This window comes from Electrophorus electricus, chromosome 13 (assembly GCF_013358815.1).
Source record: "Electrophorus electricus isolate fEleEle1 chromosome 13, fEleEle1.pri, whole genome shotgun sequence".
NCBI lineage: Eukaryota > Metazoa > Chordata > Actinopteri > Gymnotiformes > Gymnotidae > Electrophorus > Electrophorus electricus.
In genome coordinates, this window is record NC_049547.1 from 8047095 (window position 1) to 8593579 (window position 546485).

Below are 546485 nucleotides of genomic sequence, written 5' to 3' on the forward strand. Positions count from 1 at the left end.
CACACACACTCAATGGAGATAATAGAATGCTGGCTGGTGGAACTGCGGCCCTGGTTCAGCTACTTACGCTGGTTACTTCATTTCCTTCATAATGAGGGTAATAAGCAGGCTGCTATGCTAACTGACTCTGACCTACTCACACAAAATGTCACACACACACACACACATACACACACAGATACTGGGCATGCACATAAAAACACACACACATGCTCAAACTGGGCATGCACACAAACACACACACACACACACACGTACTGAGCATGCACATAAAAACACACACACATACTCAAACTGGGCATGCACACAAACACTCACACACACACACACACACACACACACACACAAAAAAAAAAAACATACATACACTGAGGGGGAAAGTGAGAAATAGCTAAATGTTTAGGTAAAGACAGAAGTGCAGTAAATCTTATTCAGAGACATGGTACTTGTCAAAGTGATGGAGAAGTATGTATTACTTATATTGGAAAATATTCCAAATAATTTTGGAGATTGTAGCTTTCCTAAGTTTTATAGCGTTAAGTAAGATCTTGAATGAAATTGAATGTAATTTGAAAATGTACTCATAAAATGTATGATGTGTATAAATGATGTGCTCCACTAAGGATTTACAGTAGATCTTGTTTCTTAAATAGGGCACAGTATGTGTTAGAATGGTGTCAAATTCAGGAGGTGGCTGTGTGCATTCATGTACTGTAGGGATTTGGCAGTGTGTGTGTGTGTGTGTGTGTGTGTGTGTGTGTGTGTGTGTGTGTGTGTGTGTGTGTGTGTGTGTGTGTGTGTGTGTGTGTGTGTGTGTGTGTGTGTGTTTACTTGGGTTGCAAACATGCAGGGGTGTGTGAGGGTGTTTGCTCGAGTTGCAACAGTGCAGGTGTGTTTGTGTGTGTGTGATCAAGACTGGGTTGAGGACATCAATGCAATACAAAGCTGGCTCAACTCCAGCTATATTTGACCTGAGCGCAGATGCCACTAGCTCTTGGAGGACGTGAGTCATGTCAATCTCAGCCTTTAGAAGCAGGTGCAGCAGATTAGCGGACGGGCCTCGACACGTCAGGAAACAGATTGTTATTGTGTGTCTCTGTCTCCTCTATGCCCCTCCCCACCCCCCCTCTGTAGAATCAACGGAGAGACCGAGGTGGAGTGAAACCTGAGCCCACTCACTAGGAGAATTCTGCTCATTGTGTGAAGGGGAAAGAAAATAGCAGGATTGTGTGTGCGAGTGTGTGCACATGAATGTGAGTGTGTGTGCACATGGGTGTGTGCATGCTATAATATATATATGCAGTTGTGTAGTGTGCAAGGGGCTGTATAAGTCTACATGCCCAGTGACAGGTTTTACTCCCTGTGGCTGCCTTTTGAAAAACCATATCCTGCAAATGCCAGGAAGGGGCACTGTGCAGCACTCCTGAATGCTGAAGCCAAACAGCAGTTCTTTAGGTTTAATGGCCATCAAATGATCTCAGACACTGAAAACCATGTTATTTGTCATACACGTTCCCATCTGAGATGGAGAAGTGCAGAAATAGATTCAAGGCCTTTGCCTTGGTGGAACAGAAAGGGAGATGAGGTAGCCCAAGGAAGACAGATACACATTTCATAATTCCATATAGTCAGAAGTCCTCTCTTGAAAATTCACACTCACAAATGGCAATATTTGAATCAGCCAGTTAGATATGTACCATCATTAGCACGGTATGCCTTCAAAAACTGGATCCCTGGAAACAGCCATGCTTGCTTGCCTACTCAAGGAATGAATACAGCAGGCATTTAGTATGTACCTTTTGCTGATCGTGTACTTTGGCCTGTAAATAAAAGCTGCTGGACCGAAACCCTCAGCTGGCCTGTCACACCATGTTTTTTTGCTTGAGGCTACAACCCAGCTCCTGGAGAGAGCTGCTTTACTCCAGGGTTTAGTTTCAGACACAATCTACAGCCACTCATCCAGATCATCAACACTCTAAGTCTGGAATGCTTTCTACAGCGTTCATGATCATGAACTAGAGATCAGTGTCTCACAGAACATTTGGTTCAAAGCCTTTCATCTATCTCTTCACCTTAAATCCTCCTGACCTAGTGATGTATTTTCTCACAAAGGGAACAGGTAGAGTTTTCCAGTACTGCAAAAGGGTACAAGACACAGCATTTGAAAAAATGGAAGGCAACTCTTCATCTGTTACATCTCCTTAGTAACTTAGTAGCAGATGTGAGGATCATTGTCTGGAAGATATAGGTTGGGTGCCAATGGGAGTGAGGGAGCTTGTTTTGTTAATATTGCTTGTGCAGAGCAGGAATATTTCTGCCAGTAAAATCAAAATTTAATTAAATCAAATTGAAAGAGAGGGGGATAAAGGGTAAGAGAAATAAGCCCCATTAGAACTTGTCACATTTTGCAAAACAGCAGCAGTGGATTTCATGCATCAGCACAAAACTTCAGTGACATTGTACTCTATAATTACACTTAAGACCTTTTTTGGGAGCTTGTCTCAGATTAGTAGTGAGGCGAAGGCTGCTTCTAGCACGGCCACTGCAGCCAGCCAGGACAGTGAGATGATTCACTCCCAGCCTGCTGAAATCCACCCTCCTCAATAAGAACCAGAGGCTCCTAATATGCTAGTGAAGCCAAACAACCTCACTCATCTCCTCATTAAGAAGCAAACCACCTTAGTGCCAAACCCTCTGTCATAACAGTTAACTATGCAGACCTCATCAGCAACCCAAATCAAATTAGTTTCATAGCTAAATCAGGAGATTGGGTCAGAGACAGCTATTTTTCTGTAATTAAAGTCATCTAACTACACTTGATGTTATGGCATTATGTAAGTAGCTGATTCTATGTTCTTCAAAAAATGTAGTAGCTTGTCAGGTTTTGGTTTCTGTGATGATTGGTAAAAGCTTGTTTGGAAACATTTGCTTTGTCATGGCAATTCTTCCAGACTGGAGAAAGGGATGGAGACTTTACATTTCCTATCCAGACAAGCACACCACAAAATTTCACCTCAGTTCATTAATGTACTGAGAAACCAATGAATGTTAAACGTAAATACGTTAGATTGATGAATACCTCTGCCAGTAGCAGTATGGTTCAATGGACAGATAGTAGTTTCCAAAACGTCGTAATTCTGTCTAACTCTGCCCCCTCCTGATCATGTTATAGTACTGCATCCAGGTTTATTTTATTCAAGAAACCTGTTTTTCAGTCCTCTTAAGTAAAAAACACATTAAATAACACAAAGCAGCACATAAACCTTTATGAGGACCAACGGTGGAAAAGCGAATACCTAGATATTAAACTAAATCTATTTGTATTAAAGAAACGAAATTGAAACGAAACATTTGATTCTAAACAGCACGGCGTCGCTGCTATCAGCGATCTGGGCCAGGTTGTGGCTCTGTCGTTGTCTTCTTGGTGAGGCTGTTTCTCCCGCTCGTGGCTCACCGCGAACTACAGAAGTGCGCACCAATATTCACACATTTCTGGAACGATATTAGACGAGCCAGACCCAGGCTAGTAGACGGGTGTCTAGACAGAAACCAGCGCTGCTTTCCGAGCATTGTTTGCTGGCATTTAAGAGGGAGGAAAAACAGGAAACCTTAGGCGCGCGTGCACATGCACACACACCCCTTTGTAAGCAGAGAACAACATGTGCGGCTACATTCTCATACATGCATTCTCGAGCACGTGTGTACATATGCGTGCAAACACGCATACCCAATACAGTCATACTTGGTAACACGAGGGGTGAATTCTCAAGCATTTTGCAGTTCTGCAAATTTGCTCAGTTCTGCAGTGAAACTATTGGATCCAGACTGTGGAACTCATGTCAGCAGGGACCTGTCCGGACTAGAGTGCCCAACGCAGTCTGGATACGTTCATTAGTTGATTATACGAGTCAGGTGTGTCAGAACTGGCGGAAAATTTAGCTGTAAATTAGCTTCCCTAAATTACGTGAAATTCAAGGATTATACCATTAAATACTACTCGCCTGCTAAATCAAGGCTGTTCGAATTCCCCTTTAATAAATCTATTTATTTTCTAGTAGCTAGTACCGCTCTTCTTTGATGTGATCCTTGTTTGTCCCGCTCCTGTTCTCCACAGCTATTTATTGTTTACTGTCTGTGTCACACTGAAGGTGTCAGCGTGCGTCGTGTCGCTAAAATGTGCCAAGAATGATAACGGCGTAACTGAATGTAACTGAATGATCAAAACTGCTTTCTATGCATTGTGAGTAAAAGGAAGGAACGAATTGTATGTAAAACTTAAATAAAACAAACATGTATACTTGTAAAATGTGTTCATGTATACTTATATTTGCATTGTTGGTTTTAGATAAACATTTTACTCATGGACATTTTTTTCTGTGTATGGCGTCTTGAGGCTGGGTAGCAGCGTTCGTGCCCCGCTGGAGCTATTGCCTCTCGTTGCATGATCCCATTGCCCAGCAGAGGGAGCCCCCTTCCCGAAATGCGATCTTATCGTGTTCACGACAATGCAACTGATAGCACTGCTTGCAACAGTTGGCTTTGTTACAGTTACTTTTATTATACTGGATGTTTCTGTAAATACATATGCAAAAAGTATCAGGTCTTAAAGAGGAATATGTTAGGTATCACTATAGTGAATTACCATCTTTTCAGAAAACCTATTTTGCGCATTTATAACTGCTTGGTTAAATTCCGATTCTGAATCATAAATATGCTCAGCTCGAGAGAAATGTGTAATAGGTGGAACTGAAAGCCATTGCTGAATTTGAGGTGTGAAGTGATAAACTGTTGAAAATACTGAATATACTGAAAAGAAAGAGTTCCTCTTCTTAGCACAAGATGACTTATGGGGAATTTCTTCTGCTCCCATCTTTCTTTGTAACTAATGGATAGGAATCATTCTACTTCTACTGCCATTAGCTTTCTATTACAGCCCACACTGCCACAAACCTATTTTTTCTCTTTACCCAACTCCATGAATTCCCCACTAGGGTACATCACATGCTTTCTTGTTCAGCACAATCCTCTGACATCAGCCTTTCCACTTTCCTCACATTGCTGAAATACAGCACCAGAACAAACCAATAGAGACTACTGATGTCATTGTTTGGCAAAATCAACTTTTGGTGATCTTAATTAGTCATCCCCCCCCCCCCCCCCCCCCCCCCACACACACACACAGAAAGAGAGAGAGAGAGAGAGAGAGAGAGAGAGAGAGAGAGAGAGAGAGAGAGAGGAAACCTAAGTACACATAAGACATAAGCACACATTCTAGACAAGAGCTATTTACACATACTTCTGTTCAAGCCCTGTCCTTCTCCACCCCAGCCTTTGACACCCCTTAAGACCCCTTGACTGCTCTGTGCCCAGCCAACCTGGTAATTTCACCTTTAGGTCTGAGTTGACAACACTGTAATTACTGCGATGGATTTTTACGGCTCTCCAAAAAGGAGAAGATTGACATTCCAGAACCAGATGGGACCTTGGCCATAAATGCTTCAGCATCCCTGGGGGTGATTTCTCCCTCACTGGGGTCTGGAAAACTGACCCCATGTTGAGGACTTCACCATTTACCCGCACGAAAAGTGATGCCTGCTGCCAGCACCTGATTGCTCATCCTGTTTACACGTGGAAAGACCGGTGGCAACGGTGTGCCTGCCTGGGGTGACAGAGGCCCTGACACCAATCAGAAGTCAAAGACTCAGTGTCAGGGCATGTGTGACAGAAGGCAAGTTGTTTCTTTTGAAGTTCCAATTCACAGTGGAATTTTTGTCAGTGACTGAAGATTTACAGATTAAACTTGTGAGAGGACTGTGAGAGGACACACACACACACACACACACACACACACACACGCACACCATAATATATTAAACTGTATATATGGAATGTCTAAAACGCACAGTAAAGATGCAGTAAAAATGAACTGGTGTTAATATGAAATCCAGAATACATACTCCCAAGTTCCTGTAGAGGAGGAGGCAGACCTATTTCATTTTCCATTTTGACCTCCATCCTGGTTCTTTGATGCAACAACATAATAATATCCAGCAAAAGTCAAGTGTCAGCTTTTATGTACCCATGTTTATAAATTTGGTGTGCTAATATAAGAAACCAAGTTCAAGGAATTGTTTGCTAGGAAACATGTTTGTAAAATGACTTTGACCTTTAACTTTTTCAGGTTTATTTTCATCCAGGTCCCCTGTGACCTCCCACCAACTGAACATTTCTCTTCTAACAGGAAATAACAACCCGCTGTTACCGTAGATAACAGTGATTTATGCATTGTGAGCTTTGTCCTGACCGCTATGAAAGTACCCGATGCTCGACTACAATTTACAGCTAGTAAAGCTGTCCTATTGTAGCTGGAGGTGAGAAGCCAAGTGCTGTGGATGGGACAGGCCCAGTTGGATGAGGCCCTCAGCTCTTTCCAAGCCTCCCAGGTCCAGCTTCATTCATGCAAGGGGGTTTGATGGTGTCAGGGCAGGAGGGATACTTGGGTGCTCCAGCATGCCCTGGAGGAGCTCTGCTCCTTTCACCTCTGTGACCCTGAAAACCGCCCTTATCAATCAGGGTTCACATGGGGTTTAACAGCACCCTAGCCAACTCAACCTCACCACATAACTATCACAGGTGACAAAGGTTTATTGGATAGGCATGTGCAAAAAAGGCTCTACATCGATCAAAAAGAGAAAATGGTGACAATGAGTTATGATATTTGGCCAAGACAAAATAAAAAATGAGCGTAGTGTGTGAAGCACACTACACTATACGAACACTTTTTATTCCTACCTTTGGCAATACTGCTGAGGAAAGTGTGTATGTGAAGAATGTTAAAAGTGAAAGTATATCAAATCTCAGAGGGTGATAAATCATGGAGTGGATTAGGAAACAGATGTTTGGTGTTACCTCATTATGCTCAGTGGATCATGGGAATTGTCTCTGCCTGTCTCATTCTTCTCTGCCTGCCATTCTAAAGGAATTCTAGCCACAACTTTTTATTCACAGTTTTCTCCCAGGTTAAATAAAATTCCCTAGTGGACTTCTGATGAATGAATCCTGTTCTGTTCATATCCAACCCAACATGCTTATGAGACATCTTGCTATTTACAATAGAACCAGTAGTCAGCAATAACATTTGAAACTGGAGTTTTCAAGCTGTGTGTATGTTTTCCATAGTTTGGGACAGGATTTGGAGAGCTCTTCAGTTGAGATAAGCTTAGCGCATTTGAGTCAGAGGTGAAGGCCCTCTTTTTGTTATGCCTCAGGAGCAGTTACAGCACTTGAGAACAGTCTGGTGCTGGAGAGAATGCATATCACCATGGCAGTCAACACATATCATGTCTAGTTGTACTTCGAAGACATAATCCAGCAAGGACACTGGCAGGCTCTCAAAACTATCAGACAACCAGCAGACCCATTCCAATACGCCTCCATGACACCTGTCTATGCTAAGCTTTCAGCTATCATGCTAAACCAGAGAGGTTTCCTCATCACAAAACACATGCACACACACGTGCGCACACACACACACACATGCATGCATGCACAGACACACGTGCAGACACACATACACATTGTCTAAGACCCTCACTCTAGACAACTGTCTACGGATTATTAGACAGTTAACACCTCAGGGTCAGAGGGTTCACGGGTGAAAGGGCAGAACAGTCTATTGCAGAACCTTGCAGTTCAGCCAGGACTCTGTAGCTCTTCTCACACAGCTCTAGTGCTCTTTAGGTCAGCACCCTGCTTCCTCATGGAGAAACCACCACAATGGCCTACTATTAGTCTTGCACGGTGCATTTCATGTCGCACCACCCTCCTGTAACCCTCCTCCCCTCACACAGACGCCTCCCAGACCCAGACGCCTTGGGAAACTGTGGGCCCTCCATTCTCCCAAACATTGCCTTTAGCAAAACGAATGTTCATAAACCCAGGCAACGTCAGGGCGGAGTGACTAGGCACACGCCTCAAGACTTGAATGACCCAATTAACAGCACAGCTAGATGAAATGAGTGGGTTTGTTCCCCAAGCATCTAGAGGTCACAATCATTTGGCTTTGGTCATGACAGTCAGAACTGGCTGTAATGGGAGTGAACTTTGTCACACTTACCCTTACTTTAACCTTAACCTCAGTATATATTCTGTGAGCTCTGCTGTCAGAGAATAACCTGCCAAACCTGAATCTATGCCACAACAGATAAATAATCAGATAGAAGAAACAGAAAGGAGACACATAAAGAATTCTGTTGACCCATTTAAATATAATTTGTAACCCTTGCTCTAATACATCTGATTTGAACAGAATGGGAGTGGTAGCTGGAGACGAAAGGCGTATTTGTCTAACCGACCTTCCAAAGCAAGGCTGTATAACCATGTAGAAAGATGGCTGCAGTTTGAAACAGTCCAGCTGGCTCCACATGAAAGACCTCAGAGAGCAAAGTAATGATCGGGACTCTGCTCAGCTGGGTCTGTCACCATGGTACTGGGCATGCTGGCTTTGCAGCTCAGAGGGCATTATCTGAGGGGCACCACATGTGGAGGCTTTACGACACATGCACATTGTAGGCAAAACTGCTACTAAGCCAGTCACATAACCTTGCATCAGTGTCCAGCCTGGGTTACAGTTGGGCCCTATGCACAATTAGGTCACTGAGAAAGTTACAGGAATATTCATGTGTTATACTGATTGAAACCAATTTGTTAAGCTGTTAGCTATAAGCCAAGGCCTCCCAGCGAGTATTTGAGGTCATGTGAATGGAAACAGAGATAGACACCGTAATAGACAGATGAAAAGGGTGTGGGGACTGAAGCTATGGTGTTGTTTAGGCCTTTGAAATATTGTGTTCATTTTGGATCGTGATAGACCACAGATGTTGTTGAGAGAGATGATGTTATAATTCAGAATATCAGTGAAATCATGTGCTCCACAGCTAGCTGAGAAAATTGGAACAAAAAACAGAACAAAACCGAATGCCGCAGACCTATCACTTGGAGACAGATAAAACCTCACTCCCTCAGGTGGAGGCAGGTAAAACCTCACTCCCTCAGGCTCACTGAGTTTGTCCAGAGGTAGACACCTCTTTAGTCTATCACTTGGGCCTAGGGTTAGCCCCAGGATGGTTGTTTTCATTTCTTTTTAGTTACACAAGCAGGACCAAAATGGCAATGAATTTGGTTCTCTCCAACCCATTTGGTTCCATCCAATTCAAAGTCAAGAAAGCAGTACATGACAGCATGGTGAAGTATGCTTTGGTATCTGTCACTTCCCTGCAGTAATGAGCCAAACTGATTGAATTGCAATGTTAGCAGCTACAAAATAATTTTTATACATTTTTAAAACATTTAAATTGATTTTTGTTCAACTCACAAGAAGATAGAATAGCTACATAACGTATATCTTCAAATATAATACAAGTCAGTAATTTTACAAATCAGGCAGATGTCTGTAGCTTCAGTGAATAAGCGGGTAATTATTGACACACCTCAAAAGCCTTTAACACCTGGTTTACACAGTAGCCTGTCCTGTCCCATCTGAAACCTGCAAACAATCTCCAAATATCATTTGCAGTAGTTACAATTCACCCATCTGTTAACCATACAAATACAATTAAACCTTTTAACACATGTACTGTACACACACACACACACACACACACACACATACAGAGAGAGAGAGAGGGAGAGAGAGAGAGAGAGATGCTGTACAAATAACTCAAAGGAAATCATTAATCAGATATTAGTATTTCATAGTGACATTTCCAAAAATGATTGGATACATACCTGAGTTAAATAATTCTCTAGTTTTTCCAAATAATATGTAACAAACAATTGTAAACTTGGATGATTACATTTGTGCTTGAAAAAAATGCAAAAACTCTTTTAAAAAGAGGTTAGAAATTAAGTTGTTGGCTTTGACCCTTCTGAAGGTATTGAATTTCCTTATCCCCTAATCACAACTGAGGTACTGATCATGGTATCATAGTAGCATTACCACTCGAAACTGAAACTTCTATAAAACAGAACCGCTTCTGGGAAATGCAGCCTGTCAGTTCAGAATGAATAAATCTGGAAGACTACAAAGTGATTCCTCTGACAAGTCCCATTACAACCAGATCAAACACAAATTACATTTGTTTTCATTTTCTGTATGAGAAATGGAAACTCATTTTCAGGATCCATAAACCTCATTAAGCGTCTCATGGTTCCCTTTGGTGGTTGTATTTGTAGTTAAAGTAAATTAATAGCCTGATGAGTTAAATTTGTTGATTTGTCAAATTAAAGAAGTTGGATTGCGCAATCAAATGAATTAGCTCGTCCGTTTGCTGGCCTAAAAACGCCCTCTCTTCGCCACTCGTAAATGGATGGAGAGCACGTCAGTCAAGAGGAGGGGGCGCCTCTGATTTCTATACCCCTGTAATGTCAACGTGAGTTTCAGATTGCATCCCCGTGTTCTGCGGACAGTCGCGCGGTCAGCTCCAGCATCCCGATTTAGGACTTATTTAGATGGGCTAAAGAGCAGCAACTTTTGCGAACATTTTAAAAACATTATTCAAACTTTAGAAGGAGATGTTGATTCGTTTCAAATACGATTCTAATGCAGCTGCAGATTCTGGAACAACGAAACGTGTACCTAGCATCTTGTTTTATCTTCTTTCATAGAGATCTTTTTTTTCAAGTTCGTGTTAAACTTGGAAACACTCCGGTGGAAAACTAGGAATTTCATTAGAAAGTTAAAGTAGTAGGGTGTCCTGTCCTCTACTTCTTTTAAGTGACTTGGCTAAGTATCGTATCCCTTTATCTTAGTGGTGTTCCCGCGCGCGCATGAGTATGCACAGCGAGTATCTGTTCGCTTTTTTTAATTTCTCCGTTTTGTTGCGAGTCCTTGCGGCTCACGAATGCACGCCATGTGCACGCCGATCATGCCCGAATATTACTCCACAAACCTGCGAGGACGGACGCGTACTGGCCAGAGACCCATGCGGATGCTGCGATCAGTGCACGCGGCTCGAATTAGAGCTCTGCGGTGGCCAAGATTGGACGCTCGGCTATTGTGGTTTGGGACTCACCTGCGCTGCCGTCAACCGGACAGGTGTGGTATCCATTCCCGATATAGGAGTATGCAAAGGTAAGTGTAAAAGACAAGATAACTATAATATCTCTGGCGATGTTTGTGAGTGTTAATGTTAAAAGCATTAAAATAGAACCAATTAAAAACGCTGCTACCATTTTTTAAAATGAATTAGTTCTGCATGAAAGTGGTTTGAATTTGGTAGCTGACTCAGCATGGCATAATGATGCCTTTATCTTGGCTCGTTAAGCATCGGCCTGTGCCAAGTGAGTTCATGATTCCTTTGAGAGCGTCGTGTCTACGATGTATTGTCTCTAGGTTTAAGTAGGCATTTACTGACAGGTTGTGTAGATGTCTGGACGGTTTGGGCAACAGTCTGGCAGAATGCCTCCAATCATTATAGTTGGGTTAATCTTTAGTGAGCTCCTAAATTACATCAAATCCATAAAACGTACATGTGTTGCTTACCCAGTCTATTTTGACTATTACATTTTAAAATACTCTCTCAATCCTTTGTTTTCTGGCAGTGGCAGGGAATTTCACAATACATTTACCACACCAAGCTAACTGTAGCATACACCGTTGCATTTAATGTATGATACCATTAGCATTGTGACAATGCCTGCTTTTTGTTAGGATGCTGTAGTTTGGTTTGAGACTCTAAAACACCAACCTTGGTCTGGACTTTCTCCTGACCTAAACATGTGGATTGCTCAGTACTCCATCACAAAGGTGTGAGAATAAGCAGAGGTGAGCCTCCCAGAACGTTTTGGAGTACTTTACCCCTTCTTCAGTACCATTCTGTGGCCTGGGGGATCTCTGGCTCTTGGTTGTATCCGGGGACAGTGTCATTGATTGGATCCTATTTAGAAGTGGAGGGTTGGAGGTTAATCCTGACCTCCTGGTGACCTCATTTGACCTGATGTGCCCTTTGGCAAATTAGCTGATTTAATTTAGTAAAAGAGTTAATGGTTTAGCTTACATAGGCTTCAAGTTGATAGGGTTGCCAATGGCACTGCAGGCAAACGTGTAGTAGGCACTGACCCAGACAATGTACAGTGCCATTGGAAACCCTATCAACTTGAAGCTCAAAACAAGTGGAAGTATTTTCACAGAAACCATTGACTCAAAAGAGAGAGAGAGAGAGAGAGAGAGAGAGAGAGAGAGAGAGATTCTTTCTCTCTCTCTCGCTCTGTGATTAGGTTTTTGACTCAATGGTTTCTGTGAAAATACTTCCACTTGTTTTGAGCTGTGGATTTACTGATTCTATAGACTTTTTGTGTGGCTGGTCACTGTGTGTGTGTGTGTGTGTGAGCATGTTGGGCAGAATTATCATGGGTGGGCTACAGGAAATAACCTTTAACTAAAGAATGTACAGGTACAACATTAGGACTTTAGGATCTTACAGCTTGCTGAGGAAAGCCTGATGAAGTGTATAATCAGCATCCAGATTGCAAGCAGCTGAACCATCATCATGCTAATCCATTATACATGATATGATCCATTAATTACCCTCTCATCTCAGGGCTATTTAAGTAAATGAATTCATTTATATTCTGTTGATGAATGGACAAGACTAATGGAGATCTGCAAATAAAAGGTGCAATCATAGTAAATTCTGTGGATGTTGTCTTGCATTTTAACAATATTTTGCATTCATTGTATTCATTTGCAGTCCTGAAGTACCCTTTGGTCCTTTGAACAATTTACCAGTTGTTAGTGCATTTTAACCATTGCTAAAATAACAGTTTTTTTTCTTTCAGTTACAGTTGTGATCCGGTGTCATTCTAGACATGTGTTATCACTGGATTTACATTGCAAGACTTGAATGGAAGTCTGTGGGTTGACCGTGAACACATGAATGAACTGAAGATCCTATGTCCTCTTCAGATCTACATGGTGTTCAACAAGTGCCATATATGTAAATTATGTAACATATATATTATTTCTAAGTAATGTACATTCTTATTATATGGTCTTTTAAAAATGACCATAAGTCATCTAGACCAGTGAACAAGTGGAGGTTTTGACTCCAGTGGACTTCACATATCTCCCCATCATCCATTTCAGTGGTCTAGGAAGCACTGAAGTGTCTGCTTCTTTCTCAGGCAGGAAGTGCCTGTTCAGGCCTTTATATTCCAGCATTATCTAATGTTTCAAAGACGTCCTCTTGAGTAATGCTATCAGCCAGACAACTAGGCAGACAACTAGGCCTAGGCAACTATCGAACAACCCTGTCATTGTCGCCACCCGGCTGTGTGAACTCGTCCAGGGGCTGTGTGAAAAAATAAAAATACCCTCACAGGAAATATTCAGACGGAAAGAAAACGCTGGGGTGCAGATCATTCTGAGGTGACAGGAAATAAGAGGGAAAGTTCTGACTTGACTAGCCAGCTATGAAGGTGAAAGGCTCACTTGTGCTCCTCCCCGCCAGTGCGTCTGTTCGAAGAGAGCTGTGGGCTGCCACTCGATAGATATGTGTCTGTCTGTTCACCAAAGTCCTACAACCACAAGTGTGAAGCCATGTCCCCCAAAACAGCTGTGGTTTCTCTACCACCCATGCTTTCCGGATGTTTTGAAGCACTCTGTTTAGCACTCTGGAGAGTGTCCAGACAGGGTTTGACCTTTGCTCCTATATGAACTTAGTTTGCAAATTAATGAGTGTGTTGCACAGACACACAAGTAATAACTTAGTACTTAGATACTCCATACAAAACAGTTGTTATCAACTAACATATGTCTTAAGCATAATGGAAGAACTAGATATAAGTCTACTAAATTAATAAAACACAGAATTTACAGACCCAAATGAGCATTAAAGACTACTGTTTTTTATTGTAGACATAATAACAAAGTGTAACAAACAGCCTGGATGACTCTCACTTGGATGACTAGCACTTGAAGTGAAGTAAAGATTTTGGAACATGCACACTTGTCAGGGAAATAAAAGCACAGTAAAATGTGCAGTTCTTTCTGCAAAGAATCACTCACACTATACCTTGGCATTAGTTCTGCTATATCTCTCAGATGTTTAGGTTGTGCTGAAACTTAAGGCTTAAAGGCCAGTGCGCCTTACGCGGGCTGTTCTTAAATCTGTCTCCCAGTGGGCCTCAGAAGTTTCACCAGTGCTGTAGCCAGCACATTGCTGCCATGTAGTTGAGCCCTTTTTTGTTGTTTGGTGAGGGTTTTAAGAGCCAAGCCCTAGGAGAGGAGAGGAGCTGTGGATTACAGTCTGGTTCTGTTTATTTGCATGCAGGCATGGTCCCAGTCATCTCTGGGGGGTACGTGCAGGCGGGCCGGGGGTGGGTTTCCTGGGGGGATGGGGGGTAGTTCAGGGAGGTGGAGGGGTGCAGTAACCAGCTGCTGTAGAGAGAGAGAGAGAGAGAGAGAGAGAGAGAGAGAGAGAGAGAGATGGGATAGAGGCTGAGAGAAGAAATGAAAGAGAGAAGATAGGTGGAATAAAGGTTGAAGGAAAAAGTGGGAAGGGAAGATCATCAGAGAAAGGCCCTTACTTACTTAAGAAAGAAGCCGGAAAGAAGTGAAAGCGAAACAAGGCAGCTGACACCAGTAGGTACACAGAAACAGCTCAAGACAGAAACACTCCTCTCACAGGCTTCCTCACACTTTCCTTGGCCCCACATTTCCGTATTATGCGTAATGATACACTGCCTGGCCAAAAAAAAAAAGGTCACACACTTTAATATTTCTTTGGACCGCCTTTAGCTTTGATTATGGCCACGCATTCGCTGTGGCATCGTTTCCACAAGCTTGTGTAATGTCACAAAATGTATTTCTGTTCAGAGTTGCATTAATTTTTTCCCCAAGATCTTGTATTGATGATGGGAGATTTTGGACCACTGCGCAAAGTCTTCTCCAGCACATCCCAAACGTCCTCAATGGGGTTCAGGTCTGGACTCGGTGGTGGCCAATCCATGTGTGAAAATCCATGTGTCTCATGCTTCCTGAACCACTCTTTCACAATTTGGGCCTGATGAATCCTGGCATTGTCATCTTGGAATATGCCCGTGCCATCAGGGAAGAAAAAATCCATTGATGGAATACCCTGGTGATTCAGTATATTCAGGTAGTCAGCTGACCTCATTCTTTGGACACATAATGTTGCTGAACCTAGACCTGACCAACTGCAGCAACCCCAGATCATAGCACTGCCCCCACAGGCTTGTACAGTAGGCACTAGGCATGATGGATGCATCACTTCAGCCGCCGCTCTTCTTACCCTGATGCGCCCATCTTGAAACCATTTTTGCCAGTTAGCCTCACTTACAAGTGGTTTTCTTAAGGCTACACAGCTGTTTAGTCCCAATGCCTTGAGTTCCCTTTGCATTGTGTGTGTGGAAATGATCTTACTTTCACTATTAAACACATCCCTGAGTTCTACTGTTGTTCTTCTACGATATGATTTCACCACACGTTTAAGTGATCGCCGATCAATATCATTCAAGATTTTTTTCCAACCATATTCCTTTCTCGAAGATGATGTTTCCCCACTGTCCTTCCACTTTTTAATTATGCACTGGACAGTTCTTAACCTGCTTTTAGTAGTTTCAGCAATCTCCTTAGATGTTTTCCCTGCTTGATGCATGCCAATAATCTGATCCTTCTGAAACAGATTAACATCTTTTCCACGACCGCAGGATGTGTCTTTCGACATGGTTGTTTAACAAATGAGAAGCTACTCACTGCATCAGTTAGGGTTAAATAACTTGTTGCCAGCTGAAACATAATCAGCCATGCAGTAATTATCCAATGGGAGGCTCTTACCTATTTGCTTAGTTAAATCCAGGTGGTGAGCTTTTTTTTGGCCAGGCAGTGTATATTGAGTATATTGGAACAAAAAAAACTATGGGAGATAGAAAAATTTTGAAAACAAATTTGGATTCAGCAAGCAATAATACACAAGGAACAGGCAGTTTTGTTATTTGTTTTGTTTTTACATGGGAGAAAGTCTTTATCACATAATCAAAGCAGAACTGCAAAATCACAGCCTGATTTAGGCAGCATAAAGAAACACCAAACTAAATATGTCCAAGACATAATTTCTCTTCAGAATAATTGTAATAAAACAATATTGCCAACTTCAAATAATGTACCATCTCCTTATTTGAGGTACTTGTCTTTCATTTAGTTACTGTAATTTCATTGCGGTAAAGGATGGGGTTATAATTTTAATATTGTTTAAGGCTGACATCTACATAAGGTTTTTAATATCACTTAGATATTGTGCGTTTAAGTGTAACAAGCATCACACTGGATTTGATGATCATTTTGTGATTAGCATAATTTGTTGGAATTTTCTCGAGCTCTTGCCCAAGGTAACCAAACATTTAACTTTTTATGATATATACACTGCAATTAGTGAGAAAAGCATGTAAGTACTTTTCTTAAATTATATTATGCGTCATAGCAGAGCTTGCCCTTACGTCCTACATGGGAAATCTTGACTGATTGCTGTTTATTAAGTCAGTCAACTTCCTGTTATCCAGTTGGCTAATTTACTCAATAATCATCTTTATGGATATCAGTAACCATCCCACACTTGAAAGTCCAGGTCATGGCAATACTAGGAGTTGAACTAATATTATAATAAGATGTAACAGGAGAAACATAGATGAAAGTAATGGAGTAAAAATACATGTTTGATCTCACAAATGTACTTGAACAAGAGTATAAACTACCTTCAAACTCTTAAAACTATGATTTGTTCAAGTTACTAAAGTCTATGCAACAGAGTAAATGTAGTTCATTACTAGCCCACCTCTGCTCATATCTCTGAGAACAGTGCCTGCCCCCACCCAGGATGCTTCCTCCAAGACAGAGTCTGGTGCGCTATAGTTCAAGTGGCACAAAGCCCTGGCACTGTGTGGGCCCCATACTGCAGCACAAAAGCAAACACATCACACAGACAGCCAAGACGCTGCATCAAACGCATCGAGTGGCATGATCACAAGCTCCACGGCAATGCTGTTGTCTTTTTCCGCAGGGCTCCCAGGTGGCACGGACTTTGAGGTGGCAGATGAACGATGCCCGCTGGTGAGCGGGTGTGAGCGCATAGCTGGAGAGTGTGTGTGTGAGGCCAAAAACTCCTGCACTGCCTCCTTCAGCTACTCGAGCAGAGAGGCATGCACCCGCGCCTCCAGAACAGGTGGGCTGGTACAGCACTGCTGCAGTATGGGAGTGGAGAAATTATGTTGCCCAGAACTGTGGCCATCACAGGTTTTGTTAGAGGGTGTACGAGGAGCTTTACACCATTCATTACTGCAGGAATGCTGCAGTCCTTCTCCTGGAGCTCTACTGCCTAGTGTGTTTCCAAACCTAACCTAGCACACCTTATCCAACTTACCTGTGGCAGTGTGTAAATGTAAAGGGCGGGCTGGCTCATAAAGTACTTCAGAGCAGTAGATGTCCAAGAGTTGGGCCCTTCCAAGTACAAATGTTTTCATCCATCTGTTGACACCTAAGTTTGTTGCCTAAGTTTTTCTTTATGCCTGCCTCTCTCCTCTCTCAGAGGTCCGGCGGCGTGAACGGGAGCACAGAGCCAGGCATGGGGAGAAGTCTGGGGCACTCTTCCACCCAGCATGCACCTTCTCTGGCTGTAACCTCACTGCCAGCGGCTGCCAGTGTGCCTCCCACAGCTGTCAGTCACACTTCACCTATGCCAATCTCAGCCAGTGCCAGCTCGTAGCAGGTAACTCAGCCATGATCTATTACTAACACCCTGATGAGATGAACAGACCCACACTTTCTATTCTCATGAAAGACTGAAGCTAATGGAGTGTGAGGTCATGCTATAGATGGATATCACCTCTCCAGGGCCCACAGTCATTGTTCATGTTAATATAAAAACTTCTAATCTAGAATCCTCTTGTTCATATAATTGTGATCATTAGGGATTTAAAACATTTCCAAATAAGAGGTCATGCTAGAGAACATTTTATATACATTTCACTAACCAGATTAGGATTTTAACCACCACACTATTTGCAAATTGCTTGCGGAAACGGAAGTGCCAACCAATATGTCCTAAAGGCAGCTGATGCAGAAGCATGGCTAGCTGGACAAAAGTGTGGTAAACAGTAGTGAAACCATGTTGGGATGTTGGTTCAACCTGTCTGCATGTCACTGAAAGTCACATACCCTGGAGTAGAGCAGAGCAACGAACATCGGGGCCAAAGTAAATCCCTTGTCTCTGGGTGTCCAATCGTGCCAGCCCTGGTCTGGCAAATGAAGCAGAAAAACCGCACGTTGCACACGAGCACACAGGCCAAGGATAAGTCCACACAGTACCAGGCCTATTCATATAGCGGCAAGACAGGGTAGTGTGTGCACTGGCATGATTACGTGTGTATGTTGGCGGGATTGCATGTGGTCAGGAAACAGCGTTCAATTGAGGGGGGGGTGGGGGAAATCTCAACGTGATGGAGCCTCAAGCTCTGGATAGAGACGCAGCCCAGGCCATTTTCCTTAGCCTTGAGAGAAGTATTCCTAGATCTTAGCGCACCTTCTTACTGTATGTACTGTACCTTCAGGATATATTACACATCAGTGAAAGGTGTTGGGGGCATGGAAAGGTTTCCTATCAAGTTACGCATTTATGTTGGCACAGGTTTGCAAAAGCAGAAAGATTTCAGCACAGAACAGTTTATTGGATTTACTAACTTTCATTACATCATTCATCTGGACAGCTAGGCCATGTTTTCTGCTGTCAACACCCAATTATTTTTGTGCCTTTATATTTTTTTCCTTACTGTAACAATAATTTTATGCAATGTTGTTGATATTGACCTGTTACATAGTAGAACATAATGTAAGTGGAAGCCTACCACAATGACATGTTTAGCTTATTAAGCATTCAGAAGTGGTGGCTGTGAATGAGAATTCGCCCTCTGGTTATGTATTTTAATATTTGTAAAGAACAGCACATGTAATAAGGCTCCGACTTCTTGTGGGAAACAGTTTTCATACTCTTTAAGGCAGCTGAGTGAATCATTACACCCTACTGTAATAATTAAAAATGCACTTTCCCATGAACATCTGAGAAATCCACCATTAAACCCAGTAAACAACATTTTTCCAGAGATTTTTTGTTTTCAAGCACATACGCCCCTTTCTGAACAGCTAAGATTAAACTGAACAGAAAGCAGTCTGTTGGTGTGTGTATGTGCGCATGTGTGTGTGGGTAAATTTGTTTACACACATCTGGTAAGGATTATATTGTTTGTGAGTTTGACAAACCAGAGATGTAGCTGTCTATTTGCTATCAGCACCAGAATGCTTAGTTTGCATAATTAACGCATTCACAGGAACCAAATGTCCTCATCATATGGGCTAAAGTGTGAACATGTCTTCGGTGTGTTGATTGATCTGTTATTCAGTGTTCACTGGACACAAGAAGAGAACTAAAAACAGCTGGGAGTAATTATTTACAGTAAATCGTGGCTTACTTCACTCATACACTGACTCAATAACATCTTCTCATACAGTGCCTTGTATGTTGTATGCGAGAGTTTTTCCCCCTTTAATATTTGCTTTGCACAGTATCTTATCGGGGGAGATACACACACACAACATGGTCTTGGTTTGGCTGGGATCTCAGACTGACTAATGTCTATACTTGTCTCTACAAGCACATGGATATTAAGTGTTTCTGAATGAGTAAACAAGTGGTGGAAACATATGTTCTGCAGAAGAAACGGATTCTAAAGCTGTGCTAAGAATTGGAACAGATAACAAATGGCAAGTATGGATGTCACAGCCCAAAGGTGCCATGAAATTTGCCTTTACATCAAACAAATGGTTGTCTGACATGGCTGAAATTCAGGTAATATACATTCACTTCCTAATAATGTATTGAGTCTTAAAAAAAAACAGCAGTTGTGTTCTATTTCATTTTTCTTCTCTCTCTCTCCCTCAATCGTATAAGCCATTTTAGTGGATGTAACATGCCCAGTCAATCATATTAATGAACCACAACCCAATGTCCTCTCAACCACCCCTAAGAATAAAAACACATTTGCCCAATAGACTCTACTGGTTGGCCCAATCAAAAGAGAACATTGTAAATAATTGCTTTAACCTGGATGCTGTATGGTAATCAAATTAATTATTAATGTGCGATTTTTCCTGGAGTTTTACTGATTAATCTTTAACTATTAATCCAAACCTAAGGCTCCCCCTGTCACTGCCTATCAAATGTAAAGCGCCTCATAGCCACACCAGTTTTCCATATATCAAAGTAAAATTACTCTATATTTGACATAACAGTATGCTAATGCCATGAAAACCAGTTTCCAAGAGCTCTAACAATGATGAAGGTTGGTGGGAGGTTAATAAATGTGATCAGCTGTAGCATAAATGGAGAGACAGCTTTTAGAAGATGCGAGGTGCAGGTAGACAACAAGCCCCTGAAATGAAGTCCACGCTTTTGTCGATTTGATTTCCCACAGCCAATTCTTCAGACAACCCACCCTTGCTTCATTATTATTGCTTCATTATTATTACCAGGTGCATTTTAAGTAATTCTGATTTAGTTTGGCATGCTTATATGTTATGTTTTGGAAAATGTAAAGGAGCTGTGATGCAAAAAAGAAGCCAGAAAAGAAAACTAGAGAAAATGACACTTTTGGATTAACTTTTAGTTGACTACAGTGAGGCGTGGATGTCCAGATGAGGCTCATTGGATTATTTCCTCCTCTGGTTTTGGGCCATTTACCTATTGAACCTAGTGGCCAGTTACTGGGGAAACTGCAGCATATGTGGTGTGAGGTAACCCAAAGTCTTTACCCAAAGGTTGTAACCAGTGGTTTCACACCAGATGATGTACTTTTTCTCAGCCAAGTAACTTTAGGGTGCTGTCACACATAATTGGAAGGAGAAAGCCACTTTTGACTCTTATTCCATGGCAGACCTCCTACACTGTCAAGCTAAATCTCACTAAAGGGTTTACTAATAGGGAGATTGGTTTGGAAGGTTTTGCTTGGCTTCCCTGTGTTTTGGCATTCATAGCCATGGCACTGAAAATAGAGCTTGGCAGTATGAAAACCCCCATCCTCTGGTCCTGTGACAATACACCAAGCTCCTACAATATATGCAGCCAGCTTTTAGATAAAATGGATGATGCACATTATGCACATATTGCATATATTAAATTAGAGTAGAGAAACCACATGGTTAAAATACGTCATCCTAAGCATTTTTAAAATTCCAGTAGAAAGCTGACTCCAGCATGCCTGCCATATCCTGTCTGAATATTATTTCCAGCATGTTGCTCATTTAAAAACTTGGCCATAGTGAAGCTCGCTGAGCTTTTCCAGACCAACAGAGGGTAAGCCTCAGCCGCTATGCTCACACGATGCCATGCTGATGCCATGCTGTAAATTGGCACAGCCTGCAGCACTACCACAGACTGTAATTCTAACTTTCTCTTGTTCTCTTTCTTTCTCTCTCTCTCTCTCTCTCTCTCTCTCTCTCTCTCTCTCTCTCTCTTCACAGTCTTCATTAGTTCTGCATGATTGGCCTCTCTTTGTAGTGCGGCTGTTGCTCTCCAGACGGCTGCTGCCTGGCAAAAGTACAGCGAGGCCTTCAGCCTTGGCTTTACAGATTGACTGCTGAAGTGCTTGCCATAGTGTGTGAGTGTGTGTGTCTTGGCTACTGGCTATTCACCTTCATTCATTGTCTCTTTGTCTTTATGTCTTGTTCTCATGCTGCAGAGGATGGATTTGCCTCTCATTTTAATATGAGAGAGAGAGAGAGAGAGAGAGAGAGAGAGAGAGAGAGAGAGAGAGAGAGAGAGAGAGAGAGAAAGTAGATGGCATTTAGATAGCAAGTGTGGTCATGTATTCTACAATAGCTATCATTAGAAACATATCCATTTGTGTTCGGTACTGTTTAATGCAATACTAAATCATGTTCAATATGTTTTAGAGCTGATCTAGAGGCTAGAGGCTACCCAATACACCTCCATAACTATTGATTGCTATTTTAACTCCTTGATGCTTCATGGAAGTGTATTCTATTACCTTATCACCTTAGACCTGTGGTGTTTTTTTCAGACAAAACTTTTAAAAAGCTTTAACATACATGCCAATTTTAAAGTATGGTTGGAAAATTGAAAGTGTCATTCTTAGCATATTAAAGACAAAGTGAAAATGGTTTCCTCTTGATGTTAAAGCTGAGTCTTGCTTTGCATTAGCTGCTTCTATTGCTGTTAAGATGACAGATGCAGAGTTTCTGACTTGAGGCAAATATTTACAATTAGATTAGAATTTTATCTGAAACAAATTGGCTGTAAATTATTCAGGAGTCTCCAGTTTACATTAATCTCTGTAAATCGTAACTTCTTCAGTCTACTCCTGAGTGTCCCCCAGGATGTTTTGGTGGCCATTTTCTATCAGAATGTTAGGAAGAGCAACATCTAGTCGACCATTTAAATAGTAACATTTTTAACATTCACTGACTTTTGCCTATGTTGGGAATTTCATATACTTAAGTAACAGTGAAGTGGAGGGCAGCCTTCAGTGTTGTGTCTTCACTGTGTGGGTCCAGTTCTGTATGTCTTTGACAGTAGCAGAGAGGTGTTTCCTTTTGTCTGGAAGGCACATTGCTCTATGTATTCAGCATGATAAGGACCCAGGTCCCCTCTGCCACACTGTGTATCTGAAAAAGAAGGGAAGGGAGTGTTTTCAACTGTGAACCCAAACAGGCATGCGTGCACGCACACACCCACACATGCCAAGATACACTTAGAAACAGTCTAGGATTAGAACTGACTAAGATAAGTATATGTACTTAACCACTGCTACATACACAAAAGTCATTTGTAGCCCAGTATACTGTTATACTTTTCATCCACAAATATTTCTGGGATTAGAACAGACAAAGCTCAAGCAGATGCACTCATGCACTGCCACTCACACACATACAAGCACACACAGTACACACACAGAAGCACATGCACACACACAAACCTCAGTGGGTGAAGAGATTTGTTTCTTGAAGGGGTGGCGTGGCCCTATCTTTATTCTTCAAGAACTCCGCTCAAATCTGAAAGCCGCCCACTTCATGATGCGTGCACACCAAGATGCAAAGTCCACATTTTTCTATATCTTGAAGACATTGCCATACCACTTATCAGCCTTATCAAAAGTCTCCAGCAAATAGCACCTGTCGACCAGTGCACTGGCCGCCCAGATGCACACGCCAGGACCTGACCTCTTTGTTTCTGTTTTTCACCAGTACAAACTATATAAAATGTGGGGCCTTGGTCTGAAAGGCCCAGGCTGGAGCAGCTGCACTGAGACAGCTTTGTTCGTCGCTGACTAGCGTCCAGAGTCAGTCTCTGAACAGTGCTCGTATTGTGTGCTTTCTTTTTTTCCATGAGTAAACCCAGGCTTGTCAACACAGCCTCCTCTGCCTCATGCACTGAGAAAGAGGGAGAGGAGGAAGACTACCACCCTTGTGCCCTCTGCTAAAAGGAAAAACATGTTTACAAAGCTGCTTTTATTTCATGAATGAGTTTTGGAGGTGCCAGATATATATGCATTGTTTACAATGCGCCTTTTTGCGGTAATGAACCAGTTTCCATGTCCCACCTCTCATGGTCCTTGTGGGTTTCTCTGTGTGTGTGTATGTGTGTGTGTGTGTGTGTTGCCTAGACCCACCAGTTGCAAAATTTGTGCCATTCTGGTAGACTGAATTTATCAAGCACGTCAAACGGAGCTTTTGTGTCTTTGTTTGCTAAACACTGGAGAATAGCCACCATTGTGGTTGTAAGATAGCTTTCTTAGCCACTGACTAGCTAATTATCCCAAGCCCTCCCATTGAACACAGACAGACAATGGTGGTGAAATCCATCTGCTATTGAAATTATACATCACATACCCCAGTTCTTCCTGATATGCCTCTTAACAGGGTACACTGCTAAAAGTCATATTAAGGAACACTAGGGACCGCTGTCACATGCAACAATAGTCATCAACCATAAGGATTTCCTCAAATGTGGATTGATGCTAGATAAAATCACATAGTAACACAAACGCAGACAAAAAGTATAGTATGACATCTCTAATAAGCTTTGTCCTGTTGCCAACATTTTCTCTCTCTAATAAAGGTGATATATTTGTATCTAGCTTGAATGAACATTACCTGAACGCTGAAGAAAGCGCCCAGTATAAGGCCTGGCTGTTTATTTAACTGAAGAGTAGGAAATGCACCAAAATCCGTTAAACAGGGGGCTTGCAGCCGACCCTAGTGGGAGACACTGCACCCCTCCCCCAGCTTTCAATGTTAGTATGTATTGAAAAGGTTTGATCAATGTGAGCTTTGTGCCTGGCTACTGCTGTTTCGCAGTCAGCTAAGGCAAACACTGCTATACAGATACCTCACACTCCTCAACTGTTTATTCAGCAGCTGCTGTAGCCCTGATCACAGCCGTCAGATTTCCTGCCCAAATATTCCCCTTCCCGAGCTCACAACACACACATGCACATGCAGGTTCTGCCCCACCCTATCACACCCGTGTCCCCTTGCCACAGCCATGCAACCTTTTACATTCAGGGACACAGAGTTGCCTTGACCCAGAACATGTGCACCTGGAGATAGGTCCCAGGGGGGTTGATGGCTCTTGAAGTGTGCCTAATCAACCACCAGAGTACATCTAGAATCCAAACACACAGGGCCTGATGACAGCACAGCAAGTGGCTTCACTCCGAGCATCATGACTTTGCTAAATTGCGTTTTTGAATTTCCCATCTGGCGGGGGAGGAATAACAGACATGATCTTCTTACAGGCCCATAAATATCAGAGCAGAGGCACATCCCCAGTGAGGGTCGGATTGCAGGCTTAGTTAAAGGGGAGCAGTGAGGTCAGAGCCCAGGACGAAGATCAGCAAAGCCATGGGGCTCTGGAAGAGACCCCAGCATGAGCCGCCTTCCACAGTTCCGCTGGGCCACTCTTCTTCCCCTGATGAGTGGCGGGCACAAGGACTGTGCAGAATGCCAGTGGCCCGGCTTGTAAACATATTCATGTTCCTTGGTTCATGAGGCAGTAAGCTGTTTATGAGCTTTGTGGTGTTTCTGTTCCTCTGAGCTATGAGCGTCATCAAGTAAAACCATAATTACTGATGTTCTCACTGGTCATCAGTTGCCTGCTTTAACTCCCATCCTACAAGTTACTCTTCTCATTTAAAGAGACAGCTCAAACAGGCAATGCTACTGTCTCTAACACAAAGAGACAATGAATGAAGGGCATTAACATTGCTGTCATGCTAACTGGTGCCATTACCTTTCATCACTGTTAGCCAAGTTAGCACTGATTGGTTGCCTTTAAGGTGCATTTAACATGACTGTGACTTTGGTAGTTACAGCTCCCACTCTTATGCAGTGATATACTGAAGTGCAAATACACTGAAATACTTAGTAGAATGCCAAGGGTTGTATTGGAAGGCCATGTAGATGCAGCACACTGTGTGCTGACACACATGTTCTTCATGTCTCATGGAAGTGTAAGCAAGCGACTCACAAGTGACACAGCGGGTTGACCGAGTGCATGGAAAACTCCGTGCCTGGAAAGGACTTACACTATAACCATGTTCTGACTCAGTCCCGCCAGCCGCTTCATTGCCATCACATTGCCATCTCTCTTCGACCTTGCTGAGGCACCTGGTAGCCCTGCATGCCTTTGGAGTGAAACACTATGGTAGCAGGCTTCCCATGCCTGACAGAATCTGCATGTACCTTGTGTCAGCCCTGAGACTTAGACAGGGAACTGGACAGTAGCAAATTGACTAAAATTCCTAAAGGACCCAGAAATGTTTGTAGTGACCTTCAAACCAAGTGTTATCTGCATGACCTCAAGCTGGATCCCTGTGTGTAATAGAACATCCTGAAAAAACATCTGCCATTGAGAAACTCAAGGGCAAGACTGTTTGTCTCTCTCTCACTGTCTGTGTGCTATAATACCCTCAGTTCCAACGCATACATTAGAGAGCACCGCTGAGACAACAACCCAAAATAAATCCAGGTTTCCAGGACTAAGAGCAGTGTAATCCAAGTTGTGTGGGGCGGCTTTTGTTCTGGCACAATAACAGTGTGGGAAGAAATAATCCACCAATTTTCTTTTCCTGAACGGTGTCCAGCGTACACCCCAGAGCACCCCAATTCTGCTTCACAGGGGTTTCAGTGTTACAGTGCTGGCCCAGTTGCTCAGCAGAGGGTGATGCTCCACTTTTGACTGTGCCAAATGATGGGATAAAAATAGATTCTGAGGTAAAAATGGAATGACTTATTCTGGTGGGTATCAATCTAAAAAAAAAAGGTTGTAAGTGTGACTCAGTGAATGATTGAAAAATATATAACGGAAAAAAGTATGCTTAACAGATTGCTTGGCAAACAAAAAGATGGGCCAACGTGCTGTTTTCCTGAAATCTATATACATTGCCATGGATGAGGAACAGGAATTGTGAGGATCTCTGGGGTATGGATCTGTGTTCTCATGCCATAAAGCTGCCAGTGAGAGGTAGAGTTAGACCTGGTGACAGGGGCAGTCCTGCCAGCCTGCAACCTGATCTTGTTCTCTCTCTCTTGCTCTTTTGTTCTTGTTCCTCACTGCTTCCAGTCACTCAGGTGGAAGGTGTTTGTGTCAGCAACTGGTATAGCATCTCATTCTCACCCTCTCTCTGTCCCTCTGCTCCAGTGGAACTGAAGTGTGCTGGGGTGACGTGCCCAACTCTGCCCATGCCCAACTGCCCACCAGACTCAGTACTGACCCGTGGCTACACGCCCCCTGCAGGCTGCTGCCCCACATTGCCAAACCAGTGTACCTGTGCACCGTGCTCCACCCAGCCAGAGTGTCCCAGTGGGCACAAGGCAGTGGTCATCAATGAGGGCACCGGGGCGCCAGGCAACTGTTGTCACACCTATGACTGCCAGAGAGGTAAGAGCACAGTAAGGTGGAGATGATTGATTGCACAATGTCACCACATACATACATACACACTGAGCAGGAAACACTCATCACACATCTCACTCAATGGGCACTTTATTAGGTACATTTGTCTTATAAGTGTATTTTCCATATATGTAACTACAGACTGTAGCCATTTTTTGGCATGCACAATTCTTCACAGTTGTGGGTGTTGAGTTTGTTCATGTTAATTAGGAACTGCAGTGTTCCTAGGGCTTTTAATTGTGTTAAACTGAGCAAACTGATGAGTTATAAGGAAATACACATCTGTACGGGTGAGTGAGTGAGTGAGTGAGAGTGAATGAATGCAGAGTCTGTTGCTTGCTAGCCCACCTAAGTTTACTTTGACTTTAAAAGCAGTTGTCATTCTATACCATTAACCAACTATTCACCAGAGAGCAAAGATTGCTGTGTGGTTTAATTAGAAAATATTCGTGCTCATAGTAGAGCACGAATTTGCAAAGAGTTCTTTAGAAGCAGGTGCCAAAATAAAAAAAAAAGGTCTAGGATGAGGTTCTACACTGTCAAACACTGTGTGTTTTGGTAGCACAGCAATAGAGTGCTTTTTTAAGATAGACTATGCCATATTCTACCTAGTTAATTCTAAACAAAATTTTAAACAAAATGTATGATTCACAAAATTTATGATTTTATTAACATTATTTTCCTTCATATAAATATATAATAATATATAATGTATAATATATAATAATGGTTCCCCTACCACCATGTCTCTTCAGTTTCTTCCCTGTTTTTCATCCAGTTAGACAAAATTGCAGTCCCTATTTTTAATATTTAAATTATATTAATTTTAATATTTATTAATTCACTTGCATCTTTTTATGGTTATCTAGTTATACAGTTACTCACTGTATAATATTTAAAATAAAAAGTGAATGTGCAAACAGAGAATCTGAGTTCCTGCATTTCTAATAACTGCAGCATCAAAGTCAAGCCTATCTAGCTAGCTTAGCTAAGGGCCCAAGTTCTAGTTCTGGGCGGTTTTCCAATGTAGCTAATATTACAATAAGCAGCCAAGCTAGGAATCAGCACATTCCAATTATGATGTCTTTTTGTGCCAAGGCCTTTTTCCCAAGGAATTCAGTGAGGCCAAGCTAGCGAGCTAGTTCAAGCTGACATTAGTTTAAGATAACATGTTAGCCTAGCTAACCCAGTAGCTAAGCTACATATAAAAATTAGCTTTAGGTCTGGTTTACCTGCAGGATCTCAAATCTGCTGCATATCAGTAATAGTTGTCTGTCATCTAAGTGTCATCTACTAATCATGAGAATGGGAGGGGGGGGCAACGAAAGGGGGAAATGTTTTATACACATTTTATTTTTGCTTAGCATTTTGCTCATGTTATCATGTAATTTATATTGAGAGCTGCATTTTTTTTTCTTCAAATTTAGGGGTACACACAGGGGTAAAGCCCGCACCCTCACCTCAGCTCACACACATGTGTCTGTAGGGGATGATCTGTAAGCAAGCCTGTAAGCTACAGTGTCTTGTGATCTCATGATGTAATATAGGCAGACCTGCTACACAACTAGCTGGTTAAAACTGCAAGAGTGCGGAAAGTGAGGGAGACAGTAAAGAGGGATGGAAATGAAAAGTGATCGAGTCAGTAATGCTGAGAATGAGACCATGTCAGACAGGGCCAGGGAGAGTGTGAGAAGAGGTAACACAGAGGGAAGGAAATGAAAATACATGTATAAGGTTTTTACACAGAGAAGGGGTCTTCACCCTTTCTGTGTACTTTGTGCTTAGTGTCAGACATTCCTCATTTTGCCAGCAGCCCAAATTCCCACTCTGGCCTCTCAACCCTGTTGTATATGTGCCCCATGTCCCAGAACTAATGGACTTAACAAGGAAAGCGCTTAGGTTACCAGTCGCACTCTGAGTTGAAGACTGGAGTCAAAGGCTTCACTTGTCCGCTGAGACATACACACACACATCCAAGTGAGGAAAGGGCAGTGGGTTCAACAGTTTATTGAGGGGTACGTGTATGGGCATGCGTCTGTCTATGAGAGACCGAGGTCTGTGAGAGAGCACATGAGGGTAAGAGAGGGTATGTATGTGGATGTTTCGATAAGGAGTGTCTCTTTCAGTGGCAGAGGGCACTTCATGGCCATTCAGGTGACCTCTGTTCTTGCGATTAGCTTCCAGATGACAGTGGTTCATGAACAATCACCAACATTCTTCATCTCAGTACATCCAATTTCATAAGAGTCACCTTAATTCTTTCAGGTTTAGTGTAGCCTGCTGCCTCTGCTTGGGTAAGAGAACAGTCGGGCCCATACTTTGTGCTTGCCTGTTAGATTAGTTGGTCTGCCAGCTGAGTGGTGAAAGCATCGTCAGAATTTGATTCAGTTGGGACTTCCCACAGTAATTGTTCTTGCCCATGGGAAAGAGTGGGAGTGAGGGAGCACCTACACTTTAATAGGAAAAGGCAGCAAATCTCGCAGGAGAAGGTCAGCTGGCTGCATTTTTCTGAAAGAACAAGCTGTTGCCCTTATATAATATTACATGTTATGAAATATTCTGTGAAGTGGGCTTGGATATCTTTACATTTTCTAATGCTGTGACGTTTGACCTCTATGCCTTTGTAAAAAAGAACTTTAGGATTAGCTTTTACAAGCACAGCAGAAATCACATGTGCGAGCATCCCATTACTTTACTTTACCTCACGAGCAGCATTACTTTGCTGGCGCAGTCCAATTCTCACCACAGCTCACAAGTGACACGAGCATGCAGGTGAAAGGAGGAGAGGAGAAAAGAGGCGCATCCTCTCTGTATTTTCCAATGGCTTTGTCCACCTGCTTTGCATTAGACAGTTCGAACTGGGTCATGCTCTCAGGCCTGCTTATCCATTCTGCTGAAGTATGCCCCACAGATGTGGCGGTTGCCATAGAGTACTGATGGCTTGTAGCAGGAACACATCTGTTAGAATCTGGACTTTTTATGACCAGTAGACTATGGTGATTCACACGTCTCCTGTAATACATCAAGCCCAAACTCTGATCTACTGTTATGTAATAGTGCCCATTTTTGGCTGCTGATTTGTGCCTGGCTGGATAGTAGCTGTATTTCAGTCATGATGTTAATGAAAGATTCAGAAGCAGCTTTTTGAATGTATTTTAGCTGCAAACATTGACATGTACATTTGTGCATTAATCTAATTAATAAAATCACCTTACTGACCAAGCTGTACTGTACATCCTGGATTTCCCATTGAAGTATAAGGTATGCTGTTTAAAAGCATCTACTTTTATGAAGTGTAACCCTGTCTCTTTTTGTTGATCAAGGATTGAAAGAAGTACCTTTGGAATTTTGCCAAGACAGTTGTGTCAGGCAAAAAAGTTGAGATGATCAATTTTGCAGATACCAGCAGCAAGTTACTGGATTGTACCATCACTTTTAACATGCTGAATTTTTGTCTAGCAGTAAAGTGGCCCAAAATTTCACCTTAAGGACATAGAGCTCTAGGAGCCAGCAGATTATACACAGAGCTAAAGAACATTTAACATGTTTTAAAAAACTAACATAAAAAATAGCTTTCTTGTAAGCAGTCCATTTTCCATCATGTCTCTGATGTTTGTTTGGCATTTCTTAAGCCTTTAAGTCCCAGCTTGATTTTTGAATTTAATCAGAAGAAATTTCTTAAGCACGTGATTTAAGGATGCTTGTGGCCATGGAGCTCAGTGAAAATGGAAATCAACTGTTCTGGTGCAGTGCGCAAACCCATGTGCTAATTGCTGTGCTGGGGGCATACAGGCTGTGGTGCAGGGCTGGTCCTGCAGCCAGAGCCTCATAGACAGCAGAGGTTTTTCTGTACTGACAGAGAGTTTTCACTTGGCCTGTCTGTGGCTCCGAACACTGTTTTCTTTAAACTAGACTAAGTGTACACTAGCTAATAATTTGGCGGCTTCTGAGCAGATCTGGCTTTATTGTATGAATACAATGTGTTTGATGAAGCTAAGCGATAACTGGCTACTTTGTGTATATGTTGGGGGAGGGGGGTGTATGTGGGTTGCTTTGTAGTATGTACATAGCCTGTTCAAATCCTGATCTTTACCTGATGATGGTAATGATGGCTTTCTTGGTTAAATACAGTATGTCTATGGCCCCCTTTCTTTTTGACAGTTTCACCCAGGTGTGTGCACAATGGAAAGGAGTACAAAGAAGGTGAAGTGTACCGCATGGAGCCCTGCTGGCTCTGCCAGTGTCGAGGAGGTATCTCCTTCTGCTCCAAGGCTGAATGTGCCGAGCTGGACTGCGAAAACTTCTATATCCCAGAGGGGGAATGCTGTCCTGTCTGCATAGGTACACTACATACCCTCATTCTTACTCATCCCCACCACGGGACAAGCACTACAAAACATTGTGCTCAGGCTGTGTCACTAACCTCCAAGAATATGAGCCAATACTATATGTTATGGCAAGTCCCTGATGACATCCATAAGACATGGCAGAAAGTTTTTATGAGCGATTTTGTATCCTGTTACCAGCATACAGTTTACAGTGGACAGATTGAATTTGAATTTATCTATGTAGCTTTTACATGTAGACTTAAGACTCTTTAACAGTGTGACTCACTTGGGCTATGCTGTATAAGGCAGTGAAAGTTGTCTGGTTTGATGAATGGCTATGCACAGGCCGGTTTCTATTAAAAAAACAGTGTTAAGGGGGAGCAGGGGGTTTTGGGCTGCTCCTCCTCTGTGGCTCCCTGGCTCTGTACAATGATTTTCTCCTCAACAATGTGCATTCCAAATCCAGACATGTACCGCAGTCATTAACGTGCTTTGAATAAACACCCAAGGCACTCAAAATGTGGAATGTCTCTAGCAAAAGGTTTTTGATATTTGGGAACCGAAGTAACAAAAGTACAGTAAAGTCTTATCAGAATAAAACTTTGAAGTAGGTCTCTTCAACACCCAGTTATTTGTTATTTTTGTTTTCATTACATCTATTAATGGGAAAAAGTTACAGGGGCCAACGAAGTGCATGGTTTGAACAATCATCACAAACCTTGCTAAACTATAGCTCCCTGAGATCAGTGTATCTGAAGCTCTCAAAAGGAAACTGGTTGGAAATGGATGGCATGGACAGTAAATAGCTTAGTAGCACATGTGGCTCCTGGACGTCCAGACGTCCCCTTAGTCAGAGTGAGAGTGTGTGTTCAGCAGACAGAGGTAGGAGCGGTGGTTCCAGGGGGTCAGAGTTGAGAGTCCCACCTGGAGCCCAAAGCACTCTAAAATGATAGAATGCTTTCCTCTCAGGATGTCCAAATAATGTCCGTCATCAGTACAGAAAGATTTTAAATGACAGCCACAATATGAAAATGAAGGATTAATGGAGCACTTCACCCATAGGGGAAGTCTGATCAAACCTGTACTTCACTTAATGAATGATTAGTCTCGGGGGCTGTTGCCTGCACTCGCTGAGTCCTTGTTCACTTTGAAGTTTAGGAAAATACCCTGAAGCAAACTGGAAGAAAGTGCAAGGTGAATCACTACAGTGAAGTAAGATAAGTAATTAATTACTCAAATTGGATTTTTGATTGAACTAACATTTTAAAGGAGTATAAAAGTAGAAGTAAGTGAGTGCATGCAGACACGCTGATGCTAGTTGGTCTAGGTCAGTGAGACACTCTTTCACACAAGCTTTTGATCATGCCATCCCAGCCCCATGGTGTGTCGTAGGCAAAACAAAATGTGTTGAGGCTGGGAATCCATTTTAATTTTATTAGAAAAAACTGCTTTGCCTTGCATAGGAACCATTATTAGTTACTGAAAGAAGGGAGACACCCATGGACTTTGAAATGAAATGTCTCTTTGCCATAGTAGTACTGTAAATTGAGTGAAGTTGATTTTTCACCATAAGCTCTAAACGAAGCATTTCTACACTTTACCTGCAGAACAGTAGGGAATAATATTTAAAGGAATCAAATTCATTTACCAATACCACATGATAAACAGATAAATCCACTGACAGGGCAGTCCATAAGCAAACTCTTTAAAATTGATTGCAAATAATAGCCTCTAAATCAAATGATAATTAAGTTTCTATTATTATTGCAAAAATAGTTATGTAAGAAGGTACATGACACACTACTGGAGTGAGTCAAGATTCATCCTTTGTTTCTCAGCAGTTCCCTGGGGCACCTTAGAAACTGCCTTTATTGTGAACTCAACAGAAAAAAGCACAAATCCCTATGCTTCCAGCACCCTTTGCCTCTTAATTTCGACCAGACTCTATTTAAACTGTTAGCAGAGCATGCTGAGACTGCTCCCAGCTTCAAATACAGGTGTAAATGTGTGTGTAATGCAACTAATGCTCTTAAGCTGTATTCTGGAGTGAAGGTGATAGCCGTGACCCCTGTACTGGTCTTTACCTTGAGCAGTTCACGGTCAAAGACCAAGCTAAAAGTGTTTGATAATGAGAGAAAGTGTTCAGTTTAACTTCTAAACACGATGCAGGAATGGTGGTGAATAGATCACTTAGATCACTTTTCCCTCACAAAACACATATAGAATGATTGTCCTCATTTAACCTATATTACCAATGACAAAATGGTGACTACTCCCAATTTTAGGTTTTCTTCTCTCTCAATATGCTTTCATCCCTTTCCTTAAACCCCGACATACCCATCCAGAACATTTTACATTTGCCCTGATCCACGCTGGGTCATAGTCAGGACTGAATGCGTTTCTTTCCCCTATCTGTCCATTTCTGCCCCTACGTGTGACGTGCAGATGTGGAACTAGTGTCAATGGGCAGCGCCAAGGTGAGCTGCTGGATGAACCACAAGCTGCGGCAGCGTGAGGAGCAGTGGAAGGAGGACGACTGCACCTTCTGCCAGTGTGTGGACGGGGAGCCCCACTGCACTGCCATGGCCTGCAAACAGAGCTGCCACAACCCAGTCAAGATCCCCGGGGAATGCTGCCCCTTCTGCGAGGGTATGTACACACACACACACACACACACACACACACACACACACACACACACGCACACATTCACAAACATCCCAACACACACACAGACACCAGAGTAGATGCAGATTAGCAACAAGAGAACATGTACACACATGCAAGTAGTCATGTGTTCCCTCTTTTTTGTTTAGTGTAATGACTGGTTTTATAAACCAAATTTTGTAAACCACTAAAACAAGTGCTGGCATGCACACATACCCAGACACATCCACATGAGCACACAGACTAAATATTAACACTCAACAAACAGTCCTATACCTAAACAGTGATATCCCAAACTCTCACATACACTCATTCACACTCTCTGTAGAGAGAGAAACTACTTAGTACCTCATCATTAAACCACTTGAGGCACATCAACTGTTTAAACGCAGACATTCAGCATGCTAGCCCAGGACTGTGGTCCTGACCAAAGGCCAAGAATTAAGCTTCATAAACTAACTAAAGACAGAGAGAGAACAGGCCTCAGTAGACAGCTACAGCTTACAACCACTGATCTTAAGCACCTAATAGTAACTTGAAAAGATACAGTAAAGAGACAATGTACCTAAAACTAATGACAGCTACACACATTTACACATAAGGAGATATGAAAATAAGTCTTCTTATCTGAGGCTATGTCACCCAGAAATACATCCGAGCCACCTTAAAGCTCATATAGCCTGTAGGACAAAAAATGTACAGACCTGAAGCACAGATTTTTATCAGTGAAGTAAACAATGTTGTTCTACCTCACAGTAGTGGTTTGTGATGCAACCTGTAAGTGATTGCAATGGGTAAAATATGTTCTTGGACTTTTCTTGCTGGTGATTGGTCTTAATTACATTGGTCTTAATTACAATTGAAGACTGTAATTAAAGATGTTCAACGATTTTCAGTAATTAAACCAACATATCCAAACATGGTCTGTGTGACGAATATAGAGCTTTGCACCAATAGGGACAGTACAGCAATTTTGTTGCTCAAACACACCTGAGTATTGGCTCATCTGGGCCTGATGTTTTTGAAATCATGAAACTGACCAGAATTGGGTACGATGGGTCTGTGATTACATAGGACTAGATTCATTATTGGGCTTTATCTCCAGAGTTTCAGGAAGCTGACTTTTTCGGCTTATAACAGGAACTCACTTACACACACATCATTAAATTGTTTGACTGTTTGGAGTATGTTAGGAGCAGCTGGCATCAATTTGGAGATCTTACTTTAAGTGGGAAGATAAGTCACTGAGCTCTTGTAGATCATCACATCACAAGTACAGTTGTTTTGTATTATGGTTCTTGGGCCACTGCCTGTGTTAGATCTCACTATTCCAGAGCTCATTAGCGATCCTGTACCATCAGGACGCATGTCTCCCTCACAGTAGCTCATTACAGGAGGCCCACAGGCATTCACCGGACTGCAGTAGCTTTGCCCATTATTGGCTGAACCTGCCAGTTGGAGGCAGAGCTACCTTCTTTAAGTGCAGAATATCACTTGCAGTCGATGTAATTAGATACAGCTCCTTTTCATTCTCTGCTTGCCAGCACGCACAGGTATTTTGTGAGCTGCCACTTGCCACCCCAGTACTGGGACGCACAGCAAGCATGGCACCCATGGCACATAGATGCGGCCTCCATTTTAACATAATTTCAGCACTAAAAGATGATGTCATTTTTTTGGTAGGACTGCTCATTCATTAATACAGCCAGATAAGAAGAATTCAGAGGGATAACTACAGTTGCGTTTATCTGTAATCACTGGAAGCTGGGGGTGCTGCTGCCAGTGGTGTTAGCTTAAGCAATGTTGTTAGCAAGATTTCCAGGCATATAGTGCTTGTGTGGAGTTAAAAGAATTAAAGAACAATAGGTTCCTGACTCTGTGCTAAGTGGTGGTGTATGAAAATACAAAGCTGACATTGTGAAAGTATTAAAGTTGGTCTTGCTCTTATTTTTCTTAAATATTCATTTGTCCAGCCACTTGACAAATTAGTGATGCAAACTGCTGTGCCTCCACATTGAAAGAAGCTAATTTATGGAACAGATCGGGGTTCTGATGTCTGTTACATTTTAAGAAAATATAAATTGATTTTATTAAAATTGAGCGTGGTTTCTTATTTTTTCCTCAAAGTCAGATCAGCAAAGGTAAGGAGAAGAGAGGTTTTAGTCACATGGTGAATGTTTGCTAACTTCTCATAAAGGTCCTGTCTCTGTCGAGAAACATGAGGAACTAATCATCTTTTCACGTGTTCTTTCAGAACCCTCCTATGAGACGGTGAGCCCATTATTGTGTCCCCCACTGGAAAACTGCTCCCTGTCAGGACAAGACTGCCCATTTGGCTTTCAGCAGGACAACAACGGCTGCCTACTGTGCCAGTGTCTCAGCAGTACGTTGAAGTTGCTCGCTTAGGCTTTTTTAAAATAGTGAGATCTGGACACTGGACCCCCACCCCCCAGTGCATATTGCATTCACTTCAGGTCAAACAGCTAACAACCACTGATGGTTTTCCAGTCTGGATAAATCACATTCATACGGTGTAGGTGTTTCAGTAGCGACACCCAAATCTACCAGTCCCATAAAGAACACAAGCACAGCTGACCTGCAGCCCAGCCTGCTGCCATAACCATGGCCCCGTGGTGCAGAGCTAAGAGCCACGCCCGAGCATATGTTTTGGCGAGCACAAGCATAGCGCAGCGCAAGTAAACTCTAGCTCAGTACACCGCAAACACTACAAATGTATCATCCTGGACCCTTCTCCACTTCACACAGTCACTTGATCACAGAGCCTCTTCCCATGATATGGAGCTTACAAGGCAATTTCATACCAACCAGAGGGACCTCATTCTATATGTGTGCTTTTCAGGGCAGGGCTATGACTTGAGAACTCTGGCCTAACTGCTTTCACTGCTGTTGCATGCACAGTTGTATACACTTCCACATTTGAGTGCCTTTTATTTGGCTGTATCAGATGACTCCTGCACTGAACTGTCCAAGTACTGCACCCTGCAGTGCCCTATGGGATACAGGAAGGATGACTTTGGATGTGAAGTATGCAAGTGCAGTATGTTGACCAGGTGTAGACCTCTGACCTGCAGCAAGACCTGCCCGTATGGATATATGTAAGTCTTCTGAAATTATTCTTCTGTTGTGGTCTAGAAACAGTTAAGACTACCCAAACAGAGTGTAAGGGAATCTATTCACTCAAGTCAGCAGAACAAAACAATCTTAATGTCCTGGATCCTCTCTTAGTCAATTAATTCTCTGTCAGTGCCAGGAGAGCGATCAGGAGGCAGGTACAGAGAGAGGTGTCAGGTCAGACCAGAGAGGAGAGATTTTTCAGGCCTAACTGCTACACTAATGACTGCCCTGTTGGAGATCAAAGGGGCTTGACTTGTAGTCGTATAACCCTGTAGTCATATTATCCTGGCCCCGGCCTGTGCTTGGAATTGCTTGGCCTTCCCCCCGCCCCTGATCACTGCCTGCACTCCCTCAGCTGAGCCAAACATCTGGAAGTTCTCCTCTTCTCTCAGCTCCCCACAGAGCCTCACCCCCAGGCCAGCCTCTTGTCATTTCATAAAACTCCCCTGCATTTCAAAATGATGGTCAAAAAGCCAGTGTCACAAAAGCTTTCGTTGTGTACCGTACGTGAAATTCTCTAGTATCTAAACTGCACTCCGAGGAGCCTCTGTTGGAGATGAGACTGGCAGGACGTTCACTGGCTGCCAGGGTCCACCTCAGGGAAGATGGGACTATGAAGCATGGCGTTCATCCCACTGAGCTACAGCTTTTAAGAGGCCCTCAGAATCCCTTGCTAGGCCGTGGTGGTCTGAAACTTCCGTTCAGTCATCCCTCTGGGTGAGAGCTGTGTTTATAGTGGCTCATGAAAAGACGAGGCCAAGGCACGCAGCTTTGAACACATTTGTTGTTTTTGAAGCACAGTTCTGGATTTGTATGGGTTTGCAGTGTTGGCGACCCCTCCCGAAATGATAAATCAATAGTCAATCCCACAATGAGCTGCAAATGACTACTGCAGGAGGGCGGTGTCACTTCCTTTGATGCACTGTCACTGGTTCAGTAATGCAGCACGTGGGAATTTCAAATGGTTAGAAGGGTTTGATGGCTCCCTTACAAAAAAATCTCATAGTCCCATGCAAAGATGGGAACAGCACTGGAACAGTAGTGGTAAGAACATGGGCCTTGAATTTTGGCTCAAGCAAACTCAAAAGAAAGGAGTGTGGGTGAAGGAAAAGTACAAGCCTTCCTCACTGAGCGTGCATACAACGTGCAGTGGGGGGTCTTTTTGGCCAGACATTTGGCATAGCAGTGCACTCCCGGGCTCCTAACAATGGAGGACTTAGAACGTTTCCCCTTCTCAATAGGGCTAAAACATCATTGGATCTGACAGGACATAACAGGATGGTCTGCGGGGGCCTACGGGAATTTGTGCCCAGCTAGAAGAAATCCCCAGTGAAATTCCACAGGCTGACCCCAAACAAAGCCTGAGCCCAGAGGTTGCGGGACGCCCCGTCTCTGTGTTTGTACACAGCAGTCTGGGAGGGGCTGATGGAAAGGCATATGGGATGCACTGTCTCCTAATGAAGTCTCCATCAGGGGTCAGGGAAAAGGGAGGGAGGTCAGAGAACAGGAAGTGGCAAGAGTGATATGCAGCAATAAAAAAATATTTTACAGAGAAGGAGAGAGTGAACGTGAGAGGAAGACTGTGTGAAACAAAAACCATGCAGCCCCACAGCGAGCAGACTTATGAGTGCAGCACAGAGGTGCCTTTCCGACATTCGGATGTTGAAAACAACAAGTGCTTCTCCTCGGAACATGGTCCCATATGAAGGGAAGAGTGAAGTGGGCCAGGGAGACTGGATGCTTTGTTAGAGCTGGAAAGGTGTGCACACAGCAGGGATCTCACGTGTTTCTTGGTGCTGCTTTTATCTGGACTCTTCAAAGGGAAGTAATATAGTGAGGAGGAAAGCAGAACCATATGCCCCTGTGTACCAGGCTTGACCATCTGGCTCACCCGTCTTCAGAAAGCCTTCACAACGAGCAACTGAGCACAGAGGATTCAGTTATTATGGCCTACTGTATGGGCATGTATCAGTCAAGCTGTTAAAGCTTGATGGGGGCGGATGTTATGTGTCTGTTTGGATAGTGGTGGCATCACGATGTGCCACTGTGTGCATTCTAAATTTTCATATTGTGACTTGGGAAGTGGGCAGATTTCAGTCAAATAAATGGCTATGTGATATGTTTTGATCTTTTTCTTTTTTTTACTTGACGTTTGTGACTGAGCTTCCAAAAGGGACATGGGCCAAGACATGCTCTAGTTGGTTATGACTTGGGCTCAGTGTGTTGGGCTTATGTTTGTTGCCAGTTAAGGGAGATTTGATAAAGCTCGCAGTGTGTTTGCCTCCATGGGGGGGGGGGGGGGTGTTCAGAAAGAAGAAAGCATGAGATTGTCTAGGTTAGCCATGTTGATGAAAGGAACAAAAAGAAAAAGACACTTTCTTGTATTCCCTCACCGAGTTCACTTGCTTACTATAGTCTTCCATAGAGTGTTCCATTCAAGGAGTATTTATAGCAACAGTTGATGAAATAAGTGAGTGTGCAATACTGGTACGGTATTATGTGCCTCATGTACTCAGACACATACTGTACTACCCATCTAACGCAACCGAAGCTACGCAGCTCAGCTGCCAATGTATTTTTTAAAATTTATTTCAGTTCTGAAAAGATTCTAGTTATAATGCCAGTGTTTCAATCTTTTTATATTGTTTATATTTTAAAGGAGTAGTATGAGAACTTAACTGCCTTTGCATGATAAGCTACAAGAACTGTGGATGAGCCTGTGTGCAGCGTGAGTGGCTCCAGTTCATCGTGCAATCATGTGTCCCTCAGGAGGAACAAGCACGGCTGCGAGATGTGCCGCTGCATAAAGTGCCCCCCCTTTACCTGCGAAAAGCAGTGTCACCATGGCTACAAGCAGAACCGGAAGGGATGTGGTGTGTGCCTTTGCAAAGGTGAGTGTTCATTCACAACTTCCATTTCTTATGATGAGGCATAGCTGCCGTTTTATGCCCCTTGATAGTTTTTCAGCAAGAGTTAAATGTGTAGGTCCCGCTTGTGCCACCCACATAGCTCTGACCTGTCAAGAAATTGACTCCACAAGACGTCTGAAGGTGTCCTATGGTATCTGGCACCAAAACATCAGCAGCAGATCCTTTAAGATCTGTAAATTGTCAGGTGGGATCAGACTTGTTTTGTCCAGCACATCCCAGAGATGAATGATACGACTGAGAAATTGGGGAATTTGTAGGCTAGGTTAAGAGCATGAACTCTGTCATGTTCCTCAAAACACTCATGTGGTAGGTCACATTATCTTGCTAAAAGAGGCCACTGCCCTTAGGGAGCACTGTTGTTGAAGAGGTGTACTTGGTCTGCAACAAGGTTTGGGTAGATGGTAATTGTCAATGTAACGTCTACATGAATCCCAGGACCCAAAGTATCAAAGCAGAACATTGCCCAGAGCATCACACTGGCTCTGTCGGCTTTCCTTGCCTTGCCAACACATTGATTGGCTCTGTTGGCTTGCATTCTTCCCATAGTGCATTCTGGTACCTTCTACTCCATAAGTAAGTGACATACACACCCCAGGCCATCCACATGATGTAAACAAAACTGTGATCCATCAGACCAGGCACCTTCTTCCATTATTCCATGGTCCAGTTTTGATGCTCATGTGCCCATTGTAGGCACTTTCAGCAGTGAGTGGTGCCAACATGGGCACTCTGACCGGTCTGCAATTATACGGTTCCATATATAACAAGTTGCTGCATATGTACTGTGTGTTCTAACACTTTTGTGTCAAGCAGTTCCAGCCATTGTAGCTCTTCTATTAGATCAAACAAGATTGGCTAGCCTTCACTCCCACATGCATCAGTGAGGCTTGGGCACTCAGACTCTGTCACTGGTTCTTCAGTTGTCCTTCCTTGAATCACTTTTGTAGGTACTAAAAACTGCATACCTGTAACACCCCACAAAACCTGTGGTTTTGGAGATGCTCTCCCCCAGTCATCTAGCCAGCATAATTTGACCTTTGTCATAGTCGCTCATATCTTTACACTGGCCCCTTTGTCCTACTTTTCCTGCAACACTGACTGTTCACTTGCTGCCTAATATATGCCATCCCTTGGCAAGTGCCATTGTATTGAGATAATCAATGTTATTCACCTGTCAGTGATTTAATGTTATGGCTAATGTGTGTATTGGGTATATACATATACATATAGATTTCAGTAAAAATTACATATAAATATTTGTAGAATGAGTAGAGGGATTTTTGTTTGCCCTGTTATATTGTGCAGAACCAGCACTCTTCATTCTACTGTGCGGCAGCAGATCTCACTCTACCACTCGTGTTGCCGTGATTGCTGCTTCTCTAAATAATTACAGCAGTGGAGCCACATGGAGCTGCTCACCAGTTGTAATCCAGTTGTAATCCACTACAGCAGCCAGATGTCCATTTGGCAACTTATATGGGAATCCTAAGAGTATCTGTTTCAGGGAAAAATTACACACTTGTGTTTTTAATAAGTATATTCACACTGTAGTAAACAGTGTAGTGGCATGAGCTTTTGCCTTCAGCCGTAGTGAAGCCTCATCTGGTCTGCAGCAGTACTCATGCCCCCAGTCACAGGGCTACGTGAGCATGGTTCCTCTGCGGGAACAGGCTGAAATCTAAGGGCATTGTACTTTGGTAGCAGATATGTAGAGATATGAGGCTTTTCTTGTAAATGTTGTCAGGTACTCAGGTACTTTTCAAAATAAATGATAAATCATGTCCTTGCTGGAGTCCCTCTGAGGGAAGCAGGATAAGCACGGGCCATGACCCATTGATCTTATAATATGCTAAGTTTCAACTGAAATAAATAAGGGGTAGCCAATTGCATTCATGAAGGTTTTGCAGAAGCACATTTTAATTGTTCTAGTCTTAATTTCTGTTATTTATAGAAATTTGTTTTTGCTTGTGAACCCCCATACAAGGTCTCTATTTATTGAAATATCTGGATCAGAGGACTTTCAAATATCAAATGCAGAAACTTTAATAAACAAATAAACAAAGGCTTGTTTGGGGAAGTAAAACAAACACGTGTCTGGCTTATGACTGTAGTTGGGTTACATGACAGATGTGCAAATAACATTAACCTTAAACTACTAGAAATATTGTCTGATGCTCAGTGCGAATTTTATTTTGAATCAAAAGTGAAGGGAAATGGCTAAAATGATTTGCAGAAAAGCTAAAAATGTATTATTGAGTTTTTCAATAGTCATATGCCATCAATGGTTTTTACCTTGGTCAAGGGCTTATACCTTGTTGGATGAAAATAAGAATGAAGTGTGAACTGTTAAACCTGAACAGGCTTGATCTCTTATAAATTCCAATGGCTTGGGGATATAATTTCCTCCATTGAAAGTACACCCCAGTGCTTGCCAAAATAAATCTCATGCCAGGGCTCTCCCACCTCATTTAGAGCTCTGTCTTTGTGTGTGTGTGTGCCTTTCAGAGAGCGAGCCTGCCCTTAGCACTCCCGCACCCCCCCCGCCGGCTCGCTACTGTCTGAGCGCGAGCGGGCAGCGTCTGGAGGAGGGTGAGAGCTGGCATGATGGTTGCCGGGACTGCTACTGCAACGCTGGCCGTGAGATGTGCATCCTGATCTCCTGCCCCGTGCCTACCTGCGCTCACCCTGTACTCAGGCATAACCAGTGCTGCCCCACCTGCGAGGGTATGGATGAGCTAGGTCTGCACACTGTTCCACACTACAGTCCAAATGAATTAACCATAGAATGATGGGTTAGTCAAGTTCTCGGATCAGTGCAGAGTATGGAGGATGGTTTGTGTGCTGCAGGGTTTAGGTAGGCCATGGTTTTTTTTTGGAAACTTCAGAAAGCTTGGTGAATTTTGCTAGTAGATGTCTCAACAGGGAACCCATCCCCCAGTCCAGAAGGGTACTCAAGAGCACAATTCAGTCATGTAGTCTCATTCACCGCTCATCCTAAATGTCTTCTAACATCAGTGTGCAAAATAAAAACATGAATCACAAAGCAAACACACCACACCCACAAACCAAGTAAACCAGCCACTGTTCAACCTCAACGGGCAGCCGAGTGGAAAGTGAGGGAATAAACCCCACCAAACCCAAACACCACATCTGACAGCCTGTTCCCTCACTATCACTCCCTTGTTTCTTAAATGCTTTCAAGCTATATACTACATGAAATGCTCTTTATTCTCACTAGATCAGTTTTAGACAGCTTACTAAAAAAGTTTCTTAGCACTATTGGATTGGTTTCTTTTCCTCAAAATGTACAGTATGTGTTTGGGTAAATGTGGATTCTAGCTAGTGTGGTTTATTTATAGAGTACTACCTAGCCCTGACTAGGTTTCATTCATTATTAACAGTTTGGGTGTCTGATACAGAGGAGTCAGGCAGCGGGCAGCCTGAGGGAGTGGACATGGTGGTGTGCCGAGCGCCAGGCGGGGGACTTTACGTGGAGGGGGAGACGTGGAACCTGGATGCCTGCACCCGCTGCACGTGCAGACAGGGCCGTGTGCTGTGTGACACGGAAATGTGTCCCCCCACCCTGTGCCACGTTCCGACCCGGGGCAAGGACACCTGCTGCCATGTCTGCCCAGGTACTTCTGCACACACACACACACACACAAACTTGCACACACACTATTTTTAGTTGACTGCTCATTTAAAAGCCGGCTAATGTGCAGGCATAGGCTTCAAATAGCGTTTAAGAGCTCAGCTGTAATGAGACCGTAAACAACACCTGCTATTTCCACTTACTTTTTTTCTTCTGACACATTTTTTGGAGCATATGTGTGCGAAAACCAGTGGACGGCAAGCTGAGGAAACGTATGGTTTCATAAGCACGTGATTCTGCAGCTAAGCTCCAGACCATTGAACCCACTGGCTTGAACTGGAGGTCTTTTCATGCCCTCAGGGGCAAGAAACACATGTGGCTTTTTTTCACCCTCTTTGTGCTCTCCATCAGACGACCAGTCATGTGTGCACCCCCCATCCCCCCACTCCCCGTAGTAAACAGCAGAACGGCCTCCACCATCCTTCAGACCTGCTTGACGTCCTGAGAAACTCCCAGCACTCTCTGTGAACCATCTGTCCAGTTTATCAGCCCATCTTGCATCTAAATGCAGATTATCCAATTCAGTGCTTTGATGAATAGAGGGGCCCCCACAGCAGGAACGTGGGAACAGCTCAAATTTTTAAACACGTTCACAGTGATGCAAAGTGCAGTTGGCATGAGTGCACCACTTTGGTTGCTGGTCGGCAACTGAACCACAAGCCCCGAGTCTTATCAGTGCGGAATTTGTGGAGGAATTTCACAGCAGTGAAATTAAAAGAATGAGTATCAAAGTATGATTTGCCCAATTTCTTGATTTTAAATTGTTTTACCATGTAGCAGAAAGGAAGATTTCTATGTTAAACCTGTCCCTGTCTATTCTACAGAGGACGTGCTCAGTCCCCTACTCCCGGTTAACACCAGCCAACGAGATTACTGCATCTCCAGCGACGGTGATGTCCTATTGGCCGGGGATTCGTGGAAACCTAATGCCTGTACCAGTTGCGTCTGCAACAACGGGACCATTCAGTGCTTCTCGCAGCGGTGCCCAGTGGTGAGATGCAGGGTGCCAGTTCTACGCAAGGGCCAGTGCTGTCCACGCTGCCTGGGTGAGTCAGTACAGGCTTGGAGCTGCTGCAGGGAAACTGGGTCATTTCTGAAGTCATTTCAACCATTATTGATACGAGCAGTTTCCCCCCAAAATATTGCCAAATATATACAAAAGCTAGATAATCCTTTTGCGAATGAATTATGCAGTAAGGTCTCTAGCTTTCCTTCACCATGTTAGAGCTCACGTGGGCTTCAGGAATTCATGTGTTCCACAAATTCATTGGTGGCTCTGTGAGGCTGACTCTGTGGAAGGGTCAGAGTCATGCATGCCTCAGGCCCTACACAGTGAGGCTCCACCAACCCCGGTCTGAACCACAACAACATTCCTCTGCCACCTGCGCATTCACGTGTCCTTCCTGTCTGCCATGGAAGGAGAGCACTGCTCATAGCATGAGGGGAAAATCAATAGATCACTCAGGTGGGGGAAACTGAGGCATGTACATTGTTGTAATTCGCAGCCATTTCATTTTTCGTGTCAGTGTTGCCAGCGGCAAGGGATATGTGAATATGTCATCATGACATGCAACAAGTCACAATGCTCAGATTAACAGTCCAGGGTCAAATGACATTATTTGATAAGACTGACGACCATTTTGTGAGGTTGCTTGCGATAAAAACAAAACAACATGCAATCAACTATTTTCTTTGTCTACTTGCCACAGAGGTCACAACAGCTGCAGTGCCAATGATGACATCTACCACAACAGGCACAGCCAACGAAACCGCTACCATGGGTGAAAGCGGTTTTGTTCAGATTACCATGCACACGATCCCTCCCGTTGTGGCAGTTACAGGTACTACCCAACCACAGGTCCCACCTCCACAACATCCACACTCAGGGGTAGATACAACCATAGTTATGTTATGACCATACAGAAGACTCTATTAAAGCATTTGTCATACTTTTACAGCCATTAGGGCACACTGGGTGGATGAGGGTTTTCATATAACTAAGATATGTAGGTGGAACTGCCTTCCAAATCGAACTGAATGTAAACTTCCACATACTGATGAAATGGCAAAGCTCTGTGGATTGTGGATTTACTTTTCAGAAAGAATTGAGATTGTAGTTTGTAGCATGTTACTATGCTTGTATAGAAACAATGTCAGACATACTGATGGTCAAAGGAAACATCTAAAGGCTTGTTAAGAGTTTTTCCTTTTCAGTTGATTAGAAGGTGTATTACATAGCCAGTATCAGGGCGTTTGTTTTTGTGCATGTATTTCAACTGATGCAAAACTCATCTCTTTAACATGGAAAAGGTTCAAGCCAGGACTACCCAAGCCTGACAGAAATGTCCCTCATCTACCAATCAGCAGCCTGGATTCTGGCTGGCCTCCTCTTGGCTATAGTCATTTTCCTCATTGTGGCAGTTCTCATAAACTACAAGAAGAAGTGGGTCCAGATGTCCTGCTATAGCGCACCCAAAAAGGTGAGCATGCACTCCTAAAGGCTTTGTTAACAGAAATATGACCACTTAACAGGACCTAAATCATCTCAATGGAACAAAGTAAAAATATTATAAAGTTAGTAAATGAAGGTTTTTTGTATTTTAATAGATAAGCTTCCATAGTCCTTATAACTCATCAACATGTCTTTCATGCAGTTAACTTGAAATTATCCACCACTGACTAAGTGGGGAAGGACATATTAGAAAACAATATTACAACAAGATTTAAGTATTTTCACAACATTCCCACAAAAACAAATTAAGACATGGGAACTGTAATTAATCTCAGATTTTTTTACAAGATACTGTTCTAGCTAAACCTTCACCACAGTTTGTAAAGCGTGCTGCTGCGTCAAATCGCTGGCGGATTTTAGGTTTTTTCCCGCTTCCTGTCCTGAAAGCAAGCAGCGTTCCTTTATGAAGGCCTTTGGAAAATATCCTGTTTCTCCCCAGACTGTGATCCTGAAGAAGCACGTGAATAAGAACTCTGTTGTGTACATGGAACCGTCCATGGAGAACAAGTTCCAGAGCATGAAGAGCGACTGTAGCCCACCCTTCCCCCTGGAGGCGAGCATGCACTGCGGGGGGCGCTTCAGCATCCCACGGGCTAAACTCGACAACAGCCACGCCAGGGTCCCACATTAGAGCCGCCCCCCCCCCAAAACACGGCGCTCAGGTCAGGACCATGGGACGTTTCTTTTCATCTCACTCAAGTTTCTCACACCATCCATGGACATCATGTGAGAAGCTCACACTACATGCTGAGGATCCTTCTGCTCTGCTGCCAATTCACTTAAAGGCTCTTTGGTCTCAGATGAGAAAAGTGTTGTGAAACGTGTAATGTCTTGTTTTATTATATAGTTCTCTTTTTTGCCTCTAGGACCATATTTTGGAGCTTTAAAGTCTCCTCAGAGCCATCTCAGGAGCAAAGCAGAGGGAAATGCTGTACTTTAATGGATGTGGATGACTCCACATCTATGCTGAGCAAATGGCTTAAAAGTTATGGACCTTTGACTAGGAACATCACCAGATTATTGCCTCTTTAAAGACAGCTACACTTACTTTTAAAATGTCCATCTTCAAAACATGCTTTAGGTCAGGAGTTCTGTTCCAAGGGTTAACGGCAAACTTGGCTGGATGTCTATTTACTGTGACACCATTGGAGTGAGTCAATTGCTTGGCTGACTTACTTTGGCAGGATAAAAATAGCTGGGCCCTACTATGACTGAACTGTATTTATTACACTCAAAATAACTGTCCCCGCAAGAGGAGGAAGAATTTGCCCAACCTCTGGTTTACATCTATTCATCTTTTACTTGTATTACCTATAGTCTTACACCTAGCCACTTCTATGCTTTCTGTTACAGCTTCCTCTCAAGTGGTAAGACACAGAACCCAGGCAAGGATGAGATGGCGTAATAGAAAATAAACCATCTTTAATACTGGAAAGACATGATTGAATCTGCTTTTACTAAGGAAATAAGTAAATACTCTTTTATACATTTCAGTCATTGTGAGCTAGTTGGCATCAATACAACTACTACACTGACTACCATGAACTTCAAAGAACAAAATGAACTTTGTCTTGCATTTCAGTCTGGTGTGCTAGGCCAGCACCATTTCTTTTACTTTTGGCTATAGCATATTTGATGTAGGCAAAACAACTGAAAAGCCAGTCCAAATGCTTGGGTATAATGGTTAAATTACATCCAGTATTTATACCTACATCATGTAATGACCTGATTATGTCAGGTCTGTAGCATTACTGTCCATGAGACTAAAGGAGGAGCACCTTGATTACAGCATTTCTTATAGGATCAACTGTTTACCAAATAGTCATGAAATATTCCTGAAAGGAGTGGTGTATGGACAGGGATGTTATGCATTTCTATAAAGATAATAACATTGCAAAATCTCAGTGTTTATGTTTGGTGCAAAAGCCCAAAATTTATGAGCATTAAATAACAGATATTAATAAGATTCTGGACCCATTTTTTAAAAATTTGCATCCTGTCATAAGGAGTGTTGCAATTAGGGGGCTGACAGTGGGAATGGAGACAGGATAGACAAAGCAGTGAGAAACGTTTAGGCTGTTTAGAATCACAGCTGTTGGAGGCCATATGCAGTTCATATTTCCTAACTGTAAAAAAGGTAGATAAACCATAGATGAAGAGTACCTTATTTATTTTTTCACATAGTTTATTTATTAATACTAAACTCTAGTTTGAGTAACGGAAATGTGTGGCATTTGGATGTTGATGGAATACTAGTAGCCAAAGCTGCTGTACCTTTGATTTTGTAAACCATTTCCATTTTTATCTGCTTTGTATTCTTTATTCTTATTTATTTTTCTTTTTGCTTATTGTAAATACATATTTCGCAGATGTTTATTGCAACATTTACACATTTTGAAAAACGTTATTAAAATCTATTGTGTGATCACTGTCGTGTGACCCCATTTTCAGTTTTTTAAATCATGTGACCACTGCAAGAACCCACAAGGTTTTATCTTGACACTTGGGATCTAGATTTGCTGCCTAACTTACTCAATAAATTGGTAATTAATAACTGCCCATAAAGACATCTGGATGATGAGGCAATCAGTGTGGTTACAAATCAGAACACAGAAGCAGACTGAAATCAGAACAGACTAAATTCAACACTGAGGTTCAAAGAGCGGCATTAAATGTACACTTTTACACCATTCCAACTTACATCTCTCGATTTTTAGTAGCACATACAAAGATGACAGACAGCCTTTTGTAAGGGAATATACATGATTTAATGATTTAAAGTATTATAATACACCATCAAATATTAATACTACTGGAGTCAATCCAGTAATCCAATAATCCCTACTGAGATTTACAGAATGCAGTTTCAAAACTGGTAAATCATTACTGGGCCGCGACATCACTGATTTGTACATTTGAAATCCACTCCCTGATAGAAATGTAAATTACCTTCATTACAGAAGATAAGTGCCTTATTGCAGGATTCTAACTCCAGTCCTTCAGAGGAAAAAAGTTATGTTGTCTAGTAAGGGAAGTGACATTTGGTTTAGAGAAGAATCTTGTAGTAGTCATCTCTGTAACTGTACAAGATAACCACAGCAACCCTGCAATGGAAAAAACACTTTAAATTCATGCTGAAATCATGAAAGACAACTCATATGGTGATACTGCCCCAGTATTTTCGAGGAATAGTGGGTGTCAAGTTGCAAAAATCACTCACACCTTTCAGTAATATCCAAATATTCCAGAATTTTTTTTTAAAATATTCTATATTTAGAAGCGATATAGATATGGATGGTAAGGTGCTGTTTGGGTTATGTTCACCCTGATATAGGCCAAATTGATGAATACTTATTGACCATGCTTTTAGCAGTTAAGAAAGGTACTGATCAGGAAGTGGAACAACCATAACGTCCAATATAATAATATTGGAATAAATAGAAACCTGAATATCATATGCCCTATTGGACGGATGGAAGGATAGATAAATAAGAAAATTAAGAAAACAACTGATCATTTATTTATTTGTTGGTTTGTTTGTTTGTAAACAATAAAATGTAACTACAGCACCTTTTTAAATATATAATTATTGTTGGGGGTAATTTATCTTTGTCTTTTTTAAAAGAATGCATTATTTTCATAGTTTGATCAATGCAAGAAGAAAAAAAAGGACAGTATCTTTGTTAAAGATGTACAGAAAGTCTCCCATTATGAAATGAAGCACTCCTCCACAGTATCTATCTAGACTCAAACACATTCCAAGACAATCATTTAAGCCCTGAAAAATGTGAAGCTCAATATAACCACACGTAGTTCTATGTGCACTTTATATAACTAATACTGGATTAGGTATGTGAGTTTACCTTATATAACTACTGCACAGTTCTGGAGAGTGTCACCTCTTATTTTCCCTAGCTGAACTATAGTTTGTTATCAAAGTCAAGTGCTTTTAATATTATTTTATTACTTGAAATATGGTAATAGAATCCTGCCTTCAATCCTATATGCTTTACCCACCTCCCCCCAGGTCCATAACATTCCATTATTCTTTTTCTGAATCCAGTTGGCAAGTACACATGGCCTCTGCAACACTAGAAATGCTCTGCACAAGCAAACAAAAGGAAATTAGAAACAACTGTTCTGACTCTTCTACCAAGACTGTAGGTGCCAAATGCAGCCTAGTCATACTGACTCCAATAATACTGCCCCTGTTTTCTATTTAAGAGGGAAGAACTTTCATCTCCTATGATGACCTTTCATTTAGCATGTTCAGTAGAGCTTTGGCTGGGGTTCCTGGACTCACGTGGACAGAATGGCTAGAGTAGATCTGGCAGATTTTGCCAAAGTCATAATGATAGGAGCTCTTGTGTGGGCACAGCTTTCTGACTGCCAGCCAGTACCCCAATACTTCAGATTTACTATACAAATGTAGGGGGTGTGCAAAAACAAACCAACCACATGTGCCATCAGCAGAACATATCTTTTGAGCATCTGACTAGGTCTCAATTCACAGTGCCTTCAACACGTGGAGTGAGAGCTGGATTTTCACAGATGTTAAACAGCAAGTAAGAGGAATGACCCTTTCAGAGGTGGTTTCACGTGCTCTGTGGCACACTAAGTTTCATAGCTGCTGATAAAATTAAAGTGGAGGCCTAACACACGGCTTGGGTGTGCTTCAGGGTGTTTCAGGTCAAATTGCCAAGGGTTAGCCTATTGCTTTAGCCAAATGGGGACCTCTGTAACACACCAAAACAAGCAACAAACATGTGCATACCCTTTTATGATTTTAAACCGGTGGATCTCCTCACAGATGGACTTCAGGTAGCGCTGTTTGGGGAGCCGTGACAGCAGGTGCTTGACGCTGATGTTGAACTGCTCCTCTCCGTCAAACTAAATTGATGAGAAAAGCAGATATGGCTTACTGGGGACTCACTGACTCAAGAACCTTTAGATCAAACTGCCTTTCAGAGAATAAACTGTGAGGACCCATTACAACACACCCTGCAATACTTTAATTTAAGAAATAAGCACTGTTGATATGTCATCATAGTATTCAAGATTTAAGATTATTGCTATAAAATCTAATAATAGCAAGCCAGTCAAAAAGCATTTTAGTAATCTAAATGGGTATTTTACAGAAGTATGGACTGTAGATTTTTCTCAAAAGGTCCAAACTGAGTCCAATTAGTCATATTTGAGAGTCTGCTTCTAGCAGCATAGGTTTGAGCCTGTGCATTGTCTTGCGTGCCAAATCCATAAAGGGTGTTTCTTTTTGCACTCTCTGCGGCCACGTTCTGATGAGCGTTTGTGGACAAACCATCCATTCATTCCTTCTGTACAGTACGTCAGGCTGCGTCAGTTCCATTTCTCATCTGTTCTTACATTGCTTCATGCCGCATAATGGCTGCGTTTTGCTCTTATTCAAACAAAGGCCTGGGGTTGGGGGGGCCTCTATGACATGGGCCGGCTCCTGGCACGAGCTCCCTCTCCTACCTTCCCTTCAAGTTCAATGCCAGTGCCGAGAATGAAAAGGCCAAACTGGCTAAAGGAGAGGGGATCCCCCTGACAAAGTGGAGGAGAAAGGAGAGGAACCTCCATATCCGTTTCCATTCATCGTTTCCCCCCCTCACCCCTCCGCTTATCCTGTTTACCCGTCTGCCTACCCTTCCCTCCCTCCATGGAGAAATGCAATTGATTTACTTGCAGCAGCTCATCATAATGGTTAGCAAGTACGAACCTCCAGGGACAGGAAGTTGATGAGGGTTTCCTTCGGCAGGTCAACCTGGGAGTGGAGGAAACAAGCTTACTTTCGCAGTCACAATGGAGTCTTATCTAGAAAGCACTGTGTACACATCACATGCACCAACGTCCCCATTTATAAACACTGGAAATCTTCACGGGAAATTTCCAAAGTATTTTAGCATCCCTGCTTTACAAATGGCCAGCCATTTTTGGAGTGGAGATAAGACTATGAAAACCGATTTTATGATTAAGTCCATTTCTGCCATTCCACATGAGTGACTGTACAATGTAAGTAAGTCCATTTCACACACCAGTAACGCGTTAAATTCTTTTTACATTTACATTTATCATCATTCAACAGATGCTCTTATCCAGACCGAGTTTCATATATTTATTGTAAATGATGTATATTTGCTGCAGTGTCTGAATGGTCTGTAGGCCTGAGATACCTTACACTGCCATCATAAATGCAAAGCTCTGATCTCTGAGAAGAACTAAAGAAGAATTCCTTAATCCTTGAATCTGTCCTTTCCCTTCCAGTGCATGCACGTGCACATACCCACCCACCCAAAAATGTTACAGTAACATTACATACCAAAACCCCATGTTCCATAAACTCAATGGGACATTAGACAGAAATCTAGACAAGATACTATTAGTAAATCAAACATTATGTATAATATATAGTAAATATTTCACATTAAATTTACCACAAAACCACAAAAACTAAATATGAAAGCAATTCAGATCACAGTGACAATCATTCTGTTTTTTTGTCCAGTATTTTGTGTGCAGAAAAGACTATGCCATTAAGTCTGCAAGGACTTCAACAACGGCCCCATCAGACACCTCTAAACCTTTGAGACCTTCTAAAATAATAAACTCTGTCTCAAGACATCTCATCTAACCTCCCTGCTTCCCCAAATGTGAACTACATAGAGGGGGCGGGGGGACAAAAAAACCACACATCTACTTACAGCCAACACTTCGATGTCACTGCTCTTGTTCTGCAAATTGCTACCAAGATTCTGCAATCTGGTTTGGATCTGGAAGAGCAGAGGGGAGAGAAAGAAACAATTGCTCCCATGATTGCAATAATCATCAATGGAAAACAAAAGGCATTTCATCCCTGCGTGTGCCAGCGGTTCAGCAAGGAGCGCTTCTCTCCTGCTGGCTTGGGGCTAAAGGCGGCCTGTCAAGCATGAGGAACCTCTCTGATCCCTCACTCGCCCACCCCCCCCCCCCCCCAAGAGGCTCAGCGGGGCCTGCGGTGGAAGGGCCGATCCACCCCCGTCCCACACCATCCAACGCAGTGAAGGCCAGCCAGCTGAAGTACTCTCCAATCCAACTCAAAGAACAGGAGGGTTTTCTGCACTGGGCCAGAGCGTGGGAGAAATGCAGGAAGACACGGGCCTCCATTTTGATCCCCACGTGGTGTGAAGTCAAGGGAAAGTGTAGTATATTCAGAGTGGAGGTCGAGCAGGAATTCGTAAACAGAGCCACCAAGCGAGTTTGTGGGAGAATGCCAGAATGTTTTTGCCCCCTCTTTGATCCTTAGAAAACGCACAAAACAAGAGAGCTGGTGGCCACCAGCTGGCCTCGTCTCATTTGCATAATGACAACTGGTGGGAACCCAACTTACCTCGTTGGATGTCATTCTTTGCTAGCAATTTTTGCATTTCTGGACAAAGTATTTCTTCATGGAGATGCATAACTGAATTCAAAGCTGTAACAAGATCTGGACAAGTTTTTTTCTTTTCATTAAATGCTGTGGACAATATAAAAAGATTTTCCATTGCCTTTATAAGATGAGCCCTGTTACAGACCTGCGTCTCATAGCGTCGCCGCGCACTGGCAGAAACCTTCTCTGGTGTGACCAGGTAGACGTTCATGTTCATTGCAGTGCTGCTGCCGTGCTGCTCCAGCGATCCTGGCACATACCAGCACAAACACATCGCATTACATTACACAACCACACATCTGTCCACACTGGGATTTATAAGACCCCACCAGATGACACCACCATTTAATTTACTTTATTTAAGCCTTCCTAGCAATCCTTTGCATAACTAACAACAGCATGTTTTAATTAAAGCCTAGTCTAGTGGGAAAAGAAACAATTTTTAAAGACTGAGAGACCTTGTTGTCTTTGGGAAGTAGACTCGAGTGGCTTTCTACTGCTTGAGGAATGAAAAAGAGATTCAGCATGGTTCATCTTCCTCAGTGCCCAACCCTGGAAGAGGCTGGCTCAGGTGTTACTCTGCCTTTAGAAATGCTACTTAAAAGGCCCTAGTACACAAACGGGTGCCAGTGCACACGGCTGCACACATCTGCACAGCAACCCGGTTCTCTGTGGAGGTCAGTGGGCATGGTGCCTGCTTCTCCCTGAAGACACGCAGCCCTCAGATTTCTGCATAGCCGCAAGCCACTGTGGCCTGGCTCACCTCCAGATTAACAGCAATACCAACAACAGAGATGACGGAATGAGAAAGCTGATACCTGAGTTTACCAGCAGAGAACCCTTGGCATTCTGGAGAGAGGCTCCCTCTGATATCTCTCTGCGAGGAACAATCCACAAAGAGGGTGAAGTTAATCAAATGCTAATGTTTCCGTTTGGCCCTGCTGAGTGGGGGATGAATGGTGCCTTTGAGAGAGCTGTGGGGAGCATGTGCAGTGCTGCTCACCGGTTTCTCTCCTCAGAGAGCTTGGTCCGACATCTTTGAATGATATGGTCCACCAGGTCTGACTCGGGAATCCTCTTTTCTGACTGACGATCCTTCTCAAAACACTTTACCTGGAGCAAAAGAAGGAAAGGAGGAGTGTATGATAAAAAAAATAAGTAATTTTTTTTCAAATTAAAAAAAAAACGGACAGTTGTTTGGCCTACTAGACACAGTGATGCAACTCTGCTCCAGTCATCAAACAGCTGCATGATCTGGTGTCTGACCGTGACGCCTACCCGGTATGAGAGTGCAGGAGCACTGCTTTCACATGTCATCACTCCCTTTCTTTAACAACAGCTCTGAATTTTCAAATATTACAGTGTTTAGAATTTATATTTGAAGACCAATACCAAAAAGTACTCCAATCTGAACATGTGAAGTGAAAAGAAGGAAAGGATTACTAATACCTATTGTATTTGTCCCCTGCCCACAAACACAAAGAAATGGGCCGTGAATGTGCAGTTTACCTTAAGACAGTTGCCGTCTTTGTCAGAGACAAGAACCATGAATGTAATGCCTGCAAGTCTGCAGTGGTCCAGAAGAGTCTCCTGAGACTGAAACACATGTAGTATATTTATCTTCAACAACTCTAATCAAGCTACAGCATGTGTGCCCCAACCCCTCACTTTTAAGCACACAATCTTAACCCACAATCTTACCCTCAGTATCCCAGCATCTAGGGCCTTGTAGGTACAGAATGTCTGCAGCATTAAAACATAATGGCAATGCCTTAAACACTTAAAACTCTTTTCTACCGCTTTTTTTTTTCTAGAACTGGAGCTACTTTTTCAAGACCTCACAAACTTTGCCTTCTTTCCCATCTGGAGGAAATTGATTACGGTTCCTGGGGCATAGTTCCTACCCTTCAACTCTTCAACAGCCCAGACACTTATGGGGTGTGGGGTGGAGCTCACAGTGCTGACTGGTCAAGCACAAACAGAGCACCCCAACCAAGATGGAATAAAAGAACCATTCATTTTGTCAGAGCCATTTCTATGTGCACATCAGCACTGTGCAACAGGCAGTGCACGTGAACAGGTGCTAACATGAATTCCATTCCTCAACCTTGCATGCAGTACACACAGACTGACAGAGGAGAGAGGCAGATAAGGGAGCACAGAGCAGCCTGCTGTCCATTCAGCTGTATTAACACAGAAGAGTGCCGGACTACACCATGTTTGGCCAGCAGAGACTGCTGCCATGACCTCTGGCTCTGTACTGGTAACTCACTCACCCAAGTCAGCTCATACAAGTAGGAAGGATGAGGGGAAAGAGAAAGAGAGAGAGATGCTTCCTGTTTGCCTGTCGTTCACTAGCAAATTAGCCCAACGTGGATGGCTCTTCGACAAGCCCACTCTCCACGGTCAACAAAAATGGAGTACTAGGTGAGCCCAGCTTCTAACCTGCCTGCCTTGCTAAGTCTAACCAGCATGTATCTATTGTCCAATGCTTTGTAAGCTCTGTCTTAAGCATCGTGTGGAACACTGAATACCTGTGGTGCTTTAGAGAGATTAGGAAGGTTAGGGATTCTACAACTAGAGAACATTTAGAGCTAGAGCCAAAACACACAATGGTCAGTGCTAGGTTTTCCAATGAAGGACCACCACAATTTATCAAATCACATAATGGTTAATTATACCACTTATTCCAAACATCAAGCAGAAGCTGGCATGAAAGTGCCACGAGCAGAGGGCATACATTGTCATTTTTTGTAATATTAGGTGTGCATTTTTGTGTAATATAAAAGGTGAGCATATTTATGATGAAATGGTTTTTCCCCTTTAACCTACCCTGCTACAGGCAAACAACTACACAGGGACATTCCATCTGGTCATTCTCTGAAAAGAATCCGTCTTTCTGCAATTTGTTTTGCTTCCTGAGAAGCCACTGTATACTAGCCTGGCAAAGTCCCATATTTAGGACATGTCCCCAAAAGCCATTGGACCCTGTGCAGGAGACCTGCACTACCATCACAGCAGTAGGCAAGACTCTCCATATCCTCTGGATCGACACCAACCACATTTCTCGCTCTAGTATTTCCATCTAGTTTGTCTAGTTTAAGACAGGTACCCACACCACATAAAAAACCTACCTTGTATTTACTGTCATTGGCCACTGTGGTTTTACTGTTTTGGTATGATGTCTCTGTGTACATCTGCAGGCTGTAACTCATTTGTTTCTAGGCTGAGAGGTCAGAAATTGACCAGTGATGGAGTTTGAGAATGACCAGCACAAACATGGCAACAGCTGGCTCTGAGTCCAAGCGTGTTCCTTACACTCTGTCAGAGGCTCAGAGACTTGCATGCAAAGTAACCTTGAGAGAAATATACCCATATTTTAGACTATGACAATCTCCCTGCAGTCGAGTACATTGTGATGAGAGGAAAAAGACAAAAATCAGGCCATTGTTGATTTTGGACTCCAGGAAACAGTGTTAGGCAATGTGAGGTTTAGACGCAGGCCAAGATACATAAAGAAATGTATAATAAGTAACTCTAATCAACATGTCATGGAGTCATGGAGATTGGGAAAGTAATGCAGACCCAATCATGGGACACGGATGAAAGAGCACAAAAGTGCGAAGGCAATTTGGATCGCGGCAGAAGGGCGCGCGCGCGTGTGTGTGTCTTGAATGAGTGAGACTCTGGCATCGTAAAAATGCTAACGCACAGCCACAGCTGTGCAAGAGTCATGACAGCGTTTGTAGTGCTGACGCCAAGCTGCTTGGAGCTGGCACGCTGTGCTTTGAACGTGGAGCATGTGACAGTCATAGCAACAGTGAGTAAGATGCCAGGCTGTATTCAATGTAGTACTTGCCTGTTGAGACAGCAATACAGTCAAAGCACAACTACACTACAATGCACGTCTTCCATTAAAAACATGACTTAGCACCACAGTGAAAAACGACCAACTCTCACATCTGCCGGCAATTCAACAATGAGAGAAAGGAGTCATTTTGCATGTCCTGCTTGTGAAATAAGCACGTCCTGACCTGTAGTGCATCATAGACAAGGTCGGCTGACACACCGGTCGTCCACAGCTTCTGGGTGACGCTGATGGCCCTACCCATGGAGCTGTGGCCGACGGGAACCACCAGCACGTCGCAGGAGCTCACGGAGGGCTGTGTGAGGAGGGTGACGGATCAGAGTCAGGACAATAGAGGGAGAGGAAAACTAAGGAACAGGCATTTAGAGGGAGGAGCAGCCGTGCCAAGCTCACCGGTTCTGCCATGGTCGCCACAGCGGTGCAGATCTTATCCAGGGCGATGCTGGCCCCCACAGCCGAGGGCACGGGAGCGGTGGCACCCGGAGCACGGAACTCTAGCACCTGAACAAAGTAACAGGAGAATGCCTCACACAGCACACCGGGTGCAATAGTCCTTATCAGGCCTCATCAACTTTACGAGTTTTTATGGTAAGGAATGCTGCACTGTGTACACTTGACAGATACCAGATGGTCGTATCTCCCTCCTGCTGCCACAATGTCAGGCACAGTGCGCCTGCGTTTCTTGATAAAGGCCACGAACTGGAAGATGACGCCACAGTGGTGCTGCACCTTGTAGACTAGGCCCAGGTTGACCACCACCTGCAAACCAGCAAGAAATTCAGCTGTTTGATACCAAAATCAGTTGTTCATGACTTATAATTCAAGAACCACAAAGAGCTAGACCAGATGAGAGATCACATTTTTAGTTACAAGAAATCATCAAAGTTGTAAATTGATTTTACATGATTTCTTATAACATTTAATAAAGATTTTTGATACAGATGTTTGAAACTCCTTGATGGACAGGGCCTTTGTGAAGGTCTAATGGTTTGACATAGGATAGGATCTTATCCTGTGTATAATTACAATTTCACTTCTAGAGCCATGCAGAATCTACAGCATAATGACCCCCTCTGGGTCTCATCAGTTGACTTTATTTGAAACTGTTAATGCAAAGTCATTTAAGTGAAATTAGGTTAACTAAAAGATGCAATTAAATGTACATAATACAAGACAATACGAGTTAATTGTTTCTCTATATGCAAGTTCACTTAAACTAATTGCATTTCCATTCCACACAGACTCATACCCCTGAGCCCCTGGTTGGGTGTGCTCAGCTCCTGGCTCTGTACGTAGAGAGGCAGCCACCATACCTGCAGTTTCACTCCCAGTTTCTTTATCAGTTCAGTGACCTCCTCCAGGTCCTTGAGCCCCTGTTTGGCCAGCTGAGCCACAGCAGTGCTCTTCTGTTTGGTGAGAGTGTTGATGAGGGGGACAAGGTCGCGCAGGTCACCCTTCTGTTCAATGAACTTATACACCGTCTGCAGCTGCAAATGGAAACCCACCACCCAGCAAAGAGTGAGCTGAGAATTTAGTCATGCCATTCATCGTCTTTTTGACGATGGTCTTTTAGTAAAGGTGAGGCATAATGCAGACCACCGAACAAGACACAGGGGATGCTAAACAAGTTTAGTATTCTAGAGGTAACAAAAACTTGAAGAATGACAACTTTCTGTAGTCTGCAGTTTATTTAGGATTATTTATGAGCTATTTATGATTAGATTTTTTCTTAAAATAATGAGGTTAACATATTTTACATCAGACACTTAAAGTAAACTGTTTTGATAAATTGTGATTCAGACAACTCTCCGTCAACACAGACATGCAATATGTAACATGCAGCATACGGCCACATCCTTCATCTTACACTGTTATTGGACAAGGACAGGTTACAGAACTTTGCTTCCACCTCCCGCCTTGTCAGCTTTTCACTCTGTGGTGAGAACAACATTGAGAGAGAGAGAGAGAGAGAGAGAGAGAGAGAGAGAGAGAGAGAGAGAGAGAGAGAGAGAGAGAGAGAGAGAGAGAGAGAGAGAGAGAGAGAGAGAGAGAGAGAGAGTTCCAAGTTATCTTACTAATAGACCTCATGGGAGTGCTTGAAATGTTATCAAAACAGGGCCAACAGTGAACTTGGTGAACTGGGGAGGAAAGAACCTCGTTTCTGATCACAAAACATATCTTAAAGAAGGTCTAAGAAGGTCAGTTAGAAACATGTCATATTAAATTATAATAGGTTAATTGGCCATAGGGATTACAAAAGGATTAAGAAAGTTTCATATGCTCATTTAGAGGGATTATACCCCCTGCCCTGTTAGAATAAACTTGACCTCAAAACTCTTCTCATAAAAGCATGCACACACAGTACTAACATATCAAACCATTCTACTCACTAGTTACACTAACCTAAAGCAAGTTGTATGCTACTCGTTTCAGTCTGAAGTGCAGTACTTAGCATCAGTAAAGGTCTATCTGAGGCCTGTCTTTGAATGAACCAGTGTTGTTCCACTTCCCAAAATGACCTTGTGTAATGGAAACATATCGGCTGTTGCCACATCAGTGATGTCACAAGTACCATTAAAATAACCCATTACTAACTGACATCACGAGAACTATTAAAAGTGGCATGGGAATTAAACAATAAAATTGATTTACCAACAACAGGCCACATCCAGTTTTGTGCGCAACCAAACTCACCATGGCATCACACAGTATACTGGAGGCCTGGCTCAGTTTGTCTTCTGGTACACCACTGTGCAACAGGATGGCTCGCAGCAGGTTTGTGTGGTTCAGGTAGATGTTGTAATTCCTCTCCTGCAATCCAAAGATACAAACCACACACAGAATAAATCACTAACCGAGCTCCAGGTGTAATGTTGAATATGCTTGATGTACTGTGACTCTCTCAGTTGCCTTGTGAGCAATGTGTCTTGACAACCATGCTGAAATAACTGTTCCTCCTCCAATCACAAGAGCCAGTGGACTGCTTTTAATACGATGGTCAATTTAAAAAATATTTTGTACAGCATCAAGGCAGAGCCACCATCAGGCACAGATCTTTAAATGAATATGGCTGGGGGTTTTTTCCTGGATGCATTTTGCCATTACAATCTAGCAAAACATGTAAATTCCCTATTCCAGAGTGGGATTGCAAAATAGCAGACATTTTCCACAAACATGATATGCACCATACTTCGTTTTTCCAGTTTGGCCATATTTTGACGACATCCAAACAAAAAACAGAAAACAAGAAGGATGAAAAAGTGCAATAGCAAAGGTTTGACCACAATAAAACATGATTAACATGTTCACAGTTAAGCTGATTACCATTGATAACTGTAATTACTGTATCACCACTTCCAGTGGAAAAACATGAATCATTTCATGAATTCCCTTTTTGAAACAATTGGCATGGCAGATTTTCTTCAAACTGGTTTCTGTACCTGGAGAGCGCTGAACTCCTGGATGACCTCAGAGACGGTGTAGATGGTCTCAGCATCAGGGAGCAGACCGCCCATGACAGGAACCACTATGTCAAAAGCACACTCCAGCAGCTCTCTGGGGTGAGCCCGGTCCAGCTTCCGTGGCCTGAACACACGCTCGATGATGTACCTGATTAGAATCAACACTTGCTTTCAGTGCTCATGTCTCACTGCTATAAGCATGCATGAATGCTGTAATCAGGTTTATAAACTACAGCAGGTGACCAGAAACACAGAAACCCCACTGCTGAAGAAGTGGGTCCCTCTTTCCCATTTGCATGTGTGGAATCACATAAGCCAATGATGGAGCTGAAGCTTCTTTTCCATAACTGCTTTGTGATTGAATGGATTATCAAGAATGACCTTCCAGTGTGGGCTAATGGGCTTTGTAAAACGCATGATGCTCGGGCTCGGAAGGACTGGTCTGAGCATTGTTAGGTGATGTACAGCTGCAGGGCTGTTCAAAGACAGCTATGTCAAAGGTTTACGCTGAATGGGTGAGAACATAAGACACCAAAAGATATCAAAACATTTGCTGTGTGGAAGGTGGGGTTAGGTGGATGAACATAGGGCATTTTCTGGTAGCTTTGGCCAATCACAACATGCATGATGCTCTGCACTCTTGCGTGTACGGAACATAACGGGGGATCACCAGGTAGGGTACATCTGCTGACTGTAGTAAAACTACTCAAGGCATCTGCAGGAGAATAAAACAAATCAGCAACGGAGTGCTGCGATTGGAAAAAGGTGGTCTGGTTTTGAACCTGGGTCCGACTGCACCAGCCTGACAGACCCTCATGGCCTGGCAAGAGCAGCCGGAGGCCAATAGAACCATCATGCAGTTACAACCATACAGTCCAGTGAAGGTCTTCTCTTTCTTTCCCTGGGCAAACACCAGGTACATTAAACCATCTAGAAAGGTTATAAACATTTTCTAGTGACACTTTCATGCCAATACCTTAACATTTGTAGCTGAGCACATTCATTCGACCATGGTCACTATATACCCCCAAGGTGATGGGTAGTGACAACAAAATAATGCTTCCTGTCTTGATCCAAAAACCCTTCAGGAATGCAAGGAACATTCAGGTGACATGATGTTCATGACCTGGACACTATAGTGCCCTAACATCAATCTTACGCAACACCTTTGGCCTGAACCTGACTGAAACATGTGTAGCAGAGACTATTCACACATCAGTCTTGGGCAGCTAATAGAACATTTCTGTGTTTTGGTCACTGAGTACATACTATAGTTGTATACTGTATGTACAGTTTTAAATCAGACTAAATACATTTGTTTTGAAAGCAATTACCTTTTTACATGCGAAATGTTATTTTTGGCCACAAATCTGGCAAAAGAAACCTGGTGAAAGAAAGAGAACATAATAAATAATACACTTTGATAATGCAAAACACCATAAAGTAAATCAGGCTTCAAACTGAATGATAATGGTCAAGTATATGCCGCTCGTGTGAGTAAACGAACCCTATAGGCCTGTGTTGGAGGTGCACGCACACAATCTGCCTGTTCAGCACTCACCCGCAGGTCATAGGGAAGTGTGACCAGCATACCACTGTGGTCCATAAAACATGCCAGCTCACAACCTTCATATAGGTTCTTAGTCCTGGGCAACAGTAGGGGGGTCTGTAGTCTTACAGCACCTGAGACAGAAGGCGTGGATGGAGAGAGAGAGAGAGAGAGAGAGAGAGAGAGAGAGAGAGAGAGAGAGAGAGAGAGAGAGAGAGAGAGAGAGAGAGAGAGAGAGAGAGAGAGAGAGAGAGAGAGAGAGAGAGAGAGAGAGAGAGAGAGATGTGCTATGGAGGAAAAAGTCCTGTTCATTTCTCCCTCCCATTAAGGAAGAAATCCATACTTTGTTAAACCAACACACATCAGTCCAGTAAGTCATTCAGACTGAGAACTTACTAAATGTTACCCCTAAAGCCTTACTGAATCACCCTGAAGCAGATGAGCATACTGAACTGAGCATAATGAATTGAAAGTGGCAACACAAAATCTTGGCTACCCAGGCAGGACAGGCTGGTGTGTTTCCTGATCTGGAGACCTATACTTGATACAATTGGCAGTGCTTTCTGTCAAAGAACTGACACCACCACCTGTTGAACACACAATTTCCCTCTCACTCTGGGAGGGAAAACAACCATGCTGTCATTGTATGACTTGTAGCCCCCTCTTATAATTACCCAAGAGGCAACCAGTGAGGACCTAAGACCTAAGATGAAGAAAGAGAGGTAGAAAAGGAGAACATTACACAGCATGTATGTAAAGTCAACACTACAAACAGCAATCAGTTAAACAAAATACCCTACAATCAAAATCTAATGGCCTTAAACCAATATGAACTAAGTATTATCTGTCATAACAGGATAGACAACAAATACTGTCCCAATGGACTTGCCATACAGATAAACCAAAAACAATTCCAGTGCTCTTCTGAACTCTTATTTACCTCTTTAGAAAACAGCATTAAAACCTGCTCAAACCATACAGCAAGAAACAAGGGCACACGGGCAGCATCTTAGCCTCCCTGGCAACTGAAAGCAGACAGGCATTTGCCTCATGTGTCCTCCATTTACACTTCTGACGACTAAATTAATTTGAATTACAGACTAGGACGCTCAAAAACCTGGCAGAGTAATGGTCAGATGGAGTGATAGAGTGTTCCAAGCCTCACTGCAGCCGGTGTTTGGGCCAGGAGCCAGCGCCAACTGCTATGCTCACAGATTTACTAAATTACATGTGAAGCATCTTTACTGAAAACTGCCTACAGGTAATCTGATAGCCATATGACAATCTGAAATGACATTAATTCTACTGAACTCCTGTGACCTAGAGAATTATGGGACATAGCCTGAGAAAGAGAACACAGGCAATAATTCTTATTTACATATTTTATTAATTGATTGCAGAAAGAAGATACAAAAAAAATCTGAGGTGGACAGGGTAGACTGCATGGTTAAAGCGGGTCACTGAGCAAATTCCCTGCATTCGTCTGTTTAGTCATAACTGTATGTACTTATAGGCTACTTTATTTACTGAACAGTGAGTGAGAAGGCAATGGACAATGTGAATCAAAAGGTTTAGCTCAAAGAAGGGAAAATGTCCAGAATGCCTACAACTGGGCACTGTCACTCACCGTGTTTTTTGAAGACCCTTGTGATTGTCTCATACACATACTGGTGAAGTTTGGTGATGTTAAAATTAAAACTGCCCTGCAACAAATCAAAAACACGGGGGGGGGGGGGGGGGGTGTCAGTGTAGAAACATGTAAAAACATGAGCAGAGATGCTGTTCAAAAGCAGGTCATGTTATGTGTACCAGAATATGACAGTACATGAGGGCAGCACTAGGGATCAGTGCTTCATAGCTACACAGTGACACCTAGGGGTGGGGAGGGAATAACGCACAATGTGTCTGAACTGTGGTTGGCAAAGACATTCACAGACTACCCTGTTCTCTACCTCAGTTTTCTTAATATCTAGAACTGGTGCTTCCATTGCCCACAAAGTGGATATTGCTGGACTGCAGTAACTCCTGGGCTATGAAAATGCAGCCGTTGGGCCTTGCTACCTTATGGATGTCGATATCATAGGTGTATTCCATGACGGGAGAAGTGTTCTGGGAGAACAGCTGGTTGACCATGGTGCGGTAGGCTTTGCCCATCACATTGGCCATGGTGTGCTGCAGCACCTCGTGGAGCTCTGACTCCTCCATCTGTGGGGGTGGCAGGAGGTCGCTCTTCAGGAGCTCCACAGCTGTTGGCCGCAGGGCTGGGTCGTGGTTCAGTAACCAACAAATCACTTTTCTCTATAACCATACAGCAGGTGGAGACAAGGAGGTGAATTTTGGCTTACTGGCTGTGTCAAACACATTAAAGAACAACCTGGTTTAAAGCTCACCTTTGTTCCTTTCTCATCTTTGTCAAAATCCTCAGGGAAGTCAATAGACTCCTGCAAAGAGATGAACAATGGACTACTTGCTTTCAGACACAAGTGCTTAGGCAACCAGCCCTCCTTTTTCCCATTTGCATGTGAGAGGACAAAACTGTGGTCATTTGCCTATGGCCATCCGAACTATGCCAAGTGCTGTAGACTCACCTTCCTGAGGTGGCTGAGGACGGAGATACGCTCAGAAGCTGTAGGCATGGGCCTGTAGGACATCTCAAACAAGATGATACCCAGACTGAAGAGATCCACTTTCTAGACACAGACACACACGCACACGCGCGCGCACACACACACATACACACACACACACACACAGTACTGAAGAACTTCTACAGCTGAACACCATAACATCGAAAAGCTATTGACAACAAGTTAATGTCACCTGATTATATGTGGCTTTGGTATTTCCTTGGACCTCTGGGCTGACATACAGGGCAGTGCCAACCATACCCGTCATGTTACCTGGTTTGGAAATTAAAAAAAAAAAAAGGAATTTAATATACTCCAGACAACATCTCATAAGTAAAGGCATAAATCTAAAACATACAGTGAAGACTGACAGAAGAGCCCAATGGTGAACACTGAGTAAAAGCCACTGATGCTGATTTGCTTTACCTGTGGGGTCTGATTTTAAGGCCAGGCCTGAGCCAAAGTCTTCCAGCTCCAGTCTGCCTGAAGCCTGTGAGAAAGCAGGCCAAGATGCTTGGACTTACTGACTTCAGTTACTGATATATTACTGTAAGTAACTGTAGAGCAACATGTGCCCAGGGCAATAAACACAGCACCAACAGAGCATAACCAAGTTCCAAACATGAAAATAATTGCCATATAGCAGGATATCCATAACAGGATATTTTCAGAAATACCATTTCATAGCACACCTGAAACAATCAGCATAAATGATACTCATGTCTGAAAAACAAACCTTTAAAAACTGCCATTAGATTAACAATAAAAAGCTTTATAACATGATTCAGTTGTTCATGGCTATTATACACTGCCTGACCAAAAAAACAAAAAGGGTCACCACCTGGATTTAACTAAGCAAGTAGGTAAGAGCCTCCCATTGGATAATTACTGCATGGGTGATTATTTTTCAACTGGCAACAAGTTATTTAACCTTAACTGATGCAGTGAGTAGCTTCTCATTTGTTAAACAACCATGTTGAAAGACACATCCTGTGGTCATGGAAAAGATGTTAATCTGTTTCAGAAGGATCAAATTATTGGCATGCATCAAGCAAAGAAAACATCTAAGGAGATTGCTGAAACTACTAAAATCGGGTTAAGAACTGTCCAACGCATTATTAAAGTAGAAGGACAGTGGAGAAACATCATCTTCGAGGAAGAGGAAGGAATGTCGTGGGGGGAAAAAAAAAACTTGAATGATTATGATCGGCAATCACTTAAACACGTGGTGAAATCAAAGCATAGAAAAACAACAGTAGAACTCGGGGGTATGTTTAATAGTGAAAGTAAGAGCATTTCCACACATGCAATGCAAAGGGAACTCAAGGGATTGGGACTAAACAACTTTGTACCCTTAAGAAAACCACTCGTCAGTGAGGCTAACCAGCAAAAATGGCTTCAATTTGCTAGGGAGCATAAAGATTGGACTCTGAAGCAATGGAAGAAGGTCATGTGGTCGGATGATTCCAAATTTATCCTGTTCCAGAGTGATGGGCGCATAAGGGTAAAAAGAGAGGCAGGTGAAGTGATGCATCCATCATGCCTAGTGCCTACCCTACAAGCCTATGGGGGCAGTGCTTTGATCTGGGGTTTCTGCAGTTGGTCAGGTCTAGGTTCAGCAAAGTTATGTGCCCAAAGAATGAGGTCAGCCGACTATCTGAATATACTGAATCACCAGGTTATTCCATCAATGGATTTTTTTCTTCCCTGATGGCACGGGCATATTCCAAGATGCCAATGCCAGGATTCATCAGGCTCAAATTGTAAAAGAGTGGTTCAGGGAGCATGAGACATCATTTTCACACATGGATTGGCCACCACCGAGTCCAGACCTGAACCCCATTGAGAATCTTTGGGATGTGCTGGAGAAGACTTTGCACAGTGGTCCAAATCTCCCATCATCAATACAAGATCTTGGTGAAAAATTAATTCAACTCTGGACAGAAATAAATTGTGACATTACACAAGCTTGTGGAAACGATGCCACAGCAAATGTATGCCGTAATCAAAGCTGTCCAACAAAATATTGGAGTGTTTAACTTTTTTTTGGCCAGGTAGTGTATAAAACAAACTTATTAATAAAATCCCCACAGCTTATCAATCTATATATACATGAAACTATACACCTTCTAACTGTATTTCCGATACACAATTCATGAAGTACCACATAAGCTGGATGGTCAGTAGCCAAGCCAAAGTCTCCTATCTTCACATGGTCATGAGAGTCTAAGAAGATGTTAACAGGCTTCAGGTCCCTATGAATCATTCCCTGAGGAGGAAGACACAGGTAGTTCATACAGTTAGCAGCCCTCCAAGCCAAAGTTATAGGCATACCTTAGCATACTGAGCTTCTTTTAAAGAATGCTTCACTTAAAAAAAACAAACAAAAAAAAAACAAAACAACAGACTACTGAATATGGTCTCTTTTCTAACTTTTTAGCCAATTACACTTAGTTATTTGTAAAAATAAAATTACTGTTTATTCTTTTCCCTGATCTAATTTTAGTTCTATAGTTTCAGTTCAGTACATAAATTTTAAAGGTAAGAGAATAATGACAGAAATTCTGTCAGACATCATCATCCCTTTACTCACACTTCATCCTAACTCTCTTGTCCATCTTTGCAAATACTGCAGTTAGGCTTAAACATCTGAACAATGTTTATGGGGAAATAATGTAACAAAGCACGCAACATAATGAACTTCACTACCACAAGAAACAAAAATTTAAGCTAACGTGATTTCCCTCTTTTGTCATATGTGTTACCTGTTCGTGAATGTATGCAAGACCGTCTAGGATCTCCCTGAAGAGTCGCCAGAGGCGACTGCAGTCCTCGTAAAGGCCCTGGTCGATTGTGTCTCGCAAAGTGCTTTTTTCACAGTATTCCATCTGCAGAGACAAAGCGCCAGGTGAGAGACATCTCTGTAGGACATCACGGGCTATATGTGGAAAGATGGCTAACTTATAGAAGCTTAAGGGAAAGCTAATGGGAAAGTTTTAGCACATGTATAACACTAACTGCTGGTGCTTATTCCCTATTCATTACATATGTACCAGGTTCCAGGGTTCCATTTAATACACATGAATGTGGTACATGGAACATGGTTCCAGTACATTCAGAAGTGCATCCTATCAGTAGTATTAAATATTCCTGCAGATGTGCTGAGTGCTCCCACTGACATCCCTTCCCTTGTCCAGCCTACTGACATCAGTGTGTGCATGCGTTCACCTGAATATACAAATAATGTGCAATAAGGGGAGTGTTCTCCGAGTCGGTGCTCTCTGCCACATCCACTCCCTTCACCTTGCTCGAGTCTTCCTGTATGGGACGCACAAGCAAACATGCTTCTGCAAACGCCTTCATGAGAAAAATGGGGACATACAGCAAACAAACAAGAATGCGGGGACATTAACAATGTGACAGTTTTGAAGAAGAGTACCAGTGACCTCTGACCTGTGCAAGACTGTCTCGGCTGGCATCGCCATTGTCAAAGATGATGTCACTTTCTGAATCACTGTTGGAGGGACTGTGAGAAAAAAAAAACAAACAGTCAGGTCTGACTCAAAATGCTCACATGACTATACAGCCAGGCCTGCAAAGCTTACACATGTACACTATAAGGCTCTATAATGGTTTATGAATTCATAACAGCTCACAGAAAAGATGGGCAGAAGACATCTGCCTCATCTTCATCATCATCACTGGAGTCGGTGGCTGTGCACTTGGCGCTGGACGACCTCTCCAGTGAGGTGCTCCACTCCACAGAGCTAGCAAGCGCCGGCGGGGGTGCGTCAGCCTCGAAGTCGTCGGGCAGACCCAACTCGTTTAGGCGGCAGGGCCGGGCCGGGGCGGCGGGTGGGCGGGGGGTGGTCCGGGAGGGCGTGCTGGATGCTTCAGAGCTGTTGCTGCCCACCACGGCTGCACTTGGTGCCTCCTGTCGCTCCATCCAGGCATTGTAGTAGCGCACAATGTTCTCGTGGTTCAGGCGTGACAGCAGCGTCACTTCACCCTTGATGCGGCGGAAATGCCGGCTGGCTGGGTTCACCTGGATGCGTTTGACTGCATAGTAGCAGCCATCCAGCTTGTTCTGGACCTGGCCGGACACAAAGACGAAGGGATGGGGACAACTGCATGTGAAGAGTGCAAAAAGCCTGCAACATTTTCCTTTCACAAGCTAAACTCAGGGCTAACTCTGGGTGGAACATGGAGGCAATGTGGACAGCTCCTCACCTTGATGACTGCTCCGAAAGCACCCTTACCCAGCAGCTGCAGCTCCTCAAACTCGTTGTAGTAACGTGAGAACTGTTTCTGCACCACCACACTGAAGGGGGCGCTCAGGAGGTGACTCCGTGGGATTACCGTCGATGCAAAATCCACACCGATGTCTGTCAATATTTATATATTTATTTTTACTGGGTCACAGAGGTTAAAAAAAAACTTTAAAAAAAAACTTAAAGACTTCACTACTCAATAAAACTATATGAGATTGTTATATATTTCTGCTGTCTTCTGCATTTTATGTGTGAGACTGACCTTCTGGGCTAGGCTCCTGGCTTGGAAGAAGACTCTTTGGTGAGGGTGGTTGGAGATAGGAATGCTGCAGTAACTGCTGAGTGTTCCAGCGCTCTGCATCGTTAAGACACACACACCTACAAAACACACACCTTCAGACATGCTGCATAATTATGCCAATACCTTCATGACAACTCTCATACACAAGTCTCCACATTCTCCTCACTTTCCTGGTTTTCACCTCAGTGTCAATGAGCCATATTCACTGGGAGATACTCTTTTTTACCAACGTATTTCTGTTCAGTCTTACAAAAGACCTTTTTTTTTTTGCAGAAAATGGTGAAGCACTTTGCTCGTGAAACTGTTCTCTCCTCTTCCAACAAAATAAAATGTCACATGGTGGTGGTGCTTTTTTACTGCAATTAGGATAACTTTAACTACTGAACCGACCTATCTACCATAAACCTGGCAAAAGATTTTTAGTTCTTGTCTACGTGCTGCCACAACATGTCGTGTTGGCTTTAGGGCACCACTGGCCAGAGCCCAGGACAGCACAACAACCCTACCCAAAGCCAGTGAGACAGCACACACACACACACCCGTAGAGCTAACAGGCTTCAGGTCCCTATGAATCATTCCCTGAGGAGGAAGACACAGGTAGCTCATACAATTAGCAGCCCTCCAAGCCAAAGTTATAGGCATACCTTAGCATACTGAGCTTCTTTTAAAGAATGCTTCACTTAAAAATTAAAAAAAAAAAAAAAACAATACTGAATATGGTCTCTTTTCTAACTTTTTAGCCAATTACACTTAGTTATTTGTAAAAATAAAATTACTGTTTATTCTTTTCCCTGATCTAATTTTAGTTCTATAGTTTCAGTTCAGTACATAAATTTTAAAGGTAAGAGAATAATGACAGAAATTCTGTCAGACATCATCCCTTTACTCACACTTCATCCTAACTCTCTTGTCCATCTTTGCAAATACTGCAGTTAGGCTTAAACATCTGAACAATGTTTATGGGGAAATAATGTAACAAAGCACGCAACATAATGAACTTCACTACCACAAGAAACAAACATTTAAGTTAACGTGATTTCCCATTCATGCTAGCCATGTAATTTCACCAGAGCTAATTTTCATCTTATCTTCTCAGACACCTCAGTGTCAATGAGCCATATTCACCGGGAGATACTCTTTTTTACCAATGTATTTCTGTTCAGTCTTACAAAAGACCTTTTTTTTTTGCAGAAAATGGTGAAGCACTTTGCTCGTGAAACTGTTCTCTCCTCTTCCAACAAAATAAAATGTCACATGGTGGTGGTGCTTTTTTACTGCAATTAGGAAAACTTTAACTACTGAACCGACCTATCTACCATAAACCTGGCAAAATTTTTTTAGTACTTGTCTACGTGCTGCCACAACATGTCGTGTTGGCTTTAGGGCACCACTGACCAGAGCCCAGGACAGCACAACAACCCTACCCAAAGCCAGTGAGACAGCACACACACACCCATAGACCTCCTCTAACTGGAGCTGGGAGAAACACACAGACTTGCAGAAAGACACACACACACCCACCCATCCACTTCGCCTACTTCAGCATATGTCGCCATAGACGGAATCTTTCATAGGTAGAAATGCACATTTCTAAAACCCAGAGATGAAGTTCCTTGTGATCATGACAAAGATGGACAGTTCCAAGGCTACCAATCTACTGCTAACTTACAGGTGAACACCACCTCTACTGCCACATCTTAAAAACGTTTGCCAGAGAAGGGGATTTAGTAAAAAAAATATGCTAGAAGAAAACAAAGCAATGGCTCAATCAGTAACACAGAAGCAGGCAGCTATCAAATAGAATGTGCAACAACATGAGGTCTAAATTAGCACCAGCTACACACAGCAACCAGATGCTCGGAGCCAGCCAGGTATGCCTTTACAGCCATTGGCTTAAGAAATAATCAGGTTTCTGAGAAGCACAGGCCATACTTTTTGAGGAAGTCCTGAAGGTCGGCGGGCAGGCTGGAGGGAATGGTGACTGGGTACTCGCGGACCTCCCGTCCCTGGCTAAGGGCCAGCAGGAGCAGGCCAAGGCTCCACACGTCACCTTTCTTCCCTGTGCGTGTGGGCAGTGCGTCCTCGCTGAAGCGCACACGAGCCTGTTCAAAGACGTCTTCGCGGCAGATATCGGCCAGCCGCTTGGTCAGACTGTAGTCGGTGAGCCTGATGTCACCCTGGGCGTCCACAAGCACGGAGGAGGCAACAAGCTGCTTATGAACCACTGAGTTAGTGTGGAGGTAGTCAAGGGCAGCCAGCAGCTGGCCGGCATGGTGGCGGAGCTGGTCCGTGGGCAACGCGGCACCGGAGGATAAGCCCTGCGCCAGGCTGCGGCCGGCCACATGCTCGGCAAGCAAGTCCACCACCAGACAGTCCTCACGCTGTGCCAGGCTCATGGCCTGGTAGCGCACTAGATTGGGGTGGTCTAGCTTCAGCAGGGAGTTTAGCTCACTCTCAGCCCCATGAATCTGAAAGGAAAGGGAAAGACAAGATTACGTGATGATAAAATATAGTGAAGGGGCTGGTCCAACTCATGAAAACAGTTTTTAAAGGTGACAAATCTGCATTTATAATTATGTAAAAATGGAAAATAATACATTTTCAATTTATAGAAGAAAGTGAGACTTGTAAAATGCATTTTAAATGTATATTTTACACCACCACACAGGTGCTAATTATGGTTGTTGGCTGTCCAATTTTTCTGTAAATAGAAAATTAATATCAATATAAACATTTAACTTTTTTTTAACTGAGTACAGACAGAGAATAATTAAATATTTAAACAATGATCACTCAGTCAAGATACTGATTTATATATAGCTTGATTCAACCATTTCCATCTTCTTACCTGCTTTTTGCATTTCTCAATCTTCTCTTTCTCCTGGGTGGTGAAGAACTTGCCCATCTTCTTACTCCAATGAAGGATCCATTCATAAACAACACCAAACTCTCCAGAGGTGGCATTGAGGGCATAATACACACTACGGCCCAGCCTTTCACTCTCACCTCACACACACAGAAAAATACACCTTTAAACAAAACCTGAGTGTGATTCCTGCTCAGACCACTTTGTGGACTATGGCTACTGTATTGAATGTGTGTGGTGACAGAGTAGAACCTTACCTATGCACTTCCCTCTGTGTACAAGAATATCTCCCACAGCACTGCTGCTGAAGTGCAGGACTTCATGAATGCATGCATTATCTTCACTGCAAGTGTCTCGCCTTACCAGTGAAAAAACACACACAACGAAATTATGGTACATTTTATTAGGCAAATAAACTGGCTGGTCACTAAACAAATATTTTCTTGCATCAGTAAAATGACTCAAAACAGCTTTATGTCGCAAACTGATGTGCTCATCTACAAGGTGTTAGAAGGTCCTACGTCCATACCTGTGTCTGCTGCTGGACGTGGTACGGCGCCTGTTACACACTTTCCTGTTCTCAGCAGCCTCAGCAGGGGGGCCTGGGGAAGAGGCACTACCCAGCGTCGGGCTTCCTACAGCAGGCTGCACCACACTCTCCAAGCGCTCCTGCAGCATGAAAAACTCCAGCTTTTAGCACCATATTGGAGAAATCACAGCTAATGATAGTAGTCATAAGACTACCATGTATAACTAAAATTACAGCACTTCTCAGATATAAGCATGTTGTTTGATTGCAGTGTAGCAGGTAGGGTGGGCATGTGATCTGACCATGGTGGTGTCTGTAATTACACTGCAGATGTAAGAACATGTATAGCATGCTTTACAAGGCTCCCTTCTGTGTTTAATGGTGGCTTATGGCAGTCGGTGCCTACTGACAGCTGGAGTAGCACCAGTGTGTATATACAGTTTAAAAAAAAAGACAGTACAGATGAACAGCATGAAGTTTTTTCTTCATAAAGGACTTTTTTCAAACTCACACCTTCTTGCAAAGAGATATGCTCAGACAGCACTCACTAAAATGAGAATGCCACAAATATCTTATGACACTCTGGATGAGAGCTAGCCAAGAGCCTTTTCATAGCTTTAGAACATTCCCTGTGAAATGTTTTGACTAGTGTGCAAGACCAAGCACTGCAGTCTTCTATAACAAATTTTGGAAAATAAAAAAAAACACACATATACTTAGAAAAAAAAAGACAATGTCTAAAAACAGAAGGCTTACCAGTTTTGCCATTTCTTTCTTCCTCTTTTCCTCTCGCCTCTCCTCTTCTCGTCTCTGGATTTCAGCAAGTATCTCATTTTGCTGTTGCGATATCGGAAGCCTGACTCAGTAATTAGTGTGCGAGCTCGCACGCACACACACTGTTATGCAAGTTGTATTTTTGAGGATACATTTTATTATTGAACAACTACAGTGCTCTCGGTCAACCCAAAGTGTTAATAAACCTCAAACCTGAATATTTAGGAAAGTGAGGTTTTGTCTTTCTTAGAAGAACATCTTTGTGTGCATAATTATTGAACAACTATTTTTGTGCAGAATTATTATGCAACTAAATGAAAAACAAATTCTGTAAATGTATGAAAATACAGAAATGCAGCATAGTGTATGGTTGTCTCCTTATGCCTAATAATTAGTGTTTCTTTTAATAAAACAAACAGTACAAGAAATGCAGCCTGACTTCATCAAGGGCATGAAGATCAGTGTGGCAGTACCATCTGCTCCTCCTGCCTGCGCCGCTGGTCGAGCCTCATCTGCTCTTCCAGTGCCAGGCGCTCCTGCTGCCGCTGCTGGTTCTTCAGCATTTCCTCATGGAAGGAGCGAGAAGGAGGCACATTGTGCTCAGTCAGGAAGCCTTGCACAAAGTCTGCTAGCTCATAGATCATGACCTGCAAAGAGGAGATATAGGGTTGGGGTTACCAGGTCCAACAAACACAACAGCAGCCCGTTAATCATCTGTTTGACATTTACTCCATCATTCTGTTTTCTGTGTTAATGTTAATCTGACAAAAAGCATGGTGAGCATAAAGGATAACCACTGGACAGAGTTGAGTGCAATACACAGGCTACAATGTGTAAGTCTCACCTCACCACATCTTTCCAAGGCGAGTTTCATGAGTTCAGATTGAAGATTCTGTAGCGTGTCATTGGACAGACCGATGGCATTCTTCAGCTCAATCTCTGGAGGCCTGAGTGATATACCAAAGAGTGCAGCAAAAGAAGAGACAGGGCTGATCTCAAAACACTGGAGTAAAATACACCACAAGAACAAAATACTACTGGAGCATAATCAACAGAGCATCTCCAAAGTCCAAGAATTACATTTCTTGTACATATAGACATTCACCACTGTACTTTAAATAAAGGTATGCAATGTTCCCCAAAATTGCAACATGTTTTGCAGTTTACAGGTGAATGTTTAGAAAACTATTTCAGATAACACTTCCAAATATAAACATAAGCTCTTAACTTGTAAGTATTATAACAGATCCAAAGCATGACTTTTCATTAAACTTAATGGTAAAGAATACTATTATGTCGTGTGCAGATGTATGAAAACTTACGCATCAGGATATGTTGGTGAGCATTTGACTTGTAAGTCCACTTTCACGTAACATTCCTGGCCATAACTCAGACCTTTGGGGCGCAAGAACAAGTACACCTCCGGAGGACATCTAACCTGAAATGTTGTGGGAGGAGAGAACAACTGTATAGTGGGCAGAATATACTAAAAGTTGAATGCCAAGTAAAAGTTGCAACTAGCTGACTAACGTTAGCCTGCTTTGATAACTATATTGGTTGGTTGTACCTTCCACGGACGGTTAGTTCGTAGATCCTCAAAATCATTTGAAAATATTGAGGCGAGGGCCTCGAGCTCATTTTCCTGCTGGACACAATAGTCGTCGTTTCCATCTGGAGAGTTAAGAGAACCGCTCATTCTGTTTCCTGAGACACATACTCACGCCCCCCTCGAAGCAAACTGGTGGAAGCAATTTCTTTAGTAAATCACATTAACCGCATATTCAAAAAAGAAAGCGTGAAATATTCTGCAGATAGAAACATAACGGAAATGAACATGTTTAATAAAACTTTAAGGAAACGACGTAAAATAACACAACTTTTACTCGGGCGCGTGGTAGGCATGTCATACCGTCGCACAAGTGACGTAGTACGTCATACGTTTCAAAGACAGGCGCACAGCAGCTTTGTCAGGATAAAATTAAACAGCCGAATCTATATATAAAACAATTGTCTTTAGGTGAATGAGAGAATTCTTTACAATAGGGTTATTGCAGTTCAAAGTTTATTTCTGTTCCCTTGTATGCCATAACATTTTTGCAATATATTTGCTGAGATGGTGCCTACATGTGAATGGCTTTATAGACATGTAGGTAACTGTAGTACTGTAGTACACCAATACAAACACTGAATGGCGCTGATTCCCAAATCAATGACAATGTCCTGTTACTACAGTCACTTTTACCTAATGGCTAAGCAGTGAAGATCTTGAAGCTGTCTAAACAATAAATTGTTCTGAAACGTTTGGTTATTTTAAAATATTAGTTCCACAAGTGTCCTTTATGGATATATTTTATTACTAAAGGTCAATAGGGTACATTAGGCTTCCAGTCCTACAGTGTGACTCTTGCCCTCACATTTAAGCTTTTAAAATAGACCATTTCAAGATGCAGAAGTATACGCTATCCATGACATACATGCATCTTACCATTATCTTCTTAAAGTATTCTGGTCATTTTACACCACCAGCCCAAGTGTATGCACTGCAGATATCAGTCTTTTGATAACATTTGCTCAGATCTCTCCATGCCTATGAATAGCCAGTCTGTACTTTCCATTCCAGTAGAGGAATCTTTTTCAATGTACCTTCTATCTCTGCAGATAGAAGAAGACATATTTGGTGCAAAGAGACTAAATATAACTAATCCCATTACCTTCAATGCTGTGATTGTTCTTCTGAGACTACCAGAAGAGCAATTGGAAATCGACATCATCCAAACATTTTGATCTTGAATGACAAGACTAGGTTTCAATCAATATAGCTTCTACTTTTAATAAAAACCTTTGGGAAACACATTGCAATGGGAAGCAGGGTGATGGAATCCAGAGGAAGTATATCAACATTTTTAGTCAGCTCATCACTACAAAGACAATGCTAATTAGGGTTGATAGGGTTAATGCATATAAGGAGCCCTGTTCTCAGACTCAGTTTTATGGTACTCCAGTGTGTGCACATTTACATCACCTGTTTCCCACCATGACCCTAAAAGGAGAGAATTCAGCCAATCAAGGTTTGCTACCACTACAGACCAGCCAATGAGAAAGCTGGTAGGGGAAAGCTAAGCGAGTGTTGCCCCGTCACACTTGTTCTCCATGTTTAGGGTTGCAGCCTACATACCAGTATGCTGACCTACTGACATATAGAGTATCCAGTCTGGCTGCATAGTAAAGAGTTTTAAATATCTCCTTAACCAGTTCTATAGTTTGAGTGGATTGTCATCTTAGATGTCCTACATTGAAAAGAAGCATAATAGATAAGAAAACACATCTTTTTATTTCACTCCAACATGATGCACATTTTCCAGAAAGGTTTGAAGAAAAAATGTCAGCCTATAACTAAATAAATTAACAGCTTAAAGCCAAAGAGGTTTATAAAATCTGATATATTAAGATTTGTTTTATGCTCATTAGATTTACACACTAACCCTCTCTCTCTCTCTCTCTCTCTCTCTCTCTCTCTCTCTCTCTCTCTCTCTCTCTCTCTCTCTCTCTCTCTCTCTCTCTCTCATACACAGTCCCATACACACATGCACACACACAAGTACACACACACACACACACTCACAAATGTGTGAGTATATATATATGTTAAACTGCAGGTAAAGTACTTGACATCTAATTTTGGTGCTCAATTTTGGAAGGATGGTGCTCAATTTTCGAAGGATCCAATTGCTCTTTCCCATCAAGCATCAAGACAGATACATTTACTGGTGGAGGGACTCATACCTCTCCCTCTATTTTTTTTTTCTTCTGAAGTTCTTATTTGGGCTTCTGTGAACTTGATACTCCGCCCCAGACCCCTTAGCTGGAGTCTTATTTAAGGGGAGTCCTCCCCTGATCTCTTCGTCCCAGTGGAAGCATCAGTCTTGCGACACAACTTGGTGAGTAGGTTATAGTGGGATCCTATGGAAAAATGAGTAAGCATGTGTGCACAGTGTGTTGAACTACTAGTTGGGTATAATAGATGTGTATTAATGATATGACTATAGTTTTACCTGTATGAAAGAAAAACCTGGGCATTTGAAATGGAATTAGTAATAGCTGGCAAATAATAATAATAAAGTTGCCATTATTTTGTCCAATCTACAAAGAAATATTTCTCAACTTTTAGTATGTCTAGAAACATGACTTTGGGATGACATAGCCATCATCTGAGAATTGATCCTTACTGATGTGATTTTAGTTGATACTTATTAATTTGCAAAACTAAATTTTGAAAATTGAATGTGCTGTACTGTCATTACACATTTAGCTACCAAAAAAACATCTCATGAACAAAGTCATTACGAATTTCAGGGCATGAAGTCAAAATACAAACTGAGGCGTTACAATGTGATGACAGCTGCAACTACAGATGATCCTGGACAGGCACCAAACACAGATAGGGAGCTGTGAGGTAGCAGAAGCCATGTAGGCTTAACGCAGCAGGAGGCGCTTAAAATAGATGTCCAGGCTCCTCCGGGGCCCTTTTTTGGATCTACATTGACATGCTCAAAATCTCTTGAACCAGTTTGGCAAGGGAGATACAGTTTCAGTAACCTTTCAGAAAGGGCTGGGGTGAAAAGACATTAAGTAGGAGTATATGCCATCGAGAGTCAAATTCTTTTTACTTTTACTTAAACATAAGATCTCTTCTTTTTTTTTTGGCAGTTCAATATTATGACTGTCTTACAAATCTGTTGTGTGTTACACCAAAAACTGATTCAAACTTGTGATTTGATAAACAGCATATGGACTTTGTTTGCGTTATCAATATTTCACATTATCCTGCACATTATCAATATCGCACATTATCATAGGACCGCCGCTAGATAATTTTTCAAACTCTGTCATAACTATGTCGTGTCTCCCGTCAGACCATCCCAGGAAGCAATCATGTGTGACGACGAGGAGACTACCGCCCTTGTATGCGACAATGGCTCCGGCTTGGTCAAGGCTGGGTTCGCCGGAGACGACGCTCCCCGTGCTGTCTTCCCTTCCATCGTTGGAAGGCCCCGCCACCAGGTGTGCCCACTTCCGTAAAATAATCTTAACTCATCTTCTCACTATTCCTGTTCTCATGTGTACAGTTATTTGGTGGAAAAGGTACACTATAATGTCTTTAACATAACCTATATAACTGCATTTTGTTAGCTGCTTTAACATTATCTTATTTTAGTTTGGTTAACTTTAGTTCTTCTCCCACAGGGTGTGATGGTGGGTATGGGTCAGAAGGACAGCTACGTCGGTGATGAGGCCCAGAGCAAGAGGGGTATCCTCACTCTGAAGTACCCCATCGAGCATGGCATCATCACTAACTGGGACGACATGGAGAAGGTAGGTAATCACATCCCATCTGTTCCATAAACTGTTGCAGGTCAACTCTCACCTAAACCAAGCAGTTTAAAACATGAGGGGAAAATTCCACACTGATTCTAGGTATGTAAAATAAGCATGTATATGATCTGTAAATGTAGGATGTCCCGAGGGAGTGTAATAAATAATATCACGTATATGTTTTCATATGTGTTCTCATTCGTGGCTTCCTGATAGACCTGTTTGTTTATTCCTGTCAGATCTGGCACCACACCTTCTACAATGAGCTCCGTGTGGCTCCAGAGGAGCACCCCACCCTGCTCACCGAGGCCCCCCTCAATCCCAAGGCCAACAGGGAGAAGATGACTCAGGTACCTGTGCTTTCATGAGCCCATTCCACTCTGTTACACTTTGTCCAGCAGGGAGCTTTGTCAGCTTTGTAGTATTGCCTCAATCGCGCTAACAGTATCACTTGTCTAATCTCCATGTATAGATCATGTTTGAGACCTTCAACGTGCCTGCCATGTATGTGGCCATCCAGGCTGTGCTGTCCCTGTACGCTTCTGGCCGTACCACAGGTGAGTATTAGCAGTAATGGATCTTCACTCCAAATTACTGTATGAATGTATATATGCAGTTAAATGTTAGATTTTATATCTTGTTGAACTAATATCGTTCAATGTAGCCAGAGAAATTGATTTTAGTTCCCAAAGAAAATTTGCACATTTGATGTTCTCATTTCACTGATAACGTTCACTCTGTCATGTTATACATAGAACAATTAGTCATGCAGTGTGGTTTATTTGACATACAACAAGACAAATGACATTATGCATTGTGGAAGATTAGCAGTAATCCTGGGGTGAAAGCTCCACCTGTGGCCGCTGATGTCATTTACCATGGCACTGTTTGTTTATGATGTCATACACTTTGAGGGGCCTTTAAATGGTGGCAAGCATGTCCGACTGAAGCCTACCCTCTGCAGGTATTGTGCTGGATTCCGGTGATGGTGTGACCCACAATGTTCCCATCTATGAGGGTTATGCTCTCCCCCACGCCATCATGCGTCTGGATCTTGCTGGTCGTGACCTGACCGACTACTTGATGAAGATCTTGACTGAGCGTGGATACTCTTTTGTCACAACTGGTAAGGAGTAATACCAAAACAAATACTTTTTACAATTAGCACACTCCAATGGGTACAGCCCAAAAAAGCAAAAGGTTAAGTGCCTTTATAATGGGTACAATAACATTAGCAAAATGTCAACTGACAACAGCCATGTTGTCAGTCTAATAGATCAGTCTTTCCAAACACAGTTCTTGGGACCAATGAAACAGTCTACATTTTAGCTATCCTAGCAATCACTACACGTGAACCAATCCAGTAAGAACACTGGTGCAGTACTTGGGAGCTGTACAGGTCTGAAATTGGTACAGGTGTACTGTGAGCTGTACAGGTTTGGAACTGGCACAGATATACTGTGAGCTCTACAGGTGTGGAACTCATACAGATGTACTGTGTGTTAGAACAAAAAATGTTGCGTTTGTTGCAGGTCTCAAGGACTGGGTTAAGCACCCCTATAATGCAAATAATACAGAGAGTGACAGTCTACACTAGGTTTATTTATTAAGATTTTCCAGTGAAGTTTGGTACCATGAGTTTTCTCTAAATTTTGTTCTTCATAGCCGAGCGTGAGATTGTGCGTGACATCAAGGAGAAGCTTTGCTATGTGGCTCTGGACTTTGAGAATGAGATGGCCACCGCTGCTTCCTCTTCCTCCCTGGAGAAGAGCTATGAGCTTCCCGACGGTCAGGTCATCACCATCGGTAACGAGCGTTTCCGTTGCCCTGAGACCCTCTTCCAGCCTTCATTCATAGGTGAGTTTTACTTCTTCATAAACCAGAAATAAGTGAACAATAGTATGCAGAATAGAAAGAAGATAGTGGTGGTGTATTCGATCACAGTGGAACAACAAAACTCATAAGAATAAAATAAGCAGTTACAGACAACACATTGTCTCATGTAATCCATCACTTCAGTTGATGTGCTCTGTACCTAAACTGTTCATATGCTTCTTGATAACTGAAGTCTTCTCAAACCTCAGGTATGGAGTCTGCTGGTATCCATGAGACTGCATACAACAGCATTATGAAGTGCGACATTGACATCCGCAAGGACCTGTATGCCAACAACGTCCTGTCTGGTGGTACCACCATGTACCCTGGTATTGCTGACCGTATGCAGAAGGAGATCACTGCTCTGGCTCCCAGCACCATGAAGATCAAGGTGAGAAGAAGCTGAATGCTCAATACATGTTGCCAGCTTATGCCAATGTTATTAAGATTTAATGAAAAAGTTGTACTAAATGGTCCCTATTTTTTGTTCAGTAATGACTATTTTACAATTTCTGTGGGAGAGTGATAATATTTTTATTTAATATGCTTAATAAGATTAATAAGGAACAGATAATACTTTAGTAGAGAAATTTGCCCTTAAGGGGAAAAAAAAGAAAATGTTGTTGTTTTTTATGAGATTTAAGTTCATGGATATAGTCCTTGATAATCTAGACATCTAGGCATATTTTACACAGTGTCAGAGACTAACAGAGCCCCACTCTTCCTCCAGATAATTGCTCCCCCCGAGCGTAAGTACTCCGTCTGGATTGGAGGCTCCATCCTGGCCTCCCTCTCTACCTTCCAGCAAATGTGGATCACCAAGCAGGAGTATGATGAGGCTGGCCCCTCCATTGTTCACAGGAAGTGCTTCTAAGCCAGCCAACTCTCCTTTCCACCATACATTTGTACTGTGTCTGTTACTGTATATACATGTGTTGTAATAAAAGTGGATCATTATAACAGTAGGTGTCATCTTTTTCCTTTTTTGCTTTGGTTAAGCAACTATTATTTTATTGAACATATGTAAACCATGGTCTTAAAACAACACTAAGATTATTAGGAGCCAATTACGCATGTTCTAAGTTGATTAGAACAAGTTTAACTTTAGAATATACATAAGCTTTCTGTTAAAGTACAACTGAACAGGAACTCATGACCACATTCCAGTTTGATTAAAACATCTGGCTATGCAGTCATGGCAAGGCAACACCAAAGATTGGTTTGACCACAAAATATATCTCTGGTATGTCTTCTAAAACTACAAGGTTCAACCACATTCTGTGAAGACTGGGTTATATTTACAGTATGACAATGACAGGTCATGCTTTTATATTTAAAAGCACAGCTATGCTTAGATTTCTTCTCCTGACTGAGTCATTTCACCTTCGTCTTCCAACCAAGATGTGGTTGAGTGTAAATCTCAATCTTTCTTTGTATTTGAAACCTGTTAACATCCTGATCAACAATTATGAGGATAATATAATCAGTTCTTCAGGTGCTGATGATCCTCTGCGCCGTGTCAATATAATTAATAGACACAGTGTCATAATAATGCTTGCTATGCACACAAATAACTATAAGCTGTGGACATCATACCCATTTCTACCAAAACAACACTAAGTTTTCATTTCAAACCAGATGTTTTCCTGCAGGTCTTTGTTATTAAACACAACTATTACATGTCCATATAGGGGCATGTAATACACTAAACTCAGATAATGACCAAAGTGTGTTAGTTATATAAGACAGAAATTAAGTAATTCAACATGCTTTCAAAAATGTGTTATGTTGTGCTGAGATGGGGGATGTTGAGGCATGTTGGCTCAGGGGAAGAAGAAAAACTGCACCCGGAGGGATAACACAGCAGTTAATATAAATTATGCAAACAGGCAGGACAAACAGCATTAACCTTTTTGAGTTGTTTTTGTATTCCAATGGACCTTTTAAATCAGTATGAATAAAAGTTTTTTTTTTAATCTTGCCTACACACCGACTTTCAAGGGTTTGTTGTAGATTTAACACGTGACTGGGGAACCTATCATAGGACGCAGTGACGCAGACGCTATGAAATTTGAACATTAGGTAGCCAATCGTGTTGAACTTCTGGTCTTTTGCTGCCGTTTGAAAGACATATTGCTACAAAGGAAATAGCTAAGCTAGCTAGTTAGGTTAATCAAGTAGCTTTGAAAAGCCAGATAGCAAAGTAACTGACGCACCAGGGAAAACGGGAATGTTTGCAAGCTGTAAAGCTAGTTAGAGAACGTTTTAATTAGCTAGCTACCTTTCCGTGCAGTTGTGGCTGCAGGAATGTTAAATTCGTGAAGATGTTGAACAGTTAGGATCTCAGCACGGATTGTTCATAACGCAAACCTCGCTAACGGGAAAACGTTGAGGTTAATTTAACTAGTCAACAAGCTAACATAGCTAGCTAGATAACGCTAAGTAACGTTAGTTACAATACATTGTTGCAGAATTACTTGTTGTACTCAAAGATTAAAATCGCATCCGCAGCCGTATCATTTTGAATGTGTTATATGTATCTTGACAGATAGTTAAAGAATTGGAAACTACCACCCAACTCGCTGCTATTTAAGATAGCTAACGCTAATACGCCGTTTTAAATTTTTCGTAAACGTGCCAGACGAACTCGAAAGAACGTAACTTCAGACTAGCCAAGCCTCTTAAGATAGCTAACTAGCTAGATAGTTAAGTATTCGTCTTCACATCGCAGCGTTGAATGCTAGTTAGGTTGGCTGGCTAGCTGGCCTGCATATTGAATAGACTTGTGCAACAACGACATCAGCTGTTTTGTTGGTTATCTTGTCTTGGTTAATCCTGACAGCGGTGTAGTTAGCCTAGCTAATACGGGAAGTAAATTATAAAATTGAGTAACCTATCTTAGGTTGGCTAACTGGCTCGCTAACCGCTAGCTAACTTTGAAAAACAATGAAGACCGTAGAAAGAAACGTTGTGCGCCTTGCAGTTGTTCAGCATCTTCGTGCAGCCTATGGAATAAAAATGAAGAACTGGAACAAGGGTAAAACGAATAGCAACAAGACAACCGGCAATTCGGTAAGTTAACGTTAAATTATTAGTTGGCTAACGCTAGCTAAGATCACAGTTTTTTGAAGACGGTGAAGGTTGCTAACGCTATCTAAGATATCTGCACGTAATGATAATCCCAGCTGGCTAGTTAGATAGCTGGGTTATGTATTTTAACCTAGCCAACTAGCTAGCTATTTTCTGTAAACATTTTTCTGCTGCGACCTGAAATGTTTATGGAACACATTATTATTTTTTTGTTATGCATGGTCCATTCGTTCCACTCACACCCTTTATCCTTTGCAAAGAGAAATTGTTTATTTAGCAAGTTATTGAAACTAAGGCCATTGTCACACGAAATGGAAGTGTTGCAAAATTTCCTTTTGGGTCGTGTGATGAACCTTGCTATCTACCTACTTCCGAAAATGCAAATCACGCAAGTAGCTTCATGGTAGCAAGCATATCTAGCTACATGTCTGACGTTTTATCCTTAAGCATGATTGCTGAGAATATCTAGCTACAAATGTACGATTAATAGCAAACGCTGTTACTTCACACATCCAGAGGACGTGCATGTTCAGCTGTATATACTTTGTGTGTGTGTGTTTTTTTTATGATTCTATATGTAATTTATATTGAAATGTGTGTTTTGTTTTGTTTTGTTTTTTACTTTGTTACTTGTTTACTTTTTTGAGCATACTTGTGCATGATGCTGTGGCACGTAAATGTCACAGGTTTCAAGTAATTAGCTTCATTTTAAATTAGTTGGTAGTAATTAGCTTCATTTTAACTAGTTAGAAGTAAACATTTAATGGAATTATGATGGCATGTGCTTGTTGCTTTTCAAGTGTACAGTGCGGTACTTGTTCATGTATTTTTTTCAAAGTGCCTCTAGAACCTTAATTTACTTGTCTGGCTTGAGTATCTAAAGAGCTAAGATTTCTAATGGGGTTGTGCCCCATGGCTATAGAACATTACCAGTTAACTATCTTAACATTTTTTTCTCCTGTGTAGGCTTGTCATAAAAAGTATGTGAAGTATTGCAGGTGCTTCAGTCAAAGCAAACGCTAATGCAGGTGTTATAACTTGATGAAAAGACATTAAAAGCGTAACTGTAAACTTATGTCATGCTTAATCTTTTTTAGGTGAAGGTTTTTGGGGTAGCATTAGAAAGTCTACCACATTGTTATGTGCTAGACTATGGAGACATACCCTGGTAAGATTTTCTCTTTCAGTTGTCTTTGCTCTGATTGTTGTAATTAAAAAAAATCTATAATGCAAAGATGAATTATAGAAAAGTCTAATCTTTATTATTAACATTAACAAGTTTATCTTTGAGACCCAAAAACATTTTATACATTTAGAAATATTTTGTTGCAGCCTTGAGATATACAATTCATTTTTACCAATAGGCTAAGAACTATTGTGAAATCAAAAATGTATTTTGGCTCTGTAAAGTATAAAATGCCCAAAATAGGAGGGGGTAGACAAAGAGAAAAGTATTTCATCAGCAGGGCTAACATCTCCCAACTATTTCAGCTTCCTTGTGGATGCCTGTACATATCTTATGGGTCATTTAGACACAGAGGGCCTGTTTAGAAAATCGGGCTCCATTGTTCGAATGAAGGCTCTCAGGGTGAGTGATGACCTCTTCTGGCCTCCACTAACCTTTCACAGTGAGACTTTAACAGGATTACTTGTTAAACAGCGGATGTATTGTTTTGCTCTCGAAGGCAAAGTTGGAAAAGGCTGAGGAGTGTCTGTCCACTGCCCTCCCGCTGGACATAGCTGGCCTCCTCAAGCAGTTCTTTCGTGACCTGCCTGAGCCGGTCCTGCCTGCAGACTTGCACGGTGCCTTTCTGAAAGCCCAGGAGCTGCCCACTGTGGAGGAGAAGACCTCGGCCACTGTCCTGCTCTCCTGTGTCCTGCCTCATGAGAATATGATCGTATTGCGCTACTTTCTCAGCTTCCTGAAAAGGGTCTCTCTGAGGTGAGGTGGAAAAGGGTTTGTTGGTTGTGGTCTGTTGTGCTATTTATGGGGAGAGTAATACTTTTAAGGCTAGTGTTGGGCTCATTTACTTTATTTAAAAAAATGTAGTTAAAATGTTTAGGTATCAGTGGGTCTTGTAAAGAGATGTACAGTATGAACTCTGCTTTCCTTGGTGCAGTGTTTTTCTGAGCCTGGTAATTTGTGGGACATGTTTTATATGGCTATTATTCAACTGTATGGATGTTTAGGAACATGTGGAGTTGAAGTAAAGTGCCTAACTGAAAGAACAACAAATTATTATTTTTTAATATATATATATATATATATATATATATATATATATATATATATATATATATATATATATATATATATATATATATATATATATATATATATATATATATATATGAGATTATCTAGGTACTTTGCGTTCATGCAAAATAACTGACAGGAAGGAATGGTCACCTCCCTGCAGGAACATTTTCTGATTGGTTAATTGGAAACGCAGTCACCTAGGTCTTTCTTAGAGAAATTATTTTAGTGATTATTATGAGGAAGTAAAGACAGTGTAGTTAAAATTGCTTATGTCAGTTTTACCAACTGACAGGGGCTTTGTTTATTCTTGCAAAATGGCTTCTTGCTGTGAATTAGGGATTAAAAAAAAAAAATGAATCGGTGCATTGTGAAAAGGGTGATTCTATGTGATTAATGTAATTTTTCATCATTTGAGGTTTACATGGACATACCTTTATACATTTTATTTGCTTGCAGTCAAAGCAGAGGGGAAAACTAAAAATTTACTGTACCTTGACCAGAACATATTTGTTGTACTTATTCACTGCTGATCAGTTGTTTTCTGTTCCAGATGTGTGGAAAACAAGATGGACAGCAGTAACCTCTCTGTAATCTTTTCTCCAAACTTCCTTCACTGTGGAGATGGCACAGAGAAAATGAATGCTAGCACTGAGAAGAGACTAAAGCTACAAGCAGCAGTTGTGCAGTTCCTCATTGATAATGCTCAGAATCTGGGTATCTAGTTCACATATATAACTACATATTAAGATCGAGGTTAATGCACATTATAAGCAAAACCAATTCTTGTTATTCCCAAATATCAGAAATGATCTATTTTTAATTTAGTTATCCTGTGTGTGTGTGTCTGTGTGTGTGTCTGTGTGTGTGTCTGTGTGTGTGTCTGTGTGTGTGTCTGTGTGTGTGTCTGTGTGTGTGTGTCTGTGTGTGTGTGTCTGTGTGTGTGTGTCTGTGTGTGTGTCTGTGTGTGTGTGTCTGTCTGTGTGTCTGTCTGTGTGTCTGTCTAGGTGCAGTGCCAGAGTTCCTCCTCGCAAAAGTTCCAGCCATGCTGGGTTGTGAGACTGGAGTCTTTTCACCTTCAGATGCCTTGGAGGAGGGAAGTGCATCCTCAGGTGTAAAGAGAAGCAGGCGCAGTTTAGGAGGTATGAGCTGTGTATGATGGAGCCCAGGATCCTTCTCCCTTTAGTCAAACCTACAATTTCTGTATCACACTGGTGACGTAGTCTTACAATGGAACAGAGGTATTTTTGTAATGTGAAGCACTTTAAAAGCATTGGTCTTCACAGATGAGTGATTTTGTCTTGCATTCCAGATATGGTAAATGGAGCTCTGAATAAATTTAAAAGTAGTAGAACCCCTTCAAATACACCTCAGTCTGATGGAACAGGTGGGTATACGGTGTTCCCAGGTTAGGCTTGGCTGCACAGCCATTGAATGCATGCAGCTTACATACAGTAGAGGTAATAAAGCTTTGGCTTGTGCTTGCCACGAGGTTTTATTAAAAAGGAATCAAAATGCAATAGAAATTTAGCTAAATGTTGTGGTTTTGTCACAGATTTCCTGACAGATATTTTCTTAAATTGTATATTGCTTTGATTGAGAAAATACAATGCCTTGGCTTGTTTGCTTGTTCTTGTCTCTTTTTTTTTTTTTTTTTTAAATGTGGTTGAGAAATGATGCACTCTTTGCCCTTGTATAGTTTACAGTGTCTATGATTGCATAGATGGAGGCTATTTCCTGTCTTTGAGCAGAAAGCACCTTTTAAGAATGTCCTGTGTTTTTATATAATTTTTTTTTCCTGCATTGAATTGATATCCATATATCAGATCCTTTCCTCCAGTGTTTCTTAACCACTATTCCATGGTACACAAAGACTGGTCGGGTCAGGTAATGCTGCATGAATGAGGATTCTTTGGTGAACAAAAAATAGTAAGTTGTTGCCAAACAAGTTACATGCTTCTGCACATTGTGCTGTGACTGTTGAAATGAGTGCTCATATCTGCCATCACAGGGGGTGGTGTGTCAAAACATAAGAGGGAGTAGTGTTTCTTCAAACTTCATTCATATATTTTTATAGTTATTGCATCGTGTGCCATGGGTGTGACGGTTGAGAAACTCTGAGTTGCTGCCTAGTGGCTTATGCAAACCTGCTTCTACCATGAGAAGTTTTATGGAAGCTCAAGTTATGCTAAGCTGTATAGCTAACATTTGATTTAAATTGGCATTTATTTATTTAGTCCATTCAACTGGCACCCCTGTTGTCATGACACCCAAGCGCAAACTGCCTGCGGAGTCATCACAAAGCTATGGGTTCTCCAACAAGAAGCACAGGTCTATCAAGAAGAATCTTGGCTTGGAACTCTTCCCCAGTACCTTGTTTGGAGGGCCATCCACACCTGAATCAGGTACTGTTTTATATGTTTTAACAGAAGATCTCTGGAGGAAATGCATGAAATAATGTTTTGTACATTTTGTTTAATAGCTTCATGTTTATATACTAAAGCAATTAGTGAAATGTGTAGTGTGCAGTATTAGATGAGGCCTTTCATGTCAAATGTTCTAGTGCACAGTGCATCTGGGTCCCTTGACTCTCAGAGTGCCCTGTCCTCTGTGGGGAGAAGCAGCAGACTGTCTGCCAGCTCGGCAAAGAGAAAGAGTAAAAGACTAAACCACAGAAACATTGGCAGGTATGCATCAATACTTTCTGGCAGAAAATAAGAGTCTTACAATGTAACGTCAACTTAATCCTCCTTCCAAACAGTTCTTGTGTAATTCTTTATGGACAAATCCTTTACCAACTTGTAGAATTGAGAAGTGAAATCTTTTTGGTTATTAAAATTACACCCATGAAACCAATAGTGCAGTCTAACTAGTTGCAAGTTATTCATAAAATGTATTTGTGAAGACTACATTAAGGATCACTTAAACAAAAGTAGGACTAACGAGGTGTGAAATGTATAAACTCATGTAGACTGATCTTTGAATGGTACATTCTCAAGTTAAAAAAAATAAATTAAAAAAAATTCTATACCAAAAGCATTCTTTAGTTCTTTAGCCTTGAGTGTCCTCCCAGAAGAACCCCAGACATGGCCTTACATGTTCTTATGAGGCTGCCTCTTACTGGATCAGAAGGCAGGTGAGCAAAGTTATAAATGAAAGCATAGGCACGGTGCATGAATTTGAGCATTCTGCAAATGGTAAACCAACAGGCTATTGAGGTTATAAAGTAGAAAGCCAAGTTTTTCTGATTTCTGGATTTCTTGTTTCTTATACATTTCAATTTGTCCATATTCCCCATTTCTAAGTTGTTTTTTGTTGTTGTTTTTTAAATACTTACCATGTCATGAAGTGAGCTACTTTTATTGCTGACACATATATGACTGCACATGGTATGCTATCGAGGTACATTTCACAACTTGCAAGAATGAGCATACAAACATTTTTGCTGAACTCAAATCAAATCAGCGAGTTTAAATCAATGACTACAAGATTCTGTAGCTGTAAATTGCCAGAATATAGACCATGAAGCTGTTGTCTCCAGTTATGTCACACTCCTAGAAGACAAGACATTTGAAAACTAAACAAATAGTGGCTCACTGAGTTGTATTCGTTTCTTTAATTGCCTGCCCCTCGTCTCTGTTCCTTGTAACTTGCTTGTGCCATTGGTCCTCCTTCTGAGGATGAAAGGAAGAGATCAATAGACGAGATGCAGGTATAGAGGAATTTGTCACTTTAAAGGAACTTTCCAGCATTGTTCTGTCTAATTTCCATCTAATGCATCTATGGTTAATTACCGTACCCAATAACTTAAACATTAACCTGTGCTTAGAAAAGAATTGAAAAACCAACTGGCCTGAAACGCACTTGAAACTCAAAGCATAAGAAGCCTAAAACTCCAGTTACATTCCATCAATAAATGTTTGAAATATTTCTAATATTGATTTATATTATGGAAATCTGTCACTATAACCTTTACCTAACCTAAATTAATCAAATTCCTATTTTCAAATTTATATGAAGAATTCACAAATGTTCTACAAAAAAGGTTTCTAATTACCCCTCATAAGAGGCCTGGGTGTGACCCCAGGTGAGGCATGGATGCATGATGGTGATGCAGGGAGAATGTGAATGGCAAAAGTGAGCCCAAACTGCTAAAACTGCCATGCATTATCAGATTGCCTTTTCATTGTCCCAAGTAGTAATTTAAAAAAAAAAAAAAAAATAGTATAACACTAAAACATTTTGTCACTACCAGTTACATGTTCTTGTACTGAACATGTGCCTCAGTCATTGAGTGAGATGGCAGTGTGCTCTGGATATGCATGGAAAAACTGAAATTTGAAAATCTGAAATGCTTTATTGCCTTTACCCATCCCATACCTTGTCTTTTATAATATTCTGTATGATTTCAGGGTGGAATCAGGGAAGGCTGGCTGCTTTTCTCCAAGAGTGACTAAAAAAGAGGCGACGAGAAAGTCTCTCCGTCTGCGTTTCAGCCTTGGGAAAACCAACCGCGATTGTGTAAGTCCTCAGTGTACCTCCTCGAGAAACTTGCACAATCCAACTTGAATCAACCCCTCAATTCCCCTTGTTTTACATGAGTACTCTATAAATTTGCATGTTAAATTGAGTGGTGCTTGTATAATTTTGCATGGTGGCCTGTGGGTAATTGCTGACTAATTTTCCTTCAGTCACAGATTACCTTTAGAGATCTTGGTTAAAGGCAATGTTAGAAATTTTGAGAATTCGTGGTTCATGTGTGTTTCTGGGTATATATTATTCTTGGTGTTTATTGACCATAAACCTTTACATTTTTTGCCAAAAATACAACACCTGTAAGTCCTTACTGTGCTTCACTAATTAGAATAGAAATATGCTTTTTGAACCAGCATAACTTGCTTACACTATAAAGTTGAAGCAGTTAGGTAGCTCGAGGGTCTGTACTGTCATTCACCCTGAATCACTCAATTGTTATAAAAGTAAGTACTAATCAATTGCCATGTCCCAAGTCAGAAAGCTTAAAGCCAGCCTTCCCTTCCTCTGCCTACTTCAGTATTCCATAGTGATGAGGTACAAATGTGTTGCTTTCAAATGAAAGCGTGAATTGTCAAACAGAATTTTGCCTTTTCCTTAGTAGAAACTGCCTGAGAGAACAGATATAGTCAGAGTAGCCATCTTCAATCTTGGAAAGATGATTGCCAGTTTGAAATGATTTGCCAAAGTAGTTACCTCAAAATTTAGCTTTCTTAGCCTGGCGTTATTTTGCTGCATGGAAATGAAAAGTTGTGGGAAGGATAAGCTTTATGAAAAATGATAGTAAGTAGCAAAAATGTAATCTTGGTGTGAGTGGTAAAATGTTAAACTGAATGTAATTATCTTGTACCTCAATGCTAATATTCTCAGTGACTTTGCTTAAATTTGCACATTGTAATATACTAAGAGAAAAGTTGACTGTACTTATGTTTGTTTATCTAATCTAAAATTTGTGACTACCAAAAATCTTTAGGTTTAATAAAGTATTTTAAGAAGGAGAAGAATTTAATGTATAACATGTAACCTTTTAACATTTTTTTTTTTCCCCCTATTTGAAAGGTAGCCAGGTCAGGATTTCCATTTGCACTTAAAGATCTCTTTTTTTCTTTGATATATTGTTGCTGAATTGTTTATTTTTGCTAAAATAAATGTTTGTGTGTATATGTATGCATTGTCCATCCTGATTATTACTGTATTTACTCTTGTATTTGAGTGTTTAAAATGTCTCAGTACTTGTAATGATGACAACAGACCTGGCGCACAACCAGGAATAAAAAGAAGGTGCCTTTATTTCAACAGAGTGTCATTTCACATTCTCTACCTGTGCCAAAGGGGTCAGAGGTCATTGGTTGGCGCCTTGCGACACAAGAAAGTGTTACCAGTTTTCACTTCACCAAAGACACTGTATTTAATCCAGCTATTTTGAAAAACAGCAGCACTTCTTCAAAAGGTCAGTGACTCCATATTTCATTCTGTTTTTTGCAGTTTCCCTTTTTTTTTTTCACGTAATCTATTTAATTTTATTATGGAAGGCCTATAATGGAGTAATCAGTTCTGCAGATGCAGTTGCTATATATCAGTTTTTTTGTTCTTGTCTGCAGTGATTGAAATGTAAGCCTGGCCATTATATGTGAAAGCATTTCTCTGCTATTGTCAAATTACATCACAGGCTCCAAGTACATCAGCAAGTCTGAAGACAACCTACTGACCCCATGCAAGACCACAGAGTCTTGGAGTGTTGAAACTCCAAATGGAAACCTTTTTCCAGACACTCCCATGAATGTGTACCTCAAGACCAATTACCGCTCGGAACCTTCCATTGTTGTAAGCAAACCGCTTATAGTAGGCAGCATCCCAAAGGGCTTTTGCTGTGCTACCAGTGCTGAGAGCCTGGCTTGCTCGGAGTCTTGCAGTGAGGAGAACACTCAGACACTTGTCAAAATGAGAAGTTATGAAGAATCTAGCAGTACCCTTCTGGCTACTGACAAGGACAACAAAGAAGAACCCAAAGAGAAAAAAGAACATACTTGTGTGAATATTATCTCTGAGTCATATAAATTCTTTGTGGCATCAGAAAGCTCAAGTCAACTGAAAGAAAGTGGTTCTCTTCACATGCCACAGAAAGACTTGGTAGATAATTGTAATGACACATTTAAACAATTTGAGATTGGTCCCTTGTCTCCACTTCACATAGACAGTGCTCTGTTTGAGCATGAAGCTGCAGACAACTCGGTCTTAGCAAAAAACACCCAAGAAAGCTTTCCAGTTGCCGAAAATGAGAGTAGCTCCTTGTTCATGGACGGTTCAACTGGTCCTACAGGCAGCCGGCTGGTGGATGCTCTAGATATCCAAAGCCCTATGGCCTTCAAGCTCATGAGTGCCATCACAGTTCAGTCTACGCCACTTGCAGCAAGAGAGCGAATAGAGGAGCTTGACATATCCCAACATGAGTTCATAGGGCCGTTGCTGTTAAACAAGTTTCCAGAACAACATGGGGGGCCTATACACAATGAGCAAGAGTGTACTCGGGGTTCCATTGAGCCCGGGCGGGTGAAAGTGGCTGACCATGTCCAGCGATTCAACATGCTGACACTTGCCTCACCCAAACCCAGAGTGGCTCGATCTCCTCTGAAGTTCCAGCGGACACCTGTGCGGCAGTCAGTCAGGAGGATCAACTCCCTAGGACAGAGGAAAGAGACCAGGTCTGGGTGGTGTGCTGCTAGTCAAGGTACCCCTGTAGTAAAAGCAGTGAGCCTGGAAAGTGGCCTTTGCACTGGTACACCACAACTTCCCCAAGCCAAAGATGTCTCCCACTGTCCTCCGCATGATAAAGGAGTCTTCCTAAAACCAAAGCTACCAGTACCTCCCAAAAAGCCAAGCACCTGCCACGGAATCAGGCATTGGGCTCTGGAAGATGTAACCAATACAGTGGCACCCAAGTTGAGGGGCAGTATGCCATCTGACGTTCAGCAGTCTTCACTGCTTCAGCCAGCTGAGAGGGACATGAGTCACTATAGGGGTTCCCCCAAGAACCCCTTGACTCAGTGCAAACTGCTCTCAGCTATGAAACCTCTAGATCTTTAGACTGTTATACATCTGAAATATGATCTGGTAAAACAGATCAACATCTTAATTCAAATTCTTTTGTGATTTCTTGTTTCTCCAACTTATCTATTCAGGGGTCTTAATTTATTTTACATCGCAAATTTGATGTGTTCTTTGTTGATTTGTTTTAGGGTAATGTTTTCCTTTATTTTCAAGTTTTTTGTAAATCTGTCTATCTTACTCATAGTGTTACCTTTCAGCTTTTGGGTGTTATCATGGCATTAGTGACCACTGAAGACCAAAACTGAACTTTCAAGACCAACCTTGTGCTTTATGCATTTTTGTGTATTTAAGCATTAAGCCCTTCACCTTGATTATACCTTGATTTTGAGCTTAAGTTTTACATGTTGGGCTAATTGTGAACATTTGACGGAATATTGGTGGGCGTATTTGCTTATTTAGCAGAAACTTATGACATCTTAAAACATCAATATCCCATGACTTATACTGTTATGACAAGGGATCTGCATGTTGTGTAAGGGGCTTTAGTCACTTAACTGTGAAAGAAAATGTGCTTTATTATATATCCTGTAATTTAAGTGAAAGTTTGTATTGAGAAAGTGAAAGTGTGAACCAGGGGAAGTGTAAAGAATGATGCAGTTGGCTGTATTTTAAGTAATGTATGTCTGAATTTGATTGAAGGGTTTTGGCTAGTAGTTGTATTCACCTTTTATTTATTTTATTTTAGGCTTAAAGGTTAGTCATAAGTAGTGATGTTAATTAAGAAGTGGGGAAAATATTGTACCTCGAAATGGAATGTAAGATTGAAGCAGTATTACAGTAAAACAATTATCTTAAAATCTGGCATTCTCTGTAGTACATATGTCCTTAAGATTTATGAACGATAAGTTACCAAATCCAAACACATTCGAGGTCCGTTGAAATTCCTGTGTATGCCACTTGGTGGAGCACTACATTGTAACGATCCAAGCTTCTCGTTTTTTCACAAATTTCGGACTGCGTGTGAAGCCAAAAGGGGTGGTCATTTCGGTTAATGAAATGACCATCATTAAAATCCACCACATGAGCTTACTGAATAATAACGAACCAGCCGCAGATCTGAATGTTCTAAAACGCCTGTGTCATCCTAAAAATAACCAAAATGAGGGGCAGAGCGTGTAGAGTTCTGACCCTTAACTAATATAAAAAAAATCACATACGTAAATTACTTCACTATGAGAATAATATAATTCAGTATAGAAGCATTAAGTTTTTTGGTTTTGTTTTTTACATTTAGAAACCTGAATCTTTTGTGTGATCTTAAGAAGTTCTGTACTAATGAGCTACGTCGTGAGACGAATATGAACATGCCTCTTGGCGTTATTTACGTTGTGCTAGACTTATGCACCTTTCATCGAATTTCTCCTACATCCCTCCATGCGTCTCAACGATTGCGTATCGAAACGGGGCGCATAAGTGTGGAACTGTTAGGAGACTAGCAACGTTCTTAGATGCCAAAAACTTGAATTGGGACTGAACACTCGGACTGGCATTAGAGAAGGCCGACCTGAAATTGTAGTTCTGGCCAATAATTACCCCAGGAAATAAGTTCATGTGTAATGAAGCACAGTTGTGCCTTTCTTGTACTCAAGCTACATTTAATGGGTTGTAGATTGTAATGTAGATGGTTTCGTTCCCATTACAGGGATTTGGCTCCGCTCGAACTGATAAATTGAAAGGTTAGTGGAGACAGCTAGTCTGTGGTCCGTGGTGGAATTTATTGTGTAGAGCTATCGGTCCTGGGTTGCGTTTTTGCTAATTTTCTTCGAGGCATCACAGTACGCTATTTATGTATGTGCTCAGGGTAGAATAGCAGTTCCTACAGGCTAATTACATCTCCTGTCATGTAAGCAAAAGATGCGAGTCTGCTTTAACTCTGGTTAATAAATGCTCGTACATTGGCTACGAAATAACCAAACCCTGCTTTGAACCAACAGCCTCATTCATCAGTTACTATGAAGCCATTATAATATGTCTGGCAGTCTAATGCTTAATTAAGCAATATGTTTGGAGGTTAAAATGAATTGACAGTGCTGTAGTGGTTTATATTTGCTGTGATGTATGACGTCTAATTCTTGAATTGGTAGAAAGGCTGAGGACCATTGTTTTATTTTAAGCACGGTCAGGCCAGTTATTCATTGGGGAGTATGGTGGACTTTTCGAAGTGCTAATTATCGTTTTCACCAAAATTGTTTCACCGTTCGAAATTCAATGCACTGGAAATTGTGGTCTACTTCTCGGTTGGACAGAGAAATTCCATGCTTTACTCATACTTTGAAAGTAAAGAGCGCAGTCTTAAATTGCGATCTGCACTTTCAAAACGGCGCCCAGCAACAAGCGCACTGGAGTTTGGTTTCCGCGAGATCAATGCCGAGGAGCCCCTTATATCACCCCTCCCATCAGCTTCCCTTCGGTTGTCTATTTTCCTCAAGTGGGTTCGGGGAAGTGATGAGGGGGCGGAAAGTTTTGATTTTCCTTGCATGGTGCCTAGCCAATAATGTGGAGAGAACTGTTGTGTACATCTCAGCTGGCAGATATTTAAAAAGGAGACAGTCGGGCGCTGCTGCAATTTGTATTAAAGCCCCATCGTGTCTCTCTATGGAAGCCGTAACGGCTCAAGACAGTCTCCAGTACGCACCCTCCTTTCTGTCCTGTTAACACTTTTTTCGTCTCGGGATACTCCAGAAGGACTCTCGTTCGTGTGTATTCGACAGTTTTATGCCCTTTTCTTGCCTTTGACCAACGTAGCGTCATTTACAACACTGACACCGACCGGAGGCTGACAGGTGAGATACTCTTACGAGCTGCGCTATACAAGTTTATTGCTGTTGCACAAGTTTGAAGTGGTCGCAATCTCGGTTACCTGAGCAGGTGCCCACACGCATCTGTTGCATAAGAATGTTTTGCGTACTCGCTGTAATTAAATTAGGATTTTCATAGTGTTTCAAAGCATGTCGTTTTGTTTTCATGAGTGTTATACTGGGAGTGATTAATCTAGATTATGAGTTGATGGACACATGGCCTCTTAATGTTTTTGTGCCACAGAACTAAAGTATCATCTTTATAATATAACTTGGACTGCGACCACTTTCAGGTTGTTTAGAACTAAATTCTAAACCTTTCTTCAGTTGGTCTCATAAAACACCTACATGCTTCTGTCTAAACCTGTTGGAAATCAAATGATGGGCGCAGATTTTTTTCATCTGGTATTCTTAATAACGCGTTTCCTAATGAAAAAGTAGGCTATAGCGTGGTTGTAAATGTACAGTAATGTTTAGCCAGTGTTATATTTTCTAAAATGTTTCATCGATTAGATAAATAACTGCAGAACTGAATCTGCACATTTGTCTCCTATCTGTTAGGTTATCAGTCGAGTTTCCCTTTAGAACATGACATCACAAGATAGTAAAAAGACATAAGACTACGTGCAGAGCATTTGCAACAAGTAAAAAATTTGGTCACCATTGGGTATCCATGTTTTGCAGAATGGCAGGATATGCGCGTGTCGTCTGTGGCATGGTTGTCATCTTTGGGCTTCTCTCCTGCGCGACGGAGTCAAAAGGAAATCGAGGCTCCCAAGGCGCCATTCCTCATCCTGCTAAGAACAATCCAAACGAATCCGAGCAGCAACGTCAACGCCCGCAGTCCGGCTCCAGCTCCGGCGGGAGAAGTAACGGGTCTCCTGGATCTGCCGAAGAGGTGCTGGAGTCCAGCCAAGAGGCTTTGCACGTCACGGAGCGCCGCTACCTCAAACGCGACTGGTGTAAAACGCAGCCGCTTAAACAGACCATTCACGAGGAAGGATGCATTAGTCTCACCATAATTAATAGGTTTTGTTATGGACAGTGCAATTCATTTTACATTCCCAGACATGTTCGTAGAGAAGAGGGAGCCTTCCAGTCGTGTTCTTTCTGTAAACCGAAGAGATTTACTACTATGACATACACACTGAATTGCCCTGATCTGCAGCCGCCAACCAAAAAGAAGCGCGTTCAGCGCGTCAAGCAATGTCGTTGCATTTCTATAGACTTGGACTAAGTAAGATAACAGCGGATTTTTTTTAAATATATCGATGGACTGAATTTAACGGCTCTGAGGAGCGGTAATCCAACATGACACTGCCCAAAAGATGTCAGGCACTTAGATACGCACGTCCTGCAGCTTTATTTGACTGAAAAAAAGTAACGTAACCAACCGAGGTAATACATCTGAAAAGACAGACTGAACTCACCGCCACTGCCAAAACTGCGACACTTATACTTTGGGTTTGCGTAGCATCGATTGGAAAAGCTTAGAGTGGTCATAGTGCATCTCCATTGGGGAGATGATATTGGTTCGTGCATTATGGATTATTACTTGCCATACCATTCTATGTAGCATAGGCTAAAGTTTGAGTTTTGGAGACTGCCAAGAAGTGTTTCCACCATGTGGAACTGAGTATCTAATAGGACATTTATGTAAGACAATTATTTAATTTGATAGAACGGGACGTTGTATTATAGCAGGTATATTTTATTGTCCTTTTGCTGTGAATTTTGATTGTGGCAGGACCGGAAGAAATTTTTTTATGTACACATTGTTTTACCCATGACTAGAAGCATCCTAAATGAAAGATATGATTAACTTCATGACGATCCTCGTTACTGGTCTTTTTAGCTTTCTGAAATGGTACAAATTTGTTTACGCTACAGTGTAAATAGCGTGGTTTATTCTGTTTACATTTTCCTCGTTTTTGTTTTGATTGCTGCTTTATCCTCAGTGTAGGCTTATTGAACTAATGTATTAATAAAAATAAAATAAATATAATTGGAGTCATTTTCTAGATAGTACCTCCTTCCCTGGCACACATACCGGGAAAAGTGACAGAGATGTGCTGACTAAAGGGATGCTACTGTCTCGTGATTTCCTGCAACACGTTAGGCTACGAAATTGCTTTCATTATTCAAAAACACAAATAAGCTACACACACATTGTGGCAACTTATTCATCACCTTCAACCTGATACTAGTGTATTCCAAAAATAACTTGTTTTTCCCCTAAATATATTTATTTCAGTTATTACAGCATCTCATAGACAGCTAATATGTTCTTGATGTTGTCATAAATGGGTATAACTCGCCTTAAAGGCCTATTTTGAAACGATATTAACGACAAAGAGCCACATGCCGTTTACAAGGAGGTGTTTCGTAGTAAAATAAGTGATTTTCATTCAGTTGAGATTTAATTGTGTTAAAGTTTGCATTCTAAAAAATATTAACAGTTTTGTGTTAATTTGTGGATTGATAAATATTCTTAATGGGTTACAGAGTCCGCTGTGCACGCTTAATCTTTTCTCAAAGACCAATACGACCATGCCAGTTTTTACTTCTTTTAGGGAATTAAACTTTGAAAAAACAGTAATTTCTGTAAAACTATCAATTTCAGTGCCTTTGTGCTCTGTCATGCGAGGTGTAGGTCTGCTTATTGTACATCTCACAATGAAGCGACACAATTCCTCGAAATCCAGGGTATTAAATAGGAAGTTATGTCGGTAACGGAAATAACAAATATTTTCATGATTTAGAATCAAATGTACATATATGCCACATACAAAAAGGAAACCTATTCGCACAAGTAGAATCATTTAAGTGGAAAGTGAAAAGTGGTGTGTAGTTAAGAGGCACGTTGTCGTGTCCAAGAACTAGCATTTAGTGACGGCACCCTCCCCACTCCAACTGTCATTAATGCGTACGAGAATAAAGTAGAAAAATTGGGTTTACTCAACGAACAGTAATGGTTTAAGTTAATAGCCTTTGTAAAAGCAATGGAAGGCTGACAGAGCTAATCGAAATTTATAGACAATATTTACACTATTAGATTTCATTATATCCACAGCGTTGTAGCCAAGAAAACACAGTGGATGTAAAACATCTATTTTAGCTTATTGCTAAAATTATAATTTTACTTGGTCTTTTGAAACACTTTCTTAAGTTCTTGTAATGACAGGGAATTCACGGCAAGCAATAAATAATGAAATCTATTTGCATTTATAAATACGCTTATTTATCCATCTTCAATATAAGATAGAGGCTTCGTTAATATTTTCAACAAACGCCATCAACAATCTCTCAAAATAAATATGCTCCGTCGTACATTTTTAAACATACTATATGGGTTACATGGGTTTCAACAGTCACAGCTGTTTTAGGGAAAGAACATAGAATAGACACTGCAACAGAACTGCCAAAGAGGTACCGATCACGCGCCATTTTGAGAAAAAATAAGTGGCAAATATCTTCTGTTGACGGCAAGAAAACGCATGGAACTGCGACAGATATTACGCGATTAAGTAGGTAGTTCTGCAGTTCAAACAACATTTGTCATGAAACGTGTCTGAAAACTAAAAAAAAAAAACAAAACATCTCTGACTGAGCAATGAGTTTTTCGTAAGTCCGGCCACATATTGTTACTCGATGCGTGTCAGGGAGATGACTTTGATGACTTATGATAGTTCGCTGTCTTCTTCTCTGCCTACGTGAAAATATTAATAAAAAACCTAGGCTAGTAATATAACTGCCCTGCCCAGTGGAAGTATCTTGCCACAATAACAAGTAATATATTTTTTGATATACCATCTAGTAAGCCTTACGAGTTTGGCTAACGCTACCCTCCAATTTACTGGCACGCTGCCTTACCAGTGCCCTCTTATAGAGAGCAAAGAAGACATCTCTCTTGTCTGCTTTTACTTATGTGAGGTGTACTTGGTATTAACATTTGGTTGGTTTAAACCAGTGGTATAGGCTACTGGAATTGCAAGTGTCTGCTATGAATACGATCAGTCCTCTCCCCCACAAAGCACCTTTAGAAGGCCCTACTGTAGAAGCAGATACCAGATGTCAATATCCTTTGAATACAGGTGAATCAGCCATTCCAGTGTCCTACAGCATGTTCACTGCAAACTGTTCAAGCCCATCACGTGACCTTACTCGCATGTCCGCAGAGGAGGGCATGCCCAACCCAGGCTCTCCAATCTCTGATGACCACTCTGTTAAAGAATGTTGCAGCAGGTCATGGTGAACTGTCCTGGGGAAACCGATGACCCCCTTAATGCAGACGTACGATGATGGAACTTTCTTCTGTTCTTTTCCTTTTTTCTTCCGCCCAGTTCATCTTCAGTTGGAGGACACATTTGCCTCTTTCTGCCTAAGTTTCTCTTTCTGCAAAATGATTTTTCACGAGCATCACTGAATACTTATCAGAAGGCTAAATGTACCATGTGAAACAAGTGTGTGTGTGTGTGTGTGGGTTGGTGGGTGGCTGTTGCTCTCACCAAACTCTTGGCATTGATCTTCTTTGTCTCCACTTTCTTGTCAGCAGTGATTTTCTGGACATTTTGTTGAGCTTCCTTTAATCTAAATTGATATAAGAAGAGTATTAAAATTAAAATGGTAATATTTGTCAAGAAACAAATTTCACAGTTACATGATATTCTTTATCACAATCCCTTTGGAACTGTGTATTTTAAATAACTGGTCAGGATGACTCATTCCTCTCTGGCAATTGTGTAAAACCTTTAAATTAAGATTTAAATTAAATTTGCAACCTTCATAGTATAAAGCAAGTCCGCTGGGTAAAAATGCCATCATAAAATGTGGTGACACATTCTTTGATTGATCTCAAGCATAAGTCCCAGTAACTATGGATTTACTTTGGGGTGAGTAAAGTATAATGTAATTGTATAAGATAATGAGAGATGGGATTTTTAAGCATTCAGATAAAATTGATAATGAAGCCGACTCTAGATATGTGAAGGTGTGGCTGGGTGTTATGCAGGATGTGTATGGCTGAAGACAATTATATGTTCAAAAAAACATGTACACAGGTAGAATTGAAATCGTTAAGCTGCTTAGACAAGAATTTGAAATATTTTAGTATGCCCTGCTCATTTACTGAATTCTCATTTTTGCTTCTATTATATTTATGTGCTTTATATCTATATGCAGTTTTCTTATCTGCAGTTTTTATATTTAGGCAAACCTGAATATGTACCTAGATTTTAGAAAATACATTTGTAAGCTGCTTTACACTAAAAGAATATAATCATATAAAGAATCAATTTACTATTTTGTTTAGTTTAATATATTTAAAAAAATAATTGAAAATAATTTCTGACTTCTGATTTCTTAAATCATAAGATCCCCACTATTCCTCACACTAAAAACTTTCATATGCTTTGTAAGATTGTGTTAATGATTTGGGGGGAAAAGATCTGCAATACTATGATGATTTTTCTGAATCTGTTTTATTAAAAAATGTTATCTGTATTACACATTTTTCAAAATCTTTGCTATTGGTATAGTACTTACACAATATTGATATCTTTAAGACAGGTACCAGAATTATTTCTGCCTAAGTATAGGATTTCAGAAGACACATAGAAATAGGCTTTTTATAACGTTCATCTTGATTTATCATGGCCATATGCTTTGAATATTTTTAAATATTGAAACTTTGCAAGAAATCTTACATAACATATTTAATTACTGCACATTTAATTTCACATTTTAACAATGTGATGCAATTCATTAGACATAGGCTTTGGGACAGAACCAGAAGCAGCAGGCTTAGTTTCAAGAATGTTCCCTGCACGGGTGTACTTCAGAAGCTGTAAAGTAGTTGCAAACTGACAGTAACCCTGCTCCCTGAATTCCTCCGCTCAGGCCAGTTTTAAAAGATATCCCTGTGTGCACCCCTTAAATGCCACCCTCCATCCCATCCCAGTAAACCTAGGGGGCCACAGAGAGAGGCGCTGTCCCCTTTGGCGGGATACCCCCCTAACCAGATTCCGCAAGCCGGGAGCAAGCTAGTAAATTAAAGCTCTCATGTTTGACAATGTACCAGGCTGAACACAGCCTGCTGCCAATGGCTTTGATGGCCTTCATGCCATAACAATGTCCCCAAAGCAGTTAATTTTTATTTAGTCCATATCGTCTACAGAATTCACAGTGTCTTGTCTAGGCAAGTCAGGCATGGGTGTAAGGCATGGGTCTGGCATGTGTTAAGGGGCTCTGTGGCTTTGCTGGCTAATTGAAAGGCAGTAATGAAAGGTGCTACCGAATAAGACAGAGAGTGTGAAAGCATAAATGACTGACTGTAAAGATGTGGGGTTGGGAGCTAAATACCGACAGCGTATAGTGACATCAAACACCAGAGATGCAAAGTTAATGCCCAGCATCAGACTGAAGTGATTTGTTATTGAAAATTTAATTTCACACTTATAGTGGTCATTTATAAAGAAAATTCACCCAAAAGTGATATAAATAGCACGACTACCAGTGAATGGTATCTTTACAGGTTGAACTTGCAGCACATCTATAGACTTTTTGTATTGTTTCCCTACATACATCTTTTACTTCTTCATTTCTTCATTAGTTCTTCCTTCCTTCTTTTCATCTTACCTTCTTTCTCATTTTTCTACTATAAACTGGTGGTGGTAGTGGAGGAGGTGCATATTTATGGTGGGGCACCACCATGGCCTAATCCTAATCTTGTAAGAGTAAACTCAATAACTCAATGACAAGATTCTCTGCTTACTCACCTTTCTGTGGAGATGTTCTTACTCTCATGTTTCCATGTGCTCTTGAAGTCATTGCAGAACTCGAACCAGAGCATAAAAAAATAGTTGGGTGTGACCTCCTTCTCTCCAGACTTGGGTTTGAGCCCAAAATAGGCCACCATGTCCTGGAACCTGTGAAAGGGGGTACAGGGGTTGAAGGTGAATCAAAAGAGAAAATGATTGAGGAAAAAACAAGAATCGCCGGCTGGCCAGAAATGTTTAACTACTGACTATAACTCCACTCAAGGGAGGACATGATTGAGGAGAAAAGATCAAAGGGAGACCAAAGTGCGAGAGGGCAAGTCACAGTCTGTCAGAGCCTCACAAGATCTAAATTGGAGCAAAGATGTGCTAAGCAAACTAAAAGATTGAAGCTCAAAACCCTAATAATGCACAGCATAACACATACGAGGGTATGCTTGTAATTGGATTAGGAGAGAACAGTCGTCAAGGACGTTTTGTAGCCCTTTAGAGTCTACAGCCACACCAACAAGTTCCGAGACTCAGCATAGAACAGATCCAGAGGCTAATTCAATTGTAACTGAACCTGATGTTTTCTCAGTGTTCACAGCGGTGCTCCACAAGCTGCAGACACTACACACTGCAGCACAGCCTGCTTCCATTCAAAGATTAAAGACCCTCTCCTACCGCCACTGTCACGCCTGTCTCACAGCCAGCCGCAACTGCCAGGGATGTGCGGGGGTCGCCGATCCTCCCGTGACCCCCAGACGGATGGGGCCTAGTGTGGCGCTAATGGGAGACATGCAGTGCGGAGGATGGCGCCGAGCCAGTGCCGAGATGCTTCCCATTTTCTGGTCATCTTTCTGGCTGCTACACGGGACGGGGCTGTAGATCATACATCACTCTCCGGGGCTTTCCATGGCCACAGAGCTCTGAGGATGGGTGGGAATGCTCTCCCTCTCTCTCTCTCTTGCTTCTCTTGAGATGACAAGATCTGTGGTGCCCTTTGAAATGCTGAGCTCGATGACGTCTGAGCCACCAGTCTGGTTTTCCATTGGGTCCTTTCATGATTTGGATGGGGAGTGAACACAAATCACTGTAGGTCACGAATGAAACAGCCACCCCATAACAGTCACCTGATTTTGCACTGTGCACAAATTCTCTGCATTCCCTTCAGTTGATAGGAGAAAGGCATTAACACGGAGATTATCTGTGTAGCACACCACACCACAGTGGTGTAGCACACCACAGAGCACCTAAACCCTTCCAAATAACCCTTATTTAAAAAGACTATAACACTTCCTGAGGCAGTAAAGGTTCCACAGCCTGGTTCAATGGCCTGCATTAAACATAACATGAAATTATCAAGTTCACAGAGCACTTTCAAGAATATGAGCAGTCACATAACATTAACAGCTTGTCTGCTGGTAAGGTTGTAATGTGCAGTGCAGCTATGGTAAGGCCTAACCGACATATCATTTTTTTTATTTTTTATTTTTGTCAGTAGCAGCAACTCAGAGCCAGGGAGTTGATAAATGCTTATGGACACTAGTCAAATGAAACAGTGTGACTAATGGGCACCTGTGTAGCAGCTTACATTTATCATGAACAGAGAGAGGGAAAATCAATGGGCCATTTAAATGTGGATATGGCAGCAAAGTCTCGTAAGCAGATGTAAAATTTGATGCGCATGTTCATATTGCTCATGTTCACTAACTTATGGCTTGTTGAACAGATTTGCTCACTAAATCACCAGTACAGCTTTTGAAAAAATGTTCTTTGTGCATTTCCTTTTTAGCCAAATCAGTGATTTCTTAGTCCTTTTAGGTCTTTCTGGATAGTAGTAATTAACCTGGAGGTAGAAAGTATTATGTATCCTCCAAAACCAGTGATGTCTATTCTTGCATATTTTATAGCAATGTGCTCCTCAGGGCTTGAGGAAAGTGTTAATTTCTTTGAAATACACCTCTGTTGATTGAGTTATAACCTACTTTATATGCAATGTGGTCTGCACTATTCTCCATGGGTTCCTGGGGATTGAAGGTGCAGCTCAACTGTAGGCCAATCCCCCCATGGCACACAATCTTTTCACAGGCATGTCACTAGAGAGCCCTTCCCAATGCAACTTCGCGTGTGGCCCTGTAACTTTTTTTACTGAAAAACATTAACCAAACATTGGCCCTGGTACTTCTAAAAAAAAAAAAGAAATGTACTAACAAAATTAAGACACTATATTTCTCTGTTACTTTGTTGGTATTATCCAGTGTGACGTACATTTATTAGTATTACAGCATGTGTGTTTCCTAGGAATCAACCCATGACATTGGTGGTGTTATCACCTTGCCCTACCTGCTCTACCAAATAACCTAAATAAATAAGATGAACAGGTGGTTTTTAAGATGATTACTTCAAAGCAAGATTGATGGATGCTCCTTATTTCACTCTCATCTGCTTCCAATAATGTACTGTGCCATTCAAGTTTTTGCACAAACCTAATCAAAACCTAAACAAACGAAATACTGAACCATTTCAGAATTAGCAGTTCATTGAATAATATTTCCATTGTAGTAATTTGCATAACCCATAACTAACTTTAACTTACATTATATCATGTAGGAATGTGCTAGAGGAGTGTAGTGAAACAGTAAAAGCGTCACAAAAAAGCTGTCATAAGCCAAACTATAGGCTGGGCTATTTACTGTGATGTAAAACAATTTCCAAAAAGTTCCCATGATCAAGTGGCACGCCAGCTAATGTGTGTGCCTCTGCTGAGCTTTTTCTTCTGCTCTTTGATGTCGGCTCTGTGCCTCCAGGAATGCTTCTTGGCACAATAGCGAACCCATTCATGATTAGAACCATCTTTGCTGCTGAACTATTCTTGTTCTGCATCACTTCAGTGATGTGGATAAAGTCTGAGAAATATGATTGAATCTGCAAGGCTGGATAATAATACACTTAGGCCTGTGGCTTCTGCCTTTGGCTGTCATGGTAACTTGAATCCTAATTGCTCGTGGTCAGCCTCATCAGCAATTAGGTAAGTCTGCATTTAGGCTTTTGAGAGAACTATTAGACTGATAATTAAATAGGTTAAGATAATTTATAATAAATAATATTTTTTTGCATCATTTATTGATAATTATATTAATTTATAATAAACAATTTAATAATATTGCAATTATAACAATCAAATAATACATTATAAATAAAACGGCACTTGCAGTTTTTGCATATTATTCCAAACTTAGGGTGTGGCTTCACATATACTGGAGATTGGCACTTACATATGCATTTATTGGAACTCAGTTTTAGATGGATGGATAAAAAAATCCTTAATGTGAACACGCATGCACCTTAATCTCCGCTATTTAGAGAAGTATATCATTCAGATAGCAAATATACAGACAGCTTATCACAAAACCAAAGCTCTACTCCCCTGTGAAAACTGGATCATGGTATAGCCCTACTCTGATTGCAGTGGAATGATACACTTCACAAAATCAAAAGATGAACATTGCTGAATGACCTTTGCCGCCTTTACTGCTCCATCGCCGAATGGAATAAATAGGCCATTTGCGTGAAATTAAGGTGGTATGCATGAAATGTACACAGAGTAATGTGTCAACCTCTGACTGCCTGCCAAGCCATTAAATAAACAGGAGATAAGAGTAATGCGAAGTCCAATAAAAGATGTTTCAGTCTGAGCTGAGTAAATCTGGGAAAAGCTCTGCTCTTGTTCAAGTATAAGCATTCCAAAAACAGGATTTGGTAGAATCCAGTTACTTAAAGACGGACCAAATTTAACCAGTTAGGTAGTAATAGAGCATACCTGCAGTATTCACTTCCAATTCATCACTTGGAAAAAACACTAACATTGCTAAGATCTAGAAGTGGCCTGTCAGAACATGCCCATGCTAATCGGCAATTGCTTCCATTTCTTGTTAGCCATGTTAGCGTTTTTTGGGGGAAATGGGCCCTTAGTGGATCAAAGGTATAGCTCTGCTGAGGAGTCTGGCCACCATGCAGGCCACACAGTGCAATGGTGCAAAGGTGGATTCCTTCGGACCCGGACACATGTGGTCGCCCACCCAAGTCCAAGAGGCTAGCCGAATCCATCACCAGCATGTCACTTTAACGAGGTGTGTTCATGGGAACTCAAGGGAACACCCCCTCACTGGAGCAGTTCATCCTCTGCCCTTTTGGGTGGCCAGGGCTTTGGTCACTTTTGGGGACAAAATTAATGGTGAAAAAAGAAAGATTTTCAAGCTGTCAGGTGCTTTTGATCAATATTAGTTAATTCACCATTTTCACAGGTGTGGAGAAGCTGAGGTTTTTGTGTTAGTGCAGAACTTCGGTTTGGAGCTCAGTTGGTAGGTGTGACTTCTATATGGAAAATAAGAAGCCATCAGCTGCGCAGACTGATAGAGCAGCCAGCAGGCAACCGCACTGAGCTGTCAGGAGTATCTGATTGGTTGATGTAAAAAGTCGTTTCACTGCATGTGCACACTCTGGGATTTATTTATCTCATTTCACCATGGTTTAGCAGACATGCCAAAAATCTTTAATCTCTTCCTAAACAAGGGAAAATAATCAATTTGCTTTGTCTGTCATTTCAAGAGTATTTTTCCCTCTATGAAAGCTTCCAGATATGCTTTCTGTGGTTCTGCATCTGAAAGTTCAATGTTTCAGCATAAATCACCAAAACAGTTTGCACTGTTACAAATGGAAGTATGAGGTACCAAATACTCATGATAAGTCCATATGATAAAGCAGCAGTAGAACTCCACTGTATTTCTTTGTGTATGGGTGTGTTCAAAGAGAAATTTCTAGGCATCCCTCCAGCTCCCTGGGTAGCAGTTAGGTCTGTGTTGAGCTTCAGGTCCTGCCCTGATTTTGTGAGAAGGAAGTCATTGGTAAATTATGGCTGACCACAACATTACTCAGCAAGTTAAGTGGGCCCCTATTCAGTCTCTCTGTCTCTCTTCTCCCCTCTCTCGCTCTCTCCCTCTCTTTCTCCCCTCTCATTCTTATGTAGCTGTGGGATTTCTTATCAGCTAATGCTAATTGTTACAAATGAAGAACATTACTGCTCTCTGGTTCTGAATGGACACTGCTTATCTCTTCTCACCAGCCTTCAATGACTGGCTTGACATCTCTCATAAATCTCACTTGGCCGAGTTCCCTGCTGGATGTCGCATGTCTCCATACAGACCTCATACGGCATAATAGGAATTCATTCTCGTTTGAACAACAAATAACGCACATCCAAAGCTCTTTAGAGATGAGGGGCCTCCTACCTTTTCTGGGCAGTACTCAGACAGTCATCTTCAGCTGTGTAGTCAGTGTGTGCTGAAAAAGAAGATAACACAGTAACAGTGAATACGTAACGGAACACGCAGAGCCCCATCCAGAAGTTCACTCTGCTTTATGACTTCTGAAAACATTATTGTAAACTATCAGGCAGTGAACGTTTCTGTTTAGTGTTTCACTAAGGCCTGAGCAGATTGCTTGCGGTATCCTGGACTCATCTAATGTCTAAAGTGCCTTTGGGAAATGCTGTAAGCAAAAAGATGGTTTTGGCTACTACAACACATGAGGCAATGACACCAGTACATCGCTACAAGGCTGCGTACTTGGTGCATGTGAGAAGTTGTTGAGGTGTCTGCAGCTTTTGAAATAGTCAAGGTCCATTAGTGTCTTACACTTGGGCATGTGTGTGTGTTAGTGCAGCAGGGGCAAGGAGCGGAGCTTGGGAACTGGAGGCTCCTGTTGAGCCGGGCCATGTAAAAGTGTCTAAATGCAAGGCAGATGTGTGCGGCAGGCCAGTCTGAGGTGCAAGAATTTATCTAGGGCCAGAGCGAGCCTGTGATCTCAGATTTATTGATTTATTTTTTTACTTTGATGGGGTGGGGTGGGGGGACCTTTTCCACTGCAAAGATTTAAGAGAGGGGAAGTCTCCAAAAAAATTGTTCAAAGGCAAGTTTTGGGGGTCTTTGGTGGAGAGGCTGTGTGTGTGTGTGTGTGTGTGTGTGTGTTTGGGGGGGTGGGTGTGGGGGGAAAACACCCCTTTCCATTTGAAGGGTGTGTGTGTGTGTGATTATTTGAGGTGAACTTAATGATGGGAGGGGGCCACTATGGTGGGGTAGCGGACAGAAAGAGGTGGGCCATGACCAATGGCGTTGGTCTCAGCAGGGGCGGACTGGCGCCGGAGCTCTCTCTCTCTCTCTCTGTATGTGTGTGTGCAGGGGTGAGTATGTGGAGGTGGCAGGGCCACTCCTGAGACCAGCATGCAGGGAGAGAGAGGATGTGTGAATCTCCCCCCACAACCCACCACCCCAAGCTCCCTCTGTAAACATGAGACCAGTAGTGGCTAACTGGAAAGTTATGGGAGTCGCATGCAGAGAGGTACAATAAATTAAAGCTTTAAGAGCTCTACTCACTTCTTCGAAGCACCTCTCTCCCCACACCTCCTATAATGACGGGCTCAAAATGCAGCTTTAATTTGAAGTGCTCTTACTGCATCTGACATGCCACACATCTATTGGACTTGTTCAGAACAAATAGGTCTGTGCATCATTATTTTTCATAAGTATAATGTGCATAAAAAATTAACTTAATAGCCTTTTAACTGCAGTTGTGCTCTTAACTGCTCAAATTTTTCACATTTCAATTAATAATTTATTGGGTCTAAAGTTTACTGTAGGAAGCTGTTGCGTATACAGCCAATATCAGCATGATCAGTGTCTTGGAAACTGATGCTCATGGTTAAACCATGTTAGATGTATAATCAGTATTCACAGATGGGAAAGGAAGTTAGGCAACTCTGACTGGCTGCTCAATGATAAGTTTGCATATTTAATTTAGAAAATTGAATGGTGCTTAATACTGGATGGCAGAACTTGGCCAGGAAATATTTTAGTACAACCCAGAAACAAAGTCAGTACAATCAATAACAGGCATATTTTGTAGTTCTGAATGTGTTTACATTTTTACTCCTTCAAAATGGAAAAGGTCAAACACCCTTATTTTAAAAAGATTTGCCCATAGATGCCTGAAATGTTCTGTTTGGTTAGGTAGCCCCGAGTCCCCACATGTGTCATGATGTGTGGGTGGCACAGCAAGACAAGTGAGTCTGGCTCTTGGCTATTCTCTCAGGGTGGATGGACTACCAGACAACCCTGTGACCCTTTAAATGCAAACCCAAAGTTTACCGTTTTAGACAGTTTCATCTCTCAGGAAAGAAGTATTGTATATTTTGTATAATTCCATTAATTTTAATAGTAGAGGAGGTCTGTTAAAGGAGATGAAAGGGGGAAGGGAGGTTATAGAGATATGTGTGTGTGTGTGTGTGTGTGTGTGTGTGTGTGTGTGTGTGTGTGTGTGTGTGTGTGTGTAGGGGTAAATGGATTACTGCAAAATGGATGAATGAGTTTTGAAGATGTAAAAGCTTCTCAGATCACAGGCAGTTTTAAAAGGCTACATGCAGGTCTCCCAAGGTCACCTGCAGCTCCTGCCGAGAGACACACTGTCACCATGACTGCCCCATAAAGCATTCATACGTGAGTTATGGACTTACAAATACGCACACACACATACGCACACTCACACCTATGTTCAAACAGTAGTGGGAAATAGCACAGGCTAGAGAGGAATGCAACAGACTTAAAGTGGGATTCATTTTTTAACTAGTGGCCTTATTGGCAGGCTGAAGTTCTGTTCAGGTGGAATGTGAACAGATTACAGCTCTCTCCCTCTCCCTAATTCTCCCTCTCCCACTCCCCCTCTCTCTCTCCCTCCCTCTCCCCCCCCTCTCTCTCTCTCTCTCTCGCTCACAAACACACACACACACACACACACACACACACACACACACACACACACACACACACACACAAACACTCACCACTTCAACTTCCTCAAGCATGTGCTACCTGACCAGTCCAAGAGTGCTCCAAACTCCTCAAATACATAATCCCTCATAGAAGCTTCACTAAGCCAGTAAAGCCAGTAAAGCACAACCAAACTCCTCCTGGATGGAACTCTCAACCAAAAGGCCTCCCCTCAAAAAAAGAGCCTGTACAATCTCCAGCTCCATTCTAACACCCATCTCCATTTGCTTTGTGTATGGATCTGTGGAATTACCCCTAAGAAAGTTAATGTCATAGCTAAGCCCCTAGTGCTTGGGGACAGCCAAAAGAATTCTGTTTATAAAGGGAGCTTTACAAGTATCCTACTAGAAAGTCTGCACTCAAAAGTGTGCTCTGGTAGCTCACCCAGAACTGTTGCCAGTGGCTTTTACATTCTGATTTGAGATTCAGTGATAATCTAACAATGCAAATACCCTAGCAGTATATGCTCAAAAACTGCTTAGCATGATTAAAATATCTATTAAGGTTAGATGAAATTGTACTATTTTTTAAGAGTTAAAAATATTATATATTTTTAAGTGACTTGTATATGCTTAATTTCAGGGCTATTTTTTTAAAGCATATTAATCATAAGGCATATAATTCAGTAACTACTGTGAATTATTTATTAACTTCTTTGACACTAGTATAAGAGGTAAGATATTACAAAAGTGAAGAATGATAGTCATAACCACTGATGGTTCACTTGAGTGAAATGGGTTAACAGCACTGAATTTGTTACACTGACAGAATCTGTACTTCATGTCCTGTCTGCTCACCACTGTCTTTTAAACAGATGAGGTATCTACTGTAAGATACGGTGCCTATACAACTTTGCTATATGGGGCTGTGGGAATATATGAGTTTTAATACTCAGTAAGGATCTAATCAACATACAGACATAATGAGAAAGCTCTCAGCCAACTAATACATTTAAGAACTAATTTAAGCTCAGTGATACAGTGCAAAGAAGTATTATGGATGGAGGCAGAGGGAGGGTTGTGGGTGGGACTAAGGGTCCCCTGCCCTGGTGGTCCCCCTGACTGTCCCTGCTGTGGCAGGCCAGGCTTTACGAGAACCTGGTCAGAGAATGTGCCGCCAGCTTTATAGCAGGCATAAGCACACACAGTGTGTTCAGTGCAAACTGAGCCCCACTGAGGCAGGCCAGAGCCTTGGGTCTGCCAGCTGCGTAGTCCCACCAGCTTGTGGGCAGCTCTCTCTGTCCCAGCCAGGCCCTCCTCATTTCAGTGTTTGGCATGGGGAGCCACGTGATGACACTAGGACCTTTTCAGTGGCTGGAAGTTCCGGTGGCTAGTGATGAATGCAAACTGGTGGGGACCAATTAACGCGATTGCATTTGTATAATGTTAGCTGTCAGCATTAGCAAGGAGAAAGCAGTCAGTTTACAAGCTACCCTGTAGCGAATCAGACCCAAAAACCACAAGCAGCTTTAGTGTTGGCTTAGACATACACCATGTGCCAATACCCCCTCCCAGCCTCCCACTAACAACACGCTGTGACTAGCATGAGGAAAGCCACACCAGACTTGCCCAGACTGCAGCAGTGACAGCTGCTTGATTCCCTTTGCTCTTCCACTCACCAGTTGAGATGAAAAGCTCCATCTTCTCCTTGAATGGCTGGAGATGCTCCTCCGAGGAGTTGGTGCAGACATCTTTCACTTCCTTTTCACAAACTGCAGGTGGGGGTTGGGGATGGGGGATGGAGAGACAAACAAATTGAAGTTCAGTTGAGTTTGGAATGGGAAGGAGCTTGGGTGTGGATATGGAGAAAAAATGAGAACGGGAAACTGAAAGATAACATGGAGAAAAGAATGAATTTGAGGCTCAAAGCCACTCCACTGCAGTGAGAACTGCTGTTGGTTTTCCCTTGTTGAACTGAGCAACATAGCTTTGACAGACAACCATATACTTATCAGGCCCGTTATTGAACACACTTGCCCTGTAGGTGTGCATTTAAAATGTATATCTCTTAATTTGCATTCGTTAGTAATCCTCCTCATCAGTCTTCCATCAGTGGTCTGTATCTGACCACAAGACTGCAGTTGGCTGGAAATATTAGCGTGGTGAAGCACTTTTAACCCATTGATGAAACTGGCAAGTGCAAAAACCCTAGCAGCACTGCTGTGCCAGATAAACCTGTACCATTTTAACACTGCCAACCACACCACTACTATGGCAACCACACCAACAACCACTGCTGACCACACCGTATGTGGTCATGGTCAGCAGTGAACAGAAACGAACGAGTAATAAACAAGGTAGAACATGGTTGATGGACTACATGTACTATATGTGATTGTACATGTATGGAATGCATTTAAAATAGGTGTAACCCATAAAACTGCCAGTGAGTGTAGGTGCAAGTTTGGTTTCTAAAGTGGCTAGTGAGTGTAATGACTGGACAGTAACAATATGTCAGTGTAATTTGGAGTTTTCAGTACGAGTCACACACTTTCTACTAGCAAATCAACTAATGGCAGAGATGTGATGAGGAGGGATGTAGCCTTCATCTGTGTGACCAATCAGACTGCAAAGAAACTGCCCCGAATCCAGATGTCACTGGGGGATTCCTGACAGCTGGGGTCATCAAGACTAGACAGAGTATAAAACAGGCCAGAGATTAATGAAGGGCATATGAGTTTGGTACTGACACTTTTGTAATTAAGTTAAACAGGGTCTTGTGAGGAAAACAGATGGAGGAGGAAGCAGAGTGTAAATGCACACAAAAACATCCCGAACAGATGTCTATTAAAAAAACAATACAGGCACTCTTTTAAATGAGCTTGGGCAGACTTCAGAATGTAACAAGAACCACAATGTTTTTTATTATTCAACTAGTCTCCCATAATCAAAAGCACTGCTCTTCACGTCTTACACAGGAATTTATGGCTGGTTAAACTTTAAAGTAAATGATTTTTTTAATCAATGCTCAAATGAAGATGCAAGTCTGTGAATGAATTTGAGGCTCAAAGCCACTTCACTGCAGTGAAAAGAATGGTTGTTGGTTTCTGTATTCTCTTTGACAGCTCTTTTTTATACAGCAGTGCTTGTTCAATTACAGCACTGGGAACTACATGCACAGCAGGATTTGTGTGGTTTCCCTGCTCCAGAACACAGAATCAATTCCTTAGGTGATGATCCATCAGGTATTTATTAACCTGAGTCATTTTTTTTTTCTTCAGCCAATAAATGGAATCTGCTTGTTTAACCCCACATGTTCATGGAAAGTTCTGTCAGGACTGGTGACCACCATAATCCAAGTTATATGCTGGCAAGGTTTTTGACGTTTTAAGTGTTATTTCTTACCCTGTGTTTATGCTTCAGCTATGTTAAAACAATAATTCATCCCTGATGGTGTTTTCTACAAGCTTGCAGTTAATAATAATTATATAACATACCAGAAATATACATTTAGCCAATTCTCCCATCACAGTACTTTGTGGAATAATAAAAAGGCATGATCACATGGCTGACTTTCTGACTAAAAACATAGGTTGCAGATTTGGGGTTACACTGATCAAACATATCTGGGTAAAAGATCTGTTCTGAGATCAGCTTTCACTTATTGGATCCTAATTAGACCAATTATGTGGACAAGGCTGACTTCATCTTAGATCATCATAATTAGTTGGAGAGTCTTGAAGAACCCACCCACCACATGGTGAATTGGGCTTCATTCATCCTAGGTCTGGGACACATGTTTGTGTTAGTTTTGCCAAGGCCTGGCTTTGTTGTCCTGCCAAACAAACAAACAAACAAACACAAAAAACAGACAAAAGGTTCTTCCAAACAAGTGTTGTTGGCTTACAATATATAAGCACAGTATGAACAGGTTTTGCAAATTCACTTCACCCGTTAGTTATTAATGAGGGTCAAAAATATGTTAAGCAAGAAATTTCTAAATCAGCTTCTCAACAATACAAACCGGGCCATCATCGCTGTGAAGACAAAGCCAGAAGGGTTAACACCCAGGGGAGAGACCTGGAAGGGGGGTGGCAAGAGAGCAGCACTGGGAGCTATTAAGGCTTAACATTTGCTCGGTTTTTACTGAACATTGCAATCTAGATAGATAACCTTGAAAATAAATCTGAAATGAAGAACCCGGCTTGTTTTTACTGTGTCAAGCCTAGCCGAATGGTGGTTTTTAAGATGGACATCCATGTAAAGATTTCATTGCTTGGTCTGTGGCATATCTGCCCTTTCCCCCCTCTCCCCATGACTGTAACGGCTTCTCACGGCATGACGCCCACCTCAGCTGAGTCAGCATGAGGCGTTGTGACACTGACGACTGCTTGTGGAGAAACAGACTTGGAGACCACAAACAACCCCACTATTCGGTTTAGGGGGCCCTTCTCCTTGTAGCGGTCGGGCCACAGAGCAGCCATAAGAAGAGAGCCACAAGAAGGGAGCAGGAAAGTCAACAAACCAAAAGCAGGATTCCCCTAGTCATGGATGGAACTTATGCCGAATGCTTGTGCGGATGCAACGGTGTGTTGCCATCTGGGTTCCAGCAATTGTTTCTCACCATCACACACTGTTCTTCACTGGATCCCACTTTGAGCAGCCTCCCCATGGGTGAATAATCCCTCTAGGCTCAGTAAGAACCATGCACCTGTTCAACTGAGCAGCTAGTGTTAACCAGCAATAACATATCAGTGTCAATTTGCTGGTGGATTGGCTTCAAGGCAGAACACTCCACACTATATATATATATATATATATATATATATATATATATATATATATATATATATACACATATATATATATATATATATACATATATATATATATACATATATATATATATATATACATATACATATATATATATACACATACATACATACATACATACATACATACATACATACACACACACACACACACACACACACACACACACCTCCACTCTTGTCCTCCACTCTTGTCCTCATCTAGTAGATCTAGAAAACATATGGAGGTTGAAGGCAACTGTGGTTCCATGGTAATTGGAGCACTAGGTGCCCCCAAACTTAGAGAGTGGCTCTAACAGATTACAGGAACAACATCTAAGATCTCGGTCCAGAAGATTGCAGTCCTGGGAACAGCTAAGATAATAAGCAGTACTCTTACATTCCAAGGACCCAAGCTTGAAGGAAAAAGACTGCCCAAGTGCTCAAGTGGAGAATATTGCATGTATATATGAATATATGAATATAACTATATATGAATATGTACACATATATTCATATATAAATAAATAAAACACGTAAGTGTGCATATGTAAATATCTACTTGTCATATATATATATATAACCCTGAGACAGTCCAGCATATAACAGAGGGATGCAAGATGCTAGCAGGCAGAGCATACATGGAACACCATAACATCTGTGCTGAGTACAGTCTGGAAATTGGGGCACATGCCAGAAGGTGGTGGAGAATGATCGCGCTAAGATCTTACTTCTAGATCCAGACTGACAAAAGGGTAGAGGCTAACCAACTGGACATAGTAGTGATGGACAAAGAGCAGAAGAGGACCATAGTGATAGATGTAGCAATCCCAAGTGATTGCAACATCAGGACCAAGGAATATGAAAAGCTGGAAAAATACCAAGGGCTGAGAGAAGAGCTTGGAAAGATATGGAAGGTCAAGGCAAAAGTGGAGCCCATAATAATCAGTGCACTAGGGGCTGTGACCCCCAAGCTGTGAGAATGGCTCCAGGAACAACATCCGAGATCTTCATCCAGAAGAATGCAGTCCTGGAAAAAGCTAAAATTCTATGCAGGTCCCTCGAGCTCCCAGGCCTCTTGTAGAGGACTCCAGGTTGAAGAAAAAAAGAGACCACCCCGAAAGGGGTGAGTGAGGAATAAAATATATAAAATATAAATAAATAAATAAATAAATAAATAAATAAATAAATAAATAAATAAATTTTATATATATATATATATATATATATATATATATATATATATATATATATATATATATATATATATATATATATCTCACAAACTAAAATCTAAAATATCTGGGCCTCTGTTCTCAGCCATCAAAGGCGCTCCACTTTCTTTGGTACCGAGTTTCTATAGGCATACTATACATAATGATATGTGATGATAATTGGTTGTAAACTATTTGTTCTAAGTAGACAGATAAAAATCTGTCATATCTAACTAAGTAGATCATATCTGCAAAATGACATACATATAGATGTAAATATTGGGAAAAAATTCTGAAAACATATTTGAATTCAGCATGCAAAAATACATAATAAACTGCTGTTTTTCTTTTTTTCTTGGTTTTTGTCCTACTTAGTGTATTATTTTTAAGATGAGGTTTTTCTTATTGGCTAAATACTGTGCATACAACATAAGACACAAGCATTGCATTGGATTTGTTGATCACTTAGTAATTAGCACAATTTGTGTGAATTTCCCGAGCTATTGCCAAAGGTAACTTGCTAGACAGCTTAGTCTGGTGTGGCCAGATTAAAAGACAAGGCAGAGAACCGAGGGGAGTACTACAAATCGGTGAGTCGTTTTCCAACCCTGTCTATGTGCATACTTTCTGTGGTGATTGTACACATGGGTCGTCAACTCTCCATGTCGTACTGGTTGTCTCCGGTGCAGCAGACAATACAATGGATTGGGGCTTTGCTAAAAAGCTGGGAATAAGAGCCATTACCATACCCACACCATTAAGCATGCAGGCGCTCGACAGGGAATCCATGGGGTCGGGGCTCATAACACATAGTACTCCTCGTGTCCTCCTTGAGACTGAGGGGGAACATGCAGACCGTGTTGCTTTTTACCTTTTCCCTTCCGTTTCTCATCCAATTATGCTAGGGCTTCCATGGTTATAGGCACACAATCCCCACATACAGTAGACAGAGAACTGGGACCTTGAGTGGGCAGGCGCCTGCGAGGGCAAATGCATACCTCACCAGATGGTGTCCCTGCAGTTCACGTCCATCGAGAGTCCCGAGGCTGATAACGACGTCACCGTGTCCCAGGAATACAGCGCAGGTATTCAGCTCTATGAGAGTGACACAGCTACTTCCACATGTGACTGGGACTGTGCCATCACGCTGAAAGAAGGCGCAATTCCTCCCCGAGGTAGGGTTTACCCTCTCTCCCAAGAGGAGGAGACAGCGATGGGATAATATATTAAAGAGGCCCTTCAGCAAGGTTTCATTCGATCCTCCACCTCTCTGGCATCCGCAAGTGTCTTCTTCGTCAAGAAGGACGGAGGATTGAGGCCATGCGTGGACTATCGGGGAGTCAACGGCCTGTTGGTGCAATATCCGTACCCACTCCCCCTTGTCCCCGCAGCGCTCGAGCAATTAAGGGTAGCCTGGATATTCACAAAGTTGGATCTCTGTAGTGCGTACAACCTCATGCGAATTAAGAAAGGTGATGAATGGAAGACCACCTTTAGCACCGCCTCTGGACACTACGAGTATTTAATCCTTCCTTATGGTTTAGCCACAGCCCCGTCGATTTTCCAGGCCTACATTAATGAGGTCCTATGGGAGTACCTGGGTAGATCTGTCGTCGCATACATTGATGACATATTGATCTATTCCTCCTCCTGGGACCAACATGTGCATGACATATGGGCTGTCCCCTGCACCCTCCTGCAGAACCACCTCTACTGCAAACTGGAGAAATGTGAATTCCATTGCAAAGAGGTGAGTTTCCTGGGGTATATCATTTGCGAGGGCAGTGTATGAATGCAGCCGTGCAAGGTGGAGGCAGTAAGGGGCTAGCCTAGACCGCAAACTCGCAGGGAGCTACAGCGCTTCCTGGGATTTGCTAACTTTTACCGTCGTTTTATAAAATCCTTTAGCATGGTAGCTAGACCTCTCACAGACCTACTTCACGGAGTAGCTAAGAGGCTAAAATGTGGAGCCGAGGTGGAGAAGTCCTTCTCAGAGTTGAAGGAGGCCTTCTCTACTGCTCCAGTGCTGCAGCAGCTGGATCTGGGAAAGCCTTTGATGGTAGAGGTAGACGCGTCAGATGTAGGAGCAGGCAGAATACCATCCCAGCACCAGGGAAAGGCCAGGCAGCTGAAACCACTTGCCTACTTCTCGAGGAAACTAAGCCCCGCAGAGAGGAACTATGGCATGGGAGACTGAGAACTGAAAACTAGAGCTCAGAGATGGAGGCATTTGTTAGATGGAGCAAAACACCCTTTTTGGTCGTCACGGACCACAAAAACCTTGAATACCTCCAAACCGCTCAATTCGAGGCAAGGTTCAACTTCTGCATTACTTATAGGCCCGGAGAGAGGAACATGAGGGCGGATGCACTCTCTTAGCAACACCTCGAAGAAGCCCAGTCTACCAGCATGGATCCAATACTGTCACCCACCTGTTTCCTGGCAACGCTAAGCTGGGACCTGGACCGACAGATTGAGGCGGCAAATCCGCATCCGCACTGCCCGCCAAACCGCCTCTTTGTCCCTCTACGCCTACGCCAAGCCCTTATTACGTGGGCACACACTTACGTGGGGACAGGCCACCAGGAGCAACCCACACGGTGCAGCTGCTGAGTGCTCACTATTGGTGGCTGGTCATGCCCGGGGACATTGTAAGGTATGTGGAGTCTTGCACCGAGTGTTCCAGCAGCAAGGTTCCTCGCATACCACCTGCAGGTAAGCTGCTGCCACTACCCACACCAAGGAGACCCTGGTCTCACCTAGTAATAGACTTTATCACAGACTTGCCTGTATCAGAGGACAACAGGGTAATCTTGGTCATAGTGGACTGGTTCTCGAAAATGGTAAGGTTTCTCCCCCTCAAAGGTCTACCTACTGCCTGGGAGATGGCGGACCATCTGTTCTGCCACATTTTCTGGCAATTCAGGCTACTGGAGGACATCGTCTCGGACAGGGGCCCCCAATTCACCTCAAGAGTGTGGTGGGTAAAATGAACATCACCATAAGCCTGACATCTGGGTATCACCCCCAGGCCAACGGACAGGTGGAAATAGTAAATCAGGAGCTAGCTAGGATTCCTGAGGCTGTACTGCCAGAAGCACTCTGAGACGTGGAGCACCTACCTCCCCTGGGTGGAGTATGCCCAGACTTCACTGTGGCATGTGGCAGCAGGCTTAACCCCCTTTGAATGTGTTTTAGGGTTCCAGCCCCTGTTGTATCCATGGAATCCCCCCATATCCGACCAGCTGGCAGTGGAGATGTGGTGTCAGCGCAGTGAGCAGATGTGGGAGGAGGCCCACCAGAAACTGCGCAAAGCGATAGCCAACTATAAAAGGAAGGTGGATAGGAGATGTGGGGATATCCCCCGCTATGAACCTGGACAACAGATGTGGGTGTCCATGAGGGATGGCTTTGCCAGCACCAAGGGGAAGCTAGCTGCGAGGTATGAGGGTCCCTACGCCATCCTGCAGTGGATTAAACAGGTTACCTACAGCGTTGGCTTGCCTGGGCACAGCCGGGCATCTAGGGCCTTTCATGAGTCTGCCCTGAAGCCGGTTGTGGAAGGTCCCCTTGCAAAAGAGGAGAGCTCCTTGAGTGCTCTGTCTCCTCCTTTGGAGATGGAGGGAGGTCCCGCATTCAAGGTAAGAACCCTTCTCAATTCCAGATGGGGTGGGGTTCTGTCACGGTTGGGCGGCCGGCTAGCAGGAGGGACACACCCACTCCTGTTAGGATCACACCCCTTACCTGCCCTGCTCACAATCACCAGAATACTAATTGTGTTCACCTGTGCATAACTCAGACCCTGCCTATTTCAACCTGCAGAGATGTGGCTGCACATTAGCAGACGCCAGCCACGTCTGTGAACTACGATTCACGCTACCTTTTGAGCCACTGTTTATGTTTGTTTCATGCTTCCATCACTGTGAAATGATAGATAATAAAGAGCACTTTGTTGCAACCTCGCCTTTCGCTTCCTCCATGCTGCAAACGTCACAGTTATAGCCTTGAAAAGTACTGCTTATACCAACCAATGTAACACATCATATGGGTAGTGTGAGCAGGAATTCTGATACACTGAATGGCATGATGGTACACTGAATGACTGATTAAATAGACTAAATTCAATTAAAGCTGAGGAGTAGATCAGTTATAACATATTTAAGTGCCATAAAGTTATATGGAGACCAATGAGTTGTTAATTGGATGACTAATTTCTTCAAGTTCTTTCATTTTCACTTGCTATGTGCCAGGTTAACTTTAAACTTTTCCTCATCTTGTTCTTGGCCAAGTCCAAGGTTGTGAATGCCAATAAAGGTGAGACAGACAGGATTTTGCTTGGTTGTGTCCTGTTGTGTAACCCCAGTGGCCAGTGGTACGTGGTGGCGCCGCTGAGCTGTGGGGGGAGGGGAATAGCTGAATAGCAGAACAGTGGCGGGAGCTCGTTTAGCGCTCAGGAGAGGTTTGTGTTTCAGCAAAGGGTCTGAGTGAGGTGAACACCATCCATCACTGCAGCAAAGCCAACAGTGTGTGCTGCGCTCGGACGGCCCTAAATGTCATGGGCAAGCAGGGTGTTTAGCGTGAGCTACACTAGCGGCACAGCCACAGTCGCCGCCGCACCATGTGTTCAGACAGGATGGGAGAGCCGGCGCCAGGGAGACAGCTCTTTTGTCTCATGTTGCTCGTCCATGTGTGCTTGGTGGCATTCTCCTCTCGCTTCCGAGAAAAATGACTGTCACTTCCTTCATGTCCCTCTCACTCTGTCTCACTCAATTGAACTCAAGCAAACTCTCGCCCCTTAAAGGCGTTTGAAGCTGCAGATCTGGCTATTCTCGTGCATCCTTAATCACCAAAGACATCACTATGTACAAAGGCTTAAAAAGGTTTGCAAGCTGATGCACTACTGTATCTGATTAAGATTACAGTACACTTCTCCATAAAATATTGCCCACATTTTCCAAAAAACACTGCCTAACAGTAGTGGTTATAAAATGCTGAAGGCCTACTGTAACACAAGTCTCAAAATGTTCTGCACTGACTGAAGGCTTGCTTTTCTACTTGCTTTTCAAAATACTACTTACTGAGCCATTAAATATAAAGTTGCACTATAAAGCAGTTTAGACAGAAATCTTCTAATGTGAATTTAATGTGAGATGCTTGTAAATGCCAGTACAGGGCCATACATGGATGTCCACTTTGTAAACAACAGGATAAACCAAAAAGTGGTAGCTCTGGTAACCCTGAGCCTTGTGGGCAGTGTGGTACAGGGAGCTGACTGCACAGTGGGGTGGACGGGTCTGGGAGCTGATTTATGTAGGAGACAGGGCCACAGAGAGCCTGAACGTAATAGCTGGGATTTATACGGAGCTCTGACAGTGCTCCTGGGTTGTATATAATTGTGGATTATCTGCTGAAATTCTTCTTCTTTGCTGTGATGGAAATGATCCACTATGTGATATATAAATAACCATGGAGGGCCTGACCAGACAAAAGGCTCCTCTCCTGAAAGCTTTTCCAAAACATGACATCTAAAGCTGTGTGTGCGTGCGTCTGTGTGTTTGTGTGCATGTGTTTCGTCATTTGGCTTGTTCGTCATTGAGGTTTGTGGAGGAAAGAAAGGAGCACATTTTGATGTCTTGCCATGAGAGCTCATCTGATGTTTATCTTGTATTGTTATTCCAAAGAAACAGCACAGTGGCTGGAACAACACGTTGCTTCAGCCTGACTCTGCTAGCTGGGCAAAGGAGGGCGCTGTCCATGGTGGCACTGACCATCTCAGCCATCATCATAGAGGCTGACTAAACAGCACCAAAGTCAACCTAAGGTTCTCTTCCGCTCACAATATGTAATGTGATTCTCATATGAGGAATTGAGAGGCAATGTACCACATATGCACATATGCACACACACACACACACACACACACACACACACACACACACATCACACACATGTACGCAAGCATGTGTTTCATCTGAAAACAACCTGCCACCCCGAGCCCAAGGCATGCAATCATTTGACGGTCATTAATCATTATTTCATGCTTGTCTGGTTATCAGTTACATGAAGAAAAGCAATGGGACTGCTCCTGAAGCACCATGATTTTCCTTTGCTCTCCATCTGACTTGCTTTTAATTGATTAAGTTGCCAAGGTCCTTGGCTGTCCACTTCATGAATCTGTTTGTGTAGTTTAAGAGCTGCGGTTTCTCTTCCCAAGGCAATTACATGCCTTGTGAGTAGCGCGATCAAAAGAGCCAGCTGACCCCCAAGTCTGCCCACAGAGAGAGAGAAAAAAACAAAACACAACAACACAGCAACAACATGGGGGTGTTTCATATGTTTTCGTGCACTCCTCTATCCATGATTAATGTTTGGCTGTCCATGAAAGGCCTGTCCTCATCCACAGTAAACATAGGACGACCACTTTTGTTTTGTTCCATTGTTCCGGTGGCTGATGCTGGGTACTAGAGCTGCTCTCCTCTGCTGTGGCCCAGGCTGGGCTGGGCAAACAAGCTGAGAATGAGCTGCACTGCCATTCAGAGCAGGGCTGACATGGGCTTCAGCACCTAATGACCAGGCCCTGTTTCCAAATCTCTTCTCCTTCTCTTTCTTTACAGTAAAGAATTGCATGTGTCCATTTAAATCATTACTACTGGAACAGTTAAAAACAATACTCACTTATCTAAAGCATTAATCACTTTTAAAATAAAATGAAAACATGAACAATTTAGCATAAAGCTGAAATTAGCTGTCCTTTTTTAGTGGGCTGCTGCATATTTGAACTTGATGTCCACCAATGTAATTACATTGTGTTTTTTGTTCTTTTCTTCTTCTTTGTTGAAAACTGAAAATAAAATATTTTAAAAAGAAAGAAAAGGAAAGAAAAAACAGATAAATCCTGATTACAAGTGAGAGGAGCGTGAGAACTCCTTGCTGGCCTGCTAAAGCTGTTTCAAAGGTGCACATTTTTCTGAAATGTGGGAAATCGAACATCCACAGAGAGACTTCCAATCCACAGTTACTCTTCTTTAACAAAAGCCTTTTGTTTAGAATTAAGAAGAATTAACGAATACAATGGGAGAACATTCCTACCTAAAATCGCATGTGAAATTACTTTCTAGGATATTTTTAAAAATATTTTTAAGTAAAAAATCTTTCAAAATCATTTTTAAGATTTTTTAATGCTCTTAGTCTTGTTTTCTTAAATTTCTTAAATCACTATTTGTAATAAAATTACAGATAGTGATTTTCTGGTCATTTTTGCTTACTTTTCTGGTCATTTTGCTTACTGTAATGTGTAAATTTTTTCAAGAGACTGTTAATGTTCACAGTTATGCAAATTCATGCACTGATAAAATACTTAGCTAAACTGAAGGGAACTGAGGAGAGAGCATGACAAGAAGAACTGACATGAGTCAGTGTAAGACTCCACTCACCCCTAAGAAATACAGGAGTCAAATAAAGCTCAAGTTACAGCTCAAAGTCATGAAAAGCAGCAATGAGGCTAGCTGAGAGGGGTGGTGAGTATGACTCTGGCTTTGCTGTGGCTCTTCCCCCCAGCCAGACGTGGTCCGGACCTGCTTCCAGATCCCTGAGTCACACCAAGGCAGTGCTCTGCACCACTGGTGCTAGAAAAGCAGAATGGAATGAATCGTGACCTACAACCTCTGAGTATCTAAACACACAGCCCTTTCCTCACCGTTTGTCCTTCACAGGGGTTTTGGGGACTTTTTTGTTTTACTTTTTCAAACTGTTGTTTGATTATTTTTTTGGAAAATTATGTATGGTTGTGGTTAAGCCAAGGACATGTTATTTCAAAAAACAAAAATCTTTCTTTATCATATCTAAAATGTTTACATTATCTTAATAATTAAAATTAAAATGAGTCACTTAAAGTTTTTGAATTTTTCAAATTTCATATTCAGATTAAGTTTTAGCTTTATTAATTTCTTAATTTATTTTATAAGAACGCAGTACTTCTATAGTGATTCTTTCCTTTAGTGCTAATTTAAAATAGTTTTCACATCTATGTGACATCATGTATATTCTTACTAAGAATGCTACATATTGCAGTGATGATGGACAGAATATTTATTGCTGTCAAATTAACATTATAATCAACCTTACTGAATATTACAGAACAACAATATGCACACAAAAGTACAGTATTTCTGTCTAGCTCTGTTTAACATGAGGTAGTGGGGGAAGTGCTGCAGTTCTGCAAACTCTTCTAACAGAACCATGATGGTTTATCAAAGCCCAAGGAAATACACTGTGCTAAAACAACTCTGCCCTACACCAGGCAACATGTTAGAAAGTCTTCTTCCACAAGGACGGCTCATACTAAACGCTTTTCCACCACCAGGATCTCAGGGGTGCATTACCAGCAGAATAATTGAGAACACTTGCGAGGTTCATGATAGTGAGGCATAAATATTTATTCCGGTCGGCTTGTGGTGAGGAAAAAAAAAAGTCTAAGCTTCTCATTCCAAAGCACTTCAGTTTCTGCCTTACAATTCAGTGCCAATACCCTGAGGACTCAAAGGGAAGACGTTTAAAAAAAGTAAATTGTTGCAGTCCAGATCAAATGCTAAGGCCCTTCTGTTGTATTTATTGTTTCTATGTCATCCACTTTTTTCCTAATAAATGACTGACACACACCCCGAGGTGGTGGGTAGGTGACTTTTGTAGAGGATGTTGTACACCCCCCATGGGTCAATAAGGATCAGGGTTTTTTTTACCTTGATTAGACTATGGAGGGGAAAGAGAACATGTTAAATTAGTTTCATATGTCATATTATTGGTTGATTTAAATAAATGCAGATTACAAGCACCAATGGAAGCAAAACCCTCCATCTTACATCTGGTCAGGAGCAGGGTAGGCAGTGGACACACACACGAACATCTTCCCACTACTATGCTGTCGGGTCAAGCTATGTTCTGTTCCTTCCTAAAACACCACACATATGATCTGGAGTAGCAGACATGGCATTAAAGGCATTAAAGTGTGATCTTGCCAATGCCTGGAGCAGCGTGCCCACGGGGCCAAAAGGTGCCCCGCGCCCTTTCCCAACGACACGAGTGATGCGGACGAAATGCTGGAATTAAAGAACCACTCAGGTTCCATACCTGTGAGGTCCCTCTTTAGTTTTCGGAGGTCCTTCGAGAGGTCATCAAACTTGACTTGAGCAGCAAGGAAGACGTCATGAGGCTCTGGCAGTGGGAAAACACTCTTCTCTGTCCCGGCATTCTAGAATGAGAGATAAACACAGTCACATACTTCAGAGTAAGAGAGAAACATGAAGACGTTGTCTTCTCATTCCCTCAGAAGCACCTGCTGAATGTAAGTAGTACTCTACCTTATCTAGGTTTCTTAGGTAGTATGACACCACATAATCCACCAGACTAATGCGATTGTCCTATAAATGAAAATGAAGTAAAATGTTAGAATGACCTGTACACTATGTTCACAATATGTTTGCACTCAATAAAACTCTTTTACACTGAAAAAAAACCCTTTTGTTTGCAGTGAAATAACTTTGCTGAATAGTTTGATATATGGACAGCTCACATCCTATGAACTAACAAAGCCAAAAGTCATGAACTCAAAAATGAAGCTGCAAAGATTGAATGTAAATTAGATCAGATCTGCAGAATTCCCTTGTCATGGTGCTGGCACTCTTTGGTGCTGTGAGGTTGTGTGTGGGTACCCTGCTTTTGACATCCTTCAGCTTGGGAAGAATTTCTAGGCCAAAGCCATCAGCTTGCCCCCGGGTTCTGTTCCCACCATTCATATAGTTCCCAAAGGCAAGGACAAGGCCCATCACTTCTTTTATGCTGTCACTCTCCAGGAGCTCCTGAAGGAACACACAAACATTCTAATGTTGCTAAAAGACACACAGTTCTTGCCACCAACTTGTCACATGCCCCAAATCATTACTTTAAAATTTCAGAAACATTGAAGTACTGAACTAAGTATTCCAAAGTAGCAACTGATAATCATCCCTGCACATACCTTACACACTGAGGAGATTATCTGTGTCTTGCTGTGAATGGAAGATATGGAGTCCAGGAACACAGACCGGAATATGATGCAGTGAGCTCGGCTGGCAAAGTCTGGAATCTGGTCTAGCTCATAGAGGAACCTTTCCAAGACAAGATAAGGAGATGAGAGATTTAAAGTGATATGACAACTGTGAGACAGGTTACTTGTTCTTATGTTGGAAGTGGAATTGTTAGTGCATCAGGGACGATCACACACCACACAGTCTGGATGTCACTAAGTGTAAATTCAGTGTGATTACCTTAAGGATCAAAGCAAAGTGTGACATATACTGAGGAAAAGACTCATTTCCAGTTAACAGATTAGCATAACGCTGGAGTCACTGAGCCTCAGTGAGTCAAACCAATGAAAGCTAAAAGTCAAATATGGCTGATTTATTTTTTTGAATAATGGCTTGCTCTGCTGTAAGAGTCAGTTCTTCACAAAGCATCTGATCTATTTTCTAAGGAAAGTAAAGGTCTTGGTGGATGATATTATTATCATCACTTTTGAAAAATATAGTTGTCTATAATTAGAAACTACATAATATCCATAATAGCAGATAATACATAGAATACTTTTAATAATTTTTAAATGTATTATTTATTTTAATAAATAAAGAAAATATATTATGCAATGAACAATATTTTATATAATTATGAGATGATACAATGATGTAGGGGTTTTGAGTTTCTTGAATAAAATGCTGCATTGAGCAAAAACAAGCATTATCTTCTTAATGGTTGCCTTCATGTTTTACAATAGCAAATTTGATGAATTGGTTTAACCAGTATTCATGCTAAAACCACACTGTAGTAAATGATCTGGTGGATATGGCATACTGTTCTGGCTTGTCCAGTAGCTTGACTTCATCATCTTTTGAGGTCTCATAATGTTTCCTGATCCTTCCCAGTTCATCACTCTGAGCCCTCTGCAATTAGTTCCAAACAGTTACTGGCAGTACACAACACAACCTGCAATGACAGCTAATAACAATAACCAAACAAAAATCATAAAGATATTAACATGGTGTATCACAACATACTGAGGCAGTAACATTTACAGTCATCATATATGCATTACTATAACAATGCTGAAAATATGTTATAACCATCATATTTATGTGAACTAAAATAAAGAACTGAAAGTAACAGTTCTTAACAATATGAATAAAAGATGCTTTTAGAGTAAAACTGATTGTATGCAGATTCTGCAGATAGGCAGAAGACATGCAAACATTTTTAAAATTAGGTGATGCAAGAAAAATATGTGTTGTTTGAAACAAACAAATAAAGCCGTTAGGATGTCTGAACTCTTGACAGCTACCCTTCTCGCTAACATTACTCACATTTTCATACAAAGCCTCAATGGTTTCCAGATCGACCACAGAGCTGTCCACAGCAAGAACAGCTGCAACAGTGAATGAGTTCATTAGAAGCTCTCAAACACAATGAAAAGAAAAACTTTAGCAAACACACTGTACTCGTTAGCTTGTGCTTTGGAATGTGCAGTCTTTCTCATGAAAACTTAAGACATTTACCACTGTGCTATTTTCAGTTTTTGTTTGTTTGTTTGTTTGTTTGTTTGTTTTTTACCTGGGATCATTGGATTGTAATGTCTAATACTTAGACTTGAAAATACAATGGAAAAAAGTTAACTGAATCTTTCATTAAAAACTACATATCCAGTATGATTCATAATCATACTGCAGATAAACAGAATACAGAACATTTCTGAATATCAAAGGGTTAGGAAAACACAGAATACAGAACATTTCTGAGTAACAAAGTGTTAGGAAAACACAGAATACAGAACATTTCTGAGTAACAAAGTGTTAGGAAAACACAAAATACAGAACATTTCTGAGTAACAAAGGGTTAGGAAAAAAAGCAAAGAAACTTTACAAGGAAATCTTAAAAAATCAAGCAGACAATGGGCTTTGGTTGAGAATGTAATCAGATGAGGTGTTTGTGACTCTAGTAACAGACAGTCTCATAGGGGAATTTGCCATCTTTCTTTCTCTTTTTCACACGCACACTCACACGTTTTCACACCCATATTCCTACACACAAGCGCGCAGGGTACTAAGCCTGTAGGCCATGGGTCACAGCCAAAAGTCTGTAATTGCTTAACCCCAGGACTCACACATACAGAACCACCACAGCTCTGTAATGATCTATATTGCCTTGCCAGAGGAGAGGAGAGGAGAGGAGAGGAGAGGAGAGGAGAGAGAAGAGAGAGAATAGCCTTTTTCCTGAATGCTAATCCAGTATATCATATTTCTATAGCCTACAGATGATGAGGTTGAAAAGCTGTACAGTGATTTTACACAGAGACAGTGTAGCAGACTGAAGGGCTTTCTGGCTTCTCTCTGCAGACGCCACTGCCTTCCAAACAAGACTCGGACTATCTGCTTTTCTCTGCTGGCCATTGGTCTTTGCCAGCAGACTTACTGACACATTAGAATAGCGGTCCTGGCTTGGGCATGGTCCAGGGTGTATTAAAAATAAGCTTTTAAATAGCACGTAGGGCGTCTGTTCCCTCACACGAAGGTAAAGGTTTTGTGTGTGTATGTGTGTGCACGCATGTGTGTGTACTCATGTGTGTAGGGGGTCAAAGGTGTGAGGTGATGTCTGGCCTAGTCTGGAAATTTCTCCATGCTGGTATATCAAAGGCCACCAATAACTCCCATGTTGTTTGGTGTGTGTGTGTGTGTGTGTGTGTGTGTGTGTGTGTGTGTGTGTATGCATGTGTATGTATGTGCGTGTGTGTGTGTACACATGCAAGCAAACAAATCTCTCTCACGCTCTCATGCTCTCTCTCACTCCCTCTATCACTCTCTCTCATTCCCTTCTCTTCCTCCCAGCCCCTCCCCACTGTTTTCACCTTTCCCTAAGTGCCTGTAATTGCATTACATGTAACGTCTTTTTTACTTGCCAACAAAGAGGCAAGCAGCTATGTGTGCTGGTAGTCTCTTAATAGTGCCTATTAAGAGTTTCTCCTGTACTTTGACACTCAAAAGACTCTCCACTTCTCCAAAACCTGTGTGTGTGTGTGTGTGTGTGTGTGTGTGTGTGTGTGTGTGTGTGTGTGTGTGTGTGTGTGAGGCAGCCTGATGCAATGTACCAGGTTCACTTGTATGAATGTGTGTGCATTTTGTAAAGGTAGATTCATACACTCATTAGCGTGGTGTCACTAAGGGATGTGGAGCATGTCACCAGCTTTACTGAACAGATGCATCTACCCACATGCACAAACAGGCAGGTACTGTTTACACTTTTGCTGTTTCCAATCACCATGAACACACAGTACAATTCCTACACTTCATGTTAACGTACTCACTGAAGTATCTCTCACACACACGATTCGCATACTAGCTCAAACACCACTGGTGTTCACCACAGACATAGGAAACCCATCAAAGGCCAACTGGAAGCAAACTAAAAGATGTCGGCGAAAAGAGAGAGAAAATTACTGTTGCACATTGCTTAAATATTCCCCCCGCTAAAAATCAACGAGCCCATCTGTGAGTTATCGAGTGTGCCAAAAGCGATTGAAGCCCTGTGGCTGTTCAGTGAAATGAGGCTAGCACTTAAGAGAGTGGGGAAGCAGCCGGCCAGGTCAAGAAGCGATGGGCTGGCCCACCCTGTCCCCACCTTGCTGAATGTCCTTCATCTCCAGGTGCAGGCTAGATATGAGGATCCCCACTGCCTGAGAACGCTTGCCATCCAATAACTTTATAAGCTGAAAAGAACAGAGAAATATAAAATAAATGACCATGGATCGATGCTGGTATTCCTTAAGCATAAACATGAACAGATGAAAGAGTGGATTTGGGGTTTTTCATTCAGCTAAGTGTCTTCACATTCTTCTCTCTTAACATTGTTCTGTCCTGTTGCTATTAGACTGCCATTTTTCATTCTTTACATAGTTTACATAGTTTCCCTTGTATTGAGAAACTCTCTCTTATTTAGAGGTTACCGAGGAGTAACACTGAGGTTAAACACAAGATCATCATCTATAATGTCAAATATATGCTAGCCACAAAAGCCTTGCAGGACAGTGATAACTAGGGTTTGTAAGCCAATCTTGATATTGTTTCTCTACATAATGTAGCCTAATGATCCCACCTGATGAGATCTGAATGTCTACGCATATAGACAAATTATGTCTACAATGCTAGAACAATAGAACACCACTCACATAAGTCTTATATGGTACAGTCACAATTAGGATACAGCTGGGAATGAAAAAGTAGAAAAATGGAACCATAAAAGGACGTCTTTCAGCTCTGGACGAGCAGGCTACGAGATTTTATAATGAACTATAAATTCACAGGATTTTTAGTTGTGCCTACACATGGTCACAATTACATATGACTGAATATCCCCATAAAGGGCAGAACAGTTTTTGGCAAGTTAAAACCTCACTATAAAACGTGATGTCTTGAACTTCTTCATTAGGTAGCCATATAGTGCCCTTACGGGCGCTAAGCAACCAAGGCATTCAGTGGGAACAGCGCGAAAAGCCTTTAGAAGTGAGTATTGCATTACAGGCGGCAAAGTGGGCATGCTGCTTCTGCATTCATTATTAATGTCACTGGGGATCTCCCCTGGTCTCCCCTTCCACAGACAGTACGAGAGTGGGAGAGCCTTAGCACCTCTAATGAACTAACATGTTAAAGCTAACCAGCCTTAAAAGTTATACAGTGCACCACTTAGCTCTAGTGCCTAGCAGAGCTAATGAATTAGGTGCAGATACAGTACCATAGCAGCATTGTTTGAATGGGTGATACTGAGTGACTAGGTGAAGAGTGATGGGTGAAGAGAAAAAATGTAGTGTTTTGTTCCTTTAGTGGTCTGCATTGGCCAGAAAAGCAACTACAGTCAATAACAGAAAAAAAGTTGAAAAACTAACATCTGAAAAGTAACATGAGCAATAACTGCTAAGCAATCAGCACAGATACACTTTCCAGTTCACAGAAGACAGCTAAGCTCTTATTAGCACTTATTAGGAAGAGTTGTTTTTTTCCCCACATTTTATAGTCAGGCAGGACGAAGATAAAACTTCAAGTAAAACTTTAACACTTTAAAAGAAAAAAGCATAAAGAATAGATAAAATGATAATGACACAAATTAATGGCCTGTGAAACATGACAGAAGTAGTGTCACATCAAGCTATGGAAGGCAGCCTATGCCAAATGGCTCATTTAGATTTACTTATGATATACCTCAAAAGGCAGGATACAGGGATTTAGGATACAGACTTCCAAACATATAATAATCATAATTTATAGAATAGAATGTGTAATGTGAACTGCATTAAAATAACAATGCCACCAAAAACACTGAAAGGGGAAATTAAATAATTGTTTAAGCCAGTTTCTTAATACATATCCAGTTAACCAAGCACTTAATTTCACATGTCCAAAACGTCTGCAGATGGCTTGGCAAAGCATTTCACAAGGTTCTTTAAAGGTAGAATCATCACAAGCTCATTACAGAGATCATGACAAGGAAAAACAGAATACTAGTTTTACAAAAATACTAGTCATAATGATAAAGCACTATAAATATCCAGATATAAAAATTCCACTTGTTACTTGGAGTAATTAATATTATATTTGGAGAAATCCAAAATTTCTGATCTCCATGTTCTTATATGTATAGAGGGCATTGTGTGAATACTCCCATTTACAGGCAAAGCAGCTCTTGCCCTTGTCTGTATTATTATTAAGTATTAAGTGCATTCTTTTCATGGTATGATTTGGCTAAGATCAAAGCCCAGATTCTCCCTACAAACACCAAATTACCAAAAAAAAAAAAAAATCCTCCAACAAAATTTATGTGTGGAGAGTAGTGGGACCCAGGTCTGTGCACATTGCCTGTTCTGAACACCATCTCAGGCGTCAAGCACCATCCTGAAAGAGCCGTTCAATAAACAAGAGGTGCTAGTGCCCGTAAGTCATTCCAGAACTTCTGAGTCAGGACCAATTAAAATGTCAGTTTGTTTGAGCGGTATTACCGCTGTACAAACGACGTATTAAATGTGATTCATCTGGCGACTGAAATTGCTGTGTGATGTTTATGCTTTTGGGCTACATACTACAGTCCTGCATATAGGAGGGGGCTGGGGTGTGTGCGGGTGCAGTGGGCTGGGGTGTGGGCGGGGCCAGGGGGGTGGGGGGTGGGGGGGGTGAGGAAGCAGGACACATTTTTCTTTAACGATGTGTAATTTATCTCATCGTCTTCAACAATGCAGAGATGTGGCGCTTCTGCTGAGCACTGGCAGCGGGAAAAGGGTGGGCCTGGGCACTCAGTCCTCATCAAAGGCCATGCACATCCCCTGAGCAAAGCCACATGCTTGTAATTAGACTTGCTCTAGTGGGCTGATTGAGATGACGGTGGGTCCGTTCGCCCCCCATGTCATCTCCTCTTCTTTCATATGATAATCAGGAAAGAGAGAGAAGGTCCCAAGAGTACACATAGTGTGCATCAGGACACATGATACAAATTAGCTACCCCCCACCCCTCCCCACCTTATTTAGTTGGACCGAGTTGATATGGCCATCTCTGCTTGGAACATTCTGAGAGATTGTAATATTCACATGCACTGCAACACTTGCCCACAAGCTCGATGATCTAAGCAAGGAGTATATGTGGCTAACAACACGAATATGTCCACAGCAGCATGGGTGGCAAAACTTAGTAACACACAATGGCAGACAAGTCTCCATAATGCCTGTGTAGATCTAAACACACACACTTTCCCTGAGCACCTACAGACTCTGATCATTTCCTCACCTCTCCCGAAAGGGCTGTGTCCCCAGGGCATGGGAGGCGGGCCCAATCTGGCAACACTTTGAGAAGGGCCGCATGTGAGATCATCCCCACCCACACTCCTGCACTGTCATCACTGTCCACTGGTCAATGTAATGGAGGATGACACCGCACCCTACAGCCCCCATTGATCTGGCCCAGGTGCACCTGACCACTATCACAGGGCCTGGTCACCAATATTGGCTTATTGGGTTTTTCCCATATTGCATTGTAAGGATGGCCAGTGCAGGGAAATTGACAACAGGCCACGTCTGTCTGTCTGGCTGGCTAGGTCTGCTACCCGCCCCCTCAGAAGAATTCCTCCATTCTTCTGTCCAAAATCCCCTGACCTCTGGTTAGAGAGCACAAGTTCTCGGAAAGATGATTCAGGAATAAAATGTAGATACCTACATTATGTTTATACCTTAGAGTATAAACAAGCAAAAATAAAGATGGAGATATAAACACGTTACTTTTGTTTAGGTGACCTTCTGGAAATTGTGCCTCTTTGCCAAGACGTGTGTGTCAGTGTCCATCTGTCTTTTACTTTTACTGGACTTAGCATAGAAACTTAATAATGGTATCATCACTAATCTTCATGTACTGTACTTCTCTTCCTCTCCTTTCTCTCTCTCTCTCTCTCTCTCTCTCTCTCTCTCTCTCTTTCTCTCATACACACATATGCACAAACACATATGCACATATGTAATGAAGTCCTCTGAAACATGACACAACTGGAGACAATATAGGCAAGAGAAAAACAAAAAATTAAAGATACTGAATTTCAGACACTGAATCATGAAGTGCTCCTAATTTCACAAACATAATTTCTAATATATACAGAAACTACAATACACTAAAACTCTGGTAGGCGAACTACAGGATGGCCAAGTGCTATCATTGCAGTTTGTGGGGACCTGAAACGCCAGACAGCTGGCACAGCACACTGTCTTGGCCATCTGAAATCAGATCAGATAAGGCCACCTCATAGGCCCAAGTGACCAGATGCCTGCACATTGGGGACTCTGTGCTCTAACTGATTGATCAAAGGGGGCCTGTATATGGATTGAATCAGGGCTAGACAGAGGCACTTAGGCCAGTGACTGCCTTCTGAACTGCCTGGACGCCTCCCTAGTGCTGACTTCACTTATGGGACATTACTGCCAATGTCGGCCCCTCACAACTAGTAGCTATTGGAAAGCTGGATGGAGTCTATAGTTCCTTTATTAATCCTTATGTTAAGAGTAAGAAATGTGACTTTTGGATTTTGAACCTGGATTTACTGTGAAGCTGATTTATATAAAAACTATAGAAATAAATTTGAATTAAATTTTGGTATCCTCTGTGAGTAGTCACTATTCTGTCATCAGCAAACTGGTTTTTGCACCAACCTTTAGCATCTAACCCAACATCTTCAAGGTTTACATGGCTCACCAGTTGATTCACAAACCATTATTCCAGCTTCTTCCAGGAGTTGTTTAAGCACAGAGGGGAATCCTGATTCTGTGTAGTCTGACATATCTTCCTATGACAGGTATTAACAAGAGCGTAACTTATGTGCAACTTATGTACATCTAAGTTATGGTAACCTGTCAGAGTGAATGAGGTTGGTTCCTTTTATGCCTCTCATTTTCCAGGTAGTACAGTTATACCTGATTCTAGATTACCACTCTTAATTTGAGAGGGGTGACAATATTGGCCATGCTCTGATGAAGAGAGCTATGTCAAGCACATAGGAGCAGCTGGAACAGGAAAGATCTGCCCCATCAGCTCTGGAGCCCCTACACGCTCACATGGCTGCACCACTCCCTGTCAATCAGAAACGTCTTGGGAAAATGGTTTTAAAATGAAAAGGGAAATTAAGACATTTTAACTGTTATTTGAATTACAATTAAGATGTCCAAAACAGTTCATATGTGTAGTATATCAAGTCTGGAGATTTGCAATTGCAATAATGCATACTCTGATACAAGATAGCAGCACTGGAAACAATGGAGTCTAATGACAAGTAAAGGAGTCTTATAAATATGTTTGTATATGAGTACTATATATAATCTCTAAAGAAAGTATGAAATAAAGCTTCTATTAGGTAATAGACAACTAGTAAACAGCAAACCGTCATTCGTAGGTTGAAATGTATGTAATAACCATCCACAGAAACACATTTCACAGACACAATCAGAGGCACACCACACATACAATCAAAAGAGTCAAAGAACTGCCCAGACACAATACACTTTTGTTTGCCGAGGTTTGTTTTAAACTATTTGGCAGGTAATGCATCAAAACGTAATGCTTTACCCAAATGAACCTAAAAGACATGAGTTCTAGTATGCCTCAAACGCCCTCTAGTGGTAGCAATGAAGTACTCATCTGTCGATAGTGTAGCGATTCCATGCCAAATATGACTAGAGTGTTAATGTACATAACCTACATATTCATGTGTCCGATTCTAAATTACACGCACAATTCATGAGCATGCTGACGTGCCAGGGAACTTGAGATGCAGGAGGAGATGCAGGAGTTGCTATTGGATGATAAAAGTGGAGATGTTCAGCACCTAATTTGGCACAGATGTGTTGCAGTGGGAGGATGGAGACATACCTTTTTAGCTTTGGCCTTCTTCTCATAGGTGTCAGAGAGAGGCTTCTTCTTGGGCTGCAGTGAGGCTTTGGAGAAAAGCTCCTCAAACTCCTTTGTGTCAATGATATCTGGCTCTTCCAAGGATCCCCAAAGCATGTTATTACTGGAAAAGAGACACCAATTCTACCAGTGTACAATTAAGAGGGCATGTGATAATTTAGGGGGCATTAGAACAACAGTTAGTGAGAGAGGGCATTTATACACACCAGAATAGACATACCAAGGCACTCTGTTCTCTTCCTGCTGTAAACAACACTTTCCTATTTCTTAATGTTTACCACAGCTACTCCAAATGTTTATTTGCACACGAGGCGAGGTGAGAAGCTTTTTGCCGAAAGTGAATCTATAAAGACAATGTCCCTGGTGCTTGAAAGAAACTCAAGTGTTGTTCCAGAAACACTGCTATCGTCTTCTCCCAGCTACTCTCTTCTCCAAAAACTACTGCGTCATTAAGAAAGAGAGGTGTTTGATTTCGCCTGTTGCTGAGTAACACAGACAATACAAACAGCCTGCCTGTCCGAGAGCTGGGGTGTTGAACTCCTTTCCCATTCCTTCCTCTTAAAGGGGTGTAGACCTCTGACACTGCTTTAAAACTCACTCATACAAATCTCCACAAGAAGGTGATGGGGTTAAGGTCAATACAAATCTCCCTTTACGTAGGCCAGTTAGTTCTAAGAGGCTCATCATTCCCAATCTGGCAATCATCTTGTTATCAAGACTGTTTTATCTGAATCTGCATAAATCTGCATAAACATATGGCAGATGTATACAAATGTACAAAACATACTGGGCTTGGAAGATTCTACCGCAGGTGCAGGTATGCACATCTGCATGAAAAGCCACTTAAAAACTATATATTTTGCTACAAGTATCCGTTTCTCTATCTTCTTGTCATATATTAAGTCAAACTTGAGTGCTCTTAAGTTAAGACAGAGTCAACATGATATTTGGAGCATAAATTACCAAACACAATGAGCAGCCAAGACATTACCCAGACATTAACTTTGGCAGCATGGTAACTCTGAAACAAAGAGGTTCAGTGATTGTCACAGATGGAACACCACAACAATCAATTGGGTTGCCAGTGATTCGATTAAGGTCAAGTGAGTCTAATATAAAACATTTGAGGCCTAACAGTGTTGCTCTCTATGAAAGGAAACAAACAGATGTAAAGGCCACTGGTTTGCTTGACATTTAGCTGTGTGGTTTAAATAGCTCTAATGGAGCTTGCTGCCATTTCCACAGTACAGTCAGTGGGTTCAATAAAACTGCTGAAAGTGTTTTGGTGGAGACCAGCCAATATGACCATATTTCTTCTTTTTCCACCCCAGGGCTACTTTCTGAGAGACAGTAAATAATAGTACAATATTGCTCCTGTAAAAATCTTCTAAGTATAACAACCTAAACTCAATCACATTAAGGCCCACAATCTTCTTACCATTCGTTTGAATCAATTTACTATATTACCAATCTATTTAGAACTATTTATAAATAGTAAGTGCAAAAAGAAGAAACTCACTTAAGACTATGGATTATGTTGATGGGGCATCCCAGGCATCTGGCCTCAAGGGTTTAGTTTGATTGAACACTTTAACGGTGGCACTGGCGGCTATGAAGAGAACCCCATTTACCTCTTGGAGTGAACGAGGGCTATGAAGCACCACTGTGCATCCTTTCCTAATCCCCCTTACAGTAATACAGGGCCATAAAGCTCCTGGACTAACACTCCAAGCTCTCCAGCTGTATAAACCACAGGCACTTTAAAACAAGCAGCTCACTCCATTTCTCTTAGAACCGCTGGCCCTAGGCAAGGAGCACTACATACACACTGAAGAGTTGTGTGTGTGTGTGAGAGAGAGAAAGAGTGTGTGTGTTTGTCTTCATGCCCAGTTGAACTCAAGTGCAGGGACTCTCTATAACTTTGAAATAGTTGAGCATGCTTACTCGGTATGTTGAATCTGAATCCTAGTCCAATAGAGGGGCTTCATTGGACAGGCAGGCTCTACCGCTGGCTTGCGGGGGAGTTTCTCCATTGCCTGCCCAAAGCCAGGGATTCCAAAGCCGGGCGGAGGGGGTGGGGGGCCACAGCCTGGCATAGGTGGAGGTGGAGGGGGAACCCCAGGCATTCCAAGTGGAGGGGGTGGGGCTCCAGGGAGGGGTGGGGGTGGAGGGGGCATGCCAGGTAAAGGAGGAGGAGGGGGTGGAGGGGGTGGTGCTCCGGGGAGGGGTGGAGGTGGAGGTGGCATGCCAGGCAAAGGGGGAGGAGGGGGTGGAGGGGGAAGGGCTCCAGGGACGGGTGGAGGTGGAGGTGGTACAGGTCCGATTCCAGGTAAGGGGGGTGGAGGAGGCAGTGCCGTGGACCCAGAAAGAGATGATACAGGTTGGGGTGGAACTGGTGAGCTATGTGATTGGCCAGGCAGAGGAGGAGGGGGCGGAGAAGCACCCGGGGACACACCCAGGCTCATTGTAATTGAGTCTAGGTCAAGCTTTTTGGGAAGGCTGAGAGGGGGGCTTGGGCCAGGCTTGACAGTATCCCCATCCGGTGTTTTGATGAAGGTCTCGCGGTCAGTCTGGATGCAAACGGTGCGGTAGGTCTTGTAGGGCACATCGTCTTCAGTGGAGACACAGACCTCACACAGTTCAGCCCGCTCCTGTGACGATCCTTGCGCCTGCTCCCGCTTCATGTTGGAGATGACTCCTTCTAGTCGAGACAACGCCACAGCATGTTCTCCCCGCAAGTCAAAGATCCTGAGCTCGAAGTTGGCCTGAAGTGCCATGTGTATGGGTGGAAATGACAGATATTTCATTTAGTGTTCAGTAGCAATGTTTGCCATTTATGAAACCAGCACTTGCTTCTAGGGCTTTAGTACAACGATGACTGAAACAGTAGGGCCCAAAAGCCTGAGTCCATTATAGTTTAGCTGCAGTTGGAATGTTTTTCAGCAACCAGGAGAACAATTTGGTAATGAACTAATTCACTGAGATCCTCTAACATTGTTACAAACAGATGGAAAATATTTTTCAACAGAAATCCTTAAAACTTAAAGCTCAGGCAGCAGCAAAGGTATAGAGCATAGAATATACTAACTGAGTCTGTATTGGTTGTCAGTCAACAGGGTTTGTTAGGAGCATGTGTTAGCATTTGAATGAAATACAATTTATCACAACAATAAACAATAAAACATTTAAAAAATGAAGGAAATGTTATGCACATAGGATATTCCAGTACCGTTTGGTTTTAAACTATGCATGAATAACAAATATCAACTGAGTAAAAATCTGAGTAAATTTAATGATGAGATGTGAAAACAATTCTTGGTCTTGGACTTTTTGACTCTGCATGTATATACAAAAACAGTCAGTCACAACCACCCACATCATGTTAAACGTCACCATATTCAACCATAAAAGAAAAATCTAAATATCTTAGGCCTAGTTGAAACGCAACAAAAACAATCTGGAAAAAGTGTGCATTATGTCATTTTGAGAAATGCTAACGGACGTGCTCCAAGATGCCACTGAGGCGAAAAGGATTTTGCAATGCACCAGCCAAATGTTTCTTGTTATAATGTGGTCTGTGTAGAACTCAGGGAGGCACGTTCATGTCCTCTCCCATACTTCATCATTCTACTTGTCAGCACTAAACATCTCCATCCGCTCTCCCTTAAATCGAATCTGCCTGTGTCAAACAAGACACTAAGACATAGTTGTGTAACAAAAGGATAACAGTATATTGGTGTATAAGGAAACATTAATCATTCTCCCAGAGAGAGAATTTTTTAAACACTGGGCTAATTTATATAATAGAAATATTTTTTAACACATGCTTTGATGCCTTTGTAATGGGTATCATGGTCTACACAATTAAACACTTTTTGAAGTCTCATTGCTAAGTAAATATTATGTATATTTATAATCGTGTAAGTAAGTGAGCACTAAACTCTGTTCTGTATGTAAATCTTCATGATTTGATAAAGTTGGCAGTTATTTCAATATGAAGTTTAATATAAAGCAATAAAGTTTGACCATATACAGGTTGCTAGGGTTTAACACTGATGATTCTCTGTGAGATTTAAAAGGATTTTTGATGAAGACCTACTGACAATGTAATTAAATAAGACAAGATTAATCTATCTTAATCTGTGTCTGCAAAACCAGCACTAAGAGTCAATTTCTATTTTAACTGACTGCTATTACATCAGCAAACCACCTAACAAACTGAGAGAAAGAACAACAACAAAAAAAAACTCAGTCAGATGTGTCCTCTTCCCTGAGAAATATGTGAAAGTACAGTCAAAATATCTGTTTACAGAGTGTTGCCTTGTGAAGGCATACATGACTACATTCAATGTAAAGTTGACCCTTTCTATGAGTAGACAAATTAGCATTCCACAGATTGCATTTCCAACCAATGCTCTACCACAGCCAAATAAATCAAGGAAAGAAACATACGAGGAAAGGTTTCCTGCGGGATAGGACAGTTTCGACCGCAGGTTTTAATGGATGTGTTGCAGGGATGTGCACAGCTTGTAAACTGTGATCTTATTTCACAGGATGAGCTGGCAGGAGGTCGGCCTCCACATGGAAACCATCACAGTATTATGGCTTCTCCACTCACCCCCACTCTCGCCTCACAGTCGGCAGGCACTCGGCCTGCGGTAACACATTAGCATTTACCACCTCTCAAAGGGGAAAAAAAAAATACTGTTACTAAATATGTCTCATCCACAAGCTATTTCTTTACTCTTGCGCATGAATGTTGGAAGTAGCTTAAAAGTTTCAATGTGAAGCTTTTTTTGCACTGAATGTATAAAAAGACTAGGTGAGCTGCACCATTTCTGGGAATAAGCATGTGTATGAGAGACAAGGTTGTGTCTTTTGGTCAGGCTAAACCAGATCCCTGGCCATGGTTTAAGACACTCCCACCAGTTAGTCATAACACAAAATCGGACTCTGTGAATGGTAACCTAGACAAACTCTTTAAGGTCAGAAGACTGCATGCTACAGAACAAGAGTCTGTAATGGCATAGTCAGCCCAGTCAGAAGTAGGTAAAAAATGATACATCACAATGTCCAGGTGAACTTTTTTTAATTTACTTATTTATTTTTCAAAGAGCCACTCTCCATAATGGCCAGAGAAGCATGCTGAAGTGGACAACACACGCTCTGAACCCACCAAGTTGGTCCTGCCTTGGTTGTTAATATACGTTTGCTGAGAGGTACTATAAGCTTTAAGTAATATACATCGTAAGTTCCAATGTTTTCCTTGTTACCTCTCACATAGTAACATTTTTTGTTCGGGGATAAACACATAGCAAATTCCTTGCCATGCCGTGCTTTTTGATTTTCCTGTCTATACTGACATCTAGTGTCATCGAATGGAACTACACTTTATAAGTGCAGACTGGACATTTTGATCTATAACAGAACTGAGTGGCACACTTACACGAATCTTTTCCACCTCCTCTTTGCATTCTCTCTTCAGTTGAAAGAGGGCAGCTTGATGCTCTGGAAAGATAAATGGACACTCTGTTATGGCATTGTTCCAAAGCAAAAGTTACTGCAAGTGCTGGTTTGACAGCAGTTTGCCCTGCAACAAATCCTAGCATTAACTATTACATGAAAAAGAGTAATACTGATCTCCATTCAGTGACTCAGGGCTACTTTCAAAACCCATAGCCTTATTCACTATGACCTTTTAATCCCTCTGGTACTGGTAGCAGTTCTCAGGGCCTTGCTCTCAGAGTTTTTATTCAGAATGCCTGCACTGCACCACCTTATTGCTAACTAATAAACATGTTTTATTTTTCATAGTTTCAACATACATATGGTTTGCTTGGCACTCCATTTGCATAAAACTTATATCTTGTACTTGCACTGTTGTACCTGCAAGTGCTGAAATACATAAAGTAATACCAATCCCCAGGATTCTATTCCAACCACCTCAGCTTGCTAATTAGTGTACAACTGTATAATAGTAGAATTAATTTGTAAAGTCATATGATGACAGGACGTAGTTACAAGCTATAGCAGAAGCCATATACACTAGCTTTGCTATATGGTTATATGGTCATGAAGGGCCTCTAGAGTAGAGTTAAAGTCTTCTGTTTTCATTTGTAAAAAGGCATTTTGCATAGTACAAAAGCCTTTTTTACTATTAATAGATTGATTGGAAGTTTGTATTAGAAATATCTTGCTAAAATATTTAATTCTGTCCAGACCTGGGCATGAAAATAACACACTGTGAAGCTGACATTAGCTAGACCAGATACAGGTAACCTCCTGTTTAAGCAGCCACTGAAACAGGTTGCCTGTGTTTTTCTGCTTTCCCTAAAGCAGTCTGGTGAAGAAAACCTAAATTAAAAAATAAAAGTGGAGATAACAGGGCCTTCTGAACTTTGAATGCTCACAAATCCACTCGGGACTCAAATGTAATATTGGAGAGTTGGGTGAGCTCACAATTAAGTCTGATTACTAATCTTGCTTTCAAACTGTATAAATTAATGAACTGGCCTGGTCTTTTACACAAAAACACACTGGCATTTACCTTAAGGAACAAATTAATACTGCATGCCCTAAATTCTCTCATTTGAAAGCCCTGTAGGTATTCTGGAGATTTGACAGTAAGAAACATGGTAGCCTGTACTATCCAAAGCTGAAACAGTGTGCTCTACTTCTCACTGCTCAGCCTGCACCACTAAATTATGTGTAGAACAACTCCTACCAGCTTCAGTGTAACGCAGTCCAACTTTCTCCTCCTCATCCTTAGGCTTAGGTGGGGGCCACACTGCTTGAAGTCGCCCAGGAGTCCTGTCCTCACTGTCTGCTGGGGAGATGATCTCAGGCTGGGATTTAAAGAGAAGGGAAAGGGCAACAGATCCAAAGAGGAAAACAGTTCATTTTAGTGTGCATGTTTTAGCCACATTTAAAACTACATCTTGACGGAGAATAATTTAATTATGATCTTGCTGTTTTGTCATATCTGTTTTTAAAATAATAAAATTCCACAAGTCGATGGGGGAAAAAAAAAAGATTGAATATACTTTCATGAATTTGTTTAGCTTTAAAGCTAAACCAATTACATTTCAACCGGATATGCAATAATTCCAAATTAGGATTCATAAAGACTAAAGACTGAAACTAGCCTGAAAAAATGTCTCAGAAATTCTAACAGCTCTAAGAAAATGTAATACCATTTTAAACTTTAATTTGTACAATAAAATGCAGTTTGAGTGATACATACTGTACTCTTGTCAGTGCTAGGTGATTTGCTTAGAGATCTCTCGAAGATAGACTTAAGCAACTCTTTTTCATTCTTCCTTTTCCTCTTGACAGCCTCTACATCCACTGACCCTTCTGCAGGGTCCTTCTTAGGGGTCTTAGAACTCAAAAAACTTTTGAAGCCATCCAATGCAGTATCTGTGCTTTTACTGTTATAATTATGCATGCTGGTTTCTATATTGTTGTTTGATACCCCCTCCTCTGATGTTGGATACTCTGTGATGTCTTTTATTCCTGTTTTTAGTTGCTCCTCATCACGGTTGTCATCCAAATTTAGCAGTTGCCATGACCGCCCCTTAGGCTCAGATACATCTTTAGGTTCAGTCATCTTTTTATGAATGGCAGTGTGGGAGGATGTCTGCTGCTTGACTTTAGCTTTGTGGACATGTTGTCTGAGGCTCAACAGTGCTCGGTCCGTGTCCCTTTGCTTGATCTCGGCCACAGTCTCTCTGTCCTCGCCCACGGCACCCTTCTTGAGCACTCGCAGTCCACTGAAGAGGGCTGGCAGCTGGAAGGGCTCCCTGGATGTGGATGAGGTGAGTGGTTTTGGGGAGGGGCTAGAGGAGGGGGTGGAGGATAATTTTGCTGTAGTCCTTTTTGTGCTAGACAGGGTCTGCATGTTTCCTTGCAAATCAGAAAAGATGGCACTTGGCACGGAGTCAAGTGGTGACTCTTCCTGGTTGGTTCCTGGCAGGTCCTTTGTTATGCTGCTCCCTGGCTGAGGAGCTGATTCTGGAGATATAGGGTCCATGGAATTGAGGGATTCCGAACCTGTAAGACTGGCTTCTTTAACCAAAAGAGCAGGAGATGTTTCAGATGTTCTCCATCCTCGTTCTTGATGAGAACTTAGATCCTTTAAAAGCAATGAGAAGTCTGAGGCATTTTCACCTGGCAGTGGTTCCGGTTCTGAAGCTGGAGATGGTGTCATTGGTGACACATATTCTGAAGAAGGTACATTAAGGGGCTCCTCAGAATCCCAGACTTTAGAATCCTCTTCTCTATGATCGCTGGTATCTTCAGGCACATCCAGCTGGGCGGGATCCTGGGCAGGTGAAATATCTGAGCTTATATCTATAGCTGTGTCATATCCACCACTTTGATCAGAACTCTCCCAAGTAATCATAGATGGACTCTCTTGCTTGGAATTGTCTGATATGTGAGGAGAGGAGTCTGGCTGGCTCTCAAGCCTTCTAGCAGACCTTGACCTCTTTGCAACAGAGATGTTTTTGAGAGAGCAATTCAAAGCACTTTTGGCTTTAAGGACAGGTAGTTTTAAGTCTGCCTTAGACATATTGCTCCCTGCATCATAATGGAACAGCTGATCTGAGTTATGATCCACAGTCTCTTCCTCTGTATGAAGTAGCAGGGATTTCTCACCTTGTTTCTTTTCCTTATTCTGTCCAAGTTTACATCCTCCATCTTCCTCTTCAGATTCTGTGTCACTGTAGGTCTCCACTCTGGTTACTTGCACCACCAGGTCGGGGTCTGCTATGGCAGGGGTGGAGGAGGAAAAAGGTCTTCTCCAACTGGGAAATGGAGAGTTCTGCAGAGCCTCCTCCTTGCAGGACTCAGTGTTCTGTAATTCAACTGTTACATCAAAAGTAGTGCTGATATAATCATCAGGCGCAGCTCCTGAAGAGTCTGTTTCAACAAAGTTAACACAGCTGTTATCAGTATCCTCATGGTCAGGAGGGTGGGGATATGTCTCTTCTTCAGACAATGTTTGGAATGACTTTAGTACTGCACTCTCCCCTGCTTGCCTCTTGGAGTCTTCTCTCAAAAATATAGTAGAGGAAACTATCTTACTGAAGAATGATCCAGTCAAATTTTCCCCCTGAGAGTCTGGATCAGTGACAATACTTTCCATGATCATAAATCATTTAACAGTTCTCTCCTAACACACTTAATATACAGCTCACCAGGTGAACCTAGCAAATCTCTCCTGTGGGTTTGGTCATGAAAAATCCAGTGTTTGGTCATGGAAATCCAGTGTTTACCCCTGCTCCTATCAGTCCGTACTCTCCTTTCATTTTGTTGACAAAACAAAAGCCTTTTGTGAAAGTAAATCTCCACTTTCCTCTAACCAGCTCTAGGAGCGCTTCGGTTATAGTTCCATAAAAGACCCTCTTATCTTGTTCTTTGTGGCAAGAAAAGCTGTACTCTTCTCAAATCAAAAACATTTAATCTTTTCCACAATGAGATTTTGGCTTGTCTGGCAAAAAAAGGTTATTCAAGTACTGTAAAGTGTGGTGAGATTCAGCTGCCAAACCTGGCTACGTCAACCATTTTGAGATAAAAACATGCTAGTTTTAATAAAAAGTTCAAAGATGTTCAGTAAAACAGTACAAAAAACACAGTAAAGGGGAACCTCACTCCACTTTTGAATAGAATCATGCAGGTTAGTTCAAAAATGTCCCCACCGTTGTCTTCAGTGGTTATAGAGGTTAGTGTAACTTCCTGTCCTGTTCCTTCCCGTTCCTTGAGAATGTGTAGCGTCTGTGTGAGCGTCCGCCACAGAAAGTCACCCAGGCAGGATGTGGAGTGTGTCACACTGCTTTACCTATGCTCCTGTTCCTTGCCCTCTTGCTTTCGCTTGCCTACTCCCGGGGGCGGACCTTTAGCAGCAGGTGTCCTATTACTTCAGCTTATTTCCTCATAATGGCGTCAGGAAGAACCGCCCTTTCTCTCTCTCTTTTTCTGTCTCTGTGTCACTGCCTCTCTCTCTCTTACTTATTCACTCCTTTGTTGTTAATCTTCTCAGTGGTCAGGTGGAGGGGGTGGTGCTGCTACACTCCATGCATTCCACTGGCTGTAAGCTCCCCTTAAGTCATCCAGGCCAAGCATTTCCAAAGTGCCACAGCAACAGTTAGCAATCAGCCAGCATGTTAGTCAAAGCCAACGTATGCTTCTGCACAGGAGTCTATGTTCATCTAGCTATGTGAAAGAAACAAGTATACAAAGAAGCAAAGGAATCCTTCTTCCAGGGCTTAGAATTTAGTTCCAACATTACTTAAACAAACTATTTTACTGTGCATCTCCATCTCTTTCTCTCTCTCTCTCTCTCTCTCTCTCTCTCTCTCTCTCTCTCTCTCTCTCTCACCACTTTATTCAATAAATTAACCTTAAAATAGTATTTATTTCAAGGTTACTTATGAGCATGTATGTATAATTCAACCACATTCCTTCGGAGACCTCAAGAACGTGTGGTTGTCAAAATGATTTAGCAAAGCTATATTTAAGGCTGGTGAATTGTATTACATATTTTAAAATGTTGCCTGTTGAGATCTTCAGGAATTCATAGCAGATGGGAGGACCAGGGCATAATAAAAAAAAAAAATTAATTAAAAAAGCAGTGTATCAAATAAAAAATATATGTGAAATAAAAGTCTATTGTCATTTACATGCTAGTGATATATGTATAACATCATCATAGTGGTTGTAATGTACACTGAGTAATCCTTTATTAGGTACACCCACTATATAGCTGTACCTAATGGGTACACGTATGTATTTTACAGTCAATTATAAGATGTAACCCAGCATTGTTGGCACCATTATTCACATTACACAGTGAACACAGGGTACAGAACTCCACTACCCTGTGTTCACTGTGTCCAGGTATGACTAGTGTTTTCATCTTTTCCCTTTACCGTCATCTTTTAAAATACATTTATACTGTAATTGCACTTTAAATACTACTAATAACTGTTAAAATATTATGAATACAGCATAAACTGACCTGCCTATTTGCACTTATATATACATACCCTAACTTTTCCAATTTTACAGATCATTTGTGAAAGAGGTCACTGAAAACATGGCTCAGTGGCAAAGAGAATGAGACAAGTTCTCATCAGTAAACTACCAGAATACACAGGAAAAATAACTGTTAAACTGTAGGTTCAGCTAGAGAATAAATGTAGCTAATAAAGTGATTGTTCAGTGTATTTCTAATATCATAACACTAATAGGTAATAGAGAAAAGGCTTATGCAACACATAGACAAGTCCTGGGCTTATTTTGACATGATGTGGAGGTTAAGCAAAAGTAATCCTCAGGGCAGACCCATCCACTGCTCTTTTGTACTGTCTTGGGACAGTGCACCTGACATCTAGATATACCCCACCTAGGCATCATTTGTGATGTTCATTCCATTTGTAAAGGTCATGCTTATTCATAGTTTCTCAGATTACTGACAAAAATAGCATTAATAAGCTATGCAAAGTGAAACAAAATCATTAAATCTTTCAACAGAAACAAATAAAATGCCTAGCAATCTTTTCTGTGGAATAAAGTTAAGGATGAATGTTGTCATAGACATTTTGTCTGCTATACCTACCACATCTGAACTGTGTTTCAGTGATCAGTGCAAAGCAGTATTATCTTGTTATCCTGTTTTGACTGCATTAAATAATGTGTGCGTGTGTGTGTGTGTGTGTGTGTGTGTGTGTGTGTGTGTGTGTGTGTATGTGTGTGTGTGTGTGTGCTAGAGAAAGAGAGAGAGAGAGAGCGCACAAGAAAGAGATAGAGACAAAATAAAGAACAGTTAAATCATGGTGTGTCCAGTTGGTGCAAACTAAGAAAACTGGTTTTATGTAGAACTACATACCAACCAGTGTGTGGCTACTGCAGGTGAACAGCATAGCAACCAGTTTGTGGATACTGCAGCTGACCAGCAACAAATTCCCTTATTTTTCTAATTCAGCTCTCAGAACTGTTGGTTAGATGCTTTATGGAAACCTTATGCAGCTACTCTCATTCTGAAAACAGACTTGGTGTTGTTGCCCCACCCAGGGCTACTTGAACTGTATGTATGGGCCTGAGAATTTGGGTGTGATCTCTACACCCAAAGGAAGTATGATTTTGTTCTACCGGTTTGTGAACATTTGCATTGAAAGGCGTCCACTGACAATCTGGAATACCTTCTTGTCTTGTCATTATAGTTTAGTTCTATATGATATACAACATGAAAATTTTAATAGATAAATCTGACTTAATCTGGGTATATTATTTTTGGATATTGGCTACTTCAAAAAAAGTATTCTCTTATATTACAAAGATTTATAGTGGGATCCAGACTCTCATCCCACAGTCTTGTAAATGCAAATGTTTCATATTAGTTTCACTGAGGTTCTTCTTACAATTTATTTTATATAATGACTAATAAGTGTAAAGTTAGGATGTTAAGCATAGCAACTTGGTAATGTGTTTAGAACTCAGTTCTCAAATGAATAACGACTGTGTGTGTGTGTGTGTGTGTGTGTGTGTGTGTGTGTGTGTGTGTGTGTGTGTGTGTGTGTGTGTGTGTGTGCGTGCGTGTGTGTGTGTGTGTGTGTGTGTGTGTCAGTGAGTGAATCTTTTATGAAATGTATAATATCAGTGTACATAAAGGTGTACTATGGCATGGTGGTGTGTTAAAAATATAGCTACTGTATCTAGACCCACTAAAAATGCATACTGCTAAATTTGAGGCTCTTGTGTGTTTGTGTATTACAGTGACTGTTTATACTTGCATGCTATTTCCTTTCTTCTATAATTATATTCTCTTTCTTCTATTCTTTGCACTATTCTAAGAAAGGCACAAATCTGCTGCCCTTACCGTGAGCTCAGATTTTGAGAGGTATGGCGTGTCTCCAATGATATCATCCTCTGGCGGTGTGATCCTCAGGATGTCAAGGCGGTCAGGCCTGGCGACTTGACATTGAGGCTCATGGGAAATGGAATCATCACCATCTAACAACCAGATCTCATCTTGCCTCAAGAAACGGTCATCTACAGAGAAAAGAAATAGAGCACTCCATCTGGGAAACTACTCTTAATTCAGCATTACTTCTGTGATCTTTCTTTTTTCTTATATATATATATATATATATATATATATATATATATATATATATATATATATAGACACACACACACACACACACACACACACACACATACTTTTTCATGTCGAGCTGTTGAACAAATTTCCATGTTTTTATTATTAAATGTTTATTTTATTTAAATGTATCACATTTACCTCAGACTGCAGTACATCATACTTGCACTAATGCCACTTACCACATGTTGTAATGAGGAATTTTGATTCCTCATTAGGCTACTTGCATTTTATAATAAAATGAATATAAAAATCATGCAGTCATTATTGTAATGTGTAAAGTTTCTAATGAGGGCAATCATGATGGGGTTTTTTTGGAAATCCAGGTCTAGAAGTTTACACTCGACCTTACACTCAACATCAACTTTAAATGGATCTGACCATATTTGTACAGGAGGGATGCAGCATTGTCTGCTGAGAGGGTCACAGCATCAGGCCTCCAGTGAAGCTATGCAGCAGGTCATGTGTGGCCTAGCACCGCCAAGGCCATCCATGATGTCGCTCTTCTGCACCATATATCGTGACCCATCTGAAGGATTACTCATGACATGCAGCGCACGCATCACATGCAGCGCACACATCACACGCAGTGCACGCATCACATGGCATAATTGATCCACTGATCTCGAGCACAGGGGCATACTCCAGTCCACCAAGCTGTCATTCTTCTGTGCTTAGAGCGTATTTTTAAAAAAGCCACCCCCCACCCCCACTCCACACACACAATTGACACAAGTGTAAGGACACCTACAGCTGTATGAACACAGTAGATCCATGTATAATATTTCAGTGACGTGTTGTGCTCTGGTGTGGACCCCGGAGGCAGCAGCAGCAGGGGGTTTAATGCTCCACACTGGCTGTGTGCTTTAAGGATATAGGAACACATATGTGTTCTTTCTGCACGTCCCCCTCCTCCTCCCTGTGTGAGCACACGGTGCATCACATGACCACTCAAATGAGACTCACAGGCAGCACACTGTGCAACTCTGGTACACAGAGCTATACCACTATTACACTCTAGAAAATTCATCATATTCACTTCATATAGCTCAACCTTTTAAAATTATTTGGCAATAAATTGTTGATTCATTGTACACTGACTCATGCAGCATAGCTTATTCAACAATATTTGAGTGATAAATGTGTGTGTGTGTGTGTGTGTGTGTGTGTGTGTGTGTGTGTGTGTGTGTGTGTGTACGTGTAATTATTTGTATGTAGCTTTATTTGTAGCATTTGAATTGTTATTATTTGAATTATTTTGAATTATATGTTCCCTGTAAGTGTTTTAAAAACATCCTGGAAGGACTCATACTATAGGCTGCAAATACAAATGTGCAAACACCTTCAGTTCTACATGCCTGCATTATACCAGTGTCAGATGAAAAGCAGTTAACCATAATTAAGGAGGCCATGGACAGATGGAGAAGCCTTGTCTGGATTAATAATGTTTCATTATGATAATGCATCTCTGGCCCAGGCTTACTAGACCTCAAGTTGCTGACTGTACTCTGGGCACAGTTCCAAATGCAAAGCCCTAGGATAGTCCACTCTCCACTCTGCAGAAACGTCCTGACAAACAACAGCACTTCACACAAACAGTTCAAACCGCCACTTCAACCTCTAACACAATTTAAAAGCAGCATGTCAGTCCATACAGTGCAACCATATGTACATTACTGCAAAGTTTAATTTGTACATAAGACATTCAACACAAAACCCTCTCACATGAGAAGATGTAATGAAACAAGCGGTAATTTTGCTATATTTATCCCCAGTATATACTGTAAAACACACCCTCTAGAGACGTTAGAGGAGGTGAAACAGTGCTACCTTCTGGAATCTAAGAGAGATGCTTACTTAGGTATCAGTGACTGGTGCTGTACTTGAAAGCTATTTTGCATGTAAAAATCAGAGATCTCCAAACCCCTGTGAGACAATACAGAGATTGCCACTGGTGGTCATTTTATTAAGGTGAATGAACAGAACTAACCAATACATGTATGCCTATGTGCACAACAAAAGCAGACAAAAACCAATTCACATTAAGCAAGACTGACCTAACGTAATACAAAATCAGTATGCTGATTATAAAGACTGCTACATTTCAGTTCATGGAGTGAACATTAGGAGTGTAAAAATGCTTTCCCAGAATGTCAGTGCACGCTTTGTTCATTTCTCCAGTCTAATCAGCATGTGGCATTTGAAGAAAACAAGAAGGGTCCTGCAGCTGAGATTAGAGCCACTGTGGACATGTCCTGCCTGAATTTGAATCGTAAATCATAGGCTTACAGATTTTCATAGGAATAGATTTCCATTCTTATCTGAGTCACATGAGGGCTAGTTCACAGTCAGCTTTGGCTGCAGAGGGCCTAGTGAAGGCACTAAGAACTTCCATGTAGTTACCGACTGTACTGGAATACTTTGATGAAACTTGCCTGTAATCTTGAATCTCTCTGAAAATTGTCTTCTATTTTTTAAATTTAAATAACTAAATCACCTGATGACTGTGAGTGGCAGAGTGCCTCATTGTGGCTGTTGACTTTCACTGCTTTTCATCACCACATTAGCATGTTAGCAGAATTCATAGCTTAGATCGAATTTTTGTAAACAATAAAGAATTCTTTTATTCTATTGGCCCAATATACTCCCAGAAATCTCAGATTATTTTGAGTTGTTTGGATTCCAGTGTCAGACTTCATGGCATTCAAGAATAGGCATGTCATCAAAAGCAGCACTTAGTAAACAGCAGCCAGCAAGTAAGCTAATGGTTGTTTTCCAGAACCTCCTCTTTACCTAGGTTCTTGCACAGTAGATGTACATTATTGACACAGATCACCCTGTACTGAGTAATGTCCACCCATTTAGATGCAGTAAAGCTCAGACATATACTTCTTGTAAATTTAAAGTTGTATTCCACTCTTAATACCTAGAACTAATACCCAATCTTCAGTCTGAACACAAAGGTCTGAGGAAAACGTAGTTTTGGTAAACTCTGTGGTCCTGTTGCTTTTAAGATAATGACAGGGTACTATTAGAGTGATCTTAAGATACATTTTGAGGCATGCACGTGCACACACACACACACACACACACACACACACACACACACACACACACACACACACACACACAGAGCGAGAGAGAGAGAGAGAGAGAGAGAGAGAGAGAGAGAGAGAGAGAGAGAGAGAGAGAGAGAGAGAGAGAGAGAGAGAGAGAGAGATCAGTAGTACGAGGGAAAGGATTTCAGGTAGTTATCTAACTTCAGGATGCAGACCCAGTCATGGATAATTAGCTCAGTTTCTTAAAAGCAGCATTTTGTTTAAAGGCAAGCATCAAGATTCCTTTCCTCTATGCATGCTCTCCTTCACTCTGTTTTTAGCAACGTGCAGCCTGAGTGTTTGTACCCACCTGCATGGAAATGCCACATGGCTGCACTGGTGTGCATTACTTTTTGTCTGAGTGGCATGTTCTACATTGACCTCAGCCTCAGAAAATATCTCACCCTCCCTACATGGCAACTCATATCAAATACTGTGCGTTCAATCTTGCACCCTACAGGAGAAACCAAATACATTAGTTGGACCTTTTAGTCTTCCTGCAAAGCTTTATTCTGGCAATAGCAATATTCTAACACAGGTGTTTCAGTAACAATGACTGCACCCTTTTTTGGGGGTGGGGGGGGGGGGGGGAATTCATATTCAGTTATCAGAATGGTGTTGATGGACAAGCATGTAAACTTACATGAAGTAAATCAGACAGTGTGAACACAATAGCTGTCTCTGTGTGTATATGAGTGTGTGTGTATATATATATAGCAGTGTGTGTATGTGAGAGTGTTCAGGGTTATCAGGATAATTCTTACATTATGTCATATGCTGGGAATGTGAGCAATTTGTGTCCCTGACTGGCAGGTGTTGGGACAACTTATTCTGTTTTTGCTGATGTCAACTATCAGTATTGACATTAAGCTCATTATCAAACACATGAGCTGGTGTAGTATCAGACTCTGTCACTCCAAATGGCTCAGCCACTGTAGCAATAACACACCAACAACAGCTTAGGTCAGATGTCCAGTGTGGTTTGGATACCCTGAGACCAAAAACACTATATGATGAAAAGTGTCTATGATAAAAGGTTCATTTCCATACACACTTAATTATACACTCATTCACAGAGTCACTGTGAAAGGCATACCAAAATACACTGTACATTTATATGTATGTCATGAATTGGTAGCAAAAATGTCTGTGTAATCATTACGTTTATAGTGCACCAAGCTTGACTTAAAGCAAACAGCAGCATTGCATACTATCAGCGATGACTCTCCTGAGTTCCTCCTGCTTTTTCATTGTCCTAATACACTTATGAGTTTAGAGCGCAATCCTTTTTGTGAGCTTCACCTGTAAGACATTACTTTCAATTAAATGAGATTTTCAAAGACATGTAGCATGCTGCTAAGCCTGTATTAGGGTTCACACAGCGAGAAAGATCCTTTGTGTCCTGATGTGGGGAAAAAAAATGATGGAGGACAGCCAGTATAATCTCAGCCAAAACTTAAGCCCACAGTTGAAAAACAAATGTGTTCAATCTGACTAATCTACAGTATTAAAATATAGAAGCAAACAGTGATGGCATGAGCAAGCCACTGTAAGCACACAGATTAGGGTGTTTGTTCACCACTCATGGTAACATGGTGCCTCTGTCACTTTGATGACTTTTGCACTGTAACTCATGTGCCGGGCCACTTCCCAGAAGGTCCGGCAGCGTGTTGCCAGCTGTCCTTCCTCTTCCTCTGGCTGGGTGTGCCTCCGGCAGACACAAGCAGCCTGCAGGGAGCAGAAAGGGTGAGCGCGTTGCTGGCTCAGATGGAGCTACAACACAGCACAGCGCAACACTCGCTAGTCCTCCTCACGTGGCGAGTACAGCCGCAGAAAAAAGAAAAAAGCCAGCTAAAAACGAGCAGAGTCACTTATCCTCTACTGAACTGGCAAACATTTGCTGTGAAATGCACCAATCTGACTTCTTTATTTTTAGAGAAAAAAACAAAACAAAGAAAAGATAAAACAAAGAAATCTATTACTCCATAGTTGGTTGATTTTACTGTATTTCTCTATATTGAATTTAGTGATAAAGGCTACATTTACCAGAGTGAATCAGTGAAAACTGAAGTGTCGATGGTAAATCTGCAGCTGCATCTCATGCAGGACCTCAAAAAAGGAACTTGCCTGAAAGACTGTGTGACCTATTCAGAAAAATTACACATAAGGCGTAATTATGGGTAATCGATGGGAGCTATTCTGGATTCGTCATACCACACTGAGAGAGAAAAGCGTCCTCTTTAGCCCCATGGATCAGAATCAGTTTCATTAAGGGAAAAGAATTGGACCTTGTCTGGGTTTTTCACATGAACTCAGAACAGAATGCGTAGTGTTCTCTACATTTCTTGCTGTCTGCCAGGACAGAAAAAACAGAACCTTGGCAAATGGCTCTCTCAGGAGTAATCCATTTCATATGACCCGGACTGATTCATTTATATCATTAAGGTATTCCTGAGATCCACTCTCTGAGCTGGAGGACATGGGGATTGTTGAGAGACTGCTTTCGGACTGTTTATGACGCGATGAGTCCCTTCCACAGATTAGAGTTTATGCTTGCATGGATAGTACATTTCAATTGATCTCAAACCAATGTATTCCACACTTTTGGATCCCATATCATACCATACTACACAAGGCAATACATATATCAAGTGTAGTTAAATGAGGTTTTACAGAGATAAATATATATATATGAGAATAACCAGTATCTGGTTGCAGTATTTGGTTTGGTGTTGGTTTAATGTTGACTTTGCACCACTTTAAGAACTGTGAACTACTTGCACCCACTTGGGGAACTGTGAAGGGCAGGTGGAAATCTTGTCAACATTGTTCTTGTTGTGCTATTTTTCCTTTACATTTGCCCTGATAACATTTCACGAGTAATCAATTATTGAAAGAAGTATCTCATCACTAGAGATGCTATAACAACTTTGATTTTTCACATGATCCAAATGTCCACATCTGAAGGAGAGGGCTTTTTATAACTAAGGCATGCTGTACAGAATACACGTGCAATGCAGTTGCTCATTTTGCTACTCAAAGTGCATATGTCTTACATTGTGAAGGCAGTACCAGAAGCTGTATGAACAGAAAAGTAAATTATATACATATAAATCTGAAGCAGATTCCAGGTGAGTATACTGCAGTGTACTGTAGTAAGAAATGTAGATATATTCAAAATTGTAGTGAAGTACACAAAATTATTCTGAATTAGTAGTAGGAGAAACCAGTTTGTATATGAAAAAGTAGATGTTTAAAAAAAAAAAATGAAAAAAAAAATCTAACATTTTCATATACAGACTGGTTCCTCCTACTATCAGTTCAGAAGCACTTTGCTTGCATAGCTGATGAAGAATTTCTGTCTGAAACATCCTGTTTCTCTGGAAACTTTGTACTTGTGATGGATGGCAGGAGTAGTTATCTGTACAAGATCATTACAGACTGATAGTTAAGTGGGGAATATATCTAAAAATCTATACAAACTGTATAATTTGCAATATATAAATGTAATTAATTGATCTTGTTAAATGAATGAATTGATCTTTGACATATACATTCCAGGAAGCTTTGTTGATAATACATTTGTTACTGTGTGAGTCTAATATGATCATGACCTAATGGCTTTAGCCAAAAACAGAGACCTGACCTTTACATGATATTCCCTGTCTAACCAGACAGCCCCTCAGAAGAACCAAAATAGGCACTGCCATGAATATGAATCTATGATCAAATTAGCAGGTGAGTTGGAAATTAGACAGGACAGCTTGGAGTGGGTTGGCAGCATCCCCCAACAAAGGAGCTGTAAGGTACAATGTCTGATAGTTCATGAGCAAATCACATAATCCACTGATTTGAGGTCTGTGATGTTTACAATGGATTTACTGATAAGACTAAACATAAATGTAATGTACATTTTTTCTTCCTTACTGATGCTGTCCCTAATACCCATGAGACAAAGTTATTTTTCTGTTCAAGCAGCACAGAACCTTAATCCTCATTTCTAAGTAATTCCCATGAAGCAGCCAGTCTGGATACTTAAAAACAAGGCAACATTCCTTTAATTCAACAGGATGTAGATCCAGAGGTGTACAGCAAACTGGCAGTCCACCAGTTGACATTATGGGAGCAGCGCAAATCTTTGAAACAAAGGCTGATCAAGTCACTTTGATCTATGAGCGCAGGGTGGGGTAGCATGTTGGGGGCACTCAGCCTACAATACGAACTCTCCCACTCACATATGTAAATATATGCACACGATTGCTTGCAAAATATTTCAAAATAGGTCATGAAAGGAGAGACCTAAATTAAGGGGTTTTTTTTGCAACAGACAGAAAAATATTCTATTAACCTTATGCCAAAACTGAAGACTACAAAAATATTTGTTACAATTCATAACTTATATATCCCCAGATCTACCTGCTGGCTATTATTGGACCCATGCAGTAAGTGTTTTAATCAAATTAATGTGGGTAATCCAGCTTTCCTAGAAAACATGTTCAGCTTTGGGATACATAGAAAATGTCACCTTTCACTCACCTGTAGCTGTAGAAGCAGCTGTGCTGGTAGTGTTCCATCTGGAGTTCCCAGCTACCTCTCGGCTGAGGTTCAGATCCAGCCTTGCAATAGTTCTACAGTTGCCATTTTGATCTATAACCTCTGATGTGACTTCAGGCTGGTCCCCTTGTTCTGCCCATGGATGAGCTGCTTCATGGGACCACCTATCTCCATTCTTGTCATTGCTCCCGTTTTCTCCAGGCAGTAGTTCAATGCGGTGGTTGAGTTGGGGACTTGACAGCTTGGAGGGTAGTGGTGACAGGACAGGGGACATGCTCTGGAGATTGTTGGTTGGTGGGTAGGACACACTGAAAACCTCAGAAAGGGAGGGGGATGTGGGGCTTTTGGTCCAGGATCTTAAGTTGGAGGATCTAGGCTGAGCTTGAACACAGAGTGAGATTGGAAGCCTTATTGCCTCAGAAGATCTATTCTGGACTTTTGACTCCCACTTGTTCCCCTGAGTAGAGTTTTCATTTATGGCCGTCACCTCTTCTTGACTCTTCTTGATGCTTTGGCAAGGACGCTGACCTAAGATGGAATTTTTATTACAGGTATGAGGCACAATATTAACAGCACAAAAGGAAGCCCCTTTGGCACACAGCGTGGAATTGTGGTCCAGTGCATCCTTTGTCATCACTTTAACTATCAGGTCCCTTCTGTTGATTTCATCAAACTGCTGAGTGGTGGTCTTACCTCCAGGCATCTCTCTCAAATTCTCATTTACAGTAAAGCTGCTTTCTCTGCTGGGTCGTATGTTATTCTCCCTGCTCATTTGCTCCTGTTGGATATGGTCAAAGGACTCTTCCATGAAAGCATAAGATGGAGCTCCATAACCCAGGCAGAGTGGGTCCTCAAACTCAGCCAACTCAGGGCAGAGATCCAGTTCTGACCCAAATAAATGTGAGTCCTCTCTGATGTCCCAACCTTCTTGAGTGGTGTGGAATGGTACTTCCATTGGCAGAAAAGGCTTGCTGTTGTTAGCCCAGGGATCTGAGCTGGAGGTATCTGGGGCAAGAACAGAGACTGGATTTACATCCACCTTTTGGGGTCCAGCTGCCTCCAAATGAGTTTGCCAAAATCCCGAAGCTGTTGTGCTTTCCACTTTCTTCATTTTACCCTGAAAGAACTCCTCAGCACTGTCAATTTTCTTTCCACCCTCTTTCTTCAACTTTCTGACCTGGAATGCCACTGTCTTATGCTCTGGGGACAGTGACAGGGCATGCTGAGGATCACTGCTGCTAAGACCATGTGTTAGATGTCCCTCAATTCCTTCAGGCTGACCCTGGAGCTTGCCATCCTGGTTGCCCATTCTGATCCTGGCTGCACAGTCGCTGCACAGAGACAGCAGATCCGTCAGCAGCTGCCAATGTTCTGCAGATAGCCAGGGAAGCTTAGCTAAAGCACCCTTTGTCACGCCACAGGCCTGTAAGAAGTCGCCTGCTGGCCTGTAAGACTGGCTTCTTTGTTTGGCCCAAGCTAGACTTTCACCCATATGATCATGCTGATTAGTGTACAGGGGTTGGTGGTCACGAGGTGAGCTTGTCCAGCCTCGAGCCCTCTCAGTGGGGAAGTACAGGCTGATGTGGCTGGACTCTTCGATGGGTTTGTACAGACAAAGTACTGTGTGTGTGCCCTCCATTATAGGAGCCATTTAATTAATTGCACACGCATCAAATGGACAAGCTATCCCAAGATTCCTGGCTTTTGTGGTGGAACACTTGTGAAAGAACCGAGTGTTTTAAAAGGTTTTCATCACCTGGGTGATCAATGGTCTGTAAAAGATAAGGGGGCATTGCATATGATCATAAAGCAGTTCAAGAACTGCAGCAGGGGAATAAAAAGAACATTTTATAAAATGTCTGACAATGCAACATTTCATTAGCACAAGTGGAAATTCAGTTTACTTCTGTCAAATCAGAATGAAATGTCTCAGGTTACACAGAAATGCAGAATATTTCAGATGACCACTTAATAATTTCAGCATATGAATTTAAACTTATTGCATGATGACTACTGGCAAATATTTTCTGAATTCTTTCTTATAAACATGTTGAGTGATATAGTAAGGAATGGAATACAAATTAGAATACAAAACAAAGATAAAACACTATTATGCAATATCAGGCTTCTACAGCCAACTGCCTGAAAGAGCATTTCCTGGAACACTGTCAAAAAGAGATTATAATAAAAGAAATCATATGAACTGTGGCCAGGACAAAACAGAGTATAAATATATTTTTAAAAATGTGTGTACAAAATACAAAATTAAATAAACCATAGTTTACTGAACCATAAGTAACCGTAGTTAATATATAACTATATATATATATATATATATATATATATATATATATATAATATATAACTATATATATATAACTATATATATATAACTATATATATATATATAACTATATATATATATATATATATATATATATATATATATATATATATATATATATATATATATAAATATATATATATATATATATATATATATATATATAAAAACTGGGACCAAGACAATCCAAGATTCACCACAGATCATAGTCTCACTGAGTTCATTTACAGTTATTGAGAACTTATATTTGCATCAATGAGTCGCTGCTATTCGTGTGGTTACTTTAGCCACCAACGACAGCTTGTTCACAATGAAAAAACATAACTAGTAAATAGTTATTCCAGCAACCCTGTATCACAGCTGTGAGGAAATAGCGTGTTATTAAGTTGTGTGTTCTCTTGTTGTGCCTCAACAAATAGAGCTACAACCTGCATGCATCCCGTTCCGCAGTATCTAAATGTTACGTAACAACTACAAAATCAACAATCAGGTATTTAAAGTGCAGAGAGTGAGTCACGCGCTTACCATTTTCGCTTGCATGACGGATATGCTTCGCTCTCCCTAAAACAAACCAGCGCTCAGCTCTGTCTTTTGGAGGACAGCGCTCTCACCTTGTGTCTGACAGATGCTTGCACCTATTAGAAAGGGCAGCGTTCCGTTCTGCTGCTGTGATTGGTTGTCCGCAGCTGTGTAGGGGCCTACTTGAATTGTGTCATGCCTCAAGAGTAGGAGCGTTGCGGGCATCTGCGGATTTTCAGGTGCAGATGAGATCAAGAAGCAGGGAGGTCCACGTCCATACGCGCTATAGCCGAAAACTTAAAGGGCACCAACAGCGAATGTGGTCGCGTCGTAGATTACATATTGATAGGGCTGGTTAAACCAAGCAATCGAAAAAAGTAAACCTTTTTGTATTTAGCATACGAATGATAGCTTGATTGCTCTTAAATGGATACGTTCAGCAGTTGCCCCTGAAGCGCTCACTTAACGCGAAGGTGATAATACACTTGTAGACGGTGAAATTCCCGTAGGGAAAACAACCACTTTTAAATCAGCCGCTCTTAAATAGACATGTTCTGATTAGTATCCCAAAACTACTCTGTGTAATACACAGAGGGTATTGCTTTTGTGATTGCGGATGTACAAGAAAATGAGTAGTTCAAAAACAAGTAACATAACAAAAGTGACTGTAATCTATAAATGTTACTTGGATGGATGCACAAGTGTCATGTACATACTACATAACATAGTTTAGTCGGTTATTATGTTATTGCTATCACACTGTGCTAAATGGTGCTGTTACACACATCAACATATCTAAGACATATGAACATGACTGTCCCAGTTACTTATAGAATTTAGCTGACACTTTTACTTAAAGCAAGTTACAGTTACAACTGAACACAACTCAAGCAATTGAGGGTTAAGGACATTGCTCAGGGGTCCAACAAAGACACCCTGGCAAGGGTGGGGCTTGAACAGGCAACCTTCTGGTCACTAGTTGAGTACCTTAACCACTGAGTTACACTGCCTGAAAAGCATTAAAATGATTTGACATTAGACATTAGAACCAAATTATATTTTAGTATCAATTTTCACCCATGTAACACATATTATGAAGCACAAGGTAGTGATGTAACAGAACACTGAAACTCAGGTGCATTGATTATAAAGGTAATTACATGATTCTGTTGGTCCAATGCACATACATTGATGCATATTGTTAAAAAAGATTTTGGAGTTTGATGATAACAATGCAGTTTGGTAAGCAGAGCTAAATAAATATTTAGCATATATTTGATCATGGCATTTATTTATACTCATAGTATATTTATACTCATGGTACTTTATTTCTACTGAGAAGAATCTTACTGTAAAAACAGTGGAAATGTCACAAAATACTGAATCATTGCTTTAAAAATCGTATGTTGCTTAAGGCTGTTAGTTAATATGGGGACAAGAAAACATTTTTGCTGTTTTTTGAGGGTGCAGTGTTTGGACCAGAGGATCACAGCAGAATGGAGCAACTGCCCATTTTCATTGGTAAATGCTCTAGGACTGTAACAGCTGGCTTCAAGGCCATTGTGTGTTCTGCATTATTGATGAAAGGAAGTCGCTTACCTTGGCATCATTCAGTGTGCTCTAATGCCACATGATGTCCATCAGATGCAGCAACTGACCTCAGTTTTTGGAACTATAGCAAATAGCACATGCTCATTGCTGGATTGGAAAGGTGCTGCTGTACTGCAACTTACAATACTTACTATACTGTACTTGCTATACTCTAACGTGCATCTCATTAGTGATTAATGATGAATGAAAAATGTTAGTGCTACAATTAGACAATCTCACGGAAGCGACTTGCCAAATCAGGTATTTTGTCTGTTTATATGTTCTGACCAACTATTAGTTTGTGTAACAGAATGGGTATTAGAATGTAAAAGATTTAATTACATGTCTTTAGTTTTCAAGGTAAAAGATCAAACGTGTGTGGACGTGTCATCTAAAACAGATACGATTGACCATTGAAATTCATCATTGCTTTGAGGTTAGGGCAGTAGAGGGCAGCAGATAACCACGGACATTCACTTACTACCTCATCATGTAGGTCTGGTTCAGGCAGAAATCGGATTTAAAAAAGAACCTAAAAATATCAGATTATGAGATAACGTTACACTTGCCAGTGCAGAAATACTGATGCAAATACACTGATAGACTATCAACTAACAAACTTGAAAAATATTTGATTACAAAAGAACAATCTTTATAAAAAGGATTATAAACAAATTATCAAACAAAAGTTCTCTCACTGTAATCCTGTTGAAAGTTTAATGGATTTGTTTAAATAACCAAAAGTTGTTTTTTTTCCAATCTGAACTCTTTAACATCCACTGTGATTTAATTTAAACACATTATTTTTTAAAACATCTTTATCTTATGAAAACTGCAGTTGATTTTATAACCACAGCTAGCCTATCGAATGTTTTGTATTTTTATACAATGTATTTTTAAACAACATTCTTACGTCTTCGAGTTCAGAATTAAGTCGCATATAAATAATGTACTGCATACTGCATATACTGTAGCGATGAACTTTGTTTCATTCGTTTGTTATGATCTATGTAGGGACGCCTGTGCGGAGACGACTGCGGCCATCTCTCTCCTGGTATACATTAGGGACCTACATAGCGCATACATTGCACATACATAGAATGCTGCATTACTGTACTATTCCGGCTAAAGCTCTGTGCACGTGTAAAAAGGTTTACCAGCATTTAACATTTAGGATTTCCGTCTAAGTAAGCAGCTCTTAAAATGTGAGAAAGGCAGGTTTTAGATAGATCTTTGCTGATGTATGATATGATTAATCGTGATATCATGATTGCAAGAAGCCCAATAGAAAGAAGCGCCAATGAAGCTGTTATGACAAGGATGCTATTGTTTTAACAGCAAGACCTTTGCATTTCAGAAATATAATCTAAATACACAGAGGCATCTATATAGGCTAAAGGAGTGAAAGGGGGACAAACATTTTTAATCGCCTATTGCATGAGTCAATAGTACAGTTAAACATAACAGTGAATCTATTTGTAGCCCATTCATGTGTCACGACCGGTGCCTTTAAGCTTTATTTGAAACAACACGCTTTAACATGTGCATTAATAAACGACAATGGTGACGTCAAAGACAAGACCCCAATGCCGTATTTTGACTGCAAGACCGCGTTTGAGCGGAACACAGCTTCGATTAGTTTCCCACTCGCTACGACACGTCTTGGAGTGCCGATGCGCACTCTCTGCGCCGGGAACAGCACCGCTGGCGCCTTGTACTGAGCGGACTTGAGTGACAGGCTGCAGCGTACCTGGGCTCCTCAGGCTCCCCTGTATGGCTGTGGATTAGCTATATGCTAATAACGACAGGAGTGAGGAGCGGCGGCGAGGAGCTGCGAGCCCACAGCGGAGGCTAACAAAGTCTGAGCAGGCTCCAGAATGGCCATGGCTGAAGGCGAAGGGGAAGATGAGATACAGTTCTTACGGACAGTAAGTAGCTTGGGCTCATTTTTGTCTCGTGCTCTGAGGTCTCGGAAAGTGTGTCTTTGTGTCTTATCCCCTACAAGCACCATCGTCGCGTGCCCACTGACACAAAATACCCACATGAGATCGAGAGAAATGCGGTTCATTTTCTTATTTTGTGATGCCGTATCTGTTGATTTTGGGGGATAAAAGCCGTCGTCACTTTTCATATTGATTCATACAGGTCCAGATTTCACCGTGTTTTATTAGGCTGTAAGAAGGTTTCTGTTCTCAGTTCTCGCTGACAGATGTAGGGTCTCATCAAGGTTGATATTTTTTTGCGCATCGCATAAGGCAATGTTGTAGAACGGAACTTCTGTTTCGCTATATGGTTGAACTGCTGCCACTGGTGAATCTCGATATAAGGCGTTTAACTGCATTTTCCTTTGTGCTTAATCTACGCCAACCTTCACGTCCTTGACTTGTTTTCTCCATACACCTCGAGCTAGGCTCCATTTGAATGACTTCAGCTTGGATGCACAAACTCAGCCGGGAAAGCGTGGTCGCTGCTAAAATCAGACTATACAGGTGGTAGCAAAACTGCTTTGCAAAAAGATTTATCACCACGGTTTATTTCTGTTTTTCAGAAGGCAAAGGTTAAGTGGTGCTGTTAGATGTGGATTAATGAAAACCCTCTGTCGTGAAGTAGAGATTGAATCAGTGTCCTAACAGCTTAAAACACTTGTTGACTTATCTACCCTTAACCTTTGATCGCTTTGCCACCTGCTAGATTGGAATGAAGAATGCTTTATTCAGGCAACACGCAGAAGCCCACTGGCAAACGGTGACTGTTTTAATTTGCGTGGGCTAAATGCATACTACAATATATATCTTTGACATTCTGTAGCCTACGGCTTCAGAAGTTGATTTCAGTGGTGGTTGCCGCCCCTTTCCAAATTACGCACTACTAGCACGTGAGAATGGGCTTTGGACAGGCTGACAGAATAGCGCAATCATCTTCGTCTGTAGTCAGTACAGAGGATGCACACAGTAATCGAGGTATCAGACGTAGTAAAACATCATACCTGTGTTTTGAATTAATACAAATAATGTTTTTTTTTTCTTCGTGCTGACAGGAACCAGAAAGAGGGATGGCATTATAATGAATATTTTAAATTCAGTTGATTTTTTAAAAGTACTAAGTAAATAAAGATGACTATTGCTATTATTATTCATAACTAAATTATTGCTAAAACAAACACATAATACAAACAACTACAAACATAACCTGAAATGTGTTTCAATGCTTCTCTCTTCATGTCTGGATTGTTTTCCTTTTTGAAAGCCAAAAGTGTGCCCGCACACTGGGACCTCTTGACTGGCATAGGATAGATCTGAATGGCGTATACATATCCCATAACGGGTTGTTCAAAATGTGCATAACTGCATTCCAAGACAGACTGCTTTGAAGAACAAATTTTCATTACTGACATTACTGACAAATTGCCTGACAAATCCATTATTTTTGGCCACAATACATATCTGTTATAATCTGATGGAATGTTTTATAATGCAACAGTGACGTTTTTGATCTTTTATAAATATCTTTAACTACGATGAACAATAATTAGCATATAAGTTGTCAGTACTCACTGGTCAACTACTAGCTAAGGGCCCAGTTTATATGTGAGACAAACTCACCCGCTAGACTGTCCACATACCAGTACATCTGAAATCGGATTAGACTTTGAAATCTAAAGATCTTCATTAGTTACCATGGACCTCAGTTACCATGGAGCTCTTTCAGATGTTACAGGGCATCTTGATGCAGATTTTTTTCAAATGGACAATGAAGAAAGACCTTACTGGCCAATTATAACATTACACTGTAAAGTTTTTTTGCATAACCATTTCCTATGAAGCACAACCAGGCACACACTCACAGATGAGTGGATAAGTTGCGTCTTGGGGATATAACGGTTATCAGTAGCAGTGTGAGAATATTGTACTCTACCCAGTTACTGCAGGACAACTGCGTTTTCTTGCTGAGCAGAGCTCTGTGAGCTTCTTCAAAACTCCTCTAGTAATGCAGCTGTCCTGCAGCTCTTTCGGTATCAATGCACATGACTTGGGTGGCCTGTGGGTTTATCTTCAATCTTGCATAACGTCATGGCTTTGCATGTCTGGATAAGCACTGTGTGCGTGAGAAACAGAGAGAGACGTGAGTCACCATTTCTGCATGCAAGCTACCTGCGGGGGCTGGAGAATTCATGACGCCACACTGGATGTGTGCAGAGAGGGTGCTTGCAGGCCTCTTCATCCTCCGCTTCTATAAATGCCCCTACTGCCAAGCCTGGAAGGTATACTCTTTAATATAACAAAAGATAAAAAAGGTAAAAGGTAAAAGTTTTTTCCAATGCAGGATGAAACATTATTTCATAAACTGAGTTTATGTTTTTAATAGAAAGTGCAGAAATAGACACACACACACACCCTTCACACATATGCATGTTCATATGGTTTTTGCTACTGTAATTCCTTACTTCCTTTAGTGTTGGGTTAAGTGAAATATGGGAGTCAGTTGCAAAAGGCAAGAAGAAACACTGAAACTGAATCTGAACTGACATTTAGGTTGACTTTCAGGATGACAATTTTAGACACAGCCTTGTACAGTGTCCACAGGAAGTATATTAGAGGCAGATTTCAGGAACATAACCCCCTATAAAACCACACATTTCAAATAGCCATTGGGATTAATGAGAAACAGTGTGAGTCACATTGCTATAAAGTATACTGCTGTAAACACATTGGGGATGAGGTGTGGGTTCAGCTCATTCACACATGTTACCTCAGGGACATGTCAGGTGTATTGCTGGATCCATGCAGATCATTGCGTGGAAGTGCTCAGCGAAGTGTGCTATCCCTGCAACTGATATGTACATTTGCAAAAGCCTGACTGCTTTCCTCTTGGACCCCAAGCCACAATTGATCACGGTGCAGCTGGCATTGGATTCTAGCTGTGAGATGTGCCTATGCTTCATAGCATGCTATATTCCTATAACCTGTGCCTTTTGGGAGCTCCGCTGGTCAAGAGTCTTGAGCCTGATGGATCTTAGCTCTCCTAGGGTGTTTTGACTCTAATCCATAGTGCCCCCTGCTGGTGGACCAGCTTTTGTGGGCAAATCAGTGACCACTTCCTGCATGCTACTCAGGTAACTTCTCTTTGCTCTACCCCAGACACGATTCTCTGTGCTGTCTCTTCCAGCCTTCATTCTCATATTTGTTCTTTCGTGCCACAGGGATAACATGGGGAGCTTTAACCCCAAAGATGAAGATGTGGTACTCATAAGAATTGTGTATCACAGATTTTTACAATTATTTTCACACTTGTCTCAGTTCAATGTCCATTTTTTCAAAACACTTAACACATTCACTATATCAATAGACTGTGTGAACTAAGTTGTCTATACTTTTCCATTGCCTTGATAAAAAAGGAACTCAATCACCACTTCTTCCAAAATTCATGAAAACCTCTCTCAATCACTGTTCACCAACAACAACAGTCTGTACAACTACAGCAAATTTTGCAGACATTTAGATACTCTGTTCAAAACAGTGAACTTTCAGTTAACCCAACAAACATTTGATCACTGTGGGTGGAAATGTTTTGCATTTTGACAGACAAATGAAAATATACACTTGAAATATGTCAGACAGATTATTCTGATTTTAGAAGAAAGTTTATTCAATTTGTTCTTTTTTTTTTTGTTTACAGCCTTATTACCATCGATACAAAAGTGGTCATATTTGCATTGAAATGTTCATGTATATAGGGAAAATATAAATGTAGTTGTCACAAAAGATTTTTCCATTATTACTGCAGTACATGTACTGCTGAAACACCTGGCTGCCATTTCATTTAACAACCTACCCAGATAACATTCAATGTGATGTTGATGAAACTCTATGGCCAAATGCAGTGGAGAGGATAGATGGACCAAACCAACTGGAGACATCTGATACTAACAAGCAAACAAATATGTGAGAATTACTGCATATACTGGACATATTGATTTCATATTACTGTGTTTGTTATTGATTGTATATATTGTGAGAACAAATGGCAAAATATAGTAAACCATTGGAAGAATACTGTGGCTTTTGTGATTTGTTTCTTTATCATATAATGTTTTACATTATACAGTAAATATTGCTATTTTGGGTTTCCGATACAGTAAAACATTTTTTTCTTTTACAGTTTACTGTAAATTTACTGTAACATACTCACTGTTCTGAGAGGTAAGCCAACAGATCAGGAGTTTCTTTATCTGGCTTGAAATATTTGTGGATGCAAAAATACAGGAAAGGGAAACATATAGTATATGTATTTTTGCAATGTTATAAGTTGTTTGCGTTTTGAAGTTCATTGTACATTGAGTGACAAAGCGTTCTTTTGGAAGAAAGCATATGTTATAGTTATGGCAGTCTGAGTCACTTTTGGATAAAATATCAAGTGTTTTTTGGTGGTTGAATTGCATTTCGCACCAAAGGCTTACTGATGTGCAGAGGTGTGTTTCAAAAGCATACTGTGTAAAGAGGTTTGAAGAAGTGGACATTGTATTGAGACAAGTGTGAAAATGATTGTAAAAAAAAAACCCTGTAATGTGTAAAATAACATCTGTACATTCATTAGCCGATAATCATATGGTCTGACTAAGCACACTGCAGTCCCTGTTCATTAGCCAGTGGTTGCTAAGGCTGGGTATTACAACTCATTTCATGATATGTAACATGATATGGATGTCAGGATACAATACAATATGACACGTAACAGTCTGTTATACTCACTAATTTTATTAAGGTAAATGTTACTAAAAATTCTATTATTATTGTTGTTAACAATAATAAATTAATAAATAATAACAAATAAAGACATAACGCAATAACGCCCATGTTTCAAATCTGACCTAGTCTTGCAGATTTCTCCTTTGTAACATACAAAGTGTAACGGCCCAAGTGCTGCAGGGTGCGGAACAGGACGCACAGAATCCCTTGACGCAGTGAAACATTTATTGACATAAAACATAAATGACACAAAGGATTTAGCCCTTTCTCTTGCAGGAAGCTGCCCAGGTGCTTTTGCAGTCTTTTGTAATCTCAAAGCTAGAATACTACAACTCATAACTTGCTGGTCTTCCTCTAAGAGCCATCAGACCTCTACGACTACGTCCAGAATGCAGCAGCAAGACTGGTCTTCAGTCTTCCGAAGTTCACACGTCACTCCACTGCTGCGCTCCCTTCATTGGCCTCCAGTAGCTGCCTACATCATATCTAAAACCTTGTTGCTTGCGTACAAAGCCAAAAATGGACCAGCCCCTCCATACATGATGTCAGTGGTCAAAGCCCGATCCATTCTTTGAGTACTTAGAAACTCCAAGTACGGCTCGGCTTGAAATACCATGCTTCAAGTCTCATGAAAGACAAGCACTGAGACTATTATCAGTCCTGGCTCCTAGATGGTGGAACGAACTTCCACTTGCTGTCCGCAGAGTCCCTCGCAGTTTTCAAATGCAGACTGAAGACCCCTCTATTTGTGGAATATTTAAATGAACACTGACCCTGCTCCTGTGTTGACTAACTGACACTAGTACTTATTGTAGGGTATTGTTTATTGAATTGTCACACATGTGCTGTCTGTAATAACGTCTGCACTTAAACTTGAATGCATCAGTTTCACACAGGGTAAACATTCATAATGCTGAAAACCTGTAATTGTATTGATTCATGTATAAGTATTCACCATATATTGCTATATTGTTATTTTTTCTACACAGCTCTAATGGTCACACTTGGCTCATTATAGAAGCCATTAATTGGATAATGGTTGCTGAGGTGTTTTGCTCCGTGAATCCTCTGTTTTCAAAGGCTCGCTGTCACTTTAAGAAGCTCAGCAGCTTGTTGCATTCCACAATGGGGGACAGCAACTGGCTGGTTTTTAGAAGGGGTTCATTGTTTGTATGTGTGCTGATTGTTTGTATTTGTGCACGTGTGTGTGTGTGCGCGTGTGCGTGTGTGCGTGCCTCCATGCATGCGCGCATGTGTGTGTGTCGAGAATGCAAAGCAGACATGCATTGTGGTGCAGAGTGACAGTGCAGCAGGTGTTCTTGAGCAGCAGAACAGACTGTGGTATGGGCCAAGTGTTCTCAGTTCAGTAGTTATTCAGCATCTTCAGACCCCGCTGTCATCCCAACTGCCACCCGCTTTCCTACTATCTGTCTCGGGTGCACATTCTTAATGATTTACACTCTTAAAGTGGAACTCTCTGAACATGACAGCACATAGAACCATCCTACTTTCAGTCATACCACCTTACTCTTCCAGTACACAGAACATCTGAAGATGCTGAATAACTACTGAACTGAGAACACTTGGCCCATACCATACTGATGTGTTTGTCTTGAAAAGTGAAATATGAATACATGTGACACAAAAACATATGTTAATACAGTCCAACACCGGGACAGTGAACTGGGGTTGTATATGTCATTCTGGTAGCTGTGTTAATACAGGACATTAGATTTTTGTCTCTTTCATTAGATTTAGTCTCTTTCTTCCTGTCACATTTTCTCTTTCTCACTCTCTCACTCACTCTGTCACACACACACACACGCACATACACACACACACACACACACACACACACACACACACACACACACACACACACACACACACACACACACACACACAGGGTGTGTCGTGTCAGTCATTTGTAAAAGCCCAAGGTGAGCATTAGCTGACGAGTCTCAGTCATAGTTCATCCCTGTTGGGGCCATTATGTCTCTTTGGACTCCTGCACGTGGAAGTGGCTCCTCACTCTTAGACTTGTCTAGGTTCTTCATCCTTGTCCTTTTCATTTTAAGTGAGGTGTTATAGTCACAGTGTGAATAACCAACAGAGGACCTGCTTCTCTCAGTTTCTCAGACCCCCTTCTCTGGTGTTCCCAATGAGGACTGCGCATATTCTTAGCTCTGGATGTGCTGAGTTGAGATGTGCTGGACATGGTGTTATGGAACCACTTCGGCAGCCCTCACTCTGAAACTCACCCACACACATGCACATGCATGCAAGCTGTGATGACCTGGAGGCGGTGATAACTGGAGCTTTCCAGCTGTTTGCAGTAATCCCTTGTAATTGTATTAGGTGCACAAACAATATACAAGTGTTTTGACTAGATTGACTGTATAGATCCCTTTGTCAAAACTCAGAATCACTGTTTATTTCAGGAAGAAAGCTTCTTACTTAAGCATGGATAATGACTAGATTCACTGAGAGCTGTTTTTCTACTGTGTAAATGATTAGAACTACAACCAGTTCCATTGCTAACCAGCTAATATTAACTGTTCTTACCATTTTTAAGGAGATGAATGTTTTTCAATGACTATAGGAATGTGAGCATGGATTAATATGGGTCCTTAAATAAATGACTCACCTCTGTCTGAGTTAAGACGGGTTCACACTTTGCAATAATCAACCCGATTTTGCTGTCGTAGGCCAAATTGCATATTACATACAAATATTTTTGGTTGTGAGTTAAAATCAGTGGAAGTAGAACGCAAAATGTGACATACTCTGTGATGGGTGATTTAGTGTCTCTGCAACCAAAAATGGATGACTTTTGAGTTATGGCAGTGTCAGAAAATGTAGATCAAAATTGCAGAAGCACTGCTCTGTGACTGCTCTTACCAGGCTCGTCTCCAAGGCACCAGCAAGAGGATGTCACGTGACAACTTCAAATACTGGCTGTGGCGAAATGTAAATGAAACAAGTGGGAGTTGAAAGAGTGGTTTGTAAAATCTCAGTTTTCACTTCTTGAAGCACGGTTTCTCGAGGGATAACATTGCCACTATTATGGCAAAGGTTTGTTTTTGTTTTCGCAATCCCATGTTCTGAGTACAGAGCATGCTCGTTCTTGATGTACAATGAATGTAGTCATTTCCTTTAATTGCATTGCTATCGTTAGAGAATCTTTATCGTATAGTTTGACTTTAAAAATACACAATATCACACAGTCATATGTAGAATTCTGATTTTACTGGCATCATCTCATGTCATACACAGTGACATATATACGACCACTGAAATTGGACAGTCTATGCCTGCTTAAAAGGGAATGCCTTAAGAAAAACTGCTCATCTCCTTTCCACATAAGATTGCATTAAAAAAAAGCTTAAATCTGTCAGCTAGACCATGTGTTTACATTTGCTGGTTCCAGGCAAAGACCGATTCACATTCCCATTACTAAACTTCTTCAAGCTTACAGTTTCTTGTGCATCTTTTTTTTTTACCATATATTTTGTCCATTTAATACTAATTAGCTGTCTGTGAAGTTGCTTCACTTTTCTCTGGAACAGCTGGATATGAAGTGGAAGGCTGTTGTGATGAGCAAGCCCATCTCAGCAGGAAGTATTTCCCTTTTACTCATCTCCATTAAGCTGGAGACCGACAGATTGTGCAGAATTAAGTGAACCTGCGGCGCACTGGGCATCCCGCTGAATGACTCCTCTAATGATCTATCGATCCACCAAAATGAAGAAATGTCCTTTCCACTGTCAGTGTTGCAGCTCACAATGCGCACTTGTCTGAGCATTCGCTTGTGCAATGCACGAGCCATGAGTCAGACAGTGACAGGTGCAGCAAGTTCACTTTATTTAAGACACCTGACTTCATGGATGTTTGTATCATTTCATATTCAGGATGTACCTAAAAAAACTTTTCTTTTTGTCTGAATTGGCTGACATCGATGTCTATCCTGAAACTTTGCTAAACAGCTCAAGCTAGAAGTGAAACCATCTGGGCAATACAGGACTATTACCTTTTTGAACCTAACCTCATGAGAAGGCAATATTAGTTGGGGAGCAGCAGATGTTTCAGGAATAGGCTTTAATGTTGAGGGGGTGTAAAGCACTTATTCTGTATCATAAACCAGATGATGAAGGCCAGGGTATTCCCCTCTACCAGTCTGGTTCAGGACACAAGCAGCATGTCTGCATGTCAGCTTTGCAATAGGGTCACCAGCAGCATTGTCACTCATCTAGAGGTATGGGTTCCAGCAATACAAACACTGTTATTGTAGTGTATTATTGAATCAACCTGTTGTTAAGGCTGGGAGCAGCAATCACTGCTGGTCTTGAACACATGTCCTACAGGCAGTAAACATAGGCTCTGAGCACTAGACCAAAGAGTCAGCTCTTTAGAACAATCTCCATCACACAACCTTCTCCTTCAGGAGGTGACAGGCTTTACTGTATTCACTTTCACACTCACACTGCATTCACTTTTAGGGAGCATACCCTTCACACTTTCCATGTGTCACTCACACATCCACCCTTTATCTAGGGTCATAGCCATGTCCCTCACCAGGGGTTCACACTGGGTTTTATAACATCCCTTCACAGCAGGAGCGATTCCTTTAACTTTGGGCACAGTCCCAGTGGCCTCCCAGTGCCATTTCACTACTCATACCATTTGAGATAAAGGATGAAAGCAGCATTCACACCAGCTGAGTACAGCAACCTGAGAGCAAGGCACCTAGGAGCCACGTGTTCTGGCTTGCACATATTGGATGCATGCATAATTGGTTTGGATTTCCTAACAGCAGCTGGGATCATGCAGTGAAACTGGACTTGGAGAGCTGAAGCAGTCCACAATGGCTATTGGAGGAGCAGAGTTATAGAGTCAGGGGTCTCTCGCAGTGTGGCCTTCATTTTCCATGGTAGAAGCTCCTGGCTCTGGGTGTGCCTGCAAGTGGCACTTGCTCCAGATACCAAAGAGAAGGCAGTATTCACATTAGGTGCCAGCTTCTGTTGGGTCACGGTCATGATCTTCGGGCTATGTAATGCACTGGCCACATTCGAGAGACCTCTTGGAGTGAGAGCTTGATGGCATTCCCAAGGATTGGTGCATCATCTATCTAGATGGTGGGATGGAGTAGGCAAGAGGCTGAATTGGCTGCAGTATGGTTCTGCTGGTTGGACTGTCGCCCAGATGTAGAATTATATGTGCACTTCTACAACCAGTGCACAGCAAAAGGGGGCCACTGCAGTACTTGCACATCTCACTTTAGTCTTGGGCTACTTTTCCACCACTGATTAAAGGAATAGCTATGCCCTCATAGCCATAGATTACATCACAAAGTGGCCCAAAGCCATGACAACAGAGCAGCTAGTGGTGGAGTTCTTCTGCTGGTTTGGAGGAGCTCCACAGTGACCAGGGCCGCAACTTTGAGTCAGCGTTAATGCAGAGGGCTGCAACTGGCTGCGTGTCAACACCAACACTCAGTTGCACAACACCAAGGTCCTGCTGGTGTGCTGCTCCACCTTGCAGGAGTCAACTGGGTTCACTCCATCCCTCCTAATGTTCAACTGTGAGCTCAGGATGCCCAAAGAGCTTATATTTGGCTGTCTGCCAGAATCAGAGGAGGACACTGCACCTAGAGCAGGATACACTGAGGAGCCACTGTCTCTGCACTGTGCACCAGCTCACCAGAAACCACCAGAGTGAAGCCAGCACATGCCAGAAATAAGCTTATGACTCGTGCTGCCATGGACAGCCACTCTCTCCAGGGATGCTACTATATTTACAATGTGAAGTATTATGTGAAATATTTCTAGTGATATGACATGTTGCATTATTTGAAATATGCACTGCTGTCATATATGTATATGTATGTATGTATGTATGTATGTATGTATGTATGTATATATAATATATGTGTGTATGTGTGTGTGTGTGTGTGTGTGTGTGTGTATGTGTATGTGTGTATAAAACTGTTATGCAACAATATAGCTAACTATGTATAGGTTTTAGAATTTAATACATTGTTGAGATCCCCAGAGTATGACTTACTTAATTTAGGCTCAAAACAGTGAGCAGTCATTTTTTCCTTTAGTAGGCCTATGCATAACAGACACTCTCTGTTGGGCTTGTTGCTTTGTGCATGCAGCATTATTATGAGTGGAATTCAATATGCTCAAACTACATGTTTTTCAGTGAGATGCAGAGTATTCATAAAAAATATCCTATGAATAGATATGACTCTGCTGACAAGAGGGTGAAGAAGCAGTACTGGCTCATATTTGTGAGTGTAGACTTAGTGTGCACGTGCCTTTGCTGAATCAGCATTACTTCAGGTTGGCAGTGGTGACATGGAGCCATAAAGTGGGTCCTGATGGATGGCCGTCGCTCATTTCAACTCGAAGCCATGACAAAGACGAGCACCATCCAGTTGTTTTACCTGATTTTTTTCTCTTTCACAGTTAGGCTCATTCATTTGGTTTCACTCGAAATGCAGTCGTTGAGGGGGGTATGCATAGTGCCTTAAGTAAACACTTTTCAAAACTTCCAAAAACTGTCAATAGTGATTACTATACTTGTCAGTATCTTTTCTTTGGGACAGTTTTATGATTAAGCGGTAGGAATCTCTGCAAGTGACCCATGGAATGAACAGCTACAGCCATGGCCAGAGGTTTTGAGAAGATTTTTTTAGATCCTTTGTCAGATGTTTATATGGTATAGTGAAGTACAATTCTAAGCATTTCATAGGGTTTTTAAACTTTTTATTGACAAATACATCCAGTTTCAGCAAAGAATAATATATATAGTGTTGACCCTTTTTTTTTAACACTTCTGCATTTCGCCTTGGCATGCTGGATATCAACTTCTGGGTAAAATCTTGACTGATGGCAACCTGTTCTTGCCTAATCAGTGCTTGGAGTTGATCACAGTTTCTGTGTTTTTGTTTGTCCAACCTCTTTTTGAAGATTGACCACAGGTTCTCAATGGGATTTAGATCTGGGGAGATTCCTGGCCATGACCCCAAAATTTCAATGTTTTGCTCACCGAGCCACTTGGTTATTGCTTTTGCCTTGTGACATGGTTCTTCGTCATGCTGGAAAGAGCATTGTTCATCACCAAACTGCTCCTGGATCGTTGAGAGAAGTTGGTCTTGGAGGATGGTTTGATACCATTCCTTATTCATGGCAGTGTTCTTAGGCAAAATTTTGAGCAAACCCACTCCCTTGCTCAGGAATGGCAGAAAGCAGGTGTGAGTGTATCTGCTAGCACAGTGAGGTGAAGGCTTTTGGAGGATTGCTTGGTGTCAAGAAGGGCCGCAAAGAAGCCACTTCTCTCCAAGAAAAACTTCAAGGACAGACTGACATTCTGCAGGAAGTATAGGGATTGGACTGCAGAGGACTGGAGTACCATTCCTTATTCATGGCAGTGTTCTTAGGCAAGGTTTTGAGCAAATCCACTCCCTTGGATGAGAAGCTTTTCTTCTCTGGACATCCAGATGTCCCAAACAGTCTGAAGGGGGCTTCATCAGAGAAAATACATTTTCCCCAGTTCTCTGCAGACCAATTGCAGGCCAAGGCGAAATGCAGAAGTCTTAAAAAAGAAGGGTGAACACTTTCTTTGCTTAAACTGGATATATTTGTCAATACCAAATTTAAACATACCATTTAAACATCTGACAAAAAAAACAGGCAGTAAAGTTTGTGCAAACCAAAATTTGCATCAGTCTCAAAACTTTTGGCCATGACTGTACACTTTTGCATATTTACCCAGTGTAACCAGATCTCTCAATTGTTTTGGTTGGTCCCTGTTTAAAGTTTATTTATAAAGCGAGGTAAGGCAACTTTATGTGTATAGCAGCATGCTGAATATTGGTCAACAAAAGTATAAAACTTTTTTACATGCTTGAAAATGTACAGAGCATGTTTTGTGGAGAGGAAATTGAAAAAATGTTTTCTCTCTACTGTACTTGGGTTCATTTCACCAAACATTTCCACCACTGGATTTAAAAACTTCACAACATTATCAGGAGCTTCAACATTCAGAATAAATGTAACAAGACAACCCCCACTAAATGGAGACTACTGTCATTTCGAGGTGTTGCTTTTACTGCCAGTCTTAGCTTGAGTCACTGTACTTGTTACGCAAGTACCCTGCTGTAATTAGTGGCCTTTTTGTGCCTGATATTTTGAGCGTGTCAACTTTCCTCCATTATCCTCCACCAGCTGAACTTTCACACCCTTGACATTTAGAAACAGTCCTGTTACCACAGAAACACAGCTGCGGAAAGGCACCTGCAGCCTGCCACTGCCATCTGGCCTGCTGTGCTCTTTCCCACCCACTTGGACAGCATCGTTATGCATGGAGAGGACAAGTGTGCACAATTACCTTGGCTCGTTTTGGTGAGCTGACTGGGGCTTGGTCCATCGACCGCTACACTTACTAGGGACCAGCGTTTCTCCAGGACTCCTTGGTGTGGCTGGTGAGCCAGCGTCAGACATGACATCTGGCTTTTCTGAAGCCATTCCGTTCCCATCGGCCACCTCCTCAAAGGTTTATGACAACTTATGTCTGCATCTGTCCCTCACCATGAGCTCCAGATAAACGTTATCGGGCTTTTTATGAGGGCCCTGGTGCTGCAGAGTCAGTGGCGTGTGTGATGAAACAATGTGTTATTCTGCTGGGGCGGCAGTTGGGTGGGAGGTGTGGAACTGCTGAGCTGTCTGGTGTGTTGTTGGAGATCGTGTGTGTGTGTGTGTGTGTGTGTGTGTGTGTGTGTGAGAGTGTGTTGTAGTAATAGTTGCAGTAAGCTGGATTGAAATGGATTTGTTATTTTTTTTACATTCATGTCGATTTATGTAGCGCTTTTTACAAGACATTGTCACTAGGAGCTTTAAAGAGTAAGCAATGATGCGCAAGTAGAGTGTGAGAGTGGCCAGAGAGAAACTGATGGGAGGGACCCTCCTTTCATTAACAATAACTATTAAAATACAATAAACATAGTACATCAAAGAATCAGTATACAATTCTCTTCAGTTTGCAAATTGAAATCTTTTACTGAAAATGATATTCAGTGTTTTTACAAATTAATTTTTTTCATTAAAAAAAAACTTCCATAAAAGCATTACTATGTACAGGAGGTCCATTCCTTCCAGAATAAAACCCTTTAGCCACAGATGTGTGTATGCCGATGCAAAACCAACAGGTTAATCTCCAATCATAGTAGTATTCACCTGCTACACCATGTCTTGTCGACGGCAGTCTTCTGATATGTTTAAAGTTTTAAAGGCCGAGGCAGGCTGAGGGTGTTGAGTGGCATGGAGAGTGGCACATGCAGCTAGCTTCATGGCCCTTGAGCGGGCCTGACTCAGGGTGATGCAGGTGCGTGTGCCATGGCAGGACGACACGGCAGATAGCCATGAGTCACAGACGACTCGCCAAGGAGACAGTGAGTGACGAGTATGTGGATCGGAATGATTAACACAGAGTGCACTAATGCAAATGGGGAGTTCAGGAGGCCTAACTACAGCAGGTCAGATAAAAGGGGGCATGAGAAGGTAGTGTTGGGCACCCTGAGCTACCAACACCCATCTACTCCTGCCTGGCCCTGAAAAGTCACATAAAAGCTGTGCAATGACAACAATGTCATCTTATTTGAAAATAATTAATGTACAACAATAATATAAATTTAGAGTGTGACTGTAGAAATGAGTGGGCCTAATAACTATTTGACAGACAGCAAAAAACAAAAATTTATGGATGTGGAAGCTGCCCTACAGCTAACATCAGGGCCCATGCTGGCTGAATATTTTTGGGAGGTGGCCTGGTGTCAGCCCGGTAATGACACTGACCTTTAAAACCTCCAGCAACACTGCTGCGCCTTGTACTGTACACTTACACCAGTATGACAACCACCTTTATATCACAGTCTCTGCTGTGTTGAGAATGGTCCACCACTCGAAATATCTGTTCAGCAGTAGTATGGTATGATCGTACTACTTAGATGTGAGTGATGGCAGATAAAGCAGTGAGGGAGGAGGGATCTATAAGAAACGTAAGGTTTACTATGTTATTGTTATTGCAGACTGAAAGATTAGCTGCCTTGATAACCCATAGGTCTGTACATGTTCTGGCTTTATATGTACCAAATCAATGTGCAATTATTTTACTGCCGTGCTTCTGAGATGAAGGTTTAATGGGTGATAATGGGAGGTGATGCCACCATAGGGAAATCTGCCATATTGTATGTGTCTCTGTAGGAGGGGGTTTTTGCATTGCTGTGAAAGTGAGCACTGCATTCCCAACTCCAAGGTGCCAAAAGAACTCTAGCAGAGAAGCTGATGACACTCATTCCCACTTTTATGGTGCTCCTCAAGCAAACCGAAACATCAGGTGGCCTCAAATTGCACAGCTAGAGTTTGTCATCTAGCAAAAGCGCATGTGGGTAAATGTTCGTTTTAGAAGGTTCTCAGTGTTAATAGCTTGAGGCTCCTTTGCATTGCATCATGCACCGTTCATTTTCTGATGTGGATGAAAACAGTTCTTACACTTAATTAGGAGTCTGCAGTTTTGGCAGTGCTGGAAAGAGCATGCAGACAAGAATATTAGTTTTGGACATATAAACACACACACACCTTCAGTGCATCCTGTATTAGTTATTAATCATGGGTCACCGCCAGCTGCACTGCTGAGTTTCTGACTACCTGCTTTTGGGGCTCACTTGTGGCTTTTGTGTGAAAGTGTCTCTCCCTCTCTCTCCCTGTCTCTCCATTTCTCTTTCGTTGATCTACTTCCATGTGGTTCTTACAGGTATTACACAGATTATAGGCCAATACTCTGCTGGCTGTGTAGTTTGAGTACTTCTGTGTTCATCATGCATAGATGTGAAATTCAATTTTCTTGAATTTATGTGGTTCAGATTTATTCATTTAATTTGGTGTAGCGAATGTAGTATTTCAAATCTGTACTAGGACTTGTTCACCCATGAAATGATTACCTAGGAGTGTATGACCCAAGTAGTGTGGGCTAGATCTGTGGCTACATGTGCCGAAGATTCCTATGCTGTATTGACTCAGACCTACTTTGGAGATGAGTTTTGAAATACAATGTAATGCCCAATGCATTCAACTTAATGGCTTAGCCCGAGTAGAAATTTCATGTCCAGCACAATTGCACTAAAGAGTATGAATTTCTTTGGCAACGTGGGAAAGTAGAGTGAATGCTGAAAGCATTCTTAAAGTTTCTTCCAGTGCTCATAGGTTTCAAAACACACAAGCTTGGCAGAGGAGCATTTCACACTTGTTTAGTTTTATGCCCTCCCTCCCATGTTTTACACCAGGCTTAATCACAGGTGTAAGCCTGGTGTAAAATGTCTTCTCTTACAGTTTATCAGATTTATGGAAGCAGTTCTTTCATATTGTGGCCAATTTCCCTTCTCCCTTGTCTGCAGAAAGGCCATTGGCACTGGCAGCAGGGCAGAGAGATGAACAGAGCAGAGAGATGAACATAGCAGAGACATTAATACAGCAGAGACGTGAATACAGCAGAGAGGTGAATACAGCATAAAGGTGGTCCTTTGCACCCATGTGGGTAAGACATAGGATGCCCCAGGCTGGGGTCTGAGCTCACTGACATGGCTACCATCAAGACTGGCACTTGCGGCCTTGTAGTTTGCTTGTTTCTAGAAGCATGTCAGTGGTAGAAAATGATAAACTGCTTATTTTGTAGAAATTTAGGATTTAAGGGTGTTATACCAAGACATCCTGAACACATTCTGTGGTAGCAATCACAACTGTACATGCTTTCAGGAATACAGTAATACCATAGACTATAATAATTTACTGTAATTACTTGGAAAGGCCCCTCTGCTTGGAACATCAACATGAAAACAGAGCTGTAAAGTTCTCTTTTTGTTTCACCAACTTCTTACCTGGTCCCTTAGCAATTCACCATTTGCAAGTAACTATTACCTTCTAACCTTCCAGCTTTTCTGTCAAAAATCTTAATTCCTCTGTTCTTAGAGAACCAGATATAGTCTCACACTGTTGATATATTAGGTGCCATAAGGTTGAGTTTAACTAATCCAACACATCTAATCAGCCTGTATCTTGTGGTAGTCATATATAGCATTTTGTATTGTATCTGTGTCATAAGTATACATTAAATATGCTATTTTTCTTACTATAATGATCATCAACCCAAGATGGTACAGATGGAAACCATAAAGACAAATTGTAAGTGTCCTCTCCTTTCAAACAGGCTCTTTGAGCCTGTTTTTTATTGGCACTGCAGATGATAAGCCACTCTAAGACATATCACCACAAGTGCACTGTTACTCATAGTTAGAGGACACTAGACTGGAGCTTGGCAGTGCACATGTACAGGCTTCTCAGCTGAAGGCAGTAGCTCAGCCAGTTTTCTCCTCAGAGTGTAAATATGAGAAATAGGGCATAGTAAAGCATTGTATGATGACAATGTATCAAACACCCATTTCTGAGACAAGGCTGTAATGTGAAATGGCTGTTGGGGTTGAATTGGGGGTGGTGGTAGAGAAGGGGGGGTATGCATACATATAGCCAGATTGCTTAGACAATCAAGTGTTAAGATTCATCTCAGTGGTGAGTCACAACAACAAATTGTTGGCTTTCTTTTCATTTATTTATTTATTTATTTGTTTGTTTGTTAACCAAAACCACTACTTAGTCTGAGTCATGTAAGAGTCAGACCTGCTAAAAGCCACCATTCCACAAATTACTTCAAATTCACTGGTCAAAACCATTTAGTTAGACAGTACAATTATAGAGCTAATTTTGACTAGAAAATTTGACTAGGGAAAATGTCCTAGAACACCACTGTGCCTCTGCAGAAGTCTGGAGATTTTGTTGACTCAGTTTTAATGCTTTGATATTTCGCTATTTGGTGTCCTATATTCACTGGATGTACCCTGGGTTTGGAAGTTCCTACTACTTTTTCACATAGTATGCCCTGAAGTTTTCAGATGCCCAATTTTTTAAACTTTGAAGTAGAACTCCTTTGACTCGGCTTTGATAGTTTTCAGAAATATCACCTTGAAGATTATTGTTAGTTCTTTATGGTTACCTAGGCTGCATCCCAATTGCATACTATTTACTAATACTAACTAATTTTGCAGTATATTCTATGTAGTGTAGTAAAAATTGTTAAATTTGAGTATACTCAAAAATCCAAGATGCATATTTAGAACGGCTTAGTTTTTGACATGGCGGCCATCATTTCAACTATTTCATGCGAACGGTCTATAAATGTCAGTACAACTTGGATTTCTTTCTTAAAACATGAAAATAATTAATAAACAACAAATGGTTGTTATTTTAGTAAGCTAGATAGAATTAGCCAATTAGCCAGCTAGCTAAATTTAACTTATCCATATTTGTAAACAAGGTAGAATATCAGGAGCCCCGGCCTTTCCCCCAATTGTTGGCTGGGCTGGAGTCCCACCTGCCTGTGGGGGATCGCCTCTCGCCGATTCGGGGGGCGGTGACCTCCGCGCACCCGCTACAGTAGGCGCACCAGTTGCTTTTCCTGTCTCTGGGGCGGGCATTGGTGACGCCTCCCCCTTGCCTCTACGAGGCTTGGGTACCGGCGCGTGAGTTCCAGGGCTGTACACCCTAATGGCTTGAGTGTCCTCGAGCACAGTCGCCGCTCTTTATACCACTCGGGAAAGTTTGCTCGTTCCCGAGCAGCTCCTTGGGTGGTATCTGACGTGCCGGGGCTTCGTCGCTCTCGGAGTCTGCAGATGCCACGTCACTGCCATTGAGGGGATCCACATAGAGAACCTCCTCCACCTCCATAGACGGGTCCTCCCCATAGTCGAACCCCCCATCCGACCGCAGACTAACGTCGCTGCACTCCCCGAATTCTCCATGATCCGCATAACCCTCATAGAAATCCATATACTGGTCGTAAGACCCAGTGGAGTTCACCTCCGTGTGCCAATCCTCAGAGTCTGGCTGAGGTCTGTAGGATTCCTCAGAGTCCGACCCTGGACCATACTCGGGGGCCCCCCCAAAATCGTCCAGCGGCCTCCTCCTCCATGGTGGAAGTGTGGAGTGAGGCCAGGATGATGGAGAGTCTGGCTGCGTGGGTTGTGGGAGGGCGTTTACCTCCCATCTTCCCCTTCCTTTTCTTGCCGCCCTTCCCAGGCATCCTCAATCGGTTGGTTTTTCTGTAACGTGGAGGCTTTAAGGAGGATGCAGGGATGAGTAGTGTGACAGACCAACACACGTTTATTTGACATTCAGACACACATTAACAGAGGCAAAAACCGACAACACAAACACATAAATGACAGACCTTTATACATATGATAACGACACAATAAGGAGCAGGTGTGTGGCACAAGGAGGGCGTGGCCACATTGACGAACACACATACACACTCACGGAGACGTTTAGGGGGAGAGAGGCTGACAGCAGCACTCTTCTACGTGAACGTCTTTGTTGCCATAAAGCAATATGGTGAAAAGTATTGTTAATTTCCATTTTTTTAATCAAAGAAAATCTATAACAAGTTGTGGCTTACAATTATGTATGTTGGAATAGCAATGCTTCACCATTTCCTTTCAGTACGAAAGGAAGTATTACATAAATTCTTTGTATACTAACTCACCAAACCTGGACTATTAACATCAGTATTTAGTATATACCTTATAGTATTAGTGTGTAGCACGCAACTGGGACACAGCACTAGTTAAATCTGTTCTCATAGTAAAAACCTTTCTGGATCTTTTCACAGTTACATGTAATGGCAAAACGGACAATGTCTGGTCAGCCAAGTAAAAGAAATCTGTGGTCAATCATCCCGCCTACCTTACAGCTTTATTTGCTAATAGATCCAGACTACTTGGCTATTTTGGTCATCCAGCTTGAACTGTGCTGTCTGTGATGTAGGTCAAGTCTGCAGGTGTTCATCGGGTAGAAGGGAGTGCCTGGCACTATGTACCTACTCTTTCCTGTAACGACCCTGGATGGTCCAAGCAAGGTGATGGTGTATGTGAGTCTCTCCTAACACCTGGTGCTATGTATTCCATTAGCAGCCGTTGCAGAGCAAGTGTTCCCTTGTTCAACTTGGCACACTCGCGGCTGTCATATGTGACCCACTTCTCAAACTGTAGTTCCTCGAAACATAGCACTGAATGTTCCTTTACTTGAAATTGCAGTAATAGAATTTGTGAATCATGCATTTAAATTAATTTGTCTGCACAAATGAACACAGGTATTTCTCATCTTCCCAGAATCTTAATGGCCTTATTTTCAGGTCAGTGTTTTGTCTCTTTTCCTCAGGGGGTGTAAAGTCAAGAATAGAACAGGGTCTTTCTCAGGATATATCCATTTAAAAACCCTTATTTCTTGTGCTATAGCTAGATTATCAAGATGTGTCTGTCTAGTTGTCTCTTGGATGGCTCCTCCATTTTCCATGTATCCATCTCTCTTTGTAGTGGCTACATGAAAATCTTGGCTTTGAGTAGAGGCAGGCAATGTGAGTTAAACAGGTCTTTTGTTAATTAAGGATCTGTGTTTTGGGAGTGGACAGGTTCATTTTACAAGAGTAGGTTGAAATGAAGGTAAAGAGTGATATCATTAAACAGCTCAAGTATTTACATCAACTTATAAATACAATGAGAGTATTATATGAAGGTTTAATGTTCTATTGTGTACAAGCGCTTATAATGTAAACAAAGAGGCTAGACTTCCAATAAAAACATGACTATGTTGTATAAAAAAGAAGTAAAACATTTTGCCTTTTCCCCCAGTTTTTAAATATTTGGCAAATTTATCACATTAACTCTTTTTGAGTACATTTTCATAATAGCTGCACACATTTATATTCATTCTCTTTTATGACATATGCTGTAAACACAATGTGCTTTATCACATATATTATGTGCTACAGAGCCTCCACAGAACCTGCTACAGGACCTGATATTAACCTTAAGTCTTGTGCTGACAAGAATTTTATTCTGAGATGTGTTTCTTTACTAGAGGCTAGACATTGAAACTGTTTCACAAAAGACCTTGTGCACCTCAGGAGATAATGACTGGCTCAAATGCACTGGCACATTGCGACTTTCTCAATGACTGTCACATGCTGCCAGGAGTTAAGATGTTTGGTCCGTCATTTGGTTACACTAATGGAAATTCAGCATTGGCAAGAATTTAGATCAGAAATAGGTTTATTGTTGGTTTTCATCAAAATAGAGTGATAATGCAACTGTAGTGTCTCTCAGGATCTTTGGTTAATACTTTATCATCCAAGCAAGTAGGTACAATATAGGTACTTGCTTGATCCAGCTGAACAGAAATGTTTTACAATCGAAATAGCTTGTCAAAAGCTAGCTAAGTTTAAAGGAAGCACAAACACACTAATGCAATTAATAAAGAATGATGTCATTTACTTGAATAGGAGTATCAACCATTGCATTTTTGATGAGCTGTTTTTTTAAGCATCCTTTAATCACTGAGCTGTTCCATTTAGGGAGCTCACATATCTCATTTGTGGTGTACTTTCTTCACTTTATAACAGCTGCACAATGAGGATGGTGAGTTCAGAGATGCCTGCTTAAGGCTGATTGGCCTGAAATAAGAGCTTTGTCAGAAGGCAGAAGGCTTTTTTTTTTTTTAGCATAGCCTATCCTCCTCGGTCACGACGCAACATCTTATAAAATATACTTGTAATGTACCTGATAAAAATGCAGCTGATAAAATGGGATCTCCAATATAACTCTGTTCCTGTTTTATGCGACTCGTCCCCGCACCCTGCTTTGCCTTCTAAGTGTGACAATACACAGATACGTTTGTCCTGAGAAATAATTATTATAGTTAATTATTATAATTACAGTGGAATTGTCTTCAAATTAAGCACAAGTTTTATTTTAATTAACTCTTCACATCCAGAGCTTTAAGCTAAGGTACCAGGTTTAGCCCTCAATATATTTTGTCTGTTAACTGCATATTTGTGAAATGCTGCACTTTCATTCCTACAGAGCCCCCCACCCCCTCCTGATTAAAATGGTGCAGCTGGCTATTGTACCTTCCTCTGTGGAGCAACATCAGCAAATCTGCCTCCATATTTTGTAATTCACATTGTAGCCCCTCCCCTAGTGCCCACTCCAACTTGACCAGATTTTAATCTAAAATTAAAAGTACTCTCTAAAATGAAAAACAATATATTCAAAGTCTTTTACAAATCTGTTACCTTTCCTGTATTTTTTTTTACTGTTGATTACCACAGAACACAACTTGATGAAGAAAGATGTGATTGAGAGAAGTCTGCTGGATACCTGTATATTGATTTCCTCATATTCAACCTTATTTTCTCTATTTTCTTTCCTGCCTGAATGTAGCTCAGAATGCTATTTATTTTATCTAAAATACTTTCATTCACTAAAAAGTTATTTTCTCACAGTGTGAGACTCCATGTGTATGACAATGTTTTCCGCAAAGCATAGCACTAGAACTAGTTTCTCAATATATGTGGTCATGTCCTATGGTGCAATGGGTAATAGCCCCTTACCTCAGGACAGAATCTCTACTTTTCCTCTAATGACTGCCTTTCAATGAAGCTCAAATCTCCAGGGTTGTTATGCAACATAGAACAACATTCTTAGCTGGCTCATGCCCAAATAGCATCCTGAAGAATAGGATGTATACTTGACAAGGCTACCATTAATCAAGTTTAAACAGCATAAAGCACTAAAAAGCAGATTTTGTTGAAGAACAGCTTACAATACAGACATATTTTGAAATCTTAAGCCATTGACAGCCAATCACAAGCTGAGGCAAGAAGTCTGAATCTGGGTTTTAGACACCTTGGCTATTCCTTAGACGTCTGCCACTAAGAGGTGAGAAATTATCTGTAGAAACAGAAGTACACATGGTTATTTTCTTGTGGAGATATGCCATGTGAAAATTAATCTAACCCATGTTTAGTTTATGGAACTATCCTATACCAAGTATTAGAATGGTGATGTCCACTTTACTGTATAAATTTAATCAAGTGATTCTTGAGAGAGAATCTTTAGATAGACTAAATTGTACTTATCTGGTACCTGATCAAAAAAAGTAATACTGTTATTTTGTCGAGTGTGCAATATTCACATTAATCAAAGCCATATACACAGATTTAAAGCATCTTAAATGGGTTATTTGAGACAGAAAACACCCAAAGGAATCTCTGTTGACTGTGTTCCTTCCTCATCACTGTGGTGAATGTGAATACCACTAAAAACTCCAGTAGTTTATTATTTGCACCTAAGAGCAATGTAAGAGGAATCTCAACAGACCTCTCATGGGACCATGTTTTTGTTTTAATGTTAAAATGCCTATACTTCAGAGAACTGCATCCAGCCACTTGCTGGGGGATAAATATGCAGCATTAGCTCTTAAATATTGATATCTTTTACTGTACATGCCAAGCCTAAAAAGCTTGAAACTGTCCGCAAAGTTGCTGCTATAGTTACGGAAACTTAACAGGTCAAATCTACTCATACTGTATGACTGCAGTCTATCTACATATGAAGAAATGAACATCCATAAAATACTGTTTAATGTCTCTGCATTTATTACTGGATATTGTGAAACTATAGTTGTGTGGAATGCCATTAGGGTGATGTTAAAAACATTGTGAATAGAAAACAGTGAAAAATTAATTAAAACAATAAATTTCTTTTGCAGTGTCCTTTACATTTGCATGCAATTAGGCCCTGCCTAAATTTAATGGAATATTTAATGAATATAAATAGACATATTTAATGAATATAAATATAAAATATGAATAAGGTAAAATCAAAAACATAAACCAGTTCAAAACATTGATTACCATACGTATATTGAAATCTGTACAGTAATTTAAAGTCATGCCTAAGTTTATGTGGCATTAACAAAATATGTGTTGGGGACCAGAAAAGGTAGCCTTTGTGTGCACTCATGCCACTGGTCTTTTAGAGTTAAGCTCTGAATTCAGTATGTGTACTAAATTCAGCCCTGAGCAAGGAAGGCCCATGACTAGGTAACAGCGACTTTTTATTGCATATATTTAATAACACTAAAAAATTTTAAATAACACATATCTATGTAGTTAGCTAGCTAACTAAGATAGTAACTTAGCCTCACCAGACTAACCTGCAATGCTAAGCTTACCTTAATGGCTGAGCAATAAGATAACATGGTGTTATGCTTCATTGTCTCCTGGAAATGAAAATACTTGTCCATGTTTTGACACATGTGGCTCACTTCATGTCATAGAACAGGCAGCATCCCGCTCACGTTAGTTTAACAAGATGCTGGAGCCTCAAACAACTTGCAAAACATAACAATGATGTTTTTGTCAAAACCACGAATGTCAGTGTTTATTACATTTAAATACACTTTAGCAATCAAAAGATGAATCTGTGCAGATCAAAAATGCACAAAAAAGTGATGTTCTCATTTGACACATAGCAGCAAAAAAAGTGATGAGCTCTGGTATCTAAATCTGCATTGTCCAGTTAAGGCTCATATTGAATAATTTCCCCCCAAAATTCAGGGAAAACCAGATATTTCAACATGACTGCATGACGGTCATGAGAGAGTCTGTGTCATGTCTAGACTCTGACTTAACTTTTAAACCACATATTAATATTTCTAAAACTGTTCAGTCATTTAAGCAGTTTAGCACAAGTGAATCCCTATCTAGGTCTGCAAGATGCTAAGAAACTGATCTTTGCTTTTGTTTTTTTCTTGATGACCACTGCATTGCACAGTTTATAGGACTTTCAGCAATTACAAGAAACTTGGATTAAGCTATTTTTTGCTTGTTTTTCCCTGGTCCAGTAAAAAAAAAAAAACCCAAAACAAATCTATATATGTGTGTGTGTGTGTGTGTGTGTGTGTGTGTGTGTGTGTATATATATATATATATATATATATATATATATATATATATATATATATATATATGCAAAATAATAGCAGTCTAACGTCACTAATGTATTTAATTACTGATTTTGGTAGAAAAGATAATACAACATGGGAAAAAATTCATGACTAGGTGTAGCTGAGTAATGGGCCACCAACAGAATCAACAGTCATAACATGCGTGCTGTTAATTGGGTGTAATTGACTCATTTAATGAAAGGGGCGTGTTCAAATTAATAGCAGTGTGGAGTTCAATTAGTGAGGTCATTCATTCTATGAAGAAACAGGTGTCAATTATGGCCCTTATTTAAAGAAGGAGGGCAGCAAATGTACCTACTGGTTTTAGCCCTTGCTCAGTGAATAAAATGGGTCATTCCAGACATTGTACCAAAGGAGAAAGAACTTTGATCAAGAAGTTAATTGGAGAGGGGAAAACATATAAAAAAGTGCAGAAAATAAATGGATGCTCAGCTAAAATGATCTCAAATGCTTTAAAATGGCAAACAAAACCTGAAACACGTGGTAGGAAAAGAAATACTACCATCTAAGTACATCATAGAATAACAAGAATGGCAAAGAAGCATCCAATGATCAGCTCCAGGGAAATCAAACAAGATCTTCAGTTGCCTGTGAGTACTGCAACAATCTGAAGATGCCTACGTGAAGCCAAACTATTTGCAAGAAACCCTCGTAAAGTACCATTGCTGAAAAAAAAAGATGTGTTGAAAAGGTTACAGTTTGCCAAAGAACACATTGACTGGCCTATAGAGAAGTGGCGCAACATTCTATGGACAGATGAGAGTAAGATTGTTCTTATTGGGTATAAAGGCCACAGACAGTTTGTGAGATGACCCATAAACACTGAATTCAAGCCACAGTACACTGTGAAGACTGTAAAACATGGAAGTGCAAGCATAATGGTTTGGGGGTGTTTCTCATACTTTGAAGTCAGACCCATTTATCACATACCAGGCACCATGGACCAGTTTGAATATATCAAAATACTGGAAGAGGTCATGTTGCCTTATGCTGAAGAAGAAATGCCCTTGAAATGGGTGTTTCAGCAGCACAACAACCCCAAACACACCAGCAAGCAGGCAACATCCTGGTTCCAGACCAACAAGACTGATGCTATGAAGTGGCCAGCCCAATCCCCAGACCTCAGTCAGATTGAGAATTTGTGGAGTGACATCAAAAATGCTGTTTTTGATGCAAAACCCAAGAATGCAGAAGAACTGTGGAATGTAGTCCAGTCATCTTGGGCTGGAATATCTGTTCGCAGGTGTCAGATGTTAGTTGACTCCATGCCACACAGATGTAAAGTAATTATCAGAAATAAAAGTTATACAACTAAATATTTGTTCAGTGATCAACATAAAAGCTATCTGTAAACAACTTTCAGTTTATACTGTAAATATTCGAGTTTGTAAATGAAAATGAAGACTCATTATCAGCCCATTATTCTTTCTTCTCCTTTTTCAGTTTAAAAATTGATATTTCATTCATGTTTTCATTTGGAATTGAATGTGCAGTGCTCCCAGTGCCTTTGTGTATATGTAAATAAATGCTATTATGAGGATTGAGCTTTTTCTCAGTTGTTTTAAACACACTGCTATTATTTTGCACATAGGTTTAAAATTTAGTTCTAAACAACCTGAAAGTGGTCGCAACCCAATTTCTATTATCAATATGATACTCTAGTTCTGTGGCACAAAAACATTAATAGGACATAAATTAATTATAACTTGATTATAGTGAGTATGCAAAACACTCTTAAGCAACAGATGCATGTGGACACCTGCTCAGGTAACAGAGCTTGCGACGATTTCAAACTTGTGCAACATCAATCTACCTGCCGGGGAGCCAGAAATATATTACACAGCTGCTTTTGTCTAGGCAAACCTGTCATCTTGAAATCTGGGCTAGGGTGTAGTATAGCCCACAGCCACAAAGTTGTGCCCATCTGTTCAGGAGTTCGTACCATCCTTACAGAGAAGAACTTGCAGTGTTTATAAAAAATCAGTATTAGAACAACAGTTCATATGCAGTAGTATGGAGATAATACAACTGCAGTACTCATAATTCAGTTGATACAACAGTTTTTAAACCTGTGGTGATACTGCAGGCTTATTGTAGTTCTGCAGACTTTTTTTTGTAATTATGACCTCTATCGTACTTTATTGTAATATTCAGATACTGCTTAAGAGTTTGTTTAACTTTGATAGGTGTGTTAGATTGGGCTTGGAGGCAGTTTCTGGTCACTATTGAACAGAGCCTTTACATATGGGCATTTTCTGGCCCTTTACATAAGGGTATTTCTGGATTCTTAGTTAAGAAAAATGGATATAAAGTTGCATTCATTATTTTCAGTGACTGGATTTTATATGATCTCCCAACAGGATGATGAGGTGGTCCTGCAGTGTGTGGCGTGCATCCAGAAGGAGAATCGCAAGTTCTGCCTCTCTGCTGAGGGATTCGGCAATCGGCTATGCTACCTGGAACCCACCTCAGAGGCCAAGGTAAGAATCAGATTGGCATGGTTCATATTGACATCAGTAGTAATAGGGTATTGTGTTCGTTGGGTCCCTTTGACCCGCCGGGTCCGTGCATGGTGGACGGTACGCTGGCGTACATGGTAAAGCGTCTCTTGGACGTCCGACGGGTTCATGGTGGAGTCCAGTATTTAGTGGACTGGGAGGGATACAGGCCCGAGGAGTGGTCCTGGGTCTCCTCCCGTCACATCCTGTACCGTGAACTCATTTGGGCTTTTCAGTGGGATCGTGTGGCTGACCTTGGGATGTCAGGAGCCGGCCCTTCCAGGGGGGGGTCCTGTATGGGTTGGCACCAGGCCGAGGCCCCCTCCGGCCACCAGGGGGAGGCCTCGAGTTAGGCACACCACCAATCAGGCTTGATGCCCGACAGCTGGGCTAGGTCTATATAAGCCTAGTGACCCAGTGACTGGGTCTTTGCTAAAGTTTTGAGCCAAGCTCCTAGCCGGTAACTCTGGGTATTAAGGTCCGTGAGCCCTTGTGCTACACCTCTCTTCTGCTCTTCAAGGTTGCTTGTGTTTTTACATGTCTCCAGTTTTCCCTCTCAAGTCTGTCTCTCTCACGAGGCTTCCCTTGTTCACTAAAGTTCCTCCATGTTTTCTGGTTTTGTTTGGGAAGTCTTAGAGTTTTGTTTTCCTCAGTGCATCGGGGCTGCCATTGTTCCCATGGCATCCTTTGTTTTCCCCTTTTTCCATGCTCATTGTGGTGTTTAGTTTTTCCACCCGTTTTGTCCTCCTCCCTTCCTTTGAAGTGCAATATACCCAGAGGTTGTTTAATAGCCACCACAGTCTAGCGGGAGCTGGTTTGCCATGCAACTAAGCAGCCGGGGTTTGACTACCCACCTTTGTTTTTTTTTCCTTCTCTTATTTTACCAGTTCTAAGACCTAACTGTTTTGCACACGGGCCCACCATCATTGATGCGTGGTGGCTCACCCAGCGGAGGGTCAGTGGCACCACCTATCAGATCTGGGTTTGAGCCCCCTTACATCAAGCCTATAAACAGGCACACAATTAACCTTTCAGTCCATAAGTATGACAAACTACTTTTTCCAAAGACAAACTCATCCAACTGTTGAAAGAAATTGAAAAAAAAGATACAGATAAAAATGAAGGATAAAAATGTAAAAATTTTTTCAATTATTTTTCCTTTCATTTCATTGTTTATTTTTCTTGAGGTGATTGTAGCAAAAGCATATAATTTTATGAGTTATTGAAAATGAGCACCACATTATAGTATATGAAAAATACATCAACTAAGAATGGTGAAGGCTTATTAATGTTATATCAGTCTCATTCTTAAATTAGTTCATATCTTGTGCAGTGAATGAACACCATAGCTTCAAATATATTTACCATGACAACCAACTTGTTGAATGGGAAGTTTATTGATCAATGAATTAACAAATTATTGACATTATGAAATGGGTAGTATAGACTACTATGATGGACGCGGCTCAGGCGTACAGGATACCTAACGAATGACAACTGAGTGGAAAAAGGAAGCGGTTGAAGAGATAAAGAAAATTAATCAAATAATAATAAACCAAAAACAATGACAAGAACTGAGATCAGAGGGATGAACTTTTGCACAAGCCAGAGAACTGTTTAGCTATTGGGAAAACAACAAATGGAACAATTAAAAATGATCTTCGATACATGATCAGGGTCTCATTGCGATGCTTGTGGGAAGACCACTAGGAAAACATTAAATTCCAGTACTCTTTAAGGAACATGGTCTTTTATAAGTTTTCCTTGATCTAAGTATTCCAGCTTGTGAATTCATCTCTTGATTCCACATGAGCTGTTTTATGACCTTGTTGCCCCCCAGGTAATTGCCAGGGTCGTAAAGTTTGGGTCATGTGTCCTGGTGGGCTAATAAACCTTTCTTACAGTGTGGAAGGAAGGAGTAAGCTTTTAGCAGAGCCAAAGGTGTTCTGGTATTTGTCAAACAAAGCCTTTCAGAGTAGGTGTGTTGAGGTGTCTCAGGGGTGAAGGTTTGGTCGCTGCACAGGGCTGCGACTGGTATTCCAGAGCATCTTGATAAGAAGACTTTCTGAGGGATGTTGGGGTACCTTAGGTTTAATTGTAGGAGTGGGCTGCAGCATCAACTACATGGGCACAAATAAAGTTTAGTGAAAGCAAAATTTGTACCCCAATAAATGCCTTGGAGTCTATATATCTTTATAACAAAACCCCAATAACACAGGCCACTTATCTCAAATTAATCTTTGTGTAAATTTCAGCAAAAACATTTCTTATCATTTGCTTTTGTGTTTCCATGCCCGCCTTTTCCATATCCAGCTGCAAATGCACCATCCCTTGCCATCTGACATACTCCAGAATTGGCCTAGATAAGGAGTCATTAGTACTCCCAGACCACTTCACCAGAGTATCTGTAAACAGCCCAGGGTGGTTGCATATGTTTTGCACATTCACCACAGAGAAGCCTTTATGCATATGTAGTTAGGGTTCAGGGTTCAAGCCTGGGAGTGTGTTGGGGATCAGTGTGCCGCTCACTACACCAACAATTCCAGGAATGCTTCCAATTACATGAAAACCTATTTTAATTTCATGCAATGAATCCCTAGTGTGTGGAATTATGATATATCTTGGTGCATGTCACAACAGTACTTCAGTGATGGCATGCACATGTTTGGATAGAGCAGCTTTGCTTAGCCCATGGGCATCCCAATAGTCTACAGAAATCCACCAGTGGCATTAATCTGGTCTGGCCTTACTCTGTTACTTATTTGTGTAAATGATTAATCAGTTCATTTGACTGGTTATGTCCTAACAGATTTAGTAGGATAACCCTAGCATTTCTTTGCAAAGAATATATTTAGTAACCTGTGGTCATCGTTGTGCACGCTGGTGTGTTGGCTTCTATGTTTTTATTAATATCCTTGCAATAAGGTATGGTAGATATATGGTTTACTACTGCTACACTGGAAAATGCATTGAATTTAATTTGAATAATTTTATTTAAATGAATACATCAGCAAATAATCTATACTTCAATGAAGTTATATTGTTTATAAGGCTAATTAGCAGCTGCTATTCTTTTTGAGGTAGAACTGCATGTAAATTGCAAGTTAGGAAGTAGTTAGTTACGAATGGGTCGGAATACTCTTAAGTTATGAACAAGTTTAAGTTCTACGTTAGTTACGATGGGTTTCAAGGAACCAAGGCTGTAGTCACAATACATATTGGTCGGACATGTCCCCCTCAATATACTGAAGTAAAAAATTAATTTATTCCACTCACTAGATTTGTGCAATGTTAGGAGCTGTCAGTGTTCCCATCTGTTGTTGATGGGACACTTATTATTGTAATACTATACCACCATATCAGCACTACTGACTAGCTAATGTCTCTGATCTGCATGAAAAGGTAACATTAATGTCCATACATAATTTTGTGCTGAAACTAATTGTAAAAATAAATATTTCACTAAAAAGTGTCAGTAATTGTATGAAGTGGAAACAAACATTTTTGGTAAAAATTGGCCAATTAGTAAATGCTAAATCAATCAACAATTCCTATAATATTCTGTGTAGCTGTACCTGCTTATGATAAATGGCATTATTAGTGTCAGTTTAAAAAAATGAAAGCAGATTTTTATTAGTCAGCTTTTATCAGCTTTCATTCAAAGTAAGTCATGCGTAAGGAAGGATGGCAATGATATTTAGCGGTTTTTTGGGCAACCTCAGAAAAAAGAAAAGTAAGCTGTGAGGAAATGAGTACTAGTCAGATGATATAAGTATAGAAGAGAGTTGTACAAGAGTTGAGTCAGTTTTCCCTGACATAATTACCAGTGTGATAAGAAACTGTCACTAATCCATTCCTGAACATCATGGCAAGAAATACCATTTGTTTACTGATAATATTTCTTTCCTGTTCAGTCTGTTTAATTCAGAGTAAAGAGAGAGCGGGAGAGTATGAGGATGCTGACAGGTCAGGAAGAGCAGGTGACTTGGAGATGAGTGAGAAAAAGAACAAATATTGATAGTGAAGATCACATAATGCTATTACACTAATCTCATCCTAATGTAGCCTTCCAGTATATATCAAGTTTTTTCTTGTCACTAGTTTAGTGATGATATTTCTTTCTTGTCCGCTGTGGTTCATTGAGAGTAAAGAGAGAGAGGGAGAGAGTATGAGGATACTGATAGCACAGGGAGAGCAGGTGATATGGACGTGAGTGAGAAAAGGAGCAAATATTGTTGGTTAAGAACAAGTGATGACATCATAACAGTCTCATCCTAATGTTAATTTATGATATTTAAATGTGCAATATTCCTCTAATATTAGATGATAATAATAATAAAAAAAAAATAATAATAATAAGAAGAAGAGATTAAAAATAAATATAAACCATAAAGAAAAGCCCTCATTAAAAAAAACAAACAAAAAAACAATTAAGACTAATAAAGTCATTGTGTGTGGGGGGGGGGTGGTAATTAATAAAACAATTAAATACGTAACTAAAAATAAATGAGAGGAGAATAGATGACTGGAGAGGGGAAGAAAAGAGGTACCAGAGGAGAGGAAGAAAGACATGGAGAGCAGAGAAGAAATGATTGGAGAACAGAGAAGAGAGGAGACCTAGAGAGGAGAGGAGAGAGCAGGAACAGAAAGGTGAGAAGAGATGACTGGAGAGCAGGGGAAAGGAAAAGATATGACCGGAAATGAGATTAGAATATAGGACCAGAAGAGAGGAGGAAAGATGGCTGGAGAGGAGAAGATAGGTCAAGAGGTTAAAATGAGAGGACAGCGGAGCAGATGTCCCTGATGCCCATCCAAGTGTACTTGTAAGTAAATAAAAACATACATTTCCTAAACCTTGGCCACAATACCTGGGCTTGTCTGCATATAACAATGCATAGATTTCTGATTATATGAGTGTCGTTATACTTGTTTAGTTCCTTAATAATAATAATAATAATAATAATAATAATAATAATAATAATAATAATAATAATATTAAAACATTATTGAACAATTGAACAAAGTCTTGTGATTGGTTTTACTTAAGCAAGCAGAGAAGTCTGATTTGACAGTTAAATTAATACTAATGCAAAGGCTTTGTAATATGTACAAATCACAGTGATTTCCCATATGTATGTATACAAAAACCTCTATACAAAAACAAACAAACAAACAAAAAATCAGTATTTGTATTATGATAATAGTCTTGGTATTACTTGGTATCGCTTATCACCTATGCCTACTATCCAGTCAGCCTCTGGGTTCCTTAATCCTTATTCAAGTTTCTCCAAAGCCCCGAAGGTATTGACACTTGGTGCTTAGCCTATGTGCTACATGCATATGCACATTCATTGACAGAGGGGGAGGTAGGAGGACTGCCTTCTTATAGAAAAGATTCCTGATTGGTTAGTACAGTTCTGTGTAAACAACTGTGTCATGTCATTTCAGATGTCCAAAACAAACAACTGTGTAGTGTAGTTCTGATGTTCAAAATGCATGGCCTAAACTGCTGATGTTGGGAGAGTCTTGTCATACCCCTCTGCATTTCCCCACTCTCTTGATCCACTGAATACATTTATATGGACAGTCTTTCAGTTGGTTTACAGACAAAAGTAATGGTCCCACTAGGTACATTTATCCTAACACTAAATACTGTCTGACACATTCAACCTAGTCTAGGTTATAATCTATTAATTCAAATGAAATCCAAAACTTTGGATGGATTTATAGTGTTCCCCTTGTTATTCTGTGTGCTAACCTCTGCCAAAGCAGTTGCATGGTGTAAATGAACCATTAAATAAACAACTGAACAATCTATTTTGCAGCCTTGCAGATTGTTGCAGTTGTTGAAATAGTTTATTGACCCCGAGTGTGACCACTCTCCCGATACGGGACTGCCAGTGCCTTAGCTTGGTTAACTTGCACAGCAATTGTTGAGTCATTTAAAGTCATTTATGTGCAGCAATTGCTGATCTTACTGATCTGTGTTTTTAGCACTCTCAAATCAACATGCTAAAACAGTGGTTTAATTGTTTTATACAGACCACATTGAGGCCATTGAAAGGAGGTTAGTAATACTAAATTCTCCATTTCTTTACTCTAACATTGCAATCACATTGTAATCTTTCTGAGCAGAAGAGGAGTGCTCAAAGCCTTTTTAATGAACATAATGGTAATTAAAAGAGGCAGGGATGATGGATGACCTTGCCAATTGTGGGCTTGCCTTTATTGTACCCATTTAATTTGTGTGACATACATTTGCATGAGCAATTCTTTCTGGAGAGAAAGAATCAATGAAACATCTTGATAAGAATTGTGATTGTGATTCATAAGAATTGTGATTGATAAGAATTGTGATTGTGATTCAGGTCCTGTTTTCTACTGTAACATGCTTGATTTAATATTTACCATTTACAAGGTATAAAAATATGAAGCAGTGATTTTTTTTTTTCCAGTTTTTGATCTTCTTACCCGAACCAATTGAATGTCAAAGTTGACAAGAAATCTGTGTTATTATAAGTTTCATTTAAATTTTTGGTAAGACATCCCAGGCATCCTTCACTAGCTGGTCCTGTTAATTTTTCATTGCTTGACACTGCACCAACAAGCTGCTATCTGTCACAAGGCAAATCTTTCACAAGCGACCTGGGTCCACTAAGCATCGTGTCTCCCTGACTGTGCTTTTCCCATCAGCAAAATGATGTGCAGTACAGACACAAAGCCATAAAGTAACCCCAGCTTTTGTTGCAGCCTCTCAGATTGAGGACACACTGCTCCTCCCTCCACTGGACACAGACAAACTGAACCGGCCTTGGTCCAGGTCTGTGAAGCCCTGGGTTACATGGAGCATTCTGTGTAACATATGGCAGTGGGGGTATCTTGGGTGTCCTTCTTAAAGCTGCTTCCTGTCAAGGGGTCCTTCACATTCCTGTCGTATGTATATATGTGTTTGTGTGTGTGTGTGTAAAATGGGGAAAAAATGACCTTGTCTTAAAGGCATTGTCTGTCTGTGTGTGTGTGTGTGTGTGTGTGTGTGTGTGTGTGTGTGTGTGTGTGTGTGTGTGTGTATAAAAGGAGAAAGTCTCAGACACCTTTACTTAAAGGCTTTGGCTTGTATAGGTATGTGTTTGCCTGCATATCTGCTGTTGTGTGTTTCTCTCCTTCTCTCGCTATCTTAAGTTGTACATGGTGACTCATGTTCTCAGCTTTCTTTTAAAGCATACTACATCATGCTAATGGCTAGCTAACATCCTTCCACTGTTAGCTCTGCTAACATATTTGGTTAAGTCATTACTTTGAAAATTTTCCATGGTGGCAGATAACGAATGGATTTGAAATGGGATTTCCAAAATTGTGTTTGCCTGTATAGCTGCTCATTCCTTGATTCCTTGATTCCCTGCTCATTCCATTTCACTGCAAGCAGCAGTGGCTGGACTGTGACGGAATCTTCTTGTCACCTCACTGCTGTCTGTCTGCATCTTCTTTTTTCTCTTTGTTTCTATAATGCATGATGAGTAGGACATATGCTAAGAAGAGCAACCTTTATTGAGGGCAAATCCAGGATCAGAGTAATGAGGATGGTTCAGGGTGAAAAAACAAAACTGGAACACATAAATAATTTGAGAAAACAAAACACAAAAACTAAAGACAAAGAAACCAGAGTAACAAGACAAGCTGAAGAAATGAACCAAACAAAACAGGCTAATGGAGTTACGGGACATAGCACATAGGCTTACTACAATGACCAGCAACAAATAATTCATCACACAGGAAATATATGCACAAAGAAATCAAAGAAAATGTGACACGAAGCTCGGGGAGAGGCAATTGTGATAGTAACATTATCAAACCCCCCCAAACATGCATCTTTCAATGTGTGACAAGATTAGACAGTGACGGGCACTGGAGGCAAGTCAGTGACAGACACAGGGACAAGACCTGAGGAGAGGTGAAGAGCAGGAGCCAGGATGAGGCAAGGAGCAGGGATAGGAGCTGTAACAATAACTGGAACAGGGACAGACAAAACAACAGGGACCAAAACAGTGGGGTGTGGCCATCAGAGACACAGGAGGGCCACGGTGTGTGGCTATCGGAGACCCAGGAGAGCCACGGAGTGAGGCAACAGGCTGGTTTGGCAGGTCCAGGGGTGCTGTGGTGAATACAGTGAGAAAAGAAAACATGAAAACTAATCACAAAGAAACCATGGTGGGAAACAAAACAGTCTCAGAGAACAAAGCAAACAAAACAGACTCATAGTGAAACAGGCAAATAATGTCATGCATGGAACATGGAAGTGAAACATGGAGCTACAGAAACAGACCTATGGAACAGGCTTAGTACAATAACCATCAACAAACACAGGGAAAAAATGAATAACTAATTGAGTAGCTAATAAACTAATTTCTATTGCTTAAATCATGATGGTACAGGCTATTGGCTCTGGCTAGGCCTGAAGTCTGCTTTTAAGTAAGCATATTCATCTATCATCTTCACTAGAACCCGTTCAACCTTACAACTATGAAGATACTGGGTATTGGAAGCTTATTCATAGTCTCTCCATTGCTTGCTAATGATTCAAAAAATATGCAAAAATAATTTTAAAAAGTCATTTTTTGCTTCTACATATCCTCCCATCATTCTACAGTAGAAGCAATACAGTATAACCTTGCTTTAACGTTTTGCTATGCTCCCACTTTTTTGTTGTTAACAAGCCTATTATTTATCTACTGAATCTATTCGTCTTGATGGATGTTTTGCACATATTTGGTGCAAAGCACGATGGGGCATAGGAATATCATGGATATAGTTATATGGATTTTAAAAAGCTCGGCTTAAGCCAATTAAACATTGTACGAATGGGATTTGTTTCTCAGACATATCTCTGTAAAACATTTTACCACAGGATCTCTGTAATGTTTAAGGCTGATTTGCACAGGATGAGAAACTGCTGTATAAATTACAGGCATGTGACAAGCTACTTGATTTAGGCATTGCTGTCACATAAACAAAACACTACAAAAACAATACTAACAATAGTGTTTTGCTACAAAACACTATTGTTATGTAAAATATTACATATTATATTACATGGGGGTGGCGGGCACTGCTTACACCACTCAGTCTAACACATTATATGAGTAGTGTGAGCAGGATATGATTGAATATTGAACACATATTTGCTTGGGAGTTAAATAATCAGGGGTTATTTTCATGGTTGTTTTATAGTAGGTAAAAGGTGCTGGAATCTATACTGATGTGGGGTGTGCTCAGTTTGTAAAAATTAAAAACGTGGCGGATTCGGACAGGCCTAAAATCACATGGATAATAATTAGATCACCATACCACCTCACGTAAAACTAATCCCATCTGAATAGGACTTTAATCCTTGACAGCCGTTCCTCATTCTGCCCTGACTTTCATTTCACAATGGGAGATTGGAGATATGATAATTTTGGCTCTAAAAGGATGATAGAGAATGTACTGTTGGTTGAGTGCCAGTTAAGAGCGCAAGACTTTACCCTCAGCCTGATAAGATGCAGCCTGAAGATGTCCAGTCATGGCATTACTGAAAACAGGCTGGACTCAGATGGCTAAAAAAACCTGTAGTGTCCCAATTACCTAATTAACTAAGTTTGTGTGCCAATTTAGTAATTTACACACACAAGCATGAGATGAATAGAAAATTGAGATGGAGTCATCGAGAAGAGTGAAGTTTATTGTGTGCAAATCCAGTATCAGGGTTGTTATACAGTCCAGGGTCAATGAGCCAACACGAAGAAATCTGGGATGCATAATTAAAGAAAAGAAAAACAAAACACGGAATGTTGAAATAAATGAACAGGCTTACGGAAATAAACACATTTGAGAACAGGTTACGTACAATTCTGAGGCGAGAACAAACAGTGGCTAGAACAGTGACCAGCCAAACACAGGAAAACACGGGGTATATATACACAGGCTAATAAGCACTAACAAGGCACAGGTGAAACTAATGAAACAGCAAAAATCAGAACAAGGACTAGAACAGGAATGGAAAAAATGAAACAAGGATGTGAGACAGGGAAACCGTAGATAAAAGATATCCACGGCCAACCATGATGGTATCACCCCCCCCAAGCACCTGGCACTAAAGCGCACCAAAACAAAACCATTAAACAGAACAGACCATGATCAGAAACAAGACAAGACACAGACAGGGAAGACGATGAGCAGGGACAGGAGCAGAAGCAGCAGGGCCTGAAAAGGCAGACACAAAAGCAGACATTCAAAACAGGTGACAGTGACGGAGAAGGCACAGAAGCAGATGCAGAAAGAACCGGGGCAGCAGTAGGAACAGAAACAGAAACGGACACAGGAGCAGGAGCAGGAACCAAAGACAGGAGCAGGCACAGAAGCAGAAGACGAAACAGAACACATGCAGACTGCGGAATACAAAAAGGCCAGAAGGGAGGACAAGGAGAGAACATAAAATTGCAAATGACAAATGAAGAGGAAAACAAAAACACAACACAAACCAGGCCTGGGGCAACAGGACAGGAATGAAAACTGACATGGACACAGGAACAGACATGCAGATGGGCACAGGGACAGAAACAAAGGGGGACATAGGAACAGGTACAGCAATGGGCACATGGACAGGCACAACAATGGGGCAAAAACAAAATCAGGTAGATAGGGAAGACAAAAAGAAGAACAGGCAACACAGGAGTCATAGGAGGCCCACGGGGAACAGGAGACACAGACAGGGATGGAATGGGCTGGAAACATGAAGCTGTAGCAACAGGAGGTGGGTCTGGAGGCATGCGACTGCTAGCGATGGGTCTGGCTGGTCTGGAAGCGCTGGGGCGATCAGCAACGGCAGATCTAGCAGGTCGGAAGACATGGGGGTGATCAGAGACGGCGAATCTTGCAGGTCCAGAGGTGCAGTGAAGATCAGTTGTGGCAGATCTGGAGGCGTGGCCACAGGAATATGCCTGGCACGAGGCACAGGAACAGGAACTAATTGTGGGGGGGTCTTCCATGCCGGTGACAGGAACTGGCTGGGTGGCTTGCGGGACAGCCACTGGGACAGGAGGGGTGAGCCTGGATAGGCACACAAACCCAGAACCCACTCTGCAGCTCCCAAGGCTTACATGGGCTATGGGAAGCCTGCAGTTGCGTTTGAGAGCATACAAAGTACCATACCATGGATTATCTGAATTCCATCCCTCTATCCATGTCTTGCACTACAGGTCACTCCTCCCTGTAGCGTTTATCAAATTGGGAAGGCTCATAGCGCTTACCTTGGGTCTCTTCGTAAAAACTGGCTGAAAGTGAAATTCAAGGTTTTCCGAGAATGACGAGACACCCTTGTACCCTTGGTGGCAGTGGGACGCTGTTAACTCTGACTATTCAGAAATAGCCAGAATTTCTTCCTAGCGGAACAACCACAAACCAGAGTCTTGCTGTCTTGCTGCGTCCTTGTGTATGATGTACGCAAACACTGAGAAGAGTGAGATTTATTATGGGCAAATCCACATCAAGGCCGTATAGACAGTCCAGGTTAAATAAGCCAACACGAATAGATCCAGGATACATAGTATCTCATAAGTATATAGGTTTAAGGTTCATAGGTTTAAGCCATATCTACTAAGAATTTCAGTGTTGGACTGATCCCCAAAACAAGTGGCTCATCTAACAGAGTAATGCCAAGGTCAGGGGTTTAATTCCCATGGAGCATACATACTGATTAAAGAAAGTATGCCTACTTAGTACTGCTGGATTTACTTACTGTAGGTCACTCCAGATAAGAGGCTCTGCCAAATGCTGTAAATAAATGTAATTAACTATGTATGGATGTTCTCTGCTTTCTTTCTTAATTGCGGTCTAATACTGTTTTTAAAGTAAGCATGCTTTAAAAGCAAAACATTTGGTTACATGAGCTATGCTATATGTACATTGTATGTACTGTGATGTTACAGCTGGTTCATTTGGCAAAAAAAGTAGGAATTAGGAATTATTAATTATTTTAGAATTGCATTTGCATTCCAGTCACTGTTCTTGCTTGAAGAATTTAGAACAGTATAAAAGTTCTGGAGCAGGAGCTGAATTGTCACCATCATGATCCAGTTAGCAAAGTTTGTTATTTATTTATTATCTCTTCTTTTTTGGGGGGAGGGGGCATACTACTAAAGAAAGAGGTCAGTTGGCTTTTATGTGCACTCCATTTATCTTCCTGTAGGGTCATGCTCACCCCTTACCTCAAACTGTCAGCCTGCTGTAGTGCTGTCCCTGTTGGCTTCCGGCCCAAATCTCACTTCAGCTCCTTCTCTCCTGGCCACTCGCTCCATGAGCTTGACACCTACTGAGTCACTTCAGCTGGGTGTCTTCTTCACTTTATCTGCTGTATTTGGAATGAGGGTTCCTGTGCACAGATCTAACTCTTTTTGGGCGAGGATTGATGACACAGAGCCATCCATATTAGTGTCACTCTGTCGGGTTCTAAATGCCAGACTGTTGCATAGCCACTTCTGCCTGTTTGAGGCGCTTAAACTTTGTCAGTTAAATAGAGTAATGCATAAAAAAATCTATCATTTCAAAATTGTTTGTCCTGTACAGATGTAAATGTCTTTGATTTAAATTTGACAGTTCAAAATTTGATGTGCTGAAAAGCAGGTCAGTATAAAAAAAATGTTCTCATGGACTGAATGGTATTTATACTTAGGCTTTGTTTTCATGAAAAGAGCACTAGGCTTTATGAATACAGTATATTGGTATATTAAAGATAAAAATGGGTATTATCAGGAATTTGGAATGTGTTATATGTTATTATATGTGTTATGTTATTAATGTGTTATATGTTTTAAAATGTGCTTATATGTTATATGTTATTATATGAGTTATATGTTATTGATGTGTTATACTTTATTACATGTGTTATATATTATTTGTTATGTGTTATTATATGTGCACTCTCTTTTCTTTTACTGGTATTATTCCACCCCTTTTCAAACAAAAACAAAGTCAGGATCAGTGACTACAGTACTTCAGGATGTGTTTTAAATGGTTGGTTTACAGAGACAAATAAATTGCTTTAAATAATATCTTGCTAAACATGGTGCACGTTAGATGGGGACACTCTAAAAATGCCAAGGTATAAAGCTCGTCTACACATGGAAGGTCTGGTTGCTTGTCATCTGTGAACTAGTATGCAGCATTCTGATTAGTTAGGGTCACCCAGCAAATGGTAACATGCATTCTGTTTGCACCATGGGGATTCACACAAACCCAAGACAGAATTATGCAGAAAGAAATATACCATATGATATGAAGTTAACTCCAACAAAACAGATCTTGATGGAGCACACAGCATGTTTGGCTAAAGATTAGATTCTTTAATTAAATAGCCAAGAGCTAAGCTCTTGTGAGCAATTTCCAAAATATCTCTCCAATTGCTAAGGAATATTTTGCTGATACAGGGTATTTGGTAACAGTGTGTAAAACAAAATAAGTAAAGCAGCAAAGAAACTTGAAGGAGCATAAAATAAGAATGGGGCACAGGCATCCTGATACATTTTCTTAATGCAATAAGATGTTTAAAAAGTCAGCATAAAAAAGAATTATAATGCTTTTTTATGTTTGTCTCCATTAGCTGAAAATCACATCCATATGAGAATCACATCCACATAAGAATCACATCCATATGTCTGTTGTTATCAAGCCAAGAATTTTAAATAGACTCTTCTTAACCATGCTATACACCATCATAAATACTGCATGTGCTGTAATTTGAACAAGCTCAACTCTCTTCAGCAGCCCTTTTTCAGAGCTCCTACTCTTAGGTACTGATTAATGGATTTGGAGCTACACCAAAACATAGTGGACTTTTGAGGACTCTATAAATGCTTGTGTGTGTTCACTGCGTGCAAGCAGTGTACTGTATGTGTGTGGATATATTCAAACATTTAATTCTGAATCTAAGAATATAGTTCATTATTGCTTTGTCAGTGTGCAAGGTAGGGGTGTATGTCAGTGAGTGTCACTGTTCTCATCATTATATTAGTGGGTGGCTAAGGCACAGGCTGTAAATGGAATTGCTATAATCCAGAGGTGTTTGCTCATATAAGACTTCTCATTCCTGTAATTACAGAGTACATACAGTATTATATGCATCTATATGTTCCAAAGTATTTTCTGGACTTGAAGTAAATGTTCAAGTTGAATTGTAATGGAATTTTCTTGTAGCCTGATCTCTCTCTGTCTGTATCTCTTTTTCAGTATATTCCTCCAGACCTGTGCATCTGTAACTTTGTGTTGGAGCAGTCACTTTCTGTAAGGGCACTGCAGGAGATGCTGGCCAAAACTGGGCAAAGTAATGACGTGAGTACAGATCTTGAGTTCACACAGAGCTATAGCAGAATCTTAGTGATCTTAGTGATCTTGACATGCTATGAGCTACACATGTGGCTTTATTATGCAATGATGATATGATGATATTGATAATAAAATGACTTTTTTTTCTGGGACAGTTCTCTGTTTTGGTTTTGGTGCTACTGCATTTTTATTGGATTTATTTATTAGTGTGTTTATTTGTTGGAACCATTTTTATACACACATTGGTTGAGCACATTTGTTAATATTATATAAACTCTATAAAACTCTTAAAATAATGTTTGTCAGTACACTGCTGATTTTCAGTAACACAACTGTATGGGGTGCTTAAAGTCAAACAGCAAGCTTCTCATGCGTGATGAAACAGGAGATGTTGATGTCACATTCAGCACTGCCCCTCTGCGCACCTACACCAGTGGATGCTGGCAGCAGGTGTCACATTCAGCTCCACCCCTCTGCTTGCCTACACCAGTGGTGGCATCAGGTGTCATGTTCAGCTCCACCGCTCTGCTCGCCTATGCCAGCTGGGGTAATAAGTAGCAGACAGGTGGCTCAATATCGATTATTATCAATATTTCTCATCCTGGTATTTTGTTTTTGTGAGTCAACCCTCACATTAAAATTATGTGGTTATTTTTCATGCAGCCTACAGTGGTTGCTGAAATGGGGAAAAATGTGAAGACTGAATGAATGAGTGAATTAATTATTAATGAATGGATTAATTAATTCTTGAGCGAAATCTTGCTTTAAAAACAGTCAGTGTGTAATGATTGGAAGGTATTTGGAAGGTAGCAGATCCAGTTCAAAGAGGGTTTAATACTCACACAGAGCCAGCTACTTGGACACAGAGCATTAACCACAAAGCCAGACCTTCTTAGCCCTGGGGCAGGGAGAACCTCATCCAGGTCGTCTATCCAGTCCAGTGTCAACACGGGAAGGCAGAGTCTGCCAAATACAGAAGGGTCACGACGTTGGTGTAGTCTAGAAAAGGAGAAAAGATCAAAAACCAAAAGAATAAACAGACACTGAATATGCTTGATATGCATCATTTAAGGATCAGGTGGGAATAATTAAAACTCAGGTGAGTTAAATCTGCTCCGATGATTAGTCTCAAGGGAAGGAACCAATCCAGGCATGGTAACTCGAGTGAAGCTAACTGAGTTTGTGACACAGAGACAGAAACAGATTACCAGTGCAGCATTTTGGAGAAACCCATCCTGTCACTGGAGTAAAGAAATGTTTGCTCCTGAGTCAGAATCACTGATGTTTTTCAGCTTGAAAAGGGCTTCCTGAATCCAAGTTGGTTTGTGTAATGCAACATTGTCAGTTTCTGGGACCTGAAATTGAGCCACCTGTAATAAACCATAGTGGATGAACAGCACTGACTTTTCGTACTGTGACAATAAATAAGTTGTGTTCAATAGGAAAGATCTATCATAGCAGTAATACTTGGTCAAAGGCTACTCATAGATGGTCATTACCGAAACACTCCCACAAGTTATTACAGATGTGGTGGTAAAGGCCTTTTTTTCTTCAGTGGCCTTTGAATAACTATGAACCCAAGCCCAAGATCAAGACCAAGCCCAAGCTTGAGGTGCCTACATTAATGGCTGTCTTCAAAGCTCCCTACCAGAAGAATATAAGACACTAATCCTTTTGCACAGTGTGTCATCTTAGCTTGTCTGCTCATGAATTTGAATGACAAAGTCAGTAAATATGGGATGTGGTGGGAATAATATGTATTCATTGATGTCTTATTTTGGAACATAGCATAACATAGTGGATTTTCACTTTCACTTTCAGTTTTTTCATTTTTCCTATTGGATATGTCATGGATTCAACCTGAAATCATTATGCTTATTTGCAGTTTGTTTTATTCAGTTGTTTATGTTCAGTTCAGTTGAATACATTCAGTATTCAGTTGAATACATTTTTCTCTTACCTCTAAGATGGTGGTTTAGATGAGATTTTGAAAAGGCAACATTAATAGACCTGTTCACATACTTGCTTAGGAATGGGTTTTCTACAGTTTAATTTTGACTTTAAATATTAGGATACATTATAGTTCATTACTTCAGTTTTATTCTGTTCACATTCATTCCCATTTGGTTGTAGAGCTTTGACATGCAGTGCCATAACAACCAGGGGACCTTATGTATGATTCCCAAACTTTGAGTTTGACTTTAAGAGACAAATTTATTTATTTGGTCTACCATTTCCCACTCTTATAGTTTATAAAATCCATGGGAGTCTGTGCATTTACCTGAGGGGAGCACAGACAAGACAGCGGCCTAGGTAGTGGTACTGGGTGCACGGTCTGAAATTCTGCAGCTATGTGAAATAAGAGCAAAAACTGGGACACTGCTTATGAACGGAACAGTTTCAACTGAAGGGTTTTTTTTGGCTATTTCATTCATCATGTCTACAGACGGCTTGCTTAAACAATGCGTAAAATAGACTGAAAATATGATAACCCCTTTTCCACAGTTCTAAGTGAAGTTGTCTTTTATATTTTATCTGAATATGGACTTGTATTGTCAGATTGTTTACATATTTTACTTCTGCCCTTGGCATTTTATTTATTTCCTTTGCTAAAAATGTCATACTTTTTAGAGAGATTTTGATCCTTTGGGAAGACAGAAAGCTTTTCACAGGCTCTGCATCAGTGTAAACCCACACAGCCTTTTCTGAAAGGTTAGCTGAAGGGCACTCATCCTGCTTGTCCAGACGTTGGTTTTCTTTGGTCTTCTGTTGATCATAAAAAGAGGCTTAAATGGCTTGTTTGAAGCTGATGACTAAAGGTAACTTGACGCGGGCAGTGATATTTCCCTGGGCCAGGCCCGGAGGCCAGACAGGTGCCAGAAATGCACTCCCTCGCAGAAGTACACCCACAGGAAAGCCCTCACGTAACCAGTCCCACAAAGGTCACAGTGACTCCTCAGAGAGGGTGGCGTGTCTGCTCCGGGAAGCAGCTGGTGGTCTCTGGGGAAGTTGCACCCACTTGTCGTTTTTCCTGACAAGGGCTTTAGCAACAATCAGTGCCCCTAAGAGAGGAGCTTGTGAGGCTGTCTGGCCTGAGGCTGCTGCCATTAAGACTTGTACAATATTCGTGCTCATGCATAAATACACACACATGCATAAATACACACAAACTCCACTGCACATACGCAGTATATGGGTGGCAGGAGAAGAGGTTTTTGTCATACAATTGATTCAGCAGTTAATTAAAAATTGTAATTATGTATAATTAATAAAAACCTAATAATTCACATTTGATCAATATACTTAAGTATTTCAAAGATAATCAAATGATCAAAGTGCCATAGTTATAAATGCCATAATTGTAAAGCTTGATTAGAGATTATTCAAAAATAGATTTTTTTCAATGGATGGTAGAAATAGTGCAATCTGATTTATAGACCATATCGATCGTGCACTGTTTATAAATTTGCTATATCTGAGGCAGAAGGTCAATGTAACCTTTTCCTTTCTTATTCCAATGCCTTCCATAGAGGCTCATTAGAAAGGTGAGTAAGTTTTGTGTTATAGGGCTGAATACAGATGCAGATGGCAGGTTGATTGACAACCCCTCATGCATATGTATGCATATGGTGCACTCAAGTGTGCTTATTTGTGTGCATATATTTCATGTGCAAAATTTAAAAACGCATCAGGAATGAGGTGTTGAAACATTTTCTTCTTTGCTTGTTGGCTTCAGTCGCTCATCTCTGACCACTCTTCATTTTAGAGTCTCCATACAAACAACCTGCTTGCTAACTGCACTTGAGAGCTGAAGTTTCGGCCTGCTGTGTTCATTGTTTGTCAAGTGACATAAACACCTGTTTCTCTTTCCCCTGGGTACCGCATGCACCACAATCATTTTTGCATCTGAAACACTTGATCCAACCCATCAGGTAATTACTGTGGATTTTGTGAGCCGAGTCAGGTGTGTCAGAGCGGGCAAAACCCAAAACTGCACTGCTGGAGTGCAGAGGGTGGTGAGGGACAGCCTTCGCTCTGCGACGTCACACCAGGCTTTCCTGATGTTGTAACATGCCACTCAATATGGCCCCTGCAGGCAGCCCATGGAGGCGGACACAGAACACTGCTGTATGGACACGCCATCCTCCTCCGACACTCCCTCAGTGGAATGGTGAGGAGCCACCATCTGTCTCTTTCCAGCCCTCCTTCACTGTGAGTCGGCACCCGTCAGGTCACTAGACTATGTATGTATATATATATAACATACGCCTTCTCATTCTTGCTACAGTACCTGACTTGTCTGAAGACGTCCAGGTCTCTGACAGATAAGTTGTCTTTTGATGTGGGCCTTCAGGAGGACTCCACAGGCAAGCAACTACAGATCTGTCACACTGTTTTCACAATGCAAGTTTTTAGGACCATATATCTCCCAAAAATATGTTTGATTGTTGTTTTTAAAACAGCAGGTGCAGGAGTTTTTGTCGATGTAATTTCATGCAAACTTAATATGAACTGATTGGCCAGACAATATATCAGTTGGTCTCTAATGTATACATATGGCTTTTGTGTTCTTTAATGAAGCTGTACACAGCTCTTCATATTAGGCATGTGAAGTTATACATTTAAATGGTTCACTGAGAGTGAGTTTTAAATGTCATAAAAAGATTAAGTAATTGTGTTTTTAGATATCGCATAATTTGTCAACAATAAATGTTAATTTTCACCACTAGCAATCTACCATAGCCTAGCATAGACTATCATAGTCTATCCCAAAACTCCAGATGCCAGTACCCCATTTGCATTCACATAGGCTATTTACTACACAAAATGCTCATTTTTGTCAGCGGCAAGGAGTGGTGTGTGCTTTGTGCTGATTTTGTTTTAAATATAAAGGCAGAAACTGCATGCAAATGAGGTAAAACTGGGCACAGTACATTACGACCTTTGTGCTGAATCAACTTAAACCCATTTATCATTTGAGTGATACAGATTATGCTGCTAGCAACCAATGCCCTAAGCAGCAATCCATTCTCACCTTTACCGAGAGGAAGTGCAACAAGAGGGGAAGTGAGAATTATGCCACTCGCTATCTTAGATCATGTATTCAATTTGTGTTGTCACCATATTTGAGGTTATTTGTAATTAACTCATTCCCTAGTGGTATTGAGCACTTTTTACACTTCCTCACTGATTTTTTTTCACCTCCTTCTGCGAGTACTCAGATATGACAATGTTATTTCATCTTTATGTTTTTTTCATTGGTCATTATGTTTCTTTAAATCTTTCATATCAGTCACCTGATATTCGTCGGTTTTGAGAAATTTCGTAAAAAAGAACCATTGATGATGATTAACAAGTGTGTTGTCATGGTTGCTGAATGACTGAAAGAAACCCATGCAGTGTATGTGTGTGTACAGGTGAGGCGTGTTGGTGGACTATCCACCCTGCCTCTAAGCAGAGATCCGAAGGGGAGAAAGTACGTATCGGTGATGACCTGATCCTCGTCAGTGTGTCATCTGAACGCTACCTTGTGAGTACACATCACAGAATGCTGCTGTAACCATGAAGTATTTATCTGACATACAGCATTCACACATCATTCAAGGACTGCTAATGAAAAAATATGAGTACCATTTACAACCTGTCCCCAGTAGTGAAGCCTACTACATTTTTCTAGTACATTAAAAATAAAATAATGTAGCAGGCATATCCCTCCCCATTGTGTGTGTGTGTGTGTGTGTGTGTGTGTGTGTGTGTGTGTGTGTGTGTGTGCATGTCTGCGTGTGCATGTTTATGTGTGTGTGTGTGTGTGTTTGTACGTGCGTATATGTGCATGTGTGCGTGTGTCAAGTGACTACTCTCAGGTAGAAGCTCTTTCACCATTCGCAGCATCTCCAGTGAAATGCTCCATTTAGTTTATGGCGGGAGCCCACCACACGTTCCCCTGCTGCCCCACTGCTGCTGTAATGGGCTCTGTTCAGACCTTGGCAGCCATAGCCCTCTCTGCCTCCAGAAGCTTCTGCCATATGCTTGTAGTAGGACACTTGGTCAAGATGGGGTTCTGTGTAATATGTGTCCAGCACTCTTTTTCAAAAGTTTTATCACTCTTTTTTTTAAAGATGTATATGGACATCCACTGTGGGAGACTAGATTGTTCTGAAGTGGTATCTTCAATGAAGTTTAAAATCGAGATGAATGATTCACATAATGGAGGTGCCAAAAAACATTTGTCAGGTCTACATATTTCCCAAAGGTTTTCGGAACTGCTGGACTTCTGACCCGCGTGTGCAGTCATGACAGACACAGCCTGTGTCTGTACTCAAGAGAAGCCTAGGCCATAGCAGATTTACCACACATGATTAACCAGCTCGTTGGCCAGCTTGTTAAATTACAACATGTATATCATCGTCACTGGGTACAAACTCTTTTGGGAAATTCTGATTCTTTAATAAAAAAATATTAAGACAATAATAATAAGAACCTAAGAAAATGGAAGAGTTTGGAATGCATGAAGAGCTTTGATGCTTTTGGTAAACTCACCCTGCATTTTAAAAGTACATGGTGTGATAAATCTAGTTTTGAAACTGCTGCTGATTCCAGAAGGGTCACTGGGTAAACGTCACCTTTTCCAAATCACCCTGCAACACGTTTCTACCTTGATATGCACATTCTAAAATTGTCATGTCCCTTACCATGGTAACTGATTTACACCCCCCTCCCCCCAGCACCTGTCCCTCTCTAATGGCAGTGTTCAGGTAGATGCGTCCTTCATGCAGACACTGTGGAATGTCCATCCAACATGCTCGGGCAGCAGCGTGGAGGAAGGTTCAGTATACTCTCATTCTTCGCTGAGAAATTTTTCATGGTCCAATGACCCCTACCCTTACCCTTACCCCAAAGTCCCCCACCTTCCACTTGTGTACTCCCACACATTAACCCCCATTCCCAACCCTAGTTACTCTAGAAAAGATGTTATGTTAAATTAGGCCACAACATAAATTGGTTAACTAGCAGCTCAGGATGAATTCCTGGTGTGATTAATATTCTCCTCTGTTGTCCTATAGGATATCTCCTTGGTGGTCATGTGATACGCTTGTTCCATGGGCATGATGAGGTCCTGACGATCCCAGCTTCAGATCAGAGCGAAGAGCAGCAGAGGTGGGAATCTGGACTGAACTTCCAGGTCGATTGCTCAAGCAAGGGGTTAATGCACAGACTGTATCTTATTCCTAAACAAGCACCAGTGTGCTCACTTGCAGTTGTGGTTTGTATCCTGCAGTGGCCAAATCACAAAAGGCCAAATTTCAGTAGACCAATTCTTGTTTCCGCTGTAACAAAGTTAAATACTCCCAAAAATAATGAGCACTTTTAGTCAGCAGATAAGTACTTTGATAGAGTACAGAAATGTGGTGTGATGTTTGAGCTTTGTGTGATCCAGCCTGTGAGTGCTGTGACAAATTACGGCTGTTCAGACAGCCCCGATGAATCGCAGCTGTTCAGAGAGCCCAGGTGAATCGCAGCTGTTCAGACAGCCCAGATGAATTGCATGTTTAGACAGCCCCAATGAATCGCATCTGTTCAGACAGCCCCGATGAATCACATCTGTTCAGACAGCCCCAGTGAATCGCATCTGTTCAGACAGCCCCAATAAATCATAGCTGTACAGGCAGCCCCGATGAATTACATCTGATCAGACAGCCCTGATGAGTCATAGCTGTTCAGACAGTCCCGATGAATCACAGGCTTTGAAACAAGTGTGTGTGGGATTGTGCAATCTGTAATGATCACATGTAACAATCTCAATGACAGGATTAGTTATAAATAAGCTTTTTTAAAATTCCAGTTCAGTTGTTAAGTGTGGGACATGATATATCATGCACTGTGAGGTAATGAATGAATGAATGAACAAATGCACATTTTGGTGATATCTCTTCCACTTTTTTTTTAATATAACAGTGAAAAGCTACATTTCCCATCACATTGTTTACCGAATGTCAAAACAACACATATAATACATGTAACCTTAGCATCTACATAGAAACATTTCTTCATTAGAACCACATTAGAAATGTATGTGTACAAATCTACAGTCATTATTTTGTGTTAACTATCCTCTCTCTCTTCATTGGTGGGCAGTTTCTGGCTGCAGAGCTGCTATTTTTGAGATGTAGACAACAGTCAACCCAGCAGTGACACTGACACTTGTGAACACTTGAAGTGTAAAAATTGTGTGCCTAGGGCCCTCTCAGCAGTGCAGTCCCTATGACATGTCAGTGTCACTGCCTTGGTGGGAATGGGTTGCCATGAAGTCAGTGAGGAGAGAGGTAGAGAGTGGCTAAGGGTACATGGCAACAGTTGGGTTACGCTCAGTAATTGTACCCTTGTAAAATGCACATAAAAGACACCAGCACACCAAGTGTAGATGCAAGGTAGGTGTTTCATAGCCAGTGTGTGCTCTTCTTTCATGAATCAGCAAATCCAGCTCAGTGACATTCCCTCTTCTTTCGCATTGCAAAATTTCCCTATAATAGTCAGCAGTATGTGTGTGCATGTGTGTTTGGTTGCAACCTCTATAGACACATCAGCAGTGTGTGTGTTTGTCTAGCAACTACTAATAACATTCTGTGCTGTCTCCAGACACAGGGAGAAGAGCAGAATCTGTTCCGCTTTCTTTGCGTGTGTGTGCATGTGCATGCATTTGGCTGCATGCCCTATAAACAAGTCAGTACTATGTGTGCGTGTGTACATGTGTGCATTTGGTTGTAGCCTCTATAGACAGTGTTTGTGTGTGTGTGTACTTGTGTGCATTTGGGTGTAGCCCCTATAGATACATTAGCAGTGTGTGTGTGTGCATGGGTGCATTTGGATGCAGTTCTAGTTACATCAGCTGTGTGTGTGTGTGTGTGTGTGTGTGTGTGTGTGTGTGTGTGTTTGGTTGCAGTCTCTATAGACACAGCAGTGTGTGTGCAGGGAGTTGGTTGGGTGCATTTCCTATAGACACATCAGCGGTGCATGCGTGTGAATGGATGTGTTTGGGTGCATTGTCTATAGACACATCATCAGTTTGCATGTGTATGTGTGCATTTGGTTGCAGCCTCTATAGACATATCAGCATAGTGTGTGTGTATGTGTGTGTGTGTGTGTGTGTTTGTGCATTTGGGTGCAGTGCCTATAGACATGCCAGCAGTGTGTGTGCTCATGTGTGGGTGAAGTGCCAATAGACACATCAATGGTGTGTGTGTGTGTGTGTAGGTACAGCCCAAAATCCGTGAGCGATGAAAGTGCTTCTCGCATGAAACTGACTCCCGTGAGTGAGCAGAACAGCTTGTGCGAGGAAAATCAGCCTATCACTTGACTGTTATTTCTGTTTGCTATTAAACATCTGCTTCTGTAACACTTACATACATTTTTGACAGATGTGGGCAGGGCCCAGGTATAGTCACCACAATAGAACTGGTTGGTCTGTCACTGTTGGTCTGTCAGTGCTTGTCACAATAATCTATGAGATTTGCTAATCCATTTACAATTTCCTGAGTTTTTCTAAAACATTTTATAATATGGCTAATTCAACTTTGTTAATATTATTTTTACTTTGAAGTAATGGGGAAAAACTAAAGATTGCCACTTGTTTTGTTAATTTGAAGCGTTTATTTAAATATTGGTTCTTTATATGTTTAATCCACAAGCTCACTGTTGGAGCAAAATAATGGTGAAAGAGCATAGAAAACAAATATGATAGGCCAAAGTGCATAGAGAACAAATATGAACAAAACCAAATCCAAACACAATTCCTCAAAGAACAGCTCTGTCTGGTAAGTGCAAATTACTGACTCAAAAATGTCATCTCTGCCCATAATGTCACTTTTCCTTCACTACTGACCATTAACTAGACACAAAGTGTCCTATTAAAGTGCTTAGCCACCCTGAGCCAGCAGAGACATCAACTTCACAGGTCTCTGGAGAGATTCTTCAAAAAGATATTCTCTCAGTTAATGTTTTGATGATGGTGTTGGACAGCACTACCTAATTTTACTACTCATCAACCCTTTCAGTGAGCACTCGTGGCTTGGATAGATTAGCCTGGATGAGACCACTCCCATGTTTGAAATAATCATAGAAATGTCATCAAAGGAAAAAGCTGAGCAGTCCCAATCATTTTTACCTTCATCTGTCCCTCTAAGGGGACAAGTGAACCCAACGGCTTTTCTCCTTACATATTGCAGTGCGTATCACACCACAGCCATTCCATGTGCACTTTTGACCACAATTTCTAACTATGTACTCATACCTTTACAATACATCTAAATACAGATGTCACTTTAGCCACAAGTCCTGTTAGAACACTAATCAGTTCCATAGCCATTGTAACTAAAACTTACGTACTGAACCTACTTTCAAATATAATTTGAAAATATTTTTTATAATTAAACTAGTATATAGTAAAACTATATTTTTATATGGCTATGGTTATATGGTTATGCAAAAAGATTTTAAGAGATCTGCAGTTTATCTGTATCGGATGAATATTGTTTAACATTTTGGCCAGTGAGTTTTCCTTTTGGAAACTGATTAAAATGTTTGCTGAATTACATTTAAAGTATTAGAATTTGCAATTGAGATTAGTGAACATTCATAAAAGTAAAATTAAGACAATCAAAATTGAGTTCCAGAAAACAATACTAACCAGTTCTATCTCAGGTTACATGTGCCATCCCTAGGTCCTACCCACAACTGTCAAAAATATATTACACTGTTGCAAGAGCAGATGCTTAATAGAGAGAAAGAACATTTGAGTATACAGTCATGGCCAACCATTTTGAGACTAGCACAAATTTTGGTTTTCACAAAGTTTGCTGCTTCAGTTTTTATGGTGGCAATTTGCATTAACTCTAGATGGTGAAGAGTGATCGGATGAATTGCAATTAATTGCAAAGTCATTCCTGGCCATGAAAATGAACTTAATCACAAAAATTACTGCATTTCAGCCCTGCCACAAAATGGCCTGCTAACATAATTTCAGTGATCTTCTCAGCTCAGGAGAAAGTGTTAATGAGGACAAGGTGGCTGATATCACTTTGTCATGCTGATTAGAAGAGCAGACTGGTTGCTTTAGAAGGGTGGTGGTGTTGAAGTTTTCTTCTGTTAACCATGGTTATGTTCAAGGAAACACGTGCAGTCATCATTGCATTGTGCCAGCAAAGTTTCACAGACAAAGACATTGCTGCTTGTAAGATAGCACCTAAATCAAGCATTTAGTGCAGAGTTTGATCAGGAATGGCAGAAGGCAGGTGTGAGTGCATCTGCATGCACAGTCAGGCAAAAGCTTTTGGAGGATGGCCTGGTGTCAAGAAGGGCAGCAAAGAATAGCCACTTCTCTCCAAGAAAAACATGAAGGACAGACTGACATTCTGCAGGAAGTATACGGATTGGTCTGCAGAGAACTGGGGAAATGTTATTTTCTCTGATGAAGCCCCCTTTGGACTGTTTGGGACATCTGGACAAATGATTGTCCGGAGAAGAAAAAGTGAGCGCTACCATGACTCCTGTTATGCCAAAAATGAGGCATCCTGAGACCATTCATGTTTGGGATTGCTTCTCATCTAAGGGAGTGGGTTTGCTCAAAATTTTGCCTGAGAACACTGTCACAAATAAGGAATGGCATCAAAACATCCTCCAAGAGCAAGTTCTCCCAGCGATCCAGGAGCAATTTGGTGATGAACAATGCTTTCTCCAGCATGACGGAGCACCATGTCACCAGGCGAAGGTGATAACCAAGTGGCTCGGTGAACAAAACATTTAAATTTTGGGTCCATGGCCAGGAAACTCCCCAGATCTCAATCCCATTGAGAACCTGTGGTCAATCCTCAAAGAGGGTGGACAAACAAAAACAGAAACTGTGATCAACCCCAAGCACTGGTTAGGCAAGAATCCAGCATGCCAAGGCAAATTGCAGAAGTCTTATAAAAGAAGGGTCAACAAAGCAGATATTAATTCTTTGCTTAAACTGCACGTATTTGTCAATAAAAGTAAAAAAAAAACCTATTAAAAAAACCTGAGAAAAGGATCTGAACAACAGGTCAACTTTGTGAAAACCAAAATTTGCATCTGTCTCATAACTTTTGGCCATGACTGTAAGTCTAATTGTCTTTGCATGAGGGATAATTTTTATCACTTGCTAATTTTGACATCATATGTGTAGTCCCTATAAACGTGTGTATGTATTTGGGTGCAGCCCCTAAACATGTGCAGCAGAGTGTGTGTGTGTGTGTGTGTGTGTGTGTGTGTGTGTGTGTGTGTGTGTGTGTGTGCATGTTCAAGTTCAAGTTCGGTTTATTCGTCACATACATAGTCATACACAGTATAACATGCAGTGAAATGGTGGAGAGTGCTCTGTCCAAACTGAGGAAGAGAAACAGGGCTGCATAGAGAAAAAAAAATATATATATATATGCAGATAAATATATATATTCTATGTATGTACAAAAATATATTAACAATGTATGTACAATATATGTATATTATGATTATATACACAATGTACAATGTATATGGTTGGGTATATATGTACACAATCTACAGAATGTACAGATCCATTTTGTATAATACCATATCTACAGTTGTTGTGTAACAGGGTAATTGAGTATAAATCTATATATACAGGTGTACAGATATACAGTTATGTTACATGGTGGTGGTGGTGGTGGTCCCCACAGTTTATCAGTTTCCCTGATTCAGGGCCCAAATGGCCTGTGGGAAGAAGCTCCTCTTCAGCCTCTCTGTCTTGGTCTTCAGGGAGCGGAAGCGCCTCCCTGACCTCAACAGAGAGAAGAGTCTATTGTTGGGATGGGTGGGGTCCTTCACAATTTTCCTGGCCTTGGTCTGGCACCGCTTGTAGTAGATGGTCTGCAGGTCAGGAAGTTCCGAGTGAGTGATGCTCTCTGCTGAACGCACTACCCTTTGGAGTGCTTGTCTGTCCTGCTTGGTGCTATTCCCAAACCAGACTGTGATGTTCCCCGTGAGGATGCTCTCGATAGTGCAGGTGTAGAAGTTCCGCAGTACCTTGGAGGGCAGTCTGAAGCCCCTTAGGCATCTGAGGTGGTAAAGACGCTGATGAGCCTTCTTTGCCAGGGAGCTGGTATGGCGGGACCAGGACAGGTCCTGCGAGATGTGAACACCAAGGTACCTGAAACTATCTACTCTCTCCACCGTGGTCCCACTGATCCTCACAGGTTGGTAGTGCCGCTCCTGCTTCTTGCTGCAATCCACGATCAGCTCCTTTGTCTTACTGACGTTTAGGAGGAGATTATTTTCCTGGCACCAGTTTTCCAGGTGTTTAATCTCCTCCAGGTAGGCCCTCTCGTCGTTGTCCGAGATCAGACCCACGACAACGGTGTCGTCAGCAAACTTGACAATGATGTTAGAGCTGGAAGTGGCTGTGCAGTCGTAGGTGTACAGTGAGTAGAGCAGGGGGCTTAGGACACAACCCTGAGGAGCTCCAGTGCTGAGGGTGAGGGTGGTTGAGGAGCAGTTGCCCACCCGTACTGATTGTGGTCTGTCTGTTAGGAAGTTGGAGATCCAGTCGCACAGGGATGCATGCAGTCCTAGATCTCCCAACTTAGTAGTGAGTAGAGAGGGGATGATGGTGTTAAATGCTGAACTGTAGTCGACAAATAGCATTTTAACATAATTTCCCCTCCCTTCGTCCAGGTGAGTCAGTGTAGTGTGGAGCAGATGTGCAATCGCATCGTCAGTGGAGCGGTTGTGGCGATATGCAAACTGCATGTTTGCAAATGATATGCAAATGTGATATGCAAATGTGCATGTTTTGGGTGCAGTCCTTATACACACCCAGCATGGCATATATGTGTGGTATGTGGAGGTTCAGCCTGGTTGTACAGAGGTCACGGCAGCCCAAGATCTGACAGGACTCTCCTTCCTCCCCATTGGCATGGACTATTTTTAGCTCACCAGTCATGTGACACACAGTCTGCGAGATTAGGTTTTGGTCTTCAGTTGTGACTCAGGCCATTCTGCCTCTGAAATTTAATTGAGAGTTTGTTAAGGCTGGGTCTCCATATCTGTAACTAAGTGAAGGGGGTGAGGTGGATGATGGATTTTGCTTATCTTGCAGCAAGTCACCCCTATTATTGAGGTAGCATGCCTGTTGCATACACATATGTGTGTATGTGTATTTGTTCATGCATATATGTGTGCTTGTGTGTGTCAAGATAGTGGTGACATTGATTTCACTGTAGTTCGCTCCCTGATAAGTTGCCATAACAGGCTCAACACACGTTACTGCTGAGAAATGTTCAACATGCTCGTTTACAGATTAAGATTTATTAAGTGATTTTTTTGTAACCAAATCTATATTGTTTTAAAGCTTACGTTGCAGTGTTCACTGTCTTTTCTATATAACGTCAAGAGAAGTGAGGCAGGATGCATTTGCGATGATGAGTGACATTTATTTGGGGCAACTGCAAAACCAAGATCCGTAATACATTCCATGGTTGTGGCTAGGAATCAGATTAACAAAACCAAAGTATATAACAAAAACAGTAACAATACAAAACCAAGAGGAAAAAAAAATTAACTAAACAAAACAAAGATAAGAGTATAACACAGGATCTGCTAGAGTAGAATTTACAGTGAGGTACACTGCATGAAATGTACCCTAACTACCAACAAACTTAACAAGGAAACGAGGTTTGTAAATACACAAGAACAAAGAAGACATGGGTGAAAGCAGTACAAGAGCAAAAACCAAAACAATGAGCATGAAACTGAAACCAAAACAAAGAGCATATGGTGCTCATCACCATGGGTACTATGACACCAAAGGGGGTACAGTAACATTACGAAAGACTGTTACAAGAAAGTGAATGGGCAGTCTTGATAAGGAAAAATTTTGATAAGAAAGGGATACAAAAGCCAAAAACATCGCTGAAGACTTGAATAAATGGATGAAGGTGATTGGAGTGTTTTTTAAAAACAGAACTTTTTCATTAAGCAAAGTTCTTGCAATATTGAGCAAGTGTATAATTATTATTTTAAAAAATGCTGGTGTTTGCTCTATTAGAATCACATCCTTGGAATAAAGAGTTAGAAGAGATACTACGTACTTGCTGTACTGTACTCTACTGTAACGGTGAGCAGTAAGGATGCGGGTGCATGTGCGGAGAAGAGCAAGATTTATTATGGGCAAATCCAAAGTCAGACTTGTTAGGGTAGTCCAGGGTCATAGAGCCAACACGTAGAGTACAGGGATAGATCATAAAGAAAAAAGAAAAAAAAAAGCTTGAAGGCAAACAAGGGAAGCAGGCTATTACACAGGCTAGGAAACACGAAGGCTAGGATAAACAGCCTAAGTAGGATACACAGAGTACGAACTTACAGGCATAGAGATATGGGCTTTCAAAAACATCCAAACATACATCCAAAACATTCAAACAACCAAACAATGAACAGCCAAGACACAGGGCACATGACAGGGTTTAAATACATGAACTTAACAAGGCTAGAAACAAGGGACAGGTGTGGAAAATCAAACGAGGGGCAGAGAAAATGAAACTACGAAATGGAACTAAAATACACAAGACAGGGAACAAATGGAACATGGAAGCTGGGAGGGACTAACCGTGACATCTACATCAAACTGCAGATGAAGTTGAAAATGTAATTAGGAAATTCCCAAATACCACTCTAGTGGCATAGATGGAGTCACATATGAAACCCTGAAAACCACAAGGCAATATTCTGCTCAAATATTGGCATCTATATTTAATACCTATCTGCTTAATGGAAAAGTACCTTCTTCATGGAAGGGAGCACTTAGTCATAGAATACCAAAAAAAGATTTGTCTACGTGGAGAGACATTTATCTCCTTCCATCTGTATATAAGGTTTTTTATGAATTTTTGTTTTATAGGATATTTCCATGGCTTGTTGACACTGGGTTTTTGTCAGATAAACAAAAGTTCTATATTTAGCATCGAGGTGTGAATTAACGTCTTTCGTTTAAGGACAGGCATGATTTTTTAAATGTGAATTTTTTCGATATGCCTTTGGACCATTGCATCAAAGTGTTGATAAATCCCTAAGCTCTATATGGACATAGTGAAATATGTGTATCAATGTTCAGTTATTTATGTGAAGAATCCCACTAAACCTGTACCTTTGGAAGTGGCAATCAAAACTGGATGCCCATAGAGTGCTATTAATTTCCTCTTTGCAATCGTGGCTTGTGGCCATGATAGCAACACATATCGCATATGTACTGGATCACTGCAAACTTAGTCCTGAGTGTTATAACTCTAAAGTTGAAGTCTTGACAGGAATTGCAAATACTCTGACTGTTTCTAATCTGTGCTTCAAAAGAGAGGTTTCATTTGGGAAATATGTGCTTTTGATTTATTCTTTGAAAAGTCATGTACTAGCAAATTAATGAAATATCAACTACTGCCAAATTAAGTACTGCCAATGAAAATTTAGGAAGTAAATGTCAGTTTATTGTGCTAGTCTTGAATGTTCACATGCTTGCATTGTGTGACCTTTGTTTAGGAGGATTGCATAAGTCACAGGCCACCATAGTTGACAAAATATTGTTATATCTCAGCCATTACAGAAAGTTTGCATATCAGGAAAAGATACTGCTTTCGCTATCCTTGAAATCTCACATATCTAATGAACTAAGGTTACTGTATATCACTGCACATATTGCTACAATTTACTTGAATATGGAATCAAATAAAGTAACAAAGTGTGTCTGAAATACAGAATGCATGGCCGCTTTCAGGCTGGGAAATGAAGCCATTTGGCCACACTTGCCATTAAGCCCAGAGTCTGCATTAAAATAGCCACTAGAACCAAACAGGAGCACTCTGGCATGCCTCCTCACCCAGCTTGCCCAAAACAAGCAAAAGAAAAGCAAAGAAAAGAAAACAAAAAAAGCCCTGCTCCACTACACAGAAATCATAAAGTGGCTATGCTTGCTTATAAGCACAGTATGCAGCTTTAGTTACCGACACCAGCTGCAAGATGAAAGGTGGATGTTTTATGAGGTTCTGTTTTTGCTCTGGTTTTTAGAATAGTCAACTACGAGTCAGGCAAAGTGGGAGTCAAGGCCCGGTCTCTATGGAGATTGGAACCTCTACGGATCAGGTGCATCTCTCACCTCACACTGACTAATTAGTTTTTTCACTGAATGTTTCAGTGAAAAAAAAAAGACAAGTGCTTTTTTCAGTTAGATTTTAGCGTTTGTATGTTTTGCTCACAATTTGAGTTGTTTACATGAAATGTTCCCCACTGCTAATTTTATCTTTAAGAAGCTTCTCCATGTATTTTCACTACAGTCATTGCAGCTTCTGTTAGTTGATACTGTGTTTATGAGGTAATATGTGTGTCAATGTGTGTGTGTGTGTGTGTGTGTGTGTGTGTGTGTGCATTCTGCAGTTGGTGTGGCAGTCACATCCGCTGGGGGCAGCCGTTCCGTCTACGCCATCTCACCACTGGCCAGTACCTGGCCCTGTCTGATGACTCAGGCCTACTTCTGCAGGACAGAGAGCAGTCGGACACGGCCTCCACCGCCTTCTGCTTCCGTGCCTCCAAGGTCACTGTCTGCTCCACCTCAGCTGGGATGACGTGGCCATGCTGGGCGGGTCCTGGCCGGGCCCATGCTGGCCATGTGTTTGGGCTGTTGAGGGATTCTAGATACCCAGAAGCAGTGATGCTTCTCTGAAGCTTTTTTGACAACACAATCTATAATGCTGGTACTATGGAAGTTATTGCACAGAGCTTTAGGAGAGGTAAATGCAAGCCTTTGGCAGTCTGTTCCAGTCAGGCCTTAAAGCCTTTCATCTGCTACCTTGGCTGAAGTATGACAAGGAGATGTCAGGCAGGTTAATCAAAGCAAACCCACAAGCATCATGATTCCATCTGCTCTGATTCTTAGTCTTGATTATACTGGCTCTTAATGGGTCTTTCAAGCTTAAACTAATTAATGGAGTGTAATCTTTACTCACCTGGAGGCTGTCCAACAGATTCTTACTGTGTGTCATTTGTTAGCCAATTATTGTTCTCTTGCTGCATTCACGCTTCATTGAAAAAAAATTGTGTCTTGGTAATGATTCAGCAATGCTGCCTCCGGATATCCTGTGGGCTTCTTACAAGCAACTCTCAATTTCTCTCTTCCTCTCTGTTTCTCGCTGTCTCGGTGTCCCTCCTGCGTTCTCTGTGGGGGTTCTGGTAATCATGAGTCATCTTGGAGAGGGAGGTCAGCCTATCTGCAATCCTTGACTGGGCTTGCTCTAAATCTGGCTGGATCTTTTTTTTCGAATGGCCTGACCATTCTAGGCTCCCTCTGCTCCTGCTGCTTGGCATAATTAAGCGTGCCATTGGGAGAATTCTGCATTTTTTGGGGAGCCTGTTCTGCTTCGTGATGCATGAGGACTCTCACAGTTTCGGGTGACAGTTTGGCTACATGCTCTTTGAGGGGTCTTCAACAATTGCTAGATTTTTTTTTTCTGGAAAAATAATAGCTGGGATGAAAATGTACAATATAATGACTGTGAGATAAGGATGACAGGTTGCCTCTCTCTGTCTGTGTATCACCAGCTAAGCCAGCTAAGCCTGTCATGTCAGTGTGGTGTGCGATGTCTACTTTGTCAACACCATGCCAAACCTGCTTAAATGTAGCAGTGTGAAATGGCATACAGATATGGGCTTTCAAAAACATCCAAACATACATCCAAGACATTCACACATCCAAACAATGAACAGCCAAGACAGAGGGCACACGACAGGGTTTATATACATGAACTTAACAAGGCTAGAAACAAGGGACAGGTGTGGAAAATCAAACGAGGGGCGGAGAAAACGAAACTATGGAATGCAACTAAAATACACAAGACAGGGAAAACATGGAAGCTGGGAGGGACTAACTGTGACATCTACATCAAAATCTACTGAAGATGAAGTTGAAAATGTAATTAGGCAATTCCCTAATAACAAGTCTAGTGGCATAGATAGAGTCACATACGAAACCCTGAAAACCACAAGGCAATATTCTGCTCAAATGTTGGCATCTATATTTAATACCTATCTGCTTAATGGAAAAGCACCTTATTCATGGAAGGGAGCACTTAGTCATAGAATACCAAAAAAAGATTTGTCTATGTGGAGAGACATTTATCTCCTTCCATCTGTATATAAGGTTTTTTATGAATTTTTGTTTTATAGGATATTTCCATGGCTTGTTGACACTGGGTTTTTGTCAGAAAAACAAAAGTTCTATATTTAGCATCGAGTTGTGAATTAACAATCATTAAGACAGGCATGATTTTTTAAAATGTGAATTTTTTATGTTCTGTGCTGGTCGAAGTTGTAGATGCGTCATGTGGAGTAGTTTGCAGACACTGGGACAGCCTCTGTGCTTTGTGTCTGCAAACAACAAGTCTGAATTACATGCTCCGAGACTGCTTGCATGTGAGGGGTGAAATTTGTCGTGTTAACATGTTTGGCAGGGGAAAGATGGCTGTTGCATTACTGTGGACTAGCGCTCTTGGTCCATCTATCCTGCAGGAGAAGCTGGAGCAGAGCCCCAGGCGGGACATAGAGGGCATGGGTGTGGCTGAGATCAAGTACGGCGACTCGCTCTGCTTCGTCCTGCACGTAGCTACGGGCCTATGGCTCTCCTACCAGGCACCTGACGTGAAGTCTGCCCGTCTGGGCTCCCTCAAGAGACGAGTGAGTCAATCCCCCACACGCTGTGGACAAACTAATTATCAGCCTTTGGACCATATTCTGTCCTGTAATTGCTCCAGTCCTTAAGTGCTATTAGCAGGGATGATCAGTGCAGAGTAATATAGCATGCTCTCTCTGTCTCTGCTTTGCCTAGACACTGGAGTCTGGATTTGGTTTTGTTAATCTGAATATGATTGAACCTCATAGCATATCTCTGTGTCTCTCTGTCTCCGTCTCTCCCTGTCTCTCTCTATCTCTTTCTTGTCTCAGGCCTACCTCCACGCAGAAGGGCACATGGACGATGGCTTCACCCTCCAGCGCTGTCAGCATGAGGAGTCACGCGCCGCCCGCATCATACGGAACACAACCAGACTCTTCAGCCGCTTCATCAGGTACGGCCACCTCCACAGGCAGACACACAGTGTCCTAAATAGAACGCTAATGTCCTTTTTACCTATATATTCATGTATTCCTACATTTGATCACAAACAAAGACCTTACTAGCTGGCAGCATATTGGCAGCATATTCTAGAAGTGCGTTACTTCGCTACAGCACTAAAGATTGTAGCTCAGTGCTATAGTGAAGTAACGCACGTCTAGTCCACCAAAATCCTGAATTGCTGAATTTCCTTTTTGTAAAAATGTCTTGGCCAACTCCAAAAATGCATTATGAACTGTCAGAAGTTTTAATGAATAAAGATTCTAGTCATTCATGCTATGAATGCATTTTTACAGCCCAGATATTAGTCACATTACTGACAGATCTTTATTTAATTATCTAGATACATTAGTAGATCTCCCTCAACTGGGTTTAATGGCCATTAAATTGCTGCAAGTGTAATACTGAATCATTTTAGTCTTGTTTCCTCACTCTGTGTATGTGTGTGTGTGTGAGTGTGTGTGGGTGTGTGTGTGTGTGTGTGTGTGTGTGTGTGCGTGCACGTGTGTGTGTGTGTGTGTGTGTGTGTGGTTGGGTTTGGGTACATCTGTATTTACCTGTGTATTTTTGTGAATCTTTTTGTGTCCTTGTGTTTGTGTGTGTGTCTGTGTGCTTGTTCACCCATGCTTTATTTAGTCCAAAGAGGAATATCAGGCAGTGTGACCTCTGAACTCAAACACTCCCTTTACACTTATCTTAGAGTCTCCAGATACCAAACAACAAAACCATATCCTCACATCTGGCTTTTCATTCTTACATCCATCAGACCTGCAACCCCCCCCCCCCCCCCCAACACACACAGTAGTCCTTTGATTTGATCTCTTTTCCATGGATGAACATGGTGGAGTTTATAAAGTGGCACCCAAGTTTGTTTTATTATTATAACACAGCAAATACTTTTGTGCTATTCCATAATGAACAGCTAGTACACTACAGACTAAAGCCAGTGGATGCAAATTCACCCTGGGAAGCTTTCATTACTGTAGATAAACCATTATATAGTTTAAATCAACAGAAACAGTTGTCAATAATGTGCCTCTGCTGGTTGTTTTCATATTTAATATCAAGAGCATTATTCTCTCACTTTTAATTTTAGTAAATTTAAGACATATTAGGTGTGGGGTGTTTTATAGTCAGTTCATGCTGGTGCTTGGCCCCTCCCACCACTGTGTGGAGATCACAGCTCAGCTCTCCTCTCAGGGATCTGGACGGGCTAACTGGGAAGAACCGCATGGCTGTGCTGCTCCCCATCCAGGAAGTTCTCCAGACACTCAAGGACCTCATCACCTACTTCCAGCTACCCGATGCTGAACTGGAGCATGAGGAGAAGCAGATTAAGCTTCGATCGCTCAAGAACCGGCAGAACCTCTTTAAACAGGAGGTGGGCTTCTTCAGCAGCTCCTCAGATACGCCCATCTATCTGACTTTCTCTCTGTTTTTTTCATGTTTATTTTCTTTTAAGGCAGTTCTATTATGTGGGCATTTAGGGCATTGAGGTGGCTGGTGGAAAATGCCAGAATGGATCTTTTTTTTTTTTTTTTTTTTTTTTTTTCATATGCCACATTGTATTTCAGGGTATCTTCTCAACTGTCACCAGTTGATGCTGTCATCAGATATGTTGTCATCAGATATGTTAATGTTGTCATCAGAGGCTATCTTCTTTTATTCCGGCACTTGTCTGTTTCTGCGCTCAGACTGGAAAAAAAAAGCACTCCATATTGCTCCATGAATTTGAACCGTGATTGGTTCATCCCATCCATTTGAGCTCTTTTTAATGATTATTCACCAAACTATATCTTTCAGAGACACTTCACAGATAGTAAATTTAAGATAAATCCTGGCCAGTTTCTAAAATTACACTAATAGGGCAGTTATGATTTGCTACACTAATAGAATGGGTTGTATTAATGTTTTCTCTGAACCATATTCATTACCATATTATACCATATAATGAGTATTTATGAATCTCTCACCATTTAAATAACAATCGAGTGTGAAGTTTTCTCCTTTTTATTTTTCTTCAGCGTCGTTCTGCCATCCTTGATGCCATGTTGATCACCAGCATAAGGCTCACTGAAGAGCTGTAAATCATTTTTCGCAGATCCTGTATTCGCTCTATGCTCTGTGATTACAGACTCCTAGAGGGCCACAGCTCACCTCAGTGAGCAGTGCACTTTGGGTAAAAGGACACATGTGGCCAGTGTGACAGGGGAGGTCTCTCCCTCTCTCTCTCTCTCTCTCTTCCCTTCACCCCCAATCTCTGTCTGTCACTCTATGTCCTAGGGGATGCTGACGCTGGTGTCAGACTGCATCGATCGACTGAGCGTGTACAATAGCGCGGCACACTTCAGTGAGTGTGCGGGGGAGGAGGCAGGACTGGCCTGGAAGGACATTCTTCACCTTCTCTATGCGCTGCTGGGTGGGTCAGCCACATTCCCCATCCGGGTCGAGCCTGCACTGAATGCTAGAACCCCAGAATGCCTGTGCTTGTTACTCCAAGAGTGAAGCATATAAGATGTGTGCACGGGTGTGTATGTATGTATGAGCAGGTGCTTCATAGCACCTCACTCAATCATTATTGTCTCATAGGTAGGTACTGGCCAGTGGTGAGGTAGTGTAGATGGAACGGCTGCCCCCAGCGGATGTGACCACCACACCAACTGCAGAATACACACACACACACACACAGCACTCCTTTGATTAACCATCTAAATGGATTAGGAGTGGTTTTACTAGGTCATTAGCATTTTATCCACCTCTTGGCATGGTTTGCAGTCCACATTCCAGATCCTGCAGGATGACTGATTTATTTGTGATTTATCTGAGGTCTCTTTCACAGGGTTTTTCAGAATCCAGTAAACTCTTATGGGGAATCAAGTGGGGTTGTGGCTCTGAATATAAAATAGAACCTTGTTCTGTCTTAGATGCTTTTAATGTTTTAAATCTGAAAGGAATTACATTGTGGGGGTGGCAAAGCTGCAGAATCCAAAGAGTGAATCTGACAACCTCTTGTGATTAAATAGAAAATTATATGAAAAATAAAATGCTGCATGTTTGAATGTTGCATACATTATTGCATACAATTGAATGTGTAAACTAGGGTAAACTCTTTTGAGGCAATATTATCTGCTGAGGCTTTCATTTTTGAGGCACAGTTGCATTGATTTATTCACAGACATGCCATTAATACAGTGTAGCTGAATAGTAGCATAATGAATACATTTTTTTATCACTGAGATATTTTGTGGCATTAGCTGGCAAAAAAAGACATTTGAATGTAGGTTGTGTGTCAAAGACCTAATTATCCTTCGCATTCTAAAACACATTAGATCACCCACCTTCATGTTGCACTGCTTAGTGTTCACCATTCTAGGTTTTGTAGGAATTTTTCCCTGCATGGTATTGCATGATCTGTAATAGTCATAAAAATGCATGTTTGCGCACACGCACACACCTACCCAAACCTACCCACACACACCATTTTCACCCGCCAAGGTTCCTCCTCAGCACATGTTCTCTGAGGCCACGATAAAGCATACCATCCAGCCTCATCAATATCTGCAGTGGCTGCGGACATCGCCACCACCGCTGCCTCCGCCACCCCCCTTGCCCCCACTACCGTCCCCCACGGACATGCCGCACCTTCACCCAAAGACCCCCCTGCTCTGTTGCCGCAGTGCTAATCCCCGAGCCTCTGTGAGCTCTCTCTCAAACTGCAATCCACCTTAACCTCTCTAGAAGGTTTGTCCCTCCATGAGCTCTTTTTCTCCTGCCTTTGGCAAGAGCGGTAATCCATTAGCGGGCAGGGGAAGTCGACATGCCAGCCATGGCTCTGCTCCTGCCATCTCCCTCTGGCACATGCACCTACGCACATGCTCGCGTCCGTCCAGCTCACTCTCCGGGTTTAGGATGCATCTCCATCCCTCTGCCTGAGCTAGGTGACCCTGTCAGGTCGCTTGACATCAACATTGCCGCACCATCCCCCACCACCTCCATCTATAAAACACACTGCCATTAATATACATGAAGGTGGAGATGTCTGAATGTGATACCTCTTCTGCCCTAGAGAAGAGGAGTGACATTTAAAAATGTGCATGAACATATGGGCATGAACATATTTTTCGATAAGGTAATATGAGAGGTTGTTGTTGATGGAGTGATATAGGGTGTGGCGAATGGCTTGATTCTAATTTTTATTCATATTAATTTTTTAGCTGCTCTGATTCGAGGGAACAGGAACAATTGCACACAGTTCTCCCACAACCTGGACTGGTTGGTCAGTAAGCTGGAGAGACTGGAGTCATCCTCAGGTAGGGTCACCATTACTTAGCATTCATACACCATAATGATCAATGGAAAATAGGGCTGAGCACACTTCATGCCTGTCATTCCCGTTACACTGACAACTGATTTGCTTTGAAGTATGGCAGTACTACATCATCTCTTTGAAACTCATCGTGTGCCGCTTCTGTCCTTCCTGCTTCCCTTGCGCTTGGATCTAATGGGCAACTCTGCGCCTCAGGAATTCTCGAGGTCCTGCACTGCATCCTGATTGAGAGCCCGGAGGCGCTCAATATCATCCAGAGAGGGCACATCAAGTCCATCATCGCGCTGCTGTACAAACATGGTCGCAACCACAAGGTCAGTGCCCCTTCTCTGTTAGCAAGCGGCCCCGTTTTGAGGGGCTGACCAAATGCCATGGGAATGAGGTGGTGCGATTACCTCCACAAGGAAGTATAAGCGTGGCTGATTTCATTTGGTTTTAGTGGATTGAAAATAGAACCACAAAACCCTGACCCTAACCATCCTGTGTATTTACTGTCATGAGATCTTGATGGCAGGTTGTATAAGAGTGAGATTGGTGGAGGGGCTGTTGTCATTGTCAGGGTGGAACCATGATGAAAGTTTGCCTTTATTAATTACAGCTTCAACAGTATTGAAAAGCAATTTCATGGCAAATTTGTAAGTTTATTGAACAGAGAAACTCATGCAGTCTGTAGGGAAGTAAGATCATTTTCTGAATATGGAGAACTAATGAGACTCTCATCCCATCATCCCAAGACATATTTGAAGTGTACTTCAATATAAAAAGAAAACTCGATTTTTATAATTTTTTTGTGTATTGGTATTACTTAACATTTTCCTATTTTTTAAAGTGTTATAACTAAAACAGCTATAATATAATACAATTGAAACTTAGTTGTCAGAGTACCGCAGAGCAGGACGCACAGACTTCCTCGACGGTGTAAAACATTTATTAACATTAAACATATATGACAAAGGTGGCACTCACACATAACACGGAGGAGCCTTCCGTGACAGTACCCCCCTCCAAGGGGCGCAGCTCCCGAAGCGTCCTAATCCGGGACAACGAATCCCAGGCCGCTGGGCGCACACACAGACACCGCACAGCAATGCTCGGTGCCCACCCAACACAAGGCGGGCTAGGAACCACCTAGCAGGGAGACCTCTCTGCACGAGGGAGAAAGGCAGAGTCATTGCCTCTCTTGGGTCAGTCTGGTACGCTCCCTGTGACGTGATGTGCCTATAAACACCCAAGTGCAAACACTTGTGCCATTACCCTAACACATAAGGTGTTGTGCTGCAGCGCCTGCTAAACCCGCAGACGCTGGAAATGTGTCCTTGGCCCTAATGGACACGCTGGGTGCACGTCCGCCCTGGTTCTGAGCATGCCACTTCCTCTAACGGTCCTCCTTACACCTGCCACTCTAGGAGCACCCCAGAAGAACTTCCTCTCCAGGGCTTGGGGCGAACCCTTCCAGTTCTCCTGGTGAGTCTGCAGAAGCTTGATAGCCCTAGGCCACCCAAAAAAAATTTCCAGGGGGCATTCCTCTCTGCTTCCAGAGTTTCCACGAACGTCAGTCGTGGTACTCTCCCCAATCTCCCGGGATCCCGGCAGCAATCTGGGACGTGCGTAAGAACCTTCCACTAGGAAGTCTGTTTTTTGTCAAGGGAGTGGGCGTCCTGTGGTGGTTTGTCATTCTGTAACATAGTCGTTCTGAGTGCCACAGGGCAGGACGCACAGACTTCCTCAACGGTGCAAGACATTTATTAACATTAAACATATATGACAAAGGTGGCACTGACACATAACACTTATGGTAAACATGACTCTACACTTAACATTAAATTAATAACATATACACTTTAATACAGGACTACACAAACCAACGTTATGGCTACAGAGATAGACATTAAAACATACGTAACGACAATGACCAACAAGGATGCACACACTGACAGGGGTTTAAATAAACAGACAGACATTCAACATTAAACCCTGTGCAGGTGTGTGCAATCCTGGGGGGCGTGGTTACAACTGTACAAATGTGAATCCCCTGCACGCGGCGGGCCATGCCACGTGACTTGTGGGGGGAGGAGCCTTCTGTGACAACAATGGTATGCCATTACATTATATCTTGGCCTAAGAGAGAGAGAGAGAAAGAGCGAGAGATGTTTTAATATGTGCCTTTGGATTAAAAAATGTCTTTGATTTACTCTTATTCCGTTACCAGAAGAGAAGCAGTCTAATTGATTGCTCTCATACCCCTTTAAACCTATGCCTCTGACACAAACACACTCATTTGTGTAGTTTCCTCTATTTCTTCTGATCTAACACACAGTACAACAAATTTGAATTTGGGTCCTAGATGTTCAGCAAAAATCAGATGGACATGCAATACTTGACTGAAAATACTGCTTGGCAAATAAGAATACTGAAAGGAAGTGAGATACTTTTTGTTATTTCCTAGAGCAGCACATTTGATCTGGTTATACATAAATAGCATATTGAAGTAAGCAGCACAGCGAGAAAATAATAGAAACTTTTTAAGGTGCTGAGTTTGCAGTACCCTGCGCGAGTTTTGAGGGGCATGAGGCATTGTCAATATAAAGTAGCAACAATAATTCCCATTCTATCTGCTTGGCTGAACACGGCCCTTGCGACAACTGAATCTGGCTTTTCTCACATCTGATTCACACCTGAATCACACCAGAATTAGTTACACCTGAATCAGATACCCCAAGGCTGGGCAGAAGCTTGGAGCAGTGACACAATAGGGTTCACTAGACTGAAAGCAGTCTGATTTGATAAATTAATAAACTTATAAATTGCTTCCTCTAAGTGACATACTTGAATATTTATTTTGTCACCAAACTGAAGAGTACACTTTGGCAATAAATTACATATTGTCTGTCATTCTGCAAGATTCCCTTACTGACTTTCCATGTGGAAAAGCACACCAAAACAAGGACACATCCACTCTCACCTTAATGAATAATTTTGCCTTTTGTTTGTGCACAGATCCTCGATGTGCTCTGTTCTCTCTGTGTCTGCAATGGAGTAGCAGTAAGAGCCAATCAAAACCTCATCTGTGATCACTTGCTCCCAAAGAGAGACCTGTTACTCCAGACAAGACTGGTCAATGATGTCCAAAGGTAAAAATAGTTAGTTAATGGAGTGTCATTATTTGATTGTAAGTGTGTGATCTCATTATATCATTTATATGCAATGTTATATGCAAGCTATGGTGGACTCCATCATCATGTGTACAAAATTGCTTATAAGTTGGTTTATATATTGCTGTGTTAATTATAATAATATATTTTGAGCTACATATTAAATAGCATTTCTTTTCCACTGGCTCTAGAAATTACTAATTTTAAATTTACAGTTATAGCATTTAATATTCAATGTTATATATCCGAATTTTTATATTTCCCCCATCTCAACTGCAGTATGAGACCCAACATCTTTCTGGGCGTTAGGGAAAGTTCTGCTCAGTATAAGAAGTGGTACTTTGAACTGATGATCGACCAGGTGGAGCACTTTGTGACCAGCGAGCCCTCTCACCTGCGGGTGGGGTGGGCCTCCACCAAAGGCTATGCCCCCTACCCCGGTGGTGGAGAAGGCTGGGGGGGCAATGGGGTTGGGGATGACCTCTATTCCTACGGCTTCGATGGACTTCACTTGTGGTCAGGTCTGTTTTGAAGAAGAACAAAAACACTTTTATTATGAGCTATGGATATATTTGCAAATTCATAATTTTAACAATCATCCTTAGTGTTGAATGAATACCTACAGTGATCATTAGATGAAAGCTGTTAATTCAGCACTGGGGTTTTTGCAGTGTTTGGTCTTATCACCCTTCTAACACCTTTTTAGAATCTTCTCTATTAGTAGACAATAGAAACACTACAATTGCTAATCTAAGCAAGAATGGTGTGAATGTCAGGTGGTGGTCTAAGGCAGACAAAACTTTGTGTCTGTGCTGCAGGGAGGATCCCTCGACGCGTGGCCTCGGTGAACCAGCACATACTCACATCAGACGACGTGGTCAGCTGCTGCCTAGACCTGACTGCCCCCAGCATTTCCTTCAGGATTAATGGGCAGCCTGTGCAGGGCATGTTCGAGAGCTTCAACACGGACGGCCTCTTCTTCCCCGTGGTCAGCTTCTCAGCCGGGGTCAGGTATGCTCCACCACCTGCCCTCGCCCCCCTGCTACATGCACACAGGTGATAGGGTGGGTGAGTACTTTTTTTTGAGGTTGCTAAGGAAACATTCATGCGTAAGAAAACATTAAGCTCTTCTGGTCTGATTGATTCCTTAGCTTGTGCCATTGCCCCTAGGCATACCCGAAAAACTACAGGGGGTGCCCATAGCATCGGCCGGCAGTGTCACTTAATGAGCGTGCCCCTCAGGGGAGCTCACTGTTGTGGAATCCAGGTGCACACGTGCACACAGGCCTCCTGGCCTGCCCGGTTTCACTAAGAGCAAGTCGGTTTAGAGGAACAATGTCATTCTAGATGCCTTAGTTTATTTCCTCACCCTTGGTCCTGACTCCAGTAAATCAAAAATTGCAGAGAGGATAAAAAGAAAGGAACAAAGAAGAGATGACTTATTACAGGGCTAGTCTCTCTATGGTGCATTGAGAACACATTTTGATCTTTGATTGTGTCCAGAGCTTCCTTTTATCAGTGTGACCTAAGATCTGTCTCTGCTCTGATTGAAGTCTCCAATTAAACAAAATAAAAAGGATGTGTATCAGTATCTTGTGCTTCACTGATGCACACTGTGCGCAGGGCAGACTGTTCTCTACGCATTTGAGACAAGGTCAAACTGAATGACACAGCTGTTCTGCTCGGCAGGGTGCGCTTCCTCCTGGGTGGTCGTCACGGAGAATTCAAGTTCTTGCCGCCGTCAGGCTATGCCCCATGTTACGAGGCTCTTCTGCCCAAGGAGAAGATGCGTGTGGAGCCTGTGAAGGAGTACAAGAGGGACATGGACGGAGTGAGGGACCTGCTGGGCACCACACAGTTCCTTTCACAGGCGTCATTCATACCCACACCCGTGGACACCTCTCAGGTGACACATGAGATGACCCATTATGCTACACATACACACATGCATATGGGAACACACATCTGTCATCTGATCTGGCAGATGTGTGGATGTTCAGGGGCTTAATTTGGTGCTATCAGAAGTCGCTGGGCTCTTTTATTCATACATTGGTGAACATTGCTCAAATGAGTGCACAAACACACACTCGCACACACACATTCGTGTACACATGCACAGGCAAACATATTGTTTCCTACTCATCTCGTGGAAACTAACATGTAAAAATTTTGAAAGGTTTCAGATGTCACTTCCACATGCTTCATCTTAGTGAATGTTTTGTGTTTTAATCTTTCTACATTAGGAATAAACTCTCCTCTGTGTGGAATAGAAATACATTGGTTTCAGAAAGCATTCAGACCACCTTACTTGTTACTGTTTTGTTTTGATTTTTTATTTGATTTTGAATGGATACAATTGCCTATATTACCTATCAATCTATACTTAAGCCCCCATAATCACAAAATGAAACATTTTAGAGAGTTTTAAAATGATTTAAAAATCAAAAACATAAATCTCTTCAGACCATTTTCGGTAGCACTCCAACTCACTTGAACTTCATCTATTGTAACTTCAAGTGACTGAACATACTGTAATTTAAAAGGCACACACCTGGGTCTATAAAGGCTGACAATTTACATTGCACTGGTCAGGACAACAAGCCATGAAGTACCCATGGTGGTCCGACGCACACGGCCGGCGCGTTTTCCTTCGATGTTTCGCGATTTAAAAATAAATAAATAAATAAATAAATAAATTAATTAATTAATTAATTAAAAATTATATATATATATATATATATATATATATATATATATATATATATATATATATATAATTTTTTTAATATATATATTTTTTTATATATACAAATATAAAAGACATATATATATTTGCAATAAGATAGCATACAAACATGGTTCAAACATTTCCTGAATCCATGCAACAAGCCCTTTAAATTTCGACAATAGTAAGAATGACGAGCTATGAGAGGTTAGATATAGCGGGTAGACTAGAGGTGTAGCTACGTCATCTGCCCTCACTGTGTGATTCGCGTGTTCGTATGTCACTCAGAACTTATCCATTTCGCTGTGTGTGATTCATGAATTGTGTGTCAATCTGTGTGAAACTAACCAATCAGCAGTCAATAAATCACTACGGCATTACCCTTAACGGCGGAAACGTTTCTTTCCTAGTTCAATTGACATCGAGCTAGCCAGCTAGCTAAAATATTGTGCAACAAGTGTACAGCTGCTGAAGTTGCAGCGATTTTGGAAAGTAGTGACGAAGCTCACGGAGATTTAGAAGCCTGAGGATTTGATTCCTTTGATCAGGAATAATACAAATATAAAAGACATCACAAAATTTAAAGAGAAATAAATAAATGACTCCAAGCAACCCCCATTTTTATGTGCCCCAGATTGTCATGCCTCCTCACCTGGAGAAAGTGTGTGACAGGACATCGATGGATAAATTAATATTTTTTGACACTATCGCTAGGTTACAATAGTTGATTTACATAGCTCGCAAGCTAATGCTTCTGTGCAAAATTGATGAAATTGATTTCAATGAAATTGAAACATTTGTCATGACACATGTTTAAGAAAAGTAAAAATTTTGTTTACTTTGTTAAAGTTGTGCTTACTGTTTTAGTTTTTTATTTACTTTGTTAAAGTTTCTTTTTTTTAGTATATATATATATATATATATATATATATATATATATATATATATATATATATATATATATGCGCACACATATGTATGCTACTTTACCAAACCATTTACTTTACCATTTATGCTACTTTACCAAACACTGGTAAACTTATAAACACCAAAACAGTTGGTTCCCATGAGTAAAGGTGTGTTTTCACATGAAATATGATGCATTTCTAAAAATTGGACCTCATGTTTTCAGCTTTATGCCCATATAATTTCTTCTGATGCGAAATGACTCATTTTGGGAAGAGGACCCTTGGTCAGGGAGGTTAGAGCTTCAAATGTTCTGTGAGAGAACCTATCAAATGGACCATCTCTGCCCACTCTACAACACATAAATAAGAGTGGCAAAAAGGATGCCACTGAGAGAAAAAGCATATGACAACCCCCCCAAAGCAAAGAGATGGCAGTATCATGCTATTGGGTGGCATGGACAAATACAGGAACCTTCTTGAAGAAAAGCTTCTCAAGAGCACACGCAAACTCAGATTGGAGCAAAAGTTCTCCTTTCAAAACAACAATGACCTGAAGCATACAGTCAAAACAGTGGCTTCAGGATAAATCTCTAAATGCCCTTGAGTGGCCCTGCAAAACCCAGACTTAAAGCCTGTTGAACATTTGTGCATCTGCAATGAAGAATGGGATAAACTGCCCAAGTTCACGTGTGGAAAGTTTGTAGAGAGGTATTCATATAAGATTCATGAAAGGCTTGAAGCTGTAATTGCTACCAAAAGGTCTTTACAAAGTATTGAATAAAGGGACTGAATACTTCTCTGAATAAGGTGTATGGTTTTCATAAAAAAAAAAAAAATTAAAATTAAAATCTCTCTAAAACATCTTTTCACTTTGTCATGGGCGATTAAGTATAGATTGATGGGTAAAAATGGCAATTACAGCCATTCAAAGTCAAATCCACAACACAGTAAAGGGTATAATAAGAGGTCTGGATACTTTTTGAATCAACTAGAGAAATGCCTGTAAGGTAAAAAGCTAGCAGGTGAAGAACTTGATGAATGGATAGAGTGGAAAAATGAATCAATAAATCAACAGCAGTCAGAACACAAAATTTAAAGAGAAATAAATAAATGACTCCAAGCAACCCCCATTTTTCTGTGCCCCAGATTGTCATGCCTCCTCACCTGGAGAAAGTGCGTGACAGACTGGCTGAAAACATCCACGAGCTCTGGGCCATGAACAAGATCGAAATGGGCTGGTCTTACGGCAAGGTACCACCCCCCCAGCCTGGAACTAATTCAGCGTACTGACAACATGTGGTCCATACCATTTTAACACATAGCCATGCATTTTAGTTCTGACCACATCATACACATACACAAGACACACTCACTTAAGGTACCCATAGTACCTCACATACGAAATGAGACCTTTAGTTATTATATGACAGAGGAAACATTTTGATCTTAATTTTTAACTTAGTCATCATATATGTGTAGGAAAAGTCTGTTCAGTGCATCATTGTGCTTTCTCTTTTATAATTTGCTGTTCAAATAAAACAGAGGGTAAGTGAATTAATCATTTTGATCCCATAGCTTCATTGTGCTATTGAAAAACACCATTTCAGCTTCCATACGTAGATTAGTCAATTCAGTCATTATTTCAGCCATGTAGTTTTGTTTTTTTTCTGATCTTTCAAATGTAATTGGTTTTCTTGAAACTAAAGGGCTTAGTAGACGACAGCATGCATTTAATGTAAAAATGTAAAAGGTATCAATGTTGCTGTACTTGCTGTTTTCACACTTTTTGTTGGGACTGTGTAAGCAATCCTTTCCTGTCCAAACAAATTACAAGGTTTGGGAGATTTTCCATTGAGAACTTAACTGAATTAATTTAGCTCAGTCTGCTTGATCTCTCTCAATCACTTAGTCTCTACAACCAGGCTCACATGTTTTACAAAGTCGCTGCTATGTGTTGTTACCATATAGTAAAACTAAATGGTTGTAAGAGCAGATTGGGACCTGGCCCTCAGAGGCAGAACAGCAGCAGGCAGCTGGAACCTGGCTCTTATGTCCATGCTGCAGATGTGATTGATTGGTCATATTTACCTATGCATCACAGTGCTTCTTCATTCAAACCTCATCCTCCTCACTCATCTATCGCTGGCTTTACACGCGTCTAGTGCGGCCACTGCCTTCCACCCCTCTAGACGTGCAGACCTTCGTTTGCCTTCAGTAGTTGCAGGCTACATGGGAATGGACTACACTGTACACACTGAATTGCTCATTCCTCTGGAGCATTGGGATTAGTTTCTCCGGGGGCATTTGTAAATCCTGTACCCTCTGTGCAAATTGAGGTTTTTTTTCAAGGCCAGATTTTATCCCAAATGAAAGGTATAATGCCAGTGTGAGGGAACTTACATTAGTAAGTCACCTGTTCAAAATTCTGATTTTCTCAAAGGCAAATTAGTAAAGAATCTTGAAGCAGGTGTGCTACTGTAGAGTCAGTTTTTATAAGAGTATACAGAACACAGGAGGAATCACTGACGAGCACCCCTGACTCCCTTTTGAAATTGCAGTCTGTACCAATACTTTAGATATGATGCCAATCCTGGACCCCTGCTTTGGGACTCATACAGTACAGCATGTATATGGTCAGTTATTATTATGACAAGCTGTGACATAAACAGAGATGTGTGTGTGTGTGTGTGTGTGTGTGTGTGTGTGTGTGTGTGTGTGTGTGTGTGTGTGTGTGTGTAAAAATTTTAACCCGGTAATAAGCAAAGATATAGGGCTAAATTGAGTCTTGCAGCTGTGGAAGATGGAGAATTTTCCATAGTGTCCCAGTCAGAAAGTCTATTTTTTCACTAGATTGTTCACATTTAGTATTCCTGACTCACCCATGCCTCCTTTACATTCATGGCTTGTTCGCAAGAAGAATCACCTCTTCCCCAAGCATACCTGTGTGTGGGTGTGTGGGTGTATGTGTTTTTGTGTGTGTGTGTGTGTGTGTGTGTGTGTGTGTGTGTGTGTGTATGTGTGTGCGCATGTTGTGAAACATCCATAATGGCTTCATGTTCTTCTGACTCCTCCCTCCTTTATCACAATCTCCAGGCAGCTTCAGGGTTGCTATGGTTGTCTCCCAGTATTGTGATGTCATTTTGCCACATCTAGCGTATCTTCAGTCCTAAGCAGTCGATCCAGTGTGCCATAATGACTTGCTGTGTGGTCCTTCCCTAGATGAGGGATGATAATAAGAGACAGCATCCCTGCCTTGTGGATTTCTCCAAACTACCTGAAACAGAGAGGAATTACAACCTGCAGATGTCAACGGAGACCTTGAAGTAAGCTCTCTCTCTCTGTGAGATTGTGTGTGTGTGTGTGTGTGTGTGTGTGTGTGTGTGTGTGTGTGTGTGTGTGTATGTGCATGTTTGTCACCCTCCCTGTGATTGCACTTCAAAGCACTTCAAAGCATATGCGTGTGATTGCACTTCTCCAGCGTGTTTAATTAAACATACACAGACACACACCCACATACACAGGTTGATCAAACACACATATACTCTGCAATAGAGAACAACAACCCCCCACCTTCTCCATGTCACACTATATCAGATGCACTTGCTGAAAATGATAATTTTATCTAAATCGTTGTCCTTTGCTTGACTAAAAACAATACTCAGCTTCTCTGGTACGTTTGTCTGGCGATGGCCAGCTCACAGACACACTAGTAAAAGTAGGAACCTTACACATTAAAGAACAGATGGCTTTGTGTAAAATGTCAGCCATTTTAATGGCACGTATGAACACATCAAGGGCAACACGCATATACATTTATAATGTACACGTCATGGATTCATAAAGGATTCATGAAGAGCAAATGCCTGCAATGCGCTACCCCCATACACATTCACACACACACCCTCAGCTCCCCATGCACACTCACACACCCTCCCCCCAACACACACACACACACACACACACACACTCACACACCCTCATTCCTTAACGGCCCTTACTTCCCACCATACCTTCCTGCCCCTGCACCTCAGCATCAGCGCTCTCACACTTTTGGAAGTAGGACTCCGCAGTAGGTCTTGTGCAGGAGGGTCTCAAAGGTTGTGCTTCTAAAGGGAGGCCCGGCACTCCAGGCTCAGTGGGATCTCTCACCCACTCCCGGATTCTCTGTTCGGCAGGACCCTGCTGGCAGTGGGATGCCACATTGTTCAGGTCCATGTCAGCATTGAGGAAGAGCTACAGAAAGTCAAACTCCCCAAGAAGTAAGTCTCACAGACACATGTAGTTATGATATAAAATAGAATAGAAATAGAAAATACAAATATAGAATCTGTGCTACTAATGATGTTTACTAAGTTATTAATAGACACATACCTTTTCCTTGTTTTTGCCACTGTTTCTTAAACTTGTTCTGTGTCCTCTGTGTCTGCATAGCTACATGATGTCAAATGGCTACAAACCCACTCCGCTGGACTTGTCTGACGTGAAGCTGACCTCTGGCCAAGAGCTCCTGGTGGACAAGCTTGCGGAGAACGCTCACAACGTTTGGGCCAAAGACCGGATCAAGCAGGGCTGGACCTATGGCATTCAGCAGGCAAGTGGCACTGGCGGCTTCTGTGTTCAAACTGCTGTTTCATGTTGTCAGTGTGTGCCTTCTGTTCTTTATGGATCCATCTTACTGTACTAAATGTTGAGAACATCAATATCAGAACTTCCATTACATTACTATCAGTTCTCCCATTCCCCCTGTACTACCTCAGGGAAGAGCCTAACATATGATGTGTAATGTCATCAAAAACATAATGATGGAGGCAAGCGACCGACTCATTTCTCAATTAGGCAAGGGCATTGTCAGGCCAGTCATAACAAATGGCAGCTTCAATTGCCATCCTCTTAGATCAGAATGTACAAGCACTGCTTATCTCTCTCTGTCTCTGCCTCTGCCTTTCTCTCTCTACTTTTCTCTCTGCTTGTCTCTCTCGATGGATGTCTCTGCAGGATGTGAAAAGCAAGCGTAATCCTCGCCTGGTGTCGTATTCTTTGCTTGATGAGCGCACAAAGAAGTCAAACCGGGACAGTCTCCGTGAGGCCATCCGCACGCTTATTGGATATGGCTATAACATTGAGCCTCCTGACCAGGAGGGTGGTGAGTGCCACAAGGATGTTTAATAACGCAGAGTCTGCTTATGTAAATCTATCTAAGATCACCATGAACTCACACTTTAGGGAGTAATCACATAAATTGTCCTATGTCACAGGACTGGATTTGCTGGTGCCAAATGTATATTGAAAAAACACATTATCTACCCACTGACTACAAATAATAGTTTAGAATTATTTTAATCATCTTGTGATATGGAAATGTATGATATGATAAAGAAATGTTCTTAAGCTTCCTTTTAGTGTTGTCATGAGTTTATGGCTAAAACAAATTTGGTAATATTACATTACAACTTTTGCAGTATAACTACATAATTGCAGTGTAATATACTGAGTAACCATGCACTGGTATTCAGTGAATTCACATAATGGATGACCTTATTACAACATACAGATGTGCAGTAAACACAGAGTATCGATGCATTTATACACAATATTACTCTGTACTATAATATTCTATGCTATAATTATATAGCTATACTATAGAAATGCTTGCATAATCTAATCTTACCAAAAATCTCCCAGAAAATAATTTTATAAGAGAGTCTAATTAACTACACATTTTGGATAAAGTGTGATTTTCCTGATTATGTCCACTATTCTCCTGGGCTCTTCAGTGGAACAGTACTTCTGCTTTACTTCCCAGCCAGTTGGCATCAACATGGAATCAACCTGAAATCCCTAAATCTAAGGGACTTAGATATCTAAGATATTTTCTGTAGTTGCAGACATTTTTAATCAAACACTTAGAGTAAACTTTTCGTTGGTGTTTGTGAAAATTACTTTAAATGGCTCGAAAAGTCAACGTGTGTGTTTCCAGACCCTAATCAAAGAGTTGATTGGGGGCCAGAATATACCTGTATGTGTGTGTGCACAAACACCCCCACACCTCGGAGAGGTGCCATTTACTTGAATCAGGTTTTAAACAAATGCACTGCTGTTCCTGTGTTTTTTAAAACAATAACATTAAAACACAGCTTTGGCTTGTGTTTGTGAGACAGAAGGAAGGCAGCCTATATTTATTACTGCACTGTGAATATAATTCAAATAATACATCAACTGTATTTAGTGTCCTGAAAAGTCACACATTTTTTTCATCTACTTTAATACATTGATCATCTGATCCGTGGCACAGTCACTGTTTTGTATTCAGTGTATGTATGGTTCAGATGAATGTCAATATGTCAGTAAAGCACACATACCCACATAGAGGTTCAGTATATTAACTCCATAGCTCCAGATGGTGGCTGCTGCTGATCTCACTGGGTTATTTGTGGCACATGAAATCACGGTCTTTCCTAATTTGTTTGACAGTCTGCACCCCCCTCCCACTTTCTCTATTCAACCCCCCGCAAAGCAGGCCATGTTGTGGAGAGGCTGAGCATCGACAAGATCCGCTTCTTCCGCTTGGAGAGGACATACGCAGTGAGAAAGGGCAAGTGGTACTTTGAGTTCGAGACAGTGACCGGCGGAGACATGAGGGTGGGCTGGGCTCGGCCGGGCCTGCGGCCCGATGTGGAGCTGGGCACTGATGACCAGGCTTACGTCTTCGATGGCTACAGGGTGAGATTGGGACCAGCTGCTAAGTGGGGATGTAGCCTTTTGTGTAGTAACAGAAGTGCAGGACGAAACAGCTTCATGGTTCATGGTAATCTTTTATGAGGATAGTTTTTCAGGGTTAATTATCAGATTGTTAGTTACTAAAAGCTAGAGACATAAAACAATATATTCTATGGTCTGCAAGCAGTTTTGCTTTGCAGATACATTTTAGTATAAGTTAATGACAAATCTGTTACAAATATCAAGTGAGTCATTAAATAACATCTGTTGTGCTATGTGAAGAACTGCTGTCAGAGCCCACATCAGTGCTGGTTTGATGCATAACACTGACCCAGTGAAATTAATATTCTTTGCTTAGCTCATTAAACATTTATAAGCTTTTTTATTCTTACTTCACTGTTACTATTTCTTTTCTTTTTTGGAAGGATTTTATGAATTTTGTGTTCTATTACAACAAGATAATATTCTATGAGATTATTAAATGTAAAAAAAATACCTTGGGCCAAAGGGGCAAAATCTTTTTTTCAAGAATTAAAAAAAAAAACTTTGTTTATGTTTACAGATGTTATGAGTATACTTCCAAGGACCTGCCTTTGCATGATAAATATATTGGCAAAGATTTTTGGCTCCTACACTCCGCAAATATGTGAAAACTTTTTTTAAACATGAAGACCAAGTTTTTAAGGCTGGAATTGGCCTGGCTCAGGATTTTGTAGCAAACATTGAGTGTTTTTTTTTATGTTTCCGCCGCACACTCAGGGCCACCGCCTCCACCAGGGTAGCCGGCTGTTTGGCCGCTGCTGGCGCGCTGGGGACGTGGTGGGCTGCATGATCAACATGGAGGACAAGTCCATGATCTTCACGCTCAATGGAGAGATCCTTATCACCAACAAGGGCTCAGAGCTTTGTTTCACTGACTTTGAGACTGAGGATGGTGAGTAAGAGAGAACGAAGGGCTTAGATGAAGTTACACCTCTCCATATGGTTATGGCTAATTTTAAATAGTATTTGTTTATAGTAATTATTTAGAGGTATTTTTTTCTTCAAGTCATGATAATGATTAACTGAGCAATATTACAGTGATTAGATGCTTCATATGCCTGCTGTTCACATTCTTGGAGCAGACCCTGGTCACTAATGCATTTTTGGGAATGTCAAGCAGTCTTTTAACAGCGACCGGTGTCTTGTTATCTCCATCATGCAGGCTTTATTCCGGTCTGCAGCTTGGGGCTTTCACAGGTGGGTCGGATGAACCTGGGCAAGGATGCCAGCACGTTCAAGTACTACACCATGTGTGGCCTGCAGGAGGGCTTCGAACCTTTCGCTGTCAACATGAACAGAGAAGTCACCATGTGGTTCAGCAAGCGTTTGCCTACTTTTGTCAATGTTCCAAAGCATCACTGTCATATTGAGGTAATGCCCAGATTCTTCTGGTTGGTTCTCTTTTTTGACCCTTTGCATCGATGTGTTCATTGGCAATATGAAAACGTACCATTCCTACATGTTGTCTACCAGGTAAATGCAACTTGTTTGGCCAAAATGTGCCTGTAGAAGAAATGTGAGCTTTGTGTGTGCAACCATGTTGCATAATGCTAGTATCAAAGGAGCTGCAGCTGACATGCACGTGACCGTGTCTGCATACGTTACAAAATAGAAGTCAGATCATGAATAGTTTATTCTACATTGAAAAGCAAGGGTTAAAACCTTTGCATTTGCAGGTTACACGGATCGACGGCACTGTGGACGGCCCGCCTTGTCTGAAAGTGACACACAAGACATTTGGAACACAGAACAGCAACGCTGACATGGTTTTTCTCCGCCTGAGCATGCCTGTGGAGTTCCACCCCACCATCAGGAACAGCGCCAGCGCTGATGTGAACGGCGTGCACGATGAGGAGCCGCTCAAACTCCGACATAGGTGAAACCATGATGACACACTTCATAGAGAGGTTCTTCTCAAATGTGCACACTGCAAAAGTTTATGATTTTCAACTTAAAAATGTATGTAAATGTAGGATTTCCTTATGTATCCCTTTATGTTGTGGCAAGTCTGAGAGAAAGTTAAATTTGATTGAACTGCATTTAAAGGAATTAATGAACACTTTTTTAGGAAACTGAAGATAAGAGAATCTCCAGAACTAGCTTAACTAATTCATTTGGGGCAAACTCAAATGCTTCTAGACCACCAATAAGATTGTTCACCAATAAGAAAGTAAATAAGTAAGGTCAGTGAAATGTTCTGAATATACTGAAATGTTGAGCATTTGTTATTGCTGACTAGGATATTTTTTCAGACTTTTTTAGCACTAGGTTTTTTCAGATTCATTTAAAATTATCTGTACTGCATTTTTATATCATAAGCCAGATGTAGAATATCAATGGAATATTAGTCAGATTTTACTTTGCATCTGTGTTTTTCCAAGGCAGATTTTTTGGTCTTTTTTTCCTAGGCATCCTGTGAAATCTCTGAAACATACAGAGGACATGAGGAGAAGTGACTATAGTAGCATAACCTCTGTAAGTGACTGGACCTTATGGGGTTTTCATCCATAGCCCCTTCACTGCAGAAGTATATTTTACTGTAGCTTGGTAATGTGCTTTTAATGTGCTCTGCAGTACTACCACTCGGTCAGGGTGTTTGCTGGTCAAGATCCCTCCTGCGTGTGGGTTGGCTGGGTCACCCCTGACTACCATTACTACAGTAACCTGTTCAACCTCAGCAAGAACCGGACTGTGACCGTTACACTGGGGGACGAGCGAGGCCGGGTCCATGAGAGGTAGACACTTCTACCTCAGATCAGTCCCTCAGATCAATTTGTTGTGATTGGCTTAGGTATACACCAGTCAAACTAACTCAACCCTGTTTTACAGTGTAAAGAGGAGTAACTGCTACATGGTGTGGGGAGGGGACATCTTTAGTGTGAACCATTCCTCCAGCCGCAGTAATGTGGATTTAGAGATCGGTTGCCTAATCGATTTGGCTACTGGCTTGGTGGCCTTTATTGTCAATGGCAAAGAGCTGGCAACCTCATATCAGGTACTACTCTCCACACTGGCATAATGTGATTTTTTGAAATGTTTTGTTTTAGTCATATCTTTTTTAATATTGCTATCCTTCAGACGCATTAATATTATTTAAAGTGATTTTAAACACATGCTTGTTTTGATTTGTTACCAGTATAGCAGAGGTAGTAGTTAACAAACTAAAGGTTTGGGATATTCATGCTTTTTGTGGTGTTTTACCTAGTATTCATAACTGATCAATTTATAGAACCATAGTCAGTTTGGTAGTAGTAGAACACATGAAATGTGGTTATGTAGTTACAGAAAGACAAATAAATCTGTAGCATGTTTTGAGTCCTTATACAAGTCCTTTAACTTCATTGTCATGCCATTTGTGACAGGAAACATGTGTTTATAACATATTTAAGGTGCAAGTCAAGTGATTAATCAATGCACATGACACAATTTGAGTGCTAATTAGTTTATTGTGTCTTTGTTTCATTTGACTATACATGTTAAGTAAAAGTTATCTTATTAACAATAAATTATTATATTATTTGAAGATAAAGTGTAAAAGACAGAATGCTGTAGGGCACGGAGCAGGAGGCACATACTCCCTCGACAGAGACAGTCGTTTATTGACTCAACACGGACAACGATGGCACTCACACATAGCATGAACGGTGAACATGAATACACATATAACTAGCACAAACAACGAGAATGTTAACAACGGCAACATAAACAATGACCAACAATGGTTCACACACTAACAGGGGTTTAAATACATACAGACACAACACTAAACTGTGTGCAGGTGTGTGCTATCAAGGAGGGCGTGGTTACAAACAAGACAGTGTGAATTCCACTGCATGTGGTAGGTCATACCACGTGACCAGTGGCAAGGGGAGCATTACGTGACATAAAGCCTGAAAAAGTCATACAAACATAATGGAAATGAATTGGATTACATTGCTTTAATTTAGTATTTCTTTGAATTGGGTTACGATAAATTTTAAAGAGGTAATTAGTAATCTGTAACAGAATACATTTTGTAAGTAACCTTTCCATCCCCAACTGGTCTTGGTTTCATGGCTGTTGAGTAGCATCGATGGACATGATGTATGGTTGAGTGAGAACAGCCTGCACATTCATTGCGATAGTTTAGTATTGGAGCCAATGTCTTGAAAGGAAGGGTTTTGCTGTCTTTTTGCCTAATCTATGTCTCTATCTCTCTCTCTCTCTCTCTCTCTCTGCCTCTCTCTCTCTCGCTCTCTCTGCCTCTCTCTCTCACTGCCTCTTTGCTTCTCTGTTTCTGTCTGTATACATATTTCTCTCATATGCTCTTATTCTCTCACCTGTTTTCTCTCTTCCAGTCTCTAGATTACTGTCTAGATCTCTCTCCTACCTTTAATAGCCTAACCTCTCTCACTCTTTCTCTCTCTTTTTCACTATTTATCTGTCTCTTTGTTTGCCTCAGTTTCCTTTTTGATTACCTCATTAATGCATGCCCCCACTTTACTGTCTTTTTCTGTTTCTTTACTGCTTCTTCTAATACACATGCACACCCACACATGCACACACTCACGCATGCATGCACACACACACACACACACAATCCATCACAGAGAACAAATTCATGCTTCTCAGCGGCCTGATTACCTTAAATTGGCTTTACCGCATACAGGATAATTGGAGGCTGATTCAGAACCAACAGTGTTTGTCATGAGAGACTCACTCAATCAGTCAGAAGAGCAGAGATTTGTTAACAAAGGGGCCTTGATTATTTTATTGAAATTAATCAGAGCTATTTTTTCAGTAGTATAGCACTGTAGTTTAAAAGTCATTGGCCATTAACCTTGAATGCCTCATTGCCAGTGGCAGTTATCTTTAGCTCACTTGTCTCCCTTACTACACTTGACTCTTAAGCTTTTGACATACCATTCCACACCACCTCCAACCAACTGTGTACAGATATTAAACATTGAATTTATCTCTAAGAAATTCTGGGTTAAATTACTGTCACACTGTTACAGATTCATGTTACATAGCATGGCCTGTTTTATGCTATTTTTCATGTTATATAATAGTGACTTGTTTTTGCTATGGAACCAGGAGTATGCTCAAGTTATCACATCAGCACTGGAATAGCATTCAGTGCATAGGTGGTTCCACCAGCACACATACTTTGTTTGTTTGTTCTGTCAGTTTCAATGTGGTTTCCTTGTACCTTGCTGGTGCAAGTTCGGTGAAGCAATGTGTTCTTGTTTTCATGCCGCCGTTGGCTACTGCTGCAACTGTTGAATAAGATATCAAAGCCTTCACTGCTGTTTTTCTGCACCACCTTGATGTATGTTTTCTCTCAAAGTAAGAGAGTGCTGATGTCAGGAAGGGTTGTGTGTGTTGGCCAGGTGGAACCCAACACAAAGCTTTTCCCTGCTGTGTTTGTACGACCCACCAGTCCGAATCTGTTCCAGTTTGAGCTAACCAAGATCAAGGTTAGTGCATTTTCCCCAAACCGAGAGGCTGAACTGAAAGAATTTGCAGTATATATACCAAAGTAGTCTGTGCATGCTCGTTAGAAGATGAGCTTCTAACGTGACTTACTGACAACAATGAACATTCCTAAAACATTTATAAAACCATGGTAAACCCTCTAGCAAGGTTCACTGGTTCAGTACTACCAGATGTACAGGCTGGCTATCTGCCACCAGTGAATTGTCTTGGATATCCAAGAAATTGGCTTGGCTGAATATCCTCTCATATATGTCCTTAGTAAATCTTGAAGAAGTCTCTGTGATACTGTGATTGTGAGTCTGCATTAGTGTATTCCGAAACAGAACAGAACAGTAATAGGCTATGAGTTCATCTCTCATCTACAGTACCTTTTACATATGGATACATTGTCCCAATTGTTTATCCCAATTGCCAAGCAGTGTGCCCCAAACAGCTTGCTTTTGGCAACCTTCCTTCCCCAGAACGCCATGCCTTTATCATCAGCAATCTTCAAGAGCGAGCACAAGAACCCGGTCCCGCAGTGCCCACCGCGGCTGGACGTCCAGACCATCAAGGCAGTGCTGTGGAGCCGGATGCCCAACACTTTCCTGAAGGTGGAAACAGCCCGCGTGAGCGAGAGGCATGGCTGGCAGGTGCAGTGCCTGGAACCCCTGCAGATGCTGGCCGTGCATATACCAGAGGAGAACCGGTTGGTGCACATGCGTTCTTGACTGATTGTAATTCATATACAAATGCAAGTTAATTCAACAACACTTTTAACCTTGAACTAACATTGCACTCAAAAAAGCTAATGGGGCTAATTATCGCAATAAATTAATAAAAGCTAGTGGGGAGTCATTTGCATAATTCTAACTGGCTCCTAATATATTTTCATTAATTATTAGCAATGATAGCAATTTTGGCCAGACATAACAAGCTCATTAAACTCATGAATCCCTTCTGTGGGTTTATTATATTACTGTTTATGCAGACAAACATGGCTAACTGTTCTTTCTTCTACACTGTGCAGGTGTGTGGACATCATGGAGCTCTCTGAGCAGGAAGACCTCCGCAAGTTCCATTACCACACACTAAAGCTCTATTGCGCACTCTGTGCCCTCGGCAACACTCGCATAGCCCACGCACTTTGTAGCCACCTGGACCAATCCCAGCTCCTCTACACCATTGACAACCAATACTTGTCGGGGATGCTGCGCGAAGGGTTCTACAACGTGCTCATCAGCATCCACCTGGAGACAGCCAAAGCTGCCAGACTCATGATGAACAATGAGTTCATCATCCCAGTCACTGCAGAGACCCGTAGCATCCGGCTTTTTCCGGATGCCTCCAAGCGCCACCAGCCTCCAGGTGTGGGACTGAGCACATCCCTAAAACCCAGACTCAGTTTTGCTCCACCTTGCTTCATCACCACCAAACGTGACCAGCACCTCTACAGTCCCGAAATCCCCTTGGATGTTCTGAGGGAGAAAGCAATTAGCATGCTAACAGAGGCCGTCCAAGGAGGAGGGGACCACATCCGGGACCCGGTTGGGGGCAGTGTGGAGTACCAGTTTGTGCCCATTCTACGGCTCATTTGCACACTACTGACCATGGGTGTGCTAGCCAGTCAGGACGTTCACAAGATCCTGCTCCTGATTGAGCCAAGTGTATTTGGAGAGCAGAGGGAGGACATGGTGGGTGAGGCCATGGAGAAGGAGGGTGTGACGGGGGCAGAGGAGAAGGCCGTGGAGGCCGGGGAGGAGGAAGCCAAAGACACAAAGCCACCAATCAGAGGTCTGCTGCAGAAGAAGCTGCCAGAGTCAGTCAAACGGCAGGTAGGAAGATACACTTGTGGCCTGAGTAAACAGAGTAGCTTTAGTTAGTGTGCCACATCCTGGCATAATAACTCTTTTTCCTTACATTTATTGCACCCTAAGGGCCCGTGTACTGGAGTGAGAGGCACCAAGGAGTGTGTGCTGAGTGAGTTTATTAGGTCTAATCCATGAGGTGTCATCAAAACAGGCAGAGTTTTGATGACTTGCAAAAGCAATGTAATTGGGGCAACCCATAAGCAAGAACACAAAGACCTGGCAGCTAGTAAGAAGGCACTGACTAGGTTACAACCAACTGTAAATGATTGGATAAATTTACAGATTAATATTATGGATAAAATAAGTTTCTACAGTAATAATAACATAATATAATAACAATAACATAAAAAGGAATTGGAATAAATGGATAATGTATTTAGCTGAAATGAGACCTGATCCGCTAACAGAAAATGTGCCTGGAAGGAATAATGATCTGGTCAGAAGATTCAGCTGGTCTACAGGAAATGTAAATGTGTATACACTCTTGTGTAAAATTGTTTCATGATATATTAATCTCTTTATTTATAAAAAAATAGGCTATATTTTTCCCAAATGCAGTAATTTCCCAGAATGCACGTTGTTGATGAATGTATGAAAAGAAGAAAAAGTGCAAAGGTGTTTAAGGATCAAAGGATGCAAAGAATGTTTTGGTTTAATATTTCTTTAATGTCTCAGGAAGTAAAAAAATAATAATTATATAATTATTTAAAAGTCATATATTAGAGAATTTGTAGAACCTCCCTTCACCAAAATACCTTAAAAAAGGGTTAAAACCCGACGGGAAGGATTGGTAGAAAACCTGCAGATGTGGTTTAGAAATGTACAGAGCTACAAGTGAGTGATGGTTTGTGGTGATTTCTGGGAAGGAACCAGAGGAACAGTAGGAAAACCCAAAGTGGCAAACCCTGGAGCAGAGCCTTCCATTGCCAGAGCCTCTGTGACAGCCATATATTCATTAGCTTTTGGATTTCAGTCAGCATATATATATATATATATATATATATATATATATATATATATATATATATATATATATATATGAGGTGTTTTAATTATTAATCAGGTGTTCATATGAAGAATAAGCTTGTTTTGTATTTCTTTAATACACACCTAGATGTGTGAACTTCTTCACTACTTCTGTGACTGTGAGCTAAGACACCGCATTGAAGCCATCGTGTCCTTCTCTGATGGCTTCGTATCAAAGCTACAATACAACCAGAAGTTCCGATACAACGAGCTAATGCAAGCTCTCAACATGTCAGCTGCTGTCACCGCCAAGAAGACCAAAGAGTTCCGGTCACCTCCGCAGGAGCAGGTAGAAAAATAACATTCTCAGGGTTCCGCAGTTCTATGCACTCAAAGGTAACCCTTCTGTAGTCATTCAGGACACCAAACAACCATAAAGCCAAAGTGGGCAGTCTTATCTGCAAACAGCCTGTGGGCCTGCACTTTTTTTTTTTCCAATCAAGAAGGAGCAGACATGATGTCACATATTTAAACCTGCTGATTTTAATCTTCTTTCCGACTTCCACCTGGAGTTTTCTTTCCACTACAGATTCCACCAATGATGCAGCCTCCCTTTCCCTACCATCCAAACCTTTCTCTAAAGCCATTCTCGCCAAAACCTTTCATGCTTTGTCTTTAGCCATCTTAGCCATACATGTGTGCACTTGCAAAAAAATCAAGCAACCTGACAGTAAATGAAAGGCCTGAGAGTAATTGACATTTCCTGATTGGCAATATTGCTGGATCATGTTGAAATGTTTAGTTTCTATTTACAGAGCCCAGGAGAGTTTTTTCATTCAGAGCAGTTTTTTTGCGATATCTATAAAGTAAAGCTAGTTTAGTCAAAGTACTCTTGAAATAAATTGCTTACATCAGCATTTGGTTTCAGTCTTCAGACAATTGATTTGTTGAATCGAGAGTGCTCATGTGTGCTCGTCTTTAGTTTTAACGCAGCCCTGTATCCACCTGGACCCTTTGTGGACAGTCTTGCCTAGTCCTGCTGAAATTGCCTTTACAGGTACCAGAGGGCTTCTCTAACCCCAGCCTTAAGCTTAGCTCAGTTATGAATGTATGGTGTGTGATGTTAACATTAGTATATTACGATTGTGAATTCATTTACTACATCGCTACTCACTTCTGTTTTTTAGCTGCAGCATATGACATCCTCCATTCTTGTTGTTTCAGCATCATTTGCAGCCTAGTCATTTATCAGATATGCAGGCATAAGCAGATCTCTGTTACTTTACTGCCATTTTGGTAGTGAAAGTAAGTCAGCACGTCAGGGGGGATAGGTAACAATAACACAATCCGCTTCGAATGTGATCCATACCTAATGTTGCTTCACCATCAGTCAGCGAGCCAAACCATGTGTCTATGATGGAGTTTAAAGCAAAATTCACATGGATCTTGGCTTGTGTACATTTGTGACACATGCTCCCTGCCATCCCAAACTTGTCTTTTGAAATGCTTCTGCGGTTTCACTTCAGAACAGCTGTGAGACTGAGGGAATTCATCCTTGCCTGAGCTCCTTGTGCTAGAGTGAGACATTCACACCAAGGCATTTTTGTGCTTTTGTTCTCTCTTTTCCCTAGTTGAGTGTCTTCCCATCTCATCGTTACAGCTTCAGGATGTAACTAGACAGTATATTCACTTTGACATTCCTCTGTCACTAGCTTGAGCTGTCTTGACTAACTGTTAAGACTCTTTAAATGAGAAAATGGCAAGTAGCTGAATAGTTTTCTGTAAATTTGACTTTTAAGATGGCTGTGTCCTGAATGTTTAGGATATCATTTTTGATATTAGAATAAGATTATTACTATAGAACATGAGCATTAAATTGTGTTGTTTGATGTGCCTCCAAAGATAAGAGTTTCTGTGGTACTCAAACTTTCCCGTGTTATTTTAGTGGTTGTCCCACTGTTTTCATTGATGTCCAGACAGTTCTACTTATGAATACTGAGAAGCAGGAAAGCTGTTTTCTTATTCACTTTAAGGGTTTAAGTCAGTGCTAAAACACAAGTGAGTCCCTCGACTGTGTAGTATATGTGATCCTTCTAGATCAACATGTTGCTGAACTTCAGTATGGGAGAGGACTGTCCATGCCCGGAAGACATACAGGACGAGCTCTATGACTTTCATGATGAGCTCCGTCTACACTGTGGTAAGATGAGCTCCTTAAGGATTTACCTATGTCAGTGATGTCTGCAAGGTATACTAATATTCTAATATTATATATAGAATACATTTTTACTATTACCCAAAATTATTGGGTAATAGTAAAATGTGAGATATTTTATATTGCTTGAAACAAGTGCAACTATAATATGTACAAATGTTCATATAGATTAACATTTAATCATATGCTAAACCACAGTAAACCTCTTCAAGGTTCAAGAGAGGGAACAAGGGAAAAGTAAACAGCATAAGAGAGACTACTAAAGGCTACCTGCTTCCTGCCTTCCCACAGGTATTCCTATGGAAGAGGAGGAAGAGGAGCAGGACACATCCATCAAAGGCCGCCTGCTAGCCCTGGTCTACAAGATCAAGGGACAGCCACACAAAGAGAGACCGCTGGAGAAAGAGCAAGCCGCCCCATGTAAGCAACTCTGGCCCACCAAGCCTCTCTGCCAGTGCATGTCTCCCTGGGTTTGGAAACTGCGTGCATGTTCCAGCCTAGCTACCTAACTGCTCCATTCACTCATGTCCCTTAATTCAGTCTGAAGGAATCCGCAGCATTCCTGGGGCATTGTCTTTATAAGGAGAAAGCCCTTTCTTCCCATACTTATCTGGCCTCCCTTACTTATATGGCCTTTAGATGGAGGAAGAAGCCGAAAGGGAGATTAAGTATAAGGAGGTGCAGCTTAGGTCAGAGAAGATGATAGAAAGATTGATGTGCTTTGTGGTCAGTGGAGCAGTAGTCATATCCATTTGCTTCCCGGCAGCATTCAAGTAATAGCACTGCCTTAGTGAGGCCTTGGTTTTTATGTGAGGGTGGCTACAGCATTAGGCAAATACACAAATTTATGTTCTTCTACAACTCTCTGGAGATTTTCAGGCAACAACAAGAATAATAATACTAATGATGATGATGATGATGATGATAAGTTTAATTTATATAGTGCTTATCTTAGGCCCAACTGTACAAATTACTGTACAAATCAAATATATAAAGAAGAGAAGGAACAAATTTTGAAAGAAAAACTGGAGTGAGAAGAAGAGTGAAAGTGTTGGGAAAAGGGAAAGGTTGTAAGATGTTGTCAGCCGCTAGCTACTTTATTAGTTACACATATTTTATTTGAGCATTTATAAGTGTAAAAATACAGACTGCAGCCCATCTGTTAGTAAGAACAATTTATGCAACATCCTTCATCACTGGTCAATGTCTGATCACTGCTGAGTGGATATTATTTAGGTTTCGGTTCTTAGTATATCAATAATCTGCTGGCAGTGCCATGGTAGTGGGTGGTGTGAGTGTGTGTTGGGCACTGCAGTTTTACTGACGTTTTATACATATAGGTGTCACTGCTAGATTCAGAATAAATATTTCTAATAAAGTTGTGAAGGGGGAGGGGTGTAAAGAAAAAATAACATGCAATGTATGTAACCTTATTTTAATGTCAGTATATGTGATCCAGAGGTAGCACACAATCTTGGCAGGACATCACACTTGTAGTGAAGATTCTGCTTTCCTTAGGAAAACTTAGAAGCTACACACTCTGTACACACTCTGCCCACATAAAGGAAGCATAACTTGCAATGACTTACATATCTTCTGTGTCCCCTGTACTACACACAGTTCTGTGGGGCTCCATTAGTAGTTGAACAGCTTGCTAATAATTTCTGATTCTGCCCTTCTGCCTATTATATGGTCTTGCTCCTTAATCTGGTGGCCATCCATTTCACTCTTCTCACAAATCTGAACTATCTCTGAAGCCGCATTCATTCCCAACCATGTGAGGCCAGTAATTATTCTTCAGTGGCAGAGGCTAAACCATTTCAATGTCCACCTGGTACCCTACACAGCAATTTACCCACAAAACTGTTCAAAGAAAACTCACTGCTGGAAGGATGAAAGAAATCTGGGACATTTAATATAAAGACATACAATACAGAAGAAACAGTTGCTGCCCCACAAAAAGACCATGCCGCCTTCAAATGACCAAGCTCATGGCCATTACACATTTAGGCTGGTCTAAAACAAAATAGCCAGTTTACTTATATTGGCAGGAGCATGCAAAGTCTCCAGCACATTTGAGCTATGAGTGAAGGAAGTAGGATCATCTGCAGTGTGACGCCACGAATGAATAGTAAGCACTGCCTCTTTCTCCAGTTGATCCTGAATGGGCTGCCTGCTTAGTCACACAAGAGCTTAGCACAAGGCAATGGCAGTCGCCAAGCAATGAACACTATCAAGATGGTGGAACATCATAGCAGCAGCATTCACAAAAAAATAGAAGCTCTGTGTCTCCTGTCGATAAATGAGAAGGAATGGCTGCACAATTTTCTTTCATAAAAGCTTGGGCCTTTTCCTGGCAGTGATCAGTGATGTATTAGATGTAAAGATTCTAATTGTACAACAATAAAACAGAAAATAGCCTGAGCATTACTGCATTTTAGCTCTAGCTATAGCTCTATCGTCTGCATCTCACCATACCTAACATGAACCAGCCTCAGCCTGCTGTTCTGTCACTATAATTGGGGCTTGCTATGTTTGCCCACAAGAATACCCTAAAAACCAATCTGACTCAAACAAATGCCAAGGTCCCCCAGATGGGACCACCCCAAAGAAATTCTCCAGGTTGAAATATGTCCCATTGATGCTGAGATGCTCACATGCAAGACTTCCAACACCAGTCCTTAGGGGTCATGCAATACCCCTTAATTGATCTCTTCATCTACAGAATGTATCTGAGGCTGTATGGCAAAGAATATGTATGTGTGTGTGTGTGTGTGTGTATGTGTGTGCCTGTGTGTGTGTGCCTGTGTGTGTGTGCCTGTGTGTGTGTGCCTGTGTGTGTGTGTGTGTGTGTGTGTGTGTGTGTGTGTGTGTGTGTGTGTGCGTGCTTGTGTGTGTGTGTGTGTGTGTGTGTGTGTGTGTGTGTGTGCTTGTGTGTTTGCTTCTGGACACTAGCCAGTGCTTGTGCTTATTCTGTTTGATCTTCCACATGATTGATAGAGTCTGTGGGCCGAGAGGTTGCTAGGTTTGTGGACAGCTGCATTTCTGTAATTGCCTAGGATTCAGAGAATGCGAGGGCATAAAGGGCCCATGAGCAAAGCCCTCGTGAGATGGCAGATAGCAGAAACTGCTGATCCTACCCCCAGCCTTTAAGGCAGCGGGCTCATTTACACTGTCCCCTGATCCAGCTCAAATGCTACTGACTTATTGGCGTTGCATCTGTAACACAAACATGGAACCACATCGAATGAGCAGCTTTTCATAATTACATGTTCTTAAACCTGTGCAAATGAGGATATTTGGTAATGTCTTACTGCAGACATTAGTTTCCTCACCGGGGTGGCCCATCCTAGAGAGGTGTCACAGTTTACAAGCAGATGTTGATTTAGGGCTAATGGTGACATTAAAACAAGGTTGATGTCTTGCTCTGTAGCCAGCACTTTAGATGTGATTCATTATAATGTTGACAAGGCCCCTTAGCCATCTGCTGTGTTCTGCTTCCATTTATCTTGCCTATTGATCAAGTTCTACCAAGGGTTACTGTGCATTTGCACATCACAATTACATCATGTTTCTGGTGTTCCTGATTGTTTTTTTAATACATGCATCATTATTACTGTAGAACTTTGTAAACATTTATTGTATTTGTATTATTAATTCAACTTTGTACAAGTATAAGAACCCAGTGTTGTTGTTGCTATTGCAACCCAGTGCTATTGTTGTTTGCCTTTGGGCATTTCAGAAATGTACAAGGAGATCAAAATCACTCAAAGTGGCTATTTTGGTGCATTTTCCAAATAGCTATATAAGCCTGCTCTATTTCATACTACATCTGCTCTGTGTGATGTAGTAGGACCTTTCAACAAGGTTGGACAGAACACTGGTCCACCTACTGTCCAGCTTTCCTGATTCAACAGTCACATCCTTTCCCCTTTCCATGGTATTGACCATTTCCCTAAACCCATATAACCCACTTAACATACAAAAGCACACTTGACACAAATTTGTCACTCTGTCAGACATTCTGTTGACATCCCTGAATGGGATCAATGCAGTGTTGCTGATTGTGGTCCTGCCTATTCTCCCTCAGGTATTCCAGCACAATGGCTTCTTCTGTGGTTGATGCCCATAAAAACTTATTTACTGCCACTGACAGAGTGACATTATTGGCTAAGGATAGTAATGATGGAATGATTACAGGCGAGCTGGGCTATTGCTTGTCCTTTCAGTGAATAGGCTATCTCAGTAGTTATAGAGAAATCTATTCAAATATATTGGGAATTAGCTTAGCCATGGCTACCTGGCACAAGTGATAGATAACACTTGCCAAATGTCACCATATGCATTTGGAAGATTTTAGAGGCTTACCTACCCTTTTATAACTGTCTTACTTCAACCTCAGTTCACACAGGTGGAATGAAGTATGGACATAATGACAAAGGTCAGAATTTAAAGTGGGTGCATCACATTTTTGTGTAACAGAACAGTGCAAATATTTCCAGTTATTTGCCTTGCACTCTTCCTCAATCATTTTAAAAGACCTTTAGTGACATCTTACAACTTCTGTGCTTGCTAATGCAATGATATAGTGTCTCACATAAGCTCATTTCTGTGTAGTTTACCATCATCTGCTGCGCCCAAAGTGCTCAAATTTCCAATGAGGCAAATGAGGCATTTACTTTTTTTCTTTGTTTTAGAAACATTAGAAGTTATGTTTTAGCCTTTTAAATGTTTTGCTAATGACCAAGCAACACTTTGAGCTGGCCATCTCTATCATAGCAGACCCATCATATAATTGGACAGAGGCAGGCTTATCAGAAAGTCAACTGCTGTGTGTGCTGGTCACAAGATGGATAGAATCTGGAGAAGAGTAGTGGATAAATGTCTGGGGAATGTAGAATTGGCACACACTGGACAAGCTTTAAAATATTGAAGAGATAGATACCAAAACCAGATTCACCTTGGATGAACAGATTTGTATCTCTGAGAGGTTGCAAAGCAGATGAGACTAAGGTTGGAGTAGAAGTGTTTGACAGGGCCTCAACCATATTTTTTTGACCAGAAATAACCCTGCTGCAGCAGGAGATGTAAATGTACAGATAAAGCCCTAAAGGTGTTAATGTAACTCATGGACCTCAGTAGATTTATCTTTATAAGAAACTGCATGTTTTGTGAAAGACTAAGGTTCCAATCCCAACAAACTAAGTCTGTCTGCAGGGCTTCAATGAGACCACCTCAGAAAGCAGTGTCGAATACAGATTTGTTCCAGCCAGTCTCACCTGTGAATATAACAAACTGCACAGAGTAATTGTTTAAGTGTCATGAGATACTCAACCACTTCCTGTCCTAACTCAGGATCCAAAGCAAACAGATTTATTCCAGATACAAAGCCAAGGAAAAAAAAACACTCAGGTACAGAGAAACCAGGAAAACAAAACCAGACAAGAATTCCAAAAATGCTAAGCAGCACGTAAAAGCAGAGGTCAAAACAGACAGTAAACAGCAAAGGAACTCTCAGAATTGCAGACTACCAAGAAGAGGCAAGACTTGGTGATGAACTAGTGAGATACAGGGACTTATATACACAGCATTATATTAGACAAAAAGAAACAGCTGGGGACAGAAGGATCACATACAGAGGGGATAGGAACTCTGGCACAGTTGCCCTCTGGTGGCCAGAGGTCGTGTTGTCTAGCGCAGCAGTGACACTGTCAAGCTAATTTACTGACATCTGATTACTGACATCACAGTTTAAAGTGCTTCACTTTGTCAGCTACTCTGTCCTCAGTGTACAAATAATTGCTTCCCATAATTGACGTTTTGCAGCTCAAGTGTGAGTAAGGGAGGAAACCTGCAGTCAATCGCACATTTTTGTACCCTGACAACACAATAGCGCAAATGTGCTTCTGATTTTGCAGCTAGCAGTGTATTGATTTAGTTTTAATGAAGCCTTAAGGATTAACCCCACCCCCCCAAACATAATGGCCAACTAAACAAATGACTTAGTCAGAACTGCTAGCCGTGAGATATTTTACTATTAATAAGCCCCTTTTTCCTCCCCCACTTATTGTTACATAACAGCAAGTGGAAATCAACTTGCCGATATAATCACCTGTTCTTGAGCTTCAGGCTGATCTAAGCATTTAGAATCTTAATTGGAAAATGAAACAAAGAAATATATATTGTGACAGCGGGTTGCTAATCTTCACAGAAAACGTTTCTATACCGAGCAGATTTGAAAACTTATGTTTCAGAATTGAGAATTTGGTTTTACTCATGAGGACATTTGCATTCCTGAGACCAGTTTGAGGCTTTTGAGGTTATGTAGAGACACTGTAAAAAGAGGACTCAACTGTTAATCTCAAGGCCTACCCAAAGCAAGACATAGCAGAACAAGTGTGTCTTTTCACCTGACCTGCTCTCAGCTCTTTGAAAAGGAGCTTAGGGTATTTCTTATGGAATTTCTTTGGGCAACAGATTTTGATGTAGAGGGTTTTTAAGTAGTTGAAAAATTTGTTACAGAAAGAATCATTTGCCATTGCTACTTCTGTCAGCAGTGACACTCTGTAACAACACCTGTCAGCCTACTGTCATTGTGATTTTTTTGACAATAACAATAATAAAAATAATAATAATAATAATAACAATAATAATAATAATTATTATTATTATTAATAATAATAATAATAATATTGATAAAAGGTTATTGGACATATATTTTATGTAGTATTATTGGACATATTTGTTAAGCAAACCATTATATATGTTATAGATATATATTACATGTATTTACATAGTGTATTTATATCCATAAATACATGTGAAACTTATGCCCATAGTAAATGACTGTAACAGTAAGTCATTTAGAGATTTAAGATTTCTATACTAAGGTTTGTCAATATTGTGCATAATTTACCTATGCAGAATATTGATTCGCATGTTCCTGAACTTAAGACTCTGTGCAGTCATGGGCGGGAGACACTAATTGCATAAACTTCCCCCACTCCTGACAGCCAACCTGAAGGAGCTGATCTCCCAGACCATGGTGAGCTGGGCTCAGGAGAGCCACATCCAGGACCCGGAGCTGGTGCGTGTCATGTTCAGCCTGCTGCGTCGGCAGTACGACAGCATTGGTGAGCTGCTGCGTGCCATGCGTAAGAGCTACACCATCAGCGCCGCCTCTGTGCACGACACAATCCACCTGCTGGCTTCGCTGGGCCAGATCCGCTCACTACTCAGCGTGCGCATGGGTGAGGAGGAGGAGCGGCTCATGATCGATGGCCTGGGGTAAGCATGGCCCGCCACACATGCAGAAACGCTAATCTCCTAATGGTGATGGAGAGAACATTTTGGAATAGAGATATGGATAGAGATAACATAATCTGTTTATTTATTGTGCATAGGATACTGAGTAGATATTTGAGTGGAAATAAGATGTTAAGGATTGCATATTTGGGTAGAGTTATTCACTGAGATAATATTGCCTAATTGTGTATTTCCATAGGAGACCGTAGAAGCAAACTGGCATATATGATAAATTGTTAAGTTTGGGGGTAGTGGTCATATACCTTACACATGCATTTATTTAACTAGTCTAACAGCCCAGCTTATGATTAAAGGCCATGAGCAGGCATTCTAATATGTTAATGAGAGAAACAGAACATTTCATGGATAATGCATACAGTGCTAATTATAGAATACAATAATTTCATGCAGCCTAATTCAGTATCTGTTAGTTTTTCCTGTGTGTGTTCTTTAGTGACATCATGAACAACAAGGTGTTCTACCAGCACCCCAACCTGATGAGGGTACTGGGCATGCACGAGACTGTAATGGAAGTTATGGTGAACGTATTGGGGGGTGGCAAATCTCAGGTACTGCACATTTGTGGCATTTGTGTGTTTTTGCTCCTAGCAATCCACCTTCTTAATAAACATATAAAAACTTTAGGGTGCAGAATGTATTACACAAAGATTACTTTAGTCTCCTACTATGGACAAGGGGACATGGACATTAACGCAAGTATTAATTAAACCAGCATATTTAGAAAGGAGAACAAACTGATTTAGCACTAGGATTGAGGGAAGCCTTGTAAGAATGTGCCATTGGTAGAGGGATTCAAGATACCATTATTAAGGTATTCTGCCTAGTCACAGTGATGTTAATTGGATGAGGGTAGATGTCAGTGTGGCTCTATGCCACTGATTTGGTCTTGTGGGAGGCTGTTTGGTCTGTCTGTGTGTGGGTGGGTGTGTGTAGAATAATGAGAACTGGACCTATTTCAGAAGATGGAAGCTCTCTTCTGTATAATTTTTAATATTATTTTTAAGGGAGGGCAGCATGTCTGGACTTCTCTGATGAATTAGACTTGGTCTGTGATTTAATAACTCTGCAGACTCTAAACCATAATTAGTTTATGTCAAGGTTACGAGTTATGTACTTTTCTCTACAGGCTTGGTGGTCAAAAAAGATACCCATACAAGCACTCTCAATTCTCTCCCCAAATAATGAGATACCCAGTCCCAAAAACCTTTTAGCCTTTTTGTTTCCTAATAACAAAATGCAGAATGAGCGTTTGATTTATGAAATGTGATTATCTAGTATTGATCCGAATCGAGAATTAATTGAAGGTGTATGTATATTTGCCTGCACCATGGTACTGACAGATTTTAAGCCAGTCCTGAGACTATAATGACTATATATATATATTAAAAAAAAAACACCCTACCACTTCCCTTTACAGGAAATTGCCTTTCCTAACATGGTGGCAAGCTGCTGCCGATTCCTGTGCTACTTCTGCCGAATCAGCCGCCAGAACCAGAAGGCCATGTTTGACCACCTGAGCTACCTGCTGGAGAACAGCAGTGTGGGGCTGGGTGAGTGTCCCAGCATGGCTCCCCACGCAGCCATGGGGGTCGGAACAGACCCTACACTACACAGCCAGTTCATGTTCATGAAGACAACTGCACCATGTCCAAGACTATGTTACATCAGTGGTCATCAGATTAGTAGTGATGTGTACAGAGAGCATGCTTAGATTGAATGTGCTGAATGTTTTTGTTTTTAATGTGTGTTTCAGAACCTAAATCGGTATTAAAGCAATGTTATCAACATTTTCTGCAGCTTAAATCTTTTCAGAAGTTACTTCCAAAACCAAGCAATCCAGAATGCAGCTCAGAAAACACTTGAAATTAAAATCAAAATATATGTACTGTGTATGCTTTATACATGGTTAGTTATTCATTTCCTAACTCAAAGCCTTATTTGTTGTGTGGGGTGTATGTTAATTAACTGCTGTGCCCCTTTAACATGTGTTCAACTTCTGAAGGAGTACCAAAATGATGAAATACATCAAGGGTAAAGATTTATCCAGCAGTCTTACAGGCTGAACTCTTAATGCTTAATATTCCCCTTTCTAAAATCAGTAATTTTAGGCTGTTTATGGAAGGTATTTGTACTAGTACTGTTTTGTAGCATTGCTAAGATGTTACCATGTTTTGGACTTGTATCACAGGTAGTTGAAATACTGCCTCCTTCTGGCTTTTGTGAGCTGCTACACCTTTAATTTGCTGCAATAATGAAAAGTTTAAAAGGATAGAATTTGGTGACGTGTGCGTCTGTGCATGTGTGTGCCTGTGTGCACGCATGCATGCTTGCGTGTGTGTGTGTGTCCATAGCGTCTCCATCCATGAGAGGCTCCACACCTCTGGATGTAGCTGCTTCCTCTGTGATGGACAATAACAGTCTTGCACTTGCACTCGAGGAGCCCGACCTTGACAAGGTTTGTGTGTGTGCACACAAAGATCTCTAACATATAAATCTCTCTTGTATTCATTCATACAGGTGTACATATATGTTTTTGTGTATGTGTGTGTGTGTCTGTGTGTGTGTGGGTGGTTGGGTGGGTTGTTGTGTGTGCATGTGTGTGTAGGTGGTCACCTATCTAGCAGGATGTGGACTGCAGAGCTGTCCCATGCTGCTCTCCAAAGGCTATCCGGACATAGGCTGGAACCCCATCGAGGGGGAGCGCTATCTCTCCTTCCTGCGCTTTGCTGTCTTCGTCAATGGTAAGCCACTGTTGCTACGGCAGCATGATAGATGCACAGGGAAGGTATAAACAGCTATCTATATACAAAATAGAACACAAATACACTTGCTTTTGCCATACACAAATACACAGACACACCTCAGCTTTTGAAAACCAGTGGTCATGCTTGTGCAATAAATTGTCAAGGTGCAGACAGACTCACACAGGGCAGAGTATGTAAACCTTCCTGCTGTCCTGCAGGTGAGAGCGTGGAGGAGAACTCTAGCGTGGTGGTGAAGCTGTTGATTCGTCGACCTGAGTGCTTTGGCCCCGCCCTCCGTGGAGAGGGCGGGAATGGACTGCTGGCGGCCATGAAAGAGGCCATTAAAATATCGGAGATGCCAGCACTGGACCTGCCCAGCAGCACCCAGGGTCTCACATCAGATGCGTAAGACACACACACACCTATATAACCACGCAGATGCACACTTACACAACCACACTCACATATTACTGTATTCCTGGGAGCTTTGTTTTAAATGGTATATTACAGTGTTCAATACTACCATTTTTACATTACCATTACCTCATAAACCAAAATGTTTTGGTTCATTTAATTTTTTAAGTGAAGTGAAGACATAATTTTGTATAAAAATGTAATAGAATTTATTACATTTGAAATGCATTTGAATGTTTCATTACAGGGACTGCCAAACTAGGGACCTCCCTACATTGTTTTTAAGTTTTCCTATCTGATGACTTTTTTAAAGATCTAATTTTCCCTCTCACTCTATCCCTTGCCATGTAATTCTTTCTTGGCCTCTCTCAGGTCCACTGAGGATGGTGAGGAGGATGAGGTCGTCCACATGGGCAATGCCATCATGTCGTTCTACTCTGCCCTCATCGACCTGCTGGGACGCTGTGCGCCTGAGATGCACGTGCGTCCACCACATCTTTCTTCCAGTGCATGCAATTAGTTTCATGGCACTTATGAACCCCCCCAGGCATTGTTATGTATTAATCATATAAGTGGCCTTAATTGGCATGCAAATGCAAAGCTGTTTTAATCTCTCAATCTTTATTTATTTATTTATTTATATTTATTTTATTTTATGTCTGTGTAGTCAAGTTAATGTATTTCTTCATTGTTAGTGTAAATTATAATTGGCTGCTGACCCGATTTTTGTACACAGGAGCAACCAGTGCTATGAAGCTCATTTGTTTGATAGGGAAAGATGAGACATCATTTGTATCTACCCAGAAGCAGTTTTAAAGCACTATGCTCTCACACTCACAGCTGATTAATAAGGGCAAAGGGGAGGCTGTTCGAATCCGTGCCATCCTGCGTTCTCTTGTGCCCATCGAAGACCTGGTTGGCATCATCAGCATCCCGCTCCAAATGCCTGTCGTTAATAAAGGTAGGATCCAGAGCTGGCTGATGCAGTGGCCATATGGCAATGTGGATTCATTTTTCATTTTTGGACATATAGAAGAGTGTTTGAGATTTGGGGATTTTAGGACCTTTAGAAGACAGTCTAGGACAAAATGGCCATTGGGGTTTGTCTTAAATTAGTATTTTTTCTCATTTAAATTTTTTTTTTTGTTCTTTTCTGGATCGTTTAAAATTTACATGTCAGTTATAGCATGTTCTGTGATCCTTAACATACATGTGCTGTATGTGGCTGTCTGGTTTACCTGTCTCACTGTCACATTTCTGCAGTGGTTTCAATATATTTGGAAAATAAGGCCAGTGTGTGATTTACTGAGGACGCTCAGTGGTCTGACCTAATTCTTCTCTGAAGACACACACACACACACACACTCACCCCTCAGATCCTCTGCAGCAAACAGCTGATATGAAAAGTTAAACTCAAATGATTGCCTGTCAGTGGGTATCTTTGCCACAGACATCCTTCATGTTGAAAGAACCGAATGATTGTTAGGATATGTCTGGAATTTATTTGCCCCATTTCTGTAGAGTTTATTTGCCAGCCGACAGCCGAGCAAGCAGGCTTTACTGATGAGCGCACCACAAGCCAGTGTGAGCCAGCACACACACACACACACACACACACACTCACCCCTCAGATCCTCTGCAGCAAACAGCTGATATGAAAAGTTAAACTCAAATGATTGCCTGTCAGTGGGTATCTTTGCCACAGACAGGCTTCATGTTGAAAGAACCGAATGATTGTTAGGATATGTCTGGAATTTATTTGCCCCATTTCTGTAGAGTTTATTTGCCAGCCGACAGCCGAGCAAGCAGGCTTTACTGATGAGCGCACCACAAGCCAGTGTGAGCCAGCACACACACACACACACACACACACACACACACACACACACAAAATTTCTTCCTTGACTTTGATGAAATCAGTTTCTGATTTTTGTTGTAGATTCTTCTAAGGCTGAGTAAGGATTGGCAGAGTGCAAGTGTGACTGTGTGGTGTCTATATTAAGCGTAATGCCAAAATTGTATGAACAGTCCAATTTCATACTGCCAGTAGTCGAGTATACAGAGACAAAGAAACAAAGAGCATAACCAAACTAAAATCACCCACTACACCAAGTTTCAATACAGAAACTAACAAGGGGTAAGTGGACTTAGGTGAGGATACAGCAACACAGCACATGGTAGATGGAGACATAAGCAAAACCAGAACAAAACCAGTGGGACACTGGGCTACTCTTAAAAGCAACATACCAGAGGCATATCAGACACAGTCATTATCAAGCAAGACATGGAACATCACAAACACTACAGCTAGGAGGAAGTGCAAAGAGTGTGAGGGAGTCCAGCAAGCCTGGTCCTCTTCTGCTCTCATGCACGTCACTCAGGTCAGGAGGAGCTTGATCATCAGCACAGTTGAGGACTGCTCAGGAAATTAGTCTAAAAGTAGATGATACAAATAACATCAGCAAAGATGGAGTTGTCCAGTGCCTCAGTTTCTCTCTGTCTCTCTCTTACTCTCTCTCAGATGGCAGTGTGACTGAGCCTGACATGTCTGCCTCTTTCTGCCCGGACCACAAGGCACCCATGGTGTTGTTTTTGGACCGGGTTTATGGCATAGAGGACCAGAGCTTCCTTCTGCACCTGCTGGAGGTGGGCTTCCTCTCCGACCTGCGTGCCGCAGCTTCTCTGGACACGGTGAGCCATCCCAGGCAGGGCAGGGCAAACCCACCTTTACTTCAGTTCAGACCCTCAGTCTCACTAAGTATTAACTTTGATTCAGTTATACATCATACTGCTCCTATATTACTTATAATTTATTTGCTGTAATTTGTCAATTTGTTTTATTATTATTACAGCTTACTTATTTCTGCTATAGTAAGTTCCAGTCATCTAGCATCCAAATGAAATCCTTTAGCACTAGTTTGCTCACATGAAGAGAAAGAATATTTGGCTGATCCTGTGCTCTGAGGAAGTGAAATATGATCATAGAGACCGAGGCTTCAGTGTTGCTGTTGAATCATTGGGTCTGTTGCACTTTCAAGTCTCTATTAACAGCTCAAAGCAATCTGACTTCATGCTGTTCTGACAATGTGAGGACTCCCACTCAGCAGAGAGTTGCTGGGCCCCCCCTACACTAGGTACAATACTGTCAGCAGCAGGCATTGGATTTTTTCCAGTGTAACATCATTGAGCCAAATTTGTTTTGAGCTCATCAAAAGAATGATTCTGGCATGTGAAGCATTACCATTGTCCTACCATGTGTTGAGTTGAGTGGTGTGTGGCGAGGCCTAGCCTAGCTCCATTTCTTCTTGTTTTGGACATCTCTTTAAGTATGCCTGTGGCACAAACAGCTAGTGTTGATGCAATAACAGCTAAGAATAGCCCCAGGTCAAGCAGCTGCCAAGTTCTCCAGAAGGGAAGGCAAACAGCGATGCCAGGCTAAAAGATCACATAGCCAGGCATATTCAGAGTCTGGGGTGTGTTCCCCAATCCTGATTAATCTCAGGGAACAACGACGCAAAAACTATGCCTCTGCACCTGTGCTGGAAAAGGCCGACCAGTCGAAAACCACCGATTTACATACACTCATGATTAGATTAAATAATAATGAGAATTATTAATGAAAAAGTATTTAATATTTAAATAACAAAAAACATTACATCCTACCTATTGAACATCAAGCCTATTAGACACAAGTATCCTTTCCTGTATCAATCCAGTATAACGTTGGCCTGAGTGCCGCAGGGCAGGGGACACAGAATCCCTTGGTGTGAAACATTTATTGACAAAACAAATGACACTCATGGCACTCACAACAACGAAAAGTGTAAACAATAACAACCACATAAATGCTGGTTCACGCCAACAGTGGCTATACACTCAATAGCACTAACATTTACGGCATTTAGCAGACACTCTTATCCAGAGCGACTTAAAGTGCTTTGTCATTTACTCACAGAATATATCTTAGTACGGTAGGTTAGAATCAAACATACCAATGAACTAGAATACAGGGATAAATGCTGATACCTAGGAGTACAAAATACATAAGGTCTCTCAGACAACAATAAGTGCTAGAGTTTGTTAAACAACATAAACAATACCCTACAATAAGTACTAATTTAGTCAGTCAATATTGGAGCAGTGTCAGTTGTCCTTGAAATATCCTGCAAATAGATGGGTCTTCAGTCTGCATTTAAAGACTGCAAGGGACTCTGCTGTCTGGACAAGTGGGAGTTCATTCTACCATCTGGGAGCCGGGACAGAAAATGGTCTCGATGCTTGTCGTCCATGAGACTTGAAGCATGGTATTTCAAGCTGAGCCGTACTTGAGGTTCGAAGTACTCGAGGTACGGATCAGGCTTTGACCATTGACCTCATGTATGAAGGGGCTGGTCCATTTTTGGCTTTGTAGGGAAGCATCAAGGTTTTAAATCTGATGTGTGCAGCTACAGGGAGCGCAGCAGTGGAGTAACATGTGAACTTCAGAAGATCAATTGTGCTTCTGCATTCTGGACAAGCTGTAGAGGTTTGATGGCTCTTGGAGGAAGACCAGCAAGTAGCGAGTTGCAGTAGTCTAGCTTTGAGATCACGAGAGACTGCACAAGCATCTGGGTAGCTTCCTGCGAGAGAAAGGGTTGAATCCTTTGTATGTTACAAAGGAGGAATCTGCAAGACTGGGTTAGATTAGAAACATGAGTTGAGAACGACAACTCATTGTCCAAAGTTATGCTCAGGCCACGGGCAGCTTCGAATGGTGATACCAGAGAGTTCTCAAAGGAAACAGTGAGGTCATGGTAAGGGTTGGGAGTACCTGAGATGAACAGAAGCTCAGTTTTACTGGGGTTGAGCTTCAAGTGGTGGGCCGTCATCCATGACGCAATGTCAGTCAAGCATGCTGAGATGCATCTGGAGATCTGCGTGTCAGAGGGTGGAAAAGAAAGAAATAGTGTGTCATCAGCATAGCAGTGGTAGGAAAAACCATAAGATATTACATCACCAAGAGAATGAGTATATAAAGAGAAGAGAAGGGGGCCTAATACTGAGCCTTGTGGAAGATCAGTGGAGAGTCTACACGATTTGGATGTGGATCCTCTGTCACCTGATAGGACCGTCCCTCCAGATAGGACTGAAACTATCTCCAATCAGAGCCAGTTACACCAAGCCTGGAGAAAACAGAGAAGAATGTTGTGATTCACTGTCAAAGGCTGCCGAAAGGTCTAGAAGAATCAAAACATGACTGTTTGGCAGCTTTAGCAGCATGAAGTTTCTCAGTCACTGCTATGAGGGCTGTTTCTGTAGACTGTGCTGGTTTATAGCCAGACTGATTGGGATCATGTAGCTGGTTATGGATGAGGAAAAAACAATTGATTATAAACTGCTCGTTCAAGGGATTTTGAGAGGAAAGAGAAGTGATACCGGTCTGTAGTTAGTAATGCTGGAGCTTCTTGAGGATTGGTACCACCCTGGCAATTTTGAATGCAGTAGGCACATATACAGAAGTTAAGGAGTTGTTGAAGAGGAACATTTTGGAGAGGACTGGATGGAAAGAGAAGGAAGGGAGAGAGAAGGATAGAAAGTGATGGTCCGAGAGGTGGAGGGGGGTGACTGCGATGTCAGATGTTGTGGTGATACGGGTGAAGTTCAGGTCCAGAACATTACCCGCTTTGTGAGTTGGTGGAGAGTGGTTGAGGGTGTGGTCAAATGCTGTCAACAGCGGAAGAATGCAAGAGGAATGCAGCTTGTCTGATGCAAGGTTGAAGTCTCCAAGGAGAATGAGTGGATTTTCTTCAATGGGGAATTGACTCAGGAGGCTGTCGAGCTCATCAGTGAAGTGATCTAGGGAACTTGGAGGGCGGTAGATGACAATGATAAGAAGTTTGGTGGGGAAAGACACTAATGGCATGAAATTCAAAAGAGGAGATGGAAAGAGTAGAGAAGGAAAGTGGAGTGAAACACCACTCTCAAGACATTAGTAAACCTGTGCCATCACCCCTGCTGAGACGCCTCAGAGAATGGATAAATGAAAAGGCAGTGGGCAGAGCAGCCGGAGTCGCCAAGTTCTCAGGGATGATCCAAGTTTCTTTTAGAGCCAGGAAGTGTAGGAAGTGGAGGGATGCTAATACTGAGATGAAGTCAGCATTTGCGGAGCCCTCCTGCCACCACGATATGTGATGGTGCCAAGCGTTGTGAGTAAGTGAGGTTGCTGAGATTGCGACGTCTATGATAATGTCGAGGAGATCTGTGGGATAGATAGAGAGGAATTGTGAAACATTTCAGATGCTTGATTTGTGGATGTATGAGATAAAAGATTGAGATAATGAGAAGATACTTAGCTGAGTTTGTGAAGTCCTGTAGGTGAGATGTAGATGAACTGATTGAGAGCACCACCAAACCTTCTGCAGATTACTAGTTGTTGTAATTTAACTCAGTTCTATAAGTGCTGAGCCCACCCCTCAATTCACACCTAAGGCCAGGGCAAAACTACACTGGTAGTGAGTAATTACAGCTAACAAGCAACTAACAACTAGGTTTAGACAATAAGCCTTGAATTTCACAGAATCTAAGGCAAACGTAAGTGAACTCAGAGCCTACCTTAACCAACCAGATGATAATCCAATGAGACAAACCAAAGCACACTAACAATGACAATAGTAGTAACAATGACCAACGATGAGGCATACACAGGCGGGGGTTTAAATATACAGACAAACACTTAACATCAACCCCTGTAGAGGTGTGTGCCATCACAGAGGGTGTGACTACAAACAATTGTGAACCTACCGCCTCACCCCACCCCCCGCACACGGCAGGTCATACCACGTGACTCGTGACATCCAGAAACACAACAGCGCCGAATCATTTCATTTACTTCCTTTAAGTGTGTAAATCAACAAATCAACAAATAATTTCATAGTTAAATTGTTTGTTTCATATAAATTTACAAACAGCTGTCTGCACTCAGGAATGATCCAAGGGGTTTCACTCTGGGAAGCTACCCTCTACTGTGTTCTTTTAATATTAGGAACGTACAGACAACAGGCTAGAATGTGTGTGTGTGTGTGTGTGTGTGTGCAGTTATCATGCTTTGAACCAGCGGTGCAAATTTTCAAGAAAAACTTTCAAGAAAAATTTTTGAACTAGAACTGCACACGAGCTTCAAGTTAGTGCTTAGTCAGTTACAAATGGGTCAAAGTAATCTTAAATTTATGAACGTGTAGCTTTGTTTCACTAATTAGCAACATTAACCCTCTGAGGTCTAAGGACATTTTTTCTGTTTATTCATATTTTCTTAATTTAACTTTAAACTCGGGGGGGACTTCTGATTCGGTTTCTATGCAGGACACACTGAGGACCACTGAGACAGCTCTAGCAATGAACCGCTACATTGGCACAGCCATGCTGCCGCTGCTCACTCGCTGTGCCCCCCACTTTGCCAGCACTGAGCACCATGCCACGCTCATCGACTCCACCCTCCACACCATCTACCGGCTGTCCAAGGGCTCTGCACTCACCAAAGCTCAGAGAGACGCCATTGAGGAATGCCTGCTTGCTGTCTGTAGGTGAGGTTGTTAGCGTGGGACCCAGACACAGCTTGGCTGTTTGCTAGTTGCCTGTCTGTGAGGGGTTCAAGGAGCCTTGGAATCCTGGCTTGGTCAATTGTTTTTTTTTGTTTGTTTGTTTGGGTCCTGGGTTGGTTGTTGGTGTGTTCCTGGGTTGGGTGTTGGATTGGTTGTTGGTTTGGTTGACGGCTGGTTTCTTCATTGGTTTTTGGATTGGTTTCTGGGTTGGGTGTTGGACTGGTTACCCAGCTATGTCGTGTGGGCGTTAGACTGGTTACCCAGCTGGGTCAGGTGGGTGTTGGACTGGTTACGCAGCTGTGTCAGGTGGGTGTTGGACTGGTTACCCAGCTGTGTCGAGTGGGTGTTGGACTGGTTACCCAGCTGTGTCGGGTGGGTGTTGAACTAGTTACCAAGCTGTGTTGGGTGGGTGTTGGACTGGTTGCCCATCTGTGACAGGTGGGTGTTGGATTGGTTACCCAGCTGTTTCGGGTGGGTGTTGTTTCTGCAGGCATTTGAGACCCTCCATGCTTCAGCAGCTGCTCCGTCGCCTGGTGTTTGACGTGCCTCTGCTGTCTGAGTACTGTAAAATGGCTCTCAAGGTGAGCTACTGTGTAACAATCAGTTTATTTTATGCATGGTTTCAGTCACTGACTTCCCATTGGTGATTAGCATGGTGTTGTCTCCATTCCTATGTTACAGTACACTACTGGAGCCACCATTTCACCAATTAAATGTTTTTTTGTTTTTTGTTTTTTTTTTTCCTCAGTATTCGGTAATCTAGTATGCCATATCAAAATCTGAAACCTTGGCTGGACACTTCCTTTGTCCCATGTATATGGTTATAAGGTAGCAAAACATTGTTTAATTGGAGCTTGGTTACTCAGTTTCAATTTTTTGTCCCAAAGTTTGAATACCTTTTACACTATGGCTTTAAAACAACTCTGAGACACATAGTTAATGTGAGTGATCAGTGAACTTCACATGGTTGCTAAACGTTGTGAGACATGGGTGAATATAGTGAATAGATTAAAAAAACACATTAAAAATCAGATTTGAGAAATGTTAATTGAAAACTTTGACTCTCCTACATAGCATAAGACATGGTCGAGCATTTTATTCTCTGTGCTCCCCTGTCCTCTCCACAGCTTTTAACGAACCACTATGAGCAGAACTGGAAGTACTACTGCCTTCCATCTGGTTGGGGCAGCTATGGTATGGCTTCTGAGGAAGAGCTGCTCCTCACCAAGAAGATCTTCTGGGGGATCTTCGATTCACTCTCCCAAAAGGTCGAGTTCCAGTGTCTGTTTGCTTTTTACACAGTTTGTATTTTTGATTAGTTAGTCAGCTTTCATTGATAACATATGTTCTATTCATCATGCCTGTTTAATTGGCTATTCTGTTAATACAGTTACTAAAGCTTGAAAGTCATGATTCAAAAATGCTAAAACCTGATATATTGCACTCATTCAAATTTCGCAAAGTTTGGTTGGTAAACACAGCCTTGACACTACTCATCTGCAGCAAGTAATGGTCTGTTGCAGTGTGCAGTGCATAAAGCACATGCCACTTCCCTTTTATTACCCACAAAATCTCACGTGCAGTTGCTATTCGAAGATAGATTGCCAACCTAGCACTTGCAAAGACAGTTATGTTTACTTACTTTATTTCTGAAATATATAATTACTTAATTTATGAAATATAAAATTTGTTTGGCTACCTTTAGTCATATTGCATGTGACAGCATCAGTATGTCTGACCTGCAGAAGTATGACCAGGAGCTATTTAAGATGGCCATGCCATGTCTGAGTGCTCTAGCTGGTGCGCTGCCTCCAGACTACATTGACTGCTCTATCTGCACTGCACTGGAAAAGCCAGTCTCAGTGGATGCACAGGGCAGCTTCGACCCTAGGCCCATCAGCACCGCCAAGTAAGGAAGGCAGAGGAAAAGTGTGGGTGGGGGTGTGTGGGTGGGAGTGTGTGTATATTCGCATGTCTGTGTCTGTTTGTGTCTGTGTGTATATTCGCATGCTTGTGTGAGAGACCAATTCCAATTCTCCAGTCATCCAGTGCTTTTATGCCTTCATACTCATTATTGTTCTATTTATAAAATGCATATAGATCCCACAGACAGAGTGACAAAGTGTATCAGTTTCCAAGATTTAGCATTCTTTAAAAAAATAACACTAAGTGTTAGCCCTCAACAAAGTAACTCAGCATGCCTTGCAATAAAGCCTGAGCTCGTGCATCCCTCTTTGTTCCTAGCATCTCCCTCCCAGAGAAGCTGGATTACATTGCTAATAAGTATGCTGAGCACTCTCATGAAAAATGGTCCTCGGAGAAGGTAGGACACCAGCATCACCTCACTCAAGCCACTGCGTTACAGATATCTGTGGCAAGCCAGTGTGGGGCTGTAAATTACAAGTTTGTTCAGAATTTTGAAAAGGTTTTTGAGATTTTTACGAGTGCATGTGTTGGGCTAAAGATAAAACAATCCGGTAGTAAAGGTAAAATTCGGAAATGAGTGGGTTGTTCTCATTTAACTCTACAGTGTATTTAATAACTCTACAGTGTATTTAAATTGTATTTTGCAATGAAATTTTGTTGTTTTTAGATTTAGGGAAACTGCCTATATTTTGTGCAATATGGTATGTTTATGAGGGATTTGTGTTTGGATTTGCAAGCCAGAATCAGTCTCTATTTATCCAGTGCAGCACTGGTGATGTTGTTTCATCCAGTGAAGATTTTGTGTACATTGCTTACCCCTCACCCGTCCTTTGCAGGTAGTTCTGGGCTGGAGGTATGGAGATGCCATGGATGAGAAAGGAAGGACTCATCCCATGCTGAGATCTTATAAGTCACTCACAGAAAAGGTATTCAGAACAACAGTACATCATCATGTAGGGCACTGTGCTGTTTATTTATTCCCACTGATGTGTGTGTGTGTGTGTGTGTGTGTGTGTGTGTGTGTGTGTGTGCGTATGTGTGTGTGTGTGTGTGTGTGGGGGGGGGGGGGGGTGTTCCTCAGGAAAAGGAGGTTTACCGCTTCCCAGTGAAGGAGTCTTTGAGGAGCATGCTAGCCATGGGCTGGAACATTGACAGGACCAAAGAGGGAGAAACCATGTTTCAGCAACGGGAGAAAGAGAAAATGCGTAACATTTCCCAAACCTCTCAGGTAACCGTGCAATATGTCCACTATGGAGCACCTTCAAAATGTGTACAACATATGTAAAGGTTTTCACAAGCAAAAAGTTAATTGTTGATTTACTATATATATATATATATATATATATATATATATATATATATATATATATATATGCTTAAAAGTAGTCTGATGTCATTAGTGTGCAAATATTACATATTATATGGTGACATATAATATAATATAAACGATAATATAATAACAATATAAAAGATGTTCAATCATGTTACACACATACTCTACTACTGCATTTGAAATACCACGGTTTGAGTTTGTCACCCTCCAGTTCTTGGCAGTTTCTGACCACATGTCTGCTGTTGCCTCGGTAATTTTTCCTGGCAGGCCATTCTCAACTCCAGTGTAAAAATGCCAGCAACACTGCCATGCTTTTTAACACTCATCCTGGTTAAAGGCCCGATAGCATGACACTGTCTCATCAGTGTCACGGCTGGGTCAAGAGCATTCCACCAAGAAGATAAAATTCAGTCAGCAGTGGTCCTTTAGTTAGACACTCAGCTGTGATGAACAGCGTAGAGGCTGGCTGACAAATTGTACATGACAAGAGATGGGCTCCAGCCTGTAACTGTACACTTACTGCACTTCTAAGATGTACATACTTAACGTGGCCACCAAGTGTGGGTGCAAGGCACATGCTATGAATAAAGCAGATGGTGAATATGTGCAGTATGTGTAATACGTGGTGGATTGTGAGTGGAAGCCATGGTTGTTCTGGCTGCTGTGTTCACAGGGCAGTGGCTTCAACCCGAGCCCAGTCGACATGAGCAACGTGCTGCTGTCCCGAGAACTGCAGGTAGCTGCCACAGTGGTTGCCACTGTTTATATGGACTCAAGGGGACTTGCCACTCTCCTATAAAACCCCACAAACTTGTCAAACCCCCATATTAATAAAACAAGGCCAGTGGCTTCTGAGAGTTGTTTTCCAAAAAAAAAGGTTATATCATAGCAGTTATATCAGTCACTTTGAAGATTAAACAATGTTGTCTTTAAGGTGTAATTGCATGTTTAGAGGTGTCCTGCCTTAATGGTAATAATATGTAGCATGGCTGCTATTGTTATCCATGAACTTAAGTTTGCATCATGCAGACTGTAGTGGGCCACTGTTTGGTAGCAGGATGGTCTAGAAAGGCTTGGCCAGTTGATTCTCTCACTTTTCCATCAGGCTATGGTGGAGGTGCTGGCTGAAAACTACCACAATATTTGGGCCAAAAGAAAAAAGAATGACTTGGGCACGAAAGGTCATGAGCTTTCCCCACATCTACACTTGCAAATAAGCACACACAGACACTATTACACCTGGCTTTGTTGAACATGTGAAAGTGAATTTTGACTTGATGGATTAGGGTTTAAAGGAATAAAAAATATACTCCTGTGGATTTGAATTTATCCACTAATGTCAGACATAACATTAACATGCACTACAGTATGATTAAATGATTATTTAATTCACTAAAGGCCAGAGTTGATTTGGGTATATGTGTATTGATGTGTTCCTGTTCATCTAGGTGGAGGAACACATCCTTTGTTGGTGCCATATGACACCCTTACAGCCAAAGAGAAATCCAGAGACCGAGAGAAGGCACAGGAACTGTTCCGCTTCCTGCAGATTAATGGCTATGCCATTACTAGGTACGTGTGTGTGCGTGTGTGCATGCATGCACGTGTGTGTGTGTGTGTATGTGAGCCAGAGAGAGTGCATGCATGTGTGTGTGAGAGAGAGAGTGCATCTGTGTATCTGTATCTCTGTGAGAGTGCACGCGTGTGTGTCATGCATACTTCTTCAGGATGTGCAATGAGTGTTAACCTCATGTCTGAAGAGAAATCAAGAACATGTATACACTGTCATTGTCAGAGGTATAAAAGACATGGAGCAGGACTCTTTCTCAATGGAAAAAAGGTTTACCTATAAATTCCTCAGGAAGCTGCTGAAGTATGTGGATTCTGCACAGGAGTTCATTGCTCACCTGGGTAATTAAAGAAAATGTTTTCTACATCTGTCTCTTGTGTGACTTATGTCTCACTCTGTTACCTGTAATTAACTGTAATTGTTTTTTGTTGTTCTTCTTCTTTCTGCCTTATATACAACTTTCTTTTCAGAGGCCATGGCTAGCAGTGGAAAGAATGACAGGTCACCTCATGAGCAAGAAATCAAGTTCTTTGCCAAGGTCTGAAGTATAGCCCCCTTATGGCCAAAGCAGCACACGTCATTCTTACACCACCTGCTGCCTGGGCGTGTTTCTCCCAGCTGAAGCACAATCCACATGAAGCTTCCTTTGCTGTCACTATCAATTCTTGACTGTGCCCCTTCCCCTCCTGCAGGTTCTTCTTCCTCTGATAGACCAGTACTTCAAGAACCACTCTCTCTATTTCCTGTCCTCACCCCAGCAAGAACCTAAGCAGCAGTGGCTATGCTTCCAACAAGGAGAAAAGAGATGGTTACCAGGGTCCTTTAGCAGTTCTATTACATATCCATCCATCCATCCATCCATCCATCCATCCATCCATCCATCCATCCATCCATCCATCCATCCATCCATCATCCATCCATCCATCCATCCATCCATCCATCCATCCATCCATCCATCCATCCATCCATCTATCTATCTATCTATCTGTCTAATTTTAATTTACTCATAAGACAGATAATCTTATGACATTGAAGGAAGGTAGAGAAGTTTTTTGTTTGGTTAATACAAACAGTCCTTATGGACAGTTTTTACATAGCTCGTCACAGGGCCATTTTGTTTTCTGCAGAGCAACTATTTTAGTGATGCACTCAGGTATGTAAAGACATCTTAGCCAAAGTGTTTCATTACAGCAGAAAAGATTAATTAAGATAGGAAAAATGACAAGGAAACTTTGTGCTGCAACGTAGTTTTTTTCTTCATGATGCCTCTTAATCTTTGACTTCACTTGTCCACAGTTGAAATTTAAGAATTCTTCAGTCGCTTGTTCTTCTCACTAATACTGCGGTTAATTTGCTTTTAAACCCTTTCATTTCCCTGCCATCTGTATCTCGCTTGTTTCTTCAGCCTTTTCTGTAAGCTGGCAGCTCTTGTTAGACACAGGATCTCTCTCTTTGGTAAGAGATTCTTTTCCCTCACTGGCATGTGTGATGCTGCTTGGTTTCATACTTTTGAGTTACCTTGCTGAGATCTGGTTTTATATTGTTTTTGTTTGTTTAATTCTTTAAATGCTTTTATTTTTCCTTTTTATTTATCAGGAAGCGATTCAGCCACAATGTGAGCTGCCTTCATATCCTGGCACACCACACTTGACACCAGGTAGGCTATGTCACATTTACACCGGTGTACTAAGTGGTCAAGACGTCATGTTCACTGTTATATACATGTCAAATACCAGGACAGTTTGAGGTACTGGGGCAACACAGTTACACCAGCTAAACGTATGCTAAACGTATTTATGCATATAAACACATATATGATTACCTCGTAGTGTGCCTTTGTCACAGGAGTTTTAGCCTTTGAAACTCTGTCAGGAATCTCTAGAGCTAAAGATATATTATAATAACTTTTAAAAAATAATGCTGTTTGCTTTTGTCTGAATTTCACCATCAGCAAAAAAACATGCAGAAAAATGATGGCAGTATGTAGCTTGAGTGATATTGCTTAGTGTCTTCATATTGACAGTTCATAGTTTTGGGTAGCACGTTTTGCTAAATTATTGCTAAGCGTAAGGTGTGGAATAAAACCAGGGAGTCCTCTTTCATTTTCTGCCACTCTTCCTGTTCATATCCTATAGGACAGTGATGAAGTCAGGCTCAGAGCTGGTGAAGGCGGGGCCTAAGAACATTCTTTGAGAACGCGGCGGAGGACTTAGAGAAGACCCTAGAGAACCTGAAGCTAGGCAAGTTCACGCACTCCCGCAGCCAGATGAAGGGTGTGTCGCAGAACATCAACTACATTACAGTGGCCCTACTACCCATCCTCACTGCCCTGTCGAGCACATCACCGAGCACCAGTTCGGCACAGACCTGCTGCGTGAGTAGAACTTGAAGCACATGCTCGTGTTCCTGCACCTCAGAAACCTTATCACGCAGCTGGCACTGCTGGCAACAATGTTGTGTATTGCTTCACACTCTACTGTACTGCAAGGGTTTTTTATATGGCATTACTGAACCTTCTCCTGTAGGTCTTGGCTACTGTATAACTAAAGGTTATTTGGTTTATCACTTTCTAAGTTTGAAAAATTAACTGCTTGGCTTCTTTGCCTTAATGCTATGCCCATGTCTCTGGCCGTGGTGTCTTTTTCCAGTGGATGATGTCCAGGTGTCATGCTATAGGATCTTGACCAGCCTGTACTCACTGGGAACTGGCAAGAACATCTATGTGGAAAGGTGAGCAAAGTGGAGCTATTGCATTTTTTCTTTTCTTTAATAAAATCTATACATCCATGTAAGATAGAGTTGTGTATTACATAAGATTAGCATGCAGTGGTGGTGAAGGTAATTCAGTGTGAATTTATAATCCTGTTTGTGATTTAGAGAGATACTTCACCATTAACAACAAATTAGAAATTTTTGTTTCACAAATAAATAGGTGATGCTCAGAGTAATTTTTATATTGAATTCAAGTCAATTTTTAGAATTTTTCACATATGGGTTTGAACATTTGATGAAACATGGATATCCTGCTATAAGTAAGAACCTTTAAGGTGAATTTAAGGAAATATGCAAACAGAGAAAAATGCCCTGAGACTTCCGTGGGTTAAGTGACAGGGCAATTACATTTGACATTAATTATATATTATGTTATTCATGAAAGTGGCTATTATCACACTCAGAATATTGTACAAACTCACTTTTTAAAATGTATAGTTTATGATTTATGCTATATTTGGCCTCATGAATATCTTTCTTTAGTGTCCAGCAGTTGTCTGCCAACATAGAGGCGAGCCATTTTCCTTACTATACATACTATACATCCTTTTCCCTACTATACATAATGACATACAAGTATACTAGATCAACTTTGGGTGAAAGAGGAATTAAGCATTCAAAAATATATTATAAATGGATATATTTTTTGCACTTAGCAAAATCACTAGTGACCAGTGTAAAGAATGTAAACAGCTAGTTAGCATTAGGCAAATGAGAGATCATTTTCATTGTTAACCATGTAATTTGGGGTAAAATATGGCCTTAATGCTCTAACAATGGAAACTGCTGATATAGGCGCCAGCTAGAAAAATACCTAATGGCATTAACTATCAGACTGACAGAGAGAAGTGTACGAGACTCATGCGCTGTGCATGTCTGGTGGGTTTGGCTGTAGACAGCTTCCGGCTCTGGGGGAGTGTTTGGCCACCCTTGCTGGAGCCATGCCAGTAGCATTTCTGGAGCCTGATCTCAACTCATACAACCCCTGCTCTGTGTTCAACACCAAGACAGCGCGGGAACGTGCCAGTAAGTGGCAGTCTCTTCAAGACTTATCTCTGTGATCGATAGAAGCTCTAAAATTTTGTGCTGTGGAACAATTTCTTCAGCATGCCCTTGGCATGGCACATAAATCTTTTTTTTCTCTGGGTCTGTGTGTTCATAAATCCTGTCAACTTGTCGGTTTACACAGAGTGTACCAGATCCTAATGTATGCATGCGTCTTTCTGTGTAGCAACATTTCAAGTGCAATCTCCTTCCTCAATTTTTCTGCCTCATCTTAGTCCTTGGCATGCCAGACGCCGTGGAAGAGATGTGTACTGAGGTGCCTCGCCTGGACCGCCTGATGAAGGACATCAACGACATGTCCGAGTCGGGCGCCCGCTATACAGACATGCCCCATGTCATTGAGGTGGTGCTGCCAATGCTGTGCAACTACTTGTCCTACTGGTGGGAGAGAGGGCCTGAGAGCCACCCTGCAAGCACAGGCACCGCATGCAGCACCACCGTCACCTCTGAGCACCTCAGTGTCATCCTGGGCAACATCCTAAAGATCCTCAACAGTAACCTAGGCACGACGAGGCTTCTTGGATGAAGAGGATAGCAGGTATGATTGAGCACAGGTGGCAGGAGTGGGCAGAGGATGGATAATTTAAAATTGTATTTAAGGTTGTATGATATATGGTACAGGACTCTCAACATTAATCACTTTAACTACCACAAAATAGCTCCCTGTGACCTTGTTTAATTTTATAAACCTTTAGTCCAATATTTTCATGGTTATATTAGTCATGTTGAGTAAAACAACCCCTGTACTTTCCTACTCATTACTCATTTTTGTACTCATTGATATCTATACTGTCACACATAGTGTATGCCCAGCCAATTATCAGTAAGGCAAGGGCAGACCTTTTGAAGACGCATTTCCTGCCTACACTGGAAAAGCTGAAGAAGAAGACTGTGAAGGTAGTGGTGGAGGAGGAGCTTCTAAAAGCTGACAGCAAGGGTGACACCCAGGAGGCGGAGCTTCTCATCCTGGATGAGTTTGCAGTACTGTGCAGGGATCTGTATGCCTTCTATCCCATGCTCATCCGCTATGTGGATAACAATAGGTAACAAAACATAAGGTTATGAAATAGGATCCGTTCATTTTTGATTGATAGCATGTGTTAGGGGTGTTACAGGATTAATTATTCACAGTACGGTTCATGTTCCTAATTGATAATATTAAAACAAACCAAGGCAAAACAGATAACATAAGTTAATTTGAAATTTTTTACAAATGTCTCTTTACATCTGTACTGTAAATACAACTAACTACTGTAATTTGACTAGGGCTATGATTTATATAGTTTATGTGGTTTATCTGGTTTACATGGACTAACATTTTAATTGAAAGAACATAGCCAATATACTACTTATTAACTTCTGGGTTTAGATGATGTACTCTGCCTGCTCTTCAGGTCACGCTGGCTGAAAGAGCCTGATGCTGACTCCAATGAGCTCTTTAGGATGGTGGCAGAAATCTTCATCCTCTGGTGCAAGTCACATGTAAGATCTTCAGCCTTTAGCTGTGCACTGGCATAATGGCCAGATCCAGCTTGAAGGTGTTATATATAAGGTCTCTGAAGATTTGAGGTACCTGCATAAAGTTATGTTATTGGAGAAACTAAAGAGCTAGTGCAAACCTTTAGTTCACTTTTAATGTTTGGCTTGTGATGCTAATTATTGTAACTATAATTTGTAAACCACGAATTCTTTCACAGCAGAGTCAGTGCACTACACTCCTTTTATCTACTGACTGTGCATAGCATACTATACTATCATAGAATAATATTGTACAATGTAGTAGAATATTATAAAGTATTGTGTATTGTGTAGTATAAATATGACAAATTGCTATATTGTGAAAAGACAATATATGTTATGATGTTGTCCAGTACAAAAAGTGCTCAGTACCAAAAGGTTCACAGGGGTGGGGCTAGCACCACTCTTCATTAGGGACACTAGCAGATGAATTAGCATGAGCGCAAAAACATTCCTCAGATAGAGCCTAGCATTTGTTCTTTACATATAATGAGAGTTTTTATGTGACGCTATAGTGTTTTGATGACATTGTCACATGATAGTCCCTTTTTCCAATGTGCAGTGGGAAAAAGCTCTTAGATTCTTTGCTGCATTTGTATTATGGAAGCATAGTATAATTAGTTTATTTATCTGACAATCTGTTTTACTTAAAGGGGTATTAAATGCCATAGCTAACCTATAAGAGTGTAAAAATAAGGATAAGGTGAGCTTATAATTACTTTATGTATGCCAATGATCAAGTAACAAAGATTCAGTCACAGAAGTGGCTCATTTACATACTGATGCATCCCTCACTGCATGAATAAACAGGTTCTGGGTAACTGGGTAAGCAGACTTTTGAATACACAATGTATGCAAAAATACAGAAACTTTAGCACAGTTAGGCTTGCATAAAAGAGCTTTACGTTGTTTATGCATCTGGTGTGATCTGCTAATAAGCTACAGTTTAGACATCTGGTGTGATTTGCTGATAGGCTGAAGTTTAGCACCTGAAAGTGGTTAAGTGCCACTTGTTTTATTTGTTCAGTATTCAAACATTCAAAGAAATAAAGTGAATGCAAAAGTGGCAAGTGATTCCCTGTATAAGGATTCACCGATGTCCAAAATGACCTTTTTAATATTAAGACACCTCAGTACAACTCCAGAATATTAGCTCTGTCCATTCTCTATACATTCACACAAATAAACAATAAACAGGTGAGTTTTAACTAGATGTAATTGTGAAGTTATTTCTACTTCACTTAATTAAAAAACATAAAAATAACACAGTTCTGCCTTTTTTGCGTGTGCAGAACTTTAAGAGAGAGGAGCAGAACTTTGTCGTGCAGAACGAGATCAACAACCTCTCCTTCCTCACCGGGGACACCAAGACCAAGATGTCCAAGGTAGGAGTGTCATGGAGTACTGATGTGGAGTTATCAGAATCCCTCCAGCTGGTACCCTGGGAGAGAGAGTGAGAGAAATCACATATGGTTACATAATGACCCTCTGAAACAAACCCTCACAAACTAGCTCAGATGTAAAGGCCTAATAGAAGCAAGAGTACAGGCAGGTTGTCACACTAGTGTAGAAATATAGGACAGCTAGACACACAAGTTTGTCACATTGCACCTAAAGAGTCCAAATGCAGGATTTTTAAGCTTGTCTTGAGGTTACTAAGAATAGTTTAGTTTACACACACACACACACACACACACACACACACACACACACACACACACAGGCAAACTCAAACATATCCACACTGTACTAACTCCTCAATAGCAGTGTACCTACCAATATCCATTCTTTGTCATAAACATAGACGTTTAAACTAACAATGGGTTCTTGGGTTCTGTAATTTATCATTATTGCAACTTTTAGATATTATTTCTCAGTAACACATCTGGAATCCAAGCCTTGATATTCCAAATGTTATGCAAATCTAACATATGCATGATTTATATATATCCTTCATGCAGTATTTATGTTATGTGACATATTTCACTTGTGTTTTGACCCTCAGGGGCTGCACACTTGTAAATAATGTCAACACATCTTATAATTGTCACAGGAAATGGTTTATATATAATCCAGTGTTATGCTCATGACTAGGAAATTCAAGTAAATATTTACTTTTAGGATTAAATTGTACCTTTAGTTTTGGTCCACTTCATTTTAATTCAGCCAGTTGAGGAGATAATGCAATGCAGAGTTTTATAGAAGTGAATTTAATTTCTGAGTTCAAATAATCTCCTGTATTTGCTGAATTAAAATGATGTCAAGCTCATCTGCATTATTCATTATTTCCTGTGTGAGGATGTGTTCTCTGATTTCGATTTTTTTTCTTTCTTTCTTTCTTTCTTTCTTTCTTTCTTTCTTTCTTTCTTTCTTTCTTTCTTTCTTTCTTTCTTTCTTTCTTTCTTTAAAATGTTCTGCCTGCTCTTTCTCCCTCTCTATTCCTCCCTCCTCTCTCTCACCTGCCCAGTTGTTTCTGCCGAAGGTACAGTGAGGGTGCATGAGGAGTGGGTTGGCTTTACCTGAGGGTTGGGGTGGGCTCTGGTTTGCACAGCTCATTGCTGTCCTTCGAGGGACTGTCCCTGACATTCACTATCTGCCAGTTACCAGTGTCCATCACCTTAGTTGCCCTTATGTCTCACTTCCTCTCTGCTAATTTTGTTGTCTGAGCCAGGCAGTTACATTTGAAATACTTCTAGTTTTTTGTGAATCACAAATTGTATTAAACCACTGACTGTCTCATAATCCTGGATCAGAGAGGCCTAGATGTTAGTTTCACCAGCTTCTTTTGGTCTTGTGTACATACAGGTATAACTTGATGCTTAGGAAATATTTGAAACCTCAGATTTTAAGTTATCTCACAGTTACAGGTACAAATTAAGTAGTCCATCCCTCACTTACAGGTGCAGTTTAAGTAGGCCATACCCCAGGTACAGAATTGAATAAAAGATTGCATTTTTTTATATTGGTGCAACAAACCTCAAGAGATTTGCCATTTTTATTTATATTCTTTTATGTAGATCCATCATACAGATGCCATACATATATGTCTAAAGCAGTCCGGCAGCATGGCTCCTTTTTCAATAAAATCTCATAAAGGATTGAACAGGAGCGAGTGACCATTCATTACCTTACACAAATAAAACATTCTTAAATAGTGAAAAAAGTTTGGCTGGAATAATCAGCCATCAAGATTGAACAGGGAGAAAACAACAAAGACATGTCATCGCTGTGTGTGTTTTATCGGGTAAAACGTGTGTTCCCAAGGGTCTGTTATGTGTGGGTTATCAGGTCAAAATGTGTGATCCCAAGGGTGTGTTGTCCATCCTGTTGTCTGTGTGCATAAGTATTCTTGTGTCTCGCTTGTTGTGTTGTGTTAACATGTCTTTTCCGCTGTGTCAGTGCCATGTTCATAAATAATGGGTGATGTTGTGATCTGGTGTGATGTGTCAAGCTAGCGAGTGCAGACAGAAGGTATTTCAGATAAAGCTCATTCATTTCCATCATATCATGCTATTTATGAAATGGTGTTTTACCAGTTTCTCTTAATCCTTTTGCACATGTTGATAAGGTTCTGCTTATTTTTAAGCAATTTAATTTACACTGAAAGATCAAATTTATTTTTAGTTAACTGTTGTTAAATGGGGGTTAGAAAGAAATTATTCAGCAGGTTGGAGCAGTCCAGAAAACAACAGTTGGTGGTACTTTAAATTCTTTGTGACATATTTAGAAATATAAAGTATGTAATAACAAGGAAATATCTTATGGCTGTTTGTGTTGTACACATACTGAAAGTAGTTCTGGCATGTCTACTTATAGCAAAGACACCTCAGATGGCTGGAGTTTGTTAGGAGAAAACACATGCTTTGGCACATTGTGCTCTAGTCTAGTCTAGGCCTAGTATATCTATATTGAGGGGTGTTTGTAACCATATTTATCTTGTAACCAAATTTATCTACAATAAATTGTTATTTGGTCCAACCTTATGCCGACTTGAAAATTAAAATGTCCTCTGGAATTAAATGGAGCATTTGTTTGTCCTCTACGTGTTCACTGTCGTTTGCCATCTCTGTGGCTGCAGTTAGTATGTGTGTCATGCTTGCTGGCAAGAGTGTATGCTGACTAATTTCTCTGCTCAGGTAGGAGGACAGGACCAAGAGAGGAAGCACAAGAAGCGACGTGGCGAGTTATACTCCATTCAGACCTCCCTCATAGTGGCCGCCCTGAAGAAGATGCTGCCCATTGGCCTCAACATGTGCACGCCTGGTGACCAGGAGCTCATCTCATTGGCTAAGATGCGCTACGGCCTGGTGAGGGGCGAGGTTCAGCTGCCATTTTGTTTGCAGTCTGTTTCAGAGAGACTAATATGCCGCTTCCATTCACTGCTTTCCTTTTAGAAAGATACAGATGAAGAGGTAAAGGAGCACTTGAAACAGAATATGCACCTGCAAGAGAAAGTAAGTAGCACTGTCGGCTTTTCCGGTTAATTTTTTCCCAGTTAACGGCTCAGTTTGGCTCTGTATAAATGATTTGGTGTCTCTTTCACTGTCTCTCTCTCTCATACACGCATACATACACACACACATCGACGCACAGTCGGAGGACCCTGCTGTGAGGTGGCAGCTTAACCTGTATAAGGACGTAGTGGTGAAGAACGAGGGGCCTCCCGACCCACAGCGAACAGTGGAGCGCCTCCAGACCATCTCAGCTGCTGTGTTCCACCTCGAGCAGGTCCGACAACCCTGCCTTTCTCATTCATCTCAGGGTCTTTGTGATGGATCCAAAACTCAACCACAATCTTCCCTGCTAACAGTATATATTAAAATGACGGTAAAAAAAAAATACAAGCAAAGGGATTATGTGAAAATTGGCAAGTCACTTACAAAATTAATTGAAATATTTTTATGTGAACACCTTGGCCCAAACAGATTTAACATGACATTAACAGTAAATTGTGCCACATTTTGTCATTCATAAATGTGGATTGCTGGTGTATTTTACCGTTTTTGTTATAGATGGTGCTACTGCATTTTGTCCTAATTTACATGTTACATTAGCAATTCATATTAACACAGCTCTGCAAAAAATACCAGGGTTATTTTCTTTAGCTGAATTTCAGACTGGCACAAACTTTTGCTATAAGGAATGCAAATTTAGGTGTTACAGAGGAAGAAAAAAATAAACAGATATAGATTGAAGAAAGATACAATTTTGCTGCTCTGCCATGGTTTAGAACAACTGAAATTATCAACTCAGTGCAACCAAGCAGTTTCTGTCTTAGTAAGGGTTGCATATGCAATACATTTCGATGCATATTCTTACGACTGAGGTTAATCAGTAATCTTGCTTGGCATGGATTTTTAATATGTATAGCTTCATTCACATGTGAATTTTGATTGGTTTTCACCTTGGGCATTGCTGAATTTACCACAGTGGTAAGTTGACAGCAGATATTTATTGCCACAGTGATTTTATTTAGGAATTAAATACTGTGATGCATATTTTACATGGTGTAGCACAGTTACCATTGTGTTTTATGAATCTGGCCCCTTAGCTTTTACATCTTTTCAATTTTCATCTCTCAACCTCACCCCCCACCCCACCCCATCCCAACACCTATAGGTGGAGCAGCCGTTGAGGTCCAAGAAGTGTGTGTGGCAAAAGCTACTGTCCAAACAACGGAAGCGGGCAGTAGTCGCCTGCTTCCGCATGGCCCCCCTGTACAACCTACCCAGGTACGCCACCTACACAGCTTTAAAGCAGACAGCACTATAACCCAGCCCTCACTGGCTAGACTGAGGAGTGTCTCCTCTCATCCACTTCCACTGCTGAAGCTGATTAGGATGCAGACCATGAGCAGGGAGTATGCACTTACTGACTGAAATTTGGAAAATAACATGAGAAAATTTAATGAAATCTGAATATATTGATTGCAGTCCTTAAGAGCAATAGGTGGTGGGGGGGGGGGTATATATAGAGCCTCATTCTATATTCTCATTAATTTACATAATACTCCCCGAATTGCCCCCTGCTAACCGATGTATTAGTAATCTTTAGTGGAGCCTTTTGCTGCAAAACAGTGGAGTATATGGTGGGAAATACACAGATTTATAGTAATGACATAAAAATGAATAATTTGTTTGTAGCATTGTGATGTAAGTTGACAAAGGGTGCACTTTTCACCTGTACATTTGGTAAACATTCTACTATTGGGGGAAGATATTAAGTACCATATTATACATCTTTCTCTCTTTAGTCTCTCTCTCTCTCTCTCTCTCTCTCTCTCTCTCTCTCTCTCTCTCTCTCTCTCTCTCTCTCTCTCTCTCTCTCTCTCTCTCTCTCTTCTTATCCTTTGAGCTGATAACAGCAGTATGTAATTTCATGCTCTACTGCACTATAACTTAATTCCCCAGTACCATTGGCACAAGTAATAGGAAGGGGGAAAGTTATGAGTTTAGAACTGTACCCTTTAATGATCACTGCCATGCCTTTTCATTAACAACGCATTTAGCAGTTATTGTGATGTGTTAGTAATATCTTAATGTCCAATAAAAAAAAATTGTCCCCTTCCCTAAAGATCAGTGATAAAAACAAAATTAGAGGGTGTTTTGTGGATGCTGTTCAGATCTGTCTGTCTGTCTATCTGTCTGTCAAATGTTGGAGCCCTATGATTTTTAATAAGATTATTTATTCTATTTATTTTCATTATTGGCATTATTGCATCAATGAAGTTGCTTTCTTCTTACTTTCCTTCATGCTACTTTCTTTGTCTTTTCTTCTATTGTTTTTTGTTTGGTTCTGTCCCAATGACAACAATGCCCTTCCCTTTAGGCACAAAACTAATGCCTACTTCCTGAATGCCTACCGGCACTTTTGGCTGGAAGAAATGCATGAGAGTGCAGATTATGACAGTCTGCTCTCCATGCTAACGGTAATGGAACACTAAGGGAATGTTTAGTGGCTGCACCTTCAGGATTCTCCATTCTGCACCTCATATGGTGTCTTTAACAGGGAGTCTCACTGGTCAACTGTAATACTAGTTACTGACTTTATTCCATCCATTTTAGAGAGCAGCATCATGACCATTGATCTCTAGTAAAGAATTTTATTTTATTTATTCTTTGTTATAGATCAGTGATCATAACCAGTTAAGAGTTAGTTACTCAAAGAAAGTAATCCATCACAAATGGCTAATTAACCTACTTCTCTCAAACTGTACTGTACTTTACTCAATGTTTTTGGCAAACCCAATAATAAATTTGATAACCCCTTCATAAGGCTCAACCCTTAATAATGAAGGACCAATCCAATGATTTAAACCTCAGGTGTCTTTGGTAATGGGTCTTGAAGCTGTTTGATTAGATGGTTTGACTAATTGCTTGTTGAGTTTACAATGTTGGAAATTTATTTTAGACTTACACAGTTTTACTTCTGAGTAATGTTTTGCCTTTACCTTTGGTCATATCCATAGTTCATGTCATGGAGGTCAGCTGTACCAGGTACATGTGTGTGTAAAGGAGAAGGCAAGGTATTTTGTAGATATCATTTATGTTTTATATATGTTTGATAAAATTAGTTAAAAATTAGTTAAAATTAATTATCCACTTATGTAAATAACATAAATAACAATTAGCTTAGTATCTATAATGTAATTTCATGAATTTAAACTAGAATGCATTACACTAAATTTTTTTTTTTTACAATAAAAAGTGTATTGCAGGGAAAATAATTGGATAAAAGTAATAAAGTAATTTAAATAATGTAATGCCTTACTCCAACACTGTTAAAATTATGGATAGTTATTCATACAGTAAAATAGCTATGTGTTGTTTCCATTTTCATAATGCATATTTGCAGTGTGAACGGAGCTCTGAAATCCATTACACTTTTTTTTGCTAGAATTTTGGATGTTGATAGATATGATTATGCAAGTCTGTCATCCTCTCCTTTTGCATGCAATTTAAAATAAGACCAGTTAGATTTCCTGTGCCTCATACTAACCTGTTAACCTTCTTCTTCCTTAGCACATACTGTCTCTCAGTCATAACTTCCTGTCTCCTCCAACTCACCGAGCAATCCTGGTAACCCTAATAATCATGATAACCCCACTTAATATTTTGCCCCTTCCACCTCCCCCCAGGCATCGTTCTATTAACCTGTTCCTCATGGGCTATCAGAGAATATGGATAGAGACAGAGACGTACTCTTTTGAAGAGAAGCTAGTGCAGGATCTGGCAGTAAGTATGTTTCGGGATGGCTGCTACCTCTGTGTTCTGTGGGCAACCCTAGTCTGGCTCTGCCAGCTGGGGGCACTGCAAGCACAATTCCCAGGAGCGATGTGCTTAGTCTGGACTTTCGTTTGGGGTTACTTTATTTGAAGAAGTGAATAATACATCTGCATAAAAATAATACATCTGCATAAACATGGGTGTCAATGCATTCTGTGAAAGTATATCTCTGTAGGCTGGCACGGATGTTGCATAATTGCTTGCGCGGTCAGCACCCTGAAGACTTTTTTTGGATTGTTTTTATTTTTGAAATAGAATGGTTTATATCAATAAACGTTAACAATAAAATGTTTCTAAAAACTTGTTTTAGTGGTTTAATTTGATATTTACCAATACATAATTAGTAAACAAGATAAGTTCATGACTAATTCATGAATATGAATTTGAAATAAATATCTAAGGCTGATGGAAGTCATAAAAAATAATGCCAATAATAATTTCCACTATTGATTACTATTCCAGTGTGCCAGTTATTATAATCTACATGTTGAAATATCTTGGCTAGAGTATCTTTATGTATCTTCGGAAAAAAGTTCTGAAGATGCACTTTGATAATTGGTTATACCATTTCTCTCAGATCAGCACAAGCTGTTCAGAATAAGTGACATTAGTTTGCACCAGGCATTATTTAGGGACTTCAACTAAAGTTTTACCTCATTTTAGTCCTTTTTGTATGTTGTGTCTTTTCGATGTTAGTTTTTGGTTTGTTTGTTTTTTACAGTCATGAATTTTACACTTGTCTCAATACGTTGTCCACTTCTTCAAAACTCTTCACACAGTATGCTTTTGAAACAGGTAGCTCAGCACATCAGTAAACCTTTGGATCAAATTGCAGTTTAATCACCAAAACACATCATAATTTATCCAAGTGACTCAGGATGCCATAATTATAAAATATGCTTTCTCCTACAAGACTGCTTTGTTACTCAATGTACAACAACTTGTAACATTGCAAAATACATATACTAAGTGTTTCCCTTGCCTCTATTTTTGCATCCACAAATATTTCAAGCCAGCTAAAGAAGCTATTGATCTCTTGGCTTACCTCTCAAAACAGTGAAATAAAGTAGATTTACAGTAAACTGTAAAAGAAAGAATGATTTACTATATTGGAAACCCAGAATAACAATATATGCTTTATAATGTAAAACAATATATGATAAAGAGACAAATGAAAAAAACACACTATTCTTCAGTGGGTTTACTGTATTTTGTCATTTGTCTCACAGTGGAATATACTGTATTAAAGAAAATATATATACTATCAACAATAAATACAGTAATACCAAATCAGTAGTTACACTATATATAGTAATTCGCACATATCTGTCTACCTATTAGAATCAGAATCTACTGTTAGATGAAATGACAGCAAGGTGTTTTAGCAGTGCATCTACTGCAGTAAGTGGAAAAATCTCTTCAGGACATGGAATTGAGACTAGTGTGAAAAAGATTGTAAAAAACTCTAATTGCAATTGCCGCAACTGCAGCAGCTTTCATAGGCACGCATGACATCTCTAGTACATGGATGTCAGAGCTGGTCCCACAGCTGGGGTGGAGTGTATTAATGGCAGTCACAAAGGTGGCATGAAGCTAAATCAAATTCTAACCTTTACTGGCAAAATGTATGGAAGGCTTTCTAGAACGTCTTGCCTTTCCATTCAAAGCATTCATTGCAATGGTGTTTGATATAGCTTGCTCAGATTTCATCCTACTAACTGAAATGTTCCATTACCTAATACCTGCTCATGCACACAAACAAAGGTACACTGTCCTTGTCTTAATACTGTCTATGTCTGTATGCATGCATGTATATGTGCATGCCTGTGTCTGCATTTATACATATGAGCATGTCTGTGTTTGTGTGTGTGTGTGTGTGTGTGTGTGTGCGCGCGCGAGCGCATGCATACCTGCTGTTTATCAGTTTCTGCTGCAGAAATCTGCAGCAAGGTTTTGTTGAAATTCCATTCCCAAAACCCCAAAGCTGTAAACTACAGTGCAGAGCCATTCACATTACTGACTCTCGGCAGCTTCTTTTTTGTCTAATTGAACTGTGAAAGGTAAGTGAGGACATAAATGCAATGCAAAAGATGCTTTTTAGAATGATGTGTGTGTTGCTGTCACGTTGTATGTTGTGTGTGTGTGTGTGTGTGTGTGTGTGTGTGTGTGTGTGTGTGTGTGTGTGTGTAGAGGACACAGCGTAAAGGGGAGGAGGAGGAGGAGGAGGTAGCTGAAGTGCAGCCAGACCCTCTTCATCAGCTCATTCTGCACTTTAGTCATAATGCTCTGACAGAGAGAAGGTGAGACACACACACACACACACACACACGCTCACATGCTCACACGCACATGCACACTTACCCAGTGACAGGCCTCTTCCCAAATACTGACAGACACGCTCAGCAAGCTCACAAATACATACAAACATTCCCTCACACACACACACACACACACACACACACACACACACACAAACAAACAAACAAAAACATCCTCAACCTCACCCACACACACCTGGACACCTGGCTGTCACTCCATGTGTTCTATCTGTGCCAATCATGAGCTGCTGCATTCTCACATTAGAACAATGTCCAAAAACCAGCCCGGTTTGCCCCAGCCAGTGGAATCTGCATTGAGCGTTCCGGTTGGTGAGTGTGACTTATGATTCTTCTTTCTGACCTCTCGTTTCAGCTCACTAGAAGAGGATCCACTGTACATAGCATATGCAGACATGATGGCCAAGGTACAGGAGCCATGCCTTTTGAATACAGCCATTTTCACTGTGGCATGTTACCGTGCTACTCTTTGTCTCATAGTGTTTTAACATGTCATGTCTCCATTGTTTTCAGAGCTGTGCTGAAGATGAAGAAGAGGAGGAAGAAGGAAAAGAAAAAACTTTTGAGGTTTCCAGTGGGGTTTTCTTGTCTTAGTTGTTAATGCTGCTCTTTTTAGTATATGAGCCCAAGTAAAATAATGTGTGTGTGTGTGTGTGTGTGTGTGTGTGTGTGTGTGTGTGTGTGTGTGTGTGTGTGTTTGTGACAGGAAAAGGAGATGGAAAAACAGAAGACACTGTATCAGCAGGCAAGATTACATGACAGAGGGGCTGCTGAGATGGTTTTACAGATGATAAGTGCCAGCAAAGGTAGACACACACACACACACACACACACACACACACACACACAAAAACACTAACTTCCCTCACTAAGAATGAACGCTCGCTCATTTCTTTCAGGTCGACTAGGTGCCATGGTAACCTTCACTCTCAAGTTGGGTATCTCCATTCTCAACGGGGGCAACATTTTAGTCCAGCAGGTACTGCGCGGCTCCACATTAAAAGCAAGACACATATTTCCTTTTATTTTATTTTGTAATTCACTAAATGGAATAGAATTAACAACCATTTTTGCTTTTTGTTTTATTTTTCATGTTTTTGTTTTTCATAGTAGAGAATTTCTTACCATTCAACTGTGTCTGTTGAAGCTGATAAGCAGTAAATATCTTCACAGAAAATGCTGGACTATCTAAAGGACAAGCGAGATGCTGGCTTTTTCAAGAGTCTGTCTGGGCTGATGCAGTCATGCAGGTAAGCACTTCAACAGGGACCACAACGGTAGCAATAGTTGACAACAATAAACATTCAATTTTATAAATAAACACAATTATGATATGATAGTAGCTAATAGATTCATGTGAACAGGCAGCTGTAGTATATATCTGATTGATAGATCAGATCAGACAGGTGGGTCAGTGCATGTGTGTGTGTGTGTGTGTGTGTGTGTGTGTGTGTGTGTGTGTGTGTGTGTGTTCTATTAAAGCCTCAGAGGGGAAGCTGTGTTTTCATGTCAGTTTTTCTGTTAGAATTTGACCCCCTCCTTTCATCTCTATTCTGCCCTCTTCTGGGACAACATTGTTCTGCTATGCGTCCTCAATGCATGGAGAGACATGCCATTTTCCTTCAGTTGTTTTGCTATCTAATGTCCTTACAGAGCAGAGTCTGCTTTAATGTGTGACGCCTGTGTTGACTGGCCTCTCCTCTGTAGTGTGCTGGACCTGAATGCATTTGAGAGACATAACAAAGCTGAAGGACTGGGCATGGTAACTGAGGAAGGCTCAAGTAAGCATCAGACACATACACACACACACACACACACACACACACACACATACACATGCTCACACACATATCACAAACACACATGCACACGCATGCATGCACACACACACACACACACACACACACACACACACACACACACAGCTAAACACATATACACATTCACACCTGCATACACCCACACACAAACTGAAATTGAAACTGAAAGTCTTTTTTAACAACATAAACTTCTATAGCTGCTAAATTAACCACTAAATGAATTTTTATAGTGCTACATACTGGGTTATGTACATTGGGGGAATAATCCATCCATTCCCATTGCTTCACTCAGCCAAGGTCAGGGTAAGGTTTATGGGGCAATGTTAAAAGCATGCAAGGATAATTAATAACTTAGAGAAAATTGCCCCTATTAATTCCTGAATACTACAACGTGGTACTGTGTGGTAATTGCCAATTAATTGCATTCTCTTAAAGAGGCAGGTTGTCTGACAAGAATGCCACACCAATCCCGTTTTTAATGTGGCTGTTTATAGCTCCCAGGTCCTAGGTTAGGAACTACAGGTGCTTGCCAGGTGGTTCTCCTCTTCATTCTTGCTCAGCTCATTCCTGAATTTATAAATGGCCCTGTAATGAAGTATGAGCTCAGAATCATGTTTAATTTATTTAACATCATTTCCACCATCATCACCATGAAGACATTGCATTGAAGATTCTATTTAGTGAGCTGGTTCACAATTTGTGGTCTTTCAGTTGAAAGTTCAAATTGCCAATATCTCACATTAAGGTTATGTGAATCATGGAATTTACCACAGGAGAATCGTTGTCCATTAAATGCATGTTCCTCATATTTACTGTCATTTCCTTCAGGCATAAGTGATGGTGACACGAATTCAGTGAAGTGCCTCATATAGCTGCGCCAGCCTTATTAAAACTTTGTTAAGACCTTGTTGAGCACACGTCACTGTCTATACCTCATGTCAGTATCTCTCTCGTTCTTACTGAAATTTCAATGTCTTCTCCTTTGCTTATGTCTGCCTTTTTTGCCTGTTTGTTTGTTTCTTTCTTTGTTTCTTTCCTCTCGTCATGTTTTTCAATCCCATCGGTCGCAGTCAACGTGAGGGAGCGGGGTAAATACATGGTTTGGATTCTACTCGTATGGCATTGCCGCCCCTCTCTTGCCCCTGTCTTGTCCACCTTCTTTGTCTCTGTCTGTCTGTGCTGAATGCAGTGATCGATTGCTCTGGTCTTCAGGGAAACATGCATGCCTCATAGGACAGACAGTATTGATCTGAAGACTCCTGACTGATGCTACCCCCCTTGTTTCTCTTTCTGTCTCTCTGCCTCTCTTTCCCTCCTTATCTGTCTTTCTCTCTACTTTCTCCTACATTAACAAATGCTTGTTATCTCATCTGTGACTCAACACACTAACATTTTGAAAGAATGACTAACTGGTGACAGGAGTGTCAAGTGCCCTGCTTCACCTGTGTGCCTGACAAGAGCGATTAGTGCAAACAAAGCTTCACAGTGTAGATTGAATCCTTGTCTTCTGGTGTGTTCAATGGTAAGTGGACTATGGTGATGTGTGTGAGAATGTGTCAAAACATCACCTACCCAACAGTGGCTAGGGTAGAGGCCTGCAGGCTAGATGGCAGCTTTGTGGGAACATGAACACAGTGTCTTGCGAGCAGCTCTCTATCTCTTGTGTCACACCAAAGAGATGACAATTGGTATTGTGTTATTTTTCCCCCTCTATGAAGGTTCCAAGGTGCTCCAGAATGATGAGTTCACTAAAGACCTTTTCAGGTTCTTGCAGCTACTCTGCGAGGGCCACAACAATGGTAAGATTTACTAATAAACAGCCAACCTAAGGTCATGATGGTGTGCTGGCCAAGACCAGCAAAATCGAAAGAACAAGCCTAAACATGCCTTTGATTCCTTTATGAAACTACTGTCTTAAGAACAAGGTTTGCAAACTACAGTCACCTAGTCAGTAATACATTTGAAGACATTACCCTGACAAATTGTGTGTCAGTCACATTTATTTCTCTCTCAGACTTCCAGAACTTTCTGAGAACTCAGACTGGAAACACAACTACTGTTAATATTATTATAAGCACAGTGGACTATCTTCTTCGACTACAGGTAATTTAGACACAGTCACACATATAAACACACACTTACTACCTAATTATGTCCTCTGATGTCTTTGGCTTGTCATTGTAGGAGTCCATCAGTGATTTTTACTGGTATTATTCGGGCAAAGATGTCATGGATGAGGCTGGACAGCATAATTTCTCCAAGGCCTTGGCTGTAGCCAAGCAGATCTTTAATTCCCTCACTGAATATATCCAGGTAAATGACAACAGCATTGCTTAACAATAATTTATAATTTACAATAATTAATGCTTTACAATAATTAACATTTTACGAATGCTCTTAGTCCTTTATAACATTTCATGATGGAGCTTACAGGTTGTGGATTCTGTCATTTAAATATAAAAAACACAATTTGCTTCATGTAGAACTATACCAACACAGCAGTGATAGCAATGATAAAAAAATCATTTTATTGAAAAATGGTAGAACCATTTATTGAAGCTTCTTTTTAGAGCATCTAACAATTGTTTGCAATATTTATCAAATTTAATACATTATCAAAAAGTCATTCCATGTTCATTTCCTGTTCATTCCATGATCATTCATGGAATGTGTTCATTCCCAGTAAAAGTAAAATTTCATAGTATAATTCTTATTTTTTTAATGCCTGATTACAATCTATTACCTGCTCACCCACTCTAATAATGCATTGGTTCATTTATATGCAGTGGTGCTTGAAAGTTTGTGAACCCTTTTGAAGTTTCTATATTTCTGCATAAATTTGACCTAAAACATCATCAGAATGTCACAGATGTCCTAAAAGTAGATAAAGAGTGCAAAATCAAACAAATGAGACCAACATATTAGACTCTGTCATTTGTTAATTGAGGAAAATTATCTAATATTGCCTATCTGTGAGTGGCAAAAGTATGAACCTTTGCCTTCAGTGTTTGGTTTGACCCCCTTGTGCAGCACTAACTGTATCCAAACATTTCCAGTAAATGTTGTTTAGTCCTTCACATCGGATTGGAGGATTTTTAGCCCATTCCTCTGTACAAAACAGCTTCAACTATTGGTGGGTTTCCGCCAATTAATTGCTTGCTCCAGGTCCTTCCACATTTCTTTTGGATTAAGGTCAGGAGTTTGACTTGGCCATTGTAAAACCTTAATTCTTCTTTAACCAGTCCTTAGTAGAACAATCTGATGAAGTTTTAGATAAAAATTTTGCAGAAATGTAGAAATGTCTAAAGGGTTCATAAACTTTCAAGCACTTCTTTAGCTGTAGAGTTTATTTAATATTCTTTAAAATTGTGAACTCAAGGTCAGTCAATTCTTCACAAATGAGCAAGGCCGTCTTCAGCTCCCTGCTTCTCTTTCACCTCAGGGTCCATGTGTCGGCAACCAGCAGAGTCTGGCCCACAGCAGGTTATGGGATGCAGTGGTAGGATTTCTGCACGTCTTTGCCAACATGCAGATGAAACTGTCACAGGTAAGTCCAAGAAAGGAATAATTCAAACACACATTAGTGCAAGCTTGGGTTTGTGGGGCATAATGGGTAAGGTTTACGAAGACCTTGCATTATCAGTTTTTCTTTTCTTAAGACAAGTGACTTTTATATGAGACTTAAAAGTCAAAATAGAACTCATGTAGATCAGACTGATCAGTTAATGTTAAAATAATGAAGATTAATATCAACTGCTTTTTGGGAAATGTAAAAGTAAATCCCACATACTTATTCATTTATGAAAAGAAGACTTCTATGGCAGCTTGGAAAGGCCAAAACAGAATGTTCCCGAAAGTAAGCTGTTAAGACCATGTCACTCATGAGGATCTGTATCAAGAGTGTTTCCATATATGAAAAGTTTATCCTAGATAAAAAATGTTATACAGATGTGGTAATTATTCATTACATGTTCATTATTTTTATTGACTGATCTCCCCATTTATACATAATGGAAGCAGTATAGTGTTCTGTGTTCAGAGTTCTCTGTTTATATATTAACCTCATAGTGACCACTAGATGTCTCTCCTGACACATTAGTGTAAATTAAATCCACCAGCTATCCAGGCCCTGTCCTAGAGCAAAGCCTTCAAGCAAAGTATGCCTGTAACGAACAGAAGCTAGGTTGCTAGCTTACCAGGCTAAGAAGGATGGAGAAATGGGAGTCTCAGCCCTGCCAGGTGGAGGTAGGAGTGGGGCGGTGAGGTGTTTGGACAAATAGGCCAATTGGATTTACCTAATCGGAGCTCCATCTTAGAGTATTCACCTACTGTGAGCACACCTGAGCTGGCACTAAAAAATTAGTGAATACTTTGATGCCATCTGCTCCTGATGCAGATGCAATGACATTAGCTACTTTGGTGATAGATAGCGCTGCCCCCATTGGGTTCTTGAAGGGGGTGGCAAAGGCATTGATCTCCCCAGTGGCTATAAATTATATTAGAGATCATCTGCTCACTTACACCCAGAGACGAGAAGCTTGATCTTTGATGCTATGCTTGGAGAGAAAACAGGGAGAGAAGAAATGTCCCTTCATATTGATTATATGTATTGTCTTTCTTCTTTCAGGACTCCAGCCAGATTGAGTTACTGAAGGAGCTGCTGGATCTGCAGAAGGACATGATAGTCATGTTGCTTTCCCTTCTGGAAGGTTCTCTTACACAACCTTGCTTAATAATAAGACAGAATGTGTCACTTGCCTGCTGTTCACTGTAGCTGTTATTTGGGCAATCAGCAAGTCAGATTGCGGGTGATATTTCCTTTTGTATTCGGTATAACTCATCACCATATTTAAAGAGCCATGTGTCAGTTAACAAGCCACTATTCGAGCGCTGGTATAGTTCAGTACAATTCCAAAATAAATTCAGTTGTGTTTGCTTCAGTTGTTCTTGCTTCAGTTGTCCAATCAGTTGACATTGGACTAAAAGAAAAAATGCAGAATAATTTTTTTGTATATTACCATGGTAATGAACAAAGCAACAACCATAGATCTTTTGGAGAAGTTCTTTGAGAGGGTAATAGATAGTAAGGGCAACTGTTCAATGTCAGTGTATGTTTGGTGCACTGTCACAGACAGCACATTGCCTAAACATGGAAAGCCAAGCTTTAAATGTGCATACTGAAATAGCCAATTGGGTTTTGGACATTTAGTACATATATTTATGACTTATTAAAAGATAAATATTGAATCAAATAAAAAGCAGCACAATGTTTTATATAATTTACAGTCACCTCCTAATTCTTTGCACCTAAGCCAACCTTTTAACAAGATAGATCTTGTGTGGTCAGGAAAATAACAGCAAGATGTAGCACTGCGCTTAAGGCTTATCAACCATCTTTGTTCATTCAGGAAAGTAATGCCACAATCAAAAGCACAGTGTTTAAGGTAATTGAATAGTAATCAGACAGTTGCCAGTTCAAGTCCCACCACTGCCAATTTGCCACTGTTGGGCCCCTGAGCAAGGCCCTTAACCCTCAAAAGGTTGTGTTCAATCACAATTGTAAGTTGCTTTGGAGAAAAACATTAGCTAAATATGAAAATGTATTAGTACTTCTACTATATTATAGCATGATTCTAACACTTGTGAAGGCACATTTTATTAATTGACTCTGTGTTTCTCCAGGTAATGTTGTAAATGGAACCATCGGCAAACAGATGGTGGACACCTTGGTGGAGTCCTCCAGCAATGTGGAGATGATCCTCAAATTTTTCGATATGTTTCTCAAACTCAAGGACCTCACCTCTTCTGACAGTTTCAAAGAGCATGACTCTGAAAGCAAGGGAGTCATTTCCAAAAGAGAATTCCAGAAGTCAATGGAAAACCAGAAGCAGTACTCTCAGTCTGAGATTGAGTTCCTGCTTTCTTGTGCTGAAGCAGATGAGAATGACATGTTCAACTATGTGGAGTTTGTGAAGCGTTTCCATGAGCCAGCCAAGGACATTGGTTTCAATGTAGCCGTATTGCTCACCAACCTGTCCGAACACATGCCCCACGATTCCCGTCTGGCCACCTTCCTGAACCTGGCTGAGAGTGTCCTTAATTATTTTGAGTCATTCCTAGGCCGCATTGAGATCATGGGTGGTGCCAAGCGAATTGAGAGGGTCTACTTCGAGATCAGCGAGTCCAGCAGGACCCAGTGGGAGAAGCCACAAGTCAAGGAGTCCAAGCGGCAATTCATATTCGATGTAGTCAATGAAGGCGGTGAGTCAGAGAAGATGGAGCTCTTTGTCAACTTCTGCGAGGACACCATTTTCGAGATGCAGCTGGCCTCACTCATCTCTGAGCCAGACGCCACCGAGCGGGCAGAGGAGGACGAGGATTACTGGCAGAGTGTGGGTGAAGAGCCTGAGGAGGAGGAGGAGGAGTGCACACGGGAGTCCTCCTCAGCATTTGCTGCAGCCTGTGTCTCAGCCAGGAGGAGTCTCTGTGGCCTGCAGAAGCTGCTCACCCTGCGGAGCATGCGAAGGCAATACAAGAAGTTCCGGAAGATGAGCATGAGGGAGACAGTACGTGGGTTCTTCTCCTTTTTCTGGATGATCTTCACGGGGCTGCTCCACTTCCTTCGCAACCTCGTGTGGGGCTTCTTCCACATACTGTGGTCCACCATGTTTGGCGGGGGCCTGGTGGAAGGCGCAAAGAACATGAAGGTGACAGACATCCTCGGCAACATGCCTGACCCCACGCAGTTCGGCATCCATGGGGACGTCCTGGAGACAGAGAAGCTGGAGGCGAGTGAGGCTTCCTTGGTGGCAGAGATCGGCCAAATGGTGCAGGGCGAGCAGGGCGACATGGACCTCATGTCGGAGCTGCTGATCATCCAGCCCAAGAAAGAGGGGGGAAAGCATGGGACTGAGCCTGGCCTGGGAGATGTCTCTGAAGTGGTTGGGGCAGACTCTCCATCCCTAGTTGCTGCTGTGCGGCAGAAAAAGGCCCAGGTGGAGTGCCAGACTACACAGTTCTGGACTGTTATTGCTTTAACTTAAGTTTTAATTATCCAGTTTTAGCTGTATGTGTTTTAAGTTAGTCCTACTGATTAAACTGTATGTTGCTAGTTTAAATATTCTGTATCCTGTTGCTATGGTTAGATCAGCATGAATCACTGTTCCTCTGTGTGCAGGAAGCTGCAAGCAAGAAGGCAGTAGACACTGAATCAAAAACAGAATCTGAAAAAGCAGAGTGAGTGTGCTTTGAGAAAGTAAAGTTCTGAAATTAGAAATTAACCATTGCTTGTTGGGTAATTGTAGCGTTATTTGTAACTGTTAGTTATTTGTTTGTTATTTGAAATTTTTCAAATTTTCTACATGTAAGATATAATGCATCTGATTAGCATGTGTGACTGTATTTTATTATCCTATCAAAAAATGAGCAATCTATTATGGTTGGCCATAGTCTTTGTAGAACTGTGCCAAATTAATCTTGCTTTTAAGAAGAAAAAAATGTTTACTTAATCAGCACAGAGGATGGCGAGAAGAAAGACCAAGACAAAGGCAAGGAAGAGTCTACCATCGAACTCCCATCAGATGAAGAGAAGAGGCCAACTAAGAGGAGACATGGACAGAAGAAGGAACAGCCAGAGGCCTTCATGGCCAGCTTTTTTGCTGGCCTGGACATCTACCAGACCAAGATTTTAGTGAGCAATAAAACAATAAGATACAATAAAACCTTATTGTAAAATCAGGTGCACTACTTTATAAAATATTTTTTATTGTGACATTGAATGACTAATGAAAGCTGTGGCATCTTTGATTGACAACTGTATGCTGTGGCATCTTTGAGTGACTACTAAAAGCTGTGGCATCTTCGAGTGACTACTATAGACTGTGGCATCTTTGACTCTGTTATTGTAATATTTGTAATGTAATATTTGTAAGGCTATAAACTGATTATTGCCAGTCAGTAGGAATAGGCTTCACTCTGAATGTAACAATAATGGCTTCAGAGTTGTTGTCTTTAGAGTGCTATGTTAATCTTACATTTTGAGCTCAAAAAGTCTCAAAACATCTAAATGAACATGAAAAATAACCGTGTATTTGCAGAATTACCTGGCACGAAACTTCTACAACCTACGATTCCTGGCCCTGTTTGTGGCATTTGCCATCAACTTCATCCTGCTTTTCTATAAGGTGACTTTGGTAATGTGTCTTGATAAATATTGTCATTACTTTCTCTATATTTTCTGTCATTTGTGTGCCTTTACAATTAATATAGCTATGATTGTACGTCGTTGTGTTTATCTGAATAATAACATTCAGAACACTTTACCAAAAGCTCCCAAAATAAACAAAACAAGCAAACAAACCGAAGAGCCCAGCTTAGTCTCATAGGGAGCTCTAACTGAGAAACTTTTTAAATTTTGTTTTGTTTTTATTGTGTGCTTTGTTGCCATTTGGCAATCTGGTTACTTTATTGATTAGGAACTAGTACAGTTGCAAACACAATGCTCAAAAAAGGTGTTTTTGTGTGTGTGTGTGTGTGTGTGTGTGTGTTTGCTTGTGCGCACACATGCAGGTCACTGGTGAGGAGTCTGAGGAGGTGGACCCTTGGACCAGGAGAGGTGATGAGGAAGAGGAAGGTGTTGTGGAGTATTTTGTGCTACAGGAGAGCACTGGCTATATGGCACCTACGTTACGCTTTCTAGCTGTACTACACACTATCATCTCCTGCCTCTGTGTGCTGGGGTACTACTATCTGAAGGTGCTTCCCCACATACACATTCCATTTACATATGCAAATTTGATAAGCTGTTTAGAAATTTCAGTTATAAATGCGTGATGAAAATACCATTGTCTGAGTTGCTGTCTGTTGTTAACATGTCAAAAGCAACATTTAGTTTTTCCCCCACAATATATTTTCAAAAGTCACAGTGTTATCACATAAGCCACTGATATTTTAACATTTACTTGTTCTGAGTAGGTGCCCCTGGTGGTATTTAAGCGGGAGAAGGAAATTGCCAGAAAACTTGAATTTGATGGTCTTTATATCACTGAGCAGCCTTCTGATGATGACATCAAAGGGCAATGGGACAGACTTGTGATTAATACGCCGTAAGTTGGACAGGAAATTCTTTCCTTCTTTTGTTGCTTATGTGAGAAAATATCCCCGTGCACACCATGTTATAAAGAGTTAATGAACATACAGTACACTCACTCATTTAACATTGAGTGCATTCTTAGTCAATAATCTTTAGAAAACAAAAACAGGATTATTTATCTGAATTTGTCTGTGGTTTATTTAAATAATGAATGGATTCTTCCCTGCCATTTTGTGCTGTACAGATCCTTCCCAAATAACTACTGGGATAAGTTCATCAAACGCAAGGCAAGTAGAATTTCTAAGGGTTAACATTTATGTATTTTCATCTCTGATGTGATTATATACAGTATCTTTACAATGACTAGTGACTGACTATTAGATGAACTGTGGTCTCAAACACCTGTGTTGCAGTTTGGCTGTAAAACCTGCTGCCGTTTCACTTTAGAAAACTGGTTTGAAAAGAGCCCCAGTGTCTGGCAATCAGCAGTCTTGGAAACCTTTGTCCATGCCTCCATCATTACTCCTAAATCAGGATGGAAGATTTGCAGGGAGAAGGTTGCACAAGATAGCCAGGGAGTGAAACTTGAGACAAGTAATTTCACTTATTTATTGTTTACTGGATTTTTTGCACTTAGGTGATCAATAAATATGGTGACTTGTATGGGGCGGAGCGGATTGCTGAGCTGCTCGGTCTGGACAAGAGTGCTCTGGACTTCAACCCCACTGAGGAGACTGTAAGCAAAGCGGCCTCCTTGGCATCCTGGTGAGGAAAGCAAACAAGAGAATGTTGAATATCATTTATAGGTAAAATTACAGGAAAGTAAATCGATCACAGTGCTACATGCACACCACTTACCTCTACTGGTCCTGTTTGTTTTTGTTTCTACCATAGCTGTCTGTAGCACTTTATGTAATGCTTTGCATTGGCATTCTTGGAGTTTGTCTAATTGTCTGTCTATTACGTGGGCACTCTAGGTTTGTGAAAATACAGTGATCAGCATAAATTTGCATGATCGTACTCCAAATACAGAACATAAAGCTTGGTGTATTTGTTGATTTTCTATATTCCACTAATGCAGTCACATTAGTTTGTATTCTTTAAATAATTATGAATCATATCAAAAATAATTAAATGGAATCATGGAGCAGTTTGAGGTTTCATGAGGCCCAGAATAATTTCCTAAAGAAGTGTAATCAAATTGAATCACTACAAGATCAGAGATCTTAGAGATCTATATTCAGTGTTTTCTGCAATAGGACCAACATTTTGGGGGGAAACAGTAAAGAACTCTCTCTGTCTGTTTCTTTTGTCTAAAAGGTTAAGTTCTATCGACACCAAATATCATATCTGGAAAATGGGCGTGGTGTTCACAGACAATGTGAGTTCACTGTGCAATGTCTGATGGGATTTGTAGTGTAATTTTTATAGGACTCCTTGTTCTTGGGGAGAGCCATACTCATGCACCACCTCTTCTCTCCACCAAGTCTTTCCTGTATTTAGTGTGGTACACCACCATGTCCGTCCTCGGCCACTACAACAACTTCTTCTTTGCTGCTCACCTGCTGGACATCGCCATGGGCTTCAAGACACTGAGGACCATCCTCTCCTCAGTCACCCACAATGGCAAACAGGTTTTCGATCTGACAAAGACCCAAACACCAAGGAGTGCTGTTGGGTTTCAAATGAGTCTACTGATGAATGTTTCATATATATTTGTTTTCTTCTGCTCTCGTAGCTGGTACTAACTGTAGGACTGCTGGCTGTAGTAGTCTATCTTTACACTGTAGTGGCCTTCAACTTCTTCCGAAAGTTCTACAACAAGAGTGAAGACGAGGACGAGCCAGACATGAAATGTGACGATATGATGACCGTACGTTGCAAACACTTGGCTTATTTTGTAGGTCAGGCAGGGACTCACGTAGACCAAACTACGTGATTCACAGAGAGAGAATAAAAAGCTATGGTTTGTTCAGAGAAAAAAACACTAAGCACAGGAACTTCCCATTTTCTTATTGACTTCTTAAACTAACACTAATACTGACACCATTTGTAGAACTTCATAGCATATTTTAATTGTTTGTAATCTGTCTTTGTATGTCTCTTTTTCCTCTATTTTCTGTGCTTTTGTCTATCAGTGTTATCTGTTCCACATGTATGTGGGTGTGCGTGCCGGTGGTGGAATAGGGGATGAGATCGAGGACCCAGCTGGAGACCCCTACGAACTTTACCGCATCCTCTTCGACATCACATTCTTCTTCTTTGTCATCGTCATCCTCCTGGCCATCATACAGGGTACAGTGTGACACAATGGGCACATCTTGCCTTTAAAGCCTCGTTGGACAGCCTCGTGACAGAGTCATGCATGTAGGGTAAAAAGCACCCCAGGACCCAGGATTACATAAAGGTGAAAAAAAATCATGTGGAGAAGTTCACCTCAATCATCACCAGGGTATGGTGACAAGAAACAAATCATTAGTCCAGACCATACAATCACACGCAAGGTAAACTTTCAAATGCATTTCACTGCATATGGGCTCTCCCTTAAAGCTAAGCAAATATTTGGGCATATCACCCCCTGAATCAAGTCAGCGCTTCCTGTGTACAGTATGACCCAAGCAGCTCAAGTGGAGAGGTAAAGGAGGGCTTTGGCTCAGTGGGTTAAACTCACTCCGACTGTGTGTGTAGAGCTGTGAAGGCTCAGAGTGACACATGCAGGGAGAGGGGATTAGAGTCATGCTGCGTGATGGAGAGCGAGACCGAGAATGAGTGAGAAAGGAAGTGGGGAGGAAAAACGAAGGAACTGTGCACATGCATGCAAGCTCACGGGTCACTCTTGGGTTGCACGTGCTACATCTCGCTAAACAGTGCCTTCATGTTGAGCCATGCTCAGCTAGGAATAGATTTGGAATTTTGAACATTTGTAAATGTTCAGAACTCCTGTGGTTTTAATCATAATATTTAGCAGAGGAATTCAGTTAGAAAAGAGCTGCCTGACCTCTCACAGTTAAAACTAACATGCTGCAAAGAACCAATTAGAAGACAGAAATCTCTCACCATTTATCCTGCAATAACATTGTACTTCCAGTTAAAAACACCTTTTTTAACTAAAAAATGACTTGTTTTAAGAAGAACTTTGCTTGCATAGATGATGAAGGTTCTCTGCCCAAATTGTTAGAACATGTCACATAGCTCTAGATGTGAGAACCAGCTGTCAGCAACACAAAAGAACAGGTTAGAGCTCTAATGGCATTGTTCGCAATGTCTATGCACATGGGCCTATATAATAAAACCACTGTAAACAGAATGGCTGTAAGCAAACACTGTGGCATTAAGCTTTTGCTTGCTCATGCAGAAGACATGTTGTTTATTTATTTACATTATTCAATGTCAAGAGGTGTTACACAATGCTCATCAAAATTCTGTAGATGTCTCAGCAGACCTATAACATCAACTCTGATCAGAGGGGTTTTTCTCATAGTGTCTTTCGGTATGCAGTTCTTATGGGCTAATTAAATGGGCATGTGCCATGTATGGTTATATAAACAGAACAGAAAAAAAACTTATAAGAACAAAATAGTTACCAAAAAATTGCAGGGATAATGTGGTGTCCATGCCGCTGTGTTCGGGTCTGCTGTAGGGTCATTCAGTAATGTGTGTGTGTCGACAGGTTTGATAATTGATGCATTTGGAGAATTGAGAGACCAGCAGGAGCAGGTCAAAGAAGACATGGAGGTGGGTGCAGTAGAGAAGAATAGCACTGTCACTAAATCATGAGGTGTGCGCTACCTTGGCCTTTACTCCAGCATCATAGCTGCTTGATCATAAATGCCTTATTTCAGTCTTACCCTGACATATAGGCTAATGTTCCCCTGACATCTACTCTAATGTTACCCCAACATCGACAGTATTATTGCATGCTATCTAGAAGAGTCTTTTTTATCTCATACTATGTATTATCACTGTCACATATAGACCAAATGCTTCATCTGTGGCATTGGAAATGACTACTTTGACACCACTCCACATGGCTTTGAGACACACACTTTACAAGAGCACAACTTGGCCAACTACCTGTGAGTAGCACATCTCCAGCTCACTCACACACCTGTTTCTATACCTTTTGCAGAAGGAAATTAAATGTTAAGGAATAAAAAAGAGTAAAAGTCCAGTTTTTTCATATGCTGTTAAATGATATGTAAATTCTCTCATGCAGTGTTGATACCCAACTCATTTTTCAGTTAAATTCCTCTATATGGAGTTGGCAGTCTCTTCCCTCAGTACACTACGTGACAAGTCAGTACATTACTGTGTGGTTTCTCTCAAATCATGGCACTGGACCAGAACTGCTTTAGTGCATCTCCATATCAAGCCAAGACAAAGTCAGCATGCCCCCAGCCAAGATGAACCTGCTGTTCTGGTGATGTGCTGACTTGGTGTTTTACTGTTTGCTGTGTTTGATCCCTCAGGTTCTTTCTCATGTATCTCATCAACAAGGATGAGACTGAGCACACAGGCCAGGTAGGTTTGTTCCTACAGCATGTGAATGTGTTGCTTTTTCTACCATTAAAAAACATGAGGTTTCTTTATTCAACTGACTTTTTCTCTCACAGAAAAGGCTCAGAAGCAGCCATTCTGAGATGCTTTGTCTGTTGTAGCTTCTCAGTAATTGCCAGTACAGGATGGGCTTACCTGCAGCTCTAGACTCAGGCCTCCTCACCAGGCCTTATGTGCTTGCCTTCCAAAAGCCCGCTGTGTGTCTTTGCCCCTAGGAGTCCTACGTGTGGAAGATGTACCAGGAGCGGTGCTGGGACTTCTTCCCGGCTGGAGACTGCTTCCGCAAGCAGTACGAAGACCAGCTGGGCTAGAGCCTTCAGCCGTCTCCACCAAGCCAGCAGCCATGCACAAACTGCTCTGCTCGCATTTGGATTCTGACCACTGACACCCCTCCAACCACCTAACAAATTGGCCTTTGCGGTTGCATACCAACTTGTGGGAGGAGCTGAGATGCCAGTATTTGTTTTAGTATGACATAATATGATATGTCGGCATCAGAAGTCCCAGTTGTTACCTCTGTTGACAGTGCCAATGTGAAGGAGACTCGTCTTGTGATTCTCAAACCCTTATCTTGAAATTTGGGAGGGTTTTTTCCCCTTTTTTTCTTGGAAAGACAAGCAAGTAAAAAATAACATGTTGCCTTTCTTGCGCATAACCCTGGAAACATTGCACAATGTTTTTACGTCTTTTGAGAGCTGCAGGGTTGTGTTGGGTTATTAAACAACATGTGAGTCTGTTTCCTGATATGCACAAGAATACTATTTCAGTTTTTGGAGAGAATGGAGATTAAATAGATGCCAAAAGTGAGGGAGAATTATGTGAAGAGTACATGCATTTATGAGATGTGTTCAGATTTCATTAACCTGCTTGCTTAGATGAGAAAAAAGAAAAAAAAGGTCATGCAGTGAATTGCGTCCTGTAAGTCTGGATGAAGTGCCTTACATTCAAGACAACTGAAGCTATGCAAAGTCAAGCCTTTTTCTTTACTGTATCTTTGTCCTCCAGGTTTTCTGAAATAATCATTAACAGACCCTGAGTTATTTTTCAGTTTGAAGAGAAACAAAATAATTTTAAGTCTTGCCAACAAGTGGTGGCATAACAAGAAACAGAATTGCTCACAAAGCAACAAAAATGAAGTCCCAGAATTCTAGAGAACAACCTAAATTAAAACAAATATTGAAAATGCTATTGTATGGCTATTTATATGTAGTAGCTTTGCTGAATTGTGCATTTCTTTAAAGGGAAAATAAAAAAAAGTGATGCAATAAAGTATGTTTAGTTATGTGTGTATTTCTTGACAGTTTGTCAAACTGTCACTAATTGGCTAATCAGTTAAAGTAACCCCCATTATTCATATTTTCATTGTGATAATTGTGCATCATAGTTTTGCTTTGTTTGCCTTATCAAATCTCAAAGTATTATAATGAAAGATGCATAACGTGGCTGACCTGGTTAGGGCCTGGTCTCTGGTCTATGGCTAAATAATGATGTTGCTCTATTATTCTCATTTGTCTGATGATAATCTTCTGGACAAAAGAGGAAAAGAAATGCCTCCGCTGCTGATTTAGACATCATGCCCTGGCATTTACATTAGTGGTGAGATACTGTCTGGTTGAACATATCTGAAACCACTCCGTCGCCCTCCATCTGTGACTCTATTCAAAAGCTTTATGGTTCATCTACAGATCAACGCTAAGGGATAGTTTTTTTGCCAGGTTGGGATACAAACGTTTGTTTTCTAGAAAGGGCCAAACACTTTGTTTCTGCCCTCGTGTTGGGCTAGTCACGTGATGGAAGACACACAGACTTGTGGTTGTAATCTCTTAACTCATCTACTCTGTGCTCCACTTCAGGGACCACTATCCTTTCTACCCTTCCGCCATGTTTCCGCCATGTTTTCCTGATCAGTGTGGCATGCACAGAGCCCTGGTGCGGGTGCCGAGTGGCCGGTTGCCATTAATCCTTTAGAGCGCGGTGACCTTTTGCCATGCCAGATTTAGCAGTGACAACGTGATTATTATCAGCACAGGGTAGAGAGGTCCGTCAGCCAGCAGGAGGAGATGTGTGCTAGCCAGAGAAGAGGTGGTAGCAGGAGAGATTTGAAAGCTTCCTGCCCCATATAGCCCCCCTGCCTTAAGTGAAGTGGGTGTGTGTGGGTGTGTATAGGTGTGCGTGTGTGTGAGAGTGAGAGTAAGATAGAGATTTAGGCTGAGAGCATGTGTTCTTGACCATCCTTTCCTTCTGGTCATTGCTAATTTAGAGTCGGTGGTCAAGAACACCAATAAACATATCAGAGAGTTGAGACATTGTGACAATGCAGGTATCACTCTGTGTGGAAGACACCTTCATAACCATTGAAGGTGGTCACCCATAACCATTTATGTTATTTCATCAAAATAAGGGATTTGTTTGGGATATAAATTTGCTAGATTACCAATAATAGGCAACATACAAATGCCCAATTCACTCAGTACTAACCTGTATGTACTGTATATAACAGTGTTCTACATCTCTCCAGACCTTAATCATATGTCCTCTTTGTATCCCTTCATTTTAAAATGGCTCTATTTTATTTGATCTTGAATTAGTTGATTCCTTGTTCTACATATCTTCACATAATGCATTGTGTCAGTCGATTTGATAATACAGGTGTACTCTTAGGAGCAATATACCTGGAAAATAAACCTGATTTTGATTCTGATTCTACCACCAGTCCTTGAGGCTTTCTAAAGGTGGGGCTCCAGGCTCCACTGAGAGCACATAGCTGTGGGGGTGGGGAAGAAGGCTGTGTCATCATTTACAGCAGGGTGCCCAATAAACAAGCCTGGCATGAGGAGGGATCCCTAATGAGGTCACGTTCCACCCCTCCGCTGTAGGGCAGCCTCACGGCCTCCTGACTCAATGCTCATTCAGACAGCAGGCCAGTTCACAAAAAGGAAAAAATTTAGCAAAACACTTGCTAAATACATACATACATATATACATACAGACCTATATACATACAGATAGATAGATTGATAGATTTTCAAAATTGTAGTGAATAATTGTATATATATAATAATTGCATAATTGTAGTGAAGATTAAAAATACCAACTAGACAAAATAGATTGTAAAATTGTGAAAAGTTAACACCAAACTTGTCCCAGTATTGACAGGGGAACTTGGTGCTGTGACCCCTAAACTGGAGTGGCTCCAACAGATACCAGGAATGAGAACATTCATCTCAGTCATGAAGAGCACAATCCTAGGAACATGTGAAAATGCTGCATCACATCCAACTCCCTGGCCTCTGGTAGAAGGTCAGAATGTGAGGGGAATAAAATATGATCACTGTCAGTTTCCCCAGTCATCATGGTTCCCATGGCACATGTGGTTTTGTTTGCTTTGGTTTTCATTTTGTCTCTGCCTTGCTTCTTGTTTTAGATATCCCAGCCTTTATTGGTTTTACCTGTGTCTTATTTCTCGTTTTCCTGTCATGATTGTCGATTATTATTGTCATTAACTTCTGTGTTTCATGTTGGTACTTAGTGTTTATATTTAATCCTTAATGTTTCTCTCAGTTCCTCTTTCTCTTGTTCCTCTTGGTTTTTTTTTTTTATTTTAAAACATTTTTTTTAAATATATTTTCAGCAATGCCACTGTAGTGGCATGACTGCCATTGAGGAGGAATGGCAAAATGTGTTTCGTTGTATAAGGATAGGGCTTAATTTCTAAGCAAATCAAAACTAGAGGATTTTGGCAGTCATAACTGTTATGGCCCCATGTTAGACTATAAATGGAATCACTCTGCTTATGTCTCTGTAGTTAAGACCTCTGGCTCTCAAAGGTGCCTAAGCTCTTACCTCTTGAGTGGGTTAATTGAGGCTTAAATCTGGTATTTGTCAATCTGTCACATACACCTCAAGAGAGGTCCTAGGAACTGTTTGATTACATTTCTAGTATAAATGGAAGTTAAAACTGATAAAGACTGCCACAATTTAAGATCTTAATTAAGAATTTAATGGCTGTTTCCCTTGTGCGTGTGCCTAAGATCCACACCTGTATGTGATTTAATTCAAAAGAATGATTGTACCACTTGCTAATTATCACAAATCCATGAGGGTACATGGACAAGGATACAATTCATTCAGTATTGACAAAGAGATAACTAAATAATACTTACCTAGATGTATTAATGATTGGGTTTGCTTAATGCACTATATCACTGTATCATTAAATTATTTCAGATGGTATAATCATTTGGTTCATGATATAACTAAAATAAAGAGTTTGTGTAGCTAAACCCTATTCTTAAACTATTCCTAAAAATGCATCTATGTTATTTTATTCTGTCCTATTTAAATCAAAAATAGTGTAAAAAGTAGTGTGCTCTTTTAATAATTATTAAAAATGACAAATGTTAAATACAACATTTAATGCATTATGGGGTTTAGGGCACACATAAACAGATCACCAAAATTGTTATAAAATTGGAATGATCAAAATCTCTGCATGTAAATGTAGCCAGTGATAGGCAGAGCACATGACATCCGGTTGTGGAACATCTGCTTCCACTGGTTTGGCACATTCTTCTGTGACACCAACTCCTTAGTGAACAGACAGAGTGTGTGTGTGTGTGTGTGTGTGTGTGTGTGTGTGTGTGTGTGTGTGTTTGTGTGTGTATGTGTGTGTGTGTGTGTGTGAGCGTACGCATGCGTGCATGAGTATGTGTCTCCAAGAAGAAGAAATTAAGACAGATCAAAGAGAAACTATGTACCTATGTACACAGAGACTGAACACATGGTACTGACAGCATAAATGCAAAAATATTTTTTTTGAATTCCCTCACTGTTATTCCTAATCCCTATTTGCTCGAATCACAGTGCTCTCCGGTCCTTATTCCATGGCCACTGCATTGCAAACACTAGGACAGATGCCATTCGTTGACCTAGAAATTGGAGTAATTATGCAAGAGCTCAGCGGAATTGCACTAATCCCCAAATCCACCGGGATCACTGACCTAGCCCCTGGAGTTGTGCTTGGATTTAGTGCCATCCTTTTTTTCATCGTCCTCTAAATTCATTTTGCACCCCTGAGAGTGGCACATAAAAGGCCTGATCAGTTGTCCTGTCTGATCTCAAGACTTTCTGACCCCACAGAGATCAGTGAAGACCTCCAGTGTCTGTTGCTGCTCACTTAATTCTACAAAAGGCCTGGTTTTGCCGTATGCCTTTGGAGATTGTGGCACTTCAATTATGATAAATTGTCCAGGGAGGTGGGGGGGTGGTGCATTGCTGGCAAGAGAAGGTGAGTCCTTGGTGGAGGTTATGGCTTTGAAGACAAAGATTAATTTGGTTCACTGGGGTTGATCCTCTGTACAAGAGCATATTAAAGCAATGCTCTACACTACAAATTTAGCATAATTTGTCACTCACCTGGTACAACAGCTGGTGTAATTTACTTTGTCATATATATATAATATCCTAAAACTTCTGTACATTCATATGATACATGAATGAAGAAGGAATGTCCCTTTAAGTAGCTGGCACCCACTCTAATTTTCATACACACTACATTACAAACTCCAGAGCCGGCAGTCGTAGCATCACCAGATATCCTGATAACTTGCTGTCAGTATCTTGCTACGTATTAGTATAATCAGCAGGTGATTCACCATGGGGCAAAACAGCACATCAATAACTGCTAATCTAGGTCCCCTCTGTCCAGCAGCCCTAGCTATGTCTCTCTGGTGTAACCTTGGTAACCTGCCTTTGCAGACAAGAGCAACGGCAGGCAAGAGGGTAGAAGAGGGGAAATAAGCAAGAAAGAATGACAGACAGAAAACAGGCAGTGTGCTGAATGCTGAGTGAAAGGGGTTTGCAGGTTGCTTGGACAGAAGAGTGCAGGGCAGGGCTGAACTGAATGGAGGAATCCCATTCTAGTGGTGTACTATTGCACTGATCTGGCACCTGGCAACTTGCTGCCAGCGATGTCCTGACAGTCAACTGGAGCAATAACAGCAAAGACAGGGGACAGGCTAAGGATGTTGTTGAGCATTGCAATAAAAATCACTGTTGTTAGCATATAAACCCCATGATCGCATATTTAAAACTTTGTTTGGGTTTGAAAGAAGGGCTGGAACAAGGGTGTAGCATTGAAGCAAAGGCATGGGGTTGACAGAAGGGTTGGATTCCTTCAGAGGGTGGGTATGGTGGAAAAATGGTGTGTGAACAACAGTTATGTTGGCTTTAAGGACTGGTTGTGCTAAGATAGCTTGAGTTTGATGCCAAAATCTGGCATCCATGTTAAGAGAAATCCCTCAAGAGTCACTGATGAGATGTGTGAAGACTATTTTAGTGATCCTTTTTTGTACCCTTTTTTTGAAGCACTGACAATAATGAGCATCTGCTCTACAAAGTCAGCTCTGCCACCATTATTGGCAGTTTTAAACTCTATCCATTGTTAAGAAAGAGATGCAGGAAACAGAGCCAAATGCTTGTTCATTGCTGAACAAGCAACACAGCAGTGTCTGTCTTTCAACAAAGAATAGTTATGAATGTCATGGCAATCAAATTGGACAATTGGATAGCACATGTATAACCTCACACATGCACTGCAAACCTTGAACTGAGCTGCAGTTATTACACATCAAACCAATTTCTAAGCAAACATATCTGTCTTTTGATCTTTACCAGCTGATAAAAAGGCTGCAGGAATTCCATTCTGTTTTAGCTGACTGTGAAGAGCTGAAGCTCTGGAACACTGGCTTCAGCCTCCACAAGGTTAGAAAATTTGTTAGAAAACTCTCATATGTGTTTTCTAATTTGGTGTAAAAAAAATTGGGGCTTGCTTATTTTGAAAAGTGGAACCTTTTTTTGTAGTGAGATTTGCAGTTTCTTTTTGAGTATGTCAAGCATATGGCCACAGTCTAAATTAATATTTAGTAATTTTTCTGAAGTACTTTAATTTTACAAGGACCATTTTAAACAAATACCAGTGCAAACATTCAGCCATGAATGGCTGAATGGTTTCAGTCCAATCTGGAGGGGTGGTCCTATCAGGTAACATGGAGAAAATCCACATCCAGTCCATATAGATTCTCCACTGGTGTTCCCCAGGGCTCAGTATCAGGCTCTCTTCTCTTTGCATACTCATTCTCTTGGTGAGGTAATATATCCTCATGGTTTCTCCTACCACTGCTATGCTGACAACAACCAATTTCTTCTTTCTTTCCCATGCTCTAAAAAGGTTTCCAGATGAAGACCCATCTATTTGTGGAATATTTACATGACCACTGATCCTGCTCCTATATTGACTAACTGAAACTCTAGTACTTTTTGTAGGGTATTGTTTATTGCACTGATTGTTGATGATTGTTATATGTTTTGCACGTCTAGGCATCAGCAATTGGACTCTAACCTTCTGTACTGGCTAGAATGCATTCTATGAGTAAATGACAAAGCGCTTTTGTAAGTTGCTCTGGATAGGAGTGTCTGCTAAAATGCTGTAGATGTAAATGTAAATGTACAACTATCACTTGTAAATGCCTGGTGTTTATGTTAATTTTCACGTCTTCCACGTGGACACAGACCAACACAAACTACACTACCCACAAGTCCCTAGTTTGATCCAGATCACCTGTCTACTAACTGCACCTGTGCCTAGTTATCCCTTATGTGTTCTATGTGTTCTAACTATATATATATATATATATATATATATATATATATATATATATATATATATATATATATATATAAAATCCAGTCTGTCATTGTGAAATTTCATCTGCCTGCCTTACGATTCTGTAGATTTACTCTTTTGCCTGCTCCTTGTTGTATTTGTTTGCTCATTGCCTGTTCTCTGGCTATTACCTCTGCTTTTGTTTTTGACTACACCTTTGGATTGCCTCTCTTCATTAAATCTATTTGCAAGCATTCAACTTCATCTCTGCTCGCAAAACCTGACTATGAGATTCAAAAGTTACATGCAATTGGAAATGCACTTAAAATTACCCTATGACATGATTCAATGCTTTTAAGCTCACTAAAAAATTAGATGGAAACATGCTCAACCTTTGGTTGTTTTGATGGGATAGTTCAAGTCGCATGTTCCTCTCTCTCTCTCTCTCTCTCTCTCTCTCTCTCTCTCTATATATATATATATATATATATATATATATATATATATATATATAGCTAGCTTGAAGAAAGGAGGCTTCTAGCTTTCAGTCTGTGTTCAAGTGATTAGAAATGTAAATATACATTTATTTTTTTGGTTAGTGGTAGTTTAGCTCTTACTGGCAATAGTAACAACATGTAGCTACCTATTATCCCTCATGATCTGTTCTTGATACACGCCTGTTTCAAGCAAATGGTAATATACTTCGTTTATCTTTAAAAATTCATACTGAGCTGACATTTCCAATATCCCTGTAACTGCTACCATTGACTGCATGCACATATTTAACCAAAAAGCATGCCATATTTCAGCCTCCAGATGATGACAATGTTAGAGGACTTTAGAGGACTTTAGGAAGTGACTAAGGAGACTACAGATTTTCAGTATTTCCCTGTAATGAATAATTGGAGGTAAGAATTGAAAACATATTAGAATGACACAGTAAAAAATTTTTTTGAAGCCTTTGCATATTGACCATGAACAAAAGACAGTAAACAAGAGTTTGTAATTCAAGCAAAGGTTCAAACTACACACTTTGTTCAGCAACTTTCCCTCATTTCTAAAAAAAACAGAAATTGGTCATCAGCATCATTACTTAGCATTTATCTAAAAAAAAAAAAATCAATAAAAAAATCAAGAGTAGTCCAATTCCATATAAAATAAATGATTTGTCTTGTGCTTGTAATATCTTTGATGCTAGCATAAACATGAAGTATTCAAAACTGTGCTGAGAGTGGATACAGAAGCAATACTGACATGTTTAAATGGCAGAGAGTGTGCCCAGGGGCTGAAGAATGCTGAGGTTAAATAACAGAAGTGGGTGTTGAAGAGTCTAAAAGATGGGGGGGGGGGGGGGGGGGGGTGGAGGGGGAGGGGGGGGGGGGGGGGGGGGGGGGGGGGGGGGGGGGGGGGGGTATTGGAATGCTTCTGTGGTATTTGACCTTGGACTGTTTGTTCATATTCCCTCTTATCTGCCACCATATGTTTTGGTAAACTCTCTCTATGGGTACTGACATTTGCCTGGCTATCAATACAGCTTTGGTTAGACCCCTTTATAATAAAAACCAGTGTGTTCGCTCGATTCTGCTGGCATCTTGAATTTTGTCTGCAGCATTGCAATCAACAAATTCTGTGCTTCACAATCTATTATTGCTTCATAGTGTTTTCAATATGTTCATTAATTTAGTTGTTGCTATTTTTGAAAATAGTATTTTATTACTTAAGAAATGTAAGAGCAACAAAAAGGAATTATTAAGATGACATTGTCTATTATTTTTAAAATGCCTTCACAACGTAATAAATAAATTATACATTCATAATGTTAGATGCCTAGTTAAAGATTTACCTCAACCCCATCATCTTGTGTAAAAATTTTCATATGAAGGACCAGAAGAATTCACCTTACTTTGAGTGGTCTGGAAATAACTCCATTGAATATGCCTGGCCATGTAGGTATGTGGAAGGTCATACAGAGATTTTCCTGTTTCATCCCACGCTGGTCTCTCAGACATACAAATGCACTAGACCTTCTCTTGGTAAAAAAGCTTTTCCATATGTTTAACTTTTAATGGCTTTTTTTTAAAAATTGCAATGAAATTAAAATATTTCTTGCTTAAAGTTTCTGGTTAAAAGCAGTGGTCAAGTGAATGCAAATGTAGAGTCTTTCCTGAGTACAAATATATCCACATCACCCAGGCCAAAAGTAACATGGTTATATAGGAGACAGATGCACATTTTAAAACATACCGTCATTTGGCTCTTTTCATGGTTTAATCCAACCTTACAATACCATGTGCTTTACAACAACATCACAGTCCATCAGAACATATTTTGATAGTTTACTCAACCGGATATAATACTAGCAAGATTATGGGCAGGATGAATCCTGGTCCTGCTCTATGTGTGTGATGCAGATGGAGAAGAATTGACTCATGATCTTTGCCAAATGTTTTGTGTTGTGTATTGGGTCACGAAGTCAGGCTGATGTTAATATAATCCTTTATTAGATGTGTGATGATTCATTTTCAGGCCAGTGAACACTACTCCATTCATTTTTGCTCTCTAACTCACTTCACTTCTTCTTACCCTTTTCCCTCCTTCTCTAAAGTGGCAGCAGCACCAAACGTGGGACTTTGCCAGGCTTCAGACGCTCTTATCCTACACTCTCCCCTTCTGTTCGGTTCCCTCTCCATCTATTTATTTCTAATAAATTGCACGGGTACTCGAGGGTTTTTTCCCACCCTCGCTCTCTCTCTCTTTCTCCCACGCACCCCCCACTCACATTCATGAAACATGCAGGTCTGCTTCCGCGTATCTGTGACCCCACCGAGCAGCTGGAACGGTGCCTGTCAAAGCTCATCTCATCGCAAAGCTGAGAGCACATGCATGCATGCACATACAAATAAATTATTTTTTCATAGTCATTCTGTGGTTTTAAGCATCACAGAATATCATGAAGGAATATCTCAAAAATGCACAAATTCAACATCTTCTTAACCAAGAGAACCGAACACTGGTCAGACTTTAGATCTCAGTCTGTTTTAAAGGCAGTATTGGAATTCAGTTCTAGGACCCCAGATCATTTTAGATATTGGTTTTATTGTTATATTATCACATTATTACTGCATCACAATATTAGATCTTGCTTCCTTATCTGTCTTTCAGTGAACTGGAAGAAACAAATACACTAAAGATTCACAGTGTCCAAAATAAAATGTGCCCAGAGTATTCCTATAACTAGAGTAAAAGTTCTTTTCATAGCCTGTTGAATATTCAACATGTATGTGTGAGCCGTAAAAGAAACACGCATATGCAGGTTCGATGTCTGTAGCTCGTGTGCGCGTGAATCACTGGCCCAATGAAAAGTAAAAACTCATTACTTTGTATGAGGCAAGTTTCCTGCAGCAAGGTATGATTAGGACACACACACACACATGCATGCCATGCAATGCATACACGCCATTCTATAAAACACCAGCTCCTGGGAGGGATGTGGCTTCTGAGCTGTCCTCTACATAATGGACATAATGGTAGAGCCGCACTGACCTCATTTACTGTGTTTGAGAGCATGCCCATCAAAACAAACTTTTCTGATGCCTGTTAACTGTTTTCCAAATGGGAATAAGAAGGTTTTTTATGTGTTTAGGTTGTCATTAATAGAATGAGTTGTGTAGATGTGCACAAGCACCCATTGTGCCATTCAATTAGATACTCCCTGCTCCACTTTGCTGTGGAGCCATTGAAGACTGGTGAACACATTAAAGTGGGTTGATCTAGTGGCTAGAACAAAGACAATGCATAATAACTCCATAACATGCACATATACATGCACACATAAAGTGAGAATTCAGCTGTACACATAAATTGAGTAAGGACAGGCTTAAATGAAGATTTGTTGGCAACATGTACTACATTTCTTAGTTGAACACCACCATTAACAGTATGGTAAACATGCTGCAACATTCAAGATGTTTTTTTCTTTTTGGTTAGATTTTGTTTTGGCATACAAATGGACATTATTTACTGGTTTACACCCTTGGCATAGGATATTTATAGCACTTCGACCACAGGGCTCAACCAACAAGTGATTTGACCTGACTGCACTTCACTAAAGGAGAAGTCAATTAGGCATCTACCTAGAGTAATGGCATCTTGATCTCTTGTTTCAGTTGTAAACTTGTAGCCTTGCAGGAGTCTTTTGACATAGAGTGATTTGGTCATGAACACACTGTTTCAAAGTGCAGTGCTCTGCCTTTTGAAGGTCATAGTATTATTAACACAGGGGATGTTGAACAAATATCAGCCTAATGGAGTCATTTCCCAACTTTGCTTTTAAATGTCCAAGACGTGTAGATATATTGAAATGGACGAGAATAAATACTGTTCAAATGGTAAACAGGTGTCATGTTAGGTGGATTTTGAGTGATGTCACCCAGCATTCTGTAGTACTGTCACATATGACTTGTTTTCTAGGATCAGACCAATTAGAGTAAGCCAGGTTGGGAAGGCTACTTTCTAAATTAGTCCATTTTGTTTCACTAATTAGCTCATTAAATTTGAATTAGTTGTCCATTAAAAGGCCAGAACTTTAACAGAATTGTTTCTTGTGTATGTAGTTTCATTTCATAAAGTGAATAAACTGTTCTATTTTGTTGTATTCTAATCTGTTCTATTATGTTCTATTCTAATCTGTTCAATTTTGTTCTATTCTAAATCTGTGTCTGTTATATCTCATTCTAATCTGATCTACTCTGTTCTTTCAGTGTGGCAGTCTAAAGGGACTATTTGCAGCAGAAGATTCAACTTTCAAGAATACATTTCCAGCAGTGTGAATTGTTGATAAACCTGTATAACTAGCAGCACATAATTTATTTTAATTGCTTAGATTATATTTGTTATTTATATTTTGTTTAGTTATTTATTTAACCAAGTTAGGTAGGAAAGTTGGGGATATAAGGATTAACTCCATTTGGGGCATTTTAATTTGTGTAATGTCTAATTTTGATGTAAAAATGAGCTGGTCCACTTTTTTATATAGAATCTTTTCAGTTCAAAGGTATTATAATCATATGTACAGTCATGGCCAAAGGTTTTGAGACTGACAAAATTTGGTTTTCACAAAGTTTACTGCCTCAGTTTTTTTTTAGATGCTTTTTCCAAAATGTTTATATGGTATAGTGAAGTACAATGACCACATTGCTCCTGGACCATTGGGGCACCAAATTGCTCCTGGACCATTGGGAGAAGTTGCTCTTGGAGGATATTTATATACCATTCCTTATTCATGGCAGTGTTCTTAGGCAAAAATGTTGAGCAAACCCCATGCCCTTGGATGAGAGCTTGCTCAGGAATGGCAGAAGCCAGGTGTAAGTGCATCTGGCTAGCACAGTGAGGTGAAGGCTTTTGGAGGATTGCTTGGTGTCAAGGAAGGGCAGCAAGAAGCCACTTCTCTCCAAGAAAAACTTCAAGGACAGACTGACATTCTGCAGCAAGTGTAGGGATGGACTGCAGAGGACTGGAGTAAAGCTATTTTCCCTTCAGTGTGTTTGGGACTTCTGGAAAAATAATTGTCCGGAGAAGAAAAGGTGAGCACTACCTTGAGTCCTGTGTTGTGCCAACAGTGAGGCATCTTGAGACCATTCATGTGTGGGGTTGCTTTTCATCCAAGGGAGTGGGTTTGCTCAAATTTTGGCCTAAGAACACTGCTATGAATAAAGAAGGTTATCGAAGCATCCTCCAAGAGCTTCTCCCAACTGCTCCCAACAATCTAGGAGCAGTTTGATGATGAACAATGCTTTTTCAGCATGACGGCGCACCATGTCACAAGGCCACAAAGGGATAACCAAGTGGCTTGGTGAACACAACATTGAAATTTTGTGTCCATGGCCAGGCAACCCCATTGAGAACCTGTGGTCAATTCTCAAAAAGAGGATGGACAAACAAAAACACAGAAACTGTGATCAACTCCAAGCACTGATTAGGCAAGAATGGGTTGCCATCAGCCAAGATTTTGCCCTGAAGCTGATATCCAGCATGTTAAGTTGAATTGCAGTAGTCTTAAAAAAGAAGGGTCAACACTATAAATATTATTTCTTTGCTTAAACTGGATGTTTGTCAATAAAAAGTTTTTTAAAAACAAACTTTTCAAATGATTATAATTGTACTTCACTATACCATATAAAACATCTGACAAAAAAAACTGAGGGCAGTAAACTTTGTGAAAACAAAAATTTGTGTCAGTCTCAAAACCTTTGGCCACAACTGTATTATAAATTTTTTTTTGGAATAAGAGGTCAGTTAGACTGCATCCTGTATGAACCAAGCCATTGTAAAGAGACAGCATAAACCAAGCTCTAAAGCTTTTTTTTCTTTATTGAGTTCCTCTTCCTAGCAGTTGACCATAGATGGAGTACAGAACTTTCAAAATTATCCTTATCTTTGCATTAGCTTCATGCAAACCCACTCCTTCATCATTGCTGCATTCTAGAGTTTTTTTTCCTCCAACAACACATGGCATATTGCTGTTCTCCTAGGCTGAATGCTGGTTGATGCTTTTTGCACAATAATGAGTCACTATTCTGGTGATTCATCTGGGTATGTGGACAACCCATGCCATGGTGATGATCCAGACACCAGTGTGGTAAAAGCAATTTTTCAAAATGACTTAGTGTAATCAGGGGCTAAATTGACGTATGCACATGCACATTGTAGGCAAAGTGCAACAACATATTAGTCATAACATTGTTGGTATCTTCATATTTGGTGGCCATTTATCTCTACAGCTGTGCAATAAAATCGTATAATCTACAACACATTGTGAATTAGCCCTTTGCTTGTACTATTGTCCATAGCTCTGCTTGAGTGCCTTAGGTCTTAGACAGAGGGATGTCATCCAATTAAATGAAATTCAAGTTTATGATCAATGTACATATACACCAGTGTACAGTATACTGATTCATTCACGTTATATATATTAGGTGCATGAATACAGCATTCCCAAAGATCCTCCTTCCAGATCTCTGACCTTTAGTAAATACTGAGACTCTCTGAGCTTGCATCAATTACACTCTGAAACACTCTCATCATTCCCATTTTCCATGTGATGAGTGCTTCTAGGCTGATGTGTTGTGCTCTAGAAGTAGGCAACTAAGTGACAGGCCATGAATCTTTGATTTTCATTATAATTAATGTGCACTGCTGCAATGGTGAGAGTCTATATCTCAAAGATATATCAGAGCTACTCATTTGTTGAAGTTGATTTAAGCACTAAGGATTTACGTGATGAAGGCAGAACATTCACCAGAGATAGAAAGAGCCCCCAAGTGCTACTATGCAAATGAATTAGCAAAGCTATAGAGCATTTTTCATCTTTTCATTTGAGATTAGTAGTGTAATTTTCTATGGATTTTAAACCATGGGATGCTATTGTGTTCACTGTGCTTTTCTTCTCATAGGATAGCTTTTTGCATCTTTGACAGTTAATATAGTGCTCAACACTAAGAGTGGTGAACACCATTTTTAGATTGTCCTTTTGAATAAGTTTGAGACTGAAGCAAAGGATTTTACCAAATTGTATCTCACTATAGCTTCTGCAGTGTGTGCTTCAAGTGATGTGATATTTCTGTCAGTGTCAATTTTAATTCTTTAATCTGACAATCAATAAATCTTTGTAATGAGGGTGAGGTGGATAGCAAACACACATAGAAAGTAACTGCGCCTTGGACTCGAGAACAAACAGAATCCAAAACAGGGGAAGACATGAAAATGATAAACAGGACAATGTAGATAAATAACTAATTTAATAAACACCAGGAACAAACAAAAAGGATGAGGCCTATTCAGTGTGCTTATAGATCAGGAAAGAAACATACGAGAGTACTGAGATAACAGAGCAGACAGGAGAGCAGAAACAATGAACAGGAACTGGGAGGGCGATACAGACAAAGAAGGCAACATCAACTATAACACCAGTAGAAATCATGTAGGACTAAACAAGAGATATATCTAAGCAACAAGAAAATGACAATAATAAATGGAGAGAGTAACTTGGAACACAGAGAACAAGTACAGCGTAACCAAAAGCGAGGCAGAGTCAGAACATCAAAAATACATAGACCTAGAAATGGAAATGACCAACAAACCTGAGATGCAGTAACACGGTTTAAATACACAAAGCTAACAAGATTATAAACAAGGGGCAGCTGAAAACAATGACGGGCGTGGAAAACAAACGAGAGGTGGAGAAAATTAAACTAAGGACTGGAACACATGGAAGAGATCATGAAGCCAGGGAAACAGAAGAAGCTCCGGTCCGCGAATATGACAATTTTTAATTAAGCATAGATGATGTCAGTCTATAAAATCTACCCATCCTAGAATAAATTTTATATGCTGAGGTTATTGGAAAGTAAAAATTTGATGGAATAACTTTAAACATGGCAATTTTAACTGTGCATGTTTATTTCATGTTTAAAAACAGTCATGGCAGTATTTGTTGTGATAATGCTCCCGTAAGCCATCTCAGCTCAATCTTGTGGTTCAGGTCTTCGTGGCTCACTCTTTCCTCTGGGTCTCACTGGTGGAGAACATGAGCACTGATGTCTGGCTTGCGGGCTGGTCTGCCTGATGGGAGCTGAGTGACTCCCAGAGTCATGCTTCATCACCAACATGAGTGCAGAAATTAGGATGTAGTTTTGCTTGCATTTTTTAATCATTTCAAATAAAATCAGAAAAAATAATTTGCTTTAAAAAGCCAAGGAAAACTATGGTAGGGAGTAATGTGGGGCAGCTACTGTTCTGCTGTGGGTTGATGGAGATGCTGTTGTGGTGCATGACCCCTCCCCTAGCTGACCCCTTGCATACCTGACCTGACTAAGCTCCTCTTTCTCTCCCTCCTTCTCTGCTTCATACTCTACTGGAATGGAATGCTCTATTCTTGAGTGCTCTACTCTGCTGAAATTCTATATCCTCCAGGTTTCCCCTGACCTACATCTATTCCCAAGCCCAGGCGCTTCTCTTTTGGTCATAGGCTAGGTTTGTATGGGTGGGGAGGTTTGCCAGAGGAACCTGAGCCTGTAATGGCTTGTCTTGGGCAGAATGATTGCCACAGCACCCTCAGGTGCTCCAGATAGCACCAGAGCTGACAGCAATGCTGGGTGGTGCCACCAGTGTTGATACCACCACTATCTGCTCTGGACAGCACTCCCAAGAGCCACCAATGCCAACAGCCACTGAACACTCTAGGTAACATGAATGAGCCATTGCTAGCCTTGACAGTGCTGTCAGGTGCTCTGGAAAACTTGCCCCTGCCACCAGTGGCCACAATACCACCTGGTTCCTAACACATCTTTCCCCACATCACCTGCTTGGGTCCAATCATCAGACCTTGCCTGACCCACAACAATGGTATTTGGTAACAAATGGTAACAATTTGTATGATTTCTTCTTCCTGTTGTGATAATAACAACATAATTTTGGGAACAATGTTTTATGTACAATACAATAATATTCTACATTATTTGTTTATTACATTGCCATAAAACTCATTCTCCTGAGTTTTACCAAGGAATCAACTGATCAGGAAGTTTTGACATGAAGCAAAGTTCAAGGCAAATTATTTTAAACTAAAGAATTCAAGAGTGGATAGCCTTAAATGAAAAGTTTAAGCACCCAGTGAAATAATAAACACTAAAGTCTATTTATATATAATAACTAAAAAACTATTATTGCCACTTCTCATGCCACAATGCAAAAGTTACCTTTCAGCATTGCCGTTTGTGCTTTTAAACTTGCTTTATCTCCTCGATTAATGTCATAAACCACATCTGTTACACAACATGTGCTAAACTGGCAGTGGACAAACCCTCATCACTTTACCTTTACTGTCCTGTATAATTAGAGCAACAGAGGCATATGCTGACTGAGGACTTTACTGCTTCATCCACACAACAAACAACAAAAGTGAAAAGTTTTGTGGCCTGTTGTTTCCCTTAGACCACAGCACAGATTTAGTAACTTCGCTGTGCAAGCTGACAGAAAATGGGACATGGGGGCAAACACTTGTTCACAGCACGGTTCTCTAAAACTCTTGAAACACGAGCCTGTGCTCCTTTGCGCTTCACACCCGCCCCCACAGTGTCCCAACTCTACCAGATTTAGCCGAGCAGTGGGCGGCCAAATAAGAGAGACCAATTACCCAGACACACTTGTTGTAAGGATGTGCTGTTGAAGCTCTCTTGCCATCAACCTCTCTTGCCATTATCAATATTTCAGTACCTTCTGCTATCACCCACTAGGCTTAGTCCCAGGTCAGTGGACCAGTCATCTTAGGGTGGGTGTGGATGGGTATGTGCATTCATTCTCTGATAACATTCCCAAGGTCATTAATGCAAAGGTCTCGCTCAAAATGTTGATATTCAATGTTGAACACATCAATCAGTCTGGGGCAGAAGGAGTACAGAATAGCACTTTTTATCTCACAGTAGCAAATGTAATGCAGATAGGAATAAGCATATTATTTTACTTCCAGATGCTGCATCTGATGATGATAATGCAAGTTAAGCTATATATCTTCAGGTTCTAGTACACTGAGAGGTTGTTGACATCAAGTTGCATTTTAGATATGATAGTGAACCATCTAAATAGCTTACCCACCCACCTAGATTCAATGCTCTGGAATGTCAATTAGCAAGGCAGAGGATAAGGTTTTTATTGAAATGAAAATAGAGTGAAGTGCAATGATAATGAAGAGCTTTTCCAAGCCTAACAGATCTATTGCCAGTCTTTGTTAGTCTTTGCTAGGTTTGCCACATAATGTTATCTTGATATGGTCACAGAGCTGATGCTGGATTGCAAGGAGAAGGGAGATCCTGGTTGCCTGAGTTAAAGGCAAATAGCACTGGCTCTCAAAGCCATCTCAGCCACTGATCTAAAAACACTGATCCAGTGTCTTTGGTGGAAGGATAATGAAAGTTTCATTAGATGGGAGAGGAATGGTATGATATTGGGTCAATAGCCATCTCAGACGGACAAAAAACTGTTTCATAAACACAGTCCAACCCACTAGCATGAGCTAGCCAAACCCATCAACCTGTTCTTCTGACCACTTTTGCAATCAAACCCAACACAAAATCTATCATCCACTGGGACTATCAGCCCTGCTATGGAGGTTCCAGATGCCTGCCATCATGCTGATTTCCATAGGCTGAACAAGAACTCTGTCTTTGATAGCTGTTTACTGCTCCAAGATCTCATCAACAGTGTTAGAATTAAAGAGAGGCTACAGGGAGGTTGCTGTTATACCAGAGAATTGACCAATATAGCTTTCACCATATAGAGTGGTTGGATTGCACAGAGCACCCAACACTTTCCAGTAACTCATGGAGGCAGTACTGTGGCCCTAATAAATGTATGCAGGAGCCCATCTTAGTAATATTATAATTTACAAGTCTGTGGCATTTATTTCTCTGTAAGATCCAGAAGACTCTATGCATGTTTAACTCCCCTGAAAACATCCAAGCAAGTCATTTATGCCTTGTGTTAATGCAATGCCTGTTGGCCATGGACATGCTTCAGCCACAGGAGAAAAAAATAACTACCATCTTAAACATCCCTCATAACATATGAACATATGAAAAATCAACCATGAATACCCATATATTCCATTATAGGGTTGGTAGGGTATTACAAGTGTTTCATCCATTGTTTCTGCTTAATAGTGTCCTCCCTCACCGAATTGCTCAGAAACATTAAAGACGTAGTATCATAGACTGAGGAAGCTCAGCCTTTATCTGGCTCTTTCTAATATGGACCAATGGCTCTGACACCACCTCTAGCTGCCCTTTGAGCAAGTGTGCAGGCTTTCTGGATTGTCTCTAAGTAGAAGGACTGTGTAAGCAGGTCATGGAGAAAGAGCATCTCTGTAGGGCAGCCAGCCACTCTAGGGTGCTGAAACCACAAGCTCCAGTACCCTTGCTGTGCAGCCAGCAGCCAGAAACAGTCCCTGGTTGACTCTTCATCAGCCATTCACCACATTTTTTATGTATTATGTTATGAAAGCATGAATGCTTGCAACATCCGAAGAACAAATGATTTCCATTCTAGAGTGTATAAAGAATTTGCCATTGTGCTTATTTAGTATGGGCACGCATAGACACGCATATAAGAAATCACTCTAGAGCTTTCCAGTTCAAAATTCCAATTCAAGATTTTTTTTGTTGTTGTTGAAAGACATCAAAACACTTCCTTAGCATGTCTTTGTGATTTATGAACTGCAGAAACAACTGTGAATCTGATGATTGGACCCAAAAAAGTTTTTATTTTTCTTCTGGCAGCATGGACAACAACAAACTTTTAAATTCAGTGGACTGAAAAAAGTTATTGATTAATCAATATGCGTGCTGTGTACAGCAGAAAATGAGAGGAAAGAATGGGGGCTTTTCTAAAATGGACTAAATTATGTTGAAGTGGACAGTCGTGCTTTACAGAGAGCAGAAAAATACTATAAACATCAAAAGAACAGATGGCCATATTTTAAAAGTTCCTAAATCACAGTTAAAATGCTGTTAAAACAAGTTTGTATTACACTGTAATTATAGCATAATAATAACTGCTATAAAAGACAAATGTTGATGTAATAAGTAAGGGATTATAAATTAAATCATGAGAATGTGTTTGCAAGTGATATTGCTAAGTAAGAAATCTGGTAAGGTTTTTGGATGCGCAATTAGGTCAAGCAATTCATGTGTCCTATAGTCAGCTGTTGGGTGTGTGTGCATGCGTGTGCATGTGCGTGTGTGTGTTTGAGTCTGCATGTTTGTGTGTTCAGATCAAGCTTCATTACTAATGCATATTAGAGGACAGACAGAAACAGCAGGAGAAAAAGTGAAAGTGAATAATACAAATAAATATAAATACAAATACAAATACAAATACAAATAAAGCAAGCAAGAGAGAGAATGAAGGAGAGAGCCTTACTTTTATTATTTTATTTCACATGTATGTCAGTTCTTCATTAGGCTACTCCTCTGATTCGTTTGGCATATGAACTAAGGAGCACAATGATGGTGTGAATGGTGTGTTTTCAGCATAAATCAAGTCCATGCCTCCAGATCCTCTTGATGTATCTGGAGGAACTGTTGTCATAAATCTGAGCTGCTGGGCAAATAGCTGAAGCCAATCATAAGATCAAGAAGCATAATCAAAAAACATTTTAACTGAAAAAAAGGTGAGAACATGTCAATGCAAGGCAAGGAAAGTTTATTTATATAGCACTTTCCAATACACAGCTGCAATTCAAAGTGCTTCACATAAAAGACTTGCTACATAAATAAATAAAACAGTTGATTTAAACAGATTTTCCAATAGAGACCTAAATAACTAAAAACTAAGTAACTAAAACAAATGTTAAAGTGCTTAAAGAGTTCAAGATAATCATGTAAAGTTTTAAAAGATGAAAATTAAAAAAAATAAAAGTGCACTGTAGGGCTGAATATGACAAGTTAAAAGAGTCCTACAGGATTTAAGAGAACATCTTAAACTGAGCTGATAGCCTGTGTGTCACAAAGATTTGTTTACTGTAATTGGCATATTCTTATAGTGTTGTTGATTTTGAATTTGGTAGAGTCACTGTCAGTTTGCACAGCAAATGTTTTTAAATAACTGCATCCTTGCTCAAGATTCCATGCTCACTGGTACCAGCCATATTTTTTTCAAGCATTTTTTTCAGGATGATTTTCATTCTGGGCCCTTTCTAATTTAAATGGCAATTTGAAGACTTTTTTATGCTGCAAGTGTTAAAAACCTTCGCTTTGTCAGTGTTGTGAATACACCCTCTGATCTGCATTTCCTCACAGCCCCTGAAGCATTTGGTGTTCAGGTTCTTCACCCTCAAGATTTGTTCTTGTCTAGTGATGGTCTAAAAGGGTTTTGGAGGTGAAGTGATGTAATAATTTGGGTTAAAGTACTTTTGAGCAATACTGATGTGTGTATGCATGCATGCATACTTGCAGAAGTAGGCACATCATGTGTGCATACATGCGTGTGAGTGTGTGTGCATTTGTGCATGCGTGTGTGAATATGTACACATATTCTGTTGATTTTTCTATTATACCATGAGAATAACATACCATCAAGACTTCTCTCTTAGTTGTGTTTAATTAACAAAATCTTTTTCTAATCTTTCTAATTTAATCATTTTTCTCATGTGAGACCAGTCCTTGGGTCATTGCACAAATTTTCATAATTAAGAATGAGGGAGACTTTTCCTTAATATTTTCATAACTTCATAACTTTATCATAAGTTCCAGTAAGGACTGGACAGCAGTCACTCAGTAGTGTGCATCTAAACAAAAAAATAAAAAAACAAAATTGGCATAAGACTCATAATAGCATGTTTATTAAGCTTTTGTCTGACTACTGCCTAAAAAAAATCTCTTCTAGTAGAATTACTTTTCAGGACAGGGATTAACCCTCAAGAGGCATTTCTGATGGAGGAGTGTCATTCACAGAGGATCTTATCACATGATCAGTGTTACTATCATATGTTTGACAAAGCAACTAATTCCACCACCACCCCCGGCCCCCATCATGATCCATGAGTCTCCTATTCATAATCACAATTGTTCCTTTGTCATGTTTTACTGTTCCGTTGCGACAGCCTTTATGGGATATACTCTGTGATCTCGTCCTCCGACCAATTGATGGGATTGCACAACTAAGGAGATTAGTTTGCTAGTGATTTGGCCTTTTCCATCTTATTTACCAGCAGACTGTCATTCACAAAACATGTCTTGAAAGGATATCATTAAAAAAAAAAAACAACCACTATTTTTGTTATGTTTTTCATGAATTTCATGAATGAAATCTGTGCAGTATAAACCAATGGGAAATGATTAATAATTACTGGAAATTAGTAATAAAACAGATGTAGAGGGACTAAAGCAGGTACAACACGGGTCTGTAGGTCACTCTCTTAAGCCTGGCTGTTTCCATGGAGCTTGGTTTAGGTGAGGAACAAAAGCTTTAGCCCAAGAACAACTAACTGATATTAGCTGACTAATGACAGCTCTGAAGCAACTCATTGTTGCACCTGTCTTTTTCTCTGCTGCCGCTCTCTCTCTCTCTCTCTCTCTTGCTCTCTCTCCCGCTCTCTCACTCGCTCTTTCTCACTCACTTTCTTTCTTTCTCTCTCTCTCTCTCTCTCTCTCTCTCTCGCGCTCTCTCTTTCTCTCTCATTCACGCTATCATCCACATGCTTTTACTTTTTTCCTCTCTCCCTTTCAGAACCACCCCCTCCACTCTCCATTCTCTCGCTTCTCCACACCCCCCACACACTCTTGCACTCCCTCCCTCCCTCTTTCCCTCCCTCTCTCCCTCTCTCTCTCTTTTTTCCTTCGTACACTCTCTTGTTCCGTGGTTGCATGCTCATTGTCCCGAAACATGATGAGGCATCCAGCCTGGTGGGAATTCCTGCTGGCTGCAAGTGTCGGCCACATCTGCATGCCCCACAGAGGAGAGCCAGGTCATCAACAGCAGCGGTAGCCACAGCAGCAGCGGGGGGGAAGATTGTAGGAGCACGCGACCCCTCGCTCCTCCTCTCGACCCTTTAGCTGCAGTCCCTGAGGCCCACCTCGGAGGACAACGGACCACGTTCTGACACACAGGGAGGAAAGTTGCACATTCCACTCCATCAGAACCTGTTGGTGAGCAAATCTATCTGTGGGAGACCACCAGTTATCTGCCAATGCTTGATTGTTTGTCAGTGGTGATGTTTGAGCTTTGGATCGATGCTAGATGTTCGCATTGCACCTGAAAGAAATCTGATCTGTTTTTCCTAAGAAGCTTCTCATGAGCTAGCTCTCATCTCTTTATCTCTTTGCATTGGTTCTATCTTTCTCCATTCTGAGAGCTCAGATCTGAAGGTTGCTGTACTTCAACAAAATGTTTAATGTTTTTTTGCAACATGCTGTATGCCTAATTAAGAGGCTGGAAGACAGATTTTCAAAAACAAACAAAGGATGGGTCTGAAACACTCACCACTTCTGAAGAGATTTATGTGTAAGTATACATACTTGCAAAAAGAAGTTCATTCTATTAGCAGAAGTACATGCTGTTCTGTCACCAGTTCTCAGCAATGGGATAAGGGGTAAGGTAGGGTATACAGTGTAAGAAAGTCATCTTCTACATCGATTGTTCAGTTCTGTTTGGGCAATTGTAGGGACAATACTAACAACCGCGCAATATATACAAGCATGTACTCAATATAAAAGACACCGAATACCCATGTGCAATGTAGATGCCTACATCTAAGAGGGCTGAGCATGTATTTTTAATGTTTTCTTTCTGCCTAATGAAAACATGCCTGCAGATAACATATCAGCCTTGAGGTTTAAAAGAGCTAAGGACTATAGTCTTACTGCTGGATCTCAAGGCCCTGAACTGGAACGAATGATGCAAATACATTGCTGGTTTTCTAAGACAGGAAAAGTCAATGGGTTGTAAACAAGTGAATTCATTAATGAATAGTATTCATTCAATCAATCAATTAGTCAGTCAGTTAGTGAATTAATCAATCTGGATTTTTACTGGAACATGAAAGAGTCAGGGCAGAAGACAACCACTTGTCTCTTTTTGGTTTGTGACATATTCAGATTTGGTTTTGCCGTCACCCAATGGAAAAGGCAACATATGGACTGCAGAGTGAAATGCTCAAAACAAATTTGCCTTTCTTCATTACATTGCTTGGCTTGTGGCATTACATTGCTTGACATCATTTGCCTCTTCTTTTGTTGAAATGATCATTCAGTATTTTAACATGATTTACTGAAGCTGAAAATATTGAATTAAAGTATAGCTGGATCAAAGAACAGATCAGAAAAATATTAGGGAAAAAATATATGATTTAACTACTTTTCTGCCCTGACACTATAAGTATCTGTAAGAGTTTATACCTGCAGTGCAGTTGAGACCATGAACACAGTAACAAATCCATTAGAACATAGAGGTAATTACAGCTGTAATTGTACTGTTATGTTGCTATTATAGTGAAATAATGTATGTATCCATTATATATAGAGAGAGATTCCATGCTACAATATAGCGAACCGCTTTAAAGTAACAGCATCTTGCTACATCAGTTTACTTAAGACCGAAGGTAATCTGATTAGGTAATAATTAGCGATGAGTTTCGCGAAATGACGCGCTCTGCGTTTACTTTACATTGGCTGCGGTTGTTATAGTGGTCTACCAAAATTAAAGTCTTCCGACATTCTCTTCTGCCTCACGTTCTATGTAACTCTTTGGACTGCATAAGAATCGGCGTATTTCTTGTTTCTCTTTGCTGATAAGCTCAGAAAATGACTAGTTTGCAACTTTTGTTCTGCGTATCTGCTTGCTAAACTGGGGAGACCGATCAAAAGTCACATGATCGCCGAATTTATAACCGATATGAAGAAGCAGCTACATAAAAAATAACTTGATAATAAGGTTTCTGTTGACATGCCGCACGTGGAAGGATATGGCTTTTGTACTTGCTTAATATATCTGTTCCCACTGATATCGCTGGTTTACAAAAGCGTCAACGTTCTTCTGTATTTGACGCAGCCGCTTGTTTTCTCTAGAAAACAAACAATCACTTCACTGGTTCCTCCTATGCTGCGCATATAGTGTCCCAACTTTTCTCCGTTACCGAATCACGACAGCACCGAATCTCGCTTTTTTTCTGTATTCTGGCTTTTTTCCTTTATCTGCCCTACTCTGTTCGCCATCATTCTACTATATTTGATCATTTCTGCATTTCCCTTGTTGCACCCCGTAAAATAACCTTGTCATTGGTGAGCAAAATAATGCACTGTACGTTAAAGCTAAATAAGCCAGTAACTACGTAGGCTACTGTGTTATTTTAACCTTTCATATTTAAAGCATGTTCAAATATGACGAATTTTGATGGAGCGCAAATCTCTTCACTAAATCTAAATTCAGTACCTTTTTAAACGTTTACTGTGCTGCGCCATAGCACAACCCGAGATGTATGGTTTAGGAATAGTATTTGTGTATTTGGTACCTAGATAAAATGCATTTGGGAATTTTTTAATGACATGAAGATCTTTTTCTGATATATTTATGTTAATTAGTTACTGATAACATGGTAGGTGAAAGATAGTTACTCATCAGTAGAAGTTGGATTAAATATAATTAAAAATTATTATTAAAAATAATTAAAAATAATATAGTTACAGCTAAAAATATTTACTTTTTGCTGTTAACTAGTGAAGAACTGCTATTCAAGAATTGGCATTATACATTGACATATACAGAGCTAACACAGAACTTGGACTTGCTTTAAATTGCACATTAACATATTAATATTAATATTAAAATGTTAATATGTTCAATCTTGAGCATTCAATTAAAGAAATTTTGCTTTTATTTAAATAATTCTTCTTTACTTTTATTGAAGCAAATGATTTTTTAAAAAATCCCCATTCAGCCTCCCATGCCCACAGTAACATTAGATCCACATCAATTTCTTTGAATATTTATGGAATAGCAGACCAACTGTAAGCCCACTTAGATTGCCTTTGTCAGTATGAGACTAAATGGTCTCTCATTTAAATAATCTTAACCTACCTAAAGATCTCATAATCTCTATGTTGCTATGTTGCTATATATGATTATATGATTGAACATTGAGCATTTTTTATATGTAGATCATAAATGTAATAACATTAGACAATCTGTTGGAGAAATGAATCAAGATAGTATGTTTTGGATTCAAGAAATTTTGAAATGTTTTACCTTAATATGATTAATCATGTCGATAGATATTAATGTAGGAACAAATCTTAGATTCTTGATGAATAATTTATAAATATGATTTATGTAGAACAGCAAAGACAATGAAGTTAATGCCACTCCTAGCTTCCACTAGCTTTAGTAACACCTATCCTAGCTCTGCCTCCCCACCCTTTATGCCCTCTGGCACTCTCTACTCCCACTTGTTGTTAATTTTGCACTTGTCAATATGGACTAAAAAATGCTTCCTGTTCTCTAGATATTCTTTGTGAGGTTTTGTTATTTCATCCATGTGCACTTCTGAGTCATTTCTCCAGCTATTTGTCATGTATTGTTCATGGTTGTTTTCATTGATAATGTGATCTTTATGGTTTACTGGATTTACCTCATTGGACAATTTTTGGATTTGGTTGTGCAGACTTTTGGATTTGGTGGTGCAGTTTTTGTGCTGTTTCTTGAGTTACTCTAATGGCTTTCTGCATTTTGTGTAGTTTTTTCTTTTTTATTAAAACACACTCTGCTTTTACACTCATCTTGCTTAGTCCCTGTAGCCTGTTTTGGGGACATTGCTAGTCACTGACTTCATCATCAGAATTTCAGTGTTACAGTGAGTGCTGTGTAGATTGGACATCAACATAGTGCCGGAAAAATAGCATTAGTGTCCAGTGCCTCTTCAGTATATCCAGAGTTACTCACAGGAAGGTCTGGTTTATTAAGAATAAACTTCCATTTGTTATCATCTCTTTGTTCCTTTACAGGGACAAAGTAAAACTGATTTGTTTGTGGTTATCCATAGAGTAAAGAAGGCATATGAATTCATGCCTATGCTCCACCTCAGATCAACATTCTTAGGATCTTAGGTAGGGTTCTCTACAATTACATCAGGTATGCTTACTCTTGCTTGCTAGCTCTCATCTGGATGATAAAATACCACTCAGCCTTTTCCTTCCAGGGTCATCAAACTGCTTCCTTCATCTGCTTCACAATGGCCCCACTGCTATTTATAAAAAATAAATACATAACTAAAAAGGCTGACTATCCAAGTATGGTTTTGGCTCGCTTAACAATTCATACTGATCAAATGGCTTTTTGAGTACTTCAGATTAGCATTGTAGTTCATGAGACTGAATGAACGGTCTTGGGCTTCTTATTCAGACTATCTGAGCATGTGCATCCCTGGACAAAAAATTATTTTTAAATGAATGTCCTGGTTAGTGTTATATTAATAGTTATATTAATTAAAAATAAAGGCTTTAACTTTATACATTTTAAAAACTGCTTAGCAAATGCTGTTATAGCTATCTAAATTGAATATTATCAATAACGTTAGATAAGTGTGATTTATTGCTATAGGCTAGGAATGCATCAGAGTATATCTTCAACTAACCACACATCTGACAAATTAATATGCTTAAGCAGAATACATTTTACAGTGCCTATAGAAAATCTTCGTACCCCTTTGAAATATTTCACTATTTTGTCTTACAGCCTGAAATCCAAGCTCACAAAATATCTTTCTCCAGCTTCATTTACACATTTATCCTTATAACAAAAGTGAACAGTACCCTGACTTAATACTTTCTAGAGCCACCTTTTGCTTCAGTCTATTTGTATTTGTCTCTAACAGCTTTGCACACCTAGATTGAGTATTTGGAAATATTTGCTTATATTTCTTTATAGAATTCTTAGAGTTCAGTCACATTTTGTGGTAACTGACAATACACTGCCAGAGGTCAGGGCTCTGACTTGGTCACTGAAGAACATTCACCTTCCTCTCCTTAAGCCAATGCTTTGTTTTTTGGGCAGTGTGTTTAGGGTTGTAGTCGTGCTGGAAGGTGAACCTCCTGCACATCTTCAGATATCTAGCAGAAGGCTACGTGTTTTCCTCGAGAATTTGGATGTACTTGGCAGCATCCATTTGCGCTTCCATCCTAACCAGCTGCCCAGTTCCAGCTGAAGAGACACATCCTTATAACATAATGTTGTCACTTCTGTGCTTCATGGTAGATATGGTGTATCTTTGGTGGTGTGCTGTGTTTTTGCCAAACATACTGCTTGGATTTCAGTTCAGTAAGATCAGTCTCGGTCTCATCTGATCATAAAACCTTTTGCTACTTGACATTAGAATCTTCCAAGTGTTTTTTGGCAAAGTGTAAATGACACTCAACATGGCATGTTTTCAGGAGTGGCTTTTTTCTTGCAACCCTGCCATATAGGCCAGCTTTGTGTACATGTTGTGAGATTGTTGTCATGCACAGATTGACCAATATTAGCCATACAGATGTGTAGGTCCTTCAAAGTTGCCAACGGTCACTTGGTAGCTTTCATGATTATCCTCCTGGCTTGGTCATCCAGTTTGGAGGGACAGCCTGATCTTGGTAAGGTGCGTTTGGTGCCATACACTTTACACTTCTTGATAATGCTCTCAGAGAGATAGTTAAAGTTGCTGAAATCTTTTTGCATCATCTATTAATTTGTGCCTGTCCACAACCTTAACAAGCAGCTTTCCAACCATGGTGAATTTATGACACATACAAAAGTATGGTCCAATTGTCATTATTTTAAAAAAACAAACAGCAAAGCGGATGAACCATTACTCTCATGAACATCTGTTTATGACAAATAAGGAAGCCTTCTTTGTCACTAGAGGGTGCTGTGACGGAGGACATGGAGAAGTAACGGAGTAAAATATAGATTTGGCTTTACTTTTCTTCACATAAAGAACAGCCTGCTCTGAGGAAACCCACTTATGTCTTCTGTCTGCTTTTCCTAATTCTACAGCTTCAGGTCTATAATACACTGTTATAGTGCACAATCCCTGAGACCTGTAACGCATGCATTACTAGTAGTGGAAACCTACTGGTCTAACAGCTGGTCTAATTCTGACATAATCAAAACCACTATAACTGATGTCGGGTGTGTGCCAATTAGCCTGGTGTGCGATGTAGAAGGTGATTAATTGTACCTGAGAGAGTGTATAATGATTGCTCCAGGTGGCTGGTTACTTATACAAACCAGGAATTTTACTAATTAAATCACAATAATTTATCAGAATTTTTAAAAGTTACATTTTCACTTTGATGACGAGTGTGATACTATATAAACACAGCTGGAAAAAGTTTTACTTATTTATTTTCATTTTCATGGTATAATGTGACAAAAGCCAAGGATTTGTCTCTGTCTTGTCTTTGCCACGCCCACTCCCAATCCAGGAAACAATGTAAAACAATGGGGACCATTTCATGGGCAAACAAATGCTTGTTATCAGTGAGCAGCAACCCACTGGGCTGGTGTGCTTCTGTTTGAATAAGAAATGATGCTTTTCAAGGGCTAAACGCATCACTCAACAATGTGACGTAAATGCATTTGCATTTGACAGTCTCTGCGCCATGGGTGATTTAAGATTAGTTAAGGGTTTTTTTTAATGGAAAAACTGTTATGCAATTTTTAAAATATTTATACTTTAATTTCTTCAATTCACATGTGCAGATAATGCAGCTGAGTCAAAAAGGGCTTTTATTTAGCAAACATCCAGCCAATGAGGGAGCTGATGAGTGAGGAGTGTGTAGGTGTGCTGGCCAGGGAAAGGGGTTTGAGATGAGCGGATTGCTCAAGGATCACCAGCAATCAGTATTAGTCATTAAATAGCAGTCACTAGGCAACATTTGATGGCTGCAGCCAAACTGCCGCAGGCACACTGACCAGATGGTCAAGGACAGGCATGCTGACTCAAGCTGGCCATTCGCGCTCGTACTTACAACAGCAGTGGCAGGCTCTCTATCAAACACCTGCCTAGTTTCACGATGTGTGGAGCTTTTGAGGCAATGTCTTAACAGGCTTTAATCCATTTTAAGAGTACATGCGGCAGCACTATGATGCCTTGGTGGACAACGTTTACTTTCCTATAGACTTTCGGGTTTATTTTTGGGAAGCAAAAGCACTCGCTTGTATCCTGGTCACAGAATGGTTTAAATTAAGCTTGCAGTAAACTGGAGCATCCACGCTGGAGCCAGAGAGTCACTGAGTGAGAGTAATACTGAAAGCGCCTTCACTTATGTGTTAGTGAATACCTCATCACTAATTAATCTGATCTTTCAGAACAGAGCCCAGGCTATTTTTAAGGCAGAATGGTCCTAAGAACTGAGGTTAGCCTGTGAAAACATCACCCAGGATAGGCAATCTTATGCACAAAGGGCCAGTGTAGCTACAGCATACCCAATGTATCTAATCAACAGTTTGAATGACACAAGCTGAATAAAGAATTCGAATCAGTGTACTTCTGCTTGCTTTGATCAAAAACTGCAGTCACACAGGCCCTTTGTGGATAAGCTCACATGCTCCTGATCTATTGCACTGTCACCAGAACTGTTATCAGTGTAGTATAACATTGCACCTCAAAGTATTCATAGGGCTAATAATAAATAAATGCGAGAGGCACATTTCCATCAGGAAATCAGGATGCTAACTGATCCCCACAGCTTTTTTCTTGTAGCCATATTGACAATGTGTGTGATTTAACATTTGTGGGTAAAGAACTCCTTTAATGTTAGGTCAAAATCTCTCTTCAGATGAACTACCTTACCAAATATTTCAAATGCTTGCTTCTTACAGCTTATCAATAAGTATAAAATATTCTCTCATTCAGATTTCCAGTGTAGTGACATGTCTGGACAGTACCATCTGTCCAAGGCAAGAGGACCATGAAACGAATGAAGCATCTCCTCAAACTACCAGCTTCTGTCAAGGGCCCAAGCATGCTCCGAACGGGCTGGTGGCACAATTCTAGAGTTCTAGTTGGAGGGTGATTCTCTCCACTGCACTGGATATACCCTTTGGGAAGGAGGTCAGTTCTCTTTAGGGAAGATCTAAAAATAGACATCATAAAGACATGAAGATGTATCTTGTATTAAGACTAGAAAGGTCACCTTCTAGTGAATTTCTCTTTACTGGAAGCTTTTGACAGTGCTATTCAAATCACAACCATAGAATTTTGACAAGAGAAATAACATTACTCTAATGTAGATGACGTGAAGGGACACAATAAAGATAGAATGATGACTGATAAGTAAGGAATTTGTTGACTATCAGGTATGAATATGCTGTTATTTTTCTAAGTGGTCCATGGAAAAACTATTTCGTGGAGACATTTTAGGAAACTGAACTAATATCTATTGAATTATTGAATACATTATTTACTAAAATTCATGATTTCCTCAAGTGCAGAAATATAATTGCTGTATATACATTCTTTAGCTTTCGATTAATTTCCGCTGATAGTAGTTTCCCCTCCCTTCCAGCTGACTATGCTGTTATCAGGGGCAAGTATAGATTGCACTGTGACCATGGGCTCAGCACAAGACCAGATGTTCCATTATGAAATGTTTGTGAAATATTGTGAAATCAAAACAAAAATGTGAAATAAAAACAAGAATGACATCAGGTTACTCCAAGGGACTTTACTGTATTGATACTATTCTACTGAAACTATATAAATCACTATTATGCAGCACAAGTAGCATAGCTGAATTTAATATGGAATTACTTTGTGAATTATTATGCATCAGTCCTTAACCAATACACCTAAATAGTGATAAAAAAAAATCCATAATTTCAACAGAAGCATACAAATAATTTTTCAGCACTATTCAGAATTCACTACTGTTATGCTGGTTTCTTTTCAGTTTTGGTTTATTTTTTATATCTGGCCTATTTCTGTTCAAAAATAACACTGCTTCCACTGGTTCATATTAATCACTATATCCATTATATATGTAATTTTAATCTAGCTGACTGGAAGTGTTGGCTAATTAAACTTCAGTTTGAGGTGGTCAGGGCTCAGACATACAACTCTGTTGATTATACACTTTATTTTCGATAGCGCAGTCAAACTCAACACTTTTAATACCATTGTAACTTAACCCTAGATGATAACTTAACCCTAGCAAGAAAAATAAGGGTTTGAATATGAACTTTACATGTGTTAATGGCAGTTAATAGCAGTGCTGTATTGGCAAACTCTTGATAATCTAGCCAATAACCTATGAATAAGAGATTTCATTTATTCATGGTAAAAACAAAATTAATGTAAAGTTATTTTGTAATCTTCACTATTTTTGCTATCCAATTGTGTCTACGTATAGTTATACACTGGTCTGTTAAAAGGCCTCTATTATGGAAAACTGAATTTCCCTTGCTTTATTGCAGTAAAATGTTCATTTCCAAAGTCTATACAGTCCACACATGGAATCTAAAAACAGCCCATTTTGAAATGACAGTTTCTCTGAGAGTTCTGGTGGGGCAATTTGATTTTACACGTTGCAGGCCGGTCCTGGTGAGTGAAATCATAGTTATATTTTTTTACAGTGGTTTTGCTCAAAGTTTGTGTCATATAGTGAATTTGGTATTTAAAAGATACAGACCTCCAAGCCCAATGGTAGGGCCTAGGCACACCACAGGTTGTTCTGCTCCTGATTAATGTGCTTAACCCCTAATGACCCCAAGGGAATTGCTTTAATTCCTCCTAGTGCACCTTGAAAAAAGTATCCTGTAATGGATACATGGCACAAAAGTCAAAACCAAGTTCAAAAATGACCATGAACCCATCTGACTGCATAACCACATTGCACATTCATTCTAAAGAAAACAACTGCTCTTGCTTGGTGTTTGCAATGTTTCAGGGTGCTTGCTTTTCTACAACATCACGAGACAGTCACGCCACTGCAGTCTGATGTGGTCTCACCACAGAAAGGTTGACCCCTGGTCTGCTCTGGAACTAACGGCCAGCTAGTAGCAAATATAGCTGCCTGAGAGGCCATTCAAGCTAACAGGGGAGATGACATGCTTGTCATTTTTGGGGGGGAGGGGGAGTGGGGGAGGTGTGTTTGTTTTGCCCTCCAGCGGGCCCCAGAGCACATCCACTGCACCTGAAATCATGTTAGCTCTTGTCTTTCAAAAGCAATCGGTCGCCCGTCTCCCTGGAAACAAAAAGCCACGGTGACGGATGGGCTGTTCCTCAAGCTTTAGACACAGCACTTAAAGTGTGTTCTGTATGATGTGATGAGAACAACACATCACTGTATAAAGCTGAAAAAGCCTGCTTTATCTGAGACCAACCAAGTGGGCAGATTCTGGTAGCTTTCTCTAAGAAAAGCTTGTGTCATTTTCAATTCAATGATCATCTTTCCCGTTCTTGTTCTGACAGTGGCTCTGCCTTTGCGCTTGCAAGCGAACCTACCTGGGCTCAGTGTGGAATAAACAATCCAAGAGATACAAGCTTAACTTTTATTATTGCTGAAAACAACTATTAAAAAATCTGTACACATTCTCTGTACACGAAATCTAAGACCTTTGAGTTTAAAAATACCTGTAAATCCAAGAAATTGTAAATGTCTCCCCCTACTGTAGCGAACAGTTCTCACACGCCCCAACTATGAAATGTTTTATTGCATCTAAAATCACCTAATGCTTTATTTATTTTAGTTAATTTCTCTACAAAATAGGCTTGACTCATAAATACATGAACTTAGATTACATATATACTTATTATTTATTACTATTTATTCTTATACTTTGTATATATGGCTTGGTATGTTTTCTTATAGTACTTATTGTACATGGTTGATGATAAAAAGATGAGTTTTATATAAATTGAATAAGGTGCATATTTGGGGGAAAAAAATGAAATACTAAAAAACATTACGTTCAAGTCAGGGCTATCTGAGTAGGCTGCATGATTTCTTTTGTATCTAGTGACTCACAAATTCATGTGCATTATTCAAAACTAGCTGATGGACACTGTAATAGAATGTTGTCAAACATTTCAATTATGTCTCGGTGAGACAGGCCTTACCAAATTCCACCTCATTTGATTCCAAATTGAGGTGTTCAGACCTTGTTGCAGGAGACATAGTGGCTGGAATCATGATTCACAGGAAGACCTCACAGGAAGGGGTCATGGAAATTAAATCAATCTGGGCTCCATCTGCCTCCATTATTATAAGGGTGAATCATTTTAAACTGACCTAGTTATAGAAACTGGCAATTCATATGCTGTGAAAAAGCACTATCAAAAGTATCTCTTGCCCCCACCTCCCACCTAAACCCCCATCCCTACCAAGCTGTTCTGGGTCATTAGGCAGTGACTCATAAAATGCACTTACTGCTTTTGGTGCAATTTCACTTTGATACAAGTTTACTGCACTTAATAATAAGTGAGCTAAAAGAAAAAGAGACAAAAGTCAAATGTGCAGTATATATTCCTTTTAAAAGGTCTTTGCCCATCATTTCCCAATTATATATTTAGGTTTTGTCTGTATCATGTCATTTTTAAATATGTATTTATTATTATACATTAATATGCATTCTTTAAAGCGGATTTCTTTAAGGTGACTAAAAAGCTAAAAACATCTGTCACCATTTTGTGAGTCTGTAAATCAGGGTTGGTGTGTACTACAGGGTTGGTGTGCAATACTGAGAGTGTAAACAACACAAATTTCACATCTGGAGCTCTGTCCAATTTGAGAGAGACTAGATTTTCACCCCACCAGCATCATCTACTTTGTTACTGTTAAATCACCAGCTGACAAAATTGCAAAAGTAGCATCAAAGTAGATAAACATTTGATAATCTACTGAATTATCAAAGCTAGTTAGAGACTTCATCACATCTTCACTGCCAGCCTCCACGGACCCACTGCAGTTTGCATACCGCCACAACCGCTCCACTGACGATGCGATTGCACATCTGCTCCACACTACACTGACTCACCTGGACGAAGGGAGGGGAAATTATGTTAAAATGCTATTTGTCGACTACAGTTCAGCATTTAACACTATCATTCCCTCCCTACTCACTACTAAGTTGGGAGATCTAGGACTGCATACATCCCTGTGCGACTGGATCTCCAACTTCCTAACAGACAGACCACAATCAGTACGGGTGGGCAACTGCGCCTCATCCACCCTCACCCTCAGCACTGGAGCTCCTCAGGGTTGTGTCCTAAGCCCCCTGCTCTACTCACTGTACACCTACGACTGCACAGCCACTTCCAGCTCTAACACCATTGTCAAGTTTGCTGATGACACCGTTGTCGTGGGTCTGATCTCGGACAACGACGAGAGGGCCTACCTGGAGGAGATTAAACACCTGGAAAACTGGTGCCAGGAAAATAATCTCCTCCTAAACGTCAGTAAGACAAAGGAGCTGATCGTGGATTGCAGCAAGAAGCAGGAGCGGCACTACCAAGCTGTGAGGATCAGTGGAACCGCGGTGGAGAGAGTAGATAGTTTCAGGTACCTTGGTGTTCACATCTCGCAGGACCTGTCCTGGTCCCGCCATACCAGCTCCCTGGCAAAGAAGGCTCGTCAGCGTCTTTACCACCTCAGACGCCTAAGGGACTTCAGACTGCCCTCCAAGGTACTGCGGAACTTCTACACCTGCACTATCGAGAGCATCCTCACGGGGAACATCACAGTCTGGTTTGGAAATAGCACCAAGCAGGACAGACAAGCACTCCAAAGGGTAGTGCGTTCAGCAGAGCGCATCACTCACTCGGAACTTCCTGACCTGCAGACCACCTACTACAAGCGGTGCCAAACCAAGGCCAGGAAAATTGTGAAGGACCCCACCCATCCCAACAATAGACTGTTCTCTCTGTTGAGGTCAGGGAGGCGCTTCCGCTCCTGAAGGCCAAGACAGAGAGGCTGAAGAGGAGCTTCTTCCCACAGGCCATTCGGGCCCTGAATCAGGGAAACTGATAAACTGTGGGGACCACCACCACCACCACGTAACATGACTGTTACGTAACATGACTGTATATCTGTATATCTGTATATCTGTACCACCACGTAACATGACTGTATATCTGTACATCTGTATATATAGATTTAGATTTATACTCAATTAACCTGTTACAACAACTGTAGATATGGTACTATACAATGGATCTGTACATTCTGTAGATTGTGTACATATATACTCAACCATATACATTGTACATTGTGTATATAATCATAATATACATATATTGTACATACATTGTTAATATATTTTTGTACATACATAGAATATATATTTATCTGTATATATTTTTTTTTTCTCTATGCACCCCTGGTTCTCTTCCTCAGTTTGGACAGAGCACTCTCCACCATTTCACTGCGTGTTGTACTGTGTATGACTATGTATGTGACAAATAAACCAAACTTGAAACTTGAAACTTGAAGCTCCAGCCAAAGAATGGTTCACATATTTTTAAAGTCAGTGGTCATTGTCATTATCTGTACAGGGTGTGCTATGACACTGTGAGTTTTCTAATAACCTTACAATTTGACACTTCAGATGTCATTGTTTTCTTTTTCCTGCAGGACGACGAGTCGCCATGGAGTGCTGTCTGTTCCAAGCACTGTACATGATCTGTGGGTAAGAGCAGGGAAAAAAGGTGAACCATGGATGGACACCAGGCTGGAAACTCCACCCTCAGTGCCAACACATCAGATGCCCACCTGGTTACGCACAGCCTCTGGGAGGTCATCACCATAGCAACTGTGTCGGCCATAGTGAGCCTGATCACAATCACTGGGAATGTACTTGTTATGCTGTCCTTCAAAGTCAACAGTCAGCTGAAGACTGTCAATAACTACTACCTGCTGAGCTTGGCTTTTGCTGATCTCATCATTGGTGTGTTTTCAATGAATTTATATACTTCCTACATACTAATGGGCTACTGGTCACTAGGCAGCATAGCATGTGACCTGTGGTTGGCTCTGGACTATGTGGCTAGCAATGCCTCTGTAATGAACCTGCTGGTGATCAGCTTTGACCGCTACTTCTCCATTACAAGACCCTTGACCTACAGAGCCAAGCGCACGCCCAAACGTGCTGGCATCATGATAGGCCTGGCTTGGCTTGTGTCCTTCATCCTGTGGGCACCTCCAATTCTTTGCTGGCAGTACTTCGTGGGCAAGAGGACAGTACCTGAGAGGCAGTGTCAAATTCAGTTCTTCTCAGAGCCTATAATAACCTTCGGGACAGCCATTGCTGCATTCTACATTCCTGTCTCAGTCATGACCATCTTATACTGTCGGATATATAAAGAGACGGAGAAACGCACTAAAGACCTGGCAGAGCTCCAGGGTGCTAACCCTTCTACAGATGCTGATAATAAAGCCCAGCCTCAGAGGGGCATCATCAGGTCCTGCTTTAGTGACACCTCTAGAGAGCAGAACCAGGTGTCCTGGTCATCGTGCAGCCGTGGCGGTGCCAGCAACCCCTCATCCATCTCCACTGGTATCTGGTCCAAGGCTGAGCAGCCCGGCACACTCACCAGCTACGCATCCTCTGACGAGGAGGAGGAACGGCCACCGTCACCCAGCCATGTGCCAGCATACAGGAACCACATAGGTGGTGGGAGCAAGACACCACCATCCGATGACGGAGAGCGGCTGAGCACGCGTGAAGGTGAGACCTTCTTCCCTTCGCCGGCCAAGGCTGGATCACACAAGGGCAGGAAGGGTGTCTCTTACAAGTTCCGGGCTGTGGCAAAGGAAGGTGACACACTACAGACCAGGAACGGTGAGCCCGGCACCGGTGGCTCATCCTTCTCCTCTGCTGAGTCCATGAGCACACCATCAGCAGCCTCATCGGCTAAGCCCGCCGATGCAGCACTTAAGAGTCAGATCACCAAGCGCAAGAGGATGGTCCTGATCAAAGAAAGGAAGGCGGCCCAAACCCTCAGCGCCATCTTGCTGGCCTTCATCCTCACCTGGACTCCTTACAACATCATGGTTCTTGTCTCCACATTCTGCTCTGACTGTATCCCGCTGTCCTTGTGGCACCTGGGCTACTGGCTGTGCTACGTCAACAGCACAGTCAACCCAATGTGCTACGCGCTTTGCAACAAAACCTTCCAAAAGACCTTCAGGATGCTTCTCCTCTGCCATTGGAAGAAGAAGAGGGTGGAAGAGAAGCTTTACTGGCATGGGCAAAACCCTGCCGTAGGCAGTAAGTTAACATAAGTGCATCTGAACAAAATGAAGCATTCATTTGTTATATTGTTTCTCTCTCTCAAATATAGAGATGGGACTTGTTTACATCCAGACATTTTAAGTCACCACTACTGGCATTATGAATGAATATGAGAATACAACCATAATATGACCACATGCTTTCCAGTGTTGTTTTCAAGCATATGAAGGTTTCATGGTTTCCCACATTCCATGTCCCACTGGTAAACTAATGAAATTCAAAAGTGATAAATTGGAATTTTTTTTATTGTTGCAGGTGAGGTGAATCTGTGCATTAGTAAAAGAACAAATATGTAAGCATAACTCGTGGTCAATAATTTGTAATTGTCATGCTGATATTTATGTTTGCTGCAATGTTAGTCTTAAGGGCTATTATTGTTTTTGCTATTATAATTTCAGTTGAATATATAAAAAATGGTTCATCAAGATTGTTTGTATCCATCAAATGCCTTCACTGCTTTTTACATTTATAAGGCAAGAAAACAAGAAATAAGACCTACAAGCTCAGAAAAGGCAAAAAATATTGACTTTTTATAGTGGACAAGGGTTGTTTTGTAATCCCATCTTCTAGGGCAGTTTAAAAATCATAGGTTGTACTCTTTTAACTCACATGTTAATGTAACTAACCAGGACAACATTCATAATAATAAACATACCATGAAAGACCATAATATAAATTATGTGATGATACAGGTGACACTGGAGGTGCAGAAACTTCCATGGCCAACAATTTTATGTACAGAAGATCTTATTTGCTGTTTTGTTTATGTGTAATTTGTGATTGTAACTCTGTATGTCATTATTTAAAAAATATAGATTTGTTTAACAAACCTTTGTGAAACTTTGTGACTACCTAAACATAACAGCAATGTGTCCTTCATAAAATAATCTCATGAGCGACCCTCTAAATCATTGATCAGGAAATATTTTTATTTTAAATTCCAAAATACCTTAGGTCTCCCCATTATTTGATTCTTTATCAGTTCTTAACTTTGCCAAAAACTGATTCCAAATGTCTTGAATGACTACCTCTGGTAATGTAATAAGATCAGAGTTCATCTCTTTTGCAGTCTGAATGGACCACCTTAACCATGTCTGAGGGCTTCACCATCATCCAGGCATACTTGCACAGATGTTCCTTGTTGCAATCCTTCTGCCAGTAGATGACATTGCGGCGGTTCAGGTTAGCACCCGCACAGGCGTCGTACCACCACCCGCCGCCTGCAACGCCCTGAAACTCCAGCCTGGCACAATTCTGGAAGTAGTTATCATTGTCATGGTCCTTGGTGGTAAAGCGCTGGTTGTCGTGCAGGTAGCTCTCTGGCTCCAGGGTAAGCGCATCCACGGCTGTGCCGTGGTACAGACCCAGGCGCAAGCGATACTGGGCATCCTCTCCCTCCACCAGCACCGGGTCATACTCACCCATCTTGGTCACAGCATCCTCGTCCACCAGCTTGATGCCCAGCTTGTAGCGCACAGAGCCGCTCGTAAGTTGGTGGATGTACTCATTACCCAGCCAGTGGTTGCCAGTCAGGCTTCCAAAGCCCACCTTGTACTCATCCCACAGTCGGTCGAAGTCCACGCTTCCGTTGACTGTGATGTGCTGGATCACGGTCCAGCCCCCTTCCTGCATGGCGCAGTAGGCTGCGATGAGGGCGTCAGCAGGCCGGATCAGGTAAACGCCATTCGGCGCTTTGCCTGCAGAGCTCTCCCACAGCTCGTGGCAGTCCCTGGGCACCTCTGGTGGGTAGAGGCAGGTAAGAATTTCACCAGGACTCTACACATACAATATAACCCTACAGAAACACAGTCGCTGTGTTAATCACAATTTTGATCCAGAGAAGCATTTAGCTGTTTTCTACATCAAAACCTTTTGTTTGGGGACAATGAGTGTGCTTGCATTTAACTGCTTGATTACTAGGAGAGACTGTGTTAAGTGTCTTGTTATCTTTATTTGTGTTTCTATGGACTCCGATATCCTGTATATTTACATACATACAAACAAAGTCTAATATTCTGAGTATTTGCACCAAAATGGAGAGGTAAGAAGAGATACAAAAATACATTCTGTGTGCCAATAGTCCCTATACGTGAGTATTGTGAGAAAGAGGACTCATATCCTACCCCATACTTACATGCTGCAGGGAAGGAACTGTGACCTCTGTTCTCATATGTCAAAAGTCAGTAGTGTCATGCTGTGTAATTTGAACCAGGTGTGGTGCCATAAATCCACTCAAAACAAATTTGTATATCTATTAGACCCTCTTCATAACATTTACAAGCATAATAATAAACAGCCCTCATTCATTATTAATTTTTTCTAGTTGTCTTATAATTTATGTTGTATTTTGGAAGGCATTGTCTGTGTCGTGCTGCTTTTAAGGTATCACAGACAAATACCCTGACTTGTACCTTTATGTCCAAGGTTTAGGATGAATTTGTGTTCTCCTGTAGCAAGCAGATGGATGTTTTTAGCAGGAGGCTGTACAGCTAGCATCGCACTTGAAATGAGCATGCTGAAGACCACCAGCCTGGCCCCCAAGTTCTCCATCCTTTTGTAGTATACCCATTTAACAAGTAGAGGAAAAGTGTAAGAGAGGCAAAATTACAAGCAAAACACAGCAATCCAGTTAAGTACAGCTCATTGTGAGATTCTGATCCAGTTGAGTGCAAGAAATGTCAGCAGTATCCTGAATTTAAAGTCCAGCACATGAATTATTAAAAACATCTTTTCATTTGTAATGGGAACAAAGCTATTATGCAGCTGGATCTGAAAGGTTGTTCAGTAAACCTGGATTTTTCAAAGTCAGTAAAATGGACATACTCACCTTCAGTGTATCGTGGCTTGTATATTTGTGTGATGTAGGGTACTTGTGACAGATATGACACGCTTTACTCTGAATAAGGGAGGAAGAGAGGGAGACAATGAGAGAGAGATCCACGTAGCCAACTTCAATATCAGAGTCCACACAGAGGCTGCCACTTCTATATACTACACAGGGCCTATCAGCACTGGACTTCAGACCCATTTACACTCGTGTCACACAGGAACACACCAAGGGTTAAAGCTTTTTATCTGTGACAGGACTGTGTTGGATAGCTCAGACAGAGCTATTCCACATGCGCTGTAACCACACTGCAGAATGTATCCAAATCTAACATTAAAAAACAAACAAACATCAAATTCCTTCATTCTGTTGTTGTAAAATCGTTACCAATGAGGTTCACTCACATTTATGAATAAGGCAGTTATCATCAGCTTCAAACTGCTTTGCAGTTAATTAGTCTTTTAACTGTTTTCTTGGCTGAATTATGAAAATTGATTACATCATCTGATATGAGATGGGCGCCTGTGAGCAATTCAGATCACAAAAAAAGAATGGAAAATTTGAGTGGGTCTCCTCATCATCTTTAAGGCAACCATTCAAACCACTAAACTAAAATTAATAAATGATTCTTAACTGACATGAAATGGTTGTTGTGTTAAACATATCTTATTACCTTTTTCACCAGTATTTCACCAGCCCATCAATATGGATTGAAATTCTGCAATTGCTGCAAGTTGCTCAAATGCAGAATTTCAATCCATATTGATGGGCTGGTGAAATACTTCATAATTTGATTGTTGGCTAAATACTGCCTGACACACAGCATGCATATGTGTAATGTATATGATGTACTTTTAATATACATTTAATAATACATTGTGGATTATATATTTGATTGTGCATGAAAGTTATAATCTAGTAAACATTCATAAAAAAAAAGTGAAACAGTAAATTATTTGCTGAGATGTTGAGATGAGTGCATATATTTACAGAAACATCAATGAACTGGAGCTATTTTGGAAGGAGGAATAATCTAAATGCTTGATCTGCAGTCAGTTATGGTGGCTCTGAAGGGCAAAGAAATCTTTAAACAAAAATTCAGTTTAAAAAAAAATTGACAGCTTTAAATAAAAGTTTATCTTTTTTAAACAAAAAAAAGAAAGCTTTTTAGCAAACCTGTCAGTTTAAAAAGACTGATGGCTTTACATAGAGAACTGCTCCTCTTTTCCACCCCAAAAAATCCAAACAACAAAATAAAAAGGTGCTGCAAATTTTCAAAAGCTCCCAAGCTAAATGCTAAAACTAGCTTGGAAAGCATTATGGAAGGCAGACTTTTTTTAGACTGATTTTAACCTTTTACTCTGACAGTGGTAGCTCAGTAGCTAGGGTACTTCATTAGTAATCAGAAGGATGCCAGTTCATGCCCCAAAGCTGCCAAGTTGCCACTGTTGGGCAAGGCCCTTAACCCTCAATTGCTCAAATTGTATTCAGTCATAATTGTAAGTTGCATTGTAAAAAACTGTCAGCTAAATGCTGTAAATGTACTCCTGATGAAAGTATGGCTACTACTGAATATTTATTTTCATACTGTTTGCCAGAACTTAGATTATGGAAAGCTTGTAATGAGTGCTGACTGTTACATTTATTGGTTGCTTGCCAGAAAGCTAATGGCTACTTTGGTTTTGGTTTTCTTTAATAGCATCTTCACTTGCCATTGTGCTACACCATTGCTTGCTACAGTGAGCATTTATCTTGTATGCTGGTTGTTTTTAGGACTTCATGCTGACCTATATATTTATGTCATTTATTAAGTATTAAATATCAAGATAATGATGTTCAACTACATGGCAAGGTAATCCAAGCTGTTCAGTCTTACACAGTACAATGTGTAGTTAAATGCTTGTACGGGTTTCTGTTGCCTGGTAAAAACAGAACATACAAAAAGAATAAAATATGTTGTAAAAATGGTGTTGTGTAGCTATGGTGTTACTGTGTTGTGTAGCTATGGTGTTACTGTGTTGTACTAGAGCTGGTTTATGAGGAACCTGTCCACTTCTTATACCTACCGTTATATCAAAAAATGACAGCAAAATGCCAGAGGGCGTCCATGAGGCACCCAAGAGAGTCAAATGAACATGGGGTGAATGGAACTAAGCTAAAAATGGAAAAAAAAATAAATAAAATTAAATAGTTTCTTACCACTCGGCCAGGACCTTCCTTTACATTTGGAAAGAGGAAGTGTGCATTACACTCAAAATAGCAGAGAAAGCTTACCTGTGTGTTTCCTTTTTCTACAGAAAGCAGGTTTTGGGCAGTAGACTGCTAGCATTTCTGCTACTCCAGCATCAGCTCACTAACCAATCAGTAGTCAGTAGCAGAAATGCTAGAAAGTCAGAATCTAAGGGGTTCACAAACATATTTTTGCAATTGTACGTCAAAACATTGCTATGTATATTTTAAATATTCTTTAGCGTTTTAAGTTTATAGTAACAAAGTACAAAGGCAAAATGAAAATAAGCACAAAAAAACATGTACCTTCACCAGCAGTCTGTTTATTGTAAAATTTCAGAATTCTTTTGGAATACATGCAGGTATGTCTCTCTGCTGTTACAGATACCTGCACTCAGAAGCTGTTCTTTTCCTTTATGGGATTGGCCCTCATAGTCCCACTGCTGCATCCCCCTTCCCCCACAACCTTTGACAACTCTCACTAGGGCTATACTTAGCTTGCGTTCCTTCAACTTCCATGACGGTGGAGCCAAAGCTGTTGCCATTTAAAATACCCACAAGGTATACTGTCCAATAATACTGTCCTTCACTCTATGGATAACCTCAGTTCTTGTACTGAGAAAAGTAAAAGCACAACAAAGTAACAGGATAAATGGCTTTACAAAAGTAAAAACTTTATCCTCCGTTTAATCAACAAGACTAAAAGCTTTGAATTAAAACTTTACAATTTTAACATTTAACAATTTCATTTCATTTCCTGAGTCGGTAAATAAATTAGTCAATAAATAATGCCATGGTTTTAGAAATTTGCAAATTTATATGTAAAAAACATATAAATAAAATCATGACAGCAGTCCAGGCAAAACTCACACAGTCAGTGCCAAAACAAAGTGCACTTGAAACCCAGGACCACCAACCAAGTAAGGTGTGACGTAAAGCACTGTAACTGACAATGGCATCAAACAGCGTTTTTTTTTCTCAAATGTCAAAGGCTGATCAGGTTTGTGGCAAATAACATGAAACAATTGTTCAACAAAGACCTGAAGTGGGCAAATTGTGTTCAAACAACAGCCTGAGTAACATGTCTCCGACTCAGATGAAGATTACCTCCTCCTTGGGCCACCGCCCCTGTGACCGTGACCCCGAGCCCCGCCCCCTGGCCTACCGCGGCTTTTGGGTGGAGCAAAGAACTTGGTCATAAGCTCGGACACATCTGGAAGCTCTGGGTTGGGATTGAGTATGTTCAATGACTGTTCCATTTCCTAAATAAGCAAATACAAGACACATGCCACATAGTAGCAGATAATTAATATGTACCAAACATGCAGCTGAGGTTCTGGCACCGTATTCACTAATGAAACTGAATGTTGCATGTAATAAAGAACTAGTCATTGGTAAATGATGAAGAACATGGTCTAAGTTATGATGGATGGCACTGGGTGTGGGTGGATACACATACCCTTCTCACCCCTGGATCGTCGGTGTTAATGACCTTCGGCAGGAGAAGGATGATCATAAGAGGGAGCAGCATCATTAGAACCTGAAGTGAAAGGAGAGCAAAACTGAAGCAATTTCATCTTTTGCTGATGGGTTACATTTTGAGGAGTCCAAGCTGGTACTGGATGTCAACATACTGATGCTGGATCTGAGGGGTACAGACACAAGAACACCAAGCCTACCATGGGGTTCATAAAGAAATCAGACCAGCCCCAAGTCTCTTGCTTTATAAAGTAGGAGTGAAGTCCTATACATCTCATCTGAAGCGGATAAGGCAGTTGCACAACTTCAGATATCTTGATGTAATTGACTCTGCGTGCACTGCAAATGAATATACATAAAGGTTAATAAAGAAAAGTAAATGTAATGCTCTAAGCAATTATAATATTTACATTATTCAAACAAACTAAACCTTCATTGAGACTGAACTAAAGTAAATAATTTCAAAATCTATTTATATAAAAGTATATTTTATAAAATGTATTTAAAAATACAATTTATAAAATTTATTTTATACACATGCAGTCAATAAATTACTCAAAGATTGTTCATTCTATTATTACTATTATGCGCCTAAAATACAATGAGACAGGAAACAGACAACTGAGAGTGTTTAACAGTATTTGTATGCAGGCTTCCTATGCATTCTCCAAAGATCCTTTCTCCTATATCCACACTCCTCTGACCATAAACAACTGAAACAACTATTTCCTGCTGCAAATCTATTTTTTTCAGGCAACACAATCAGCTGTACGCTGATTTTCTAGGTCTTATTTTTGGATTTTAACCCATTTGTCTTTTTGCTATACCACTCCATCAGTTTCTGCACTAATATTGCACATTCTCTAACATCTAACAGCTACTTGTTCCATTAGTGAATGACATTATGGTATTTAAGCTGTTATTTTTGCTATAATTGCATGAGTAAGGTTAACTTTAACCCTAGCTCGTACCTTGTGGCACAAGCGGCACGCGTTATATGAACTGCTTGCAATGACAGCGAAGACGTTGGACCAATGAATTTAGCAACTTACCGCATTTTCCCCTTGGTGGTAATATCAACTCTGACAGGTTCGAATCTGTAAGTCGGGGAAGCAACGTGGACCACATATGAACCAGATGGTACATCATTTATGGTAAAGCTTCCATCAACTCTGGTTAGGATCAAACAAACAAAACAAACAAACAAACAAAAAATAGCCGTGTAACAATATACATATTTTTTGACTCCGTGGGTGTTTATCTAGCTAATTGTATAACGTTCAACTGCACATTATAGAGAAAACCTGATAAAGCCGACGTGCTCCTCTCCATCAACTAACACGACAGCGTTAGAAACCCAGTCCTCTGTCCTTACTCCATATAGAATCGCACGGCCTTCGATCTTGAATTTATCGTCACCTGCCGTTACTTGCAAAGTCTCTCCTTTGGGCCCAGTACGATAGCACATGCATAATCCAAACAAAACTGCGAGTATTAAAGTGTTAGGGGCAAATAAGTTTTTTAAAGGCATCTTAGCACAATTCTTTCACTAGAACTTCCTAAATATTTCATTTAGAATCTGCCAAGTCTGCAAACAAAAGTAATTTTGTTGAATTCGACGGCCAAGATAGTTTGACAGCTCAGTCCAGACGCCGAATAATGACGTCAGGAACGCTACACAGCCCAAAGTTTAAAACATCCCAAAGTGTTTGATTAACGCAGACATGACTGCACATATTCACTTTTTTTCTGTCTTTTTCCTTGTAAATACCTCTTATAGGCTACAAGAGTTTTCAGTGACAGGACCCTGCGAATTTTTTCTTCTAGTGAAAAAAGCACTATTTATTATGTTACATAATTTATATATAATATAAATATACTTTATATTTCACATTTTTATCTTTCATTATTGTTGCTTGTTATGAATAGCCCTTTAAAAAAAGGTTTTATTTTCTATTTATATAGTTTATATTTTAGTTATATTATTTTTATATTTTAATATTATGCTTTTTTTTTACTATTAATAAAATGTAATGAATGAATTATATTGTTTAAATAATTTGTTTTGGTTTGCAACATTTTGAATTACTTTTTACAACAGAGTGAAACGATTCACACAAACCAAAAGGAAACATGAATTGATCTATCCTGAAGGCAAAGATGACCAAAAGGAAATACACATAGGTTGTGCATCCCATTTCAATTCTTAAATCATAACACATGTGAAGATAATATATAGGCTAATAATAAAGAGATTCAACTTAACAATCCTGAAAAAAAAAATATGAGTAAGTTCATATTTCTACTTTATAAGAAAGTACACAGTTCTCTTATGTTATGTTGGTTTAATGCTATAATGCTACCTACATAAAGAAACTTGTTGTTTGTTTTCATTGGCATGTAAATTCCAGAAGAAAGGCAGTTATTGCATTATGTAGCAGAAGGCTTATATAAAACTTACAACTGAATTTAGACTTAGTTCTGTGTCTCTGTGTATTGTTTTGGCACATACCCCTAAAAAGGATTCAGAGTATCGGACACTTGTGTACTTCACTTTATGGCCCTGAAACACTGGGAGGGAATTTGTAGTGACTCATACATAATTACTGGTGTTGCTGCCTGTTTGGGCTCATTGATGAACATATTTAACATCTTGACTCATATTGTTGCCCTACTGTATGCTCCAAAATCTATAGTCAGGTGACACTTTTTTCTCTTACAGGACAGGTGTTCACCTGACAGCATCAACTGGCTGACTGTCTTTTGAGTTGTTTGTTTCCATCATCATTATTGATGCTGTGAAATGTGTTTTCTAAGTCAGAAAACATTCATACATGACATTTTCATTAAATATGACTTGGTAAAAACGACACTAAAAATATACAGTGCCTTGCAAACATATACGACCCCCTTAAAAGTAATCAGATTACAAATGACCCTTACACTTACTGTTCCAGGCAACATTTTTATTGCAAAAAAAGGAATGATCCACACCTAAATATTCAAAGTCAATTAAAAAAATATATTTCTCAATTGATCTTAAAAGAAAGAAAGAAAGAAAGAAAGAAAGAAAGAAAGAAAGAAAGAAAGAAAGAAAGAAAGAAAGAAAATACTGCTTGCATAAGTATTCAATTATTTCAGATTAACACTTGATAGAGCGACCTTTTGCTGCCATAACAACCGTAAATCTGTTGGTGTATGTTTCTACCAACTTTGCAACTTTGACTGTCTGGGATTTTCAGATCATTCTTCTTGGCAGATCAGATCTAGGATGTTCAGGTTGGTTGGACAATGTTTGTGGACTACAATGGTCAAATAGTGACACAGATTCTTGGTGGGACTGAGATTTTGACTTGGCCATTGTTCTAACTTTCACCCTTTAATTTTCATCCATTCTGTTTTGCTTTGGCTTTGTAATCACTGTCCTGCATTTTTTCTTCAGTAATGGTCTCTTTCTAGCCAATCTCCCAAATAGGCTAGTTGTGTGCAGAGCTCTTAATGTTCTTGACTGGTACTCCTTCAGTCCAGTCTCAACCAGAGAACTGTTTAGCTGCTTCAAAGTGGTTGCTGGCCTCTCTGTGACTTCCCTCACAAGTCCTTTTCTTGTTCTGTGTTTGAGGGAGAACCTTATCTAGGCAGTGCCCAGGTGGTATGATCTTTCATATCCTTGCAATTCTTCCAACACTGTTTACTGGGATACCCCAAAACAGCTTTCCTTCAGATTCACAGTCTGATCAATGATACTTCAGTTCAGTTCAGTTCCTCCCTTTTATCCTGTATGAAATTTCTGGAATTTCATTTCTCAAACGTCAAAGGCTGTACCTGCTTAATCTGCTGATGAATCTAATCGTGCAGATTTCTTACTTTCTGGTCAGGCCTTATTCCCATTTATCACATTCTAAATAACCAGCGCTTTTAGATATCATCAAAAGGCATAGTCTCAAGCACATCGCTGGGTGGCGTACCAGTATTATACTTTGTCACTGCATGCGCTCCACACGTGCAAAGCTACATGTCACGTGTTCAAAACAAAACTACCGAGGTACAGGCGCATATGACTGGAGTGGTTGTGAATCCAAATTGGTAGCGTTAGTAACGTTAGCTGCCTTTAGTATCGCAACTAAAGCAGATAGCTAACATCACGATTCCAGAAACATCCCGAATCTACTAAAACTTGTATTTTAAGGTGTGTCTTTTTGGTCTTTTTACTTCTCGAATTAGCTATCCTGCTAGCAGTGGTGTCTAGCAACATAACACTAGAGATACTTTAGAGTTAGCTAGGTAGCTAGATGGATTGGTTAACAGCTAATCTAGTTAAGTTAGCTGAAATCAGGTTTATAGCTAGCTAGCTGTTTTGGAACCTTGAGATGTAGTCCCCTAGCTCAATATGAGTAGGTCATTTGCAATTTGCCTTTATTGTTAGGCAGTATAACCCTTTAGCTAATATGCTTGCCAGTTAGCGAGCTAGCATTATTCTATATATTTTCTTAGTCTTGTATGAAGCCAGTTAGCAAGCTAGGATAAAAACAAAAGTTATGGATTTATTTTTCGACTGGTCGGTATGCCACTGAATTCTAAAATCATGTTAACGGTTAACAGTGCGTTATATTTTCATATATATTCTTATATTTTAAGCTCTCCATGATTCATCTGAATTAGATTTTTTTTAAAACCATACTATAATGTCGGCTAAGTTAACATTAACCTGTTACTTACATTTGTGGGTCTTGTATTCAAATATATATAAACGTTGTACCTATTTAAATCACATTCTTGCTCACACGAAAGTGTAATGCAAGTGACATTTTAGAGAGGCAGATGCTAGACTGAACACGAGGGGTTGGAGGTCTGTTTCTGTGCGCTCTGATATATACAAGCTGACTCTACTGTTCTTCCCAACAGAAGGCGGCTTGTGACACACAGACGTCTTGGTATTGATATCCAGCAGCATGAAGTTAGTTGAGCTGAGGAATAGCACCATAAAGTCAATGCAAACAGGTGAAGAAACAAAGAATAACTGAATAATTTTCAGCTCTTTAAAGCTCACAATCTGTGTCAAAGGCTAGAGATTTCCTTTTTTCATACACCATACAACAGCACATTTTTTTTGATGTGTCAGAATTGTTCATTTTTCCGAACTTGGTTAACAGAAGTGAAAAAACATCATAATCCAACTTTACAAATAAGCGCTTACTGAAGATCTGCTTCAGAAATTCACTGCTGGAGTTAATGCAGCTCTTACATAACAGTATTGTTATGTTATTGTCACTGGTCTTGTGAAATATGGATGAGTTTATGCAGCAGGTCATGAGACTGGTTGATAGTTAACAGGTCTGAGCACTATTTTGTTTCTCAGGAGTGTGAGACAAGCAAAGGAGAACAAAACCAAGAAAAGATGGTTGCTCTGTATGTTTTACTCTTTGGCCAGATCTGTGTGGCTTCGTGTGTGCTGCCTATTGGAAGCCAGCCTGAGCAAGTGCACTTATCTTATCCAGGTGAGAGCAAAATCTTAGTACTTTAGTGTATGCATGATGGAGACTTCCATTTCTTGAGTTTTCCAGCTAGTGAAAACTGATTAGTCATTCCACAGGACACGTGGGATATTTCAGATATAATTTACCTAGTACAAATCAGTCTTAAGGCTGGAAAGATGGAAGTCTACAAGTTATTTTTGGGTTTTGTAATTCAAGTTAATAGCCATTTGTCTTTCCACTCAAGTTATGAGAAAACATTTGACCAAAGCTGCAGTAGTTACTTTTCATGATGTGGTTCATATACTGTTAATACATTTCACATTTACATTTAGTAATTTTGCTACTACTGTTATCCAGAGCAGCCTAGAAAACTGTAGTTGACACAATAAATACTTTTCTTACCGGCAGGCCTTCAGTCTGCTATATAACAAGTATGCTTGCCAGAAAACACTGCTTTCTCTCTTTCACTGCTTTCTCAAATTCTTGATTGATTATTTTAAAACAAGTATATAGTTTAAAGGTTTGTCAAGTCACTTTTACTTTCACTATCACTGTTTTAATAATATTCTTTTGTGGCTGGAAATGGAAAGCCTCTTAGACTTTTGAAAAAACAAAAGGTTTGCCTATGTTACCAAGCTGTGTGATATAAGTATGAACAGTTGTGTACTGTGGGTAATGTAGTCCAACCCCCACCATGCAGGTGTGAAGGGTTCAATGGTGATCACTTGGACAACCTTAAATGCGACTGAGAGCATTGTGGAATATGGTCTATGGGGTGGAAAGCTCTTTACTCAGTCTGCCAGGGGAAACTGCACCACGTTTGTAGATGGAGGGTCAGAGAAGAGGAAAATATACATTCACAGGGTCACCCTGTCTGAGCTGATACCTGGCTTTACATATGGTAAGCCTATTCTAAGCCTATTCTGTTTAAAGCTAAATTGGACAAGTGGCAAAAGGTGTCTGATATCCAGACTGTGGTTATAAAGAGCTATGATGTGGCAACTACTTTTAAGATTTAAATAATTCATTTTAGACAAAATCACATTCATACTATACTTACTGGATGTCTAATTGTATGTTCATACTACACTTGCTGGATGTCTTGTTTGTGTGTGCACATGTGCATGCATGTTTGTTTATGGGTGTGCACATGTGTGTTTTACAGTCTATCACTGTGGCAGTGAAGCAGGCTGGAGTGATGTCCTATACTTTACTGCTCTAATTGAGAGCACAAGCTTTAGCCCTAAATTTGCTTTGTTTGGAGACATGGGCAATGAAAACCCTCAGTCACTTGCCAGGTTGCAAAAGGAGACCCAGGTCGGGATGTATGATGTCATCCTGCACATCGGTAAACCCTTTTACGTAGTTGTGCTCAATTCTGAACTTAAGTTTTCTTTTTATTAGTGCATCATTTTCCATCAGTGTTGACTAGCACCCTCAGTATAAAGGTCTCAAAGCAGGCAGTTGATGATGGTAACACCAACTTTTAAAACTGCTTTCATGATATCATATGTGCCATGGGTCACAGCACTATGAATTTTGTAGTACAAAATTCTCAAAGACAGAAGAAACAATTTTCCACACTGTTCAAGACATTAGGTGTTTAGGGCCTAAACAGTTTATTGGCGAGAGAGAGGAAATACTGTTTTTTTTGTTTATGATCAGTATATTAAAGGGACCTGTTGTGCTTTTCCATTTTTTCCTAATTTAGTCTTATATAGTTTTTTTGTGCATGTAAATGGTCTGCAAAGTGACAAAGCTCAAGTTACAAAGCCCAAAATACACATCAGTGAGTACCTGCAGAGTGAGTAGCCGCCTGAAATGCCTCATTGGAATTCCAGCCCTTTTCTTTTGTTACAAGATTATATAACATTGTAACCATCCTTATTGTCTACCCACTGGCAAGTTTTGCTAGAACAGAGTGGGTGAGCTGATCAGTCAATCTTTAATCAATCTGAGTGTTTTTCTCTGTGTTTTAATTTACAGGAGATTTTGCCTACGACATGCATGAGGTAAAGTTACTCTAAACCTTTTTCATGAATCTTGCAGTAATGTTGCTGCATATAAGAGGGTCAAACACCTTCCTGATGTGGACCATTTAAGATTTTTTTTGCTTATATAAACAAATACATTCAACGAGATCATCATTTGGATGCCTAAAAACATTAATGTGAAATAATTTCATATGGTGCTCAAAGGTGGTCCAAGCATGTTGTAATTTTGCAAAGCACTGCCTAGACTCCCATGATTGCAGTCTCACTCAAAAAATGTATTTTCATAACAGGCAGGTAATGAACTGAAAGTGGCAGGTAATATTTAGAAAGTAATCGTGGTCTGGAAGTAATGAATACAGAGAAAAAGGTTTTCTTTTTTTTTTTTGTAATGGTAATATATTGCTGAGGAATGTTCTGATGATATGTTGGTTGGAAGGCTCCCATAAAATCAGCATCCAGTTGGATCACATGTTGTATAAACATTGTTTTTCATAGTCATACTTTGTCACATTTTTGAAAGTAAAACTCATTCTCCAAAGAATGCTGCTAACGCTTGTGTCATGATATCTGTATTTCCACTAAAGGCAGTAAAATTTGCCATGGGCGTGCAGATCAGATGACCGCAAAGGTCTGAACACCCCACTAGAAGCAGTTATATGAACAGCTCTGTTCCACTGTTCCCCTTGTCGGCCACCTAGTAAAACAGAAAACTAGCTGTCAGAAAACTCGTTAGGGCCCTGAAATTCAGTGACCCCCACCTGAGTCCACCCTGTTCAGTTTTTATCCCACAATTGCCTAACATTATATTTTTCTTAACGTCTGGTTCAGATTTCATCAAGGATTTTTTGTTGTTGTTGTTGTTTAATGGTAGATCATTTGGGTAAGTTGCCTGGAAAACTGATTTAACCTAATAGTGGCCCAGGCCTGCACTCAGCTTGCTTTCCGTCATTGCTGAGGTTTCTCAGTCAGACTTACTGACAGTTTGCCCTTCGCCATTTGCCATTTAGGAGCATTAAGCAGATTTATGGCTTATATGACATCATTAATGAATATTGCTATATTTAGGCTGTCAGCATTGCTTAACATACATTACATTTTTTGCCAGTTTGAAAGCACACTTGCCTTTCTTTCAGTTATAGTTTCAGTAATATATGAGCACAGAGTCTAGACTTTTGGCTCATTGTGATGTTATGTCTTCCTGTATGTGTTTGTGTGTGTGTCTGTGTCTGTGTGCATGCACGTCTGTTTCAGGATGAAGGCAGAATTGGAGATGAGTTTATGAAACAGATAGAGTCCATTGCAGCCTACGTGCCCTATATGACTTGCCCTGGTAATCATGAGTGGGCCTAGTAAGTATTCCAGATAACCCCTTTATGCTTATCAAGATGCATCTAGAATCCACTAAGGCCCTTGAAGACACTTGGTCCTATATCCAGATATTTTCATTAGCTGACTGAGTTCTTTTGGCTCTGCACCATTTCTGCAGCATTTCGCTTTTCAGCATTTTATGTTGTATTTAGAATTTGTGTTTAATATATTAATGTAAACTTGCTATATTAATATATCAATACTGCATACACATTTAGTTATGCAAAATGAATGCGCTTTTTTATTCAGTTATAGAGTTTCTTGTTGGTATTAATCTTCCCTTTTTTGAAGCTCTGATGCTTTTGTGTTGATGTGATGACATAGCTCCTGAAGCGCCTCATTCTTTGGCTAAACAGACGCTCTGCAGTCTAGACGATATCTGTTTTCGATCTGCCCGCGGCTCTTAGTGCTTGCCATGCCGTGCTACCGCCACATTCCTGTCGGCTCTGCTCTCAGTCGGTCCGCCATTAACTTCTTGGCTCGGTGTGCGTTCCGTAAACGGATGCAAAGTAGCCGGCTGAACTCGGACTCTTCTCATGAGCCGCGACTACTGTCTGGAAAAGGAGTACATTGGAGGAGGGAAAACTGTTTACCCAGCAGAGATTAAGGACATTTTGTGGAGGATTTTTCTAATTTTTAAATTTGAATGAATAATATTAGTTTCATAGCTTGGTCTAACTATAACGTAACCATTGTAAATACACATCTGAAGATGGCATACTTTTCCACTTCAAATGTAGTTTTTAAAAAAAATCAGGATAAACAATAGAAAGAGTTAAACTATTTTATAATTTCATTACCGCTTGTTAGAAATATTTGTCAGCACTGACAAATGGTTTTTATCTCAAACTAGCAAATTAGCTACATAGTTTGCTCCAGGAAGATGCTTGTGGTGCTCAGTGGACAGATAAACTTAAACCGTTAAGAGGAAGATATTGTGGATAACTAGGAATGCTTTGGGAATTATTATAGTAATTGACTGAGGAAAAAAATAGATAAGCAAACCTGAGGTAAACATTCCCCATAACTTCTCACGCTCAGGCTGGAGCAGTGAGGGAAATGTCCTGTGTTCAATTTTTGCCACTGTGCTGTGTTGTTTTGGATAGTTTTCTTACATCAGCAATGATGTGTTGGGTGTACTTTTAAGGAAGCCCGGGACACCGTAGTATATGCTAGCTCAGGCTACTCATCTATATAGTTTTTATTCATTTTATGTATTTTTTTTTAGTGTATGATTCATATAGGAATTCACTTGTATGGGCAGTGGTAGCTCAGTGGTTAAGGAATTTCACTTGTTGTCGGAAGGTTGCCCCACCACCACCAAGTTGCCACTGTTGGGCACCTGAGCAAGGCCCTTAACCCTCAATTGTGTAAACATCAGCATATATTTGTACTTTGCTTGTATAGAGTGTTAGTATCGGTAATAGTTTATTAGTAATACATTATACTGACCAACTAACAAGCAGGTACTCAAGCACTGTTGACTGTTTGGAGCATTTGAGGACTGCATTTATTAACCTAAACCAATGATATGTCCACTGTAACAGTGTTAGTACTAGCTAGTACTAGGTGTGCAGTTTTAAATACATTCACATTTATTACAGTAACTTGATCATCTTGTGAATGTCTGATCTTCCCTGTCCTAGCCACAAGAGAGAGCTATAAAGCTGATGATCCTCCTTCTTCGGTGCGTTTTCAAATGTTTTGTTAGGACTTGAAAGAATACCGTTAAATGAAAATTTTATGCATGTGGCTCCTGCTCTTTCTTTTCACATTAAGTTGCTCAGTCATAACCTTTTAGTCATATTATTTTTCCTTTATATATTTTCTTATTCCCATTTTATTGTCCTTTGAAAGCATATCCTAATTAAAGGAATTTAGTGTCTTGAAACTTAATCCTGTATTCACTAATAATTAGTGAGAACTCTGTGGATATTGTTTAGAAGTGTGTCCCACTGATCTAGCTTGTGCTTTGAAGTACAGGCTTACATGGTTATCTCCATCCTGTTTAGTTTTACACAGTGGATGCGAATGCTGTTTCTATGCCCTTCTTTGTCTTAGCTATAGTAGTAACTCTGAAATCCTCTGAAAACTATCTGAAATCCTATCACCCCTTAGGTCCTGTGCACAAAACCGCAAGAAAATGGCTCTGCCTGCTCCTTTACCTTTGACCCTTGACCTAACTGTAGTCAGTGGCCATGACCCTAAACTTGTTAGCTTGTTAATCACTGAATACCTGGGTTGACTTGGCAGCTTTGTGGTGATATTCCTTCTTTATTTATTGTAATAAATATTTATCTTACCACTGTACCTCACAAAGCCGGCCTTTACTTTTATGGCCAAAGGTGGGGGAGCGGGCAGTTACTGTATCTGCTAGAAAGCCATTCACGCTGTAGCACCAAAATATTTGATGGGCAGGTTGGCATGTCTTTAGCCAGGCCTAGGACATGAGTCGGCCACAGATGTTTAGCATAGAAACTTGAGGTGCTTGGAGCAGTTGATGGACGTGACAGTGACAGTAGCTCTGCTAATTTTTTCAGCAACTTCTCACACTACAGGAGCCGTTTCAACATGCCGGGCCAGACGGAGGGGTTGTGGTACAGGTAGGAACCATCATCCATACATCCAGCTGCTGCGTGGGTCTGCAGTGAATGCTCTTTATGCCAAGAAATGTGGTGGCAGTGATGCTGCTAGACTGCTGGCCTGCTAGCATGGCTTCCAGTTTAAAAGGAGCGTGTGCAGGAAAGGTTTCATCTGTCTTTGCTCCCATCTCATTGGCCAGGCTAAAATGGGAACATTGACTTGCTCACTTCTAGCACTCTCTTTAGTCTTTTTTTCAGTTGCTATTCGTCATAACGCAGCAGTAATTTCACTCTGCACGCTGCTGGCCATGTGACAGCCTACATGGTTTGTCTTGGTGGAGTACAAGAGCAACACATTCTTCTTCAATACTGCACTAATGAAAGTCATATCCGCAGACACATGGACTGCCTTGAGCAGTGGGCAGTCGTTGATTTTTCAGGTGGTGCAATGACATCTTTGATCTGCTTAGTCCATAGCGATCTCAGAGCAGGTTCATATTTAGAATATATACTGACTGTAGCTTAGCCTTTTCATTTTCCTTTTCAGTTTAGATTTTAATCAAAAGCCTAATGGCCTGTGCAGCTCAAACCGTCAGCTATGCTCTGAATCTTTCAGACGGCTCTGATCAAATCATAGGCCCTTTGTTAGTCAGAGCGCAGATTCAAAAGGAAAACAATATGATAACTCCCAACAACAATTCCCTTTTTGCCTCTGGTGACAGACAGTGTTAATGCATTACTATTTTTGAGAGCCTTACATCAAAACTTAAATACCCTTTGAAGCCCCCCTTCATTCTCTGAATTGAAATTTTAGAACAAAATAATATAACTGTAAATCAGCTTAACTCAAGACCCTTTATTTCTATGATCTGCCTGTGTTTATTGTCTTGTTTTAGGTTCACTGGGTGTATTTAGCATGTTCCTGATTTAACCAATAAATCCTTCGTAACTCAAATATTTTAGCCTAGCTGTGTTATAGTTTCACTCCTGAGGGGCTGGAGAGACTGTTGAGGTTTAGCTTTAATGACATGGGAACAGACAGTTTTCATCTGGTCTGTGGAACAGTCCCTCTTCAATAATTACCGAGGAAAAAAATGAGGACTGCTATCACCGTCAGAGCAGTGTGCCTGTTTGTATAAAGGGTGAGTTGCCTTCTGCCTGCTGTAACATTTGGAAAGCACTTGAGCATGTTTATGTCTGCACGTCTGCCTGCAGCTGGAACATTGGGTCAGCACACATCATCTCCTTCTCCACTGAGGTCTACTTCTACCTTGAGTATGGCCTGGACCTCCTCTTCAGGCAGTATGAGTGGCTGAAGGGGGACCTGGAGGTAGAGGTTTACACTGAAACACTGTATGTGGTCAGCCTGGACTTATTTTAGCTCATCTAGGAAACATTTTATTCATATACGATGGAGTTGTGATGCCTAATTTTGCTGAACCAAAAGTGTTGTTGATTTATATCTTTCTAATGTTATATCTTTCTAATGTTATATATTTTACCAGAATTTGTTAATCTGGTAATATCTTGCATTTATAAATAAAGTGTGCATGTGTGTGTAAAATATATATTTGGTATCTGAATGATACTCACTGAACTCACTGCTATGGCTCTGTTCTGATCAGGAAGCGAACAAACCAGAGAACAGGGCAGCGCGACCCTGGATCATCACCATGGCACACAGACCCATGTACTGCTCCAACAATGACCACGATGACTGCACCAAATTTGAAAGCTATGTAAGGGCCTTTCCTGAGCCTCGCGCCTAAACAACTGAATGCATTAGCCCAATAATTTACTAATGCTCGTACAAACAGGTCTCCTATGGCCTGTGTTGTCATGAGGAGAGCTGTATGGTTCTAAATCAAACATCTTTACAAGCAGTCTACTGTGCCATTAGTGAAACCAAAATACTTTGTTGCTCTTTGTCAGCATGGCACAGGATGCAAGTCCCAGGGCACCAATTCCATATACCCAAAGTTGTAAACATACAGGAAGATAACATTAATTTCAGGCTGTCTGTAGCATATACAGTATCTCACCCATTCCCTAACAGTATAACAGAGAGGGAAGGACAGGTGTCAGTAAAGGTCCCAAGTTTATCCCTTTGGCGCTAGCCCTGACCCTTCATTGCACACACTCGTCTTATGAAGTCATAAATCCCTGTTTGTAGTACTGTGTTACTACCTGTTGTGTCTCCTAAATGCACAGTTGTGAAAAAATAAATACTGCTGAAATAAATTGACTGGTTTTTCACTAGTGTACCAAGAACCCCAGTCTCTTTAATTACAGTCTAATTTCACAGCCACTTTTAAAGGAATAATAAGTTGATGTAAACTGGCTGTTTATTACTCTTTGGGGGAAATGCTAGGTCCTGCAGCTTCTCAGGAGGCTTTCTTGTGTTTCATAAAGGAAGCCTATTATGAAGATTTGCACTGTGCTCCATTTGTGGACAGGTTTATTAGCCCCTACAAGCAACTCTTCAATCCTAAAGAAGCCTGACGTTCCACACTTTCTAGAACATCCACACAGCTATTTTAACCAGCACTTGCCTTTCTCTCTTAAACTGACCTTCCATTACATTTGGTTTAGCATACACTGTCATGCATATATTTTGTTCCAATTCAGCAATAAAGTCTGTGGTGTCTGTTGATAGTGCTGAAAGATTATGATTCACCCCCTTCCCTCTTTTCAGGTACGACTTGGACGCAACGACACCGATCCACCAGCCCCTGGCCTGGAGGACCTCTTCTATCGCCAAGGTATCCCTTTAATCATGCTTTTCATCGTGACAGGCCACACACACATATAATGACAATCAAAAATATTTTCCCATCTCTTGAAACACTGCGGGGAACTTCACTTCTTAGGACAAACTTAATGTGAGGCACTTAGCATTCAGCTAACCACACTGTTACTGATTACCTCATAGAGTAGACCTCAAGGGCTTCAGGAGATGTGAGCTGACATGTAGAACTTGAGCACACCACTGTTCATTTAAAGGAGCAAACTGATACACTCAAAGCTTGAGGCCATTCTGCTGTGGTAAAACCACAGCAGCAGCACCCCTCCCCAGCCTCCATGACTGGCTAAGAGTGCATGAGCTCAGGCCTCACGTGCTCTGGGGATCAACTTAAATGTTTATTTACAGATGAAGGCAGGCCTGTTTGGCCAAGCAAATGGAAAGAGAAATCCCGGTCCACATAGATCAGGGATTTAATCTATCACTGAGCATTTTGGGAGTTCCACTGAAATATGGTAATGTGTCTCATAATATTGGGGTGAAGCCTCACAGCCATAATGGATGTGGTTTGATTGAATAATGAGGTATAAGAATAGGGGAGTCAATTATATCCTGTCTTTGTTTTTGTGTTTTTTGATACTTGGTTGTGCAAAATGTGTTTTAAATGCTAAAGGTGCAGTAATGTGTGGTTTGGGTGTATATGTCATTGTAGGCGTGGACTTGGAGTTTTGGGCACATGAGCACACCTATGAGAGGCTGTGGCCTGTGTACAATTACAAGGTTTGTGTATTTAGAATTCCACAATGAGACGTACCGCATGCTATGAGACTGTAAATTAGTTGTCACATTAATGAGCATTTTGCTACTACACAAGGCAAGAATGAGTCTTAATGATATCTTCCAACCACAACTCTGTGTAATATTTTAAAAGAGCTTCCATAATTACCCATAATTTCAGTTTTTATTGCTCTGTAATAGTGTGTTCTCTGTTGTGGCTTGTTTGTCTCAGGTGTTTAATGGGAGCACTGAGGAACCATACATGAACCCCAGAGCACCCGTGCATATTATCACTGGCTCCGCTGTAAGTGAGACCTGTTTAATCAGATGTGTAGCTGCTTTAATCTACATTTATTTACATTACCACATTTGCAAGATTTCAATTAAAATTAATTCCTGTATTACCCAAAGCAGAAAACCTCATACTGTGCTTACATACTGAGTTTACCCATGTCTTATAGTTTTTTTCCCTTTATTTGCAGCATGAAATGGGAAAATGTTCAAAATACTTACTTATTTTTTGCATACTTGCTTAATATGCAACAAGTTAAACATCACTGGCTAATAGTCTATATTCTGCAGAGCAATGTGAATTTATAATAATTTATTGATCTAATTAGTTACATTTCCTTCAAACAAAAACAAGTTTGAGGAATACTCATCACCTAGTTTGGGTTACGAGAATTCCTTTCTGTTTACTGTTATAATCAGTACATAAGATCTCACCTGTGAAAGCCTGAAACAAAAATAACACTAGCAAACTGCTAGCACTTTCCATGGACCACATGATGCATTGAAGCCAGTGGTTTGTCTTTGTCAGGGCTGTCGGGAAAAGCATGATGGCTTTATTCCGAAGCCAAGAGAGTGGAGTGCATTTAGAAGTACAGATTATGGCTACACCCGCATGCACCTCATCAACTCCACACACATCTACCTGGAGCAGGTGTCCGACGACCAGGTAACAAACCCACTCATTTCCTGGGCTGTATTTAAGATAATGCTACAATTCCAAATGCTTAATAGAAAATACATCTGTGCCTAGAGAAATAACACAACAAATCCCATTTGGTCCTAATATATCTGGTTTTATGTGCTGTGTGTAGCAGTAGATTCTAAATGACTACAGCATCCCTTTTATATCTGCTTTATGGAAAGCTTTTTAAAATGTAATTGTCTATGGATTACAGAGGATATTATTACCATATTGTCATTTAATATAATGAGTAGTTTTTTCAGTGTATATAAATAGTGTGTATTGTTAAGTTAAGGAATAAAGTACTTTCCAAGGCTCCATTTAACAAAACATTTACTCTATTCCTAGTCTGGCAAAGTAATAGACAGCCTCCTGCTAATAAAGGATGTTCACGGACCAGAGGCCTGGCTCTGAATCCTTCATCAGCTTTGAGAAGGTGACTAGAAGCTTACAGAAACCACTTTTCTTCAGGATCCTGCACTCTAAAACCACACTTTAATACCTTAGAGCCACAGCCTTTAGCGGATGAGCAAGCGGACACTTTCATGCACTTTATGCAAAACAAACGGTAAAGCTGGTTGAGCATGAGGAGTGCATGTGAGCATGCATGTGTTTCAAAGTGGAGGCTGGCATGCCGATTTGGAGCCCTTTCTGGCCACATAGCGAGTGTGCACTTCTTGGTAAGCACCTGGTTAAAGAACATGAGATGTCTTTAACTGAATCAGGATTGTTTTAAATTAAGGATATAAATCACTGCAAAAATATTAGGCCTGATATCTCTCTTGGAATGAAAAATTATTATTTTAAATTATTATTAGAGGATCAGCTCCAAAAATGAATACACCAGTGAATATATGATTAGAAAATATATGTGTGTGTGTGTGTGTGTGTGTGTGTGTGTGTGTGTGTGTGTGTGTGTGTGTGTGTGTGTGTTAATTACAAATTCATACAATTTATTAACCTATCATTTTGTTGGATCTCACTGATTAAACTCAACAGGGACATTTGATACTGTCTGCAATTTGTATAATTTCTTATACGATTCTGTCTCGGGAGTACTGAATGTTGCTACTTTTATAACTTGAGAATTAAGCTCAATAAATCCTCCTTTTTCATTGCCTTTCAAGGGATAGACCATTTATTATACTCTCAAGGTAATACAATGCTTTCTTTGAGCAAAAAAAATCCCAAACTTGCATTGTACCTTGGCTATATAAAATAATTGATCTGAACTGTCAGTCCTATATAAAAAAACATGACTGGTGGATGAAGTACCTTCTTGAGCTTTTATAGGCAGCCAGCGCAGAAGCTAGGTTATGTAACACTCATATTTGTGGTTAGTGAAGACCTGCAGAATAAGCCAGCAGTGTGCTCGAGGCAGCAGCGTCCAAGTAGCTGGCTGAGTTGCTGCCAGGCTGCTCATTTCTAATGAACATGTGCTGCTCAAGATGCTGACGTGGCTATGGTCCAATTAGGCAGGAAGGCAGACTAGGCCTTACTGGGTTTTGCCTTTTGGCTGATGTGCTGGCAGATATAGCAAAATTCCAAGTTATTTTCCAAAATAATAATAAAAAAAAAAACCACCAGACTTTCTGCACATTTTCATTTTGTTTCGGTGAGAAATGTGCTGAAGTATAATGTGGCAAGCATTATCTTCCATGAACCGCAGGGCACATAAGACATTCAGAACAGTTTTCAGCAACTCTAATGCAGTTAATACAGTGACACAATGTTTTCTAACAGTTGACCTAATAACGAACAGAACACATAATTTTATAGTCGCCTGGGACTACTGCTTTGATTTAATTTGCTTGCTGTGGGCAATGAGTCATTGTTTTCCACTGCAGTATAGCATGTGAACCACAGTGTGTAAACAAGCACAGGGAAGCACAGAAAACTGACTGTACAGCCAGAATATCAATCAAATATGTAAATGATGATTTTATGCTAAATGTATGCTAATACGTTACGATTGCTAATCAAAACAACTCAAGGATGTTGCTGAACTTACTAAGCCTAACCCTAGAACAGGATGCAGTTTTATGCCCTGTGAAAGCTTGCATATGGGTTAATCTATACTGCAAGCTGCTGCCATTGGATATTACAGCTGACATTTTACTGCAATTAAAAATTACATTACTCAAAATATAGTGCTTCATTGCTTTTGCAGTCATCTGAAGCACCCAGGAGTTACTTCAGATGTCTATGTCCACTGAGCAGGCTCCTGTAATGCTTGTTTCCTGTTTGTTTCCGGTGCCCTGTGCCAACATTCTGCAGTTTACCTTCCTACTCTGTTTCATTCCAAATACTGTGTTCTGGAGTACCCAGCCATGACACCAGCCGCCACTTTCTAATTGCCCTGTAAAGAGCAATGAAGAGCCTGTAAATTTTAAACATTTTAAAAGAATGACTTGATTCTGATATGCAACGTGCATCATTCAAGGACAGCAAGAACATAACGTAGCACCCTCCTTTTCTTAGGTTACTGTTCTGCAGAAAAAAACAATGTTGATAAATATACACAATGTACAGACACCACCACCATTTTTCTTGTGCTGTTTCATGATTGAAAGGTACAGAAAACCCGAGGCCAAACTATATCCACTGATTGCAGAGGCAGGCCCTGCTGTTTGGCTGTGGCCTATTAACAGCTAACCCACGTGTTGTTATTGTTGTAATACTATCTCTACTTGGGTGAGTGTAGCACTGCCAAATTCTTGCCCTTTTACCCTTTCACGTTTTTGGGATTGTTATCATAAATTTCTGATATTCCACTGCATGCTTTTGTGGACTACATAGTGAAAAAGGCTGGGATGGGGGTAAATTTGACCACTTCAAATTTAATACGCATGTGCTCATGTCAAATGCTGTTTTGAACATTGTGGTTGGTAATTCTGCACTTTAAAGATTAGGCTTTTTTTTGTTTGTTTGTTTTTTTACTAAATATTTGTCAGGAGTCAACAAAAAAAACTACTAAATCTCAGGGTTTAAAGATGTTTTTGAAATGTGAAAAAGGAATAATGAGGTTAAAAAATACCTGATCAAAGTGAAAATCACTTTAGTAGATTAATGCAAGTCTAGCAGATGAGTGATACAGTAACCCATTATTTGCTTATTTAATAAGTGAGTGACTATGAAAATCAATCTATTCTGTTGGACTGTGCTGTTGCTAGTTATAGAGAACTTGTGAATATTAGAACTTTCACTCAGCTGTACCCTCAAGAAATAATGTTCTTGGTTCATTAGTAATATACAATGTCATCTACCCAGACTGCCAAAGTACTATGGTGCTACCAGAGGCATTTTACCTACAGAAATAGTCATACAGATCATCTCAAATCGTTGGCTTTGTTTTTATCTGTTATACAAAAGGCAAAGCAGCACTTTCAATGGAAAACATGATATTCCACTGTCCTTTGTCATGAATGAGCTTGAGGCTCATTAGAATCATTAGATCCATGGTAGTTAAAAAGAAGCTTTTGAGTGGCTCTCCAGAAGCATGGACCTATAATGAATTCTGTTTCTGTTATCTGTTCTAGTACACACACAACCTTCAGCTGGGTCAAACTTCCACTTGCAGTAGCTGGATGATTGTTTTTGTTGTCCCCAGCTGTCCCAGCCAAAGGAACAGACAAGGATAACAAAAATAGGTTCAAAGTGGAGTGGATCTGACAGTGACTGACTTGCTTCTTTTGGCACACAGAATAAGGAGAGACCACAAGTGTTCAGTGAGAGTACATTTGTTAGTTGGTAGAATATTTCCTGATTGCTTTGTCACCTATGTTTTTCCCCTTTTTTTGGTTGTCATGTAGCATAGCAGAGTGGTCATCACATCCTCCCTAACTTCATTCCCATGAATCTGCAAGAATGACAGGACAGCTGGGTAATGTTTACATCTGACTGTTAACGTTCAAATTCAGAAGTTTCTTCCTCTTTTAAGGAAAATTTGCATTTGCACTGAAATTGACCTAGAGTTTTACATATGGCATATGGCATTACATATGGTCCAGTACTCTGTATGTCAAGATGAGATTTCTTAAACATTTTTCTTGTGTAAAACCAAACCTAAAGCAGAAATGAAGCAAATAGTTCACATGTGGAGGCTAATAAGTATTGGGTGGTGTAAGACTGACTAAAACTAGGACTACCTTAAAAGAGGACTACCTTAAAAGAGTCAGCAATTGTGAATGGTCTTGCAAAAACCAACATGTCGAGCAGGCAGAATAGATGTTAAGAGTGCGAGCTGTGTCTCTGCAGTACAGCACACTGCGGTGAGCTGGTTGTGTTATTTTAACTCTCTGGTGTTCCCTCAGCCCAAAACAAGCACTGGGTGGTATTACCACTATCCCCACCTCCCGCAAGTGATGAAAACTAAGGCGAGCTTGACAGTTGCCTCCAAGCCATTCCATAAACCAGCTCGACGGAGCCCAGATGGCCTGCGGTCGCTACATCCACCCTGCAAGCCAACACGCTGCCTTCAACCACAGTGCCATTTCTCTGGAGGGAGCTTTCCACTGGCCCACTACAAAGAGCCTCTGCTGCTTGCAGACATTCTCGCCGTGGAGCTCCATTTAATGACCATCCAGGAATGCAGTATCAACAGGAGGACTCAGCACGGTGTCTTTGAATACTACTGACAGGGCAAATGTTGAAAGTCTACAGTATACTAATAGGAATAAAACAGTGATGGCAGTGTGTTTCAAAATTTTCACAAAATTGAAAAAACATTACAAACATTTTCTCCTGCTGACATGTGATGGTGCATGGAGAAGTGGATATTCTGTAGTAGGAACTAGGTATGGTAAATTGAGAGGAAATGGAGAAAACATTTTTAACTGTGCAAATTGTGGGAATTTTAATTTTTAAAAATTCATTTTGATCCATATTGAAAATAGTTTTTAACATAACCTCTCATAAACTTCTAAATAATTTCTCTTTTTGAGTGAATTCAGAGGTGTCACCACTTAATTAAAAGGAAATTTGAGGCATGAAATACACTGGACTATGGTCAAAATATAAACACCTAAGACTCACCTCTCCCTGGCTGAAATCTTTGTTGTTCAATGTTCATTTGAACATTAAATAGCCCTGTCTAAATTTTGATGGACTATCCAATGAATTCCAATATCTGTCTGTTTACGTACTGTCTTGGCTTTCCAACCTGCTTTGACAATGTAATGTCTTCTTGTCACTACAGTTTTCCTGAAAGACTGGAGTCAAGCAGTGTTTGGTTATTCCCCTGCACTAATACACGTACTAAAGCCTTGTAATTAACTGCAGACTTGAATAAGGAGTATTTGACCAACTAGAGGGCAGTATTTCTAAAGAATGCTTTTTAAAAATAAGTTCTGGCAGTGGATGCGTTCGCCTGTGACCTCCTCACCCATGAGCTGATGTCTGGTGAGCATCAGTCAAATACACGATGTGCACTGAGATTCTTATTTTGGACTCAAGAATAACTTTTTCTCCCTCCCTCTTTTCAGGGGAGCTGCATTGGTAAAGGAACCTTGCTCACCAGGAGGCTAGGCTACACCTTGAACCTTCAAGTATGAATCTGCAGGATCACAGTCAGAAAGAGGGAAACATTTCTTCTACTAGGCATCAACTAAGGAGTCACTATTGGTATGCCACACTTATGAACCAAGAAGGTTCAGTGTTGTTTCAAACAAATGGACATGTAATAGCAAGCCTGCAGTGCTAGGACATGGGCTCATTGTATAGTATTTTATGTAGTGTAGGTTGTGACAGATAGTCATAGTCATGCCCTTTTGTTGAATGAATGTGTTGTAGGGAAGTTTTTAGTAGTGTTGGATGATTACATTACATTCATCGCCTGGAATGGTGAACACTGAAGTTACACAGCCTGCTTGAATGTGTGGGTACTTTAGTCAAATAACTACAGTATGTGCCATAAACAGCATGTACATACCAATATCATACCAAATATGTTGATTAGTTGTTTACTTGAAATTCTAATGAAGACCATTAATAAAAGACAATAACATTTGCTACAGGAGGCTTAGCAGTGAAAATAAGATAATTTTGATATTTAACTGCATTCTCTCTCTGTCCAACCGGTTACTTGTATAATGAATAGCTTGATAATTTTGTGTGTACACTTTTTAGATGCAACTTTAAAGAAGTATGTAACCTAAATTAGAAATCAAATCTTAAATTTCAACCTGCATATGAAGTAAAGATCAACATGCAACATGCAGCATTCAGGTCCATGTTGATTATTGTGATTATTGTATCTTTTTGTTGGTTTTTGTACTTGTATAAAACTAGTATAGAAGCTGAACTGTGCTTCAGACATCACTGTGTCTTATGGAAAGATCCCACAGTAAGAGATCCTTTTTTCTGCCTAATGGAAATCACACCGACCCCCACTAAACCTAGGTCCTGGCGGTGCTTGGTGAAGTAACTCGCCGTTTTTCGCAGAACATGAGATGTGGTAACCGCGATCAATGCTGGACTCAGCCCTGTTTTTCGTCTCCTCCTGGCAGGCTCTTGAGAGTGCTCAATTAAATGGCGCTGGACACCTAAACCATCGAGGGTAAAGCTGAAACCTGGAGTGCCACACACAATGGGGCCGTTGATATATCGGTACTCCACTGAGCGAGTGAGCAAGCCGATTTCCTCGACAGACCAGCAGGGCACGAGTGAGGAAACAGCTGTCCACACAAGTTTCCAATGTAAGTCTTTCTGTTACTTGCCATTAGGCTCATTTCATTCACCATTAGAAAACTACAGTAAGGCTTACGTAGTCGCCTCACCCGTGTCAGGACGATTTTGGCAGAAATCCCATGTGTTCTGTTGTGAAGGTTGGGAGTCCAAAAAGCAAAGTAAAAGCTTTTGGGTATGCCATTTGCAGAGCAATACAGCTGCATGATTAACTCATCCCAGATCACAGGAAATAAAGAAATGTGGTGGGTAAAACCACACGCTGCTGGTGCCCAGAGGGTTCGGATAGCAGGAATTTCAGTCCTTCATTCTCGAGATGATTGTGATTGGATCTAGATGTTGGAAGTATGTGACTGTGTGTAGCATAAAGCAGCACACACACTGACACAGATATTTATGAGCCTCTTCTCCACACCCTGATCCTTTAAGAAATGGAGATCCTCTAGGGAGGTCACATACTCCTTGTGGTAAACCCCACATATAAGTCCTTCAGGACTTGAGCCTTCCTACAAATGTCAGGCAGAAGACTAACTATCCTACCCCAATTTCCTAAAAGTAATATATGCAGCACATTGGACTGTCAATCTAAAGCCTATGACTCAATCTATCAGAGATCCTCCTTTCCTATAACAGCTGATGCCAGTACCCATTCTTTTTTACAAGGTGTTTATAGTATAGACACAACAGTCAGAGCTGTTGAAAAATGCCATCCTGTACTGCACTTATACTAAATTATGTTAAACTGTGTCACGTTAGGTATACTTAGTTTCCAAAAAAGATGAGTTTTTCATTGTTATCAAACATAAAGGAGAGTCTCTGCTAAAAGAAAGTCTCTGCTTATGGCAAATATGCAGTAAAAAATCTTTATTTTTGCTATTCACTCCTCTGTGCCTGTCTATTTTTGTTTTCATAACATAGGGTTTCACAGAAGCTACATGGCTCCTTTATCTCCCCTAACAGTACAAAGATCCCTTTATGAGGAGGCTTTCTAAAGCACTGCAAGAATGGGATGCACAGGTTTCACATGTACCTGGATCCCATACTTCTTGCTTCCTTCCAGTAAGGAATCCGCTTCAAAAATATCCAGTGCCACATGTGCTTTCTCCATCACTGCATGCCCGGACGTGATAGGATGCTAGCCTCTTCTGTGCTATCATTATTGGCTACATAGAGAAATCAGGAGGTTGACGCATTCTCCCTGTTATTCACCAAGCCCAGAGATATAGGTTTTGTTATAAGTTATTTGGTTATTAGCATGTTGCCTGAAAAATAAACTGAAAAGCTACTGTGCCGGCTAATGACATAAGTCAATGTCTTTTTCTAGGCCTTGCTGGATAGATTTGACTATTACAGACCAACTAAATGAATGATGTGGTCATTTGTGTGCAGATTTGTTGTTAAAGTTCTTCCCATGCTGAATATGCTTATGCTCATTTTTGAGCATCTGTGTGTGTGTACAAGCATATGCCCAATGTTGCTGTGGTCCTATAAAACCATTAAATCCAACCAATGATTTATTGGTTGGTTACACTCCATGTAAAAATTGAATTTTTTTTGTGTGTGTGTAGGTCATAGCTGTAGCACACAAAAAGCAGTGTGAGCATAAAGGCAGACAGCAATAATGTTAGCTCTGGCTAATCACAAGCAGCAGCCGATGTCTGTGAGAAGTGTACGAGGTCCTCTAGGGCCACATGCATATGCCTAAATGATGCTCATTAAGTGCATGTCTCTAATATCAGCACAAATGTTTCCGCACACTGTGCTTATTTTGTCATTAGTGAAAAATGAACCAGCCTTGTGAACTTGAAATAAGTAGGAACCCAGAATTTGTTATATAGCCCTTGATTGTATCTATAATCTTTTAATATCAATAATCAGATAAATGCTACTTATGCCACCAGATGTTGCCCCGACATTGCATTTGTTTCGGCCATTAGGATGTTGCTGTGATAAAATAAGCATATGTTTGCCATTGATGTTTGGTTCACTTCCCCTATAGCAAGGCGTAAGAGCATTTTTTCCAGGGAGTGGAACAGATTGCAAACCATTGGCACGCGCTATCCTTAGTTCCCAATGGATTTACAGATGTCTCAGTGAAGAACGCTTGATTGGGGTTGCAGCACACTAGATTACGATCGCTGACAGCCGTGTAAGATGCGACGTCTGTAAGATGCCTCTGTGTGGTGGGTGACAGCTGTCGTGAACTGCCTCCACTCAGGAGTTAGGAATGTCTGTGTCTGTTTTGAAAATGCTTTTTAACTCTTGTTTATTGTTGGCAGGAGTCACTTCTTTTCATGTTTCAAGCCATCTATTGAATGCAGAAGAAAAATGTTTTATGTTGATTTTTTATAATGAACTTCAAAAAAGGGAAAGAACAAACATTTTGGCATTGGTGCAGTAAGTCAAAATATTTTTTCTGCTTCTTATTCAAGGTTTTTAGATCATAGATGAAAAAACGCAAGGCAAAAACAGAATGTGATTCCAATCTTGTGCATGTATTTTATTGTTTTGTAATCACAGAGCAGTTTGTGTCCAGACTCCCTATTTCAGGTGAGTATAAGTATCGGGAAAGTTTGCAGTTTAATTGGTTTGATGGTTTCGGCTACACTGACTGAGCCCATGACAGTCTTTAGCATCTACCCTCCAAGTCTTGAAACTCAGTAACTTAAAAGAACATGTTAAATGATGCCAATATACATACAATGCCCATGCATACAGGTGACAAAGGTACTTTTACCTTTTAATGAATAATAATAAAATGAATAACTCTGTTATCTTGTTTTAAAGTGACCAAAGTGAATATTAAAGCTTGAAATCTTATATTGTTTCTGTTGTCTTTAGCTTGTATTAATCTGGTCTTTGCTGATTTGTTGTTTACTGTGTTTTCCACTGCAAGTTTAGTTCCTGTGCAAGGTTGGTTGTCCTTTAATGAATGTAGTATGTCATTATTTGTCAGTATGTCATTATTTCTGTACTTTCACTATTTGCACTCTGGTCGGCAGCAAACCCTTCCCCACACCTCTCTAACCCATCAGTTCACTCTCAAGCAAACGCAACAGGGAACAGTAATAGATAAAGCTTTCCTCTCTTGTGCATAAAAAGATTCAGTAGAAATCTTTCGGAACTTGCCAACTTGCACTGGTAACTAGGTGTTCCCAAAAGAAACCTAAAACAAAACAAAAAAAAAGGTGAGGTAGTGTGAGAGATGTTGACTCTTCTATTTTAGAATATCAAAATGAAGGAGAATAAGCAGGCAGCCCATGTCTCTATACACATTTACTATATTAAACAAGAAAAGCCAGCAAAGCAGCACATTAAGTAACCTTTTAAAGATCCGGATTGCATGTATCAGAGGAACGAAATTTGACCAAATATACAGATTATCACACAAATCTTTTCTTCATACAGATGGTGGTCATATGCTCAGTATCACACTTTGGATTTCCCCCCCCCCCCCCCCCCCCCCCATTCCTCAGTAAGTTGCTTAGCCCTGGGGCAGCTGCATAGGAGAGGGTCGGCACTAAGACTGCTCCGCCACCTCATCCTCTCCAAGGCCGGAGGGAGTAAGCCCAGTAAAAGGAGCCAAGGGCAAGAAATCCTGCCTGCGAGCAGGGCTCACCGAGGAGAAAGTGAAAGAAAGCCATAGAAGAGAAAAATATGCCTCTGCAAATCCAGGTCACTCCTGTTTGTAATTTAAGACTTCCCAGTCTGCATGCTGCTTAAGAAATGGGAAGCAGCCAGAGTCACGGGTGCCTGCCACACTGTCTCTCCTGCTCTCCTGCTGGGACTGCTGACAGTGAGTGACAGCACTAGAAGGGTCCTCTTCACATGACTTTCAAAATGGGACCAAAGTTCCTTTAGCTGTATGGAATTTGAACTCTGGTTGGAAATGTTAGCCAAAGTATGTTCTCCATGTCGGAAAGGATCTTACCAATAACTACAGCAGAATTTATAGTTACCACATGCATGTCTACATATAGTATAGTAATCATAAGCAAATTAATGCATTAAAGACTGTTGCTATGTATAGAAAAGGGACTGTAAGACCATGTTTAACCATCACTTTTTCTTTTTGCCTAATACGTTATTTCTCCCAAAACCTTGAGCAGTACTGAAGTGTCATGACAATCCAAAAAACTGTTTAGCCTAACCTTTTGGCTATGCTTCCAAATGAGATATTCCACGACTTACTCCAGGTTCTGGTTGTGTGAACATTTTTGTTGCATCTGTCCCTGTTAACGTCTGTGATTTGGAGACAACGTTGCTTGATGCCCATATACATGTGTCCAGCTACCCTTAGTTCCCTGCAGCATGACATAGAGTGGTCACATTATTAGGAAATGTCCCAATCCACTCTCCCTTGCTGCTCGAATATTGACTAATCATGACTAATTGCCACCTTGAACACTGGCCATGGGACAGTACATGTCCTGAGGAAGGATGTGAAGATGAAGCAAGAATTTGTTTCCTGATCAAAGTCCTGACAAAGAAAATTCATGGCAATATTGTGATTTTCATGTAAAAACCATTGTAACAACCATTAATATCAATAAGCTTATAAATAAAAACCTGATTAGGTAAAAAAAAAAAAGTTAACTTAATGTTGGTATGTCAACATCATAGATGCAGAAACTGCCACTGTGCTAGCTCAAGAATCATCTGCATCACCCTCACAGGGTCTGCCAATGACAGATGGGACTGAAAAGCACCATATTAGTATGGATGTGGCTTGGCTAAGGTCATACACAAACAAAAAGAACTTCTACTGGCCTTGAGTGGATATCAGTAATCTAAGGGTCAGATTTTCTCCTTGAGCCTGGAAAATCTTGTAACAAGGCACATCTTGATATAGGCAAGGTTTTGATGATCTCAGGAATTGTTGCTTTTCAGAAGTCTTCTGCTGCCAATCTGCCAAACATTGCTAATGTTTGTTAGGATCAAAGTTACAAGAAGTGCAGTGACCATGCTTTTGTCGAGACAACTATTCTGAGCTATCCACAAGCATCCAATAGTAACAAGTTATATTTCATTACTTCTCTCATGATGTTGGTTTTAGCCATCCATTTAATGCAGTAAATTCTCAACTGACTACAACTTACACTATACTGTATTGTTTAATGTATCCGCTCCCTGTCTCTGTCACTCACTCTCCTTTTTTCCCTGTCATTCCCAGTCCATCATACCACAGCATGGGAAACTGTATTAGATCCAGTCAGAGAAAACAGATGGGCTTTTTGGCTTCATGCTTTGCCTGTGTTCAAAGCATCACCTCATGTCGACCCCAGTCAAGCCACACTGGACATCAGAAATGACCCGATGAAGGGCCGAGCTCTTCTCGTCCCTCATGAGGAATGGCAGGCCCCTCATGTAAAGCCATCTTTGTGTTTGCCAGATGTTGCTGATCATAAACTTCAGGCCTATGAAACAATGAAGTGTGAAGTTTAATCTGTCAACTGAGACAGCACTGATGGTGTCTTGAGTCATAAAGATTTTGCCATCACTGTCAATAGGAAAGAGTCTGGAGCTGTGCTATAGTTGGGTGGACCAAATACTAAATGTACATGAGTGTATACAGTTGCATCAAAGCGAATGTTCATGTGTGCAGTTATATCAAAGTGTTTTTTGTCATGCTTGTCTTGCTTTGAAAGGAAATCAGCCCAATTTAGTTAATAAGTGATTTATTAACAATTACAGTAAAGAACTAATGGAGACAAAATGTGTCCTAGCAGTACTAAATGGATTCACCAATTAAAGCCTGCACTGGTGCTTAAAAGCAATATTTAAATGTGATTTAATTATTTTACTGATCATAAATAATCCTTGGGATTATTTTACTGATTACAGTTTAAATGACATAATTTGTAGACTAATACAATCAGTGGGGAAAGCATGACGAAAATAAACTGAAGTATAAGTACTTTAGAGCAAATTAATTTAAATAGTTTTGTAAAGCTACCAGAGAAAGATTAAAAACTAATGTAGCCAATTTTCAAAATACTTCACAAAATACTTGACAAAGTAAAACAGAGAAAAAAATTCTATAAATGCAGACAAAAAAAAACACAAAAAAGGTCTGCCATTTTCAAAGAGATTTTAAATATCAAAACCTTAGAAAGAGTTACATTGTGACTTTAAAACTATGGAGGCTGAATTGTTGAGGGCCGATTTGCTCCATTCTTTTGTGGTATTCTGTGTGTGAGACACACACTGCCCAAAGGGATATGCTGCCCTTCCGTTCTGCACAGACATCTATAAAAGGAAGAGCCGGAAGTCACTGTGCTGTCATATGTGTGGGAAGGTCCATCCCACTGAGGTGTGAGAGATACGGCAGCTGAGAGGACCCAGCTGCTGAATCAGTGAGTCACTGCCTCGGGGGAGGAAACGCAGAGGGCTGTATTGCTTTCGCTCTCAACTGCCTTCCAAGTCTAACCAGTTATGAGGCTGCACTGGTCGCAGCTGAGACCTAGCCAGTCTGCTGGATGTCTGAAGTGAGTAGGACGTTCTCAATGTTGGGAAAATGTTTGAAAGACATGGGCACAAGGGGGGTGGAAAGTGTCCAGCTTGTGGCTATTATCTGATCAGATCAGTGACTCATAGTAAAACTAAGAAGCCTGATTTGGGTGTTATGCAAGAAAGGTCAATACCAATATTTTATTTGGTGAGGGAGTATAGGAAAGAATGCTATAGCTCAAAGTATCCATGGTAACAGGACAGATGTTATTAAATAAGGGTCTGCTTAACAGAAATCTTATGTGCAGTAGCCTGGTGCAGTTGCAGTGCAGTGTTCAGCTTTGACACATCACACAAATGCAGAATGCAGCCACAAGGTCAGATATGACAAATGTACCTATATAGATTCTGCAGAAATCCTCACTTAAGAAGCTATTTCTTCTCAACAATGTTACATTTGACAAACAACTGACAAACTCTGTCCTATTTGGATTAGATAGCTTTTATATTACTGCTCGGTGTCTGGAGGTCACTGTGACATTTATCACTGCGTGCAAAATATTACAACATGCAATTTCTTAGATTATATAGATGGGTATACACAGAATACTTTTCAACCTTACACTTTAGTTTTCAAATAAAATATGTGTATAACAAAAATATCCAAACATCAGAAATAACAGTTGAATTGATATCAGTATTAACACGTTTATCTAAAGTGTTCAACTAACATTTTCTTCTGTGGGCAATATTACAACTACAAAAAAATTACCCAATATAGAGAAGAATCTCTCACACTGAAATTGTACAAGTTCACTTTTTTAAACTAAGATGAAATCATGAGGAAAGTCTTCTACTTAAAAGCAGTGGAAAAATCACCACAAACATAGACCATGGTCAGCCACAGGTTTACACAGACTGAGAAGCTCCCAGTGCCAAATCTGAAGTCCTTATATGGTCACAAGCATCTGCACTTCTGGTGCATCCACACTGTGATAGGATAGCATAGAGAGGGGCAGGGACAGACATTCATTACGTAGCCAGTATGAGTCAAGTGGGATCTGGCTTGAACCTTGAACTTAGGATTTGTCGATAATGCTCCCTGGGAATGTCTGGAATGTATTGAGCCCATTTTGTCCCGTCTATTGCCATAGGAACAAGCTGCGGTTTGTCATGTAGTGGACTAAGAATTGGGCTTTGTTTGCCTAATAGAACACTCAGGCTCAAGGTTGGGAATGAGGGCTCCTAGGAGTGATGCTGGGCTAGTATTTTCAGAAATGATGTGCTGCTCTCCAGTCTGAGCCACACATGTTCACCCTAAAGCTACTCCTGAGAAGAGGAGGGGGGAAGGACTGGCCATGCTCATTGTCTTCTTTCCGAGCATCAGGCTACACAAATGGCCCAAAATCCATGTCTTTGGTTAACTATGGGTAGAACATTGCACATCCAGACATGCTCACACAAGCAAAGCAAAATAAATGAAACATGAATCAGGTCATTAGAAACTGATTTGAGGAAAAACCAAACAGGCTGTTCTTAATTATGTGACTTCATAGTCACATAATTATTTGTGGTTATTTGTGGTTTGATTTGTGGTTAATTACTTGGCCCTTGGTATCAGACACACAAGCATCCAAGAACCATTTCAGCCCATGTTGAACACAAATGCAGGTTGTACGATCACTAATCCAGGAGACTATTCAGTCTTTTGTGTGTACCAGTCATGGAATTAAAGATATAATATTTTGAAAGGCACACTCCATGTCTACTAAGGCTCTGTATCAATGCAAAGAGGTTGACATTAAATGTACCCATGCTGCTCATGAAACAAGCTGTCATAAGAAAACACATTAACAAATGCAGTGTACTGCCTGTATTGACCACTTAAAACAAAGAATGACATGTATTCAGTAGACTCTTTAGTCTGAGCCTTCCAGAAAGCTGCTGACCTCCTTCACTTGTCTGAAAAAAGTCTGTGTGTAAGAGAAATGAACTACATGCAAAATTACAGACAGTATAGTAGAAAATCTTCATGCTTTGTGGTTAAAAATTGTTATTGTATCATACTTCACTGATTACATGATTAGCACCCTTGGATTAATTACCATATATGTTATAGCAATAATTATATGGACAAAACCTCTATAAATCCTAAATTCACTGCCCACCTTGCATCTCCATTCTCTGGCCATTTTCTGATCTACACTTACGTTACAGTTGCATTTTCTAGGTTTATAATTATAAACTGCAGTTCATCTGTTGTAATGCTTAATTATTCAGTCCCCTTCTCCCCTATTCATCAGTGGTCAGTGTCTATTGCTAATTATGAAATGGTTTGCCCACATGTAGTTTTGCCCATCTGGCATCATGGTTCCACATGGTTAGTGTTTTGCTTTTGTTCTTGTCTTGTCATGTGTCTTGTTTATCCCTATTAACTTCTGTATGTAATCCTCATGTCCTTATGCTTGGTCGTTACTTATTCTGGTGTGTCTGTGTATGCCTTCTCTTTGTATGTTTTTGTTCAGTATGTATGTTTTTGTTTAGTTTGTATGTCTTTGTTCAGTGTTTGGTTAGCCACTTTATCTAGTTACTCCTTTGCCTTTAGTTCCTGGTTTTGATGTCTCCTATTCCATTTGTTCTTTGCTTCTCTTCATGTACTCAGTATGGTTGTGATGGGCCAGGCAGAATCAGATGCTCACGGATATAGAATAAGAACTTTATTAATGTTCCAAATGGTGATAGCAGAATAACTAAGAGTCAAAATCGAAAGAGCAAAGTAAGGGGCAATCCAAAACATAGAGAGATCAAAGTCTGTGTCCAAAACCAGAAGAGCAATACAAAAACCAGGTAGTAAATCCAAAAGGGGGTCAGGCAAAATTGGCAACGAGAAAGACAAAGTAAGGGTACTTTGTCAAAGAAAATAACGCCCAGTATGCTAAGAAAGTCTAGAGGCAATGCTTCACAATGAATGAGAGCTTGAAATAGTCTTATGTACAATAATTCAGAACACACAGGCGAATTCAATACTCCGGTGATGACGATCTGATTGAATGTCCCCGATTGGCTGAGTTGTTGGCTGGGTGATGAATGAACAGGCTACTGGGTAGTGTAGTGTGGTAGAGAGTCAGGTGGTATGACAATGGTCTACAATAAAAACCACTCGCACCTGTATCTGGCACAATTACCTTACAAATACAGTTACCTACAATATTGTAAAAAAAACAAACAAACAAACAAAAACATTTGTGCTATTGAGCTGGGCTTTTGTTGAATTTCTACAGAAATAAGACAACTATTTTCCAAAAACAGTGCAGTGATCGTCAGAGATATTTACTCTACTGTTTAACAATGAAGCCTTGTGCTGTAAGGGATTTAGGAAACCAAGCCCAGGCTGTTGGACTCGTGTTTCACAACAGTGGCCAGTGAACATGTATTACATTCATAGAAGATGGAATCCACCTGGAGATGGACGAATGTTTAACTATGGCAAATTTGAGAGTGGAACCTTTTTAAGATTGTTTTCCTGGTGCTTTTTTTGTTCCATTTTCATTGGAGACCTGCAAGCAAAACCACTAAAATGCAGAGAAAGTTATTGGATTCTCGGTTTACTTTTCTTTAGGAACCAGAATAACTCACAGATCCCCCATAAGTACAGGGATAATATGGGTTGTTTACACTTGAATATGATTAATGGGACAAAGGAAACCATCTCTTATTACACTCCTGGTGTGATCTGAATAAGACAGTATCAACATCATGGCAGATCTCTAAACCCAATCCACCTAGCCTTACCCAGAGTAGCTCCTTGCTTTGCCAAATTATGCTATTATGCTATTAAAGGCACTGGAACCACACCACAAAGCAGTGGATGAATATAAGGATAAATGTACAGATCACTGTAGCTGATTACATGATGCAGAACAACCACAGCTCATGTCAGTAATATGTTTTTTGGTATGGAATTATACTTTGTTCAGCTTTTCATAGAACAAACTTGATACTTTAAATGCATTAAATACGTCACAGTATGAGGTCTAAACATGTCAGGTGATGAAGCCAGATTCCTTGACTTCCACAGAAGATTCCACAGAATTAATTTGCTGTGATGGAATATCACACCTGTTGCTCATATGCCTTCTGTTTTCCTCACTCAAGTTGTTAGAGACGCATGTTCAAAAGACATTTCAGTCACCACCAAAATAACAGTTATATTAAATGAAAGCAGGTGTGATCCTGACAGTATTTCAGAGTAGCAACTGAGACTTTTTTAATATCATCAAAACAAATCGTCAAACTGAAATTAGGCCCAAGACATTTTGATTACTAAAACACAGCATAATTTAAAAATATGCATTTGCCATATTTGAAACTGAAATGTCAGTAACAAAGTCCAGCTTGTATGTCAAATACCTCAACCAATTACAACATCTTACTCATTTTCAACACCAAAACCATTTTGTATATGTTGCACTAGTTAATAAGTGGGGCAATTAATAGTCATCTTGTCAGCCATCATCTGCCCTGTCCATTTCTTTGTCCGTTCCTGATAATGCACACATCAGAGATCTATGGAAAGTGTTGTATGGTACAAATGAATAATTATAAACCACTTTATACCTCAATATTATACCATGACGTGTATTGCATTTGAATTGTACATTATTTAATTCATTGTATTACTGTAATTTACTTAATTGAATGTTAATAAATCATTAAATAAAAGTCTATGATAAAAAGGTCAATTTATGATAAAAGTTTAAAAAATTATTGTCATGCCCTGGCCAGTACCCAGCTAACCCTCTCAGATCACATCCACCAATCACTTCTCTGGCCACAATCACCCGCTTATTGACTAATCACCCACAACCTTTCCTCATTTTCCTCACTCTGTTTAATCCCCACAAGTACCTAATTTCAATCCTTTGCATTGATGGTCCCTAGTCCCCAGTTACAGATTTAGCTAAATTTGCTGTTTTATTGAATTTCTTTTTGGTCTTTGTTCTTATTAACTTGAGCCCTCCTCCTGTTTCATGATATAACAGTTATATTACTGGGAAAAAACTAAACATTATTCCTTTTTCAGTAAAAATTAATTTTTTATAAGTGAAATATAAAGAAATTTAAATATAATCTGTACTGATTTATTAGATTGTAAATGTATTCTGCTAGATGAGGTACTTTCTTCCAACTTTGAATATAATTTTCTCTTTTAGGAATGCGTCACTGATCATCCATTTAAATAAGAGCATTCCTGAACATTACTCCAACCATCTGGCAAAACATTGGAAGTTCAAAATATGGTGTCATACCTACTAAGGATAACGGTTTGCTTCTGAATAAGATGTTCAGTAATTTCTCTTTCTTAACCGCAGACATCTGAAAATAGACTGTTTACTTTTAGCATTCCATTTGCTCCCATAGCTGTAGACAGCTGCAGACTCACAGTCTGACTGGAAATATAAGATCAAGAATACCTGAAGATACCCTATAACCACACAAAAAGTAAGAAGATGTATTTGCAGTTGCAGATACTGCAAACAAGAAAACCACAGACTGCCAAATATCACTACTAACAACCAGCATTCTGAAGAATATTGGGTGACTGTCTATGTTTGAAGAACCAAGACTTACATTCCCTTTTGGTCAAACCGGCAAACCAATTTGAACCTTTGCAAACACAACTGAAAGCACTTTGGATACTTCGATTGGGGAGGCCTGGAAAGACTTATACCCATCAATATATAACATATATAAGTTGCTAATTTATTTGGATTTTAGTCTTAGATTTCCATATTCAAAATGAGCCACATAGCTACTCATTTTCTTTAACAGTTGTTTGCATTCACAACAGACAAAAAGATACCGAGCAAAATCCAGACAGACAGAAGTTATGTATCTGTGTACACAACTCAGCCACACAAATGATTCCTCATTCGAAATTCACCTCTAAGTCTTCCTGCTGAATATACTGGCCTGCTAGTTTGCTGCCACCTTAGATTTACTCTGGCATATATGAACAGAGTTGCGCTGAGTGAACAGTGAACAACAGCTGGCCGAGATTGCTGCAATCTACAGATAACTGCTGAACAAGTCTACAATAGGTTTGCTTTATTTCCCATTTTTTCTCATGAGGACATTTAGAATATTTTCTCTTTATCTAGCTGCTGTGTAAAGGACAGAATTGTCCCTGAATGATAAACTTGATATGTAAATTACAAAAACTGGGTCATAATAATGACCTACTTAACCTCTATGACAGAGAGATGGGCTTTCACTATGGAGCTCAGTTACCACCTGAAGGTATGTTATGAATGGACTATTGTGGGACTCCAGTTGGGTTTATGTGGTCTCTATTGTAGCTGTTGTTTCAATTTCGAATGTTCCTCTGCTGTATCACAGAGTTCATGGGAATGATAAGAGGAATGTCAATTTGTAATTTGTTCTTTGTAATGTAAACAGAATTACTAGATCATGCAGTATACCTGTACTTAACTAGTATAGCGTTAAAACCACAATAATTTACACATAATTTACACTTAGACTGCCGTACTTCTTTATGGATAAAACGCTGGCCGAGGCAGGTGAGGTGGAGGTGGGTAGATATATCCCTGGGCCATAGACTCTTTGATGTACTGCTCCATGACGTGTGTAATAGGAGGGTGCCCACTTAGCGATACGTGTCTACGCACAAGAAATGCGAGGATTGTGCACATGTAACCACAGGAGACCTAGAGCGATAGGTTGTGCAAGGGAGGTGAACAAATAAGAGGATATATATTCTGTGTGGGTGTTACTAACAGGATGCAGGGAGTGATGTGCATAATGCCCTTGTCTACAGGTCCTCCATCCAGTGCACACACACGTAGTGGAGAATCAGAGGGATGGAAGGGATTTGCAGTTTCCTCGCAAGACTCCAGTCCATCAGGTTGCCAGCTGCTCTGGTATTGATCAGTGCTGAAATGAAAGAAGAGAGACCCTTATGTGCAACCCTGACAGGCACTCAAGCACTGGTTTGATCCAGCGAGTAGCAGTGGCCAGTGTCCAGAACTCCATGGTTCCATTGAAGGAGAGCCCTGCTGCAGGCGTAGCAAGGCTCACAAGCAGACCCTACCTCGATATTGATGATGGAATACCGAATTGAGCTATTTGTTGAATTCAAGGTAGTCTTTCAGCAGTGGTGAGGAACTAGACACCAGTGAAGTTCTCCGAGCTTTAGGCCTCCCCATGCACCTGGAGATGTGAAACGGCACCTTGGCATAATCTGGCAGATGGGATTGGTAAGAAACGTTGCATGTTTAACCCCTTGAGTATGGTTGAGTGTGGTTGCTGCCTTTATTCTCCAAATCCATAATACACACAAACAGACAAACTCAAAATAGTAAAATGTGACAAAAGTATCATATTCAACAATGCTGGCAGTCAGGCTGTTGGTGCAGTGACAGTCTACATCTTCTTGGTGCTGTGTAGGTGAGCAATGTGCAACACAGGTACAGGGAATCAATAATTTGATGATTAGGAGCTTGGCAGGTGTGGTGAATGTGTGTGTGTGTGCATGAGATAGTGGGTATGCCGTCCCTCTGGGTGCCTGGTGCACCGTGATACATATTACCTACACTTGTACAATCTATTCTAGAATAGATTATTAGTAGTATTTTAATTTTTTTTAATTTATTTTTATAAATAGTTTACAATACTTTACAAATACTTTACAAAAACAGTATAAGACAAAAGGAAATGAAAATATTTTCCAGGAAACTTACCAAGTCCACGTGAACAGAAATGTTAATGAGAAATAAAGAAAACAAGCAAAAGACCAAAGGTAATGCTTAAATCCATTTATACACAACTACATTTCAAGTCACAAGATCAGGAGTGCTCTATAATAGAGCCCCTATTACAATCTCTTAATACTCCTTGTGTCACAGCAGAACAGCATGCTATGAAATAACAATGAGTACTTACACCCAGGGATGGATTACTAGGTGAGTGAGGCCAGTGCCCAGGGACCTTTGACTACCAAGGGCCTCAGGGGACCTTAGACTACAGTAACTACATCAGTTAAAATTTTTCATGATAATAATAGCAAGGAGAATAATAGCAAGGAGCTCTGAATCTCTTGTGCCAATTCACGCACAAGTCCAGGAAAAGGGCCACAGATTCACCTTTTGCTAATATAAAATATAAATATAGTCAGCCTTCTCTACAATTATCTACTCTGAGGTAATCTCTGACAATGAGGCAAGTTTACCATCAATGCTAGGTGGACAGGGACTCCAAAGATGTTTGTGCACAGGGGCCTTGCAAGGCCATAATTCATCCATTATACCATGCAATCTCCAGTCTCACACCTAATAAGTCCCTTGGAACCAACAGGTTCACTGCAGAAGAGTACAAAACAATTAAGTAAAACTACTGCTAAGTTTGCTGCCAACATATAACTGGGTGAAATAAACTGGGTGAAAGAGGGAAATTCTTTGGGAAATATCAGCATTTACGAAAGAGAGCAAATATTCATTTGGGGTCATCCAGACCTATCTCTACACTAAATGTTGATTGTTGATTTTTCATGATAATAATAGCAAGGAGAAGTGAAATCCTGTTGCCACAGCTCATATCACTAGACTAAACTATTCTTTTATCAGAGAAAGAAAGACACAGAATAATAAATGTCAAACGTTGCATATCATACATGAAATACAAAGATAAAACATTGTTGCAGTCTGTCGAGCTCTGGCTGCCACACAAGCACACAAGTTCCTGTCAATCACCACCCTCAGCCACTCCCTTGTTCCCAGTCACCTACTTATTAGTTCTCAATCTCTCCTTTTCCCTATTTAAACCTCACTGTCAGTCTCCAGCATTTGCATTTGCAATTTATTAGGAAGCATAATTTATTAGGAAACATTTAATTGTTATGTTGACATGCAGCTATACATTCCTTTGGCACCTGATGATTCACTTGACTTAAATTTGATAAAATTTGAATTCTAATGCTGGGAGGCTAGGCAAGATGCAAAGGTGAGCTGTGTAGAGCACAGTGACATTTATTAGCACACAACATAAAATAACATAGCACACAGGCTAACGGAAGGTTAAACACAGACAAACACCACTGATTAGAAGGCACCTTAAATACACGCACGATAACAACACAAAACGAGGATCAGGGGAGGGCATGGCCATACAAACAAACACACACACACACACACACAAACACAAACAAACAAAAAGAGAGACACAGACACACACACACACACACACACACACATAAACAAAAAGAGAGACATAGACACACACACACACACACACACAGACATCTGGTAGGAGGGGCCGTACCGTGACATGAATTAAGGTAGAGTTAAATTTGATTGATTTAATATCAGCAGTGTTCAGAGGTAGCTTTTTAATCTCAGGATATAATCACAAAATTAATGAATTTCCTTACCCTTGTGATCAAAAAAAGTTATTTGTGCCATCATTTCTTCACTGTTAGATTATTGTAACTCACTATACATTGTATTGTGCCAGTCATCTCTGTCATGTCTGCAATTGGTGTAAAATGCTTCTGCACAAATTCTTATTGGTAAAGAGGGACCTTATTACTCCAATCTCAGCTGAACATCTCTTGTTAGCCATCTACCACCACAAAATAAATAAATAAATAAATATATATATATATATATATATATATATATATATATATATATATATATATATATATATATATATATATATATATATAATTTTTTTATTATTATTTTTTTTCCATTTTTAAAGCTCTAGATGGGTTGGGTCCTAGGTATATTTTAAATTTGCTATGTACATATTCTGCTCTCAGATCTTTGAGATCATGTCCACAGCAGTTGTTCCTCATGCTGATTTAAAGGGCAACCACGCTTTTGCAGTCATTGCTTCAAGGCTGTGGAAGACTCCGAAGATCAGAATTGCTTCTTCTTAAGCAAATTTTCAAATTAGACTCAAAAGGTACTATTATCTGCTAGTTTATGGAGACTGATGACATACAAATCCTAAGAAATATAGTTTTATGTTTGATGTGTTTTGATTGTCTTTCACATCTTTTTAATGACCTTGTCTAATGTCTTTCATTCTTAGACAGCATTTTAGATCATGCATAATTGTAGAAAAGTGCTGTGTAAATAAATGTTACTTACCTACAAACATTTGGGATATCAAATTAATATCCAAATAACATAAATAAAGTCCACAAAACATCAGTTCTAACTATCTTCATTGGCAAGAGTCATTAATACTTCTAGTGGAACAGCTATAAAAGAATAATAAAGCTCTTAGGTCTATAAGCTATTATTAGGTCAATATAACTAATAGTACTAATAGGACAAAGTACTGTTAAAGTACTGGGAAAAGTGTACTGACTATGCTATTCAGTCAGATTGTTTTGTAGTTTATGTGATTTGCAAAAATAAGTTTTTGCAATGTACGTCTCCCTATCTGTCTGTTTTTCTCTACATTGAAAAGATATAAAGGTTCTAGCAATGCATAAATTGAAATTTATAGTCAGTGGAAAACATTTGCTACTGCAATACAATACAAAATCATAATACAACAAAGATCTAAAATATATTAATCAAATCTCATAAATATTTTTGCTGTAAGAATAAAATTTTTTAAAAGCAATGCAGTTGTTAGTTAGACTAAAATATTTTGTGTGGTCTAGTGAGTGATATATTCCCAAGAAACAGCAAAAAGTATTGCCGACAAGTAGAATTCATAATATTGTCTCAGTCTGATGCTTTGACAGGTTTAAGACATCAATATCATGAAGAAATATCTTTGCCTGTTACTTGTTTTTGATATCCTGGGAAATGTTTTGGACTGTTTTAGAGAAATATATGACAAAATATCTTCTTAATGATTAATGACTATTTGTCATATACTGGGCAACAGCTGGTATCAATGTATTTTTTGCTTAGCAGCAGAGGACCTACCACATAGTTCTTTTTTCTAGGCATTTAGATAAAACTTGCTTTTATGGTCTCTAGGAGGGAATAAGAACTGCACATCTAGTTAAGTCAGTCAATTTACTGCATTCACTATAACACTACTACTTGTCAGTCATTCTAATAAAGTAGAATATATATATTTAGAATATATATATTTAGAATATATATATTTATCTGTATATATATCTTTTTCTCTATGCACCCCTGGTTCTCTTCCTCAGTTTGGACAGAGCACTCTCCACCATTTCACTGCGTGTTATACTGTGTATGACTATGTATGTGACGAATAAACCGAACTTGAAGTTGAACTTGAACTAAAGTGACGTTTTCACTTTTTCTGATTTGTGCCCATTTAAACATTTGAAGAAAGAGCTGGAGAAAGATTGTACAACAGAAGTGGAGCTCGTGTTGTGCCACACAGAAGTTCACTCAGGCTCCTCAGGTGTGAGGCACACACCGTTTGTCAGCTCCACCTCTACTGTTACTGTCAGCATGCTGGGCTGCACTCCACAGCAGGCATGATTTCTAGGTGTGTTTGAGTGCATGCCTGCATGTTTGTGGGTTCTCATCATTATCTCCCACAGCCGTGTCTCTCTAAATAAAACCCTTGTTAATTTCTTTCACTCCTCAATGTGGGATGTGGTGATACACGCCAAGACAACAAACACTGCACTGGCATGGATGCTCAAACTGTCAGCTCAGCAAAATTGTGTGCATGATATTATTAATATATATATATGCAAACCATGCATTGGGAAATAATGTGAACTGCATCATTAAAAAATGTTATGTCCATTGTTTATTAGCATGTACATGTAAATTAGCATCTTTTATATATAACTTTATAAGAGGTTATAAAGGTAATGCAACTAGCGACATAATCTCTAAGTATAACAACTCTTTAAACCTTGTGTATTCCTGTGTTCACAGAAGTTAACATATACAGTCAAAATCTTATTCATCTAATTCTTCCCCTACAAGAGGATCCCAATATTGGAATAACCAATTAAATTATTGAAATGGCTGTATTAGCTCTGTTCACATTTTCTGCCCAAAAGGTTCAAATAAATCTAATTTATGTTCTTACTGCAACTTAAGACTAATGGTCCAATAGTTACACACATCTCTAAACCTCTAAACCCTGGAATGAGCATCATTAAAAATAAATCTTGGGAAGCTACAGCTGTACAACTACTGTATATTTGAATTAAGGGACTACATGCAAATTAGTTTGAAAAGATGCATTCATTATAATCTGAAAGTGTCAGTGATGGTGATGTCAGGATGTAAATATAGTAATAGTATAAAAAATCTCATTATCTCAATCTATACACATCTCATTGTACCATGTTTGTCAAAATAAGCATTTTATATTTTGAAGTTTTTTGATATTTTTTAAATTTTGAAAATGTATTTAGTGTCTGCACAATATCTATCACATGAGAATGTAACAGTGGTGTCTTTGGCTTCTACCACATGACAGTTTGATGAGGCACTGGTGGATATTTGTGCCATAGAAGCCTGAAGTGAACAGAATCACATCTAGTAGACAAGACAATTTGGAGAAAGGATGGTCACGATGGTTATTGCCAGAACACAATGCAGCAGTGTGCACCGTAGGCCCAAAGCAGAGTGGAAGCTGGATTAATATGTAACAGCCTTTGTGCCATTTTACTGAGGTTCCTGAAACGCTTGTGATGAAAGGAGAGTATGCCTGCCAAGGACATTTGGTTGATATAATAGACACTCTTAAATAGTGAGACACCCCACCAGGCAGAAAGAGGGAAACCTTGGCTTCAAGAGGAGTGTTACCAGGTCTCCACTGTTATCATGCACACCTCAGGCTTCCATAAACAATACTCCCAGTGTTCACACATACACAGGAAAAGAGGGAGATGTTTATACATTTATAGGGCAGTAGGCGAGGCCTGGCTGTCATATGCTGATCTGTGCCCTCAATACATGTAGATGTTAAACCTATTCCATGTGCTGGTTCAATTCATGAGGTTTCTACCATCATGTCATGTCTGGGGTGATCCAAGGATCGCGTCTCTATGACTTGCTCACTTACAGCCACATCTGATCAAGCCATCACAGATGAGATGAGATCTCCACATTGAATAGCTTAACCATCCCCAGCTTCCCTTTAAATACCTCACGGCAGACTCTACACATAACTGAAATATGGTTTCTAAAATCAACATTTCTGCTTAAGATGCTTTTTGCTCTCAGATGGGGAACTGCATAACTAAACAATGAGGGAATGTGAATGCAATGTCCTCCTCTCGAGCCCCTGTTTTTATGCAGGAGCAAAGGGATGGAAAAGGCAGCTGGAGCCAAGAACCGACCAAAGGAGCGGCATGCACAAAAACAGCCATTAAATAACCGCATGCGTCACACAAGCAACAACTCACACAAGCTTTTCTGATCTTCTCTTAACAAGCCAGCAAGAATACACAGACCTGAGTATATATATTGGTTCCAGTATTTTTTAGCAAATGTTTAGACAGGCACTTGGATGCCAAAATCAAACAAGGGGTTATGATAGTTGACTGGCTTACACAGAAAAGCACATCGCTACTGTTTGTCTCTCATGTTTTCATGGCTTTTGCTGTAGATCCCAAATGTTATCATGTCAGCTGCATTCAGATCTCTGTGTTTCATATTGTGTCATAGATCTTACATCAGTGTTACAAACTTAGTAAAAGACGCATTGGCTGTGATGCTTGTGAAGTCTGGGGGTCAGGAAGATTGCACAAAAATCAAACTGACTGTGTTTGTTCATGCAAACGGATTCAGTTTTTCTTTCTTTAAATGAGCAAATATATGATTTCATACCTTTTGTTGAACTGGAAGGATTTGCATATATTGGTATTGCAAGTACAATGTCTTATTACCTTAGGTGAATGAGTGAAAATGTACAATATGTGAAAATAATAACTTTATTTGGGCTGGGACCCAATACACTGATCACTCAAAAGGCTTAGACTCATGATTAGACCTGTTACACCACTTCCTAAGGCTACTATGTGATGGGCCTTCATTTTTGGCATCTTGCATGAATAGTCAGTGAGAGGGAGAAGAGAAATCCATTTTTAGATTCACCAAAAATAACTGGTGATAATGCTTTCAAATCTTCTCAGAAACTGATATTTTCATTGTTTATGCCTGGTGTGAATGAGTCCCTAGTTGTTTCGAAGGAAAGTTTTAGCACCTCAAGTATGAAAAGCACACTCCCCACTCTGGCCACAGCACCATGCTCCCTGCACTACAAGTTTGAGGTATATGGCAAAGCAGGGCGAATGTTTCCATTTGAGGCTTGAGGAGACAGCAGTGCAGTGGTGTTTGTTCCACTCGCTTGCAGACCCATTCTCTCCAATTCCACGGAAAAGCCTCTGGGAACACCAGCAGCACTAAACGATCCAGCAGATCCAGGAGAAGGAAGCTGCCTGTCTTCAGGCCCACTCACACAGAGAGGCATACAACTAACACTTCACATAATCGCATGGGTCAGATCCCACCAAGTGTACCCCCTCCCTGCTACTGAGGCAAATTTCCATGTGTGATTGCCATTCTGCTCCTGTGGGTGGGTGGTGAGGGGGGGGTTGTGTCAAAACACAAGGGCACTCTAAGGTTACTGTGAGGAAAAACCCTGCTGGGTGATGGTAGCAGGTTGTAGTTGAGAACTGGAGGTCAGAAAACCCTAGCAGTGACCTCTGCTTTGAGGCCTATGACACCCACCTTGCAGAGATATTAGATTAAGAAATGTTAGAGTACCTTACAGAGGACTGTTCATTGTTTCATGAGGTACAGGGTCCTGACAAAATGATCAATTTACAAGACAATTGTTAAGAATTTGGGGCAGAATGTAAATGGTTTGTAGGTAACTAGATGTGCGATGGCAAAAAGCAAATTTTATCAATAAAGTCAGCTCCCAAGTTCATTTGAATGGCTAAAAAGTACACAAACATTTTTATAAACTTTGTTTACATTTTTAGTCATCAGACTACAAGCATATCAAAACCATGAATGGAAACTCACTGGCTTGTTATTGGAGATGTTGTTTTCTAAAGTGGTTTCTCGACAGTCTCTTTTCTTCAGGCCTATGAGGAAAATGGAACAAATGATTTTGTTTATATTTTTATAAACACCATATGCACACTGACAAGGCACTGAATTGTTGATTTTATTCACTCAAGCATTTCATGGGAAAAGTTTTGTTAAGATTATCAGCACATCTTGTTTAAACTTTACTCTTAATTCAGTAATTTACATTATGGTGAAAATCATTAAAACATTTTTTTGGTTTCTGATTTATGTCTTGCTGAAAATAGAGGATTTTGTCTCTTCCTTTCTATTGTGATGTGTCAACAAGATTACAGCATACAAAAATGATTGTGCAGCTATGGGGGAAACACAGTGCACACATGACCACTCTTGTTGAACCTTTTGTTAATATTATGTGTGTTTTCTCAAGAAGGATGAGCTGCTTTCAGGGCAGCATGCAGATTCATAGGGCTTCATGACAGCTGGTAGATTTGCTTGTAAAAGATATCAATGATCAACTAGTGGTATCAACTAGTGTGACTGTTAATGACAGTTCTGAGATGCTTGAAAAACCACTAAGCTGTGCTTGACCCAGCTCACTCCTTAGTCATGGTACAGTATCACCTGGACACAACAAACCACCACTATCATGTCCCTATCATGTACCAGTTTAGAATCACAGCTTGTTTTCAGCAAAAAACGTAAAGACGGCAACTTGCCAGAGCTGTTGCTATTGCTGGCACCTCTGAGCAGCAAAATGAGCAGAAAGATGCTCATGTGAGAGAGGAGTCAGGCATGGTGGGACCAGCATGTAGCCAGTGAGCTGCACCTGTGCTGTGAAGCATGACAAAAACCTCACCATTTCAATATGACAGTTTTCATATTGTGGTCATATAGCTATAGGTCATACACAGACTTGGCCCAAACCTGATTCACAAATATCTGGTTATTATGTTCACAAAATCAAAAATGTGTCACCTGAAGGCAAAACCATTCAGATTAGTCCATTTACACCCTGTAATGTGAATGCAGTCTATTAGACTTGGTGTTTCTTTTGAGCATGTTATTGTAGGAGGTCATTACCAGGCCTAGTGTGTAAGATTGCTTTATATATTCAAATCTAGAAACAAATTACATGCAAAAAGTGCAACAATTAAATAATCTCTTACTCATGATAAAAGCTGAACAAAACCTTACCATCCTTGTTCATGCACTCCAAATTGTCTTAAGTGGTATGCTCCTAAGGAGGGGTTTATATAATTGTTGTTTATTTGCTGCGTGTGCTGTTTATCCTTCCCACCAGAACATTTTTGTCTTGCCATCAAATATGTGAAATGCTCTCTTGGAGAGTTGTTGTTCTGGTGGTAGATAACCATTGTTAGATAAGGATGGGCTGGTGTAGCCTTAGTGGAGTTCCGGAAGCATGCTTTTGTGGAGAAATGTGCACCTTTAAATCAATGCAGCTGGGGCAATTACCATGTTTTCTTACTGTGTTCTGCCCCATTCTGACAGTGATCAAATTGCCCTATTTTGTTTCACCCATCTCTAACACTGGGAGCACATGTGATGTGGGTGAGAAAATTTGCATTTGAATTCAGTGCAGAAGAGTCGGCATATTGCCAATGAGTTCCATATGTTTTAATATGGTAATATGCAGTGGTGGAAGAATAAGGCTAAAGGCATTAAAACATTAAAGATGTAGATTGCATGCATTATATAAAGCTTTCCTTTGCCAATGATATTTGAGACAAAGAGTGTATTTGGAGAACTGATGAACACTTAACCTCTGAAAGCACTGAGGAAGTGAAGAATGGCCATCAACTGTGGTTAAATCTGTAGTTTTGTAGCTTGTAGCACAACAAATCCTTTTATTTGTGATCATAAGGCTTGTTGTTCATACCTGGTGCCAATTTCGCATTTGAGAAATTTAACTTTGTCAAGAACTGGGCCACCAGAATCATTAAGAAGTTTCTTGCACCTCTCTTTTGAAACCATTACAGAGCTCTTAGAGTTCACATAAAGTCCACAAGAGAATGCCACAAGCATTGTATTAATCACATCACCATGCTCAGGAATTTGTGAGTAGCAAATCATATGTTGAAAATGGCCCATAAATCTGTGAAGAGAAACCTGCAGTATACTTCTGATACAGTATCTAGTTTATCTGCGATGACTGTCTTGGCATAGGTAACAGTTTATGATGTTGTGTGCCTCCGGGGTGTTGTGACCCTCACCGGGCTGTGTTGCGTGCTTCTGCACAACTCTCCATGTACCTGCAGGAGAACACGCTGGGAGCACCTCTGTCCACCAGTCCTGCCAAAGTAAGATGGGAGAACTCTGTATTCATAAACATGTAGTATGGCATGCTTGACTGATGAGGGCAGACTGCATAAAGAATCAGGCGCACTGGAGGATGTTTTTGCTAAGCCCAGAAGAAGGCTCCCACTGTTTCAGGCAGGTCCCTAGTGTCAGTGTCAACCCCCCTGCAATTCTTGCCTCTCCCTCTTAATTCACATTTACTACCCCACCTGCATTAGAAGTTCTAAGAGGAAATGTGATTGCTTCAGGAGGGGAGTCTCATAAATCCTTCAGCTAGAGTGATGTAAGTTTCTATAGAGAGGGGGATGCTTAGATGTTTAAAGATTGTTTTAAATAAACTGATGCGATCCAAACCCTAAAAGAAAGATATGTGTCAGTATCTATATAAATAAACCTTCTGTGAATGTAAATGCAATTATGTTACACAGATTTAGGTAAGTGGCTTGGCTGTAGTTCTACCAATATTTTAAGTAGAAAGTTAGTCTGATAAACCTCGATTTAACTGCATTTCTTGGTTATTAAAAATTTGCTACAGCCATTTTTTTCTGCTACAGACAATTTTATATTTGAGTAAATGGCATTCAATCCAAAGTGGGTGATGTTCCAAAAAAAAAAAAAAAAGAATAAATGCTAGAAATTAGGATATAACAGAGACACAAAATTATAGAGCCTTATTTTTCTCTACCACATACACAATCGTTATTGCTTCTCAGTGGTCTAGGTAGCTCCCCACAGTCAGAAATTGAGCTTATAAGAGCCCAGCAGACATGAATGGAAGCTTTTGGAAAAGAGATTTGCTTCATGCTATGATTATCTGAAGCTGTGAAATCACATAATTATGTTTAAAAGCATATGGTAACATTTTTGCAGTTTATCCTCCTGTCCTCGCTGACATGTAAGGCAAATAAAGTGGTCCTGTAGATCTCTGTCTGAGACTGAGTGAGGTTGATTATGGTCGAGGTTCTCCTCTTCCTTGGAGTCCTTGCAGCTTCTAATTTGTCACTTGTGGTATATCAAATGCTTCAGTGAAGTGAATTGTTTTATCAACATGATAAATGTTTCATCATTAATTCTCATTCTTAAATACCATTCCTAGTTGAGCACTTTACAAAGCATAGTACAAAAAGAAAAGTAATCATATTATAGCAATTAAAGTGCAACTTAGAGTGTCTAAACACAAATATGCTTGCTTAGTGTATGTAGGCACACACGCGTATTGGCTTATACAGCAGAAGCACAGGAACTGTCCACTTTTTAGACAGCAGAAAGTTGGCAACTTTATATCTTTTTAATTTTTTTTATTATAGTAGCATAAAATCAAAGTCTAGATACCCAGTTTGTAGTTTGAGAGTTCTTCCATAGCAACAACAAACAATATACTTATTTTAAAATGTTAATTTTATAAAATTATCATAGAATTACAAAATAAATATTACCATAAAATAACTGAGTTCTAATATAATAACCTAATAAAAACAACCATAAAAAGACTATGCTATTCCCTATGCTGTTGCCTTCTAAGTAATGGCAAATGACAGACATTTTCCTGTGTGTGCATGACACTGCTTCCATAGTTTTGAATCACATATTCTTAATTAAAAGGTCTTTGTTTTTCAGTGTGATGCACCTCAGAGGCCTGTCTTGAAATTCACTCACTAACTCACTCGCTCACTCACTCACTCACTCACTCACTCACTCACTCACTCACTCACTCACTCACTCACTCTCACACACACAGACACACATGTGAACACACACACACATTTAGACGACTGAAGGTTATCCTCAAGTGAGCACTATTAGCCCTCAAGTGTGATGCTGTGTAAGCACGGTGCTCTGCACAAATTATTCTCTCCTTATTCAAAGACTGGGGTGGCCGGTCCAGTCTCCATGTATTTCACTTTTTCTGAAGGACTAACTAATAAATCAGTGCCATTTCTGTTGTATTTGTAAAACGTTTCAGTCTGTTTCATTTCCTCCAAGATGAATCATCCACATTACTGGAAGTTTATAAAGATCAGGTAGATTTGATTACTTAATGGTCATTTCTTCTGATACCAGCCCAGTTTCTTAGTGAGTGAAAGACCTCATTAAAAGAGCATGCAAATGACTTTCTTCTCTATTATGTTAAAGCAAAGTGCATCCCACTCACCACAGAGTATCTGATTTCTTGGAATTTAGACTTTTAAAAAGTTTTTGGCACACTGAACTTATTTGTTGTTCAGCAGGGTAATCATGTCTTCTGTTTGTGTAGCCTTGATTTCTGGACAAGCAACACCACGTCCATGGAGTTTGGGCCTCAAATTTGGTGTGAGGGGGTGAGGAGCTAATGGGATTTATGGACTTCTTCCTAGGTGCATGATGTCTGCTACCAATCTGACCACTCAGAAACTATATGAAATCCAGTCATCTCTGAATAATTTCTGTTGAAGCCAATGCTTATCTACCATAATAATAAGCTTGTATGTTTTCATATAGTAGTCTATATTTTCACTAAAATCACTAAAATTTGCACAACAAAAGATCCTGCCCTGTTGAATTGCCCTATGAAGACTAAAATCTTTCAGTGTAAAGAAACATCTAAGATACATAAAACTTGCGCAGGGTGCAAGATGTGGTGCAAGTAGGTCAGAAATATGCACACATGATTTATTAAGGGTGTCTGCTATTTACGGTTGACCAGATGCACACCTCTTTCACTTTAATAAATTTAGAAGAAAAAGATGAACATTTTCTAATACCTTCATTGCTATGAATTTCTTACAAAGACTTACTAAATGTCCGTCTTACTCTCTGCTTTGTTACATATGAATAAACTCTATGCTTCCTACATTTATCACATATACTGTTTCCAGGTGGTTTTTCTTGGGTTACTCTAAGGGCAGGTGTTGCCTTAGTTCCCAAAGTTATGCCTAGGTCAGCTCCTGAGAAGTAGCTCAGTACATACTTCTCTTTGTGCCTCTGGTGGGGCCCAGAGGCTGCACACATTGTGTCCAGCTGCATATGCTCCATGTGGTTGTGTAAAGCTGTTAGTATATTTTGCCCAATGGCCTCAAGGGTACGTCTTACCCATGCAGTGCTTCTCCTGCCCTGCCTGCTAAAATGACCTCCACCAATTCTGAAGTAATCCTAATATTGTCACGATGGCATTTCTGTAAAGGTCAGTGTATTTTGGTGGCTATTAATGTTGACTTATAACTGTAAGGACTGAATACTTTTCCAGGTTCATGTGTATTCTACAAGACAATCTTCTATGCTGTATTTCCAGATGTCCATGATGAAGATATTTGCTCAGTTCCTGAGCAGGCCTCCATTCACACATATTTTGATATTCTAATCTGGATGTTATTTCCTTGGATAAAATGATCCTGACACTATAATGATTTTGCTGACCTGTGTGCCTCGATTGGTTGGTTATATCTGGCTTGAATGGTTGGTTATTTCATGTTTCAACATTTGGTTGATAGCTGTCCTTGACTGACCTATAAAAAAAGATTTCATAAGATTTCATTTTTTCTTAAGAAACTGCATTACTGAAAAAAAGACAGGATTGAGCATCCGCAGACCTAAGTCTGGCAACCGAGTCACTTCCGGGTTTTCGTCCGTCTCCATGGTTCCCTGTCTCCTCCCCTTTGACTCCAGCTGCTCATCGTTTAGCCTTCATTAGTGTGTCTACTTAAGTCCTGTCTCTGTTGCTTCTTGTTTGTCATTCGTTGTCTCCGGTAAGATCTCGTTCGTCCATGCTCCGTGGCCGTATATATTTTGTATATTCCTGTTGAATCACGCTTCTCGCCCTGCGCTCCCTGTTTAGTTACCCTTGCTGTCTATGTTGCTTTCCTTGTTTGGTTCCCTGCTGTTCCCTTGTCTGTAATACTTTCTGTGTGTTTTAGTCAACATTGTTATTTTGTCTAACTTGGTCTCACCCTAAACCCTATTAGCCTGTTATTGTTTTATTAGCCTGTTCTGTTCCGTATTGTGTCCCTGGTAGGTCTGTTTGTTAAACTTATTTTTCATTTCTCCTATGCGGTCTGCCTGTCCATATTATGGTTTTCCCTACTTGGTACTGTTTTGCATCACATCCAAAGCACAAGCACTTCTAAAGTGCATTCGTTCTCCAGCTCCCTCACATTACAGAATGACCGACCCACTAAGAACACAGCGAATTGTCGCCTAGCTGTGAAGACAAGTTCTCTCAGCAGGACCACCCCTGGCACTGTGGGGACACTGAGTTCTTGACATAAGTCTAAGAAGTTTGCCAAGGGTAAGAGAACATCAGACACTAAGGCAGTTGAGACTCCTGGTAAATGCTCACAACTTACTGATCACAACCCTAGCATTACGGATGCGCTTACTGCAGAGGTCTCTAGGAGTGTTCATGTTTCCGGCATGGTAGGTGCTATTCAAGTAATGGACATTGGGGCTATGGATTCAGATATATTTTTGGACTTGTTGAACTGGCTAAAGACTGGTGAGCCTTAGTCTCTCCCTTCTAGTATGGGTCCCCCATATGAGTACAATGGGGAGGGTTCCTTGGAGGGGTTCATATTACAAAGTCAAATTTTTCAAGTGCCACCTCTGTCCTGATTCTCTGGAATTCCTCAAGGTTTGTTAGTTTTTAGAAGAGAAAGCATTACAATGGGCAAACCTTCTAATAACTCATAGAACTGGAGATGGGTAGTTTAGAGGATTTCTTTGGTCTGTTAAGGGAGTAGTTTTCAGGATCAAGACCCTGAAAATCCCCTGTCATCACTGACCAGCTCTGTACCCAATCATCACAACCGCCCAGCCAGTCCCTGCCTCCGGCGAGAGATGCGGCCCATCCTGATCACGTTCCCGAGGCGAGAGACGCTGCCGCCTGTCCTGAGCCCGTTCCTGGCCTAGTGGAGGCCGGCTGAGATGTCACTCAACCTATTCCTGTTACCAGGTCTGTTCCTGTGGCCATACGCCTACAGACCCCCAGGAACCTGCGGCTGCTGGTCGCTGCGGCCATGCCTGTGGACCCGCCACTGACTGCTGCACTCCTGTATCCACCACAAAATGTCGCAGCAGCACCTCCAGTCCAGCCAGGTCCTGCTTCAGGTGCTCTGGACAGCTCATGGCCTGGTCCTGCTCACGGAATGGAAGTAGTCAGGCCATTTCTCATGCCTCATATTGGTCCTAGCACCATGGTTAAGCCTCCTTTTGACTCTCCTGTGCCAAAGAAGGCTGCTACGGGTGGACTCTCTGAGGCTGTCTGCCACTGTGACTGTTTCTCCTGTTACCTCAGTTCCTCTGTTGCCTGCTCATGTTCCTGGTTTTGTCCATGTTCCTGTCCATACATCCATGCATGTTTGTGTTTCTGTGCTTAAACCCGTTACCCTGCCTTGTGGCATCAGTTACCCTGTCCCAGTTCCTGTACCCATGTCATAGTTCATGTAATGTCCTATGTCTTTGCTTCTGTCCATGTGCCCAGTCCCACAGCTATGCCACAGACCAGGAATTCTCCTCTCTTTTCCTCTCGTGTCTGTGACCATGTCCAGTCCAGACCAGGTTTCGGGGCCCATCTCCAGTCCCACTCCTGTTCCCCGCTTGCTGCGACCCCTGTTCCTGTCCAAGGTTTGGTCCCGAGTCCCATGCATGCTCCTGAGTCTTGTCCCTGGACCCGTCCTTACTACTGTCTGCCTCCTGCTTTGTCCTGTTTAATCACGCTCCTGGCCCTGCATTCATGTTCTCTTCCCATGCTCCCTGTTAGTTACCCTTGCTGTCTGTTGCTTTCCTTGTTTAGTTCCCTAGTCTGTAATGCTTTGTGTGCTTTAGTCGATGTTTTGTCTGATCTTGCGCTAACCCTATTAGCCTATTCTATTCCATATTGTGTCCATGCTAAGTCCGTTTATGTTAAATTTCTTTCATTTCTTATCCTGTCCATATTATGGCTTCCCTACTTGGTACCATTTTGTATCAAATCCACGGCACAAGCACTCGCAAGTGTGTTCATCCTCCACCTCCCTCATGTTACAAAGACAAATGGCAAACTGAGTTTGTGTGCATGGTGCTTGTTTCAGCTGTTACCCAGACCCTAGAAGTGTCCCAAATGATGTCAAGTTTGGTCTGCGCCTCATTCATTTATATAATTGAGATTTTATTAAATTATTTTATCCAGGAGCTTTAAACAAACAGAAGTGAGAATTGAGTTGCAGTGATGCAACAGGGAGGTGCTAACACTCTTCTAATCTGAGTGCTGTAGTAGAGGAGCATGCATCTTGGCTGCTGCATTTAATGAGCATGCTTTAGTATGTGTGCCGGTACCTTAGCTGTTGTATTTAATCTGCGTGCTGTATTTAATGACCAGATTCCTTAGCTGCTGGTGGCACTGCACTTTGTTCTCTTTGGACCTCTAAGATATGGTAAAGTATGAACATGTCTGAAATTACTTTTGATGTGTCAGTGGAGAACAGTAGACATATGACAACCATTTGGTCAGTTTAGTAGTTGGCATTAAAACCCTTTTGTGAGGCATTGGTGTTATTTGAACTGCATCTAACTTTGCTCTTCCATACACCTTGCTGCTGGATCTAAGCTTTATTGAACTGCAAGAGCATGAATGGGAGTTTCAATGTTAGATTTAATAAGAGATCTTAAAGTATTAAAGAATTTACTAACACTTTTTTTGTAGCTTTGGTTTTAGTTTATTTTCAAACATTATCTAACATTAATTCCTGACTAGGGAAATTATGATTATGTAAATGAAGGATCCATGTTTTATGACCCAGTTTTAATAATTCCTCTTCAGTTACAGCAATGTTTTCACATTTCATTGTTTTTCAGTGACTGGAGTATCTTACTCAGTTTAGACAGTGCAAACCCAAACTAATAAATTTCTCTGCATTTTATCCTTAGTACTCCATAAGAATTTTTCAATGGAGATGTATGATAAATGCAGAATAAATACTGTAGTCAAATTCACACTGTAAATTTTTACTCTTTACTACTTACTGAAATAAGATGTGTGCTTCCTAAATCTGTTATTCACAACCTGAAGCTCAATGCTTTTTGCAGGCTTACTTTCTTCATGCAGGGTTAACATAAGAACATTTCCTCCTCTCACTCATTTAAAGAGCTGTGGGATTTGTTCAATGTCTTTAGCACCTTTTCCTCAACTCACCATTCTGGTCAAAATAAACCTGCACCAAGGTCTCAAAACTGTGCGTGCTTGTGTTCAGTTCATGGTAATGTGATCGTATGCCTCTCACTTGGCCTTCAATGTTTACTTTTCTCTGCCTCCAGAGCTGAAACACAGCCTGGAAGATGTATATTCCTGCAGAGGGCTTCACTCAATGTGTCTTGTTTTTGTTTTGTGGGGGGAGGGATCAAACATCAGTGCTGCACAGCATCCCCTGATGAGAGCCCGGAAAGCCCATAAGTGTTGACATGCAGCTGTCGAAGAGGAGGCTGTGATTCTCTGCTTTCCTGGATGCAGTGCTCAGATGCAGATCCAGACAAGGAGCAGTGGGGTCTGTGGTGTAGGAAAGACTAGGGAGATTGGGCACACAGGAGGAGCAGGCCAGGTAAGTTATGGCACGCCACTGATCTCCCAAGGCATCGCTCCTATTCCCAGCACCCATCCCTCAGGGGCTGCTGGATCCCACTACATCCATTTTCTTGACATTATGATGAGGCATAATCATTATCATTAAATCTTACAAAATCTACATTGCGACAGATCTGAAACATTACATGCTTGGCACCAGAGGGTAGATTATAACTGAATGATCTGTTAACCCAATGCAGTTTGTTTGCAATTTAGCTTTGGAAATCATACTGAAATTGAAGTGATAAATCATAATACAGTTCTTAAGGCATAATGTTTATGATTATAGGGACTGAGAGGCCTATATTTCAAGATACTCTCTTCAGTTAAGGGAAACTTGGATGGTTTTTAAACCATCATAGGTTTCACATGCATAGAACCTGCAGGAAAAGAAATGAAGCAAACAAATGAAATTAACAAAAAATGAAACTGAACAGAAAAGTGCACTAGACAAGAGTCAACTTAACACCACTAATTGACAATGCTCATGGAAACAAGGGCTTAAAAAGTATAAACATAACAAAAAACCTCAGGTTCTGTGACAAATGAGGCATAACACACACCACCTGATGGAGGCGTGGCAGCAAAGAAAAACAGAACACATACAACAAAGGCCAAAGCATAAACACAAAGCCACATGCAATGTTACTGCTGTCTAAAGGAGGCTAATTTCTTTGTACATTTTTTTTTAAATTCCAGACTTGCTGAACATAAGGGTTGTGAGTTAGCCAGTCCAATATTAAACAGATTTAACCTGATATCTTAAGGTAAAATAAATGGGATGAAAATTTAGTAACCTATTTTATAAATAGGAAACTGAGACAGCAAAGCAAAGCCATGTCCATGACTCAATGATTCCCAGCCCTCTCTGTAAGAAAGCTGATGGGAATAGCAACTTGGATTAATTTAGTTTTAGAATGCCACACGGTCGCTTTGATCTGTGCTTTAAACAGGATGCACTGGTGAATAAATATGCCATGGTGACACTAAAAAAACAGCTTCAGATGTTATAATTTAATTCAGCATGCTGAAACAGGCTAGTCATCAGCTATTTTAGACATAACGTTTGAAATGTTTGAGATAACAAACCAGTGTAACTAACTAGGAAGAAAGTAGTAATCGAGCCTTAACTATGGACCAGTTCACGTTACACTCTTGGCCACATGGTACACAATCAAACAGTCACCATGAACATTCATGTGATAGATATTCATGTCATTATAATTATCATAATTAACCCTCAATATTGCATGACAGCCAGCAGGTAGCAGGGATTTCTCATGCAAACTTATTGAAGGAGCAATAGCAAGTGACAGTGATCTCAAAACATACTTTGACACCTGTCTTTTTTTATTCTTTTCTAACCTTTAAAAGTTCTTAAATATAGAATACTAAAATAATAACCTAACAAATAAACAATAATTAATTAATGCAAGGCAATGCCATTGTAACGTACATAGACATCTATTCAATGAAAACAAAACACAGATGACATATACAAACAATAAAAATATGGAACTCACATAAAACATACTAGTGAATAGTGAAGATAAAGAATAAACATATATAAGGAACAATGCAATACAAACATGAGCGTGAACAGGTACATGAACAACAACATGAACAATGACCAACACGTCCACCCTGGGTTCAGACGTGCTGGGAAGGACACATGACCACAAGCTGCCTAGGGAAGCCCATCATGGAGGCCCCTCCCAAGGCAGTCCTCCTGAGCTTTGGGTAGACCACATGTTTACAACCCACACCTGGAAGAGAGACCACCATTATTCTGGGCACCAGCATGTGGTGGCAAGCACAGACTAACTGTGGTTAGAAGAACACTCTCCAGCGTCTCTCGGCACACACAGACATTTATTAAAATGATAATTAAACATAGATGACAAATACAAACAATAAACAGTATGGCACTCGTAAAATGGACTAGTGAATAGTGAAGACAAAGAACAACACTATATAAACAATGAGCAGGAACATGAACAATGACTGATAACCAACACTATAAACACAGGGGTTTAAATACATATATAAATGATACGCTTAACAGGGTGTAAGTGTAACAAGTGACAATGCTGACAAGAGGGGCATGGTTACAAATAAGGGGACGTCACAGTGAACCCCAGGCCAGTGTGGTACAGCAGATCCTGGTGACCATACAGACTAAGGTGGGTTAGAAGCTACCACCAATGGCGGTCTGTCAGAAGAGGGAGATGGAAGGCAGACTCCTTACCATTATATTTACACAGATAGAGGTCAATATAAATAACAAACCTTATTACATTCCAAGATCTACCATCCCAGGCAGGTTTTGCCAAAAAGAAAAAAAAAAAGTTACATATGCAGTGTCAAAATTGATACCCAAGCAGTAATATAAGCTGATATGGGTTTGTGAACAAATACTTAAAAGGCAAATTTGGTGTCATTCATCTATGTATGATTTTATTTGCATCTTAATTGAATGCTGTCATTTAATCCAGACACCTATTCAAGATGACAGAGGCTTTATTTAGTAATTTGGTTAAACACATCCCCCAGGAGACATACAGTGAAGGTTAATGGGGCATGAATGCAAAGCTTTAAAACTTCCAAATATGTAATTTTCCAAACCGCTCAGGCAGCAGTTATATGCTTTGGGTGGCCTCTGCCGTGTATTTATGACATTTGAACTGGTTTGGAAAGAATGTATATGGTGGGAACAGTGATGAGGAAACCCAGAAATCTCTCAGATCTCAAACTATGTAAGGTCTGAAATATTCCATCATAATACATGAATTATTTAACTAAAATCTTACAGACACATTAAAGGTTTAAAACTTTGCTCAAAAAATTCCTAAATAGAGTTGAATACCATCATGGAAAATTAAAAATGCATTAAAAATAAAGACAGCCATTAATATTCTGGGAAGAAAATATTTAAATCTTTTGCATTCAACCTATTTTTAAAGAATATTCTTCAGTGGAATGTTTAATTAAATAAATACATTTCATAGTTTACACAATGTAGTATTAACTATATTATGCTATTAAAGAATTTTAAAGAAACTACCTCACCGCTATATTAGCAGATACATCTAAATTAAAGGCAGAATATGAAGAGTTTCAAATGAGCTCTTTAAAATGCTGAATTATCTAAGTATATCTAAACTCTGAATTGATTATTTTATGCTGCCTGAGCTTGCCTAGTTCTCTTTGTTGTTTGTCTTTCTCAGAGACTTCCTTTGATTTGCCATTCATTTGCGAGCCAGTGTTTTCATTTGTAATAAACTCCTATTTGTTGCTCCACTCATGCTTCGCTCCCTGACTTCAGCACCATGTGACACACAGTAGAAACAAATTCTTTCTCTCTGATTAATTCTTCTAACATCACGTGATTAAATGCTATATACTTTGAATACTTTCAAAGAGTGTAATATGATGGTTCCTCATAGAAAAAAAGGTCTTATTCTTCAAACATGGCTGCCAAACCACAGAAATCCATAACATCTTTGCATGAATGATGCGTATCCTTATTCATGTGATCCTTTAACTGATTAGTATTGTGTAATTCACCCCATACAGAGCTCTTAACAGACATAGTGGGGGTGGGAATATGGGTGGTGACTAGCTTAAAGTTACAGCTGCTCACCTTGATCATCGAAGGGAATGAGAGTGATCACATGGGAATGACAGTCCATAGATTAGTGTACACAAATCATATCTCAACCTTACTATAAATGCACAACCCTTAGTTCCTAGCTCAGAATCCATCTAAAAATTTGCAAATCACAAATACTGGCTCTTCAGTTAAAGAAAAAGAGAGGGGCAGGGGCACATGGAGAAGATGAGGGATATTCCAGACACCCCTTAAAGTGGATCTCATAGGGCCGTTTTTGTAAGTAAAAAAATAAAAGTGCGCCAAAAATAAGTAACATTCCACACATTCCCTTGTTTTCCCATAAAGAGGTTGTTTAAGTGACTGAGTAGCTGAAGGTTTTCCCTGTGTAACCAGTTGTCACTGTTTATTTATTTTAATCAAGTTGTTTTATTTGATTCTACTAAATCACTTTTCTCTTTTTTCCCCCCATGTATTATAGTAAAATAGCATCTGGATCCTCTAAAATATAACAAATGTTAAACATCTATCTTTTTTTTGTTATTGATGAGTATGGATCTGGGTTTATTTGTTAGCAGCAGTGGTTTGGTAGCAATATCTCTGTATTGTTCATTATCCAGACTTCAGGGGGTAAAACCGGTTTAATCAAAAAAATAGATATTGCATTAATTGTAGGCAAATGTTCGTATTAAACAAAAAGCTTCCAATATCCATGGAAGCTATTTTGTACAATACAAAAACTAATTAAACATTGTTTTCATAGATTGCTTATTGCTTTCATGATTAATGTTGTTTTATAAAATAAAAGGAAAGTTAATTATAATGGAGCATTGGAAAGTCTTAATAAGGCTCAGGCAGGGACAAGGAAAATGTTTCCAACCCAAAGTACATGTTCATCATGTATCTTTTCCAGATTGAGAAGTGAATTATAGGTAAAGTGAGGGTAGATAATTTATTGCTGCAGCGCTTGTCTATGGAACACTATCCCTCAGGATCTCCAGGACTGCCCTATCTTTTCACACTTTAAGATTCACCTTTTTCTCCCAGCACTTTTAATTTTCTTCTTTCTTACTTTTATAAAAACGTTTTTTGAAAAAACTGTGATAATTTGTAAAGTGACCTTGAGTATGGGAAAGGTGTTGTTATATACATGCAAAGGATTATTATTATTATTATTATTATTATTATTATTATTAATAAAGTAAAATGTAACTCTACCACAGTCTTCACATGCATGTATAGAACAAGCAGCAAATTTCTAACTGGGTGTTTTACAGTTTCTACTGATAGCACACATTCCTGCATTCACATGCTTGGATACATCTCAGACAAAGCAACTGACTGGAAATGACACCCTGTGTTCAGTATTTTATGGTGATCCCTGTTACTCTGTGTATGAATCACTGAGCATGGAGGCCCTTCTGCTTCAGAGTCAAAGATTTATGGTTTAGCATTATGGTTACAAGTACTGAGTAATTCTCCCCACAGAGATACCAAAAACATGTATTTGACAAATTATTTGACAATTAGATTTTCACTGAATTAGTCATTTTAAAATAAGTAATTATACATAATTTACATCAAAACAGCCTTTTTAAGTGAAAAACATAATCAAGGTTGACCCCTCCCTGGCATCTCAGTCTCCTAGGTAACTGCCCTTGTGTCTTTGTTTTGCTCATCTTTTCCTGGTTTCCCTGTCTCCAACCTTTATTGATCCACCTGCCCCTGATTTCTATCTTGTTAGTGTGTGTATTGAAAACCTGTGTCTTTCCCTGTTAGTTTGCTGGTCATTGTTCTAGCCGATGTCGTGTCTGTTTGTACAAGCCCTTGTTTTGTTTATGTAGCCTCTGGTGTGTTATTTGTGCTCTAGCTTTTTTTTATGTTTATTCTGTCAGTGTTCTGTGTTCTGCATTGTTTTTGCCAGTTTCCTTGTAGCCTGTTCTGTTATCATGTTTTTGCTTTCTGTTTAATGTCTCCCAGATCTGTTCGTCTCAGTGTTCTGACTCTAGTCTTAATGACCCTGATTTTGCTTCGGCCACATAATCACTCCACATTACACACTGCCGTTAGAAAATAAATTTAATTCATTTTGATTTGTCAAAGCTAGACGACGGAAATACAAAAATCTATTATGCAGGCTCCTAACATGTTGCAGAACATAATCACTATAAACTGGAGTTTTTAAAGCCTGTAAATGGAACATCACTCATCATGAGCGTAGCGTTGTTTATGGGCTACAGCCAGGCTGACAGACCTGGCCAGGTCACAGATAAGCAGGCGTGAGGCCCACCACCAATGGCACTGTGGCCTACTGCCAACACAACTCCAGAAGTGGTGTGGGCATGCTGGGAAGCAGGCAAGGGGACAAAACCACTGGCCTTATTCAGTAAGCTGGAAACAGGGAGGATAAAGATCAGAATGTAGCTGCATCCTGAATGAAACACCAATGCTCCTGAAGAATTTTCCTGCACACCTCGTCTGCCATATGACTGTAGAAATGTTCCAACCCCCAGCAACACCCACAGAGGATGGTCATAGCAGCCATCGAATTGTTTTTCCAAGTCCAAGTCAGTTTTCTAGGAGAGACAGAACTTATGTGTATCATATGCAGTGTTCTGGAATTTTCAGCATCCCAAGTCTTTTCAGCAATTTTAGATCTGTGGATTTCTGAGATGAAAGATAGGCTACAGTTAACAGAGACATTGGCTGGTCTACCCACCAATCCATCCAGGTGCTGATGAATCCCTAAGCTACATAAGCAGTTGTTGTCTAGTAAGCACAGTCCTCTTGGTCCTCTTTGTCTGAAACCTGGACAAGGCCATGTACACCCCCAAGTGCATTGCACCAGCAAACACAGAAGGCGGCGACTCTGCTACAGCATTGTTATCCTACTCATCTGTTGAATATCAGTAATGAAATCAGTATAAATATAGGCCAAGTGCCAGTATCTATTCTTCTGTATCTTGCTGCTATTTGGAGCCTCAAGCATTGGGCCATCATTGACATCATTTCGGGATGCAGGCAACACACAGGAAGGAGCATCCAGGCAGGGCATCTGTGATGAACAACAGGCCAGCTAAGTATACAAGGCTGCTGGCACTGTGGGATGGAAGAAGGCTTTGCAAGTTGGGTTACTGAAGGCAGCAAAAGATGCTGGCACACTGTATCTCCTTATGGATGAATGTTCAGGAATATGAATTCCTAATGTACTGTGAATTTGATGCAACTGCAAAAACAATTATATGAAAGTAGATGGATACCCAAAAGCATCATGGTCCATGAACTTGGAGGCTTTTGCATCACCAAGGTCAGGTAAAGAGATTCAGTGAGTGTAAAAGTCTCTAACAGGAATAGTGAATTTATTGTTATCAAGGGCGTCTTTGAGCTCTCAAATGCTGAATGGAACAGGGATGTAGTGATATTCTAGCAGTGTTAGTTGCACTCATATCTTGCAGAGTGATCTGAGCCTCAGGTTGCATGGACCATGAATAAAACTTGCTTCACGTAAAATTTCAGAACAGCTACATTGGAAAATTAACTATGGAATCATTGCAATACTTCAAGGTCACTAATGTAAAACACATGAAAGGCATTTTTCAATGCAAACAAATTAGCTGCACTTTACTTTTGAATGCTGAAGCAACAAAACAAAAGCACAGTATTTATATGTAATCAGTATACAACAATGGATGTCTTTAAAGAACACAAGTCAAGTCATTTATTAATATAACACTTTTTACAATAGTTGTTGTCACAAAGTAGCTTTACAAATGTCTGAGTCCAGGCCCCCTGGGAGCAAGCCAAGGCCGACAGTGGCAAGTAAAATCTACGTAGAGCATGAGGAAGAAACTTTGAGAGGAACCAAGACTCAAAGCGGGGGTCCATACTCTTCTGGCCGAGCTAACAAGCACTAACTAGGCTGGTACATGATTTATTTTATGCTTATGTGTTCCCCAGCTCTACTAAGTAACTTTTTATTTTTCTCATAAAGCCTAATCTGTATAAAAACAAGGGTTTGATATGTGGTGGTTAAATTTCTTGTGCATAAATATAAAGGAGGAAGAAGATAAAACAGCTTTTTAATTATCCAGTCATGCATTTCCATTTGCAACACAAAGCAGAAACAAAATACTCTGAAATATTTTAATGAAGAAGGTATATAAATTAGTTTTGCACTGAAGGAATTAGATATTTTAGCATGTAAATAAGTAAACACTAAAACCATTAGTAGCCTACATAAACTTATAGGGCATCTCACAATGATTAATAATAGTAATAGTAATAATTAATAATTTAATAATTAATAATAGTAATAGTAATTGGCCTTGCTACTATCTGTTCAATACATAGGTTAATACATGGTGTTTATCAGTTAATACATGTTTCTTAGAAATACTAAGAAAAAAATTTGTGGAGACCATGTTAAGTTGACTAGTGTAAATCTCTCATGTTGTGTGGAAATTATTGCTTAAGCAGGTTTCTGCTCTTTGTTTTCTATATCTATACCACTATATCTTAAAACCTAAGAGCTGGAAGACAGGTATTAACTCATTGATCATGCATATGACCATTTAGTTAGCACCAGAAGCCCAAGGGTTAGTTTCATAGTTAAGTTGTGATGTCTTTAATGTTCTCCTGAGTGCCAAAGTCAACATCAGGAAGCTCTGTTAAACTAGACAGAACCCAAACACACCTCCTGTTAACTTGACAGGTGATTTGAGGCAAATTGACCATCAGCAATTTGTTGAGATACCTTATAGTAAAAGAACAATATTTCCAATCTGAGGAGGATCTCAGACCAAAAGTAACATGATTTTTCAATATTTTACAAGACATTGACAGATTTTTAACTATTCAAGCAACAGTGCTATCTCCGCTGTTTTCAGTTGTTGCTGCTGTATGATGATGCGGCACAGTATTGGGGATGTACAAATATCAAATAAATCACCATTCAAAAATGGGGATACAACAAACGGGCTCTCACCTAGCAAAATGCACAACGGGACTATTCTGTCTCAGCAACCTTAAATCGAGTTTGTTTTTATTGAGGGATTCTGACAGTCCAGTATATTTATTTTGTCTCCAGCCATTTCCATTTGCACAAACTCTGTTTGTCTAAGCCAAGTTAAGCTTCGCTTCACCCCAGGCATTGACATTCTCTCAATGCCCCCCGTGGCTCATGCTCTAGTCAGGAAAAACAGACTGGGGGGGGGGGGGGGGTAATTGATTTACAAGAAAGACCAGTGTATGAGCAGAGGTCAGCGGTTCCCTTTAAGCACTCTCCAAGCTGCCTGAGGAGGCTTGCTGTCCGACTGTTTAAGGGTTCCTACTGGAGGACAGCAGCACATGCCAGGACTGAGCTTGTACCCACTGCACTTTGGAACATTCCTAGGCAATATTCCCATAATCATCATCAGCAGACCCTCTTAAGACTCTCTTAATCTATGTGGCAGTGTGTACAATAGAAGATAAAGAAAAAAGTGAAACTCATGAAAGCAAGAGCTTTTGTTGATAATGTGTATGCATCTCTTACCACGTTACCTACTGAATTACTTTAAAATATTTTGCTTTGCAGTAAACAGTTGGTTCTATTGCATTATATTTTTAGTTGGTTTCCACTTCTCCTATAGTGATGCAATGGGTAAATGATAAAGAATGATGTTGGTAATCTTTATAGTCATAAAACCAGGTATTTAACATTGACTAGTGTTCTTGGATTAAAGTACAGGCTAGATAAATTTAGGATATCTTGGACAGAATCCATTGATGTGGCTCCAAAAAGACAGAGACATAGAAAGGTTAAGAAAGATCATTTCCCATAAAAGATGATCAGCATTTTTGAAGATCTTACAAATTAGTTTCTGTTTATTTCAAGAATTGGCAACCAGTCAAAATAGAAAGACCTGACTTAGCTTTTCAGAAAATTCCAAGTTCAATGGTCCTATCTACTGCTATTTTGAAAATAATTATAGTTTGTAAAAGCATACTACAGTAACCTACTTCCATGCCTATGTAATGATTATGTCAGGTGGCCAGGTCTGAAGGACAGGTTTTATTTAAAAAAAAAAAAATTACTGAAATTTTATTAGAAAGTCATTTGGTATCTTCCCATTGCATTTCTGTAAGTAGACCAGCCTTTAAAGCATGGGAAGTGCATTGCATGGGAAGAAATCTGATTCTGACACACTCACACTCATATATACAAGCCTGATTTGTACTATTTACTGGGTCAATGAGACATAAATGTTCTTCAGATTTGATGTCTTTTTGAAGTCCCAGTGTAAATACAGAGGAATGGATTTTGTGCACATGAATAATGGCACTCTTGTCCAGTGTTCAGCTCAAGTCATGCACACCTAGGCATGCACCTTTAGATGACTCTGTGGGGAGGTGAATCCTCCATGATCCATTCTGTTCCAAGAATTTCAGTCTCATGTTCTAACTTTCCAATTACTGCACTTACAATTTTTCAATTACTACACAATTGCTACACTTTACATACCTTAACTGGACAAATCCCTGTGGATGGATGGCCTCAACAATCTTGGATTATCTTTGATATTTTTTAATCACTGTCTAGTCATGTTAATCATTTTAAACAAACCAAGAGACTTCTCCACTACTAAGTATACTCTGGCAGCTGAGAAGCTATTTGAAAGCACATGTGACAATGTACAAGGTCTAACAATGACTGATGGAATTAAAATCTCTAATAAACATAATAAAGAGTATTTAAAAACATCTGACACCTCTTTAACATGTTTGTCTTCACGAGAGCAAGGGTGCAAGCTCAGTACTACTGATAATTTGTGAATCATCTTGAAGAGAAGCTCTGAGGCTAATTTTATTAATCTAAGAATTTGGGATAAATATCATGGTAGAGTTAGAAACTAAAAGCAGCTGAAACAGACAAATCAGAAAGATTAGAGCTCCTCTTGGACCAACAGTGAATCTTTTTAAAGAGTTTTTAAAAGAAACTGGATCACTTACTCTCTGGCATGTCATTATGATGTCATGAGAAGGATTTATAATGGCCCAATGTGTAGTACTGGGTGGTTAATAGACTCTGACTGGCAGAGAGGCTGCAACTGGCAATGATGTTGTACCGCCCATTCCTAGTGTTGTAGTTTGAGTTCCTGCAACCCTCTTCCTTAAAGAATCTTAGGTAAACAGCTGTGGACCACCATGTAACCAGAACAGGCATTAAAGGAAGGCAAGTAAAATAAATCAAGGGGAGATGCAGCAAATGCAGCAACCATGCTCAAGTTTTTGACACAAGGACATAAAGACAGCAAATCAATGACAAATATATGTGGCTCATTGTACTTGTGCACAAACTCAGGGATGGTCTTTGCACTATGCAATGGTAAGCAGTCACTTGGGGCTCCCATGAACCATGAGACAAATAAAAATTAGATTTATGTGTAGATGTTAAATAACTTGTTCTTAAATATATGTGGATATATATTAAAATAGCTTGTGATCTGCTACTGTATCAATTATGTTTAGTAGTCTTATTGCAGCACCTGATCATGGTTGTAATGGTCTGTTCTATGTTTTATGTAATGACACCACTGTGAATGCAGTTATATGAGTGGAGCAGAGAAAAAAGAGGGAGGAAAACAGAAATTTTTACACTGAATTTCTGAAATTAATAAGTACTTTACTTTCAGAGTACAGTGCTACTATACAGGCTCCGCAGTCCACACATCTTACTGCTAATGTCCATATAGATTACTTATGGGCATTATGACTCCTTTTAGTAAGTTATATTAATCTGCTCAGCTCACCAATTTCTCACCAATAAAAGCAGCTCTTCTGGCTTCCAAATGGCTTTTTATTTACTTGCAGTGAGTTTTCACTTGCCAATATCAATTTACAGCAACTAATTCAGTTAATGTCAGTTAAAGTGAGTTAAAGAAAAAAATATTGCAAGATTTGAATTTAAATCTTGAGAATCGGGCTACATTTCAAGCAAGGGAGTTATGGGACGTAACTATAAAAAAAAAAAACACTTTGGTCTTCAATGCTCCTCTTGTCCACTTAAAAGAACCGGCTCAAAGAACGCCACCTTACTAATACAGATAGCCCTAACAGTCAGACACACCCCACTGTAGAACAGAAGGCTGGAGAACGGAGCATGGAAGGTAAATACTTGTGGTTGGGGTGGGAAGAGTGGAGTGGTTGGGGATACTCCTGTGTTTTGCCTGGGGCGCCATAATTACTAAATCCACATCTGCTTGAACCGCAGCAAAACCAGAGTTTCTATGATTTCTTCCCATCCTTAATTTTTATGTGAAGTTTAGTCTCGGGTAAACTGGTTGAAACATACAGACATGAGAAAGAACACAGAGAGCATTTGTTCCTTCTGTCAAAAGCAGTGAATAGTTTCTGGAGCAATTTATTGAGCAATATTTGGCAGTGGAACACTGTGATGGAAAGAGGAACATGAAACAAGTAAAGACAGATCCAGAGTCTTCCAAGAGATTCTGAGCACAGCTGACATTACTGGATGAGCTTAGCATGACGTAGAATTAATATCCTTCTTGGGTGTGTTGGTATGCTCTTCTCACACCGCTGGCCATAAATGGAGATGCAGTATAAGAATTGGGATGCACAAAAGAAATAGTCATGTTATGGCAATGTATTTCCTTTCCTGTATTATATTCACTGGGTTTCACAACCATAATAAATTATGGCCATATTGTGAGAAAAAACAATGTGACCCTATGATTACTATAGTGAACAAACACACACACGCACCAACAAAAAAAAATTATGAAAAAATTTCAACTGACTCAGCATCAGCTCAAACACAATGTTTTATCTTACCCAAGACCCAGTTTATCCTTGTTTAGAATTAAACATTCAGCGCCCTGCAGATTTCAAGCATCAACCAATCCCCCAGCCTGTGCTATTTGATTTTGGGGGCTTTGTTCTTAACTTTGACATTAATCACTGGCCAAGGGCCCCCAGGTTCACTTGATGGGAAGGATGGACCAATCTCTCTTATCAGTGCTATAACTGTGATTCCCTCTAAATCTTATGGCCAGTTGTTCAGAGATAATTTGATGACCTGCTTCTAGTGTTGTAATAGGTAAGGATCTTTACCCTTTTTCATGACATTGGTATGATGCCACTGGTATAATGACTCTGAGTCTTGTCCTTCAACCCAGCAAATTAACAGTGGAACTAAACTACTAACTAGAATCACAATGCGATATAACAGCTGTACTCTGAAGAGAAGGCATCAGAGTTAAGCTGTAATTATTTTCTTGCTGATGAAACACCATGTTACTCAAGCCTACTGGACTGAACCAGATCCTGCAAATCAATAATAATTACGTATCCTCTCTGAGCAGTTCATCTCCATTTTACAGGGCTCGCAAAACACCACACTTATGTGCTTTGCTGCATTGTTTAAATGAACATTCTGCAGATGCAAACAGCCTCATTTTTTCTGATTACTTCAAAAGTGCCATGTTGGGGCTCTGAGTGATGCATCAATTGCAGCACACTAATTTTTCAGCTTGCCAACAATTACATTTGTGCTATTCCTCAACAGCAAAATGACAACTCTGAGCAAGGCTGAAGTTTGACTTTTCATTGGTTAAAAAGAAAACTAAGGATAATTTTGGCTCATTGAAAGAACTCGACAGGGTCATATTGAACAGTGCTAAACATGCACTTCTTGAACAACAAAGTGGACTAAACACTGTAATTTCTGTGGCAGTTACCAATGCCTTGACCAATTTTTGGTCACCCCAACTTGAACATCTGAAAATGATCAAAAAAGCTACAGCGAGCTTTCAATATGCTCATTATGAACTGGAGTCACCGCAACTCGATTAGCCATCCGCATCTGACAATATCCAACAAGCAGTCCATGCTAACCGAGATCAAGCTCAAGGACTGACACGAAAAGATGAAAAGCTGCAGGCTAAGCCAATCGACATGGAAGATAGGAGTCGCAGGAATAATGTGCGGCTGGTTGGTTTATCTGAGTCTATGGAAGGCAGTAATGCCATACCTTTTTTTTTTTCAGAATAATCTGCCAAAATGGTTCCCTGCACTGGCAGATGCGAGATCCCAATTGAGAGAGCTCATCGCATGAGTGAGAAATAACAGCTCCAGGCCCAGAACTCTTATTTTTTTGACTGCTCGATTACGTTGACAGACAAGCTATAATGCATGGAGTCAGGAACGGAAGCACCACTTTTCAACAACATAGTCTACTATTTTCCTCTGTCTATATTGCGAAGAAACTGTAGCCAATAGGACAGAGATGTCTCAGTTCAGGTGGCACCTGGATGCTACGGGTCTACAGCTCCACTCGTTTCTCCGATATCCTGCTGTCTTTGATAGTGAACCACCGCGGTAAACAAGATTGACTCCACACGATAAAAGAGGTGGAAGATTTCTTCTGTCCAGCGTTGCCACTGGATGACTCTGGCAGAGATTCTGTGTTGATGCTGGACTCCAAGGACTGCTTCCCAACCGGTGGTTGTGGCGTTGGCACCAGATTCAAATGCTGCTGCTATGAAGGATTCTCAATAATAATCTCATCTGTGATGAGATGCTACAGTGACTGGTGCTTTGTACTGTAGCCTATATCGGGTCGTTGGCAGGAGATAAGGGCTGCCATGGAGCAGTCACAAGAGAAGATTGTTTTCACAAACCTAGGGACGTATATCTTTTCCCCTGCTGATTGTGTTCCTTTGTGTACATAGTTTTTTCGTTTCATTCTCACATTTTTTGCTTTGTTGGACTAAGGACAGTCCCAGTAATCTCATTTTGTATATATATGTATTTTTTGTTTGGGGGGGGCGGGGTTCTTTGATCAGTGTTATGTATCTTATTTGTATATCCTAATGGATGATGATAATGTTATGAGCTGGAATCTTCAAATGGACAAGATGTCTGTTGTTTCTACGGCATAAACATGTAGCTATCACTCTTATTCAGGGGTCCCACCTTAGACTTGAAGACTGGGTTATTTGTGCACCATCAATAAGTAAGGGGGTCCTTATTCTGCAGGCCAGAAAGTTGCCACTTAAAATTGAGCCCTCTGGGCATATAGTAAGGCCCGCTTTGCATAACCTATATATTGTTTAAGATTCACCATATAAAAATCATATTTGCATTACTGTATGCACCTAATGAGTACGATCAAGAGCTTTTCCAACTGTTTGCAACACCTTGTTGAGTTTGCTAAACCACTACTTAATCTTAGGAGGCAACATGAATGCAGTTATCTCCTCAACGATGGATCACTCCGCAGGTGTTGAAACTCAACCAGTATTCATGAACCCTCAATTAATTTGTGTCCAACCTTAAAATTGTTGATTTATGCCAGTTGCCTTCTATTCTCCAAAACACAAATTCTGTTCAAGTATATATTACATGCGTCCACAGAAGGCTCCTCCCCCCATGAGTCACATGGTATGGCCCGCCATGTGCACGGGATTCACATTTGTACTGTTTGTAACCACACCCCCCAGGATTGCACACACCTGCACAGGGTTTAATGTTTTATGTCTGTCTGTATATTTAAACTCCTGTCAGTGTGTGCATCCTCACTGGTCATCGTCGCTACATGCGTGTTAATTTCGATCTCTGTAGCTGTAACGTCAGTTTGTATAGTCCCGTGTTAAAGTGTATGTGTTCTTCGTTTAATGTTAAGTGTAGAGTCATGTTTACTGTAAGTGTTGTGTGAGTGCCACCTGTGTCTGTAACGTTGTCGCTGGCCCGAGTGCCCGTGACAGTGTCGTATATGTTTAATGTTAATAAACGTTTTGCACCGTCAAGGAAGTCTGTGCTTGATCCCCCCTCATTTCCCATTACTAACTCATTTAAATACCTGGGGATTACGATTTATCCGTCTTTGCCAGCGATAGTTAAGAACAACTTCCATACCCTGATGCAGAAGTTCCAAGATAATCTACACTGATGGACTACGCTAAAGATTTCACTGGCAGGTACATCTAGGTGGTAAAGATCAACATCCTCCCTTGAGATAATTTTCTTTTTTATATGCTTTCTACCCCCCACTTCCTGAATAAATATATTAAATGAATTCCCTAATCTCTAAATTCATATGAGATGGGAAGCGAGCTGGAATTAACCCTACAGTGTTGGAAGGACACGGATGGTCTGTTCCTGCCAAATTTGTCTCTTCCTTTGGCCTTTCAGCTATGGGCCATTGGCTCCTGGTTAGGTATGCATTTTAGGGCTACCTGGTGACTCATTGAGGAGGCCAGGATCAAACCACAAAAGCTCCAAGATTTGCCCTGTGCTACATGTTGACATAAGAAGGTGAATCTTAAGTTCGGGAGTATAATTACACCCACATTAACAGTCTGGAGGATGGCTGAAAACATTATGGTGGTATCATATAAGTTTGTGTATGTACCTACAACAGAGAATGGGCATGCTTCTCACACCCTATTCTGATGTTTGTAACATCAATTCTGCTGGCATATTCCTGCATATGTTTTGGCAATGTAGGGTGGTTACTGAAGTTTAGGATTATGTCTTATCCATGTTGTTTGAGGTCTTTGGTATTCCTGTCACCAAAAACCCTTGTCTCTGCCTGTTATGTGACGATGAGTCTTTTACTTTTACATTGGCTCTAAATTGTTTGATGTTTGCTGGTTTAACCATAGCCAAAAAGACCATCCAACACAACTGGTTCAATCCTAACACACGACTCCCGCAGCTGCTGTTTTACTAAGACATCACTTCTCTATAACAGACAACTGCAATACTGCATAAGGCTAAAGCAGCTAGTGTCCATGTGGCATTGACTCAAATTAGCGCTCAAGGAATTGCTGTATATCCCTTAACTATCTGTGAATTGCACCATATACACCCTCCCCACTTTCTTTCCTTTTTTAAGGATGTTATAGTGATTATTTTTTGTTTATCCTCACAGATTTGGATTACCTTGTTAGTATCTGTCTGTATTATAGAGCAAATGTGTAATGGTGAGCGGTAAGGAGGTGGACGCATGTGCGGAGAAGAGCGAGATTTATTATTGGCAAATCCAAAATCAGAGTTGTTAGGGCAGTCCAGGGTCATAGAGCCAACACGGAGAGCACAAGGATACATGATTAAACAAACAAAACACACGAAGGCAAACAGGGGAAGCAGGCTATAACAAAGGCTAGGATGAACACAAAGGCATGGAGTACAAAGAAACACAACCATTTGAATAAACAATGAACAGCCAAGACACAGGGAACACAACAGGGTATAAATACATGAACTTAACAAGGTAGAAACCAGGGACAGGTGTAAGCAATCAAACGAGGGGCAGAGAAAACTAAACTATGGCATGGAGCACGGAAACTGGGAGGGACTAATCGTGACAATATGTTTTCTGTTTCTGTTCTGTTTTGAAAGTTAATAAAAAATTGATCACAAAAAAGTGCCATGTGCTTTTTCAGTTCTTTTTATGGCATCTTTGTGTGGAAGCATAAGCAGAATGAACTTGTGTAGATAAAGTTATGAGGAACTCAGGATGTTCTGCTGGTCCATGATGCAATATTCTGCATTGGAGGCCAGCAGTCACATATTACATTATGGTGCTGTATGACCCACAGGTAGCTCAAAGTGGAAGTGAATCTGACATAACTTGACAGTGACGTTCAGTTATGGAGCAAGGAACATGTCAAAGCATCCAACACATCTCTGTCTCTAAACCATGAAGTTGCAAACATTCACAGCATGCTCCACCAAGCATAGTATATGCCTTTTCACCATGGCTCTAGGGCAATCTCAATGCTTGGTATCAATTATTCATCTTTGTTTAAAATTACACTTGCCTTGTGCAGGCCTGTTAGCCAGATTGTCATCCTTGTCATGGAGTAATAACCACTGGCACTTAGGAAGCCCTGCAGCTGTGGAGACTTATTCTCAGTCAACATTTGATTCAATACTGAAGCCATGTGTGATGCATTTTTACAATTCACAGTTTGGTTTAATATGCCTACCCTTGGATCAATCACAGGTTCATTACTTGGGCCCTCTTGCCTACATTTTAATTAAATTCATGCTTATTATTTTACCCCTTGTCCAGTAGCTGCCAGTAATTCCAATCAATGTTTACATTTACCTGACGCTTTTATCCAAAGGAACTTACAATTATGAGTGAGTACAACTTGAGCAATTGAGGGTTAAGGGCCTTGCTCAAGGGCCCAACAGGGGCAACTTGGCAGTGGTGGGGCTTGAACAAGCACCCTTCCAATTACAAGTCAAGTACCTTAACCACTGAGCTACCACTGCCCTTTTTCTCCTGTCTTGGTCATTATGATTGCCAATAGTCTTTTTTTTTTTTTTACATTTTAAATGTATTTTCTCAACATTTTCTTCCATCTGAGTCACAGCAATTTCCCTATATAGAGGTCCTTCTCTCCCCTGATGTATGACAGCACAACCAAAGTAGCACAATTGCCAGGGGAAAGGTCAACAGATGTTGCCTCAGCTGTAGGGAAAGATCATTACCATATCTTTCAAAATCAGACTTGCAGCCTTATTGAGCACTGACAGGTTGTTAAGAGCTCAATGCTAGCACATGATGTCATGAAAATCCAATACATCTCATAGGATAGAGGGACCCTGACTACCCACCCACCCTGAGCAATATTAATAACTGCACAGGAACTACCTCAATTTCATAATATTTTATGTGGGTTAAGTCTCTTAAGTCTCAAATATGGAATGTGAGACTGAGTCTGAAACAAGGCAATTATTTTTTGATTGCTCCTTGATCCTTTCATTTATGCTTTACATTCCCCTAAATGTAAGCTGTGTCTGGTGTATCCTGGCACCATATGAGAAAGCATTCATATAAGAAACAAGATGCAAACATTTTACACTGTGTCAAAACTCCAAAAACACACCTCTCTATAACATTTAGAAAAGGCCAAAGAAACTGCTACATTGCACTAAGGGACCAGATCCAAACCCCTCAGTTAGAAACAAAATATAAAGTAAACATCAAATTGCAGTTGACCTGAAGCTGCTCTTTGCAGATGCTTGAAAAAAAGCTCTCCAGGCTAGATACAGAGCCCAGCCAAACAGAATGGAGCACACTAATTGACTCATACACATGCTTAGTGACTCATATTTTGTCCCAGGGCAAGATGATGAGGCTTTTCACCTGAAAGGTGGCAGATGTGGATTGCATTAAGTTGAGGCCAGTCCAAGCCAAAAAAACACATAAGGTGTGTTGAACAACCTAAACAGAACTCTGATAAATCACAAATAGTCCAGCCCAGAGTCAGAGTTTGCTCACTGTTTATAGCTGCTCAATAAAATGATGACTCAGTTCAGCTGAAAGTGTGGCTAAAGCGTGCCATGAGGAAGAAGAGCAAAACTGAAATAAACAAAAATAATTTTAAGATATTAAATTCAATCAAACTAAATTTAATTTAAATAAACTTAAAAGGAAAATAGTAACCAACTTTAATTAAATAACATAACTGGACTAACACTTAATAAGTTAGCTAAATATTCACCAGAAGAGCTGGCTTTCCCTCATGTACCTAGTGGTTAGATAAAAATTATTTCACTTGCATTCTTCCTCAATTTGGCCAAATTGCTTTCAAAATGGCCTTGACCTTTTTAAAGTACAGTACCCCTTGTCAAGACTACATATGCCTTCACACTGCAAAGCTGTTTGAGACAATGACTGTTAAAGCAATAAATAAATAAAATCAAACTTAATTTTATAGGAAAACACTGATAAAACTGATATTAAGAAGTGTTATAGGTTACAACTAGCATTTTACAATCACAGTAGCGATGGAACAATCACCGCTAACTTCGAGGATGCTGTTACTGTTTTACTTCTTTGGGAAGTTTGGCAACATTGAAAAGATTGGCAACATGGCATTTTAAGAACTAGCAATTCATTGGTGTTTCTAAACACAGTGTACACAATCCCCAGAAATTCTGTAATAGTGCCATTACATTCTATATCAACAGTGTATTTTTTATAGCGAACAGACAGCACAAAGTGAACAAGAGGCCACTGTTATTTCATATTTTCTTCGTTACAGCTAACAAAAATTATGTGATGAACCTAAATATTAAGGCCTTATAGGACAGGGATGGGAAGTTTATCATGTGACAAGTTTGTGTGCCTAATCATGTTTCAGATGTTAATTTGTATTCATATTGGCTTCTTTTTACTTTGTCACGGTGCAAATGTATTCATCTTATAACAACAATAACATAACAGTACATCACATGTGGTATAGTCCTCCTAAGCATAAGATATCTCTTGCTCTGCAACACATATCAAAATACAAATCAACCGAGCTGGGGTTTGAGCCCTGATCTGGGCAAGTATATTGCACTATACCATTATGAGTCCTTGGCAAGACTCCTAGCTCCATATTTACTGTAACTCCTAACTCTCCTTGTAACATGATTGAAATTGCAAGCTGCTCTGATCAAAAGCATTTGTAAATGAAAGAAAGAATTTAACATCATCTCAAAATTCATATAACAACCTGTATAGGCTTTTGAAAATGCTTGTTTTCACTAAACTGTTTTTCCCAGAGTGATTTTACTAAAACCAGCTGTCATATTGACAGATAATGACGTAACTCACTTTGAAAACTCTTGATAAATTGTTTGTTTACTAGCCCCTCTTGGTTTGGCAAATGTTTGGCAGAGTCTCTAGTTACAAACTATAATTAACAATTCTTGTTGAATTGTTACCAATGTGAAATCACTTGTATGTTGTAACACACAAAGGGATATATGATGTGTTAAGCAGCCAATTAAGTCAGTACTGAGACTATATTAAGATGAGATGTTGGAAGTATATATTCTTTGGTATTCCTATGACCTAACTGTCACATTCATAATAAATCGGTTTATTCCTTGACTAGAATATAGGAAACACTATTCAACTTTGATTATAGTTAATGAATTATAGATCACAATTTTCCTCACAAGTGTTCAGTGCTTTTCAAATAGTCCATCAACGGCTGTGCAACTCTTGATTACCTGGCTTGGTGTACCTTTAAGGACTGGACTGAGAACTGCTTTAAGACAGCACAAACCAGGGCTTTCCAGAAAAAGAGCAAAGCCTGACTTTGCATGGCCTCAGTTTAAGCTTAAGATTCCAGTCCCTTTTCAATTGTGGAAAAGACCAGAAATTGAACTGTACATTTTCAGTTGAACTTAATGAAATCAGAAATAAACTGACTGATAAACTAGCCTCATAAGATGGCTGACTTCACCTAAGGAATTTCCTGCTCAGCTTGAAGTGTAGGGAGTGGAGAGAGGGCAACTTTGTCTTGTTAACATGATTTGAATGATAATGAAGAGAAACATTTCCCTGTTCTTCACTCTTTGCAGTATCTTGGAGCTGCTGGAAAGTGAAGCCCTGGCTTTTTTGCCCACCCAACAGTGAGAATGGCAGGCGGGCAAGGAAACTGCTACTGTCGTAATCTGGCAAGATCCAGTGCTCTCTCATGCCCCGCTTCCCTACCTACGCTCTGAAGTCACAGGCACGTCTTAACATACCTGCATTTACGTACTCACATTGAATTCCAGGAATAATAATGTTACTGCCCAGTAACTAAACAAACATGTTCACACATATACTAACACACACAAAGACACACACACACACACACACACACTCACTCACACAAGCACAGACAGAGAGAGAGAAAGAGAAAGAGAGAGAGAGAGAGAGAGAGAGAGAGAGAGAGAGAGAGAGAGAGAGAGAGAGAGAGAGAGAGATGCTCTACAGCATGTCAGAGTTCCACACAATTAACCCAGGGAGCTGGTTGAAATCTTAATCAGTGCATCATGCAGTAAGAAAAAGGCAACCATTTCCCACTCTCCCCCATTAGTCTTCAGAAAGTCACTGAGCTCTAAATGAATCTAGTAATCTGGTGCAGTGGAAATCCCTGCTAAAAATCCTTTTTGATCCACAGTATTTTGGCAACAATCATGTGCTCTCTCATTTTATGTGGCTAAATTAAAGCAGATGCATAGCTTCAGATTAAGATGCGTCTCTGTTTTTTTCTTCAAACATGAACTCAACCTAAGTGAAGAGGTTAGAAATTTCTGTTGTGCCAATTAACTGCTTGAAGTGGATATTATGGGACACATTAGTGTCAGAAGTTAAAACATACACTCACCGGCCACTTTATTAACTACACATTGCGAGTACCGGGTCGTACCGCCTTTTGCCTTCAGAGCTACCTTAATTCTTTGTAGCATAGATTCAACAAGGTGTTGGAAACATTCCTCAGAGATTTTAGTAATGCAGTTGATGCAGATTTATTGACTGTACATCCATGATGCAAATGTCCTTTTCCACCACATCACAGTACTCTACTGGATTGAGATCTGGTGATTGTGTGGACATGTTAGTAAAGTGAGTTCATTGTTATGTACAAGAAAAGTTTGAGATTATCTGAACTTTGTGACATGGCACATTATCCTTTTGGAAGTAGCCATCAGTTGATGGGTACACTGTGGTCATAAAAGGATAGACATAATCAGCAACAATACTCAGGTAGGCTGTGGTAATGAGACAATGTGCCAAGAAAATATCCCCTGCACCATTATACCATGACCAGCAGCCTGAACCATTAATACAAGGCAAGATAGATCGAAGTGTTGATGTTGTTTATGCCAGATTTTGACCATCTGAATGTTGCAGCAGAAGTTGAGACTCATCAGACCAGGCAACATTTTTACAATCTTCTATTGTTCAATTTTGGTGAGCCTGTGCGAACTGTATTCTCAGTTTCCTGTTCTTAATTGACAAGAGGGGTACCCAGTGTGGCCTTCTGCTGCTGTAGCCCATCTGCTTTGAGGTTTAATGTGTTGTGCATTTGGAGATGCACTTCTGCATACCTCAGTTGTTATTTGAGTTAATGTTTTCTTTCTATCAACTCAAACTAGTCTGGCCATTCTCCTCTGACCTCTGCCAACAACAAGGCTTTTTTGTCCAGAGAACAGCCACTCTATTTTCTTTTTTGGAACATTCTCTGTAAACCCTAGAGATGGCTGGGCATGAAAATACCAGCAAATCAGCAGTTCATCATCAGAAATACTCCACCAGACCACCTAGCACGAACAACCATGCCAGGTTCAAAGTCACTTAAATCACCTTTCCCCCACATTGTGATGCTTGGTTTGAACATCAGCAGGTCTTATTGACTATGTCTACATGCCTAAATGCACTGAGTTGCTGCCATATGGTTGGCTGATCATATATTTGCATTAAGAAGCAGCTGAACAGGTGTATTTTGGCGTTAATGAGAATATTTGGAAGTATTACAACTACATTTATCAGATGTCAATAATACATCAACTCAGAAGGAATGATTAATTAGAATAGTAATGTCTGTGGAATTTCTATTTTAAAGTAATCTTAAACAATATGCAGTAAAAAGAAGGCCACAAGCAACTGTGTTCATAACGTATATTATTATACCTGTCACATTATTTTTGCGTTACCTCTTAAGATTTGATTATTTAATGCTGAAAAATCAAACTTAGACAAGGCAAACTGCCAATGTACCTACCAATAGAAGGTCATTATAGCCCTCTATTAAATTTAATTTCAGAATAAAGTACATCACAATCACCTTAAAGAGTATTAAAAAACAGAAGCATCGTTGTGTGGGAAACAGTCCAAAACAAGATTCAAATTCACGTTAAGTTGAAAAAGTATAAACACAATTTAAAAACATTTTCAATAGCAACAGTAACACCAATTACCATTCATTGAATACCACTTTACTGGTTTTTGAGAGCAAGACTAGGTCAATATTGTTTTAGATAAGAAAGGGGTGCATAATGGCTCCTAGTGGACAATAATGGAATAACAATAGTTTGCATTTTGAAATGCAATAAGGCAACATAAGGCAACTAGGGGAAAGAAAAATATCAAATGAAATTTATCCGGCTTTGCCAAGAGTATTTAACAGTGATGTATAATTAAGTGATATGTTTTATAATTTTCATTTTTGGTATTCAAAGCTCACGTAAATCCAACTAAACCAGTTTTGAATAAAAACTCTCTTATCAAATTAATAGTGACATATTTTGGACATTTATGCTTTGAAATATGATTGATTTTCTTTTTATGGGAAATGAGGGCTTGGCACGAGCGCGTCTTTACATTTTTCTGGAAATTCGACAACAGAATGACTTTTTTCTCGGATCTGACCCGCGCTGTGAGGTAAGTAGATAGGTTCGTCCCTTTTGTCCTGCGGCTTCTTGATTGGTGGAGACAGCATCTAAGGAATGTCAAGAAATGATTTAAATACCACTTTCCCCCCAAAGTCCGTAGTGAATACTATCTGAACGACGTTAAGAAACGGTTGTACGAAGGAATAGCCTACGAATGGAAATGGTTTTCAGAGAAAATTAACAACTGTATATTTATAGAAACTTGTTCGAATTTTGACTTCGATATTTATAAAAGGTGTTTTAACCGACACTTTTAAGCATTTTTTAGGATATCGGTTCGTTTAGGTGAGTATACATAAGTTATAGCGCAGTTCATAGATGTGTTAAAATGCGCTCGGATTGTACAAAATTAGGAATGTAAAGATTCCTATTAAATTGCGCACGAAGGTGACCACTAATTTTACACTTACAGCTCCTTCTGACTGCTTGCTTCGGAAGGGCTGAGTTAATTCTGACCATGACGTTGACGGGGCTATTGTTACTGTTGATGCTTTGGAATTCAGAAGGCAGTCGAATGGCAGGTGAGAGTCTTAATACCTTGTGCGATTTTACTTTTCTTGAGGTAACTTCGATAGTCTGTGGGGGAAAAAAGTGGCTGTCTCGTTTCCATTTGCTGATTTGAGTAAACCTAACGCGCATTGTCCTCTAGGATTTGTGTGTTTTTATTTTAAATGTATCCTTCAATTTACAGAGAACAGAGACGACAACAGTGTATATGATCTTTTCGAGCTTGCGCATGTCCACAAGAAGAACCACGGAGTGAGCCTTGTGAAGGGACCGGATCCTTACAGTCCCGCTTACAAAATCTTGAACCCAAACCTGATCCCCGCAATTCCAGAGCTCTCCTTCAGGGACCTAATTTATTCCATTCAGGCAGAAAAGGGATTCCTTTTCTTGGTTAACTTCAAGCAAGCCAAGAAGACCAGAGGCAGTCTTATGACTGTGGAGAAAAAGGATGGTTCAGGTCTCATTTTTGAGATTATCTCCAATGGAGAGGCTAACACTTTAGATATCGTTTACACCACAACGAACAGACAGCACGTGGTCTCAATCGACGATGCTCATTTGGCAAGCGGCAACTGGAAGAACATCACTCTGTTCGTGCAGGAGGATCGCGCACAATTGTATGTTGGTTGTGAAGAGATAAATACAATTGAACTGGACGTGCCTATCCACCACATTCTAACACAGGAGGCTGCCGATATTGCTACCCTCAGGATCGGGAAAGGAGTAGTGCAAGACAGATTTATGGTGAGTGTTCATTAACTTGCAGCATATTCCTCTAATTCATGGACCCCAGGAATTGAATTACTGTACCGAGGACAGTACTTGCATAGCTGGGAAGCATTAAGTTGCGCATCTTCATAGGCGCTCACTTTAACTTCAGTTTAAATATTAAGTTCATGTGGACGTGTTTGGCAGTGCTATTGACATCTAAGAGTAATATTAAAACAAATGTCACCTATAGGGAACTGTCTTGAATCTTCTCCAGTTCAATATGCTAACTGTCTCTACAGGGAGTTCTCCAGAATGTGCGCTTTGTTTTTAGAACAACTTTGGACACAGTGCTTCGCAACATGGGATGTGAGAGCTGTAAGTGAAAACAAAAGTGCTTACTAAACCCCACATAGTTTTTGAATTGAATCATTTTAAGTCAATACCAAAGAAAGCCATCCCAACATCAAAGTTTGTTCTCTGCATTAGCTACTTTCATCATAGACATCATCACCCTAGACAATCCCATGAATGGATCCAGTCCAGCTATCCGCACAGATTACACTGGACACAAGACTAAAGGTAAGCCCCACGTGCTCAGTCATTATGCTCTAAATCTGAGCTCTTTGCTGGACTGTAAAATGTCAGTGCTATTGTTTCACTAATGTGTCTGTGATTCAGATCTCCAGGATATCTGTGGCTTCTCTTGTGAGGACTTGGCCAGCATGTTTAAGGAGCTCAAGGGCCTTGGTATGGTGGTTAAGCAGCTGTCAAATGAGCTCCGCCAAGTGGTGAGTATCAAAACCAGCTGTGCTCAGCTTGTGCTGCCTCAATGCGTGTGTGTGTGTGTCTCTCTCTTCCTCTGTCTCTCTATTCAGCTACTGAGCCACTTGCTCTTTAGTCACTTCATTCTCCATGCCAAACCTCAAAATTAACCTCAAGTGAATAGCTCTTGTTTTTCTATTTGCCATTCCACTGATTCATATGCAGTGGAATCTCTCCTGTGACAGTGTATGACTCCTTCTGTGCAGTAGCCCTGGTAAAATGCCCTCTTTGTCCTCCTCTTGTTCTTCCAGACAGCAGATAACAATTTAATAATGAACCAGATCAAGATCCATAGTGGGGTGTGCTTGCATAATGGCATTGTCTACAAAGACAAGGACGAGTGGACAGTGGACAGCTGCACCCATTGTACTTGCCAGGTAAACCTGCTGCTCGGGCTGAGTGGTATTAAAGGAATAGCGTAACCAAATGACTCTAATAATAATTAACAATAATTGGGTTAATAATTGGAAAAGGCTAGTGTTGGGACTGTTGGTTAAAGAATTCCTTTATTTATCATCATACTACTCATTAAATAAATGATTGCTAGTATATTTTACTAAGCCAGTCAGTGTAGATGGGAAAAGGGCAGGGGTCACAATGAGTTGGAAGTGGAGTGTTGCGGTTATGTGAACTTGGCTGAAGTGTGTCCATAAACACAGACCATCTTATTATTAGCTGGAGAAAAAATGGTGTAGTGAGAGTTGTTAAAGACCAGTTATAGGCCTTTATGATTTTTGTGCGTGTGCACCATGGCTTACCCCACAGCAGGAGGTAGTTAGGCATTCTTTGGCTAGAATACCACAGGGTTTCTCTGCCCAAGTCAAAGGTCACTTACTTTCTCCTAAATACAGCCATTAGCTTTGGCAGAGAGGTTTGTGTGTACACACTGTAAAGATAACCAGAACTCTCTATAATGAACTCCACAATAAGGGCCAAGACTTCTGACCTGAACAGGGCACTCTTTTCCACAGAACTCTGCCACGATTTGCCGGGAAATTTCCTGCCCGCTCATGCCGTGTGCCAATGCTACCGTGCCTGATGGTGAATGCTGCCCACGCTGTGGAACTCGTAAGTCGAACATCTAACTTCAACATTGTGCCATCAAACCTGCATGTTACAACACACCAGTAAGGATTCTGTCCTCTGTTTGTTATGCTGCGAAGTGTTATAATGGTTTTAAAATCTTTTGGCCAGTAGTGATCAAGTCTTAAGCAACTGTCTCTCTCACTCTTTCACTCTCTTTCTCCCCTCTCTCTCACCTCAGCGAGTGACTATGCTGAGGATGGCTGGTCACCCTGGTCTGAGTGGACCCACTGCTCCGTCACATGCGGCCGTGGCATCCAGCAGCGTGGCCGCTCCTGTGACCGTATCAACAGCAACTGCGAGGGCACCTCAGTGCAGACCAGAGACTGCTACCTGCAGGAATGCGACAAGCGCTGTGAGTCACCACATAACATCTCTCACTCTATATCCATCAACCACAAACTGGGAATTATTACCTTTTTAAATTTATTTAATTTTATATCCCTTATATCGAACGCCAAATCAAAAAAAATGTTTTGACTGATATTCTAATTTTGGTTGGTAGTCAAACAAGATGGAGGCTGGAGCCATTGGTCCCCGTGGTCCTCATGCTCAGTGACCTGTGGGGAGGGTGTGATCACCCGCATTCGCCTCTGCAATTCACCCACCCCTCAAATGGGTGGCAAAGACTGTCAGGGAGAGGGCAGACAGACAGAGCCATGCCAGATGTCTCCATGTCCAAGTAAGTACTCTGCATTTTCACTATGTGCATGATAAACCTAACATAAAACAAGTTATTATAGTATAATAAGGTAATAACATTTACCTACATTAAGGGTTGGGATTGCATTTTAAAGCCCTAAGGATTTAACAAAACTTAATCTGAAGTACAATATGAATTGCAGTTAAACTCATCATTATTTATCCCTCTCTGCCAATTAGTCAATGGAGGCTGGGGGCCGTGGTCACCTTGGGATACTTGCTCTGTCACTTGTGGTGGGGGACTGCAGAGCAGACATCGCCTCTGTAACAACCCTGTGCCCAAATATAATGGGAAAGCATGCGTGGGCGATTCCAAAAGCACCCGCTTATGCAACTCTCAGGACTGTCCCATTGGTAAGCAGGACTAATGTTTTTACACACAGTCTAAAACACCACACATCAAATTTCAGAGTAAAACTAGAAACTATTTATCCATACTCAGTTTATCTGCCTAAAGACTGAAATCGCCACTGATCAGTTTAGTTTAAAACTCCCTAATTTCACTGATAGTATCAAGATGGAAACTGTTTTCTTAGAGCCTAAGTCTAGCAAACCTTAAACAACCTTTGCTTTTCTCAACAGATGGCTGTCTTTCCAATCCTTGCTTCGCTGGCACTAAATGCACCAGCTTCATTGATGGCTCATGGAAATGTGGAAAGTGCCCTGCTGGGTATCACGGGGATGGCATCCACTGTGAGGACATTGATGAGGTATGGGCAGTGTAAAAAAGATTGGTTAATAAGGTCACATGGTACTAGAGTGGTTATTTTAGTCTAAACTGTGTTTCCTCTGTTTCTGAAGTGTAAAGAGGTTCCTGACGCCTGCTTCACACTTAACGGAGTCCAACGTTGTGAGAACACGGAGCCAGGCTACAACTGTCTACCTTGTCCTCCTCGTTACTCTGGACCTCAGCCTTTTGGCAGGGGCATAGAGAAAGCTATAGCCAACAAACAGGTGAGTAAAGATCTAACCATCTAAACTACTGTTCTTCAGAGTACAGTGCAGTGTTCACCAGTAAACCTGAATCATTTGATGAAAGTATTTATTTAGCTAATAAGCTGAATAAGATTTCTTAGTGCATACCAACCAGAACTATAAAAAACAGAGGGACTATCTCTTCTCTCCTTCAGGTCTGCGTGCCGAGGAATCCATGTCAGGATGGTACCCATGACTGTAACAAGAATGCCAAGTGTATCTACCTGGGCATTTTCTCTGAAATCATGTACCGCTGCGAATGCAAACCTGGCTATGCTGGGAATGGTTACATCTGCGGAGAGGACACTGACCTAGATGGCTGGCCCAATAATGACCTCCATTGCATTCAGAATGCCACCTACCACTGCAAGAAGGTACTCACAGTCCTCTTAAACATATGATTAGAAACCACCTGGCCATATAATTGAGGTTGCAACCCCTTAATCCAAACATGTCATCCTTCAGGACAATTGCCCAGACCTTCCCAATTCTGGGCAAGAAGACTACGACAAAGATGGAATCGGGGATGCTTGTGATTACGATGATGACAGCGATGGGATTCCTGATGATAAGGTGAGACAAAAACACATTCTTCTCATGGGACTGTTTGAAGTGCTCATCTGAGGCAGAGTGCTGCATTACAACTGAGTAAACAAAAGATCTGGAAGAAGCAGAGGAGTGATCAGTCCTGCCAGTAACATATAAATAATAGTTTTGCCATGGGCATCATGTCAGTGGCCAAGGACCTTTGATTCTTACAACCATAATTTAAAGTTCTATGTTGGGGGGAAAAATAACTTAGAAAGTAAACAGTAGCTCCACCAGAGGCAAATCTAACACAGTTGAATCCTGAAGCATGGAGTGCATGGCATACAGCCCAAATCATTGATTTAGTACTGGCTTTGATGTGTAAGTGTACTTCTAACTTTCCTTCCACAGAGCATGGAGCAGAAAATGGCCCCAGATGTTTGACTACCTGTTTTAGTATATCCGTTCAGTCACTGCATTGATGTTTGAACAAAGGATTTTACTAAACATCTATGCTTTACTAAACCTTTACTAAAGCTCTCTTCTAAAAATTCTTATTAAAATCTTTTTTTCTATAGGACAACTGCCCATTTGTCTTCAACCCAAGGCAGTATGATCATGACCATGATGAAGTGGGTGACCGCTGTGATAACTGCCCATATGACAGCAACCCAGACCAGACTGATACAGATAACAATGGAGAAGGCGATGCTTGTGCCATTGACATCGATGGTGATGGTAAGGGACAAAAAGCAAGTGCAACACAACAGGAAGCCTGTATATAGCTCCTTAAAGGGAACAGTCCAAAGTAGCACTTGGTCATGAAATCATCCTTTATTGCTCAGGTATTTTGAATGAGAAGGACAACTGCCCATATGTATACAATGTGGACCAGAGAGATATGGACCGCGATGGGGTTGGAGACCACTGTGACAACTGTCCGTTGGAACACAACCCTGATCAGGTAGGACTCTCTCCACTTCTAAGGTAATGTTTTTTCAGTTACTGTGACATTTCTTGCCTCTTTTTTCAGCTTATGAATATGAAGGAACAGACAGTATTCCTAGATTCCTAGATACTTAGGTTTTAGAGATTTGTACTTGCTTCTGACAGTATCTTTTGACTATAACTGTAATTTAGCTAAGTGACTATTGGGAATTTTTCAAAAAGCTTGAAAATCACATCAAATGAAGCCTTTGTTCCTCTCAGCTTTTCAGCTCAACTCTAATTAGAGTTGCATTCTATGTTAGAAGAAATAGGTCTGAGTAAAGATACTGACTGAAAACAAAAGATAAATGCACAATTTTCTTATGGCATATTGAGTCATGAATGGAAACACTCAGCTTTGCTATGAATAAAGACTCAGAATGACATTTCAATGAAAAGACAATTCAGTAAAAAGGAATTAGTGAGGCAGTATAAAACTAGTCAGTACCACGTTATGCCAATGGCATGTACATCTACATTCATTGCTTTCCTCCTACAGATTGACTCTGATTCAGATAATGTGGGTGACAAGTGCGACAGCAATCAGGACATTGACGGGGATGGCCATCAGAATAATCTGGACAACTGCCCATACATCCCCAATTCAAACCAAGCTGACCATGACAAGGACGGCAAGGGGGATGCATGTGACCATGACGATGACAATGATGGCGTGCCTGATGACAAAGACAACTGCAGACTTGCTTTCAACCCAGACCAGTTGGACTCTGATGGTAAGTACAATCATAAAATTATATGACTGGATTTGTTGTTGTTTTCTTTAGCATAATGTAACTTTGCTCTTTCTCCTAGGTGATGGACGTGGTGATGTCTGCAAATTTGACTTTGACCAAGACAATGTACCTGATATTGAGGATGTTTGTCCAGAGAACTTTGCCATCAGTGAGACAGATTTCCGCAGGTTCCAGATGGTTCCTCTAGACCCCACTGGAACATCACAAATTGACCCCAATTGGGTAGTCCGCCACCAAGGAAAAGAGCTTCTGCAGACAGTCAACTGTGACCCTGGCATTGCTGTTGGTAGGTAGCAGAAAAGCTCAAGCCAGGAGAACATCTCACCAGATTAAATATCTATGAGATCATAAGTAAACAATCACTGTCTTCTACTGTATTTCAGGTTATGATGAGTTTAATGCTGTGGACTTCAGTGGAACTTTCTTCATCAATACTGACCGAGATGACGATTACGCTGGTTTCGTGTTTGGCTATCAGTCTAGCTCCCATTTCTATGTTGTGATGTGGAAACAGATCACACAGACCTATTGGTCTCACACCCCCACAAGAGCCCATGGCTACTCTGGACTGTCCATTAAAGTGGTTAATTCCACCACAGGGCCAGGAGAGCACCTTAGAAATGCTCTGTGGCATACCGGAGACACCCCAGGACAGGTATTCAGCATTTTCTTTTCTGATAGAGAAAGTTTCTTAAAAGGGGAAAATGCTAGGAAGCTAGTTGTTTTAAGGATTATTATTCAGACTCCATTTGGATTTGGATTGTACATTCCAGGTGCGCACTCTGTGGCATGACCCCAAGAATATTGGCTGGAAAGATTACACTGCCTACAGATGGCAACTAATCCACAGGCCAAAAACCGGACATATCAGGTTAGTGTGGGTGGATAAGGAACCACCTATGACATACTTCTTTTAAAATGATTATTTTACAGTTAAATGGGAGAACCTCTCTCACACCTTTTTCTGCCTATTTGATTTTCAGAGTTATCATGTATGAGGGCAAGAAAGTCATGGCAGATTCCGGGAGTATAAATGACAAGACATACTCTGGTGGAAGACTTGGCCTTTTTGTCTTCTCCCAAGAGATGGTGTACTTCTCAGACCTCAAATATGAATGCAGAGGTAAATCATTTACAGGTTTTTATTTATAAAACATTTCCAAAATGTGTGTCCTTCACATAAACCCTTGGTTGATGCCTGTACTAATGTTTGTTTTTTTCTGTTCCTTCTGATCAGATGTATAATGGGATTGATTGGGAATTCCCTGAAGAATGTGCCTACCCTATTTGTCTTCAACCTATTTAAATATGTTGTGTATGTTCTGGGACAAAGCCTTAATGACTATTTCCTATTATGGGACCAAAGGACTTAAAGGTCAGGGCATGTGGCCTTGGGACTGACATGAGGTGTTATTTGGATGAGGACCATAGATCCCTGCAGCAAAGGCATGGATATTTCTGCAAGGAACCACAAAGAACCATTTAGTCTTCTGAATTTCTAAACTGGTCAGGTTCCCCCTCCTTTTTGGAGGACAAAATGGAAAAGTTATTGTCTGTAATTGCAAAGTTAAACCTCACATCTGCTGTGGACTATAATTATGAAAGGAAAAAACCTCTTAGAAAATTAAGAAAACAAATAGGAGTTCCACTTGTTTCTAGTGGGTTTCCACCCCCACAGAGGAACTGTTGAGAGAGGATGCTTGGGATGGTGTGAACAGATATGGACTGTAACTTTGAGAATGAGTGTTTTGAGAATGAATTCTGTGTATTTTTGTCGCAAACACCCCAGACTTAGAGACTTGTCTTGCTTTTTCAATCAGGTTAGTATGCCAGTTCCATAAAAATTGGATTAGAATTCAATTCACTACCAAAAGATTTTGTAGCTCATTCATGTTCTCAGGGTTAAAATGACCTTTGTCATCATCGTTTCAAAGCAGAAGTGTAGGTCCCAGAGGATTATTAAAAAATATATGTCAAAATAAGAAAAAGGTCACTGCATGTTACTGAGGTGTAGCAAGCAGATGTTTCAGTCACAGGCATGTTTATATTGTTGACAGAGCTTGGACAGACCTTGAAGTATTTCTCATCTTCTCTCATCTCATAGTAACTTACCACTACAAAATTCTATAACATTGAAGAACAAACTGCACACTTGGGGTATAATTTCCTTAATTATGTATTAAATAGTAGTGTTTTAATATTTATCAAAATCAGAGCAGATTTATAGTTTTTGTCCCTTAGCTTTCTAGCACAGAGTGCCTGACTAGTGCAGATGAGTATGTTAACAACAAAGGAAGATAAATATACAAATATTACCTCATTGTTGTACAATTGAAACCAACTAAAATACAAATATTCTAGCTGCAGATTATAAATGTTGGCTTCCTTAGTTACCAAATGTAGTACAATCATATATTTTTCAAATGTATATAGTAAATTTTTGGAGCTTTAAATACCCCAACAGGGCATAAATGGATTTTTAAATTATGTCGTGCTTAATGAATGAATGATGCATTTTAAAAGAATAAGTTATTATTGTTTGTAGCTGTTTTAAGAAATAATTTCATGTGTGTACATATATGCTATTTAAATAATTTATCAGGAAGTGTGACCTGACATTGGAAGTTTTTTTGTCTGTATAAACTGTTTGCACAATGATTTAAGGATGTTTTTATTTTTGTTTGTTGTGTATTTTGGGACCCCCCCCCCCCTTTATTTTTTTTTTACAATTAAAGTTACCTTGAATTATAATATTACAATTTTATCCAACAAAATGCTGTTTTTACTCATATCACTTATTTTTTAAAGAACAACAAAACAATAAACAGTTTAAAAAATAAATTGATCTTGCTTCATTTTAATGTCTTGAATTTCTTTTGAGCAAGGTAAAATGAAGAAAATAGTTTTCTTTTCTATTGCTAAGAAGTTAAAACCTAAATGTCCAATAATCACCAGAGAATTCTTTAAGAATTAATCTGTTTTCAAGCAGCCATTATCCATCATCTACAATCCTGCAAAGTGACAAGCAGCACAATCTGCACAAGGGTAGTACAAAAACACCCTTATTACAACATATACTTACAGACGATGTTTGTGGATAAGGGAGTGGGTATTTTGGGGAGCCTAATTACACCCTGCTGAGACATTCTTCTAAGAGACAACCTTTGCTCTTTGTCTGCTTGATGTGTAAGTGCTAAATCCAAAAATAGAATCAGGTGTACTGATTTTATGACTTTTCACATCCTGTTTTAAAAGCCAATGGACATTCCCACAATGCCCAACCATTCATAAATTTCCCTAAACTTGGGGTCGCTCTGGCTAATATATGGCACATAATAAAAATATAAGGAAAACCAATCAGAAAACACATTTTTTTCAGGTTACAAATTACATTTTCAACTGGTAATTTTAAATTACTTTCCGAGACATAACTGTTTATGATGTAAGCACATAGTATAATATTTGCATTTTTAAAATGATTTGTTGCATACCAGTTAAAAAATATACAGAAATACACATTGACTTGAACAACTATATATGAATGCTCAGCTTATGGATAAAAATGAACTTGGCAGCAACATACAGAGAAATGCCCTTCTAGCAACAGCAGATAAAAAGAACTTGCACTTTGGAACAAATATGCCTGGAATGTTCTACCCATAAATCAAGCCATAATAATTTTTTTCCCAGTCTAACTTCAATAAATGTAAGGCTCTTGGTTAAAATTTATGTTTAACAAGTGTTCTATGCAGTAACATCTAAACATTTAAAACTAACAAACTGAGGCCAATTTCTCTGGCTCCATTAGCAGCTGCATTTGTGTTTCATTAGCATGCTTCAAGCTGCTGAGCGGTTCAATCCAGAGTGGCTTCTTCACACTGGTAGGAAGTGTTATGAGTTGCAGAGGCTTCCAGCAGCAAGTCTGAGAGAGCACGACTGGTCAAGCGGGGCATTCTAATCAGCAGAGATATGGCACGGGCATCCAGAGCACAGTAGGGTAAGGAGGACTCTCCTGCACCTGAACCAGAATGCCTGCTCTGGGCCATCTCACATTCCATCAGCAGGCTCCTCAGCTGCTCTTCAGGTAAGCTCTGCAGGTGCAAACAGAATCAGAGGAACATAGAGGCAAGCTGCTTGATGTGAAACATAACCAACCACCAAATCAAATCCAACAAATCAAATAAACGAAGTCTGATGACAGCAAATGCTCATCACTGAGGTTACTTTTGACAAGTACAAACATATTAAGGTGCCTTAAAATTGCAATTATTGCAATAACCTAGTATGTATCTTTTATCTTCCTTAATACTAAATTAACAGCTTACACAAATCATTTGTTGTATGCATTGGTAAAAAAGTTTAAGCACTATATGATCTTTTTACCCACTATTACTCCAGATTTTGCTCTGGTATTTTCTAATGATAAATCAAGCTGTCCATGAAGTTCCCTGAGCTACTTGTACTGGACCCATCCCAGAGAAGGTTCAGCTTTGGCCTGAAAAAACAGCCAGTGGCCTAGGATGGGTCCAGTTGGAGAGAAGGTTGTTTTTGTATCCAAGAGTAGGAAGAATCTGTGCTTGTTTTTCTAACTGGAGCTACAATGCTTCTCTGCCAAACACTCTGGGACTATGAGAGTGCAGAGCTAGTTCATCAAATGATGCCAGTAAGACCATCCTGAGAACAGCCGTCTTTAGAGTACCGTAAAAGCCATGTTTCCACACTTGGAAATGAATTATGCATGACGCATTTTACCCTGTGTATAAAACTGCTCTATGGTCCTGTTTGATACAGCAAATTTTTGGGCTGTCAGTACTGCGCCTTCCATACTACATATCTTTATCAGTTCTGCTCAAATGATCAGGGCCACCTCAAATGATCAAAACCACCATTTGAGTCATTTGTCTCCTGGTGGGTGTGAGCTTCCTTTTATATCCCATCTTATGGACTCCTGACCTACAGCCATCCCACACCATTCTTGTGTCTCATCTATTTATGGAACCTGTGTTTTGCTGGAGTGAAAATTAAGCAACGGTGCATAACAGCGTATTGGTCTTCTCTTCATGTTATGAAGCTGGAAGGCCTCCAGTATTCCTTGGGCTCATCTGACCCCTCAGACTCTACCCAAGTGCACACATGGCAGTCTCTTTCAGTAGCCATCGCAATGCCTCTGACTTGCTTCACTGATACTTTGGCTGTAGTGTATTACCTGCTGTCTCTGGCACAGTCTGTCAGAACTAATGACCTGCCTTAGGCCAAAAATGAGGAGGGCCCCGCTCCTTAATTTAACTCTTTGGAATCATCTGCCTTGGTTCTTCCCCTGATCTAATAAAGTAATGTAAGGTGGTAGTCTTTCACCAACACATTCCTTCTCCTTACACATTCCAGCTCCTTACCTTACACTTAATCTCCTCTGATCTTCTCTGAACTGTCAAGACAGGCTCCATGGACATGACTTATGTCCATAGACTTGACCTTCAACCTTTATGCTTGAATAATGAAGCTTTAGTCTAAGAAGGCATGTTAACACATATGGTCTTGGAAAGATTTCTTCTAATGATCAGTGGAGCAAAAGGGGATTTTCCCATTATGGCACAATAAATCAGTTAGAATTCTTATTTATTAACAGACATCAAAACAGGCTTTGGTATCTTATTTTTAGCCCCCCCCCCCCTTTTTTTTTTGACATTTGTACACTTCATACATCTTTTCAGTGTAAGTCTAACTTTAATGATTACTATTCCTTCATGTCTTTCCACACTTAAGGACACTGGCCACTTCTGTAGCAGTGTCATACAGCAGGACCTTCGAGAAAAATTAAAACACCATGCTGAGAGTAAAACAAAACCCACTGGGGAGGAAAATGAGGAACGCTTGACCTCAAGATAACACCATGATGACACCATAATATGCTATATTCTTGGGTATAAATTCAGGTGGGTTTTAAATCAGTCTTGATTTGCTGAAGACACAAAGTAGGGGAATGGTCAGGATTAAACGGTGACTGTCTTGCACTGGAGCCCTTGGCCTGGGGAAAACATGCCTTTGGATCAGGGAGATGTGTGTTTGAACATGCTGGAACTTAAACAGTTACTGAGGCTCTTGTTGATCTCTCTATAAGCACAGGAACTGCAAAGACATGTTAAATATTAGCAAATGGTGAGAAGTCCATAGATCATGTCTTAATGCAAAATATCCACTGGCACAATTAATATGCTATACTGTTAAGTGGCCTGCTAAAATATTGGCAGTGGACTAGCCAGCCTAAGTTCAGCTTAATTATCAAATATATAAAAGGAAGTGACTGCCTCTTTTAAGAGGAAAAATAGAAGTTCTGTTAAAATGTTGAGAACCAAAGAATGCAACTGCGGATGTTAGTTCAACTGATAATGAATGCGCTGTGCGGAAACATCCCAGAAAAAACAAACAAAACAATGGAAGTAGAAGACAGATCATGAGTACTTATTATTCAAGTGCAACACATAGCAGCATCATAATGGATTTGTCACTGCTCAGGACTCTGCTTCACACACTCCTCTATGCCTTTAGTGCCCCAAGGCTGCCTATATATAATCCAGAAGACATATTTCAGAAGTCAAAGAGTCATAGCTTTGACTAGAGCCAAATATGCTGATCATATTAAATATGGCCTTATGAAAAATACTTTCATGGTAAGGGAGATATGATTTTCCAATTGTGATTTCAAGAGACCCTTCACTGCTGAGAACTGTGTAGAATAGACTTTTTAAAAAATGCCTACAATTAAACATAGTTCTAAAGACTTTTCTCCTCAAACAGCCTCAAAATAAAAGTTATGCAATGCCTGTAACGCAGTTGTGGCTGGTAGTGTGTCAGCAAATGATTTTTGTTTACTTCTCCTCCAGTCTTTCTAATCTGAATCTCTGGATGAAACGAGTATAAAAGCAGAAACCCATCCAGCCTGTCTTTTATCATGGAATGCATGGACATTTTATCTGAGGCATAAAGCCAGCTTCCTCCAGCCTGCATCAATATCCTTGCCCTCTCTAAACAGAGTTATGGTCAGGCAAAGCACTCGCTCTCTACAATGTAGAAAAGTGTTATGAAGTGCTGGGCTCATCTTCTCTATATAGGATTACATAACATTTCTGAGAGAAAGGGAGATGTGGCAGGTTTCTAAGGGCTTAGAGCAAACATCTTCAAGGAAGTGCAGTAGCCTATGCACATACACCCAGTATACAGTGCATACTGCACAAATGCCATGGATGAAAATTGGCTTGGGAGGATACATTATAGTTTTTGGGTGGACCTTCTGCCCTTACTATGATGCCAAAATAAATTATCTAGGGCCAACATCTAGTGTCACAGTTTAACACTCTGGAGGCTCTCCTCACGTTACAATAAATACCTTGGTCCTAATATTTAAGGCTTTGTTGTAATGACTCATAGTAGCTTTTGACTCATAGTACAACATTTACTGAAGTGAGCTTGAGTTATAGCTTTTCTGTATATTAAGTATACTTTCAATTAGGTATACCCTTAAAATGTGATCTTTACAAAAAAAATATAACAAGTCTCCAAGTGCCAAAATTGTAGAAATACCATACTGTATGCTGTATCAAAATAATGTAGTCACAAAACTTATCAATAATTGATCTTTGTGATTTATTTGTTGTTTGTATTGAAATTGTTTCATGGCTGTAGAACATCTATAGCAGAAGTAAAAAAATTAATTTAGTTTGACAGCTTTTTAAGTATCTATTGCATAAGCATGCCACAAACATGCATATTTTGTGTGAGAAGCCACTAAGAAGAAGTATATTTAATCTGAAATTTATAGGCAAGTCTGTATAAACTCTGAAATGTTAGCAGGTTTACTGAGCCAATCCAGATGCAGAGCTGATATGTAGTATGAGGGAGTGACCAGACTGACCCCTGTTGAGGATGAGGACGTGACCATCTGGAGAGCACTGGGCTTCCACTCCCTCTGAATGTTTATTGGGATTACAGGAATTACAGGATGAGGGAACTTGGCCGAGCTGTGCACTTTGGTCTGGTCGGGTTTAACAGAAGGTCATGTCGTGGGTAGCCAAACCGGCAGCTCTGCTTGCAGTGCCTGTAAGGTTGGGGTACTTCCATAACAAATCCAAACACTGTTTTGCAATGTTTAAACAATTTAAGAGGTGTTGGGCCAAATCAGGATACACAAATTTAGGGAGTTCAGAGTGGCTCTCATTTCTGTAAGTAGTAATTGAGCTACTGACTTTCAACATGAAGCTTAAGACCTAATCAATGAAGAAATGCGAAGATTATGATTTTAATCACAAAACAAATACTAACACTAGACTAATACAGGAAATACAAAGGCCAGAAATATGTAGGTATGAATTATACAAGATAGGAGCAAACATGGGCAAATGTATAAAATGGAGGGAAGCAGAAAGTCCAAGGTGCATTTATGGATTAGGTGATGAGACCAGTAACAAACAACAGGTGTTAATCAAAGAAGACAGAGCACTGGAGGCATACCAGGTGGACCCGTGACAAGGGCAATATGAAAGTACCACTTGTCATCTCTGAAATCACAACAATATCGTGCCATATCAGCTATGCTTATATGCGTGATAACCTTGGTTGTGGCAATGCTATTAGATCCAATAAAAAAGTGACCCTACAAGAATATAACATTAAACTAACTAATGATCCCATCTTCACTTTGCCACAATCATTGTAAAATATTGAATGTTCTCGGTTCTTTCAGTAATAATCCCAGTCATCATAATGGAGTTTAGAATATCATGAATTATACTGCCCATAGATCTGGACAGCAAGAATCTTTAACAATATACCTCCTTTCCCACAGTTCCACATGGCTATGACACTGAATTATATGGCTGGCTGTATACAAATGCAGACCAGCAACTTTTAGAAGCAAGCCTGCCTGTTGCACAGGCAGGCATTACCGTACTTTTACATTCCAGATCATCTCGAGCCTAAGTTAAACAGCAGTTGGCCTGTAAACCTGAAATAAGCCTAAGGACACGTTCACCACATTTACGGCTGTTTTCTTAAGCTTGATCTTGGACCAAACAGCACTAGACATTGCTCAGCATCCAACTGGATGAACATAGCCAATAGGATGAACATTATAGAGCAAGATATATATAGGCTGTTGTTGCAAGCAAGCTGAATGGTTAGCCATTGTGTTGAGGCAATACAATGATTTTTAGACAAGGGAGTTAAAGTACTGAGTTAAATATTATTCTGTACCCTCATAAAGTGATTTATGATCTCAGTGTATTGACCTCTGAAGGTCTCTGCAGGCTTACCAGATGCAGAGTGAAAGTAGTGAAAGTATTTGAGGTCATAAAGATCATTATGAAAAATTGTTCATTCAATTAGAATCTTTTTCATGCTTCTGCAGGCATCTGATGACACAGTGCAGAGAGTTTCAAGACCACTGTGTAGGAGCAAAGTGGATTATTCCGGTTTATTACTACATCAAGTACAAAGGGGTAAAGGAAACTAACATTGATAGTAGGTAGGCAAAATGACACCTTTTCTTATTAAAAAAATGTATTTATTATATTGGAATATAATAGTGTCAAACTTCAGTTTACATATTTTGGATATAATGGTGGTAACCAAAGACTGAAATATAAAAAAGGAGGAGCAATGACCTCATTACTCCTGAAAACTGTAAAAATTGAAGTGTCTTTGTGTAACTCAGACATTCTCTGGAAGGTGCCTTGAGTGCATGTTATCTACTGCTATTCTCTTCAACTAATTCTTGGGTCTGCATCCTTATTTTCTTTCTGATTCATAACTTAAAATCATCAATTTGAGAATTTAGGAACCATAGTGCCACCAGTAATTCAGAGTGAGGCTTGAGTTATGGCAAAGAGTCCATAAATCAGGTCTAACAAATCAAAGACAGTCTCATATATAGATGTTGAATGGGACATATACTTGAAGTTGCAAGGAAAAGATGATATTGTATTTTATGAGTAAGTAGACATTTACTCTTGTTTAGTAATAGTAGTCTGGTTTGTTTGAGGCTTTAATGATCTGAATGCTTTAGTCTCATGAATAGCATTATTTTAAAATAACACAGACAATTTGTTTGGACCAAATAGACTTGTTTTACATGGATGGGCAATAAAGCCATTCATCCCAAACTTTGAGACAGGAGTAGCTGGCATTTTTTGAAAGCACAACCAAGACAGAGCTGGCAGTTCTCTGCAATGTTTTTCTTTTTTTAATCACTGAGACAAAAATCAAACAGCAAGAAGTGGTGCCTGCTGCCAAACTTTGCCATCTCTTGTATAACCAGGCAGGAAAGAGACCAGACCATGGCTTTTGGGACAAGGTCTTGAGCTCATGCTTGGCTAGCCAGATTAAATGGGACATAAGTTGTGTTAGAAAAGCTAACCCATGTCTCTGAATCTCAAATTCTTCCTATTGTTTCTATTTTAAACTAGAAAAGGATTTCCTACACTGCAAATGTGTTGCATGTGGCTATGTTAAGCATGAGTTGAGAATCTAAATCCCATTACTGGCTATAAGGAAAGAACAATCTAATGTTAGAGAACAGAGATTATGAACATGGCAAGATCAAACTGTGCCAATGTCAAATGGTGCAAGATACATCAGCATGAATTAGAGTATAGACATGGTAGTAAGTCTTAAAAAAATTAGGCCATGAATACTTCAGGCTGGGGATATATGATCTTTGGTAGCCGCAAAGGCAATGAACATTTTTATCACTTATTCTCAGTGGGAGTGTTTGGTCTGGGTTAAGTATCGGCCTCCTCTCCCTCTGAACACAATGCTAGCCCCTTTAAACTCACCATGGCCTGCTGGCTGTGCCCCAGGTGCTGCAGTTGCTGCTGGATGTCTTGCAGGCACTCGCCTTTATCTCTAGCCTCCGTCAGCTCCTGTGGGGTCTTCCCCCCAGCCATCAGCTCCCCACCTCGCTCTCCATCCGAACCGAAGTGCCCGCCCTGATGCACAGCACAGGACAAGCATTAGTAAGCATTCATAGGCAGATTATATGGCCTTACATATATTTGGTACAGATGTTACTGAATAAAACTGAAAATCCTTTAAAAAAAAAAGAAAATCCTTAGTTTAAAAAATCTTAGTCAAATTGGAACTAATTGGTTGGGTTGCACTGAAGAACTGGTAAGTAAAGCTTGAGATCTAGATTAGCTTGACATTTTCAGCACCTACACACCCGCATTCACGCACACAACTTCCCATGAAGGTAAAATAAAGTTTAGTCTAGCCTATACCGTAGCTTCTAGCAAATCTACCTAGCCTAGCCAAGAAAACCCACCAGCACCTTCAGTTCCTGCGTTGGATAAGAAGAGCAAACATGTTTCTATTTAAACTTACCACCTTCTATAGGGAGACAGAGAGTTAGTGTTTCCGGACAAGCTGTCTCACAATCTAGTATGGTAACTGTATCGTCTCAGTCCCTACAGCGGCTTGTGAGAACAGATGAGCAGATCATCAGCGTGTCTCTAACCACCAACACCTCCTACCACAAGCACAATATCCACAAAGCCACCAGCTGCGTGGATGATCCCTCCTACCCCTCTCCCAGTCTCCTCAACCCCTACACCAGAGAATCCATGCCACCACTGACAGACTCTACAACAGCTTCTTCCTGGAGCCAGACTGCTTAACACACTGCTGCGAACACCCACCTGTAGTAATTAAAAAGTCTTTCATTCACTACTGTAAAGACTCATCCCAAGGATCGCAAACTCATCCCATCACTCACCCTAAGTGAAAATGCACCTTTCTGGCACACTTGCACTTTAAACCAGAGAATTATCTTGTGGATTGTCATGTCCTTAGAGGCAAATCTTAACCTAAGATAGGTTGGTTACTGATAGGTTGGTTACTGATGTTTTCTGTAACTCTGTTTTAATTGGCTGTGTGTTAGTTGTCATCTCTTGTTGCATAGAAAAAGCTATGATTTGACCATCATCCTATAAGACCTTCACAGTGCAACAGCATAATGATTTAAGATAAAAACACTTCCTTTAGGCAACACAATTCTACCTTTGTGACTGTTCAATAACTGCAACTGCAGTTTTTAAACACTAACAAACAAATTCTAACACTTTGAACACAATTCAACAAATTGTCCTCAGTTTCCTTAGGCTTTTATCAAGAAAGCCCTGCCATGAACTATGAACTGTGTGTTCTAAAGGTGTAATCAACCAATGAGAAAACAGTTATGCAGTTTAAATCTATACAGAGGGCTAAAATAAAAAAAAAAAGAAAAACCTAAATAAAAGTGGGCGCTTCCTCATGTGAGGTATCATTTTCCTCTCTCACATGTATTTCACTTGTTTGGATGCCACACCCTGCCCTGCCCCATATCCAGACAGTGTAGAGTTTTTTCATTTATTGTACATCCTTAAGCAGCCTCCAAATATACTTTATCATGTTACTCTTACTTGCCAGTGTGCCCAGGCCTATTACTGTCACTGTCCTTTGTGCTTAATGTTCTGAGTACTTATTATATTGCATTTAGTGTATTTCCTTATGTAATGTCCTGCAGTACTGTTGTGTTGTACCACAGACCAGAAAAGGCCACACCTAATTTCAATGTACACTAAAGTATACAGATGAATGACAAGAAAGCCCAAACTTGAATCTTGAACAAGCACTTATGCAATTAAAATTGTTGCATCTAAACACTTTCTTTGCATACTGGTTGCCTTTCACAATTCCTGTAGCTTTTCATAATTCTTGGAGTGTTAGTGCTGATTAAAAAAGTAACATATGGTACCAAATAAAAGACTGTAATTAAACAGTGAGATCATTTTGCTTATTTAGTTTGCTGTAGTGCAGTCTTACTCACTCAACTCACAAGGCCTATTTATAGGCCTTAAAACATTTCATTGTCTCATAAAGCAATTATGGAGTGCATAAATGTAAAGCCTAATCTAAAATTTACAAACATCCTACGCAGATGCTCCATAAAGTGCAACATTCGCTGCTATCAAAAAGATTTTGCAATAAGGAGTCACTGCTACTGGCAGACCATTCTTTTCCCAGGCACTCACGGAGGCTCAACAACAGCAGTATTACAAAATAGCAATGTGTTTTGTTAGAGATTGGCAGCCCATTGTCAGTGATGGCTGTTGCATTTGAATAATAAATTCAAATATCTTCAATGCTTCACCTTTATCCAGATGTCTAGTTTATATCAATTCAGAAATAAAATTATTATTAATTTTCATGTCTTATAGATGTCTTCAATCTGTAAAAAAGTTTGCAGTAGGCCATGATACATGAGAAATCTATGATCTTGACTTTCATGAAATCCAGTGCTTCCTTCATAGCCTGTGCCTCCTGCATCAATTTTACTTCTACAATTTTACTTCTATGTTGCCCAGATTTTGGGGGCACGGTATAAGCTATAGCCAGAGAGAGTGAGATGCTTGAAACTATACCCTTAGGGCTCTTTTTCTAGTCAGTGGCCAACAACAGACATTTTATTCTTAATATTCCCAATATGCATGAATGTTTTCAAACGACTGCAACAGCAAAATCAAGTCCAGACAGTACCGACACTCCAGAAAAAAATCATTGTTTTTCAATATCTTGTCTAAAATAATTAGGATTTTAAAGTACAGTCCACATATGCAAGGTTAAGGATTCAGAACATTGCAGGTTATCCAAATAATATAATCCAGTGGATTAATCGTCTAGGTTGACTGGACATATTTCCTCATTGAGCTTCTGCTCATGCAGACAATGGCAATCAACTGCAGTCACAGATAATCATTTCAAAACAAGAATTGTCTGTTAATAATAATGCTGCTGATCAACAGAATGATTGGCCAGCATTAGAATTGCAATGCAGCATGGATTCCAGCGCCCTGTTACTTAAACTTAGCCCTTAAATCCAAACCAGCCCACAAGTTTGTAATCACTGAGCAATTAATTAAACTGACTGGCCATTGGTATTGTCACAATTGATCCACAGGTTAAGGTCCTGATGAAAAACTGCAGGACCCAGCCCTCAAGGAACGAGGCTCAAGTTGCTATTTTTTAGATGGTGACCACCTGATATTTGAGTCAGGGGAAGAAGGATTTCTTGACATCATCATTTCTATTTTGATGTGGGCCCCATATACTGTCTGCTCCGCCATAGTCAGCATCCAGGCCTCTGTTGATGCAATACTGCAGCAGATTCAATCAAAACATGAAAACTATGGATGAGAACCTAGGTCATTTTAAAAACTGCCATTCACCTCAGCCAATTTATTGTACTTTCTACTTCAATATTACTCACTTTTATGAGTACTGAGTGATCAGGATGTGCAGGCCTGGGTTAGATTTGTGGCAGAGTTCTTGGGGATAAAGTGGATTAACAAGATTTGATACTTACAACAGCATCTGCAAGATGGAATTACATTGCACGGTGGCCTGTGAAGGAATGTCATGCTGCCAAGTTCAGGAAGTTTGCTAGGGGTTCCTTGTTAGCCTAGTTTGGCTGACCAACTTTAGGCATGGCCACCTACGACCAGGCTTTTGTGGTGTAGTTCCCTGCTACACTGATAATCAATGAGATTTGTGCTGCATGGTATTGAGAATAATGTCTGATGGCTGAGTCTGAACAAAACTCTTACAACAAGCAAGTATATACACTGCCTGGCCAAAGAAAAGGTCACCACCTGGATTTAACTAAGCAAATAGGTAAGAGTCTCCCATTGGATCATTACTGCATGGGTGATTATGTTTCAGCTGGCAACAAGTTATTTAACCCTAACTGATGCCGTGAGTAGCTTCTCATTTGTTAAACAACCATGTCGAAAGACATCCTGTGTTAATCTGTTTCAGAAGGGTCAAATCATTGGCATGTATCAAGCAGAGAAAATATCTAAGGAGATTGCTGAAACTACTAAAATCGGGTTAAGAACTGACCAACACATTATTAAAAAGTGGAAGGACAGTGGGGAAACATCATCTTCGAGGAAGGAATGTGGTGGGAAAAAAATCTTAAATGATCATGATCGGCAATCACTTAAACTTGTGGTGAAATCAAATCACAGAAAAACAAGAGTAGAACTCAGGGATATGTTTAATAGTGAAAGTAAGAGCATTTCCATACGCACAATTCAAAGGGAACTCAAGGGATTGGGACTAAACAGCTGTGTAGCCTTAAGAAAGCCACTTGTCAGTGAGGCTAACTGGCAAAAACGGCTTCAATTTGCTAGGGAGCATAAAGATTGGACTCTGAAGCAATGGAAGAAGGTCATGTGGTCTGATGAGTCCAGATTTACCCTGTTCCAGAGTGATGGGTGCATCGGAGTAAGAAGAGAGGCGGCTGAAGTGATGCACCCATCATGCCTAGTGCCTACCGTACAAGCCTGTGGGGGAAGTGCTATGATCTGGGGTTGCTGCAGTTGGTCAGGTCTAGGTTCAGCAATGTATATGTGCCCAAAGAATGAGGTCAGCTGACTACTTGAATATACTGAACGACCAGGTTATTTCATCAATAGATTTTTTCTTCGCTGATGGCACAGGCATATTCCAAGATGACAATGCCAGGATTCATCGGGCTTAAATTGTGAAAGAGTGGTTCAAGGAGCATGAGACATCATTTTCAAACATGGATTGGCCACCACAGAATCCAGACATGAACCCCCTTGAGAATCTTTGGGATGTGCTGGAGAAGACTTTGCGTAGTAGTCCAAATCTCCCATCATCAATACAAGATCTTAGGGAAAAATTAATGCAACTCTGGATAGAAATAAATGTTGTGACATTGCAGAAGCTTGTGGAAATGAGCCACGGCGAATGCATGCCATAATCAAAGCTAAAGGCAGTCCAACCAAATATTAGAGTGTGTAACCTTTTTTGGCCAGGCAGTGCATGTTAGGATTTTTTTAAGTAGCTCTTTTGAACATGAAGTTGCTAATATTGCAATATATAACAAATAATATTTCGTACAGTCCTAGATGAGATGAAGAAAATAGTTCACAATTTTGGATAATTCTCCAGATCTAATTCTGCTAACAGCAAGAGCCAACACATAAATAGGGTGGAGATGAGTCTTGAGCAGTGTTCCTCCTGGAATGCCGCAGTGTTTGATTTACCTGACTGTGTCATGAAATCCAGCATTGGTTATGTCTTTCCCAGCTGGGAGGCAACCCTCTTCTCCTTTTGTGGTGAACTCTATCACACATAGACTACTTGGCTCTAGAAAAATCTCTAACTCCAGATTCTGCGGGAAACAGCTATAAATTGCACAGTGGTGTTGTTACAATATCAAATTAGGGTGTTTTATAACTGTAGTGTGAATACTATAAAATTATTTTAGATAAAATGCAGCTTAACTGAGCTCTAACTGAGAGGTAGAATTCACTGGTCACATATTTTGCATATTTTTGAACCTTTTATATAGAACATTTAAAAAAAATCCAAATAGTTAATTTTACTCTAAAATCAATTTATTTAAAAAATCTATACAGGGCATAAAAACTATAAAGCCACAGATATTCTATATAGTTATGCATGTATACACATATAGAAGATGATGATGTTAATTACAAGAAGACCTGAAGTACTGAAAACTCTGAAAGTACTGCCTAATTGGCTGTTGAGGCATTTCAATGACACTTGACTATGACTTTAAGAAAAGTCAATCATTGGGGATGGGTTATGACATTAAGCTAAATGTATTGAACTGGCTGGGTTATATTTGCAACTGTTTATCATAGTGAAATAATTCTTCTGTAAATTATGTCACTTGGCAATCACATCACAAGGTTCTTTAATGTGCACACTATTGCTGGATGGTTTCATGTTTCTGTAGGACTACCAGCAAAAAGCTGTCTTCAGGAAACTTTTTGCAGTCCTAGTTTTTCCTGTTATGCCAACCCAGATTGTTTGTTTCTGTCAAGAACTGGCAATGTTTGCTTTTTGTGAGCACTGGCAACTGCAGCTACCACAGCTGGATGCTTTTGTAACAGTTCTGAATTGTGCACTGACAGCCATTCAAAACAAAAACCTCTTTAAAGACACAGATGAATTTATTTTTCTCTCAAACAGTTCAATTAATAAGATATGGTGGACCCTGAACTTGAAAATATGTCTGTGTTTATCTCCGGTCTGGAAACTTTGTCATCTTTATATTGCTAATTTCAACAAGTGATGAAGTCCTCTGATACACAAATAACTGGTAGAAACCATTGACCTCTACAGCAATGAACACTCAAGTAGTCCCAAAGCACATTCCTTGAGTAGTCTCTCCTGTGCGCCCTCACAGCCAGGAAATGTAACATGAGCCCTGGAAGTTGGCCTGGCTCTAACGAAAATACAGGCAGCATGAGTCACATAGTCTGCCCATCAGGGCTAGGCTCCAGTGCCTGCCACGTGGAAAGAGGATCACAGCCAAAGCTCTTCCATGTACAGCACTACCATAGGGCATATTAAAACTATGAGGTTCATTTTCTCATATTAAAACTCTGAGCAAAGCTGTAGCACAGCAGCAAAATCCAGTGTACATCATCCCTTATAGGAAGCCATCATTGCTGCCAATTTTAAAGCTGTATATCCGATAAACCTTAACACAGAAGTTTGCTGCAACCACACTGAAGGACTAACACCAGCACTGGAGAAACTAATTAAAAGAATTAACAGTCATCCGACTAACTGGTTGACAAATCAGCCATAAAGCTTCTATCTATTGCAGTGGTTGCAAAATGCACTGACTGACACAGGCCTGAGTTTTATACAGGTTTAACTGAGAAAGACACCAGAGCATATTTGGCAAAATTGTGCAAAAAAGTGGTTTGTTTTTTTTCCACCGCACATTTATTGAATATGGGAATGAAATGTTCATTTCAACCTTTCAGTTTACCTTTTAAGGCAGTGAAAATATTTCACCTAGTATATCTGTTCAAAATGTTTTTGACTGTGAATAACTGTTAAAGCATCACTGCAAGTTATTACTAAGCAAACTCTGTGATGTGTTGCTGGATTGTGAGATATTATATTATATTATATTATATATAAACAAACATCCTTCTAATGATCTACTGTTGTCTCAACATATAAACTTTTCCTAGTGAGCATGAAAGTTCAAATTTTACATGCATGAATGCCACATCATTCTGGCTGAATCATTCACAGATGATGCTTTGATTCCCACACATTCCTGAAGTATTAGAAGATAAACTTGTGGGTCATCTGGACATTGTAGCGTGACTTTTGGGGAGTAGGGTGGTCTGGATAAATGTGGTGTTTTTGACAGACCAAAACTGTACGGCTGCACAAAAATCACGACACAAAGAAAAAAAGCACAAAAGCTCAATGTGAAATAAATGTACTTTTAAACCTCCTTTTAAATGAAGAGGCATAAGAATAGCAGCTGATATAACTTTGTCTGTTGAAACACCATGTCTCCTGAAAATGATTCTAACTTTATCATTTGCAGCATTGGCCAGTGTTATAGCATGTGGCATGGCTCCGACGAAAAAAAAAAGAAAACAGAATAAAGACAACCAGTACATAAAATAATAATTTACTGTGTGAAACCACTCTGAAAACTGGAGTTATAAAGCTGAAAAAACTTTCTCTTTTTTTATGGCTCCGGTAAGTCGGGTTGGGAAGCAAACTGAAATGGAATGACAAAAGAGGAATGGCATTAGAACAACAGGGAGCTTTAAGCCAAGCTGAAAAACTCTTAGAACTAGAAATCTCAGAGTGATGTCTTCTCATCTCAGAATAAAGCAACTGCATTAATATTTTAAGTATCAAAAAACATTTCTTCAGTATTTACTAAAAGCATCTGTTCCTCGGCTAACATGCTCATTCTACATTCTACATAGATTCCCTGAAATCTATACAACTGCCACCAATGTCATCAACCATAAAATGTGACCTACATTTTCATCTGGGAACAATCTCTGGTGGTGACGTTACATTTTTTGTACTGATGAAACACACTATTGAACACAGGGACTGCAACTGAACTGTGTGTACAGCCAAGCAGATCAGCCAAGATCATCTATCAAGGCACACGGTCAAAAGGGGATGAAGGATGTGGTAATTTCCTATGTCAACATTAGGAGCTAAAGATGTAGGCCATCTATATTCTTTCCCCCTTGTGTAATTAATGACAACAACAACAACAACAACAATCAGACACAAAAACAAAAATGAAAAAGAAAAAACACACTCAAAGACAAAGTGCAGTGTCTTGTCACAACCAACAAAGCCTTTAAATCTTTTTATACCACAAAATAGATAAGAAAAGTCACCTAAAAAAATTGAAATTTTATGGAGGGAAAAAGTACAGATTTTTACACTGAAATCTACAACTGGAGAAACTAGCCCAGTTTAATTATTTTTGAATGACTGCAACAGGTCATCATGAAATGTAACTAATAGCAAGCTGCCAGATATGGAGAGTGCCTTGATGAAAGTGAATCAATCAAGCTCTCTAGATGTTGTAAGCAAAACTATACAGGTAAAATGGAACTTGTTACATATCTTAATTTTTATTCAGTTCAACAAAGTTTATATAAGGTCTAACTACATAAGACACAACACAGCAGCATCAGCAGAAAATTGAACACTATTTTTGTAACATAATTTCATATATATCATAGCTAAGGGTGAAAAGGGTAAATCCTGCACTTGAACAGCCACTGAATCTTATGTTGAATTTACTGTGTGTTTGCTTTTGAATTTTACTACACCTTTGATCATAACACCATTCAGATTTGCAGCACATATAACATTAAAACACAGATACTTTTTTTTTTTTTTTTTTTACAAAGTGAGCCTATAAATTAAAATCAGCATTCTCTCCACAAAGTATTCTATTCCACTGAACATGAACTTTGGAAAATTGACTTTCAGCCCAGTTAAACTGTTTTGTCTGAAGTCCGAGAAACCATAGCTGAGCTCCTTTCCAGAGGAATGGAAACATGGCTCAGGCCTTCCACGTGTGCCTAACAACATATGGAAGGGTTAGGTTCTGACAGAAAACCCAAGAAGATTAGCAAGTGTTTCAAATGTTCCATTGCTGACGGGCCTGAAATTAATCTAGCTAGCCCTTCCAAAAGCAGTTCTGTGACAGCCTCTGGAAGTGCTCTAAAATGACAGAATAGCCCAGCAAGGCTCTTCTGGCTGGTGAAAGAGACAGCTCTTATCTGCCAGTTGGTAAAATGGTGAAATGTGGAACTCAGGGTTCTGTGGGGCACAAGGCCAGTATGCAGTGGGCATAGCAATGTGGAGGTGAGCGATCCCACAGATGAGTGTAGGAGCTGCATTATCCCAGTGGTTTTAATCAAACATCTATGCTGAGGCATAACAGTCTGAGGCATAACAATCAAAAAAGCACATTATAAAGGTGTCTGAACACATTATGAAGGAGTCTGAGCATTTCTTGAACTCATCATTACTTTGCACATTTTTGTATTATAGTCATACTTTTCAATTGCACTTTTAAAATGTGGAAATATATACTATCTCAAAATTATAAAAAGTGTAAATTGTCAGTCTGAATGAATAATGGCAAGTCAGGTGAGAAATCAGTACATGGCACTGGGCAACCTTTTTGCCAAAATTATTGGGAGAGAAAAATATGTGTCTTGCTGTTATAACTTTGACTAAGCCCTTGTGCAAACAAAAGAATGTGCTTTTCTTCCATTGATTTTTAGACATATGGGAACATATCTTCTGCAGATACAGGGAAATGGTGTTTGCTGGGCAGATATAGGAAGCACTAACTGTGCAGACAGTATGGAAGTAGGGCTTGTCTTAAAGCCCTGACTCCCTCTCCACACCTGTTTCTGACAAAGCAACATACAAATGGTTCTACAGCACATTGACATCACTGACCATAACCACTCAACATTGTGTGCTTAACCTGCTGCAGAGAAAGGCCACTGATGAGAGCCTCAGGGACAAAACACACATTCACATTCACTTATGATTCCTCCCCTCTAATTATGCAGCAAATTACTGAATGCTACAGTCCCAGAGGCTGAGGTCACAGGCCTTACCTCACTCCAAAATGGGAAATCAGCAAGAGAAAGACTGAATCAGTCCCCAAGACAGATCTCAAAATTTCATCCCAACAAAGAGTCAAAGCCAGGAATGAGTCATTTGGCTCACCCCAACTTTCAGCTACCACATGCGGTTATGATTAGGGCTCAGAATATGATGGTGCAGTAATCAGAGAGATACCTGTGTCTACAACTACATGACAACTACATGATAGAGATATTATATTTTATATGATTGTAGTGATCATATAGCATGTTTTTGGGAGAAAAATCTCAAGTACACCTTCAATCATGACCACTTTTTTTCAAACTTTAGGCCTTTATATAGACCAGGGGATGTCGAGAACGAGGGTTCACAAAAGGCAAATTCCACAATAGCTGGGTTGACATGAAATGTCAATGAAATGAGTCTGATTGAAAATTTTGGGTTAACTGCTTACATGGAATGTGACCCAATATGGTCTGGTGCTTGCATGCAACAATGCATTTAATCAGAACATCCATGTAATATGCGCACACAGAGCTAGACAGAACTGAATGATGATATATACTGTAAGTGTAGGTAGTGCACCAAATGATGCCTAATCTGCCATAAAACCCAAAGAAGAAGATAGGAGGATGCAAACTTGTCAACACAGGCTCTAATATTAATAATAAGGTTGAGTTATTTAAGGATTTGAGTTAAAAACAAGCCCTTCACTGAGGTCCAGTTGAGCCTGAAAGCCAATTTGAGAACCATATATCACCGTATATCAAGACAGAAGGACAGGCAGATGGGAGGTAATTGGAGCAAGTCATTTACATGGGTTCCATTTTTATTTTGACTGGTTTATGAACATTTTAAAGTACCCCTCTGTAATCGATTGAAAATCGATTGAGGCATTTATATGGAGCATTTTTCTTTGACTTGGGCTTTGAAGCCAATTATAATTGCCACATTAGGTCCCGTGTAAATCCAGCTAATATCTTCACAATATTTTTCAAGGATTAGGCTCTATTATGTAAACACAATGGATTTTATTTACACCTAAAATCATAGTGCAGATGTGCTTTCCACTGTTGCCGGCGCCATGCTTTCTCAGGAAGATGAACTTTCAATCATCTGCTATGCTTCTTGAAGCATGTTTGGCCGAATCCAAAGCCCACCATGTGGATCTGATTTTGGATCCTGACACTTCATAGTGTCACAGGGTGTAGAAGTCATTAGCTCATGCTTGACACAATGCACTGCTAAATATGTATTCACTTATTTCAGATTCATCCACTGTGCTGCAGCTCTGTCTTATGTGACTCAAAAGGAACACATTTACGCATAAAAGCAAAAAAGTGCCCGATTTGTACTGAAGACAATATTGCACTACACTTACTTTCAAAAGGAAAACATTTCAGTATCAGTATCAGTAACAACCCCTTGTAGTGTTTCTGTGCTGACCAAGTGAAAAAAATGACAAGTGAAAAAAAATGAAATGCAAAGCAATACTTAAACACATGTACAGCACCACCCACTTAGTGTGCTGCTCATACATTTGTAGCCATGATGTCAGAGGAGCACCCAGTATCGTTACACAAAGAGCCACTGTGTGTGGCTGTAACCCAGCAACACACTTTGGAGGAAGTGAGTGATACATCTCTGTTCTCCTTAGGGTGGGACCAAAACCAGATAAAGGGTTTACAGTACAAGGCAAACAGATGCCAAGCTCCCTTCTGAGATTTTGGGAGCCATGAACTCAGGGCTAAGGGCCCAGGGCTAAGATCTATGATGGTTCCCAGTGCACTTTAGTGCAGCTGAGGTCGACACCATTTTGTGCATGTTTGATGGGGTCTCAGAGAGGCTGAAGCCCCTGAAAGCCACAGGCAACTGCATGTAGGAGCATGACACCCACCTGAGAGGAGCTGTGGGCAGCATAGGGGCTTTGCACAAACAGAAAGTCCTCAACAGGAAGCAGGAGCTGCAGCCTGGCATCGATCTGAAACAACTGGTTGAGCTGGGCCTCGTCCGGCTGATAGCCTTCGCCAGGCTGCAAGGAAGAGAGGAGAACAGAGTCAAGGGTCACAAGGACTGCTGCCTAAAGGACAGTTCTAAAGGACTATTGAAGCATATAACAAAAAGAACTCATAATGAACTTATTATTTGTAGATTCCAAAAGTAATTCCAGACTCCGTTCACCTTGCCGGAATTTAATAAACCCATAATCTTATATCTGATTATCAGGTGTAAATATCTGGACAGGATTGGCATATTCATTTAGATAATTTAGCTGACATTTTGACTATGGGAAAACAATGCTGATCAGTGCCACCATTAAAGTGCTGTCACCAGAGCAAATTATTACTAAAAATGAGAATACAGTATGGAACCAACATTTTGATGAGTACCTAAAATGAAACAGTAACTGGATAATATGGTCAAAATGAGCATCTGCTTACCTGGATATATATCCCTACTGCTTAAACAAAGGCACAACGGTTTATTTGCACCTGGCATTTGCATCGGGCATGCAAACAAGATCCTTATTTCTCTACTTCACTCGTCGGTCCAAAAGGTTCTGAGTTAAAAGCATATTTCTCACTACAAACCTTCCCTTGTCAGTTTCCAAATGAGCACATCTCCCACCAGACCATTAGTCCATGGGGCAGTACAGTGCATGGTAAGGTCAGTGGCACTGTGAAGCTGATGTAATGGCTGTAATATTGCACATAGTAGGCTGGAGAGTCACTGTTGGTTTCTTACTCTGCTCTCAGTGAGTGGCCATATCAAAAATATCGGAAATCTTCAAGATTGAGATTCTCAGTAGTTATTGCAGCTACTGTGATAGTTCTGGAAAGGATAATAGAACTTATCTGAAATGAAGCAAAGCACTTCAAGGATTAAACTGATCAGTGTTGACAACTGTTGTAATCTGATTAAAAAATCACAACATAAGGAGACAAGGAAGTAAAGTGAAGCCAAGAAAATGCAGCACAGCCTTAGCATTCTGATTAGTCTTATTAGTCAATAGTGATTCAAATCCGTTCCCTTTATCTGTAAACACAAGAATTAACGGCGTTCAGAGCTACTGAAAGTGGGTTACAAAAATACATAAAATGTTGATTTATCTTTATATTTATAACAAATGTGACATTCCATTGAGATTAAATTATACTCTTCATTGGAATATCACTCTAATCATCTTTGGGGACTGTTTGTTCCTGTTTGCCTGTTTTCCATGGTGACACAGGGACTAAGGTTAGTTTCCTCTCATCCCCCTCCCTCGTGCTCCAGCTCTTTCTACCTCCGATATGCCATCCCGATCGTCCTTGTTTTATCTCAGACTCAGGCTAATTCTTTTTTTGAAAAATGCTTTTCTTCATTTGTCATATTCTGTTTATTTGTCTTTGTCATGTAAGGTGTTGGCAAAGGATAGGCAATTTTCTCATTTATAGTGGTTGTTGATCTGCCATTGCTTTTGCAAAGTTCTTGAAGCCACTCGTTTATTGCTCTTGACCACGTAACAACATGCGCGTGCACAACATGCGCATGATTGCCACTCCGCCAGACATTCCTCCTGACTCTGATCGGGTGCTCTGATTCAGGCACAGTGGATTCTTGCAAATGCCATTAGGAGTCAGAAGAACCTGATTTTTTTCACAGATTATCTCTCTCTTGTACTCCTGTCAGGATAGTGACAGTTTTTTAGTGAAAGTTATTGTGAAAGTTATTAGTGAAAATTATTTTATACAGGTTACCTTCTGCTGCTTTAACTCTAGCCAGGTCCCAGGGCTAAGATGTGTGCCAAATTCAAGTTCCTTGGAACATAGAGGGGTTAATGGCTATTGTAGAAGATATAACAGACGAATAAGATTGCTTTTTTTCCTGGCAATCCACAAACAGCAAATATTACCTTCTTATGAGAAGGACAAGTTATGTTTAGCTATCACTCACAAATATGTGTTAGCATACGAAAAACTGCAATTCAATAAAGTACTGATGCAAAACTCATACAAAAAAAGCATACAAAAGATCTTTAATCTAAAACTACCAAAAACCCTCCCACAACTTCAGTCTGCAGTCTCAGAAGAGTAAGAGGATAGTGTAGCCCAGGTAAAAGGCACACTTTAACAGCTCCAGGGAACAGTTCTGAGCCTAAGAGTAATAAAATGCAGAAGACAAAAACAGCAGGCATATGCATTTGATTATGAGGTCATATCAGAGTTTGCCAAGGCCCTTCTGCATCACGTTGCCCACACGTCATGTCACCACAATGAGCCAAAATAATATCCACAGTGGGTATCACAACAGGGGCTTGCTATAACAGGAAGTTTTTCAGTGTCGCCCTTCGGGAAGCCGACAAGCATCTACATACCTCTGTTTGCTCGCCAAGTGTAATTGTAGACGAGTGGAATGTAATGGGAAGAAAGGATGGGAAGAAGTATACCGTGCACACATCCTTTCTCTGTAGCCAGATCATTTGGCAGCAGCTTGAGGATGGAGAGAAGTTGGATAGCAAAGCAAAACCAAATACGGTGCTACTTAGCATGTATCAGAATGGTGGCCAAACTTTCACTAGTATATATACACAAACACAGTCTGCTTGCCCATAACATTAAAACCAACTGTCTAATACTGTGTATGTCTCCTTCGTACTGCTGCCAAAACAGGTATCTGGTAGCAAAAAAATAGCAGTAGATCTTTTAAGTCCTGTAAATTGCAAGGTAGGGCCTCCATGGATCGAACTTGTTTTTATAGCACATCAATCCACGTAAGATCTGGGGAATCTGGACGCCAAGTAAACAGCTTGAATTCTTTTTCATATTCCTCAAACCATTCATGAACAATTTTTTCAGTGTGGCAGTGTGCATTATCCTGGTGAAAGAGGCCACTGCCATTAGAGAATACTGTTTTCATGAAGGGGTGTACTTGGTTTGTAACAATGTTTAAATAGGTGGTATATCACAAAGCAAGTTCCACGTGAATGCCAGGACCCAAGTTTTCCCTGCATTACACTGCCCAGAGAATCACACTGGCTCTGCCGGCTTGCCTTGCTTTGCCATTACACTGGTTCTGGCCAGCTTGCATTCTTCCCATAGTACATTCCCATCTATTCCCCAAGTAAGTGACATACATGCCGTCGACATGATGTAAAACAAACCATGATTCATCAGACCAGGCACCTACTTCCATTATTCCATGCTCCAGTTCTGATGCTCATGTGCCCATTGTAGGCACTTCCAGCAGTGGGTGGGGCCAACACTGGTCTGCGATTATGCGACAATACGTAGCAAGTTGCTGCGTACGCACTGTGTGTTGTGACACCTTTCTGTTGTAGCCAAGAATTACCTTTATCAGCAATATAAAGGTTGGATTGGAACAGATGGGCTAGCCTTTGCTTCGAACACATCAGTGAGCCTTATGCAGCCATGACCACATCAATGGTTCACTGGTTGTCCTTACAATATATATACTGTCTCAAAATAATTATATAAAAATGTAAAATTCAGTGAATTCAGTTTGAACCAAACTCAGTTTGTTTACTATAAACTCAAAGTACATGGACAACTGACTTGTGTCATAAATAAGCATTTACATAATCTTTTTTTTCTTTTTATATTGCTTTGGTTATTTAGAATGTGAAGCCTAACCAACCAAACCAACCAAACCAATATACTGTGTAAACACTCTAGGATACTTTGCATCCATGAACTTTGCTATAGGGCTTGATATCATAAAAAAATTATGACTACTTTCTCTTATTCATCTTTACTTTATGATAAATGATCAAGCAGGGCAACGGGACTTTACATGACTGATAGAATGTTACTTGCAGTTCACCTCCCAGTCAATACTGTGACAGTGCCTGAGAAACAATGGAGAATTATCCTGCCCAACACTATAAATATGTTCACAACGTGTGTGTGTGTGTGTGTGTACCTTAGGTTTGGCTGATGGATCATCATAAGACTCATCATTGAGGATCTCCTCAAGGCGCTCTTTCTCCTTATGTGTCATCATCAGGCCTCCTGCTCCACCAGCAAGCTGCCTCATTTACACACAAACATCAACTTCAATATGGACAGGCTAAGGGACTGTGGCACACATCAACGCCTCAACTCTGCTCTCAAGTGCTTGATACATGACTCCAAATGCGAAGCCAAAATTTGTCCTCTGTCTTCGCAGTAGTCTGACATTTGACACCTTCACAGCACAAACTCATTAGCAGGTGAATTAATGTACCAAAGAGTACAGTGTTGGCACAGCTTGGTTTGGATACAGCCCAGCTTTCATAATTACATTATGATTTCAGAATTATTTTGAATTCTGTTAAAAGTGGAAACTTGATTAGTCAACCATGGAGCCCTCAAAAAGGCATGATAATGACATACCTCAATGTTTTTCTTGACAAAATCCTGTCTGTGTTTGGTCTTTTGCACCTGTCTGCTGTCTGTCTGCTTGCCTCGCCTCATCTCCTGATCCTCTTCAAGAAAGCCTGAGGACTCAGTGTGCTCTCTGACCCCTGCACAGGGTCACAAGCAAACAGACTCAACTAGTAAACAGTGCAGACAGTTAGAAATGCAGAGCAGTGAGCCTTGACATTGATGAATGAATTTTTAAGACTTGGTGGTCTAAGCTTTGGGTGGTTTCATCCTTCTTCTTTTTTCTCTTGTTGTTGTTGTTGTTGTTGTTGTTGTTGTTGTTGTTGTCTTTATTACAAGACTGGATTCATTTATAGGGCATAACACAAAAAATGGAAACCCGTGAAAAGACATACAAGTGGGAATACAAGCCGGTTCTGAGTATTAACTTTAGCCTTCCACCGAAAGGTGAACAAACCCTGTTTGTCCATTGACCTTTAAACTTATACGTGGACACAAAAATTGCCACCAAGTACCACGATTTTAATTTTATGTTTTTATTTTTAGATTACATTATCAATTAATTTAAAATGTTATTTTTATTTATCATCTATTTATAATCATCTATTTATAATAATTCATTTCAGGAGGACTTTTGGAACTTTTAAATTTTACTTTTATATATTTTAGTTAGTAATCAGAGTAGTGAACTGAGACTGGAAGCAAGACAGGATACATCATCTATCAGATTTCTTAAGCAGGCCTGCCAGTGCTTTTCCATTCTTCTAAAAAATATACCAGTATTGAAAAGCACATATCTATTCAGTACAGAAAAATAAAAAACTAAATTTCATCACTGTATACTGTTTCAGTTTGTGTAATGGATTTTTTATTTACTTTTTAATTTTGTTTATTATTTTTTTCAGGTGTGGGGTGGTTCATGTTATTGTAGTTTACTAACAATCCACTCACAAAATAAACCTACAAATATCCATGTCACCCATAACAGTCCTTGGAAATTATTATTTGTGAGTCCAGGATGCCCTCTAGCGCACAAAGAGAAAAACTGAATCAGGTCACCAAAGCATGCAATGAACAATGCTTCCTGTAGGAGCAACATTGTTGAAAAGTAGAGTACAAACAATCCTTGCCTTCATTCCAAACTCTGAAGTTCAGGCCACTGCTTTCATCTGGAACTTGGGTGCCAAATACAGGAACAAAGCCCTCTTCTTCACTGCTACTCTTGGCTACAGTTAATGAAGTTAATTTTAACAGTTTTATTTTTAACAAGTTAATAAATATTCCTTCTGATAGAATTTTTTCATTAAAAAACAGTTTTCATAGAAAAAACAAAGCAAATGGAGCAAACTGGAGTGTTAATTATGGGTGCCTAATACTGAAATTCTACATCTACTGCTGTTATGGCGACCATCAATATGATAGACATATCCAAAAACGTGATTGTCCTCACAGACTGCCCATTAATATTATGCTTAAACAACATTCATACAAAAAGCAGGTGCCATCACATATGAACTGAAAGACGAAATATTACTTTTGAATTCATTGAGTGAACATGATCAAATATTATGCATTACTAAGTAAAGCAAATGTATGTGATCCCTCTTTCCTCTCGTGTGACTTACAGGTTCTGGTGGTTAGCTCCAAATACAGCCAGTTGTTTTCTGCATCACTGCTGCACTCTGAAGAGCTTCTGGGTCTGAGATTCTACAAAGTATGAGCACACACAGACTCTGCTGTACAGTGAAAAGTATGGTACTTCCACATGACTGAACATTTCATGTCATTCACCTACCAATTATGATTTGACAGTGTCTGATATACAGTGGAAAAAAATATTATAATATTATGCCTAATATTTACATTACATAGTTACAATATTTCCAATAATGTTTACATTGTGTTTTTGTGTGTGTGTGTGTGTGTGTGTGTGTGTGTGTGTGTGTGTGTGTGTATACCTTAGGTTTGGCTGATGGATCATCATAAGACTCGTTTTCCAGGTCTTTGATAAGCTCCTCCAAGCGCTCTTTTTCCTCATGTATCATCATCATCAGGCCCCCTGCTCTGCCAACAAGCTGCCTCATTTACACACAAATATCACCTTCAATGTGGACAGACTGAGGAACTATGGCAAACACCAATGCCTCAGCTCTGCTCTCAAGTGCTTGATATATGACTCGGAATCAGAAGCCAAAAATTGTTCTCATAGCCTTCGCAGTAGTCTGATTTTTGACGCCATCAAAGCACAAACTCATTAGCAGATGAATTAATGCACCAGAGTACAGTGTAAGCACATTTGGGTTTGGATACAGTTCAGCTTTCATAATTACATTATGATTTCAGAATGATTTTGAATCCTGTTAAAAGTGGAAAAAGAGCCGAATTTGATTAGTCAACCATGGGGCCCTCAAAAAGGCATGATAATGACATACCTCAATGTTTTTCTTGACAAAATCCTGTCTGTATTTGGTATTTTGCATCATGGTCTGGCTACTGTCTGTCTGCTTGCCTCGCCTCATCTCCTGAGCCTCTTCAAGAAAGTCTGAGGACTCAGTGTGCTCTCTGACCTCTATGCATGGTCACAAAGTACACAGACAGTTGGAAATGCAGAGCAGTGAGCCTTGACACTGAGGCATAACATTTTTTAAGACTTGGTGGTACAAAGTTCAGGTAGTTTTATTATTATTATTATTATTATTATTATTATTATTATAGGATTGGCTTCAGATATATGGTATAACCACAAAAAACTGTGGAAAGACATACAATAAGTGGGTTCTGAGAGTACTAAATTTAGCTTTCACCCAAAAAGGGCTGGAAGCAACTAACTGTCACTGTCAAGTAACTCTTTCCTCCAAGACCCCTCCCTGTGCTCGAGTGATGTGTGTGTATGTGTCTCCATCACTACGCCCCTACCTTGTTAATTGTTCATGTGTCACGCCTGTCCATTGTTATCGTACCTGTTAGTGTGTATTTAAAGCCATTGGGTTGTTGTTCATTGTCAGTGTTTGACCCTGTGTATCATACACTTCACTGTTGTTGACTATGCTTGTGCTACATGATTGTGCTTTAATGTTTATTGTGTTTCATCTGCTAGTGTAGTGTGTTTTAGTTTCATTATCTTTTTCGTGTTAATAAACATCTGTATCGATTTATCAACGGCTCGTCTCTGCATCCTGCCCCGCCTCCCATCGTTACAGTAACATACAAGATACATTTTTTTAAATCACCTTTTATTATTTGATTACTTTTAAAAAAAAAATTTTGATTACTTTTAATATTTGATTACTTTTAACATTTTTTTTTTTGCTTTTTTTCTTAGGGTGGTTCATGTTATTGTAGTTTACTAATAACCCAGTCACAAAATAAAACTACAAATATCCATCTCACCTTTTGAAATGATTAGTTGTGAGGCTAAGATGCCCTCTAGTGCACAAATAGAAAAACTGAATCACGTCACCAAAGCATGCACTGAGCAATACTTCCTGTAAGAGCAACATTGTTGAAAAGTAGAGTCCAAACAATCCTTGCCTTTATTCCCAACTCTGAAGTCCAGGGCACTGTTTTCATTTGAAATTTGGGTGCCAAATACAGGAAGAAAGTCATCGTCGTCACTGCTACCCTCGGCTAGAGTTAATGAAGTTATTTTTAACACATTAATAAATGTTCCTTCTGATATAATTTTTCATAGAAAAACAGAGCAAAGGAAGCAAACTAGAATGTTAATTATGGCTGTTTAATACTGAAATTCTAAATATACTGCTGTTATGGCTACCATCAATATGAAAGGCAAAATCCACTAAACCTGATTATACTCACAGACTGTCCATTAATATTATGTTTAAAACTGTCTATTAATATTAACGCTTATCATGGAAATACCAGATACTGGCACATATGAACTGAAAGATGAAAACATAATTTTGAATTCATAAAGCACACCTGACCAAATGCATTGTATGACCAAGCATGACTTACAGGTGCTGGCGGTTAGCTCCAAGAACATCTGGGTATTTTTTGCCTCATCGCTGCACTCTTTGGAGCTTCTGGGTTCGAGATTCTGCAAAGTAGATCAGGACTAACACATCACAGATGCCACTGACCAGTAAGCTGAATGCACACAGGACTCTGCACATATGCGGATGCACATGTCATTGCACCTTCAGTTCCTGCCAGAGCTTTTGATGAAGTTCCCTCCTTTGCTTCGTCATCTCTTTTTCCTGGGAGATTCTGACAGCAAGGATTGTGTCAAGTCTTTTCATTTCCTCGATGGCTTTTTGCAAGTCCAGATCTTCATTCTCTTCATCAGATGAATCTGCAAAACAAAACCCTCCACATTTCTTATATGGAAATTAGCATTTAAAGGCTGTCTTCTGATTTTCAAACAATATCCACTTCATGAACTGCAAATATAGTCCAAAGGAAGCTAAAATCATCTAGTAAATTACTAAAAATGAGCTTTGGAGAGGATTTGTAAATCATCGTGTGAGGCTTCACACAATCATTTACATTGCTAAGTATGCAAATGAGAGTGTGAAGCATGACGTTTTTTTGTCATTTTGGCTATGTATGCCACCATGTTACAACTCAAAAGAAATAATTACTACAAGGTTAAAGCCGATTACTGAGTTAGAGCTTCAAAAAAAATATTAAGGATCCTTTTTGATCCTGTGTATTTCCAAGAAACCTGCATGCTCCAGCTGTACACCATTGCTCACTTGTGCAAGTTTGAACCAAACTGCAAATAAACAACTGCAGTAAAATCCCCGTTGTGACCAGCATTCACCTACCTTGGTCAAGGAGCATATTTTCTGTTTGGCCGCCCTGTCCCAGATGAGCCTAGTATAGAGATAAATAAAAACTTATCAGAGTTTTCAGAAAGAGGGCTTAAATTGGTTTCAGAAGAAGGACAGATCTACCTGTGTTTCAGTGACATAGGAGCTGAGTACCTCTAGGGACCCAATTCTATGCTGGTTTACCCTCCCCACCTCAGCGAGGGACACGGTAGACTCGCGACTCCCAGCTCGAGAACGCTCTTTGGAGACTGGACGAGAGATGTAATCAAAACTGCCCTTTGTAATATCCATCCAATTTATGCACAAACATTAAGGATAAACATGAATCGCAAAGAAAAACAACCTTAGGCTAGTACATAGCTATCGTTATATGGAATGTTTCTAATCTAAATTATTTAACCTAGCTAACTATCTTAGCTAGGTTTGTTCTTGTTTACAATCCAAGACATGGTATCCAATGGCGACAAACTTGGCTAGAAACATGGAGCATGTTCCGGTCTGTATAAACGGGGAGCTGAGTTCCCCCCTCCCTCTGGCAAACATGTCAGTGACACGCGTAGCAAGTTTCACACATGTGGAAACAAAATCGGAAATGCCAGTTTAGTCTTAAATTGATCGTAGCATCTTAACCTAGCTATACACTTAGTATACACCAATCAATTTTGTTTAATTGATATACCCTCATATACTATCCTTTGTACATATTTAATCAGCTACCTAACAATAATGATATATTAACTGTTACTGCTACACTGGCACATAAAGCTGATACCAACAACTAAAGATAGCTAGCTTGCAGTTATCAGCTAATTATCAACTAACTGACCCATGTTAGCTTTAGCTTGTGTTAGCTTGCTAACAAATCAGTTAAACATCCCATGTCCTCTTCTTCCCCATCCCCCCATAGAACTATCTCTCATGACTGTTATATAAACTGAATTGTAAATACTTTTATAGGATCTTAAACTGTTGCAGTTTTGCAGTGTTTCTATTTATATGGGAATAAGGATATGAGGGTAGGTTCCTGCAAATTCTGATTTGTGTATATTAACTTTCACAATTATTATAATTAAATGTATTGTTAGCAGTCTAATGTATTAACTTTTGAGTGAACTGTCTTTATTTATCTTTATCTATGTAGCCTATCAATACAAAAGGAATATGTAAATACACCATGAAAAAATTATCAGCAGTTTTAGTAGTTCTGTTACAAAATACACAGGTAACACTCATATCTTAACAAGCTAGCATCTCTGTAGTATTTCATACAACAGCTGATCTCATTATAGAGTAGCTATATACTTATAGGGGAGGCTTTATATAGAACACTAGTCCTTTTTTTCCCAGCTGACCATTTCACAGTAATTGCAGGGAACATTTTCTGAATTAGAACATGTCTTATAAAATGGTTATTGCTTCTCTTGTCACTTGTTTAGTCCATGACATAGTTCTGCAGTAAGCATTTCCTTTCAAAACCACTATCAAATATTAGCTCTGGCTTCCTGTAGCTTCCACCTTAGATGTCTGCACTTATATTTCGGTTGTATTAATAGCCTAAATAGATGTAATGCAGATGTGGTGCATGTTGCGGAAGTGATGGTCCAAGGAGTCAGAATAGGCCACATTGTCATCAAGGTAAATGACGGATTTACCTAGGTACACTTGAAAGACCTCATTCATGAACACCTGCAACACGAAAGGTGCCGTGGCTAGGAAGATTTGTCCAACAAAAAAGTCTGTAGGATCATTCCCAAGAAAATCTGAAGCTGTTATAGTACTTAGTGAAGTATGGAGTATTTCAGTTTAGTTAATACATTTGCAAAACATTCTCAGAAAATGTTTCTTCTTATCTTGCAAGTCTTGTATGTAGATTGATGAGAAAATAGTTGAATCTAATTTAGATTAGCTTGAAATATACCAAAATGTGGGAAACTTGAAAATTTCTGTATGTACTGTGGGTAGACTATGCAGCATTGTCTGCTTCTGGCCATAAATACTTCAGCTTAGGCAAAAATATTTTACATGTGATAGAATTATATCTTGACCATGCATACTGGTTTTACTAAAAATAATCAAAAGGTCACTAGTAATGCAATTTGCAATTTAATGCCCATTACCAAGACTTTTTAAAGTTTAATCTTTCATAAAGTCATGCATTAAGACATGTTCTGATGTCAACGATTCAAAGTAAATTGATGGTTCATTGTTTTCCATTCACCTGTATGTCCTGCCACCTGTGAGTCCTTATATGGTCATGTTTCTTCAGGGAGTGGTCTATATATCTCCCCAATCCATAGAGACACCCTCTTACTAATCAAGTCATGTCCGTTTTCACATGTTCATCATTCCCTTCTGCTCAATAGCCTTGGTCTCTTCTTCTGTATACTCTATGAAATCTATAGTTTACCCAACTCAGTTAGTCTTCTCTTCTTTGTGAAGTCCAATAATTTATCCTACTTTGAGTGTCATGAAGTGCAGTAAGAACTTCATCACATTTCTGTTAGTATGACTGGAGGCCTGGTTAACACATTGACAACACATGCAACACACTATGAAGCAGAGACAGATTTGCATGGTCACAGTAGTTTTTTGGGAAATTAATTTGCATTACCATGTAAAGTCATGCACATTTACAGCTGACCGGTGGTATATCTATATCTATATATTTGCACTTATAAAAGTCAAGTTGCCATGGTAGTTTGAAGTTTTTTAAATTAACATTGCTGATTTTTTTATACTGCATGTCAAAATGAGATGATTCCCAATTCTGATTTTATTTTTTTGCCTTTCAAAGACGTTTTAATGTAAATCACACTAGTAAGAGAAACAGTGACTTGTAAGAGAAAACTAGTAAGAGGAATGGCTATAATACATTCATAAAACATTAATAAGTATGATGCTGAACCAGATTTTCAGATATTATGAATGTAGCATTACTTTATCAAGCTCTGAAGTATAGCAAGGAGTTTGCAGTAATTTTATGACTAATCAAAGAGGTCTGAGAGACATCATATATGGGATGTAGGATATTATTATTACATTTTAAATTCATGCATATTTTCTTTGAAAGTTTGCATGTACAACAGAGATCCTTGCACTACTGTGCACAAGAAAAGCTGCACTACAAGAATAGCTAATAAAAGCAGATTTGTTTTATAGATAACTAACACTAAATATGCTTTCGTCACAGCACAAATATGATTTGCAAGTGAAATTGATAGATGACTGTTCAGAGCAGTAGTTGTGAAGTTGCATCTCTCTCCAGATAAGACCTCTTCTGATATACAGTTGGTACATGATTCAGTTTAATAAAATTATTAAATAAAACACAAATTTATTAAAGGTACAGGTAATTCTATCTCCAGCAGGTCCCAGAAAGTGGGAATAATGTCTTTCATCATGTGGAAGTTCTTCTGGCTGATAGCACTGATATTCTGTCACACTGTCTCCTCCTCCTGTAAGTATGTTACATTTGAAGTTAACAAATGATTAAAATTAGAGAACTCATTGATGGGTTCGTACATATTGTGCTATTAGGTACTTATATACTTTTAACAGTTAAAACCTAATAAAAAGTTTAAATAGTTTAAAAGTAATAGATAGTTATAGGTTATATAGTTAAAGTAGTCACACAGGTAGTTATACACTCAAATTATTTGATTTATTGGTAGATTTCATTTTGGTCAATATGTGATAAAGGAAACAGTTGTTTTTTGTTTTTGTTTTTTGCTAGTACTTCTTAGAAGCCAGATTAAATACATCAAAATGTAAAAGTCTAAGTGTCTCTGGAATATTCATTAAATGTTCTCTTTGTTTCTTTAGGCTATAAAAATAAGATCATAGCTGACCTAAACTCTTCTGATATGAGCACTCCAGAAAGATACAATTGTATGTGCAAGTTAAGAATGTGTCATAGTAAGGTTGAGTACACATTGTATTTAAATATCACAAACAGTAGAAACTCAGCAGTTTTGTTTTGTTGTTGTAATTTGTTTAGGCTTGTCCACACAATGTCAGCCAGTGGTTGACACATTTAGAGGAAATCTTTGTTTAATATCTGTCTTGCAAGAAAAGTACAAGTCAGGTACTATGAGTTAGATCTGGTTCCAACAATTAAGATTCAGATTTCATTAGAGTTAGAATGTCCAGGCTGTCACTTGATAAAAAATTTGCTTTTTTTTATTTAAAAAAAAAAACTACTTTTGAATTTCAGAAAGACTATGAAAGACCTCAGATCCTAAATATAAAAATAATAAATCAAAATAAAAAATAATCAATAATCAAAATAAAAATAGGCCCTGTGTACCCATTTATTTATTTATTTATTTAATTTATGTTCTTATTTTATATAAATACAACTATTTAAACAGACATCATATGTTTAAATATGTTTACTATGCAATATGTTGAATGCAACATTTTACAAAATGGTCTGTTCAAACAGAGAAAGAAATGTAGCATTTTAACAAATGGAAAGAAAATATCTAAGTAAGCATGCTCCTATGTAGCAAGCTTCAGTGTCTGCATGAAGTATTTGGCCTGACAATATGAGTTTTGATACCTTACATGTCTGTATGTTACTAGCAGTGATGAAGTTAACATTATGCATATTGCACTTTGCTAAGTGGTGGCTACTAGCATTCACTCATTGTTATTTAGTTGTGCTTGGTCATACTCCTCTTCAACTGTTCTCTTCTGAGATGGTTCAGATACTAGTTTTGGGAATGCAGACAATTCTTAGAGTCTTTTATATTATGGGGCTTTTGTCACTAATTGCAGCTTAAAGCTGTAGCTAGTTTTCATACTTAGTATGCAATATGTCTTTATATTCTTGTTGTTTTCCACTCTTAACAAATGCATCATGTGAGGATTACTACAGTGAAAATTGCTTTTTAACTCAACAAGTTGCACAGATGAATTTTACTACTGCAGTGCTGAAAATGGTGTCAAGGAAATTGAATGCAACTTAAATGGTGCCATTAGTTGGCATAAATCCCATACATTTTGATTTCTTCAGGTAGGCCTAGGATATTTTCCTAGATAAACACCCCCCTTGTTCTTGGAACAATATTAATCTGTTAACAATCGAGATATCTGATAGCTGTACTTTAACTGTTCTTTTAACTAATCTTATTTGGGCAGGTCTGCCAGAAGTTTTGAGTCTGGAGAGTCAAGAGAATCTAGAATTCACAAAATGGTCCACACCAAACCAGTTCTAGGCTTAAGCCCCGGTATGATTTGTAGACGCAAACAGCTGAATATTTAATGTACAATATTTTGTTGTGTTCATTTAAGGTTGTCTGAAAATTACAAATGTTACACTTGAGGAGCACTGCAATGAAAACTCCAGTTATAACTCAACAGGATGCACAGGTAAATTCTATTTACAACTTCCTCTGTGATCAATAGTTACAGGAAGGAAATTGGATGCAATATAGATTTTTGTCATTAGTAGGCATAAATCCAACATTGTTATAGATCTGGTTCCAACAATTAACAGTTTCATCATATTGACATTTCATTAGAGTTAGAACGTCCAGGCTGTCACTTGATAAATTATTTGCTTTTTTTATTTAAAAAAAACAAAAGTACTTTTGAATTTCAGAAAGATTATGGAAGACCTCAGATCCTAAATATAAAAATAATAAATCAAAATAAAAAATAATCAAAATAAAAATAGGCCCTGTGTACCCATTTATTTATTTATTTATTTATTTATTTAATTTCTGTTCTTATTTTATATAAAAACAACTATTTAAACAGACATCATATGTTTAAATATGTTTACTATGCAATATGTTGAATGCAACATTTTACAAAATGGTCTGTTCAAACAGAGAAAGAAATGTAGCATTTTAACAAATGGAAAGAAAATATCTAAGTAAGCATGCTCCTATGTAGCAAGCTTCAGTGTCTGCATGAAGTATTTGGCCTGACAATATGAGTTTTGATACCTTACATGTCTGTATGTTACTAGCAGTGATGAAGTTAGCATTATGCATATTGCACTTTGCTAAGTGGTGGCTACTAGCATTCACTCATTGTTATTTAGTTGTGCTTGGTCATACTCCTCTTCAACTGTTCTCTTCTGAGATGGTTCAGATACTAGTTTTGGGAATGCAGACAATTCTTAGAGTCTTTTATATTATGGGGCTTTTGTCACTAATTGCAGCTTAAAGCTGTAGCTAGTTTTCATACTTAGTATGCAATATGTCTTTATATTCTTGTTGTTTTCCACTCTTAACAAATGCATCATGTGAGGATTACTACAGTGAAAATTGCTTTTTAATCAACAAGTTGCACAGATGAATTTTACTACTGCAGTGCTGAAAATGGTGTCAAGGAAATTGAATGCAACTTAAATGGTGCCATTAGTTGGCATAAATCCCATACATTTTGATTTCTTCAGGTAGGCCTAGGATATTTTCCTAGATAAACACCCCCCTTGTTCTTGGAACAATATTAATCTGTTAACAATCGAGATATCTGATAGCTGTACTTTAACTGTTCTTTTAACTAATCTTATTTGGGCAGGTCTGCCAGAAGTTTTGAGTCTGGAGAGTCAAGAGAATCTAGAATTCACAAAATGGTCCACACCAAACCAGTTCTAGGCTTAAGCCCCGGTATGATTTGTAGACGCAAACAGCTGAATATTTAATGTACAATATTTTGTTGTGTTCATTTAAGGTTGTCTGAAAATTACAAATGTTACACTTGAGGAGCACTGCAATGAAAACTCCAGTTATAACTCAACAGGATGCACAGGTAAATTCTATTTACAACTTCCTCTGTGATCAATAGTTACAGGAAGGAAATTGGATGCAATATAGATTTTGTCATTAGTAGGCATAAATCCAACATTGTTATAGATCTGGTTCCAACAATTAACAGTTTCATCATATTGACATTTCATTAGAGTTAGAACGTCCAGGCTGTCACTTGATAAATTATTTGCTTTTTTTATTTAAAAAAAACAAAAGTACTTTTGAATTTCAGAAAGATTATGGAAGACCTCAGATCCTAAATATAAAAATAATAAATCAAAATAAAAAATAATCAAAATAAAAATAGGCCCTGTGTACCCATTTATTTATTTATTTATTTATTTATTTAATTTCTGTTCTTATTTTATATAAAAACAACTATTTAAACAGACATCATATGTTTAAATATGTTTACTATGCAATATGTTGAATGCAACATTTTACAAAATGGTCTGTTCAAACAGAGAAAGAAATGTAGCATTTTAACAAATGGAAAGAAAATATCTAAGTAAGCATGCTCCTATGTAGCAAGCTTCAGTGTCTGCATGAAGTATTTGGCCTGACAATATGAGTTTTGATACCTTACATGTCTGTATGTTACTAGCAGTGATGAAGTTAGCATTATGCATATTGCACTTTGCTAAGTGGTGGCTACTAGCATTCACTCATTGTTATTTAGTTGTGCTTGGTCATACTCTTCTTCAACTGTTCTCTTCTGAGATGGTTCAGATACTAGTTTTGGGAATGCAGACAATTCTTAGAGTCTTTTATATTATGGGGCTTTTGTCACTAATTGCAGCTTAAAGCTGTAGCTAGTTTTCATACTTAGTATGCAATATGTCTTTATATTCTTGTTGTTTTCCACTCTTAACAAATGCATCATGTGAGGATTACTACAGTGAAAATTGCTTTTTAATCAACAAGTTGCACAGATGAATTTTACTACTGCAGTGCTGAAAATGGTGTCAAGGAAATTGAATGCAACTTAAATGGTGCCATTAGTTGGCATAAATCCCATACATTTTGATTTCTTCAGGTAGGCCTAGGATATTTTCCTAGATAAACACCCCCCTTGTTCTTGGAACAATATTAATCTGTTAACAATCGAGATATCTGATAGCTGTACTTTAACTGTTCTTTTAACTAATCTTATTTGGGCAGGTCTGCCAGAAGTTTTGAGTCTGGAGAGTCAAGAGAATCTAGAATTCACAAAATGGTCCACACCAAACCAGTTCTAGGCTTAAGCCCCGGTATGATTTGTAGACGCAAACAGCTGAATATTTAATGTACAATATTTTGTTGTGTTCATTTAAGGTTGTCTGAAAATTACAAATGTTACACTTGAGGAGCACTGCAATGAAAACTCCAGTTATAACTCAACAGGATGCACAGGTAAATTCTATTTACAACTTCCTCTGTGATCAATAGTTACAGGAAGGAAATTGGATGCAATATAGATTTTGTCATTAGTAGGCATAAATCCAACATTGTTATAGATCTGGTTCCAACAATTAACAGTTTCATCATATTGACATTTCATTAGAGTTAGAACGTCCAGGCTGTCACTTGATAAATTATTTGCTTTTTTTATTTAAAAAAAACAAAAGTACTTTTGAATTTCAGAAAGATTATGGAAGACCTCAGATCCTAAATATAAAAATAATAAATCAAAATAAAAAATAATCAAAATAAAAATAGGCCCTGTGTACCCATTTATTTATTTATTTATTTATTTATTTAATTTCTGTTCTTATTTTATATAAAAACAACTATTTAAACAGACATCATATGTTTAAATATGTTTACTATGCAATATGTTGAATGCAACATTTTACAAAATGGTCTGTTCAAACAGAGAAAGAAATGTAGCATTTTAACAAATGGAAAGAAAATATCTAAGTAAGCATGCTCCTATGTAGCAAGCTTCAGTGTCTGCATGAAGTATTTGGCCTGACAATATGAGTTTTGATACCTTACATGTCTGTATGTTACTAGCAGTGATGAAGTTAGCATTATGCATATTGCACTTTGCTAAGTGGTGGCTACTAGCATTCACTCATTGTTATTTAGTTGTGCTTGGTCATACTCCTCTTCAACTGTTCTCTTCTGAGATGGTTCAGATACTAGTTTTGGGAATGCAGACAATTCTTAGAGTCTTTTATATTATGGGGCTTTTGTCACTAATTGCAGCTTAAAGCTGTAGCTAGTTTTCATACTTAGTATGCAATATGTCTTTATATTCTTGTTGTTTTCCACTCTTAACAAATGCATCATGTGAGGATTACTACAGTGAAAATTGCTTTTTAATCAACAAGTTGCACAGATGAATTTTACTACTGCAGTGCTGAAAATGGTGTCAAGGAAATTGAATGCAACTTAAATGGTGCCATTAGTTGGCATAAATCCCATACATTTTGATTTCTTCAGGTAGACCTAGGATATTTTCCTAGATAAACACCCCCCTTGTTCTTGGAACAATATTAATCTGTTAACAATCGAGATATCTGATAGCTGTACTTTAACTGTTCTTTTAACTAATCTTATTTGGGCAGGTCTGCCAGAAGTTTTGAGTCTGGAGAGTCAAGAGAATCTAGAATTCACAAAATGGTCCACACCAAACCAGTTCTAGGCTTAAGCCCCGGTATGATTTGTAGACGCAAACAGCTGAATATTTAATGTACAATATTTTGTTGTGTTCATTTAAGGTTGTCTGAAAATTACAAATGTTACACTTGAGGAGCACTGCAATGAAAACTCCAGTTATAACTCAACAGGATGCACAGGTAAATTCTATTTACAACTTCCTCTGTGATCAATAGTTACAGGAAGGAAATTGGATGCAATATAGATTTTGTCATTAGTAGGCATAAATCCAACATTGTTATAGATCTGGTTCCAACAATTAACAGTTTTATCATATTGACATTTCATTAGAGTTAGAACGTCCAGGCTGTCACTTGATAAATTATTTGCTTTTTTTATTTAAAAAAAACAAAAGTACTTTTGAATTTCAGAAAGATTATGGAAGACCTCAGATCCTAAATATAAAAATAATAAATCAAAATAAAAAATAATCAAAATAAAAATAGGCCCTGTGTACCCATTTATTTATTTATTTATTTATTTATTTAATTTCTGTTCTTATTTTATATAAAAACAACTATTTAAACAGACATCATATGTTTAAATATGTTTACTATGCAATATGTTGAATGCAACATTTTACAAAATGGTCTGTTCAAACAGAGAAAGAAATGTAGCATTTTAACAAATGGAAAGAAAATATCTAAGTAAGCATGCTCCTATGTAGCAAGCTTCAGTGTCTGCATGAAGTATTTGGCCTGACAATATGAGTTTTGATACCTTACATGTCTGTATGTTACTAGCAGTGATGAAGTTAGCATTATGCATATTGCACTTTGCTAAGTGGTGGCTACTAGCATTCACTCATTGTTATTTAGTTGTGCTTGGTCATACTCTTCTTCAACTGTTCTCTTCTGAGATGGTTCAGATACTAGTTTTGGGAATGCAGACAATTCTTAGAGTCTTTTATATTATGGGGCTTTTGTCACTAATTGCAGCTTAAAGCTGTAGCTAGTTTTCATACTTAGTATGCAATATGTCTTTATATTCTTGTTGTTTTCCACTCTTAACAAATGCATCATGTGAGGATTACTACAGTGAAAATTGCTTTTTAATCAACAAGTTGCACAGATGAATTTTACTACTGCAGTGCTGAAAATGGTGTCAAGGAAATTGAATGCAACTTAAATGGTGCCATTAGTTGGCATAAATCCCATACATTTTGATTTCTTCAGGTAGGCCTAGGATATTTTCCTAGATAAACACCCCCCTTGTTCTTGGAACAATATTAATCTGTTAACAATCGAGATATCTGATAGCTGTACTTTAACTGTTCTTTTAACTAATCTTATTTGGGCAGGTCTGCCAGAAGTTTTGAGTCTGGAGAGTCAAGAGAATCTAGAATTCACAAAATGGTCCACACCAAACCAGTTCTAGGCTTAAGCCCCGGTATGATTTGTAGACGCAAACAGCTGAATATTTAATGTACAATATTTTGTTGTGTTCATTTAAGGTTGTCTGAAAATTACAAATGTTACACTTGAGGAGCACTGCAATGAAAACTCCAGTTATAACTCAACAGGATGCACAGGTAAATTCTATTTACAACTTCCTCTGTGATCAATAGTTACAGGAAGGAAATTGGATGCAATATAGATTTTGTCATTAGTAGGCATAAATCCAACATTGTTATAGATCTGGTTCCAACAATTAACAGTTTCATCATATTGACATTTCATTAGAGTTAGAACGTCCAGGCTGTCACTTGATAAATTATTTGCTTTTTTTATTTAAAAAAAACAAAAGTACTTTTGAATTTCAGAAAGATTATGGAAGACCTCAGATCCTAAATATAAAAATAATAAATCAAAATAAAAAATAATCAAAATAAAAATAGGCCCTGTGTACCCATTTATTTATTTATTTATTTATTTATTTAATTTCTGTTCTTATTTTATATAAAAACAACTATTTAAACAGACATCATATGTTTAAATATGTTTACTATGCAATATGTTGAATGCAACATTTTACAAAATGGTCTGTTCAAACAGAGAAAGAAATGTAGCATTTTAACAAATGGAAAGAAAATATCTAAGTAAGCATGCTCCTATGTAGCAAGCTTCAGTGTCTGCATGAAGTATTTGGCCTGACAATATGAGTTTTGATACCTTACATGTCTGTATGTTACTAGCAGTGATGAAGTTAGCATTATGCATATTGCACTTTGCTAAGTGGTGGCTACTAGCATTCACTCATTGTTATTTAGTTGTGCTTGGTCATACTCTTCTTCAACTGTTCTCTTCTGAGATGGTTCAGATACTAGTTTTGGGAATGCAGACAATTCTTAGAGTCTTTTATATTATGGGGCTTTTGTCACTAATTGCAGCTTAAAGCTGTAGCTAGTTTTCATACTTAGTATGCAATATGTCTTTATATTCTTGTTGTTTTCCACTCTTAACAAATGCATCATGTGAGGATTACTACAGTGAAAATTGCTTTTTAATCAACAAGTTGCACAGATGAATTTTACTACTGCAGTGCTGAAAATGGTGTCAAGGAAATTGAATGCAACTTAAATGGTGCCATTAGTTGGCATAAATCCCATACATTTTGATTTCTTCAGGTAGGCCTAGGATATTTTCCTAGATAAACACCCCCCTTGTTCTTGGAACAATATTAATCTGTTAACAATCGAGATATCTGATAGCTGTACTTTAACTGTTCTTTTAACTAATCTTATTTGGGCAGGTCTGCCAGAAGTTTTGAGTCTGGAGAGTCAAGAGAATCTAGAATTCACAAAATGGTCCACACCAAACCAGTTCTAGGCTTAAGCCCCGGTATGATTTGTAGACGCAAACAGCTGAATATTTAATGTACAATATTTTGTTGTGTTCATTTAAGGTTGTCTGAAAATTACAAATGTTACACTTGAGGAGCACTGCAATGAAAACTCCAGTTATAACTCAACAGGATGCACAGGTAAATTCTATTTACAACTTCCTCTGTGATCAATAGTTACAGGAAGGAAATTGGATGCAATATAGATTTTGTCATTAGTAGGCATAAATCCAACATTGTTATAGATCTGGTTCCAACAATTAACAGTTTCATCATATTGACATTTCATTAGAGTTAGAACGTCCAGGCTGTCACTTGATAAATTATTTGCTTTTTTTATTTAAAAAAAACAAAAGTACTTTTGAATTTCAGAAAGATTATGGAAGACCTCAGATCCTAAATATAAAAATAATAAATCAAAATAAAAAATAATCAAAATAAAAATAGGCCCTGTGTACCCATTTATTTATTTATTTATTTATTTATTTATTTAATTTCTGTTCTTATTTTATATAAAAACAACTATTTAAACAGACATCATATGTTTAAATATGTTTACTATGCAATATGTTGAATGCAACATTTTACAAAATGGTCTGTTCAAACAGAGAAAGAAATGTAGCATTTTAACAAATGGAAAGAAAATATCTAAGTAAGCATGCTCCTATGTAGCAAGCTTCAGTGTCTGCATGAAGTATTTGGCCTGACAATATGAGTTTTGATACCTTACATGTCTGTATGTTACTAGCAGTGATGAAGTTAGCATTATGCATATTGCACTTTGCTAAGTGGTGGCTACTAGCATTCACTCATTGTTATTTAGTTGTGCTTGGTCATACTCCTCTTCAACTGTTCTCTTCTGAGATGGTTCAGATACTAGTTTTGGGAATGCAGACAATTCTTAGAGTCTTTTATATTATGGGGCTTTTGTCACTAATTGCAGCTTAAAGCTGTAGCTAGTTTTCATACTTAGTATGCAATATGTCTTTATATTCTTGTTGTTTTCCACTCTTAACAAATGCATCATGTGAGGATTACTACAGTGAAAATTGCTTTTTAATCAACAAGTTGCACAGATGAATTTTACTACTGCAGTGCTGAAAATGGTGTCAAGGAAATTGAATGCAACTTAAATGGTGCCATTAGTTGGCATAAATCCCATACATTTTGATTTCTTCAGGTAGGCCTAGGATATTTTCCTAGATAAACACCCCCCTTGTTCTTGGAACAATATTAATCTGTTAACAATCGAGATATCTGATAGCTGTACTTTAACTGTTCTTTTAACTAATCTTATTTGGGCAGGTCTGCCAGAAGTTTTGAGTCTGGAGAGTCAAGAGAATCTAGAATTCACAAAATGGTCCACACCAAACCAGTTCTAGGCTTAAGCCCCGGTATGATTTGTAGACGCAAACAGCTGAATATTTAATGTACAATATTTTGTTGTGTTCATTTAAGGTTGTCTGAAAATTACAAATGTTACACTTGAGGAGCACTGCAATGAAAACTCCAGTTATAACTCAACAGGATGCACAGGTAAATTCTATTTACAACTTCCTCTGTGATCAATAGTTACAGGAAGGAAATTGGATGCAATATAGATTTTGTCATTAGTAGGCATAAATCCAACATTGTTATAGATCTGGTTCCAACAATTAACAGTTTCATCATATTGACATTTCATTAGAGTTAGAACGTCCAGGCTGTCACTTGATAAATTATTTGCTTTTTTTATTTAAAAAAAACAAAAGTACTTTTGAATTTCAGAAAGATTATGGAAGACCTCAGATCCTAAATATAAAAATAATAAATCAAAATAAAAAATAATCAAAATAAAAATAGGCCCTGTGTACCCATTTATTTATTTATTTATTTATTTATTTAATTTCTGTTCTTATTTTATATAAAAACAACTATTTAAACAGACATCATATGTTTAAATATGTTTACTATGCAATATGTTGAATGCAACATTTTACAAAATGGTCTGTTCAAACAGAGAAAGAAATGTAGCATTTTAACAAATGGAAAGAAAATATCTAAGTAAGCATGCTCCTATGTAGCAAGCTTCAGTGTCTGCATGAAGTATTTGGCCTGACAATATGAGTTTTGATACCTTACATGTCTGTATGTTACTAGCAGTGATGAAGTTAGCATTATGCATATTGCACTTTGCTAAGTGGTGGCTACTAGCATTCACTCATTGTTATTTAGTTGTGCTTGGTCATACTCTTCTTCAACTGTTCTCTTCTGAGATGGTTCAGATACTAGTTTTGGGAATGCAGACAATTCTTAGAGTCTTTTATATTATGGGGCTTTTGTCACTAATTGCAGCTTAAAGCTGTAGCTAGTTTTCATACTTAGTATGCAATATGTCTTTATATTCTTGTTGTTTTCCACTCTTAACAAATGCATCATGTGAGGATTACTACAGTGAAAATTGCTTTTTAATCAACAAGTTGCACAGATGAATTTTACTACTGCAGTGCTGAAAATGGTGTCAAGGAAATTGAATGCAACTTAAATGGTGCCATTAGTTGGCATAAATCCCATACATTTTGATTTCTTCAGGTAGGCCTAGGATATTTTCCTAGATAAACACCCCCCTTGTTCTTGGAACAATATTAATCTGTTAACAATCGAGATATCTGATAGCTGTACTTTAACTGTTCTTTTAACTAATCTTATTTGGGCAGGTCTGCCAGAAGTTTTGAGTCTGGAGAGTCAAGAGAATCTAGAATTCACAAAATGGTCCACACCAAACCAGTTCTAGGCTTAAGCCCCGGTATGATTTGTAGACGCAAACAGCTGAATATTTAATGTACAATATTTTGTTGTGTTCATTTAAGGTTGTCTGAAAATTACAAATGTTACACTTGAGGAGCACTGCAATGAAAACTCCAGTTATAACTCAACAGGATGCACAGGTAAATTCTATTTACAACTTCCTCTGTGATCAATAGTTACAGGAAGGAAATTGGATGCAATATAGATTTTGTCATTAGTAGGCATAAATCCAACATTGTTATAGATCTGGTTCCAACAATTAACAGTTTCATCATATTGACATTTCATTAGAGTTAGAACGTCCAGGCTGTCACTTGATAAATTATTTGCTTTTTTTATTTAAAAAAAACAAAAGTACTTTTGAATTTCAGAAAGATTATGGAAGACCTCAGATCCTAAATATAAAAATAATAAATCAAAATAAAAAATAATCAAAATAAAAATAGGCCCTGTGTACCCATTTATTTATTTATTTATTTATTTATTTAATTTCTGTTCTTATTTTATATAAAAACAACTATTTAAACAGACATCATATGTTTAAATATGTTTACTATGCAATATGTTGAATGCAACATTTTACAAAATGGTCTGTTCAAACAGAGAAAGAAATGTAGCATTTTAACAAATGGAAAGAAAATATCTAAGTAAGCATGCTCCTATGTAGCAAGCTTCAGTGTCTGCATGAAGTATTTGGCCTGACAATATGAGTTTTGATACCTTACATGTCTGTATGTTACTAGCAGTGATGAAGTTAGCATTATGCATATTGCACTTTGCTAAGTGGTGGCTACTAGCATTCACTCATTGTTATTTAGTTGTGCTTGGTCATACTCTTCTTCAACTGTTCTCTTCTGAGATGGTTCAGATACTAGTTTTGGGAATGCAGACAATTCTTAGAGTCTTTTATATTATGGGGCTTTTGTCACTAATTGCAGCTTAAAGCTGTAGCTAGTTTTCATACTTAGTATGCAATATGTCTTTATATTCTTGTTGTTTTCCACTCTTAACAAATGCATCATGTGAGGATTACTACAGTGAAAATTGCTTTTTAATCAACAAGTTGCACAGATGAATTTTACTACTGCAGTGCTGAAAATGGTGTCAAGGAAATTGAATGCAACTTAAATGGTGCCATTAGTTGGCATAAATCCCATACATTTTGATTTCTTCAGGTAGGCCTAGGATATTTTCCTAGATAAACACCCCCCTTGTTCTTGGAACAATATTAATCTGTTAACAATCGAGATATCTGATAGCTGTACTTTAACTGTTCTTTTAACTAATCTTATTTGGGCAGGTCTGCCAGAAGTTTTGAGTCTGGAGAGTCAAGAGAATCTAGAATTCACAAAATGGTCCACACCAAACCAGTTCTAGGCTTAAGCCCCGGTATGATTTGTAGACGCAAACAGCTGAATATTTAATGTACAATATTTTGTTGTGTTCATTTAAGGTTGTCTGAAAATTACAAATGTTACACTTGAGGAGCACTGCAATGAAAACTCCAGTTATAACTCAACAGGATGCACAGGTAAATTCTATTTACAACTTCCTCTGTGATCAATAGTTACAGGAAGGAAATTGGATGCAATATAGATTTTGTCATTAGTAGGCATAAATCCAACATTGTTATAGATCTGGTTCCAACAATTAACAGTTTCATCATATTGACATTTCATTAGAGTTAGAACGTCCAGGCTGTCACTTGATAAATTATTTGCTTTTTTTATTTAAAAAAAACAAAAGTACTTTTGAATTTCAGAAAGATTATGGAAGACCTCAGATCCTAAATATAAAAATAATAAATCAAAATAAAAAATAATCAAAATAAAAATAGGCCCTGTGTACCCATTTATTTATTTATTTATTTATTTATTTAATTTCTGTTCTTATTTTATATAAAAACAACTATTTAAACAGACATCATATGTTTAAATATGTTTACTATGCAATATGTTGAATGCAACATTTTACAAAATGGTCTGTTCAAACAGAGAAAGAAATGTAGCATTTTAACAAATGGAAAGAAAATATCTAAGTAAGCATGCTCCTATGTAGCAAGCTTCAGTGTCTGCATGAAGTATTTGGCCTGACAATATGAGTTTTGATACCTTACATGTCTGTATGTTACTAGCAGTGATGAAGTTAGCATTATGCATATTGCACTTTGCTAAGTGGTGGCTACTAGCATTCACTCATTGTTATTTAGTTGTGCTTGGTCATACTCCTCTTCAACTGTTCTCTTCTGAGATGGTTCAGATACTAGTTTTGGGAATGCAGACAATTCTTAGAGTCTTTTATATTATGGGGCTTTTGTCACTAATTGCAGCTTAAAGCTGTAGCTAGTTTTCATACTTAGTATGCAATATGTCTTTATATTCTTGTTGTTTTCCACTCTTAACAAATGCATCATGTGAGGATTACTACAGTGAAAATTGCTTTTTAATCAACAAGTTGCACAGATGAATTTTACTACTGCAGTGCTGAAAATGGTGTCAAGGAAATTGAATGCAACTTAAATGGTGCCATTAGTTGGCATAAATCCCATACATTTTGATTTCTTCAGGTAGGCCTAGGATATTTTCCTAGATAAACACCCCCCTTGTTCTTGGAACAATATTAATCTGTTAACAATCGAGATATCTGATAGCTGTACTTTAACTGTTCTTTTAACTAATCTTATTTGGGCAGGTCTGCCAGAAGTTTTGAGTCTGGAGAGTCAAGAGAATCTAGAATTCACAAAATGGTCCACACCAAACCAGTTCTAGGCTTAAGCCCCGGTATGATTTGTAGACGCAAACAGCTGAATATTTAATGTACAATATTTTGTTGTGTTCATTTAAGGTTGTCTGAAAATTACAAATGTTACACTTGAGGAGCACTGCAATGAAAACTCCAGTTATAACTCAACAGGATGCACAGGTAAATTCTATTTACAACTTCCTCTGTGATCAATAGTTACAGGAAGGAAATTGGATGCAATATAGATTTTGTCATTAGTAGGCATAAATCCAACATTGTTATAGATCTGGTTCCAACAATTAACAGTTTCATCATATTGACATTTCATTAGAGTTAGAACGTCCAGGCTGTCACTTGATAAATTATTTGCTTTTTTTATTTAAAAAAAACAAAAGTACTTTTGAATTTCAGAAAGATTATGGAAGACCTCAGATCCTAAATATAAAAATAATAAATCAAAATAAAAAATAATCAAAATAAAAATAGGCCCTGTGTACCCATTTATTTATTTATTTATTTATTTATTTAATTTCTGTTCTTATTTTATATAAAAACAACTATTTAAACAGACATCATATGTTTAAATATGTTTACTATGCAATATGTTGAATGCAACATTTTACAAAATGGTCTGTTCAAACAGAGAAAGAAATGTAGCATTTTAACAAATGGAAAGAAAATATCTAAGTAAGCATGCTCCTATGTAGCAAGCTTCAGTGTCTGCATGAAGTATTTGGCCTGACAATATGAGTTTTGATACCTTACATGTCTGTATGTTACTAGCAGTGATGAAGTTAGCATTATGCATATTGCACTTTGCTAAGTGGTGGCTACTAGCATTCACTCATTGTTATTTAGTTGTGCTTGGTCATACTCTTCTTCAACTGTTCTCTTCTGAGATGGTTCAGATACTAGTTTTGGGAATGCAGACAATTCTTAGAGTCTTTTATATTATGGGGCTTTTGTCACTAATTGCAGCTTAAAGCTGTAGCTAGTTTTCATACTTAGTATGCAATATGTCTTTATATTCTTGTTGTTTTCCACTCTTAACAAATGCATCATGTGAGGATTACTACAGTGAAAATTGCTTTTTAATCAACAAGTTGCACAGATGAATTTTACTACTGCAGTGCTGAAAATGGTGTCAAGGAAATTGAATGCAACTTAAATGGTGCCATTAGTTGGCATAAATCCCATACATTTTGATTTCTTCAGGTAGGCCTAGGATATTTTCCTAGATAAACACCCCCCTTGTTCTTGGAACAATATTAATCTGTTAACAATCGAGATATCTGATAGCTGTACTTTAACTGTTCTTTTAACTAATCTTATTTGGGCAGGTCTGCCAGAAGTTTTGAGTCTGGAGAGTCAAGAGAATCTAGAATTCACAAAATGGTCCACACCAAACCAGTTCTAGGCTTAAGCCCCGGTATGATTTGTAGACGCAAACAGCTGAATATTTAATGTACAATATTTTGTTGTGTTCATTTAAGGTTGTCTGAAAATGACAAATGTTACACTTGAGCAGCACTGCAATGAAAACTCCAGTTATAACTCAACAGGATGCACAGGTAAATTCTATTTACAACTTCCTCTGTGATCAATAGTTACAGGAAGGAAATTGGATGCAATATAGATTTTGTCATTAGTAGGCATAAATCCAACATTGTTATAGAACTGGTTCCAACAATTAACAGTTGTATCATATTGACATTTCATTAGAGTTAGAACGTCCAGGCTGTCACTTGATAAATTATTTGCTTCTGCTCACAAGCTCAATAGAAAGCAACTTAACAATTAGAGAATTTATCATAAATAAGAATCCATAAGCATGAGACTGCAATAATATCTTTTGTAGTGGAGGCTGTTCCATTTTTGAATAACTGGATGTGAAGCAATTGTCAAACACAGTGCCCAACATAAAGCTGTCTTCTTTTTTTTCATTTTTACAAAGGCATCATAATTAAGATATAAGGGCATGATGCAAGCACCAGTCAGTGTTTAAAGAATAAAGTGTTTAATCAAAAATGAAAGTTAAAAGGAGTTTCAATGGGCAAACAGATAGCAACTATAACATTTAAGGGACGGCGCTCCACCGTGTGGAAGAGGGCATGGAGGAGGCCGTTACAGTATGATATAACAGTAGTGGTTGTTTTTATTCTATTAGAACAAAGTTAATAAAAAAGAAAAACAAATAAATAAGTAATAATTTAATGTCCTTTTTTCTACACTTTCTTCATGTCATGAAGGAGATAGCAAATATGTTCTACATGTTATACACAATGGAAGCATGAATTGCTGCAGCTGCACCAGTCCAATTTCACAACCTAAAATGAGCTTTGATATATCTGTTGGGCCTGATGGAAACATAAATGTATCAATGGCAGTGTAAGTGAGTTCTGTTGTAATTAGCAGTAGTAGTATAGTTCTTTGAATTTATGGTATTGAGAGTAACAATTTCTGTCATGATCCAAAGCCAAGTGGCCAAGACTCAGAAGCAGATTCATCAGAAAATCATATATTTTCTAGCAAATGATGACTATAGATATTAAACTTGCAATAACCTATCTGGGTTAGGTTTTTAAAACTACTTTTGAATTTCAGAAAGATTATGGAAGACCTCAGATCCCTTGTCAAATCAATGGGCAATGCAGCCAGTGCAGAAATTAAGATGGGAAAGTCTACAGGCCTTATTAAAATACAAAACAAGGACACAGATCTCACCATAGGCTATTCCCATACTTTGGGGATGCAGGTAAGAACTTGGAAACACATCAAAAAATGTAAAAAAAAAATAAAATAAAAAGCCTACAATTTTTTTTTTTTACAGAATATATATTTTTCATGCTAGAAACAAAAAGCAAATTAAACATTTTTTAAAATTCTTTAGTACATCAGAACAAAAGCAAAACATTTGCAATACCTAATTCATATTAAGGTATACTGTTTTTGTTGATAGTAGACATTCAATTAACCAAAATACTGATGTGGTCAACCAAACCTTCAAGTTTTAATTTAGCATTGTGGACATGCTGTATTTTTGTATTTCAATAGATGGTAAGAATTTGTTCTTTATTACCCTACATCATTTTTGACAAACAGTAGATCTAGAATAGTGGACTGAGCTGGCGTTTTTCTCTGGCCATGTTACTATTTCTAAAGGTTGTTGTAAATCAGATGTTCCTGGAAAAAGATTTCACATGGTCTGTAGGACTTCCACAGGAAGCTTTTAAAAAGGCTCGTTCAAAAGGGAATGGAGCAACATTTGTTGGGGTTATGCTATTTCCTAACCTGACTAAGGTATTATTTAAAAGAAAAACATCATTATACTTACTTTATATGCTTACTTTGTATACTGTATACTGGGAAATATTCTACAACATGCTTATTTAAACACTCCTTGGCACTTTTTTAGCAATTTGTTGCAAACATACTCTTAAAACCTGCTTTGTATTATTGATTTAGGATGATAATAGTTGGGCTGTTTTAAATAATCAAGTTTTTGCAATATCTATGGGAGCCAATATCACAAATCTCACTAACACCATAAACATTGTCTTCAGGGATACGAATATGGTAAGACAATATTTTAATGAGCAATAGCAATAGAAAATTCAAGCAACTGCCAAGTAAATTAATTTGACATGTATAAATAAATAGAGTCAAAATGCATTTACACAGGCAGAACCTGCTATGTCCTGTCATTCCTGGGATGGTAAAGGTAATCATGTCTGCAGTATCTAAAGAGCAATGGCAAATGCTATTTCCCAAAAATAATAAACACTAACACTTAAAAAAGTTTATTCTGAAGATCTGCTTGCATTTTTTTTCTGAAGGAACACAACCCAACTGGACCAAATCTGGCTGTGACACTCTCATTATCAACAGCACAATAAAATGCAGTTGCACTCATTTGACATTCTTTGCAATACTGATGGTATGACTGTCATCAGACCATTTCTACATTTCTCACTGCAAACTATGTAAGAACAGGAACATTGTAACAGCAAAAAGTAGAATTTCTTTCATTACTTTTAAACTGCCATTCAAAGTGTATTATTTGTTGTAATAATGTCCATTTACTACATTTTTAAAATGGTTGTGTGAAGAAACATTTTACCCAAGGAAACTACAAATTGAGGGTTAAGGGCCTTGCTCAGGGGCACAGCACTGGCAACTCAGCAGTGGTGGGGCTTGAACCAGCAACCTTCTTATTATAAGTCAATTACCATCACCACTGTGCAACCACTGCACCTAAAGAGTCAAAAATATGTATTATAGAGCTTTAACAATCAATTAATTAATAAAGCAGTAAATATTATTCTAAAACATTATTTTAGCTTAATTCATGATTTTTCAAGTAGATCTACTTAAAATATTTCAGGTAAACCATGACTGCAATGTCTTAGCAGTTTCTGCAGCATCATAAATGAGTATGGAGCTGATCCTCAATAAAAACCCAGAGAAATACCAGTTTTGAAGATTCTGAATTTGTTTTAATTGACCATCCACTTCTCTTATGTATATGATCTCTCAGTCACTGCCAGAACAAAACCAAACAGCGCCATATGTGACATCACTGACCTACATCACCTACATTGGTTGTGGCTTGTCTACATTCTTTCTCTGCATAGGTCTATTCATGCACTTTGTGACATGGTAATTAAGTCTTTCTGGGCCATATAAGTCCAAATAATATTGGTCAGAGCTACCTTGAAGCTAAACAAGAGTATATTTACCTATATTTAGCATACTTAAAAATATGCTATAGCATATGCAAAACCTCTACAATTTACAGCCTTTTCTTCCATTTTTTCTCACAATGACCAGAGATTTATTTCCTTAGGGCTGCCCATTTCAAACCAGCCACAACAATCCTGATGAACCTGTTTGTGGCTGTGAGCCTCCTAAACATCACCTTCTTGATCAATCAGCAGATAGCTAGCATGAACAGCAACGTGTCCTGCATAATAATAGCAGCAATTATGCACTTCTCTATGCTGGCCACATTCACCTGGTACTTTTTCCAAGGGCTTCACTTGTACCTGCGGTTCATTACAGTGAACACCAGCACCAGAAACTACAAGCTGGCAGTCATCTGTTCAGGATGGGGTAAGTTATTAAACCAAGTTATTTTTCTCAAAATAAAAATAGGCCCTGTGTACCCATTTATTTATTTATTTCATTTCTGTTGTTATTTGACATAAAAACAGCTATTTAAACAGACATCATATGTTTATGTTTAAATATATTTACTATGCAATATGTTGAATGCAACATTTTACAAAATGGTCTGTTAAAACAGAGAAAGAAATGTAGCATTTTAAGAAATGGAAAGAAAATATGTAATTAAGCATGCTCCTATGTAGCAAGCTTCAGTGTCTGCATGAAGTATTTTGCCTGACAATATGAATTTTGATACCTTGCATGTCTGCAGTTAGAGACTATAGTCCATATGATGACATGCACCGTCACCTCTCATAAGTCTTTTATTTCTGTCCATAGTACCACTAGTCACAGTACCACTGTTGCCAGGATAGTTTTAGGTGGCAACCCACTGTCAACTCAGCAGTGAAATTAATTACCATGTAAAATATTTCATATGTGTAGGACATTTGTATTTTACCTAATTTCACTACATATTGATATGATGTAGTGGCAATTTGATGGTGCTATTCGGGTGCGTTTTTTCATACATTTAATAGATGTCTATGATAATGAAGTATTGTGTTGGAGAGTCTTAAGGAAATAGACAAGCATAAGGGTGTGTTCATTCCATGATATATCAGGATGGGTATCCTTGTGATATTCTTGATATATCTTGAATATCCTTGTGATATCCAAGAAACCAGTAGGTGAATAATCCAACATTTTTGCCATACAATAATTCACTTTAGCTTTATTACACAAGTGAACAAACTCAGCAAGTATTTCAGCAAGTATTTCACTCTTTCCTTTTTAAAATCCTAACAGTTACTTGAAAAACAACAATACAACAAGTGATAGCCAGTATAGCCAGAAATACAACAAGTGATAGCCAGTATAATACAGACTACTCTATGAAGAGTACTTTATTTCAAATGTATGAGTGCAAGGTAATTTGGACCCCAAAATGTCATCCAATTTGGAAGTTATACTCATATCAAATATAGCCATCTGGGTTCCAGAGCTGATGTGATGGATGAGTCTAACATCTAATTTTTAAAACTATCATACATGTTCTACTGCGTTATATCACTGCTGTTGTGTTAAACACCATATTATTGGCTGTAGATGCAGCCTACTTGGCCAGCTTTACCAAGGACTTTGGTCACACAGCTGCTCTAATGCATCTGTTGATGCTGTAGTGTTGAAATGTCAAAGAATTCATGACAGTTACCCACTAACTGATGATCTAGTTGCAGCTATCTGTTTGCTAGTTAGCACACCTGATCCTTGACTATTGTCCTCCAGTTCAGCCTTTAAAGAACAATATTACTGAAAATAACTCAATGTATCTTTATTGTTGTTGTTTTCAGGATTTCCAGCTTTGGTTGTCATTATAAATGCATCTTTGGGAATATATAAACCTTTGACCATTGTACAAATGTAAGATGCTTTGCAAAGCAATGGATCAATATCTCAGTGCCATATCTCAGTGCCAAAATGCCAGATTTTTAAAAATTCTTTCCAAAATTCTCAGGTGCTGGATAACAAACAAATATGTTCACTACTTGGTGAACATTGGCTATTATGCAATAATTTTCATCTTCACAACATTAATATTCATTTTGATTGCACAAAAAATTACTCAAGCAAGATTTATGAAAGCTGATACTAAAGTAACAACCAGGAAACTGTCATCAATCCTAAGCTTGTTTGTCCTTTTGGGCCTGACATGGGGCGTGGCCTTCTTTGCTTATGGAGATATGGTTATTCCATCTTACTATATCTTCACCATTCTCAATTCATTCCAAGGTAGGTTGCACTTTCTCCATGATATGTACACCTGTACAGAGATACATATTATGTTTTAATAACATGATTTTTGCCAGTTTCATATATAAAATTTGTTCTGATCTGTGTTCTGTATAATGTATAATGATCTACCTAATTTGATATTGGACCGAGATGAAAAAAGCTAAATATTTTTTTAAAAATTAAAAAATTGAAAAGTTATCTAGTTTTAGTTACTTATTTCAGTAAAATCTATTATACAAATGTATATTTATTTATTATTGTCACACTGTTTCATGAAGGATTATTGAATTAATATAAAAACAACTTACTTCCCTCAGGTTTCTTCCTATTTCTCTACTACTACTTCAATCGAAATGGTGATGAGATGGACCACAGGCAACCTACAATAAGCAGTACTCTAGAGGACATTAACGTTGACACCACCATATGAAACAAATACAAACAGAAACAGAATAGATACCGATAGTTTAATAAGTCTAATTGGCACTGTGCATTAAAATTCTGACTCATTTCCATACTTGTAAATAGCCCAGACCTTACATAAATCCAGTACTAAGGATAAAACACATACACAAAATCCAAAAACTCAAAATCCTGACCTGTCTGGTAAAGTATCCAACATAGCAAGGGCTTTCATATTGATTTGTCAGGCACCTAAAGTTATAAAAACATAAGCAAAGATGGGCAGTTGTAGCTCAGTGGTTAAGGTACTTAAGTACCTTGTAATTGGAAGGTTGCTGCTTCAAGCCCCACCACTGCCAAGTTGCTACTGTTAGGCCCGTGAGCAAGGCCCTTAATCCTCAATTGTTCAAGCTGCACTAAGTCATAAGTGTAAGCTGCTTTGGATAACAGTGACAACTAAATGCTGTAAATGTAAATGATAGCACCTTGTAGGCCATGTGTTACACATCACATTTGAGAGTGGATGAGAAGTATTCTCCTATTACATGCACTACTGAAATGAGTTGGCTTCTAAAAGGTTAACAGTGGTCATAGTTATATGCATAGCTTTTAAAATTAATTAAATCTTTTTTAAGATTATGAATGGATTCTATAATAAATGATGGGGTCCATTCATTCTCAGAATTTATTCTTGAAATTATTTATTTCAACACGGTTGTTAAGGGTTGTTTTTTAAGGGTAATAAAACTATTTTGAACAATTGTATTAAATTAACATAACTGTATAATATGCTAGCAGTCTTATTTAAAATATGTAACAGATATAAATACTTGTGGTTTATTTGTGTATTGTAGTTTAGAGGTCACTATGATCCACTGTTCAGAATAATGTATGGATAGTGATGTAGAAATAGAATTGATTCCTATATTTCTAATATTAGCGTCCATACAAGTTTTAAAAGCAGCACAAGAGGGCAGTGTGAGCTTTCTCTAAAATAATTAAAATTCACTGGAATGATGACTAAACTCTGCATTAGCTAAGCTTCATTATGAAGCCACAAATGAATTTTAAATACTGCGATAGAAGCTGGGCTTGTAAATTCTTAGCATTCATGACTTCTTTTGCAGACATTTTAAGCACTTAGTCTTGCTGAAGACTAACCATTAGAACCTGGACATGCAATTTATGATTCTAAGTGGCAAATAAGCTTCTTGCATCCAAGCCGTGTTAAATGTGTAATATGTCGTTGTCATCACATTACCATGTGGTTTAAAACCTGCAGTTTCTGCTTCATTGTAATTCCCTGTGTGATATTCATTAAAGACATGTGGCACACAGTCCTGAACTCCCACAATCCCAATCTTTCTCTCTCTTTCTCTCTCTCTCTCACACACACACACACACATACTGAGATGGCAAAGCCAGTGCAGTTGGGTGTCCACAAGTAATTACCAAAGAGTTAGCTAAGGTCATGCCCTCAGGCCAGTGGGTCTTAACTGGCTCCTAGAAAATGAGCTCATTGCTACCTGCAGTGCAGGGATGACTGGGGGAAATCTACCATGTCATACAAGCTCCCAGCCCCACCCTCCAGTCCGGCCTCTTTCCTAAATACCCATCAAAGCAAGCCTGCAAGGGTGGCTACATGCTCTGAGCCAAAATTAGACTCCAATTAAACTTGCTTCATTTAGTAAAAATAAAAATGCATTATGTCATGCTCTTAAACATTTTTCTCAAGAATGAGAATTGTCAGAAATACTGCTCATTTGAAATATTACTAAGTAAACCCTTAGCTATACATTCTACAATTATTTTTCATATAACTGATATTATTAATAATTGTCTATAATAAGTGTAAACTTATTGTCCAAAAACAGTTAAACAAATATATTCCAGACTATAAAAGTGAACTTCACACTCTCAACTACTTATAATCATGAATCTGTTTATAGTGTCATGTATTTTACAGTTCAAAAGCCACCAATGTCCCAATACAGAGATGAGTTACAGCCTTGTGCTGACAAACCTATGAGGGTTGCGTGTAAGAATAGTCTAACAGTGTGTTTGCTTACACGGGATAGGAGATGGCACAATACTCTGCATAGTAACGCATTCTCACCCAGGAATAAGGACTAGGAAATGCTTTCAGGAATGTAATTGTTCATGGCCACCAAATTTAGTGATTTCCTTTTTATATGATCCTGGAAAAACTTAAGAATTTAGTCCAGAGATTCAAAAATTTTGTGGTTATACTCATGATTGATGTGGACTTAATTATAGAGAGAGAGAGTGAGAGTGTGTGTGTGTGTGTGTGTGTGTGTGTGTGTGTGTGTGTGTGTGTGTGTGTGTTTGTTAGTGAGTGGGGGGTGGTTAAAAAAACTGAAACTGGACTCAGTAATAACTAGGGATTCTTCATTGGCACTGGTTACATTACAATTTAGTTCCAGTTTAGTTCGAGTGTGAGTTTAGTTCCAGTCATGGGTGTGCTGTGTCTAATACAATTTCATGCTCTGATCAGTGAAACAGCACTTACCTCAGACTGATTTGGCTGACATATTCTGTTGCAGAAAGAGAAAGAGATATGCAGCTCTTATTTCAGAACCTACTCATGCAACATTTGGAATATATACTTACACTTAAGAATATATTTTAAAGCTGCATTGAGAGATTTCAGAACAACACTTTTGTGACAAACTCTGCGCTGATCTGATTTTACAACTGAAGGACGGCTTTTTGACAGCGATGCCCTACAGGCCTCTAAATGTAAGAGCCAATAGGCAATGACTTAATTTGCATTGTTTTGCACAATTATTTTGCAAACAATGAAGCCAAGACAATTCTTATAGAACAAAAGAAATAAAAGTTGTATTTCTAAAATGAAATATTTGGAACATACCACACATTTGAAGTATAGCACTGAAGCTGACTATACATGGCTACCCTGTGAATCTGGTTTACTTAATCAAATTAATCAACATGATTATACCTAGCAGCATTCCTCAAAGATGTACAAACAACTTGTCTGTAACCTTGTCTGTAACTTTTATCTAACTAAAATAATACTCAAGATATAAATAAGATAAACTTAATATATAAATAATGTGACAATATTTTTGCTTGGTCTTTTTATCTCAGTTTTAATTGCTAGATTATAAAGCAAAGAATCAATTTAGACTTCACTGCTGCAGTATGTATGAATACCATAAACTGTAATAGTGTTTTTTTTGGTTCATTGATTCTCACAGAACCTTAATAAAGCAGTGGTTCTCAGAAGGGATCCAAAGAATTTCGGCTATCCTGGCTAAACACACATCACTCTGCTCATTCATAACTATTCAACTGGCCAATCATCAGAACTAGATTGTGAGATTGCAGAACACACAAAAATATGTGTCCCTCACAGAAATGAAGTACCGCTTTTTGCTATAACATCTCAACTTTCCCTGACCAAAAAAAGAGAATTCAGTAAGTGCCTTTTAATCTCACAATTTGTTATTTCAGAGAGGACATGTAGATCAATGTCATATTCATATTATCATTTATTTGTCTTATCTGCCTGAGTGAGGCATACATTTTATCATTAATTGATCTTTTTTGCATTAATGACATGAAATCTGATCACATGAAGCAGAACAGGGTAGACTGGATTTTTATGTTTTCCAGCTTTTCAAGACCTAGTACCCCCATCCCCAGTGTTCTCTCTTGTTATGTCCTTGAAATGATTTATTCCCTAGTAACTCTACTCATGAAATTAATGTGGACCTCAGACCCTTTGCAGCATATGGTGTTTCCGTCATTTGCAGTGAAACAGCCAGCTGGGGTCTACAGACAGGGCAGTCCTTGCGTGACTGCAAAGTTTGGTTTTGGTGTGTGTGTGTGTGTGTGTGTGTGTGTGTGTGTGTGTGTGTGTGTGAGAGAGAGAGAGAGAGAGAGAGAGAGAGAGAGAGAGAGAGAGAGAGAGAGAAAGAGTATGTGTGTTTGAAAAAAGGGGGAGTGCTAGTGCAGCTCTACACTATACAACATAGGGCATCTGGGAAAGTGTAGTATACTGGAGTAGTACAAAACACAACAGAAAGAAAATGAGAGGACTGAATCGGGTTTTATTTCCCATAAGCACAAAGTATGGCTAAAAACTAAAAAGTGCAAAGGGCAGTGGTGCTGAATACCAAACCCATTTCCCACACACATACAGTAACTGTCTCCATCCTCAACTCCATCAACCTCACCAACCCCAATAAGTTGGGGGGGATAAATGGTGGAAGGTCAAAATGTAACTAAAAGTGACTGCTCTGTGGGCTGAGGTTGAGGATGAGGAGCTAATAAATACGGATAGAAGGCACTGAACTTCCCTTATTAGAGTCAAACAGAAGATCTGCTGTAGTGTGATTTGCCCTACCAAGCCTCTGTCTTCATCCCGATTGTGCATCAATTATGGGTAGTGGAGACTCCTAGAAGCGTGCATTTGTGGGTGCTCGGAGATGGGGGTTGTGCATCCTGTGAAAGCACTCAGACAGGGAGCATGACCTCAGGTTTCATGTTTGCCCTCCCCTTGCTGGATCTCCTCAGCTCTTCTCACGTCAGGGGCAGAGCCATGGAGGTTTCCGCCTCTCTCAGCCTGTCACGCAATGGGAGACTCCAGGTCCCAGTGGTACAAGTGGCAAGCAGTAAATCCAAGCCCTCTTAACTGACCTCCTGTACCAACAAACACATGTGCACATAAGTCCCTAAACTTTTTTTCCTTTATTGAAATACTCCTTTCATTAACATAGTTTCATGCTTATTACTTAGTCTGTTTTCAGTTTGTACATGTATTAAAATTTTATTAGTGAATGTGCCATTGTGTAGTTTCACTCTGTGTGAGGTTAATCTGTAGGGTGCTTGAAGGTATGTATTTGTGTATTAACATGCAGCTTCAAGCATGAGTATGTATGCCTACATTCATTGGCATAAAGCAAACGTATGGGGCCCCACCACACGAAGCAGAGTGGAGGGGCTTTTTTCATTTTTATTATTATTTTTTAATTTACAATCACCTTTTGGGGGCCCACTGTAGCTTGAACCCATAACAACCCCACCCCCACCACCATGCCCTGCATGTCCCTCTCCTATCCCAGTGCCTACATTTACAAAGGTGGTTACATAGATGTAAAATTACAAACTTTTGGGAAGTTCTGATTCACCTTACTGAACATTTTGATATTATGATATTGGCCTTCTTCAAAACCTCAAAATAATCCTTACTTATCAGAGAGAATAAGACAATAAACTGCAGACTAATTCTCAGCCAGGCAGGCAGGTAAACTAATATACACAGGCAAAATAGTGACCAAATAAATAAATTCACTTTATTGTATCAACAACCCAATCAGGTACTGAGCAACAGTGTTTTGGACAAGCTGCAAGCAAGACAGGATAACTGGTGATGACTGACTGACTCCCACATGGATAGCGTTAGAATAGAGAAGATGTGATGTTATAAATGCATATAATATCTGAGATCCAACAGAAGATTTTAATTTAGCAATACTAGTATAATCTGAAGGGCCAGAAGTGATGACAACAGTGTTGGTATTATTTATATGAAGAGATTTTTTGCCATCCAATGTTTGAACTTCTTAAGGCAATAACAAAGGGATTTCAAGGAATGATCCAGCATAATAATACTGGAAATACTGTAGTTCCTAAATTTTTATGCAGAGGGCGCTTGGAATAGAAAACTGAAATAAGACCTAAAATAACACAGTGAAATAACTCATATGTCATGGAAGCTAAGGAAGAAAAGAAATCCCCACTCTTAACAATGTTCTGTCTTGTAATTAGGATATAGGCCAAGCAGTACCCTAAATGCCAGCCCCTCACTTTGAGGACAGGATGATCAGTAGTATCAAACAGAATTAAAATAGTGCAGTTTCCAGAATCAGTCTTTTTCAGTCTTTTGATTAAAAACAGCAATTTAATGCTATTTAATTAATTCATTTTCATGTTACAGTGGATTCTGTGCTAGTTTTGTATCTTTTCAAAAATATTCCTGCTATAATGTACTAAAACTTGAAATATTCCTGTTATCTTAATGTGTTTTAGAATGTTCATCATAGTTAACGATGCAATAATTCTTAACATTTAGTGTAATTTAGTTTCTAAATGTATGCATCAACAATTTTGAATCTGAAGGTCAAGGAATAGTGCTTGTGATTGTCTTTCTTATCATATAATGGCTGAACACTGTGTGTGTGGTCACAGCATAGCCACCGTGTACTTGGAGAGCAGGATGTGAGATAGAGTATCTCCTCACAACAGGAATCTGCTTTCAGTTTAGCCCCTCTGCCTTTCCACTGTGGCATTTCTCAACATGTTGTCCTGAGTGTTTTGCCCCAATCAGTCTCTCTCTCTCTCTCTCTCTCTCTCTCTCTCTCTCTCTCTCTCTCTCTCTCTCTCTGTGTGTATGTGTGTGTGTCTATCTGCCTGTCTTTCTCTTTCTCTACTGGGCATAATTTACACATTCACATCTACATGTCTTAAGAACTTTAATAAGCATATAGTTCAGAGAGTGCTCATGCTTCCTGCCACTTTTAATAAAAATCTCTTTGCACTGGTTTATCTCCACTGAGAGATACAAATTCTAATTCTCAGGACCACCAGCAGACAAGTTAGTGCTTACAGTGGATTCACCAGGAAGATGGAGTAGGGTGGGGTGGGCTTTTACAGTATTAGTGGCCCTACTCTGTAATGTCTTTTATGGCTGTTTCGGATGTGGCTAAGAGGAGCTGTGGGGAACTGTCATAATACAATCATGCAGTTTGAAAGTGGTCTTGGGCAAGTCATGCTATTTGTGGTCACTGACAGACTCATCCATCCAAAAAATATTTTTTTGCATACTCTACTTAAGCTGTGCAGCTGGTTGTACCACAGTTCTGGATTTTTAACACTTTAACACAGCACTATTTACTGGCAATACTCATTCAAAATTATGATTCAATAAAAATATAAAATACATATATTTGCTAAATTAGTGTGTGTGTGTGTGTGTGTGTGTGTGTGTGTGTGTGTGTGTGTCTGTCTGTCTGTCTGTGTGTATTCTTCCTTGCCTGCTAGTGTATGGTTCCTGGTCCTGGTAAACTATAGGATGAGTAGACATGGAGAGTTGAATCAGCCAGACCCAGAGACTTGATCATTTTTTACAGTGGGTAGACTTTGATCCCACTCCCCAATGTAAGTTTAAAGGCAAATACACTTGCTGTTACTTACAATTCTATGTCTTCATGCACATATAGAACAAAGGAAGACTGAACAGGGAAGATTTACAGAAGATTTACAGTTGAAATAATTCAGGATGTTCTCATCTAATCTTGATCAAATATTGAATTATTGTCCATCATGACATGACAAATGCAGCACTTTTCTTCAGATTCTTGAATGTTGTGAGTTTCCCCACTTAGTTAGGCCACTTTATGCAAGAATGCAATCTGAAATATACACCATTAAATACAGTTTGATGGTTCTTGCTCAGTAAGCAACAACTGTAAGGTTGATTCATTACTGTTACTAAAATGCCATGAAGGCCTAGCCCAAAGTGAAGAAAGACGTATGAGGAAGCAAGTGAGAATAAGCTCTGGGTGACAAAGGCATGTTCATATTATTCTTCAAAAGCTGGTCTATGTTTCTTCATGACCCAGGAGCAAGGTCGCCCACACATGTGCACGGGCATGCACAGACATTTGCACCCACTGTCAGAATGCAGTGGAAGGGATGATGCTCTGCAGATTGTTGCACTACTGTGTCCCCACCCCACCCCACCCCACCCCCAACTGACTTCCCTTTCACGCCCTCTTTCTAACTCCCCTGTGCTCCAAGCTCCCCCAATCACTCCTTGACTGAATGTGGTGGGCAAAGACCCAAAGTAAATAAACCAGCGGCACACTGCCTAACAAGGTCGTGAAAGGGGACAGAGAGGAGCTCAGCAGGAGGGGGGAGCAGGAGGTGACAGAAGGGAGGGACCCAGTCACGCAAACATGGCAGGAGCCTTCATGACCAAGGCTGAGACTTCTCACACAGAGGCCCAGAGGTGCCTTGTCATGCAACGGCCATCCCATCAAAGCCTGTTAGCACTGCTGAATGGGCAAAAAGGGCTAAAGAAAACAATCCCCCCTGAACACTCTCTCTCTCTCTCTCTCTCTCTCTCTCTCTCTCTCTCTCTCGATAATTTTAGTCTAACAATGAGACTGAGCAAATCAGCTGCTCTCAGTTTTGGAGACACTCTTGAATCTCTGAATGGTAACAGTGGCTATGGTAACTGGGCACTGAAAAGCAAGAATGTGTGTATCTGCTGAGATCAAAGTCTACAGGGAATAGAGATTTAGATCCAGTTCACAATTTAACCTGCTATTTGGGTGTTGCTTTGGAACAAAACCCCTCCACGCAGAGTAAAGATAAAGTAACAGCTTTAGAATGGCCATAGGTGGTCTCTGCCAGATGTTAGGTGCACCAAGCATTTAAGTCTCCAAAAGGCACATATGGAATACATTATGGAAGATTGCTGTTCTCTTTGGAATCTGTTCTCATTGTCAGGAGGACAGTGTTTGCATACTTCACCAACCTGATCATCTCACTACTCTAGAGTAGGGATGACCATATCCACTCCTGGAGATACATAATACAGCATAAAATTATGTTTATACTGCTTTGACGTTCATGTTCACATGTACATAAATATAGAATGGCTACTGTTATCCGATTTATTTTCATTGAGATTATCGTGTATTGCTCTCTATTTCAATTAGCTCTCTTGATAATTAGTTAAAGGTAGCCAATAAAGGCATTAGAGAAAGAACATATACACTATTACACCATTATTAAATTAGGGAAACTGAATGAGAATCTGTGGCATGGGGGAGCAAACATTTTTCCTTTAAACCTGTATTTAGGCCATTGTCAAACCATATGACAAAACTTTAGGCCATATGACAAACACTGTCTTAAAACAATCACTAACCATGTGTCTGTTAACTGGCACAGGGTATGAACTTCATTTGTTTATATTACATAAATCCTGCATGGACAAATGCCTTATAAATGGGGGGGGGGGGGGTCCTTTTACTAGTTGTAATGTGCAGTCATGTCATCTGTTGCCCTTCTCTCACTCAGTTCCCATGAAGAGGCACAACACTAAAATGACCAAAGAGAGACAGTGCCACTTATATTTACAGTCCTGTTGAGCACTGGGAAATGAGAAGTTATTTAGTGAACTCCTTGAAATGGGACCATGTCTTGTTTCTATGGCATGCTATTTGACAGGAATACATTCCAGGACAGTCACCTACAGCCTTGGCCACCCAAAGCCAAATGGATGACAACAGTTATAGGTAGAGAATGAAATACTCTTGTCACCTCAACCAAATGCAGAAGGATGGACAGTGAGAAAAGACTGAGTAAAGTACAGATTACAGCAGTTTTAGACTGAAGCTACTCTACTAACTGCCGTTAATAATCTAAAAGTATGCTCATGCTGCATATTCATACTGGTACAAGCATGCTAGCTGTGGAGAGACCAGTACATGAAGATTGACAAGAGAGTACTTGTTCTAAAGGATGGATGGGACTTGTTACGTGCTTGGGGATGAGTCAACACGCATCTGTGTTCGAGAGCAGCTGTCATCCACAGAGAGTCCCTGAATTACATGTCTCCATGCTTGCCACGTGAAAATTTGCAACACGGTGGTCTCCAACTGGCTGTCGCAAATCATAGAGAAGAGATTCCGCACCCTCTGTGCTATGCACATGCATGAGAAAACATGGCAGACATGGTATATGCTCTCTCTAGCCACGAGCTGTGGGAATTGACTGCAGCCAAATTGTTTTTAGCACACAGATTTGTGAGTTGCATGGTGTCCCAGGCAGCCTGTCTCAAATTTCCAGACCATGGCCTTTTCTAAAAATAGATTGAACTAGTTAATCTGCCCGATCAGTTCTGCTGCTCACTGGAGATTATTACAGTCCTGGTTGTGTTGAACACCCATTTGTGTAAAGTATATTAAGAGATTGTTTCTGGCTTATTAATTTGAAGTTTATTAATTTGAAGCTTTACTTTCCAACAGAAGGCATTTTTGGCATCCTGAGGAGCACTGGCAAATCAGGACCTAGACCAGCTCTCAGAACACCTAGTTATGTAACATGTGACATCATAAATACTGGACAAAAATAAATGTAGAAAAGGCTACGTGAAGTAAACTCCTTCCTTCACTGAAGACAAATTTAACACATTCTGTGCCATGTGTAATGGGCACTTTATGGGGCTGAGTGTGAAAAATGGGTCACTATAGTGCTGGATTTACATTCACATGTTCTTCAAGCTTCTTAATCCTTAATTCTTTTCTCCTGTTCACAATCTTGTGTCATTCCAAGCAAGATTACAAGTTCAAGCGTTGTTTCAAAGCACAAATATTCCTCAATCTCAATCTGGCCTGTGGAGTGCTGCCAGGATGTACAGCCATGAGCACTTGCATGACTGCACTACTGCAGAAAGCCACCCATGGCTTTGGCACATTCATGTCTATACCTCTGCAAGCACATCTCCATGGTCTGGGCAGTGGCCATAAAGGCCAGTAACTGTGTTTATTCACTAATTTACTTTTTCTTTCAGACTGGTGACTCACTGAGTGATCACTTTGTTATCTACACCTATTCTACAGCTGTACCAGATACACTGCCATACTTTTTACAGTGAATTGTTAATTCTAATCAAACTGTTGGCACCATTATTATATTTTGAAGTGAGCTGAGTGACAGTACCAGAGGTATGTGTGTTGTGTCAACCCTTAATGGCCTTTCATATGTGGCCTGGATTAGTCCAAAGGATATGTGACCTTAAAGCTTTTAATATAACTGTAAATACCCTTGTAAATATTACAAACACAAATGAAAACAACATAAACTGATATGTATTCATTTATATATACAAAATATCCATATCCAGATTTTCCCTTGCTTGTTTTCAAAACAGGTACAAGTACATGAACAGGCCACTAAATGCACATTTCAACTGTGAAGAGAGCAGGACAATTTATAAAGACAAGCTATTGGTAAATGAACTTCTGAGTACATAGGGCTGAACCAAAAAAAGATTATTAAGTACAATTGTTATCGATACACCTATAGAATTATTGTGCACAAGGACTTTGCAGGCTGAGGAAATAGGCGGACTCATCACACAAACTAAAGCATCAAGGGAATCGGATGGTGCTGGAGCGGGGCGTAGTCCTAGTGTGTCCTGGTGCAGGCCCTCCACCTGCCTGTCACCTGCTGGGCATGTCCTGCCTACACACTGAGAGCATGCGCAGCAGTGGTCATGGTGCAGTCAGCTCATGGCCTCATAAGTATGTCAGGCAGGCCCTTATCACTGAAAAATGGGAAGGTGGTGTTCATGTATGCTCATCTCGTAAATATCATATTTCCGACATGACTTGAAGGCAACATAGGCAACAGCGTTAATTCCAATAGTTTTGCGCTTCCTCTCAGTTCTTCTTCACGTCTTTTTCAGGTGTTTAATCTCCTCCAGGTAGGCCCTCTCATCGTTGTATGAGATCAGGCCTATGACGACGGTATCATCAGCAAACTTGACAATGATGGTGGAGCTGGAAATGGCTGCGCAGTCGTAGGTGTACAGTGAGTAGAGCAGGGGGCTTAGGACACAACCCTGAGGAGCTATACCTAGGAGCTATAGAAAAATACGTACTTGGTTTCCAGAAGAGTATTTCCCACACTCTTTTAAATACCCTGGCCCTTGCCAGAGTCTGCACACCTGTTGCGCACAAGTTGAATCCCCTTAGAGTTGCATTAGGCTACCCACATACTGCATGCTGCAGACCAATTATGTGGTGGTTGTAGTCTATAGCGTCAGAAAAATATCAGGATGCAGTCCTCTTAAAATTGCATGTACTAGATGCAGGCATGCAGTTCACCAGTCCAGTTAGGATTGTAATGTTTGTTTTTGAAGGATTTGCATTTATTTCTATTAAAGTAGATTCTCTTTGAGCAAAGAAACCAAATCTGAGATTGATTCAATTTCTGAGGAATAAAATAGTATAAAGGTCATTATGTAATAATAAAAATGTCATGGTATCTGTTCCATACTTGTCAACAGCAGTGAAAACCTCATCAGTGCATCAGATTTGTGTTCATGTCTGTCCCAGTAGTCCTTTGTTTTTTATTGTATTCATGGAGAGATATGTTAGAAATAAAGATTAGAATGAGAGGGGTTACCCACCCAGTGTGTGCTTCAATTAAATTACTTTGTAATAGTACAAGAGACAAAATGTTACATATTGTTGCAAGGCATAGTACATGTTTCTTCTTTGGTTTCTTGTAACACAACACAGCGCTGGTAATTATTAAAATAAGACCATCTTGCATTAGAGGTACTGGTGATATATATGTTTGCTGTGCTGAAATTCAGGTTGGAAGTGAGGTTTATTATATATATGTGGAAAATCATTATTTAAAAATTAACATGGCATTTGCACAAGATGTGAGTTCCATGCTTGGTCAACTAAGAATCCACATTGAGTCAACATCTTTGAGTGTGTCTAGTTGCGTGTGTTTGTGGAATGGTAATGGGGTCTTGCCTTGCTAAGACCAATATGAGAAATATGGCATGCTCTTAAAATACTGACACTTTTTGACAGTGGGCCATTTCAGTTCACATGGGAAAATACAAAACTGTCAAAACAAGTGCAACACTGATATTACTCTCTGCCCTTCATAGCAAAGACACAGGGGTCCACATTACCACAGGAGCCCGTGTGACCTTGCAGGAATGTTTGGCTCAATCCTGGGGAGACAGGGGAGACATGCAATGTGCCACACAGTTATGTACCAAACGCGATTACACAGAACCTCATCTGCACTGCCGAATACTTCATTATGTAATTATGTATACCATGACCATCAGTCAGCTACAGATGAGCTAAACTAACATGAAATAGGGGTCATCTGGAAGCCATTTTTCACAGTAACCGCCCCCTACCCCTTCTCTGTCTCATTTTAATCTCTTCACAGAATCTCCAGCCCCTGTTCCCCAGGGAGGTCGAGGCCCAGTGACCAAGATCTGTGCACACTAGACCCACATGGCACGCAAACTCATCATAGCCCGCTCCCTAGCACGCACTAACTAGCAGGAAAGGGAACAAACAGTCATACATAATATAGTACACTGGGCAGCGGCACCTCAAGAGGATAGAGTGTCACACAAACACAGGAGGAGAGAGCACATAAAGAGATTCTGAAGCTTTGAACTAGTTATAAGGGAGAGAAACTGATGTTTTAAAAAGACTAATAATTATGGACTAATATTTGGAGGCTACAATATTCAATCAAATTTAGCTTAGGAAGGTGATTCCAAAATTTAGACTAGGTGAGTAAAAATATTTAAAATGTAGCAATAGCAATAACTTAATCATATTGCTTTACATATAATATATACACACACCCATGATATAAAAATAAGCTAGTGTTTTGAGTGATAGTTTTTTAGAACAGAATTTCTCTATTAGCTTTACTGTAATTTTGTGCGTGGCTAGTTCAGGGAGTTACAAGAGACAGCAAAGAGGCATAGTGGAAGATGTTAAAACTGAGTAGGGAGTAATTCAGTCACAGTACATTAACTATAGCCTACTATATGTAATTTGGCACACAGTGCAGTGACTGTAATCAAGGAATAGATGTAGCCTACACAGCAAGATCTGCAGCAACAAAAAAATAACTATACGGCTGAAAAGCACGATGAAGAAAAATAAACCCCTAATGGCAAAAACACTGCTGAAACCAGTCTTAGCATACCATACTATACCATACCATACTGTTCTGCTTTGAATTCACCATAATCAAAATAATATTCTTTGTTGGCTGTAAAAACAATTTTTCTTCAATTACTACCTTTTATTTTTCTATTAAAAAAGAGCAATTTATTATTTTGTTTCAATCATGAATCCAACTTGTAACAGTAACAAATAACATTGTGATTTTGAAGTTTGTCCATATTGGTAACTGTGGACTATGAGTAAAATTGTGCTTAACTTTTTTCCCTGAGTCAGACCAATCCATCAATATTACATCTAGGAAATTTATATACCATTGCCTTATTGACCAAGAGTTCTGACAAAACAGTGCACATTCTACTCTATTATTACAAGTGATCTCAATTGCTATCTCAGGGCATTTAGGAGTCTTGCCCTCTGTGCAGTTCTTATCAGTGGAGCCATACGTTCCTGTTGTTCAGTGGTCTTTTGGGAGAATTGTGAAAGACATTCCCCCATCCTAAAGGATGTGAAGTCAGGATAAACGGAGCAGCTTGCAAAATGCACAAACGTTTTCAGTGTGCCATCAGATTTACATAATGAAAATGACATGGCAAGGTCAAGCTAGTGAACTGTTGAATGTATTTCATACCTATCAGGGAACCTCATTCTGAGCACATTTGCCTATGAATAGACTGTAGTTTTAAATATTGATCATTTGATATATTACTTGAGTAACACCGGCTGTTTTCTATCGTCTCAGCCTGAACAGTGCCATAGTAAACTATATCTGAAAGCCGAAACAGCATTAAAACAAAAGAAGACTGTCACCTCGGCGCTTGCTTAGCACCTTGGCAACTTGGTAAGGTCCAGCTCTTCATTTGGTTACTTTGAGTGAGCTAATTATATCTGAGCCATTAGCTTCAGGTGGGTGTGTAAGATAATACATTGCAAATACCTGTTACTGAACCGAATAATAATTTTACTTTTAAAAGCAGTGAAACTGTTACGAACCCCAGGAACAACCCTCAGCCCCGCACAGCACGCACACTCGCACTCACCCCCGATATGACTCACCGGAATTCTAGCACACACCTGATTCCTATTCCCCTCATTACCAACCCCTTTATAAGATTCTCCTCCCCATATACTAGTCGCGAAGTATTGCTTACCTATGTGGCGTACCGAGCGTTTCCTCATCCTAGGCTACCCTAGTGCATTCCCGGTTATTGACTCGTGCCTGACCCTCGGATACCTCCTGATCACTACCCTGTGCTTCGACCCCGACCCGACCATGCTTACCTGTCTTACTGCACGTAGTAGTTTGGTTGCTGAAATAAAACCTCTACAACTGGATCCTTTTCTCATGTGTGCAATCGTTACAGAAACACAGCGATATATTTATTTGAGGTCATCTGGAAAAATGTTTTGCTGCATTTTTTTTCACTCATTACATTTTATACTTTCCCCCCTTTTTTTTAACATGTTTTACTCATTCAAATCAAATTCCTATGAAAACCAAATTCAAACCAGGCTGGTAAGAATTTTGAAAATGAGCTCAACCAGATATGGACAGTAAGTTCTATCTACAACTAAACCTGTTGGGTGGGGTATTTAAAGCTGCTCTGGACCAAACACAAATGTGTAGCATTCAAATCAAGCTCGCTATGGACATCAGTGCCTTTAAGCTGATATAAGTGATTTTGTTTTCTCTCCTTTTAAAAAAAAAAATAACACATAGCCTGTTTTTACATCCTGATAACAATCACTGAAATAAATTCTGAGCTGACAGTGGGCCGACATTCAGAAATATCCGGGCAGTAGTGGGCCCACTGTAAGAAACAGTGCATTGACAATGATGTGGAGGATGACTAAGACTTATTAGGCATAGTAACAGATTAATAACACTACCCACCGCTGCCTATTTAGGATGGTAGCTCACTCTTAGCACTGAAGCATGTAAAAACTCCAGCAACTCGGCTTTTACCTGACACACTCATACCAAGATCAAGAGAGACATGCATTCTGTTTCCATATGACAGCTTTACTGAGAAGCATTACCAGCATACAGGGGTGACAATACACAATCAAGTTGAAATCCAGCAATTAGGTTACTATATAACAGGCAATAGATACACAGCAATAGATACTAAGACATGTGGACTTCAGAAAGAATGGACAAAAATTAGATCCATAAATTGACTACATTATTTGAAACACTTACCATGTACCTACACTTACTGGCGCCTTCTGTACAGCTGTCTGTGCCTTTTATGTGGGTTAGTACACTTTTGTTGGCATGAAAAAATCACAATCTGTCCCTAACCTTGTAACCACAGGATTAATAGGATAGGACATTAAGTTGTGAAATATTCTGAATGCAGTATTAATACTGACATTGTAGTGATGCGGTTGTACTGATAGTGGTCCTTGCCGATAGGAGTCCATAACTCAAAAATGTGTTATGTGAACATTGGACTTATGGTCTTCTGCAAGGATAGATGACACAAACTCTGGCTGGCAATAGATGGGTTATAGATTCAGACCTACAAGATTGCCCTTCAGTGTAGATGTTTCTAATAAAGTGGCTCGGGACTGTATATTTACAACTTTAAAAGAAACATATACTCTGTTCCTGCATTTACTGACCACTTTATTCACTATCTTATAGGTGCATTTTATAGGTGTGCAATTACAGACATTAGCCTATATGCTATTTTGCACAGTTCATCAGAGGGGCGAGAGAATGCATGAGACTGTTATGTTTGTCAGCATATGTGCTATAGACTCTAACTGTACAACTGAAGGGATTTCTAATAAAGTGGCTGCTGAGTGTATATAATGCACCTATAAAGAAGTCACAGATGTAGGTTATGACAAGTAGGGGGTGTCAGGAATGGATTTGAAACAGAAGGGATGAGGCAGGTGGTTGGTGAGTCAAAAGCTGGGCACTGATAGGCCAGAATGGAAGAACAAGACATCTATATTGTCCCACCCATCTGGCATTAGAGACATCCTGATCCTGTTGATGCAATGTTACAGGTTACAAAATTTCAACATTCCAGAATCAGATGTCAAAAAATTCTTAACAGTGTCATAATAGCTGTAGATTTAATTGAAAATCTGTTTGCATAAATATATATTCATTGTATTTACATTTAAAAATTACACCTGCCCTATTTTAATTTTATTCTACTTTGAACAGTCAATGTCCCTTAAGCAAACTGATTTCAAATAAGCATTTTGTGCAGAGATGTAACAGAGTCTGCTCATTAGGATTAATGCCTAAATAATACATCCGAATATGAGACAAATGCATAGAATAACCAGAAACAGATGTTGTGATTTTAAGCAATTATTTCCTGATACCCATTTCATGCTGATAATTTCATGCTTCCTTATATATTTCTGGTAGTGATTCAACCAGGGCATGGCTTTATGGAAACCCATAATGTTCGACACCTGTTAAATTCATCAGAAAGATCCAAGGTGTGATTGACTAGATTTTAAAGAGCCCCCCAGCCAATGTCTCTTGAGCCCCTAACCTGCCTATTGGACCCCAGGCTTCCTACCCTCCTATTCTCTCCTTTCATCATCTTATACCCTCCTTCCCTCCATCCTCTGGGCCATGTGTGACAGTAGCTCTCAGAAGTGGAAATGAGACTAATAAACAATGATTAGCTCCAGAGCCGGACAGGTCGTGTCCACTCTGAGACATGTCTGTGCATGCTCCACGTTGCCAGGGTTTGAAATCCCCCCCACCCACACTCCCAATGCCCAGGAGAGTCAGCCTGGGGTTAAGCCAGATATTCACAGTCAGGTTACAGGGCATAATCACAGGCAAACATGGCAGCCACATGGAAGACACACACCCAGACATGCATGTGCAAGTGCACACACACACACACACACACACCCCTTGTCTGGCTTTGAATAGTCCTAATGGCAACACAAGAGGCCATGTGTGTATAGAATGGAAGAAGGAGAAGAGCATTGTGCTGTAATACTACATAGAAGGATACCCTAGAAAAAAGACGTAACAGGAAATACTTTATTAAGCAACATAGGTTTTTCATTTGTGTATCATCTGGATAAAGTGTTTATTCCCCACCCATGGCAGTGGTCCCCATCAAAATAATCTCTTCTAAGTCTTGATTTCAGAAGGAATCTTGTGCAGGACATATTTGTTTATTTATTCAGGATGATTTTTATTTATTTTTGCACAAAGTTCTTTGTTGACCCATTACTGATGCTTCTTAGTGTGATAGCGCTAAGGATAGTTTCTGGGAAAAGGGATGTTTTCTTTTTCTTGTCTTGTACAGTAACATTGTACAATGTTATTGCACTACACTACATGGTTAATGTTATATGTGACATTTTTCCAGTAAACCAATGATAAAAACCCTTTCATATGGGTTTTGTTTTAGGACCCTTACATAACTGTGTCATCTACATTTCTCCTCAAATTTATCAGCACAATACTTTTATGCCTAGAACTTGAAACCTAAAAGTACTGAGGTTTGGTAAATGGTTAATGGCTTAAGATGAAGTAACTTTGTAGTTAAATTAATAGATCAATAAGCAAAGTGCAAAGTTTTGTGACTGTGTGTGGGAAGCAAATACTGTGCAATTGTTCAAGTGGAGGATTCCATAAGCTGTCTCAAGATGCCAGGTGAAATTCATGAATAATAAAATAAAGGGATAAAAATGGTTAATTCGAGTAGCTACTTTAATGTGTGTAGATAGAGAGACACACACAGATGGTTGTAAAAGGGAATAACAATTTAAGGTTATTAGTAGACTCTGTCCCCATAAACTCACTGGCTCACTTAGGAAATGTTTTAGTGCCTACAATTACAGCTATTAACTTCCTGCAAAAATAAACTCCACTGCTGTTGAGGTACAAGAAACACTAATGTATTCTCTGGCTCTGAGGGAAGAAACATTTTGCCTCAGGAATTCAATGTAGCCTTTTGGCTAAAAGACTAATAGAAGTTATTACAGTGATTTACATAATTAATACATTTTCACTTTATATCATGTGCCAAGTGCACATATTATTGATGACTGAGATATGTCCTTCCTAACACAAAAGCATAAACATAGTTGACTGGAAATCTTTCATGCTATTAGCTACTATAGAGACAGATGTTTTGTTATACATATGAAGTCTAGCACTGCCATAATAAATACATTGCTGAGTTTGCAGTTTCATGTGCTACTGGTCAGACCTAGAAACTGGACCTTAAATCCAGTATCACTGGACTTAAGGTTACTTAAGGTTGCCCCCACCTATCCCAGTTTAATACGTCCTTGGGGGCGCCTGAGTAAAGTTAACCGTTACCTGATCTTCAGTCTTATTTGAGTGAAAAAGGAAAGCACGGAGTCACTTGTTGACTGCCGGCCATTTAAGGTACACTGACAAGCGCATATTGCGGATATGACTATACACTTGTGTGCATACAGTCATCAGGATTTTACCTTTTACAATTATTATATGAAACTAACACAAAAAAATGTAACTAACCTCATTACATACATTTTACCAGCAATGTAACAAATGTAACAGACGCGTTTCATAGCCACTATAAAGCATTTGTGAAGCTTTATTATGTTTTACAGATCTAATGTATACATTTTACCTTCGTAAAGGCACTACTTCTTAATTTAAGATGGCTAAATGTTTTGCTGAGATAATGCCAACAGCACGTTTATTTGCAGTAAAAGAGCACATTAGCTAACACATTTTCAAATAATTTGAATGCAGTCACAAAAATGTGAGCTCTTGTAAAAGTTAATACTACGCGTAACTCTGAGAACCTGTAGTGGCAACTTCAAAGCTTGTTTCCATAATCGCTTTCAGAAGTGATTTTATTCAGGTTTGTATTATTTTAAGTTGCATGTTTACGTCACTACCAAAGAAGGTCTACAGCTAAGCATAAATTATCCTTAATTTTAGAGAGACGATTTTAGTAGATTGTATCATATCTAATAACATCGTAATCTTGTGTGTCCAGCCCAAACACTGATAAAAGGACAATGCAGTACGTAAATTCTAAAAATGAAACAGCAGTGAGAAAAGTCATACAATTACATTGTATTCCGTTGCCAAACATACACGAAGCGTGTATTATATATTTGTAAATCTGTCTGCGATTATAACAGTTTAGATCTGACGTGAGCAGCTAAAACAAACCGTGAGCATTTTGTTCGGAGTTTCTCCAGTTCCATACAGGTTTTGCGTCAACATAAAACTGTCCATAGGAGTGAGAGAGCGCGAGCACAGGCACGAAAATTGCGATGAACAAGGTCTGTTGAATGTTTTTAAAGGTAAAGCTGCGGTCTGTCCTTTCTTCCAGTATGCGGTTGTTTCCTGTGGCGCGGCGCGCACTGATGTCCCTTGACAAGGAGATAATATAACCGGCTCTCCGAGGCTACTGCTATGGGAGGAGTGAGAGCATAGTATCGAGCCCGGCCCCTGTGCTACAAACATATATAAAAGACAATCACAACGCTTTTCAGCTTAGTGACTTGAAAAGCTGAACAGAAAACATATATCCACTATAGAAAAGAACTGCAGAGCAGTAAATTCTGTGAATCGTCTGTGGATGCTGAAACTCAAATTATCTGAATCTGACTTTGACTTTTGCCCATTGAGAAAATAACTGAAGGTGGGAAAGAAACTATTATTTGAGGATTCATTTTGTTTTTACTTTCTCTGAACACATCTGCTAATCAAATCACCGTGAGGAACTCAATAATTACATTACATTTTCTATTGTGAGAAAAAGAATAGGGATATTCCATCGGCATTAGAAGATGGCATTATCAGAGGCAGAATTTGACTTGAAGGGAAGCAGCATCATAAAGGAATGGAGTAGGCAGGTCCAACCAGCTCTCATGGCTTCTTTAATCTTCCTCTTCTGTCTGGAAGCATGCCTGTGGATCCGGAACTTTGCTCTCAAAAAGAGGCTGCCGGGGCCCTTTGCCTGGCCAGTGGTGGGAAATGCCATGCAGCTGGGCCAAATGCCACATATCACCTTCTCTAAGCTGGCAAAGAAATATGGCAATGTCTACCAGATCCGACTTGGCTGCAACGACATAGTAGTACTGAATGGAGATGTAGCCATACGCCAGGCTCTCATACAACACAGCACAGAGTTTGCAGGAAGACCAAAATTCATCTCTTTTCAACTGGTCTCTGGAGGGAAAAGCATGACATTCAGCAATTACAGCGAACAGTGGAAAATGCACAGGAAAATAGCTCAGTCCACCTTGCGGGCTTTCTCTTCAGCTAACAGCCAAACCAGGAAAGTATTTGAGCAGCATGTGGTGGCAGAGGCTATGGATATGGTGCAGAGCTTTCTCAGGTTGAGCACAGATGGGCACTATTTCAATCCCTCACATGAATTCACAGTAGCTGCTGCCAATGTCATTTGTGCCCTCTGCTTTGGGAAACGTTATGGACATGAAGACCCAGAGTTTAGGACCCTTCTGGGCAGAGTGAACAGGTTTGGAGAGACAGTGGGTGCTGGGAGCCTGGTGGATGTCATGCCCTGGCTTCAATTCTTCCCTAACCCTGTGCGCAGTGTCTACCAGAACTTCAAGAACCTCAATAATGAGTTCTTTGCTTATGTGAAAGACAAGGTGGTGCAGCACAGGGACACATACAACCCTGATATAACTCGAGATATGAGTGATGCCATCATCAGTGTGATTGAGCATGGGAAAAACATCACACTGACCAAAGACTTTGTGGAGGGAACAGTGACTGACCTCATTGGTGCAGGGCAGGATACTGTTTCCACAATCATGCAGTGGATACTTTTGCTCTTAGTCAAGTACCCAGCCATACAGGCCGAGCTCCAGGAGCAGATTGATAAAGTGGTGGGTTGTGACAGACTGCCCTCAGTGGAGGACAAGGCCAATCTGGCTCATCTGGATGCCTTCATCTATGAAACCATGCGCTACACTAGCTTTGTGCCTGTTACCATCCCCCACTCCACCACCCAAGAGGTGACCATTGATGGCTTCCTCATCCCTAAAGACACAGTGGTGTTCATCAACCAGTGGTCTGTCAACCACGACCCAGAGAAATGGCAGGACCCACACATCTTCAACCCTTCAAGATTCTTTGATGAAAATGGGGCCCTTAACAAGGACCTGATCAACAGTGTGATGATCTTCTCCACAGGTAAGCGGAGATGCATTGGCGAACATATTGCCAAAACAGAGGTCTTCCTACTCGCAGCCATTTTGTTGCACCAATGCACAGTTGAGAGTAACCCATCTGAAGCCCTCACAATGGACTGCTCATATGGGTTGGCTCTGAAGCCTCTCAACTACACAATTACAGCAAAGCTCAGAGGAAAGCTCCTTGGCCTTGTGTCACCAGCATGAAACAATGAAGATCCTAAATCGCCATTTCTTTGTTTTTGTGACTCAAGGCCAGAAAAAACTGAACCATTTGCAAATATATAACATGTAATAGTGAGTATTTAATAAACATGCACTGAATGCTGTTGTGTAGAAATTACATATTTAAATAATATTTAATGATTATTCACAGATTTTTGTTTGCAACGTGTAACTTTTTTAAATGGGGAAAAAAACTTTTGTTACATTTATATGAAGTGATGTATTTTGTCAGGTAGTTGAAGGAAACTGAAACAGTCTCCATCTCTCCAAAATATTATAAAATTTCGCACTGTGTATTCATTTTTATAACTAAACAATATTAGCAGGGTTTCCAAATTAAAAATGGTCAAACAGTGACTAACTGTCAACATGAACATTGATCAGTCATCAAAGTATTGTGTACTTGAGAATATTTGAGGAGAGCTGCTTTGACTACCTGTTTTAGCTCCCTCATTTTGAAGGGGATGCAGTATATTAATGCATTTTCTTTCACTTGCATTAAAACTTGTGGTTTAGAAGTACACAAACAGAGATATTTCAGGCATTTCAAAGTGTTTAATATCTATTTTATAGCTAACACCCCCTACTGTACCCAAGTGAAATTAATTCATCCCCTGCATTGATTATTGACTATGATCATTTGTATTATTGAGAAGCTAATGACCATGAGATAGTAGTCATCATGCAGTAAATGAGATATTACATCACTGGAATAAATGAAAGTGAGGTAACTTTGTTTTGTAGCTCAATACTGAGAACTGTACTGTCCAGATACAGGCTGAGTGGAGCTACTGAAAGCCTCAATTGCTCCCAAGCCCTGAATTTATATTTTACCTGTCATTCCAACTCAAACAGCTACCCAAGACACGTTTTAAAGTGTGTAATACATATTATATTAAAAATGTTCACACCTAATGTTTCTGAAGTGCTTGGCAAGCCATGCCACACTATTCTGAAGCCATGGAACAAAACTATTTTTTTGAATGTTTGAGTAAACAGCTATACAATATCTGTATTGCTTTGGCTCTATTCTTTGAAAATAAGCTAATTGTGAAGTGAATGAAATAAAAGTAATATTTGAAATATGAATATGTAGCTCCTCTCCTCTGTCTTGAATTAAACTATATAATGTGTTCCTTGTTCCTTAAGCTTCTGTTATTTCAATTTCCATTGGTAACATATCAACAGATCTCCACAGCCAGAAGCAAATGATAAGCAAGAAGGTCTGTAGTCTTCAAAAATACAAAAGGGTTCCATGTTCACTAACTTGCTAAAGTTCTATTTATCACTTCATATAACATTTAATATTGATTGTAAAGCATCTGTGGGCATGAGAATAGCGCTAAATAGGTGTTATTAATAATTAATTAATTGATTGATTGATTGATAACCTACTCACAATCACTAATAATACAGTGACTTTTTCATAATCACTAAAGCAATTATGATGACCTGAACAATATTTTTGCCAGAACAACTTTTGTGCCATTACCACATCTAAATGCCTACAACCCCTGTAACCCAAATCTAAAGACAGCCCCATGAATCATTTTAACAGGTAGCAATTGTTGTATTGTTTCTTTGCATATTTTTATACTCAATCTTTCTAGCAACTGTTCTACTTTTTTCTTAGGGGCTTACATTTTTGGGCAAAGCCACCATTCTTAAAATGATATTAGCTTATTAAGCTTATATGGCATAGTCATTACACCTCTGACACCTGATAATAAATATATGTGTATGTGTATTGGAAATATTTCAAATTAAGGTGATATCTTTTCACTGCCCACATTATTAAAAATCGGTTTTATATGGGTTACTTTTTAAATAAGGTATGATATTAATTTCTAACATTTTGATAGCATTACATAAGGGATATAACAATTATATCAGCTCTATACTTGTTACTAAATAGCTGTTTTCAGTGACTTTTACCTTACTGTGGGGTCATTCAAAATGTGTCTGTAATGATGTTTATGCCTTTTGGATTTAGACCGCTGTAATAGGTTAATGGTATTAAATCAAGTAGTGCACACTGCACAGTTCGGTCCAAGTCTCTGCACCCAATATAATACATGGCTCAGTCTGAGTGTGCAGATTGCTTAGATTAATAAGAATGGGTTTGGGTTTTATTGCTCTACACTCTGAAAGAGCAAGACCTTGTGATGTTCATGACCCATATCCATATTTGAGAGTTCACTCAGAAATGCTGTGCAGGAAACAAGCCAAAGTTTAATTGCTGTAGGTTATGAACTTTACTAGCAACATATATATTTGATACTAGTACATACTGTAAAATCATCAATCTTGAACAAGCCAGCCTTAAAAAGTGAACCAGACATGTGTTCTGGAATCCATGCTTATTCTAAAATAGGAGGGGAGAGAAACTAAAGAGGTGATACTACAAAGCCTGCATAGCAAGGCCCTCCCATAAGAAAGGGCTATAAGAGACAGGGCAGTCAGGGCTGAAGCTTATATTCCTCTAATTTGGTCATCTAGGGAAAGACCCTCATACAGCAGGAGTACACCACGAAGTGCTTATGTCTGAGAATCATTATTTTATTTTTCTGTGTTTAAATGTTTTTTCTTCACATTAAGAACTTTCAGAAATAAAATTTTATTCCTGTTTTAAAAGCTGAAGCAAGTTTTTTAAGTGTAGGATCTTTTATAATCTTTTCAAAATGTAAAAAAGAAAAATATTTATTCACATTCAGGATTTGTTTACAAGATCTTATCTAGGAACATGCATGGAATTATCAGAGGCAGAATTTGACTTTAAGGGCAACAGCATCATAAAGGAATGGAGTAGGCAGGTCCAACCAGCTCTCATGGCTTCTTTAATCTTCCTCTTCTGTCTGGAAGCATGCCTGTGGATCCGGAACCTTGCTCTCAAAAAGAGGCTGCTAGTGGTGGGAAATGCCATGCAGCTGGGCCAAATGCCCCATATAACCTTCTATAAATTGGCAAAGAGGTATGGCAATGTCTACTAGATCTAACTCGGCTGCAACAACATAGTGATACTGAATCGAGATGTTACTCATACGCAAAGCTCTGATAAAGCACAGCACTGAATTTGCAGGCAGACCCAAATTTGTGTCTTTTCAGTTAGTGTCTGGAGGAAAGAGGCTGACATTCAGCACTTACAGCAAACAATGGAGAATGCTCTAGAAATTAGCTCAGTCCACCATTCGTGCGTTCGCCTCAGCAACCTAAAAAATTATTTAAGAATTACATTTTGGAAGAAGCTATTGACTTGAGTCATAAATTTGTGGTACAAAGCTCAGAGGCATGGAATTTTAGTCCCTCACATGAGCTGACTGTCGCTGTCGTTAACATAATCTATGCTGTCTGCTCTGGAAAATGACAAAGCCATGATAACCCAGAATTTATTACTCTTCTGGGCAGGGTGGACATGTTTAGTGAGACAACTGTCATGCCATGTCTTCAGCCTTTCCCCAACCCAGTGCATAACATCTTCCAAAACTTCAAAGACCTGAACAAAGAGTTCTTAAAACTTTGTGAAAGACAGTGGTAGAGCACAGGGACTCTTTTGACCCAGAGGCCAATCTGACTCATTTGGATGCCTTCATCTATGAAACCATGCACTACAGTAGCTTTGTGCTTATCACCATCCCCCACTCCAACACCCAAGACTTGACCATTGAAGGCTTCCTTATACCTAAATACATAGTGCTTATCATCAACCAGTGGTCTGTCAGCCACAACCACAAGAAGTGGCACGACCCACACAACTTCAACCCTTCAAGATTCCTTGATAACAGTGGAGCCCTTGACAAGGAACTGACCAAGATTATATTTTCTGTTGGGAAAAGAAGGTGCAGTGGTGATCAGATCGCAAAAGTAGAAGTATTTCTAATAGCTGTCATCTTGTTGCATCAGTTGACTTTTGAAAGTGACAGCTCTCAGGAATTAAGCATAAACTGCTTATATGGGTTAACACTGAAGACACTCAACTGTACAATCGCTGCAAATTACAGAGGAGAGTTATTTAATGTGGCATAAAATCTTAAATGCATATATGTGTTTATGTAGGATGCTCACAGATGAATAGTATGCTCTAAACTATGCCGGTATTAGTGAATCCTGTGGTTTCTTTGTACATTTGCTTTCTAAAAATTCTTAAAAGAAACATAGAAACAATTTGCATTACCTCATCCAATATTTTCTTTCTATTAACAGCTGTACAAGTTCAACAGATACCTGTGCATTTAATTTATAACCATATAAGAAAATATTTTAAAAGCTGTGATATTGCCATAATTGTTGCAAAAGATAATAATACCTTCCAAACCTTTGAAGATGCAATACAAAATCAGAGCACATTTAAATTCTCTATTGTTATGTATATTTTGGAATTTCATTGTATAGACTGAAATGAGAATGGATATATGAATCTTGGATAAATTAATGGATAAATATAATGAATAAATGCATCTTGCATGCCTATGAATAGATTTCCAGTGTGGATGCAAATCATTCTGTATTTTCTTTTATTTGAGAACTGCAGTGCTACTCACTATTGTATACTTGAAGGTGAAAATTGCTTTAAATATTTATCTTCTGTCACAAATGTATTGTGGAACAGTATTATTTTTGATACAAGTTTTTGAATGCAAGTTCTTTATAAGTAAGTAATAGTAGCAGATTTTGGATTGTCTGGAATATATGGAGAATAAACAGAGTACAAACATAATTCTCTCAGTCACTGGAACTCACCATTCTTAGCATTAATGCTACAATAGTATCCCAAAATGCCTGAGATTTGACAGCGCTACTCCAATCTCGTTTTTCTCAACACCAGATTTTCTCTTTTCAAACTCATATGTAATATGTAGCATATCTCATAGAATACAAGCATGGGCATATCTTGGCTAACATATTGGAGATCTGCTTTGGCAACAATAGAATTGCAGCACTCACAGAATAAGCAATTACTTAAAAATTACAGCCCAGTGTCTAACGTCACTCTGTTGTTATTGTTTCAGAATAGATCAAACAAGTATACTTGAGTTTGTTTTAGCTTGGAATTGCTGTCAGGGCTTTTCTGTCTGGTGATGAACCATAAGCAGCAACGACCCGTTAAGCACCACTTGCTAATAAATGGCTGTTTTCAGTGACCTCTATCTTACTGTGGGGTCAGTCAAAATGTGTCTGTAATGATGTTTATGCCTTTCAGATTTAGACAGCTGTAATAGGTTAATGGTATTAAATCAAGTAGTGCACATTGCACAGTTCGGTCCAAGTCTCTGCTTCCAGTATAATACATGGCTCAGTTTGAGTTTGCAGATTTCTTAGATTAATGAGAATGGCTTTAGGTTTTACTGCTCTGCACTCTGAAACAGCAGGACCTTGAGCTGTTGATGATCCATATCCATATTTGAGAATTCACTCAGAAATGCTCAGCAGGAAACATAAGCCAAAGCCATTACTAGCAACATATACATTTAACACTAGTATATACTGTAAAATCATTTCACATGATATGGTAACATGACATTTTTCAAAGTCAAGCAGTTAGTTGAACTGCTACTGGCTCACTGGCTGGCACACTCTGTTGGTTTCAGGCCTTCTAGCATGACCCCTGTCCCTGTAAATTTGGCATTATCAGCTGAACCCTCCAATGAGTCCCAGTATTATGCTTCTTTGTCACTTTTCATTCATACATATTCAGCATCAAGATTTCCTAGAATTAAAAGATTTATATTATTATATTCATCTCAGTTATGATTAATAGTGTTTTGGGAGTGCTTATACACACAAATGCACACATGTTAATTCAACTACTAGAAATTGTTCTGATATGTCTCAACTAGTATGTTATTTCCAGTCTTGTTAAGCCCCAACATTGGGGTACAGTTCAGCCTATGTGGTCTCTGGCATTCTGCCAAAATAAACACACTGGGAAAAATACTGATCAGGATTCATGTGAACATGAATTCTCAATGTACTTACTAAGTTAATATTTCCACTCCCTTTCACCCACTACCACACACCTCTTAAAACAGACACACACACACAGAGACATGCATACATATACACAGCCTCAGTGTGTGTATGCTATGGGCTACATGCAGATCATAGCAATGAAGGGTGACTCTGAGGGAGTCTTCTTTTCACACCAGCTAATTCAGTACAGCCTGAAACTACAGAGCTTTGTGGGGAGAGCAGGTCATGGAGTGAGTGGCTACTCCCCCAGCGCGCACACACACACACACACACACACACACACACACACACACACACACACACACACACACTCACACACACACACACACACATATATACTCCTTTGAAACCCTTCTGCTGAAAAACAGTCTTTCTCCTCGATGTCTCCCCTCTTGGCCCCCGAACCTACTGCAGATTCGTGCTCTCAAAAAATCCACAAGTTGCACCATCCATTCTCCCCATCCTCCAACATTGAGCCTCCTCCAGCTGTTTAAAGCATGATATCGGGTGCAGCTCTTGTTAGGTTCGACAAACAAAGCAGTGAGTGTGTCTGACTAAAAGGGGTTTTCAAAAGGGAGGATTGATCATTTTTGTGCCCCCAAAGACATTCATCTCTGACAGTGGCCATCCACTAGAGAGACTCTCCTCCCACCCCATCCCATTCATCACACACAAACCATTAATGCAGCTTTACTAACGTAGCTCTGGGTGTCTGCACACGGCTTCCTGGGCCTGGGATTCATTTTAGCATTATTACCCACAGTCCAGTATTCACTGCAATTGTACTCTGATGTCATAATGTACACTAAGCTCTAGCTAACAGAAATTACATGTATAAATAAAATATATTACTTGCTTATAAACATTGCTTGAGATAGCACATCTGCTCTGGTCTACAAACAGGGCTACATGTTCAAATTGATCTGCAAAATAACCTTTTCTCATTATCACGTCACAGACTTTGCCACATAATAAGAAGTGTTTAATGTTTACAACTTTAATTTAAAGGTTTCAGTGGCAGCCATTAAGAAAGAAGGGTTCGCCAATAGCATACAGAAGGATTTCTGTATACAAACTAGAACCAGTTTCAAGCACTTTGAAGTCAAGGAATAAATAAAGATTTGGGTAAATGAACCTCCAGTAAACATAAAAGATGTGTTCATATGTTTTCATAGTTTTTAACATTTTTATATGGTAATAGCACGATCATATGCAGGTTATACTATAAAATTTGAGCCGTATATTCATTGTTAAAAGACATAAAATGTTGGCTTTCTTCTGTGAACCTGATATGCACTCTAGTACTGACATATATAGACAATGCCACAAAATGTCACAACATGTTAAATGTTTCAAGTCAATTAAACACAGTTCTTCCAGATTTATTGGCTGTTTCTAACACTAGATATTTCATCATACTAAGAAATAAACTGTACACAACGCAAAATGAATGTGCAGCTTATTTGAATCATAACTCAATGTAATTTATTGTTAAGCTCCTCTGGTCAGCTTGAAATTGTTTCCCCCCCCCCCCCCCCCCCCCCCCCCCCGTGTAACCCTCTGTGGAATTATGTCATAACCATAAACAAGGCACAGGGATTACCATGTTCTTCCAACTGACATTACAATTACAGCACTGCCACATTCTACAAACATTTTCTTATTACATTTGTTTATGTTGACATACCCTGTGCAGGACAACAATGCTGTGCATTTTTCAAAAATGACCACAAATGAATTTAAATAAAGGCTACAATTTGTATTAATTGCTGATACACTAGGGACAACATGTGACATAAAAAGACATTGAATTAGATATTGGAGTGTCTAGTTGGTAAAGCAACAGGCACACACACATTTTGTACTCTTTATTTTCAACAAGAAACATGTACTTGTTCTGGTCTTGAAAGCGATTACAAAGCTGGCAAGAACTGAGTTACAGCAGAAAAATTCGGCTATTGCTTATAACAACCAAGTAGACAATTGTAAGTCAACACTGCATTCTAGATCTAAGGCTGCCAGGAAAGATGTAAGTCAGAAGATGTAACTATAGCTATATAGGGGGAAGTCAGAAGACCTAACTATTGTTGTATAAGGGATAGCCACCTTACCACTGGCCAGAATACACAGAGCCTGAGAGCAAAATATGAAAAATTTAAGAAGCAATGGCCAAGCCACTGCTGTGTTCAATAAGGTCCTTCTGAAAATGTGGTCTGGGACAATGGTAATGAATTTGTGAAAAATCGACTACATCCCAAAGCTTCAACTCAGCAGCTGAGGTTAAAGCTTAAGGCCATTGGCTTCGGCATGAGTGGAAATTGCTGTCTGATGTTAAGAACAATCCTGGATTTGAACCATTGTAGTCTGCTGCATTAATATAGCTCTGACCTTGCTTCATTTACAAAGAATGAGTCCTGTGACACTGGTTGGTCAGTGTTGCATTTGTACTATATTTGTACTATTTGTACTATATTCCCCATCAAGTCATTTTACAGGAAAATCTCTGGAACTTCACACCAACCATCCCTGTATCACTTCAACCTTCTGATGATTAGTTTTTTCTTTAAGATTGTTGATTTAAGTTCAAAGAATCTGATAGATCCAGCAAGCCAAACAAATTTGAGCAACATTAGCACTTACTGTAGAAGGCTTATTTAGGACATAATTATGAACCCAATTATGTTTTGCTTTTATATAAATTACTTTTAGGACTTTTTTAAAGCTTGGAATGATCTTTTTGGTTTTTCTTTCATATTTGAAAGAAAACCATGATCAGACAAATCTCCTGGTATTAATCTCCCAGCAGTATCATGGGCTCTCTTGCATGGAAGCTGCTGTGATCGCATCACTGGCTCACATCACTTATCAGATAATGGTGCTTAATTACCAAGCAAATAGGACATCTCTGAAGACAGCAGGCAGATGATCACAACTCAGAACCATAACCAAGCTTCATTACAGATGTTCCTTGAGGTGAGGCAATCACATGCTTACAAAACATGTTTATTCATTTATTACTCATTTATTCTCCAGATCCACAAAAACAGTAGGTCTATAACATGTGACAAAAAACTAGGGGACAGTTTATAGTGTCCAAACAAAAATGTACAAAAACAAAGCCCCTGGCCATTCTATCCTCTCTCTTTTTGTAATGGTGAGCGGTAAGGAGGTGGACGCATATGCGGAGAACAGCGAGATTTATTATGGGCAAATCCAAAATCAGAGTCGTTAGGGCAATCCAGGGTCATAGAGCCTATACGGAGCATACGAGGATACATTATCAAATGAACAAAACACACGAAGGCAAACAGGGGAAGCAGGATATAACAGAGGCTAGGAAACACGAAGGCTAGGATAACAAAACAGGCTAACAAACGAAGGCTTTGAAACAGACGAGCTTTCAAACATCCAGACATTAATGCAAACACAATGAACTTAACACAAACGCAGCCATCAAATAAACAATGAACAGCCAAGACACAGGGCACACAACAGGGTTTAAATACATGAACTTAACACGGTAGAAACAAGGGACAGGTGTGAGCAGTCAAACGAGGGACGGAAAAAATGAAACTATGGCATGGAAATAAAATAAACAAGACAGGGAAAACATGGAACACGGAAGATGGGAGAGACTAATTATGACACTTTCTCTCTCACACACACACATACGCACAAACATATTCAGAATCTGTCAGGGGGCACTATTGTTAAAACAATTTAACTCCTTACCTATGAAATGAACAATCATTTCAAACAAGTATTTTCAAAAATTCAACATTCTGATTTTTTTCATTGCTAATTCTAACTGGTGTAAACAGCAACCACTTCATTATCTCTGAGCCATGGTGGCAATTTTCTAAACATGTTTTATTTGTTTGGTCTAGATAAAGCCTCCAAGTGAGATTATATTCCTACAGAAATAAGTAAGATTGGATATTTCATGCAAAAACAAATGTATTCTAACATTAAACTACTACATTTGTAAAGAGTAAATTTGTAAAATTCCCCTGCACTCTAGCCAACATCCATCAAAACTGCTCAGACCTGAAGGTGACAAACATCCAGACCAATGCTTCTAATGATCTGATTTCAGATGTGCTGACAATACTCCCCAAAATAAAGGCTACTATATTTAACTCATTATTGTCAAACCATAAATAATATTTCCAGTCTGTGAAACAAGCTGCAAAAAATGATTCAGAGAAAATCCATAATTTTTCTTTTCTGATGAGTTTTTTCTGATAAGTCTGATGAATAATTAGGGGTGTATGAATATTTATGATCCACCAGTAGGGTTGAAACCTGGCTGTTCAGTTGCTTGTCATGATGGCCTCGTGACTAATTTGTGTATCATCAATGCAGTGCGCATCTTTGCATCAGCAGGTTACCTTGCAAAAAGGTAAACATATGACAGTGGCAAACAGTTGTTGTTGGTTTTTTTCATTTCAAAATACATACATATACACACACATGCACATTCTCCAGCCACTTTATTAGGTACAACTGTTCAACTGCTTGTTAACACAAATATCTAATCAGCCAATCACAGCAACTCAGTGCAATTATGCATGTAGACATGGTTAAGAGGACCTGTTTAAGTACAAACCGAGCATCAGAATGTGGAAGAAAGGTGATTAAGTGACTTAGAATGTGGCATGGTTGTTGGTGTTAGATGGGCTGGTCTGAGTATTTCAGAAACTGCTGATCTACTGTGATTTTCACTCACAACCATCTATAGAGTTAACAGAAAATGGTCCAAAAAAGAGAAAATATGCAGTGAGCAGCAGTTCTCTGTTGCAAAGCTCAAATAATCTCAAATTGTTTTCTTGAACATGACGATGAATTCGCTATACTCAAATGGTCTCCATAGTAACCAGATATCAATCCAATAGAGCAACTTTGGGATGTGGAGGAACAAGAGAGTTACCTCATGGATATCTAGCCAACAATTCTGCAGTACTTGCATGATGCTATCAAGTTAATATGGACCAAAATCTCTAAAGAATGTTTCAAGCATGTTGTTGAATCTATCTCATGAAGAATTAAGGCAGTTAAAAGGGTCTTTTTGTCTTCAGAAATTTAAACACAAACATGCATAAACATACTCTATAAATAAAGTGTTTCCAAGGAAAAATTTTACTTTTAAGCTTAATGTTAGTGTTACATATTACATATTTCAACAATGGTAAGAGAAAATGGTAAGTCTTTAAATGGATGCAAGATAACAAAACTTAACATGTACAAAGAAAGCATTTTGCTGATTGATGATAAAATGAGGGCATGAATGGTTTCACTGTGATGGTTAGCAGCAGCTAGCAATGACAGACTTCAAGCGCAGCAATGTTGAACAGGTTGAAATCAAGTAATGTCAGTATTCAAATAATGTCTGTATTGATTTAACTACAGACCTGCTTAACAAAGGGTGGGACCGCATAGTGTAACAATATAACAATTAATTGTATGGAAGGAAAGAAAGTATATTTTCCATTTATATACAGTAACCTACAGTAACATAACAGATTTCTTTATGAGAATAATTTTACCCTGGGTTCAGGGTGAAACCATCCCCTTCATATTTTAGGGATTTTTGGCATAATTATGAACACCAGAAATATTTTGCTAAAACAATCTGAGACAATAGTGAGGTCCAATAGCATTTTCTACATCTTCAGTTTGACACACTGTAGCACGACGTACACAGCAATCTTATACTCTAATACAACCCACACTAACAGAGTACACAAAGGAACATAAATCAGACATGCCCACTATTTTCCACATTTCATATTTAATTTCAAGCTTTGCTGGTGGTGGTGATGGCATTGGCAGTTTGCATGTGTGTGCACAAATAGCTCTCATCCTTGAAAAAATCAGTGGGCTGTTTGAAATGTTTCAGAGCCTGTGAATGGAAAAGGAAGACAAATCACACCACTATACTGTATATGCAGAGTGTGATATGAAATTAATGAGGAACCTTTCGTTATTCTAACAAAGACACTCAAACTTAAGGCACATGTTCATATTTCTTTTTTTCTTCTTTTTCTTCCAATTTTAGATTTAATAAAATAAAGAATTTGGAAGGGGGGCTGGACCCAACATTTGACAGTAGAAGAATCAAAGCCCCTCAGTACCAATCCTGGTTGCCAACATAAGAGAATTTATTACAAAATTATTTCATTCTTTCAGCACAAAGCTCTGCTATCACTAGTGAACTGGTAGCTTCAAGTTGCTCATACATTAGTTGGCTTCAGGTTTTACAAGGTAAAGATGACTGCAAAGGTTTCACAGCAGGTCCACAATCAGACCTTTAGGTATCCTTTAGATCTCGATCTCTCTCTCTCTCTCTCTCTCTCTCTCTCTGTCTCTCTCTCTCTTTCTCTCTCTTTCTGATGCAGAAGCATCTGGTAGCAGTTTCTACATGGTGGCATATGAGGTCACTCATCTGATGCTGCAAGCTCTGGGTGCTGCTCAGGCATTCAATTTTTAGATTTGAGTAATGCAGACGACCTACTCACTCTTTTGCCCTGCAAGCTGTATACTTGTCTAGACTTGGCGTGATTTCGCTGGCTGTCTGCTCCGCATGATAAATGGAGGTTGTATGTGTTGCAAGGTTACTTTTGATCTGAGGTTTAGAGTGCCAGCCAAATACAGTATTATTCAAAGGTACTGAGACAGTGGAATTAAATGTTATTTTTTCTGTTCTTTTCTCCTCATTATATAAAATTAGTCATTATGTAAAATTGTACATTATGTAGTCCTTCAAATACAAGTTGTCATATTAATTTATTAGAAATGATGGAAGGTGTTATTTAAACTCAGTTAAACTGAAGAAAGTCAGTTAAAATTAGTTTATTTTAATATAAAATCATCACAGTTGAAGTAATTAAAAATTGTGTTACTGCTGATGGCATAGGAAGACAGGCATTAAGTGAGCTATGGAAGGATGAGCAGAAATGCACACATATGCAAGCACACACAAGCACTTCTTCTTTTAAATGAATCCCGTCACACAGAGTTAGAGCTTTGAGGTCAGGAGACAGGGTGTCTGCAGTTCTCTGGGCTGGAGGCATGCAGCCGAGGAGAAGCCATTAAAGAGGCCTGCACTTTGGCTGACTCCCCTAGCAGTGAAGCCCCCTTTTCCCTCCTCTGACCAACCCCACATACCCGTCCCTTTCCCCTGAGCTTCATCTCCTGTCCCAGCTGTGAGGGGGTAAGAAATATAGTCCTGAGCAATGCACCACCTCCAAGGTAGCTTCAAGTCATGCTGCCAGTACAAATAGAGACCCCATGGTCCGCTCCCCTGTAACCCACCAAACTGCTTGGCATCTCAGAGGAGCTGCAGTGTGCCAAGACCAACATTCAGCTTTTTATATTTCCCTCAGCTAGAGGCATACAGTAGTTTGGAAATGACCTCTACAAAGAGTAAATACCATGGCAAGCTTGTAGGGAAATTTATGTGTGATGAATATAAGATCTAGTATGTAGTGTACAGGTTAGGTCACTATTGACATTTTATTAATAACTGGTGAGACTCAGGGCAAAGGGAGGGATCAAGTGTGTAAATAACAGCCTTTCTTGCCCATCCCTTTCCTCACTGATTTTCTGCCCAAAGCACATTAGTTTTATATCACCTACACTGAAGAGACATCATGAATTATGAAACATGTAAATATTTGCTGCATTTCTATGATGGTGTGGTAAACTGTACCCTGTACCAGCTTTGAATGGGGTTTGTGAGTGCTCTGTTTGCAGGCTGACAAGAGGAAACAAGTGCAAGCAAAAATGTAGAAAAGTGTATTTTAACTAACACACATACACACACACACACACACACACACACACACACACACACACACAGGATGGCAGGTAGTTAGGGCGTCAAAACAGTACAAGGTTTTACAGGGTTAAACAGGTAGGCAGCAAAGGCAGGCAACAGCAGGGTCAAAATTCAGTCCAGTCCAGGGGCAGTTCAGGAGGATAACAGGAGCAAACAGAAACAGAAGATCAGACAGAGAGGCCAAAGTCCAAAAGGGGGGAAAAGGCAAACAGGCAAAATACATTGAGATAGGGCTTGAAAGCTTAAGGGTTCAAGAGACCTCACACAGCTTTTATAAGTTTAGCTTATCAAGAGTCAGGTGAGTGGCTGCTGGTTAATAGACAGTGGAGTCCACCGTAGCAGGGGCTGTGACAGTGTTTAAGGGCATTTGAGTGTAGTACCAAATTCAGTTTAATTATAACCAAGTCAACAGCTATTATAGCTCCTCCATTAAAGAGGAATTACAGTAATGAAATAGGCCAAGTGATTACAATATTAATGCAAATTGAAAAATAAACTTTTACTATGCACTTTCCCTGTGAAAGTATTCCTTTACCTGTGAAGGTATTTCTTTTTTGTCTTTTTAAAATAAGTTTGTTTAAGCCCACAGTCCTCAGAAATAGCATTACAGCTCCTCCAGCATTCACTGATAGTACTAACTGGAAACATTGGAAACATGCAGTACTTCCTGCAGCCTTGTGGTTCCAGCTATTGGAAGGGCTTTACTATTGTAGAAGTAAAAGCAACTTTGCCAGTTGCATAAAATTCTAACTGGACAAAAAGAAATCCTGGGGCAAAATTAACTTAAAACAAGTTATCATTCCTGTATTCTTACAGAGTCGAGATGCACTGCTCAGTTGAAGGCTTTGTCTGCGTCTCCATGAGTGTTCAGTGGTGTTCATGCAAGTGTACAATCCACTGTGTGGATTGCAGGAAGTCACTCCCTCTCTTTCCTCTAAAAAATTAACTTTAGCAATTATCTACATAGTCAATTGGCCACCCTGAACAATAAACAATATAAGACAATTACAATTACAATTATCGTTCTTTTCCAGAACTCCTGCAATAAGTAAGTTTGTTCCACCTGGTAGCGGTGTCCTTGAGTTGAAATAAAAGGTCTTTCAAACCATATGTATTGTCCGCGTTATCACTAGGGCTCTACTGTCTGTCAGCATGGAACGGGCAGGAGTCCCATTACAATGAGATGATCAAAAACTAAACTGTAGTACAAGAAGCTCAGGCATTGCCAGGGTCACATTTTTGACAAAACTGGAGAAGCCAGGGAGCGTTTTTGCTAATTAAACCAGTGCAGAGTTGATACTAATTGCAAATACCAGCAAACACCACTAGCTACATAAAATACAGTGAACTACATTCTAATAGATGCTTCTATCATTACTTAAAGTTTTAACAAAAATAGTTAGAATAACCAAACTAGAACAAAGGGGAAGATAAAGCACTACTTTTCCAGTGGTAAGCTCCACAATCTAGCTCAGGGACATAAATTTGAGTTTTGAGATGGGTGGCAGAGGTGCTGACTTTCTTTTTCTGTTTCATTTCTGTTGAGGTTAATTTAAGCCTGTTCGTCATAACATTTGACAGTTGTAGTATTAACAGCAGTGCTTTGATAAGTTGTTCCTGGCTGTTTTGCACTTGTAATTGCTTACTTTGCTCTAGTCCCACAAATCAAACATATGTTTTCCTTCTTTTTGCACTTGATAAACAAGAAAAAGAAGAGAAAGAATGGCTGACAATTATAGTTATACAAGTCAAAATGTTTTGCAACCATACTCAGTTAGCCTGTCTAGCTAATAGTTTGGCTGGATAAAAAGTAAAAGACCCAGAAAAAAATCTGAGATATCAGCAACAGTTAAAAAGTAACATTTGTCAAATTATGAATTGAGCAGGTCTTTATTTAATTTAGCTTGGTCAATGTAATTTAATGTCAAGCTCACCCACTTGGGTAATGCAAAGTAGTGGTAACAATGAGGAATTTAGTGTTAAAAAAATCTTAACACAGATGTTGACCAAAGTTGATCAAGGCTAAGCAGCCTGACCCTTACTCAGGCACTTTATAGGCATAAATCACTGTAATCTGGTTATTACAGTGTCTCCCAATTAGTTACAATTAGTTACAAGTTATCACAGTGTATGCTGTTCAATGTAATCAATCAATGTCATTCACTGAAGTGTTTAATCAAAGACGAGGAAATGTAGTAATTCCATACAAAATCACGTGAAAGCAAACAAAAAAATGCTCTGCTGTGGATTAGTTAAAATGTATTGGCTGCTCAGGTTTTTGTGTTTTGTTGTTCAAACATTCAAACAGTCTACAAAACCTTTTTTTTTATATTTCTGCATTCCTAAGATACACTCCTAACCTAATCAACGTAAATCTGTATTTACATTCTTGAAGGTCTATACCACAGTCTACACCATTTTATGTAAAAGTTTGGACTGAGATTTATGATGTCAAATAAAGGTAATCCCTATTCCCTTAACTGGCACACTGACCAACCAGTCCAAAAAGGATCTTTTAAAAAAGTGGAAGGCAAAGGGCGTAAAAGGGGGAATAAAGAATAAGCCAAATAATTATAAATAGGTAAAATGTCATGATGAAGACAAGGATAATCGAAATAGTATATCCTTTGGAATCTTTCACTGCAGCCTTCTCTAACATTTTTAAAGCTTGATAATTAGCTGATCAACTGAATCAGGTTTATTAAATTAGGAAAACCACTGAACTTGACTGCAGGACAGGGCAGGTCTTCGGGACTGGACTCCGGCACCTTGTACCTATTCATCTAATAGGTTGTTTGGCTTTGTGAACAATACAGTTTTGCAACAATATGGCTGAATGGGAATCAGTCTATGTTCAAAATGTTGTTTAGAGAGCTGGAAACTGTCTTGGAGGAGTAACTTAACTGGTATAAAGGAGGAATGAGTACACAACAAACTGGATTCAGGACAATCGGATGGAGTCAACAGAGAGCGAGATTCGTGGCATGCTTCAGAGACAGCCAGAATCAGAAACAAAGGCTTTTACTCATACTGCATTCAGCAGAGTCATGGGCCTCATCTGCTTCCAAAAAATACACATGTTCCACTCTTACCTAAGAGTTTATATGGATGTTCAGAGAATCCGTTCCAGTTTCCAAAATCCCTGTGCCTTTAAAACCACTGTGAATGTTACCATAGTGCATACTATCACAATGGATGGCAGTTTATTTTGGAAATATGACAGAAGGTTGAGCCTCTGGCAGCTCTAAAAAGACCAAGCCACATTCAAATGTGCCATTCACTCAATTTGTTGCAAGTCTGTCACAAAAGATGTAAAGTGTTAAAGGTACAAATTTTGCAATGTCATCCTACTCAGGGAAGGTGGAATATAAAAAATGAATAACTACAAGTTACCAGCCTATTAAAACCTCCCCCTTTTGTGCTTTTATCTCATGATCTTATCTCAAAGTATTCTGTTGAGAAATCACAAATTACAAATCTATCTATCTATATATATATATATATATATATATATAGTGTGATATTGAATAATTTTAATTTTTCAAATCCTTGTTCCTTGAGGGACTTCAGCAGACTGCCTTTACCTAGTTGTTAGATTGCTCAGAGATTACAAAAATCTGGACTATGTTTCTACTCAATGACTAGAATTTATTCCAATTCATTTCCAGGTATATTAATTGGCTACATGAGGTGCTGACTCCTGTTGTGTGGGATATTTCATGCTGTTTTAAACAACAAACGTTTGGCACAAGTATTACTTCAGTCAGCATATGTCTTTAGTAGTATTTTTGTGTAGTAGTATGTTTGTCAGAGGGACTTTGACATGTTTGTACTATATTTAATGCATTTCAGAACCCATATACTATAGGGTTAATAGTGTCACTCGATTATGTACACAAATTAATAGAACAGTAATAACCTCACAATTTTCTGGACAATTATCCTGCTGGACTTTAGGGGGTATACCAACACGTGTTTTGAAACAGCCAACTGTCTTCATGTCCAGCTACTCATCGAGCCCTCCTGAGGATGGCAAGATTTACCAGTTTCCCCCTGAGAAAGTGTGGCGTGGTGGCAGAAAACCAGAACAGGCACCATGAAGCATGAGAGCCTGAGGAAACAACTTCTCTGCTGTAGCTGAGGGCTGGATGCCAAGTCAAACAGAGCCGCAATACAGCCACTGGTGTTCTGTCCCTGTGGAAATACTGACTTTTTATGCAAAAGGAGGAAAGACTGCTGTTACCAGCACATAATGAGAATTAGAGGGCAAAAGTTGGAAATGGACAATGTGAAGTCGATCTCACCCCAGAGGTTTGGCCCATGACTCCAGTTCACACTGATGTAAGGACACCTGTTGAATGGCTGACACAGTCACACACAGATATCCATACAAACACACACCACAGCGGTGCTCTGTAGTTTATGTCTGCTGCCAAGTCATACAGCTTGAGCAACACATAGTCCAGAAGTGCCCTAAGGGGAAAAGAGGTACGTGACAGATTGCAGGCTGCAGCTCTGTAGCTGGGAGGAGACAGGAGGAGAGAGAATATTGGTCCACTTACATAAAGCTGAGACAGGGAGAGATGCCATTGCACAACTAGTGAAAAAGACTGTACAATAATGGCAATACACAAGGGGATAGTGCCTTTATCTTTCCTGTGAAATTTCCATGTAAATATGAAATACACCATGCTTATGAAATACACCTAGCCCAATTTCTTCAGTATAGTTTGATAACAATACAGCAAAACCATTCACATGGGGTGACCATAATGATGCAGTTATTCACTACTGGTTTTACTTTTATGTCAGTGTGCATTGTGACGGAAAGACCATAGTAAACAAAGTCAGCAAAAAAAGCAAAAAAAGGAAAACCTTTTTTTTGTGAAGATCGATTCTACTGTGGTCAGTGTTTGCATCACAGTGCAATGAGTCATCAGTGAAGTTATTTAGGTACTTCCTAGTCACAGTTTAGCAGCATAGTAAAAGGAACTATAACCATTCTTTTATGTCTCTGCTAACAGGGTCCAGTATGATGTGGCTAGGATAATGTTTCAACCCTACAAAGGAAAACAGGCCAAAGTTGATCACAAAATTCTCTCTATGATGATGTATGTACTCTTAATGTGTCCTTCATAATTATAACTGGTAGAACCTGGTAAATTTGAAAACATGAAGCACATGAAGCAGTTTGTAGAAAAGATACAACCTCTTATATAGTATCTGACAAGCCCAGTCAGATACTGTGATATTGGTTAAACTGAAGAGCACTAAATGATCTTTTGCCATTATACTTGTCAACATGAAGTACAGAACCCTATAAATTAACTTAAAATAAAGCATCTTTACCTTGTATGTAGAATTATTATACAGTTTCTTAAAGAGACATGTCTTATTTGTCACTATATGAGGTATTCATATTTCACTTGCTTTCCTGAAAGTAAAATGCATTGTAATCTTTGCATTTTGAAAAGATATTATGGTAACTTGTGATCATGTTAGAGTATAGGAGTCTTATATAGTAAAGCCAAAAAATAGTATACCTGTAATTGTAGCTTCCAAATCATGTTTAATGATTTCATGCTTATGACAAAAGTCTAAATATTTTCCACGTATGTAACTTTTTTTTTTTCAACAGCAGGGCCTTATTTGACTATTACACCTGTTGAGAAGGTTGTTAGACTCACAAAAGTTCAAAGCAATCATGCATCAAGCAATATGTCCAGCAAGAAAAATCCCCAAACTGCAAAACTCACAGTAGACTTCTGCAAAAATTGCCCAGCAAAATGGAAAAATTGCCCAGGAAATCCTTTTTTACAGTGCGCCATGATGAGGAGGTATTTGTTCAGAAGTGACCAATAGGCAAAGCATATGTACTAAATACTGGAAAGAAGAAAAAAAAAACTAAAAAAGCACAAGTCATCAGTAGAGACAGATGACACAAGAGACTGTCAAGGTGGCCTCCCTCTCTCTCAGATCACTTTCCGCGAGCAGCTCCAACACTGCAGGACACTGTTCTGTGGTTCTGAGGCAGCAAACTTGGCTGGGCTTGAATAGTGTGTGGTGGGTGTGTGTGGTCTAACTCCAGCCATCAGGGGATGTGAGGACACCAGCAGGAAACTTTGTGATTCCACATGCATTCCAGTAAAAACATGGACTATAACAGACATGCATTCACAATTCACTTACTTTGGACTGGAACATTTTAGCAGGCAAGGTCTTGACTAGCTTCTGATGTACATCTGGTAAATCACATATTAGCAGATAACATTGTTTTAAGGGCAGTGGTAGCTCACTGGTTAAGGTTGCCAGTTCAAGCCCCACCACCGCCAAGTTGCCACTGTTGGGCCCCTGAGCAAGGCACTTAAACCTCAATTGCTCAATTGCTTAAGTATACAGTCATAATTGTAAGTTGCTTTGGATAAACGCATCAGCTAAATGTAGTAATTGTAAATGTTATTGTTTGCATTGTAATGCAATAAGGCAAAAAAAAATTGTGGGCATACAAGATTAACAAAAACGCAACCAAATTATTTTTCTGGAATTGGGAGCATGCTGCATCACTGCTGCATCTCTGACCAGAAATATTACAGACTAATAATATTTAATATTATCAAAACCAAACAATAAACCATTTATGAAAGCCCTTACAATGCACACTAACCAATATATTACACATACAGCCATTTAAATGTGACTTTTTTTTTTATCTTACTTGAGAAAGTTTTAAAAAAGCATGTTCCAGAACACAGCATTATCTGATCCACTGTAAAATGTAACCTCCCATGAGCAAGTTCTTTGTTAATACACATCAGACCAGAAGCCTAGGGAGGCCATATCATTAGTGTATCTCAGTGGCCACATTGTGCAGTGCTTTAATCGGGTTCTCATTCAGAAGAGAGAGAGAGAGAGAGAGAGAGAGAGAGAGAGAGAGAGAGAGAGAGAGAGAGAGAGAGAGAGAGAGAGAGAATGAGAAAGAGAGACACAGAGACACTGAGATCCAAGACATATGGTTCTAATCAAAGTTAGTAGTCCAGTTACATCAATGACACTTAATTGACTTCATCTTGTCTACCGACTCCACTTTATGTTTCTTTGCATCACCACAAGGTAGTTAAAAGTGAGGTAACTTGTCCTAGTATTTTCTCTCACTGTTCCAAACAGGAGTCTTCCTGTTTGTGGATTTAAGAGGTCACGTATCAGGAATCGAGGTTTAAACAACAAAAGTGTTTCCCTGTGTTCCTTGAAGTGGGCTTTTGAAGAGCATCTGTTTCACAAAACTTTTTGCCTTAGTTAGGCAGAGTGTCAGAGTTTCCCTCAAATTCCTGTCTTCAGTTTGCATCCACTAGTGTAACAACCATTCACTAGTGTAACAGTCAGATCAGAGTCAGAGTCAGAGTATGAGGTTGGATCAGTCAGAGTATGAGGTTGGATCCTCACAATATTCACAATGTTTGTGTGAACAAAGCCACAATGTTCTGGATATTTCCTGGCTCATGTGAAATGACAGTACATTCTCAAAGACGATAAATGGCTAGGCTTTGGAGCCTTGAAACACTGTCTTAGCCCTTCACTTTAGGCAGCCAGTGTAGTCCCAGCTGCTCTCTTAACAATGACAGAGGAGCATCAACTGCTGGACCCATTGTCAAATGTGATGCATTCCATCTGCTTCCTTCCCTGTATGTTTGGACAGCTGTGTTGCTGTGTGTATTGTGTGGTAGAGGTTAGCAAAACCAATCTGTGCCATATTCTTTGTTTGTGTATGTGTGTGGATGTGGGGGAGTGTCATTCCTTTCATGATGTTTGTGCTCCTGGTTAATTGCTGGGATCATACTGAAACCAAATGGATCACTGTTAATAATAATATGAGGAAAATATAAGGCTGACTAAATGGTACAGAATACCAGACCCTACAACATGAGGCAAGATGGTCCTGTAATTCTGTGATATTTTTTCCTTCAGACTGAGTCATGGTGCTTTTTTACTTATAGAACCATAGTACCCTTGTACTTTACAATCACCACCAACTTCATTTGACATGCTGACATTATACCTACTGAGAGCTTAATTAGGAACACTTGTGTTACAAGTACATACAGAGTTTGCCATCTGTTGACCTGCTCAGTTTGTCATCTATTCTCTTTCCCACTCATCAGTGGTCAGTTTCTGACAAGTTTCAAGTTTGGTTTATTTGTCACATACATAGTCATACACAGTATAACTCACAGTGAAATGGTGTGAGAGTGCTCTGTCCAAACTGAGGAAAAAAACAGGTTTGTATAGGGAAATATATATCTATATATATACAAAATATATTAACAATGTATGTACAATATATGTATAGTATGTTTACATACACAATGTACAATGGCCTGTGGGAAGAAGCTCCTCTTCAGTCTCTCTGTCTTGATCATCAGGGAGCGAAATCGCTTCCCTGACCTCAACAGAGAGAAGAGTATATTGTTGGGATGGGTGGGGTCCTTCACAATCCTCCTGGCCTTGGTCTGGCACCGCTTGTAATAGATGCTCTGCAGGTCAGGAAGTTCCGTATGAGTGATGCGCACTGCTGAACACACCACCCTTTGGAATGCTTGTCTGTCCTGCTTGGTGCTGTTTCCAAACCAGACTGTGATGTTCCCCGTGAGGATGCTCTCGATAGTGCAGGTGTAGACGTTCCGCAGTACCTTGGAGGGCAGTCTGAAGTCTCTTAGGCATCTGAGGTGGTAAAGACGCTGACGAGTCTTCTTTGCCAGGGAGTTGGTGTGGCGGGACCAGGGCAGGTCCTGCGAGATGTGAACACCAAGGTACCTGAAACTATCTACTCTCTCCACCATGGTTCCACTGATCCTCACAGGTTGGTAGTGCCGCTCCTGCTTCTTGCTGCAATCCACGATCAGCTCCTTTGTCTTGCTGACATTTAGTAGGAGATTATTTTCTTGGCACCAGTTTTCCAGGTGTTTAATCTCCTCCAGGTAGGCCCTCTCATCGTTGTCTGAGATCAGGTCCATGACGATAGTATCGTCAGCAAACTGGACAATGATGGTGGAGCTGGAAGTGGCTGTGCAGTCGTAGGTGTACAGTGAGTAGAGCAGAGGGCTTAGGACACAACCCTGAGGAGCTCCAGTGCTGAGGGTGAGGGTGGATGAGACACAGTTGCCCAGCCGTACTGATTGTGGTCTGTCTGTTAGGAAGTTGGAGATCCAGTCGCACAGGGATGTATGCAGTTCTAGATCCTCCAACTTAGTAGTGAGTAGGGAGGGGATGATGGTGTTAAATGCTGAACTGTAATCTACCAACAGCATTTTAACATAATTACCCCTCCCTTTGTCCAGGTGGGTCAACGTGGTGTGGAGTAGATGTGCAATTGCATCATCAGTGGAGCAGTTGTGGCGGTATGCAAACTGCAGTGGGTCTGTCCATGGAGGCTGGCAGTGAAGATGTGATGAATTCTCTGACTAGCTTCTCAAAGCACTTCATCAAGACTGATGTGAGGGCAACAGGGTGGTAGTCATTGAGGCCGGAGGGTCGAGGTTTCTTGGGGACGGGAACGATGGTGGAACGCTTGAAGCTGGACAATACGCTTGAAGCTGGACAATATGATTGTTCACTGGATACTATTTCGGTGGTGGACCTTCCCCAGCATAGCAGTGACACTTGACATGGCAGAGGCAGAGTAGTAGGTGCTGCGCCAACTGTTCACTAGTCTGCCACCCATAAATGTTCCTATGGTCTGAAATTGAGAAAGAGCTGCAGGATGGCACCACAAATTATACAGCTATTGGACTATGGTCTCTAACTGCACATTGGGTATTAATATTGATTATCAATAATTAATCATTAGTAATGATTGTTTTTAAAAATAGCTGATAACTGCTTTTGTTTTGGACAGCAAATATTTTAATTATTACACCATGTAACTCTCAATTCACCTGTCAGTCGATATAAGGTCTATAATGTACTAAGTAAAGAGATCTTCCCTTCCTTTAAACTATTGGCATATTCAATAAACCTTTCTGCTTACCTATCAATTGCTAATATGCATTTTCAAGTTATGACCAAAGAGGTTCGCTCCACAAGCAGAAAGGAAATATTTGCTTTACAGTAATTACTTGACCTACTTTTGCTTAGACGTTTTCCTGCTCCGTTCGAACGCATCACGCACAAAGTCTGGTTTGTTTTACGACACGTAATTTCTTACATGATATTCGCCATTCACGAAGCAACTTCGCTGCGGTTCTCTCTAGGGTAACATAAAGAGGGACAAAGGCGCCGTGGCACCAGACAGGGACGCGCTGTAGCGGGGAACCTCTCGGGCGCAGGATATGAGCTGTGTGTTCTGGTCTCGCGAGCCACCAGAAAAGCCTGCAGACAGCAGACTGTTGATAATTAATCAAAGTGAATACAGACAGCCTGCCGCGTTCCCTCTGCTCCCCTCAGCTAAGCCGGTCGGGAAGCGTGCAGCTAGGTCCACTAGAACGGAAATCTGAGGCAGCCCCCTGAACTTAAATAACCCCTTGCATTAGCAACTGTATTTTGTCTGTGAGCTTTTTGCATATAATCGTTGCCAATTCGTTTAGCATTTTTTACCTAAATAAAAACAAAAGTATCTTAAAAAGATAAATATAACACGATAATGATCTTCACTGAAACCAAAATATATTAAAAAGATTACTTGCACTTATCCCAATATCATATGATCAAATAGTGACCTAGCTGTTTTGAAAGTGATGTCTTGAGGGCCTGCGTGTGCCATATTATTATTCCTCATTAATGCAAACGGCATTAGCAAGAATCTATTTTCACACGGCATCAGTAGTAGCGGTATTGCACGACCACGAGTTAAGTCTTCAGTTCGGATATCGTGCTCTGTCTGGTTTGATCTGAGGTCTTATTTCTTGATATAAGTGTGAATCTCTGATCAGGCTCCCTCGTGTCTACGCTGAGCCAAAAAGACCGGATCCCCCAATAGCCCTCTAAGACGTTTAGTAATTCTGGGCCCTGAGCTGTAGCGCGATGGCAGTGCGCCCGTAGCATCTGTTTCTTTTCCTGACCCCTCCCGCCCATCTTCTAAACAACTCCCTGACAGCGTGTTCACGCTTTGAGCTCAGATCAGCCAAAGGCTTTCATCTGCTCTGCCGCCTCCATGCAGCCCCGCACCATCTCATCAGGAGATGGCGCGGAACAAGCCTCTGTAAATATGTAAATATGTATCTGCTGATGTGGCGGTCAAATGACGCGTTAAAGGAAGCGAAAGCCGCGATTAAACGGATCGCGGCGGAAGAAACAAGCGACTGGGATATGTTCTCGTGAATTTCTAAAGCCCTTGATACACAACCAACTACAACCAGCTGCTTAAAGATGATGCAAGAGGCACGTTTGTCATGGCTTGGTCAGTTTGACACATTGCAATACACCACACCAGTGTAATGTGGGTTTCCAACTCATGGGCTCCACCTACCCCCTTACCCTCACTTATCGCACATGGATTACTTGTAGCAGTTTTTAGTTTTGGCTTCAAGGCAAGTGTCTGGTCACCGCTGTTATACATGGACTTGAATAAGCTGGCAGGTGTCATATTATTTGGTGGAGAACCATCTTAACCATCTTATTAACATGAATAGGTTTTCAATGAGTTAGTATTGCAGTGAGCTCTACCAATGAAATTAAAGACAGTTATATTTCATAAGCTTGTATTTAGCAGGTGCTGTAAGAGGCCAACATTGCTGTTCTGTGTTTTAACAATCAAACTATTCAGACAATATTATCTTTGTTCTCTGTTGCAAGTTAGTTTAACACATTGGTTTATTTATTAATGAACTGAAATTCAGATCTGAGTCTTGGGAGGGGAGGGGTAGTAATTGGTGCAATAATTTATCTCCTGTCATGCTCTGAAATGCCCCAGAGATAAAGTGATTTATTCCATCTCCTGTGGACACCACAGTCATATTGCTGATTTTATCAAGTCCACTCCTATTGTTCAAATGGGGTGCTTTTGATTTACCCAGCAGTCTTAAGCTCATGTTAGAGTGATTAAATTGCTTTGAAAAGGAAAGTACCAATTTTCTCAAAAGGAAATTAAAAGTCCATACACCAGGGGTGCAGACTAGGTGCTTTATAAATTAAGCACAAAATGTTCTCCCCGGTTTTTCACACCCAAACACAAATCAGTCTTTTTCACAGTTGTAAAGCAGTGTATTTTCTTGTTACTTACATACAATGCAAAACTTTAGTTAGAATAGCCACAGAGTTGTTGCCTGTATACATTAGTTCAACTTTGGCTGCAACTTAATGACTACTTATATTAATAGCTAAACTGTCGTGACTGGTGGGATGGTCTTTTACACTGTATGCAAAATTATTAGGCAAGAGAGGATTTTGGCCATATCAACATTTTTATACATTTTTTCCAACTCCAAGCTGTATAAACTTGAATGAAAGCTTATTGGATTTAAGCATATCAGGTTATGTGTATTTGTGTAATGACGGAGGGTGTGGCCTAAGGAGATCAACACCATATATTAAGGTGTGCATGATTATTAGGCAGCTTCTTTTGCTCAGGAAAAATGGGCCAAAAAAGACATTTAACTGACTCTGAAAAGTCAGAAATTGTAAAAAGCCTTTCAGAGGGATGTAGAACTCTTAAAATTGCTAAAAATATTAGGGCTTGATCACAGAACCATTAAACATTTAGTTGTAAATAGTCAACAGGGTTGCGAGAAACGTTTTGAGAAAAAAAAAGACACAAATGAACTGACAAAGATTTGAGAAGAATCAAATGTGAAGCAACCAGGAACCCATTAGCCTCCAGTGCTGTCATATTCCATAACTGCAGCCTACCTGGAGTGCCCAGAAGTACAAGGTGTTCAGTACTCAGAGACATGGCCAAGGTAAGGAAGGTTTAAACCCGACCACAACTGAACAAGACACATAAGATGAAACATCAAGACTGGGCCAAGAAATATCTGAAGACAGATTTTTCAAAGGTTTTATGGACTGATGAGATGAGAGTGACTCTTGACGAACCAGATGGATGAGCACGTGGCTGGATCAGTAATGGGCATAGAGCTTCACTTCGACCAGGTGGAGGTGGGGTACTGCTTTGTGCTGGTATTAATAAGATGAGCTAGCTGGACCTTTTTGGGTTGAAGATGGACTCAAAATCAACTCCCAAACCTACTGCCAGTATTTAGAAAACACCTTCTTCAAACAGTGGTACAGGAAAAAGTCTGCATCTTTCAAAAAAAACATGCGTTTTATAACAGGACAGTACTCTATCGCATGCATTGAGGTACTGCACTGCGTGGCTAGCCAGTAAAGGCCTTAAAAATGAAAGAATAATGACATGGCCCCTTTCCTCACCTGACCTATACCCTATTGAGAACTTGTGGGCCCTTCTTAAACAAGAGATTTATGGTGAAGTAAAACAGTACAGCTCCCTGAATAGTGTCTGCAAGGCTGTGGTTGCTGCTGCACAAAAAGATAATCATCAACAGATTAAGAAATGGACAGACTCTATGAATGGAAGGCTTATGACTGTGATTGAAAAGAAGGGTGGCTATATTGGTCACTGATTTTTAAAAATGTTTATTTGTAAATTTTGAGTTGTTTGTTTATTATTCTCAGTTTAACAGATGAAAATAAACAAGTGAGATGGGAAACTTTCCGTTTTTCATTTAGTTGCATAATTGTGTACACTAATATTTGGCCATTAATTATGCATATATAGATATTCTACTAAGAAAGCTAAAACCTCACCTTTACTAATGTTTATTAACATTTTGGATTGACCGAGAGCACTGTAGTTGTTCAATAATAAAATGAATCCTCAAAAATACAACTTGCCTAATAATTGTGCACACAGTATATAGAACATCAAACCTTTGTAATGCACAGAATTGTTGCTGATAGGCCTAATGTAAATTCCTTTTGATAGATGAGTTCATTCAGTGTAATGGCCACAATGGACCCATCTTTATCTAACTCCCTCTTCAAATTGATACATTCATCAGAATTATCGGAATTGCTTGCTCTAGGTTGTTCATGCTGTTAAATGAATGTTCAATGGTTAAAATCCAAGCGTTTGATTCATATTTTCTTTGGTAATTTGTTAAAATGTTAATAAAGTTGCAAGTCTCCATGTTCAATGTTTCTGATCATTTACAGCATGGTGACACCATGGGGTATGCAAAAATGCTTGTTTATACACCATTTGATTTGTTCATGGTAAGACAAACATCTGACATTAGAAGACAGGGTCACTCACATTTCTAATTTAGTGGTAATCATGAGCAATTTAAATGTTCAGTTTCTAAAACACAAAAGTAGTCCTACTGGAAATCCAATATTACAGTGTGGTCATTTGAAGCACATCAAATCACATCTCATGTAGATTAAAACATGCTGCTATTTGGTAAATGGAATACTGTTTGTTTACCCTATTTGGCTTACAATTTAGAAATAATTAATCTTGCATGCTGATGAATGCCACCAACTTACACAAATTCAAATACAACCTCAGTTTACAGTTTGT

General features: G+C 40.0%; 13 protein-coding genes, 1 long non-coding RNA gene and 1 pseudogene across 36 annotated transcripts; 11 read left to right on the forward strand and 4 right to left on the reverse strand.

Annotated features, from left to right (window-relative positions):
* Window positions 1–10436: 10436 nt before the first annotated feature.
* Window positions 10437–48701, forward strand: LOC113571424 (cysteine-rich motor neuron 1 protein-like). Of its 7 annotated transcripts, none has more exons than XM_035532860.1 (16): window positions 10437–11131; window positions 17076–17237; window positions 17601–17780; window positions 26784–27023; window positions 31200–31379; window positions 33812–34015; window positions 36288–36416; window positions 36999–37149; window positions 39938–40059; window positions 42604–42837; window positions 43500–43733; window positions 44575–44796; window positions 45460–45591; window positions 46061–46230; window positions 46702–46924; window positions 47129–48701. In XM_035532860.1, exons 1-15 carry the CDS (start codon window positions 10828–10830, stop codon window positions 46891–46893), a joined length of 2856 nt encoding a protein of 951 aa, XP_035388753.1. In that variant the 5' UTR covers window positions 10437–10827; the 3' UTR covers window positions 46894–46924; window positions 47129–48701. The 7 variants fall into 7 exon arrangements, with proteins under 7 accessions (XP_035388753.1, XP_035388754.1, XP_035388752.1 ...); XM_035532861.1 differs by having other exon boundaries at window positions 47616–48701; XM_035532859.1 differs by having other exon boundaries at window positions 46702–48701.
* A 305-nt stretch (window positions 48702–49006) lies between these two features.
* On the reverse strand, window positions 49007–75834 carry eif2ak4 (eukaryotic translation initiation factor 2 alpha kinase 4). 3 transcript variants are annotated; one of them, XM_035532536.1, is made up of 39 exons: window positions 75499–75834; window positions 75254–75369; window positions 74776–74878; window positions 74405–74578; window positions 73914–73994; window positions 73158–73297; window positions 72886–72986; window positions 72611–72768; window positions 71695–72230; window positions 69724–69839; window positions 69421–69575; window positions 68847–69283; window positions 68644–68716; window positions 68419–68508; window positions 67956–68078; window positions 67355–67459; window positions 65617–65680; window positions 65384–65463; window positions 65152–65253; window positions 64954–65004; window positions 64625–64861; window positions 64191–64266; window positions 62576–62697; window positions 62349–62398; window positions 60994–61162; window positions 60248–60364; window positions 59421–59486; window positions 58867–59040; window positions 58178–58312; window positions 57947–58054; window positions 57720–57848; window positions 55195–55281; window positions 54689–54798; window positions 54504–54562; window positions 53831–53934; window positions 52982–53050; window positions 52000–52044; window positions 51037–51152; window positions 49007–49366 (listed from the first exon to the last, which is right to left on the reverse strand). In XM_035532536.1, exons 1-39 carry the CDS (start codon window positions 75625–75627, stop codon window positions 49309–49311), a joined length of 4965 nt encoding a protein of 1654 aa, XP_035388429.1. In that variant the 5' UTR covers window positions 75628–75834; the 3' UTR covers window positions 49007–49308. The 3 variants fall into 3 exon arrangements, with proteins under 3 accessions (XP_035388429.1, XP_035388430.1, XP_035388428.1); XM_035532537.1 differs by having other exon boundaries at window positions 64745–64861; window positions 68419–68547; XM_035532535.1 differs by having other exon boundaries at window positions 68419–68547.
* Window positions 75835–77761: 1927 nt separating this feature from the next.
* Window positions 77762–82141, forward strand: actc1b (actin alpha cardiac muscle 1b). The gene is made up of 9 exons (XM_027000221.2): window positions 77762–77869; window positions 78845–78992; window positions 79176–79304; window positions 79544–79654; window positions 79777–79861; window positions 80269–80430; window positions 80970–81161; window positions 81389–81570; window positions 81910–82141. Exons 2-9 carry the CDS (start codon window positions 78864–78866, stop codon window positions 82051–82053), a joined length of 1134 nt encoding a protein of 377 aa, XP_026856022.1. The 5' UTR covers window positions 77762–77869; window positions 78845–78863; the 3' UTR covers window positions 82054–82141.
* Window positions 82142–83311: 1170 nt separating this feature from the next.
* arhgap11a (Rho GTPase activating protein 11A) lies at window positions 83312–94966 on the forward strand. 3 transcript variants are annotated; one of them, XM_027000230.2, is made up of 12 exons: window positions 83312–84251; window positions 85367–85437; window positions 85761–85857; window positions 85955–86211; window positions 87080–87243; window positions 87534–87668; window positions 87839–87913; window positions 88764–88931; window positions 89090–89213; window positions 90939–91047; window positions 92359–92509; window positions 92729–94966. In XM_027000230.2, exons 1-12 carry the CDS (start codon window positions 84126–84128, stop codon window positions 94141–94143), a joined length of 2892 nt encoding a protein of 963 aa, XP_026856031.2. In that variant the 5' UTR covers window positions 83312–84125; the 3' UTR covers window positions 94144–94966. The 3 variants fall into 3 exon arrangements, with proteins under 3 accessions (XP_026856031.2, XP_026856032.2, XP_026856033.2); XM_027000231.2 differs by having other exon boundaries at window positions 92392–92509; XM_027000232.2 differs by lacking the exon at window positions 87839–87913.
* A 1733-nt stretch (window positions 94967–96699) lies between these two features.
* grem1b (gremlin 1b) lies at window positions 96700–98975 on the forward strand. The gene is made up of 2 exons (XM_027000240.2): window positions 96700–96950; window positions 97650–98975. Exon 2 carries the CDS (start codon window positions 97651–97653, stop codon window positions 98200–98202), a length of 552 nt encoding a protein of 183 aa, XP_026856041.1. The 5' UTR covers window positions 96700–96950; window position 97650; the 3' UTR covers window positions 98203–98975.
* Window positions 98976–99032: 57 nt separating this feature from the next.
* LOC113571355 (formin) lies at window positions 99033–160937 on the reverse strand. 2 transcript variants are annotated; one of them, XM_027000238.2, is made up of 19 exons: window positions 160757–160937; window positions 157870–159659; window positions 149954–150126; window positions 143798–143918; window positions 142520–142581; window positions 139018–139838; window positions 137035–137176; window positions 131269–131356; window positions 128961–129022; window positions 128455–128543; window positions 127586–127715; window positions 127281–127427; window positions 126930–126989; window positions 126700–126820; window positions 113225–113317; window positions 109015–109066; window positions 103742–103891; window positions 101474–101555; window positions 99033–101360 (listed from the first exon to the last, which is right to left on the reverse strand). In XM_027000238.2, the coding sequence occupies exons 2-19, from the start codon at window positions 159536–159538 to the stop codon at window positions 101316–101318; spliced, it is 4107 nt and encodes a 1368-aa protein (XP_026856039.2). In that variant the 5' UTR covers window positions 159539–159659; window positions 160757–160937; the 3' UTR covers window positions 99033–101315. The 2 variants fall into 2 exon arrangements, with proteins under 2 accessions (XP_026856039.2, XP_035388790.1); XM_035532897.1 differs by lacking the exons at window positions 149954–150126; window positions 157870–159659; window positions 160757–160937 and adding an exon at window positions 144317–146875.
* On the forward strand, window positions 142027–144318 carry LOC113571357. Its single transcript, XR_003409993.2, has 2 exons — window positions 142027–142292; window positions 143843–144318. It is a non-coding gene; the product is annotated as an uncharacterized LOC113571357 (long non-coding RNA).
* Window positions 160938–164042: 3105 nt separating the features above from the next.
* On the forward strand, window positions 164043–309662 carry LOC113571324 (ryanodine receptor 3). The gene is given in 109 exon segments (XM_035532477.1): window positions 164043–164268; window positions 191426–191545; window positions 205820–205921; window positions 209446–209460; window positions 210012–210086; window positions 210204–210282; window positions 211333–211445; window positions 212641–212740; window positions 212980–213073; window positions 223001–223075; window positions 223367–223523; window positions 225494–225658; window positions 225926–226047; window positions 227295–227475; window positions 228378–228513; window positions 230309–230404; window positions 230617–230735; window positions 233419–233552; window positions 233853–234094; window positions 234392–234584; window positions 235263–235479; window positions 238353–238457; window positions 240426–240529; window positions 241382–241465; window positions 241638–241797; window positions 242202–242349; window positions 243724–243926; window positions 244683–244857; window positions 245128–245336; window positions 245642–245841; window positions 246374–246440; window positions 246540–246700; window positions 246795–246960; window positions 249338–249424; window positions 249905–250131; window positions 250453–251257; window positions 252408–252608; window positions 254357–254459; window positions 254766–254894; window positions 261488–261761; window positions 262234–262348; window positions 263218–263350; window positions 264152–264255; window positions 264406–264541; window positions 264763–264949; window positions 265331–265439; window positions 265799–265919; window positions 267480–267649; window positions 272297–272517; window positions 273026–273116; window positions 273663–273803; window positions 274281–274444; window positions 274780–274858; window positions 275298–275387; window positions 275543–275689; window positions 276468–276530; window positions 276900–276975; window positions 277243–277366; window positions 277590–277705; window positions 277835–277902; window positions 278057–278116; window positions 278118–278172; window positions 278763–278819; window positions 278961–279021; window positions 279500–279536; window positions 279538–279694; window positions 279697–279738; window positions 280013–280094; window positions 281032–281162; window positions 281417–281704; window positions 281707–281739; window positions 282004–282244; window positions 282596–282683; window positions 284012–284104; window positions 285187–285201; window positions 286856–287026; window positions 287114–287173; window positions 287313–287447; window positions 288339–288451; window positions 290857–290953; window positions 293195–293304; window positions 293696–293747; window positions 293854–293907; window positions 294047–294146; window positions 294240–294319; window positions 294514–294590; window positions 295048–295121; window positions 296231–296248; window positions 296879–296959; window positions 297175–297263; window positions 297345–297473; window positions 298603–298707; window positions 299788–299869; window positions 300843–302155; window positions 302338–302396; window positions 302673–302850; window positions 303257–303343; window positions 303729–303914; window positions 304134–304264; window positions 304496–304538; window positions 304889–305016; window positions 305572–305632; window positions 305739–305885; window positions 305990–306124; window positions 306390–306546; window positions 307922–307986; window positions 308227–308327; window positions 308721–308772; window positions 309024–309662. Coding segments are annotated over 109 exon segments (14655 nt in total). The 5' UTR covers window positions 164043–164217; the 3' UTR covers window positions 309120–309662.
* Window positions 309663–331870: 22208 nt separating this feature from the next.
* Window positions 331871–348434, forward strand: chrm5a (cholinergic receptor, muscarinic 5a). Of its 3 annotated transcripts, XM_035533069.1 has the most exons (3): window positions 331871–332169; window positions 345622–347257; window positions 348351–348434. In XM_035533069.1, exons 2-3 carry the CDS (start codon window positions 345703–345705, stop codon window positions 348353–348355), a joined length of 1560 nt encoding a protein of 519 aa, XP_035388962.1. In that variant the 5' UTR covers window positions 331871–332169; window positions 345622–345702; the 3' UTR covers window positions 348356–348434. The 3 variants fall into 3 exon arrangements, with proteins under 3 accessions (XP_035388962.1, XP_026855994.2, XP_026855995.2); XM_027000193.2 differs by lacking the exon at window positions 348351–348434 and having other exon boundaries at window positions 345622–348090; XM_027000194.2 differs by lacking the exons at window positions 331871–332169; window positions 348351–348434 and adding an exon at window positions 332177–332524 and having other exon boundaries at window positions 345622–348090.
* zgc:194887 (uncharacterized protein LOC571819 homolog) lies at window positions 348174–355460 on the reverse strand. 3 transcript variants are annotated; one of them, XR_003409992.2, is made up of 7 exons: window positions 355121–355460; window positions 354869–354988; window positions 354017–354155; window positions 353797–353877; window positions 352383–353599; window positions 352175–352263; window positions 350132–350177 (listed from the first exon to the last, which is right to left on the reverse strand). XR_003409992.2 is itself a non-coding variant. In XM_027000189.2 (5 exons), the coding sequence occupies exons 4-5, from the start codon at window positions 349829–349831 to the stop codon at window positions 348329–348331; spliced, it is 831 nt and encodes a 276-aa protein (XP_026855990.2). In that variant the 5' UTR covers window position 349832; window positions 350109–350177; window positions 352175–352263; window positions 352383–353426; the 3' UTR covers window positions 348174–348328. The 3 variants fall into 3 exon arrangements, 2 of the variants coding, with proteins under 2 accessions (XP_026855990.2, XP_026855991.2); XM_027000189.2 differs by lacking the exons at window positions 353797–353877; window positions 354017–354155; window positions 354869–354988; window positions 355121–355460 and adding exons at window positions 348174–349020; window positions 349693–349832 and having other exon boundaries at window positions 350109–350177; window positions 352383–353426; XM_027000190.2 differs by lacking the exons at window positions 352175–352263; window positions 352383–353599; window positions 353797–353877; ... (1 more) ...; window positions 354869–354988; window positions 355121–355460 and adding exons at window positions 348174–349020; window positions 349693–349832 and having other exon boundaries at window positions 350109–350431.
* Window positions 355461–357859: 2399 nt separating this feature from the next.
* acp7 (acid phosphatase 7, tartrate resistant (putative)) lies at window positions 357860–379853 on the forward strand. 6 transcript variants are annotated; one of them, XM_035533022.1, is made up of 18 exons: window positions 357860–358002; window positions 358719–358814; window positions 359173–359311; window positions 359991–360191; window positions 360456–360638; window positions 361002–361094; window positions 361277–361302; window positions 362536–362633; window positions 365193–365255; window positions 366450–366564; window positions 366860–366973; window positions 367930–367996; window positions 368690–368757; window positions 368987–369058; window positions 369575–369712; window positions 370076–370163; window positions 375211–375349; window positions 376234–379853. In XM_035533022.1, exons 3-16 carry the CDS (start codon window positions 359212–359214, stop codon window positions 370139–370141), a joined length of 1404 nt encoding a protein of 467 aa, XP_035388915.1. In that variant the 5' UTR covers window positions 357860–358002; window positions 358719–358814; window positions 359173–359211; the 3' UTR covers window positions 370142–370163; window positions 375211–375349; window positions 376234–379853. The 6 variants fall into 6 exon arrangements, with proteins under 6 accessions (XP_035388915.1, XP_035388913.1, XP_035388914.1 ...); XM_035533020.1 differs by lacking the exons at window positions 375211–375349; window positions 376234–379853 and adding exons at window positions 373540–373610; window positions 374041–374837; XM_035533021.1 differs by lacking the exons at window positions 375211–375349; window positions 376234–379853 and adding exons at window positions 373545–373610; window positions 374041–374837.
* Window positions 379854–431729: 51876 nt separating this feature from the next.
* LOC113571350 (thrombospondin-1-like) lies at window positions 431730–441535 on the forward strand. 2 transcript variants are annotated; one of them, XM_027000233.2, is made up of 23 exons: window positions 431730–431909; window positions 432037–432145; window positions 432316–432875; window positions 433142–433217; window positions 433329–433421; window positions 433521–433630; window positions 433916–434041; window positions 434636–434732; window positions 434929–435102; window positions 435253–435429; window positions 435630–435803; window positions 436032–436159; window positions 436251–436403; window positions 436580–436798; window positions 436890–436997; window positions 437531–437690; window positions 437798–437916; window positions 438439–438673; window positions 438753–438980; window positions 439078–439349; window positions 439468–439565; window positions 439678–439817; window positions 439932–441535. In XM_027000233.2, exons 2-23 carry the CDS (start codon window positions 432082–432084, stop codon window positions 439937–439939), a joined length of 3519 nt encoding a protein of 1172 aa, XP_026856034.2. In that variant the 5' UTR covers window positions 431730–431909; window positions 432037–432081; the 3' UTR covers window positions 439940–441535. The 2 variants fall into 2 exon arrangements, with proteins under 2 accessions (XP_026856034.2, XP_026856035.2); XM_027000234.2 differs by having other exon boundaries at window positions 432063–432145.
* fsip1 (fibrous sheath interacting protein 1) lies at window positions 441386–471334 on the reverse strand. 2 transcript variants are annotated; one of them, XM_027000197.2, is made up of 14 exons: window positions 471021–471334; window positions 470862–470910; window positions 470232–470386; window positions 470050–470131; window positions 469603–469698; window positions 468504–468640; window positions 468030–468146; window positions 467697–467778; window positions 467202–467297; window positions 466081–466211; window positions 465629–465733; window positions 461604–461738; window positions 449521–449673; window positions 441386–442785 (listed from the first exon to the last, which is right to left on the reverse strand). In XM_027000197.2, exons 1-14 carry the CDS (start codon window positions 471156–471158, stop codon window positions 442549–442551), a joined length of 1713 nt encoding a protein of 570 aa, XP_026855998.2. In that variant the 5' UTR covers window positions 471159–471334; the 3' UTR covers window positions 441386–442548. The 2 variants fall into 2 exon arrangements, with proteins under 2 accessions (XP_026855998.2, XP_026855996.2); XM_027000195.2 differs by having other exon boundaries at window positions 470991–471334.
* Window positions 471335–516274: 44940 nt separating this feature from the next.
* On the forward strand, window positions 516275–519257 carry LOC113571382 (cytochrome P450 1B1-like). The gene has a single exon (XM_035533116.1). It carries the CDS (start codon window positions 516550–516552, stop codon window positions 518128–518130), a length of 1581 nt encoding a protein of 526 aa, XP_035389009.1. The 5' UTR covers window positions 516275–516549; the 3' UTR covers window positions 518131–519257.
* A 1638-nt stretch (window positions 519258–520895) lies between these two features.
* Window positions 520896–522171, forward strand: LOC113571371 (annotated as a pseudogene).
* The last annotated feature ends 24314 nt before the right edge of the window (window positions 522172–546485 follow it).

Bases quoted from the DNA above. Each gene is read 5' to 3' on its own strand.
- fsip1 (XM_027000195.2), bottom strand. From the start codon at position 471,158: ATGGATATTACAAAGGGCAGTTTTGATTACATCTCTCGTCCAGTCTCC. The intron at 470,911-470,990 runs GTAGATCTGTCC...TCTCTATACTAG, and splicing joins CCTATGTCACTGAAACACAG to GCTCATCTGGGACAGGGCGG. The intron at 469,699-470,049 runs GTAAGTCATGCT...CATTAACTCTAG, and splicing joins GGAGCTAACCGCCAGCACCT to CCGAGGGTAGCAGTGACGAC.
- LOC113571382 (XM_035533116.1), top strand. From the start codon at position 516,550: ATGGCATTATCAGAGGCAGAATTTGACTTGAAGGGAAGCAGCATCATA.
- LOC113571355 (XM_035532897.1), bottom strand. From the start codon at position 146,227: ATGATCATGGAAAGTATTGTCACTGATCCAGACTCTCAGGGGGAAAAT. The intron at 127,716-128,454 runs GTATGCCATATC...TGTCTTGGAAAG, and splicing joins CTACTGGACAAGCCAGAACA to GTTCCTCTATGAGCTAGACC. The intron at 126,990-127,280 runs GTACCCACACAC...TTTCATTTATAG, and splicing joins TGAAGGATGTCAAAAGCAGG to GACAATCGCATTAGTCTGGT.
- arhgap11a (XM_027000230.2), top strand. From the start codon at position 84,126: ATGAAGACCGTAGAAAGAAACGTTGTGCGCCTTGCAGTTGTTCAGCAT. The intron at 85,438-85,760 runs GTAAGATTTTCT...CAACTATTTCAG, and splicing joins GACTATGGAGACATACCCTG to CTTCCTTGTGGATGCCTGTA. The intron at 87,244-87,533 runs GTATCTAGTTCA...GTGTCTGTCTAG, and splicing joins TGATAATGCTCAGAATCTGG to GTGCAGTGCCAGAGTTCCTC.
- LOC113571350 (XM_027000233.2), top strand. From the start codon at position 432,082: ATGACGTTGACGGGGCTATTGTTACTGTTGATGCTTTGGAATTCAGAA. The intron at 436,160-436,250 runs GTATGGGCAGTG...CTGTTTCTGAAG, and splicing joins ACTGTGAGGACATTGATGAG to TGTAAAGAGGTTCCTGACGC. The intron at 438,674-438,752 runs GTAAGTACAATC...TCTTTCTCCTAG, and splicing joins AGACCAGTTGGACTCTGATG to GTGATGGACGTGGTGATGTC.
- zgc:194887 (XM_027000189.2), bottom strand. From the start codon at position 349,831: ATGGAGAACTTGGGGGCCAGGCTGGTGGTCTTCAGCATGCTCATTTCA. The intron at 349,021-349,692 runs GTACAAGTCAGG...TCTACCCACCAG, and splicing joins CCTAAACCTTGGACATAAAG to AGGTGCCCAGGGACTGCCAC.
- eif2ak4 (XM_035532535.1), bottom strand. From the start codon at position 75,627: ATGAGCGGTTCTCTTAACTCTCCAGATGGAAACGACGACTATTGTGTC. The intron at 67,460-67,955 runs GTAACACATATG...CTTCCTCCTCAG, and splicing joins TTGCATACATTCACGAACAG to GGAATGATTCATAGGGACCT. The intron at 57,849-57,946 runs GTGAGCTTGGCA...CTCCTCACACAG, and splicing joins TGGCGACCATGGCAGAACCG to CCCTCCGTGAGCTCCTGCGA.
- chrm5a (XM_027000193.2), top strand. From the start codon at position 345,703: ATGGATGGACACCAGGCTGGAAACTCCACCCTCAGTGCCAACACATCA.
- grem1b (XM_027000240.2), top strand. From the start codon at position 97,651: ATGGCAGGATATGCGCGTGTCGTCTGTGGCATGGTTGTCATCTTTGGG.
- LOC113571424 (XM_035532859.1), top strand. From the start codon at position 10,828: ATGAGTATGCACAGCGAGTATCTGTTCGCTTTTTTTAATTTCTCCGTT. The intron at 27,024-31,199 runs GTAAGAGCACAG...TCTTTTTGACAG, and splicing joins CACCTATGACTGCCAGAGAG to TTTCACCCAGGTGTGTGCAC. The intron at 43,734-44,574 runs GTACTTCTGCAC...TCTATTCTACAG, and splicing joins CTGCTGCCATGTCTGCCCAG to AGGACGTGCTCAGTCCCCTA.
- actc1b (XM_027000221.2), top strand. From the start codon at position 78,864: ATGTGTGACGACGAGGAGACTACCGCCCTTGTATGCGACAATGGCTCC. The intron at 79,305-79,543 runs GTAGGTAATCAC...TATTCCTGTCAG, and splicing joins ACTGGGACGACATGGAGAAG to ATCTGGCACCACACCTTCTA. The intron at 81,571-81,909 runs GTGAGAAGAAGC...CTCTTCCTCCAG, and splicing joins CCAGCACCATGAAGATCAAG to ATAATTGCTCCCCCCGAGCG.
- acp7 (XM_035533022.1), top strand. From the start codon at position 359,212: ATGGTTGCTCTGTATGTTTTACTCTTTGGCCAGATCTGTGTGGCTTCG. The intron at 359,312-359,990 runs GTGAGAGCAAAA...CCCACCATGCAG, and splicing joins AGTGCACTTATCTTATCCAG to GTGTGAAGGGTTCAATGGTG. The intron at 368,758-368,986 runs GTTTGTGTATTT...TGTTTGTCTCAG, and splicing joins GGCCTGTGTACAATTACAAG to GTGTTTAATGGGAGCACTGA.